Source organism: Hyperolius riggenbachi, chromosome 3 (genome assembly GCF_040937935.1).
Source record: "Hyperolius riggenbachi isolate aHypRig1 chromosome 3, aHypRig1.pri, whole genome shotgun sequence".
Classification (NCBI taxonomy): Eukaryota; Metazoa; Chordata; class Amphibia; order Anura; family Hyperoliidae; genus Hyperolius; species Hyperolius riggenbachi.
This window is the reverse complement of record NC_090648.1, coordinates 143,635,807-144,212,522: the sequence shown is the minus strand read 5'-3', so window position 1 is coordinate 144,212,522 and position 576,716 is coordinate 143,635,807. Positions and strand designations below refer to the sequence as shown.

The window sequence follows — 576,716 nt, the reverse complement described above, 5'->3', positions numbered from 1 at the left end:
ACTGCTCTAAGGGGCCCAAATTCCTATGAGTACCTTAAGGATTTCACAGGTCATTCTGAGGCATTTGGTTTCCAGACTACTCCTCACGGTTTAGGGCCCCTAAAATGCCAGGGCAGTATAGGAACCCCACAAGTGACCCCATTTTAGAAAGAAGACACCCCAAGGTATTCCGTTAGTTGTATGGTGAGGTCATAGAAGATTTTATATTTTTTGTCACAAGTTAGCGGAAATTGATTTTTTTTTTTTGTTTTTTTTCACAAAGTGTCAATTTCCACTAACTTGTGCCAAAAAACAATAATCTTCTATGAACTCATCATACTCCTAACGGAATACCTTGGGGTGTCTTCTTTCTAAAATGGGGTCACTTGTGGGGTTCCTATACTGCCCTGGCATTTTAGGGGCCCAAAACCGTGAGGAGTAGTCTGGAAACCAAATGCCTCAAAATGACTGTTCAGGGGTATAAGCATCTGCAAATTTTGATGACAAGTGGTCTATGAGGGGCCGAATTTTGTGGAACCGGTCATAAGCAGGGTGGCCTCTTAGATGGCAGGTTGTATTGGCACTGAAGTGCAGGAAGTGCAGATGTTTTCAAATCGTGACCTGGACATGGCAGCAGAGAACATGGGCATGTGATATATTGGGTGCGTAGACCAATAAGACCGCAATACATTCTTTTTGACTAGACCTATGTTAAGGAGAAGGCCCCCAAAAAAAATGTTGAGTTCGGAAACTTGGAGTGGTTTCCACCGAAAAGGCTGGGCATGGTAGCTTCTTGGATTGGCGGTTGCGTATTGTGTGGCATAACGGTTGGTCTCATCCACAATTAAGTCGTAGAGACCAGCAGTGATCAGAAAAAAAAAATTCTGTCACTGCAGTGGGGCGAGCGAGGGTTTGGCCGGGTGATCAGAAGTCCGCAGGGGGCAGATTAGGGCGTGATCCGATGGATAGGAGTGCTAGGGGGTGACAGGAGGTGATTGATGGGTGTCTCAGGGGGTGATTAGAGGGGAGAATAGATGCAATTAATGCACTGGGGAGGTGATCGGAAGGGGATTTGAGGGTTTGGCTGAGTGATCAGGAGCCCACACGGGGCAAATTAGGGCCTGATCTGATGGGTAGGTGTGCTAGGGGGTGACAGGAGGTGATTGATGGGTGTCTCAGGGTGCGATTAGAGGGTGGAATAGATGCAAGCAATGCACTGGGGAGGTGATCAGGGGGGGTCTGAGGGTGATCTGAGGGTGTGGGCGGGTAATAGGGTACCCGCAAGGGGCAGATTAGGGTCTGATCTGATGGGTAGCAGTGACAGGTAGTGACAGGGGGTGATTCATGGGTGATCAGTGGGTGATTAGGGGGGAAAACAGATGTAAACAATGCACTTGGGAGGTGATCTGAGGGCGGATCTGCGGGCAATCTGAGGGTGTGGGCAGGTGATCAGGGTAATTGGGTACCCGCAAAGGGGCAGGTTAGGGTCTGATCTGATGGGTGGCAGTGACAGGTGGTGATTGATGGGTGATTGACAGGTGATCAGTGGGTGATTACAGGGGAGAATAGATGTATACAGTACACAGGGGGGGGGGGGGGAGGTCTGGGGAGGATCTGAGGGGGTGATCAAGAGCCCCCATGGGGCTGTTTAGGACCTGATCTAAAGGATAGCATTGACAGATAGTGACAGGGGGTGATTGATGGGTAATTAGGTGCAAACAGTGGACTGAGGGGGTGATCGGGGGGTCTGAGGGGTGCTGTGTGCGATCAGGGGGCAGGATCAGTGTTTGTGTGTGCTTACTAGGGGGGTTTCTCCTACCCTGGTGGTCCCTCGATCACTGGGACCACCAGGGCAGGAGGCAGCCTGTGTAATACACTTTGTATACATTACAAAGCGTATTATACGCTTTGAACGCGGCAGATCGGGGGGTTAACAACTTGCCAGCGCTGCTAATTGGCCGGCGGGTTGATGTCGCGGGTGGGCGGAGCCTGATGCCGGCGGAAGCGCGCACATCTATGCACGCGATCCCTGGTATTTCAGTCCCCCAGGTATCGACGCCTATCGGCGTTACGTGGTCATAGGGGTGCCACTTTGCCGCCGCCCATAGGTAGTGGGCGGTCAGCAAGTGGTTAAAGAGGAACTGTAGTGAAAATAATACAATTGTGGGTTTTTTGTTTTTTTTACTATTTATTTATAAATTATTAAGTCAGTGTTTGCCCATTGTAAAATCTTTTATCATCCTGGTTTACATTTTGAAATTTATCACAGGTGGCAATATGTTTAGTCCTGTCAGGTGCCTCTCTGCGGAATGTTTGTTTAGTGAGAACTCTGAAGCCAGTGAAAATATACCTGGTCTCCCAGAATGCTCTGGGAGGAGAATTCCGCATAGCTAAATAGCCTAGTCTAAGCAACACTGGCAGGGCTACATATCAATATACAGTACAGCAATAAAAAGGATATGGGAAGCGTTTCTGATGCCGAAACCAGGAAAATTACTATAAAAGTGTCCTGAATTATTTACTGCATTCTACTATATGTCACTACAGTGCCTCTTTAAGTTAGTCTACAGGAGTGTAAGGGTTTCTTTTTGCAAATATGGCAGGCTGAGGGCTACACATGGATAACACACTGGGGAAATTGTGGGAAGGGTTACATACAGTTGTTTGCAAAGGTATTGAAGTTTTGCACATTTTGTCATATTACTGCCACAAACATGGATCAATTTTATTGGAATTCCACATGATAGACCAATACAAAGTGGTGTACATGTGAGAAATCATACATGATTCCAAACATTTTTTTTTACAAAGAAATAACTGCAAAGTGTGGTGTGCGTAATTATTCAGCCCCCTTTGGTCTGAGTGCAGTCAGTTGCCCATAGACATTGCCTGATGAGTGCTAATGACTAAATAGAGTGCACCTGTGTGTAATCTAATGTCAGTACAAATAAGGCTGCTCTGTGACAGCCTCAGAGGTTGTCTAAGAGAATATTGGGAGCAACAACACCATGAAGTCCAAAGAACACACCAGACAGGTCAGGGATAAAGTTGTTGAGAAATGTAAAGCAGGCTTAGGCTACAAAAAGATTTCCAAAGCCTTGAACATCCCACGGAGCACTGTTCAAGCGATCATTCAGAAATGGAAGGAGTATGGCACAACTGTAAACTGTCAAGGAGAGTGCTGATCAGAAATGCAGTCAAGAGGCCCATGGTGACTCTGGACGAGCTGCAGGGATCTACAGCTCAGGTGGGGGAATCTGTCCATAGGACAACTATTAGTCATGCACTGTACAAAGTTGGCCTTTATGGAAGAGTGGCAAGAAGAAAGCCATTGTTAACAGAAAAGCATAAGAAGTCCCGTTTGCAGTTTGCCACACACCATGTGGGGGACACGGCAAACATGTGGAAGAAGGTGCTCTGGTCAGTTGAGACCAAAATGGAACTTTTTGGACAAAATGCAAAACGCTATGTGTGGCGGAAAACTAACACTGCACATCACTCTGAACACACCATCCCCACTGTCAAATATGGTGGTGGCAGTATCATGCTTTGGGGGTGCTTCTCTTCAGCAGGGACAGGGAAGCTGGTCAGAGTTGATGGGAAGATGGATGGAGCCAAATACTTTTTTCTTGGAAGAAAACCTCTTGGGGTCTGCAAAAGACTTGAGACTAGGGCGGAGGTTCACCTTCCAGCAGGACAACGACCCTAAACATAAAGCCAGGGCAACAATGGAATGGTTTAAAACAAAATATATCCATGAGTTAGAATGGCCCAGTCAAAGTCCAGATCTAAATCCAATCGATGATCTGTGGCAAGATCTGAAAACTGCTGTTCACAAACGCTGTCCATCTATTCTGACTGAGCTGGAACTGTTTTGCAAAGAAGAATGGGCAAGGATTTCAGTCTGTAGATGTGCAAAGCTGGTAGAGACATACCCTAAAAGACTGGCAGCTGTAATTGCAGCAAAAGGTGGTTGTACAAAGTATTGACTCATGGGGTTGGATAAATACGCACACCCAACTTTGCAGTTATTTATTTGTAAAAAATGTTTGGAATGATGTATGATTTTCGTTCCACTTCTCACATGTACACCACTTTGTATTGGTCTTTCACATGGAATTCCAATAAAATTGATTTAGGTTTGTGGCAGTAATATGACAAAAAGTGGAAAACTTCAAGGGGGCCAAATACTTTTGCAAACCACTATGTCATTACACACTTAGTAGTGAGGAACTGATGCTAATATTTCAAGCGGAATCAAATTCTGTTGCACATTGCAGACAGTAGGCAACAAGTGGGCCTTTGACAACAAGACAGTACGCCTTTGTTACCTACTGTCTGTGATGTACCTTTGGTAATTAAACCTTTAAGCATTCAGCTTGAGTGCCCAGCACTGTCTTTCGTCTAGCCTCATAGTGAATCTCTTGCTGTGAGCACCAAGGTAGCTTTCTGGGAGCAAGGTACAGTGCATCAGCCCATTGGGTGCCGGCCATTATTGAACTATTGCCTCTCCATTGTTGTTGCACATTGTATAGAGGTTAAAATGTAACCAATCCAAATAGGCAGAAACTACATTTGGACTGGCCTAATTCCAAGCTATATACAATTTGCAACAAAATTTGCATCAGCTTCATAAAATTAGCATCTTGTTGATCATTTCTTTTGCCAAACTGGTTTCAGTGCTGGTCACATTCTCTCTCAGCAGTGAGAGGAGGTGGACTGGGTCAGGTGATCTGCTTTAAGCTGGGGAAGGGATTTTTACTCTGCTGGCAAGAAGGTACAACAGGATGCTGTCATCAAAGTACTTTCAAGACATTCATTGCAAAACGTACACATGTGCAATGCACAAAACTGTAGTTATGTAGCCTTTCATACTCTGGTATTAAGCCGGTGAGTGGGTTCCACACTATTTTATACCTACAGTATGTACACAATGTCTGTGAATGCTAGTTAATATCATTTGTCACAGTACTGTAAGCATAATGTTGTATCAGTTGAAAACTTCCAGAGCAGAAAATTGAACTGTCATATGAGTTAAATATACATAGTTTATGGTCATAATTATATTTACTGTACAAAACCATCATCAGTAGTATGAAACAAAGAAATAAGAAAAACATTGTGAAGGACCATGGAATCCATTAAATGTACACTTATGCCATCTATAAACAAGGGGAGATAAAGTAATAGTAACAACTGTCATTCATTCTTCCCTAAGGAAAAACACCTTTTGGTTGCACGTGTCAAATGTAAGATCACGCAGATCAGGAGACATGCTATGCCTGGTACACACTATGTAATTTCCTGTCAGATTTGGGGTAAAATTGAACATTTCCTACAGATCCAATCAGATTTCCAATAGTTTTTCTGATCGTTTTTCCAATCACCTTTGCACAAAATCGATCAGAAAAAAAAGATCGGAAATCAGATCGGACTAATCAGAAATTATGGATTCAACCCGAAATGTGACAGGAAATTACATGTTCTGTACGAGGCATTAGTGGCTTTGGACACTTAGGGCAGATCTCCTTCATAACTGCTGTTGATATTGATATATAAAGCCGGTTTCAAGCCATAAAATACAAAAACAATGGCATTCTCCTGCAAACTACTTAAAGAGACACTGAAGCGAAAAAAAAAAATATGATATAATGAATTGGTTGTGTACTATGAATAATTACTAGAAGTTTAGCAGCAAAGAAAATATTCTCATATTTTTATTTTCAGGTATATAGTATTTTTTCTAACATTGCATCACTCTATAATATGTGCAGATTACACAACACTCAGCATTCAAAATGATTCTTTCAGAGCAGTCTGTGAACTAATGACCTCTCCTCTGGCAGAGAAAAATAGATAGTTCAATAACACTTGAGATAATAAAAGTCAGTTAACAGCCCTCTCCACGACTTTGAAAGTCGCAGAGCTTAATTGCTTTTTTTGCATAGAGATAACAACTGGAGTTTCTTAACTCTTTCTGTACTGGAAACAATTAGACTGATGTATTGTAACGCTTGGTGGTGTATTCTCCACAGTCAGCATGCAACGCATGAGCTGGCGTGGAGGAGGTACACACACCAGCACCAGGAAACAGGCTATCCCTAGTATAGTGGAGGGGAGGACTGACTCCAATAGGAGATTGTGGCGCACAGAGCTGGTGCAGATCTGACAGCCACAAACAATGCTTTCGATATAACGTCTCAGCGCAAAGTAGCGCTGAGCGCACAAATCAGAACTGAGGAGATCAGGACAGGTAGACAGAATGAACGCTTGCTAGCTAGCGGCTACTTAGCGACAGCAAGCGTCCAAAACCAGACAGACTGGAATGAGGCAGCCAATGCGTTGCGGCGATGGCGTGCCTCACAAAGACAGGACAGGATAGTCAGAAAATAGCAGGATCGAGATAGATGAACGTAACACAGATAAATATACAATAAGTATGTTTTCCTAGCGTATTACAATTACAGCTATCAATGAAACTATTTGTAACGTCTGACTAACATATGTATATATCGGCAATGAACCGATATATGACATAAGCAGGAACGCTGACTAGGAATGGAGTAACACAGGGAACAGGACTCAGAAGGATTCGCTATCTCTTCGCAGAGATGAACGCAATCCACAAACGGTAACAGAACAGGATTCAGAAGGATTCGTTATCTCTTCACAGAGATGAACGCAATCCACAAACAGAACCAGGAGCAGGGTAACTACCTCAGCACGGGTGGTCACGATACGCGCAACCTACCAAAACGTGCTGGAAAGCTGACTAACTGCACACAGGATATAAACAGTTCGTGTACGTATACATCAGCGACACTGATGTATCACGTAACACAAATACAAGGAAAATAATAAACGTGCTGGTATGCATATATATTGGCAATGAACCAATATATGATGCAAAGACCAGCAAAGTATCTTTATAACAAGAAACACGATCGGGGGCTAAAGCGACAGCAAGGCAGGCTTAAGCTGAAGCTATGAAAACCCAAGGAAACCCTGCAGGAAGCAGATCTTTATACTGAGGTCATCCAATGGGAGCAGACATGCAGATTCCCACACAGGTGAATGATAATCAGTCACAAGCTGACAGCAGGGAAAGACAGACAAAGCTATGCAACTTGCATGGAAATAGATCAGAACTGCCTGAGCTGCAGCACTAATACTTCCAGTAATAGCTGCTGCAGCAGCGATCATTACAGTACCCCCGCCTTTAAAAGTGGATTCCAGACGCTTTTCAAAACTGAAATTTCCAACAAAACAGTCTGACTGATAATTCATGATGACCGGGACAGCCCGGCAAGACCGAATTCCAGAATCAGTCCCCACAAGACTGGACCCATCAGAACCAGAACCTACAGAACCATGCCCATCAGTACTACAAGCCCCAGTGTGACACCCATCAGAACCATGATTTCCAGAAGAAAGCCCTCCGAAACTCCCTGAGCGATACCCACCGCCTTCCAGGAACAGTTCAGAAACGCCAAAGCCTTTGCAATGCCCACCGGTACTGTCTTTACCAACACAAAACCCACTGTTGAACCAGTCCAAGGCACCAGGACAAGTTTTCTCAGAGACCTCCCAGAACACCTTGAAGCTCCAAAGAGATCCCCATAGGTCAGAATGCCCCTTAGGCTCACATGGAGAACTATCAAGAACCCCTATGGAACCTAGGGCAATTCCCGAGTCAGGGCCACAAGGACAAACATCAATATCAGGGCTTTCAGGGACCAGAACCATCTCTGGGCATGCAGGCAGACTGGCAATATCAGAACGTGTTCCCACTAAGGAAGCATCAGAGCACGCTAACACCTTAGACACACTTGGGCACTCTGGCACACAAAGAACATCTGGGCACACCGGCACAAGAGAAACCTCTGGGCATGTCAAGGAACTGTGAGCCTCAGGGTCAGCCAAGACAGGACCAAAACCAGGACTGGCCAAAAAAAAATCATCATGACTAAACTTCGCAACTACTGGACTTTTACACGAGAATGCTGGATCAGACTTAGATGTCGCTGATTCCAGCAAAGTCAGTAACAAATCAGATTCAGGGGCACTAACAAGACAGGACAAATCTTCTGATGTATGCACTGAACCAGACAGGGACTCCACAACTACCTCTGGACTGGACAGAGACTCATTTAATACACTGGATTGGAGCTCATGAGGCGCTGCAGAACAAGTCGGTATTGCAGCAGCCCCCACTGGACTAGGCAAAACTGAGGAATTCCCTGGACAGGAAGGGAACTCTGGAACCTCTGCCACAGCGGCCAGAGAACCAGAATCTTTCAGGATACAGGGCTGGGTTTCAGGAACACTCATCAGACCGGACTGAAATTCTGAGATTTCTATTATTTTGACCAGAGAATCAGAATTATCCATGTTACAGGGCAAGACTTCTGAAACATTCAGAGGACAGGGCTGGAGTTCCTCGGCTGTTACAACACTGGAGAGGGACTCAACATTGGTTAAATCAGACTGTGTACAGGGCAAGGTATCTGACACACTTGCTGACGAGGACAATATTTCAATGGCTTCTGCTTTGCTGGGCAGAAATTCATCAAGTTTTATTAGAGCAGACTGTAATTCCAAAACAGCTGCTAGACAAGTGAATATTACTGCAACACCAACTGAGGTAAGCAGTGCTTCAGCCTGCTCTGCTAGAGGGTTTAAAGTATCCAAAGTACTGGGTGAAGCATAAGACTCTGCGACCACAGCTTCACTGGACAGGATCACTGAACAGTCCATATTGCAGGGCAAAACCATGGAAGCACCTGCTGGACAGCATAATGATTCTGTGACCTGAGTTTCATTGGAGAGATCTACTGCACAATTCATGGTACAGGGCAAATTTATTGGAAAATTTTCTGAACAAGGTAATAATTCTGCGATTTCAGGTTCACATAGCAGATGCTCTGAGCTATTCACGAAACTAGAGCGAGGTGTAGAAACAGGAAGATCAAGACACAATGTTTGCGCATCTGAATCACCATTCATTTGTAAAATTGGAAAATTCAGATGCTGGGGTTCTGAGTTTACTAGACAGGATTGCTGGGACTCGGAAACTGATATAGTGCATCTATTGGCATCTGCTGGATCAGACAGGAGTTGAACTTTATTAACACAGGTAATTTCTGCAGAAGTGTTTGCAGAGACAGGCAAGATTTTTCTGGTGTCTGTTTCACTAAACAAAGAGTCATGAGTACTGGCTAGGCTGGACTCGGAAGTCAGCAGGACCTCTGGATTCTCTGCTGAGAAATTTGCGCAGGGCAAGGTTAAGAATGTATCAGTGGCTTCTGTTTTACTGGGAAGTAACACTGAGTTATCCATGGTACAGGGTGGAATTGCAGGAACTTCAATTTCACACAAAAAGAGCTCCGAATCACCTGCTGAATCAGCCAAAGGTGCTGAAGCAGGCGGGTCAGAACGCCAAATTTGCGAATTCGGAGTCACATAAAAATCATCCAAAATCAGTTCCCACACATCAATCAAGGGAGCCACACAGTCATACCTACACACACCAGCCTCTATTAGGTTATAGGCTGACTTAATGCATGCGTTCAATACCATTTCACTTTTTGCACTGTAAAATTGACAAAATGAACTTGAATCATTCTTCCATTCACAGACCAGGGCTTCCATCTCTCCCCTCTCGAATGGAGGATCCCATGCATACTTAACAGGCAGATCATGGTTTGCAGATATGATTGTGGCAGGCACATGTATAGGGTTAATTAGCAGGTGATTGGCAGATTCCTTATTCTTAAGAATTTCCAATACCTGTAGCAAGTGTTGAACTGTAGTGTATGCAAACTTCCCTTGGTTCACAAATAAGTTGATTTGTTCAATACTCTGTAATATCTCATCATAATCATACTCAGATAATTCTTTTAAACAAAAATCTTTATTTTCCCTAGCCAGGGAGGAAAGTTCATTAGTAGTTTCATAAGTCCATTTAACTCCCCCGAAAGACAATTGCATTTCATTATCTGTTAATGGCAGAATCTCATTATAGGTCTCAGTCGCTAAGGATAACGATTCTGCAGATTGGACACGTTTCTTAGAACGTTTGCGTTTTGCCTTTGACCTTGCGGTTTTTGGTGATTTATTCAAAGCTGCAGGAAAATTATCAGTAACACTTTCTGCTTGCTGCTCATTCTTGCAAGCAATTGAAGGAGCAGCTGATTGGCCTGCTGCCAGGAGTTCATTAAGAGGAAAAGGCAATGGATCTATGCGCAACCAGTTATGGATCACAAACGCTAGAAATTCCAGCGGTCTATCTTTCAAATCGGAATGATTGAGAACATCAAATGCCCACTGGAATAATTCCCCTTTAAACAAAATATAACTTAGTTGGAGTGCCCAGGTTGAAACAGGAGTCGCTTGGAGATCAGGATTGGTCAGGAACCTGGCACATTCAGAGAAAAACTCATTTTCTGTTTCAGAGCTAAGTTCTTCAAATTTCTTAAAGGAACAGGAACCATAATTAACAGTGTCATACTTTCTGGGAATCCCCCCCACAATGGGGATTGGTAATGGGGTTTTCATAATGTTACGCTTGGTGGTGTATTCTCCACAGTCAGCATGCAACGCATGAGCTGGCGTGGAGGAGGTACACACACCAGCACCAGGAAACAGGCTATCCCTAGTATAGTGGAGGGGAGGACTGACTCCAATAGGAGATTGTGGCGCACAGAGCTGGTGCAGATCTGACAGCCACAAACAATGCTTTCGATATAACGTCTCAGCGCAAAGTAGCGCTGAGCGCACAAATCAGAACTGAGGAGATCAGGACAGGTAGACAGAATGAACGCTTGCTAGCTAGCGGCTACTTAGCGACAGCAAGCGTCCAAAACCAGACAGACTGGAATGAGGCAGCCAATGCGTTGCGGCGATGGCGTGCCTCACAAAGACAGGACAGGATAGTCAGAAAATAGCAGGATCGAGATAGATGAACGTAACACAGATAAATATACAATAAGTATGTTTTCCTAGCGTATTACAATTACAGCTATCAATGAAACTATTTGTAACGTCTGACTAACATATGTATATATCGGCAATGAACCGATATATGACATAAGCAGGAACGCTGACTAGGAATGGAGTAACACAGGGAACAGGACTCAGAAGGATTCGCTATCTCTTCGCAGAGATGAACGCAATCCACAAACGGTAACAGAACAGGATTCAGAAGGATTTGTTATCTCTTCACAGAGATGAACGCAATCCACAAACAGAACCAGGAGCAGGGTAACTACCTCAGCACGGGTGGTCACGATACGCGCAACCTACCAAAACGTGCTGGAAAGCTGACTAACTGCACACAGGATATAAACAGTTCGTGTACGTATACATCAGCGACACTGATGTATCACGTAACACAAATACAAGGAAAATAATAAACGTGCTGGTATGCATATATATTGGCAATGAACCAATATATGATGCAAAGACCAGCAAAGTATCTTTATAACAAGAAACACGATCGGGGGCTAAAGCGACAGCAAGGCAGGCTTAAGCTGAAGCTATGAAAACCCAAGGAAACCCTGCAGGAAGCAGATCTTTATACTGAGGTCATCCAATGGGAGCAGACATGCAGATTCCCACACAGGTGAATGATAATCAGTCACAAGCTGACAGCAGGGAAAGACAGACAAAGCTATGCAACTTGCATGGAAATAGATCAGAACTGCCTGAGCTGCAGCACTAATACTTCCAGTAATAGCTGCTGCAGCAGCGATCATTACATGTATCTGATCTTAATGTTTTATTTCTTAGCTGTACTACACATACAAATCATAATATCATAATTTTTTTTTTCGCTTCAGTGTCTCTTTAAAATGTGACCTTTATTAAATGTCCACAGCACAAAGAATCAAAAGCACCATCTCGTAATGTATAGCTATTCTATTGCATTAAAATGACAAAGAGATAGCCATAACAGCAACAGACGCTGTATTGGCTATCTCTTTGTCATTTTATATATTTTTTTTTTTATGCAATAAAAGAGCTATACATTACCGACATGGTGCTGGTTCATACCTTTAGTAAACGTGCATACACATGCACAATTACTTTCATTGAAAGTTTGGAGCCTAGTGCTGTGCAAACTGCAATCTAGCAACTTGTCCTGTTGCTACGGGGCAGGATGAAGGGATGGCACGCAATGCACAATTGATGGGCTTGGCCCATGAACGATGAGCTTTGCCTGTGCTTGACGAAGACGATCTAGCAGTCTGGATCTCTTAGCAATGCATTGGGGCCACCTTACACACCCTAGAATCTCAGCAGACTAAGCTCTGACCAGTCACCTTAGCCAAGAGCCCTCTAGTCAATGTACATATAAACAATAACTGTGCAACATATTTGCATTACTATTCATTAAAAATCAGGATAGCAGCACAGAAGCTAAGTGGGCTAGCACTCTTGCTGTTCAGCACTAGAACCTCAGGTTCAAATTCTGGCCAGGACACTATTTTCTTGGAATTTTTCACTCATGTTTGAATGGATTTACTCCCAAAAATATAGTGGTGGATTAACTGTATTCCCATAAACTGACCCTAGACTATGGCTATAGCTATGTCAATCAGGCTATGACTGAGGTAGGAACCAGGGCTGTGGAGTCGGTACAAAAATCTTCCAACTCCAACTCTGACTCCTCAGTTTATGAAACCACGACTCAGACTCCAACTCCGGGTACCCAAAATGACTCCGACTCCTCGACTCCTTAGTCTAATACTTAACAGGGCTGAGGATTTTGTACAAAAATCATCCGACTCAGACTCTCGACTCCTCAGTTTATGAAATCACGACTCCAAATCCAACTCCGGGTGCCCAAAATTGCTCCGACTCCACAGCCCTGGTAGGAACATTATATTTTAAAGTCTGTAGGGCCCTTTTACACTTGCATTACACGTGTGCATTGCGTTACCCTGTTTTCCTGCACAGGAACACAACAGCAATGCAAGTATATAGGGCCTTGCACACTTATACGTTGCACAGATGTTTCCAAATCGCTGCTGAGGCAACGCAAAGTCTACAGCGCATTACTGTATGTCTTCCGCAGTGGATGTCATTGGAATCAATGGGTATCACAGGAATTTAATCGACGGGCATCCTCAGACCGACTGAAAACCTAGTGATGTACTTCCTGCCCAGCAGGGAGTAAGTCACCAACCAGGGGATGGCACTATGTATTTGACCCTGTTGGCGCACTCTGCCGCAGGGTCATACGTCTGTCATCTTTTGCATTGCGGGGGGATGCAGCAGAAGCATGGTATCCCCACCCCAACACAAAAAACAAGCGTAAAACCGGCCTTAAAGGGACAGCGAGGGTTACTTCATACTCAATTTGTTTGTGCACTTACTTTGGTGCATGGGTTTATAACGCATAATACATGCATTTCTATCTATCCACACCACACATAAAAAACACACACCCTTCATAAAAAAAAAAAAAAAAAGGGACTTCAAACAATTTTTTAGTTTGGCTAGTAATACCTGTAACTATATTTATGTCATCATGACACTTCAGGTGTGATTTTAACTGCATAAGCAAGGTGATTTTTATTAAGCAGCTGAAGTGATCCTGAGCTGAAGCTTGGGTCAAGAGTGAAATACTGACCTTAGGAAAGGGAAGCCTCTGGATCTTATAGAGGCTTCATAGGTCCTCCATGATCCTGCTGTCACTGGCATACCATGGACGTGCTCGTGCCTGAAGAGGCACGAATCCGCAATGTTCCAGCCAACAGGACTATATCTTTGGGAGGGTCTGCACTCAGCAGGGAGGGGGGGGGGACCAGAGGAGGACCAGATAATCCCACAATAGGATCCAGAGGCTTCCCTCTTCTGCAGGTAAGTTGGCGCTTTCATACCCGGGTTCGCCTCAGGTACACTTTAAAATGTTCAAATATGTGATGGATTTGAATCCCTTGGGAGATGGCTCACAATGAACAGCATATGCAAGCTGTCACAAAGAAATTCTATAAAACCAGAAAGGCCAAGTGCCTTCCTCTCACAGCGATGAATGCCCAGGTCTACAGCAGACACAGAGGTGAGCAAGGCTTGGGTCATGTAACTTAGCTGAGGTGAGAGACTTGGGATAGAGAACTACACAATTCCACAACATGTTCTGCCTGTCAATGCGACATGACAAATAAAGATGATTACTATGAATATAAACACGCTCACAGGTCTTGGCTCACACAGAGCAGGCTGCTCCCTTTCCACGTCCCCTGCACGCCACAAATTGTTCTTAAAGTCACTGTCAATTTTGATTGATTGTCTTGAAGTAAAGAATTACATTTTTGCCCCCTGCTCTGTCTCGGTGGAATGCATATTTAACCCCTGCTGTGTCAGCAGAGAGTGTGCTGTGCCCCAGCTATTAACAATCGTCACGCACTCTATAATTACTGCACACATCAATAAGCCTTTGTGCAACGCAGCAAGATGTGAAGTAATGTTTCAGTGTGGGCGGGCGTGCAGCAGGGAACAGGTGCAAGGCATCCTGCATTTGGAGCTGTGGAATGCGTGTGTAAACGTTTGTCAGGCGTGATGCTGGTCTACATGCAAATGCACTTTATGAATAAGCAGGACGGGTGAGTTGAAGAATCTGTCTAGGTAAAGTGCCCGTGATTTCTAACCAATCATTCCACAACCTAATGGCCATGACAGATTCCGCCCACCTGTCCATGGCATAGCAAGCTTACCATTTGCCAAGGTCTACCTCATAATGGTGACCAAATGAAATAACCAATAGATGATGATACTAGGTACCAATACTACTACTTCTAGAGTAAGAGCTCTCCCAAAATCGGACACCCTGTCAAACGACTAGTAATACTACCGTGTTTCCCCAAAAATAAGTCCTCCCCTGAAAAATAAGCCCTAGCAGTATAGAAAATCAGATGCTATGTTAGTGTATGGGGAGGTGTGCAGTCTTTTACTGCACCTCCCTTGTGGCTGCATCCCCCTCCATTCGCCTGTAAATGGCTCCAGTATCCTAAGATGGTTGGTGCCCTTAGACCCAGTCACCGCACTTTCACAGGATGTGGCTCCTTTGTGACTGCGCTTCCCTCTCGTCCTGTTTAATGTATGCGCACACATGCTGATGCGTTCCCAGCGCAGTGACAAAGGAGCCAACTCAGCATACAGCGCATATGTGGCAACCAGGACAAAGGGCGCCGACCATCTTAGGATACTGGAGCCATTTACAGGCGAATGGAGGGGGACGCAGCCACAAGGGAGGTGAGGTAGGAGACTGCACGCCTCCCCATACACTAGCATAGCATCCAATTTTCTACAGTAATCCTTCAAAGAAAATAAGCCTTAGCAGATATTTTGGAGCACAAATTAATATAAGCCAGTGTCTTATTTTCGGGGGGAAAAAGTATGTTCTGTACAATTCTTTATAATGCTAAACTGGGAAGCCTACAAGGAATACCCCTATTTGTTGGGCGACTACTTCCGTTTTAGTACAAACAAGTCTTCCATATATCTGAATCATCACACAATGGCCCTATTCAGGGTCGTAACTAGACTTAATAGGGACCCCCTGCAAAAATGATAGCATGGGGCCCCTCTGTCGCCAAACCCCATGGGATCAGGAGCCAGCGAATGGCAGCAGAGAGTGTTTCACTGTGAAGCAGCGTCTGGAAGCAGAAAATAATTACACGCGCCACTACTGCACGCGGTTTTCGTGAGTGAATGGGGACGTTTCTTTGCTAATTGGCTGCACTTGCGGTTACAGAGAGGGAGGTGGAGGGGCCCCCAAAACCTATGGACCCCCCTGCAATGGCAGGGGTCGCAGGGGTGATTGCTATGCCCATGGCCCTCGTTTACTGGGGCATTTTTAGAATCAACAAGCTTCTCCAGTGAGGACATAAAAAAAGTAAAAACTGGGCTGACTACTGATAAGTTAAAATTGTCTGCCATTAAGGTGATCAAATTTGCTACATTCCTCGGGATTATATCAGATTGCAGTGAGGATTGAAAAGAGGTTTATAAATTAGTGGTTGTGTAATAACAATTGCATTCAAAGCAAAACATGTATTTTTTCTTTTTCAAATTAATCCAGGATCACACTGCTGGTTCCCACAGGAGACTGCATTCATTTGGCTTTGTATTATGCTGACCCAAGCGAGGGACGGAATACTTAGCCCCATTACAGCAGACAATTGTTTAGTCCATAACAGCTGTTGATACAACATATACCATAATCGTTCAAATATTTATTGTATGTATAAAGCACCAACATATTACGCATCGCTGTACATTAGTTAAGGTTACAGACAATATTTTAGGGGTGACATACAGCAAACAGACAATACAGGAATACATGCAAACCAGATAATGCAGCACAGTAGGAGTACCAGGTAATGCTTAGTCACTGGATGGGAGCATGGAGATTAGGCAAGTCGAGTTCACTCAGATCCATAGGATGGGTGCACAGTAATGGAGGAGCATGAATAGGCAGAAAACATAAGGAGGAGGACCCTGCCTGAAAGGCTTACAATCTAGAGAGGTAGAGACGTGAAAGGTAGGGGGATCAGGGTTCAGCTGCGGGTTTAGAGCTCCAGTGTGTGTGTGTGTGGGGGGGGGGGGGGGGGGGGGGAGGGTTAGGCCAGAGTGAAAAGGTTAGTTTTGAGGGCCTTCTTGAAGGTGTTGAAGCAGGGGGAAACCCTAATGGGGGGGGAAGGTAGGGAGTTCAAATAAACATGATGAAAAGTTGCAATGGCTTTCTGGTGTGCATTAGGCCAAAAAGTTGGCTAGCTTTTCCCATGAACCCTCTGCAATTTTTTAAATCCCCCCTTACCTATCCCTTAATAGTTCTGTACAGTAGCCACTAAAATTAATCTAAACCTCACCATTAGTGTTGTAATAAATACTGGTACTATCAGACTAGTCCACTTAAAGTGTACCCAAGGTGACATGTGACATGATGAGATAAACATGTATGTACAATACAAAACATGTTAATACCCAGCTGTTTTACTTGTTTTATTTTGCTGCCTGAAAGCGTTAAGTTCTAAGCATGGAAGTGACAGCTTCTGTCTTGTTGGCGAACACTGTCATTCCAGCGCAGGAGACTTGGGCGCAGCAGTGAGTAACTTCAGTGCCGTCAGAAGATGGTGCTGAAGTTACTTATATAACACAATAATTCAGCCTACAGCAGTGGCGGCTCCAGGAAATTTTTTTAGGGGGTGCTATGCAGGTGCTGGACCAATTCCCGGGGGAGCTGACGACCTGCGGCGCGCCGCGTCAAAAAATGGGTGTGGCTACAACCTGCGGCGCGCGAAGCGCGCCGCGGTGAAAAAATGGGCGTGGTCATGACCGGATGAGGGCGGGGCTAACTGTAATTTAAAGTGAACCCAGGGTGAGAGTGATATGGTGGCTGCCATATTTATTTCCTTTTAAACAATACTAGTTGCCTGGCAGCCCTGCTGATCTATTTGGCTGTAGTAGTGAACTGAATTACACCAGAAACAAGCCATGCAGCTAATCTTGTCAGTTCTGACAATATTGTCAGAAACCCCTGACCTGCTGCATGCTTGTTCAGGGTCTATGGTTGAAAGAATAAGAGGCAGAGGACCAGCACGGCAGCCAGGCAACTGGTATTGCTTAAAGGGAGATAAATATGGCAGCCTCAATATTATTCTCACCTCGGGTTCCCTTTAAAAGTGCAACGCAAAGACAGAGGGCCCAAGTTTTGGTGACCCTTTTCCCAGAAAATTCACATAATTGTGCAGGTTTTCTCAAGAAAATACACGTAATGTGAGCAGATTTTAACAAAAAACGTCCAATGACCCCAATATGCACAATCGTTATCAGATATGGCTCCAATATGCACAATCGGTAGCAGATATGACCCCAATATGCACAATCGGTAGCAGATATGACCCCAATATGCACAATCGGTAGCAGATATGACCCCAATATGCACAATCGGTAGCAGATATGACCCCAATATGCACAATCGGTAGCAGATATGACCCCAATATGCACAATCGGTAGCAGATATGGCCCCAATATGCACAATCGGTAGCAGATATGGCCCCAATATGCACAATCGGTAGCAGATATGGCCCCAATATGCACAATCGTTATCAGATATGGCCCCAATATGCACAATCGGTAGCAGATATGGCCCCAATATGCACAATCGGTAGCAGATATGACCCCAATATGCACAATCGGTAGCAGATATGATCCCAATATGCACAATCGGTAGCAGATATGACCCCAATATGCACAATCGGTAGCAGATATGACCCCAATATGCACAATCGGTAGCAGAAATGACCCCAATATGCACAATCGGTAGCAGAAATGACCCCAATATGCACAATCGGTAGCAGAAATGACCCCAATATGCACAATCGGTAGCAGAAATGACCCCAATATGCACAATCGGTAGCAGAAATGACCCCAATATGCACAATCGGTAGCAGAAATGACCCCAATATGCACAATCGGTAGCAGAAATGACCCCAATATGCACAATCGGTAGCAGAAATGACCCCAATATGCACAATCGGTAGCAGAAATGACCCCAATATGCACAATCCGTAGCAGATATGACCCCAATATGCACAATCCGTAGCAGATATGACCCCAATATGCACAATCCGTAGCAGATATGACCCCAATATGCACAATCCGTAGCAGATATGACCCCAATATGCACAATCCGTAGCAGATATGACCCCAATATGCACAATCCGTAGCAGATATGACCCCAATATGCACAATCAGCATCACCTGAAAAAGAAAAGAAAAACCCATTTACTCACCTACAGCCAGAAGACCTTCTTTCCCGACCTCCTGTCCCGAGTCCCGACCTCATTGTGGCGCGCAGCGCCCGCGCGCCCACGATCCTCTTCCTTCCCGACGTCACAACGAGACTTCCTGCCTGCATGCAGAGAGCAGGGCTACGGGAAAATGGCCGCCCGAAGCCATGCACTGCAGACTCGAAGTCTGCAGAACAGGGCTCCGGGCGGCCATCTTACCGTAGCCCTGCTCTGCTGCTTCGGGCTGCCGCTGTGAACTGACTTGGCGTCTTTTAGACGCCTGAAGTCAGTTCACTCCAGGGGGTGCTTTGGGGGTGCTTGGACAATTCTAGGGGGTGCTCGAGCACCCCCTTGCACCCCCCTGGCGCCGCCCCTGGCCTACAGCAATTGCTGGAAGCCGAATTATTTCATTCCCCACCATCCATTGCGCCCTGGAGGGGAGAATAGTATTTAAAATCAATGGGAATTTGTGCAGGAGCAGGATAAGCCATCCAGGCTGTATCCTGCACCCAAGTCACCTGCGCCGATTCCTCTTGTACGCCTTGTTGGTACCTAGTTGGCAATATAGTAAACATAACTAATAAGCAAATTACAGCCATAAAAGTTTCCCTTGCAGAATAAAACTTCTGAGCTCAGGGGAGAGTTATAAAAAGGTCAATAGTTCATGTATTTTAAAGGACACCTGAGGCGAAAATTAACTAATGAAACAAACGATTGTATCTATCTTCCTTCTCCTAAAAATGACTTTTTAAGATATTCCTCAGTTTTATTTTATGTTTAAATCTACTTTTAAGTTTTAACTGTTTTATTGTTTTTGCTCAATGACACATTCATTCAAGTATGCCAGAGCTAAAATCTATTGACCCTTTTTAACTCTTTCCTGCTCTCAGAAGCCATTTTTGCTAGGAAAGTGTTTTATAGTTGAAATTTCTTATCAGTGAGGGTCACACTGTAGTCACTTCCTGTCTGAGTCAGGACTGAGTCAGCCACTTACGTACCTGATATTTAACTCTTTCAAGCATAGAAAGAAAATAAAAGGAACACAGCTTAGTTATTAGTGTGCTAGGCACTGTACATCCACATGTCTATCTCATCATGTGACATGTCACTTCGGGTATCCTTTAAGTCCGGGACACTTAATAGGCTGCCACTGATTAGAGACAGTAAAACATTCAATCTACTTTATGTTTAAATATAAAAGATAACCATAGAATACTTTAAAAAGTTATTTATCTCTTCAGTTTATTTTCACCTCGGGTTCACTTTAAGTGGATTTTATTTGTTACGCTACTTGTGTCAATTGTCCAGTTTGGTTAATTGTTGGTGTTATTCAACATTAGTATATGTCTGATTTTGTTCCTTTTCATACAGGGGATTTATGGTTCTCTTTACTGGTGGAAGTACAGACTCTAAGTACTGGCAGTTCCAGATTGGCTATACTAGTTCTAGATATATGCACATCCCTGAAGTATCTTTTGGTTTTTTACCATGCAATTGTTAATGCTCCGTGTTATTTTATTTGTGCCAAAACCAATTATGGGTACAACTCACTTGTACTTGCCAATATAAATTCCGATATTCAAGTGCTATGATTACGAGAATATGTTGCACTAGAAGTCTACACTATAAATCATTCAAATACATTAGTAAATCCTCATATACACGTTAGAGACAGTCTCAGACAGAGATTTGAATTAACCTCATGCTGACAGCTCCACGCCAACTGGCATGAACGCGGCGGCAGCCCCAGGACCACTCCACGCCGATTGGTGTGAATGGCTGGGAATAGGGATTGCAGGAGATTGCGCACATTTCCGCATGAATGACGGAGCTCCGCCCCGCCAGTCTCCCAGCGAAACTGCTGTCTAATAACAGTGTACATCGCTGCGATCTAAGGCAGCGCTGTACTGAGGACAGTCGTGTCACTCGGCTCTTCCCTCCAGTGGCACAAAGGCGAACAGCTGTCATAGGCTGAAGCCTATGACAGCCGATCGCGCTGATTGGCTGGTGGGGGGAGGGAGGGTGAAATAAAAAAAATATAAAGAAAATAGTAATATTTAGTAGTAAAAAAAAAAAAAAAAAAATTGGGGGGAGCAATCAGACCCCATCAACAGAAAGCTCTGTTGGTGGGAAGAAAAGGGGGGTGGGGGAAATCACTTGTGTGCTGACATATACGGCCCTGCAGCGAGGCGGTCTCCCCCCAGGTAATGTGTTGCCCGGCCCCCCACCGCAATGCCGCCGACGCAAGTCTGCTAGGCCCCATTGCCACTGAGTTACCCTGCTGTAAAATAGGGTAACACAACGCAGGTTTGCAAGCCAAGTGTAGAAGGGGCCTGAAACAGGCATGTACAACGCAGTGACTGTTTGATACAACACCACATTTATTTTTTGAAACAGTAAAAGGAACCCTTGTCTGTATTAGCTATCCTTTAGAGTGAATTGTAGTTTCATTTGTTCCATCCTAGCAATTTATTTAATTAAAGCAAACAATCATTTTGTTAGTGCAGCCTTGTCATTCTTCTCTTCCCTGGTCCTCCGACATGCAGAATATGGCAGTGGAGAGGTTAAGTACCCTAAGAGACTTCACAGTTGAAATTCTACTATCTCAAAATCTCTTATAAGAAATGATCTGGAAAAAAATGATCTTAATGTTGTTTCAAGGCTGAGTGCAGCGGCTGCATTGATGATCTGTCACACACTGTAATGCCTTAGAATGAATGAAAGGACCTTTAGGCTCCATATATACAGAGCATCTGTTAGTTACTATCCATCATGTGTGATCAGCCAGTAATTTCCAATATCGGAATGGGTGATAAGGGTTAAATGAGTACACATATACAGTCAAATTACCCTGGTTCAACGGATAGAAATCTAAAGAACATAGGAAGTTGGGGTCTTGCTAAAAGCGGTCTTTCCTTGATATATATTTATATATTTTTTTATTTTACCTGTTTGCAGTGTAAGTAGAAAATCTAATCCTGTCCCCAATATGAAATTACTAGAGATGGTGACAATTGGCTAGTGGAGAAAGTGAGAGTCCAATATATAAATAAGAGTGAGAGTACAATATACGCCTGAGTCCCACTACATAAACAGTTGGATACAGGTTCACTTTATGTATAGTAGTGAGCTTTCAATTGAGCAAGAAACTATTAAATCAGCTTTTGACTTTGACTAGAGGAATGATGACGTTTTTCCAGCTTTTGGCAGATGTCATTTTAGTTGAAAAGGAAAGATCCTCGAATATAAGTCGAATCAAATATTTAATGCTCTTAAGCTGGAATTTTCTTCTGACTCAATTATAAATCTACCCGGCAAAGTTAATCGCTGCAATTGGGGACTAGGAAGAATTAACAGCTACATTTGGGGACCAGAAGGGGTTAATGATAGCACTGCATACAGTATTGCAGCTTTAACTCCTCCTGTCCCTTATGTGCAGATAATAGCTCCTCCAGGCCCCCAGATGCAGCAATTATTTAGTCCCCTTCCTGGAGACCAGTACTTTTCCCTCGCCCCTTTTCTTGTTAATTGTTGTAGCCAGGACTTTCAGGCCTGTGTTTTCTTGGCAATTTCTTTATCAAGAATGTGTCACTTACCATTGGGTAAATTGCTACAAATGGGAATGTCACTAACAGTACACACATTACTTAGTGTGCTCAGCGTTGCTTGTGACTCGTGTACAAGTCCCCTATATTTTAATGACGTGAATCAGACCTACATCTCTAGAGTTATAGTCGAGTATATACAGTAGCTAGCGAGTTTCATTCTGAGTCTGAGATAGCCCTCAATTTAGCAATGTAGGACAGTGGACCATATGTCTTTTTGGAATCAAAGGGAAAAGGGAATGTATCATGTCGTAGACCCTACTCCAAAAGAGGGTCAGTTTAGGACAGAACCACAAGGATTGGAACACTTTTTCATGGTGCATTCTCTAAAACCAACTGTAGGTTCTCAAAGCTGTGGTACACGTAGCCCTGGTGGTACTCAAGTAGCAATCAGGGGTAATAAAACATGTCATAGCCATACTATAACAGTGAGTTTTGGGATAAAAAAAATGTTTTTTGGCATTTAGCCTGAAAACTTATTTTCAGTTAATCAAAATCATAAAGCAAAGTTTTAAAAGCATGAGAAGCATTTATACACGAATACTGAGAATACTTATCAAATACAGCAAAACTCCCCATTATCCAGAACTCAGTTAACCAGAGGTCTAAACCAACCAGAAAATACAATTCTGGCCTTATAAGATGCATAAATCTACTATTACACTTCTTTATACAGTAATAATTTGTTTTGAATTAATGTATTAAACATTAATATAGAGATCATGAGAAGTATGCATGGTAAGTACTTGTTTTTCAGCAAGGTCTATTTTAACAGCAACTCTCAAGCAACAAGAAAGCCAATCCTTGTAGGTGACGGATATATATATATATATATATATATATATATATATATATATATATATATATATATATATATATATATATATATATATATATATATATATATATATATATATATATATATATATATATATATACACACACACACACACACACACACACACACACTTAAAATAAAACTGTCATTCTCACTTGGCAAGCACCATCTTTCAATAAAGAGGCACAATACAGTAGTGTTAAGAAGCCCTGCTCAAAAACATAGAAAGCCTATAGGGAAATTATTGTGGCCCCTAAAACATATATGCATAAAAAATAAGTTTGTGGACTCACTCACTGTAATCATATAAAAACAAGAACACCATAGAACACCATTTTGGAAAATAATGGATGAGGACTGGAATAGCAAGAAAGCAAAAAGGTGCAAGAGCTTGAGGAGGTAAGACACTTCAATAACATGGATCTCAGTATAGCAGGACATGGAATGAGACTCCAGAAGCTTTGCTAAAGATTTGAATATAAGATTATAATTTGCTGAATATAATATGTGAAGGTACAAACATAATGCTCAAGAATTCCAGACTGGTCCTAGTGAAAGCTGGAATTCAGAATTAATTCTGCTTTTCCATTCTCTGTCATGAAGATATTTAAGACTTTAGATTTCTCTGGGTTGACCGTCAGACCTAAAATGTGAGAGGAGTCTCTCAAGGTTTCTATTACATTTGGAAAGAGACATGCGGTTGTGTTATTACCATCAATAAATCATCTTCAAATAGGAGGGCTTCATGCTGAACTCCAGCAACCTCTACAACACTGACTGCTATTCATCCTAACAACCGTTGCTATAGGTTAGATAGCAAGTGTGAAAAAGAAAGTAAAAAGTGGGCATCCTTGATGGATGAACTTACATCAAACCTTGATTAACAACTTCAGCAGTAGGTTCAGAGTACAAAATTTAAACAAAATTTTTTTTCCCCAGAACCTGTTTTTATCTGTATGTTTAAGGCAATCCCATTGCAGACAATAACAGGTCAGGGACCAGGGGCATAACTGCAGACCACTGCAAAGCTTTCATGAGGGCCCTTAACCCCAACCCCCAACTGAGAGGGGAAATGTTGCTCATTGCCGTTAGGTACACTATGCTTGTGAGATTTTGTCAAAAAAAACATTTCCACGAAAATAACTCATTTACTGTGCACATGTCCCTTTCAATATGCAGGCATAGTGGCAGTTGTTAATCAGTGGCTGCTACTGCTATAGTGGTGGCTGATAATCTACAGGCCAAAAAAGGGGGTGGCAGAGTGGCAATACAAGGTAGCCCCTGCATGTGGAACCTCAGCTACGGCTTGCAGGCAGCATGAAATAAACAACTGTGGAGAGCTTCAGGGACCATCATAAATAGCTTGGTTGGCTGCATTTAGCCCCTGGACTGGACTTTGGACATGCCTACCTTAAAGTATCCATCCATGGGACCAAGAATATTGTTGCTGCGTGAACTTTTTTGTGGCACTTGATAGAATGTATCACACAAAAATATATATTTTTTTATAGCACAAATTAATTTCACCTAAAATGATTCAGTTTCTTCTTCCGAATTAACAAGTGAGTGGATGTGTGCTTAGTTCGTGAGGTACGCTGCAGAGACTAGGAAAACTCCTGCCATTTGGCCTTTGAGAAAAAACCAATTAGAATACTGCTTTTTCATGCTATATACATTATAAATGGCAAAGCTGCCGACAAAGCAAAAGGTGGCTACTTAAAGTGGATCTGAGGTGAACTTTTACTCATTGCATAATTGTGTTCCTTTCCTTTTGTTTATAGAGCATTCCTCAAGCCAAATACTTTTTTGTTCTTGTTTTAATACTCTTATTCCCTATAAACTAAATAAACCACGCCCACGGGTTTTCAGAGAGTCTTGGCAGTAGCAAAGGCTCAAGGGAGCTCAGTCTGGGCAGGAGGAGGAGGAGGAGGAGGAGGAGGAGGAGGTTTTACTAGCCATTGATTTCAGAGGCAGAGGGGAGGAGGGAGGAAGGGGGATTAGGTTTTTTTTCACAGGCTTAGTGCTCAAGATACAGATAAGCCTGCCTCTGTGTAATGTTTACAAACAACGTGGCTGCTGTCATTGTATCACAGGAAGAAATAATAATTTTCTATTAAAGCTGTTTGCAGCTAGATTTGCTGTGTAAACTATCTAAACTTTAGATAATATATATAGACAAGTTACTTTTTATAGTTAGTTTTGCCCTGCCTATAATATGCTTTTATCATAGGCCTACCATCCTTTGTGCTAAGACAAATAGCGAGGCTATTTCGAGCACTATTTTTCATCTTGTTTCTCTGTGGACTTCCTGCTTCTACTTCCTTCTTCATATTTTGCTTTTGCATATTTTTATAAACATTCTCAGGAAAAAAAAAACAAAAAAAACTTTCAGCAATAATCCAGTCAGCACTATTTACATAGGCCCAGGAGTGGTGGAAGTCATGGAGTGCAAAGTGCGCCCAATGAATTTAAGACAAAGGAGTAAAATACATATAGGAGGCAGAACTTACCCCGTGGGTAGATTTGGAGAGGCTCAATCTGTGGACTGCTCCCCTGCTGCTCAAAGACCATGCTGCAATACTGCAAAACAACAGCACATAATACATCTAGTTGATCAATTATCTTTTATTATTATTTAGTATTTATATGGTGCTGAAATTTTATGCAGCACTTTACAGAGTACACAGTCATGTCACTAAAGCCTTGTTCACATTATCAAACACAGATGGCTGGGTGTTTATAATGCAACAGACCTCATCTCCATTGCTGTCAGTTGTGCTGCTAATCCCATTCACTGACAGTGAATGAGTCAGCGCTGCATTTTGGCCAAAAATGCATGCAGCAGTGCGCTATTGCAATGCACTGCTGCACACAGCAAAATTAAGAACTGCACAGCCACGTGTATAGAATGAACAAGGCCCAACCTTCTCTCAGAGGAGTTACAATCTAATTCCCATCATAGTCATATGTCCATCGTAGTCTAGGGCCAATTTAGAGAGAAGTCAATTCACTTATCTGTATGTTTTTGGGATGTGGGAAGAAATTGGAGTGCCCAGAGGACACCCTGCAAAAATATAACCAGCAGTTCTACCAAGAAAGTGAGGGTGTCAATCTTTAAACTGTAACATGTGACTTAATTCTAACATTTACAAAAGTCACATTAGGCTTGATTCACTATAACAAATAGTGTGCCTACGAACTTTAGCCTGCTATTTGGCAATGCCGAGAGCTCCACTTGTCCTGCCCTGAGCTCCTGCGGGTCCAATCACTTTAAAGGACATTATCCCTGCACTTTGATTGGCCCAATAGGCTGCCTGTCACTTGACAGGCAGCCTATTGGGCCAATCAAAATGCGGGATTGGACCTGCAGGGGCTCAGGGCAGAACGAGTGGAACTCGTCATTGCCAATTAGCAGGCATAAGTTAGTAGCGCTCGCTATCCTACTCTGATAAGGCAAATTAACTCTGATAAGGCATGCTAACTCTGATAAGGCACACTAACTCGGATAAGGCATGCTAACTCTGATAAGGCATTAACTCTGATAAGGCATGTTAACAGGTCTTATCAGAGTTAACACACCTCAGAGTTAACTCTGATCAGGCATGCTAACTCTAATAAGGCAAGCTAGTTGTTATAGTCAACCCCCTTGTGTGAAATGACATTCAGAAAGGAACCCTGTGAGCTTCCTCCTCATCCAACGAAAGGCAAAAAAGAGTGAAAAGCCACCTTGCAGTGTGCACCAGCCCTAAGTAGACTCACAAAGGGTTTACAGTCCATGATGTACATGGATAGAAAGTTGAAGAGGTTTTTCCGTCTTATTACAAATAATTACTATAATGTGAATATTAATTACTGTAATATAATGCACTTGGCATGAGTTGTGTTTAAAAGGTATGGCCTGTATGGCTGGCACGTCTTAATATAAACCTATAAGAAGTTACAGTGTACTGGAACAATGTGCAGCACTGTCTGTATTACACACAAAGAGATACACTATAACACGTACACACATTCCTTACAATGTTCACCCAGCTGTATTCCATTGCTAGACTACAGTTGGTTACAAAGTGATAAAGAAAGCACAATCCCACCAGAACGAGGATGAGAAGTGGTTGACAGCCTGGAGGGGGTTAATTACCAATGAGCCGTAACTTTAAGTACTGCATAAAAAAAAGCTAAGAAATTGATAGTTCATTTATCCAGCACAATACCTAATGCACAAGTCATTAAGAGAGATTATTCCTAATGTGTTGTTCACACTAAAAACATCAAGCGAGACCCCAACCCTTTAAGCCATAAGAGACCATTTGTATCTCAAAGTCCTGGAAAGGATAAGAGCAAATGAAAACAAATAAACTAGGATGTTTGGGGAAACTTACGGGAGACTCCATGCAATAAGTGAGATCTATGACTATAGAATAATAGGGTCAAGGTTCCTCAGTCAGGTAAGGCCTAGCTACACAATCAGTAAACCACACCTCAAATAGGCTCAAATTATTAAATGGTCAGTGATTGTTGTTTGGGAACTGCATGCCTTTCTGTTCATATAAAAGGGGATGCAGCTCATAAGAAGAGCTGGTCCATGAGATGCAACTAATTCTAAGGCTAGGTTCACAGTGCTCAGTTGTGTTGCAGAATAATTCTGCATGTCAGCTCACTATACAGTTCTATGGGCCTGTTCACAGTAACGTATCGCGTTATTCTGACTCGCTGCATGTGGGCTTCACATTAAAGTCTATAGCCAGTCTTTATTGCAGTTTACAGTCATTATAAAGCTTGGGTTATGCAACTGACCACTGTGAACCTAGCCTAAACTGCAGTCAAATCCAATGCAACATGTATGCAGCTTGGAATTGGGCCAATCAAAATCATCAGGCAGTTCCTTTGATTTGGCCAAGTTCCAAGGTTGTCATTGGTGTTCTGTCATCTTCCATATGCTGCACCACGTGACTCTTTCTCTCTCAAATTAAAGTGTACCTGTAGGGAAAAAAAAAGTGCCCCTACGAGGTACTTAACTCGGGAGGAGGAAGCTTCTGAATCCTGGAGAGGCTCACTGTCCTCCTCCAAAGGCCCGCTCCAGCTCTGGGACCCCCGTATGCTCGCACATGCGCAGTAGTACGGACCCACTGAGGCTTCGGCAGGAAAGTCGAGCCTAATCGTGTCCATGCTGCAGTAGCGCGGACCCTATCGGGTTCGACTGTTTCTGCTGGAGCCCAAGCATGTCCATGCTACTGCGCAGGCGCAGCGCAGCCGTGCTGTGAGGGCCCTGCTCATGAACGGCAAGGTGGATGAAGACGTGGGAAGCCTCGAGGCAATCCCTGAAGTATTTCATCTTTCTCCCTACTAAACTCACAGGTTTACAGGTTTACTTTAAAGCCCACCTCAAGTAATAAATGTTATTTTACTGGTTTCTTTTCAGAAAACCTTGAGAGTTTATTGCTACCTGTGTCACCATTTTCCTCAACACCTTATGTTTGGGACCTCTATCGCTTTAAAAGGCACCTAAACGGTCAATTAGTCTATAGAACTACACACGCAACTATGTTTAGCGTAGGGTCCTTATGCTTACCTGTGCTCTGGTTTGCACGTGGTCCCCTCTGCTGTGCCGCTCTCACCTCCATTTGTGGTTCCAACTAGAGCAAGTTGCATGGAGAGCCACATTCTTTGTCCACTCCCGCTCCCTGTAACATCTCACTTCCACCCGGTGGTACATAAGTGGGGTCTGGGCAGCACACTTGAGAAGCGTCACTCCTGCACAACCAGGCCGGAGTGCAAAATTACAGGGAGCTAGGAATGCAGAGGGCATCTACCGCTCATTGTGCAATGGGGAGAGAGAACATTGCAATGAAGAGGACCCCATCCTAGCCAGAGAATAGGCAAGTATAAGGATCCCATAATACTTATGCTGAGGTTTGTAGTTTTATAGGTTTAGTGTCAGTTCAGGTGAATCCTGGTGGTTCGGGAGCAATACCAACATGTTTCCCCTATTCTGCAAAAAAAGAAGTTTTGTTGGTTGCTGGATTAAATTTGCATTAAATCAGCATCTCATTGACCGTCTCTACAGAAACCATAACCAGCAGCATCAACAGGAATCCTAGCGTCTGATGCACTTTACGGCAGTAAAGTTGCCATGCGTAGAGAAGGCACGGGCAATTTTACCGCTGCTGAAGCAGGGGGGCACCACATGTTAACCCTTTAGTGCCACAGACAATACCAGGTTAATGTTCTGTGGTTCCCCAGCATTTCTGACGGTAAAACTGCACATGGCAACTTTACTGCTGTATAGTGCGTCGGGCCCGTTATCCCCTACAAAGCTATGTTATAACACATCAAGTGAAATACTCACATAGGAAAGCATAGCCTTCATTTCCTCATCACTCCTCACAGTGATTCGGTCACCATCCTCATCTTCATCTATGATAAGATATGGAATAAAACATTATTACTCGCTCTAGCCCTGCATAATTTTAAGGGGTATATCATTGTAATATAATATCAGGACTCCAGTAGATTTTGGCATAAAACCCATTGGAAATCTGTGCAGCCACCTGACGCCTATCCGCGCCACCCCCCTCCCTCCCCATCACTCTATTGCCGCTAGGATGGCTGTACTCCGGTGGCATGTGCGGGGCCTCGTACCGTGCCTTCATTTAACAGTTACAAGCGCCGCAGTGGCTATGGAGAAAAGCTATGGGACACAGGAGGTGCACCAGCAGACAGGTGAGCCAAAATCACTCTGCAACTCACCACAGGTTCCGGGGAGTACACATTACACATTGAGAGGGGAGACCGGCCTGGGGTCCGTCATTTGTCAGAAAATCAGACACCACTACCGATGTGCTTTCGAGTGACATATTTCCAGCATATGCAAAATGTCCAAAGTTTAGACAAGGGCACCGGTTTTTGAGAGGACTGCGCTTTTACAAGCTGCATTTCAGGTCAGCAAGTGAATCCGCCTCACAGGACAGTCAGTCAGGTCACTTTTGGCTTGGGGCTTTTTGCAGTCTCTATACAGTAGCAAGAAAAAGTATGTGAACCCTTTGGAATTATATGGATTTCTGCACAAGCTGGTCATAAAATGTGATCTGATCTTCATTTAAAGGGAAGGTTCAGGGAGTGGGAAAAAAAAAATCCATATCCACTTACCTGGGGCTTCCTCCAGCCCGTGGCAGGCAGGAGGTGCCCTCGTCGCCGCTCCGGAAGGCTCCCGGTCGTCTCCGGTGGCCGACCCGACCTGGCTGCCAGGTCGGGCTGTTCTGCGCTCCAATCTGCGCCTCACGGGGGCGCGCTGACGTCATCGGACATCCTCCGGGCTGTACTGTGCAGGCGCAGTAGTTCTGCGCCTGCGCAGTACAGCCCAGACGACGTCTGATGACGTCAACGCGCCCGCGTGGGATGCAGAAGAGCCCGTCGTTGGAGCACAGAAGAGCCCGACCTGGCAGCCGGCCTGGCCAGGTCGGGTTGGCCACCGGAAGCCTGCGGAGCGGCGGCGAGGGCACCTCCTGCCTACCACGGGCTGGAGGAAGCCCCAGGTAAGTGGATATGGATTTTTATTATTTTTTTCCCCACTCCTTAAACCTTCCCTTTAAGTCACAACAATAGACAATCACAGTCTGCTTTAAACTAATACAACACAATATGTTGGCGCTTTATAAATACAACAAATAAATAAATAAATAAATGTTTTGATGTTTTTATTGAACATACCATGTAAACATTCACAGTGCAGGTGGAAAAAGTATGTAAGCCCCTAGACTAATGACATCTCCAGGGTTATAAAAGTATAATCTAAAGTCTTGCAGTTCATCAGTCCACTGTAAGATAAATGGTCTATAAATGGAGAAAGTTCAGCACTGCTGCTACTCTCCCTAGGTGTAAAAATGACTGCAAGAGCAGAGTGCAGAATGCTCAATGAGGTGAAGAAGAATCCTAAATGTCAGCTAAAGACTTACAAAAGTCTCTGGCATATGCTAGCATCCATGTTAGCGAATCTATGATACGTAAAACACTAAATAAGAATGGAGTTCATGGGGGATTCCACAGAGGAAGCAACTGCTGTCCGAAAAAAACATTGCTGCATGTTTAAAGTTTGGTTTAAAGTTTGCAAAAGAGCACCAGGATGTTCCACGCCAGTACTGGCAAAATATTCTGCGGACAGATGAAACCAAAGTTGAGTTGTTTGTAAGAAACACACAACATTATGCGTGGAGAAAAGGAGGCACAGCACAGCAACATCAAAACCTCATCCCAACTGAAGTATGGTGGGGGGTTCATGGTTTGGGGCTGCTTTGCTGCGTCAGGCCCTGGACGGATTGCCATCAAAGGAAATATGAATTCCAAAGTTTATCAAAACATGTTGCAGGAGAACTTAAGGAGACGCTGAAGCGCTTAACAGCGTAACCAAGAGCCCCTGTCACTGTTTTCCTGTTGTGTGCTGCAGCCCCTCTGTACTTATATATTTCTTATGGAGTCTGGGGACCTCCAGCGCTGCTTGCATGCTTTGCATAGAATTGCATAAAAAAAAAAAAATTTGGATTGTGCTGCTCACCCCTTGGTTATATATATATATATATATATATATATATATATTATATATATACATACATATATATATATATACATATATATACATACATATATACATATATATATATATATATATATATATATATATATATATATATACATACATATACATATACACATACATATACATATACATACATACATATACATACATACATACATACATACATACATACATACATACATATATATATATATATATATATATATGTGATTTGTATGTGTAGCACAGCTAAGAAAAAAAACATTAGCAGCAGAGACACAATTCTAAGGCTCTATTCACACCTGCGTTTTCAAAACGCCGGCAATTTGCAGGAGTGATTTTTCCACGATTTGACGCGGAAAAAAATCACTGAACACTGTGGCGATTGTGGTGCGATCGCGTCTTGTGCTTTTATAGCATTGAAACGAAATCGCCTGAAAATGGTGCAGGCTATGCGTTTGGCGTTTTTGCCCGTGTTTGAGCGATTTGCGCAAATCGCCCAAGTAAGAACGGGCCCATAGGGTTTCATTACACTAGCGTTTTAAAAAGCGCTAGCGTTTGAGCGTTTTGCCGAAATCGTGGCACAACGCTCTAGTGTGAATGGGGCCTAATGTTTCCAGTAAAGGAAGAGCTAAGAAACTCCAGCTGTTATCTATGCAAATTAGCCATTGAGCTCCACGACTTTCAAAGTCGCAGAGAACTCTGCCAGACACTTGAGATAATATGCTTTCATGTGTCTTTTTTTCCCTCTGCAGGGAAGATTTTACAGAGCAGGCTAGTGAACTTCTGAACCCATTTAGAATGCTGAGTAGTGTCTAAACTGCAAATATTAGAGAATGATGCAATGTTATAAAAACACTATATAACTGAAAATAGCTACTAAAATTCTAGTAATTATCCGTACTACACAACCAATTCATGATATCATAACTATTTTTTTTTCCGCTTCAGTGTCTCTTTAAGGTCATCTGTCCACCAGCTGAAGCTCAGCAGAAGATGTGTGTTCCAACAGGACAATGACCCAAACCATAGAAGTAAATCAAACACAGAATGGCTTAAACAGAGGAAAATACACCGTCTGAAGAGGCTCAGAGTCCTGACCTCAACCCAACTGAGATGCTGTGGCATGACCTCAAGAAAGCAATTTAAACCAGACATCCCAAAAATATTGCTGAACTGTAAAGAGGAATGGTCAAGAAATACTCCTGACCGTTGTGCACATCTGCTCTGCAACTAAAGGAAACGTTTGATTGAAGTTATTGCTGCCAAAGTGGGTTCAACCAGTTATTAAATCCAAGGGCTCACATACTTTTTCCACCTGCACTGTGAATGTTTACATGGTGTGTTCAATAAAAACATGGAAACATTTAATTATTTGTGTTTTATTAGTAGACAGTGATTGTCTATTGTTGTGACTTAGATGTAGATCAAATCCCATTTTATGACCAATTTGTGCAGAAATCCATGTAATTCCAAAGGATTCACATACTTTTTCTTGCTACTGTGTATATGGTAGGTGTTGTACAGGATTTTAATCCAGTCAGTCCTTAGCAGCTTGAGATAGGGGTGTACACCCAGAAACAGTAGTCAGTCACTAAGTTTTTGTATCTGCAATAATAGAGTTTTCATTACACTGGTGGTGCCGACTCCAGCAATATTATATTCTTGCTGCAGAAAACATTGCGCATCATGGAGTGGGTAATTTTTCAATAATTTTTGTGGTGAGACTAATAATATGCTTTTCTCAGACATCTTTTTGTGTAAAGATAATTTCCTTTTGTACTTGAAGCTGTGATCCAAATAACCTTAATCTCTGGATATTTCCAGACTCATGCAAATAGCTGGATATTTCCAGACTCATGCAGATAGCCAAGTATTGCACCTGGCTAGAGCAGGGCCGGGCCGAGGCATAGGCTGGAGAGGCTCCAGCCTCAGGGCGCAGTGTAGGAGGGGGCGCAGAATTTGTTCAGCTGTCATTCCTAATTGTGTTTGAAGCAGAAAGAGATAAGAAAAGGGGATACATGGCAGTGACTGCAAGCCATATAACTAGATATTAAGGTGTTGGGGAGGTTGTGGGCCCTGTGGCGCCTCTTAGTCTAATAGTAATCAGTGTGTGACGGCTGGGGTGGGAGGGGGGGCGCACTTTGGTGTCTCAGCCTTGGGTGCTGGAGGACCTTCTCCCGGCTCTGGGCTAGAGAGAAACCATAACTACAGCAGTTGAAAACTTAAGGACAAACATTTTTTGAAAAAAATGGCAAATGTTATTCCTGGTCAACGTTCTACACAATGACACTACATGGAGTTTTGCTCTGTTCTGCCGTATTTGAGTTTTATATATTTTGTGGGGCTTTCAGCACAAACTAGATCATAAACATTAGAACACTTCCTCACATTCAAACGCTGTAGTTGTTGCATCAGGAAGGACCTGGCCAATCACATCCTAGAAAAGAACAAGAGAATGAATATAAACATAACCAGATGGTTGTCTTCAAATATTTACTTTATTGTTTCAATTCACATGTAATTAAAAAAAAAACACACAATTCAGTAAAAGCGTCATATTAAAACAAGGCATAAAACTAGGCATATTCAGTACAGGCATGGTAATGGTGACGCACCACGTTCATTATTATTGTTTTATATTTATATAGCGCCAAGATCTTCTGTAGAATGTACACAGTACAAAAACAATATTGGGGACCATGGATAAAGCCCAATGCAATCAAAACATACAGCAAAGTACAAATACATAGTTTATACATAGTAACACTTTCATCTACTAACCACAGCACAGACACTACTCTGCTAGGTGATGACGACAGTAAAAAGTTAGATTGTATATTATTACTGTATTTTTTTGAACTATAAGACTCACTTTTTCTCCCCCAAAAGTGGGGGGAAAAGTCACTGCGTCTTATAGTCCAAACGCAGAGAGTTCCTGAGGGCCCTTTTTTACTTATAGCTATTGCGATGCTGAATCGTAAAATCACAAATAGCGATTTTTGAATCGCTAGGGTTGCCACTTTAACATAGGAATCGCGGTAGGTATTGTCCACTACCGCGATTTGATTTTTCCAAAAGCGCAATCGCGTTCAGGAGCAATTTTTACCATGATTTTGCAATGCAAGTGCGCATGTAAAAATAGTTACAAAGCGCAAACACTAGCGTTTAGCAATTGTGCTAGTGGAAAAGGGCCCTGGCTTGTGAACGCCTGCCAATATGAACCTCCAACCCGTCGCAATGTCAGGGACTCCCTGTACTGTGCACATGCAGAGGAAGATACAAAGGGGCATATAGTAGTATACAAGGAGGACACTGAAGGACACAGGGAGACACAAGAGGTCAAAGGGGGCATGAGGTACAAAGGGGGCATACGCCACAAGATGCCCCTTCACCAACAATGCACCAGGTTTAGTATATGTATATAATTTTCCCCTTGGTTTTTGTCCTCTAAACCTAGGTGCATCTTATGGTCAGAAGCGTCTTATAGTCCAAAAAATACGGTAAATTGTATATTGTTAAATGGAACCCCTCCTCCCTACATCAAATGTACTGGCTCCGCCCAATGTATGTCATCATCCGGACTCATCAGAGGCTGGTAGATGACAAAACGCGTTGGTGGGAGCCAGTTCCTCTGACGTAGTAAGGAGGGGTAGGGTTCCAGGAAGTGAATGCCCAGGTCGCAGCATAAGATGGCGAGGGATGGAGCAGCGGGACGCGGCAGTTACTGACCAGCTACAGGGCCCTGGCAGTCAACATTACTTACTGATGAGCCTAAAAACATCTGGGAGTGTGAGTGTGTGTGTAACTAGTGCAGCCATTTGTACTTCATTGTTGATCATATAGTGATGACGGTTTTTATGCTTTTTATTGAGAGTTAAAGGAGGATTTTATGCTGTGAATGCTGATGAGCCACTTAGGGCCTTGAGTAGGTAGAAGTGTGTGTGTCTTGTACCATACTGTGTTTGTAGGAAGGGCTTGAATGTGGCCCCTGAGGCTTTTTTTTACCAGCCCCCACACACAAAATGTATTACTTATAGATGAGGTCAGCTACATCTTTATATATTGGTGGTCTGCATATAGAATAGCAGTGCTGGCACCAACCATCGACATGGAAGCCAGAAAGTAGTAATTCGCTGGTTTACAATCAAATTCCACATCAAGTGACACTGCTGTCCACTGCAGGTTGTCACATGGGTATTCTTCAATGTCTGGCCCGCAAAGACTTCTACATCAGTTCATGTATACTCCAGCCCCCCAGCAGTCTGAAGTATGTTGACCCGGCCCTCGACCCAAAACGATTGGGGAACCCTGGTTTAAAGGGACTCCGAGCACCTCTCATGGGCATGCCTTTAAGACAGACGTCTTCCAACAAAGTCGTGCTATGACCCCTCTGGAGGAGCCTCTTGCAATGGCCATGCATGTCACTTCCTCTTCCTGCTTCATTCAGTGATGCACTCCTCTAACAGAGAAGACAGGGGTGCCCTGGAAGTTATAACCAGATGGCAGCTGCGATTTTTAAATTGAAATCGAACGAAAACTATTTGGTGTAGAATGGTGATTGAGGCATCAAATGAAAGAGGAGAGCACAAGCTACAGAAAGGTATGCATCTTTAAAGAGAACCAGAGCTAACCTAAAGAAAAGATTCTATACATACCTGGGGCTTCCTCCAGCCCCATACGCACCGATCGCTCCCACGCCGCCATCCACCCCTGCCCGCATCTAGGTGAACCGGGACCCCGCTCTGCCGCCAGTCGGAGCCAGTCTAGCATAGCATAGGTGCGCTCTTTGCGTATCTCTGCAGCAGTGTATGGAGAGATACATAGAGGGCGCACTTCTCCTGCGTAGCGCGGCTCCGATGACGTCACTGACGGGAGCCGATTCTCCTAGATGCGGGCAGCGGTGGATGGCGGCGTGAGATCGATCAGCGCGTATGGGGCTGGAGGAAGCCCCAGGTATGTACAGGGAGTGCAGAATTATTAGGCAAATGAGTATTTTGACCACATCATCCTCTTTATGCATGTTGTCTTACTCCAAGCTGTATAGGCTCGAAAGCCTACTACCAATTAAGCATATTAGGTGATGTGCATCTCTGTAATGAGAAGGGGTGTGGTTTAATGACATGGCCTCCTTGTTCACCTGATCTGAACCCCATTGAGAACCTGTGGTCCATCATAAAATGTGAGATTTACAAGAAGGGAAAACAGTACACCTCTCTGAACAGTGTCTGGGAGGCTGTGGTTGCTGCTGCTGCACGCAATGTTGATGGTGAACAGATCAAAACACTGACAGAATCCATGGATGGCAGGCTTTTGAGTGTCCTTGAGGTGGCTATATTGGTCACTGATTTGTTTTTGAATGTCAGAAATGTATATTTTTGAATGTTAAGATGTTATATTGGTTTCACTGGTAAAAATAATTGAAATGGGTATATATTTGTTTTTTGTTAAGTTGCCTAATAATTATGCACAGTAATAGTCACCTGCACACACAGATATCCCCCTAAAATAGCTAAAACTAAAAACAAACTAAAAACTACTTTCAAAAATATTCAGCTTTGATATTAATGAGTTTTTTGGAGTTCGTTGAGAGCATGGTTGTTGTTCAATAATAAAATTATTCCTCAAAAATACCACTTTCCTAATAATTCTGCACTCCCTGTATAGAATCTTTTATTTAAAGAGTAACTGTCAGGCTGCAGAAGCTAATTTAAACCTCTATTCTCCTGTGTTAAACAGTTTAGACAGAAGCCAAAAAGACATTACTAAAGATAAAAATCTCTCTTACATTTAATGTGTTCTTATCAGCAAAGCTAAGCTCCTAAGGAGGACGCAAGCCGCATTCCATACTGCAAAGCATTCTGGGGCCCTCCCCTCGGCTGCTAAGGAGAAGACGGGATCAAGTTTCAGCAGCTTCTAACTCAGTCCAGCCACAGCACAGATAAATCTCCGGGGCAGAGTACACTGCAGGAGTCAGCTATTGTTCCTAGCCACATGGCTCATTAATATTCACTGCACACTGTGTTATTCTGTACGAGCTCCTCTGTGAATAGGGAAGCAGGCAGGACATGACGACACATTTGGCTTCACAAACATGGAACCTGCCATGGGCTGTCAGGAGCATCATTCTCTGCATATACTATATAAATATTCTGTGAAATCCAAACGTGGACAGTGAAATGCATATGTAATGTAAGTACAGCCAATCTTTAGCTACTGATATATGTGTTTATTTTCTCTGAGACCTTATACCTAACAGCTCCTCTTTAAGTTATCTGGTTCCCTTTAAGTACTTTGCATTACTGGTCGGAGTCTTAAAGGCATGCCCATGAGAGGTGCTTGGAGTCCCTTTAAAAAGGAAACATCCATATCCCTCTCGGTTAAGTTTCCCTTTAAAGAGGAACTGTAACGACAAAACGGCCCCTGGGAAGTACTCACCTCGGGTGGGGGAAGCCTCCGGATCCTAATGAGGCTTCCCACGCCGTCCTCCATCTGTCAGGGGTCTCGCTGCAGCCCTCCGTGCAGCAGTGACGTAATATTTACCTTCCTGGCTCCTGCGCAGGCGCTCTGACGGCTGTCGGCGCTGAAGTAAGCGGAAATACCCGATCGCCGTCGGGTCTGCTCTACTGCGCAGGCGCAAGTTTCCGGCGCCTGCGCAGTAGAGCGGACCCGACGGAGATCGGGTATTTCCGTCTATTTCCGTGCCGAAAGTCGCCACAGCGCCCCCGCTGGAGCCAGCAAAGGTAAATATTGAACTGACAGTCGGCACAGTCGCCGGCTGTTCGGAGGGCTGCAGCGAGACCCCCGTGGGACAGAGGACGGCGTGGGAAGCCTCATTAGGATCCGGAGGCTTCCCCCACCCGAGGTGAGTACCCCCCAGGGGATCTTTTTAATGTTACAGAGTCTCTTTAAGGCCTCAATCATCCCTGGTATAAAGATGATGCGACTTTCAGCAGACACACAACAATGCTGCAGTAATAAAGGAATGTATGAAAAGCCAGAACTCAAGTCAGATGAAAAGCAGGTGAAGAGGATGTGAGGAAGAGGAGCAAGTATCTATAACCAATGGGGTCATGCCAATCTCTTTAGAGGGCATTAGAAATAGCACTAGAATTAGGAGCAATGTAATGTGAACATGCTATCTATGACATGTCTGTTTCAATGGACACAGAAGTACTGAGAACAAGGTGGTCATGCCATCAGATGCTTCGTGACCATCCACGTCACAAACCCTAATTCTAATTCTAGTGTGAAACCGGCCTTAGGCCTCTTGCACACTGTAAATCACAAATCCAATTTGTGATTCTCATTTGTCATTCCAATTTGACCTGAATGCTATCAACCCAAATAGAAAAACGCAGAAAAAAAAACGCAGCATACAGGACCAATTAAAAATCGAAAATCACATGTAAAATCTGGTCAAAATCGCAAATTGGAATTGCATGTAGTGCAAGAGGCCTTAGCTGCTAGTAATTGTAATCTGCCCAGGAAGTGACTGTTGGCAATGGCAATGACATTCTCCTTCCTAAGCATTTAGTGGTAACAACAGAAATTTGGCAACAATAACTGCTTATGCAAGTCTATTACAGAACCACTGAACATTCAGAGTAGCAGCAGAAAGTAGTCACTGACAGCTGCATGTGCCTAATGCTATATCCTATGCAGCTCTTCAGTCTATGAGGCAGCTGAAGAAAGGAGTGCAAATGTCCCCTATCTCCTACCTTACATAATGTATTTATATCTAACCTCTGCTACTACTAGTCCAGAGTCTAGACTAGCACAGCTGCTCACAAAACTGAAGGTGAACAGGCAGGCCTTTTTGTACCTAACCTGAATCCTAGTACTAGGTAAAGTTCCCCAGAACATCCCAGCAGCCCCTTTAATTCACCCGAGAATATGTAGAGGCGCTGTCATGTGCGGGGCACCCAACGCAGGCTACACCTAAACTAGGACCGCCGAGACCTAGCAGAGGCACACACTGATGTACCTGACGTCATTGTGACGTGAGGGCGAGCCTCAGCGTCCCTTACGGCCTCTTACCAAGATGTCCCGAAACAATAGTTGTGTAGCGGGCTGCACGGTCCAGTCGACGGCGCCACCTTCAGGGATGTGGATCCGAATGACCAGCGCTTGGCTTTCCATGTCCTGAGGGAGCTCGTAGCCCAGTAAAAGCATCCCGGCCCTCGCCGGGTTACATCGTTCGGGGAACAGGGGACTGAGTGTGACGGGAGGAACCAAACAGCTTTTAGCCGGAAGCCTGGGGAAGAAAAGGGCAATGGACATGTCGCCATATTTGAAAATGGCAAAGCGTCAAAAAAATTTTGAACGTCATAATGTCACTGTGTAGCATGTTGCACTGATGCTATGTGCAGTGCGCTGTCCTTGCGTATATGTTAAAAATGTGTTTTGCACCAAAATGAGCCAAAAAGAAAAAGTCTACATTTGTGGGATGGGAAAAGGAAGCCTTGGAGTAAACAACTATTTAGAGAAATTTGCAAACCTGAAGCAAAAAACGAGCTAAACCTTTTAGTCCGGATCCAAAATAGGACTTTTCTTGAATCTCTTAATTTACTTTAAAAGGTTATAAGAAAACAAGTTTTTAGGTAGATGTATATTGAGCTGTTTTTTTTTAAATATATTATTCAGCTTCCATACATGCACATTCTGAACCTGTGAGCTTGTTATTTCATTTGTTCCTTGCACTGAAATGTGTGTTTTCTCAGCCACAGTGGCCAGACAGTTTTAGGCCTGGTGCACACCAAAAACCGCTAGCAGATCCGCAAAACACTAGTGGTTTTTGAAACGCTTTTTTTATTTTTATGAAGCGTTTCAGCTAGCGTTTTGTGGTTTTGGGTAGCGTTTTTTGTGTAGTAGATTTCATATATTGTTACAGTAAAGCTGTTACTGAACAGCTTCTGTAACAAAAACGCTTGCAAAACTGATCTGAACTGGCGTTTTTCAGAGCGGTTTGCGTTTTTCCTATACTTTACGTTAGAGGCAGAAACGCTTCCAAAATCCCCAAAAAATGCTACAGCCCGGGAGTATGCGTTTCTGCAAAACGCCTCCCGCTCTGGTGTGCACCAGCCCTTTGAAATACATTACCCACGTGTTTCCACAGCCGCAAGCGGCTGTAAAAATGCAACAAAACACGCTCGGTGTGCACCAGCCCATAATCTTGATTTGCCATCAGTGAGAGTTTAGGTGCACACACACACACAAATCCGTATCTCCCAACTTTTGGAGCCAGGAAGGAGGGACACAAAGACATGCTCCAAAAATATATTGGTGTGCTGCTAAAAAATGTGGGCATTGTCATGAGATACTGGTGTAGAGTTAAATGTATTTGTGTGCCCCCATCCCAGAAGAAAATGACAGTACCAGCAGGTATTCCCACTAGTGTTGGGTGTAGCAACTCAGAATCAAAATTTAAATGAGACAGCTGACTGCGGGGGGATCCGATGCATCCCATGTCGCATACCTTGTCATTCCTACTTCCGCTACTCGGTAAAATCAACACTATATCCCATAGTAACCACTTATGTAGCAAAAACCATAATTACTATAGATAATTGGCCGCAAACATCATTGCTTGGTAGTGTTTTCCCCACACAAAAAAATCAGTAAGCAGGGGTCCTCCCAAAGATAATTAGGGGAAGTACCCCATAAATCCCCAAATATAATGCCCAGGCTTATAGTGACCCCTATGATGTCCTCTCAGCTTTCCCAGGTGTACTGTTCACACACTCCCCCATCCCCAGTTAAAGTATTCCCTGGTGTTCTATAGCCAGCCTCCCTTACAAAGTTTTTCCTGGTTGTCTAGTAGTTCCTCCACATCCCCGTGTACATTCCCTGGTGGTCAAGTGGGTTAGTCTCCCCCACTCATGTAATGTTTCTTGGTAGTCCAGTGGTGGTTCTTTCCCCATATAGCATTCCCTGATGACCTAGTGATTCTCCCTCCCCTATATAGTATTCCCCAGTGTCTAATGGTTCCCCCTCTCTCCCCTAGAGTTCTCTGGTGTCTAGTGTCCCCCCCCCCCCCTTTCCTACCCCATATAGCTTCCACTGGAGTTTAGTGGATCCCTCTCCCTCAACCCCCCTCCCCCCCCCCATTTAAAGCTCTCTCATATCTAATGGTCCCCTCTCCCTAGCCCATATGAAGTTTCCTGGTTTTTAGTGGCCCTCCTCTAAATAGCGTTCCCTAGTGTCTAGTGGTTCCCCCTTCAATCTCCCTCATTCAGAGTTCCCTAGTGTCTAGTGCCCAATCTCCCCCCCCCCCCCCCCCATATAGCGTTCTTTGGTGTCTAGTGGTTTCCTCTCCCTCCCCTATTTAAAATACTTTTAATTGTCACTTAAAACATTCCAAAATGCAGTATTTGTATGTAGAACAGAGGCGCCAGCAGGATTAAAAGTCAGTAACATTTTTTAAAATTGCTTGGAGAGAGTGGTGGGCTTGCCTCCCAAAAGCAGACACGAGATCCTGTCTTCATATAAATCAACACATTTACTGTATTATACGATACCCCAAAAACAGTGCAACGCGTTTCGCAGGCCCAGCCCGCTTCATCAGGCAATAAACGTGGGGACAAAACTGTAGACAAGAGACAGTACATTATGCTATAGTAAATTCTGCAGTTACAAATTTGCATATCAATATATTGCATATCATAAAGCATACCATATGAAAAATTGCTTCGTGGAGATGGCATAAATGAGTTGGGTGTGCAAGTAAACAATAGTGGGTAGAGGCTATGGTGCTTGTGATAGTAATGGGCTATGGGGTGTTTTTTACACAGATTTGCAATGAGTGGTATTGGTAATGGAAAAGGCTATATGTCAGCAAGAGTAATGGGTAATAGAGCATTGAGAAGAGAACAGGCCCCACTATAGCATAATGTACTGTCTCTTGTCTACAGTTTTGTCCCCACGTTTATTGCCTGATGAAGCGCGCTGGGCCTGCGAAACGTGTTGCACTGTTTTTTGGGGTACCGTATAATAAATGTATTGATTTATATGAAGACAGGATCTCATGTCTGCTTTTGGGAGGCAAGCCCACCACTTCCTCCAAGCAATTTTTAAAAATGTTATTGACTTTTATACTGCTGGCGCCTCTGTTCTACATACAAATACTCTGTGTCCACTCCTGGTGGAGGGGAGTGCTACCCCCTTTCTTGTTTCTTTACTACAGAGAGCGACTTCTTAATCCTGAGTGAGGACAGGTCTAATCTCCTCACCTGCCTATTGAGCGGTTGCCTGAATGGTAACTCATGTTTGTGAGTATAAATTCTCTCACTAAACCACTTACCAATTGTCTATAACCTCCTTGGCGGTACAATTTTTTCGCCAAGGAGGCTGCATTACACTTTTTTTTTGTAATTTTTTTTTTGTTTCATGTAGCTACCCGAGTGGTAGCTACATGAAACACCACTAGAGGGCGCATGTGTCCCTCTAGTCCGATCGCCGCCGGCAACAAAAGCAAACAGGAGATCGCGCATAGAACGCGATCTCCTGTTTGGCTTCTCCTGTTGCCATGGCGACGATCGGAATGACGTCAGCCGACGTCCTGACGTCAGGCGCACCCGATCCAGCCCTTTGCGCTGCCCGGGAGTGATTGGACCGGGCTGCGCAGGGCTCTGGCGGGGGGGCCCCTCTTCCGCCGCTGCGTGCGGCCGATCGCAGCACGGCGGCGGCGATCAAGCTGTACGCGTGGCTAGCAAACTGCTAGCTGCGCGTACAGCACTTTTCAGAATGAAAATCGCCCAACCAGGGGCTGAGATATCCTCCGAGGCGGCTTACCCCGTGTCCAGCACGGGGTTACCGCTAAGGAGGTTAACAGACTACACCATATTGGGCTCTCGGTTTTTACTATTTTATTCCAAAATGCGAAGTATTTCACAGGACACAGCACGGTTCCTCCGGCAAAAAGAGGCATATTTCTATCAGGATCAGTGTGCTTTGGGAAAAGAGGATTTCAGGTGCAACTTATGAAGCTCTAGTGAACCCCATGCCCAGTAGAATTAAGACAAAGTGCAAGAAAATAGTGGTAACTTTGAAGCAGAATTTTGACAATGTTCACTTAGGGCAGTGGTTCCCAACCTTTTCCAGGTCGTGACACATCATGACAAACATTCAGATATCCGGGACACGTCACATCATGCCAAACATTCAGATATACATGACACGTCCCGTATGATAGAAAAGAGGGGCTCAGTAACAATCTGATGATGCTGCAGGCACAATGAGGGGCTCAGTAACAATCTGCTGATACTGCAGGCACAATGAGGGGCTCAGTAACAATGTGCTGATGCAGCAGGCACAATGAGGGGCTCAGTAACAATGTGCTGATGCTGCAGGCACAATGAGGGGCTCAGTAACAATGTGCTGATGCTGTAGGCACAATGAGGGGCTCAGTAACAATCTGCTGATGCTGCAGGCACAATGAGGGGCTCAGTAACAATCTGCGGATGCTGCAGGCACAATGAGGGGCTCAGTAACAATCTGCTGATACTGCAGGCACAATGAGGGGTTCAGTAACAATGTGCTGATGCTGCAGGCACAATGAGGGTTTCAGTAACAATCTGCTGATGCTGCAGGTACAATGAGGGGCTCAGTAACAATCTGCTGGTGCTGCAGGCACAATAAGGGGCTCAGTGACAATATGCTGATGCTGCAGGCACAATGAGGGGCTTAGTGACAATCTGCTGGTGCTGCAGGCACAATGAGGGGCTCAGTGACAATCTGCTGGTGCTGCAGGTACAATGAGGGGCTCAGTGACAATATGCTGATGGTGCAGGCACAATGAGGGGCTTAGTGACAATCTGCTGGTGCTGCAGGCACAATGAGGGGCTCAGTGACAATCTGCTGGTGCTGCAGGAACAATGAGGGGCTCAGTGACAATATGCTGATGCTGCAGGCACAATGAGGGGCTCAGTAACAATCTGCTGGTGCTGCAGGTACAATGAGGGGCTCAGTGACAATCTACTGATGCTGCAGGCACAATGGTGGGGAGCTCAGTAACAATCTGCTGATGCTGCAGGCACAATGAGGGGCTCAGAAACAATCTGCTGGTGCTGCAGGCACAACGAGGGGCTCAGTGACAATCTGCTGGTGCTGCAGGCACAACAAGGGGCTCAGTGACAATCTGCTGGTGCTGCAGGCACAACGAGGGGCTCAGTGACAATCTGCTGGTGCTGTAGGCACAACGAGGGGCTCAGTGACAATCTGCTGGTGCTGCAGGTACAATGAGGGGCTCAGTAACAATCTGCTGATGCTGCAGGCACAATGAGGGGCTCAGAAACAATCTGCTGATGCTGCAGTGCCCCAGTATAGCTAGTATAGTGCCCCAGTATAGTGCCCAAGTATAGCCAGAATAGTGCGCAAGTATAGCCAGAATAGTGCCCCAGTATAGCCAGTATAGTGCCCCAGTATAGCCAGTATAGTGCTCCAGTATAGCCAGTATAGTGCTCCAGTATAGCCAGTATAGTGCCCCAGGATAGCCAGTATAGTGCCCCAGGACAGCTAGTATAGTGCCCCAGTATATTGCCCCAGGATAGCTAGTATAGTGCCCCAGGATAGCCAGTATAGTGCCCCAGGATAGCCAGTATAGTGCCCCAGGATAGCTAGTATAGTGCCCAAGTATAGCCAGAATAGTGCCCCAGTATAGCCAGAATAGTGCCCCAGTATAGTGCTCCAGTATAGTGCTCCAGTATAGCCAGTATAGTGCCCCAGGATAGCCAGTATAGTGCCCCAGGATAGCCAGTATAGTGCCCCAGGACAGCTAGTATAGTGCCCCAGTATAGCCAGTATATTGCCCCAGGATAGCTAGTATAGTGCCCCAGTATAGCCAGTATAGTGCCCCAGGATAGCTAGTATAGTGCCCCAGGATAGCTAATATAGTGCCCCAGTATAGCGCCCCAGGAAGGGAAGAGGACAATCCTGCGGCCGTCCTGCGGACCACAGGCAGGTTGGGGATCCGCGCCCTAACTCACCCCTCCATAGCCACCACTCCGCCCCTTCTTCTCCTCCCTGAGCCACTCATTCGCACCGTGGCTCCGTCCTCGATGCGCTGCCTCCGCCCTCTGCCTGTAGTTAGTGTACATCTACAAGAAAATGGCCGCCGCATGTCTGCAAATGTGAACGGCGGCGGCCATTTTCTTGTAGCCCTGAGAAGGGCGATCTGCGGGGGAGACGAGCAGGGGGAGCAGAGAGCGGCGACACATAGCTGGTGCTGCCGCGACACATGAATGTGTCGCGGCACACCGGTTGGGAACCTCTGACTTGGGGGCTTCAACATTAGTTTTGTGATGGGACAACAAATTTACACTGGTATATAAGCTGTACAATTACTACTTTACATTGGTTCAAAGGGGTAGGTTCAGTAAAGATAAAGTGCTCAAGCAGGGTTGAATCTAAATTAGCAAGTGCAGTCTACGGGCGGTCCTGGCAGCATAGCATGTACTCTTAAGCTATGCACGCTCCTTTGAAGTGTTGCACGATGTGATGTAGCGCGACCGCGATACTTTACTAGCGCGGCTGTTACTATGTTAGTTAATAGTAAAGTATCGCGTTCGCACTCCATCACATCATGCTGCACTTCAAGGGAGCACGCCTAGATTAACCTCCCTGGCGGTAAGCCCGAGCGTGCCGGGAGCTCAATGTAGAGTATAACGTGCAGAGGGCGTTTTTACTCACCTCCCAGGGGATAAAGACATCAGTAGCCATTCTCCTTCCTGTCCTGCAAGGCTCTGAATCACTCTGGTGAGATCACCGTCAGTGATCTCTCTACAAAGTTACAACGCCACCCAGAGGACGTAGGGAAAATTGCAGTGCTGGAGCCCAGGAAGGTGAGTGAGTGCTGGGGCTGCTGCTGGCTTTCTGGCACCATGATTTTTTCCTGATTTTAGGGTCTAAAACGTGCTGGAAAGACCCTAAAATCCAGAAAGAATCATACTCCCAGGGAGGTTAACTAGCTAACCACTAAGGGTTTTTTTCCCTCCTTAAGAACCAGAGCAATTTCACCTTTCATTCACCAATAACTCAATTGCTACTTATCAAAACAAAATGATCTATATCAGTTTTTTTTTTTTTTTTGCATTTTAACAGGAATAATAAGAAAAAAATGAAAAACATCATTGTTTCTATGTTTTCAGCCATTTTAGTTTTAAAATAAAATGTTATTTGCCCATTTGTCCCAGTTATTACAACATTAAAAATATTTCCCTAGTGCAATGTATGGCGACAATATTTTATTTGGAAATAAAGGTGTATTTTTTTTCCATTTTGCTTCCATCCCTAATTACAAGCCCATCTTTTTTTTAAACCAAAAATAAAGGTTTATTGAAAGAATTTTGTTCTTATGCAAGGCAAGATCATGTTACAGAACATTTGACATATAAACATTGTAGCTACTATAGTACATAGGCACTTACATAGAAAAAGCAAATGAGAACCATGCATTCAGATCCATCATGTACAGAGAGAGAAACCAGGGTAATTTATACATTTTCTTGGCTCAACCTGAGATGTATCGTGTGCTCATATTCATTTTGAGAACTACATATTGAGTTTAGGTAGCCTATATATAAACATTTCTTATATCAACAAGTTATCGGTTTTTCCATCTGTCCCACACCAGGTGGAATTTCTTTTGTGCTCCCCTATGTATGTATACCAGTTTTTTGTAGGGTAGGGCAGTGCAAATACGTTTAATCCAGTTGTCATAAGAGGATGGCGTGGGCGCGAGCCATCTACATGCCACCTCTTGCCTTCCTATAAATAGCACTTCCATCAGAAATGTTTTCAGTGCATTATCTATCGCTTCATCTGGTATGACTCCAAGGAGACACATTAAAGGGTCAAAGCTTACGGGACAGCCCATTTTGTCATGTAGGAATTTGATAACTTGGGACCAGAAGGATGCTACAGCTGGACAGCTCCAAATGAGGTGGTAAAAGGGAGGGGACACTTCTTGGCATTTGGGGCAGTTGTTTGAGTATTGTGGATTATATCTGCATATTTGTTTAGGGATTAGATAGGCCTGATGTAGAATATATTTGTGTGATGCGCTCACGTATACATGGAGAGACTTTCCTGGGGGCAAACAGGGCATCATCCCAGTCCTCATCTGTAATGTCCAGACCGCATGTGACCCATTTGTCACGTAACTCTGTGGTGAGTTCCTCAGCACCAAAATCTAATAGCATTTTATATAATTCACCAATCATATGTCGGGTTGGACCTTAGAGTGTCCATTGCAGGACTCTCCAGGATGGGGTCCAAAGGGTAATCAAGGGGTTCTACATTGGTTGTTGAAGGACAGTGAACCTACAAGCCCATCTTTACAAAAATAACAGCGATATACCCTCACAACATACATATTAAAAAAAGTTTAGTCCTTTAGTTAACTATTTTTTTATTTATTTTTTAATACGCAAATGCTTTATTTGTGAAAATATGGGAGAGAATGGGGAAGGTAAGGGGTTAATTTTAATTGTATATGCATGTGTTTTTATTTTTTAAAAAAATGCATGTAGGTGTAATTTTACTATATGGCCACAAGATGTCCTCACACTTTTTCATCCTGTGCGTACGCGTGTATGTGCTACTTTGTTTTTTACAATGACCGCAGGCATCTCATTGATGCCGGCAATCGTCAACACGGGGACTTAGATCAATGAATGGGAACTGTATCAAAGCAGGGGGTTTCGGCACATGGTGCTCACCGCCAGGCGTAGAATCTAGGCCTCCCATAGCAGCAATGCATAAGGGTAACGGAATTACATCTCCCTTCGAGTTGCGACTACTTGGAGGGGAGTATTTAATGCCGCCAGGTTGTTTTGCAGCAGCAGGGAGAGACGTCATTCGGTTCTTCCGGCACCCAAATCACCGGCGACGACTGTGTTCCCATTTACTGATCTCCCTATCCCTACTAACCGGGCAGCGACAGGAACGTGCGTGCAGTGGCGAGCGGGGAGACTGCAGAAAATGAATATCTAAAAAGGTACAAATATTATCTGATGCGCTCCCCTCTTATTTATCCACTCTCCCTCACACACCAAGGCCTTCTGCACCACCCTTCAAACGCTACATGCACGTTCCATATACAGTCATAGTTCTCATAGGGTGCGCTACCAATATACTTCTCACTTAGACCAATATACAAGTTCTTTATATGTCCCGTCCTCCTGGTCCACAGTTACAGGGTCACCTCTACCACCACTAGTGATGGGCCGAACCTCCGATTTTAAGTTCGCGAACCGAGTTTGCGAACTTCCGCGGAAGGTTCGGTTCGCGAAAAAGTTCGCGAACCGCAATAGACTTCAATGGGGAGGCGAACATTGAAAAATAGAAAAAATTATGCTGGCCACAAAAGTTATGGAAAAGATGTTTCAAGGGGTCTAACACCAGGAGGGGGGCATGGCGGAGTGGGATACACGCCAAAAGTCCTGGGGAAATATCTGGATGTGACGCAAAACAGCGTTTTAAGGGCAGAAATCACATTGAATGCTAAATTGCAGGCCTAACGTGCTTTAAAACATCTTGCATGTGTATACATCAATCAGGGAGTGTAATTAGAGTACTGCTTCACACTGACGCACCAAACTAACTGTGTAACGCACCGCAAGTTACCAGCTGTTTGTGTAGTGACGGCCATGCTGGACTACTGTGCAACATGGCGAGATTGCTCTTCCTCACTCAGTGATGTCAGGTAATGTGTGACTGCCTTATCAACTTTCCATGGCATTGTTAAAAAGCTTACGTTTTGTTTTCAAATTACATTTTCTACTTGCTGTGTACTTGTTCAGTACCGCTACAATGAGAATCCTATGGAGGCGGGCAAGTCTGGCATTGTGACCCCGGGTAATGGCCGGGGAATGAGGGTTTGAATCCGGTGTGGAGCCTGAGCAACGGCTACCACTACACATCCAAGGAGGGCAGCAGTCAGGCATGCACGCCCGCCCCGAGGTAGTGACCAAAAATAACAATACAGGAGGACTATCGAGGGTTTGCTGTATTTGAAATGAATGTACTTTAAATCATTTAACGAGAACCAGTTATGGCGGGCAAAGATGACACCACGTTCCTTTCACGAGAATCATATGGAGGCGGGCAAGTCTGCCATTTGTGACCCCGGGTAATGGCCGGTGAATGAGGGATGGAATCCGTTGTGGAGCCTGAGCAACGGCTACCACTACACACCCAAGGAGGGCAGCAGGCAGGCATGCACGCCCGCCCCGAGGTAGTGACCAAAAATAACAATACAAGACTCAGGAGGACTTTTGAGGCCCTAATTGTAATGAATCAACTTTAAATCCTTTAACGGGAATCCGTTATGGAGGGCATGTCTGCCATTGTCACCACGGGTAATGGTCGGGGAATGAAGGTTGGATTCCGGCCCGAAGTGGGAGCCTGCTGAGACCCATGCTGTAGCTGCCCTGACCGTGCTTTGCAGACCAGGCATCTGTGGTCAGATGGACCCTTGACCCAGCGGAAGACAAACCAAGTCGAAAGCATTTGCCAAGAATGTTTTACGGAGGGCAAGTTTGTTGCCATTTTTTTAAATTGTTTGAAACTGTAGATGGTTGTATTTTTTAATTGTTTTAAAATGTAGATGGTTGTATTTTTAAATTGTTTGAAACTGTAGATGGTTGTATTTTTAAATTGTTTGAAACTGTAGATGGTTGTATTTTTAAATTGTTTGAAACTGTAGATGGTTGTATTGCGTTCCGTAGTTGGAGCCTGAGCAACGGCTACCAGCACACATCCAGGCAAGGAGGGCAGCAGGCAGGCATGCACGCCCGCCCCGAGGTAGTGACCAAAAATAACAATACAGGACTCAGGAGGACCTTTTGAGGCCCTAATTGTAATGAATCAACTTTAAATCCTTTAACGGGAATCCGTTATGGAGGGCAAGTCTGCCATTGTCACCACGGGTAATGGGCAGGGAATGAAGGTTGGATTCCGGCCCGTAGTGGGAGCCTGCTGAGACCCATGCTGTAGCTGCCCTGATCGTGCTTTGCAGACCAGGCATCTGTGGTCAGATAGACCCTTGACCCAGTGGAAGACAAACCAGGTCGAAAGCATTTGCCAAGAATGTTTTACGGAGGGCAAGTTTTTTGCCATTTTTTTTAAATTGTTTGAAACTGTAGATGGTTGTATTTTTCAATTGTTTTAAAATGTAGATGGTTGTATTTTTAAATTGTTTGAAACTGTAGATGGTTGTATTGCATTCCGGAGTTGGAGCCTGAGCAACGGCTACCACCACACATCCAGGCAAGGAGGGCAGCAGGCAGGCATGCACGCCCGCCCCAAGGTAGTGACCAAAAATAACAATACAGGACTCAGGAGGACATTTTGAGGCCCTAATTGTAATGAATCAACTTTAAATCATTTAACGGGAATCCGTTATGGAGGGCAAGTCTGATGGTGCCTTCACTGCGATTCACCAGGTTGGTATCCGGCGAGAATCTGTTATGGAGGTCAAGTCTGCCATCGTGTTTATATTTGAGAACAGAGGCGCCAAAAGAGTAAAAACAGTATTTAAAAGTTTTAAAAAATTGCGTGGGAGGCAGTGGTGGACTTACCTCACGCAAGCAGACACAACAACTGTGTATTCAAACAAAGGGAATATTTATTGGTATACTCCAAAGGTAGATCGCAACGCGTTTCGCAGGTCAAGCCCGCTTCATCAGGCAAATACAGGACGGAGCACACAACTGGGGGTAAGAGGCAACACATTTGTACATTTCTGAACATATCGCACATGTATAAACAACAATGAGCATCTTAAGGTGAGAAGAATTCGCTGTATGTGATTAAATCCCATAGGATCAATGGGAGGGAAAGAATAGGGAAAGAAGCACCAGGAGGAGAGGGGGGGGGGGGGCGGGCAGGTGTCTATTCTTATGTGGTAAGGGAAAAAAAAGAAGGAAAAAAGGAAGAGGGAGGGAAGGGGAAAAAAGAAACATTTTGGGTAGAAAAATAACAATATGGGGAGGGGGGGGGGGAAGGAAAAAAACCCAGGGGGGAAAAAAGGGGGGGGGGGGGATAACAAAACGGGTTGATTTACAGCATATGTGTAAAAAAGCAGCAGATATATATCCATGTAAAACATGGAGTAATTGTCAGATAAACAGTTCTAGACACATTTAAATACATATATAAATTTTCACAAACGCATCGGAGTGCGTGTGTGTGTATGCGTGTACATCGTGTTACAGAGGTGGGGGGGGGAGAAATATACCTGTCTTAAAGTATAGATAGTGCTAGTCATAGTTAGAAAAAACATCCAAGATTAAATAAAGTGAGTAACTTACCAGCAGTATGTCCAGGTAGCACTTGGCGCCTCAGTGACCAAGTGCTACTGAACTGCCGTTTTTATAGTAGTAAATCCCAACCCTTAATTCATTAGCATATGGGGCGGGCGCTTGGTTTCCCGCCATGCGTAATTACGTCATTACGCAATGCGCGCATGCGTATATTTGACGCGTCATTGCGTCCCGGGCATGCGTATTTTTTGCCGCATCCGACAGTGGCACATGCGTATTTTCAAGTCGCCATGCGTAGGGCAGCGTGGGAACAGATGTTGCGTCAAAAAAGACGCATGGGGGTGCGAATTTATCTGTCAATGTTATAAATTAGGCCATAAAAATTCTGGTTATCTCTGTATGCAAATGTCACTGTAAATTCCCGTGTCATAATATAATATAAAAGACATTAGGCTATCGGGATAAGGACCATAAAAAGTTGCAATAATAATAATAAAGATTGGTTGAAATAGTGGTAATGATAAAAGAAATTAGAACTATACGTAAAATTATCATGACAAAGTTAAGAAGATATAATAAAAACAAACAATAAGAAAACATACACCAATAAATAAGAATAAAAGATGAAAGTACAAAGTATTAAAAACTCGAACGTATGACGAGGACCGATAAAAGAGGCGACTGGGTTAAAAATAATATTGATACAATATGATTAGTGGATTTTTTCTAATTGTTCGTTGAGTCCTTCAGGAATGAGGGTCCTCAACATTTGTATCCAAAACATCTCTCTCGCTTTCAATATTTCAAAAGCATTGTGCAGTTGTTGGTCAATGGTTTCTATAAGTGTTATATGGAATAGTGTGGGGTCATTGTGGTGGTGAGTGCCAAAGTGTCTGGAAACGCTGTGAAGGGGAAAGTTTTTTAGTATATTTCTTTTGTGTTGTCCAATCCGACTCCGCGCCGGTTGTGTGGTACGGCCCACGTACTGGAGGTGACAGGGACAGGAGATAATGTATATGACGTATCTTGAGGTACAGGTTATCAGGTGTTTGATTGGATAATTAATCTTTGTGGCGTTGGAGCAAAAAAAGTTGGTGGCATTAATAAACGGGCAGGCTTTACATCTGGTGTTGTTACATGGGTAGCATCCTGGGGTATGTTTTTGCTTTGGATTTGTGTTGGCTGTAGGTGTTCGGAGTTTACTAGGTGCTAGAAGGTTACGCAAATTTGGGGCTCTCCTGAAGGTAATTTGGGGTTTTTGAGGAATTGATTGTCGCAGATAGGGGTCTTGTAATAGAATGTCCCATCTGTTTTGTAAAATTGTACGGATTTGGGGGTGTTGGGCGCTGAACCGGGTAATAAATCGGGGGCAATCTGCAGTGGGCGGTTTGGTGTGACATTGGGTTGGATTATGTGGTGGAACGGTTTTTGCTTCGAACTTTGCATCTTTAATGAGTTTTTTAGGATATTTTCGTGCCAGAAATTTGTTAGTGAGTAGATCTGATTGTGTGTTGTAATCTGAAATGTCCGTACAGTTTTTGTGTATCCTTCTGAATTGACTATATGGTGTATTGATGGTCCAGGGGCGGTGATGGAAACTCTCGAAATGAATGTAGTTGTTGGGTTTAAAGTATGTTTTGGTTTTGATGGTGTTGGATTCTATGAACAGTGTGAGATCTAGATATTCAATACTGGTGGGATCATGTTGTGAAGTAAATTGTAACCCAGCTGGGTTGGAATTTAGATAATTGATGAAGAGGGGGATGAGGTCGATGTTTCCTTGCCAGATGAAGATAAGATCGTCTATGTACCGTTTGTAGAATACTATATTGTCTGAAAAGGGGTTATTGGCTTGTAGTTTTTGTAATTCTAGGAGTCCCATTGATAAATTTGCATAGGAGGGGGCGAATGACGAACCCATAGCTGTACCATTGGTTTGTTGATAAATTTTGTCTGTGAAGGAAAAAACATTGTTCTGTAAAATAAATTCTGTGCATTGGACTAGGAAAGATTGTTGACTGTGGGGCATTGCCGGATTGGTAGACAGGTAATGTTTGATGGCTGAAATTCCGTAGGAGTGTGGTATATTGGTATATAATGACGTTACATCACAAGTAAGCCAAACATAATTATCTTGCCAGGTTATGGGAGTAAGAAGTTCAATGAGGTGTGCAGAGTCTCTGAGGTAGGAGTTGAGTGATCGTACATGAGGTTGTAGATGCTGGTCTACAAACCGTGATAGATTGCTAGTCATGGAATTTATACCGGATATGATGGGGCGTCCTGGTGGTTTCACTAGGGATGTGTGTATCTTGGGGAGGTAATAGAAAAACGGAGTTTTGGGATGTGGGTTGACAATGTAGTTTCTTTCGTTTTTGGAAATGATGTTGTTAGATAAGGCACTATTGAGGAATGTTTTCATTAACTTATTAAGCTCCATTGTAGGATCAACGTCAAGGATTTTGTAAAATTTGGTATCTCCTGAAAGGCGTTCTGCCTCTTCCAAATAATCATTTGTGTTGAGAATGACAATCCCTCCCCCTTTATCTGCTGGTTTGATGATGATATTGTGATTATTCTGAAGTGTTTTGATGGCAGTTTTTTGTTGGCGGGTCAAATTGGATAGAGGGTTGGGGTTGTCCGTGTGTATATTCTGTAGGTCATTAAGTACTAGCGAATAGAAGGTGTCAATGTAGTTGCCTTTAGAGGCTGTAGGGTAGAATCTTGATCTCCCTTTTAATTGTGTTGTGATGTATCGTTCAGTGCTGATTTCCGAGGGGGATACTGTACAGACTGGTGTGTTATCGTCATTGGTAATAATGAGAGCTGTGGGGTCATTGGGGGGAGGTGGGTTTAGTTTTTTTATAGCAAAGTGTCGTTTTAGTGTTAATTTTCGTATGTAAGCATTTAGGTCGGAGAAGATTTCAAACATATTTGACTGGTTGGTTGGGCAAAAAGATAGTCCTTTCTCTAATAGTGTGGTCTCACAGCGGGATAGTTGGTGGTTGGATAGGTTGAAAATGCATTTGGTTTGTTCTGATGTAGGGGTAGGGTGGCTGGTTAGTGTTTTCCTCGTTTTTCTTTTGCCGCGTTTCCCTCTTTTTCTGAGTCGGGTAGGGGTCTCTTTTTCTTTGGTTGTAGTATGACACGTGATGCCTTTGGACTGGGGAGTTGGGTTGCTAACAAATTTTGCGATAGTGTGGCAGGTAGGTCTAAAAAAGATGAAGTCAGAGTTGTCTCGGCATTGGTATTTATGGTGTGTGGGGTAGTGGGGCAGTTAATATTGGGTTGGAAAAAGGTCTCAATCGAAGTCTGGGTGAAATACTTATCTGTGAAGTCTGCCATCGTGACCACTGACCATGGCTAATGGCGGGGGAACCCTTCCTGGTGTGATTCCGGTCCGGAGTTGGAGTCTAACAAACGGCTCCCACCACACATCCAGGCAAGGAGGGCAGCAGGCAGGCACGCCCGCCCCGAGGTAGTGACCAAAAATAACAATACAGGACTCAGGAGGACCTTTTAAGGCCCTAATTGTAATGAATCAACTTTAAATCCTTTAACGGGAATCCGTTATGGAAGGCAAGTCTGATGGTGCCTTCACTGCGATTCACCAGGTTGGTATCCGGCGAGAATCTGTTATGGAGGTCAAGTCTGCCATCGTGACCACTGACCATGGCTAATGGTGGGGGAACCCTTCCTGGTGTGATTCCGGTCTGGAGTTGGAGCCTAACAAATGGCTCCCACCACACATCCAGGCAAGGAGGGCAGCAGGCAGGCATGCCCGCCCCGAGGTAGTGACCAAAAATAACAATACAGGACTCAGGAGGACCTTTTGAAGCCCTAATTGTAATGAATCAACTTTAAATCCTTTAACGGGAATCCGTTATGGAGGGCAAGTCTGCCATCCATTTAAGTGCAAGTTATGCACTGACTGCCAGGTATAATGTGCAGTCACAGATGCAGTGAAAGGTATGCAGTGACTGCAAACAGCCGTTTGTGTAGTGACGGCCGTGCTGGACTTGTGCGCACCATGACGAGAGTGCAGGTGATGGTGGCTTTTCAGCCCATATGGTCGCCCGGCTGATGTAGCTGAATGACAGAACAGTGACTGTCCAGCTGATCAATTTTGGTCTGACCACAATGAAACAACGACCTTATTATCTTTGGTGTGCCACCCCCACCCGAGATACTCATATAGCCGGCGGTCATTGCTTCATTGTGATACGCAAGCCCCTTCACCGCGGCAAGGTAATGATCACGAAGGGGGATGGGCACATGTACATGCCTTTTGTTTTTTTGTTGCAGCCGCCTGCAGTTCAGACAGAAAAATTAGGCAGGCATGTGCACGCCCCAGAAAAATTAGTATAGCGGCCGCTGCTAGCAGCGGCCTTAAAAATTCTGGAATCCGCCTAGAGTCCTCGACCCTGGTGGTGGTGGCGGAGAGGGCAGTCAAGCGGCCTGCAGGCAGAGATGCTGTGTGTGGGGACTGACTTAGTCTTCGGTCGTGCAATAGCCCTCAGGGATCCATGCCTCATTCATTTTGATAAAGGTCAGGTACTGAACACTGTCATGACTTAGGTGACTTCTCTTCTCAGTGACAATGCCTCCAGCTGCACTGAAGGTCCTTTCTGACAGGACGCTTGTGGCAGGGCAAGAGAGAAGTTGTATGGCAAATTGGGACAGTTCTGGCCACAGGTCAAGCATGCGCAACCAGTAGAGCAAGGGTTCATCCTCTCTGCTCGCAGTCGCAGTGTGTACATCCACACTTAAGGCCAGGTAGTCAGCTACCTGCCGGTCCAGGCGTTGGTGGAGGGTGGATCCCGAAGGGCTACTGCGAGGCGTTGGACTAAAGAATGTCCGCATGTCCGACATCACCCCGAGATCGCTGGAGCGTCCTGTCCTTGCCTGCGTGGACTGGTGAGGAGGAGGAGGATTACTGCCAGTGGTACCTTTATTGCGTTGTACTGTCACATCACCCTTAAATGCATTGTAAAGCATCATTGACAGCTTGTTCTGCAAGTGCTGCATCCTTTCCGCCTTGTGTTGAGTTGGTAACAGGTCTGCCACTTTGTGCCTGTACTGAGGGTCCAGTAGCGTGGCCACCCAGTATAGGTCATTCCCCTTGAGTTTTTTGATACGGGGGTCCCTCAACAGGCTGGACAACATGAAAGAGGCCATCTGCACAAAGTCGGATCCAGATGTACTCTCCATCTCCTCTTGCTCTTCTACAGTGACGTCACGCAACTCCTCTTCCTCCCCCCAGCCACGAACAACACCACGGAAACGTGGAGCAGCAGAAGCCCCCTGTGATGGCTGCTGCGGTTGTTCTTCTGCCGCCGCCTCTTCCTCCTCCACAGAAACACCTTCCTCATAATCGTCATCCGAGTCTGACTCCTCTCCTTCCCCACACGACTCCTCTTCTTCCTCCTCCCCCTTCTGTGGTGCCGCAGGTGTTGAGGAAACATGTGGTTCGGATGTATATCGCTCCCACGAATCCTCCTGCCATAGCTGTTCCCGTTCCCGCTCCTCCACAGCTTCATCCACCACTCTACGCACGGCACGCTCCAGGATGTAAGCGTAGGGGATCAAGTCGCTGATGGTGCCTTCAGCGCGACTCACCAGGTTGGTCACCTCCTCAAACGGCCACATGGTCCTGCATGCATTTCGCATCAGTGTCCAGCTGTTGGGCCACAACATCCCCATCTTCCCAGATTGTGTCCTTTTACTGTAGTTGTACAGGTACTGGGTGACGGCTTTCTCCTGGTCTAGCATGCGAGAGAACATGAGCAGGGTGGAATTCCAGTGAGTTGGGCTATCACATATCAAGCGTCTCACTGGCAAGTTGTTTTTCCGCTGAATGTCCGCAAAGCGTGCCATGGCCGTATAAGACCGCCTGAAATGCCCACACAACTTCCTGGTCTGCTTTAGGACGTCCTCTAAGCCTGGGTACTTTGAGACAAATCTTTGCACGACCAGATTCAGCACATGTGCCATGCAGGGTACATGTGTCAGCTTTCCTAAATTCAAAGTGGAAAGGAGATTGCTGCCGTTGTCACACACCACGTTGCCGATCTCCAGCTGGTGCGGGGTCAGCCATTGCTCCACCTGTTTGTTAAGATCAGCCAGGAGAGCTGCTCCAGTGTGACTCTCCGCTTTGAGGCAAGACATGTCTAGAATTGTGTGACACCGTCGTACCTGGCATGCAGTGTAGGCTCTGGGGAGATGGGGCTGTGTAGCTGGAGAGGAAGAAGAAATGGCAGCACCGCTAGAGTTCAACTGACACTCAGCCAAGGAGGAGGAGGAGGTTGACAGCGAAGAGGATGTAGCTGGAGGAGAAGGAGATGAGGTGGCAGGAGGCCTGCCTGCAAGCCGTGGAGGTGTGACAAGTCGGTCCGCTGCGCAGCCACGTACTCCCTGCTTGCTGCCATCGGTCGCCAGGTTGACCCAATGGGCTGTGTACGTAATGTAGCGGCCCTGCCCATGCTTGGCAGACCAGGCATCCGTGGTCAGGTGGACCCTTGACTCAACGCTCTTCGCAATAGATGACACCACTTGCCTCTGAACTGCACGGTACAGTTTGGGTATGGCCTTTCATGAAAAATAAGTGCGGCCTGGTATCTTCCACTGCGGTGTCCCAATGGCCACAAATTTACGGAAAGCCTCTGACTCCACCAGCTTGTATGGTAATAGCTGGCGAGTTAATAGTTGCGCCACACCAGCTGTCAGACGCCGGGCAAGAGGGTGACTGGACGAAATTGGCTTCTTCCACTCAAAGACTTCCTTCACGGACACCTGGCTACTACTGTGGGCAGAGGAGCAGGAACCACTCAAGGGCAGAGGCGGTGTGAAGGAGGGTGGCTGTGAAGGTTCAAGGGAGAAAGCGGATGAAGACGATGCACCTGAAGGAGGAAGAGGAGAAGTAGGGTGGCTTGTCTTTTGAGGGGTGCTGCTTTTCCTCAGGTGTTCTTCCCATAGCTGTTTGTGCCTTTTCTCCAGGTGCCTTCGTAAGGCACTTGTCCCTACGTGAGTGTTGGCCTTTCCACGGCTCAATTTTTAGAGGCAGAGAGAACAGATGGCTTTGCTCCTATCTGAGGCACACACCATAAAATATTTCCAAACCGCTGAGCCCCCCTGGGGTGATGGCACTATGGTGGCATCAACAGCTGACCTTGAAGGGCATGTTGGCTAGCTGGCCATAGCTGGCGATACATGGCGCCGGACACTGCCCCCAGCTGTTTCTGAGGACGAGCTCCCTCTGCTTCTATCATCGAGTCGTCTCCTCCTACTCCTCTCTGGCTCCCCCTCTGAACTGTCCCCCTGGTCATCTCCTCTATTGGGAACATACGTGACATCCGTATAATCATCATCATAATCCTCCTGCCCAGCTTCGCTTTCCTCAGACAACTCCACAACTGCACCAACTTCAGGTGGTTCATCATGCCCCTCCTCACACGTTACATCCATACTATCGCCACCTAACTCAGACGTATGAGGTGGTGTACCTGCGCCTTCTTCTTGTTGTTGCAGTAGTGGCTGTGAATCAGTGATTTCACCACCGCCAAATAACTCCTGCGAAGTGTCAAATGCAGCGGATGTGGTGCTTGTTGTAGCGCTGGTGGCTGCGGGAGATGAGGTGTTCTGTGTTAAATACTCAAGCACGTCCTCACAATTTTGGGACGTGATGGCACGTGCCTTCTTCTGAGCACTGTACTTTGGGCCAGGTCCGCACGAAATCACAGCAACACCGCCTCGCACAGACCTGCCAGTGCCAGGTGGTCTTCCTCTGGGTCTGCCTCTACCTCTTCCTCTACCTGGTTTGTCCATCTCGGGGGGAAGCTAGGTATATGCAGTGAGGTGAGTTCACTCAACAGAAAAGGTAGATATGCAGTGAGGTGAGTTCACTCAACCCAAAGGTAGTTATATATGCAGTGAGGTGAGTTCACTGAACACAACAGGTAGTTAGATGCAGTGAGGTGAGTTCACTCAACAGAAAAGGTAGATATGCAGTGAGGTGAGTTCACTCAACCCAAAGGTAGTTATATATGCAGTGAGGTGAGTTCACTGAACACAAAAGGTAGCTATGTGCAGTGAGGTGAGTTCACTCAACCCAAAGGTAGTTATAAATGCAGTGAGGTGAGTTCACTCAACAGAAAAGGTAGATATGCAGTCAGCTGAGTTCACTCAACACAAAGGTAGTTATATATGCAGTGAGGTGAGTTCACTGAACACAAAAGGTAGCTATGTGCAGTGAGGTGAGTTCACTCAACCCAAAGGTAGTTATATATGCAGTGAGGTGAGTTCACTGAACACAACAGGTAGTTAGATCCAGTCAGCTGAGTTCACTCAACACAAAGGTAGTTATATGCAGTGAGGTGAGTTCACTCAACAGAAAAGATAGATATGCAGTGAGGTGAGTTCACTCAACCCAAAAGGTAGTTATATATGCAGTGAGGTGAGTTCACTGAACACAAAAGGTAGCTATATGCAGTGAGGTGAGTTCACTCAACCCAAAGGTAGTTATATATGCAGTGAGGTGAGTTCACTGAACACAAAAGTTAGCTATATGCAGTGAGGTGAGTTCACTCAACCCAAAGGTAGTTATATATGCAGTGAGGTGAGTTCACTGAACACAACAGGTAGTTAGATGCAGTCAGATGAGTTCACTCAACACAAAGGTAGTTATATATGCAGTGCGGTGAGTTCACTGAACACAACAGGTAGTTAGATCCAGTCAGCTGAGTTCACTCAACACACATTATGAATTAGCAATGCTGTCTAAGCAACACAAGTGTGTCACACACACAGGTAGTCACTGAATGTTCTGCTGCTGCTGCTGCTGGCAGTGGGACACACAGTATGAATTAGCAATGCTGTCTAAACAACACAAGTGTCAGTTTCAAACACAGAAAAAAAAATTGACCACACGAGCAGGATGATCTCTGAAAAGAGCTGTTCTGGGGCGCTATTATAGCAATAAGATTCAGCTAGGAGCAAGCTAAGAAGGCAAGCGCCTGCCTAATCTGTCCCTAGGAGAACAAGTCTGCAGCAGCTGTCCCTAGTCTGTCTCTAGCAGGCACACGAGTGAGGCTAATGGCCGCCGGAGCCTGCCTTATATAAGGGGGGGGTGGGGCTCCAGGGCTTAGTATAGCCGGATTGGCTACAATGCGCATGCTGACTATGATGCAGAGGGTCAAAGTTGACCCTCACAGAGCATTATGGGGTGAATCGAACTTCCGGGAAAGTTCGCCGGCGAAGGCGAACCACCCGAAGTTCGCCTGGAACCGTTCGTCGGCGAACCGTTCGGCCCATCTCTAACCACCACGTGCAGTATCCAACAATTGGCACGCTCACCTGGCTGCAAGGCTGCCCCACCTCACAAACAGCAACTTCATTTGAGTATAAATACAGGGCTTGCTTCCAAACACCTTCCTTTCATATATTCATTTCCTCAAAAAAAGGAAATAAGACATCATAGTGCAGACAAATCTCTCACAGAGCTAGGGCTTCCACAATGTACCACACACTTTTCCCTGCTCACCCTTTTGGGTTGCTGCCCACCCTCACAGACAGCTGTCCTCACTTATACGTGTGTTATGACACCCAAACACTCCAGGCTTCTTGTTATTTCACAACCAATGACAAGCTGGGATATATCTGAGGTAAAAAGATTTCTAATAGTGTAAAACCAGCGGTTTTATAGAATAAAAATGAGAATTGTACTCACAAACATGTAGTAAAAAGCGCTTAACAATGTTAAAAGACCAGAGGACGTCTACTCCAACTGCTGCCGGTCACTTCCTGCCCTTAGCTCCGCCCAACGCGTTTTGTCATTTGATTCATCAGGGGCAGCTTTCTGTGAGCAGGGAAACGTGTGGTACATTGTGGCAGCCCTAGCTCTGTGTGAGATTTGTCTGCACTATGATGTCTTATTTCCTTTTTTGAGGAAATGAATATATGAAAGGAGGTGACACCGTAACTGTGTGATTCATCACTGGGCCCCCATAAGGTGGAGGTCCCCTCTGGAAGAGTATAGCAGACTGTACTATGATCGTTTTCTCTAATCTTTCTTCTGTTTTTTGAGGTCCTAGATGAGTTGCGTCTGGCAGTGGTGAATATACCTGATAGTGGACCGGGCAACGTTTCTGTTGAGGACCAGGAGGATGAGACATATAAAGAACTTGTATATTGATCTAAGTGAGAACTATATTGGTAGCGCACCCTATGAGATGACTATCTACGTCCGTGGGACTTCAGATGAAGTCCTGCAGGGCGTAGATATACTGCAAGCTGTGCAGCAACTAGTTGATAGCGCACGCTACGCTGCCAGGACCATGTGTAGCGTGCACTCACTGGTTTAACCAGCGCTGCTTGAGCGTGTTATCTTTAATAAATCCAAAGTGTCATATATTCAGTGTTGACCCCTGATATAATAAAATATTAGTAAAAATGTGAGAGGTGTACCCACTTGTGAGATATTGGGGTGTATTCACTACAGTTTCATAAAGTTCACATTCAAAAACGGTACATATAATTTGCTGGGCATTTCACAAATAATGCAGTTTACATAAACTCACATTGTACACAAAGCGTGAGTGTTGCTTGTATAACACGTTATGCTATTTTTAACCTTGTTTACCCCCATACGGTTGAGTTAAAAAGTAAGCAAGTTGAGATAGCTCGAGGGAAAAGCTTTGTGAATCAGTCCCATTGTATGTGTCTCTAAGTGCTTTTCGCTCAGTGTCAATGTTAATCACTGAAACCTGTTTATCAAGCTGCACCTAACTTGTATGTGATCAGGAAATACTGGTACCTTAATTTTAGATGTGACTATGGCGTTTGCTGATGTGACTTCTGAGCTCCACTGCTCCATCTGTATGGAGATCTATAGAGACCCTGTGACCTTGCCATGTGGTCACAACTTCTGCTGGGACTGCATCACACAAGCCTGGGACCACCAGGTGCATCTATGGGAATTTAAATGTCCTGAATGTCAGCGGATATACAGGAAGAGGCCTGAGCTGGAAAGGAACACAACTTTACATAATATCTGCGAGGCTTTTCATTCTACAGAGACAGAACACGAGCAGAACGGGATCTTCTGTAACTACTGTGACTTTTCTGTTCTGGCTACTAAATCCTGTCTGCAGTGTGAGACCTCCTTGTGTGATCATCACCTGAGGAAACATGACAGATCAGTGGGACACACTTTACTACCTGCCACCACTGATCTGGGTAAGAGGAAATGCTCCGTGCATAAGAAGATCTTGGAGTATTACTGCACTGAGGATGCTACCTGTGTCTGTGTGTCCTGCTATGTGATTGGGGAACATGTAGGACATAAGATGACGTCACTGGATGAGGCCTCCGAAAAGAAGAAGAAAAAACTGAGAAATGATCTGCAGAAACTGATGGCAGAAACAGAGGAGGTTGACAAAAGAGTCCAGAGTCTGGAGGAATGCAGGAGAAAAGCACAAGAAAAAGCAAATGATGAAACAGAGAGAGTCACTGTCCTCTTTAGAGACCTCAGGAGACAGCTTGAAGACCTGGAGAAGAGAATCATGAGTGACATCATCAGACAGGTACAATGCTACGATGATGTCATCAGGCAGCTGGAGATGAAGAAAAAGGAACTATCCAGGAAGATGCGTCACTTTGATGATCTGTGTAACATGACTGATCCACTGACTGTCTTACAGGAATCAGACACGGGTGACTTGTGTGACATAAAGGACAGAGAGAGACATGATAAACAGCTTCATGATGGAGAGGACCTGGATGTATCTGGCATCTCACACGCATTACATACAGGGCTATCTAATATCATGTCTGGGGTAACTAGAAGGATCTATATACAGCTTGAAGACATAGTACTGGATATAAACACAGCTGGTAATAAACTACATATATCAGATGATGGTAAAATCGCAACATGGTCAGATATGTTACAGGAACGCCCAGAAGCACCAGAAAGATTTCAGTATTATCAGGTGTTAAGCAGTCAGAGTTTCTCCTCAGGGCAACATTACTGGGAAGTAGATGTTGGGGGATCAGATAGATGGATAGTTGGAATATGTTATCCCAGTATAGATAGGAGAGGAGATCAGTCACTGGTAGGATGGAATAACAAGTCCTGGTGTCTGCACTATACTTTCTATCATTATTATATGAAACATGACAGGAAACAGATCCGGTTATCTGGCAAGATCCCAATTGATAGAGTCAGGATTGATCTGGATTATGAGGCTGGGCAGATCTCCTTTTATACTCTTGGTGACCCAATCAGACATCTCCACACCTTCACTGCCACCTTCACTGAGCCCCTCCATGCTGTGCTATGTGTATGGGGAGGTTGTATAAAGATTTCTGGTGCGAATCAGGGGGATGCGAGAGATCTGCCCACTGGTGACATCACAGGGAGAGAACTGTGATCGACTTATTATTCAGCTAATGCTTACTAGCAGTCTGTGATTGTCGGGGGAATGCGACTACTTATCCTCCCTGTAATACAGGGGTCCATCTTGCAGATTAGGTGTTGTATGACCCCTGGCAGATGGGTTGCCATGGGGGGATGGGGAAAGGGGTGTGAACATTGGGTGGCCCTGTGATTTGTAGTTACGACCCTGTGGACAATCCCTGGTTAAAAACTGTCCGGAACATATACCTCCCGAAATCCTCAGTTACTGTCACATTATAAAAATTGTATTTGTATATTATAAGACCCCTTTCCCCCTTTGATTACTACTGTATATTTTGTGATGTTTCTAGAATCTACCTGATATTCAGAGACCCTATGTGAGTCTGAAACATAGGCTTCTTTGCTAAGCTTTGATAATCAGACACACAATGCAGACTTCTTAAAGGAAATCTTAAGTAAAAAAAAATAAAAAGCAGTTTAACTTACCTGGGGCTTCTTGCAGCTCCCTGGAGTCATTCTGTGCCCGCGTCATCCTTTAATGTCCATCCAGCAAGCAGCGGCAACCCCCGCAAAGTTGGACAGCCATGTACACCCTGATCACGCTCCCATTGCCAGCAACATGCGAGAAACTGGAGCATGATTGGGGTGCGTGCAGCTCGGGGTTGTGTATTCGCAATAGCCTCCAACTGGCCACAAACAGCCATCTTTGAGGGGGTCGCTGCTGCTTGCTAGATCGAAGCGGACAGATGGCGCAGTCACAGGATGACTCCAGGGGGCTGCAAGAAGCCCCAGGTAAGTTGAACTGCTTTTTTAGGGGGGGGGGTCTTAAAGGCATAGGACTCGATTCACAAAGCGGTGCTAACCCAGTTAGAGACTTTAGGCGTGATAACCATTGCACCACGCTGGTGAAAAGCCAGTTTAGGTGTTATAAGTTTAGGTGTGATAAGTTTAGGTGTGATAAGTTTAGGCATGCTAAGTTTAAATAAGTGTAGATAGCGTGCAAAGTCCCGCACGCAAAGCAGCGCCATTAAACTCTATGCGAAGAGCACCAGACTTTGCTAGCACAAAACTTTTGATCAGCTGTGCACTGCGGTGCTAACACAGTTGGTGCTTAAACTTATCATGCCTAAACTTAACACACCTAAACTTATCATGCCTAAACTTATCACACCTAAACTTATCATGCCTAAACTGAGTTTAGGCATGATAAAGGGCTTTTCACCAGCGTGCTAACTGTTAGCACCGCTTTGTGAATCAGGCCCATACTGCGCAGCTTTAAAAAAAACACAATTTGTGCTTCCTCCTGCCCACCGTAGGTCACGAGGTCCCCTTGCATCCTCTTGGCTCCTCTCCCGGTCCCACTGGCGGCTCTGTTAATTGGTGACTTCCACCTGAAGTCACCAGTACGGGTCCCTGCTGCACACTATACGCGTCCTCACACCGGCCAGCATGAGAGTTCTGCACATGCGTGGTTCTCGAACTCTGAACCACACATGCATAGGACTTTTATGCCAGCCGCAGTGATGAAGAGTAGCGACCAGCGTGATGACACGCAATGTGCACAGCAGGAACTCGTACTGGCAACTTCAGGCGGAAGTCACCAATTAATGGAGCCACCAGCAGGACTGGGTGAACAGCCAGGAGGACGCCGGGGGACCGCGCGGCCTACGGTGGGCTGGAGGAAGCCCCAGGTAAGTACAAATTGTGTTTTTTTAAAGCTGCCTTTAAATAACGCTTTAAGCTTTTCCTTGATATTATTGTAGTGTCAAATTTATATTTTCTTGTCTTTGGTGCTATGTTATTGGATACGTATATTGTACTTGATATTGCTTCCTATATCTGTTAATTGGCATATACCTATAGTAAAGAATAAAAAAAAAAAATACTAAAAATGGAACAGAGGAAAATTCTTGCTGCATCAATTTATAGTCCTCCTCAGTGACCTCCAAATACCTGCTAAATCACTCCCCTTCTTCCTGTCAGTCTGAAACTATTTACTTCCATACTAAAGACTAGTGTTGGTGTTCACATTCGACACATCATTTTGAATTTATCCAAACAGCACCATTCAGCACTGAAGCTGCAGACTGGGGAAGGGGCAGTTTTCTTATTTGCGCTGCTCGGCGCATTTCACGTGACTCCGATATTTTCGACTTTGGAAGGCGTAGGCATGGAGTCATGGGGAACGCGATGTGAAGGGCAAGTTAATTGAACGGCCCCTGACCCTGTCCGCAGGTTCAGTGCTGAATGGTTCAGAACGCTAAGAAAGACTGACATCTGTGACTGGCTGTCAGCTGAAGATCCATTACACACATCAGCATACATACCTGTGCCTTCATGTTGTGTGTGTAATGATCTGAATAAATCTTGTTTTATATAAGTATGATGTGGATAGCTCTACTTCTAAAGCCAGGCATTACCGTATAACAGGAGTGGTTTATGGACAACTTCTAATATCCTTCTGTGGCCCAACCAGAGCAGAACCCAATCAAACAGCTCACATTTTATTTAAATAGTCCCATTTGCCTCTTTCCAGTCTGATGGGATCTTTAGAAAGTATTGTTAAAAAAGTAAAAAAAAAACACAAACAAACACCTATATGTGCGTTAAAAAAGTAAAAAAAACACAAACACCTATATGTGTGTTAAAAAAGTTAAAAAAACACAAACAAACACCTATATATGTAATGTCACATATCCAAGAAGAGGACTCCAGTGTATAATTCTGTAAAATGTGAATATTGACAAAAAGTCTAAATCATGTGGGTTTCTTTCCTTTCTCTTTTTTCTGTCTTGTTTTCACTATACAGGATCTTCTCAAAAAATTAGCATATTGTGATAAAGTTCATTATTTTCTGTAATGTACTGATAAACATTAGACTTTCATATATTTTAGATTCAAATACACACAACTGAAGTAGTTCAAGCCTTTTATTGTTTTAATATTGATGATTTTGGCGTACAGCTCATGAAAACCCAAATTTTCTATCTCAAAAAATTAGCATATTTCATCCGACCTATAAAAGAAAAGTGTTTTTAAAACAAAAAAAGTCAACCTTCAAATAATTATGTTCAGTTATGCACTCAATACTTGGTCGGGAATCCTTTTGCAGAAATGACTGCTTTAATGCGGCGTGGCATGGAGGCAATCAGCCTGTGGCACTGCTCAGGTGTTATGGAGTCCCAGGATGCTTCGATAGCGGCCTCCAGCTCATCCAGAGTGTTGGATCTTGCGTCTCTCAACTTTCTCTTCACAATATCCCACAGATTCTCTATGGGGTTCAGGTCAGGAGAGTTGGCAGGCCAATTGAGCACAGTAATACCATGGTCAGTAAACCATTTACCAGTGGTTTTGGCACTGTGAGCAGGTGCCAGGTCGTGCTGAAAAATGAAATCTTCATCTCCATAAAGCTTTACAGCAGATGGAAGCATGAACCCACTTTTGAACCAGAAACAGCGGCAGAAGCACCTGACCTGGGCTACAGAGAAGCAGCACTGGACTGTTGCTCAGTGGTCCAAAGTACTTTTTTCGGATTAAAGCAACTTTTACATGTCATTCGTAATTCAAGGTGCTAGAGTCTGGAGGAAGATTGGGGAGAGGGAAATGTCAAAATGCCTGAAGTCCAGTGTCAAGTACCCACAGTCAGTGATGGTCTGGGGTGCCATGTCAGCTGCTGGTGTTGGTCCACTGTGTTTTATCAAGGGCAGGGTCAATGCAGCTAGCTATCAGGAGATTTTGGAGCACTTCATGCTTCCATCTGCTGAAAAGCTTTATGGAGATAAAGATTTCATTTTTCAGCACGACCTGGCACCTGCTCACAGTGCCAAAACCACTGGTAAATGGTTTACTGACTATGGTATTACTGTGCTCAATTGGCCTGCCAACTCTCCTGACCTGAACCCCATAGAGAATCTGTGGGATATTGTGAAGAGAAAGTTGAGATACGCAAGACCCAACACTCTGGATGAGCTTAAGGCCGCTATCGAAGCATCCTGGGCCTCCATAACACCTGAGCAGTGCCACAGGCTGATTGCCTCCATGCCATGCCGCATTGAAGCAGTCATTTCTGCAAAAGGATTCCCGACCAAGTATTGAGTGCATAACTGAACATAATTATTTGAAGGTTGACTTTTTTTGTTTTAAAAACACTTTTCTTTTATTGGTCGGATGAAATATGCTAATTTTTTTAGATAGGAAATTTGGGTTTTCATGAGCTGTACGCCAAAATCATCAATATTAAAACAATAAAAGGCTTGAACTACTTCAGTTGTGTGTATTTGAATATAAAATATATGAAAGTCTAATGTTTATCAGTACATTACAGAAAATAATGAACTTTATCACAATATGCTAATTTTTTTAGAAGATCCTGTACTTGGGTAGGACAGTGTTGCTCCATGAGGAAAATAATGAATTTGAACAAGTTCAGCATGAAACTGCAACACGCTGCACCTTATGCACATTATCTATGAATGCAAATACATGCTGTGCAAACCATTTATCATAAGCATATATTTTCCTTCCCTTCCACTCTCTTTTCACAAGCTGTTTTTGTCTCAGTGTCCCTCCTGAAGAAAAAACCTGATAAGAAAAAAAAAAAAAAAGAACTTTTATGTTTTGACACTGAATGGAATCAGTGTATGTAGTGGTAGTGCTAGTTTGTTGGTAACTTGAGCTCCACTTTAATATCTACGTGTTGACCTCGAATCTTTCAGTAACCCTGGTTAAGAGCCTTAACTAATTTATTGATGATCTTCTGAAGATTGTGTTTCTACAAGTGAACAACTGAAAGCCAGCAGACACTGCAAGTGCACAATGTCCTTTTGTAGGCTGCAATTACACATTACACTAAAGACAAGCTGTAGGTGACAAATACTGGACCAGATCTTAAGGTCTTTTTTTCTGTTCTCCTTTAAAGTGGACTTGAACTCGGAACTTCCTCTCTGCTCTACAAGATAAGCAACAGCAGAATAACCTTTAAAGCAGGTATGTCAAACCGGTCCTACGAGGGCCGAGGTCCTCACACATTTTTGACACAGCTCAATGGGTCTGAGTCAGGAAAGGTGTGGTCCATCAGGTAGAACACATTCCTCTCATTCTCAGTGCATCCTAAACACTGGCATGGATCTGGCCCTCCAGGCCTGGAGTTCGACACATGTGCTTGAAGCCCCACATACACCATGCCATATTGCATCGATCCGGCGGCTCGATTAGCCGCCAGATCGCCTCTTCCGCGTGCCCGCCGCGTCCCTGCTCGCCGCGCGTGCGCTGCATTCGATTCCCCGCTCGTGCCCGCTCGTCCCCGCCGGCGCCGCTTATCTCCCGCACGATTCCCTGCCATTGTCCCCTCGCGAGGAGCGAGCAGGGAATCGGCGGTGCGGAGATCCGTCCTGTCGGATCTTATCAATCGAGCCGCATCAGCGGCTCGATTGATAAGGAGCATCGCGGCCGCATCTACTCGTGTAGATGCGGCTTTAAAGAAAAACATTTCTTTGTTACAGCTGATACAAATCTTGCAATAAATTTGCAGTGTATCTACCTCCTGCTTTTCATGCAGACATATTGTTTCAGCCAAACAAATTGTTAACACACTGTGCTTTAAAATTAGCCTCTCCGCTGCGCATTACAGCGGACCAGATCGGGCTCAGCTATTTCTGCCAGAGTGGACAGCCGCTATTGCGTCTCCACTGGAGCTGGGGAAGGTAAATATTGCAGGCGCTATTTGTCTGCTGTGGTTTTAGGTGAGCCAGCGCCAGATTCCTAAGGTTTAGGAGGATGGGGAAAGCCTCATTAGGTTCCAGAGGCTTCCCCCTCCCTAGGTAATCATCCCCAAGAGGGTTTTTGTGTTTTTTTTTTTTATTACAGAGTCTCTTTAAGGAAACCTGAACTGAATAAACTCATAAGATAATTAATTGTACGTATAGTACTAATGGTACTCTTTCACAACCTGTGGCGCTATCCTCCCAGTAGATTTTCATCCATAAGGTCTTGGGTATTGTGCCTTTACAGGTGAATTCTATATATATATATATATATATATATATATATATATACTCAGACTGACCTGTGGAAAATAATAGGAACACCTTTTGTAAAATTAATCCAAGACTTCAATAGTAAAGTATGTCTGCACTTTCTGATGAAGGGGACCCCCCGTGGCCCCGAAACAATTGTCAAATTCTGTGTTGACACATGCATTAAGTAATAAATATTCCTGGAAATACTTTTGGTGTGTTAGCCTATCCTGAACTTTATATATGACATTGATGTGGCATTGGCATCCTGGCTATGCACCAGGGCCGGGCTAAGGCAGAGGCGAAAGAGGCTCCAGCCTCAGGGCGCAGTGTAGGAGGGGGCGCACTACTCACTCAGCTATCATTCCCCTACTGTGTTTGAAGCAGAGAGAAATAAGAAAAGTGGATACATAGCACTGACTTCATGCCAGAACTAGAGAGTTAGGTGTTGGGGGGGGCCTGGGGCGCCTCTTAGTCTAATTGCAATCAGTGTGTGACAGCAGGGGTGGGAGGGATGGAGGGGCGCACTTTGGTGTCTCAGCCTTGGGTGCTGAAAGACCTTGTCCCCGCTCTGCTATGCACCCAACTTTTCTGCGGCAAGGTGTGCCTCTTCCAAACCCACTACTACATTGAATAGAAAAGGATAGCATAAAATGTAATATAAAGGCAATGATTGCCCACTCTGAACCCATTCGTTGTCTCAACATGGCATTTGTACCACTTGTTGTAGAAAGCGATTTTTAAAAGGTGGGATCCTAATTGCCTTAGGGTCTAGACCCAAGTATTATGCTACACTCCTTTTATGCTATTATTTACTATTTAATTCTTGGATTCATTTTACAAAAGATGTTCCCATTATTTCTCTCTTTCTCTCTCTATACAGATTCACTAGTAAAAGCACAATACCCAAAACCGCGACTGTAATTTTTAAAATATCCCTGCATCGCCATAGGCTAACATTACTTCTGGGCCGCCGCAGAAGACGAGTAGTAGTGTAGTTTTGGACCTGTGTTGGGGATGCGCGAAAACGTCACTATCCGTCGTGTCATACCGCAGAAGTATGAAAATCTCCATAGACTTTCATTGCCCGGCGGTGGGGTGCGGTAAAAATACCGCACCACCCCGGTGTGAAAGGGCCCTGAAAGTTGCAGACTATACAGACTGAAATAATGATACAAAAATGTAACAGTTGCACACTCTACTTACCAAGCAGTCAGATGGTATTTATAGATTTAGGTGTTTCAGTAAACCAAGGTCTACTTAAAACTAACATAACAGTGGAGTACTTTTTAATATTACTGCGCCATTGTACAGAAATGTATGCATTCTGCGACAGTAAACGGCAATTTAGGCTTTTCAGAACATTGTCTATAATGCATTACAGTTTGTTGCGTCTCTGATACATGCCTCCCACCATTAAGCACATTAGTGAAAGTGACAAGCTGAGAGATGCTGATTACAATTGGTATTCTATTGATCGGTATGTCATAGGTAATCTTTCAAGAGTTAATAAGCGCACGCATTTAGAGGTCTTGACGAGTTTTACACCCCCTGCTCGTTAGCTATTCATCTTCTTAATATAAAAGTCTCTGATTACACCTGATCCCTCAGGAGTAATAGTCCTGTAAGTGACTCCAAATATGATTGGGTTTACTGATTTATGCCCTGTTTACATTGAAAGGTGTTAACAGAGCCTTAACTATTACAGGTTACAAATGAGTACATGCACAGTATGAAGCAAATTAGATTGCAGACATTTGTCCAAGTCAAGCTCTTGTCCACTATTTACAAAATGTGCCCTGTGATCTAAGATTCTTACCCCTTTGTGAGCAATTCAACTTCTAGGCCAGTAAGAGTGTACGGCAACGTGAGCGTGGCTCCAGCTATAGCTGTTTATAGACTTAGGAGGGGAGATGGAAATGTAAGCATGACCTGACCACAGAAAATTTTATTTTGTTTTTTAATGTGAAAGATCAACTTATTGTAGATGGACTCAAATTGCTTTAAATTGGAGCAGCTATACCAGTGTTTCCCCAAAAATAAGACAGTGTCTATTAATTTTTGCTCCAAATGTTGTGCTAGGGCTTATTTTCAGGGGAGGTCTTATAATTCTATGAACACACAAGTTCCTGTGCTGCATATTGTCATGCCTTACCCCCCCTGTGCCACCTCTTATTCTGCTCGATCCTCCTTCTACCTTTAGTGTCCTCCTCTATCCTCTAACTCCTGTGTCCCATGTGACCCTAGGTCCTCCAAGTGTCCCCCTGCTTTCTCCTCTTACCCTATCTCAATGTCGCACTGTCATCCGTCTCCTGCAATGTCCCCCTAATCCTCTTCTTCCCCCCAGCTCCATGCTGCTGTGTCCCCGATCTTCAGCCTATGGGACAGAAGTACGGCAACTTGTGTTTCTACTGGAGCTGATGGTCTTGTAGGCAGGACCATGGCTCTGTTATTGGGCCAATCACTGCACTCACTGAGTAGCAGCGGATGCAGTGATTAGCCCAATGACGTAATCCTGCCCGTGAGACCATCGGCTGTAGTAGAAACACAAGTTGCCATACTTTTTCCCCTTACTGCAGCTAGGGCTCACTTTCCGGGTAGGACTTACATTTCAAGCATGTTCGAAATTCCTGTTAGAGCTTACTTTCAGGGGATGTCTTAATTTCAGGGAAAGGGGGTATTTATTCAATACATGTGCAGGGTGAAAAGACAGAAAAGGAGAGAGCGCACACTGTGAATGGAGTCAGATGTGGGCTAAGCCCAGTAGGAAAGGTCTCACCTTGTTGGGATGGCTGGGGGAACACTTACGGGGTTTCCAGCTGTTTTCGCTTGTGTCCTTCTTAAAGGACAACTGTAACGAGATCATGCAGCTAATCTTGTCAGATCTGACAATAATGTCAGAAACACCTGATATGCTGCATGCTTGTTCAGGGTCTATGGCTAAAAGTGTTAGAGACAGGTGGTCAGCAAGATAGCATCTGACAGTGTGCGCTCACGTTTTCCTTTCCTTTCACCCAGCACTGTATACACAGGAAGCAGAGCCTGCAGAAAAAAAAACACTCACAGATCGCTCTCTGAATAGTGTTTCACACTATCAGACCTCCAAAATTCCTAATACATATGCAGGCTCCGCTTCATGGTTGTACCTTCTGCCGGTCTACCTCACATTTGACAGCAAGATATTCTGCGAGTTCACACTTCATTAATGACATGAGCCAACCTCAGTCCTTTTGTAGCCAGAGAACTTGATCTTTTTACTAGAGCAGTGTTTCTCAAACCTGTACTCTTAACTCCCCAAAGGTGCAAGTTTTGCAGGCAACCTCACCTATGCACAGGTGGAGTAATTAGTGCCTGAGCTACATGGAATCCACCTAGCTGAGTTACTTTACAGAAAAGGACATAGATTCAAAAAATTGATGAACCGGAGTGCAGTCTTGTTGTATCAAAACTTTGTAGGAAAACTTTATTAACATGTACAGACAAAAGATTAAAAGAGGGTTTCTTCAATTCCATATAATAAATCTTCATATAATCAATGGTACATCCAAAAGGAGAAAATGAAGCTGATGGAACTGACAAACACTATGTTCTGGCTTGGTTTGATTGTGATTTTTAAATAGACGTTGTGTCTTAAAGGCAACGACACATGTTCGTTTTGGGCTCTTTATACAATAAATGTGCCCTTCATCAGGCCGTAACACAAGATTCTACAAAATAAACAATAAAATAATATTAAAACCATGGTTCCATACAAACATCTCAAAAGAGAAAGGGAAAAAGAACCATAGAAGTGATTAGTGGTATGTCTTGCACCTGGTTCAAATAAATTCTATGAACCGACATACCAGACTAGATAGGTGTTAAGGTATAGAATTCAAACCCAAAGATTCATGAAGACCATAGGAAGGATGTTATAAAAGTTTATCACCAAAAGGTAAAGCCCATAGCTCTCCACATAGAAAATAGAAAGAGAAGATGAGCTATTTGGAAGCCAGCAACTAAGAGGGCTTACATCATGGACTAGTAAATATCAGTCCGTATGCCCATGCTTATACCCAAAAAGAAGCTCCAAACACCAGAAACTGTAAGGCTCTGAGTGATAAATCGAAGAACACTAGAGAATAGAAAGATTTTCATAGATATATATCATAAAAATGCAAAGAGACAAACCTGTATGGCTCAATCAAGAGGAAAAAAGGCCAGAAGTATATAGAACAAATGATACTGGCATCCGAGCCCACCAGATGCACAGGGTGGTCTGCAAAATTACATACAAAAAACATACATTTAAGACCACCATTCAAAAAGGTTATTATGCCTCAACATACAGTACCCAGAAAAAGCCCCTCTGTCCGCAACAAAAATTTGTACTAAAGATCAATTAAATGGGTCAAACAGATTCATGTATGCATGCATTAATTTATACCAGAGTATATTGATATCCAAAACTTCTCTAACCTGACCATAGTAGATAAATTACTAAAGATAGGATATAGCAAAACATTGCCTAAATCAAATACAATCAGATCACGTAGATATGCAGAAAGGTGCATATACTCACACTCCCCAGGCATACAAGAGGGATGGCGCTGCTACAGAGGAGGCCCGATATGGAATGGCGTCCCACGCTGTTTAAATACTATGTCCAGCGTCCTCAATGGCTGTGTGCGGCTGCGCACACTGCTGTGTGCGACTGCGCACACCGCCATCCAATAGGGGAAGTCCGCACTACCTCCTCAAGATTGGATACCAGCGTAACCACGCTGGAGCGCATCGTCACATCCGCCGGACGTGACGTCAGCGCAAGTAAGCGCCAATGGAGACAGAGCGTGGCGGGGAGTAGGAGGGGAAAGGCGATCACAATGATCGCCCAACCACTCCCCCCACGTAAAGCGCAGAAAACAGAGCGCTCAGGTTTAATTAAGATCTGTAGACCAAAACAGGAAGAGCTATATACACCACAGTGGAGCGCAATGCCTGCTTGAACATATAAATCAATGCAACCACAGCAGGGCACATAATAGGGACACCAGCCCGGGGGCAGAAGTCCACAACACATAAAACATGGGGCATAAAGGCAAGACATATATAATGTAAAGCATGCCACATAAAGGGGTACCCAGAAACAAACTTAATCTAAATTACCTGGATATAGTAACCAATTTATCACATTCAAAAAGGGCAGATGTTAAGTCTGCCCCTAAGTGGCCAAGAAATATAAATCGACAGGCACTACATATTGAGGCACAAAGAGAAAGAAAGATTATTGTTTTCTTTACCACATAATGAGCCACACAGTTATGTCAATACACTTCCATGTAGGTGTTCAAATTCCCTAAGAAGCAAAAACAAAAACAAAAAACAGAGAATCAGATAACAATAGGTATTTCAGTCACTTATTGAGGTCTATAGTCAATATTTAATCCAGCAGGGCATAGTGTTTGTAGGAACCTAATCCACCACGTCTCTTTATGGAGCAGGATCAATTCCCTATTACCTCCTCGTCTAGGTGGTGGTACTATATCTAACACACAAAATCTCAGCTGATTTGCTGAGTGGCCCATTTCCACCAAATGCTGTGCTACTGGGGAGTCGATTTGGGAATGATCTAAACCCCGTCTAATGGCAACATTAATTTTGGACTTGTGTTCTATTATCCGCTCCTTTACTGCCCTAGTCGTCTCCCCCACATATAATTTGCCACAAGGACACTTAATCCCATAAACAACATGATCTGTTTTCCATGTGGCAAAATGGGAAAGTTTTATTGGGAACCCCTTCATGGGGTGTTTAACACTTCTTCCTTTTAAAACCAACTTGCAGCAACAGCAATGCAAACAAGGGAAGGTTCCTTTTCGTAGGGGTGCCAATTGTCTTTGGGTATTAACTCTAATGGACCCCACATCAGCCTTAATTAAATGATCCCGGATGGACCGTGCTTTCTTATACGCTACCATAGGGACCTGCCTAAAGGACGGTACATCTGCACTTATGGAGCGTAGTATTGGCCAATGTCGCTTCACCACCTTCGCAATTTCCGATGATAAAGTATTGAATGATGTTGCCAAAATCATTCGATCCTCCTTCTTATTACCCCGATTTTTCCCAGCCTTCAATAAATCCGTTCGTTCATATTTCATAACATCACCTTTAGTGCGTTCTACTAATTTTTTAGGATAATGACGATCGAGAAACTTCGACGCCATTCTTGACATACGTGTTTCAATGTGCTGATCGTCATTTACAATACGGCGTACCCGCATAAGTTGTGATTTAGGAAGAGACTCCCGTAGACTTCTAGGGTGAAAACTATTAAAATCCAAAAGGGTGTTACGATCCGTTGGCTTAGAAAAAAGATCGAATGACAACAGCCGGCCTCTTTTACCTACATTCACATCTAGAAATGCAATTTTGGAGGTCTCGACATTAAACGTAAATTTGAGTGCAGATGAAGCACCCTGCAAATTCTCATAGAAGAGATCAAAGGAGGACCTAGGCCCTGACCAGATAAGGAAAATGTCGTCAATGTATCGACGCCAGATACATGCATATTTTTTAAATAAATCATTTCTATATACCCAGTCCTCCTCGAAGCTCTCTACGAATAAATTTGCATACACTGGGGCCACATTGGATCCCATAGACGAGCCCCGCATTTGAAGGTAGAAAGGATACTTTCTACCTTCAAATGCGGGGCTCGTCTATGGGATCTAATGTGGCCCCAGTGTATGCAAATTTATTCGTAGAGAGCTTCAAGGAGGACTGGGTATATAGAAATGATTTATTTAAAAAATATGCATGTATCTGGCGTCGATACATTGACGACATTTTCCTTATCTGGTCAGGGCCTAGGTCCTCCTTTGATCTCTTCTATGAGAATTTGCAGGGTGCTTCATCTGCACTCAAATTTACGTTTAATGTCGAGACCTCCAAAATTGCATTTCTAGATGTGAATGTAGGTAAAAGAGGCCGGCTGTTGTCATTCGATCTTTTTTCTAAGCCAACGGATCGTAACACCCTTTTGGATTTTAATAGTTTTCACCCTAGAAGTCTACGGGAGTCTCTTCCTAAATCACAACTTATGCGGGTACGCCGTATTGTGAGTGACGATCAGCACATTGAAACACGTATGTCAGGAATGGGGTCGAAGTTTATCGATCGTCATTATCCTAAAAAATTAGTAGAACGCATTAAAGGTGATGTTATGAAATATGAATGAATGGATTTGTTGAAGGCTGGGAAAAATCGGGGTAATAAGAAGGAGGATCGAATGATTTTGGCAACATCATTCAATACTTTATCATCGGAAATTGCGAAGGTGGTGAAGCGACATTGGCCAATACTACGCTCCATGAGTGCAGATGTACCGTCCTTTAGGCAGGTCCCTATGGTAGCGTATAAAAAAGCACGGTCCATCCGGGATCATTTAATTAAGGCTGATGTGGGGTCCATTAGAGTTAATACCCAAAGACAATTGGCACCCCTACGGAAAGGAACCTTCCCTTGTTTGCATTGCTCTTGCTGCCAGTTGGTTTTAAAAGGAAGAAGTATTCATCACCCCATGAAGGGGTTCCCAATAAAACTTTCCCATTTTGCCACATGGAACACAGATCATGTTGTTTATGGGATTAAGTGTCCTTGTGGCAAATTATATGTGGGGGAGACGACTAGGGCAGTAAAGGAGCGGATAATAGAACACAAGTCCAAAATTAATGTTGCCATTAGACGGGGTTTAGATCATTCCCAAATCGACTCCCCAGTAGCACAGCATTTGGTGGAAATGGGCCACTCAGCAAATCAGCTGAGATTTTGTGTGTTAGATATAGTACCACCACCTAGACGAGGAGGTGATAGGGAATTGATCCTGCTCCATAAAGAGGCGTGGTGGATTAGGTTCCTACAAACACTATACCCTGCTGGATTAAATATTGACTATAGACCTCAATAAGTGACTGTGAAATACCTATTGTTATCTGATTCTCTGTTTTTTGTTTTTGTTTTTGCTTCTTAGGGAATTTGAACACCTGCATGGAAGTGTATTGACATAACTGTGTGGCTCATTATGTGGTAAAAGAAAACAATAATCTTTCTTTCTCTTTGTGCCTCAATATGTAGTGCCTGGCGATTTATATTTCTGGGCCACTTAGGGTAGACTTAACATCTGTCCTTTTTGAATGTGATAAATTGGTTACTATATCCAGGTAATTTAGATTAAGTTTGTTTCTGGGTACCCCTTTATGTGGCATGCTTTACATTATATATGTCTTGCCTTTATGCCCCATGTTTTATGTGTTGTGGACTTCTGCCCCCGGGCTGGTGTCCCTATTATGTGCCCAGCTGTGGTTGCATTGATTTATATGTTCAAGCAGGCATTGCGCTCCACTGTGGTGTATATAGCTCTTCCTGTTTTGGTCTACAGGTCTTAATTAAACCTGAGCGCTCTGTTTTCTGCGCTTTACGTGGGGGGAGTGGTTGGGCGATCATTGTGATCGCCTTTCCCCTCCTACTCCCCACCATGCTCTGTCTCCATTGGCGCTTACTTGCGCTGACGTCACGTCCGGCGGATGTGACGATGCGCTCCAGCGTGGTTACGCTGGTATCCAATCTTGAGGAGGTAGTGCGGACTTCCCCTATTGGATGGCGGTGTGCGCAGTCGCACACAGCAGTGTGCGCAGCCGCACACAGCCATTGAGGACGCTGGACATAGTATTTAAACAGCGTGGGACGCCATTCCATATCGGGCCTCCTCTGTAGCAGCGCCATCCCTCTTGTACGCCTGGGGAGTGTGAGTATATGCACCTTTCTGCATATCTACGTGATCTGATTGTATTTGATTTAGGCAATGTTTTGCTACATCCTATCTTTAGTAGTTTATCTACTATGGTCAGGTTAGAGAAGGTTTGGATATCAATATACTCTGGTATAAATTAATGCATGCATACATAGATCTGTTTGACCCATTTAATTGATCTTTAGTACATATTTTTGTTGCGGACAGAGGGGCTTTTTCTGGGTACTGTATGTTGAGGCATAATAACCTTTTTGAATGGTGGTCTTAAATGTATGTTTTTTGTATGTAATTTTGCAGACCACCCTGTGCATCTGGTGGGCTCGGATGCCAGTATCATTTGTTCTATATACTTTTGGCCTTTTTTCCTCTTGATTGAGCCATACAGGTTTGTCTCTTTGCATTTTTATGATATATATCTATGAAAATCTTTCTATTCTCTAGTGTTCTTCGATCTATCACTCAGAGCCTTACAGTTTCTGGTGTTTGGAGCTTCTTTTTGGGTATAAGCATGGGCACACGGACTGATATTTACTAGTCCATGATGTAAGCCCTCTTAGTTGCTGGCTTCCAAATAGCTCATCTTCTCTTTCTATTTTCTATGTGGAGAGCTATGGGCTTGACCTTTTGGTGATAAACTTTTATAACATCCTTCCTATGGTCTTCATGAATCTTTGGGTTTGAATTCTATACCTTAACACCTATCTTGTCTGGTATGTCGGTTCATAGAATTTATTTGAACCAGGTGCAAGACATACCACTAATCACTTCTATGGTTCTTTTTCCCTTTCTCTTTTGAGATGTTTGTATGGAACCATGGTTTTAACATTCTTTTATTGTTTATTTTGTAGAATCTTGTGTTACGGCCTGATGAAGGGCACATTTATTGTATAAAGAGCCCGAAATGAACATGTGTCGTTGCCTTTAAGACACAACGTCTATTTAAAAATCACAATCAAACCAAGCCAGAACAGTGTTTGTCAGTTCCATCAGCTTCATTTTCTCCTTTTGGATGTACCATTGATTATATGAAGATTTATTATATGGAATTGAAGAAACCCTCTTTTAATCTTTTGTCTGTACATGTTAATAAAGTTTTCCTACAAGGTTTTGATACAACAAGACTGCACTCCGGTTCCTCAATTTTTTGAATCTATGTCCTTTTCTGTAAAGTAACTAAGGTTTATACGGGCAAGGTTGATTGCCCTTAAAAGGACTGTGTTTTTGATCCTTCACTCTATAAAGGGCTATACCCAATTATACGTATATATCCACCTAGCTGAGACACTAATTACCCCACCTGTGCATAGGTGAGGCTGCCTGTAAAACATGCACCATTGGGGAGTCATGAGGACAGGTTTGAGAAACACTGTACAGTACTAGAGAGTAGGTTATGTGAGTGAGATCAGAAACATGGCCCCTTATTCAATTAAAGCGGACCCAAACCAAACATTTTTTTAATTAAAAATATTTAGTTGCACCACTCTGACACATACAAAGATAAATAAACACTCCTTCAAACCTATGATCATTTCGGTGCATGCTTTTCATCCTTCTCTTTTCATAGCTAGGGTTATACTGGGGGCAGCCATTAGCAATTCCTCCATTGCTGGACACCATCTACTCCACCAGTTTGCCGGACAAATCCCGGCAATTTGAAAGGAAGGGAGGGATTCCTCCAATAAATGTAAAATATTTTATATTTGTCATCATGCAGCTGAAAAAAAGGCTATTTATTATTATAATTTAGAAAATAGATTTTATTTCTGAAATCTTGTATTTTTAATTTGGGTCCACTTTAACTTCTCTCTTAAGTTTTCTTCATGGAGATGAACTTTTCAGCACCTAGCCATCGAAAAAGTAGCTCTTTACTTGGAGCTCAAATGGTATTGTATTAAAAATATATGAAAACATCTCCTTGGAGAAAACTCAGGAGAAAAAAGTTAACTGCATATGGGCTATGGAATTTAGGAATGTAAAAAAGTGAGAGAAAATGCTGTATCCACTAAAGAATGAGCGACCAGGATTTTCTACAGATACAAACCACACACACAAGATGGTTGCATTCCCTGGCTTATATTCCAATAATTTTTATTGAGATAAGATACAGTATACCAAACATTACAGAGAACAGAGTGATACATTTTTAGATTAATTAGATATAAAAGACCCATTAACAGTAAAAAAAAATTCAGATTCGATCTTTCAACACACTTTTTTACGATCAAATTGTACAGGAAACTGTGCAGTGTGTGGCGAAAATCGATGTAAAAAATTCTATAGCATTCTTCTGTGGTTAACTTTCTTCACTGTTATGAAAGGTCATGACCAGGATTTTTTTTAAAGAACAAGCGACACCCATGCTAACCAATAAATAAAAAACACATAAGTAGATAAATACTACTTCTACTTACATAACAGATGTATTGTGATATTCATGTAAAGATTCCTGTGTGTTTTATAAAGGAAAAACCTATTCTAGGCAGTGGCCATTTTGCCAAGCTAATGCTGACATCATATCCTCCCTGACTCTTGTTTTCCCGCCTCCCTTCTCTTGCTCATTGTGTATTCATTAGCTACCCTCCTCCCAGAGTCTTCAGACTCTCCCACTGAGGTGTATACTAGGAACTGCACTGTCTTTTTTTTATTTACACATCCAATCACTGAGTCACCTCAGCCTTGCTTGTAAACACAAGTGATCAGAGGGTGTTTCTGATAAGCAGCTAGGCAGGGAAATGAATGGAAGAGGAGGAATATATTATAGATAAAAAGAACTCCAAGCATTCAACTGTTTGGCACTAGGGCCAGTGCTCCTAAAGAATGTGATAACTCCAAACCATAACAGCAGAAAACATTTTGAAAGTTTTGAATGCAGGAGGAGCATCTTTATCACTTAATACACTTAGACCAGTTGCTGTTGAAATTTGATTTTTTTGGTGACAATACCGCTTTAAAGCAATCCTCTCCATCCCCTTAAATACTCTCACTGTGAACACCCTTCACCCACCACCACCACCCTGGCTTTTTTTTTTTTAAGTGAACCCGAAGTGAAACAATACTAGTTGCCTGGCACCCCTGCTGATCTATTTGACTACAGTAGTGTCTGAAGTACACCAGAAACAAGCATGCAGCTAATCTTGTCAATTCTGACAATAATGTCAGGAACACCTGATCTGCTGCATGCTTGTTCAACGGTCTAAGGCTGAAAGTATTAGAGGCAGAGGATCAGCAGGGCAGCCTGGGAAATGGTATTGTTTAAAAGGAAATAAATATGGCGGCCTCCATACCACTCTCACCTCGGGTTCACGTTTAATAATTTTTTTTTGACCTCAGGAGGTCAAAGGTTTGTACAGACAATATTTTAATAAATAGAATAGTTATCGGTATATATAGATTGAAATAGTCAGCACACAAGCAGTGAAAATGCCCAAAGCCCCCACATCTCTAAAACGCTACTGAAGCTTAGTGACAGTAGCTAGTACTGCTAAGTAGAGATGACCAATGGGATGCTCAGAATTCCAACTTACATGCAACTTTAGTGCAGTCTGTATTCAGCTTTTAAATGAGCAAATAAAAAAATCGAGAGAGATTGCATTTGATTGATGCAATTTCAAGCTGAATGCAATTTTGTTAAAAAATCTACATGCAAGCCAGAATTGTTAACATTTTCTTAAACATTTGTTCTGCTGAGGTTGAGCGTGGAACAATCCAGTATAACCTGTAATCATGCCTTATAAATTGTGCACATTCTGTCACCATTCTGTACTCCTATGTAGATATCCCAATAACACAAGGGTCCTGATTTACTAAGGCATCCCCAGTTGTTATGTCATAAGTAGAGATGGTCAATGAGATGCTAATAATTACTGATTGTGTGCAGCTTGGAACTGGGCCAATCAAAATTAACAGGAAGTGCATATAATTGGTCCAATTCCAAGCTGCATATAATTTCCATTAAATTAGCATGCAAACCAGAATTATTAGCTACTCACTGATCATCTTTAAGTCATCCAACAAACCATGGGCCTTATTAAATTCACTTATTCTCCCAAGTTTTCTCCCAGGAGATAATTTTCCATCTTCTGTTTAAAATAACCTTTTAGCATTCTGCAATTAAAATAGTAGGTGAAAACTTACTATCAAAATTATTCTGAGTATTTTGTAGTTTGCCGGTGGTTTAAAAAGCATAAAGGGATTTTATTGATAAAGTGTGAAAATGTCACCTAGGAGAAAACGTAGAAGAAGAAGCAGCAGTGAATTGAATAAGGGCCCATTACTTTATTTATTCAATGGTCTGCTAACACATGATAAGAATGCAGGTCTCACCTGGGTCATATTAAAACACAGTTAGGATTACTTGAAAAGCGCAGCCGCAAACTTCCACAGTGTCCCAGGTAGCGCTGGTGGTCTCAGGGAGGGTACAAGAAGCTTCTGAAGGATTCATAGGCAAGTATCTTTTTTGTTAGCATTTGCCTTGGGTTCTCTTAAAGCCTTGTACATATGCTAGGTAGCCCTTTGACAATAATCTAGCATGTGTATGGTGGCCCCCAAACCCCCTTGATGCATTGGTGGATGATCTGCCTGGTGGATCAACTCACAACAACAGGGGATAGGGAGTAGGGAATGAGAGGGATATAAGTAAATACATCACCTTTACCAGATGGGGCAATGGTCCTGAGCCATATTTGTGAATGCAAATCAATTAACAAAGGGCTCCTTAGAACTCAACGGTGTATGCAAAATAGAATAACTTTATTGACTATTATACATATATTGCAAGACTAACTAGACAATGCACACAGAGCTATAAAAGCAACAGCGCTGTTGTCAATTAAAACCAGGCCTACATCCACGCCACACTGACACACTTCACACCATACGCATCCAGATATTTGCGGGGTACCCCATGAATAACAACACGACCAGTCCGCCTGCGGGAAACAAGAGACTGACAAGCAGCCTAGATTCAGACACACAGGATTCCGTAGCAAAAGTGTCCAGTGTCCTCCAAACAGACGTAATACTATCTCATTCGAAATGGACTGGCATACTAAACCATAAATTCACTGTGTGTAAATTCCCATACTCACGACCTCGAAATGTCCGTCGCAGGTTGAATAGAAGTGATATTTCACCTGGCTATTTCAATCAGCCGCACAGGCAGGCTAGTCAAACTGTAATCCACAAAGGGGGGCCCCCCTGGATGCGCTCCGGTCCGGCGTGTAATCTAAGACCACCAATAAGTCTCAGACTTCAATGGCTAGGAGATCCGCCAAGCGCGTCAGCAGTACGCGGTAGAGGGCAATGGTCTTCGCCCGCCTCTCTCACCTCTCTTCTTCCAAACGCCCAGCCCGCCTGTGACAGTTCGTCCGCAGGTATGTACACCCTATACCGGTCTTAGCCCAGGCAGCCGGCTTGTTTGGCAGGGCACCGTAATTCACGCGCTACAACAGGTTCCCCAGCGCATCACCGCCAGGCGAGTCCGCGGTCAGTGGGCTGGATGGAGGCAACCAATCACCGACTAGTTTCACTTGGCGTCTCCAAGCTTCATCAGGGCGGGCTTAGAGATGTGAGCCGTACTCTTAAAAGAAATCCTCAGCTCCTCCTCTCCTAACGCAGCAATGCTGTATTTACAACTATGGGAGTTGCAGCCATCCAATCAGGGTGAAGAGGTGACAGAGCGGGGATAATAAATCCATCTCATCTGCTCTCACATGAACGCTTGACTCAAATCATACTTTTGGTATCACAAATAGAATCAAAAGTTTAAACAATATGACTGCATCATATATTCATACAAGCACATGTGAATCCATCTCTCACCCACTGCGGACATGTCGACACACAGCAACGCTATATCCAGTTTTACATATATTTTCCTATTGCAGAGCAAAGCAACGTCTTTAACCAGACTTGCTGATAACACAGGCATAGAAACACAACTTTATTATATCAAAGAAGAGAGAGGAGGGAGGAGAATAGAGACCACTTGGGACGACTGCATCAGGGCAGGGAGAAAGGGAATGGTAGCCGAGGACATTATTCTCCTCCCACTGCATAGCAACATAACATAACTCTAGCCTACAGACAAGCAAGCCCTCCATACAGCTTCGTCCCTTAACTGTCAACTGTGAGATCAAGCCCCAATCCTTGCCAGATGGCAGTCCTTGTATGAGAGTTTAGAGCTGGTGTGTAATCTGTTTTTTGCACCCAGACTATACATTGATTGCCCAAAAAATTAGAGACACACCTTATTTAAAAGTAAACCAGTCAAACAGTGACTGGAGACATAGGTTGATGTAACAACGCAGAATTGCGTATATAAGAAACGCTCAGCTTTGGACAATGTAGTTAATGTCAACATGGGTAAGACAAAAGATAACTTTGAATGAGGGAATGAGGGATGATTGTCGGTGCAAGAAGAGCTGGTGTTAGCATCTCTGAAACTTTTTTAGGATTTTCTCGATTGGTCTCAAATTGGTTTAACCATTTGAGGACTGCGGTGTTAACCTAAAGACCAGGCAATTTTTACAGAAATAGGCCACTGCAACTTTAAGGCCTTGTTGTAGGGTTGTACAACTCAGCACACAAGTGATTTCCCTCCCCTTTTCTCCCCACAAACAGAGCTTTCTGTTTGTGGTGTCAGATCGCCCCCAGTTGTGTTTATTTTTTATAAATAGTTATTGTATTTTTTTTAGTAAATTTCCATATTTTTTTTAATGATTTAAATATCCCTCCCTACCTCCCCCCCATCTGCCTATCACAGCGGATCGCTTCTGTGTCCCCCAGAGGGACAGCTGTTTCACACGGCTGTCCCCAGTACAGCGCTGCCTTAGATCGCATCGGTGTACAGACTTATTAGATGGCGTTTTCGCCATCTGACAGTCTCCGAGCGGCGATCGCCGCTGGGAGGCTGAAGGCGGAGCGGAGCTCCGTCATCAGAGCAGGGATGCGTGTGCACCGGCACACGCGCTCCCTTGCAATCCCCATTGCCGTGGAGCTATCAGCAGGTCATTAAGGAACATCAGTCAGTGTTTAACCTGCTTCCATGGCCAGCTCAGTCCCCTGTCCTCAATCCTATTGAGCATTTGTGGGATGAAGTTGAAAGATCACACCAAAGCTTGGAAATGCCACCATCCAATGTAACCCAACTTAGAGCTGCCGTTATGTCAGCATGGGCCAATATTCATCACCTCAGCAATGGTTTCAGCATCTTGTTGAATCCGCGCCAAGAAGATTATCGGCTGTGATCAGAGCTAAAGGTAGACCAACTCTTTATTAGAGGGTGTCTCTTATTATTTGGCCACTCAGCGTACAGCGGCTGTAATGGCTCTGAATCTTAGAACAGTTGACTAAAAACAGTCAGTCATGTTCTGATTATCAGAGAGCAGAAAAATATATTGTCACTGTGATCATGAAATAAAACTTTACTATATTTATTACTGGCAATGATTAAAACATTACCCAGTAATAAAATAAATGGAGAGTTTGTCTTAATAGTTGCCCTTTTTCACTTTTAGAAAGGTCAACCTTTTCTGTAAATTATAAATTGTAAGGAAACTAAAACCCAGTCAAATAATTAGCCTGTGGGTAGCTGGAAAATGCTTAAATCATCTTTACTGTATGCAGTTACAGTTGTAATCCAACACATATATTAAAAAATCAATCCGACTGAAAAGTATAAAAAAGAAAAAAATCATTTTAAATACAGCTAATATAAATTATATGAATCTGTCTTCATTTTAGCTGACAATAACTTACCATGACTGAGATTGAGAGAGAGCGGGAGGGGCAGTGCTGTGAGCAAATGGGGCTCTACTGCATTATGTAGTGTTGTCTCTGTAATAGTGGGAGCTAGCAGAGTGATGACCTCATGAGAGTGAGCATACTCCATTATTCTGTCAGCAAGCTGCAGCAAGTCAGTGACCTATCTGAAGAGTTTGATGCAATGGAGAAAAAGTAGGTCATCAGGAGATGCTTATGGTGTCTGGGTAGCTGAGAGTCACTTTAAACAGGAAAACTAAATATTATATGAAACATCTGCCTAGGTATGGCCAAACAGCAAAAGTACATAAAACAGTAGAGTCTTGGTTATCCGACACTGACGGGGATCAGCTGATGCTGGATATTTGTGTTTTCTGGTTGCTTAGGACTCAATGTTAAAAATAGGCCCAGCTAACACAGTCCCATACCCCACTCTGTATACAACCATGAACTCTGTATTAAATATTAAAATACAGTCATTGAAAATATATTAACCTTGAGGGAGCCGTGGATCCCAGTCTTTAAACACAGCAGAGCCCATAAACAGGTTAGGAAATTAGCCTTCACCATTGTGAGTAAAACGCCGATTAGTGCTGGTTGGTTGAGACTTGTGGTTAGTTGAGTTCTGGGTAACTGAAACTCTACTGTATCTTGGTTAAGGGTTACATTGTGATTATGAAATGGATTATACCCATCTTCCATAGACCCTTTATCATTTATCTATAGAACCACTGCAGAGCCTTATCCTACTGATGCATTTTTATATTAGCTAAATAAAAATGCAAAGTAGGGTCCCAGGTTTGAATTCCAACCTGGGCACTATCTACACAGAGTTTGTCTGTTCTCCTGATGTCTGTGTGGGTTTTTACCAGACATTATGATTTACTCCAACAATGTGGGCGGGGGGACATGTAGCTACCTGTTCGGGGGGGAGGGGAGTTATCTGGCCACCTCTACTGGAGAGGTCATCTGGCTTATACTGGGGGCATCTGCCTAGTATAGACTGGGAGGGAGTATCAGGAGGTGGTTATCTGCCAACTCATACGGGGGGAAGGTGGTGGTGGGGGGTTCATCTTGCTACCTATACCGGGGGGAAATCATCTGGCTACTTATACTGTGGGGGAAGGGGTGGGGCAAAGTGGGGCATCTGGCTACCTATCCCTACTGGGATAGTATTCTATTTAGGCTGAAGGCGGTGAATTCACGCACTTACTGGTGCTCGGTACTGGTGGTGAAGAGGCGGCATCACTCAGACACAACATGTCACAGTTTTCTGCCATGGAGTTACAAAGCGTGCCGTTTGGTTGCATGTAATTGTAGCAAAAGGCAATATGGCTGGCAGCTGGGAGGCTGAACTGCGCTTGTATGAAAGAGGCCTAAAATTGCCATGTTAACACTTTGCGATAAATAAGTGGGATTTGAGTTACAGTTTGGGTACTGGGGGGTTCATTCACTAAATCGCAGTAATACTGTACAAACAGCACACGGCAGTATTAACTTTATTTCCATTTGCAAGTACCACGAGTTACGCTATTAGCACTACCTGCAGAACTCGAGTAGCGCAACTGTTGCTATGGTAATGGTCATTAGTACTGCGCATTACTGTAGCCAGTGGCGTAGCTCAGGAGCTATGGGCCCTGATGCGAGTTTCACATTGGGCCCCCCCAAGCATGCTATACATAACAAATGATATGGCACACCAAAACCTGCCAAGGACAATCACAGTGTCAGAGGTGCAAGAGGGGGATGGGAAGCAGTGTGATAATGATTACTACTATCCAAAGCATCTATACAAGTGATTATTACCAGCACAGGACCAATAAAGAGCTAATACTGTGGCTTGGGGGCCTAAGGGGCAAACCTCTGCACCCCAGACCAATGGTCGCACTACTCGATTACCACATGTCGCACTAATAACGTGGATGGAAATAAAGGTAATACTGCCTTAAGCTGTCAGTGCACAGGAATATTACCGCAATTTACTGAATCAACCCGTTGACTATGACAGTCACTGAGCTAGACTATCATAGTCATATGACTATGGAAGAGATTAGATTGTGAGCCCCTCTGAGGGATAGTTAGCGACATAATTATTTACTCTGTAAAAGCACTGCAGAAGATATCAGCACCACATCAATACTAAATAATAATCATTAAGTTTGTCTCTTCACTGGAAGCCTTTCTAGCTAACTGAACAGGAGATTTCTGAGAATCTCACGTTCTCCAGCAGGTGGTGCAGTAGAGGAGTATGTATAGAGGTACAGCAAAACCAGAAGATGCCTCTCCACACTTGAGGATCAGAGTGCTGCTGTTTTTAGAAATCAGAGATAATAAGGCCAGTGATTTGCCTTTGATTCCATTATCACTTATAGATTCCACTTTTCCGCAGTGCAGTCATCCAACCTTATCTGCCCTGAGAAAGCCCAATCTGTCAGCAGCCAGAAACTTATTGCAGGGATATTTTATCTGTCTGACCCTAGTGGTGTGATGATATGAGACGCAGAGATAGAGAGCGTTGAAAGGTGGCAGAGATCTGATCTAGGTCCTGCAGCTTCAGTTACAGTCAGAGGCGGAAACCATTAACTCATCCTTTACTGGCTGAGGCTATAAGGCTTCAATCTAGTATCATTGGCTGATGGTATGGGTAAGGGCTGCTGATAATGGCTCTGGGTGTTTTGCTGGTATTCATGAACAAAACCTTTCAATGGCTCTATAGCAGGGATTATCCTTCTAACCTACACCTCCAGAACCTGTGCCAGACACTTGCAGGTGAATAATGTATTCTCCTGTAAGTTTCAGCATGCAGGCTGCTCGGTGAAGAACTGTGAATGAGTCTACAGTGACAGATGGAAGAACAGTTTATCCATGCTGAGAAATGATATCGTCCCATTGACCTCTGACCCTCGACAGCTCATCTCTCCCCATGATCAACTCTGCAGGAGCAAAAGGTGCATTGATTTCCATGTAATACAAGAAAATATTACATTTGCCTAATTGTTACACAGTGACAGTGTTAGGCAAGAAATCAAACGCCTGTTTAATGCAGCTTGCAGCTCTCAGCAGCCGGATCGATGAGGCAGTTTGTCAGAGGCGTTCTCAGAGGACGTTGTTGTGCCGCCGCTCGGACATGGGCCCTCGTTATTTGTATTTATTGGAAATCAGGTGCGCATAGTCAGCAATACATATTATCTGAAATCAAAGCGGCCCTGCTGGAGGCTCGGGGAGTGGACTTTGTAAGAGGCTGCATTCGCTCTGGTAATTAAAAACCATTTTATTAGATTGTTTCCTGCGGAAGGTAAAACCTTTACGGCCTGCTTGAAGGCAAGACTTAAGGCCCTGATGTATAAAAGTTTCTTCTATGTAAGGAAAACTTTTCTCCCGAGAATGAATAGTATTGTTATTGCTTTATAAAGCACCAACATATTCCGTGGCGCAGTTCAGAGTAAGAGTCAAACATAGGGTACATAGCAATACAGGCATTGGTAAACACAAAATATAGATGTTGGTAAATAATACAGAAATGGTAGACATCATAGTAATTACAGTGACCAATGTAACGTGATGAACAAAATGTATAGCAAATTCCAAGGTGCAAAAGGGTGAGAGAATCCTGCCCAGCGAGCTTACAATCTAAAGGAATAGGGACAAAACAAGAGGTTGGGGGTAGTATATTATTATTATTATTATTATTGATTTATAAATCACCAACATATTCCGTGACGTTGTACAAAGTAAGAAACAAACATGGGGTGCATAATAATACAATAATAATCATTTTGTATAATACACCAATATACAAAATACAGAATTGGTGCAAAATACAGAATTGGTAATTATAGTGACAGAAGTAACATGATGAATAAAATGTATAATAAATTCAACAACACAAAAGAGTGAGAGAGCCTTGCCCTTGCTAAAGGAATGGGCGGGGATCAGTAGGGAGTATACAATAGACATGTATAGAGGTAGTGTATTTTTAAGATATCTAGTAGGAGTGCAACTTGGCATTAGGACAAACCTAAGGCAGAGCATATGCTTGTCTAAAAAAGTGAGTTTTGAGGGAACATTTAAAGATATCAAAGGTTAGAGCATGATGGATGTGTTGTGGAAGGACATTCCAGAGGAGGGGTGAAGCACGTGGGAAATCTTGCATTTACATAAATGCGAGAAGGTGATTCTAGAGGAGGACAAAAGAAGGTCATGTGCAGATCTGAGATTGCAATTGGGTTGGTATCTGGAAACCAGTGAGGAGATGTACAGGGGAGAGAGATTTTCGAGAGCTTTGTAGGTTAGGGTTAAGAGATTGAAATGGATCCTTTGGTTAATTGGTAGCCAATGAAGAGCTTGACAGAGAGGAGCAGCAGAGGAAGAGTGAGAAGAAAGATGATGAGATGAGCAGCCAAGTTCAGTACGGATTGGAGTGGTGCCAGTCTGTTAGTTGTTAGCCCACAAAGTACTATGTTACAATAGTCCAGACAAGACATTATAAGCACATGCATTAACATTTTAGTTGTGTCCTGAGTGAGAAAAGGTCAGATGTGGGATGTGTTTGAGTTGGAGATGACAGGAGATGGTTAGGGAGTGAATGTGAGGAATAAGAGAGAGAGAGGAATCAAATATTACCCCTAAGCACCATGCTTTGGAACTGAAGTTAGGGCTGGTGCACACCAAAGCGGTTCATTTTTTTTTTTACAAACGCAAACTCGGGGATTGCAACATTTTTTAGATTTCTGAGGCATTTCTGCCTCAATGTTAAAGTATAGGAAAAGCTCAAACTGCTCTGAAAAACGCTAGATCAGAGCAGTTTTCCAGGCATTTTTGTTACAGAAGTTGTTCAGTAACAGCTTTACTGTAACAATATTTGTAATCTGCTACACAAAAATGCTCCAAAAAACACTAGGCATGTTTACAAAACGTCTCTAAATATGCCTAGAATTGCTTTGAAACCTGCTTCAAAAACCTCTAGCGTTTTGCAGATCTGCTAGAGGTTTTTGGTGTGCACTGGGCCTTATTAACCACTTCGTCCACAGGTCAGTAGATATACGTCCTCTGTGACTTCATCTAAGCCACAGGTCAGTAGATATACGTCTTGTAGCAGAAGCAGTGCTGTGCAGGATTGGGCTTGCTCCTGTGCACATTTCTTGCACTATCTGATGCAGCACTAATTGGTGAATGGGAATATACGTTTCCTGAGCTAATGAGATTGATTTTTACTATTAAAAGTACTTTATTTTCTCATTTCATAGTGAAAAACACACTTTGTAGCACTATTTCAGAATCAAATATCTTCACCATAAATTGTGACAGGAACATAATTGAAGTTTTGTGATAAGCAGTAACAATAGCCAAACAAAATGTGTGTTTTTTATCGACAGTAGCACTTTTTATTTTTAAACTGGAATTGGTAAAACTGAGAAATACATGTTTTTTCTATTTTTTTTTTGTTTTCCCATTAAAATTCATAGAAAACAAAATTGTTTGAGGGAAAAAACGGCATACAATGAAAGCCTAGTTTGTCTTGAAAAAAACAATATATATTTCATTTCTGTGTCATAAGTAGGGATAAAGTTATTTCTGATTAAATAGGGACATAGCTAAACTGTCAAAACTGCTCTGGTCAATAAGTTGAAAACAAGGTCTGGATGCGAAGTGGTTAAAGGTAATCTGAAGTGAAAATAAACTTATGATATAATGAATTGTATGTGTAGTACAGCTAAGAAATAGAACATTAGCAGCACGGATATTGTTTCTAGTACAGGAAGAGTTAAGAAACTTCAGTTGTTATCCATTGCAAAAGAGCTTATCTGAGCTCCACCACCAATTTGGTCGCTGCTTTCTGGAGCATTTATACATCAAAGAAACAGCCAGAGACAGATTTAGATAACATGTTTAGTCCTGGGAAGTTGAAAGGGTCATTAGCTCTGCTCGTGTTATAGTTCAAAATAGAGTGTGGCTTGTTATTGCAAATATTACAGAATTATGAAATGTTATAAAAACAAACTATATATCTAAAAATTAAAACATGAGACTATTTTCTTTGCTGCTAACGTTCTTTTAATTATCAGTACTACAGCACTCGCATTCCAGTGATTTTACTAAAATTCTCCCTGCACTGCTATAGCTGTAATTAACATTATGGTCTCTGGTGACAACCAAATCATGCACTGCGCAGCACTGAGCGGGTGCTGAAACGACCTGACTTGTAAGTTAGAGCATATGCTTGTCGGAAAAAGTGAGATATGAGGGAGAGCTTAAAGATTTCCAAGGTTGGAGAGTTACAGATGTGTATTGGGAGGAGATTCCAGAGGAGAGGTGAGGCATGTGAAAAATCTTGTATTTGTGAATGCATGGTGATACGAATACTAGTATATATATTAATACTACATAAACCAGCTGCTGGATTTGAGTAGTTAGCTCATATGAACAATTTTCTTTATTGGAGTCTATGCAGAAAGGTAACAAATCTGGGCTTCCCTCATTTTAACTTTGTGAGATTAATAGGACTAGCATGTTACACGTGGGAAAAGTGTCACTTAGTACTTCACTTCCTAACGGAAATGATTACATCCCACCTTCAGCGCAACGCTGGCAACATATGGGTAGATTTTAGTGCAAGTTTTTGATGTGATTTAAAAGATATCATACATTAACCTACTTTGTACATTTAAAGTGGAACTAAATCTTTAAAATAAACTAGCACTGCAAATTCCAGTAGGTTCCCCTCCACTTTGTGTGAAAATATGTAATAAATATTATATGGATGCCTAAGAAAAATGTATTCCTTTATTTCTTGTTTTATTAAATGTAGAGGTTAGCTTAGGGAAGTATTACGGTAATTGTTGATTCTATTTAAAGTGGCTTTAAAGGGAACCAGAGAGGATAAACTATACATACCTGGGTCTTCCTCCAGCCCCATAAGCCTGAATCGCTCCCACGCCGCCGTCCTCCGCTGCCTGGATCCGCCGCCACCGGGTCCCGTCATTGCCACAAGTCGGCCAGTCGGCCGCGGGCAATTCTCAGCATCACAGGGTGCTCTCTCCATACAGATACGCATGTGGCTGCCTACTGCGCAGCTGCATGCGTACATGTATGGAGGGAGCCCCTGTGATGCGGACAATTGGCCGCGTCCGCCGGAAGTGAAGGGCCCGGTACCGGCGGATCCAGGATGCTGAGGACGGCGGCGTGGGAGCGATTCAGGCTTATGGGGCTGGAAGAAGCCCCAGGTATGTATAAAATCTTTGCATTTTTTCACTCCTTGTTCCTCTCTGGTTCCCTTTAAAGAGAACCAGAGACGAAGCACCCTCATGTATTTTATCCTAAATATCAGAGGGAACATGACAGTAAACACCTACCCTGCTTTTAGTTTCATTCCTCTCTGTCCAATTAGTCTGTGTGATAAGAATCCCAATTGAGCCTTCAGTCTAAAGGTCCGTACATACGCCGGAACAGAAACAGCCGTATCAGTCCGCCGACAGTGCGTACACACGCCGGACCTTAAGTTTTACCTGGAATCAGATTAGCTGAGTCCGTCTGCTGTGCAGTAATTTCAAGCCCTCCCCCTCCTGGCTCTGCATTCCTGCTTTGTATACACAGAATCAGAGGAGGGCTGTGATGAGAAGGGAGTGGTTTGCTGCTGCCTAGTAATGCCTGCTGATTCCTCCGTGCTGCCGCCGCTGCTGAGTCTGCCGACTGCCCTGTTTATTACCCCGTGCTGCCGCCGCTGCTGAGTCTGCCGACTGCCCTGCTGATTCCTGCGTGCTGCCGCCGCTGCTGAGCCTGCCGACTCACCTTCCAGCTCAGGTCTGGGAAAATCTAGGTCGGGCTAGTCGGCAGTGGGAGGATGACGTCACCGGCGCTCCTCAGCGTGGCCGCACATGCGCATTAGGTCTCTCAACACTGCGCCTGCGTCCTCCACACTAGGCTTGTGCGCTGAGCAGCACAGAAGCGCAGCAAGCCTAGAGATTAACATTTACAGCTGCTCATGACCCGGAAGAAGAAGGGTATGAGCCGGCGGCCATCTTTGATTTATCCCGGGGGAAAAATGTAAAAATAAATGTACTAAGGCACACCAGAGCGGCGAAAATAGTGGTAAAATAATTTCCTCATGAAAAGCTATTGATGTATATGTTACGGCCAGAACCCGAAGTGTGGCCACTTCTAGTTCTGGCCGGCCAATGTGCGAAGTGGCTGCAGCGCAGCGGCCAATGTTAGAAATGGAATGTTACGCCGTCTCGCTGCAGCCAAATTGATGACAAGTTGCTTAATTTAATGAAATATAGCCGGCGGCAATGTAATAGATGAAGCCGCCGGCTTTCGCACTGCCTCTCTCCTCTCCCTGATCGCCCCCCCCCCCTGCCTCCCATACAATAAGTAGCAGCCGGCGGGGACACGCGTGTCCCGAGAGTCGTTCGTTGCGGCAGGGGAATCCTGCCGTTCCTGCAGAGCGGGTGCTGGCAGAAGCAATGTCTGCAGCCTCCCCGCTCTGCTGCGACGAACGACTCTCCGGCTGCATGTCCCCGGCTGCTACTTATTGTATGGGAGGCGGGGAGAGGAGGGAGGCGGGGTAGGAGAGAGGCAGTGCGAAAGCCGGCGGCTTCATCTATTACATTGCCGCCGGCTATATTTCATTAAATTATGCAAGTTGTCATCAATTTGGCCACAGCGAGACGGCGTAACATGCCATTTCTAACATTGGCCGCTGCGCTGCGGCCACTTCGCACATTGGCCGGCCAGAACCCGAAGTGGCCGGCCAGAACTAGAAGTGGCCACACTACGGGTTCTGGCCGTAACATATATATATTTTGTGTGTATAACGGTCATCTCTGGTTCCCTTAAAACTTGAAAAACAAATTAGAAGTAAGCATAGAATTTACTTAAAGAGAGTCTGAAGCCATAATTAAAATGGCTTTTTTGCTTATATATAGCAGGGGCATGTGTGCCCCTGCTAAAACGCCGCTATCCCGCGGCTAAACGAGGGTCCTTTCCCCTCCAAATCCCCCATGTGCTGCCCGGGAAGCGCTTCCATGTGAGGCGGGGCTATGAGCTGCAGCCCTGCCTCACACGCGTCTATCAGTGGCGGATCTCCGCCTCTCCCCCGCCCCTCTCAGTCTTCCTTCACTGAGAGGGGCGGGGGAGAGGCGGAGATCCGCGGCTGATAGACGCGTGTGAGGCAGGGCTGCAGCTCATAGCCTTGCCTCATACGGAAGCGCACAGGGGTAGCAAAATCTACGACCAAGTTGGTCGTGATTTTGCAGGGGGGGATTTGGAGGGGAAAGGACCCTCGTTCAGCCGCGGGATAGCGGCGTTTTAGCAGGGGCACACATGCTCCTGCTATATATAAGCAAAAAAGCCATTTTTATTATGGCTTCAGACTCTCTTTAAGTCATTTTTTTAGTCTACTGTCATTACAGAATCACTGCCTGCCTGTCTTTCACTATAACTTGTAAAAGAAAAAAAAAATGCACGCACTACTTAAAGCACACCTAGACTGCAACAACAAGAATTAGGCCCTGTACACACTGGCTGCGTTGCGCTACAATATAATATCGCAAAGCTTTCATGAAAAAAAAAAAAATTACATTGCACCATTGTGTACAGGTCATCACGATTTTCATGATTTTTCAAAATACCTTAAAAAACTCATGTGGTTTTAGGCATTACTGGGGCTTCTTCCAGCCCCCATAATCTAATCTTTATTGGCCAATCTTACTACTTCAATGTAACATGAGAGTATACCTGTTAAAACAAACAAACAAAAAAAGATTCCTTGCTCAACATTACGCAAAAATTCGTATTTTTATTAACCATCAAATCTGTACAACATATTAAAAAAAACAAAAAACATAAAACAACAATAGTGGCCACAAAGATATTGATGGCTGTGTTCCTGCTGCTCCTCTCCAGCTGATTCAGACCTCCCAGTCTTGGGGCACCATCACGCACCTCCCACCCACCATGTGTCTGCACGTGCCCAGCGATAACGTTAGTTTCCCTCCGTTCGGCTGCTCGCTAACTGGCCTGTCAGTACAGGAGGGGAGGAGACAGAATGCGGCTGAAAATTTAAAGTGGCCACGCCTCCCACCTCAAGCGGTAAGGAAGTATGCGTTTTCCTCACCACTTGAGGAAGTATGCGTTTTCTTACCCAAGTTTCACTTTGCGTTCTTTTTAATTGTCCCATCAGTATAATCGTCTTTCCCGCTACATGTGCTGTAGCTGCGGCCCAGCCCCAGTCAGTGGTTGACTAAACTATTACAAAGAAAGTATATTAAGTGCCAAACCTGACAGATCTGCACCTTCCCCACTCCTGCATAACTGCTCAAAAAGCCACCAAGTCTCAACAGTTAAAATCTCAAAATGTCAGCATTTTGGTATTTGCATACGACCCCAACCTTATGTCTTACATATTCATTTCACAAAGCTACAGGTACAGGGAATGAAGTAAGGGAATTTTCCAAACAGAAGCACAGACAGATATAAACCCCACACAATGTTTTTATTCTTTTTTCACCTTAAACATAATTAAACTTGACATTTTTGTAGCCAGGCCTTGTCTGCTAAGTCTGTGTACACAACAGGATGCCTCATAAATAAATGAAAAAGCAAGAGTCAAATTGTAACAAAACGCATTAGGTCCCTTTAAGAGAAAACTTCTGTGAAAAGGCAAAACGCTGAGAAATGGGACAAGTTTTTGGGTCATCAGAACATAGCGTCTTCATCCTCCTTGATCAGAAAGTAAACCGTCACTGGCCCGCAGCTGGTATGGACAGTCTCTGTGACACGAGCAAACAGCCAGGATCCCAGGCCATACATGAGAGTGGGGATTCCTGTCAAGTGGACAGAGAACCAATCAGAGAGAATCCCTTGGGCAAGAGCAGTTTCCTCAGCTCCTCTTACACCGCTTTGCATTTACATTCCACCATCAGTGGTTCCCCCATTATTGTGCTAGCGATGAAGAGAAGAAATAACTTTATTTTATTTATTTATGTTACAAGCATCTCTGCAGCTTTACTAATGAAAGGCAGCCAGAGAGATAATAATGCGATTAATATGAAACCCATAATAACCCGCTAACATAATGGGCTGTTCTAACCAACAGCAGCAAGGGAGATTTTAATAAGCTGCAATAATAAAGCAAAGTAATTAATCCCAGCCATATGGATAAGCAGCCACAGGAAGCCACGCTCCGCATATTCTGTTTGAAAAGACAATTGATGGCCTTTATAAAGCTAAATATTTAATAAGCCTTGGGTGGGAGGCAGGATGGAGTGTGTGGGGTGTAATTACAGCATCTCTCCATCACTTACCTAGATTTATTGCTTTCAGAGTGGTAAAGAAGTGGTTGAAGACATGCAGGTCCTGGGGGGCAGCTCGGGAGCAGTGATACTTAATGAAAGGGAAGCAGCCAGTTCGGAGGATGTGGTAATTTGTGCCTTTCACTTCCCAGTTGAAGTTAGATAAAGCAAACTGGTCATTGACCACGGTGCTGTACTTCACACAGAAAGAGGTCCAGTGCGGCAGGTTCCGCTGCAGCAGGTGTTGGCTCAGGACCTCTGAGGCCTTGGGGCGGGGCCTTCTGAAGGAGCGTACCGGGAAGAGGAGGACACGCAGTAAGGCTTCATGGGCCTTCTTCGCCAATAACATTACTGAGATAGAAAGAGAGAATGAGACAGAAACAGCACAGTTCAACAATGGCTCACACGGATCTAAGCTAAAACACATACTGAACACACCAATCAAGCTAAACCACAGTACAAAACTAGCTGGAGGCAAAAGACAGATTATCCAGTTTTATAAATGATATGCATGCAGACTTGTGCATGTAAACAGTTTATTTTTACAAATGGTCTTAAAAAGGAACTGTAGTGAAAATGACATCATTATTTCAATTGCTTATTGTTTACAATATTAATTTATAGATTATTTACTCAGTGTTTGCCCATTCGACAATCTTTCCTCTCCCTGATTCTGAAATTTATCACTAGTGTTGACATCTTTAGTTCTGCCAAGTGATCTGTGCAGAATGTTTGTTTCTGAAAGTTCTATGCACAGAGGAAGATATCGCTTGCTTGGCAATTAGAAAAAAAGTTATTTCCCACAATGCAACGAGATTTAGAGACAGCAAACTGTCTGGACCATGGTCATGACATCACACTGTGGGAGATTTCTTGTGGGAAAGGGAGGTATCAACTGCTGATTGGGGTGAAGTTAAAGAGACACTGAAGCGAAAAAAAAAATGATGATATTATGATTTGTATGTGTAGTACAGCTAAGAAATAAAACATTAAGATCAGATACATCAGTCTAATTGTTTCCAGTCAGGAAGAGTTAAGAAACTCCAGTTGTTATCTCTATGCAAACAAGCCATTAAGCTCTCCGACTTTCAAAGTCGTGGAGAGGGCTGTTTTCTGACTTTTATTATTTCAACTGTTCCTGAACTATTTACTCTTTCTCTGCCAGAGGAGAGGTCATTAGTTCACAGACTGCTCTGAAATAATCATTTTGAATGCAGAGTGTTGTGTAATCTGCACATATAGAATGATGCAATGTTAGAAAAAACACTTTATACCGGAAAATAAAAATATGAGAATATTTTCTTTGCTGCTAATCTTCTAGTAATTATTCATAGTACACAACCAATTCACTATATCATATATTTTTTTCTCGCTTCAGTGTCTCTTTAAATACTTGGGTAAAGTTCTTCTTTAAAGTACAGTTCACCCACCTATAGTACATTTGCAAAGTGGTAAGCCAGTAGTTAGACATCTAATACATGAAAATAGGCCAAATTACATCACACATTACTCACTTTGGTTTACAAGAGTGACATTTCTTAAATGGAATTTAACAAATAAAAAATACAATGATGTGAGTAGAAACATGATGTGCTAAAGAGCAGGAAGATAAAACAATGAAATCCGCTGCTGCTCTCAACAAATCTAAGTAGATTTTACTTGCTATTTGAAGGAACATTAAGCAGGGGCATGCTTCATTAAAATGTAAAGCCCCTTTAGAGAACTCCAGGTATGTTTTCCGCATGGATGGAGTGAAGGTAAGTGTAATGCTCTTAGTTCCACAAACTCTCTTGAGATTTGTCACCTATACAGTCTGGACAGGTTTCCTTCTGCTGCGCAGCAAGTCCCAACACACTGCTGAGAACTGGGTACGGCTCTTCAGCATCCAGTGCAGCAGTAAAGGGCTGATTTACACAGAAGATGCATAAAAACATAAACATTTTACGCTTCTCTTTCAGTTGCCATGTGTTTTCATGCACATTTGTATGCGTTGCATGCAGCAGTGCTTTGTGAAAAACTTTAAAAGTTAAAATTCATACCATGTTTCCTTGAAAATAAGACAGGGTCTTATGTTAATTTTCTTTTTAAAATATTTGTTAGGAGCATTTTTCAGGGGACGTCTTATTTTTCCATAAAAAACAAACTATGTTTTTTCTTGAACAAAAAATAAAATCAACATTTATTGAAGTGTAGTCATGTCATCACATTCTGGGACATCATCATAACCCTCCAAGCCATGAATGCCATCTACAACAATCTACATTTACCAAGAGCCCGGTACTTGCCATCCCTTATTGTTTTGGGTCTTGGGGGGGTCTTTTGTGTGTGATTCCTTTGGGAATGTCTTCTTTCCTTGGTGAAGGGTCTATCTATGCTGCTGCATTCTATTGCTATTTGATTTGACTTTTCTTACATCTATACCATAGCTGCCTGGATACTGTGTAAATTTACTTTTTTATGAACTGTAAATAGGGCTTATTTTTGGAGTAGGAGTTACAGTTCAAGCAGCCTCAAAAATCTTGCTAGGTCGCTATCTTGCTATTTTCGGGAAAACAGGGTAGATGTAAAAGGACCCACAAGGAAACATGGACATTTTCTTCACCTGAGCTGCATATCAAGTTGTATGTTGAATAGAAGCTCACTGTAAAGGTGGCCACACACCATACAATTTTTTTAAATATCTGTTCAATTTAAGAATTGCAATCCATTTTTCTGACTGATTGTAACATTTCAAAAATATGACCAATGTACCACACACCTATGATCAATTTCTTCCCAATTATGATAAAAATGATTGGAAACTCTTGAGTAAATTGCTAGTGTGTGTATATTAATAAATTGACAATCCAACACACACCATACAATCTTTAGTAGAAATGCACTAAGCTGCACTAAGCAATTATAAGGAGTGCAATAAAAATTGTAAAAAAGAAATTAGGCAGGCAAAGATTGAAGCTGATAACCAAATCGCTAGGGATATCAAATCTAACCCAAAAAAGTTTTACAAGTACACAAAGAAACAGCACTGTTGAAAATTACAGAGGCAGAAGAGTCTCAATCTTCTAACTGTAATATTAAATACTTAACGCAGGAAGAAGTGAAGGCAAGACTAAATAAATTAAAAATAGACAAGGCACCTGGCCCGGATGGCATGCATCCTCGGGTCCTAAGGGAATTAAGTTCAGTTATAGATAAACCTCTTTATCTTATCTTTTGTGACTCTCTTTCAACTGGTAGAGTCCCAGTGGATTGGCGTACAGCCCCCGTTTTCCCATTATTTAAGAAGGGCAAAAAAATCAGATCCAGGAAATTATAGACCTGTAAGCTTAACATCAGTTGTATGCAAACTATTTGAGGGGTTACTAAGAGATACTATACATGACTTCATACTAGAAAATAATCTTATTTCTCAGCATCAATATGGGTTTACTAAAGACAGGTCCTGTTTGACTAACATGCTCAGCTTTTATGAGGTAGTGAATGCTAATATGGATATTGGGAATGCTGTAGATGTGATATACTTGGACTTTGCAAAGGCCTTTGACGCCGTTCCCCACAAAAGTCTGGTGCAAAAGTTGAGGATGCAAGGACTGGGGAAGAGTCTGTGTGCATGGATAGGGAACTGGCTAATGGACAGAAAACAAAGAGTTGTGGTCAATGGATCGTACTCAAAATGGGAGACTGTTAGCAGTGGGGTACCACAGGGGTCTGTTCTGGGTCCAGTGCTCTTCAATTTATTTATTAATGACCTAGTAGATGCAGTAGTGAGCAATGTTGCTATTTTGGCAGATGATACAAAATTGTGCAGAATCATCAACTCTCAGGAAGATAGTGTCATATTGCAACAGGATCTGGATAGGATGGCTATATGGGCACATACATGGCAGATGAAATTCAATGTTGAAAAATTTTGGACGTACTAGTGGTCTAGCACCATACAAAATCAATGGGATACAGTTGGGGACATCAAACTTGGAGAAGGACTTAGGAGTACTCATCGACAACAAGTTAAATAATCGTACTCAATGCCAAGCAGCTGCAGCTAAAGCTAACAAAATTTTGGGATGCATTAAAAGGGAAATAAAAACTCGAGTTGCTAGCATAATATTGCCCCTGTTTAACTCTCTAGTAAGGCCACATCTGGAATATGGAATTCAGTTCTGGGCACCACATTACAAAAAAGATATTGCAGTTTTAGAGCAGGTGCAGAGACGAGCAACAAAATTGATACGTGGGATGGAAGGTCTCGCTTACCAAGAAAGGTTAGATAAACTGGGTTTATTTAGTCTAGAGAAAAGACGCCTTAGAGGGGATCTAATTAACATGTATAAATACATCAGAGGGCAATATAATAGCTTGGCGGATGAGCTTTTTGTCCCAAGGCCTTCTCAAAGGACTAGAGGACATGATCTGCGCATGGAGGAAAAACGTTTTAGCCATTTATTTAGGAAAGGGTTCTTTACAGTAAGAGTGATTAAGATGTGGAATGCATTGCCACAGGAAATCGTTATGGCAAACTCTATACCTGCATTTAAAGGGGGCTTAGATGCTTTCCTTGCGTTGAAAGACATCCATGGCTACAATTACTAGGTAATGCCTAATGATGTTGATCCAGGGATTTTATCTGATTGCCATCTGGAGTCGGGAAGGAATTTTTCCCTTTAGGGGCTAATTGGACCATGCCTTGTAAGGGTTTTTTCGCCTTCCTCTGGATCAACAGGGATATGTGAGGAAGCAGGCTGTTATACTGGTTGAACTCGATGGACGTATGTCTTTTTTCAACCAAAATAACTATGTAACTATGAAATTGAAGAGAAATATCTGTCATTCCGGATCGATATAAATTAAAAAAAAAAAAGGGAAATGCGATCGGATTTTTCAGTAGAATGAAAAAAAAGCTTTCAATTTTTTTTCGGGAGATACAATCGTTTTTATCGAATTGCTGTACAATCGGATAATTTTATTGTATCGTGTGTGGCCACCTTAATTGATTCATTGCAGTTCACAGATATATATTGGAACTTCCCACACAGCAGAATCCTGAACAGCAACTTGCATAAACCAGAAATGCTTCGGAATCAGCAGCCAGGATCACTTATTATTTATTTTAAATATTTATATATCGCTGACATATTACACATCACTGTACAGAGTATATTGTCTTGTCACTAACTGTCCCTCAGAAGGGCTCACAATCAAATCCCTACCATAGTCATATGTCTGTGTATGTATCGTGTAGGTATAGTCTAGGGCCAATTTAGGGGGAAGCCAATTAACTTATCTGTATGTTTTTGGGATGTATGAGGAAACCAGAGTGCCCAGCGGAAACCCACACAGACACGGAGAGAACATACAAACTTCTTACAGATGTTGACCTGGTTGGGATTAGAGCCAAGGACCCAGTGCTGCAAGGCGAGAGCGCTAACCACTGTGCCACTGCGCTGCTACTTTAAAGCAAACCTAAATTTAAAAATGCTAAATGACTCTAATAGTACACTCCATTCTACAGAGTACTTTATTAGGGGTCATCCATTACCATATCCACTGCCCAAGTGACCAATCACAGACCCAGCCCAAGTATGGTCATAGGACTCGGCATACACATCAGCACTATGAATTTTACAGAAATGGAATCCTAGTCATAGGTCTGTAGAGAAGCTGTATTTACCAGATGATCACTGTACTCTGGGCTAATGGACTTTACCATTTTACATTCAGGTTTGCTTTGAAGGGGTTCTGTGTTCCTTTTCAAAAACAAAAACAGACTGCCATGTGCAACTACCAGCATTACATTTCATCCACACCATAAGTATTTACCGTATGTTTTTTAAGCCCTCATAACTGTTTTACACTATGTAAGCTATATACTTTATTCACCTGTTGGGTTTTTTTTGTTTTACAGTTTCTCCCTGAATTTGTTACTACTGTATAGCTTTTAGGTTGCAGTAGGAAAATAAAGCAGGAATAAAATTGTGTTTTGTGCAGACCTTCATTTCAGGCTGCCAAGCAACAAAATGTGAATATTTTAAAGTTGGTGGACTCTTCTAGGCCGACTCTATCTACATCAGATGTGTCAAATTCAAATACAAAGTAGGCTGAAACTGAACTCTGGGACCAAGTTGCTGACCAATGTCAATGGCTAATGGCTACCCCCCTCTCTTATAAAGTTCCTTGATGTCTAATGGCCTCCGCTCTCTCCCCTATACAGTTCCCTGGTGTATAGTGGCCCCCTCCCTCCCATATAGGGTTCCCTGGTGTCTAGTGGCCCCCTCCCCTACACAGCTCCCTGGTGTACAGTTGGCCCCCCTCCTACTCCTACACAGCTCCCTGGTGTCTAGTGGCCTCCTCCCTCCCCTATACAGCTCCCTGGTGTCTAGTGGCCCCTCCCTCTCTTATTCAGTTTCCTGGTGTCTATTGGCCCCCCTGCCTCCCCTATACAGTTCCCTGGTGTCTGGTGGACCCCTCCCTCCCCTATACAGTTCCCTGGTATCTACCAGGCCCCCTCCTTCACCTATACAGTTCTCTAGTGCCTAATGGTCCCCCTCCATCCCCTATACAGTTCCCTGGTGTCTAATGCTTTCCTCCTCTCTCCCCTATATGGGTTCCCTGGTGATCTAGGGCTTCACCTCCACTATAGCTTACCTGTTAGACTACCTAAACGATGATGCACATATGACTATGGCAGGGATTAGATTGTGAGCCCCTCTGAGGGACAGTTAAGGGACAAGACCATTAACTCTGTACAGCGCTGCTCAAATACTAAATAATAAGGTTCTCCCCATGGTTGTTAAGGTTTATTTACTACAACTAAAATGCAAATCATGTCGAGCAGATGCAAGATTATGCAAATTAAATACGCACATTTCATGCAGCTTGAAAACAGAGCAACTGAATCCTGCAAAGTGGAATCGGTTTTGTCAGTTTTCAAGCTGCATAAATTTGCATACACAATTTGCATAATCCTGCATCAACTGAATTATTTGCATTCTAATAACCATCTCTAACCACAACATCAAAAAACTAGTTAACTGACTTCACACTGACCATAGTGTATGCAACTGGCCATCGGTCATGCTGTCTGAAAAGCTTTGCAAAAAAAGAAAAAAAAAAAAAAAACATGTTTGCGTAATAAATGAGAAAAAAATGAATATACTTCTAGGTCAATGTTATGCCATGCTCTACTCTGCCTAGATATTCAGCACCAAGGCACCGCAGTGCTGAGTAGTGCTGACAAAGCTGTCAAAACAGCAAGTTCTCTATTCACACTGCTGGGATTACAGGATGTCCTTTAAAGCAAACATGAACCTTCCTTACGCTTCATCTAATGTCGACCATGTTTTAAATAGCTAACTGATGAGCGAAAAGTGTTATCTCAGCATTCCAAAATGTAGCGTCTTTCTGCAAATTCTGAAGATGACATTTCCTGTATGTAGCAATGAATTGTCCCTTGCTCCAAATCCTAACGGGTTACTTTTGCCTCTATGCTTCTCCAAAACTGAAAAGGCTGGTACACCATGATAAGTTCAAGTAGTGAATCAGCACTGCTGAAATCCACAGCTCTCCACTATAGATGTTAATGGTGAAGATGGTTGTTATATGTCTTTGTTAACTGTCTTTGTGAGGAGTTTCTCACTGACAGTTTCGATTTGCAAAGGTGATTGTGATTGACTGAGGTGAGGGGCTGAGTATTGTGACCTCAGTGCTGCCATGATCACCGAAGTACTAGACTAGTGGCAGTGAAGAGCTAAAAAGCACAAACTATCCCACTTTTGGAGCAGCATATGGTTCCACTAATATGAATGGGTAAAACAGTACACCCATTTATTTATTTAAGTATTTATATAGCGCTGACATATTACGCATCACTATACAGAGTATATTGTCTTGTCACTAACTTACCCTTATGCTGGGTCGATTTCGGGCCATTAAGATGGCTCGATAGATAATTTCCGACATGTCCGATCACCATTCGATCGTTTTGCCGCTCAATTTCTCATTGACGTGAATTGAAACGAGCCAGAAGATAGGAGAATCGAGCGGGCAAAAGATTGGGCGCAGAATCGAATGCCAGAATCAACCCGTGTATTCCCAGCATTAGAGGGGCTCACAATCTAGTCCCTACTATGTCAATGTATGTATCATGTAGTGCATGTATCATAGTCTAGGACCAATTTTAGGGGGAAGCCAATTAACTTATCTGTAAGTTCTTGGGATGTGAGAGGAAACTGGAGTGCCCGGAGGAAACCCACACAGACACGGGGAGAACATACAAACTCCTTGCAGATGTTGATCTGGCTGGGATTCGAACTGGGGACCCAACGCTGCAAGGCGAGAGCGCTAACCACTAACCACTATGCCACCGTGCTGCCCATGCAAGTTTCCCCTCTACCTATTTATATTAAGGCTTCTATGAAGTAAAGGCTAAAACATATTGAAATTGAAGTACGGTAAAACATTTTTTTTATCTCCATCTCCATCTATTGTTCTTTTCTTTATTTGTATACAGTACTTCTTTCATCTGATCTGTATATTTATCATCAACCTTTGTGCACTTTTATCTTTTGTATACTATTTTTATTTTATTCTAAAACATTTTTTTAAATTTTTTAGTATTGAAAATACATACAAATACCGTAAATGCATTTGGCAGGCGAGCTATGCTGTTATCACTTACAGCTGAGATGAAGTTATTCAATTCTCATATGCAATTGTGGGCCACACACTGGCCTCAATTCACGGAGCTTTATCAAACATTTTATCAAACGTTTGATAATTTACCTCATGGGTAAAATCTCATTTTGAAATCACTAAGGTGTTATATATTTATCAAATGTTTTATCGATGAAATGATCAATAAATATATAACACCTTAGTGAGTTTAAAATTAGATTTTACCCATGAGGTAAATTATCAAATGTTTGATAAAGTGTTTGATAAAGCTCCGTGAATTGAGGCCACTGTCATTTATTTTTGTTGGCGAACACAACTTTACAATCCTTTGCTATAGTGAAGTCCTCACACATTTTTAGCACAGCTCAATTTAAATGCCAATTCACACTGCAGGATAAAAAACGGATCCGTGTAAAAACTGATCCATCCAATCAGTTTGTCACAGCGTACGTTTAATTCGGCAGCTGGTAAGCTGGGTGCAGGGTGGGCCGAATGACAGCTCTCCCTGCTGCCGTTAAAATCCCCGGTGGCGTTAACTACCTGACGACTGTGTCACACCAATAGGACTGCGGCGGTAGCCCCAGGACTGCCGAATGCCGATTGGCGTTAAGTCCTGGAACTTCAGTTTAGCAAGGGATGCGTGGCACGTATGCACAATCGTCCCCTGCCGGTTCATCTGTCTGCTTGCCGCGATCGCAGCTGGCAGACTGTTCAGAGCCAAATGGGGAAAGAAATCCCTTTTGTTTACATCTGTACAGCGCTGCAATCTCCTGCAACGATGTACGAGGGGCACTCGGCTGTCCCTCAGAGCGGCTCCTAATGCATGTGCTCTCATAGACTGATGCCTATAAGAGGTGGGGATGAGTGCCGAGATGGCACAGGGGAGGGGGAAGGAGAAAGGAGGGAAAAGCCTCCCTTTTTTAATAAAAAAAAACAACAAAGATAGCAGCAGCGATCAAAGACCTCCTACAGAGTGTCCTATTAAGGACAATAAATGGAGGCAAGATTCAGTTGTGTGCTAAGTTGTAGTGCTGTGCAGCAACCTGACCAAGCTGCACAGCCCTGTATTGTGAAAAATGGCCTGGTCACTAGGGGGTTGTAAGCCTGTGGTCCTGAAGTGGTTAAATACCATTTCCCCTCTAAGTTGTAGCAACTTGGAGGGAGATGCAATTAGGGGTCTGGTGATCACCGGATTCAGAATTACCCTTGCGCGGGGCGCGTAGCACAACACAATGGCTGCACACCTTGGCGCACAGTGCCAGGCGCTGAAATGACCTGATTCGCTGTCACTGACCAGCAGAGATGGGCAATGGGATGTTAATACTGACTTTATGCAAATTTTGTGGATTTTTTTATGTAAATGTGTTTATTCTGTTTGTTCTTGGTCCAGTCAAAATTTATCAGCTACCGAATTTGATTGGTTCAAGTCAAAGAAGCATAATATTTGCACATTAATTTTTCCAAATTATTAGCACCTCACTGATTCTCTCTATTGAACAGTATGGTGTGGACTAAAATGCAATCACTAAATATTCTTTCTATATTTCCTGTCCCTTCATGTGGGTGTAAAATCCCCACATAGATGATAAAGCAGAAAGTTGCTTTAGTTTTAAGCGAGCAGCATATCAATAACATGGTAAACAGCTCTGAGTTAGGGAAATAAAATATGAAGAATCCTTTGCTGCTCATTAACTGGCGGTGTTACAACATGAAAGTTGCTAACAGTCTCCACTTCTCTTTATTAGCACACAAAAGAGAAGGAGCCTGCTCTATTAATTACAGAGGTGAAGCCAGCCTTGTTTATGTCTGCCTATGATTAATAAATAGCAGCACCTGCCATTTTTAGTGCAGTAAATAAACAGGGAGCTGATTAATTATCAAGCTCTGGCTGCACAGCTCAGCGAGTCCTAGAAATCACACTAAGAAACAGCAGCAAGGCTTTCTGGACTTCTACGCTAACATTTAAAGTCCTATAGTCCTATATAGTCCATATAGTCCTATATGCAGCTTGAAGAAGGACATAGCCCGAAACATCCGTCTGTCGGTGCACAAGTTGTGTTTGTTCTGCACTAATAAATGTAATTGAGTTTCAAATACTATTGTTGGTGCTGATGGTTTTTGGTTTTGTTGCTTAGGTAACATGCATGTTGCTAGTGTACTATACTATATGCTACTTTCGTAACGGACATTATTTATTAATTTATTGTATTTATAAAGCGCCAACATATTGCGCAGCACTGGACATTAGTTAAGGTTACAGACAATACTTAGGTGTCACATACAGCAATACAACAATACATGAATACAAGAAAAACCAGATTACGCAGCACAGTATGAGTACAAGGTAATGCTTAGTAAGTCACTGGATGGGAGCATGGGGATTGGGCAAATTGAGTTCACTCAAAGGCATAGCATTGGTGCACAGTAATGGAGGTGCATGATCAGGTAGGACACAAAAGGAGGAGGATCCTGCCCAAAGGCTTACAATCTACAGGGAGAGGTAGGGACATAAAAGGTAGGGGACCTGAGTTCAGCTGTGGGTTTAGAGCACTAGTGAGGGGGTGGTCGGCTAAAGTGAAAAGGTGAGTTTTGAGGGCCTTCTTGAAGATGTTGAAGAAGGAGGGGGCTGCTCTAATGGGTGAAGGTAGAAAGTTCCATAGTGTTGGAGCAGCTCTTGAGAGGTCCTGGAGGCGTGCATGGGACTGGATGATGCAGGGCCGGTCAGGCGAAGTTCATTGGAGTGGAGTGAGCGGCTAGGTGTGTACCTCTGAGTAAGATCGGAAATGTAGGTTGGACAGGTTTTGTGGACAGATTAGTAAGTCAGACACAGTAGCTTGAATCTGATTCTGGACTGGATAGGAAGCCAGTGGAAAGATTCACAGAGGGGAGCCGTTGTGGTGGAGCGATGGGAGGAGTGGATAATTCTGGCTGCTGCATTCATGATGGACTGCAGCAGGGCAATTCGGGTGATAGGGAGACAAGACAGGAGGGCATTGCAGTAGTCAAGGCGGGAAATTATGAAGGCATGAATGAGGAGTAGGGTGGTGGCAGGGGTCAGGAAAGGGTGGATCTTGCAGATGTTATGAAGGTAGAAGTTGCAGGACTTTGTGAGGTTTTGGATGTGGGGAGTGAAGGAAAATGCGGAGTCCAGGGTGACACCCAGACAGCGGGCTTGAGAAGTAGGGCAAATGGTAGTGTTAACAGTGACATGCACATCTGAGAGGTTCAGGGATGGCCAGGGTGGGAAGATCATAAATTATGTTTTGTCCAGATTTAGTTTCAGGAACCTAGCAGACATCCAGGAGTAGATGGCTGATAGGCAGGAGTAGACCTTGAAGTGGTGGATAGGTCAGGGGTGTGGAGGTTGATCTGGGTTTCATCTGCATACAGATGATAGTTAAAACCCATGGAGGAGATAACCTTGCCAATGGAGGATGTGTATAAGGGGAACAGTAGGAGGCCAAGGACTGAGCCTTGGGGGACTTCCACCAAGAGGTGGTTGGGGGTAGATGAGGAGTCATTGAAGGATGTCGTCAAGGAGTGGTTGGAGAGGTAGGATGAGAGCTGGGCCAGGGCGAGGTCCTGAATGCCCATGGACTGTAGGGACTGGAAGAGTAGGGGATGGTCCACTGTGTCAAAAGCTGCTGAAAGGTCAAGAAGGAGGAGAATGGAGTATTTGCCTTCAGCGTTAGCTAAGGCAAGGTCATTGACCACTTTGGTGAGAGCTGTTTCGGTTGAGTGGGCAGGCCGAAATCCAGATTGCAGTGGGTCTAGCAGTGAGTTGGCATTGAGGTACTGGGTCAGGCGTTTGTGAACCAGACGCTCAAGGAGGTTTGAGGCAAAGGGGAGGAGGGAGATAGGGCGGTAGTTGGAAGATAGCAAGGGGTCGAGGGAGGGTTTCTTGAGCAGGGGTAATACAGTGGCCTGCTTGAAATCTGAGGGGAAGGTGCCTGTGGATAGGGAGAGGATAAACAGACTAGAAATGTGCACACTATCTAGGTAACTCGAGTTGCGCTATTTACGCAAGACACATTAAGTAACTGGCGTAAGTACTGGTAAAATTGCTGTGTGCTGTGTGAAGATGGATGCATGTAATGCGGTGGCAAGGGCTGCGCTATCACCAAAAGCACTTTGAACAGCAGCAGTGATAGAAGATGGAGTATTGCCTATACACAGAGAACTAGGGAACAGCCCACCTAATGTAATGAATGCTTGAAGATTTTAGCCCGAATGTCCATACCATTTATGGACCTCCCTTAGGCAACGTTCACAGTGGCAGCAACAAACGCAACGCAACAGAATAAAAAAGTCGCTCCACAAATTATGCAAGCTTTAGGTTGTTTACAGTGAAGCACACAGTCAATTAAAAGTATTATAGTTTCTAAGCTTTCATACCTGAAATGGAAAAATAAAAAAGTTACCCATATATACTCGCACATAAGCCGACCCCCATATACAGGTAGTCCCCGGTTAACAAACGAGTTAGGGACTGTAGGTTCGTTCTTAACCTGAATCTGTTCTTAAGTCGGAACACTGTGCCATCTCTGTCCCCTGTACCTCCCCTGTGCCTCCAGTGTCCCCCCTCTGTGTCACCTCTGCACCTGCTTACACAAGTTAAAAAGCAATTTTTTCTTAGATTTTTTTAAAATCGATTTTCTCAAAAACTACAAGACCAATTTGAAAAAAATTGTTTTTTTTTCTTGTTCCCATGGAAACACAGAATCCATGCTGTTTGTATCGGCGGGTCGTTCATAAGTCGGGTGTTCGTAAGTCGAGGACTACCTGTAAGCCGAGGTACCCACTTTTCCCTCAGAAAACGTCAAAATGTGGATGACCTGCATATAAGCCCCCTCCCCAGTATCACCCCACCTCCCCAGTATAGCCCCTCTACAGTATAAATGGCCAGATGCAGCCCCAGTATGAGTCATCCCATACACAGTATAAATAGCTAGGTAGGCCCCAGTGTGAGACGGCCCCACTCCCCATAGTCAGATGTGCACCCACATCTCTGCTAATTGTCAGTGCCCCTCACAGTGCCCCCCCCCCCCCCCCCCAGTGGCCAGCCTCTTCTTGATACATATCCTACCGAAAACCAGGGACATTGCCAAAGACAGATCTTCCACACCCTGGAGTTTGGACTGTCAAATGACTGTTGCTGACTGGAGTATATTCCCACATGGCAGAATTCACACTAGACAAAGTAAGATTATAAGGGTGAAGCTGGACTCACCAGGGCACGGAGTACTTCCCTTAGGAACTGCAAAACTGCAGGCTGGAAATATAACTGGTTAGCCTAGAGACACACAGCCCACATCATCTCCTTTGCACTTCACATGCTGCCTCCCTGACTGCTGTTATCTTGCGTTGTACTGAGCATGTGCAGGGAACAGCAAAGCATGCAGGGAGATGTAGTCTCTAGAAGATCCTCATAGGGTTTCACTCTACTCCCCTCCCTGTCCTGTTGGGAAATGTTCACCCAGCCTCTTGCCATTAACCTCCTTAGCGGTAACCCCGTGTGTGACACGGGGTAAGCCGCCGGAGGGTGCCGCTCAGGCCCTGCTGGGCCGATTTAAATAATTTTTTTTTGCTGGACGCAGCTAGCACTTTGCTAGCTGCGCCAGCACCCCGATCGCTGCCGCCGCACGCCCGATCGCCACTATCCGGTGCGGCGCGTGCCCCCCCCCCCCCAGACCCCGTGCGCTGCCTGGCCAATCAGTGCCAGGCAGCGCCGAGGGTTGGATCCGGAGTCCCAATGACGTCCCGACGTCGCTGACGTCGGTGACGCCATGGCGACGGGGGAAGCCCTCCAGGAAATCCCGTTCTTTGAACGGGATTTCCTGATCGGAGATCGCCGAAGGCGATCGAAGCGGGCGGGGGGGGGGGGGGGGGTGCCGCTGAGCAGCGGCTATCATGTAGCTAGCCCTGGGCTCGCTACATGATTTAAAAAATTTTTTTTTTTAAAACTGCTGCGCTGCCCCCTGGCGGTATTTTTCATACTGCCAAGGGGGTTAATGCCTTTGAAGTTCTGTAGATTTCACTTTCTACTTCCCCCTCCCTCCCCCTGCAGTGCGCCCATTAATATCTATTTGTTTCTTGTTTTTTTCATTTCTGTATCTCCTAAAAAGGCTGAGCTGTTAAGGTGGCCACTAACAGCCCAACTTCTAGCGAAAAATCATTTGAGCGGTCAGAAATTCTGATCGGATAGGTTGTAAATAATCTCAGTTGATGGGCACAATCGATGATGAACGATTATAGAAATAGTTGTCTGATTGGATTTTCTTCAAACCAAAATTTGGATTTTCTTGTTGGTTGTGATAGATAGGAAACAAAGATTGTTTTGTTAATGGTGTAGTGAACGATTTTTCTCTCGATCAGAATTATCTGATCGCTCAAATGATTTTTCGCTAGAAATTGGACCGTTAGTGCCCACCTTAAAGAGGCACACTGTGATTATGCTCAGAGCTGCCGCCTGCATACGGCCGTGGCTGCAACTCACTACCATGTCGGAAGCACTGATAGTGAGAGTTGCACCCACGGGAGAGCTCTGATCATAACAAACACTATTGCTTTTTTTTCCTTCATATTTTTGTTCCTCTTGCTTTTAATTCTGCTTCTTCTTAGAACAGAGCAAGCTCTTTGACAGCATGCCTGTGCAGCATTCATTCCTAAACGGTCCCCCAAAATCATCATCAGTGATTGTATTGTCAACAGCAGTAGTGTACCTAATGAGCTGTAGGCCCCGATGCAAGTTTGGAGCCCCCCAATCACTCTATACATAACAATTGATACTTCGCACCCAAACCTGCCAATGGCAACTACAGTGTCGGTGGAGCAAGAAGGGGATGGGGAACAGTTTGTTAGTGATCACTACTATTCAAAGTATCTATAGAAGTGATTATTACCAGCACAGGACCAATAGAGCGCTAATACTGCAGTTGAGGGAGGGCCCTTCTGGGCCCCGATGCATTGGCTACCTCTGCACCCCTGGTCAACAAACACGGTGACAACAACCAATCATCAGCAATGGAAGATGCAAAACATGTCAAGGAGTGCAGAACTAGAATGTACTGTTTCTCTGCAGAGAGCGTGGTGAACACCCACAGCAGAGGATCTATTCTCTCTAGGTACTAACCCCTCCAGCTACCCGGCTTTTCCCTGACCAAGTTCTGCACAGCTAAGCTGGAAGCTCAGCTCACTGCTTTCATTTCGTCCGCTCACCTGTAATTTGCTCAGCCACGTTCCCTCAGACCCCGCCCTCTTATTTTCACCTTCTGCTGTGTTCAGCTAATCTTCATTGCTATTGGTTCTCTCTACATACAACAAGTAGATAAACCAATAGAGAAGTAGCCGGAGATACCACGCACAGCCCCATGCGCAGTTGAATAGGCTGTCCCTAAAGCTTGGTTGACAACCACGTCTGTCAGAAATAGCTACTTTTCAGACTGCGCGTGTGCAGCTCCCGTAGTTAATGACGCATAAGCAGCGCAATGGAGGAAGGATGTTATCAGTTTTTGCTGTGCTACAGTTAATATTTTGAGCAATTCCCGCAGCGTTTTCTGGCACGCACAGCCTTCTCTGTTTACTCTTCTGTTTCCTGTTCTGCACTAAGTTTTTTTCTTCCTCTGTGGTTACATTAGTAGCAACTTCTTCCGTAAACTTTTCCTAACTTGTGACCACTTCCCCCGCCGCTGCTGCCTTTCCACTTGCCCTTCTTCTTCTCTCTCTGTACACCCCTCCTCCTCTTGCTGTGATCTTCACTTCAATCACTTGCATGACAGTCCATTCAGTCTGTCTCTCCGGCTTGGACATGGGGGATCAGAGCAGCATTTACACAATTTAGGAGAGAGGTCACATAGCTGGCTGTTATGGGAGCTCACCCTGGAGCGTTTTTTATTTATTGGTGCAGGCATACAAACAGTGATTTTCCACTATGACAGGTAATAAGAGCTCAAGCACACACATACAGCACTGCTTCATGTATGCTGCACATAGAAAATACACATATTTGCTATATTACATTTACCGTGCCTTTTCTGACATGAGAGTAACCAAGCAGCTCAGGGTGACCCAAACTACTAGGAGTGTGTAGGGGGATAAAAGGGACCAAAAAGCCCTCTTACTAAAAAAGCAAAGCTTGGTGTAATTGCCTTCTTAAAGAGAATCTGTAACGACAAAACGTCCCCTGGGGGGTACTCACCTCGGATGGGGGAAGCCTCAGGATCCTAATGAGGCTTCCCACGCCGTCTGCCGTCTCTCGGGGGTCTCGCTGTAGCCCTCCGTACAGCGGTGATGTAATATTTACCTTCCTGGCTCCTGCGCAGGCGCTCTGGCGGCTGTCGGCTCCGAAGGAGGCGGAAATACCCGATCGCCGTCGGGTCCGCTCTACTGCGCAGGCGCAAGTCTCCGGCGCCTGCGCAGTAGAGTGGACCCGACTGAGATCGGGTATTTCCGCCTCCTTCGGAGCGAAAGCAGCCACAGCGCCCCCGCTGGAGCCTGCAAAGGTAAATATTGAATTGAACAGTCGGGCCTGTCGCCGGCTGTTCGGAGGGCTGCAGCGAGACCTCCGTGGGACAAAGGACGGCGTGGGAAGCCTCATTAGGATCCTGAGGCTTCCCCCACCCGAGGTGAGTACCCCCCAGGGGACGTTTTTGATGTTACAGAGTCTCTTTAAAACAGAAGGAAATTTGCAATAACTCAGTTATAAATGAACATTTGTGGTTCCCCACAATGCACTACTACTAAACATGACACCGGCGGCTATTCATTTCGCTGACATATCAGAGATGAGATATGAGATATCATATCAGATATGAGATAGGCAAATTATTTATCCAATCTCAGCACGGGGATCAGAGGCAAAGTCCACATTCTGGCCAATAGCACAAAGCGACATTTCATTAGCTTAGAGGCTTGACAGATACTGGAACCCAAAACACTGATGTTTACAAATACGCTGCAAAGTTATATTCAAACCTTTCTTGTGGGTTCTGGTTGCATGGAAGACTATAAAAACAGCGGTTTTGTTTGAATGACTGCCTTTTGTCAGACCAGCATACTACAAATTATCTGATACCTAAATGTTTGAGAGCGTGTTGTGTACCCAATCACATCATCAGAATTTCCCTATGAGGTTTTCTGCTGGGTCCCTTAAAGTATATGTCCGAGGATAAGGGGCATTCCTACCATTGGGCGTGGGAGGGTGTGGCACACCGGGTGTCTGACAGGGAGTGGGGTGTCGCCACGACCCCCCACAGCGGCAGAGCAGGAGGGGAAGCATCGCTAGAAGCGGGGACAGCGGCGGGGAGGGGGGCCAGAAACCCTCCTTCCTCACCTGGGTCCCCTCCTTCTGCCTCTCTCCCCATCCATATATCAGCGGCAAGTAGGTGCGGCCGGCGGATACTCACCTGTTTTCTGCGTTCCAGGCGCTGGAGCGCAGTGTCACCATCATCACAGCTCTCCGTCTTCAAAGCCTCTCATTGTGCTTCCCATCACTGGGTGTAACTATACTACCTACACTGGGAGCAACTGTACTAGCTACACTGGGGGCAACTATACTAGCTTCACTGGGGGCAACTATACTAGCTGTACTGGGGGCAACTAAACTACCTACACTAGGGGCAACTATACTACCTTCACTGGGGGCAACTATACTACCTATACTGGGGGGCAACTAAACTACCTACACTGGGGGCAACTATACTAGCTACACTGGGGGCAACTATATTACTTATACTGGGGGCAACTATATTACTTATACTGGGGGCAACTATATTACTTATACTGGGGGCAACTATACTACGGGCAACTATACTACCTATACTGGGGGCAACTATACTAGCTATACTGGGGCAACTATTCTGGAGGCAACTACACTAGCTTCCTAGTGCATTAGTATGCCATATTCACTCCTTTCCTGTTTTTTTTTTTTTGGGGGGGGGGGGGGGGGGGGTCTTATAATACCCAGCACCGGGTGTCAAATGCCCTAGGATATAAAAAAATAAGATCTACTTCCTGGGGCTTTCTCCAGCTCCTGGCAGCCGATCTGTCCCTCCCTGCAGCTCCGGTGTCCCGGGATGCCCTCAGTTGGAGATGCCAACCTCGCCAGGTTGAGATCTTCTGCATCTGCGCAAGCGCACCCGCTCGCACTCACGTACTTCTGCACCTGCGCAGAACACTCCAGGTCACGAGAGCGATCGCAAGTGGCACGGCCGTGCACTTACACCGATGATCCCAACCTGGCGAGGTCGGCATCTCCATCAGAGGGGATCCCAGGACACCGGAGCTGCGGCGAGGGACAGATAGGCTGCCAGGGGCTGGAGGAAGCCCCAGGTAAGTAGATCTCATTTTTTTAATATCCTCAGACTTTAAAGCAGTGTTCCCCAACCCTGTCCTCAAGGCCCATTAACAGTGCATGTTTTGTGGAAATCCACAGAGGTAGTTAATCAGCTCTGCTGAGACACTAATTACCCCACCTCTGAATGTTTGTGGTTTTCTGCAAAACATGCACGGTTGGTGGGCCTTGAGGACAGGGTTGAGGAACTCTGCTTTAAAGAGTAGACTAGCACCCACCAGCCAGATCTCATCCAGGGCACTTTCTACATGTGGCTTGTAATGTGTTGGTTTCTTCTGTTCGGTTTACTTCCTTGCATGCAAAAAGCATACAGATTATTTGGCATGTGTACATGCAAAAAGGGCACTGGGGAAATTTGGACATGGGAAATAGCCACTAGTAGAGTATTGATAACATTACTGATATTCTACTATTGGGTCGTAAATCTGGAAGGAAAATATCTAAATTTTACCAATATTTTACTACCTGTAACACCAAACCTAACCCTATTCTCACACAAGCCCACCCTCTACCGATGGCTAACCCTAACTGATCCCCCCTCGATGCCTTGTCCTAAACAGATTCTCCCCCCCCCCCCACTAATGCCTAACCCTAACTGACCGCCCCTCACCGATTCCTATCCCTAACGATCCCCCCCCCCCCACGATATCTCACTGACCCTGCTCCCCTGCCTAACCGTGTCCATACCCTCTTCGCTGCTATATGCACAAAATGCCAGGATTTGCACACCTTAGGCACCCATGTTAATTGTGGCTATAAAGGGAAGTTTGGGCACCTGAGGAGGCCTATAAAATAGCAGGTATCGGAGCCACCTTCTATACAAACTGTGACTACAAATAGCGGGCAGTTTTATAGTGGGCGGCCTCTGGTCGAATTTCCCTTTATTGTCACAATGATAGTAAGCCTGAATTGTAAGCAAACCTGGGGATTTTAACTTAGTGTGGGGTTCTTCCAGGCCCCATAGTCCAGCAGGTCCCTCGGCATCCTCTGGGCCACCTCTGTTCTCCTGCTGGTAGCTCTGAAACTCCTGCGGTCTTGAGCTCCACTGCACATGTGCAGTCCCATCCGTGCATGCTCCACAATCTGCACAGGCCTATTTCATTCTTGTGAGAAATACGCATGCACAGATGCTTCTGGCAATGGTATTGAGCATGCGCTGTAGGTGCAACTTGGGGCTTCAGTCTCAGGAATTTGGAGCTGACAGCGGAACAGTGTAGGAGACCCAGAGGGACCTGCCAGACTATGGGGTGCTGTAAGAAGCCCCAGCTAAGTTAAAATTCAAATCTTTACTTCCGGTTCAGGTGTGCTTAAACTGGGTGCCCAAACTTCCATGGCAACTGCAGTGCCCAAATTTCCCATTACTAACCGGCTTCCCCAAAAAACTTTCCTGGAATGAGCGAGCCAGACTGTTTCCATGAGCTGAGGTGAAGAAGCAGCTTCAGGCAAAGTCACATCTATATTTAATATAAGTAAATCATATTTTTAGTTTCAGATGAGATGTTATTGGTGCCTTTTTTTTCCACCTGCTTTTCATGTTTTCACATTCAATTGTATTTTATTACCACCACAGACTCACAGATGAATGCACGTTATGAATAAGAAACAGGCATGTGAAAACGTATGTGCACGTATGTTTAGAATTGTGAATGAGGCCTCAATTCATCTTCTCATGTACAGTATCACATAGTTAAGGGCAGGTTCACGCTTGGAGCGCCGCTTGCCCATGATCGCGTTCGGCTGCACAATTTGCGGCCAAAATCTTGTGATTCAGCTCGATTTGCGCTTGTGATTCAGCTCGATTTGCGCTTGTGATTCAGCTCGATTTGCGCTTGTGATTCAGCTCGATTTGCGCTTGTGATTCAGCTCGATTTGCGCTTGTGATTCCTGTTGATTGACTAAGAATCACATCACAATCGCTCCCGAAACACTGCATGCAGCGCGTTTGCGATTGATCAAAATCACAAACGCTGCTGTGTAAATGTATCCATAGGGATACATTAGTAGCAGCGCTTTGCTGATCACCGGCGATCAGCAAAGCTCTGAAAAATCGCCCATTGTTAACTAGCCCTTAAAGAGAAACTCCAACCTAGAATTGAACTTTATCCCAATCAGTAGCTGATACCCCCTGTTACATGAGAAATATGATGCTTTTCACAAACAGACCATCAGGGGGCACTGTATGACTGATTTTGTGCTGAAACCCCTCCCACAAGAAGCTCTGAGTACCGCGGTACTCTGGGCAAACTGCCACAATGTAACAATGTTCACAGACAGGAATTAGCTGTTTACAGCTATCTCTAACAGCCAAAACAGCTAGGAGCAGCTACATAACTTGTCCACAGTAAAAATGTCACCGTGTAATAAATGTCAGAATGTAAATCGGGGAGAGGAAAGATTTTACAATGAGCAAACACTGACTAAATCATTTATACATAATTATGGTAAAAAATGAAGCACTTTTTTTACTACATTATTTTCACTGGAGTTCCTCTTTAAAGCAATACTGAAGTGAGCTAAAAAAAGGAGTTAGATACTCACCTTTGCAGGGGGAAGGCTATGGATCCTATATAGAGCTTTCCTAGTCCTCTCTCCATCCCCTGGTTCCACCACTGTCCCCTGTTGAATTTCAGCACCTTCAGGACTCCTCGGCCACTTCGAAAGCTACTTGCATCCCAGAGTGCTTCCGAAGACCGGCACATCCATACTGCGCATGCACAACCTCAGACTTGCATGTGTGCAGTACGGATTCACCTGGAGATGCGAGTACGTCCGAAGGCTGCCCGATAGAGGGCTGAAGAGGTATTCAACCAAAATGGTCAAGATCTTCATCGGGGCCCAGTGCTGGAACTATGAGATGAAGAGAGTAGAGGGGAGGCTCTATGGGATTTAGAGCCTTTCCTCTCCATAGGTGGGTATCAAACTTTTTTTAAGTTAGTATTGCTTCAAAATTAAACATCGCTATAGCTGAGGGTGGAAAATCCTTTAGTTCAGTTCCATTCTTTCCAGGAATTAATTGCAATCCCTGTTTCGTATTGCTTATATGTAACACATACAGTGGTGTGAAAAACTATTTGGCCCCTTCCTGATTTCTTATTCTTTTGCATGTTTGTCACACTTAAATGTTTCTGCTCATCAAAAACCGTTAACTATTAGTCAAAGATAACATAATTGAACACAAAATGCAGTTTTAAATGATGGTTTTTATTATTTAGTGAGAAAAAAACCTCCAAACCTACATGGCCCTGTGTGAAAAAGTGATTGCCCCCCTGGTTAAAAAATAACTTAACTGTGGTTTATCACACCTGAGTTCAATTTCTGTAGTCACCCCCAGGCCTGATTACTGCCACACCTGTTTCAATCAAGAAATCACTTAAATAGGAGCTATCTGACACAGAGAAGTAGACCAAAAGCTAGACATCATGCCAAGATCCAAAGAAATTCAGGAACAAATGAGAACAAAAGTACTGTAATTGAGATCTATCAGTCTGGTAAAGGTTATAAAGCCATTTCTAAAGTTTTGGGACTCCAGCAAACCACAGTGAGAGCCATTATCCACAAATGGCAAAAACAAGGAACAGTGATGAACCTTCCCAGGAGTGGCCGGCCGACCAAAATTACCCCAAGAGCGCAGAGAAAACTCATCCGAGAGGCCACAAAAGACCCCAGGACAACTTCTAAAGAACTGCAGGCCTCACTTGCCTCAATTAAGGTCAGTGTTCATGACTCCACCATAAGAAAGAGACTGGGCAAAAACAGCCTGCATGGCAGATATCCAAGGCGCAAACCACTTTTAAGCAAAAAGAACATGAAGGCTTGTCTCAATTTTGCTAAAAAACATCTCAATGATTGCCAAGACTTTTGGGAAAATACCTTGTGGACCGACGAGACAAAAGTTGAACTTTTTGGAAGGTGCGTGTCCCGTTACATCTGGCATAGAAGTAACACAGCATTTCAGCAAAAGAACATCATACCAACAGTAAAATATGGTGGTGGTAGTGTGATGGTCTGGGGTTGTTTTGCTGCTTCAGGACCTGGAAGGCTTGCTGTGATAGATGGAACCATGAATTCTACTGTCTACCAAAAAATCCTGAAGGAGAATGTCCGGCCATCTGTTCGTCAACTCAAGCTGAAGCGATCTTAGGTGCTGCCACCTCTGAATGGCTGAAGAAAAACAAAATGAAGACTTTGGAGTGGCCTAGTCAAAGTCCTGACCTGAATCCTATTGAGATGTTGTGGCATGACCTTAAAAAGGCGGTTCATGCTAGAAAACCCTCAAATAAAGCTGAATTACAACAATTCTGCAAAGATGAGTGGGCCAAAATTCCTCCAGAGCGCTGTAAAAGACTCGTTGCAAGTTATCGCAAACGCTTGATTGCAGTTATTGCAGCTAAGGGTGGCCCAACCAGTTATTAGGTTCAGGGGGCAATTTCTTTTTCACACAGGGCCATGTAGGTTTTGAGGTTTTTTTCTCACTAAATAATAAAAACCATCATTTAAAACTGCATTTTGTGTTCAATTATGTTATCTTTGACTAATAGTTAACGGTTTTTGATGAGCAGAAACATTTAAGTGTGATAAACATGCAAAAGAATAAGAAATCAGGAAGGGGGCAAATAGTTTTTCACACCACTGTATTCACTGTAACAGAGATCCAGATAGTGTCCAGGTTTGCTCCCAGTGGATTAGTCCAGGCAATGAAAATGAGAAAGGGTTATTACTCATTCATTAAGATCAGAATTTTCTGAGATTACCTACTTTTCCAGAGGAGTACAGATGTCAGGCTTGCAAAGAAAATCAAGTTCACCTTTAGTCAGTTTTGGAAGGGAAAGAAGGACCCTCCTCAGTGTTTATGGGGATGGGAGCAAGAGGTTCCAAAAAAGAGGTCAGAAGCCCTGGATACATAAGTGAGAAAATGAGAAGAAGCAACCAAACTAGAGGTCAGGAGAGTTTTGAGGGAGGATTGAAGGTTGTGGATGGGATAGTATTTGGAAATTAAGGAGGAAACATATGGAAGTGACAACTTGTGGAGAACTTTGTATGAGATGGTGTAATGTTCACCTGTATACAATCCTGGTGTCCATATCTGCGCACATTGCCAGCCATGGGTTTATGCCCCTGGTTGGGGTTGTGTGCAAAAATGTACAGCATCCTACTTTGCAGGCACATAAACAGAGTCAATTTAGCAAATGCAGTTTCACTTGCACAAGACATGAAAACTATATAATACATATTTAGGAAATGTTTGGCCCATTCACCTGAAATGTTATCCAGCGTACTTTGAGCTAGCACTGTTGTTTCATTATACTACCTTGGATGTGGAGTGTACCACTGCTTTTTTTGTTATGTTGAATAAAAGTTACCTTTACTACGTTCTTTTGTATATCTTGAGAAAAACTTGAATAAAATGAAAGCTGAAAAAACAAACGAACCTGTAACTAATTAATTCAGTTACAATTTGTAGTTAGACCTATTTTCATGTGATTCAGCACCCTCATAAACACATAACATTTTAATGGACTGTTATAGCAACAGTGACATTCACACAGTTGCACTTGCTAGACAACTCCTATTTACAGGTGACCCATCCCCCGATGCAACAAACAGAGACGGATAAGTGTAAGCTCTTGATCCCTAACTAAACCTTAACCTTCCCATGAGCTTTACCTTTTATAACCTCCGCGTAAGTGTCTCATCACCCAGCAAGAGCTCAGTATGCCAATCCTTGTCAAAGTGGTTTAGTGGTGTCAGAAGTTACTATCTCTCTTAGATATCAAATAAAGGGCTAATGTGCATGAAAATGGTTGTTCACATCTAAAATCGAAATCGCTGACGCCAGCAATTTTCGATACTTTGGGTGATTTTTTTTCCCCCCTTCCAGCATTCGGGTGGGCGCTGCTGTTTTTTTTAAAGCACTTTTCTAAGCGCTTTTGCAGAGCAATTTGGCTTTTTTCACTTCCTGACGCAAGTCAAGAAGTGAACTCTTTGACCCGAAAATAAATAAATACAATGTATTTATTAATGAAAGTGCTGGGGAAATCGCTATACCTTCTATTGAGCAAAAACGCTCAGAAAATTGTACAGGCAGCGCTTTGCTGAGCGGATAGGAAACAAACCGCTCAGATGAGAACACTCTCATAGGGAATCATTACACAAGCTTTTTAGGGCGATTTTCAAAATCGCTGGCGCTTAAAAAAAGGACAAAAACACCCTAGGTGTGAACAAGCCCTTAAGCCCAGTCTACACGATACGATTCTTTGTACGATTCGATTACGATTCTATTTACGATTGGATTAAATCCGACATGTCCGATGGGGATTCGATTTGATTCAGTTCGATTTGCAATTGCAAAACAATGTCAAATCTAATTGCATCAAATCGAATCCTGATCGGACATGTCGGTTTTAATAGAATCGTAAATAGAATCGTAATCGAATCGTACAAAGAATCGTATCGTGTAGATTGGGCTTTAACAATTTTAGCCTACTAAATTAACACAAATAAAAAGATACATGCTCTACCCCACACACCCAGCTATTATATTACTTCCATGCGTACCTTCTCTGCACCTAGAAGGTTGGTTTTGCAGCAATAAGGTTAAATGTAGACAGAGGCTACCCCCACCCAGTAAAATTAAGTGTCCAATCAGGGGCCCTATACAAATACAATTAAACCTTGGATTGAGAATAATTTGGTTTAAGAGCACTTTGCAAAACAAACAAAAACTTTTAATGAAATTTTGACTTGCTAAGCCATCAACATCTTGATATACATGTCAGCACAACTAAGGGGATGGTTCTTCTCCCTTTGACACTGCAGGATTGTACTTAAAGTGGATCCGAGGTAAACTTTTACTTATTGCATAATGGTGTCCCTTTCCTATAGTTTATAGGGCATTCCTCAAGCCAAATACTTTTTTGTTTTAATACTTTAATTCCCTATAAACTAAACAAGCCTCGCCCACAGTTTTCAGAGAGCCAAGGCATTTTCAGACAATAGCAAGGGAGCTCAGTCTGGGCAGGAAGAGGGGGAGGTGTTACTAGCCATTGATTTCAAAGGCAGAGGGGAGGAGAGAAAAGGAGAGGGGACTGAAGAAAGCTGATATCATCTCCAGCCCTCAGCCTGTGACAATATGACAAAAAGAACATGGCTGCCCTCATTGTATCAAAGGAATAAATAATCATACACTTTTTAAAGTTTTGCAGTTAGATATGCTGTGTAAACTATCTAAACTTTAAATAAATATATAGATAAGTTACTTGTTATAGTTAGTTTTTCATCTCGGATCCGCTTTAATCCAAGCGTAGGGACTGTATAATGTCATATTCCTGTGAAATCCTCAAAAGTAAGCAAAAGCAACTGTTGTTGGATAAATGTGAGGCTCTACGCCTTGACAAATACGGCGTACCTTAAGGCTGATTTCACAGTGCGACGTTACAGCCGCACGTTATACAAAGTGCTAACGCACAGTAGCACAAAGTATGTGTTACATTCACAGTGCTCACCTTGCATTGTGTGTAACAATATGTAGAAAGTGCTGCATGCTGTGCGCTGTCTGCATTGTTAGCTACGTTGGACTGTTTGCACATGCTCAGTAATGTTTTCTTTTTTTTTTTTAAATGTGCCGCATGCGCCGTTTTCGTTAGTTCAGTATGCGTCAAAAAGTACACATCAAGTACGCATCAAGAGACACATAACGCAGTTAAATATAACGTCCAACTTCAAAGCTAACACGCAACGTTAGGGGCACGTTATGCGACCTTAACGTTGCATCAAACTTAGTGTGAAAGAGCCCTGAAAAGGGATGGGAGGCAAGTCCTCCTTCTCTTGAAAGCACCCTTTTCCCAATGTGAAAGGACAATCAGCTCTTACTTCCCTTTGTGTGCCCTAAACACAAGAACCATAGCTGGAAGCTAATAGAAAAAAGTTATTTTAGTAAAGGTTGCAGTAAAGCTTACATAAGCTTTTAAATTTGAAGAAAAGCTTACATAAGCTGGTAAATATAAATGACTAAGCTGCAGTGTTTGCCTCTTTATTCAATTATTTCAAAGGAACTAGCAAATTACAACTTTTGTGCATTTTCTAAATTCACATCAGACTATTAGCCATAAAAATAACCTGCACACTTCTATTTATGAAATCACATATAGATTATACAAGAATATTTATCTCTTTTTGCTGTAAACCGTGCTGTAGTTGGTCAACCCTTTTTAGGTCACAACCTATGAAACCGGTAGTTTCATGGCATTGCATGTGCAATTCGATTGATGCACTGCTGCCAGTGCTGTGAGCGCAGCTCTCTCAGGAGTACGGCAGCAACATCCTTCAAACCCAGACTGCGCAGATGCATGAGGTAAACTGATCAAACTGCGCATGCGTGGCCATTAAAGGGAAACTGAAGAGAGAAGAATATAGAGGCTCCCATATTTATTTCTTTTTAAACAATACCAGTTGCCTGGCAGCCGTGCTGCTCTATTTGGCGTCAGTAGTGTCTGAATCACACCAGAAACAAGCATGCAGCAAATTTTGTCAGATCTGACAATAATGCCAGAAATGCCTGATCTGCTGCATGCTTGTTCAGGGTCTATGACTAAAGGTATCAGAGGCAGAGGATCAGCAGGATGGCCAGGCAACTGGTATTGCTTAAAAGGAAAAAATATGACCGCCTCCATATCCCTCTCATTTCAGTTGTCCTTTAAACATCCGGTTCAAAGTCCGCGACCCAAACCGAGTTGGCCAACAACGGCACGGATTACAGCTGATCATAGTAGGGGGGGGGGGGGGGTAGGGGACGACGGAGGAGCATTTGCATCATGGATTTCCTTAATGCTTAGTAGTTTATCTGCTGAGCTTTAAAAATGAGGTAGGCCAGGATGCCACTGATGACAAGTTTGTGAGCTGAATAAAGTTTGAAAATAACTGCACAGCTTCCAACAGGACAGTCCCTATTTTGTAATCAAATCCTTCTGGCTTGCTTTCTTCCAGTTATTCTCTTTTTCATCTGATGTATGGATAAATATGGATAAATGTATTTATTTACTAAGAAGTAGTGTTGGGAGTTTGAATTCTGCATATTGAATTCAGAACACAAGAATACTGCAAAACACCAAACTTCAGCACCATTTCAGTACCGAAAACGTGGACAGGGTTAGTGGGAGTTCACTTATGTGCACTTCACTGCACACTCCATGTGACTCCATGCTTCATACATCCTGCTTTGGCTGCACAAAACAGGAGCCTTTGTTGCATAATCCACTGACAAGCACAACATTTTGAGATATAGGGACATTTTAGACACACTCCTGCCACACCTAATTATATCCTTGCCACACCCCTAGCCACATATACACTACATTAAAAATTAATAGGCAAAGATGTAATTTTAAAATTCAAACCGCACTGGTCCTTTCTATCATCACTAATGTATCTTCATATTAACATCTGAAATTAAGAAATATATCAATTTAAATGATGAGAATGAAGTTTGGAGTCCATTAAACACATTTTTCAGTAGAGAAATACAACTATTATACACAGATCTGTACATCAGTCCTTAAAGTGAACCTGAGGTGAAAATAAACTGATGAGATAAACAACTATATTTATGCTCCTACTCCTAAAAATGACTTTTTTAGATATCCAATGGTTTTATTTTATTTTAAACATTTACAAACTAGATTTAATGTTTTCTTGCCTCTGCTCAGTGGTACCCTAATACAGTAAGTGTCTCAGGCTAGATTCATAGTGGGACGTTGCGTTTTGATGCCACGTTAAAGTCGCACCGCAAGCTTACAACGCAACGCGCCCAAAAAGTGGCAACGCAGCGTTACCATCGCTTTCAGCAGATACAGTAAAAAATACAGGCAATGAAAAGTATGCATCCAAGTCATTACTGAGCATGTGCAAACAGTCCAACGCAGCTAATAACGTGTATAACGCACTGCATGCAGTACTTTTACTTAACGTGCAGCGTTAGTCACTAACGTAACGTGTGCACTGTGAACGGGGCATTGATTTTTCATTGCAGTGAGTTATTCTGCGTTAAATGCTGTTTTAACGTGCGACTTTAACGTCCCACTGTGTACTTAGCCATAGAGATTAAAAAAAAAAGTAAATAGTTTATTTTATCTCTACCTGCTCTCTGAAGTTGTATTCTGCCAAGAAAACTTTTATGGCTGTGATCTGTTTATCAAGAGATGTTTATTATATTCCCGACAAGGTACAGACAAGACAGAATCTGTCACTTCCATGCTTAAAAATTAACTCTTTCAGGCTTCAAATAATAAAACAGCCTGGTTATTAATATGTGTTGCACTGTGCATACACCTTTTTTTATCTCATCATGTCACTTATCGCCTTGGAAAGACTTAAAGGGATACTGTAGGGGTCGGGGGAAAATGAGCTGAACTTGCCCGGGGCTTCTAATGGTCCCCCGCAGACATCCTGTGTTGGCGCAGCCACTCACCGATGCTCCGGCCCCGCCTCTAGTTCACTTCTGGAATTTCTGACTTTAAAGTCAGAAAACCACTGCGCCTGCACGCCCGTGTCCTCGCTCCCGCTGATGTCACCAGGAGTGTACTGCGCAGACACAGACCATACTGGGCCTGCGCTGTGCGCTCTTGATGACATCAGCGGGATCGAGGACACGGCAATGCAGGTGCAGTGGTTTTCAGACTTTAAAGTCTGAAATTCCAGAAGTGAACCGGAGGCGGGGCCGGAGCATCGGTGAGTGGCTGCGTGGGCGCAGGATGTCTGTGGGGGACCGTTAGAAGCCCCGGGTAAATTCAACTCATTTTCCCCTGACCCTCCTACAGTATCCCTTTAAGGCAGGGAACACACTTGTCTTTCAGTTTTCTGCGTGCGTTTTTCTCCGTACCTTTTCTGCACACCAAATGTGTTTCTATGCAGAAAACTGCGCACATTTTTTTTACAGCAGCTGATGTAATTGATACAGAAAACTGACAAAAAGTGCACAATCATGATGCAGAATGTCCGTTTTTTTCTGTGTGCGAAAAACACATTAAGTGTGAACTAGCCCATTGATTAACATGAGTTCTCAGTTTTTCTGTGCAGAAAACGCGCACGAAAACTGTCAAGTGTGTTCCCTTACCCAAAGAGGATCAAATGAGGAAGAAATAGGGACAAGGGGATTTGGTTCCCAATAGGAACTGTCCATCTCAAAAAGGGACAGTTGGGAGTTTATGGCCTCCTGTCACTGTCTGCTGGAAGCAGTGTGGAATGACTGCCTTATAGCTGACATAATGTGAGCCATTAATCCTGAAATACAGTACAAACAGCCAAAGCAAAAAACAGTTTTTCTCGACTAAGGCAGAGTTTCTCTTTAGGAAATTATTTCTTCTAGCTGATGATGCTATTGGTCTCTTAAGTGAGTAGGAAAATCAGTGCAGCACGGTGTGTTGTCACATGGTGCATGTTAAATACTTGCAGATTACATGGTGACAGTAATACAGACTCCACAAGCTAAGTAATCCTGAAAGTGTTCAATAGTGTTTAACAGTATTGTCAGACATGATGCTGAAGGTGCCCAGCTGACTCTGCACATGTGTAAGAATGTATTACATTTTTTATGTTTAGTTAATACAAAAAAATTGACTTTGCTGTGCCTCGTACAACTCGATTACCAAGTCCTTATTTAGCCCAGAAACACATCTCCTATTAGCTGGGATTATCTTGAGAATTCCTTCTGTAAGCAATACAAGGAGAATAATCTAGTAGAGCTTGTACACCTAATCCCCCGCTTGCCTTAGATTACAGAAAAGATAATTACATGTTAACTGTAGATGTGTTCTACATGGCAATTGTTATTTTAAAGTCTGATTGATGGTAGAAGCTTATGAAGTGAACATACTGTAAATGTATCATTTATATTGTGATTTATTTTGTATAATCTTTGTCTTCTTCAGTGCAGAAAAGACCTGATGTTTATTTAAATTAAATAACAAATTCAGTCTAGGGGCTGGTTCCCACTTGCAGCAGATGCAAAATAGGACGGTAAGTACATCCGTTAAACATCTGCACCATCCTTTTGCATCTGCTGTGCTCGTCCGTCTGCTTCAGTTGCAATTGCCAATACTTCCGTGTCCCCTGGTTTCTCCGCTGTTGACTACTATGCTCGGTCACGAGCATGGGGCTCCCCATAGGATGACAATAGACCAATTCTCCCTAGCAACAGGGTGGGAGTTCATTGGTCCACCATGAACCAAGGAGAATTCTCCCTGTTGCTGAGGATTCCCATTTGTCTTTTGCAATCCATTGGGGATCCCCTTACAATACAATACAATACCATTTGTAAAGCGCTTTTCTCCCATAGGACTCAAAGCGCATAGGACCCTTGCTTCTTCCGGGCACCTATCTTTTTCTCCGACCAAGCGAGGAGCCAGCAGCAGTGGAACAGGGGTAGACATGAGTATTTGTATGACACTTGCATTTGAAGCGGACATGGTGTCCGTTCTCATAGGCATTCATTGTGTACGTTTACCTGGCCGTTCCGGAAAAATGCGGCAAGTTTGAACTTCCCTTGGCAAACAGATCTGTTTATTCTAACCAGTGGAAATGGATCCTGTTTTTAACATAAAGATCTGCTTCCTGCACTGAGTGGAGCTTCAAAAAATTTACTGAATGGGTACTTTTTTTTAAATAAGTGGGATCCAAGCCTAAATGTCACATTGTATGGATCCACTTAATTAACTGGCAGGTATTCTGAATCATCCCTAGAGCCTTGTCTCCACCCATAGGCCTCAATTCTGGTAGCTATGTGAGGTAAATATTTTTTTGTAGGTAAAATACCTCATGAAGTAATTACCTCTTTTTTTAGCAATTCTGAAAGATTTCACTCCATTTCCGAACAGGAGGTAAAACATGAGGTAAGACATGAGGTAAATGCATAAAGTGAGGTAAAACATGAGGTATTTTATTGGTAAGCATGCAGTAAATAAATAATAGTAGTCTTCAATTGTCCATAAGTTAGGATAGTCTTTGGAAGAGGTTTTCTTTTTTGAGGGGGGGGGGGGAGGTGTATTTGATTATGTAGCAACCTATGAAAAGTATATTTATAGGTATCCCTTTAAAAAAAATGTAAAAAAAAATTTCCAGTAAATACTTGGAGTTTTATTTCTAGTATTCTTTTCTATTACACAGCCTGAATAGGAACAACACTAAAACAGCAATAGGAACTCCACTAAAAACAGCAAAATGCTGTACAGGCAGGTCTTAAACTGATCAGTAAATTATGTGCTAACATGCCCTCTAATTTCCATGAGAATAGCTATTTTCGGTAAATTACCTCATGAATAACCTCATAATGTACCTCATGAGGTAAAACATGGCTAAACGCTACCAGAATTGCTAAATGTCCTTACCTTATGAGATAAATGACCTCCCATGAGGTAATTTGTTTGATAACCCTACCAGAATTGAGGCCATAGCCCTGCTTCCTGCCCGTAGATCTGCTCCCTTGCAGGAAAGCGCCTTGGTGCTTTCTCTCTAGTGATAGAGAAAGCATCGGAAGCCGGTGGACATGGGGCATTTACTTAGAACTTTATATTAGAAGAGGATCCATACAATGTGACATTTAGACTGGATTTGCTCTTCAACTGAACCCAGCAGGCGAACCATGGTAAGTAGCTGCCCACAGTAGTTGTAGGCAGGAGGGTGTGCGTTGTTCAGAGGAAGCAAGATATTTGGAGTATTGCTATCTCTATGCAGGAGATGGGGTAAGGCTCGGTTCACCACAGAACGAAAAACAGATTTTTTTTTGTGTCAACAGATCTTATGTTAGTAATAGGGTTCGCTCACATGTCAGTTTGCAACAGATCTGTTGCAGTCAGCTGAATTATAAGTCCCAACCTACACAATTGTTCCTGACAAGCAAATGCATATGCTATAGAAGCCTATAGTGAAAACTCATCTGCTTCAGACCATAACAGACCATCGGAGCAAACACTGCACCTCCGACTCGCTGTTGGAGATCCGGCTCAAGTGTGAACCAGAGTATATTAACAAGGGCAATTCCTAAGAGACCTGTATAAATCCTACCAAACTGTATGCGGGCATGTATGTATTGCAGTTAGCCTGGTGGGTAAACGGTTAGCACTCTTGCCTTGCAGTGCCATAGTCCAAGGCTTACATTTTTGGCCAAGACGCCATCTGTGTGGAGTTTGTATGCTCCCCCCATGTTTGCTACTTCCCACGTTCCAAAACATACTGCTGAGTTCATTGACTGCCCACAAAAATGGACCCCAGACTGTGGACTTATTAGACTGTGAGTTTGCATCATCATTAATTGCAATGTGCTCTAAACCATTGAGGAAAATTTCAGTGCTACATAAACGCTAACTAATAATAAATTACAGTTTAAACATTCCCAGCCATGACTTGCATTCTATGCATATATCTTGTTTCTCTTCCAGTTTAATACATCCCAGTCCATACATGTGCTTTTGTATACTCATTGCAGATCAGCTATAAGTAACAGCACTGATGAAGTATGGCCATTAGGCAAAAACAGAAATGCAGGGCAATTTTTTCAGCTCTCTAACACCATCAGAAGATTATTATTCAAGTGCAGACAGATCCCATCACATTATTGTTCAAACACCAGCTTGTTTTCTTCTGTAACACCTAGAATTGTCTCTATTTCCTGTACGGTGGCCTGTAGGTAAAAAAAAAAAAAAGTCAACAGTAAATTATAAAATAATAGACAAAAAGTTTATGTTTAAGTAAACTACACCTGTGATTAGAATATTGTAGAGGTTGCCATCTTCAATCCAAGAATGCTAGTTTTCGGGATGTAATAATAATACAGTGGGATACGAAAGTTTGGGCAACCTTGTTAATTGTCACGATTTACCTGTATAAATCGTTGGTTGCTACGATAAAAAAATGTCAGTTAAATATATCATATAGGAGACATACACAGTGATAGTTGAGAAGTGAAATTAAGTTTATTGGATTTATAGAAATTGTGCAATAATTTTTTAAATAAAATTAGACAATTGCATAAATTTGGGCACTGTTGTCATTTTATTGATTCCAAAACCTTTAGAACTAATTATTGGAACTCAAATTGGCTTGGTAAGCTCAGTGACCCCTGACCTACATACACAGGTGAATCCAATTATGAGAAAGAGTATTTAAGGGGGTCAATTGTAAGTCTTCCTCTTCTTTTCGTTTTCTCTGAAGAGTAGCAGCATAGGGGTCTCAAAACAACTCTCAAATGACCTGAAGTCAAAGATTGTTCATCATCATGGTTTAGGGGAAGGATACAGAAAGCTGTCTCAGAGATTTCAGCTGTCTGTTTCCACAGTTAGGAACATATTGAGGAAATGGAAGACCACAGGCTCAGTTCAAGTTAAGGCTCGAAGTGGCAGACCAAGAAAAATCTTGGATAAAAATAAGTGACAAATGGTGAGAACTGTCAGGGTCAACCCACAGACCAGCACCAAAGACCTACAACATCATCTTGCTGCAGATGGAGTCACTGTGCATCGTGCAACCATGCGTGCACTTTATACAAGGAGATGCTTTATGCGAGAGTGATGCAGAGGAAGCCTTTTCTTCACCCACAGCACAAACCGAACTGCTTGAGGTATGCTAAAGCACATTTGGACAAGCCAGCTTCATTCTGGAATAAGGTGCTGTGGATTGATGAAACTAAAATTGAGTTATATGGGCACAACAAGGGATGTTATGAATGGAGGAAAAACAACACAGCATTCCAAGAAAAACACCTACTACCTACAGTAAAATATGGTGGTGGTTCTATGATGCTGTGTGGCCAGTGCAGGGACTGAAAATCTTGTCAAAGTTGAGGGACACATGGATTCCACTCAGTATCAGCAGATTTTGGAGAAAAATGTCCAGGAATCAGTGTCAAAGCTGAAGCTGCGCCGGGGCTGGATCTTTCAACAAGACAACGACCGTAAACACTGCTCAGTCCCCAGACCTGAATATAATTGAAAATCTGTGGTGTGAGTTAAAGAGAGCTGTCCATTCTCAGAAGCCATCAAACCTGAATGAACAAGAGATGTTTTGTAAAGAGGAATGGTCCAAAATACCTTCAACCAGAATCCAGACTCTCATTGTAACCTACAGGAAGCATTTAGAGGCTGTAATTTCTGCAAAAGGAGGATCTACTAAATATTGATTTCATTTCTATTTGTGGTGCCCAAATTTATGCACCTGCCTAATTTTGTTTAAACAATTATTGCACACTTTCTATAAATGCAATAAACTTCATTTCACTTCTCAAATATCATTGTGTGTGCCTCCTATGTGATATATTTAAATTACATTTTTTATCGTAACAACCAACAATTTGTACAGGAAAATCATGCCAATTAACAAGGTGTTAATCAACAAGGAGTGTATCAGTGAAGGGTGTTGGTGGAGGTTTTCTAAGCCACATATGACAACGTGAGCGCTGTGGAGATAAAAGTTTGAAATTTAACAAAGTTGCCCAAACTTTCGCATCCCACTGTATGTGATTGTGATTTAGTGAGTTGCTTCCCTGGGAAAAAAAATTTCAACTTATAACATTTGTAAAAAAAAAAAAGCTATTCAAAACTTTCTAATATTCCCCAAAGTGTTTTTCTAGACAGTAGTCTATTTATAACTATTGGAAATTGTTATATTTCCTTAAAGGACTTACGATGCGAAATGAGGGAAAAACGTTAATCACTTGCCTCATCTTTTCAGGCACGGAGGACGCCGTCCGTGCCCTCCGTGCCGATTCGCCGGGTCCCCCCCGCTCATTAGCCCCCCCGGCCGGCTGCCTACCCCGCTGCCCGGGTCGGACTCTCTTGCCTCTCCTAAAATGGCCACTTGCTCTGGCCGCGGCTGCGCAGTCCGCATAGCCGTGAGTGCGGCTGTGCAGCTCTAGGGCCAACCCCCCTGATCCACGCTACGTAGCGTGGATCGGGGAAGTTGGCCCTAGAGCTGCGCATATAATATGTAATATGGTGTTTTCTATTACCAAGAGCCCCCTTTTAAGGGTGACATCATCTCAAGTACATTCTGACAGATAAATATTTTTCGAGAGTACCTTTACTGAAGACATTTATTTGAGGCTTGTCATGTATTATTGATCTTTATTTTAGTCTCCAAAGTTACTATAATATAATAACTACTCTCCAAAGTTACTATAATATGCTAACTATGAAAAGTCACATTTCCCTTTGAACCTAGAATAAGTGCCCCCTGAGAGGTACGTATACCATTTGTTGAGAACCTAGGTTCTAGAGGACATGGCCTGACAAAACTCTTGCCATTCCTCTTGACAGGAGTCGCTCAAACACTTTTTCTCCTGAGTTTTCTCCTAGGTGATCATTTTTAATCTTATTAAAAAAATTACTTTTTAGCACTTGCCAGTTGAAAAAGTACTAAAAAGTAACTAAAAAAATATCAAACATATTTCATTTTCTTGCATAGTGGGAGCCTTAAAGTGTACCAGAGAGGTTAAAAAAAAAATTGATACTAAGACCCCGATTGATGCGACTGAGCCAGTTACCGGGGCTGAATGGAAGCAAAGGGGGAGGACGGCTAGGGACTCAGCGGTGCTTATGGGGCTGGAGGAAGCACGGGTAAGTATTAAATCTTTCTTATTTAACCTCTATGGTTTCCTTTAAACGTTATTTTATTAGCAAGTTTCAAAAATATATCCTTGGAGAAAACTCAAGAGAAAAGTTAATAGGATATAGGCCTTTATAGTTTACTGGAACAAGGTAATCTAGGAACACCAAAAGTCAGTTTGTGCAGCGTTGAGTAGGTCAGTTTGTCCAAAAACTGAAATTTACTGCAGATCTATATGATTCTCAGTCAGAAAGAACTGCAACAACTCAGCCAATCTGCTGCCCTTCCCAACCAATCCACTCAATGAACTGATAAAGGGGTCCTTCGGAATACTTACTAGCTTCCTACGGGGCCCCACTGCTCAGAAAAGCAGAGCCCAATGTCTCTAGGAAAACCTCCAATCAGTATTGATCCTTGTATAATTACCGGTGGGGTTTTTCTGTGTCACATGATGTCCACATCATGCAATTTACAAATTGCTCTTGAATGCACAGATGTCATATGACCTACACAGGTCACATGGGGTCAAAGCTCCAGGTCAAGTTTACATCTCCTGATGTATACACTCTGCATGTGACCGAAGCAACATCCATAATTACAGAACAGAGACATTAACCGATGTAACTGAGGAGTAAAGACTATCAGCCGCAGAAGTCTGCACATACATGACTATGGACGTGATCAAGGATATGCTAGTATTTCCACCTTGCATGCAAATTTCATGCAAATTGTATTCAGCTTGGAATTGGCACAAGGTCCTTTTATACTTACCGCATTGTGTTGCATCACATCACAGTAATCTCCTCAGTATAGCTTGTTGCAGTGGCCATTAATGTCTATGAGATATGCCACAGTACCCACGGTGTGACGCAATGGCTGTCACAGAGCCTGCAGTACGTTGCCGCAGGATATGCACAGTACAGAGAGCAATGGAAGTCAGTGTGCTCGTGATTGTCTATCAGTGTGCTCGTGACTGTCCATCAGTGTGCTCGTGACTGTCCATCAGTGTGCTCGTGACTGTCCATCAGTGTGCTCGTGTCTGTCCATCAGTGTGCTTGTGACTGTCCATCAGTGTGCTCGTGACTGTCCATCAGTGTGCTCGTGACTGTCCATCAGTGTGCTCGTGACTGTCCATCAGTGTGCTCGTGTCTGTCCATCAGTGTGCTTGTGACTGTCCATCAGTGTGCTCGTGACTGTCCATCAGTGTGCTCGTGTCTGTCCATCAGTGTGCTTGTGACTGTCCATCAGTGTGCTCGTGACTGTCCATCAGTGTGCTCGTGACTGTCTATCAGTGTGCTCGTGACTGTCCATCAGTGTGCTCGTGTCTGTCCATCAGTGTGCTTGTGACTGTCCATCAGTGTGCTCGTGACTGTCCATCAGTGTGCTCGTGATTGTCCATCAGTGTGCTCGTGACTGTCCATCAGTGTGCTCATGGCTCGTGACTGTCCATCAGTGTGCTCGTGACTGTCCATCAGTGTGCTCGTGACTGTCCATCAGTGTGCTCGTGACTGTCCATCAGTGTGCTCGTGACTGTCCATCAGTGTGCTCGTGACTGTCCATCAGTGTGCTCGTGACTGTCCATCAGTGTGCTCGTGACTGTCCATCAGTGTGCTTGTGACTGTGCATCAGTGTGCTCGTGATTGTCCATCAGTGTGCTCGTGACTGTCCATCAGTGTGCTCGTGACTGAGGGGTAAGATGTTTCTGATGTTTGAAGTGTCTGGGTAAGATGTACTGGGGGCGGGGTCACTCCAATTTCCATGTTTTAGAGCAGGTGCAGAGACGAGCAACAAAATTGATACGTGGGATGGAAGGTCTCACTTATCAAGAAAGGTTAGATAAACTGGGTTTATTTAGTCTAGAGAAAAGACGCCTTAGAGGGGATCTAATTAACATGTATAAATACATCAGAGGGCAATATAATAGCTTGGCGGATGAGCTTTTTGTCCCTAGGCCTTCTCTAAGGACTAGAGGACATGATCTGCGCATGGAGGAAAAACGTTTTAGCCATTTATTTAGGAAAGGGTTCTTTACAGTAAGAGTGATTAAGATGTGGAATGCATTGCCACAGGAAGTCGTTATGGCAAACTCTATACCTGCATTTAAAGGGGGCTTAGATGCTTTCCTTGCGTTGAAAGACATCCATGGCTACAATTACAAGGTAATGCCTAATGATGTTGATCCAGGGATTTTATCTGATTGCCATCTGGAGTCAGGAAGGAATTTTTCCCTTTAGGGGCTAATTGGACCATGCCTTGTAAGGGTTTTTTTCGCCTTCCTCTGGATCAACAGGGATATGTGAGGGAGCAGGCTGGTGTTGAACTTTATACTGGTTGAACTCGATGGACGTATGTCTTTTTTCAACCAAAATAACTATATGTAACTATGTCGGCGCACCCTGCCGCAAGGACCAAAATGCATGTAATGGCGTGGTGCACTGCGGTAGGCTTTTATACTGTGCATAAATCACACTGTACAATATTTGAAAGGAGCCTAATAGAAAAAAGATCAGAAGTGCATTTGATTGGTCCATTCCAAGCTGCAATCAGTTTACATTCAATTTGTATGATTAACATCTCACAGCTGCTTTTTTGTGACTTTTTTTATAAGTTTAGTTTATTTTTATTGCTAACTATTTATCCCTGGTAGATAAATGGGGCACTTGGGTGACTTTACACAGCCATGTTTCCAGTACAAGTCCACTGCAGTAAACTATAGCTTGTTCTAAAAACATGCTAAGCATATAAGTCTATTTCCCATTGATGCATGTGACCTTTCTGTATAAATCATCTCAGTGCTTCATGTAATCCTGTCTGTATCTCGCAGTGTTAGGAACCTTGTAGCAATCATTAACTGGCTGTTTCTCTTGCAGGACAGTAATTACCAGACATAGAAGGCTGCTTTCATGAAGAATGAAGCTGCACTGTCCACTTCCCTTGCTGGTAACCTTGCAAAACAGAGCTGAAATCGTTAGTTAATTAACAGCTCACCTTGAAATTAGTTTCTCCCTGCATACTTGGTGCTGATATTTCTTGATGGATGATGAACAGATTGCGAGCAAAGGTCATCAGAGCTCCCTGGAGGTCTTCAGCGATGCTCCTTATAATGAGATTCGCATAGCAGCAGGTCAGAGTTGTTAGGCACACATTATTCTACCATTCATTGTCAAACATATTTACGTCTGCTGCACTGTGGGCCGCGTCAACTTTTCTACTTCATTTACGGCAGGCAAAACATGAAAACTTAATTGCTTATTACTATTTAACTTTCAGTATATAAATATATAATAGACTATTGGATTACAATTCTGTTCAGGCAGTTATGTAATTTACAAACCTCTCTTGGTTAGCTATTCCATAGCTAACATGTTCACATGCTACCTGTGGTGTTCGTACATCAGACCTATAGATGACAGTGTTCTACTTGTGTGCTGCATACAATTATCTAGGCCAGGCTTTCTCAAACAGGGTTCCCTGGAACCCAAGGGTTCCTTGAGGACTCTGCAGGGGTTCCTTGGCATTTTACCCCATCGTGGGGAAAGGTTACTAGAGCACACTATAATAGGTGGTACTGTAACAAGAAGCACTAAATTGAGGGGTCAGGAGACAGTATAATGAGTGGCAGTGTACTAGGAGGTAGGGAAATTAACAGCCTAACCTACTTTTAAAGACCATGGCTCCTGAAAAATAAAAATTGTTTGCAGGGGTTCCTTGAGATCCAAAAGTTATTTGCAGGGTTCCTCCAAGGTAAAAAGGTTGAGAAAGGCTGATCTAGGCTGTTGTGGGTCATTGGTTCCTGTTCGGCCCTGGCTAGAAACACAGATGGAAGACACGGTTTATGTAGATACAGTGGTTTGCAAAAGTATTCGGCCCCCTTGAAGTTTTCCACATTTTGTCATATTACGGCAACAAACATGAATCAATTTTATTGGAATTCCAAGGAAATGACCAATACAAAGTGGCGTACATGTGAGAAGTGGAACGAAAATCATACAGGACTCCAAACATTTTTTTTTACAAATAAATAAATGCAAAGTGGGATGTGCGTAATTATTCAGCCCCCTTTGGTCTGAGTGCAGTCAGTTGCCCATAGACATTGCCTGATGCGTGCTAATGACTAAATAGAGTGCACCTGTGTGTAATCTAATGTCAGTACAAATAAAGCTTCTCTGTGATGGCCTCAGAGGTTGTCTAAGATAATACTGGGAGCAACAACACCATGAAGTCCAAAGAACACACCAGGGAGGTCAGGGATAAAGTTATTGAGAAATTTAAAGCAGGCTTAGGCTACAAAAATATTTCCAAAGCCTTGAACTTCCCACAGAGCACTGTTCAAGTGATAATTCAGAAATGGACGGAGTATGGCACAACTGTAAACCTACCAAAACAAGGCTGCCCAACTAAACTCACAGGCCGAACAAGGAGAGCGCTGATCAGAAATGCAGTCAAGAGGCCCATGGTGACTCTGGAGGAGCTGCAGAGATCTACAGCTCAGATGGGGGAATCTTTCCATAGCACAACTATTAGTAGTGCACTGCACAAAGTTGGCCTTTATGGAAGAGTGGCAAGAAGAAAGCCATTGATAACAGAAAAGCAAAAAAAAGTCCCGTTTGCAGTTAGCCACAAGCCATGTGGGGGACACAGCAAACATGTGGAAGAAGGTGCTCTGGTCAGATGAGACTAAAATGGAACCTTTTGGCCAAAATGCAAAACGCTATGTGTGGCGGAAAACTAACACTGCACATCACTCTGAACACGCCATCCCCACTGTAAAATATGGTGGTGGCAGCATCATGCTCTGGAGGTGCTTCTTTTCAGCAGGGACACAGAAGCTGGTCAGAGTTGATGGGAAGATGGATGGAGCCAAATACAGGGCAATCTTGGAAGAAAACCTCTTGGAGTCTGCAAAAGAATTGAGACTGGGGTGGAGGTTCACCTTCCAGCAGGACAACGACCCTAAACATAAAGCCAGGGCAACAATGGAATGGTTTAAAACAAAACATATCCATGTGTTAGAATGGCCCAGTCGAAGTTCAGATCTAAATCCAATCGAGAATCTGTGACAAGATCTGAAAACTGCTGTTCACAAACGCTGTCCATCTAATCTGACTGAGCTGGAGCTGTTTTGCAAAGAAGAATGGGCAAGGGTTTCAGTCTCTAGATGTGCAAAGCTGGTAGAGACATACCCTAAAAGACTGGCAGCTGTAATTACAGCAAAAGGTGGTTCTACAAAGTATTGACTCATGGGGCTGAATAATTACGCACACCCCACTTTGCAGTTATTTTTTTTTTTAAATGTTTGGAATGATGTATGATTTTCGTTCCACCTCTCACGTGTACACCACTTTGTATTGGTCTTTCACATGGAATTCCAATAAAATTGATTCATGTTTGTGGCAGCAATGTGACAAAATGTGGAAAACTTCAAGGGGGCCGAATACTTTTGCAAACCACTGTAGTTGGTGAACTCTGTGAATAAGCCTAGTTACAGTTATCCCGCCTCTGTGTCTACTGAGCACAATGCTACCTGCTAATTGGACAATACAAAAAAAAAACGAAAAAAAAACCAAAACATAATTACACTGTTCATTCACTATCCAGTATGTATGCACGGAACACCTGCCTTGAAGAAATAACATTAAAAAGGGCTTCTTGACAGTCTGTTGCAGAGATGTTTAATCCACAAGACTGGCTTTACAAATTTCCAAATCCTATATTCCAGCGGTTGTCTATCTAGCGATAGGACCACTATCATAAAAAACTGTAAAATGTTAAGTACATGTGTATACATATCAAAAAGTTTAAGGGGCGCTCTTGGGAGAGAGGACAAGTCCCCTACAAATTGGTAAAAGAAAGGAGGGAATTACTACCACCTCCTATGTCCAGCAGCTAATCTCAATAGGTTGGAGTACCCCTGATTCTCAACTCTGTTCACAGAAAATTGTATAGAAAAATATGAGAAGCGCTAGATTTACCATAAATAAATTTTCCTTTTATTAAAATATCCAGAGTAAAATACCAAGAATAGTTGCTTTCTATGGTATCGCATGCATACACACACACACACGCCGGCACCAAACCCATACACCCTCACTGGGAGTGTGCTGATGAGCTGTTTTCAAAAAATGATGAATAAAAAAATTTGCACAAGAAAAACTTTTCCTTAGAGGATCTATTATAAACATATATATATATAAGGGGCTATGGGTCACTCCTTCATGAAAAGCCCTCGCGTTATATCCAGTCCTCTTAATGTCTTAGCTCACATGCAGATGCTAGAAGATCAATTGCCTCCAATTCTACACTCAAGGTTACATATGGACCCAAGGCAGAACTGTAAAGCATGCAAAGGTCTCCGTCAGTTTCCCAATTGTGCCGGTTAGTGAATGCGGTGAAGAATAGGTCTTACTCACGTAGCCGTTTCAATCAGCACAGGCCACTCTGCGTCAGAAGCATGCAGTAATCTCCACCAATTTCCCCAGTAAGCCGGCTGATAAAATGCGATGGAGGAACCGTCTCGGTCACACGGGCCACTCCGGTATAAGTCACCGACCTCTCGTCCAGTGTGTCCGTCCGTGGATCCCAGTCTCAGTTTCCTTGCTGCTAGATCCCCGCAGCGTTCAGCACTGGTACTTCCAGTTCAGAGTGCAAACAGTGATGTCACTTCCTTGCGTCGCGGCGCTGGCTAGTGTTTCCTTGCGTTCCAGGATATACCGACAGCAGATTATGCGTAGGTCCTTTATCCAAAGTAAACACACCTCAGCCAAGTATTCCAAACGATCTAAAGGGGCGCCCCAATACGATCTATTAACATGTTTCGACACTCTCGGGTGTCTTCATCAGAATAAGTTGGAATAACATAATGCAATGGAAGCCATCTTCTTATAGTATGCCGACTCCTCCTCTTATTTCTTTCTTAAAGTGACCTTCCTTACGTATGCCTCACAGAGGCGCTCACTTCTGCATCTAGACCCATTGAGAGCAATTGTTGTTATCTGGAGGAGGAAGCATACGTAAGGAAGGTCACTTTAAGAAAGAAATAAGAGGAGGAGTCGGCATACTATAAGAAGATGGCTTCCATTGCATTATGTTATTCCAACTTATTCTGATGAAGACACCCGAGAGTGTCGAAACATGTTAATAGATCGTATTGGGGCGCTCCTTTAGATCGTTTGGAATACTTGGCTGAGGTGTGACGCATAATCTGCTGTCGGTATATCCTGGAACGCAAGGAAACACTAGCCAGCGCCGCGACGCAAGGAAGTGACATCACTGTTTGCACTCTGAACTGGAAGTACCAGTGCTGAACGCTGCGGGGATCTAGCAGCAAGGAAACTGAGACTGGGATCCACGGACGGACACACTGGACGAGAGGTCGGTGACTTATACCGGAGTGGCCCGTGTGACCGAGACGGTTCCTCCATCGCATTTTATCAGCCGGCTTACTGGGGAAATTGGTGGAGATTACTGCATGCTTCTGACGCAGAGTGGCCTGTGCTGATTGAAACGGCTACGTGAGTAAGACCTATTCTTCACCGCATTCACTAACCGGCACAATTGGGAAACTGACGGAGACCTTTGCATGCTTTACAGTTCTGCCTTGGGTCCATATGTAACCTTGAGTGTAGAATTGGAGGCAATTGATCTTCTAGCATCTGCATGTGAGCTAAGACATTAAGAGGACTGGATATAACGCGAGGGCTTTTCATGAAGGAGTGACCCATAGCCCCTTATATATATATGTTTATAATAGATCCTCTAAGGAAAAGTTTTTCTTGTGCAAATTTTTTTATTCATCATTTTTTGAAAACAGCTCATCAGCACACTCCCAGTGAGGGTGTATGGGTTTGGTGCCGGCGTGTGTGTGTGTATGCATGCGATACCATAGAAAGCAACTATTCTTGGTATTTTACTCTGGATATTTTAATAAAAGGAAAATTTATTTATGGTAAATCTAGCGCTTCTCACATGTGTATACATACATTTAAGAGGTACATTTGTCCCACAATAAATACACTGGAAATGATTTTTTTCCTATCTAGCTGTCACTTATAGTAGGTAATATTAAAGCAGAATATAACCCTGCATTTCAACTTTGCTCTAAAATATTATTTACAGCATATTATATGCAAAAAGCATTTTTTTTTTTACTAGACCAGCATTGGAAGGGTTAAACACAGAGGTTTAAAGTTCAGTGGAGAGATATGCAGCAGTTCAGATAGATACATTCTATTTAGTTACATGTATCTATTGATAAATGTTACACACTCTTTGGCTGTCCTCCAATCTCCTTCTCAGTGAGAGAGAGGAGTCACATTCAACACTTAGATACATTTATGTAAACAAAATGTATCTATTTCAGCTTCGGATGCGTCTGCAGAAATCTCCAGGAACTTTAAAGCCCTGTGTAACCCTTCCAATGCTGGTCTAGTAAAAAAAAAATGCTGGTTGCATATAATATACTGTAAATAATGTTTTAGAGCAAAGTTGAAATGCAGGGTTATATTCCGCTTTAATCTTACAGCTCTGAACCTCTTCTTGACAGGTTTTGGACTATTCCCTCTCCTCATAGGGGATTCTCAGGATTTCCTTTCATTTTAAAAGCACTCCCTGGATGGCAGTGGCACATTCCAACTGCCAGAATTTTGTGCACCTGAGTAGGCAAGCTTTTAAAAAAAATAAAGAAAAATCCGGGAATTCCCCATTAAGAGATGTACTAGTCCAAAACAGTGGTTTTCTGAGCACTTTTGGCCATCAGAGCTTTCTGAGAGCTTTTTAAAAACTGCTCCCATTGACTTACATTAAAATCCTGGTATAGTCACAATCGTGGTAAAATTGCACAATTTTACCGTGATTGTGATTTTACCACGATTTTATTGTAAGTCAACGGGAACATTTTTTAAAAAGCCCTCAGAAAGCTCTGATGGCCAAAAATGTGCTCAGAAAAGCGGTTGTAGTGTGTCTGAGCCCAAAGAGGTTAGTGTTGTAAAATTAACAATACTTACTGTAAGTGACAGCAACACAGGAAAAAAGTGCACGTGACTCTGTGACAAATTTATCTCTTAATATGTACATAACGTACGTACGTACGTACGTACGTACGTACGTAAACCTGATGCCAGCGCTCACACCAGCCACCCGCACAACATCCCTGACACAACATCAGCCCAGAGGTGTTGAAGAGGCGTTGACATTACCACCTGCCAGCTGCATGCCTGAACATAAGGGTGCCTGTCCTCATAATATGTGAATCAATGTTGCCATTTTGTAGGTCATGCTCTGGCAAAAGAATGGATCCAAATAAAACAACCTTTTTTCTCACAATGGCTATCATTCATAAAGCATTTCAGCATGCTTAAAACAACTGACTTTACCGACCACATAGCAAATTCTGCATTCATAAAGGCTCTTTCCGCATGAAAACCTGACATTACCGTGCAGAGCGATAAATCACCGCCTTGTGCTGTGATTATCGTAAAAAATGTAACAAAATGTTAATTCATAAAGATTACCACAAGCGGTGTAAGGACGGGAAGTACCGCTCCCTTGCATGTGGCGAGAACAATGTTAAGTGAATGGAGACACAGACCTCCCAGGCAGCTGCAGTAGAGCGGAACACGGAGAAATGTATCAACTCGGCAGCTTCCTGTGCTTCCACAAGCCTACCGTCTGCCCACCGCCAGCCTAGTTCGGGGAATCTCCGCACTGCTATCGCAACTGTATATATTTTTATAAATGAGCAGCCAGAAGTCTAAAATACCGCCAGCGGTGTTTTCCCGCATGGATTTACTTTACCGACAACAGTTTTATGAATGATAGCCAATGAAGGGCCTAGACTGCTATGGCAGGCCATATTAATATTGGTGATTGTATACTCACAGCATTCCTATTCGGTGCCTTTTCTGGTTTTCCAGGAGTAAAAACACTGTGCCTTGCCTTTCCTGCCAAATCAAAGGAATCAGGTTATCCTGCGATCTAACAATGGTCAATATTTACTACATCCCTTGCTGTAAACTTTAACTTTTTAATTTATCCCCACATGCAAATGCATTCTAGAAATTCAAATTTATTATTTTTCCTAATGTGTTTTTGAGATATACAGTGTGTGTGTGTGCGCGCGTTCGTGCGTGCGTGCGTGCTATGCTGCAAGTGCAATTGTTAAGTGTGAAGGTTAATAATGATTTGCATTTGATTTGACCTCATCACGTTACACTTTCCCTTTCCCTATTTATGGTCTGTGTAGGATGAGCCCAGCTTCTTTGTTTGTTTGAGGCCCCTTGCACACTGCGTTGCACCGTGGTACTCTTCTGCTTCTTCACCTCAAGGGCCTGCAAGTCCATGAAGACTTGTACACTTTACATGATGTGACGCAGGGCGCCAGAAGAATCCAAAATGCTGCAATGCTGATGCAATAACTGCAGTGCATTACCGCATGATCCGTACCTACCGCACAGATTATGCAGTAATGCAAGTCAGTGGGCAATGCAGTAAGTGTGGGAATCCCAGTGACATACTTCCTGCCCAGCAGATTGGATCAGATTAGCTATCCATTACGCCACCCAAATAATTTACATAAAATGATCTCAGTGAAATGTATCGGTGTGTGGCCAGAATGAATCCTTGCCTCACTTTCTCAGCTGAAATGAATGACTGTTGGAATATTAGTCTAGACTCTAGACACAGTAGCCAATTTGAGGAGCACCTGAAAAAGTAGGTTGCATATTTAAAGGGACCCTGAGTGGAGCTTTAAAATGAGTTTCCTTGGCGTCCTCTGGGTTCCCTCCATGGTCCTGCTGGCGGCCCTGTTTGCCTGTCAACTTTGGCCGAAGTCATGCACAATGGCGTGGTCTGTCTGTGCACCCCGGCTTTAAACACGCGCGTCGCCGTAAGCCTCCTGCACATACGCGGTTCTTGAAAGACTGAACTGTGCATGGAGGCTTACGGCGACGCGTGCGTGCGTGATCGAGCCGGGTGCCCGGATTTTGCCTGAAGTCGACAGGCTACTGGTGCTGCCAGCAGGACCATGGAGGGGACCCAGAGGATGCCAAGGGATCTCATGGGCTACAGGGGTCTGAAGGAAGCCCCATGTAAGTGCAGATTTTCATTTTACCTGCTATATCATTGTTATGCTACTCTTACCTCTTTTGTTATGCAGATCAGCAGTGCCCATTTAGGTGTTAAGATTTCCATTCATCACCTTCTTAATGAAACCAGCAGTTGTCTATAAGAGCCCCATAAAACTCTGCACTAAGAATAGCTCTGTGGTGCCCCCCACTTTTGCCTGGTTTGCCTATGCCTAAAAATGTCCCTCTATGCTTGTCCCAAGTGTAATTTGTTATCCTACGCCATGATTACACCAAAATGCACTGCAGTTGCACAACTGCTTCCTTACCTTTACATCATATCCAATGCCATGAGCTTTGCACATTTGGAAGAAAACATTGTAATAGACAAGAGAGAGGTTTGTGTGGACCAGGCGTGTGCTAAGAACTGCAGCTCGGCTGGAGATTAGGGGGTCCTGAAAAAGATCAAAGCAGATGTAACAGTTTATTGAATGGTCTATATACACTAAGAATGGAATTTCTATTATTGGCCTATGTAAAAGAGGCTCTTATAACCTGCCAGAATCAATACTAAAAAATGTCTTGAATTATTAGAACAGAACATTACATCCAAGATCACATAGCTTGGATGATGTTTTCTACAATACAGCTTACTTCTTGTACTATGATTTCAAACTTTGAATTTTGTCTCCTTTTGTTCCCAAATACACAGAGAACTGGGCTGCATAGCAATGTGCCATCAACATTACTATCATAGAGGACACCTGAAGTGAGAGGTATATGGAGGCTGCCATATTATATCCTTTTAAACAACACCAGTTAGGTCTCTTTTGTGAGAGAACGTCAACGTCGTGGAAGAGTCTAGTACTGAACAATGTGCGCACAAACTGTTTTTGGAAGCTAACGTCATCTATATGCTGGATCTGTTTTGAATGCAAGTTGTGTAATCTGGCCATGTTTCTGGCTCTGCACATCTATGCAGCTGGTCAATTCAGGTGTAGCCTGCATCTGGAAGCGCTGCCATTTCCTACTGTTGTGCAAAAATGTAAGTCTACTTGTGGCTAGCTGCATTCATGTGTATCAGTTGGGATTCAAATTTATATAGATTAGGGTTTAGTACATAGTTTTGCATCTGATTTGTTTTCAAGATGTGTAATTTAAATCCCTGGGGGGGTGCTGCATGCCTCTGTTGGTTTCATTTTAGTTGCAGCCTGATTATGAGCGCTGACAATTTTTTGCTGTGTTACTTAAATTCCTTTGCATGATTTATAATAAGTCACTCAAGTTCGTTAGGGATGCTGGAGAGTGAGTAAATATGATGATGCATACGGCGTGACTGTGTTGTCTTCTATGCACAGACAAGCCCTCACTCCATTTAAACTGATTCTCTGAGATCTGGTATTCTACAGAGATTCTCTGAGATATCAGAGCTGTGCTGACCAGAATGTTACACACATATTTACCCTAGGTTCTTCTGCGTTGGTAGTAAAAGATTGAGTTACTCATGCATCCTACTTCATCCTACTAATTACTGAATCTGAGAGAGCCTAAGCGCTTTGAGTCCTATGGGAGAAAAGCGCTATAGAAATGTTATTGTATTGTATTGTATTGTATGCACATTAGACAGCAGTCACATCTGATCAATCATTTCCCTCAAGAGCAGTCAGCTTGCTGCCATCTGTTGCACCAGTTAACATTAGATTCCTTCTAAAACTAGCTGCACTGTTATCTCATGTCTATGGCTTAAACTACCTACAGGTATGAAATGACAGAAATGTCCACAGTAGTAGCCAGCAGATGGTCAGAACTCAAGATCAAAATGGTAGTTTTTCACAAAAACAGGTCTGACTGATACTTAGCAAGACACGCCTATGGCTAGATCCTTAGTTTAACAGCCATAATACTACTATGCTTTTATAAAGACTTAAGAAAGGGCTTCTGTCATTTGAAGGATCACAGTCACACAAAACAGCAATCAGACCAGACACTGTCTTGCTACAGTCCTGTTTTTTTTTTTTTTTTGCATTGTACATGAGAAATGGATAGAAGACTGCCATTTGCATTTTGGATTCTAGTGCTTACATGAGTTGTACAGCTTATATTATTGCTGTATGTGATTCCACTTATGGGTGTACTGGCACAGTTTCTTAGTTGATACTACATTGCGTGGGCCATACTTGCTGAGTTGACATATATTGTATGTCCTGAGTACCTCTATGTATGGTAACAGACAGCGGTGTAACTACACGGTAGCAATGCCTGCAACTGCGGGGGCGGGAGGGGAGGGGGAGTGGAGAGGGGGGGGGGGGGGCAAGAGCTGATACAGATTATTTACTAGCCGATATTTTGGGTACCTACATTTCTGGGCGCCCTTTTTGCATGTACGCGTTCATCCTCACTACTGCATTCTAGTTTGCATTCCGGATTCCTCTTTCTTCTCTGTAAAGGGGCCAAATATTCTAGTTCATTCATGAATAACGCCTGCACATAATTGTGTCAGTTCTACAGGGTGGAGCCAGAGTGATCACATTTTTCATTATTTTAACTTTTATTTCAAGTATGTAAAATGTCAAATACATGCATTAGGCTAGGTTCACAGAGGTTAGTTGTATAACGCACGCGTTATAATGACTGTGAACTGCAATGGAGACTGGACAAAGACTTTAATTCAAAGCCTGCATGCAGCGAGTTAGAATAACACAATCAGGTACAACGAAGTACAGTGAACAGCCCCATAGAATTGTATGGGCAGTGAGTTGACATACAGAATTATTCCGCAATGCTGAATGCAACTGACCACTGTGAACAGGGCCTTTGTCTGGGGCACAATACTGATATTAAAGAAAACCTGTAATGAGAAAAAGTTCCCCTGGGGGATACTCACCTCAGGTGGGAGAAGCCTCCGGATCCTATTGAGGCTTTCCCCGACCTCCTCGGTCCCACGGTGGCGGCGAAAAAGCTCCTGGAACGCCAGGGATGTAAACATTTACCTTCCCGACTCCAGCGCAGTATCGGCTCTCCGCTCGGAGATAGGCAGAAATAGCCGATCGCTGTCTGGCCGCTCTATTGCGCGAGCCAAGTCTCCTGCGCCTGCGCAGTAGAGTGGACCCAACAGAGATCGGCTATTTTCACCTATCATCCGTGCTGAGAGCCGCAACAGTGCTCCAGCTGTAGCCAGGAAAGGTAAATAAATCGGCACTTATCAGCCTTGTCGAGGGAGGATTCCGGGACACTTCGGGGGAACCAGCGCTGGATTGCCTGCAGCTACAGCGGAGGGGGAAGCCTCATTGGGACCCTGAGGCTTCCCCCTACCGAGGTGAGTACCCCCCAGGGGACGTTTTTTTTTTTGTTACAGGTTCTCTTTAATAAATAACCTTTAGGAATATATTTTTAGTTCTTTGAGGTTTGATTATAAGTTACATTATCCTTTCATCTGATACACAGGTTTTTTTTTATCCTTTATGATGGCATCATAAATATTTTTCGCATTGATCCCTGCTGCCAATCTTTTAAATCACAACACAATTTTTCACGCCTCTGGAAAATAAAGGTAGCGTTGGTTGTGGTGTAATAATGCACGAGAGAGGCAGTTATAGGCCCAGCTATCACATAAGGGACATACTGCTTGTGTTTACTGAACGCAGACCCTGGTATGTAAGTGCTCCCTGTCCGTGCATCACGCAGGACAAAGAATGATTTGCTACATAAAACAGTGCAGCCTGTTCTCATAGAGTCTCCCGCAGGACCGCATTGTGCACACTGCTCTTTATGGCTTTCTCTGATCAATACCATTTATAGGCTGTAATCCAAAACCTTTGTGAGGAACCAAAGAGCAACATATCGATGGCTTGGTTTTACAGCTGACCTGCTCTATTGCGCTCCCCATGTTTACTCGGCCTCCCCCGCCTGGCTATTAGTGGAAAAAAACAGAGTTTAAAGTGTTTTTCTAACGGCGTCCATCATTCTCCAGCCACTAAAGGTGACAAACCTTTCCGTAAGCTTCTGACAAAGCAAATATCACTCTCTAAAGCAGCCCTCTGAGTTATCATACAAAACAAAATGTTTCAAGTAAGCAGCTGTGGTTTTCCATGATGCATCACTCCTGAATATGCAAATAATTTCTTTCTGTTCCTGGAAGCAAGGCTGCACATCCGGTACCACTGGTGTATAGTGAGCCTGTAGCTAGTATATTTTACAGAGCCACACCAATCCAACATACATACAGCCTGTTTCTGACTTTTTGGCCCTCTCCAGTGCATGGTATGGATGGATATGGCTGTATGGGATAAGGCTTGAACCAGTATTAAGGAATACCCAGGCAGCTCATGGTGACCTAGAAACACTTGGAAGGTATAAAAAGCGAAAAGAAACCAAAAAGCCCTATATAAAAAAAAACAACACTAAATGTAATTTTGCCTTCTTAAAGAGGAACTTTATCGAAAAGGGGAAAAAATCTATCAATACATTGCAATATGAAAAGTTACAAAATAGAAGAGAGATCAAGAAATAATTGATATTCGTCATGTAATTTGTTCATATTGTTTGATCCACAATCAACCTGCTCGTCATCATCTTTATTACTGGCAGACATATTAAAAAAAAAACACAGCATCAAATGCCATTATCTATAACCACACCCCCTAACAATGTGATAGGCTAAAAAAAAATTACTGTTTTTTTTTTTTTTTATAGATATACATATGCACAGAGAAAGATGCGGTTAGGAAACAGCTGCTATTTCCCACAATGCAAAAAGGCTCCCACAGTGTGATGTCAGGACCTAGGTTTTGACATCACACTGTGGGAGGGGTTTCACCATAATATCAGCCATACTGACCCCTCTGATGATGTATTTGAGAAAAGGACAAGATTTCTTATCGGAAAGGGGATATTAGCTAATGACTGGGGTGAGGTTCCATCGTTGGTTACGGTTCCTCTTTCAAACAGAGGGTATTTTCGATTATGTGAAACCACAGTTGCTCGCTTAAAGCTGAATTATCAAAAATCCCTCCTGTTTAAAGAAGGTAAAATTACATTTAGCTTTGCTTTTTGATAGAGGTATTTTGGTCTCTTTTAGCCATTTATACCTTCCAGGTAGTTCTGGGTCACTCACTATGAGCTGTCTTGGTATTCCTTTATAACAAGGAAATTTTAAGGAAACTTGAAGTTGGAGGAATATGGAGGGGGGAGCATTGCTGACTTCCTTTTGGAGTCAGAAGAACTTTTAAGATTGGCCAGTAAATCGTATCATTCCAATTCAAAACTTACTGCCTTAACTGATGGTTAACACGGTACAAAACTCTGCCACTAGCTGCCTTTTAAAATATATTACAGGCCTGATTTTTGATTGATCATCTTTCTAATAATTTTGGAGTTACTGCCCCAGAACTAGTATACAGATTAAGTGTCCCGACTATACTTTCCCTCTGCTTCTCTGGCTGCATGCTTGTTCCAGGTGGGTGACGCAGAAGCTGGAAAACCATCATGGTACTCAGAATTTTTTTTTTTAAAGGTGATAACGCTGGCAGCCTCTACCCAAGACTGGTTGGAAAGATCAGAAACTTCCCCTAGCCATATATTTACAGGTTCCCAGATCCCTAGACAGAAAATGTTCACCAAGAGGTGCATCAGTTGTTTTGTGATGTCCAAGTTAGTTGTCAATAAGATTCCTATGGAACAACAACTTGAACTGTGGACTGCAGGCATACCAACCATTAGCTGTAACATATGGTAATTATATGTATAAAACACAACAAACTTTTGTTACTGAAACAAAATAATACAAATACTGCAGCCAAAATTATAGAAAAATTATTTTACAGGCTTAGTGGACATATGTGGTGCTCACCATCTTTAACTTTGTTCGAAAAGAATTTAAGGCAGTTCATACAGCATTACTGTATTTTATAGCTTCTAGTGCATACAGATCCATATAGATATAGAGAAAAACCTGATACACAGTTGTGTAGGATTGAGGACAGAACTTCCAGTACAGGTATTGGTGTTCTCTAAGCCAGTGTCTCAGCACTTCATTGGTACGTACTCCTTTTGAAATCCCATTAAAAATTCTATTCTGGATGGCAGAAATAGGCAAACACCTAACTATATATGCTACAATCTTCAAAGCAGTACAATCGAAGAGGCTTTGTTTTAACAACTGCTTTGGGGGCTTTTATTGTGATTCAGTGATGGAAATAACGAGTACGTAGATACACGTGCCCTCATAGATGAATCTAGATAAGACTCAGAACATTTATATTGTGCTTTTCTTCAGGCAGATTTAAAGTGCCAGAGCTGCAGCCCCTATGGAACTCTCAGTAGGCAGTAGCAGTGTTAGGGAGTCTTGCCCAAGGACTCCTCACTGAATAGGTGCTGCCCTACTGAACAGAATGAGCCGATATTTGAACCCAGGTCTCCATGTGTCAGAGGCAGAGCCCTTAACCAGTACACTATTCATCTACACACTTGTTCTGATAGAATATACGGAAATGACAATGTGAACCCTGGCTTTAGCACTTAGAAGACTCTGCTGCAATAAATCTCTGGTTGCCAGCTAATCATGTTTATAATATTGCAGAATTAATATCACCCATGGCTGGAGTCATTAGTGTGCAGAGGGGGGGACCATAAGAGGTGCACTTCAGAAGCTGTTGACTTGCAGTGGGGGAGCAGAAACTAGAGGAGCGTTTGATAGAATAATCCATGTCTCTGTTTAACAAGCGTGAAGCAGGATGGGGCCGCGGTGATGGAACGCCATTGTTTAAGGGTTGGCATCAGACTGAAAGAATGGCTCTTGCTGGGCCTTCGCAGCCCGTACACTGGCATAATGAAGAGTCTTGTAAATTATTAATGCTGTGCTTATTTAGCCTCATCTATCTCGCAGATAATGAGTGATTGGTTTTATACATAATTACAGGAGCAGCAGCACTGAGAAAATGTATTCTTTTATTGAAGGGGGTTCATAAACAGAGAAAAGCGGGTGTTAATCTAGAGAGGCCCTGAAAGGTAACAGCGTAGCGAGTCACACTACAGTGCGTCTTACTGAAAGGGAAGATGGGAGCTTAAATGGAAGATCAGCAGGAGTGCAAGAGGCAAATATGAGTGGGGATGAAAGTAATATATGCAAGAAATAATAGCTGTAATCACGTCCATGGAGAAGAGACATCTCTAAAGTTGTTGGCATGCAATGGCTTTATTATTGCTGAAAGATGGATTACATAATCAGCTCAATCATTCACTGACACACAAAAAGAAATTACTGGAGAAAATAAATATGTGAGAGGTAAGGTTTATAGCAACAGATAAAATGAGGTTATTTAATGACAGTTTCTGTGTAAGGTCAGAATAATAAATAAAGGATACACAGCAGTCCCTAATACCCGGCACCGGTGGGGATCGCCTTACGCCAGATACGTGTGATTGCCAGTTGCTTAAGAAACCGGCCTAAAATGCACAACCCCCCCCCCCCCCCAAATACTTACCAAGCCTCCAGTGATTTCTAGCAGCCTTCCTGCATCACCTAGCAGGCCTCTAGCAGCTTTCCAGCTTCCCCCGTGCACGGAAGCTGGCAAGTCAGGTGATGCGCATCGGGTCACGTGTCACGCTGACTTGCGTGCACGGATGCTGGAAGCTGCTAGGATCCCGCTAGGTGGTGCAGGAAGGCTGCTAGACATCGCTGGAGGCTCAGTAAGTATTTAAATAGCCTCAAAACCCGCCGAATGCAAAGTCCTTGTTATCACTCAGGCATGCTGATTAGTTGAGACTTCTGGTTGCCTAAATTCCGGATAATGTGGACTTCGCCATTCCATTACAACTATTTTTACTTTCTTTTTAGCAATCCTCACAATGGTCTCCTGTAACCCAGATGTTGGATATAAAAACTTGAGCAGCCTATTAGCACAAGATCTGTAATACATACTGGCTAGATTTGCTGCATCACTTGTGTTCTGCAGTTATAGTGGATGTCAGTGTACATGAACATGACACCGTGGGGGTGACTTACTTATGAAATAATACGCGAGGATGGTTGTAAAAATTCCTGAGTGGGCATTGAAAATGGACTGAGAGTGAGGTCATGCGACTCAATGCCACGATGTAGCTAATCGCTGTCAATGCTGCTTTTTAAACAATTTTTTGGGTCAGGGAAAAGTTTCTAAAATAACCCTTATACCTAACAAAAGAATGGCAGGAGCTCACTTTCCAGCAGCTCCTGGCTATTTAAATGATCTGCATGGTAAGCCTATCAGCTAATTTAAAGACACAGCAAGTGCACCTGTAGTGCCAGATCAACAAGGACTGAACCAATTAAACTACTGTATAGTATATCCTTTGTCCTGGAGAGAGACATCAGTTTCACATAATAATGCAATTTTGTGGTAGCAGGGGTGGCACGTGCAGCCTGACTCTATGTCCCCTCCTAACCACTGCTATGTGTCTTGGGAGATACATTACCTGTAAATTGCTCTAAGCTTCAGTGGTGTGCAGTGCAGAAAGGTTCCCAGGTGCTTGCACCACCTGAGACCACCACCCGCAAGCTACATCCCAAGGAGGTGGAAGCAGTGCAGCCCCTGGAGTGTCCTTACCACCAGGTAGACCACCCACAACAGTCCACAAAAATAAACACAAAAACACAAAGAATGGCAAGTGCTCACACCCAGGCAGCACCTGGCTGTTTAAGGAGGAACTTTAATCAAGGATTGAACCTCATCCCAATCAGCAGCTGATCAAATAGATCATCAGGGGGGGGGTCTCTGTAACTGGTATTGTGGTGAAACCCCTTCCACAGTGTGATGTCATGACCTAGGTCCTGACAATTTGCTGTTTGTGAACATTGTTGCATTGTGGGAAATAACAGCTGTTTCCAACTGCCAAGCAACCAGTATCTCCCTCTGTGCACCTGTATATCTATAAAAAAAGACCTTTTAGCCAATTGCATTGTTAGTGAGTGTGGTTATAAATAATGGTAGTTGGTGCTGTCTAGCTTTTTTCTTGTCTGCTAGTAGATGATGACGTGCAGGTTGATTGTGGATCAAGTAACATGTTTACAAACAACTAATTACATGGGGAATATCAATCATTTCTTGATCTCTCTTCTATATTTTGACTTCTCACTTTGCAATGTATTGATTTACTTTTTTCTTCCACTACTATTTTCCAGTAAAGGTACCCTTTAAATTAGTGAGTAATTGCCATGCAATTTCAACATTTTGCCTGTAGGACGTAATGGTGGACTGTTTATGGATAGTGTAAACAAAGGAATTTGGAGTGGCACACCTTACCCGCACGTTGGGTGCTAGACCTGGGTGCCAAGCCACGTCACCTCAAAGTCCACCGTCACAAGTAAGATCAGGTCAGCACGCCGTTGTCTCAATGCAGTGTTCCGCTTATTGCATAAGTCAACACCGACTTGACAATTGTTTCGGGCCATAAAAAGGTCCCCTTCTTCAGAAAAGTGCAGACATACTATCTATCTATACTATCGTATGTCTGCACTTTTCTGAAGAAGGTGACCTCTTTATGGCCCGAAACAATTGTCAAGTCGGTGTTGACTTATGCAATAATCGGAACACTGCAACGAGACAGTGTGCTGATCTGATCTTACTTGTGACAGTTTATGGATAGTGAGTATGGACAATTGTGTCTAAGCAGTGAGTGTGGACTGTGCACAAGCAGTGAATATAAACGGTTAATGTACACACAGTAAGAAATGACAGTACACAAGTAAGTGTAGCCAAGGTGTACAAGAGCAGTGAATAAAGATAGTGTATATATATATATATATATATATAGTGTATACATAAAGAACACATAAGCATTTTACCTCCACTGTCACAGTTCGGTGTCTGGAACGTTCCAATTTTTTAGAAACTGGCACATTTAGTCGGCTGTTGGTACAGTCCAGCGTCCCGCTGGTCAGGTACTGAAGAAGTTGGGTCATGGCCAGTTGGTCACTGTAGTGCAAATCTAAGTCAGTGGCCCAAATCTAAAATCAAGAACAGCAATATATTTTAAGATTTATTTTTTATGATATCTAACCAATTAAAATCAAATTAGAGGAAAATCCGTGCCCCTGACTTGTCTGCAAATAACGCAATATTTACATGTAAGTTTATGGTTTAGCTATGAAAGCTAATGTAATGTTGCTCACAGGGGTCCTGTTTTATCATCAGAGCTTCTGCAAAGACTTCACCTGCAGAGTTACAGCTGCTGTCATCTGGTAATATCACACCATTGCCAGTCATGACGTTGTAGATTAACACAGAAGAACCAGTTTCATTTCAAACATTACCATTTACGCCTGGATCAGGATTTATACAAATAAGTATATCTATTTCAGTAGAAAGCATAATGATTTGGTTCATTTTTTTCAAAGCTGAGAATACTGATATTTTTTATAAATTTATATCATTTTCATAAAACTGACTGCATTTCTGATTTAAAGCACACCTGAACTGAGAGAAATATGGAGGCTAACATTTATTTCCTTTTAAACAAAGCACATTTTCTGGCTGTCCTGCTGATCTTCTGCATCTAAAGGTGTGTACACACCGTCTATTAATGTCCCCCGTCGGGGTGGGGGAGCGGCGCTAACAATGCCATCGGCGGTCTCTGGGGGTGCCGGGTAGATTGTTTGCAGGTTGGGGGTCACAAGCCTCTCTACACATGCCTGATTATCAGCCGAGGCAGTCATTATCTGCCACCTCAGCTGACTTTAGTCAAGAGTGTGTACAGAGGCTTAAAGAGAACCAGAGATGTTGGAAAAAAGCTTTTATACATACCTGGGGCTTCCTCCAGCCCCATAAGCCTGGATCGCTCCCACGCCGCCGTCCTCAACTGCCTCTATCTGCCGGTACCGGGTCCCGTACTTTCGGCCAGGTGACGCAAGCACAGTGCGTCACTTGCGGCCGACGCTGCCAATTGTACGCAAGAGCAGGGACTCCTCCATATCCTTACGCATGAACCTCCATACTACGCAGGCACATGCGTAAGGGTATGGAGGGAGCGGAGGACGGCGGCGTGGGAGCGATCCAGGCTTATGGGGCTGGAGGAAGCCCCAGGTATGTATAAAAGCTTTTTCATTTTTTCAGTACTGTTCGTCTCTGGTTCCCTTTAAGACAGAGATCAGAGAGATCAGCAGATGTCATTTTATTAAATGCATATTTTTCCTTGCTGGTTTTTGTTGTTGTTGTTTGCTGTTTTAGCCAACTTGAACAGCTAGAGCAAGAAGCAGAGATTTCTGCTAGTTGGGTCACAGTTAGAAGGGGTAGGGGGAAAAAGTGTAAGGGAGGCTAGTCCTGGGCTGTCTCTCCCTAATAAATATGCTTGTTTGTGTAATATAAGGGATGATGATTCTAGAGTAGAAATGTCGCACCAGAATGTGTCCCTTAGCAACCAAGGGACAGACAGCTGCAACGAGAATGGGAATAGGAATGCAGCAAAGGTTAGATAGATAATGGTGGTAGAGGATACAAATATTAGGCACACACATACCCTATTCTGTGAAGGCCATAGAGTGTGTTGTCTCCTAGGTGCTTTGGTTAGGCATGTAGCAGAACAAATTGACAGATTATTGGGTGGGGCTTAGGAAGGAACCGTCATAGTACACATTGGTACCAATGACAAGGTTAGCGGGAGATGGAAGGTCCTCTAAAATTATTTTCAGGTATTAGGAGATAACCTTGAAGCAAGGACCTCCAAGGTGCTGTTCTCTGAAATACTACCAGTGCCATGTGCTACACCTGAGAGACAGAGGGAGCTTAGGGAATTAAATAAGTGACTGAGAAATTGGTGCAGGAAGGAGGGGTTTGGGTTCCTTGAGAATTGGACAGACTTTGCAGTCAGCTACAGGTTCTACAGTAAGGGATGGGCTGCACCTAAATGGGGAGGGTGCAGCTGCATTGGGGAGAAGATGGTTAAACGGTTGGAGGAGATTTTAAACTAGGAGGTGAGGGTAAAGTCTCAATATGTGGACAAGTTAGGATAAATAGACAGTGAGAGCCTAGCATTATAAGGAATGAAGACGGGGAAGGGACAGTGGTAAGAGTAAGCAGGTATCCATATCCCCCTCAGGTCAGGTGTACTTTAACTAATTTAACCCGCAGGCTCTTAAAGTGAGCCTGAAGCCAAATTAAAAAAACAAAACAAGAAAAAAAGATACTTGCCTAAGTAGAAGAAAGGCTCTGGGTCCTTTAGAGACTTCCTGTCCCTCTCCTGGTCCCGGCGTTCCTGCGCTGGCTCCCCTGTTAGCAGTCTCTGACCGATGGGTCTGAGACTGCTCTTTGCCGCAGCGGGGAGGCTTCAGAAGTCTTTGGGAGGCCGAGTGCTCCCGAAGATGGGCCACTCCGTACTTCGCATATGCAAGCGCTCAAGAGACTGCTAACAGCATAGGTCTCACCAGTTAATGCAGGTACAGTACTTAAAGTGTGTTCACATGTCTGTGCAGACTCCAGCCTGGATGATACTGTAGTGTAGCAGCTATGCACACACAAGTCCCAGATGAAAGGCAAACCCTCTGTAATCAGGCAATAGCTTACACAGGAAGCATAGGTCTCACTGGCTGGTGCTTTTGAGGTCCCTGCAGGCCCAGAGTAGTGTGCAGATAGCGAGCAGGCTACAAGTGGCTGCCAGCCTGCCCACAGGTCATGGGTCTCTGATTGATGAATGACGCATGTGCCCGCCCACTTTCCGCTTTAGCTGGATACAGAATCCCGAAGGGGACAAAAACAGGTTTAGTATAACAGAAGTTCTATTATATCAGGGTTTACTATACCAGGCACTACTCCAATATACTTATAATGGGGCTTGGCCGGGACCTGGACACATAGCTTACGATACCCGAATGTTTACTATACTAGAGTTTATTATAATACGATTATACTGTATATTAATCTAATCAGTTCTCATTTGTTTTTAATTACTGTATTTCAACACTAAAACAGAGTTTTTAGTGTGGGTATAGTAAGAGGTATAGTACAGTATTAATTAGGCCTATTTTTAATAGTAAGTGAGCACACATGAGCACAAATTTACTACCTCCATGTAGTAGGAGCGTCAACAGATTTTGAATACTATTAACAAATTATGTAGGTTAGCTCCCATACTACATGGAAGTGGAAAAAGTGCCAATCAAAATTGGATGTGTGTACCAAGCAAAACTCTCAAGCAACCAGAATCTACACTTATCCAGCATCAGCCGATTCCTGCTGGTGCAGGATAACTGTTTATTGTATACGTAATCTGATCACAGTCCTCTTTACAGTACAGTAGATAGTGGGCAGCACGGTGGCGTAGTGGTTAGCTCTCTTGCACTGGAAGCGCTGGGTCCCCGGTTTGAATCCCAGCCAGGTCAACATCTGCAAGGAGTTTGTATGTTTTCCCCGTGTCTGCAGGGGTTTCCTCCAGGCACTCCGGTTTCCTCCCACATCCCAAAAACATACAGATAAGTTCATTGGCTTCCCCCTAAAACAATTGGCCTTAAAACTATGATACATGCACTACACGATACAGACATATGACTATGGTAGGGACTAGATTGTGAGCTCCTCTGAGGGACAGTTAGTGACAAGACAATATTCTCAGTACAGCGCTGCGTAATATGTCGGCGCTATATAAATACTTAAATAAATAAATATATTGTATGAGCATGGTCAAAACTTATTTGTTGTCTGCCACCAACTGGAAGCAAGTAGTACGGTAACCGTACATTTAATGATTTTGCTGTAAAATCAACCATTCAATTTGATTATTTTATCGGATGGAGAGAGAATCGAGTGTGTCCCAGTGTGCTCGATCAATGAAAAATGGACAATAACATGTTGAATTGACTAGCTTTGTGGATCAAGCAGGATGGAAGATATCGGTTGACTGTACAGGAATTAGCTCGTGTTCACATGATTTCAATCGACAAAAAATCGATTTTTGGTTTCAGAGCATGGAGGCACAATATTGCTCAGATTGTATGTGAAGGAATATTGCATAAGATTTTGCTTGTAGTGCATGGGATACTAGTCGATCGACTTTCGATCAACCACACTGAAGTTGATCACCCAATAAAGTCGATCCCTTAGTCCAGTGACCTGCAAACTTGGCTCTCCAGCCGTTAAAGAACTACAAGTTCCACGATGCATTTGCCTTTATGAATCATGACTGTGGCTGTCAGACTCCTGCAATGCATTGTGGGACTTGTAGTTTCTTAACAGCTGGAGAGTCAAGTTTGCAGATCACTGGCTTAGTCGATCAAAGCAAAATCATGATCAAGATGTAAAATATAATAGTATTATAGTACAGTAAGATAATAGTATTTATATACATATATTTTTTATTTCTCTTACTTAACATATATATGTATGTATATACTGTGCACTCATGCCTCCCAACTTTCTGAGGTAAGAAAGAGGGACACTTAAGCCACACCCCTAATCACACCACCAACACACTCCTACTCACGCGTACCATAAAGATTTCATAGGAAAAATATGTTGTGTTATAATTCAAACCACATTCTTCCTTTCTATCCCGGTTCATTTTCCTTCATATTAACAATTGAAAATAAGAAATACATCAATTAAAAGGATAGGAATACATTTTAGAGTCAATTAAACACATTTTTCAATAGAAAAATAAAGTTAGGAGCTCTGTGTGCACTGTAAGCTAAAGGAGGAATTAAAAAAAAAAAATCTTAGCTTTATTTCCCTTCTAACGTTGAGACCACAGTGCACCTGGGATGTTTAAATGAAAATGTTAATCCAAAGCCAGCACGATATGACATTGACAAGGTCACGGAGAGCAGGAGCACTTGTTACATTACAGAGGTCAGCTCCCCAGCATGCTTGAAGTGTCTGTGCCATTCAACACACTGACATCTGTCCTGATCAGTGGTTGATGTGGGGTCAGGCTTGGGGTCCTCCCTGTCTCTGTAACCTGCCAGCAGAACAGCACTCTCAGCACACTGTGCTGAGTCACTGGTGTAAGCGGCGGATGTTAAATGGCATCATTATAACATTATTAAGGGGTCAGCCAGTGCCTGCCTCTTGCTAAACTCCTGCTAATTTCTGAATCATATTCACAAGCAAATGCCCTCTAAATGAATCACTGCTGAAACACTCTTTAATAACCAACTAGCAGGAATCTGCTGAGCTATTAAAGATCCAATCCGTCATCGTAAGGATCTGCTCCAGGGGGCGAGGGAAGTGCTAATCGGCAGCTGGTAACGAGTGGCCCGCAAGGGACTTGTCTGCTTGTGTTATTTAGGGATGGACAAACATGACCAGAACAATTCAGTTCCTTTCTGCTGCCAGAAAACAGTCAGGATTCTGATGCTACCGCCACTTAAAGCAGATAGTTCTACTTCATTATTCAGTTTACCATGCAAAGGTGTTTTGGGAAAAAATAAGAAAGAATATTTCCATCATGCTGCCAGGAGAGTGCACTCCACATACTGCCATATGGTCAGTATTACACAAACTGTCCATACGGCTGAGGTTTACTAACCTGGCTATTTATAGCCTGCTATGCCAAGCTGACCGATTTATATCTGACTGGAATTCGATTGGCTGGTGATTGATTTTTACCCTACACAGCAAACTCAATTTCAATAGATTTCTGAAGAAATCAACTAAGCATAGATGCAATGCAATGGACCAGACCACCACCTCTCACTACCCCACAGACTTCACACAAAGTTTTAATCAACACATTCAATCAGACATTTAATTAATGAACGGCACGGAATCAATGACTGAATTGATTGGAAACCTTGGAGCAATAAATTACTGGCAGATTCATTCGCCAGAATCAAACCAGTCAAAATTCAATCAGAGACATTGATGTTTGCAGGGACGTAACTAGGGTGCATGAAAAATACCTTGTGGGGCCCTTGCTTAAAAAAACCTAACCTGCCCTTTCTCAGCCCCCTCAACCACGCTTCCCCCAAGTGTGGCCTGCATTTTTGACGCCCGGGTACCTTTTTTGCTCCCTCAGCCTAGAAACATACTGAGAAGTTTCCACCCTAAACTTTTTCTAGACTGTACAGACTATGTCTGCAGAAGAGATTAGGTGTGGGCCATTTAAAGAGCACCTCCGACCCAAAAAAGGTTTGAAAGGCCATACGTATATGTAGTCTATGCACTGTGTACAGTTACTGGTACATGGTAATGGATAAAACCGACTCACATTTATATCTGTAGTAGTACTTCCTTATTTCTCCTCATGTTGAAGTCTTGCCAAAGTACACCCTCATAATTGTGTCCTCCCCTGCAGCCTGGTTCCACTCCCTGCCCTCTGCTTGCCTGGATCAAATTACATCTCTTTTCACAGTATGTAAGGAGAAGAGATACAGAAGAACTGCTGCAGTTCATGTCTGCTATAATTCTTATTTCAGATGTCTGTCTGCCTGCCTGGATTAGATCACATGGATATGGGGGTTGAGTTATGACATCAATCCCCCAGCATTCTTTGCACCTATGGTTTGGAAATAAAAAAAAAATCACCCTGGTCCAATTTCACACTGGGGGAAGGGATTTCAAGACCAAGGGATTGATTCACTAAACCGTGATAACTCATATCACAGGCGTTTTCGTGTGCATATTCGCGTTTGGGTGCGATTGCAAATTATCACGCACAACCGCGAGTTTTTGTGTGGAAACTTGAGTTTTCGCACAAAATTCACGTCTGTGTGCGACAATTTGCGATTGCACGTGATAATTTGTGATCGCGTGAAAATGCGTGCGAAAACGGACGTGATATGGTTTAGTGAATCAAGCCCCATATGTGGAAACCAGTCCCTGGGGTGTATCACACTTTATTATGTGTGATTTTATATATCTTGGCAACTTATTAGGTTTAAAGCAAACTGTAATTTATAATGTAGGTACTCTTTAATGACAAGACTATGTTCTGTGTAACATGCTACAGTAAGATGTTATCCCTATATAACTACACAACAGTAATTACATAGCTCACTTATGCCAGAGAAATGTAACTGCAAATAATAGATGCAAGGGGTCTTACCGTCTGCTCAAGGCTGTGAGGGTCTATGAAGGTTATGAGTTCCACAGACATGTATCCAAGCACTCCACGGATTTTGCAAGCCTCTCCAATATGATTGCAGATTGACATCAGTACATCAGGGAGTACTGAACACTGGGGAACAGAGCTACCCACACATTGCAGGGGACTGTTACCATGAATCTGATCCCCACAGGACACCATCTGGATTTCGCCACTTGGGTTAATCAACAGGTCTACGGTGAGGCAAGTAATACTCTCTGCTGGAGGGTAAGCTTCAATTATTCCACCTAGAAAGGTAACAGTAAAGTATTTCACTCACGCTGCACATATACAGATTAACACAATTCAGATTAAAAAATACTTATATGTTTTTATGTAGCTGATATTATCATTAAATATTGTCAGAAATGTTTACAAAAAAACTCACGTTTAACTGTCATTGAAGGAGCAGCACAAATATAAGTATATCCAATAAAAGTCACGCCAGTGACACACAGTCCGGATATCACCTGTGTGTGTGGTACGGGAAAACAGATATCACCATGCAGCATATTCATTGTCGGAAACATAGATCCATGTGGCAGTGTAAAATAAGGGAGAGGCTAAAGGTCCCCAATAATGGTGCAATATTTTCCTCAGATGTGATCATGCAATCGGATTTGCGGGATCGTAAGAAATTGGAAGGTGCACATTAACAGGATTATTATTACACTATCTCTCTTCAGATACAATTGTAAAATCCAACATTTCCACAAAATTCTGTATTCCTATCAACTATAGAATCATTTCACACTGATTTTCTCCACATACTGCATGGTTTTCTGTACAATTTGAACGCACCCTAGGAAAATATTGCACCGTTAATGGGCACCTTTAAAGGTGGGTGCGGGGGCACAGGGGACATCACATCGGATGATTTGCGCACTCAGACACTTACTCACATCTAGTCCAGGATCTATGTTTGCGATCATTAATATGCAGCATGTCATCTGTAACACAATAAACAGGTGATATCTGGACTGTGACTGATTGGCGTATCTTTTTTTAGATATAGTTATCTCCACGGACACAATTTAAATGTGTATATTCCTTAATTATTATGGACTCCCACAGTTTTGCAATTGTATTTGCTAAAGTGTACCTGTTGCTTGTAGATTGGTCAGTAGTATAGTTATACTGTAGCTACTGTATACAACCACTATATTATAAAAAGTACCATGTAAAATAGCTAGTAAAAATAGTCTATAACTAGAAATAGTCTATAACTCCCCATATGTGTCGCGCCAAGGTCATGCGCATATAGCAGAACGCAATGGACATTAAGGTAAGTGCCTGTTTTTAATCTTGGAAGGTGTGTGCGGGCGGCTCTTCCCGGCGCTGGCCAAGCTGGGGAGATCGCCTGCACCCCCCAGCCTCCACCTCCGGGGTGCGGCTGTGTGGGTTCCAGGCGGTGAGAGAGCCTGGGCCCCCCGTGGCCCCCCGGTTGTATGGGGGCAATGGGAAGCCTCCTCGTGGCGCCCCTGGATAGTGCTATGTAGCATGAACTAATTCCCGCAGGGCGATTGTTTTGCGGTTTTTGGTTTTTGACCCTGCATATTTAGGCATGCGAAAGCAAATGCATATTTGCATGAGCAATGTCTCGTGATTAGCCAATAGGCCAAATTTGCAAAGCCAAATTTGTCAGGTTCACTTGGTTGATGCACACATTTTCTCTCTGTTGTAATTAACTATAACTAGAAATGTGCTGTCCATAAGGCCTTTTACATTGACATTTTTAGATGCCTGGGAAAACATAAATGATGCTTGTGGGCATCTCTCTAGAAAATTTTCAAGCATTTATTGGTTGTGGTTTTCAGGCCTCTAAATCAGACATTTAAACTTCTGGTTCCATCCAGTCACTTTGATTTCTTTACACATCCCAAAAACATACTGGTAAGTTAAATGGCACCCTCCCCCCCAAAAAAAATTGGCCTTAAAGAGGATCTGTAACATCAAAAGATCCCCTGGGGGGTACTCACCTCGGGTGGGGGAAGCCTCCGGATCCTAATGAAGCTTCCCACGCCGTCCTCTGTCCCACGGGGGTCTCGCTGCAGCCCTCCGTACAAGATGACGTCATTGTTTACCTTCCCGGCTCCTGCGCAGGCGCTCTGACGGCTGTCGGCTCCGAACTACACGGAAATACCCGATCGCCGACGGGTCTGCTCTACTGCGCAGGCGCAAGTTTCCGGCGCCTGCGCAGTAGAGCGGACCCGACTGAGATCGGGTATTTCCGTGTAGTTCGAGCGGAAAGCAGCCACAGCGCCCCCGCTGGAGCCAGCAAAGGTAAATATTGATTTTACAGTCGGGTCTGTCGCCGGCTGTTCGGAGGGCTGCAGCGAGACCCCCGTGGGACAGAGGACAGCGTGGGAAGCCTCATTAGGATCCGGAGGCTTCCCCCACCCGAGGTGAGTACCCCCCAGGGGATGTTTTTGAGGTTACAGAGTCTCTTTAAGGTGCATACACACATCAGACTATAGTCTTTGGAAAATGAAAGATCACAGACCAATCTTACCACCCTTCATGTAGTATGAGAGCCATACTCTACACAGTCTGTTCTATGGAGCTGAACTCCCCATCAGAAAAAAAATCTTTGCAAAATGCTGCACACAAACATGCTGCACACACTCAAAAGATCAGTTCCTGCAAAAGATCTGTTCCTGCAAAAGATCTGTTCCTGCCAAAAATCCATTCCTGCAAATTGCAATGATAGTCTATGAGATCTGCAGATCATCATACACACATGATTTAACTGACATTCATCTGCAGATCAGATCCACCAGGATGGATTTTCAGATCTGCGGATGATTGCTTGATCTGCAGATGAATGTCAGTTAAATCATGTGTGTATGATGATCTGCAGATCTCATAAACTATCATTGCAATTTGCAGGAATGGATTTTTGGCAGGAAGGCCTAGTGCACACCAGAGCGGTTCTGCTGCGGTTTGCGATCCGCTTGCGGGTGCGGATCCGCTAGGGTAATGTATTTCAATGGGCTGGTGCACACCAGAACGGGAGGCGTTTTGCAGAAACGCATACTCCCGGGCTGCTGCAGATTTTGGATTGCGGATGCGTTTCTGCCTCAATGTTAAGTATAGGAAAAACGCAAAAACGGCACTTCAGAGCGGTTTGCCAGGCGTTTTTTTGTTACAGTAGCTGTTCAGTAACAGCTTTACTGTAACAATACATGAAATCTACTACACCAAAAACGCTTCACAAAACCGCAAAATGCTAGCTGAAACGCTACAGAAAAAGAAGAAAAAGCGTTTCAAAGTTTGCTAGCATTTTGCGGATCTGCTAGTGGTTTTTGGTGTGCACCAGGCCATACAGATCTTTTGTAGATACTGATCTTTTGTGTCTGTACAGCAACTGTGTGTGCAGCATCTTGCAAAGATTTTTTTCTGATGTAGAGTTCAGCTCCATAGAATAGACTGTGTAGAGTATGGCTCTCATACTACATGAAGGGTGGTAAGATTGGTCTGTGATCTTTCATTTTCCAAAGACTATAGTCTGATGTGTGTATGAGCCTTTAGACTATGACAAAGACACTGAATTTTGACTACAGTGGGAATTGAAGCAAGGAAACTTGCTGCAGTTTAGATACTTACCTATAGATACTTACCTATAGAGAAGGGAAGGCTCTGGATACCATAGGCATTACTGATACTTGGTTTGTCCCATCATTCACCATTCACCATTGTAGTTAGGCAACCTGCTATGTACGCGAGTACTTCCGAAGCCAATCACTGTTCAAATGCAACATGCAGTGCATTTAATTATAACTAAGATTATTTAATTATAATTCAATTATTTCTAGTGTGAAACACCCATTAGGATTTCATTGTCTAAGTGCTTTCTAGAAGGCTGGCAATCAGAAAAGGTCTAAAAAGTGCTCTTGGTGTGAAACAGCCCTCATGGGCATCATTATAGCATTGGGAAGCCACCCATGTAAACTAAACCTAATAAACACCCAAATATCATCTTTAATTTTCCCAAACCAGGTTAGAAAATAAAAGCAAGCAAATGAGTGGTGTGTATGTCACCACTGTTTTTCTTTAGACTGTATTGAGGCTGGTTTCACAGTGGGACGTTAAAGTCCCATGTTACAGCAGCCAGTAACGCAGCCTAACTCACAGCACTGTAAAATCAATCAAACTGTTCACAGTGCACACGTTGCGTTACATTGTAACGCAGCACGTTTAAACAAAGTGCTGCATGCTGTACATTATACTTGGCTAAGCAGCGTTAGACTGCTTGCACATGCTCAGTTATGTTGGAGGAGGAGGTCTCCCCTCCTCCTCCGCGGCGTGAGACTCGTAGTGTTGTCCGGATCATGAATGAATCGTTTATTTGATCTGGATCTTTTTTGTGAGTCGAATCATCCGGATCATCACAATGAAAGATTCGGTTCACAGTGGATGTCTGTCTGGAAGAAACAGGAACATACAGAATGTACAGTGCAGGGAAAGTCCTGTCCAGGTAGTCATTTCACCCAGTCTGCTTCCCTAGTAAAATGATTAAAATGATTCGGTTCAAAGATCCGGATCTTTTCAATGATCCGATTCAAATGATCCGAATCCATAAAAAGATCCGGACTTCCTATCACTAACCTGGAGAGGCTGCTTTGAGAGCCGCATAACGTGGCTCAATCTGATGTCCAACTTCAACACCACCATGCGTTTCGTTAGGGGCACGTTATGCGACCAGAACGTCCCCTAAAACGCAATGTCTTGGTGGGAAAGTAGCCTTAGCTAATGAGATTTTTTAATTTTTTATACAAATATGGGCTTTGCCACGGTTTCCACTGTTTTTGATGCCTTTAATAGTTCTGAATTAGGGCTGGTGTACACCAAGAGCGGTTTTCAGCATTTTTTAAAACGCTTTTGGGGGGGAGGGGGGGGGGGGGAACCGATTGGCTAATGTTAGCCAATGGGCTGGTGCACACCAGAGCGGCTTGTTTTTCCCCCAAATGCAAACTCGGGTCCTGCAGCATTTTTGAGATTTCTGAGGCATTTCTGCCTCAATGTTATATATAGGGAAGTGGAAAACTGCTCTGAAAAACGATCAGAGCGGTTTTCCAAGTGTTTTTGTTACAGTAGCTGTTCAGTTACAGCTTTACTGTAACAAGATATAAAATCTGCTACACAAAAATGTTCCAAAAAATGCCAGGCATGTTTAGAAAATCTCTCTAAACATGCCTAGAATCGCTCTGAAAAATAGCTCCAAAAACCACTAGCGTTTGCAGATCTGCTAGCGGTTTTTGGTGTGCACCAGCCCATACTCATTCACCCTGTAGGTGAGTTCAGAAGTCCTGGACTGTGTATTACTCTTGGGCCACTGACTATGATTGTAACCATAGGATCAGCATGACAGATAGGGAGCTAGCAATTTGAAGAGAAATTAGTGGTGGTACCCACATTTCCATTTGAATGCATTTATATTAAATTGCATATTTCCAGTCTTGACACTACCAAAATTGTTCTTCTGGTGTGGATCTAGAAAATATGTTCATATAACTCCACCCCCCCCCCCCCCCCCTCCAAAAAAAAGAAAACTGAAAAAACTGCTCCCCTTATTCAGAAAATTATAAACATCATAACCAGTCCCTTGTTGTGTTGATCCTCAGTCTAAATAATGTGTATTTTTTTATCAAACACCCCAGTAGAAGAAGACTTGTGACAATCCTGCCAAAGCAGAGACCTCTGGAGTGTATATACTGTATTCTTACCATTGCTCACTAGAGCTTGTAGAAATCTAGACCATGTTGGGAAGCGCCTCTTGTTGACTGGCTGTGAATAATATTCCAGAACCTGAGGAAGCTCTTGCGAGATCCGCTGTAAAACCTTTTCCTGGTGTGAGAGTAAGACTGATATGAGAACAGTAAAGAGAATTTCATTCCCAGATTTATTTTTGGCTTGTATGACCCACAATGCCACACCAGATATTAAGCTGAAAAAAGAACCATTTACCTTACCTGGGGTTCCTTCCAGCCCCCTGCAGTCCTTCTGTGCCCTTGCTGTCATTCCCGCGACCCTCCAGTTAGCCACAGTGCATGCCAGTCATGGGCTACTGTGCATTGACAATCCTCTCTGAGCAATGTGCGTTGTACAGTTACATAGGCATAATGCCTGTTATAGTAGAACTCCCCAGACAAGGCATACATTGTTGGTGCTGGTGAGCTTATGCACTAATCACAAGTAAAACTGCTGTTTTTTGTAGCAGAAGTGTGAAAGTCTCTGTTTTTTATATAGAGTTCCTGTTTTAGTGAAAATGTTCAGGGTGCTGCAGAAGTCTGTGAAGGTCATGGTTCCTGCACACTGTGACTGCACACACTACTGGACAGGATGCAATTGCACCCAACCTAGGAATTCACTAAAGGCCCGTAACCACCTCGTGAGTTTTCCAGATGATTTTCCCCATGACCAGCGATTTTTTTGAGCACCAAGCAGTTGTTTACGCAATCTCGTAATGTGGGTACAGGTGCATGATCATGTGAACGTCGCTTAGAGTCCTGCAGCGATAACGACGTCACGTTGGATCAGATCTTTAAGGTCGCCAACAACTTCTGCGCAAAATACTGCGATCGCTTCAAGACTCATTTTTTCGCCTGTCATGCTTGTGTTTAGGGAGACGTCGCTCGATCCATCTCCCTGCATCGCGAGGTGAGTATATAGCTTAAGGGATTGCAAATTACAATCTTTTGGCTTGTTAAATCGGATCGAGTTAGTGATAATAAGGACTTTTCAGTACTTGACAACCTCCTTGTCTGCAACCTGGATTGGTCTTCTGCCTGTCTCTTAACCACAACCTTTTATTTTCATGAAGGAGTCCGCACACAAACCGTAGAAGCAATGAACGTGAAGTACACACATACATATATTCCACCATCACATACATGTGCAGACACGGTCTGACCTCAGACCGTGTCTGCACATGTATGTGAATGTGATGGGAGAATAAATACTTCACGTTTATTGCTTCTACGGTTTGTGTGCGGACTCCTTCATGAAAATTACTTGCACATTGCCTGGGGGTCCAGCACCAGCCTACCTACTGACGTGTGTGCGATCCTTGTATTGGAAATTTAACCACAACCTTGTCTGCCAACTGCCCTGGCCTTTCACCTGCCTATCAACTTCACTGAGTGCTTCCTGCCCTTCACCACTGTTCTGTTTCGATTTCTCCACTGTGGACTCAACTGTTCTTCCTTACTTCTAGTGATTTGGGTTGCCACTTGCGGCAAAGTAGTCTGCTACCCAGTGGGGTAGAGGCCTACTGATCCATGTGGGATGCTTAAGTGAAGACCAATCTTTGGGTAAAGGCCCAAATGTTATGCAGTTCATTGTCATGACACTTCTCTCTGGAGGAATACTACTAACAACATTTCAAATTAGTATAACAAAAGTAAGTTGTTAAAAAAAAAACATATGCTGATGTCAGATATTTTTATGATTTGATGTACACAATCTACCATTTTCAAAATGTTTGAAAGCTATATGCATATATTACTAAATATACTAACAAATACTAACTATATACAGTGGGATGCGAAAGTTTGGGCAACCTTGTTAATCGTCATGATTTTCCTGTATAAATCGTTGTTTTTTACGATAAAAACTATCAGCTAAATATATCATATAGTGATATTTGTGACACAGTGATATTTGAGAAGTTAAATGAAGTTTATTGGATTTACAAAAAGTGTACAATAATTGTTCAAACAAAATTAGGCAGGTGCATAAATTTGGGCACCACAAAAAATAAATGAAATCAATATTTAGTAGATCCTCCTTTTGCAGAAATTAAAGCCTCTAAACGCTTCCTGTAGGTTCCAATGAGAGTCTGGATTCTAGTTAAAAGGTATTTTGGACCATTCCTATTTACAAAACATCTCTAGTTCATTCAGGTTTGATGGCTTCCGAGCATGGACAGCTTTCTTTAACTCACACCACAAATTTTCAATTATATTCAGGTCTGGGGATTGAGATGGCCATTCCAGAACGTTGTACTTGTTCCTCTGCATGAATGCCTTAGTGAATTTTTGAGCAGTTTTTAGGGTCGTTGTCTTGTTGAAAGATCCAGCCCCGGCGCAGCTGCAGCTTTGTCACCAAAAAACTCAATTTCCAGTCCACAGCACCTTATTCCACATTGAAGCTGGCTTGTCCAAATGTGCTTTAACATACCTCAAGCAGCTCTGTTTGTGCTGTGGGCGGAGAAAAAGCTTCCTCTGCATCACTCTCGCATACAGCATCTCCTTGTATAAAGTGTGCCGAATGGTTGAAGGATGCTGTGAGAAAGCGCGGAGGAGCCGCCGCCATGAGCCGGCGGCGGGCGGCTCCTTCCGCACTCAGCCTTGTCTCGCACGGAGAGGCAGCCGCCTCCTCGCATCATGAGGCGGCTGCCTCCGTGCATGAGGCCGCAGAACGCGGCGAAACCGCCGCGTTGGGTGCGGCGAGTAGCCCGCCGGTCCCCGCTGCGGAGTCACCGCTGAGCGGGGCTGCGCTGGCTGGGACTCGTAGTCCCTCAGTATTCAGAGTGACGCGCGCGCGCGCACTCAAGGGAGATTTATGACAGGTAGAGGGGAGTCAGCTGACCAGGCTGGTCAGCTGACCCGGATTCTGCACCTCATTGGCTCATCACTGAGGGAGGTGCTGGGGGAACATTTGAGTATATATACGGCCGGCTGTTCACTTCTCTGGTGTCTGGCGTTGCGTTCACATACGTGGGAGCACCCAGATCCGTTAGTCAGATCCGTTAGTGTGCCGGGACCAGCTGGAGCTGTAATCCTACACTAAAGCTAGATTTGTTGATAGCTTAAAGTACTAGTTTGATTGTGATTATTTGTTATGACTTCTTGCCTGCCTTGACTACTCTTTTGAACTTTGATCTTGTACCTCGTTATTTCTGATACTCCGTTGCCGAACCCCGGCTCGCTCCTAGACTCTGTTTCTGCCTCCTGATTCTGTACCTCGATATATCTGATACCCCGTTGCCGAACCCTGCCTGTACTTTGACTACGCCTCTGCCTCTCGATCTTGTACTTTATCTGTCTGTGTGTGTACGACCTGGCTTGTCCGACCTCGAGAACCGACCTCATCATTGGAGGAGGTTCTTCGTTCTGTTAGTAACCCTTCCGCCTGAGGGTGACTTTCAGAAGATTCTTCTTGCTAGCAGTCTGACTCCTCCCGTCTTGGAGAGTTCAGGGGTGCGGAAGTAATCTGTACGGTACGTCTTACTGTACTGAGGTCTAGTCCTCTAAGTGTTACTGTTACACCAAAACACTACACTCTACTCCGGTGAACAGAGGTTAGCTGGTATATTGGATTATCGGTGATACTGCAGATCACATATAATCTGGTATACGTCTGTATTCCCCGTGACGCTGCAGGTCACCGGTAATCAGACCTCTCTGTGCTTCACCGAGCGTTACAGAACGCCAGACCAAAACACTGATGGAACGCACTGATCCTCTGACTATGCTTGCCACTTCGGTGGATAGCATTCATCAATCATTAAGCCAGCACAAAGCCTTAATTGATGCCTTATCAGGCTCTGTGAGAACCCTCCAGACATCAGCTGATTCAGTGCGATCCCCTCATAGTGATGACATACGCATGCCTGTGCCTGATAAGTTTTCCGGCCACAAGTCTGACTTCCGGAATTTCAGGAGTAGAGTGTTGTCGTATTTTGAATTGAGACCCCGATCCTCGGGGACTGAGGCCCAACGGGTCATCTTTATTAAAACCTTGTTGACTGGGGACTCCCAGTCCTGGGCATATAACTTGCCTGCTACCGATACCGCTCTGACTTCGGTAGACGAGTTCTTTAAGGCCATGGCCATAATCTACGACGACCCTGACCTTGCTGTGACCTCAGAGCGGAAACTCAAGCTTTTGCGGCAAGGCAGAGGGTCGGTCGAGGATTATGCGGCAGAGTTCCGTAGGTGGTCGGTCACCTCGAGATTTGATAATTTTGCCCTCATGGACTACTTCCTGTCTGGGTTGTCGGAAGAGGTCTCCGACCTAATGTTGACTGTGCCCGAGCCCAAGACAGTAGACGAGGCCATATCGTCGGCCATACGAGTAGATCGCAGGCTACGTCATCAGAGGCAGGCTAGGAGTAGTCACCGGGTCAGGGTGACCTCGTATACTGTACCGGCTGTTGCATCGCCAGTAACAATAACTCCGCCTGTCTCAACCTCTCCGGCCTTGCCTCCACCAGAGCCAATGCAAATTGGTCGGTCAAAACTGACCCAGGTGGAGCGGAGGAGGAGAATGACGGAACAACTGTGCCTATATTGTGCAGAGGCAGGGCATAGGGTGCGAAACTGTCCTAACAGGTCGGGAAACGGGTCTGCCTAGGAGTAGTGGGGGGTGACACCCTAGGCACACAATTTTCACCCCTTAAAGAGAAGAAACTGCTTCTCCCCTGTACGATTACATGGGAGAATAAGTCAGTAGCCACTGAAGCATTTATTGATTCCGGCTCAGCGGCTAATTTTATGAATTTTGCATTTGCTCAGGAGTTGGGTATTCCCCTTATTTCAGTGAATCCCCCCATTCAGGTCACGGCGGTGGACGATTCCCCGCTGCAACGGGAGCACCCGCTGTCACAGACCCCAGAGGTGAAAGTCACTATAGGGGTACTTCATGGGGAACAATTATCATTTTTTGTATTGCACATGTCAACCTCCACTATCATCCTAGGCATGCCCTGGTTGCAACTCCACTCACCTCAAATTGATTGGGCCACAGGGCAGTTAACCACTTGGTCACCTCGTTGTTTTCAGCAGTGTTTGGGGAAGCTGACCCTGGGGCAAACCAGAGTTCAGGTGGAAGGGGTACCTGACCAATATTCCGAGTATTCCGACGTGTTCTGTCCCAAAGCAGCAGACAGGTTGCCCCCACATCGCCCTTTCGATTGTCCCATTGACCTCCGTTCAGGATGTGTACCTCCCCGGGGTCATTTGTACAACCTGTCGGGACCCGAAAAAGTAGCCATGCAGGATTATATACGTGAAAACTTGGCCAAAGGGTTCATTCGGCCGTCTCGGTCACCTGCTGGAGCTGGTTTCTTTTTTGTTAAAAAGAAAGATGGAGGCCTGCGACCCTGCATTGATTATCGCGGCCTTAACAAAATTACAGTCAAGAACCGCTATCCCCTGCCACTGATAGACGATTTGTTCACACAAATTACAGACGCTAAAATCTTCTCTAAACTAGATTTGCGGGGCGCGTATAACTTGATACGAATAAGAAAGGGCGATGAGTGGAAGACGGCCTTTAATACACCAGACGGGCATTACGAGTACCTGGTGATGCCCTTCGGGCTCTGTAATGCCCCGGCCGTCTTCCAGGAACTCATTAACGAGGTATTCAGAGAGGTGTTGGGGAAATTTGTTTTAGTCTATCTTGATGATATTCTTATCTTCTCCAACAACCTCTCTGAACATAGAGACCATGTGAGGTTTGTTTTGAATCTGTTGAGGCAGAACTTCTTATATGCAAAACTTGAAAAATGTATCTTTGAAGTAACGTCCGTCGCCTTCTTGGGGTATATAATTTCCACCACAGGCCTGTCTATGGATCCTGCCAAGGTTTCGGCTGTGCTGGAGTGGCCACAGCCGGTGGGGTTAAAACCTCTTCAGCGTTTTCTTGGCTTTGCCAATTACTATAGACGGTTTATAAAGGGGTATTCCACAGTCATTTCTCCCCTTACAAGTCTCACTAGGAAAGGGGCAGATACAACTCACTGGTCTCCTGAGGCTGTACATGCTTTTTCCACTCTGAAGGGCCTATTCTGTTCAGCACCCATCCTCAGACATGTGGATACGTCCTTCCCGTTCATTGTGGAGGTGGATGCTTCAGAGGTAGGAGTGGGGGCTGTGCTGTCTCAGCGATCAGGCTTGCAAGGTAGAATGCACCCTTGCGCTTACTTCTCCCGCAGGTTTTCCCCTGCAGAGAGGAATTATGATATTGGTAATAGGGAGCTCCTGGCCATCAAATTAGCTTTCGAGGAATGGCGACATTGGTTAGAAGGAGCTGAGCATACCATTACAGTTTACACCGATCATAAGAACTTAGAATACATCGAGGGGGCTAAGAGGTTGAGCCCTCGTCAGGCTCGATGGACGCTATTTTTCTCCAGGTTCACCTTCATCATTACATATACCCCGGGGAGCAAGAATGTTAAGGCAGATGCCTTGTCCAGATGCTTTGAGGCAGAGACAGCACAGCCCTCCGTTCCTGAGACCATTATTCCTCAGAGATTGATACTGGCAGCCACTGGAACTTGGGAGGATTGGAAGGAGACGCTGAGTCCCTTTCAGCAGGACATCCCGGAAGGGAAGCCCGCAGGGGTTCTGTTCGTTCCTCTGCCGTTTCGCCTTCAGGTTCTAGAGATGTTCCACGCACATAAGAATGCAGGGCATCCGGGGGCATCCAGAACACCGGATTTAGTAGCCAGATGCGCCTGGTGGCCTTCTCTGGCAGCGGATTGCAAGGAATATGTGAAGGAGTGTGTGACATGTGCCAAGAGTAAACCCTCCCGGTTGGCACCTGTCGGTACCTTGCAGTCATTGCCCACCCCAACTGAACCGTGGACCCACCTGTCCATGGATTTTGTAGGCGAGCTGCCCAGGTCTGAGGGAATGACGGTCATTTGGGTCGTGGTCGACCGTTTTAGCAAGATGGCCCATTTTGTACCCCTAAAAGGACTCCCCTCCGCTCAAGAACTGGCCGAGTTGTTCATTACGCATGTCTTTCGATTGCATGGTATTCCCGAAAACATAGTTTCAGACAGGGGAGTTCAGTTCGTCTCACGTTTTTGGAAAGCTTTTTGCCAGCTCATGGACATAAAACTGTCCTTCTCGTCTGGATATCACCCTCAGACCAACGGCCAGACTGAGAGAATAAATCAATCATTAGAGCAGTTCTTAAGGTGTTATGTAGCTGAAGCACAGGACGATTGGGTCAGATTTTTGCCGTTTGCAGAATTTGCCCAAAATAATTTAAAAAACTCATCCTCCGGTTTTTCGCCTTTTCAAGTAGTGACGGGAAGATTACCCAAATTTTCCCCATTGCCTATAGCCTCCACTCCGTTTCCAGCCCTGGAGGTCTGGCAAAGGTCATTCAAGGATCTGTGGGCGACAGTAAGAAATAACTTGGAGAAGGCCTTTTTGAGTCAGAAGGGTCAAGCCGACAAGAGACGGTCGGTGGAGTGGTGGTTCCAACCAGGAGACCCGGTTTGGGTGTCCACACGTCACTTGGCCCTAAAACAACCTTCTAATAAGCTTGGTCCCAGGTTTGTGGGTCCATTTCCGATAACCAAGAAGATCAACAATGTTACTTATACTGTCGAACTTCCCACTAGCATGCGGGGGGTAAGGTCTTTTCATGTTTCCCTTCTTAAGCCAGCGGTCCAGGTGGGTCCCACTCCTCCCCCTCCTGTGTTGGTAGATGCCCAACCTGAATACGAGGTGGAGAAGATAATTGATTCACGTACTGTACAGAACTCGGTGCAATATCTCGTACATTGGAAGGGGTACGGCATTGAGGAGAGGCAATGGGTGCCTGGGAACCGCATGCATGCGGACGAGTTGGTGAGAGAGTTCCATGCTGCACATCCAGGGAAACCTGGAAGGAGCTGTCCGGAGTCCACTCCTCGGGGGGGTACTGTGAGAAAGCGCGGAGGAGCCGCCGCCATGAGCCGGCGGCGGGCGGCTCCTTCCGCACTCAGCCTTGTCTCGCACGGAGAGGCAGCCGCCTCCTCGCATCATGAGGCGGCTGCCTCCGTGCATGAGGCCGCAGAACGCGGCGAAACCGCCGCGTTGGGTGCGGCGAGTAGCCCGCCGGTCCCCGCTGCGGAGTCACCGCTGAGCGGGGCTGCGCTGGCTGGGACTTGTAGTCCCTCAGTATTCAGAGTGACGCGCGCGCGCGCACTCAAGGGAGATTTATGACAGGTAGAGGGGAGTCAGCTGACCAGGCTGGTCAGCTGACCCGGATTCTGCACCTCATTGGCTCATCACTGAGGGAGGTGCTGGGGGAACATTTGAGTATATATACTGCCGGCTGTTCACTTCTCTGGTGTCTGGCGTTGCGTTCACATACGTGGGAGCACCCAGATCCGTTAGTCAGATCCGTTAGTGTGCCGGGACCAGCTGGAGCTGTAATCCTACACTAAAGCTAGATTTGTTGATAGCTTAAAGTACTAGTTTGATTGTGATTATTTGTTATGACTTCTTGCCTGCCTTGACTACTCTTTTGAACTTTGATCTTGTACCTCGTTATTTCTGATACTCCGTTGCCGAACCCCGGCTCGCTCCTAGACTCTGTTTCTGCCTCCTGATTCTGTACCTCGATATATCTGATACCCCGTTGCCGAACCCTGCCTGTACTTTGACTACGCCTCTGCCTCTCGATCTTGTACTTTATCTGTCTGTGTGTGTACGACCTGGCTTGTCCGACCTCGAGAACCGACCTCATCATTGGAGGAGGTTCTTCGTTCTGTTAGTAACCCTTCCGCCTGAGGGTGACTTTCAGAAGATTCTTCTTGCTAGCAGTCTGACTCCTCCCGTCTTGGAGAGTTCAGGGGTGCGGAAGTAATCTGTACGGTACGTCTTACTGTACTGAGGTCTAGTCCTCTAAGTGTTACTGTTACACCAAAACACTACACTCTACTCCGGTGAACAGAGGTTAGCTGGTATATTGGATTATCGGTGATACTGCAGATCACATATAATCTGGTATACGTCTGTATTCCCCGTGACGCTGCAGGTCACCGGTAATCAGACCTCTCTGTGCTTCACCGAGCGTTACAGATGCACAGTGACTCCATCTGAAGCAAGATGATGTTGTAGGTCTTTGGTGCTGGTCTGTGGGTTGACTGACTGTTCTCACAATTTGTTGCTTTTGTTTATCCGAGATTTTTCTTAGTCTGCCACTTTCAACCTTAACTTGAACTGAGCCGGTGGTCTACAATTTCTTCAATATGTTCCTAACTGTGGAAACAGACAGCTGAAATCTCGGAGACAGCTTTGTGTATCCTTCCCCTAAATCGTGATGGTGAACAATCTTTCTCTTCAGGTCATTTGAGAGTTGTTTTGAGACCCCCATGTTGCTACTCTTCAGAGAAAATTAAAAGAGGAGGGAAACTTACAATTGACCCCCTTACATACTCGTTCTCATAATTGGATTCACTTGTGAATGTAGATCAGGGGTCACTGAGCTCACCAAGCCAATTGTAGTTCCAATAATTAGTTCTAAAGGTTTTGGAATCAATAAAATGACAACAGTGCCCAAATTTATGCACCTGCCTAATTTTATTTAAACAATTATTGTGCACTTTCTGTAAATCCAATAAGCTAAATTTCACTTCTCAAATATCACTGTGTGTGTCTCCCATATGATATATTTAGCTGACATTTTTTATCGTAACAACCAACGATTTATACAGGAAAATCATGACAATCAACAAGGTTGCCCAAACTTTCGCATCCCACTGTATATTTATATCCAGCTAGTCTAAGTAACAGGCAGATGCTCAAGGTTTGTTTCTCGTTCATAATGAAATTATGTTAACAATTAATTTCGAAGGTTGAAAAAAAATAGCTCTGCAACCTGCTATAACAATAAGATATAGGGCCTGATTCACAAAGCGGTGCAAACTTTTTCGCGGACTTTTGCGCGCGCAAAGTGCCGCGATTCGCGCGATCGCGGACTTTTGCGCGCGCAATTTGCCGCAAATCGCGCGAATTGCGGCAAATTGTGCGCGCAAAAGTCCGCGATCGTGCGAATCGCGGCACTTTGCGCGCGCAAAAGTCCGCGAAAAAGTTTGCACCGCTTTGTGAATCAGGCCCATTGTGATCACATGAACTGCAGCAATGGATTATAGGAAATTACATTGGGAGTGTCTTAATCGAGTGCATTATAGGTAATGGGAGTGTTTTATTGTAATGCAAGACATTAGGTTTTTGTTGCAGTGCATCATAGGTAGAACTTATAATAGTGCTGGATTCTGTTATTATGACTGCATGGCTCTGAACCATAGGCAAGGAGAAATTGGGTGAGCGCTGCATATAAATTCTGATGACCTAATCTATATTATATATTACAGCATATGGAAATAATCATATCAGTTATCAAACTATTTGTTATCAAACTACTATTTGTATATAATAATGATAGTACCATTATTTTTAATTTTTTTTTATTATTTTAAGGAGGAATATTATCAATAAAGAATTGTCTGTTGATGGAGGCAACCTCATTGTACCCACAAAAGGTCTAGATGCCACTTGGAGAGTTAAAGTGCCCATAGAATATTACATTTCCCCCTGCAGATTCAATAACTGTGATTGAATCTGCCGAAGATCAATGCCCCAACATGATCACCCAGAAATCAATCAAAGTTATAGATGGGACAGGACGGTACATTTGTGGTCGAAATGGGGTGGGTGGGAACATGGCAGGGCAAGGCAATAACTATGCCTAGGGCCTAGAGCTGGTGACTGGCCCCCAGCTAATGATGCTCCCCTGGGGCCCCTGCAGTATATTTGTGTCAGTGGAGTACACTTATCACAAACATGTCTGGCCGGCGTGCTTACCCCCCGTATCTTTACATAATCTCTACGTGTCTCTACTCCATGATCCAGCCACATGTACCTACTCATGTAACAACCCTGGGTCACGATCAAAACAAGATTTATCTACCAGTGTATGGCAGGCTTATGACTTTTAGTAAGAGGTCCACTACCATGGAAACTAAAGTGCATTTAACATTTTTACAGCAGTTATAGAGATTTCTCAATCGGTGAGCACTGTAACACTATGCTTATGGGCAGACTCAGCCATTGCCAGCCACTACACCAAGAGCACAACACTGGGCAAAACAGTCCACCGAGACAGGGAGGTGGCATACAAATGGGCTCATGCAATTAAAGCTTGTATTGCAGTAGCATTAAGCACACAATATGTTTTGGGCATCGCCCCTTCAATAATTGTGATGAAGGGCTGATGCCTGAAACATGTTGTGTGTTTAATGTTACTCTATTACAAGCCTTAATTACACGAGCCATTTGTGTGCTTCCTCAGTATTATTTCATCTAACTAACATTTTTAGTATTTACAAGCCTAGTGTTAATAGAATATTACTCATTGTTTGAAAGTCAATTTTTTGAGCTGACAATATAATTAAACCATTAAGCTGGACAATACCCACACAGTTGGACACTTGAATAATCACTGGAGTGGCTACACCAGGCTAAACTGTATGACATATGTTAGATAATCAGATCCCATTCACATGGATGGTCTGCTATACACATGCCCATGTTTCTCAACACAGCCAAAATGTAATAATGGAATAAACATTTGAGTAATGACAACTGCTGTGCTGTATTGTGGCAGGAAAAAGCTTATGTATGATATATTTTACAGCACTGTTGGGCCCATTTATATCACATGGTGATGCATGTCCCAACATACTGCCTAATATATTGCCGTGTTTGCAGTGTGGGAGGGTAGGGGGGACAGTTAAGGTTGGACACCAGTGTGGTCTTTTAATGTAAGGCATTGGTGGGGGAGTCTTTTGAGGTTGGGCATTGGGGGGTGTCTTTTAAGGTTAGGAGTCAGTGGGGGAGGACTTCTAAGGTTAGGCATCGGTGGGGGAGTAGTTAGGGTTAGGACTCAGTAGAGGCAGGGCTCTGTGTGAGAATAGGGTTAGGTTTAGCTCTAATAAAATATCAGTAACATGTACCAATGTTTTACTATGAGAATTAGCACTGCACAATAGTAGAATATTGGTCATTTTACCGATATTCTACTAGCAGCTATTTATGGCGCCTAAATTTCCAGGTGCCCTTTTTGCAAGTACGCCGCCAAGTCATAGATTCCAAGGATCATAATAACTTTACTACCAGTACAGTATTAAATGTAAGGAGCCTGACATTAACACCCAGGGCCCTACTTTACCCCAAACCACACCTGACCATCTGCACAAAAATAACTAACTAAGTTTTTTAGTATGTGTATTCTAAAAGGCACTAAATAAGAAGCAGGGTAAAAAGGGATCTCATAAAGCATAATACAGAAATGTTGTGCAAATTCTGTACAAAAAGGAGCAGGGAAAGGGACATGTACAAAACTCTCTGCGGCTTGGGAAATGGCCATCTTGTGTGTTAGCAGACTGGTGAGCGGCACAGTTCGGGCAAATGTCTGTATGTGAACTAGATAGTATGCAGCTTTCAAATGGCGCGTTCATGAAACCAATCCAGGAACATAGCTGGTGACAAAATGGATGGTTTCCTGTGGCAGCATTGTGTGAACATATAGCCCTCCAAAAATTAGGTATCGTCATTTACGGCCCTCAAAGATAAAAAGCTGAACAGCTGTGTGTCCAAAAAGAGCAGTATGGTAAGTACATTGGTATATGCAATTCTCTGGCAGAAACTGAGTTAACAGCCATCTTAGAAGAACACATTGCCTATCTGTGTTCCTCTCCTTCACTTGTCACAGCTCGGCTGCTGGAACCTAGCCCTTCTCATCCAATTGATGTTGTAGAATCTCTTTCCTCCATCTGGCCTATGAGGCCTGGAGCTGCAACTATGATATTTTGTCACTGCTGTTTTCGTGCTGTTTTCCTCCCTTCCGCTCCCCAGATGGCGAAAATAACATTCAAATTCTTTTTTTTTTCTGGTCTGTGCGAGATTTTTTTTTATTTGCTTCTAACAATGGTCCTTGGCATCATTTCAATGTTCTACTTCGGTAATTAACAGTACTGATATGGCCACAATTACAAGTCCCCCTCTCTTCGGCAGTAACGCTGTGAATTAGTAGGAGCTAATGACTGCGAGTGGAGAGGGGGCTTGAGCGCAGACGGCGAAGCGTTTGTGTAGGATGGAATAAAAAGGTACAAGCAGCGCGTCCATAGTCGACAATGATTACCTAGTAATTAGTTTACACAAAGCCTCCTATTTAATGGCGAAACAGTGTAATTAACGAGTGACAGAAAATCAAAGGGTTGTTTTGTAAGCATATCAAAAATTAACACGGAGGGATGCAAGCGAATTAAATCAATAGCGAGCAGAACGAGAGATTGATACCTGGGGGGCCAGCAGACACATTGCTCAACATGATATTATATTGCTGTTTATTAAATCGCTTCATGTGATATTATTTCACTTTGTTTATTGCTAGGTCGTTTTTCATGATATTATTATGAGTCTTGGCATGCCCATAGATCATTGGGAGTAAGCGCTCCTCTCAGTCTGTAAGATATTTTCCAGGGTCAGACAACATGCAGCCCTCTAGCCATCATGGAACCTATAGTGTCCTGTGTCAACTGCTGGTTTATTGAGCTCCCTGTGAGTTGTGGTTCCTCAGAAGGTTGATGGTAGTTAATGTCTAAGCATACGAGTACTTCTGACAAGATCAAGGCACTAATTCAAGGTGATGTCATCACGGCAGTTTATCCAGTGACGTCACCACAATGCATAAGCAAACTCAGTGTCCCTTATGAACAAGAGCTGCCATATATTCCTCAGGCTGGGTAGGGAACAAGGGAGGGAAGGAATGAGGGGAAAGAGAGGGGGTAGAGAGTGTTATATACTTATTTTACTTGTTTGCACACAGCATTTTATAGGCTATATTGACCCATTCACATACGTAACTGTAACCAAAAGGGCTCACAATATAATATTATTGTGACAGAAATATATGCCCCTAAACCTAATACTAGTATAGATATTTTCAGGTACAGTAATCATTTAATTTTTGGACTGTGAATATCCAGTAGAGCTCACAAAAATACTTCAAAATTTAGGCTGAGGTTTGAGCAGCCAATCAGAATCCACTGCAGATTCTTTAGTGCGTGGCTTAATATAAAAACCAGCAGATTATTAATACCACATGTTATTCTTTAAACACTCCAATTTAAAAATATGCCCCTTGTTCTTAACCCGCAGTTGAAGCATTGTGCATCATTTCATGGGACTTGTCAAAAGATGGCCAGCAGAGGGGTTACAGCAGGTCCCCCTTTCAGGCTCTCTCATCGGATGAGCCTTTGAATGCAAAGGAGTAGGGTCTGTCTGTGTCTGATCTAATTTTACTATAAACAGGGGATGCCATAAGGAATTCACACTCATCATTTGTCAGCAGAATACTGTGAACAGCAGGAGTCTGATGACTGCCCTGGATATGGGGAATACAGCCAAAAACCCACAGCGAGTGGGATGATTTAACCCTTCATCACCTGCCTATCGTCTACATGAAGATAGGGTACCTGGGATAGAGGGAGGTTGTACTGCAGCGCAGTCAGACTGAACAAACCAGAGAAAATACTTAAGTGCCACACTCATTTTTAATTCCTGGTGGGAGAAAATGCTGAAATATCAGGTTTTCTGACAAATGTTCAACCACAAGCCTATTAAAGGGACAATTTAATACTGTAATGTGAAAATGTGCTGTTAATATTAATGTATGTGCTTCACAATTCTATGTCCACAAAAAGAGCAGATGCTTGCCTGAAATCGGTGTGTTGTTTGTGAAAAGGGCTTGCATGAGCTACAAGCAGGGAGTGAATATATTCTGGTGAGAGGTGGCAGCATTCAATGTTCATCATTAAACGACCACTATTCTGTAAAATTGTAAAATTTTAAATACATGTAAATATATACAAATAAGAAGTTATGTTTCTTTCAGAGTAAAATGAGCCATAAATTACTCTCTCCTATGTTGCTGTCACTTACATTTGGTAGTAGAAATCTGACAGAACTGACAGGTTTTGGACTAGTCCATCTCTTCATGGGGGATTCTCAGCAAGGCATTTATTTTATATAAAGACATTCCCTGAAAAGAATTTATACAATGATGTCGGCCAGCCTCCCTGCTCGCTGCACACTATTTGGGCAGTTGGACAGAGCAACTGCCATCTACTAAGTACTTTTGAAAATAAGAAAAACTCTGGGAATCCCTCATGCGAACATGGGCTAGTCCAAAACCTGTCGCTTCTGTCAGATTTCTACTACCTACTGTAAGTGACGGCAACATAGGAGAAAAGTAATTTATGGCTCATTTTACTTTGGAAGAGACCTACTTCTTATTTGTATGTGTTTCATTGTATTTTAAATTTTATAAAATTTTTGCAATAGTGGTCCTTTAACCATTTCAGCCCACGGGTATTTTTCACTTTATACATCAGAGCAATTTTTACCTCCCATTCATTCGCCAATAACGTTATCACAAATTCTCACAATGAATTGATCTATATCTTGTTTTTTTCTGCCACCAATTAGGCTTTCTTTGGGTGGTCATTTTGCTAAGAATTATTTTTTTCTAAATGCAACAGGAATATTAAGAAAAAAAATTGAAAAAATGCATTATTTCTCAGTTTTTGGCCATTATAGCTTTAAAATAATACATGCTACCATAATTAAAATGTATGTATTTTATTTGCCCATTTGTACTGGTTATTACACCATTTCAATTATGTCTCTACCACAATGTATGGCGCCAATATTTTATTTGGAAATAAAGGTGCATTTTTTCAGTTTTGCGTCCATCACTATTTACAAGCTTATAATTTAAAATATGTTCACAATATACCCTCTTCACACGCATATTAAAAAAGTTCAAACCCTTAGGTAATTATTTATGTTTTTGTTTTGTTTTGTTTTTTTAATTGTAATTTTTTTTTTCAATTAAAAATTTTATTTGGGTAATTTTTGGTGTGGGAGGTAAACAGGTAATTTTAAATGTAATAATGTGGGTTTATTGTATTAAAAATTGTATGTAGCTGTAGTTTTACTATTTATACAGTTTATACAGTGAAATTATGTTTTTTTTAGTGCTTGCTTCCAGGAAGCATATAGAGGACGGGAAACTTTTTTTGTCAGAAAGACAGCAGCCTCTGATGAGAAGCCATCGGTTTTTCTGCTGGGGACTTAGATCAATAAAAGGGAACTACAGTGGGATGCGAAAGTTTGAGAAACATTGTTAATTCTCAAATGACCTGAAGACAAAGATTGTTCACCAACATGGTTTAGGGGAAGGATACAGAAAGTTTTCTCAGAGATTTCAGCTGTCTGTTTCCACAGTTAGGAACATATTGAGGAAATGGAAGACCACAGACTCAGATCAAGTTAAGGCTCGAAGTGGCAGACCAAGAAAAATCTTGGATAAACAGAAGCAACGAATGGTGAGAACAGTCAGAGTCAACCCACAGACCAGCACCAAAGACCTACAACATCATCTTGCTGCAGATGGAGTCACTGTGCATCGTTCAACCATTCGGCACACTTTACACAAGAAGATGCTGTATGCAGAGGAAGCCTTTTCTCCGCCCAAAGCACAAACAGAGCCGCTTGAGGTATGCTAAAGCACATTTGGACAAGCCAGCTTCATTTTGGAATAAGGTGCTGTGGACTGCTAAAAATAAAATCAAGTTATTTGGGCATAACAAGGGGCTTTTTTCATGGAGGAAAAACAACACAGCATTTCAAGAAAAACACCTGCTACCTACAGTAAAATATGGTGGTGGTTCTATCATGCTGAGGGGCTGTGTGGCCAGTGCAGGGACTGGGAATCTTGTCAAAGTTGAGGGACGCATGGATTCCACTCAGTATCAGCAGATTCTGGAGAACAATGTCCAGGAATCAGTGACAAAGCTGAAGCTGTCCCGGGGCTGGATTTTTCAACAAGACAATGACCCTAAACAGTGCTCAAAATCCACTAAGGCATTCATGCAGAGGAACGGTGGCGTAGCTAAGAAGCTATGGGCCCCGATGCAAGTTTTGCATTGGGCCCCCCCAAGCACTCTATACATAATTGATTTGGCACACCAAAACCTGCCAAGGACAGTGACAGTATCAGAGGTGCAAGAAGGGGATGGGGAACAGTATATTAATGATCACTACTATTCAAAGCATTTATAAAAGTGATTTATTAGAAGCACAGGACCAATAAAGAGCTAATACTGTGGTTGAGAGTGGGCCCCACGGGACCCTCTAGCCCAAGGGCCCCGAAGCAGTCGCTACCTCTGCACCCCTATTTCTACGCCACTGCAGAGGAACAAGTACAATGTTCTAGAATGGCCATCTCAGTCCTCAGACCTGAATATAACTGAAAATCTGTGGTGTGAGTTAAAGAGAGCTGTCCATTCTCGGAAGCCATCAAACCTGAATGAACTAGAGATGTTTTGTAAAGAGAAATGGTCCAAAATACCTTCAACCAGAATCCAGACTCTCATTGGAACCTACAGGAAGCGTTTAGAGGCTGTAATTTCCGCAAAAGAAGGATCTACTAGATATTGATTTCATTTCTTTTTTTGTGGTTCCCAAATTTATGCACCTGCCTAATTTTGTTTAAACAATTATTGCACACTTTCTGTAAATCTAATAAACTTTACTTCACTTCTTTAATATCACTGTGTGTGTCTCCTATATGATATATTTAACTGACATTTTTTATCGTAACAACCAACGATTTATACAGGAAAATCATGAAGATTAATAACGTTGCCCAAAATTTCTCATCCCACTGTATGTTCCCAACCATTGATCTCCGGGCTACCGTGGGGCGGCACGGGCATGCGCAGGCGTGTGCACCAGCTCTAGAGCAGCCGTCTGGATGTGACAATCACGTCCAGGCGGCATAAATGGTTAAAGGGGCACTATGGCAAAAAATTGTAAAAACAGACAAATAAGAAGTATGTTTTTTCCAGAGTAAAATGAGCCATAAATTACTTTTCTCCTATGTTGCTGTCACTTACAGTAGGTAGTAGATATCTGACAGAACCTACAGGTTTTGGACTAGTCTATCTCTTCATAGGCGATTCTCAGCAAGGCCTTTATTCTTTATAAAGATATTCCCTAAAAAGGATTTAAACAATGATGCTGGCCAGCTTCCCTGCTTGCTACACAGTTTTTTGGTAGTTGGACAGAGCAACTGCCATTCACTAAGTGCTTTTGTAAATAAATAAATCCCTGAGAATCCCCTATGAAGAGATGGACTAATCCAAAACCTGTCGCTTCTGTCAGATTTCTACTACCTACTGTAAGTGACAGCAACATAGAAGAAAAGTAATTTATGACTCATTTTACTCTGGAAAAAACGTACTACTTATTTGTATGTATTTGCACTTATTTTAAATTTTACCATTTTTGCGATAGTGGTCCTTTAATAACTGCAAAAGGTATTAATGATATAGACATAATACATAAATGCTGCATCCAGTATTTCCTGTAATATTTGTTTAGACTCTAGATGAGAATGATTTTGTCTAGGAAAAAAGTGTTGGAAATGACTATTGGGTTGTAATCTTAAAGGACCACTATCATGAAAAATTGTAAAATGCATATGTAAAAATGTGCAATTCTTCCAGAATAAAAAGCACTATAATTTTTTTTTCATATTTCGCTGTCACAGTAGACAGTAAAAATAGGCAGATCTGACAGGTTTTGGACTAGCCCATCCCCTCATGGGGGATTCTCAGGGTTTTCCTCTTTTTTTTTTTAAACACACACTAAGCCGCAGTTGCCCAGTCCAACTGCAAAAATACAGCGCAAGCAAGCAGGGAGGCCAGCAGGCAGGCGTCTTGTATGGATCCGTTCCATACAGTGAAAAAGATGGACTAGTCCAAAATCTGTCAGATTTGTACTCCCTACTGTAAGCGACACAAACATAAGAAATACGTAATTTATAGTGCATTTTACTATGGGAGAAAAGTACTTCTTATAAATAGGTATTTAAATTTTAATGATACAGCTTTTTGTATCTTAATGTAAATAAAAATGACTTTTCACTTCAACAGAGAGCTAGTTATGGCTTTCTAAAACTGAATGTTAACACAAAGTGCACTTCTTCTTCAAGCCTACAATTAGTACTATGTCTGCAGTGCAGGCCAGATATTTTTCTCTTCCTGCATGAGTAAGTAGCAGCCAGGAGCTGTGTTACTTATTTTCCACACCTGCACAAGCTGAGTGACTGACAGCAGCTGTGACTCTCTTTAAAGGTTCCCATCAATTATACAATCTTGATGGGACAATTTTGCCACTTCTGTCTAATATGAGGGACTGGTTAAGGGCTCTGCCTCTGACACAGGAGACCAGGGTTCGAATCTCGGCTCTGCCTGTTCAGTAAGCCAGCACTAATTCAGTAGGAGACCTTTGGCAAGTCTCCCTTACACTGCTACTGCCAATAGAGCGCGCCCTAGTGGCTGCTGCTCTGCTCTGGCGCTTTGAGTCCGCAAGGAGAAAAGCGCAATATAAATGTTATTTGTCTTTGTCTTTGACTGTCTAATGTATCTGTTCAAAGTGCATTCAGTCAGTTGACGCTTCTACGGCATAAGCCCCATCTACACCATACAATTTTTTGTCCGATTCGATTTGATTCGATTCAAATCAATCTGACATGGCCCATAGGGATTCGATTCGATTCAATTTGCCATTGTTTTGCAATGGCAAACTGAATCGAATCCCGATTGGACATGTCGGATTGAATCGAATCAATTAATTGAACAAAAAAATTGTATAGTGTAGATGGGGCTATAGATTTGGAAATATTATACAATGAAGACTGTATTATTGATGGGCACCTTTACTTTGTCTTTTAGGATGATTGTAGAGTTAAGCCTTGTACACATGCTAGATGAAACTGGGCCAAGGCAGTCAATAAGGACCGCCTCTGCGAAGAATCCAACATGTGTACAGCAGGCCCCTCTCGGCAGCTTGTCCAACAATGCGCCTGGCAGATTACTTCAGCCAACTGATGGGCAAGAGCATTGTTGTTCTCTCCACTTCCCCGATTCGCAGTGTGGTGTCATGCTCGCGCCACTCCACCCCTCGCATAGGAACAGAACTTGTTGATAGCCTGCAGGCTAACAATGTATCTGTCAGCTTTAAAACAGCTATGTCGCCCGAGGGATTGGGTAGAGATCCTCGATGGATGACATGCCCCATACATGTGTACAAGGCTTAGTCACGTATTTGTATGCAGAAAAAACTGTAAGCCAGTGGAACTAATGTTTGCCATTAAGCATTTAACAATTATCTCCTGAAAATTATTATTTATGATCAGATCAGATGACAGTCCTATGTGTGTTTATGTTTATGTGGTCCCTTTCTTGTGAAGCTGAGCCTGCAGTGGTGAATAGCAATGGACCACACTGGAGTTTTCTAGTAGATTACTATTGCAGCAACCAGACCCATCTACTCCTCCCACCGCTCTGTCTCCACGACTCCCCTACGCAAATCCCTTCATTGGCTTCCAATTCACTTCAGAATTAGCTTCAAGGTCCTATGTTTGGCCTACAAATCCATACACAAGTCCTGCCCAAGCTACATCTCTGACCTGGTCAACAGATACACACCTGGCCGCCCACTTCGCTCCTCCAACAACCTCCTCTTAACCACCCCACACATCTCGCACTACCATGCACGACTGCAGGACTTCACTAGAGCTGCCCCCATCCTGTGGAACTCTCTCCCACTGCCCATCAGGCTCGCTCCCACCTTCAACACCTTCAAAAAAGCACTCAAAACTCACTTCTTCAAGGAGGCCTACATCAACTCCACACTGCCCTAATCCTTTCTGCCAATAACTTCTTTCTGCACCCCCTCCTTTTGTGTCACCAACCCCTCCCTCTAGATTGTAAGCCTTTGGCAGGGCCCTCTCCCCTTGTGTATCATACTTGACTGTGTGCACTTTACCCAGAATTTGGAACTTGTTACCACTACCACTCCAGTTTATGATGTGGCATTGTACTACTGTCTGCATTGTGTTGTGTATCTTTTTGCTATTACTTGTATTGTTCTGTCACCCCTGTTATCATTGTCTGTAACCTTATTTATTGTACAGCGCTGCGTAAGATGTTGGCGCTATATAAATCTAATAAATAATAATAATAATAATAATAATCTTCAGCATTAGGAGACCTTCTTCTCCCCTCCATAGGAAGGTAGATGCTGCACTGCTGCACCAAGCATGCATATGCATACAGGGATTGTTGGGTAGACTACATGTTATACTCCGATCCTGCTGTACATAGCCCAACTATTGTCTAAAGTGTGTGCACAGCTATATTTATATAATAGCCATGTCACAGCTTTCCCCTCTTATATGTAATTCCTAGGAGCCATGGAATGTTTAATTAGGTGTAACTTGCTGTTCACTGCTATAAGGTCAAACGGCAGGATGTAAACTTGGCACGTATTGATTTTTACATATTCAACACCAATCCTGTAACAAGACATGCTACAAAAGCAATCAGAGTCAGCTACAAATCTCACTAATGCAGCTCTATAAAAATGACAGTGGGCTACATTTACTGAATTGCCATATGCTTAACAGTATATAATTAAGAAAAAAAAGGTATTACTCTGTCTTCAGATTAAGTGTCCCATTGAAAATATAGCATTTTACAGCGTTTCTTTTTTAAATGTAGGCTTCGGGCACAAACATATTTAAAATGCAGTTTTCCTATAATAATGAGAGTATGGGTTTTTCCCAGGAGAAACAGGTTCCTCCCACAACTGAAAAACATACTGGTGGTGGTATAAAAAAATACCGTACTTTGAAGCAAACCTGAACTGAAAATTAAAAGTAAAAAAAACATACACACAGGATACTTACATCCCATGTAGTCTACTCATCAATCTTTCTCCTCTCCTGAAGAGAACGTTTGTCCACTGTGATCAAATAACTTTCCGTTCTCCATTTTAAAAATGTCCATTTCCCCATAACAGCTTCCTGGCCAGCACACTAACTGTAATATCACCCACTTTAGCCATAGGGAAACATGAACATTACCTTGCTCATCAGTTGTCCTTTGAGTTATAACTGACAGCAACTGATATATTTCAGTTCTGACAGAATCTTGTCAGAACAGAAAGGGATCATTGTTAGAAGCAAATGAAGTATGGTCTGGTGTTAGTGAAGGAGAAACAATGCAGCCATCAAACCAATCAACGTTGATTGTGGTGATACCACTGCAATCAACGTTTGTTGGTTAGAAGCAAATGGTTAGCTTCTGAGAGGAACTGACGGCGAGGTGAATATGCTATATTCATTTGCAGGTACATGTGTTTATTTTAACCCTCTGGGTGATACAATTACATCGCCCAGGAGGGGGCGCAGCACTTTTTAAAAAAAAATTATTTTTTAAATCATGTAGCGAGCCCTGGGCTCGCTACATAATAGCCGCTGCGCAGCGGCATCCCCCTACCCACTCCGATCGCCTTCGGCGATCAGAGTAAGCAGGAAATCCCGTTCAGAACGGGATTTCCTGCTGGACTTCCCCGGTCGCCATGGCGACAGGGCGGGATGACGTCACCGACGTCATGGACGTCGTGACGTCAGAGGGAGTCCCGATCCACCCCTCAGCGCTGCCTGGCACTGATTGGCCAGACTGCGCAAGGGGTCTGGGGGGGGGGGCTGCGCGGCACGGCGGGTAGCGGCGGATCGGCGGCGAGCGGAAGTTACACGCAGCTAGCAAAGTGCTAGCTGCGTGTAACAAACAAAATTATGCAAATCGGCCCACCAGGGCCTGAGAACTCCTGCTGCACGACATACCCCGAGCTTAGCTTGGGATTATCGCCCAGGAGGTTAAATAATTTTACTTGGTTTAGGTTCACTTTAAGCTCTGACCATGCCTGTGTGTATGACTTTGGTGCAGACATTGTACTGTTAGCATATTGAGATACAGCAACAGATGTTAACTGCTCTGAGCGTTCTGCATAGTGATTCTTTATGTAAGAGTTTTATAAATTCAGCAAATAAAAATCAGAAAGCAGACACTCTCTTAGCAATCACTAGGCTCATGGGTAGACCCCTACTACTCCCAAAAATGCTTTATCATGTTAAACAGAGTATGCTTAAAGTGTGTGCAAGCATAAATGGGAAGTGTATCAGGTGTACCATGCATGACGATATGGCAATTAAACATTTGTAAAACTCACCAGATCGCCATAAAACAATCGAAGTTCCTGAAACCTCCCCTCCGTTGGCAAACCCGCCATGGCAAAAGCGGGGCCACCCCCAGGTGTGTTGCCCTGGCTCGCCCCATCCACTTCTGCTCCTGTTTTGGACTCTAAAGGCGGCTACACACAATACAATTAAATGATCCGATTTTACGTCAATTCGATAAATATGACCAGATCTCCCCAAAAAAATCGAAAGCTTTTTTTCATTTGACTGAAAAATCTGATCGGATTTGCCGTCTTTTTCCATTTTAATCGATCCGGAATGCTGGAAATTTTTCTTAAATTTTCTAAAGATTGCATGGTGTGTGTTAGAGTGTCAATTTATTAATACAGTGGGATGCGAAAGTTTGGGCAACCTTGTTCATCGTCATGATTTTCCGGGATAAAACGTTGGTTGTATGATAAAAAAATGTCAGTTAAATATATCATATAGAAGACACACTAAGTGATATTTGAGAAGTGAAAGGAAGTTTATTAAATTTACAGAAAGTGCGCAATAATTGTTTAAATAAAATTAGGCAGGTGCATAAATTTGGGCACTGTTGTCATTATATTGATTCTAAAACCTTTAGAACTAATTATTGGAACTCAAATTGGCTTTTTAAGCTCTGTGACCCCTGACCTACATACACAGGTGAATCCAATTATGAGAAAGAGTATTTAGGGGGTCAATTGTAAGTTTCCCACCTTTTTTAAAGTGAAGGTTCAGGGAGGGTGGTTAAAAAATAAAAATCAATTTCCACTTACCTGGGGCTTCCTCCAGCCCGTCAGCGCGCCGGCGTGGGACGCAGAAGTGCCGGGCCTTGGAGCGCAGAAGAGCCCGGCCTGGCCAGGTCGGGTCGGCCACCGGAGACCACCGGGAGCCTGCGGAGCGGCGGCGAGGGCACCTCCTGCCTGCCATGGGCTGGAGGAAGCCCCAGGTAAGTGGAAATTGATTTTTATTTTTCAGCCACCCTCCCTGAACCTTCCCTTTAACTTTCTCTGAAGAGTAGCAACATGGGGGTCTCAAAACAACTCTCAAATGACCTGAAGACAAAGATTGTTCACCATCATGGTATAGGGAAGGATACAGAAAGCTGTCTCAGAGATTTTAGCTGTCTGTTTCCACAGTTAGGAACATATTGAGGAAATGGAAGACCACAGTCTCAGTTCAAGTTAAGGCTCGAAGTGGCAGACCAAGCAAAATCTCGGATAAACAGAAGCGACGAATGGTGAGAACAGTTAGAGTCAACCCACAGACCAGCACCAAAGACCTACAACATCATATTGCTGCAGATGGAGTCACTGTGCATCGTTCAAACATTCAGCATGCTTTACACAAGGAAATGCTGTATACGAGAGTGATGTAGAGGAATCCCTTTCTCCGCCCACAGCACAAACAGAGCTGCTTGAGGTATGCTAAAGCACATTTGGACAAGCCAGCTTCATTTTGGAATAAGGTGCTGTGGAGTGATGAAACTAAAATTGAGTTATTTGGGCATAACAAGGGGGGTTATGCATGGAGGAAAAACAACACAGCATTCCAAGAAAAACACCTGCTACCTACAGTAAAATTTGGTGGTGGTTCCATCATGCTGTGGGGCTGTGTGGCCAGTGCAGGGACTGGGAATCTTGTCAAAGTTGAGGGACGCATGGATACCACTCAGTATCAGCAGATTCTGGAGACCAATGTCCAGGAATCAGTGACAAAACGACCCTAAACACTGCTCAAAATCCACTAAGGCATTCATGCAGAAGAACAAGTATAACGTTCTGGAATGGCCATCTCAGTCCCCAGACCTGAATATAATTGAAAATCTGTTGTGTGAGTTAAAGAGAGCTGTCCATGTTTGGAAGCCATCAAACCTGAATGAACTAGAGAGGTTTTGTAAAGAGGAATGGTCCAAAATAGCTTCAACCAGAATCCAAATTGGAACCTACAGGAAGCGTTTAGAGGCTGTGATTTCTGCAAAAGGAGGATCTACTGATTTCATTTCTTTATGCACCTGCCTAATTTTGTTTAAACAATTATTGCGCACTTTCTGTAAATCCAATAAACTTCATTTAACTTCTCAAATATCACTGTGTGTGTCTCCTATACGATATATTTAAAGAGACTCCGTAACAAAAATTGCATCCTGTTTTTTATCATTCTACAAGTTCCAAAAGCTATTCTAACGTGTTCTGGCTTGCTGCAAAACTTTCTGCTATCACTATCTCTGTAATAAATCAATGTATCTTTCCCCTGTCAGACTTGTCGGCCTGTGTCTGGAAGGCTGCCAAGTTCTTCAGTGTTGTGGTTCTGCTATGAACTCCCCCTTTCAGGCCCCTCTCTGCACACTGCCTGTGTGATATTTCGATTAGTGCAGCTTCTCTCTGCTCTCTTATCTTTTACAAGCTGGATGAATCGTCCTCTGAGCTGGCTGGGCTTTGAGGAAATTCAGACAAGGGCAAAGCTGTTTGCAGGAAGAAAAGAGCAGCCTGAAACTTCAGTGCATGAGAGATGCAGGGGGAAAGAAACACACAAATGATCTCTTGAGATTCAAAAGGAAGGGTGTATACAGCCTGCTTGTGTATGGATGTATTTTGTATGTGTGGACATACTGTACATCAACCTACTTCCTGTTTTGGTGGCCATTTTGTTTGTTTATAAACAAACTTTTTAAAACTGTTTTTAACCACTTTTAATGCGGCGGGGAGCGGCGAAATTGTGACAGAGGGTAATAGGAGATGTCCCCTAACGCACTGGTATGTTTACTTTTGTGCGATTTTAACAATTCAGATTCTCTTTAACTGACATTTTTTATCATAACAACCAACGTTTTACACAGGAAAATCATGACGATTAACAAGGTTGCCCAAACTTTCACATCCCACTGTATACACACCCTAGCAATTTTCTCAGCGTTTCCAATCATTTTTATCATAATTGGGGAATAATTGAACATATGAAATTTTACAATCAGTCAGAAAAATTGATTGCAATTCTTGAATTGAACAGATATTTAAAAGATTGTATGGTGTGTGGCCACCTTAAGACTCACTTTTTCTCCCCCAAAAGTGGGGAAAAAGTCACTGCGTCTCATAGTCCAAGTGCAGCCAGTTCCTGACTTGTGAACGCCTGCCAATACGAATCGCCAACCCGTCGCAATGTCGGGGACTCCCTGTACTGTGCCTACGCAGAGGAGGACACAGGAAGATAATCCGAGGACACATAGGGACACAAAGGGGCATAGAGGAGGACACAAGGGGGACAGTGGAAGACACAGGGAGACACAAGAGGTACAAGGGGGCATGAAATACAAAGGCGGCATAATCCAGGAGATGCCCCTTCACCATTGATGCACCAGGTTTAGTATATTTTCCCCCCACCCTGGTTTTGTCCTCTAAAACTAGGTGCGTCTTATAGTCAGGAGCATCTTATAGTCTGAAAAATACAGTAACTTGTTCTCCTGAGTTTTCTCCTAGGTGATATTTTTAGACTTGTCAATAAAATGCCTTTTGAACAAGCAAGCAAGATAATACTGTAAATAATCTTTAAAGTACTTTTTTAAATCTACTTTTTGATACTTTTTCTGTCGCAAAGTGCATAAAAGTTATTTTAAACAGAAGATAAAAAACATTCTTTTAAGAGAAAACTCAGGAGAAAAAGTTATTTTCACACCTTGTAAATAAAATGCATTTTAAATTACCAGCATGAAAAAAAATACCCAAAATTATTTTGATCGTAGTTTTACAACTACTTTTTGGTACTTTTCCGATTGCAAAATGCTGAAAAGATGAAAAATTCTCTCCTAGAAGAAAACTCAGGAGAAAATGTGAATTGCATATGGGCCTTGGTGGCATTTTTTTTTTATTAGGTGTAAAAATATCACCTAGTAGAAAACTTAGGAGAAAAGGTGAATTGCATAAGGGCCCTGGGCCCAATACTCAGAATATGTTTGATAGTACTTGTTCACCTACTATTGGTATTTTTTTCAATTGCAGATTGTAGAAAACTTATTTTAAACAGAAGATGAAAAATTATCTCCTAGGAGAAAACGTAGATTAAAAAAGTGAATTGCATATGGGCTCATGTCTACTAATACTAACCATACCTTTGTCAAGCAATGTAAAATCTCTAATAAAAGTATGTAACACTTTATACCTGATGAGATGAGATCAAAATCCTGCCACAATCTAGTATACTTTTTAAAATGTTTACCAAAGTTTTGACATATAGTAGATTATGGCCCATATGCAATTCACTTTTTCTGCAAGCAAGAAAATACAATAATTTTAAGGTACTTTTCAACTACTTTTTGGTATTTTTTTTAATTGCAAAGTACTGAAAAGTCATTTTAAAAAAGTTAAAATATTATCTCCTAGGAGAATTAATTAATTGGATATGGGCCAAATTTTTTGTTTAATAATAGTTTTTGCCTATGTTTTCATTTGCCCAAATTTACGGTATATTATAACATGTTCTGACCACAACTTTCTCTCAGTTACGTATTCTTTGTTTTTCTCATCCAAATCACAAGGACACCATTACCTGAAGCAAGTAAAAATGGTACAGGAGGAGCTCTGGTAAATTTGGCACCACCAGAGGTGGCAATAGTAAAAGGCAAAATTAATGGCAATAATCAATAAGTATGGTGTCCGGTAAATGGCAGGCTACTATTTTGGGTGCCATAATTATCATTCATTGCTACTAATTGCAGCTTTTACTATTGACACCTATGGCAGTAAAAATATCAGTGTTAAGGTATTTAGGATTAGTTTTAGGTTTACATTTAGTGTTAGGAGTAAGGATAATAAGTATAGGCACTACAGGGTTAAGATTAGGCATGGGTTAAGGTTAGGGATGGGGTGGTTACGTTTAGGCATCAGGGGAGTGGTTAAGGTTAGGCACCAAAGGGTGGAGGGTCAAGGTTAGGCAGCATCTTAGGGATAGGCATAGGAAGAGTGAGGGTTCTGTGTGAGAGTTAGGATTAGGTTATAGTAAAATTTTGGTAAAGTTTACCAATATTTTACTATAGGAAGTAAGTAGTAGAATATCAGTAATTTTACCAATATCCTACTAGCAGCAGTCTCCCGCGCAACATATTTATAAGTATGCGGGTCTACCAAAAGGTACTTGCAAACATGTAAAACCAAATGTTCAGTATAGTCTCATATAATCCTTGAGAGGCCTATAAGGGCACAATAAAAACAACAGACAAACACAGAACATTTATATCGCGCTTTTCTCTTGGCGAACTCAAAGCGCCAGAGCTGCAGCCACTAGGATGCGCTCTACAGGCAGGAGCAGTGTTGGGGAGACTTGCCCAAGGTCTCCTACTGAATAGCTGCCGGCTTCCTGAACAGGCAGAGCCGAGATTCGAACCCAGGTCTCCCGTGTCAGAGGTAGAGCCCTTAACCATTACACTATCCAGCCACCAGTCACTTAAATGACTTTAACTCATACAGGGCTCCAGACCCCCCCCCCCCCCCAAAAAAAAGATAAAAAAAATAAAAATCAGCCATCAAAAGAGCCAGAGTCTGCCAATGAGGTCTAACAGCAAAACCCCATTCCTCAGCTGAAAACTTTAAACGGGAATTCAAAACTGAGAAATGTCTTCCAAATGCCACGACTTGAAAACTGCTTATGACACTACTTCTGAAGATAGCAGAAAAAAATAGAGTTGTCAAACCAGAGAAATGAACCTCCATTTATCAGAGCTATATTCCTCTTTCCCTTCTTTTTGATCTAAAATAAGCAGATTTCGTCAAGAAAATCACCTTTCTCAAACTTTCTCAATTAGAAACAGAACTTAATAAATCTGAGGTTTTCTATGCTGAAGTGATAGCAGATATTTGATTTCCTGGACTATCCACGACCATAGGACTAGATGACTTTTTGGTCTTAAGCTACCCATATACAGGTTGATAGTGGCCCAATCTGACAAGCAGTCATTTACTCCCTAGTCAATAGCGATCAATATACCAATGTGAACCACTCAATCTCAATCAGATTTTGGCACGCCAAACTACCTTTATATTGCACCATGCAGTAGAAAGCTATGGGGCCATCAATCTCCTGTCACTTTACCCTCTGACTGCTTAATGAAAATTTGCTGTTGTGGCTGATCATACTATCAATCAATAATCAGAAACGATCTGGAAATGTAATGATCAGGCTTGTGGGGGTCAAAATGGCCTTTCCATACAGAGTGATCCAGTAGTGGATTCGTGCATTTGAATCCAATGTTATATCCTGAAACAGAACTATTGTTTGCCAGTACAGCTGTTTCTTACCTTGAAAACCAACTCTTCTGTAGTATCCAGCAATAAGATGGCCCATATGCAATTAACTTTTTCTCCTGAATTTTCTCCTAGGAGATAATATTTTAACTTCTTTTTAAAATGAATTTTCTTCTTGTATTTAAAATCATTTTTCAGCACTTTCAAATTGAAAAAAATACCACAAATTGGTAAAAAGTATCAAAAAATGTTTTGAGTATATTGTTGATTACTAGTGGTTTAAAAGGCATTTTATTTACAAGATATGAAAATATCACCTAGGAGAAAACTTTAATTACATATGGGCCCATGACTTAAGGGCCCTTATTCAATTCACATTTTCTCCAAAATTTTCCCCTAAGAGATCATTTTTCACCTTCTGTTGAAAATAACTTTTCAGCACTCTGCAACTGAAAAGGGACTTTTGATAGTCCCTTTTCAATTGTCAAAATTGAGTATTTTCTTGCTTGCTGGTTGCTTAGCCACTTCAGCCTTCAGTCGTTTTTCACCTTATGCATCCGAGCAATGTTCACCTCCCATTCATTCGCCAATAACTTTATCACTACTTATCACAATACATTGATCTATCTATATCTTGGTTTTTCCGCCACTAATTAGGCTTTCTTTGGGTGGTACATTTTGATAAGAATTATTTTTTCTAAATGCATTTTAACGGGAATATTAAGAAAAAAATTGAAAAAAAAAATCATTATTTCTCAGTTTTTGGCCATTATAGCTATAAAATAATACATGCTACCGTAATTAAAACCCACGTATTTTATTTGCCCATTTGTCCCGGTTATTACACAATTTAAATTATGTCCCTATTACAATGTATGGCGCCAATATTTTATTTGGAAATAAAGGTGCATTTTTACAGTTTTGCATCCATCCTTATTTACAAGCTTATAATTTAAAAAATAATAGTAATATTCCCTCTTCACATGCATATTTAGAAAGTTCAGACCCTTAGGTAACTATTTTTTGTTTGTTTTTTTATCGTAATTTTTTTTAATTAAAAATGTATTTGGGTATTTTTGGGAGTGTGGGGGGTAAACAGTTAATTTTAAATGTAATACATTTGTAACGATCGGTGAAGCACAGAGAGGTCTGATTACCGGTGATCTGCAGTATCACGGGGAATACAGACGTATACCAGATTATTTGTGATCTGCAGTATCACCGATAATCCAATATACTAGCTAACCTCTGTTCACCTGAGTAAAGTGTAGTGATTGGTGTAACAGTAACAGAGGACAAGCCTCAGTGCAGCAAGGGGTGTTGCACAAATACCTTCCGCAGATCTGAGCTCTCCAAGACGGGAGGAGTCAGATTGACAATAGGAAGGAAAGTCCAAGAGTGACACTCAGGAAGAAGTGTCACTAACAGGACAGGGAACCGCCTCCAATCGTGAGGTCGGTTCTCGAGGTCGGACAAGCCAGGTCGTAACACACGGACAGATAAGGTACAGGTACAGCAGGCAAAGGCGGAGTCAAAGTACAGGCAGGGTTCGGCAACTGGGTATCAGATATAATCGGGGTACAGAATCAGGAGGCAGAAAACAGAGTCTAGGTATGAGCCGGGGTTCGGCAACAGAGTATCAGAAATATCGAGGTACAAGATCAGGGTTCAGGAGAATGGTCGGAACAGGCAATAGGTCATAACATATAATCACAATCAAACTAGTACTTTAGCTATCAAATATCTAGCTAAGTGTAGGATTACAGCTCCAGCTGGTCCCGGCACACTTCAGGATCTGACTACGGATCTGGGTGCTCCCACGTATGTGATCGCAACGCCAGACACCCGAGAAATGACCAGGCAGCAGTATATATACTCTTCTCACTCCCCAGCACCTCCCACAGTGCTGGACCAATGGGGAGTGAAGCCAGAGTCAGCTGACCAGCCTGGTCAGCTGACTACCTCTGGCTGCCATATATGCCCTGCCTGAGTGCGCGCGCGCGTCACTCTGAATCTGGAGGGACTACATGTCCCAGTCACAGCAGCCCCGCTCTGAGCCTCCACAGCGGAGGTACTCGCGCCAACCGCCGCGTCCAACGCGGCGGTTTCTCCGCGTTCCGCATGGTTCACGGGGACAGCCGCCTCACGCTGGGAGGAGGCGGCTGCCTCACCGTGTGTGGGCTGCGTCTGTGCGCGGAAGGAGCCGCCCGCCGCTGGATCATGGCGGCGGTTCCTCCGCGTTCTTACAGTACCCCCCCCGAGGAGTGGACTCCGGACAGCTCCTTCCAGGTTTTTCTGGATGTAAGGTATGAAACTCCCTCACTAAGTAATCCGCATGCATACGGTTCCCCGGTACCCATTGCCTCTCCTCAATGCCGTACCCTTTCCAAGGTACGAGGTACTGTACAGAGTTCTGTACCAGGCGTGAATCTAAAACTTTTTCTACCTCATATTCGGGTTGGGCATCTACCAACACGGGAGGAGGAGGAGCAGGACCCACCTGGACTGCGGGTTTGAGAAGGGACACATGAAAGGACCTTACCCCCCGCATGCTGGTGGGAAGGTCAATGGTATAGGTAACTTTGTTCATCTTCTTGATTACCGGAAATGGACCCACAAACCTGGGACCAAGCTTGTCAGAAGGTTGTTTCAATGTCAGGTGACGAGTTGACACCCAAACCAAATCTCCTGGTTGAAAATTCCACTCTAATGAACGTCTTTTGTCAGCCTGACTTTTCTGACTCTGAAATGCTTTCACAAGGTTGTTTTTTATGGTCCACCACATGTCCCTAAATGTCCTCTGCCAGGCCTCCAAGGCTGGGAACGGACTAGACACAACCGGTAATGGAGAAAACTTAGGTAATTTCCCGGTCACTATCTGGAATGGACAGAAACCCGAGGAAGAACTCTTTAAATTATTGTGTGCAAATTCTGCGTAGGGCAAAAACTTGACCCAATCGTTCTGCGCTTCAGCCACGTAACAACGTAAAAATTGCTCTAACGATTGGTTGACCCTCTCAGTTTGGCCATTTGTCTGTGGGTGGTAGCCCGACGAAAATGACAGCCCCATGCCCATCTGGTGACAGAATGCCCTCCAAAATTTTGAGACAAACTGGACTCCGCGATCGGATACTATGTCTTCCGGAATGCCATGTAGCCGAAAGACATGGATGATGAATAATTTGGCCAATTCCTGGGCCGAGGGGAGTCCTTCCAAGGGCACGAAGTGGGCCATTTTACTAAAGCGGTCGACTACCACCCATATGACCGACTTGCCCTCTGACCTAGGAAGCTCCCCCACAAAATCCATGGACAAATGGGTCCATGGCTCACTCGGGGTGGGCAAAGGCTGCAGAGTACCTACAGATGCCAGCCGGGAGGGTTTGCTTTTTGCGCACACCGCACATTCCCTAACAAATTCTTTGCAGTCAGCTGCCAAAGAGGGCCACCATGCACACCTGGCCACGAGATCCTGCGTTCTAGACGCCCCAGGATGTCCCGCATTCTTGTGTGAGTGGACCATCTCCAAAATCTGGAGACGAAAAGGCAATGGGATAAATAACACTCCCTCAGGCTTCCCTTCTGGGACATCCTGTTGGAAAGGACCCAAAATTTCTTTCCAGTTCTCCCAAGTCTCGGTAGCGGCTAACACGAACTTTCGTGGGATAATGGATTCAGGAATCGAGGGCTGTGCTGTCTCTGGTTCAAAACACCTAGAGAGTGCATCCGCCTTGGTATTCTTACTACCGGGAGTGTATGTAATCAAGAATGTGAACCTCGAAAAAAATAACGACCATCGAGCCTGTCGGGGGCTTAATCTTTTAGCCCCCTCGATGTACTCGAGATTCTTGTGGTCGGTATAAACCGTGATCGTGTGCTCCGCTCCTTCCAGCCAATGACGCCACTCTTCGAAGGCTAATTTGATGGCAAGGAGCTCCCTATTGCCTATATCATAGTTTCTCTCTGCCGGAGAGAACCTCCGGGAGAAATAGGCACACGGGTGTAATCTCCCCTGAAGACCTGAGCGTTGAGACAGCACAGCCCCCACTCCAACTTCTGAGGCGTCTACCTCAACTATAAATGGAAAGGAAGTGTCCACATGCCTCAATATGGGTGCCGAACAGAACAACCCTTTTAGAGTGGCGAATGCCTGTACGGCCTCGGGAGGCCAGTGAGTGGTGTCTGCCCCTTTCTTTGTAAGACTGGTAAGGGGTGCAATTACCGTGGAGTACCCCTTAATAAACCTTCTATAGTAGTTTGCAAACCCCAAGAAGCGTTGTAAGGACTTTAACCCCACCGGCTGCGGCCACTCCAAGACCGCGGAGACTTTAGCAGGGTCCATAGACAGGCCCGAGGTAGAGATTATATATCCCAGAAAGGCTACAGACGTGACCTCGAAAATGCATTTTTCTAACTTAGCATATAATAAATTCTGCCTCAGCTTGTTCAATACCCATCTGACATGAGTTCTGTGATCAGAAAGATTGTTAGAAAAGATAAGAATGTCGTCGAGGTAAACTAAGACGAACTTCCCCAACACCTCTCTAAAGACCTCATTAATGAGTTCCTGAAAAACGGCCGGGGCATTACATAACCCGAAGGGCATCACCAGGTACTCGTAATGCCCGTCCGGAGTATTGAAGGCCGTTTTCCATTCGTCACCTTTTCTGATCCGTACAAGATTGTATGCCCCCCGTAAATTCAGTTTCGAGAATATCCTAGCCTCCGTGACCTGTGTGAAAAGGTCATCTATTAATGGTAACGGGTAGCGATTCTTCACTGTGAACTTATTAAGCCCCCGGTAGTCAATACATGGCCGTAAGCCCCCATCTTTTTTCTTAACAAAAAAGAACCCTGCCCCGGCGGGTGACCGAGATGGCCGAATGAAGCCCTTGGCTAGGTTCTCACGGATATATTCCTGCATGGCCACTTTCTCGGGCCCCGACAAATTATACAGATGGCCCCGGGGAGGTACACAACCTGAACGGAGATCGATGAGACAGTCGAATGGCCGATGTGGGGGCAGTTTGTCAGCTGCCTTGGGACAAAATACGTCGGCATATTCAGAATACTGATCTGGCACACCTCCCACCTGAACTCTGGTTTGCCCCAATGTCAATTTCCCCAAACACCGTTGAAAACAATGAGGTGACCATGTGGTTAATTGACCCGTGGCCCAGTCTATTTGGGGTGAATGGGTTTGCAACCACGGCATGCCTAGGATAATAGTGGAGGTGGACATGTGTAATACAAAAAATCGTAACTGTTCCCCATGCAGTACCCCTATGGTGACCTTCACCTCCGGAGTCTGTGACAGTGGGCGCTCCCGTTGCAGCGGAGAATCGTCCACTGCCGTGACCTGAATGGGGGGACTCACAGGAGTGAGGGGAATACCCAACTCCTGAGCAAATGCAATGTTCATAAAATTAGCCGCTGAGCCAGAATCAACAAATGCTTCAGTGGCTACGGACTTGTTCTTCCATGTAATGGTACAGGGAAGAAGCAACTTTTTCTCTTTAAGGGGTGAGAACTGTGTGCCTAGGGTGTCACCCCCCACTACTCCTAGGCAGACCCGTTTCCCGCCCTGTTAGGGCAGTTTCGCACCCTATGCCCTGCCTCTGCACAGTATAGGCACAGTTGTTCCGCCATCCTCCGCCTTCGCTCCACCTGTGTTAGTTTTGATCGGCCGATTTGCATCGGTTCTGGTGGAGGTAAGGCCGGAACGGATGAGACAGACGGAGATGCTGCTGCTGAGGATGCAGCAACCGGTGCCGCGTACGAAGTCACCCTGACACGGTGACTGCCCCTAGCCTGCCTCTGATGACGTAGCCTGCGATCTACTCGAATGGCCGATGATATGGCCTCATCAACTGTTTTGGGCTCGGGTATAGTTAACATTAAGTCGGAGACCTCCTCCGACAATCCGGACAAAAAATAGTCCATTAGGGCAAAATTGTCAAACCTAGAGGTGACTGACCACCTACGGAATTCTGCCGCATAATCCTCGACCGAACCTCTGCCTTGCCGCAAAAGTTTGAGCTTCCGCTCAGAGGACGCAGCAAGGTCAGGGTCGTCGTAGATTATGGCCATGGCCTTAAAGAATTCCTCTACCGAGGTCAGAGCGGTATCGGTAGAAGGCAGGTTATATGCCCAGGACTGGGAGTCCCCAGTCAACAATGTCTTAATAAAGATGACCCGTTGGGTCTCAGTCCCCGAGGATCGGGGTCTCAACTCGAAATATGACAACACTCTACTCCTGAAATTCCGGAAGTCAGACTTGTGGCCGGAAAACTTATCAGGTACAGGCATTTGTATGTCATCGCTAGAAGGGGATCGCACTGAATCAACTGAGGTCTGGAGGGTTCTCACAGAGCCTGACAAGGCATCAATTAAGGCTTTGTGCTGACCTAGTGCTTGATGAATGCTATCCACCGAAGTGGCAAGCACAGTCAGAGGATCAGCGCGTTCCATGAGTTTTTTGGTCTGGCGTTCTGTAACGATCGGTGAAGCACAGAGAGGTCTGATTACCGGTGATCTGCAGTATCACGGGGAATACAGACGTATACCAGATTATTTGTGATCTGCAGTATCACCGATAATCCAATATACTAGCTAACCTCTGTTCACCTGAGTAAAGTGTAGTGATTGGTGTAACAGTAACAGAGGACAAGCCTCAGTGCAGCAAGGGGTGTTGCACAAATACCTTCCGCAGATCTGAGCTCTCCAAGACGGGAGGAGTCAGATTGACAATAGGAAGGAAAGTCCAAGAGTGACACTCAGGAAGAAGTGTCACTAACAGGACAGGGAACCGCCTCCAATCGTGAGGTCGGTTCTCGAGGTCGGACAAGCCAGGTCGTAACACACGGACAGATAAGGTACAGGTACAGCAGGCAAAGGCGGAGTCAAAGTACAGGCAGGGTTCGGCAACTGGGTATCAGATATAATCGGGGTACAGAATCAGGAGGCAGAAAACAGAGTCTAGGTATGAGCCGGGGTTCGGCAACAGAGTATCAGAAATATCGAGGTACAAGATCAGGGTTCAGGAGAATGGTCGGAACAGGCAATAGGTCATAACATATAATCACAATCAAACTAGTACTTTAGCTATCAAATATCTAGCTAAGTGTAGGATTACAGCTCCAGCTGGTCCCGGCACACTTCAGGATCTGACTACGGATCTGGGTGCTCCCACGTATGTGATCGCAACGCCAGACACCCGAGAAATGACCAGGCAGCAGTATATATACTCTTCTCACTCCCCAGCACCTCCCACAGTGCTGGACCAATGGGGAGTGAAGCCAGAGTCAGCTGACCAGCCTGGTCAGCTGACTACCTCTGGCTGCCATATATGCCCTGCCTGAGTGCGCGCGCGCGCGTCACTCTGAATCTGGAGGGACTACATGTCCCAGTCACAGCAGCCCCGCTCTGAGCCTCCACAGCGGAGGTACTCGCGCCAACCGCCGCGTCCAACGCGGCGGTTTCTCCGCGTTCCGCATGCTTCACGGGGACAGCCGCCTCACGCTGGGAGGAGGCGGCTGCCTCACCGTGTGTGGGCTGCGTCTGTGCGCGGAAGGAGCCGCCCGCCGCTGGATCATGGCGGCGGTTCCTCCGCGTTCTTACAACATTGTATTAATTTTAAAAAAAAGTTATTGCAGATACAGTTTTACTATTTGGTCACAAGATGGCAACAGTCAAAACATTGTTTTTTAGTCCTGTAAGCAAGCTCTCTCGTTTACAGGAAGTGAAGGGAGGACGGGAAACTTTTTTTTTCATTAGAAAGATCGGGGCTTTTAGAAGAATCCCGTTGGCCTTTCTAACGGGACTTTGATCAATGAATGGAAACTGCAGCGGCACGGGAGCCGTGTAGATGCAGCCATTTGGATGTAATAGCAACATCTAAAAGGCGACAGTAGTTAAAAGGCATTGGGCCATATGCAATTCCCTTTTTCTCCTGAGTTTTCTCCTAGGAGATTTTTTTTTAATCTTCTGTTTAATATAACTTTTTAGCATTTTGCAATTAAAATGATTTTGATAATACTGTTTCACATATTTTTGGTACTTTTTCGAGTATTTTCTTGCTTGCTGGTGGTCTAAAAGGCATTATTGACAAGATGTGAAAATATCACCTAGGAGAAAATATAGGAGAAAAAGTAAATTAAATAAGGGCCATGGCCCCATATGCAATTAACTTTTTAAGGTTAATTGCATATGGGCCATGCTGTCTAGTGTCAAGGTGGACAGAAAGATATCATGGCCCCTATTCAATTCCCCTTTTCTTCTAAGTTTTCCCCTAAGTGATATTTTTACACCTTATAAATTAAATTATTTTTAAGCCACCAACAAGTAATTAATGTAAACTGTCAAGGCCATGGCCCTGACATCACACTGTGGGAGGGGTTTCACCAAAATATCCGCCATGCAGATATCACTGATGATCTATTTGAGAAAGATATTTGTCATGAGAAAGGGGGTACTGGCTACTGACTGGGATGAATCCTGGGTCAAAGTTCCTCTTTAAAGAAGGTAATTGATTTGGCATAACTGAGGTTGCTATTTTTGTAGTCACGTTCAACCTATCAGATCACTAGGACTGTAGTATCACAGAGCCACGAGGTACAAACTCCTGCACAATTTAGACCTATTACTAATTCCCAGACTCCTATTCAGTGGTTCATCTCATAATGTAGCTGCCTGCTATTTGTGTAGGCTGTAAAGCCTTTTTAAGTGAGAGATTAGAGAGTGTCACGCACAGCCAGCCTGAGATAACAGGAGCACGTTTCTCAAACATCAATCTACTTCATCCTTGTAGCACAGGTCTCAGTGATGTGACACACACAGAGAAAGGGGAACTTGTCATTATGTATCATAAACTGTTATGCAAATACCTCAATTTGTAACTATTAACATAATTTAGCGCTCAGAGACATACACTCATTTCTAATCATCGCAGTGGAATGGAAGCTTGTTCTGTCGTTCTTAGCCTCCAGGAAAGTCTTTCATCAAGATGCTGTAATGTTTTAATAACCTGCCAGCGTTCACCGGCTGTGCCGCTGCCGACGACACTCTTACATTGTCCTCATTAAGGAACAGAACAGGTCGGGGAATAACAGGACATTAAAGCATTGCCGGTGTACAGAATCCTGAAGCTTCAGGCTGCTGTTACAGGCAGTGCAGGTCTGTTAACCCCATCTGTGATGAACGTGTGTAATATTACCTGTCGTGGACTCACCTGTGCCCATTTCTGCTTCCAGGTGTCTGGGCTATACCTCTGGCTCTCTCTCAGGGCCCAAGCGTAGCATGGGAGGTGGACCCCGATGTCACAGAATGCTGTCCCGTTACTGCCAAATTCATTGTCGATTTTAAACAACCATCGAGTCACCAGCAGGTTCTCGGTTATAAGCTTGCCCAAAGCACCAAAGAACTGTAGATAAAGATACAGACACAACAGCAATTCAGCACACATATAAAGAAAAAAAGATAAATTAAACAGAACTACAAATTCACACTACTTTAAAAAGGAACTGTAGTGAAAATAAATAAAATGCTTACTTTTTTTTACAATGTAAATTCGTAAATTATTTAGTCAGTGTAAAATCTTTCCCCTGATTTACATTTTGAAATTCATCACAGGTGGTGACATCTTTAGTCCTTTCAGCTGCATGTTTGTTTCTGAGAATTCTGAACACAGTGAGAATAACACTTGCTCTGGGAGGAGAATTCCACATAACTAAACAGCCCAGGCTAGGGAGGACGGGGGCTAAATACAAATACGGTATATAGAGAGATATAGATATAGGAAGTGTTTCTGATGCTGAAACCAGGAAAATTACCGTAAAAGTGGGTATCCTGAATTATTTTTTTGCACTGCACTTTATGTCACTACAGTGCCTCTTTAAGTACACTTAACGACCGCCTAACGCCCATAGGCGTCGGCGGGTCGTTAGTGGTATAGCATGGAAACGGCCGCTCGATCGAGCGGCCTTTCCATGCTAGTTCACGGAGACTGTCTCCGTGAACAGTGTGCGAGCCGCCGATCGCGGCTCGCACGCATAATGTAAACATCCGGGGAAGAAATCCCCGCTGTTTACATCACACGGCGCTGCTGCGCAGCAGCGCCGTGACGTAGATCGGCGATCCCCGGCCTCTGATTGGCCGGGGATCGCCGGCATCTGATAGGCAGAAGCCTATCCTATCCGGCGCAGGACGGAACTCCGTCCTGCGCCGCTCACAGGGTAAGGGAGAGGGAGGGAAAGCCGGGGAGGGCGGAAAGCGCTCCGGAGGGGGGCTTTGAAGAGCCCCCCCCCCGGAAAGTGCGGGCAGCCGGCGGCGATCAGACCCCCCAGCAGGACATCCCCCTAGTGGGGAAAAAAGGGGGGAAGTCTGATTGCCCTGGCTATTTCCTGATCGGTGCTGCGGGCTGGAGAGTCCACGCAGCACCGATCAGAAGAAAATCACGTGGTCCTTAAAGAGAACCCAAGGTGTGTTTAAAGAATGTTATCTGCAAACAGAAGCTGGATCTGCCTATACAGCCCAGCCTCTGTTGCTATCCCAAACCCCACTAAGGTCCCCCTGCACTCTGCAATCCCTCATAAATCACAGCCATGCTGTAAGGCTGTGTTTACATCTGTAGTGTCAGTCTCAGCTGCTCCCCCGCCTCCTGCATAGCTCCGGTCCCTGCCCCCGTCCCTTCCATCCAATCAGCAGGGAGGGAAGGGATGCAGGCGGGGACTGGAGTTCTGCAGGAGGCGGGGAGAGCAGCAGACTGACACTATAGAGATAAACACAGACAGCTCTGACAAGCTGTTTGTCAGCAGCGTGGCTGTGATTTATGAGGGATTGCAGAGTGCAGGGGGACCTTAGGGGGGTTTGGGATAGCAACAGAGGCTGGGCTGTATAGGCAGATCCAGCCTCTGTATGCAGATAATATTCTTCAAACCCACCTCGGGTTCTCTTTAAGTGGTTAAAGAGAACTACATTTTTAAATTTCACTATCTACCTTTTATCAGACATGCAAATATATGGAGTTGTCAATTTATGGCAGGCTGTGTTCTAAGAACATGCATGCTACTCAATTTAGACCATGCATGTCAAACTTCGTCCCAAGGGCTAAATCTGGCCCTCAGAGCCATTAAATTTGGCCCCCAAATAGTTCTCCCACTTTGCATTATGTTTGGCCCACTCTAGACCACCATGGAAGCTATATTGGAGGTGAAGTCCTAGAACACCAGGGGAGTAATATGGAGGAGGTATGGGGAAAGCCCTAAAACCTAGGGAACTGCATAGGGTAGGGTAGGGGCCACTAGACACCAGGGAACTGAACAGGGGAGGGCCACTAGGCCACCAGGAAACTTTATAAGGGAGGAAGGTGGCCAGTAGACATTGAGGTTGGCCCGCGACTAGGTCCCAGTGTTAAATTTCGGCCCACTTTGTATTTGAGTTTGACACCTCTGATTTAGACAATATATCTCCATTCAGTACAATGTAAATTATTATAATTGTGTTCCATATGTACACTTTTGACAATACTTACACCCTATAAGCCTGAATGATGGGACCTCTTAAAAATATTTTAGCTCTCTCTACCAGCAGAGGCCACATTGCAGGTCAGATTGTACTGAGAAGCCCTCAAATGTACTGCCAGCAGAAACCTAATGCTCCATCTACACGGAGCGATCCGGCGTCTCGATTAGCCGCCGGATCGACTCTTCCGCATCCCCGCAGGAGGGGTGCGGTGTTGGGGCGCCGATGGAGCAGCACGATTGTGACATTACCAGGGGGTGGGGGGATGGGTGAGAGGGGGCAACAAAGCTCTCAGCCAGTGATTAGCCGAATCAATCTGCCTAGATCAGGGGGCGCTGTACACATGCTAGGTTTGACTGCTGGTAATGCAAAGTTTCGTCCAGCATTTGCATAAAGCTTCATTTATAGGCTGTATCTAGGTAGAGAATTAAACCTCAATGAAACTGTAACGATCGGTGTAACAGAGAGGATCTGATTACCGGCGATCTGCAGTATCACCGAGAATGCAGATATATACCCGATTATAGATGATCTGCAGTATCACCGATAATCAGATATATCTCTAACCTCTGGACACCTGAGTAATATATGAGTGTTTGGTGCAACAGTAATACTTTGAGGAGAGCACCCTTACAGTGGGTGCGAGGCAGTAGGAGGTACTGCCCAGAGAACAGATTCCTTCCAAAGGCCTGAGGCTCCCCAAGGGGCAGAGCCAGGCTGAGAGTAGGAAGGATCAGAGAGTGAGTGACACCAAAGGAGAAGTGTCACTGACAGGTCTGTGAACTATTTCCCAACAGGAGAAATAGTTCTTGAGGTCGGACAGGCCAGGTCGGCAACAGACTGACAGATCAGGTACAGAGACAGGAGACAGATGCAGAATCCTAAGACTAGCCGAGTTTGGCAACAGAGTATCAGAATGACAAAGGTACAAAATCAGAGATCAGAAGAATGGTCAGGAAAGCAGAAGGTCATAACAAATAATCAACAATTCCTAGACTAAGGTGTGAGTTCCTTGGTCATCAACACCATGGAAACTGGTCTAGATAATAACACAGAGAATAGCAGAATTCCTAGACTAAGGTGTGAGGTCCTTGATCATCAACACCTAGGAAACTGGTCTAATGTAACACAGATACTGACAAGGTCTGAGTGCTACCACGTAGTGATCGCAACACCAGACACCAGAGGAATGACCAGCACCCAGTATATATACACCAGCGCTCTCCTGCGCCTTCCCTAAGTGCTGGACCAATGAAAACTGAAAGAATTGTCAGCTGACCGGCTTGGTCAGCTGACACCCCTCGGGCTGTCATAAATGCTCTGCCTCTCCACGCGCGCACGCGTCCTTCTGAACCTGTGTGGACTATCAGTCCCAGCCACACCAGACATGTGTTGTAATGCCTCTGCTGTTTTGGATGCGGAATCCGCCGCACCGCTGTCCGAGCGTGCAGCGTTTTCTCCGCGTTCAGCAGTACTGACAGAAGTAGGCCTATGCGTGCAAACCGCCGCGTCGGACGCGGAATCCGCCGCCCTGTTCTCTGGGCATGCGGCGGTTTCTCCGCGCTCCGACAAGCCAGTGAATGCAGGTCTCTGCGCGCAAGCTGCCATGTTGAACGCGGAATCAGCCGCCTTACTCTGAGTACTTGCGGCTGCTTTTCCGCGTTTTCTCACAGAAACTTTGTTGGTACTCAACCCTAATTTAGATTTGTAGGATACCAAACCAATCTGGTAGAGGATTTGTGTAGAACAGCAGATGTCTGACACTTTTTAAAAATTTCTAAAATTTGCCTTATGTCTCCACACATTAGGTATCTTTAGCACTCTTGCCCAGTTCATGTTATTTTACACAACTTGTAAAATGTAAACAAAATGGCTGTTCTGGCAGATCTCATTATGTAAATTTGTGGAACTCACTGTACACATTATTAGTAATAAGAACTCAGAATGGTACTCATCTGAGGGATCATGTACAGATGCCAGTGGGCCCCAATATTTGTGCATGCATATGCATGCACCTTGCTATGCCCCTAAGCACACCAAATTCAGATTGCGTACTGATATAAATTAAGTTTTCAAGCACTGGCGTAACTATAGGGAGCAGCCCCTGCGATTGTAGGGGGAGGGGTGGCGTCGGGGAGGATGGGCCGGACTTCTTCCTTCACCTCCACCAGGGCTCCGTACTGAGCTCCTCTGGCTGTGTCTTTTTACCCAGACGTACAGATCAGAGCAGCTGCAGTGATGGGGATAGCCTCTTCCCCTTTCGGATCTCTCCGTCACGCCCACTGCAGCCACTAGGTCTGAATTGCGACGTTCGTCAGACCAAGAGGATGGCAGAGAGGACAGTGACACCTACTGTCTGCAACGGGAGTGCGGGAAAGACCCAAAGGGGAAAAGGTAAGCTCCGTCATTGCAGCAGCGCTGATCTGTAGGCCTGGGTGGCAGAGCTATAAGAGCATAGGATTGGGACCTCGGGGATGAAGGAAGAAGTCTGGGCCCCTCCTTACCGCTGAGCTGGGTGAGGGAGGGGGTCTGAATGTAGGAAGGGGCCGCTAAAAGTTTTGCGGTATAGTTACGCCCATGTTCCCAAGCACTCCTGCTTCGCCAATATCCTGGCTGCTATCGGGGTTCTTCCACAAAAACCCAATAACTTATGGTTTTAAGATATGGGGCTTGATTCACTAAGCCGTGATAACTCATATCACGACGGCGATAGCATTTTGCGCACATTATAACGCGCGTAACAGTTTACACAAATGAGAATTTACGCGCACAAACGCACATTTTCACTCGTAAACCATTATGCAAAACGCTAGCGCAGCCGTGATATGAGTTATCACGGTTTAGTGAATCAAGCCCATAGAGTGAAAGCAGCAGGAGTGCTGGCTTTGTTATTAGTATGTAATTTGATTTTAGTATCAGAATTATGCCAATACTTAGCATTTCCAGGACTACAGGATGCTAAAACCCTTAAAGAGGAACTCCAGCCTAAACAAACATACTGTCATTAAGTTACATTAGTTATGTTAATTAAAATAGATAGGTAATATAATCTCTTACCCACACAGTTTTAAAAGAAAAGTTTTTGGTTGAAAGGAGGTGACAGGGAGCATGAGACATAGTTCCAACTGTCCTGTGTCCTGAGCACCTTTCCCAGTTGCTAGGCAACGTGAATAACAACATAGGAAATCCCATCATGCTCTGCACAGCATCCGGAGAAAAAAGCCCAGGCAGTTTTCTTTGATGGGTGGAGCTTAGCTAAAAATGCAGCTAAAACTGATGCTTTGTTAAGAAAAACAAAGTTCTGATGCTGTGAAACTGTGAAAGAAACACCAAGCCTTTTCAGTTCTGCTGAGTAGATTTTTAGTCCGGAGGTTCACTTTAAGATCCATGCACACGGGTGGATTGATGTTGCCAGGGATCAGGGCCTGATCCTTTAGGGGACATTGATGGGCAAATTCTGTACAGGTGCAGAGTCAGCTGCACAGCTGACTACGCATTCTGTTGCAATGCAGGTGGGTGGAGAGTTGACGGAGAGCCACAGATGTGATATCATATGGCGGCGGGGGGAAATTTGGGTTTGAGTGGCAGCACAAAGGTATCGGCCATCGCTCTGCAAAGTTGATACGCCTGGCGGATCGTTTGCAGGGCGTTGGTTGTGGGCTACTGTACACACACTGGATTATCGGCTGAGGCGGTTGTTACCAGCCACCTCAGCTGGCATTTCCAGTGAGACCTACCACTTCCTGTACTAAAATAAACCAAAACCTACACTACATTGGATATAATCACTACATACCTTATGTGTGCTTCCTGTTTTAATATCAGCAGCCAGTGGCCAGATATTTGTAAATGAGTAATGTGTTCAACATGCTATATCATCAACTTTTTCTTTCTGAGGAAGAAGTCGACTTATCCGTCTTAACCTTCATGGCTTTGAGTAGCTGCTCAGTTGATCTTGTGACTCTTTCCAGAGCTCCACCTTTCTTATTGCCCTTTTTATTATAAAGAGTGGCCTTACTGACCAATGGGAAAGCTCAAACCTACTTTCAATATAGCTTTGAGTTCAACAACCTATCACACTGACTTGTACTTTTCACTAAATCAGACCTCTGATTACTATTTTTCCTTTAATGTCCAGTTGCTTGTGCCCAGGTTAGAACATGTTTGCATTAACTCTTAACCTGAATAATTGTATGTCCTTCTCTCTCCAAACACAAGTAGTCGTGATGGTCACTCTGGCCTCAGTCGGTATATGTGATATTTCACAATTCTGTTAATGATCACGGTTAAATGTTTACCTGCAAATGCTGTAAATTAGGTTAGGTTATTTTCTGTAAAACTTTAAAAAAAAAGTTGAAATAGAAAGAGTTTTCAGACAGAAAGAAGTTATTTGCTCAAGAAATAATGTGTTTTGTACATTTTATTTGTTTTTTCTTTCTTTATTTTTATTTAGTACATAGAATTGTATGGGATGGAGGTCAGTCTGCAGCTCCTCCATTACTTTTATTCCAGGAGATCAGGCTGATAAGCCATCCTGGTTACTGAGACCTAAAGCTGTGTTCTAGTCTGTTGCCTATACTGTTTCCTTAGTACTTGGATAACATTTATTGTTATACATGGATAGTATACCTAATACTTCTGAAAATCCCTTAACATTGGCACGTGATGTGAGCCTTTCACACTTCTCTTGCAATTGCATATGTGTTTGTGTGTGCTTGGGTATCGCATGTATCAAAATGTGGCGCCCTGGGCCCAAAGCAGGTGATTTGGGCGCATGGCCTGGCAGGTGTCTAATTGACGGCAATGCTGAGTATTGGTAATCAGGCTCCTGTAGCCAATCTGATACTACAGTGGGATGCGAAAGTTTGGGCAACCTTGTTAATGTCATGATTTTCCTGTATAAATTGTTGGTTGTTACGATAAAAAATGTCAGTTAAATATATCATATAGGAGACACACACAGTGATATTTGAGAAGTGAAATGAAGTTTATTGGATTTACAGAAAGTGTGCAATCATTGTTTAAACAAAATTAGGCAGGTGCATAAAATTGGGCACCACAAAAAAGAAATGAAATCAATATTAGTAGATCCTCCTTTTTTCAGAAATTACAGCCTCTAAACGCTTGCTGTAGGTTCCGATGAAAGTCTGGATTGTGGTTGAAAGTATTTTGGACCTTTCCTCTTTACAAAACATCTCTAGTTCATTCAGGTTTGATGGCTTCCGAGCATGGGCAGCTCTCTTTAACTCACACCACAGATTTTCAGTTATATTCAGGTCTGGGGACTGAGATGGCCATTCCAGAATGTTGTACTTGTTCCTCTGCATGAATGCCTTAGTGGATTTTGAGCAGTGTTTAGGGTCGTTGTCTTGTTGAAACATCCAGCTCCGGCGCAGCTTCAGCTTTGTCACTGATTCCTGGACATTGGTCTCCAGAATCTGCTGATACTGAGTGGAATCCATGCATCCCTCAACTTTGACAAGATTCCCAGTCCCAGCACTGGCCACACAGCCCCACAGCATGATGGAATCACCACCATATTTTACTGTAGGTAGCAGGCGTTTCTCTTAGAATGCTGTGTTGTTTTTCTTCCATGCATAACACCCCTTGTTATGCCCAAATAACTCAATTTTCGTTTCATCAGTCCACAGCACCTTATTCCAAAATGAAGCTGGCTTGTCCAAATGTGTTTTAGCATACCTCAAGTGGCTCTGTTTGTGCTGTGGGCGGAGAAAAGGCTTCCCCTGCATACAGCATCTTCTTGTGTAAAGTGCGCCGAATGGTTGAACAATGCACAATGACTCAATCTGCAGTAAGATGATGTAGGTCTTTGGTGCTGGTCTGTGGGTTGACGCTGACTGTTCTCACCATTCGACGCTTCTTTTTATCCGAGATTTTTCTTGGTCTGGCGCTTCGAGCTTTAACTTGAACTGAGCCTGTGGTCTTCCATTTCCTCAATATGTTCCTAACTGTGGAAACAGACAGCTGAAATCTCTGGGACAGCTTTCTGTGTCCTTCCCCTAAACCATGATGGTGAACAATCTTTGTCTTCAGGTCATTTGAGAGTTGTTGTGAGACCCCCATGTTGCTACTCTTCAGAGAAAATTAAGAGATAAGGGAAACTTATAATTGACCCCTTTAAATACTCTTTCTCATAACTGGATTCACCTGTATATGTAGGTCAGGGATCACTGAGCTTACCAAGCCATTTTGAGTTCCAATACTTAGTTCTAAAGGTTTTGGAATCAATAAAATGACAATAGTGTCCACATTTATGCACCTGCCTAATTTTATTGAAACAATTATTGCGCACTTGCTGTAAATCCAATAAACTTAATTTTACTCCTCAAATATCACTGTGTGAGTATCTTATAAGATATTGTTAACTGACATTTTTTATCATAACAACCAACAATTTATACAGGAAAATCATGACAATTAACAAGGTTGCCCAAACTTTTGCATTCCACTGTATATAGGTTTGTATTACATTGTATTACAATAGCTGGACAACATCAGCTTCCAGGGGGGGGGGGGGGGGGTTAAGTTAAGGCATTAGAAGGGGGGATTCGTTTTAGGCATTAGGTGTGTGGGAGGGAGAGGTTTATATAAGCTACTAGGAGGGGGGGGGGGGAGGGATTCAATTTAGGAATTAGGTGGGGGAGGGTTGTTCTATGGTCTAGGAGGGGGGATTAGGTTTAAAGGGACTCTAAGCAGTGCAGTAACTATGGAAAGATGCATATCATTTTAAAGCTCCCTTTCTCCTCTTTCTAATGATATATAAACCACCGCCCTATGCCTTTTAGTTTTCGCGATTGAAATCGCGGCCACTGCAATTTCGATCGCGAAAATAGCGAAAACTAAAAGGCGTAGGGTGGCAGTTTATCTATCATTGGAAAGAGGAGAAAGAGCTTCAAAATAATATGCATCTTTCCATAGTTACATTTTCTCCAAAGTCGGCAGCTTGATTCAGCACAATGCAATGAAATATAAGGAACCCAAGGGGATATAATTACAAACATCATGCTGGTAGGTGTGAGGGTGTAATTAATTAGTTGTGGGTATGCTTAAAGGCATACCCACATGCACTGCTCGGAGTCCCTTTAAGAATTAGGTGGAGGTCATTTTAGGTACTAGGAGGGGAGAATAAGGTTTAGACATTAGTTTGGGGGGGGGGGGTTCATTTTAGGCAGTTAGGAGAGTAGATTAGTATTGGGTAGTATAATTGGGTGGGGAAGTTTTGTTTTAGAAACTGGGGGAGAGTTAGAGTGAGAATGGGTGCTAGGTTTGTCTGTAGTAAAATATTTTCAATGTAACTAATCAATGTTTTTACTATCAGCAACGCCTATGCGCCAAACTCGTATAGTGGTGGCGCTATATGCTCTTCCCTGGGCCTCCCTGGCCTTGGTTCCCTCTCCCAAGACTTCATGCAACGAACAACACATGCTACTCAAGACTCAACAATACCAAAGTTGTACTTTGCTAAACATGCAAAACTTACATTTTCAATGAGCACAAGCATGTTCAAACCAATACCTTTAGAAAGACCAGATGTCTTTGATTATGTATAGCTATAAAAAATGTAAACATTAATTGTACAATTAACACTTCAGCAATAACTAAAGAAATTTGTGACTTTTTGTCAAAGCCTCTAACCTGTTCCTCAGTATAGATATCGTATTCTCCAGGGGGAGTAGGAATCTCAGCACTGGTGAAAATGCGCTTGCTTCCAGACTTGGTGCTATAAAGATGTGCCACCTTTGGTTCTGTGCCTAGAATAGGGACACCAAGAATGTCTGCCACAGCCAAGTCATCTACATGTGGTGTTCGGCCAACAATGTATGTCTCCCGGCCTTGGGTCAGGTTTCTTATACGCACCAATGCCTTTGGGCTGTACTTTAGCATGGTGGAAAGGCACATATGGTGATTCTGTGAAGGAAAGATAAAGGCATTAGAAAATGTATGACAGTAAAAGCTTCAGATCCTTTTATAATGTATATTCAACATAAGGAGAAAAACATATTTTAGAGATATGACCTTTCCAGACATGGATAAAAGTTTGGCCAAGGAAATGGTGGGAAGGGACTCAGGAAAGGAGATGCCAAGCGGGACAGGAAGGTGCTCCGGGATAACATCCAGGGCATCTCTAAGCCCGCCACCCACCGCCTGGCCCGCAGAGGGGGTGTCAAACGCATTTCCGGCCTCATCTATGAGGAGACCCGAGGAGTACTGAAGGTTTTCCTGGAGAACATCATCCAGGATGCCGTCACCTACACCGGGCACGCCAAGGAAGACTGTCATCGCAATGGATGCGATGTACTACCTCAAGCGACAGGGACGCACCCTCTACGGCTTCAGAGGCTACCCTTATTACTTCCCTGATTCCAACTTCAACAAAAGTTGAATTTCCTCTCTCCTAAAAGAGAAATGTAGCACAATTATGCCTCAACCACAGAGCTGGGGGGAGCTACAGAGAAAAATGAATAGGGAAAGATGTATGCACAAACACCATTTCCCTGTTCACACTGACATGTGCGCCTGGTCAGCAGCTTATGCTCAGTCCAGCAACTTGGTATAATGCAACCATATCCTACCTTCTAATCATGGCTGTAATTTCCAGTCTTTATTGCTTAGTAAATCACCCCCACAACCTTTAAAGCAAATCTGACAACAAATTGAAGTTAACCTGAGGTGGCAGAAAAATAAAGTTCGATGTAGAGGAAAGCTTCCTGATAGTGTAGAGCAGTGGGCCTCAAACTAAGGCCCGCAGCCGAATGTGGCCCCCTGAGGCTTTTTTACCGCCCCCCACACACAAAATGTATTACTTATAGATGCGGTCAGCTACATCTTGAAATATTGGTTGTCCGCATATACAGTGGTATGAAAAACTATTTGCCCCCTTCCTGATTTCTTATTGTTTTGCATGTTTGTCACACTTAATGGTTTTTGATGAGCAGAAACATTTAACTATTAGTCAAAGATAACCTAATTGAACACAGAATGCAGTTTTAAATGATGGGTTTTATTTAGTGAGAAAAAAAAACTTCAAATCTACATGGCCCTGTGTGAAAAAGTGATTGCCCCCCTTGTTAAAAAATAACTTAAAGGTGGTTTATTACACCTGAGTTCAATTTCTGTAGTCACCCCCAGGCCTGATTACTGCCACACCTGTTTCAATCAAGAAATCACTTAAATAGGAGCTATCTGACACAGAGAAGTAGACCAAAAGCACCTCAAAAGCTAGACATCATGCCAAGATCCAAAGAAATTCAGGAACAAATGAGAACAAAAGTACTGTAATTGAAATCTATCAGTCTGGTAAAGGTTATAAAGCCATTTCTAAAGCTTTGGGACTCCAGCGAACCACAGTGAGAGCCATTATCCACAAATGGCAAACACATGGAACAGTGATGAACCTTCCCAGGAGTGGCCGGCCGACCAAAATTACCCCAAGAGCGCAGAGAAAACTCATCTGAGAGGCCACAAAAGACCCCAGGACAACATCTAAAGAACTGCAGGCCTCACTTGCCTCAATTAAGGTCAGTGTTCACGACTCCACCATAAGAAAAGACTGGGCAAAAACGGCCTGCATGGAAGATATTCAAGGCGCAAACCACTTTTAAGCAAAAAGAACATTAAGGCTCGTCTTAATTTTGCTAAAAAAACATCTCAATGATTGCCAAGACTTTTGGGAAAATACCTTGTGGGCCGACGAGACAAAAGTTGAACTTTTTGGAAGGTGCGTGTCCCGTTACATCTGGCGTAGAAGTAACACAGTATTTCAGCAGAAGAACATCATACCAACAGTAAAATATGGTGGTGGTAGTGTGATGGTCTGGGGTTGTTTTGCTGCTTTAGGACCTGGAAGTCATGCTGTGATAGATGGAACCATGAATTCTACTGTCTGCCAAAAAATCCTGAAGGAGAATGTCCGGCCATCTGTTCGTCAACTCAAGCTGAAGCGATCTTGGGTGCTGCAGCAGGACAATGACCCAAAACACACCAGCAAATTCACCTCTGAATGGCTGAAGAAAAACAAAATGAAGACTTTGGAGAGGCCAAGTCAAAGTCCTGACCTGAATCCTATTGAGATGTTGTGGCATGACATTAAAAAGGCGGTTCATGCTAGAAAACCCTCAAATAAAGCTGAATTACAACAATTCTGCAAAGATGAGTGGGCCAGAATTCCTCCAGAGCGCTGTAAAAGACTTGTTGCAAGTTATCGCAAATGCTTGATTGCAGTTATTGCTGCTAAGGGTGGCCCAACCAGTTATTAAGTTCAGGGGGGCAATTTCTTTTTCACACAGGGCCATGTAGGTTTTGAGGGTTTTTTCTCACTAAATAATAAAAAACATCATTTAAAACTGCATTTTGTGTTCAATTATGTTATCTTTGACTAATAGTTAACGGTTTTTGATGAGCAGAAACATTTAAGTGTGACAAACATGCAAAAGAATAAGAAATCAGGAAGGGGGCAAATAGTTTTTTACACCACTGTAGAATAGCAGTGCTGGCACCACCCATCCACATGGCAGCCAGAAAGCAGTAATTCGCTGGTTTACAATCAAATTCAACATCAGGTGACACTGCTGTCCACTGCAGGTTGTCACCTGGGTATGCTTCACTGTCTGGCCCACAAAGACTTCTACATAACTTTATGTATACTCCGGCCCCCCAGCAGTCTGAAGTATGTTGACCCGGCCCTCGACGCAAAACGTTTGGGGACCCCAGGTGTAGAGGCTTCCTGTGACTACCTCGCGCCCCCCACTGCCACGCACGGACCCTCTGTACCTCGCCCCACCACCACTGCCATGCACAGACCCTCTGAAAATATCTGACAAGAGCTTGTTGGATATGTTCTCGGGGCTGTGTTCCGCGCTGTTTATGAGTGCAGCCATACTGTACCTGTGCAAGTACAGCCATGCCTGTTCAGTAAGCCCAGGCGCCCGTGCAGGAGTGACTCCATGCAACTGCAAAGACGGGGGTGTACTTGTACATGCACAGTCCGTCCACACTTTCGCACAGACAGGAGTGCGGCCGCGAACTAAAAGAAGGTCCTAGTCAGCAGCTGTGGGCTTGAGGAGGCCACGGGAAGCCTCTGGACCTTTGACTCTTCTTAGGAAAGTATCTAACTTTTTTCTGCTGCATCAGGTTTGCTTTAAAGTGTACTTGAGCCAAAGCTCGGGTACAAAAAAAGAAAAAGATAGTTACCTAAAGAGAGGGAAGCCTCAGGATCCTATAGAGACTTCCCTTTCTCTTATAATTTCCCATCGCTGAGCATGGCCCCCTGGAAGATTAGAGACAATGAATTGTTGCTAATCAGATCGGGGCCGCACAGCTCCTCTTCCTGCCCATGCATGTGCAGTAAGCCAGAGCCGCGGGCTTCGTGCTACTGCGCATAAGCAGGCGGGCTCACACGGCTACAGCGTGGCCATTAACGTGTACTAGAGATGAACTATATTCAAAGATTTATACATACCTGGAGCTTCCTCCAGCTCCATCCGCACGGATCGCTCTCATGCCTCCGTCCTTAGCCTACTCCAGCTACCAGACTGGTCCCGTAACTTCGGCCAGTCTAGGCCAGTCTGAGCAAGCGCAGTGCACAGGCGCAGTACTATTCCCCGTTGGAAAGAGACAGAGAGAGTGCACTGTGCTAGCGCAGACTGGTCCAAGATACGGGACCACTCTGGTAGCTGGAGAAGGCTGAGCACAGCGGCATGGGAGCGGTCCATGCAGATGGGGCTGGGGGAAGCCCCAGGTAGGTATAAATCTTTTAATATAGTTCACCTCTGGTTTCCTTTAACACAGAAGGGAATTTGCCTTGGCCCTGATTCGGAGGGGGGTCGCACTCTGCAACAGGGGGCTGCCAAATAGAGAGGGAAGCCTCTATAGGATCCTAAGGCTTCCCTCTCTGCAGGGTAAGAACTTGTTTTGAACCTGAACTTTGGCTCAGGTTCACTTTAAGGATGGAAAGAGCAGAGCCTTACCTCATAAAGCAGAAGGTGACTAGTTAGTTATTTTCAAAAATGACTTGACAGACAGATAATACGTCTAGAAATATCCAGACACTGGCTGGTGACATTAAAACAAGAAGTAAATCTAAAACCTCCAGCACATGTATGAGGCATGCTGCCCGGCAGGGATTGCTGTGTGTGTGTGTTACAGAGCGGTGGTGGCCAGAGTGAGCAGGGAGAACAATGTTCTTGGCTAGGGATTGGCAAAATTGATCCTCTGTGCTGATCGCTGGCCGAGGCATTGGGGGGCATTAGATTTGGTCATTGTTAGCTTCCTCAGCCGAGTTTCATGTAGCATGTTGTGTACGAGGCTTCAGGCATATAATAAGCTTATTGTATGTAGTGCCAAACTTTCTTTGTTTATATATATATATATATATATTTTTTAGATAAGTACCAGTTATAATAAGATTCCTTACCTGAATCATGATATTTATTATTTGTTAACTGTGCTCCATTGAGTTCAAATGTTTTGATGGATGCACAAAAACGAAATTGTATTTATTGAAGCTAATGATAAACTATGGTCATATAGTGGCTAGATAGTGTAGTGGTTAAGGGATCTGCCTCTGACCAGGGTTCGAATCTCGGCTCTGCCTGTTCAGTAAGCCAGCACCTATTCAGTAGGAGACCTTGGGCAAGACTCCCTAACACTGCTACTGCCTATAGAGCGCGTTTTAGTGGCTGCAGCTCTGGCGCTTTGAGTCCGCCAGGAGGAAAGCGCAATATAAATGCTCTGTGTTTGTTTGTTTGATATGTACTGCATCCTTCTATCTCTCCGTCCTGTTTAACACTGTTATATGTTCTAATAGTCTTCCTATACATCGGAAGCTAATATCTATAACTATACACTTTGCAGGTTCTTCCATTTAATTCTATTTAATTATTTTACTTATTTAAAAACATATGACAACATATCAGCTTCAGAAATCAACTGTTCTCTTAGCATCTTGACATTCTGTTCACAAGCATCACGTCTACTCTAGGTGCAGGCAGTACATAACTTTTACCACTAGTGGGCACCAGTCACAACAAATATTTCAGCAGAATCTTTCTCATTGCATTTCTACACAGATTCCTATTTCCCTAGGCATGTAACAAGATACACAGATAAATGGGGATAAAGCAGTCCAAGTAATGTATGATTTCAGTTCCACCAATATTCTTTGTATATTTGATTAGGCTCTCAGGAGCAAAAAAAATGTTTACATACTTCAGTCCGGAGTGCAGGACCATATATGATGATACCCGATGGAGATGCTCAGCGTAAATCATGTTACATTTATACTTTTTATTCATTTATTTCAATTTTTAACACTGGGGTGTTGCTTGTACAAATATCCTAAATCTTTTTTGGGGGGTAAACTACTTGCTTAGCTGATGTCAGTGAAGTAATTAACTCATAATTAATTTGGGATTGCACGGTTCTGGCCCCTTAAGGACCAGGCTTTTTTTTCCCATTGTTTCCTTTGTGACCACTGTGATCATGTGGCCAGGAGCTGATCTGTCTGGTACTGAACTCAGCCGTCTTTAGACAGCTGAGTTTTGAGCCGGCAGGGATGCGCTATCGCATCCCGTGCATGGGAGCTGGCGGCGTAAAAACTATGTTGCATGTAAGCAGCCACAAGTGCAGCATAGTTTTAACTCTTTAGCAGCCAATGTATTTATTGGCTTGCAAGTGCTTTAGGCCAATTTATTTTAGCACATTTTTTTTATTCTCTATTTGTCACATTTGTTTTCTGCTAAATAGTATCGGTACTGCTATTATGGCCGCTTGTCACTAGGGGGCAGTGTAAGACAATAATAGAGGGCTTCCAATTTCTGTATTTCCTGTTAGCAGGGAGAGATCAAAGCATTCTAAGATATTTACAGCACAATGAGTTCTGCCAACTAAGGTCAAAAGCAGGACACTTATCTCAAACGAGATAACTCTATTGAAGCTACTAATGGGCTAACTACAGTCGGTCACAGAAGCGATTTCTAGGATTGCATCAGGACCCTCTACACCAGCCACTGGAGCACTACAGGCTACAGCTAGCCATACACACCTCGATTGTGGATCTGATCAGATTGCAATCGATGCCTTCCACACAAAGCACGTCATTTTTCAATATTTTCCAGCAGGAAATCTATTGAAAATCAATTGAACTGCTATGCTGCACTGGTCAATGCAGTGAAACGCTATGGCCCATCAATCGACTACCATGCCTGCCTCAGTTGATGGAAATTGTTTATCCTGTTAGATCGATATTTTTAAAAAACAATCGATCCAATATTTTGGGGCATCCGATTTCTGATAAATTTGATTGACTGAAACTACCTGGAATCAAATAGGAAAATTGATGAACGTTTGGCTTTAGAAATCTCCAGGCTATGACCTTTTCAGACAGCTCTGTCGGTACCCTGCCGCCAGTGTGAGTAGCATGATGATACTGCACCAAGCAGACGCGCTGGCTCCACCTCACAGTGCCTGCTGTCAACACTTTCATCCAGGCTGCTTGAGGTCACATAATTAAAAAAATAAAATAAAAGTATTTTGAGCTGCAAACACCCCCTTTAATACAAAAGAAAAATATTTGAAAACGGCCTGCTTAGCATAATTAGATCCATGTTTCGATTTGGGCTTTCAAAGATGGTATAATTGCTTTGTAATGCATGTAGCTCATGTAACATATAAATGTGCTTTCCCTTTACCGACATGAATCACGTTATAGAAACTTTGGGGTGGATCCACTAATCTTCTGTAAAATATACCTGTGCAGACAGTGCACATACATTTTACTGGACGGTACGCAAGCTACGTTATGCATGTTACACCGCTAGCGTAACTTGCGTTTTACACATAAGACATGCATTGCTTGTGTGACACCCGCTGTCTGTGCACATAGATTTTATTTAAGTGAATATACCCCATATTTCCTCATTTAGGCCTGGTGCACACCAAAAACCGCTAGCAGATCCGCAAAATGCTAGCAGATTTTGAAACGCTTTTTCTTATTTGTCTGTAGCGTTTCACCTAGCATTTTGCGTTTTTGGGAAGCGTTTTTGGTGTAGTAGATTTCTGATATTGTTACAGTAAAGCTGTTACTGAACAGCTTCTGTAACAAAAACGCCTGCAAAACCGCTCTGAACTCCCGTTTTCCAGAGCGGTTTGCGTTTTTCCTATACTTTACATTGGAGGCAGAAACGCCTCCACAATCCAAAAAATGCCTCACCCCGGGAGTATGCGTTTCAGCAAAACACCTCCCGCTCTGGTGTGCACACCCCCATTACATTACCCTAGCGGATCCACATCCGCAATCGGATCTGAAAACGCTGCCGAACCGCTCTGGTGTGCACTAGGCCTTCAAGAGGAACTTTAACCAAGGATTGACCTTGATTACAATCAGTAGCGGATACCCCCTTTCCCACTACCACTACCTTTTCTCAAACAGATCATCAGGAACATCTGTATGGCTGATATTGTGGTGAAACCCCTCCCACAGTGTGATCTCATGACCATGGTCCTGACAGTGTTTGCTGTCTGTGAACCCTGTTGCATTGTGGGAAATAATGTTTTTTTCCAGCTGCCAAACAAGCTATAGCTCCCTCTGTGTATAGAACACTCAGTAAAAGAACACTCTGGACAAATCACCTGACAGGACTAAAAATGTCACCACCAGCGATGCATTTTCAAACTGTAAATCAGGGAGAGGAAAGATTTACAATGGCCAAACAATGGCTAAATAATCTATAAATTGATATTGTACGAAATAAGACATTTTATTCATTATGTTATTTTCACTACAGAATCAGAATTGTTTTTTATTCACCAAGCATGACAATGTTATGCTCAAAACTTTTCCTGGTAACATACAGTGTATAGGGAAGAAGGAAGACACAACAGTTTGACAAAGTAACAGCCACTGTGCAAATATGGCAGATTAACATTAAAAGCAGCAGTGGTACAAAACGGCAGCAAAAACAGTACAGAATACACTATATGTGGTTATACAGTAGTAGACGAGTAACAGATAAACAACCTCAACACCAGCAGTGGCAGGCCATGGACTAGGGTGGAGGAGAAGGGAGAGAGTCTGCTGATGGAGTTAAGTTGTGGAGAGAGTTTAAGATATTGACAGGCGTTGGGCAGTTTCTCTTTAAAGGGGAACTGAAGAGAGAGGTATATGGAGGCTGCCATGTTTATTTCCTTTTAAGCAATACCAGTTGCCTGGCAGCCCTGCTGATTCTCTGCCTATAATACTATTAGCCATAGCCCTTGAACAAGCATGCAGCAGATCAGGTGTTTCAGACTTTAAAGTCAAATCTGACAAGACTAGCTGCATGCTTGTTTCTGGTGTTATTCAGATACTACTGCAGAGAAATAGACCAGCAGGGCTGCCAGGCAACTGGTATTGATTAAAAGGAAATAAATATGGCAGCCTCCGTATACCTCTTACTTCAGTTCCCCTTTAAGTCTTGTGGCAAATCACATCACATAACAAATAATATGAGCTGTGACACTCTAGTCCATTCACTAATGGCCAGTGAAATTTACATGCAAAGACAGCAAATAACATAATGTGTGTTATACAAACAAAACATGCCTTATGTGTATAATGCGAATTACGCAGACTATATAACGCATGTTATGTAGTTTGTGTAACGTCCAGTAAAATGTATGTGTGCAATCTGCACACATACATTTTACCGGCCATTAGTGTATATAACCCATTGCTTTTTTTCCATCAAGATTACAAATATATAGTTAAGAAAAGCCAATATGAAATACTTAAATACAAGGGTACAGCCTAACAATTTAAACTGATATACTGGTATATATTTCTTTGTTTCATCTTTTTAAAGTGTGTTTGTAAATCGGTGTTTAAATATCACATAAAGGGTGTTTAAATAAAATATTGACAACCGCATTCATTTTGTCGTTTATATACTCCTATATAGATATTTTAACACCGCTGTGGTCATATAATAAAGACATGAAAGAGAAGGTAAGATATATGTTTTCCAGTTTAAATAGGTCTATCATGGCGCAGCAGTTCATTACTCTGCTTAGCCATCAAAAAATTGCGTGATGAATATGTGCTTGGGTTATGACCTCTGCTGTAGTTGAGCTGTTTAAATTGATAAAAGCTGTTGAGGTGATACTATAATCGCTCACATCTTTAGTGCCTCAGAAATGGCCTCGCTGGGAATAGAACTAATTACTACACATCTGTATTTATTTGATCCACGCAGAATTATCCTTCTGTCACTTGCAGAAGAAGCTGCCAGGCTTTTGTATAACGCTAACTCATCCCGTGCTGCCCTCCTGGCTCCTATTGAGGTAGTAATGCTGAGGGAAAATCAATTGGTGATATAAAGAGACAGAAAGGAGCTTTTGTAGGGGGCAGGTTCATGTAATATCCCAGTATGGAGAGCAGAGTATTGATATTCCTGTTTAGGGAACAGGCACCAGAGCTTTAGCACATCTGTTATTTGATTATTTCTGTTTCATCAAGACATGATGCTACTTGCTATAAAGGCATTCATTTGCTAAAATGAAACAACAGAAATTAGTATTTAGTACTCATTCAAATCCCTATACAATGTGGGCCCTGGATACATGAAGGACTTCCTGAAACTGCACCACACCTCTCACAACCTCAGATGAGCAGGATCCATAAACTTGGTCACTCCCAGAGTGCACCTCAAAACCTTTGGAGCCAGAGCTTTCTATCATGCTGCCACTACAATGTGGAATTCCCTACTACACCTAGTATAGACAGCCCTATCCCTGGAGTTATTCATATTCAGTCTGAAAAGCCACCTGTTTAGCCTGGCATCTGCAGACTTATAGAATTCTTCCTCTGTACCACAATTTACCAATCAACCAATTACTGGTCTGAGCCATGCTTATGTGCTTTGAGTCCTATGGGAGAAAAGAACTTTACAAAGGTTATTTGTTGTTGTTGTTGCCTTTAAGTCCAGTGCTGAGTTCTTGGCTTCACTTGCATAGACACTATTTGCATTGAGTGTGGTTATACAGCTACCCACCACCAGGGTTATGTATTCACTATATGCTTTAGTTGTGCAACCAGCACACATAACGTGTATTGGGCTTTACACAAATTATGTAATGCGTTACACAATTTGCATAACTTGGGTTATATTGTACCAGTGGCACAACTACAATTCATGCGGCCCCCCAGCAAAACTTGAATGCCCCCCCCCCCCCAATGTTTACATCCCTTCCCTTGCCTCCCCTTGATGCCCTGCACGGTCTTGGGACCTCCCTCACAAGCGTCATAAAACAAGTGTGGCCATTATGATCTTTACACCTGTCCTTCAGAGGGGGTCACAATCTAATCCCTACCATAGTCATATACAGGTATATATGTACAGTGTAGCGTATGTATCATAGCCTAGGGCCAATTTTTAGGGGGAAGCCAATTAACGTATCCGTGTGTTTTTGGGATTTGGGAGGAAACCCACAAAGACATGGGGAGATCATACAAACTCCATGTAGATGCTAACATCTCATTAACCATTGCTATTCTTAAAGTGAACCTTAACTGAGAGGGATATAGATGTTTCCCTTAAACAATACCAGTTGCTTGGCTGTCCTACTGATCTCTTTGGCTGCAGCAGTGGCTGAATCACAGACCTGAAACAAGCATGCAGCTAATTCAGTCAGACTTCAGTCAGAGCACCTGATCTGCATGCTTGTTCAGGGGCTATGGCTAAAAGTATTAGAGACGCAGGAGAGTAAGGTAACTGGTATTATTTTAAAAGGAAAAATCGATATCCTTCTCAGTTTAGGTTTCCTTTAATACGATTTTCAATTTTTAGTAAATAACTTTATTTAACCACTTCGCATCCATACCTTGTTACCCACTTATGGACCAGTGCAGTTTTGACAGTTTAGCTATGCCCCTATTTAATTAGAAATAACTTTATCCCTACGTATGACACAGAAATGAAATATATATATATATATATATATATATATATATATATATATATATATATTTTTTTTTTTTTTTTTTTTTTTTTTTTTTTTTTCCAAGACAAACTAGGCTTTCATTGTATGCCATTTTTCCCTCGAACAATTTTGTTTTCTATGAATTTTAATGGGAAAACAAGGAAAAAAATAGAAAAAAACACGTTATTTCTCAGCTTTACCAATTCCAGTTTAAAAATAAAAAGTGCTACTGTAGAAAAAAAACACAAATTTTGTTTGGCTGTTCTTATTGCTTATCACAAAACTTAGATTATGTTCCTGTCAAAATTTATGGTGAAGATATTTGATTCTGAAATAATGCTACAGAGTGTATTTTTCACTAAGAACTGAGAAAATAAAAGTATTTTAATGGTAAAAATCGATCTCATTAGCTCAGGAAACATAAATTCCCGTTCACCAATTAGTGCTGCATCAGATAGTACCAGAAATGTTTACAGGAGCAAGCCCAATCCTGCACAGCACTGCTTCTGCTACAGGACGTATATCTACTGACTCGTGGCTTAGATGAAGTCGCAGAGGACGTAGATATACTGTAGTGGTGGATAAAGTGGTTAAAAATAGAAATTATGTTAAAATTCCTAGTCAACTAGAAATTTTGGCAATACATGTGCAAGGGGCATTTGAGTTGACCTGACCTGGAACAGATGTTCTTCAGAATATGACTGTTATCATGTATACCAGGACAGAGCTGTTGAGTGTAGCAACCAATCAAAGTACACCTTTAACTATATAAGATATGTGGTACATGTGTGAGTGACACTGGACTCTTGCACCCGTTGAATAATTACTGTGATCTGTGTAATGTTTTTGAATCAAGTTTGTTTTTAGGGGAAAAAGTAATTCCACCTAAGCAAGTTGTCGATATTACATTTCTCATGCAAGACTTACAGGAAACATGTCCACAGCTTCAGGAGTGATAATGGTGAATCTCTCTACCAGCTCAATAGCATCTTGGGGATTCCCAGACAAAACAGCCATGCGCAAACCCAGGAGTTTCCTGTAATACTGCTCCATTTCCTCATCTAGCTTCACAGGGGAGACATAGATGACATCAACATTGGGGTCTGTGGAATGCAACATATCAGTTAGTAGATAAATATTCACAAACTGGTGTTATCATGAACCAGTTGTAAGTGTACACTGAACCAAGTCAAATTATTTTAAATAAACACATGATGTACCAGCAAATGAAAATTACATTCTTTCCTTGCCATCAGTTCCTCTAAGAAGCTCACCATTTATTTCTAACAACCATTCCTTCTAGTTCTGGCAAGATCTTGTCAGGACTTGTCTCTCAGGAAGCCGCTTGGTTCACACATAAATCTGCACATTCCTGGTCCAGTCCAGTCCTGTCCTGTCAGTTTTGCCTGACTGGACCGGAAATGTACACATTTTATGTGTGAACACACCCATAGAAACACATACAAAACTGATAGGACTGGACTTGAAATGTACAGATTTATGTGTGAACACATCCATAGAAACACATACAAAACTGATACAAAATGGAACAGGATGCATAACCGACAGGCCAGGAGAGTACTAGACCGGATCAGAAATGTGCAGATTTATGTGTGAACCAAGCCTTACTGTAAGTCACAGCTTCATAGAAATAAAGTCACTTACAGTGCATTTTACTTCAGAACAAATGTACATGTTACATGTATGTAGAGTACATATGTGTTTCCAATGTTACCATTTTCATCATAGTGGCCCTTTGCATAAAGTATTTTCTTTTCCCCCGCTCAACTATTGTAACCTTATAAACGTTTTATAGATGTACTGTATATCATTTTTTTTAAGAAACATGTTGCACAGATATTTTACCATCACGGAATTCAAAAAGAAGGGCATTTTAGAGAAATATGATCCCCCATTCATTACTACTAATAATACCTATCCAATTACCCTGGTCCAAAGGTTGTATCAAAACTAATTTAAAGAAATAAATTGATATGTATGGAGGGTTCTATACTATAGTAATCGAAGATGTCAAGAAGCTGAATTTTAAAATCAAAAAGGTCAACCTCCAATTTAAAAACCTAGAGAAAAAAGAACTTGAGATATCGTTAAAAAACCTGATATTATAATCAAACAATTAGTTAAGGGGAGGAAGGAAAGTTGTCCTAAATAGCTTGGATTTTGTTGAAGGATGACATATACCGTATTTTTTGGACTATTAGATGTGACCTTACGACGCACCTAGATTTAGAGGACAAAAACCAGGGGGGAAAAATATCTACTAAACCTGGTGCATCCATGGTGAAGGGGCATCATGTGGACTATGCCCCCTTGTACCTCTTGTGTCTCCCTGTGTCCTCCTCTGTACCTCTTGTGTCTTCCTGGGTCCTTCTCTGTCCTCCTCTATGCCCCTTTGTGTCCCCCTAGTGTCCTCCTCCATGCCCCTTAGTATCCCCCTGTGTCCTCCTCTGCATGGGCACAGTACAGGGAGTCCCCAACATTGCGGCAGGTTGGAGGTTCGTATTGGCAGACATTCACAAGTGAGGAACTCCCTGCATTTGGACTATAAGATGCAGTAAATGTTTCCCCCACTTTTGGGGGAGAAAAAGTGAGTCTTATAGTCAAAAAAATACAGTAATTTTTCCCTAATACAATACACTTTTTCTCCTAAGTTTTCTCCCAGGAGATGATTTTTAATTTAAAAAAAGTACCAAAAAGTAGATGCAAAAGTACTGTCAAAATTATTCGAAGCATTTTCTTGCTTGTAGGTGGCTTAAAAGTCATTTTACTAATAAGGTGTGAAAATATCACCTAGGAGAAAACTTGGGAAAAAATGAATTGAATAAGGGCCTACAAGCATTTGGCTATAGAGGCCACAAGTGCACATTTGTCACTTTAATTTTCTTGGCTTTGCAGCAGGGGGTTATCACCCAGGATGAGAGAGATTTTATATTGCTTCAGTATCCTTGAATTCCACAATTTCCGCCAAAACTTCATGAATTCATTACTGAGTCTCTTGGTAGGAATATCAAAATTAGCATAGATTCTCTTACATGGAACCTGTCATACATTGTGGATATACAGTATATACAGGAGAATGGCAAGCATCAAAAGTTTACTCTCATGGGACCATACTAAGTGAAGTATGGTCCGGTGTTAGTCGAGGAGCAGAAATGCAGGCATCAACCCAACGAACGTTGATTCCGGTGATACCTTTAATGACTAACTGTAATTGGTGTATTGCGAGCTTTCGAAACATTAAGGAACCACTATCGCGAAAATCATAAAATATAGAGTACATGTAAACATATACCAATAAGAAGTACATTTCTTCAAGAGGAATTTGTGCTATAAATAACTTTTCTCATACATTACAGTAGGTTGTAGAAATCTGACAGAACTGACAGGTTTTATTTTACTGACTTTCTCTTTACTGACTTTGGCCCTGTCTTACAATGCAAGCATGTCACTCATATATATATTTTTTACAGTAAAAGGTTACTCATCACTAGCCCACTCTTCTGCTTGCTTCTTTGCTGGAGTGCTGATAAAATCTGCACAGGATTGATAAGGTCTGAAGGGGGATAACTTACAACCAGGAGGGTGAGGGGCTGACTAGATGGGAATGCAATAGTGGGGTAAGAGATGAGAGGGCATTTAGAAGCACATTTTTCCAACAAGGATGAGAACACATCACAGCTAGTTTACTGTTAGTATAAGAAAAGGCTAACAACCCAGCATTATAAAATGGGTAAGAAAAATCAATAAGTAAGAACATTGCATTATTGATCAGAGCTCATTTTAAGAAACTTATGTGTCAAAGTACTCAAGCCAGCATTAAACCGTAGCTTTTACCTCCTTGTGTTAATGAAGCTAGAATTATTCTTTAAACAAAAATTAAGATGAAGCACTACTATTGACTTTTACAATTGCATGTAAGTAATGGCATTTTTTTAAAATGATAGCTATGATCAATGAAGGTTAAATACATATAATGTAAAAACATAAACCAGTGTTTTTTGTCTATAACCTCGCTTGGACTATAGACAGCCGTTTCCCTACATCAGTATATATTTTCCTGGGCTGATAATTATTCATAGAAAAACTCTATGCATCAGTTCAGCCGTGCTTATTATCCAAATAGAAATCTCCTGTAATCACTGCGATTGTTCTATAAACATATAACCCTCTGCAACTCTTCCTATTGCTCAATTACAATAACTTCTCGCTCCGGCTCCTTCCACTGCTCCACACTGAATCCATATCTCTATCTACTCATTGCTTTATGTAACTGCTCCCTGTAATTATTTCTATTGCTCCATATAATTGCCCACAGCAAACTATTTCACACACCATTTCTCATTTAAAGTAAAACAAATAACTCTGTTTCACTTATGTTCTACATTGTGCTGGGAAATTCTCCCCTCTGAACTTGACCAGAAGACTTGCGGTTCACCTGCTATGTCGCACAGACGGCCGATCTGCAGGTTCTGATCGATGTGAAGGTCAGAGGCTTGAGCTCGCTGTTTTTCTGAATAGCCTGCGTTACACAAGAAAAATGCATTTATGATAATGGACACATATGTACACAAACAGGACAGAGAAGAACTGTATATCAATGTGTCACCATGGAGACATCACCATGTACTGACAAACTATTACATCTCATTTATCAAAACTGCATGGAGAAGTGGACATATTGATAACATATCCAACCAGCCACCAGCAAGAGCAACCTAGAAAACGAATGACTGTGTCTGATTGGTAAATGGTGTTGGCCACATTACTCTTGTTCAAGCATTTGTAAATCTTCTCCATAACATTAGTAATTCTACAGATTTAAATATGTTACCTAGCTCACTAACCATCCACAACTTGTGTTCAATTTTTATTTTTATTTTTTTTTTGTACATGGTGGGAACATACAGGGAGTGCAGAATTATTAGGCAAATGAGTATTTTGACCACATCATCCTCTTTATGCATGTTGTCTTACTCCAAGCTGTATAGGCTCGAAAGCCTACTACCAATTAAGCATATTAGGTGATGTGCATCTCTGTAATGAGAAGGGATGTGGTCTAATGACATAAACACCCTATATCAGGTGTGCATAATTATTAGGCAACTTCTTTTCCTTTGGCAAAATGGGTCAAAAGAAGGACTTGACAGGCTCAGAAAAGTCAAAAATAGTGAGATATCTTGCAAAGGGATGCAGCACTCTTAAAATTGCAAAGCTTCTGAAGCATGATCATCGAACAATCAAGCGTTTCATTCAAAATAGTCAACAGGGTCGCAAGAAGCGTGTGGAAAAACCAAGGTGCAAAATAACTGCCCATGAACTGAGAAAAGTCAAGCGTGCAGCTGCCAAGATCCCACTTGCCACCAGTTTGGCCATATTTCAGAGCTGCAACATCACTGGAGTGCCCAAAAGCACAAGGTGTGCAATACTCAGAGACATGGCCAAGGTAAGAAAGGCTGAAAGAAGACCACCACTGAACAAGACACACAAGCTGAAAACGTCAAGACTGGGCCAAGAAATATCTCAAGACTGATTTTTTTTAAGGTTTTATCGACTGATGAAATGAGAGTGAGTCTTGATGGGCCAAATGGATGGGCCCGTGGCTGGATTGGTAAAGGGCAGAGAGCTCCATTCCGACTCAGACGCCAGCAAAGTGGAGGTAGAGTACTGGTTTGGGCTGGTATCATCAAAGATGAGCTTGTGGGGCCTTTTCGGGTTGAGGATGGAGTCAAGCTCAACTCCCAGTCCTACTGCCAGTTTCTGGAAGACACCTTCTTCAAGCAGTGGTACAGGAAGAAGTCTGCATCCTTCAAGAAAAACATGATTTTCATGCAGGACAATGCTCCATCACACGCGTCCAAGTACTCCACAGCGTGGCTGGCAAGAAAGGGTATAAAAGAAGAAAAACTAATGACATGGCCTCCTTGTTCACCTGATCTGAACCCCATTGAGAACCTGTGGTCCATCATAAAATGTGAGATTTACAGGGAGGGAAAACAGTACACCGCTCTGAACAGTGTCTGGGAGGCTGTGGTTGCTGCTGCACGCAATGTTGATGGTGAACAGATCAAAACACTGACAGAATCCATGGATGGCAGGCTTTTGAGTGTCCTTGCAAAGAAAGGTGGCTATATTGGTCACTGATTTGTTTTTGTTTTGTTTTTGAATGTCAGAAATGTATATTTGTGAATGTTGAGATGTTATATTGGTTTTACTGGTAAAAATAAACAATTGAAATGGGTATATATTTGTTTTTTGTTAAGTTGCCTAATAATTATGCAGAGTAATAGTCACCTGCACACACAGATATCCAACTAAAATAGCTAAAACTAAAAACAAACTAAAAACTACTTTCAAAAGTATTCAGCTTTGATATTAATGGTTTTTTTGGGTTCATTGAGAACATGGTTGTTGTTCAATAATAAAGTTATTCCTCAAAAATACCACTTGCCTAATAATTCTGCACTCCCTGTATCTGATGAATATATATGTACTCCTTCTCAGAGCTGAGTTTAACTTTACTTTCAAGCATTTAACACCAAGCAAAATAACATTTTGTTTGGAAGACTATTTATTAAACCTGTCACGTCACAAAACATGATTATACTAAGAAAACTTCCAAAATGGAAAAACTTTATTGTCACTAGCACATGAGATGAACCTTAAAGTTTTTAGATCTCCCAGAGTATACTGGGACTTCCAGAATTGCAGCCAATTCATTCTGAATGTGCATCTCCTCGCTGATACTTGTGCATGTGCTTATACATGTGTGCGCTCCTGTTTTAAAGTGAATGATTGCTAATATAGCAAATAGCAGCAATCATTCTTTAAAAGGTGTGTTTGTGCGCGTATGTGCGTGTGTGGTGGAGGCTTGGGAGGGGAGGCTACAAGATTAAAAAACGTTAAAGTGTCAAGGTCACAATAAAAAAATAAAGTGTTCAAAGGGCAACAGTTTGGGGCCCCAATGACCTACAGATGCATTGCCTAATGTTGCCTAGCATTGAAATTGTACAGCACTGAAGCCCCTGAACTGTCGACCTAGCAACCGTATCGAATCACTACAGATGCACAGGCTGGGGATAATGGTCCACCACATGCCCAGCTAGTAATAAAATAAGGCATATGTGGCATAATTTTCACCAGGAAGGCCAAAGAATATATGTTCATGTGTTTTTATAATTAAGGAGTTAATATTGATTATAATATTGATTCCAAATGTTTATTTCCGCTTCAATAATGCTCAGCATTTATTCCAAAAAGTTTAATAATTCTTGTATGGGGGGCTCTTGAGATTATTGAGTTCAATGGACACAAATTTGATTAAGGTACTTGCAATCATGCCATCGTTCACTTACTATTAAATGTTTGTGCAACAAAGCTAACGCTTTAGTTTTCTAGAGGAAAGGCGAGGAAAGGAACTATGTAACTGCACATTCATGGTGCCGGATGTAACTGTGCATACATGGTGCCAGATGCAGCTGCGCATACATGGTGCCGGATGTAGCTGCGCATACATGGTGCCAGATGTAGCTGCGCATACATGGTGTCGGATGTAGCTGCGCATACATGGTGAAGGATGTAGCTGCGCATACATGGTGAAGGATGTAGCTGCGCATACATGGTGCCGGATGTAGCTGCGCATACATGGTGCTGGATGTAGCTGCGCATACATGGTGCCGGATGTAGCTGCGCATACATGGTGCTGGATGTAGCTGCGCATACATGGTGCCGGATGTAACTGCGCATACATGGTGCCAGATGTAACTGCACATACATTGTGCCAGATGTAACTGCGCATACATGGTGCCGGATGTAACTGCGCATATATGGTGCCAGATGTAGCTGCGCATTCATGGTGCCGGATGTAACTGCACATACATGGTGCCAGATGTAGCTGCGCATACATTGTGCCGGATGTAACTGCGCATACATGGTGCCAGATGTAACTGCACATACATGGTGCCGGATGTAACTGACATACATGGTGCCAGATGTAGCTGCGCATACATGGTGCCGGATGTAACTGCACATACATGCTGCCAGATGTAACTGCGCATACATGGTGCCGGATGTAGCTGCGCATACATTGTGCCGGATGTAGCTGCGCATGCATTGTGCCGGATGTAACTGCACATACATGGTGTCGGATGTAACTGCGCATACATGGTGCCGGAAGTAACTGCGCATACGTGGTGCTGGATGTAGCTGCACATACATAATGCCGGATGTAACTAACATACATGGTGCTGGATGTATCTGCACATACATGGTGCCAGATGTAGCTGTGCATACATGGTGCCGGATGTAACTGCACATACATGGTGCTGGATGTAGCTGCACATACATGGTGCAGGATGTAGCTGCGCATACATGGAGCCGGATATAACTGTGCATACATGGTGCTAGATGCAACTGCGCATACATGGTGTCGGAAGTAACTGCGTAACTGCGCATACATGGTGCCGGATGTAACTGCACATACATGGTGCCGGATGTAACTCACATACATGGTGCTGGATGTAGCTGCACATACATGGTGCAGGATGTAACTGCGCATACATGGTGCCGGATGTAACTGCGCATACATGGTGCCGGACGTAGCTGCACATACATGGTGCCGGATGTAGCTGCGCATACATGGAGCCGGATGTAACTGTGCATACATGGTGCCGGATGCAACTGCGCATACATGGTGCCGGATGTAACTGCGCATACATGGTGTCAGAAGTAACTGCGCATACATGGTGCCGGATGTAGCTGCACATACATTGTGCAGGATGTAACCGGGCATCCATGGTACATACTTAATATTAAATGTTTGTGCAACAAAGCTAACGCTTTAGTTATTTAGAGGAAAGGCGAGATGGAACTTTGTAACTGCACATGGTGCTGGATGTAGCTGCGCATACATGGTGCCGGATGTTACTGCGCATTAATGGTGTCGGATGTAACTGCGCATACATGGTGCCGGATGTAACTGCGCATACATGGTACCGGATGTAACTGTGCATACATGGTGCTGGATGTAGCTGCGCATACATTGTGCAGGATGTAACTGCACATACATGGTGTCAGAAGTAACTGTGCATACATGGTGCCAAATGTAACTGCGTATACATGGTGCCAGATGTAACTGCGCATAGATGGTGCCAGATGTAGCTGCGCATACATGGTGCCGGATGTAACTGCGCATACATGGTGCCGGATGTAACTGCGCATACATGGTGTCGGATGTAACTGCGCATACATGGTGTCGGATGTAACTGCGCATACATGGTGTCGGATGTAACTGCGCATACATGGTGCCGGATGTAACTGCGCATACATGGTGCCGGATGTAGCTGCGCATACATGGTGCCGGATATAACTGCGAATACATGGTGCCGGATGTAGCTGCGCATACATGGAACCGGATGTAACTGTGCATACATGGTGCCAGATGTAGCTGCACATACATTGTGCAGGATGTAACTGCGCATACATGGTGTCAGAAGTAATTGCGCATACATGGTGCCAGATGTAACTGCGCATACATGGTGCCAAATGTAACTGCGTATACATGGTGCCAGATGTAACTGCGCATACATGGTGCCGGATGTAGCTGCGCATACATGGTGCCGGATGTAGCTGCGCATACATGGTGCAGGATGTAGCTGCGCATACATGGTGTCGGATGTAGCTGCGCATACATGGTGCCGGATGTAGCTGCGCATACATGGTGCTGGATGTAGCTGCGCATACATGGTGCAGGATGTAACTGCGCATACATGGTGCAGGATGTAACTGCGCATACATGGTGCAGGATGTAACTCCACATACATGGTGCCGGATGTAACTGCGCATACATGGTGCAGGATGTAACTGCGCATACATGGTGCCGGATGTAACTGCGCATACATGGTGCCGGATGTAACTGCGCATACATGGTGCCGGATGTAACTGCGCATACATGGTGCCGGATGTAGCTGCGCATACATTGTGCCGGATGTAGCTGCGCATACATGGTGCCGGATGTAGCTGCGCATACATGGTGCCGGATGTAGCTGCGCATACATGGTGCCGGATGTAACTGAGCATACATGGTGCCGGATGTAACTGCGCATACATGGTGCCGGATGTAGCTGCGCATACATTGTGCCGGATGTAGCTGCGCATACATGGTGCCGGATGTAGCTGCGCATATATGGTGCCGGATGTAACTGCGCATACATGGTGCCGGATGTAGCTGCGCATACATGGTGCCGGATGTAGCTGCGCATACATGGTGCCGGATGTAGCTGCGCATACATGGTGCCGGATGTAGCTGCGCATACATGGTGCCGGATGTAGCTGCGCATACATGGTGCCGGATGTAGCTGCGCATACATGGCGCAGGATGTAACTGCGCATACATGGTGCCGGATGTAGCTGCGCATACATGGTGTCGGATGTAGCTGCGCATACATGGTGCCGGATGTAACTGCGCATACATTGTGCAGGATGTAACTGCGCATACATGGTGCCGGATATAACTGCACATAGATGATGCCAGATGTAACTGCGCATACATGGTGCCGGATGTAACTGCCCATACATGGTGCCGAATGTAGCTGCGCATACATGGTGCCGGATGTAGCTGCGCTCAACTAATCATCAACTAATAGGGGTGGCAATCTCTGGTGGCCGAGACTTGAACAACATATCCGCATGGCTAATTTATATGCATGGGGGCGCCTTCTATATATGTACTATACCGAGTGGCTGGTGTGTGGTCACGTGATGTTTACATCGCGTGATGCACGCGCCATGCCATAATCTCTGACGCTTGAGAGGCGGACGGTGTAGGCACGCCCTCTATTGGATGGGAGGCGATCATGTGGTGTTTCGATACCACGTGATGCGCCTTCTATGCCGTTTTGGTGACTGAGGGTGCGGACGTTGTCGGCGCTGACGGGATTGGCGGCTGCATTCTGCTATGCGCACGCCATTGGTCCATTTTTGAGCAGGTGGGTTGTGACATTGCGTACATACGCTCCACCCGGAGACCTGCTGCACGGGCGGACGCTGACGGCAGGGAGATGATTGGCTCCTCTGTGGGTAACTCTCTCCCATGTTCTTCCGCTCCCCATTGGCTCCCTTGGTGCGGTATGATGTTGTTTATTTGCAAAGCGACTGGGGATTGGCCACTGATTAGAGAGCTTTACATGCGGACGTTGTAGGCTGTTTTTTGATTGGATATCAGTGCCTACATTCAATATCTATACAGGGACACGGGGATCCAATTTATATGCTTTTCCTCTGTGTTTTTCACAGGAGGGAGCATTGGGTGAGTGTCCCATGGACTTATTATACACATGTATTGTATTGTGAGATGATGACTACACTTTCAAGTATTTGTAACCATGCCTTTTGAAATCTGTTATGTGATTGGTGCATTAGCTATTCATGAATATGTATTTATGCTAATTAGTAGTTCTTTATGTGGTCCTCTTGTGGGCCTTATAAATCTGTGGTGAGCAGTTTTCTGTTAGTGTGGGCCTGCCATGATTTGAGAAAGGACTGAGAGCGGCCCGAAACGCCTGTGCGTCATCTGAGGCATACCCACATGTGGATTTTAATCGATGTAACATTTTATTGAAGATTGCTTAAGAAAACTGATTTTAGATGGTGCTTATCTGATGGAGTAAATAGATGTAACTGGGCACACATGGTGCCGGATGTAGCTGCGCATACATGGTGCCGGATGTAGCTGCGCATACATGGTGCCGGATGTAACTGTGCATGCATGGTGCCGGATGTAACTGCACATACATGGTGCCGGATGTAACTGCGCATACATTGTGCAGGATGTAAAAATGTAACAATGGTTCTGGTACCCAGTCTACCATCAGGTCCTATGTTTTTGTTTTGAGTCTGCGATTGGTCGCCCTCTCTGAGTGTTTTTTTCATTGGTCCATGTGACCTTTTAAAGAGATATAAAACTGAATTGTGTGACGTTTTATCCCAGAGAGATAAAAGCCGTAGGAAGGAGAAATACTCCGAAACAGCGGTCTGTCGCGGTTATGTCTACCTCTCTCACGTCTTTCCATTAAAAGTTTAATTTAATATACGTAGTGCTAGCGGATTCTTCTGTTAAAGGAAATACTGAGAATCCCCACCGAGGAGAAGGATCTCTTACTACCTATTATAAGTGCCAGCGACATAAGAAAAAGTGATTTATAGTGCATTTTACTCTGGGAGAAATGTACATATTGTACATACTGTATGGGTACGTGTTTTACATTTTACAATTGTTGATACCGGTAATAGTGTTTTTTTTAAAGAGGAACTGTTGTGAAAATAACATAATTAATAAAATTGCTTATTGTTTACAATAATCATTTACAGATTATTTAGTCAGTGTTTGCCCATTGTAAAATCTTTCTTCTCCCTGATTTACATTCTGAAATGTATCACTGGTGGTGACATCTTTAGTTGATCTGTACGGAATGTTCGTTTCTGAGAGTTCTATGCACAGAGGTGGTTAGTGGTTGCTTGGCAGTTGGAAGAAGTCGTTATTTCCCACAATGCAACAAGGTTCACAGACAGCAAACTGTCAGGACCATGGTAATGGCATCACACTGTGGGAGGGGTATCACTACAATATCAGCCATACAGACCCTCCTGATTATCTATTAGAGAAAAGGTAAAGATTTCTCGTGGGAAAAAGGGGATCCGCTACTGATTGGGATGAAGTTCAACCCTTGGTTACAGTTCCTCTTTAAGTAGATGACTCATTTTCTTGTGGCTGGCGAGATCTCTACCTATTCCGGCCCTGATTTTGTCTTCCCTGGCATTCCTGGTTTATGTATGCATACCAGTCTCCATTTATTTACCGCTTCTAATTTGCTCGTAATAGTTCTCATCACTGTGATGACTGGAAGAGGCACCTGGTGATCATATCTATGTTATAACAATTTAATTAACCTGCAGCAATTATTGTTTTTCCTCTGTTCAGGGCTTTCCTGATAACAGGTTTCCAGGTGACTGATTCTTTACTTATTAATAAATGAGTATGCTTTCCAATGATAAAATGAAGATATAAAAGTAAGTGCTCTGCGTAACCCGCTGCGCTTTATTAACATGCAGAACTTTTGTCACCCAGTTTAGTAACCCAAACAAAGTGAAGCCAAGCACAGTGATCATTCCTGTAGTTGGAATATAGGCCTCCTTTTGCCTGGCACTAAGCAGCAGGGGCAATCCCTGTGGGATTTTACACACCTATTTGCCTGCACTTTGCACAGAAACCTCCTTTTAAGTTCCTCTAATTCATAAATGTAATTAAATAATTACATTAGTGCTAATTAACATGAAACTGCAGATTATTTAAGCGCAAAAAACACTATTCAACTTCTTAATTATTCTTGTTCACACAGCATTTCCTTTTGCTCGCGCGCCCTAGGTGCAGATAAAGCAGCCCATCTGCTGGTAATTAGAACTAAATAATTTCCGACAATGTAGCTTATCATTTTGACTGCACATTTGATTAAAAACAGTGTACAAGCAATATCCTAGAGCTACAGCGGGGGACGAGGCTGGGGCGAGGGGATATGTGACCTCAGGGGCTTCGCTAGGTGAATGTTTGGAATAATCTGAGGAGCAGACAAGCAAGCTGTAATACAAACAGAAGATATATAGACAGATAATCCACACAGACATAGACACAATTCACACACATGCTATAAAAACCTTGAAAGAAATATATAAAAAAAGTAATAAAGATGAGTTAATGGAACAATAAATGTCAACTCCAAATAAATGCTAAGTAATTTGTGGGCAAGGAGCCCCAATACTGCTACACATATTAAATACAAAAGGTACATACGCAGGGACACAAAGTGTGCAATCACATGGCTGTCCATGCAGACAAACACACATGGCCACACGTGCATGCGCCTAAATGAAGACCTACTCATAAACATAGTAACATTTACCAACAGATGCATATGAATAACAATGGACACACATATGCACGTGAGGATAAACCAACACAATATACATATACATGCACATGCAAAAGCCCAAACATACTCACCTCAATATACTGTACATGTCCGTATGTAAAAAGATGAAACACACATGCACATATAGATTTACAAACAGCTAAGACGTATGCATAACAATACATAAATACGATAGAAAGTATACAAAGTATGTATAGAAACACAACACACATCGAGATAGGAACATGCGTCCAAACATGCATACTTAAGCATGTATAAAGGGTACAAAAGCACACATGCACACAAGTAGATGCTCATAAATACACACAAACCCAAAAAGACACACACAGAAACAGATGCAGCAAGACATCATGTATAGATTGCTTTAAACAAACCTAATACAAATACACAAGTAAAATACAAAAATATCATACAAAACATACATACAAACGTAAACCCAGAAGAAAGCAAACACATACATATAGACACATAAACACATACTCAGGATGTGTAAAAAGATACACACAAGAACACTGACATGCAAAAGCACAAACATATACCCCCACATATACACAGCTAGATACACAAAACGTATCCATATGCACAGGGAGGCGCAGACAAAGACACATGCGTTCTTACACACAGATACACACATATGCACACAGAAGATTCTTAACTCATTTCACACAGATGAAAAGCAAATTATCGGAAATGGCCCCTCGGCTGCTCATCTCCCTCCTTATCCCCCACATCCCATAATGAGTTTATTTGTTTAACTCCCCGAATTAAACGCCGCTTCTAGTGCGGGTCTGGTAATATCACTCTCATCATGTCGAGAACATTTTCCTGCAGAGACCCATCTGAATAAGAGAAGGTCCCCGCGCTGAACTCAATCAGGGAAGCGTAATGTGCTGGGTAATAGAGGTGGCTGATAGATCTGGAGGCTAAGAGCTCTTTACCTAATGATGGGATATGGATAATGCTCCTCCTGCACGTCCTGATGTGATTCCAGTTGGATGCCAGATGCTAAAAAATCAAGGGAAGAGCAATGAGTGAGAGAGGCAGTCTGGAACACACTTATCGGAGAGGGTGAGGGGGGTCTTAAGCTTCCTTCCTTCATCCTGCTGTACGGTTAATCCAAGCTTAAATTATATTAATTGATTTAATTATATGCTTTAAAAACATCTCCACCCCCCCTCCCTAATTAATTTAATTAGGCGGCTGCATGATGCGGCTGGTGAAGGGAGATTAAGGCCGTACTCGCTTTAATTAAAAGAATATGAATTAACACGGAAAGTGTTGGGTGGGGGGTAGGTGGGAGGTAAAGCAAATATAAATGAAATGGTGCACACTAATTAAAAGGCCGTGTTAAATACTTCTTGACAGAGCAATGACAGCACAGAGGTGTTTAATCCCCCTGTAAGTGAAGAGAGGTTTGATCTTGAAATGTACACGGGCCATACGATTGGTGCCTCTCTCCGCAATATTAAGTCAACACAACATCACACAGGAAGGAAGTTAAGACAAAGTACTAGGAGGAGGAGTCCAGGTCTACTGGAAGGTAGCCATAGACATTAGAGCAGTATGACAAGCATTGCTGATGTGTACCAGAACACATGGAGATACATGTGATCAGTTGATCAGCTGATAGATTTGCGAGGCTCAAATTTGCTGAGATCACTTCCTGCTTTTAGCATGTGATCATGACCAGCAAATCAGAACTTTACTAATATATCACCTGATCAAACTGATCGTATGCTTCTCCCTGAGTTCTGGTATGGATAAACCGCTATTTATAAAAAGGTGAACAGCTTGTACTGATGAAATAACACTAGTTTTCAGATCCCTGGATTTACAAATCTGATCAATTTCAGGGACAACTATAGCAAAAAAATGTACAATTTAAAATACCTACATATAAATGAAGATTTCTCCTAGACTAAAATGCACTATAACTGATTTTATTTCCTATGTTGCTGTCCTTTACAGTAAGTAGTGAAATTCTAACAGATATGTCATGTTTTGGACTAGTCCATCTGTCATGTTTTGGACTAGTCCATCTCCGCATGGGGGATTCTCAGTTATTTCTTTATTTACAAGAGCACTTACTGAACTACAGTTGCTAAGTTCAACTGCCAAAAAAGTGAGCAAACGAGTAGGGAAGTTGGATGACATATTTGTATAGATCCTCTCCAGGGAGTGCTTTTGTAAAGAATGAAGGTAATACTGAGAAGCTTCTATTAGGAGATGGACTAGTCCAAAATCTGTCGGATCTGTAAGATTTTTACTACCTACTGTAAATGACAGCAACATAGCAAACAAGTAATTTTTAGTGCATTTTACTCTGGTAGAAATACACATTTTATATGTATGTATTTTAAATTTTACATTTTTTTGTGATAGTGGTCCTTTAAAGTGATCCTGTATCCAAACCTTGTGAGGTAAGCCAAACCTGTGAATACATGATACAGGTTGCCATTATACAGGTAGCTCCATGTCAGGCTTCAGTATACTATTTATTTGCTTTGAAACTGCCCTCTCTCTTATTTTCATACAGTGGTAATCAGGCTCAAGTCAGCAACTGCAACGGTGTCTTCCTGGTTCAGTAATCTGTTACCATTGGCCAACTACCACCATGTCTAGTCATGTGAAAATGGGGTTAGGATTAGTGAACACCAGTCCTCAATTAATCTATAACAGACATTCCCGAGAAATGGATAAAACTGGAACCCAAGGCCCCATGGTAGCTCATATCTGTGCTTCTTGCCCATAGCAACCAGCCATTTATATTCATCAGTTGCATGTCAGAAGTGTGAAAAATTTCAGGGGTAACAACAGTCCATATCGCATACACAGAGGGATGCAGAAAAATATATTCCTGACACTCTGTAAGGACCTCCAGACTGATTGATACCTGCAAGATTGTAAAAGTGAGAAACAGGGCACTCTTCACTAAAACTGGTTATCCTTTGGCTATGAACCCTACCAGTTATTCTGCCATTAACCAATTTGCTTTCTTTGAGGATATGCCTGAACCAATCCAACTAGGTTGGAAAAGACCAGTTTACATCTATACCGTGGACTTTTGGATACTTTTGCTCAGCCTGTTCAGTAATATTGCAGAGTAAGGAAGAACTCCTGTCTTGTCCTTTGCTTTCCTACTGACATTCATATGCTGCTCCCCTTCTTGTTATCTTGACCCTGTAAGAAGAAGCCAAATGACTTCTTTGCCATAATTATTTCCAGATCCAACTTGCACCTGTAACTCACCAAGCCTTTTCATCTGCCTTCATAAACTACATTCCACTAAAGCTTTCAAGTAAAAACGTAAAGTGGCCGCCAATAAATATGAAAGGAGGACCAGTGATAAGTGGCTTTCTGTTCATTTTTTATACATTTTGAATACAGTGTAATGTTGTTTGGACTATGCAATGCTTCAGCCACTTTTCAATTTGTTGTTAATATTATTTTTGATGATGGTATTAATTTATTTACAGCTGTTTTAGATGATATTCTGATATTCCCTGCTGTCCTGGAAGAATATAGAACCAGCGGAGAGAAAGTACTGCGTGATCTATGAATGTATGGACCTCACAGCACTGGCGTAGGAGCAGGGGTCGCAGCAGTCGCACTGGCGACGGGGCCCGCGATCTCCTAGGGCCCGTACCGGCCCCTGCTCCCCGCATTCTCCTCTGTCCCCAGGCCCTCCGTGACAGCCGCTTAGCTCCGCCCCCAAATCGCGGGTAGCTCCGCCCCCAAATCGCGGGTAGCTCCGCCTCTCACAGGATCATTCCTGTGAGTTGCTTGATTCTTTCACCGAGCCCTGCCCCTGCAAATCCCATTGGCTGGCACAGCAAGGACAGAGCATGGGAGAAGATGGAGATGAGCCAAGAGCTCCCTTCCCCCAGGCAAACAGAGCGGGAGGTATGAGAGGTGAGTGCTGTCTCCCTCTTTATTTCCCTGTCACTGCTTATCAGCCTTTACTGTATCCAGAGCCCGCAACAGTGCTCACTAACCTTCCTCCACCAGACCCCTAGTAATTTCCTGTCTTTCTATCCACCCCCCAGAATTCTCACTAGCCCCCCCCTCAACCTCTCTCCCCCAGACTCCTAATAACCTCCCTCACTCCCCCCTCAATATTCTTCACCCTCCCTTTCCCAGACTCCTAACTGCTCTCCCTTCTTACTCCCTCGACCCCTAATAACCCCCCTGTCTCTTCTCACTTCCCCCTCAATATTCTTCACTGTCCCCCGACCCCTAATAATAGCTCCCCTCTCTCGCTTCACTCCTCCCTCAATATTCCTCATCCTCCCTTTCCCAGACTCCTAATAACCCCCCTGTCTCTCCTCACTCACCCCCCCCTAATAACCCCCCTTTTTCTCTTCATTCCCCCCTCAATATTCCCCACCCTCCCGTTCCCAGACCCCTAATAATCCCGCTCTCTCTTCTCACTACCCCCCTCAATATTCCTTACCCTTCCTCCCCCAGATCCAATGCTACCGGCGTCACATGGTGCACACGCCTGTTTGCTGAGGACACTGGCCTGCAGTGACAGCTATATTGGCCTGTCTGCTTCCACATCACTTGAAAGAATACACAGGGCACTGGCAGAGTAAGTAGGGGGGGGGGGGGGGGGCCATGTCCAAATTCTGCATCGGGGCCCTGAGGTCTGTAGCTACGCCACTGCCTCACAGTAAACTGGAATAGCCTGCCATTGAGGAATACAGCATCAAGTTTTTCGGAACTTATTATCTTCACTCCCGAGATGGTCATAGACCCTCAAAAATGTCAGCAATTCTTACCTGGTCAACGCATATGGATAAGAAGGCAGTTAAAAGGTTCATTGGTTTTTCTAGTTTCTATCAGAAATATTTCTGGTTTGGTGTTTCCTTGATGATGTTTCAATCTCAGAAACTGCAATAGAGACTATTTTGTGCACTGGGTCCAAAGCTCTTTTCCCCCAGTAGCCCTTTCATCCTGCCTGAAATAAACTATAACATTGGTGAGGGAACAAACTTGGGAGTTACTTGCACTAAAAGCCGACCTTGAGGATTTTGTGATATCTTCTGGAGGGCGACTCCCATTCTAAACTCATTTTTACAGATCATAAGAACTTGAGATATCAATGGCTGGTCAAACAACTGAGACCTAGACAGGCCAGATAGAATCTATTTTTCTCCAATTTTACTTCGTTTGATGTTTGGCATCCATAAACTACAAAAATGTCACACTCTTATAAATGTTCTCCAAAACACTTGAGTTAACCTTCTAGGCACCATTCTTTCTACAAAACAAAATTCCCTAGAGAAAACAGATCTCATCACACAGATTACATAAAGGTGCCCATACACTTGTTGATTGATCTCTTAATAGAAGAAGGACCATGAACACTGTTTACTGGCTCCCAGGTATTATCTTGAGAACTGAAACTTTTTCAGTTACAATGTCTTAACACTGACCTTCTAGAATGCCTTCAATCTCAAATTTAAATCAAACTTCACTAAAGCAGGTGGTGGAAGAGGAGAAGTCTGACCAGGAAATTAATCAGAAATAAAGAAATGTGAAAAACTGGATAAACTTTCAGAATTTTGAGCAAACTGCGCTCAGCAGGTAATGGTCAACCACCGACCAATAAGTAATGTTCACACTTTAGGCTGAGTGAGTGCTGGTTGGCTTTGCTATACAACCTGCTCCAGGCATGGCATAGGCTAGTGATCTAAACTCCATAGGAGTCTATACAGAGGGCCTGGTAGTGCCAGGGAAATCATTAACAAGTGCCAGTCTGCACTTCTCAGTGATATTGAAAACATGCTAAAACTACTAGTCGGTGCCTGCTAAAGGCACCAGTCATTAGCCTCAATTCACAAAGCTTATCTCCTGTCTTTAATAACTCTTCTAGAGTTGTTACCATGGTGATAAGGCATGTAGTATTCAGGAAACATTTTTCCTCAGGCAAACCTAAAGTTAACTCTTTAATCCTTAAAATAACTCCAGAGTTAAAGACAGGCTGTTCATTAACTGCGTATGAAAATAACTACAGAGGAGGTAACTTAACTACAGAGGAGGTAAATTAACTACAGAAGAGGTAACGTAAGGAATGAAGAGATAAGATAACTCTCTTACTGTATGGACGTAAGTTTTCTCTTGCCTTATTATCTCCAGCATGATCATAGTGAATTGAGGCCAATGCCTGTTATAAGGCCCAGTTAGTGCTGAGCAGCTCCTGCAAACATGTCAGTTAAAGCTAGCATTTTCCAAGTGTCACTGTAGATTGCTGATGCTCTTTCAATCCAATGGTACCTAACTGAAACAGTCAGTCTGTCTCTCAAACATTATAAAGTAAAGTGCAGATAAGCAGTACTGTACATGTTGGCATGGTGAAGTAAATATTCTTAAAGAGGAACTTCAGCCTAAACAAACATACTGTCATTAAGCTACATTAGTTATGTTAATTAAAATAGATAGGTAATATAATCTCTTACCCACCCTGTTTTAAAAGAACAGGCAAATGTTTGATTTCATGAGGGCATCCATCTTTTTGGTTGAAAGAAGGTGACAGGGAGCATGAGACACAGTTCCAACTGTCCTGTGTGCTGATCACCCCTCCCAGTTGCTAGGCAATGTGAATAACAACATAGGAAATCCCATCATGCTTTGCACAGTATCAAGGAAAAAAGCCAGGGCAGTTTTCTTTGATGGGTGGAGCTTAGCTAAAAGTGCAGCTAAAAATGATGCTTTGGTAAGTTAAACAAAGTTCTGATGCTGTAAAACTGTTAAAGAAACACCAAACCTTTTCAGTTCTGCTGAGTAGATTTTTAGTCCGGAGGTTCACTTTAAGTATTAATGTATTTTATCTGACTCTTAAGGTATCATATAGTGTGACTAGTGTACCTAAAACATCAAGTCTTTTTTTTGTGTCCAATAGTCAATCCATAGTGGTTATTCTTTACTTCACCCAACCTTATTCCTGGTTTTATTCACTCACTCCTGCCTTCAGTCCTTCCTAATACATCTGATTTTTCCAAATAGTATGGTCATCTTTTGATGTACCAAAAATATGATAGCTTCAGATATGTAACCTTGACCTTGAACATTCAGTCTTTAAATACTGACAAGTCTAGGATCATAGAGTATTGACTAACCTTTGCTCTGGATCGGAAGTTCTGTAAATGGCGATCTCGGGACTCCAGTAACATCTTCTTTACACGAGATCTCTGCACATACAAGAGCCAGGCAATAGCAATAACACCAGCAGCCCATCGTTGCCGGCGATATGCCAGGTAAGCAACTCGATCTCTGTAACCTTGCCATATTGTTTGGATCTTCAGAGCAGCTGCTGTCTTTCCTTCTCTTCCCTTGTAGCGCTGGCCTGGTTGGTTCAGTAGGTTGTAAACCCATGACCTGTTCTCCAATACAGACAGCAGCTGAGATACAGTTGGAGTCTTACCCAGCTCCAGGTCCAAAAGGGCTGTTCTCACTCTTTCTCCATTTACCACTGCAACAGGTACAGCATAATCTTGAAGTAGTTTCACTAAATTTTCCAGAAATGTGGTAAAGCTTCCCCAGCTGAGACAATAGTGCTGCTTAAAGGTCAAAAAGTCTGTTGCCTGGGCATCGATCATACCATTGTTGATGGCAAAGCAGTGTCCAATGGGTGGACTAACTGTAGTCAATGCCCAGTGATCCTGTTAGGAGACAAACGTTAAACTTTAGTGTAGTAAGAAAAATTAAATGAGGACACTTCAAGTGACAGGGTCATGGGGTACATAGTTTACTTAAAGAGGAACTCAAGTGGAAATAATGGAATTAATAAAATTGATTATTTTTTACAATATTCATTTACAAATTATTTAGTTAGTGTTTGCCCATTGTAAAATCTTTCTTCTCCTTGATTTACATTCTGAAATTTATCACAGGTGGCAATATCTTTAGTGCTGTCAGGTGATATCTGCAGAATGTTCCTTTACTTTGTTAGTTACAGTATATGCACAGAGGAAGATACTGGTTATTGGCAGTTGGATAAAGCCATTATTTTCCACAATGCAATGAGGTTCACAGACAGCAAGCTGTCAGGACCGTGGCCCTAACATCACACTGTGGGAGGGGTTTCAATACAATATCAGCCATACAGATGTCCCCGATGATCTATTAGAGAAAAGGTAAGTTTTTTTGGGGAAAGGGGTACAAATCCTTGATTAAAGTTCCTCTTTAAAGAAAAGCAGAATTTCTAGGATTTTGAGTGGATGGACTAAAAAGAACCTTACAGCTTCATAATACAAAATAATATTAATAATAATAATAATAATAAAAGATTGTCCCATAAAAGCAAAATGCTTGGTATATGGTTGCTATAGGAACTGTTGCCTTATTCAGTTTTGGGTTTAGTTGGACTTGAAATCACTTTACTGCTTTTGTCCTGACATTTCTCATACAACCTACATTCTCTGCAATTCCCGGTGGTGCTGCTGGTAAAAATATTGGCAATTTACATTACCTTTATTTCACTACGCACTTACCTGTCACCCATTCTCACTTGAACCCTCTGTTCCTAATGCCTAGACCTTACACATCTAACATTAAATTTCATTTCAAAGGAAATTTGTTTGAAAGTCGATCCAACCTACACCTCAGCAAGTTGTGTGCTGATCAATGCAATACAAAATAAATATGGCGGTTAAATCCCCCCTACTCCTCCGCCTCTTACAATCAGGGAACACCGTTCCTAATAGAATGTTTGATCAAAATGTGATGATAGCTGACTAAACAAGGACCTCATTTTAAATGCATATCTGTTCAGTTTGATGTTTTTCTGGAATCATATAAAACATTGCTATGGCCTGCATTACACACAATTCCAAAAATCACTCAGTGTATGGGCAGATCGACCATGAGACAGATTCCTCTCTCAGAAATTGGCCTAGTGCCTCCGACGCCTGCCTGGCCGTCCCTCCAAGCGTAGGAGTGTGCACATGCTCATTAAAGTTTCACCTCTCAGCCGGCACGACTCCTGGTCTCTTCCGTGTATAGCATCACCGCAAGCGCCTGTACCACGGATCAGGTGCATGTAGTGATGTCCCAACATATGCCTGGTGGTACACTTGTGGTGATGGCAGACATGTAAGGAGACCAGAAGTGGAGCTGGCGGAGAGAGGTGAGACTTTTATACTACATACAGAAACGGGGGAGGGGGGGGCACCGGCCAGGGGGTACGTTGGTTATTGTGATATTGATCGCAATTACTGTCACACGCCTGATTAAGCACTTGTAACTGAGATTTTCCAGTATGTTGAATCAATCCTTTCGACCGATAGCGGCACCGATTCTCTTTCAATTCATAAAATTATCGGATGGTCGATCAGACCGCAATATCAAGTGATGCATGGGCACCTTTAGAGCTATTCTCCCAGTCTGGAACTCACATTTTGTTCAATTACATGTACCGTATGTATGAAAATTTTCATGTGCACCCCTAATTATTTATTGCACAGTGCTGTGTAATTTGTTAAGACAATTGTGTCACTAAATATAATTCTGCTGTGGACAAATGAGGAGAGGTATTTTTCCCTTCTCTTGGAGTAAATGAACATTCTATAATGCTTTCATTTAGTTAAGTCTTTTAATTTGCTATGTGTTTGGTCTTTTGTGAATGTGCATTATTGTTTTGTGAGCAGGGCAAAATGACATAACTGGATCGACGGGCAGATGTAAAGCCCTTGGGGAAGTTGTGTAATCAGAAGCACAGCTGCTTCCAGGCCTGCAGGCCGATGACTTATATCTTTTGGGTCAATCTTTGTGTTTCTGTTAATATGTGAAGGGTTTTCCAAACACATCAGGACTATGGCGTTGAATGTACTGTGAAAAAGTATACAGATTGTCCTTTATCACCATAATACATGCACATCTGCTGCTGCCCTGCGGGACAGGACTTGTGAGATGAACCAGTAAGTAGATGCCATTTACTCAAGTGTACATATGTACCTGGGATGCAGAAGATTCTCTAGCCTCTCCTGCTTGGTCTGTCACGTTGGCTGGTGTCCTTGTAGTTTTCCTAGATACATTATGTCGCGTTGAAGGCAATGGTGTTTCCATTCTATGGTCCGATAGTCCAGATTCATACTCATGCTGCTCCTGGTTTGCTGGGAGATGATCCCTGCCTATGTAGCAGTTTCATAGCAGAGTGTGTTAAAGACCATCTAACAGTGACGTTTACATTCACAGTGATCAAGCATACAGTATGAATAAACACACAACTGGGGGATCACAATATTTTCAGGCAAATTAGTCCTCCATTTAACTGTAATGGCAACCATTTCACCTCTCTACTCCCAGTTATCTTGAGACAGTAGATGAATGGCAAAGTTTGATTTTCCTGGTTGCTATTACTTTGCTGGTAGAGCTGGTAGTGCACACTCAGACCAGTGGATTTATATGCACACTTAGGGCTTGATTCACAAAGCAGTGCTAAGTGTTAGCACGCTTGTGAAAAGGCCTGTATCATGCCTAAAGTTAGTTTAGGCGTGATAAATAGCACTCGCACGCAAAGGCCCATGCGCGCACAGCGCGATGCGATATTTCACGCGCACCGCGAAACGGAAACGGCGCAACTGATGCACCTATAAGGTTCCATGGGGTGCGACCTTAATGTCGCGGGGTGTGACATTAAGGTCGCACCCCATGCGACCTTATAGGCACATCGGGTGCACCGTTTTCGTTGCACCGCGATGTGACATTTCACGTGCACTGCGCGCGCAAAGTTTTGCGTACAGGACTTTCAGCGCGATCTGATTTTAAAAAACAGTGCTAACCTACTTAGCACCCTGGTTAACACGCCCAAAGTCTTTAGGCGTGCTGAGTAGGTTAGCACCGCTTTGTGAATCGAGGCCTTAGTTTGACAGAAATATATGTCCATGCACCAATCACTTTAACATATAACTATAGTGGTGGATCCAGCACTTCCCTATTCAAGAGGTCACTTTCAGAAAACTAACAGGAGTTAAAGTGATATCCAGTCTAAAAACGAATTTGCAGCAGTCTTCCTGTAAGGCAAAGTTATAATTACCTGCACTGTCTTTGCTCCAAAGTTGTCCCTGAAGCAACCGACTTCCAGGACTTATCCCCGCCCCGCCACAAAACCCTTTTTTTAAGGGAGCGGGGCTCTGTGCCGGAAGTTGGATAATTCGGGGCATCGGGGATAACTTTCCCCACATGCAGAATAGCCTAATATGTGGCAGCTCATGTTAATCAAAGGAAAACAGAGACAAGATGTAATAAAAGTTTTATACATAACAAAGGCTTCCTCCAGCCCCATGCGCATAGATCGCTCCCACGCCGCCGTCCTCAGTCTTCCCCTACTCCGGTACCGGGTCCCGTAACTTCAGCCAGTCTGACGCGAGAGAAGTGCGATCTCTACATATCTCTCCAGCAGCAGCCGGAGAGATAGGTAGAGAGTGCCATTCTCTTGCGCAGACTGTCCGCGACTGGCAGAACTGACAGGACCCGGTAACAGAGCAGGGGAAGGCCGAGGACGGCGGCGTGGTAGCGATCCCTGTGCATGGGACTGGAGGAAGCTCCAGGTATGTATAAAACTTTTATTACATCTCGTCTCTGGTACATTTTAAATGTGGTTACCACGTTCGGAAAAAACTTTCCAGATGCACCATTTTCCTGTACACCCGAATGCAATATTCCCTTCAACATCATGGTTTATTTTGTGTAAAGTGTACCTGAAATGAATAACATAAGGATTTATACTTACCCGGGCTTCCTGCAGCCCCATGGGGTTCTGAAAGCTCCTTAGCCATGCTCCCAGTCCCCTCGTTGTTGCCGCCGTCAAGCCTATAAAGTCTGCAACTCGGCTAAGTTGCGGGCCTGTGCGCTCCCAGCTGCGCACATCCCCAATTGCGCTTTTGTTGTACAAAGATTGTAACTGCGATTGTGCAGAACACTCCCAGTGACAGCATCACAATCAAGGGCTGCATGTAGGTGGGACCACGCACGCACAGTGGCCTGCAACCCAGCTGGGTCGCAAGCCTCACAGCGGCACACAGACTCCAAGGGAGCTAACTGGACAGACCGAGGGTACTAATGAAGCACACACGGGGCTGGAGGAAGCCCCAGGTATTTTAAATCCTTTGATACTATACATCTCAGGTTTACTTTTACTGAGCACATTTTAATGGTGATGCAAGTAGCATGTGGGAAAATTATATGTGTGATTCCTGCACGCTGTAAGTGTGAACCAGGGCCATTTCTTGGGCAGTGCGACTGCCCTGGGCGCAGACCAGCAAGTAGAAGAGGGGGGGAGGGGGTGCAGGCAGAAGGGCAAAACCACTAGGGAGCTGGTGACGCGCAGTGCAGCCAAATAGAAGAAGAAAGAAGCTTACCAGCATGATAACCTTCCTTGACGCCTCCTGGGCTGCCTGCGTCAGACGTCAAGTCATCATCACGTCACCACCACGTGATAACACCTGATGTCCTGCTGCAGTACTGCAGGCTGTCAGTACATGGCGCCCATGGAGGAGTCAGCTTTCTGGGCTCTCTTCGCCTGTGTGATTTCCTGGTCCCTGCTTCCCCCTGGATGAGTGGCTGGTCACTAGTAAATAGGCAGATCTACTTGGGACCTGTGGCTGTGTGACTGTCTCTAAAGAGTAAGGATTTGCAAGTCTACAAGGGTGGGAGGGAAGGGGGCGCAATTTTTACACCCTTGCCCTGAGTGTAATTTAGCCAAGAAACTGCCCTGGTGTGAACCCTGCCTAACAGTTATTTAATTCATTTACTACAAATGTGATGTAACTTATCTGTTAGTTTATTTACAGTAATTTTCTTTTGTTAATATAAAAAGGCACAATAGGCTTAAGAAGAATACAAAAGCTAACCTTCTTTTAAAGGATACCCGAAGTGACATGTGACATGATGAGATAGACATGTGTATGTACAGTGCCTAGCACACAAATAACTATGCCGTGTTCCTTTTTTTCTTTCTCTGCCTGAAAGAGTTAAATATCAGGTATGTAAATGGCTGACTCAGTCCTTACTCAGACAGGAAGTGACTACAGTGTGACCCTCACTGATAAGAAATTGCCCTTTTTATCTCTTTCCTGCTCTCAGAAGCCATTTTCTGCTAGGTAAGTGTTTTATAGTTGGAATTTCTTATCAGTGAGGGTCACACTGTAGTCACTTCCTGTCTGAGTCAGGACTGAGTCAGCCACTTACATATCTGATATTTAACTCTTTCAGGCAGAGAAAGAAAAAAAAGGAACACAGTCTAGGTATTTGTGTGCGATGCACTGTACATACACATGTCTATCTCATCATGTCACATGTCACCTCAGGTATCCTTTAAAGAATGCTAGATTTCTTGGCTGTGGAGCTGATTATCTGACTATGAAGTTTTCTAAAGTCCAAACAGGCAGATCCAATGTTCTGTTAGTTATGTAACTGCTTCTCTGACTCCTTATCTGCATATGTGTTCCAAGTGAGCACGTCACAAATTAAAGTGGTCAGAGGATCAGCATCGAAGCCAAGAGATAAAAATCTTCAGTAGGCCAGCAATGGCAGATACCATAGTTTGTATATGGCAAACTTACTTTTATGGCCAAGAAAGTCAATACTAATTACACTGACTGGCATACCAGAATTTCCAATGTTCCATTCTTTACTTTCTATGATTCAGTGGCATATGTTGTAATTTTTGGGCCTGATTTGTGAAAGCAGACCTGAAGTCTGAAAAGCCATGGCACATAATCTGCTGTGCACATACCAGCATTCTTTTGTGTGGCATAGTAAAAGTCATGAAAACAGAACTTTTCAGGTACCAAATGGTTAAAAACTGTCAGATGTATTACGTATGTGTGCAATGGGAGAATAAAAGTTTCAAGAAGGTCCAGCAAGTCTTTGTGCGGATCCCTCCTTTAGCCAGCGGAGAAGTAGATAGTTTCCTTTTCAACGCTTCTTTAAACACATTAAAAAAAACGCCCTGCAACTATGCATGTGGACCAACCCCAGCCCTAAAGTTAAAGTGCTAAATATATACAGTGGAAAAAACAAATAAGTGACTGCTATATGTAAAGGAGTTCCAGCACATCAAACAACCAGTGAACATAACGTACACAAGCACACACCAGAGTACAGCCATAGTGTCAGGGGTTCACACGGCAAGCAGAGGAGTATGAAACTTCTAAAGCTCTCTCTGTGTCTTAGGGGAGGTGCAGTGCAATAGGAGGCCCACAACTGATGTATGGTTGCGAGAAATATAGAAGAAGGCTTCTGGCTGTTGAAAAGTAGTAGTGTAAGGCGATCCAGGAACATGCCACCTGCTGGTGGAACAGGGAGCTGCAGGTAATAATAGAGAACCAATTGCTGGTGGATAGGAGAAGTCCCAGCACACAATGCCACCTGCAGGTAAAACAAGGATTTGCAGGACTCCTAACATACCAGCAATGTCATCATTAGGGGATGGCCATTGGTCCACTAGGTGGACCAATGAGAATGATCCTGTAACGATTGTGGAACTTTCTCCGTGATCAGCGCACAACGCGTGCGCTGATACGGCGGAAATCCTCCACAAGCGTATAATTGCAGGAACCCAGCAAAAGGTGCTACGCACCCGTAGAGGGAAATTCCTGTCGGCAGATGGCGCTGGGGAGTGCAGAGGAACCAATCCTCTGTACCTCCACAAATGCCAAACAGGCATTGTACGAATTTGGTATTTTCGGACGCTCCTTGGAAGGTGGTGGGTATTGTCTGGAGGGTGTCGATGGCTTCTTCTCTGGTATCCACAGTCCTGATGGGTGTTACGCAGAACGCATTCGCAAGAGAAGCGATTGCGAATGAGAACGAGCAAAGGGACAGGTTGTATGTGTGTGCGCCAATCTAGTCGCCACCCCGCGACAGCGCACACACAACAGCAGATACGAAACAGAAACGCAACTGCAAGAAAGGCGATTGCCAGAAGTGACACAAGGCAGATCAGAACAGAATACGAGGAAAGCAAAGGCACAGCAAATCATACAACGAAAAGGTAAAGAAAACAACAAACGCTAACTGAACGCGAACACCGCACTCATTCACAACAGTGCACGCGTTCGTGCGCGGTCCCCGCTTGATAAGCACAACAGGGACAAGCACGCCTAACTAACCACCGACAGACAAACATAAAACAGAGGACGCGAGCGCTTGCTTAACGGTTACCTTACCGAGCCTCCAGCAAGCGTTGGTAGCAGACAAGACAGACACACGAAAACAGGAACAAGCGAGAGACAGGACCCACAGCACTAGCAAAAGAGGCTAGTGCGATACAGGAAGACAGAACAGAAGGATCCACAGCGCTAGCTCAAGATGCTAGTGCGATCCAGGTACAAAGTAGCAGAACAGAAGGATCCACAGCACTAGCGCAGGATGCTAGTGCGATCCAGGTACAGGGTAGCAGAACAGAAGGATCCACAGCACTAGCGCAGGATGCTAGTGCGATCCAGGTACAGAGTAGCAGCACAGAAGGATCCACAGCACTAGCGCAGGATGCTAGTGCGATCCAGGTACAGAGTAGCAGAACAGAAGGATCCACAGCACTAGCGCAGGATGCTAGTGCGATCCAGGTACAGAGTAGCAGAACAGAAGGATCCAAGGAAACAGATCAGAAGGGGCTACCAGTAACAACCGCTGTTCCGGTTAGCACCCAGACACACAGAACGATTTCCTGTCGACCACCGCTGGGACAGGACAATCGCAACAGACAAACAAAACAGATAAGCAATCCTAACTGCACTAGGGAAACCTGCCTAGCGCAGTTTCAGGGATTACTCTAAGCTGATCTTCAAACAGAGAGTAAGGCTGACACTCCTCCAGGAGTGTTTCTCAGGAAGGAATCCTTATGACCAGCCAAGCATTGTGGGAAACACATAGTACTTATAGTACACGCCTCCAATGAATGTGGCCAGGCAATTTGCATGACAACGTATGCAAATTCCTCAGCAAGCACAAGCTGCAAATAACTGACAGAAGGTCTCCTTTCCAGAGTCCTGCAGCATGCAAACCTAAACAATGGTCAAAAGGCTGCCTGCCTGCGCAGGCAGCTAAGCGGATTCTCACAGTACCCCCCCTTCTAGGGTCGAATTCCAGACGACCCTCAAAACTGATACCTCCAAACCACTTTAACAGAAGACTCATGAAGGTCGGGACAGCCCGACAAGGTCCAATTCCAGAGTCAGTCCACCCGAAACCGACCTCATCGGAAACAGAAGCCACCGAAACATGCCTATCAGCACTACAAGTCTCAGCTTAACACCCATCAGGACTGTGGATACCAGAGAAGAAGCCATCGACACCCTCCAGACAATACCCACCACCTTCCAAGGAGCGTCCGAAAATACCAAATCTGCCACAAAACCTGTTTGAAGTGTCTCTTTCAAAACAAAAGCCGCTGTTGATCGTATTCAGGGTACCAAGCAAAACTTCTCTCGGAATCTCCCAGAACGCCTTGAAGCTCCGCAAAGATTCCAAGAAGCCAGAACGCTTACATGGAGAGCTACCAAGCACCCCCATGGAACCTATGACAGTTCCAGATTCAGAATTAGCAGGACACCCATCAAGATCAGGACTTTCAGGGACCACTTCTGGGCATGCAAGCAGGCAGGCTAAATCAGAACATGTCTCCACCGAGGAAGCATCTGAGTACGCTGGTAACCGAGGCACACTTGGGCTTTCTGGGTCACAGAGCACACTGGGGTACACCAGCACAGGAGAAACCTCAGGACATGTCGGGGAACTGACAACCTCAGAGTCCGGCACGACCAGACCAAAAACCAGGACCGGGCAGAAAATCATCACGAGTAGAGGTCACACGAGTAGAGGTCACTATTTCAAAAGAAGACTCGGTCTCAGGCTTAGAGATCTCAATGACTGTAATGGTATCTGACAGAAATTCATCATTGACTACCCATGACTGAAGCTCCACCAGAGCTGAAAAGGTAGCCAGCAAGGCAGCAATGTCCACGGAAGAGGGCAACACCTCAGAAGGACTTGGGGGGCAGGAGACATCTCCTACAAGTTCTGCACCCTTTGGGAGGAACTCGGAGACCTCCAGAACATCAAACAAGACCTCAGGAACATCATTTTCCAGGTTTTCTAAGAAGGATTCTGAACTATCCATGTTACAGGGCTGAACATTAAATACCTCCTGCAGGCAGGGCAGATGTCCCAGGAATGGTTCCACCATAACCTGAGACTGAACTTCATCATAATTAGCGGGATGTACAGGAATATTTACTGGAACACACACTGACTCCCTAACTTCATTCTCACTGTACCCAGAATTCTGTGTGGCAGTCAAACTAGCTTGTAACTCCAAAACTGCAGAAAATCAGGTGAGTATAGTGGCAATACCTAGACGAGCCTCTAGGGACACTGCAGGGGATTCTAAGCAAGGCCACATTGACTCATCCAGAGTACAGGGTGCAGAATCAGCACTTCCCTCAGAGCAAGAAAGGGGCTCACAAACGTCAGTGTGAATGGAAAACATGTTTTCATTCATGGTACAGGGCAGGTTCAGAGAAAGCGTCTCTGAACAAGGCAAAGAAGGTTCAGCATCAGATTCGCAAAACCGAAGCGCTGTCTCACTCTTAGATTCGGCTAACAATGTCGAATCCGAGGAATCAGAACGCAAAACCTGCAAATCAAACATCACTTTAGGTTGTGAAACTGACGCTTCCATAGCGCAAACCTCCGCGATCTGCGGAGCAGACTGCAAGGCATCTAGGACCGAAACACTGGAGCAACTGTCATCAGGCAACGGGCCCATACAGGTGTGAACAGGGTGAGACAGAGACTCATTTGCAGAAGAAATAGCGACATCAACAGGATAAACTTTATTAGGCATATTAATTTTACTTTTGACGCTGCATAGTCGAGAAATTTTCCCCACAGCAGGGTCACAGACGGAAGATCTCAAAGATCTGTTTCTAAATGAAAAAGGATCCCACACATCCTTAAAGAGACTCCGTAACAAAAATTGCATCCTGTTTTTTATCATCCTACAAGTTCCAAAAGCTATTCTAATGTGCTCTGGCTTACTGCAGCACTTTGTACTATCACCATCTCTGTAATAAATCAACTTATCTCTCTCTTGTCAGACTTGTCAGCCTGTGTCTGGAAGGCTGCCAAGTTCTTCAGTGTTGTGGTTCTGTGATGAATCTCCCCTTCCAGGCCCCTCTCTGCACACTGCCTGTGTGTTATTTAGATTAGTGCAGCTTCTCTCTGCTCTATTATCTTTTATAAGCTGGATAAATCCTCCTCTGAGCTGGCTGGGCTTTCACATACTGAGGAATTGCATACGGGCAGAGCTGTTTGCACTCTGCAGGAAGAAACAGCCTGACACTTCAGTGGAAGATAGCTGCAGGGGGAAAGAAACACACAAATGATCTCTTGAGATTCAAAAGGAAAGGTGTATACAGCCTGCTTGTGTATGGATGTATTTTCTATGTGTGGACATATTGTACATCAATCTACTTCCTGTTTTGGTGGCCATTTTGTTTGTTTATAAACAAACTTTTAAAAACTGTTTTTGACTGTGATGATCCGCTCAGCTGGCTGCACAGGCAGACAGCTGTTTGTCCATTCCTCTAGTCTGTGGGCTGCAGGTCTCTGGAACAGAGACCTGTCTTTTCATTGCAAGTTTCTGTTCTGTTCTCTTGCTGGGGAATTTGCATACATTCGTTATGCAAATCCCCTACCTGCCTTCTTTGATGACTGGCACTATAAGAGCTTTATGTTTCCCAGAATGCTTTGCTGGTCATTTCCCTTCCTTGCTCAGTTCCTGATGGACACTGCTGGAGTGTCAGCCATTGCTATCTAGTATAGTTAATTCCTGGGGGTTGCTTTTGGCTCCCCTTCTAGCCCAGTCAGGTTGTATTATCTGTATTGCCTGTTCTGTCTTGTCTTGCCTGTTTGCCATTGTCCTGTCCCTATGGTGGTTGACAGGAAATGGTTCTGATCTATGTTCTTGGAGTATAGCTGGTGCAGCGGTTGCTACCAGCTATCTCTTCTGTTCTGTTTCCTGGGATCGCGCTAGCTACTTTGTGCTAGCGCTGGGGATCCTTCTGTTCTGTTTCCTGGGATCGCGCTAGCTACTTTGTGCGAGCGCTGGGGATCCTTCTGTTCTGTCTTGTCGGTCGCGATTGCGCTGTCACCAACGGCGGTTGATAGCGAATCGTTCTGTCTTGCTGAGATCGCACTAGCCGCTAGCGTTAGCGGCTGTGGATCTTTCTGATCTATGTTCCTGCTTGGATCACACTTGCTCTGGCGGAAGAGCGGTGGATCCTTCCTGCCTAGTTCTTGTTTTTCGTGTGTCTGTCTTGTCCGCTGCGCTTGCTACAGGCTCGGTGAGGTAACCGTTAAGCAAGCGCTCGCGTCCCCTGTTTCATGTTTGTCTGTTTATGGTTAGTTAGGCGTGCTTGTCTCTATTGTGCTTATCACGTGGAGATCGCGCATAACCGCGTGCACTGTTGCGAATGAGTGCGGTGTTCGCGGTTAGCTAGCGGTTGTTATTTTCCGTATCTCCTTATTGTATTTGCTGTGCCTTTGCTACCCTTGTATTCTATTCTGTTCTGCCTTGTGTCACGTCTCGCGATCGCACCTCTCGCGATCGCGTTCCTATTTCGTATCTGCTGTTGTGTGTGTGCGCGGTCGCGGAGTGGCGACTGGATTGGCGCACACACATACAACCTATCCCTTTTGCTCAATCTCATTCACAATCGCCTCTCTTGCGATTGCATTCTGCGCTTCGTACAATTCCTGTCTGGCACTTGTGGAGGTACAGAGGATTGGTTCCTCTGCACTCCCCAGCGCCATCTGCCGACAGGAATTTCCCTCTACAGGTGCGTAGCACCTTTTGCTGGGTTCCTGCAAATGATACGCTTGTGGAGGATCTCCGCCGTGTCAGCGCACGCGTTGTGCGCTGATCACGGGGAAAGTTCCACAATCGTGACAGAATGACCAGCCTAACCCAAAACCCCAGTGTAGACGGAATTTCTGATTTGTACGATTTTGTCGAATATGGCTCTTGTACCTTTAAGAGATTTAAAAAACTTGAACCTGAATCAGCAGACGAATTTTTGTCTGAGTGTACGAAACTGTTAGCGAACCCTGAATTCCAATGCACCCCAGTGTCTACCTGGGCCCCCCAAATGGTCTACATTCTGTTGGGGGGCGAAATGTCAATGTGGGGTTATGATGTGTTAGATCATACCACCCTGAGTCAAAGACCCCTGGAATTCTTGGCCTTTTTAATTCACAATTGGCTGAGATTACCTCAATTACCATACCCCCTTAATGAGTTGTTGTCAGCAGCTCAATCAGCTGTTCCATCCACTCTTTCATCCATAAAGCAGCCATCCAAAGCCTCTAAGTCTAAACGTAAAAGATCTAGGAAGGCTTCCCAGCGGAAAGATCCGTTGCCCATGGCAACCACAGATAGAGAGGTTATTTCTGTCAAGTCTGAAATGGGCAAAACCATGCATGATGATAATGATGTTTATAATGCATCTGCTGATCAGTTTCCAGGTTTTTTGCCCCAATCCAAAGCTTATGTGGATCCTGCTATAGGTAGGATCGCACACTATATTAAAGCAGTCAAAAAATCTGTACTCGTTCCTGATCCCCACCCATATGGAGATTATTTAGATACTGGGTTGTTCGAACCGCCATTTGCCTCATGGGAAATCGGGGCCTTGGTGGAGGAATTTGATTTGGATTGGAAAGCCTTTTGCGATTTTTACATCGCAAAAAGCGCGGATGTCCTGAACGATTGTCTTGACTCTGTGTGCCTTTTGATTGATTCTGATGAATGTGACAAGTGTGTTGTGGATCTGGTGATGTATGTGTGGCAGATCATTTTGGATGAATTACACACACACCAATTAATTGATCCCAATAAAGAGGTAAAAGATTCCCGTTCTGTTCCTGCTCCAGTTCCATCTGTAGACTGTGCGCACTATGATTGTTCATCCTTTGTTAAGTGTGCATGGGAGCCCCCGTTTGAGAAATGGGAGATCGAGCTCCTGGTCTATGAATTGGAATGTGATTGGAGATCGTTTTGCAATCAATACCGTTCTAAAAACGAAGCAGTTTTGTATGCGTGCATTGAGTCTGCGTGCACTTTAATCAAGACTGGTGAATGTATCTCTGACTTTGTGACTCCGCTGTTTGACGTGTGGAGAATGATTTTGGATGAACTACATGCGCTTCAATCTGCTAAAAACACATTGTCAGCGGACGATTGTTCCAATCCTCTGGATTTAAAGAAAGTGAGTTTTGAATGCATTCCCTTTCCCAAAGCAACTGAGTGTTTGAAGTCTGAGTGCAAGTCGTTCAGAGCAGTTGCTTGTGTGGAAGTTGAACCAGTGCGGTCTGATGTCGCCACCGCACGTATGGCTGCAAAAGGTCTGTGTGGTCCTGTGTCTAAGGAAGACAGATTTTTACCCTCAGGATCTCTAAGATCGTCCGTTTGTGAGCCTGCCATGGGGAAAATTCCTAAGTTATGCAACTTTAAGAAAATTATTGATGTATCTAATAAAGTTTCTCCTGTTGTTGTCGCCACTTCTTTTGCAAATGAATCTATGTCTTATTCTGTTCGCACCTGTGCAGGCCTGTTGCCTGATGACAGTTGCTCCAGTGTTTCTGTCCTAGATGCCTTGCAGTCTGCTCCGCAGATCGCGGAGGTTTGCGATATGGAAGCGTCAGTTTCGCAACCTAAAGCGATCGTGGATCCGCAAATTTGGCGTTCTGACTCCTCGGATTCGACCTTGTTAGCCGAATCTAAGAGTGAGACAGCGCTTCGGTTTTGCGAATCTGATGCTGAAGCTTCTTTGCCTTGTCCAGAGAAGCTTTCTCTGAACCTGCCCTGTACCATGAATGAAGGCATGATGTCCACTTGCATTGACATTTGCGAGTCTGATTCTGAAGAAAGTATTGACTCTCCACCCAGTACTCTGGATGAGTCATTATTGCCTTGTACAATATCTCCTGCCCTGCCCCTAGAGGCTCGTCTAGGTATTGCTGCTATTTTTACCTGTCTTTCTGCAGTTTTGGAGTTGCAAGCTAGTTTGATTACTACGCAGAGTTCTGGGTGCAGCGAGATTAAAGTTAGGGAGTCAGTGTGTGGTCCAGTGAATATTCCTGTACGTTCCACTCATGATGATGAAATTCAGTCTCAGTTTATGGTGGAACCTTCCCTGGGACATCTGCCCTGTTCTCAAAGTAAAGTTCCAGTTTTGCCCTGTAACATGGATAGTACAGAATCCTTCTTAGACAACTTGAAAAATGATGTTCCTGAGGTCTTGTTTGATGATCTGAAGGTCTCCGAGTTCCTCCCAAAAGGTGCAGAACTTGTAGGAGATGTCTCCTGCCCCCCAGGTCCTTCTGAGGTGTTGCCCACTTCAGTAGGCATTGCTGCCTTGCTGACTACTTTTGCAGCTCTTGTGGAGCTTCATTCATGTGTAGTCAATGATGATATTACAGTTACAGAAAATTCTGAATTTGAGTCTTCTTTTGAAAGACCAGTACCTGTGACCTTTACTCGTGATGATTTTCTGCCCGGTACTGGTTTTGGTCTTGTCGTGTCGGACTCTGAGGTTGGCAGTTCCCCGACGTGTCCTGAGGTTTCTCCTGTACTAGTGTACCCCGATGTGCTCTGTGACCCAGAAAGCCCAAGTGTGCCTTGGTTACCAGCGTACTCAGATGCTTCCTCAGTGGAGACATGTTCTGATATAGCCTGCCTGCTTGCATGCCCAGAAGTGGTCCCTGAAACTCCTGATCTTGATGGGTGTCCTGCTAATTTTGAGTCTGGAATGATCATAGGTTCCATAGGGGTTCTTGGTGGTTCTCCATGTGAGCCTGGTGAGCGTTCTGGTTTCTTGGGATCTCTGCGGAGCTTCAAGGCGTTCTGGGAGATTCCGGGAAAGGTTTTGCTTGGTGCCCTGAATACGATCAGCAATGGCTTTGGTGTTGTAAGGGACACTTCGAACAGGTATTGCGGCAGGTTTGGTATTCTTGGACGCTCCTTGGAAGGTGGTGGGTATTGTCTGGAGGGTGTCGATGGCTTCTTCTCTGGTGTCCACAGTCCTGATGGGTGTTACGCTGAGACTCGTAGTGCTGATGGGCATGTTTCGGTGGCTTCTGCTTCCGATGAGGTCGGTTTCGGATGGACTGACTCTGGAATTGGGCCTTGTCGGGCTGTCCTGACCTTCATGAGTCTTCAGTTAGAGTTTTGTGATGTTACCAGTCTTGAGGGATGTCTGGAATCCATCCCTAGAAGGGGGGGTACTGTGATGATCCGCTCAGCTGGCTGCACAGGCAGACAGCTGTTTGTCCATTCCTCTAGTCTGTGGGCTGCAGGTCTCTGGAACAGAGACCTGTCTTTTCATTGCAAGTTTCTGTTCTGTTCTCTTGCTGGGGAATTTGCATACATTCGTTATGCAAATCCCCTACCTGCCTTCTTTGATGACTGGCACTATAAGAGCTTTATGTTTCCCAGAATGCTTTGCTGGTCATTTCCCTTCCTTGCTCAGTTCCTGATGGACACTGCTGGAGTGTCAGCCATTGCTATCTAGTATAGTTAATTCCTGGGGGTTGCTTTTGGCTCCCCTTCTAGCCCAGTCAGGTTGTATTATCTGTATTGCCTGTTCTGTCTTGTCTTGCCTGTTTGCCATTGTCCTGTCCCTATGGTGGTTGACAGGAAATGGTTCTGATCTATGTTCTTGGAGTATAGCTGGTGCAGCGGTTGCTACCAGCTATCTCTTCTGTTCTGTTTCCTGGGATCGCGCTAGCTACTTTGTGCTAGCGCTGAGGATCCTTCTGTTCTGTTTCCTGGGATCGCGCTAGCTACTTTGTGCGAGCGCTGGGGATCCTTCTGTTCTGTCTTGTCGGTCGCGATTGCGCTGTCACCAACGGCGGTTGATAGCGAATCGTTCTGTCTTGCTGAGATCGCACTAGCCGCTAGCGTTAGCGGCTGTGGATCTTTCTGATCTATGTTCCTGCTTGGATCACACTTGCTCTGGCGGAAGAGCGGTGGATCCTTCCTGCCTAGTTCTTGTTTTTCGTGTGTCTGTCTTGTCCGCTGCGCTTGCTACAGGCTCGGTGAGGTAACCGTTAAGCAAGCGCTCGCGTCCCCTGTTTCATGTTTGTCTGTTTATGGTTAGTTAGGCGTGCTTGTCTCTATTGTGCTTATCACGTGGAGATCGCGCATAACCGCGTGCACTGTTGCGAATGAGTGCGGTGTTCGCGGTTAGCTAGCGGTTGTTATTTTCCGTATCTCCTTATTGTATTTGCTGTGCCTTTGCTACCCTTGTATTCTATTCTGTTCTGCCTTGTGTCACGTCTCGCGATCGCACCTCTCGCGATCGCGTTCCTATTTCGTATCTGCTGTTGTGTGTGTGCGCGGTCGCGGAGTGGCGACTGGATTGGCGCACACACATACAACCTATCCCTTTTGCTCAATCTCATTCACAATCGCCTCTCTTGCGATTGCATTCTGCGCTTCGTACAATTCCTGTCTGGCACTTGTGGAGGTACAGAGGATTGGTTCCTCTGCACTCCCCAGCGCCATCTGCCGACAGGAATTTCCCTCTACAGGTGCGTAGCACCTTTTGCTGGGTTCCTGCAAATTATACGCTTGTGGAGGATCTCCGCCGTGTCAGCGCACGCGTTGTGCGCTGATCACGGGGAAAGTTCCACAATCGTGACATTGACTACTTTTAATGCGGCGAGGAGCGGCGAAATTGTGTCAGAGGGTAATAGGAGATGTCCCCTAACGCACTGGTATGTTTACTTTTGTGCGATTTTAACAATACAGATTCTCTTTAAGGAAACCGGCAGACTCATGCCGATCACAATCTGCAGGAACATCCGAGAAACAGGCATCAGATCGCACAGATTCAAACTGCACACTGTCAGGAGAGAATCCTTCAGGATTCACACAGGAATCAACCACAGCGCCACACTCATTCATTTCAGATTGCACAAAGTCAAGACTCTTATGCTTTACCCCAGAAAGGCAGGAACAATCATCCGACAACGATGTCTCTTTATTGGAATCAATTGGTTGGTGTGTGTGCAACTCATCCAAAATCGTCTGCCACACATAAATCACCAGATCCACATCCCCCTCGTCACATTCATCGGAATCAATCAAAAGGTACATAGAATCGAGACAATCATTCAAGACATCCTCGCTTTTTGCGATGTAAAAATCACAAAAGGCTTTCCAATCAAAATCGAATTCCTCCAGCAAGGCCCCAACATCCCAGGAAGCAAATGGGGGTTCAAACATGCCAGTATCCAGATAATCTCCATATGGGTGGAGTTCAGGAACAAGAGCAGATTTTTTAACTGCTTTAATATAGTGTGCGATCCTACCTATAGTAGGATCCACATAAGCTTTGGATTGGGGCAAAAAACCTGGAAACTGATCAGCAGATGCATACTCAACAAAATCGTACAAATCGGAAATTCCGTCTACACTGGGGTTTTGGGTTGGGCTGGTCATACTGTAACGATTGTGGAACTTTCTCCGTGATCAGCGCACAACACGTGCGCTGATACGGCGGAAATCATCCACAAGCGTATAATTGCAGGAACCCAGCAAAAGGTGCTACGCACCCGTAGAGGGAAATTCCTGTCGGCAGATGGCGCTGGGGAGTGCAGAGAAACCAATCCTCTGTACCTCCACAAATGCCAAACAAGCATTGTACGAAGCGCAGAACGCAATCGCAAGAGAAGCGATTGCGAATGAGAACGAGCAAAGGGACAGGTTGTATGTGTGTGCGCCAATCTAGTCGCCACCCCGCGACAGCGCACACACAACAGCAGATACGAAACAGAAACGCAACCGCAAGAAAGGCGATTGCCAGAAGTGACACAAGGCAGATCAGAACAGAATACGAGGATAGCAAAGGCACAGCAAATCATACAACGAAAAGGTAAAGAAAACAACAAACGCTAACTGAACGCGAACACCGCACTCATTCGCAACAGTGCACACGTTCGTGCACTGTCCCCGCGTGATAAGCACAACAGGGACAAGCACGCCTAACTAACCACCGACAGACAAACATAAAACAGAGGACGCGAGCGCTTGCTTAACGGTTACCTCACCGAGCCTCCAGCAAGCGTTGGTAGCAGACAAGACAGACACACGAAAACAGGAACAAGCGAGAGACAGGACCCACAGCACTAGCGAAAGAGGCTAGTGCGATACAGGAAGACAGAACAGAAGGATCCACAGCGCTAGTGCAAGATGCTAGTGCGATCCAGGTACAGAGTAGCAGAACAGAAGGATCCACAGCACTAGCGCAGGATGCTAGTGCGATCCAGGTACAGAGTAGCAGAATAGAAGGATCCACAGCACTAGCGCAGGATGCTAGTGCGATCCAGGTACAGAGTAGCAGAACAGAAGGATCCAAGGAAACAGATCAGAAGGGGCTACCAGTAACAACCGCTGTTCCAGTTAGCACCCAGACACACAGAACGATTTCCTGTCGACCACCGCTGGGACAGGACAATCGCAACAGACAAACAAAACAGATAAGCAATCCTAACTGCACTAGGGAAACCTGCCTAGCGCAGTTTTAGGGATTACTCTAAGCTGATCTTCAAACAGAGAGTAAGGCTGACACTCCTCCAGGAGTGTTTCTCAGGAAGGAATCCTTATGACCAGCCAAGCATTGTGGGAAACACATAGTACTTATAGTACACGCCTCCAATGAATGTGGCCAGGCAATTTGCATGACAACGTATGCAAATTCCTCAGCAAGCACAAGCTGCAAAAAACTGACAGAAGGTCTCCTTTCCAGAGTCCTGCAGCATGCAAACCTAAACAATGGTCAAAAGGCTGCCTGCCTGCGCAGGCAGCTAAGCGGATTCTCACAGATCCTTAGCAAGTTTTCTTTTTTTTAATACCTTGTTGGGTGCTATGCATATTCATCACCTGATTTTAGGATTTGCCAGTGCCTAACGTTGGTGCATTTAGGAATAGACTAGGTGTCATATTTGTGTTCTGGGATCCATAGTATCACAACACTCAAACAGCAACTGGCCAGGAAGGTTGGGAATTTAGGTGGAAAGAAGGAAGCTCACTTCATGACACACTAGACAAACTACTGTATCAGATAAAATCTACGTGGAATGGTCTGGAACTCCCCTCTAAAGAGGAACTGTCGCGAAAATCCTAAAATTTAAAACACAAACAATTAAGATGTGCTTTTCTTCCAGAGCAAAATGAGCCATAAATTACTTTTTTCCTATGTTACTTACAGTAAGTATTAGAAATGTGACATTACCGACAGATTTTGGGCAAGTCCAACTCTCCATAGGGGATTCTCAGCATGTCCTTTATTCTTTATAAAGATATTCCCTGAAAAAGATTTATACAAAGATGCTGGCCAGCTTCTCTGCTCGCTGCACACTTTTTTGGCAGTTGGTTGGAGCAACTGCCATTCACCAAGTGCTTTGAAAAATAAAGAAAACCCTGAGAACCCCCCCATAAGAAGATGGGCTAGTCCAAAATCTGTCTGTAATGTCCGATTTCTACTACTCACTGTAAGTGACAGCAACATAGGAGAAAAGTAATTTATGGCTCATTTTATTTTGGAAGAAACATACTTCTTATTTGTATATGTTTACATATATTTAAAATTTTAAGATTTTCGTGAAAGACGTCCTTTAAAAAGACAATAAGTCAAAAATTAGCTATAAAGACCATTATCTATAAACATACCTTGTGAATGAGAGGCTGTCCTTCGAGAAGTGGTATTATGTAGAGGCAAAGTCTGGGGCTGAACAGCTGGAAGAACTAGAGTAAGATGAGCGGCTGGAGGAATGAGGCCTCTCTGCAGAAGACTCAGGATACCTATGAGATGAATCATGTTATAAGGGGAAAATATACACCTACCATTCTCTAAATTACTGTACATTATTATTACAGTAATACTTGATAACCCTTTATAGTGGAGGGGGTAAGGAAGTAAGTGCCTAACAAGCATCGCATTCCACTGCATTTTTGTTGGTGAATAGTGGTGAATGGAATGGATAACTTAGCTTTTGTGATATTATTTTTGGCATGTAATCTTGATTTTGCAAAAATTAATTTTGCAATTGCTTGAAATTCTACATTAAACATTACGATCTTACATTATAATTGCAAATTATGTTGAGAAATGATAAATTACTACAATGCAAAATTCGACCTCATCACAACTGGTAAACCCAGAAGTATGAGAAACATAAGGTGGGGGCTGCATAATTTGGGCACCAGGTACAGGCCTTAAGATATCCATACATGGTACAATTGTTATTTATTTTTGATTAGATAATTTCGTTCGATTATTACGTTCAATTGAATATAACATTTTTTACATGTCAAATCCCATTTTTAAAAAACAGGATAATCGTTCTATTTTCTTGAGCGAAAAAAAGATTATTTTCGACTTTTATTCGATTCAATCGTTTTGGTAGAATAAAAAGGAAAATCAAACGTTATTATTGCACCCTGTATGGGCACCATAAGAATATCAGTACCGGGTGCTGAGATGCCTCAGAATTTACCTCAGAAGTTCCCAACCCAACAATCTAGTCTGACCAAAGCGTCACTACCTGCCATGAGCCTTATCCTATCCTCCACTCTCTGCTGTGGCTAACCTTAACCAAATCCTCTTCCATGCCACTAGACCTGATACTTCGACAAAAGGAAGGTCCGCACCAATTCACCACGAATCCTCTTTATTGTCAGGACATGTCCTGTATTAAAACATCGAATCTCAAGCTGACATGTTTCGGACCTACTGGTCCTTAATCATAGCTGAGTTCACATGGAAACCTTTGACATATTAATACATATCCGACCCATGGCTCCACCTCCTGCCCACCTCTATGGGGGCGGTCTCACCTTGGAGGGTAGAGCCAGGGTACATATCATTTTTAAAGGTACATAAATATTTTCTTAAAAACAATATAACAAAAATACTATTGTACACAATAAAAAGTAAAGTAAAAAAAGTGTCAAAATTGTTCTCATAACTGAGAGCAAAAAAGAGTAACGCAATAAAACAATGATACAAGCAGATAATGCATAGAAAAAGAGAGAGACACACATCATCATGAGCCAATAGAGGCATAACGGATGTCACTGTGTTGTAAGACTCACATCCCATTTAGCATTCAAGCCTCGAGGGACTCTTGTGTCTAGTTTAAATATCCACATGGCTTCTCTCCTAAGTAAACACCTATAAAGGTCCCCACCCCGTTTAGATGGGAACACTCTCTCTATACCTTGGAATTGAAATCCAGTCATGTTCCCACCATGTACCTCCCTGAAATGCTTAGCAACATTGGAAACATTTGTGGTAAGCCACCCTTGCCCCAAGTAGTGCTCCACTATCCTCTGCCTTAGCATTATCTGCTTGTATCATTGTTTTATTGCGTTACTCTTTTTTGCTCTCAGTTATGAGAACAATTTTGACACTTTTTTTACTTTACTTTTTATTGTGTTCAATAGTATTTTTGTTATATTGTTTTTAAGAAAAGATTTATGTACCTTTAAAAATGATATGTACCCTGGCTCTACCCTCCAAGGTGAGACCGCCCCCATAGAGGTGGGCAGGAGGTGGAGCCATGGGTCGGATATGTATTAATATGTCAAAGGTTTCCATGTGAACCCAGCTATGATTAAGGACCAGTAGGTCCGAAACATGTCAGCTTGAGATTCGATGTTTTAATACAGGACATGTCCTGACAATAAAGAGGATTCGTGGTGAATTGGTGCGGACCTTCCTTTTGTCGAAGTGTTTCTGAGGTCTTGCTAACCTGGTCCAGCACAACTATCCATCGGTGGGGTAGAGCGGTGTTTCCTCCATTAACATTACTAGACCTGATAGCTAGAACTTTAACCTATCCTTAACCTCATGCTTGTCTGATACTTAACCATAGCCTTTCTACCATGTCTAACCTTAATGAAGCCTAAACTTAACCTATCTCTCTAATTCTTTGTCAATCCTATCCTATACTCTACCCTAACCAATAAATCTATAATAGTCCTCACGCTAAGCTCCCTGACTGCAGCTGGCACTGGTAACACCCAAAATATTCAATACCAATCCCCTAGCATTGGAACAGTACGTAGTCTGTACGTAGAGTGCCAAAATTAAATGGTGATTGGCTTATCTGGTGCCATGTTTACCAGCATCAGGTGATAATATTTTTTTAATTATAAACAGCCTACATATTATGCAGCATTGTATCATAAATAGGGGGTCCAATCTTTAATCACTTAAACAGTTTAATTTATAAACACAGTTTTAAGCCTCTACTTGTGCATTACAATAATATTATTCTGGGAGAGACGTTTAATTGTTGCTAGAAGAAAATTAAATTTCCATTTCTGAAGCAAAAAAGTCAAGCCATGGTAATACATTTTCATTTCTGCAAGTGTACTTGACTTTATAAGTCATTTCTTTCTACAGTTTAGATTCAAAGTCATTTTTAAAATGTAAAAAAAAAAATCAATATATAAATACGGTAAGTAAATGTAAAGATTAATAATAGCATTAACCCATTTAGGACAGTAAATTAGGTTTTAATCTCATAACGATGGTGTACATAATCTGTAACATACATTATGCTGTCACAGGCCATGGGGGAAAACAGGTGTTAGTTACAAGTAATTATCCTCCAGTGTGGTGCTTGTGTTGTTTGAATGGGAACCTCTAACCTTTCTTTATGTCTTTTTCATGCACTGGTGGTGGAGGCAGAGAGGCATCCATACGGTGGGAGGCTGGTAATACAGACAGATGACTGACAGTACGGCCTCTGACGATCTTCTCTACAGGCACCTATAAAATGAAACATTTGACTTGGCAAAATATATAATCGACCATTACATTATTAAATAACTTCAGTAATTACTTGCTTTATTCTCATAGCCATATGTAGTCTCAGAAAAGACGTATAGGAATGTTTTCAATAGTCCTGACCCAACAGTGAATACAGACTCCCAAGTAAGATGGCAGCGTTACAAGTTGTGTGGCAAAAGCCATTGCGCTAGAGCTAGTTATCGTGGAGTATCCAGGGTCAGTTCTCTCATGAAGCAACATCCTCATAAGCTTGCCTCAAGCAGCAAAAAGTCTAGAACCAGCCATGGGAGTATCTGATTGACCATCTGATCAAAGTACCTACAGGCAGAGTCAAGTCAGCATTTGTAAACTGACAATACTGTTCATAGCAAAATTAAAAAGAGCAGTTCAGCTAAGGTGTTATTGGTAACATTAAAGCTTTTTAAATTATATAGCTTAGTAAGTATTCTCCATAATGGTCTTGGGGAGTATGCAAATTGCAGTGAGTACCTCTGATATATATAGCTCCTCGCCATGATGTTTGATAGGCTAACGCTTAGGCCCCTTTCACACTGGCGGGTTGCGTTACCCTGTTTTGCAGCAGGGTAACGCTACACAGAGGTGTAGGATGTAGTTGTGGGTAGGCAGGGGTTCCTAGGATGCAGTGTGGGGTCTGTTATACGAAGGTGAGGAATCAGGGCAGCATCAATAGAAGCTGAAGTGGCCCCAAGTCCATTCAGCCTACATGTCTGTGCAGATAGATGGTGGGGTCACTTCATCTTTAAGTTGAAGACCTCCAAGGATAAGTTTGGGAGGATTTTGGAGGGCAGGGGGAGCACATCTAGGTTAGGTGGCAGGTACTGTATATTTAAAGAAAATCCTGTAAAGAGGTTTTAAATTAAGCTCTGAAAGCCTCTAGCTGCTGGCAAATTACTTTTTTTGGGGGGTAAGTGGAAATTTACATTAGGTGACATTTTTGCTCATTACCAATGAAGAAGATGGAGCCGATACTGAGTACACACTCTATCTCTCACTTACTTTAAAATCTTTCTCTCCATGTCTCCAGATAAAAGAATCATGTACTGTAGTCACATGCCACCAAATAATTCATCAAGTAGTTACATGCCTCCCCAATAAAAATATTAAGTAGTTAGAAGCAGGGATGATCTCACGAGTGATTACGAGTACCTAGCTACACGAATTTGTGATTCTAATGAGGCGTAATTGCTGCAGGTGTGCGGCTGGGAGAGAGGGGGTTAATTACCCAGCTGCCCGGCGCTTCTATGAGTATCACACAGCCTCGTACGTGTCCAATGGGACGCGTTCCACGACTCAGTGCCGCGCACTTCCTCCTTCCGGCCGACGAAGAGAATGTGTGATACGCATAGAAGCGGCGGGCAGCTGGGTAATAAACCCCCTCTCTCCCAGCCGCACACCTGCAGCAATTACGCCTCATTAGAATTACGAATTTGAGTAGCTAGCTACTCGTAATCTCTTGTGAGATCATCCCTGGTTACAAGCATCCAGAAAAAATAATTAAGTAGTCATGCACCTCCAGATAAAGTAATCAAGTAACCAGGTGCCTCACGATAAAAAAATTAAATAGCCAGGTGCGTCAAGATAAAATAATTAGATAGCCAAGTGGCGTACCTATTACATAGCCGCTGGGAGATTTTGGCGAAGAGGAAAGCCGATAAACGGCTTACCCTGCTCTTGCACAAGTCCCGGCGGCGTTAATTACTATTCCCCCTCCAGGCCACCATGGATAGTGGGGGAAAGACGTAATTTGGCTTTCAGCTATTGTTGGCGGCCAAATTACAGTGTTTTTGCAGTGATTTGTGCTCCGTCTTCTGACAGCGCCCAAATCACTCACTGAGCGCTGCTATAGTCGTAATTCCTATTACGCCCTATGGTGGTGCCGGCTGAGCCCAAATCTTCTGCACTGTTTTTACAGCGCTCCGCCAAGTGTGCCCTATATAGAATAAATTAAGTAGCCATGTTCCCCGCATAACAGAATGCTTCTGATCTGAGGTCTGAGTAATGGGTAGGCACGGGGGCAGGCATGGGGCGCAGCACAGGGGCAGGCATGGCAGAAGAGCACAGGGGCAGGCATGGGGCGCAGCACAGGGGCAGGCATGGCAGAAGAGCACAGGGGCAGGCATGGGGTGCAGCACAGGGGCAGGCATGGCAGAAGAGAACAGGGGCAGGCATGGGGTGCAGCACAGGGGCAGGCATGGCAGAAGAGCACAGGGGCATGCATGGGGTGCAGCACAGGGGCAGGCATGGAGCGCAGCACAGGGGCAGGCATGGCAGAAGAGCACAGGGGCAGGCATGGGGCGCAGCACAGGGGCAGGCATGGCAGAAGAGCACAGGGGCAGGCATGGGGCGCAGCACAGGGGCAGGCATGGCAGAAGAGAACAGGGGCAGGCATGGGGTGCAGCACAGGGGCAGGCATGGCAGAAGAGCACAGGGGCATGCATGGGGTGCAGCACAGGGGCAGGCATGGAGCGCAGCACAGGGGCAGGTATGGGGTGCAGCACAGGGGCAGGCATGGCACCCATCATGTTGTGGTGCCTATGGCATGATACGCCATAGCTCTATCTGTCACCTCCATCTCTCTGACAGATCTCATTTAATATCTCCATAGCGCTTTCTCAGCACGGCTCTCTTTTCTTGCTCTCTGACACCTCTTGCTCTCTAACACCACTCACTCTCACAAATCTCTCTCTTCCTGTCTGTTAACACTCTCTTTCTGTTTGTCATCCCTCTCTTTCTCTCTCTTTCAACAGAAACCCACATTATAAATATCTCAGCATGCTCACAGCCTACCTAGACATATAAATAACCACTAGAAAAGTTGGCTTCAATGTGCTTGTCGAGATGTAAATAATCTGGATATATAAAGCAATAACAGAAGGCTACTTTATTTTTAAAGTATGATTGTCACATAAGTTCAAAGTTTCATAATGCCTGTGCTGTGCCCTTAAAGCTTTGCCAGCACTGGAGGGCATGTATTAGAAACGACGGGTCCAGGAAACATACGGTTAGAAACTAGCATCCAACATAAGCAAACATGATGTTGCTGGATGCTGTGCTGACTTACTGTTGACTCACACAATGTTGATCCTTTCCGGTGTATGCAAGGAAGCTTGACAGGTGTTGTACATTGAGTGGTGACATGCAGACCCTCATTCCAGGCTGCTCACTGCGTGATCTACTACATGACTCCTAGTGGGATTCATACGATCATATTAACAACTGTGCAATGTGCCGTTTCTTGTATGGTGCGATTGTTGCTTGACAAGTGTGGCCAGCTAAAATTTTATTTCTTCATTCTGACATCATTGGGTATATATTTCTGGCTTCCAGTATTGCAGGCCGCACCCGAAACATCAGGTTTGCTTATGTTGGATGCTGGTTTCTGGACGCATGTTTCCTGGAACGGTGGTTTCGAATATATGCCCCCCCCCAGTTCTGCTGAATTCATCTTGAATATTATATTGATTTATGTTGGACGCTGCTTTCTTGCTGCAGATGTTTGTGGGAACAGTGGTTTCTAATATATTCAATGCTTGCTGATATTATTTTTAATATTACCATGGCTAAATTATGTTTACCTATCTGTACAACGGCTCAGCAGGACTTTAAGGGCATAGTGCATGAGATATATAAACATACTAATGACCGAAGCCCGTTTAAAATGAGCTCTAGGTCTGTCACTGCCACGCGTGCACCCGACCACAGCGCAAGCGCCAGCCCGCCCCCTGGTCTGTCCTGCATCCTCTCCCAGCGGCTGTCAGTGCAGGACATGCGCAATAGCGCAAAAGCACTGACACAGGGACGCTTGCCTTTAATTAGGTAGGATTTTAAAATATTATAAGAATAACCTTCTTGTATTGCTTTATATGCTGAGATCATTCACATATACAGTAGACATGCACACTTCAGCCATTGCTTCTAGAGGTTATGTGAACCTCTCTATCCTTCACCCATCACACTCTCTTTCTTTCTCTCCAGTTATCACTGTCTTTCTTCCACCTCTTCCTTACTCTCCTTTTTTTTCACTCAGTCTTCCTAGTCTTCCTATTTCACTTTCAGCAGTGACAAAGCTACAGAGCTGTGGGCCCCAGTGCAAATTTAACACAGGACCTTCCAGCACTGTATGTATAAGGGTCACCCAGAAAGTAACAGCCATTTGCTTTTATCTGACATGCAAGATAGTCTTTCAGTGTAATTTAACTTGCATCTGTCAGGTTAACCTCTTCTCTCCCTGCACCACTTCTCACATGACTGCAGATCGCCGGTAACTGTTTGTTCAACAGCACTGAACACAGTGTCCCCAATCCCCAATCCCTCCAACCCATAAGTGAGGAGTGTGAAGCTACTACAACACAGAGGTGGAAAACCTTGTAAAAAGAAATAATAAATGCTTAAACACTTCACCTCCCCAGGACGAGTATCAATGTCCCTGCATTGCCCCCACTTCCCTGGGACGAGGAACTATGTCCCTTGCAGCCACGCATTCCCGCTCGCACCGCGCACTCCTGCGCTCATTACCACTGCCGTTTACTAGATGGGAGATCAATGAATGGGAATACAGTTCCCATTCATTGATCTAAGTCTCCGTGTGAATGACCACGGCCATCAATGAGATACCGGCGTCATTCACTAAAACCGATACTTACATGTCCACGCATAACTTCCTGTTTACGTAGTAATACTACGCATAGGAAAGTTATGTGCATGGACATCTTGTGGCCAAATATTTAAATTACATCTACAAACATTTTTTTCATTAAAATACATTTTTTTTTACATTTAAAATGAAACCTTCACCTCCCACACTCCCTAATAGTTACCCCCAAAAATGTATGTCAAGAAGGTATATTACTGTTAGTTTTAGAATTATTGGCTTGTAATTAGTGGTAGACGCAAAACTGAAAAAAATGCACCTTTATTTCCAAATAAAATATTGGCGTCATACATCGTACTAGGGCCTGTCTCTATGACGGCAGAGTCATGTGAGCCGGTCAGGAGCCAATTTCATTGGCTTCTGGCCATGTCTTTCAATGTAAGCCGTTCCCATTGGCTTACATTGAAAAACAGGGTCAGGAGCCAATGAAAGCGGCTCCTGATTGAATCACAAGACTCTGCCGTCATAGAGACGGCACAGTCTATGTCCTGGGGGTCCCGGCAAGCGGTGATGACGGCGGGTATGTGCGGCGATTCGTCGGTATTCCGTCGAGATTGGACCAGCGGTCTCTGGTCCTTAAGTGCCCAGAGACCGCTGGTCCTTAAGTGGTTAAACTTTGCAACTGCTGTTCTGGAAATGCTGTTGAAAAAAAAGAAAACCATGAGAATGCCCCATGAGGAGATGGACTGGCCCCAAACCTGTCAGTTCTGTCAGATTTTAACTGCCTACTTTTTTCGCGATAGTGGTCCTTTAAAACTATAATGGCCGAAAACTGAGAAATAATGATTTTTTTTCCCCCAATTTTTTTCTTATTTTTCCTGTTATAATGCAATTAGAATAAAGTAATTTTAAGCATAAAGTATCCACCAAAGAAAGCCTAATTGGTGGTGAAAAAAGATATAGATCTGTTCCTCCATGGGCCAGCCTGATAAATCTGTTCAATCCCGCTCAGTCACACATGCGCAGCCCAGCCGCACACGTGCCCTGTTGCTGAATGTACTCTTTATGCTCCAGGGAAAATAGAAAAATCGCATAAAACACAAAACGCATAAAAATTTCATCAAACACACAAGAATCGCAAACGCAAAAAGATTGCAATTGCAGAAAACTCTACTTCCCTAAATTAACATCTGTCAATAAGGGATATAAAGGTACATACTCCTGAATGAGCAATTGTTTATTGGGTTGAAGGGGGGATTCATGTATATTTTAATCAATGTTATATAGATTTCTATATTACTTTAAAAGCAGTATTTCATCCCACTTTAAAGAGAAACCTTAACCAAGAATTGAACTTCATCCCAATCAGTAGCTGATACCCCGTTTCCCATGAGAAATATTTTCCTTTTCTCAAATGGATCATCAGTGGGCTCTGTATAGCTGATATGGTGGTGAAACCCCTCCCATAGAGTGATGTCGTGACCATGGTCCTGACAGCTTCCTGTCTGTGAACCTCATTGCATTGTGGGAAATTGTTTCCAACTGCCAAAAAAGCAAGCAGCATCTCCTTCCAGTGACATCACCTGCCAGCAGTAAAAATTTCACCATGTGATAAATCTCAGAATGTAAATCAGGGAGAGGAAAGAGTTTACAAGGGGCAAACATTGACTAAATTATTTATACATAATTATTGTGAAATGAAGCACTTTTTTTCATTAAATTATTTTCACTGGAGTTCCTCTTTAAGGCCAGGAAATACCCCCGCAGACAATTTTTTTTAACGAACTAACGTTTTACACGTGTATATTTTGAACTGCACATTACAATAAAATTACAACAGCCCCAGGTCTTGCCTATGACAGACTGATGTGCTTAATTGAAAGTAAACAAGTACTAAACTAAAGTTGCGCACTCCTTATCAGAGCCATGACAAGATATGTCACTTTCTGTTTGTAGCACCCAAAGAACGTCTGGCTGCTGGACCTCAGCAGAGATGGAAGCGGCAGGTGTGGGAGAGGGAATGCATGCAGAACTTTTGCAAACACCACATCTGTTTCACAACGCGGGTGACAGCAGCGGAGCAGAAAGAAGCGAGAGGAGGATGGTAGGATGGGGGTTTGAGGCAGAGAGATATGAGTTGGCTTAATATGCCTGATGCTTTGCACGTGGGCAGAAGGCCAGGCAGAAAAGCGCAGGCCTATCTTATTGGAATTCAGCGGTGGCCCTCGCTTCCTGTCCAGAGACAGATGTAACGCAGCCGTCCATGGCATTGCAAGCAGGCATTGAGCTGTTTCCAGGGATTTGTGTGTGGCAGAGAAGCAGTGTCGCAGGCTCACCGTGCACCCCTGCATAGCGAAATGACAGCCAATCTCCTATTCCACTTGACAAGCACTGGATAAAAACTTACAACAAATGGTGACCTTTCCAAAGATTAATTTGTTTACCAGCAGAATCCTCCTCTGTCTGTCATCCCAGATGGAGCATATCAGAGCGTCCCCAGATTCTAGGTGTAAGGAACGCTGACTCCAATCAGATCCAACTCTCTGGCAATTAGTTCCAGGCTTGTTTTTTCCTCTCACTCTGACTTGTATAATATCCCCCCTTACACACACAATTACCTCCCCATTTGATCAGGGAGATTGTCATGCCTCCCATTACTGGTATAGTAAATACATTCCAATGAAAGCATCAGTTTGATTGCAGTGAAGGCAAATCTCCATGACAGCCTCAAACAAGAGCATGAAATGTAGATTATTATGGAGTGCTAGTCTGTAGTTGTACAGAGCAATGAGATGTAGGAGTATCTGTAGTGGCACCGCAGACGCCAAGCTAACATGATTTATTTCCTGTATTCTGTACAGCCATATGTATATATATTATGCACTGAGACATCAATACATGTCCTCAAAGGAGCTGGCAATCTATTGCCATAGAAACACATGATAGGTATGGCCAGTTGTCCTATCATGATAATTTTGGTAAAAATCCGACCCAACCAGGGACAAACTATTAAAACACATGGAGAACGTACTGGGCTTAATTTAGTAAGGTTCTTCACAACTAGAGAATAGAGGGGAACCTGCAGTCACCTTCATCTTGCAGCTTAACATTTTTGCACAAAAAAAAAATAAAAAAAAGAAAGAAACTAGCTATGAATTTATTACATAAATTACTTATGATATGTGTGTGAATGTGACTACAATTGTGCAGTTACTTGTTTACTAACCGTTTAGCAACCCCCTCTGTACTCTGATATGCCTTGGGCAAGGAATGCAAACATTTTTCATCGAATAACCTTGTATTAAAAATCCAAACCTGCACAGCATCAGTAAATCCGGACCTGCATGGCCTCAGTAAATCCGAACGTGCATGGCCTCAGTAAATCCGGACCTGCATGGCCTCAGTAAATCTGGACCTGAATGGCCTCAGTAAATCTGGACCTGAATGGCCTCAGTAAATCTGGACCTGAATGGCCTCAGTAAATCTGGACCTGAATGGCCTCAGTAAATCCGGACCTGCACAGCTTCAGTAAATCCGGACCTGCACAGCCTGAGTAAATCTGGACCTGCACAGCCTCAGTAAATCCGGACCTGCACGGCCTCAGTAAATGTGGACCTGTACAGCCTCAGTAAATCCGGACCTGTACAGCCTCAGTATATCCGGACCTGCACAGCATTAATAAATCCGGACCTGCATGGCCTCAGTAAATCCGGACCGGCATGGCCTCAGTAAATCCGGACCTGCACAGCATCAATAAATCCGGACCTGCATGGCCTCAGTAAATCCGGACCTGCACGGGCTCAGTAAATCCGGACCTGTACGGCCTCAGTAAATCTAGACCTGCACAGTCTGAGTAAATCTGGACCTGTACGGACCTCAGTAAATACGGACCTGCATGGCCTCAGTAAATGTGGACCTGTATAGCCTCACTAAATAAGGACCTGCACAGCCTCAGTAAATAAGACCTGTACAGCCTCAGTAAATCTGTAACAGTACAGTCTTAGTAAATGTGCACCTGTACTGCCTCGCTAAATAAGTACCTGCACAGCTTAGTAAATCTGGACCTGTATAGCCTCACTAAATAAGGACCTGCACAGCCTCAGTGGATCCAGACCTGTATGGCCTCAGTCATTCCAGAACTGTACGGCTTTTATAAATCCGGATCTGTACTGCCTCAGTAAATGTGGACCTGTACAGCCTCAGTAAATGTGGACCTGTACAGCCTCAGTAAATGTGGACCTGTACAGCCTCAGTAAATGTGGACCTGTACAGCCTCAGTAAATGTGGACCTGTATAGCTGCAGTAAATGTGCACCTGTACAGCCTCAGTAAATGTGGACCTGTACAACTCAGTAAATCTGGACCTGTACAGACAGTAAATCCAGACCTGCATGGCCTAAGTAAATCTGAACCTGTATGGCCTCAGTTGATCTGGACCTGTACAGCCTTAGTAAATTTGGACCTGTACGGCCTTAGTAAATGTGCATCTGTACAGCCTCAGTAAACCCGGACCAATACGGACTCAGTAAATTCATATCTGTATGGTCTCAGTAAATGTGGACCTGTACAGCCTCAGTAAATGTGGTCCTGTACAGCTTCAGTAACTCCAGACCTGTAATAACTCTGTAAATTCGGACATGTGTGGCCTGCCTCAGTAAATGTGGACCTGTACGGCCTCAGTAAGTCAGACCTGTATAGCCTCAGTAAATCTGGTCCTCAGTAACTCTGTAGTACAATATATTACAAATAGAAAATTTGGCTTTTGATGCTGGTATATATTTTTTCTCTTGTTTTGGGCCACTTCTAAAAAAAAAAAAAAAAAAAAAAAAGGTTCAGATTTTACCATACTTTTCCTAGTCCTCTTTCTTAACATATTTTACACTTCTGGGACAGAAATTTTAATAAACAAGCAATTTCAACAAAAATATATAATAAGCTGGAAATCAACCCAAGAAAATATATAAAATAAGGAAAACTACATAATTATAATTAGTACATTCTAGAGTATTACAATACTGTACCTTGTTTCACGTAGTACTACTGTAATTGGGGGCCTCTGCTTAGTATTTATTTGTGATAAAATAAAGGTGGAGGGGGGACCAGGATCCACAGCATAGGGAATACTATAAGGGGTGCACAGTAGAGGGACCACTATAAGAGACACACAACAAAGCAGCCGCTGTAGGGTGGAAAATCATATGGGCCAGGGCACTATCTGCAAAGAGTTTGTATGTTCTCTCCGTGTCTGCGTGGGTTTCCTCCGGGCACTCCGGTTTCCTCCCACATTCCAAAAACCTACGGATAAGTTAATTGGCTCCCCCTAAAATTGGCCCTAGACTACAGTACTTACACTACATAATATAGACATTTGACAATGGTAGGGATTAGATTGTGAGCTCCTTTGAGGGACAGTTAGTGACAATATATATACACTGTATATACACTGTACAGCGCTGCGTAATATGTCGGCGCTATATAAATACTAAATAATAATAATAATAATATAAGAGATCACAATATAGAAGGCACTATGGGGGGGTGGGGAGGGGGGGGCTTTATACAGAGTGCTAGAAATGAGTAGTCACTTGCCCACTTTATATGGAGGCCCTATAATTGGGGTGGGGGGCACTTTAATGGGGATGGGGGTATTAAAGGAGGTGCATTTAATGGGGCCATGTAATTGGGGCACAATAACAGGGTATGGACTGGAAATGAAACATGGGGCTATTACAATGAAAATGCTGTTTAGCCACCTCCTATAACCACGTGTGTGTGCACTTCTTATTGGCTTATAAGCAGCCTGCAGGCTTTATAAAGCAGCAGAGGACTGTTTGGGAGTGAGTATTTCCCTTTGTGTGTTTGGTAACCTCCTATAACCACGTCCACTTTTGAGACTGCACCCTCTACATAACTACATAATAATATAATCAATCACCCTCTATTAACCTCCTATTTGCCAATTTTACCTTTAAAAATATTTGTATTATTGTTACAGTACATGAAGAAAAAAAGTACATAATGCAGAACATGACTTATTTATTTCAAAGTCAAATAGCAGGACCAGCCGATAAGCATCAATGGAGAAGGATAAACCCTGTACAGCTATATACAGTATATTTACTGGTAGACTATTTGCTATACTATTTTGTAAACCTGTTCCATGCCTACATTTAGCAAACCATCTACAAGGCTGACATGCAGGCATCTATATGGCATCCAGGGTGACCTGGGAGTTTTGAAAAATGTGCTACTCAGTTATGCAAATAGCAGCTCAAGGCACAGATATACAGTAAGTTTGATAGCTTTGTAAGCACAGCATCCAAGAGTTCCCTTATGGCCCTAATTTACTATAACTGTGTAAATCTGCAGTGTTCCCCTCTCAGATAAAAAAAATCCCAATTCCATAACAGAGGATCGCAATGGAGCCTTTTTGCCCCAAGCAAGGGCCACAGGGATCGCCGGTAAATAGCTACCAGTGCTATTGAATCTATGATTCTGTCAGGGAGATGATTATAAAACATCCTTGCAAGCTCAAATAAAGATTAGGTTAATATTACACACACACACACACACACACACACACACACACACACACACACACACACACACACACACACACACACACACACACACACACACACACACACACACACACACACACACACACACACACACACACACACACACACACACACACACACACACACACACACACACACACACACACACACACACACACACACACACACACACACACACACACACACACACACACACACACACACACACACACACACAGTGCTAGCCACCCTCCCTCCCCCCAGTGTCACAAACCATTTGCTGTGCAGGCTGGGTAGCCTAGCTGGCCTGGAGGAGGGAGCTAGTAATCCTGAGATATATCCATGGCATTTCTGACTACATAATCAGTAGATATACAGTATAGCCTATTGTACATTTGCGTGAATTCAAATTTTGTTTTACACCGACTGGTTCTAAAACCTGTATGGCATAAACTTCACATACTTTTGCTTTTACAAATGTAAGTAAACTTTTCACAAATCTGGGTGTGATTTGTCTACTTGTACATACATAGGGCCGGTTCACACTTGCTTAAAACATTTACCCATTCAAGCCGTTTTTTAAGGTCCTCTTAGCGCAGGAAGTGGATCCTAATGTTCAAAATAGGATCTGTCTCCACTCGTTCAAAAAATGGATCCGCTTGCTGTGTTGCGTTTAGTGGAACGCAGAGTCCAAACTTTGCACATTTTCCTGGACCGGATGGGAAAATGTATGCACTGAAAGCCTGTGAGAATGGACAGTGTCCGTTAACTACGCTAGTTGCTGCGTCTGCGTCACCTTCTTTGATCACAGTTGTGACGTAATACTCATGTGTACTGCTGCCGATCGCCGCCACTTGGCCCCTGTACACAACCCGGTGGCTGGCAAAAGCATGGGGATCTCCACTGGGCAGCAAAAGACCAATGGGAATCCTCAGCAACAGGGAGGCTTCTCATTGGTTCGTGGTGGACTGATGAAAATGCTCCCTGTTGCTAGGGAGAATTGGTTTATTGCCTCCTATCTGCCCCTACCGGCCTCTCAGCTGTACACAACCCGGTGGCTGGCAAAAGCATGGGGATCTCCACTGGACAGCAAAAGACCAATGGGAATCCTCAGCAACAGGAAGGCTTCTCATTGGTGTGTGGTGGACCGATGAAAATGCTCCCTGTTGCTAGGGAGAATTGGTTTATCGCCGCCTATCTGCCCCTACCGGCCTCTGAGCTGTGTACTGAGAGATCTAGTGGCAGCGGGACACATGAGTGGGGATGCATACAGGCGAATGTGATCGACGCAGGACACGTGATTGAAGCAGACGGTGAAACTGCTGTAAGCGGATGCAAAAGGGGCACAACGCATCCACCTAGCATCCGTTCTTCTGTGAACCGGCCCTTACACTGTTTATATAAGCACTCCATGTATATTTTTAGATTAACTTCCTGTTGGCTGTGCAAATCTTTGACAACAATATCTTCAGGAATGTATTTTTCTAAGGCATCTGCTTCCCAAAAACTCCCCAAAATGTAAAACAATCTGACATACTCACTACATTTCTTGTTACTGTCTTACCATAATGTTGTGTGGTGGCTTCTGGGCTGGTCCATATTGTTTTCTGAAAGAAGGGCTGCTATGTCATTGTAGTGGCCTTGCCTCCTAGCATTGCCTTCTGGGTGAGGTTGAGGCATAATAACCACTCACCCTCTCCCATTTGCTTAAAGCACACCTGAACTAAGAAGGATATGGAGTCCAACATATTTATTTAATTTTAAACAATACCAGTTGCCTGGCTGTCCTACTGATCCTCTGCCTCTAATTCTTTTAGCCATAGACCCTGAACAAAATTGCAGATCAGATGTTTCTGACTGAAGTCTGACTGTATTAGCTGCATGCTTGTTTCAGGTATGTGATTCAGACACTACTGCTGCCAAAGTGATCAGCAGGTTGCCAGCCAACTGGTATTGTTTAAAAGGAAACACTGCAAATATGGCAGCCTCCATATATCTCTCAGTTCAGGTGTCCTTGAAAGTTCATCTATACCCAACACTGAGCAAGGCAAATTCTCAAAACAATCATGTTGATCAGTATAAATCATAAATATGTCAAAATAAAAAAAATCCTAATTTTAGGCTTAAAGTAGCTAGCAAATTATTCATGTCCCTTGGTTTTGGAGAAAACTTAATTTGCACGTTGGAAAGCAGCCAGCCTTACAACTGAATCAGGCAAAATTGCTTTGAGGCTATAGATACATTCAATCAGCTCTGCAGTTATAAACTATTAAAAAGTTTGAATTTTAATCATAGTTTCTTTTTTAATGGCATCAGGTAATGTATTGGAGGTCTCACTGAGGGAAAACCATGACTGGTTCTGAACCACTGAGCCATTATTGTGTCACCACTGCTGCACTATATGCCACGAGTGCAGACATGCATTCTAATAATACGGAATGTAATTCAGACTTTACTTAATAATACAGTATTTGAGCACTTGGGTGTAGCGTAGCACACAGTTTATTAGAGCTGGCAGACTTACAGATGTTTTTGGTTTGCAGTTAATCAAAGGCAAGTTGATCCCATAGTTCTGGTTGAAGAGGTCCCGGTGGGTCGGTCCTTCAGGATTACACATGATGCGTGTACTGAAGGTTAGCTTGTGCTGTAAGAAAAGATCGACTTGATTATTACAGGCCCACTTCTAGAAATCAGATATTGTATAAATCCACACTGTGGGCTCAGATACATTTATACACACACAACACACAGCATGCACTAAACACAGCCACATGTTACCTCCAGCCTGAATGACATAGCCTCCAGCTAGACACGTCTGTGCCGGGCCCCAATACTAAGATTTCCTCTTTGCTATGCTGAGATACTGACAGAGGATATGCATTCATATAAAGTGATCACTGACACTTTCCAAGACTTTCCTACAGTGTAATTCACTTACCAGCTGTTGTGTGCATTGGTATTTTCATATAAACTGCTCAGACAGCTTGGTGCCTCTAAGTATATATGTGTGTGTGTGTGTGTGTGTGTGTGTGTGTGTGTGTGTGTGTGTGTGTGTGTGTGTGTGTGTGTGTGTGTGTGTGTGTGTGTGTGTATATATGTATTATATATATATATATATATATATATATATATATATATATATATATATATATATATATATATATATATATATTATTTTTTTATATATACATGATATATATATACCATATACTGTATGCACTAGATAGATAGATAGATAGATAGATAGATAGATAGATAGATAGATAGATAGATAGATAGATAGATAGATAGATAGATAGTATATATTATCATTGATTTATAAAGAGGCAAAATATTCAGTGGTGCTGTACAAAGTAGGAAACAAACATGGGATACATAATAATATAGACAATGGTACAAAATAGAGAATTGATATTTACAGTGACAAATGTAACATGATCAATAAAGCATATAACACATTGCAAGATACCAAATGAATAACAAATTCCAAGACATGAGAGGGTGATATATATATATATATATATATATATACACTGTATATATCCATAAATACAGTAGAGTCTCATTTATCCGGAACAGGCAGGGATTGCCTGTTGCCGGATATGTGTCTGTGCCGGATGCTTGAGAAGTCAAGCAACCAGCATTAAGATTAACACTAACCTCTCTCCCCCTTTATGAAAGGCAAACTGGTGTGCGCAGCAGCAATCACAAATGCTCCAGGCACTGGTCTGCTTCGGGCCTGTAGCTCTCAGCAGCTTTCCGGTGTCCTCCGTACACAGCTTCACGGGACCCGCCACGTGACCCGATGTGGGTCAGGTGTCCTCCGTACACACATGAGGACACCTCAAAGCCGTTGGGAGCTCCAGGACTGAAGCAGACCAGAGCCCCCAACAGTCATAAGTAGCTTCTACTGCACACAACTAACAAGCAAACAGGCATGCCGGTTAGTTGAGACTGCCGGATGTCTGAGATCTGGTAAACCAGGACTTTACTGTAACACTTTTCTATTGTTCTATTTCAGGTTAGGGAGTGACAGCTACATCCTGATTGGTCATTACGGCTCACAAACATATAAATCAGCATAAATACACATTTCTGGATAAAATCTTATAGTAAAGTGGAAAGGATGAGAATATTTTGGAAACGATGAAAACGTTTGGAATTGGTTTGTGCAGGACAAGGATAAGTCTGCTAATTATCTCATGTCTGTCCACAGTTTGGTAATAAAGTTTTTTCAGCCCCTCTCCAACAAACAAACACACACCCCACTCATCTTTCTTCACATTCGCTAAAGTCCCATTTGAGAGTCCCATGGTGATAACATACAGGGCCTGGTTCTAGTCTCCTGCAAAAAGGACCGGCTTGTAAGTGCATTAGCCTGACCTTCTACAATGCTACTCAACCTTCCCTTCACTGATTTGGAGGAGGCATGGCTACGACTGCCACTTACCATCCTCCCATTATTCCCTATGGGAGGAACAAAGCGGCCCATTTGGGGTGTTAAATCATATGACCTCCAAAGTTGCAGAACTCCATTAGGTAAGTATAAGGGCAAAAGAACATTAAGCATGGGGGTAGCAGTTAGTTACAAAAAATCCCAGAGAAAGGTATTAAGACAGCTCTAGGAGGCTGAGCCAGAGAAAAGAGCCTTCTCCTTTGCACTTCAGAAAATTTAGATAGGTCAGGGCCTAACAATCAAACTATAAAGATCAACAGTACACCGATGACTCAATACTCTCGTTTCTCTCTTTTAATGATGTTACAATAACCAAGGTGGGATATGATTAGGGCATGCACTGGTCCTTCTCTTGGCTAACTTTTATCCTTTACTTTCCCCAACATAAATCTTTTACCATAGTATTCATTTCTTCCTAGTTCCTTACTCTAACCTGCACCCTAAAGCCTAACCCCAACCTCCCCTTTTCATGTATAGTGTTTCCTAAATGCATGACCATAAACCAAACTGTTAAATCTAACCTCCTAACCTATCCTCTAACATTAATGTCTTCTAAAAGAACCCCCTAACAGTATCTAATACTAACTTTCTGTTATTTTTGTTCCCCAGGTCTTGGTCTGGATGGTGGTGCTCAGCTACTGTAGCAGAATGCAAGCACCTTATTCAATCGATAGCCGATGCTCAGCTATACAATAGCCAAAAACCAGTGCCCACATCAAGCACTCGTAGCTGCTCAGCCACAGTTTTGCAGTGTACTCTATGGCGTGGTTTTACTACCTATTGTGTGGCATATATTAGGCATATATCACTATACAGTCTACAAAACACATCTTCCCCATACCAAATAGGAGGGCAATATGCTTGCTGAACTCAGTGCACTCAAGATGCCTATATCCTGGTGTAAGTATAGCACCAACTGCTTCATTTATAGAAAGACTGCTTATCCACTATAGTGTTCTCCCCAGGCTTTTTTAGCCGGGTGCTGCACCCGGCAAGTTTTGATGAGCACCTGTCTGTCATAGGCTCTCCTCCTCCTATGCCATAAACAGAGTTGCGCACAGAATCACCAGCCATGCATTCTCTCGTATTGCCCCACCTGGCTACTTTTTCATGCCACCCGGCTACTGTTTAATGCCACCCGGTTGGAAAAAAAATTCTGGGGAGAACACTGCACTATATACAACTCTAACACATAGATTCTATCACTATATGTTTACTTTTGTGACTATTGATCATAATCCAAAAAATACATAAACAATAGTATTTCAGGTTGCTTAGCTGATTTATGGATACTGGTCAATAACAAGTCACTAGAGGATGGACTGATGTCAGCTGTCATGCGTAATGAGAATTAAGACCCCCGGGGGCTGTGGACATTAATGAAAAAGAAGGGCCAACTCACATTGGTCTCCGCCTCTGCTGCAGTACTGCATACTCCTCTACATCTTTCCAATACTTCCTCCTTCAAGGAGAAAGTATCAGGAGTGGAATATTCGGAAGATGTAGAGGGGCATGGTGCACTGGGCCAGAGGTAGAGACCAATGTGAGTTAACACCCAGTGCCCAGCCCTCGTACACCATTGCTCAGGTTCAGTTTCAAACAGAATTTCACATTCACTCATCCTTAGCAGGAAACCATCCAAGAAAGTTTATTTTAAGACATATGACTTAGTAAGTGAAGGTTAAAGAAGAAAATAGAAGCTTACAGAAGAAGATGAAAAAAAATATATCCAAATAATTTTCATGTATTGCAGGGCATGCTAATATGCGCCCAGCAGTGCAGTATTAATTGTATCTTACAATTTTTGATTTCACAGGGGCCATTATTCAATTCACTTTTTCTTTAAAGTTTTCTCCTAGGTGATTTTTCACATCTTGTCAATAAAACACTTTTTAAACCACCAGCAAGCAAGAAAGTCTTCTTTAACAGTTCTAACCAGCAGGGGGAACAGTTCTGCATGATAATAAGAAGCTTCTTAAATCCTACTTAATAGTGTGAATTTCTAGAGCTGCACTACAGTTAAGTAAAGTGTACATCCATCCCTAAACTGTAGCAGATTAAGAAGTGCGTGATAGCAGTTCTACAGATAGTGCAGCAGTGCAGGCTAGTCATGATTTGAGAAGTGCTGTTCCCTCCTGCTGAATTCCTAACTCAGAGCCTGCTGGTATCAACACAGCAGATGTATTGGTTACCTCAGCAACAGCAATCTCCCTCACACACTGCACTGTCTGAGAGACCTTCCTAACTCCTCATATTCTACAACAGTTTTAGAAGGAAACTGCACTATCTACTGATTTCTTAAGATGTATGAGACAGTTTTGCATGGATTTCTAAAAACCTACCAATATTTTGTCTCAGGCACTCTTGATAAATGTCCTCCTTTGACAGTACCTTTTCACCTTCTTTTTGGTACTTTTTAAATTGCAGAGTGCTGAAAAGTTAATTTAAAAAGAAGATGAAAAATTATTTCCTAGGAGAAAACTTAGGAGAAAAGTTGAATTGAATAAGACCCTGAATATCAAGAAAATTCACTTCAAAGGGAACACAAACAGAAGTAAAATTTAAAAGATGTGCTGACATTTTCCTGCATTATCCACAACTAAAACGAAACACTTTTAGATTGCCTAAAATTACAAAATGCAAAGAGGAAACGTAAAATCCGAAGTGGAAATTTAAAAAATCAATCATTTAGACAAATAAAGCGATAAAGCTGTGGTCAGAATGATAAGCAGCGACTGTTGTGAGCAGTGCAGCTGGTGACTGGAGCTTCGGCTTGCTCAATCACATCATTTCACAAGTAGGGCTCAGGTTTTATTGCACCAACTGAGGTTTACCTTGTTGGAAGGATAGAAGGTGGCAAATTATAGGTGGCAATTTCCCAGCTGGGTAGCGCAACTAGTTAATAATAATACTGCTCCTGCCAGCGCGCCACGTCTGTAGAACAGCTGGTAAAGCAGCACTTTCCTATGGATAAGAAATGAGGTGCTCAGGTTCTGTCGCAGGATATGTATTTTTAAGCAGGTGCTGGAGGATTGCAGCTGCAAGGCTGAGGTGAACAGAAATAGGTCCCAGGTGGATGCAGACAGGTCAGCTTAATCATGCTCCAATATTGACATGGAATGCCGTATAGCACTCACAAATGCTTAGCTGTGATAAAATGATGAGTAGTCATTTTAATATTTCCAGATGTACAAATATCAGCTATACAAATGAATTATTTAAGTTACTGTATAATACAAACACAAGTGCCATAAATACACACACACAAGAATGGTTACCTATAGCTGCATCTAATTATAAGGTAAATATATGATGCTTGCTTTTTGACCAACAAACCTGCATTATTTTACTATACAGTGCTTTGGAGGACGGTAATCTTAAAAATACTTTATCATAAAAGCACATGGGAAAGAATCTGTGCAGGTAGTCCCCGACTTATAAACGCATGACTTACGAATAACCCACTGAAAAGAATGGCCCGATAAAGTGAAATTTCTGTGGTAACAAGTCCCCCCCCCAAAATTTTTTTTCAAAAAGACCTTGTAGCTTTTGAGAAAATGAATTTGAAACACATGTTTTTTAAACTCAATAAAATGACTTATTGCTGCGGTACTCTATACTAAACAACAAGTTCCATGCTCTGTATACACATTTTATACTTTTTAAAGCAAACCTGTGTTCCAGCTCTGGGGTCCTCTGAAATTATGTTTCTTTTAGGGCCCGTTTCCACTTCTGTGGCTTCCGCGCCAAATATGCAGAGTTTCCCCGCAGGCAAATCGCGTGGGGAATCTCTGCCATAGGGAGTAATAGAGCCGTCGGCCGAATCGCTTGTGCTAGCGATTCGGTCAGCTTTTCCATCCGAAGTTGTGCGGGTGGCTACGAATCCCATAGCCGTGCATGGCACGGCTGATGGAAAGTGTCACAGCGCGTCTCGCGGACGCGTGCGGCACAAGTGGAAACGGGCCCTTAAAATGATGTTAGTGATTACAGAAGTATGACAACCCAGCCTATATACAGTATGTGTTGTGGGTCTGAAGACGGCATATGACTGTGTACCTGTTGGCAGGACTGCATGAGTATGGTGGCCCAGGAACATTATAGCATGCCATTTAGTCTGTACCTGAGCAAAGTGAGAGCTGTGTCCGTATTCTGGTAGAAGATCATAGTCTTCTACAGTGTGTGTTGGCCTTCCTTGGGGATTTGTCTTATACCTCTCTGTTTGTGGTTTTTATGGACTGTGTGTTAAAGTAGAGATGTAGATGGAAGAATGTCAACAATGAGGGCTTGCACAAAATCTGTGTAGGCCCCATGGGATACAGGGGTGAGTTCTTGGCACACCATAATTAACTCTCATTACGTGGTGCTCCTCCATACGGCTTAATGTAAAAATGAGGGCTTGACGTGAAATCTCTTCTATTTGTTAATCATGCTATCCTTTTGCCCAAAACAATTTGAGACCTACAGGATGCACTTGATATTTTTTTTAATGTAGTTTGAAGCCGCTGAGTACAAGGTGACATCACATGATGGGAGCAAATGGAAGTCAAGCGATCACAGTACTTTGCGTCGTCAAGGATCTTAAAGATCCGCCGTCACTGTTCTCATTGCCGCGTGTCACCAAACGTTCTTTACGTAATCCACACCTGTACCCACATCACAAGATTGGGGAAATCATTGCTCGTTGCTCAAAAAATTGGAGAAATCATTGAATATATTGTGTAGTAGGTAGGGTTAAAGAACATAACACAGAAGCATTTCCAGCAATGCTGAACTATAATCTAATAAAAGAATCACAAGTAGTAATATACAATCTTCAGTCCCTCAGAGCAAGGCAGATACAAGGACAAGAGACCAAAACTCTTGTTCCAATTTCTTACTTTAGTTTTTTTCAACACCTGGGGCACCGCTTCGCTTTTTAACTTTACAAGTAACAATAGGATATAAGAGTTTTACCTGGCCTCACCAAAAGCAGTGCAGTCCCATTCCTGTGAATACTACACTTTAATAATTTAATACTGATGTTTTCTATGAAGTTATTGGTCAAGGCTAGTAGCAGTGGTGCTCAGCAGAGCTCGAATATTCGATTAGCTCGAATATTCGAGCACTTTTTCAGCTATTCGAGCTCGGTATTCGAGCTCCGAATAGCTGCAGCTATTCGAATGGGCTATTCGCGTACACTCGAATAGCCCATTCACTATTCGAACTATTCGAGCAAACGGCGCTATTCGAGCTCGGTACCGAGCTCGAATAGCGTCATAGCCCAGATTGATGTCCTTAGAGCCAATCAGAGGGCTCCCAGGCCCTCTGACGGCAGCCAATCACAGAGGGGGACCCTGGCCAGCCTCTACCCTGTAAATAGCGGCCGCCATGTTACGTTTCTCCGTCCTTGCCTGAGACTTGCATAGAGAGAGAGTTGCTCCTTTGTGCTTTGGCTTAGCAAGAGCTTTATTGTGGTCATTTACCTAGCGTTTTTGCTCACATACACCTCCTATACACACCTATATTGTTGTTAGTTAGTTAGACATTGTATTTTAGTTAGTAGCTTTTGTGTTACATAGAGACAGGCCAGCTGCTGCAGGCTTACAGCTTTAGGCCTCAGGGCCTGCCTGTGTGGGCAGCTGTCCTCCTGTCCTCTGTTTATTTCTCTCATCTATACCAGTATTTCTGCTGTCCTTTACTACTGATTGTATTAGTATTGTAGTTATATACTGTAACTGTACTAGGACACTCACTGTCACTGTTCATAGGCTACTAGCTGCTCCTGCGTGTGTGCACTCACTGTCTGTGTACACACTACACACATTCTATTTCCAAGTTCTGATAACTGATTGATTATTGTAATTGAATATTGTAATTAGTTAGTTGTACTCACTGTTACTACTTACTGTACTAGGAGTCTCGGACACTCAGTCACTGTTCATAGGCTACTAGCTCCTGCGTGTGTGCACTCACTGTCTGTGTACACACTACACACACTCTATTTCCTTCTGATAACTGATTGATTATTGTAATTAGTTAGTTGTACTTACTGTTACTACTTACTGTACTAGGAGTCTAGGACACTCAGTCACTGTTCATAGGCTACTAGCTCCTGCGTGTGTGCACTCACTGTCTGTGTACACACTACACACACTCTATTTCCTTCTGATAACTGATTGATTATTGTAATTAGTTAGTTGTACTTACTGTTACTACTTACTGTACTAGGAGTCTAGGACACTCAGTCACTGTTCATAGGCTACTAGCTCCTGCGTGTGTGCACTCACTGTCTGTGTACACACTACACACACTCTATTTCCTTCTAATAACTGATTGATTATTGTAATTAGTTAGTTGTACTTACTGTTACTACTTACTGTACTAGGAGTCTAGGACACTCAGTCACTGTTCATAGGCTACTAGCTCCTGCGTGTGTGCACTCACTGTCTGTGTACACACTACACACACTCTATTTCCTTCTGATAACTGATTGATTATTGTAATTAGTTAGTTGTACTTACTGTTACTACTTACTGTACTAGGAGTCTAGGACACTCAGTCACTGTTCATAGGCTACTAGCTCCTGCGTGTGTGCACTCACTGTCTGTGTACACACTACACACACTCTATTTCCTTCTGATAACTGATTGATTATTGTAATTAGTTAGTTGTACTTACTGTTACTACTTACTGTACTAGGAGTCTAGGACACTCAGTCACTGTTCATAGGCTACTAGCTCCTGCGTGTGTGCACTCACTGTCTGTGTACACACTACACACACTCTATTTCCTTCTGATAACTGATTGATTATTGTAATTAGTTAGTTGTACTTACTGTTACTACTTACTGTACTAGGAGTCTAGGACACTCAGTCACTGTTCATAGGCTACTAGCTCCTGCGTGTGTGCACTCACTGTCTGTGTACACACTACACACACTCTATTTCCTTCTGATAACTGATTGATTATTGTAATTAGTTAGTTGTACTTACTGTTACTACTTACTGTACTAGGAGTCTAGGACACTCAGTCACTGTTCATAGGCTACTAGCTCCTGCGTGTGTGCACTCACTGTCTGTGTACACACTACACACACTCTATTTCCTTCTGATAACTGATTGATTATTGTAATTAGTTAGTTGTACTTACTGTTACTACTTACTGTACTAGGAGTCTAGGACACTCAGTCACTGTTCATAGGCTACTAGCTCCTGCGTGTGTGCACTCACTGTCTGTGTACACACTACACACACTCTATTTCCTTCTGATAACTGATTGATTATTGTAATTAGTTAGTTGTACTTACTGTTACTACTTACTGTACTAGGAGTCTAGGACACTCAGTCACTGTTCATAGGCTACTAGCTCCTGCGTGTGTGCACTCACTGTCTGTGTACACACTACACACACTCTATTTCCTTCTGATAACTGATTGATTATTGTAATTAGTTAGTTGTACTTACTGACTGTTACTACTTACTTACTTACTGTACTAGGGACACTCACTCAGTCACTGTTCATAGGCTAGCTCCTGCGCGTTTGCGCGTGCGTGCACTCACTGTCTGTAGTGTACACACACTAAATTTACTTGTGATTACTACTGATTATTGTAAGTTGTAACTGCTAGTTGTACTTCCTGACTGTTACTACTTACTTACTGTACTAGGGACACTCACTCAGTCACCTCACCCACCAACCCACTCCATTAAAGTACCCCACTTTTCACCCGCCCTTTTAAAAAACTTTTGTCTATACGCCCAAAACATCGAAGATGTCTGGAAGTAGCAGCCAGCGCGGTTTGGGCAAGGGGAAGGGCAGCAAGGGAATCAGGAGGAGAGGGAGCAGCATTGTGGCAAGCCGCGGGCGCGGGCGCGCCACCATGCACAGTTCCGCAGCAGCAGCGTCAGTGGCTAACATTCCTCCCATAGCCACTGGCCGTGGACGCCTTGGGCGCCGCCCAGCAGGAGCATCTGCAACTCACGCTGCAGAGACACAGCAGCAGCAGCGTGTAGCACCTGCTCCGATTTTCCTCCAGCCGGGTCGGAAACGTCCCATTGAGGAAAAGCATGCAGACACTGTGGTGCAACTCATGACAGAGGATGAGCAGCCCGCCATCAGCTCTGCATCTGAGGCCTCCACCCTCACCACCACCACCACCACCCCTGTTCGCAGCAGCCGCCCAGCAGGGTCTGGGGAGGAGGCCAGTTCACCGTCACTCGCCGACCTGTCATTCAGCAGTTTTTTGACCCCAGGCATCATGAGTAAATTGTCTGCTGTTGTTGGCGATCTTGAGGAGGAGATGCTGATGGGCACTTTGGGGGATGAGGGATTGGACAGCAAGACTGTGGCGACAGTCAAGCAGCCCATCCATGCATCAGGAGAGGAGTTTGGGGGGTCCTCATCCCAGCAGGACATGTTTCAGGAGGGGGAGGATGTTGATGACCCGGTGACAGACAGAGACTGGGTGCCACCACCTCCAGGGGATGTCATCCTCAGCAGCTCTGAGGAGGAGGAGGAGGATGCTCTTGTGGGCCTTGCAAGGAGGCGCATCATTGCAAGCATTGGCAGCAGCAGTAGGCAGGTCCCACAGCCTGCTGGTGTCTCAGGCTCAGCAGCAGCAGCAGCAGCAGCATCTGCCAGTACCACCACCAGCCGCACCCAAGCCCCCCCCCAAACCACCACAGGGAGACAGGCAGCAGCGCTTCCATGCCGTAGGGGGATGTTTCTGTCACCAATCTGGCGCTTTTTCACCATGCCCACAGTGTACAGCAAGTACGCCACTTGCAACCACTGTCAGCGGAAGTTGAGCAGAGGTGCAGACCCCTTAAAGTTCTGCACCAGCTCGCTCATCAACCACCTTGCTGCGAAACATTTCCACCAGCATCAGGAGTTCCAGAGGCTGAAGGCATCTGGTGCTGGCAGTGGCACCACACCCATCACTGCACAGCCTTCAGCAGCAGCAGCAACAGCAGCCACCCGCCCTCCTGCTCCTCCAGCAGCACCAGCAGGAGTGCGGAAACGCACTGCTCCTCCCCCCTCTGCAACTCCTGCCGCCGACACTGAGGCCTGTTCTGGCAGCCAGTCCTCAGTGGCCTCCTCCGCTGTGTCTGCTGATTCCCGTGCCAGCAAAAGCCACGCCAGAGCCTTTTGAGCGAGTCCTTCCAGGGGGTGGTTAGGGCTCTGCCTCCCAGCAGCCGTCGCGTGCGGCAGCTGAACGGCTTGCTGGCACGGGCCATGTGCTCCCAACTCCTGCCGTACACGCTCGTGCAGGAGGGGAGCGACATTCGTGCGCTGCTTGCTTGCGCAGCCCCAGACTGGCAGCTCCCCAGCAGACACTTTTTCTCCCGCAAGGCCATTCCTGCACTGCACCGCTTTGTGATGGCCAATGTGGAGCGAGGGCTGGAGCACGCGGTTGGTGAAAGGGTCCACGTCACCATGGACTCCTGGAGCAGCCGCTTCGGGACAGGCCGCTACCTGTCCTTCACTGTCCACTGGGTCAGCTTGGTGGAAGGGGGTGAGGATGGGAGAGCAGCAGCGGGCACAGCAGCAGCAGCAACACAGTGGGTGGTGCCACCCCGCAGGGTCAGGGGAACTGCAGCAGGTTCCTCCGATCCTCTGCCATCCTCCGGCACACCTGGCCAAACCCCCCGCCTCAGCAGCAGCGTGAAGGCCCGCCACTGCCAAGCGCTGCTGCACTTGGTCAGCCTTGTGAAGACCAAGCTGACGGCAACCCATGTGTTGGCCAAACTCCAGGAGCAGGAGAGGATTTGGCTGACCCCCAGAGGCCTCAGAGTCGGAGAGGTGGTGGCCGACAATGGGGCCAATCTGGTTGCCGCAATAGACAGGGGAAACCTGACCCACATCCCCTGTCTTGCCCACGTGCTGAACCTGGTGGTGCAGAAGTTCTTGCGCACCTACCAGGGGATGGGCGAACTGCTGGAAACGGCAAGGAACGTTGTGCGTCACTTCCGGCGCTCGGCTGCAGCCTGTGCGAGCCTGGAAGACGTGCAAAAGGAGCTGGATCTGCCACGCCATCGGCCGATCCTTGACGTTCCGACTCGCTGGAACTCCACCCTGGCGATGTTGGAGCGTCTGGTTGAACAGAAGCGCGCTGTCAAACAGTACCTTGCCCTGGCCACTGTTTCCGCCGCTCAGAGAAGGGACAAGACCAGCAACATCCCGTCCATCGTCCCCGATGATGACTGGAGGCACATGCAGCAGGTGTGCTTAGTGCTGGCTCCCTTTCTGCAGGCCACTAACATGGTGAGCAGGGACCATGCTATGGTCTGCGAGTGGGTGCCCCTGGTTTGTCTGCTGAACAGGGCCCTCGATGCTTTGCTGGAACAGGGAGCGGCAGCCTTGGACCAGCAGGAGCGGCAAGCAGCTGCACAGTCCACCTCTGAGGGGGAGGAGGAGGAGGACTTGGTGGAGGTCCCTGACCTTGCTGCTGATGAGGGGGAGCAGCACAGTGCAGCTGAGTTGGTGCGGGGGTGGAGAGAGGATGAGGCTGACGAGGCAGAGGAGGAGGATGAGGACAGCAGCACTGCCGTCGATGTGCCAGCAGACGTGGCCCGCCTCTTCCCAATGGCAGCGCACATGCTGACGTGCCTGCGCAGAGACCCCAGGGTGATCCAGATGAAGCAGAGGGAGGACATCTGGATCAGCATGATGTTGGACCCACGCCTCAAGGGGAAGTTGAGCCAGTTCCTGCCGCCTGCAGGAGGAGACCCAGCGCAACAAATAAGGAGCTTGCAGCAGGCCCTTGTTGAGCGCTTGGAGGAAGCCTTCCCCCCCCACTGTCCAGCAGCCAGCACAGAGGCAGCAGCAGGTGCCTGCATCCAGCAGCAAGCGCCCCACAGACCTGCTGTCTCTCAGCCACGAGCTCTACAGGACTGTAGAGGCTCCGGCAGCAGTGACTAGAGAGGAGGTGCATGCAGCAGCATCCTCCACCGGTCACAGCCAGCGCCTGACCCGCATGGTGGCTGACTACATGGGGTCCTACAGCGGGCTTGACAGCGATGCCCCTGTTGATCCCATGGAGTATTGGGTCAAGCGCCTGGAGATCTGGAGCGAGCTGGCGCAGTACGCCCTGGAAGTGCTGTCCTGCCCCCCTTCCAGCGTGCTGTCCGAGCGCTGCTTCAGTGCAGCTGGTGGTGTGGTCACCGAGAAACGCTCACGTCTGTCTCACAAGTCTGTGGACAGACTGACGTTTCTCAAGATGAACCAGGCGTGGGTGGAAGGCGAGTTCCTGGCCCCTGTTGTCGGCGAGAGGGGGACATGAACTGGCTAAGAACCATCGTTAATGTGCCTTACCACCCTTTACCACCTCCTGGCTCCTGCTCACTAAGCCAGCCTGGTTCACTTTGACTATTACGTCGCCTGCAGCCACACATTTTACACCTACAGTGGGCTGCTGTGTACTGTCCTTCTGCTGTCTGTCTGTGTTTCCCACTGCCAGGGTACACAGATTTACCTTCTGCTGCCACTCTGCCACCAGCTATTACGTCAAACAATAGCTATATATCTGTGTAATTTGTTTTACAAACAAAACCAAAAAACCATAAAAAAAAAAAAAAAAAGGTTTAATTTTTCTGAGGTGCCCGGGTTGAAAACTGTGTTGTCCCAGTTGTGTATTGGACACGATGTGGGCTGCACGACCGCTGTCTGGGACCTCCTGTTGTGTTCATTTACGGCCTGGTATCACCGCTAGGTACCAGGGCTATTATGTCACGCTGCCTGCTGCCACACTCACACTACTCCTCCATTCCTCCTGATGATGCTGCTGTCTGTCTGTTTCCCAACGGCAGGGTACACAGATTTACCTTCTGCTGCCACTCTGCCACCAGCTATTACGTCAAACAATAGCTATATCTGTCTGTGTAATTAGTTGTAAAACCAAAACTACAAAACCATAAAAAAAAAAAAAAAAAAAGGTTTAATTTTTCTGAGGTGCCCGGGTTGAAAACTGTGTTGTCCCAGTTGTGTATTGGACACAATGTGGGCTGCACGACCGCTGTCTGGGACCTCCTGCCTGCTGTGTTTATTTACAGCCCTGGTATCACCGCTAGGTACCAGGGCTATTATGTCACGCTGCCTGCCTGCTGCCACACTCACACTACTCCTCCATTCCTCCTGCTGATGCTGCTGTCTGTCTGTGTTTCCCAACGCCAGGGTACACAGATTTACCTTCTGCTGCCACTCTGCCACCAGCTATTACGTCAAACAATAGCTGCTCACATTACTCCTCCATTCCTCCTGCTGCTGCTGCTGCTGTCTGTCTGTCTGTGTTTCCCAACGCCAGGGTACACAGATTTACCTTCTGCTGCCACTCTGCCACCAGCTATTACGTCAAAAAATAGCTATATCTGTGTAATTGGTTGTAAAACCAAAATTACAAAACCATAAAAAAAAAAAAAGGTTTAATTTTTCTGAGGTGCCCGGGTTGAAAACTGTGTTGTCCCAGTTGTGTATTGGACACAATGTGGGCTGCACGACCGCTGTCTGGGACCTCCTGCCTGCTGTGTTTATTTACAGCCCTGGTATCACCGCTAGGTACCAGGGCTATTATGTCACGCTGCCTGCCTCATTGACTGCCTGCTGCCACACACTCATCCTCCTCCTCCTGCTGCTGAATTTACCTCCTGCTGTCTGTGTGTTTCCACTGCCAGGGAGCACATACAATGGCGCTTCCAACATGCGTGCGCCACCAGCTATTTGTTACGCTCAAAAATAGCTGCATTTCTGTAAAAAAAAAAATTTGAAAAGAGAAATAAGTGAAGAAGAAGACGATATAGAAGAAGATGAAGAAGATGAAGAAGAAGAAGATGAAGATGATGAAGAAGATGAAGAAGAAGAAGATGAAGAAGAAGAAGAAGAAGATGAAGATGAAGATGATGAAGAAGATGAAGAAGATGAAGAAGATGAAGATGAAGAAGATGAAGAAGAAGAAGATGATGAAGAAGATAAAGAAGAAGAAGATGAAGATGAAGAAGATGAAGAAGATGAAGAAGAAGATGATGAAGAAGAAGAAGATGAAGAAGAAGATGAAGATGATGAAGAAGAAGAAGAAGATGAAGAAGATGAAGATGATGAAGAAGATGAAGAAGAAGAAGAAGATGAAGAAGTTGAAGATGAAGTAGATGTAGAAGAAGAAGAAGAAGATGAAGAAGATGAAGAAGATGAAGAAGAAGATGAAGAAGATGAAGAAGAAGATGAAGAAGAAGATGAAGAAGATGAAGAAAAAGAAGATGAAGAAGAAGAAGATGATGATGAAGAAGATGAAGAAGAAGAAGACAATATAAAAGAAGAAGATATAGAAGAAGATATAGAAGAAGAAGATATAGAAGAAGAAGATATAGAAGAAGAAGAAGAAGATATAGAAGATAAAGAAGAAGAAGAAGAAGAAGAAGTATATACAGTACTGAACAAATTTCTGGACACAACTTCTCTTTTCAACTTTTTTTTTTCAAAGGAACATCCCCACATAATCACTTGCTGTTGTTACTTGGAAAAAAAGAGGTTTCTTGCATCATTCACCCTCAAAACAAGTGTTGGAAGCTATTTAAGGCCATTTCGAATAGTCAGCTCGAATAATGAGCTCGAATACCGACTCGAATAGTGAGCTCGAATTCCGAGGTCGAATCGAATAGTAAAAATTATTCGACTCGAATATTCGACTGATCTCGAATAATTTACTATTCGAATTCGACCTAACTCGAATTTTGAAAAGGGGTATTTGAGCACCACTAGCTAGTAGTAGTGTTCACCAAATAAGAAGGGTTGAGGAGTCGGGAAAAAAAATCATCCGACTCTTCAGTTTATTGAATCCACCGACTCCGACTTCAGGCACCCAAATTTACTCCTACTCTTTGACTTCACAGTCCTGAAAATAAGAAAGCTGTCCAATGCTTTAGATATGATTGATTGCTGTACACCAACCTGCTGGCCAGGAGACACAATTGGAGGTTGCCCTTTTGTTCCTTGAATATTGGAGGGAAGTGACTTCTGATTGTGTTTTGCAACTTCCAGTTGAGGACTCCTATAAACATATACAGTACAGCAACTAAAATAAAGTGTATTCCAAAGCAATCACATAATATCAAGTCATTATCAATGGCCTAGGGATAAAGTAAGACACTTTCCATGTACCATAATTTTGGATCTGACAATTTGAAAACTGCAGTCTGGCCTAAGAGAAAATGAACCATGTAGGGCTCAGGAAATGTTAGGTCTCTGCCCACTGGAGCTCACAATTTAATAAGAAACAGAGGTGTTTGAGTTCTTCTAGCCAGGTACTGAACAGGATAAGTCAGTAGAGGGGACATTAAAGTGGTCTTAAACTCCAACATAACATTCAATAAAATGTGTTTTCCTACTTTTTATTACTCATACAGTTATCATATTTGCTTTTGTGCATAAGTAATATTGTCTGTTTACAAATTACAACTTTCCAAAGTGTAGTTTATCTTGCCCTGAAACCTGCCACTGCATTTTATTCAAACTGCTTTTTATTATATATTAACATCTTCTAATTAGCTGTTCTGAGCTGTGTGTGTGCTTGAAGCACAGAGAGCTTCACAGAGAGCTCATTGCCACTTGTTACACTGTGTTTAAAAACATGTATCAACATTGGAATGCAAACAAAGATACTGTTATCTGCAGTTTGGATGCGGATTTGAAGCTGAATGGCAGGACAAAGTGCTTTGTTTAACCACTTCAGTGATGTTCTGCTAGAAAAAAAATCTGGGATAGTAGCTTTCAGTGCTTGTTCACACTACAAGAGCTTTCTAAGCGCTGGTGATTTTGAAAAGCTCTTGCTAATGCAATCCTATGGGGGATTTTTACAAAATCACATCGATCAAGTAAGAACACTCACATAGAATAAAATTAGCAAGAGCTTTTAAAATCACAAAGCACTTAGAAAAGATCTTGTAGCGTGAACAAGCCCTCAGGCTGTGAGGAATCTTTTAGAGCAAAGTATAAATGCTGACTTTCAGACCACTTTAACCACTTTGCCGTCTGGGTACAGTATATCTACGCTCCTTTGGACTTCAGTTCCCCGCCCGGAGCGTAGATATACGCACCCTCCGCCGCTACCGCCGCTGTCCGCGGTCCCGCTTGCACGTGCGCGCACTCCCGCGATCGTACACGCCGCCGCCCGCTGCCCGGAGATCAATGAACGGAAAAATCCATTCCCGTTCGTTGATCTCTACCCCCGCAATGATCGGCATGCTTCTATGAGAAGCAGCGTGACCATTGTGAAAAAAACTCAGTTTCCCAGCCTCCCTTCCTGCAAGCGTCCTTCCGACGCTTGTAGGACGCCTGCAAAAAAAATGTGGCCATCTTGTGGCCAAAAAGTAATACTACACCCAAAAACATTTTTCACATACACATACATTATTTTCACTATTAATTTTAACTCATTAACTCCCACACTCCCCAATTGTTACCAATATTTTTTTTTGTAATATTAAAATAAATAAAAAAAATTACAATAAAAAAAAACATTAAATAGTTACCTTAGGGACTGAAATCTTTAAATATTTATATCAAGAGGGTATAACACAGTTACTTTATAAATTATGGGCTTGTAATTAGGGATAGACGCAAAACTGAAAAAAATGCACCTTTATTTGCAAATAAAATATTGGCGCCAAACATTGTGGTAGGGGCATAATTTAAATGGTGTAATAACTGGGACAAATGGGCATATAAGTTACATGGATTTTAATTATAGTAGCATGCATTATTTAAAAACTATAATGGCGAAAATCTGAAAAATAATGTTTTTTTTTCCAAATGTTTTCTTATTTTCCCATTAAAACACATTAAGAATAAAATAATTCTTGGCATAATGTCCCACCTAAAGAAAGCCTAATTGGTGGTGAAAAAAACAAGATATAGATCATTTTATTGTGATAATTAATGATAAAGTTATAGGTGAATGAATGGAAGGAGCGCTGAAAGGAGAAAATTGCTCGGATGCTGAAGGGGTAAAACCCCTCAGTTGTGAAGTGGTTAAAGTGGGATAAATCTCTTACATAACATTCATTAAAAATGTGTTTTCCTACTTTTCATTACCCATACAGTTATCACATTTGTTTTTGTGCACAAGTCATTTTTGTCTGTTTACAAATTACAAGGTCTCAAAGTACAGTTAATCTGCTTGGAAAGCTGCCATTGCATTTTATTGCATAGCTGCTGTATTTATATATTAAAATCGATCTAGTAATCACTTCTCAACTACACACATACTAGAAGCAAAGAAAGCTCAGTTTCAGCACTTTGCTTATATTTACTAAATGTATCTGACAAAGGAATGTAAACAAAAAATAATGTTATCGCCTCTTCGGATGCAGCCAGAAGCTGCCCACTAAAGCAAGAAGCTTTCACTTCAGCTTTCTCTGAAGAACAAAGTGATGTGTTCAACTGTTTGAATGCTGTTCTACTACAATGTTTTGTGGTGGTAGATTTTATACTGTAAATAATCTTTTAGAATTAAGAAAAAGTGCTGAGTTTCATACCACTTTAAGCGAAAAGTTAAATTTTTAAAATCCAATTTGCTAGTTATTAGGGCAAATTACATCTGCAATCTATCTCTTGATCACCTTTATTTGCCCACTATGTGTGTAGGTTTATATATTTGAAAAAGCAACATGATTTTCCACATAAACACCAGACTCATATCGTCATAACCCAGTGTATGGAGGGCCACAAGCCATCTAACTTCTTCTAACTCTACAAAGTGACCCAGCTCCCACCTTCTTGTCCACCTGCATACCTACCCACCACCTAGCTTCATCTCCCCTTGCATAGTGACCCAACACCTACCAACTCCTCCACCTCCATTATAACCCACTGCCTAATGTCTTCTATGCCTGCATAGTGACCCACCGTGTATCTTTTCCACCTGCATAGTCACCCACTCACAGTAACCAAATTACTAGAGTACAAAGGTAACTTGTCAGCACAATATATGAGAAGCCATTGCTGAATTATTTTTAAGGATGCAAGTTCTGGGGCTACATTATTATTATTATTATATCTATTGTCACTGAGCTAGAACAAGCATGCAGCTTGCAGGTCAAAGGTCCCAATACTTCAATAGCTATACTGTATTCACAGTGCCACCATTCTTTTTTCCCTCTTAACAACTAGTTAGCAATATTTGTAGTATTACAGATTCCTCTCAAGCTGGTAAAATGTATACAGTATACACACACACACACACACACACACACACACACACACACACACACACAACTAAAAAGCAGAATAACCAGTTGATAATTCAACAACACATATGTTTCCTGATTTACTGTGACTCACCACTTCAGCACATGTGGGGTATACTTGTCCTTGCTCTGATCATGGAGGATAGTCAATGGGTTGCAGCTGATGTAGGTCAAATAATCTTGGGTATGCTTCTGCCAAACCAATAATTTTCACATTATTCATACTACAATTCTTTCTTTATCTGTATTTCTAGAATCTTATTTTATTACAGCTACCACTGTTAAAGAGGAACTTTAACCCAGGATTGACCTTCATCCCAAAAAGTACCTGATACCACCTTTCCCACAAGAAATATTTACCTTTTCTTAAATCATCATCAGGGTCTGTATGGCTGACATTGTGGTGAAACCCCTTCCACAGTGTGATGTCATGACCATGGACAGTTTCCTTTTTTGAACCTTTGGCTGGATGGTGTACTGGTTAAGGGTGCCGCCTTTGACATGGGAGACCAGTGTTCGAATCCTGGCTAGGGTCAGTAGCTATTCAGTAAAGAGTTCAGAGCAAGACTCCCTAACACTGCAGGTTGGCCTCTTTAAAGAGAATCTGTACTCTAAAATTCTTACGATAAAAAGCATACCATTCTATTCATGATGTTCTCCTGGGCCCCTCTGTGCTATTTCTGCCTCTCACTGCTGCAATCCTGGCTTGTAATTGCCAGTTTTAGGCAGTGTTTACAAACAAAACACATGGCTTGTGATAGGCTCAGAGAAGCTCAGTCTGTGACTCACACAGCCTGGAGGGGGCGTGGAGAGGGTGTGTATAGCTTCTATACTATCACAAGCAGAGCTGCACATTCCAGCCTGAGTGCCTGAGCCCGACAAAGACGACAGAGGAGAGAAGATTAGATCATATAACAGAGATAATACAGCCACTGTGCAACTAGGAAAGGCTGCAGTAACACAGACCACATTAGAACATGTATAGGAACTTATAGGATAGAAGAAATAAGGCTGAAAATTTTGTTACAGAGTCTCTTTAACACGTCTCAGTGGCTGCAGCTCTTGAGTGCTTTTAGTCCGAAAGGAGAAAAGCGCTATACAAATGTTCAGATTATTATTATTATAATAACCTTGTTGCGTTGTAGGAAATAACGTCTGTTTCCAACTGCCAGGCAACCAGTATCTCCTTCTATGCATATGGATATCTATAAAAAAAATAACTTTTTTAGCCTAACGCATTGTTAGTGGGTGCGGTTATAGATAATGGTAGTTTTTTTTCTTGTTTGCCAGTGGTAAAGATGATTACGCGCAGGCTGATTGTGGATCAGACAATATGAACAAATTACATGGCACTGAAGTAAACACAGAGAGAACATACAAACCCCATGCAGACTGTGTAGTGTTCTTGCTAATAGTTGTACCAGGGACACTTAGCTACTATGCTGCCCATATAAAGTTGTGCTGGAGGGCATTGTATACTGTATATATACAGTGGTTTGCAAAAGTATTGGTCCATTTTGTCACATAACTGCCACAAACATGAATCAATTTTACTGGAATTCCACATGAAAGACCAATACAAAGTGGTGTACACATGAGAAGTGGAACGAAAATTATACATGATTCCAAAAATGTTTTACAAATAAATAACTGCAAAGTGGGGTGTGCATAATTATTCAGCCCCCTTTGGTCTGTGTGCAGTCAGTTGCCCATAGACATTGCCTGATGAGTGCTAATGACTAAATAGAGTGCACCTGTGTGTAATCTAATGTCAGTACAAATACAGCTGCTCTGTGACGGCCTCAGAGGTTGTCTAAGAGAATATTGGGAGCAACAACACCGTGAAGTCCAAAGAACACACCAGACAGGTCAGGGATAGAGTTATTGAGAAATTTAAAGCAGGCTTAGGCTACAAAAAGATGTCTAAAGCCTTGAACATCCCACGGAGCACTGTTCAAGCGATCATTCAGAAATGGAAGGAGTATGGCACAACTGTAAGCGCACCAAGACAAGGCCATCCACCTAAACTCACAGGCCGAATAAAGAGAGCGCTAATCTGAAATGCAGTCAAGAGGCCCATGGTGACTCTGAACGAGCTGCAGAGATCTACAGCTCAGGTGGGGGAATCTGTCCATAGGATAACTATTAGTCGTGCACTGCACAAAGTTGGCCTTTATGGAAGAGTGGCAAGAAGAAAGCCATTTTAAACACAAAAGCATAAGAAGTCCCGTTTGCAGTTTGCCACAAGTCATGTGGGGGACACAGCAAACATGTGGAAGAAGGTGCCATTCGTGCTACTGACGAGCTACTGTTTGTCCCCTATCTTATTGCCTGATGAAGTGGGCTGTGCCTGCGAAACGCGTTGCATCTGTTGGGGTACCAATAATAAATTTATTTGTTTAATTCAGACAGTATTTTGAGTCTGCTTTCCGGAGGTAAGTCCACCACTGCCTCCCAGCAAATTTTAACATTTTTATTACCTTTTATCCTACTGGCGCCTCTGTTTCTCTTACGATAATACTGTGTCCACCTCTGGTGGAGGGGTGACCTACCCCTACTTTCCTGATCTACAGAGAGCTCTTAATCCTGAGTGAGGACAGGTCTAATCTCCTCACCTGCATCTACAGTGGTTGCCTAAGAGGTAACCCATGTTTGTGAGTATATTCATCTCACACTTACATTTATCCACGGTTTCCAATACATACTACACTATATTGGGCTCTCGATGTCTCCTATTTACGTTCACAAACGCTGTCCATCTAATCTGACTGAGCTGGAGCTGGTGCAGCAAAAGGTGGTTCTACAAAGTATTGACTCAGGGGGCTGAATAATTATGCACACCCCACTTTGCAGTTATTGATTTGTAAAAAAATGTTTGGAATCATGTATGATTTTTGTTCCACTTCTCACGTGTACACCACTTTGTATTGGTCTTTCACGTAGCATTCCAATAAAATTGATTCATGTTTGCGGCAGTAATATGTCAAATGTGGAAAACTTCAAGGGGGCCGAATACTTTTTGCAAACACTGTACTTTGAAGAGAATCTCTTACAGCAAGGATTATGGAAGAATCGTTTCATTGTTCATTTATTAAACTAAATAAAAGTTTGCCTTCTTAAAGAGAACCTGAACTGAAAATAAAAAGTCAATATAACCATACACACGTCATACTTACCTCCTGTGTAGTCTCAATCTCTTTCTCCTCTCCTGCGTCCTGTTTGTCCACTGTGATCATTGAAATTCTCCGTCCTCCATTTTAAAAATGGCCATTACCCCAGAACAGCTTCCAGGTCAGCACACTGTTGAACTGTAATATCACCCACTTGAACCATAGGGAAACATGGACATTACCTTGCACATTCAGTTGTAACTGACAGCTGCTGATATATAACTGACAGCAACTGGTATATTTCAGTTCTGATAAAATATTGTCAGAACTGGAAAGGATCACTGTAAGAAGAAAATGGTGAGCTTCTGAGAGGAACTGACGGTGAGGTTAGTTTGTAATATTCATTTGCAGCTACGTCGTGTGTTTTTTTAAAAATAATTTTACTCGCTACAGGTTCCATTTAAAACAGAAGGTATTGCGATAATTCAGGTTGGAGTGAGCATATGATGTCTCCCACGATGAATCACTGCTGAATATGCAAATCATCCTTTGTTGTCCCTGTAAGCTAACCACACCTCCAGAACCGCTGCAATGCAATGATGTGTAATGCAGGCCAACAGTGCGACTGCTAGGCAAACTGATTTCTCTTTAGCCTGCCTAAATGAAACGGCTTACTGGCTAAATGAGAACCTTCCCAGACAAACTGGATTACTAGGCCATCGCACTGCAACTGTCCCGACAAGTCAGTGAAAATATGCCTAACTTCCGGGGTATATGCACCTGTTGTCTGGTAATACACTGCATACAATGAGTTATCGCACTGAGACCCCCTGCACTGCACCGCACTCACTGTGATAGCCTCATGAGACTATCATTGCACCTGGGATGGGATACGGAGTTTTTGCGCCGCGCACCGTGCAGTGACATGTGAAGTGGCTGAATAATGTATTGGTTAAGGGCTCTGCCTCTGACACAGGATACCAGGGTTTGAATCTTGGATCTTTCCGCTCAGTAAGCCTGCACCTATTTCAGTGAGGAGGCCTTGGGCAAGACTCCCTAACACTGCTACTACCTATAGAGCACGTCCTAGTGGCTGCAGCTCTGGCGCTTTGAGTCTGCCAGGAGAAAAGCACAATATAAATGTTCTGTGTCAAGTGTAAAAGGGGCATTAATACGTATGGTTGGTGGTGAAACTTTTTCAAGGATGCAATCAGAAAACTTAAAACTGATGTTTCTTTAGCCTGCCTGAATGAAATCGTTTTGTGGCTAAATGAGAAACTTAACAGACAAACTGAAATAGAGATTCCACTTCCCTTCAAGTATCCTCTTGATAGGTAATATGGATCATGAGTGAGAAATTATATCATGGAGCAGACATGACAGTTTTCCCCAGATTCTATGTTGTTATAAAAACAATCCTTACTACAAGTGAAATGATGCCAATGTCTGAACTACTGTAAAAACGATACTTAGTCAAAGCTGACCTTGTTAGATAAAGTAACATGACAAAAATAGCTCAGAAAGCCATAACTATCATTTCCTTGATATTAGAAAGGTCAGCTAATTTAACCCTTTCTTCCTAATAACAAACATAAACACTACAGGCCATGTGCTAGACAGCCATGTAAAAATCTTTTCATCTCTAGTACACAGAAACAGTGCAAAAACTGCCTAGAAATACGGGTAGAAAACAGCAAAACACTGGGATAATCAATCCCTCCTTGACCCTTTCTATGTAAAGTTGGTATAATACCTAAAACGTAACCTTTAATAAGTCATATCATAAAATAGGGCTATTAGACTATCACCATGTGAACACTAAATGGGGGAAAACCAAACAGCTCCACTGGAACTCATTACCATAGAGCCATGACCATTATATACTGTAGCTTCAGGGCTCGTTTCCACTATCGCGAATCTGCATGCGTCCAACGCATGCAGATTCGCACATGTAATGCAAGTGGATGGGCCTGTTTCCACTGTAGCGTTGTTGAGGTGCGTTTTTTTCAGCGGTAAAAAAAACGCACAAAAGAGCCAACGAATTCGCCTGCGAGTGGAATGCATGCGAATCGCCGCTAATGTATTTAATAGTAAAAACGCATGCGTTTGTTACATGCGTTTTTACCCACGATTTCGCGTGCGATTTCGCACCTTTTTCAATTTTATTTTGCCCTGGCAGTGTCATGGTTAATTTCGCATGGCACCCTGCCATGCGAAATCGCACGCGAAATCGCGGTTAAAAACGCATGCGGAAAAGCATCCGCATGCGTTTTTACAAGCGTTGGAATGCCGGCGAAATCGCGTCGCAACAGTGGAAACAAGCCCTAAAGGGAACCTGTACTGAGTAAAATTACTTCAAATGTTCATAGTTACCTTGCCACTTACTACTAGAAACAGTTGTTTCAAGCAAAGGATATCTTAGCATTGGCTCTCATTTGCAAAGAGTAAGGCAAATACAGCTCATTGTGTGATGTTTCCATGTACGTCAGCATGTCAGATTTACATTTGATGCTATAAAGTTAATGCAGTGCTGTAATAGACATAACTGTGCACTGGGGCACATATCTGTTGCAGCTATGGGCCACTTGTCTATAACAGAGCTTCTCAGACCTGCTTTAGGGAACATAAGCATGTTATACTTTCTATATTTGTTCACAAAACCTGTTGGTGGTTGCTGAGGACTGCTTTAAAAAACATCACCTCATAGGGCGGCATGAGATGCCTGCTTATAGAAAACCTGAACCGAAAATTAAAAGTCAAAATAAGCATACACAAGCCATACTTGCCTTCCATGTAAACTACTCCTCAGTGTCTTTCTCCTCTCCTGCGTCCTGTTTGTTCACTATGATCAAGGGAATTTTCCGTCCTCCATTTTGAAAATGGCCATTACCCCATAACAGCTTTCTGGTCAGCACACAGTTAAACTGTAACATCGCCCACTTGAGCCATAGAGAAACATGGACATTACCTTATACATAAGTTTTCCTCTCAGCTATAACTGACAGCAACTGATATTTTACGGACAGCAACTGATATATTTCAGATCTGACAAAATATTGTCAGAACTGGAAGGGATTATTGTCAGAAGAAAATGGTGAGCTTCTGATAGGAACTGATGGCAAGGTAACTATGTAATGTTCAGTTGAAGTTACCGCATGTGTTTATTTTAAATATTTTTACTCAGTACAGGTTCTCTTTATAGATAACCTTGTGCTATCTGGAATCTGATCTATGCAGATACAAACAGGATGACCCTACAGTTCAACATAACTTCCCATTTAACTTTAGTATCTCACTTGGCCTTTGTTCCCCCCTTTAGTGGTTTCCTGCTTTCTTGAATAAACTGGCAGAGTTTAAAGAGAACCCGAGGTGTGTTTAAAAAATGTTATCTACATACAGAGGCTGGATCTGCCTATACAGCCCAGCCTCTGTTGCTATCCCAAACCCCACTAAAGTCCCACTTCACTCTGCAATCCCTCATAAATCACAGCCATGCTGTGAGGCTGTGTTTACATCTGTAGTGTCAGTCTCAGCTGCTCCCCCGCCTCCTGCATAGCTCCGGTCCCTGCCCCCGTCCCTTCCCTCCACCCAGCAGGGAGGGAAGAGATGCAGGCGGGGACCGGAGTTCTGCAGGAGGCGGGGAGAGCAGCAGACTGACACTATATAGATAAACACAGCCAGCTCTGACAAGCTGTTTGTCAGCAGCGTGGCTGTGATTTATGAGGGATTGCAGAGTGCAGGGGGACCTTAGGGGGGTTTGGGATAGCAACAGAGGCTGAGCTGTATAGGCAGATCCAGCCTCTGTATGCAGATAACATTCTTTAAACCTACCTCGGGTTCTCTTTAAGACTGTGTCATTCTAAAAGTGAACCAGTCGCAGTAGTCCATTTGCAAGTCATAGTATTTGAATAGTGTTTATAATGGTAAAGGCTTGCTCATGAAAAATGTACGTGTGCTACTTCAGTCCACTTTACCTACTTTGTCTGAGGGTGATTAGTGTCTGAAGGTTGTTCTTGTCAACAGCCTGACCTTCTGCTGTGGCAGCCCTGAGTGTGCATAACAGTAGCTGAGCTGGGTACTAAGACTTCAACAGACAGATATTTGATGGTAAAAATGACAGTTCATAATTCATTTGGCCATCAGTCTGATATCTAGAGTCACCAATAGTCTAAAACTCTGCCAACTTTGTTGGTGGTTACAGCCAGGAGCATCCTGCTTCTCCTGTCCTTCCTCTTCATACAGGACAGTATTATTAATCTGTGAAGTGCTGACATCTTCCACATCACATTACAGTTCACTTACAGGTCATTTCACCAACTGCCCTACAGAGATACTAACAATTTCAACTCTAAAATAATCACTGTCTTATGTTTACCATAGTCTAAAGGTGTCCATACATCAGGCAATGTGTGGGCAGATCGACAATGAGACAGCTTTCTCTCTGATTGAATCTGATGCGCATACCTACGCTGGGAGGTTGAAAATCCAGTACAGTGCAGGCTCTCCATGTAGAAGATGGCAGACACCATAGGGCGAGAGGCCAGAGGAGCAGCACCTTTGTAGGTAAGTAATACCGATCACATTAAACCTCGGCCCCTCAAGGAAACAATTAAGAGTCTCTCTTATGACAAGGTTCATTTAAAAGAGGAAAAAAAGTCCCAGGTGCTCAGTTGCCTTTAAGCATAGCTCCCAACTGTTCCTTCTGTTCCTTTTTTTGGTGGGGCAGTCAGACTCTCCTTAGAAACCAAATCCATCCATTTCTCTTTCTACTTTATTTGTCCCTCTTTCGGGACTGATGTATAGCTCTATTTAATCATGTGTTTTTCTACAGATTGACTCTAAGCTTTATCCCCAATGTTTGAAATTGATATATTTCAGATTTTGGTGAAATGTTAATATGAGGGAAAAACTAATGATGACCAAAAGGACCAGTGCAGTTTAAATGATAAAACTATGTATTTTGCTTATGAATTATTTGTGGTATATGTGACTAGGGATGTTGAGGGAAAATAATTAGATGGGTGTGTTTGAAAGATGTCCCTCTATCTTTTCTCAAAACCTTGGGAAGTATGCTCTTAAAGAGAACTCGAGGTGGGTTTTAAGAATGCTATTATTACACAGAGGCTGGTTTTGCATACTATCACTAGCCTCTGTGTCTGTACTGTGCCCCCCCCCCCAGGCCCCTCCTGCGCTCTGCTCTCCCCCATAAATAAAATGGCTGTGCTAGCGGCATGCACCTTGTCGCTAGCCGGCTGTTTACCTTCGTGCTGCTTGTCACTCCCGCTCTCCGCCTCCTCTATATTGCAGCTCGCCGCCTGCGTCCCTTCCCTCCCCGCCTCCGTAAGCTGATTGGAGGGAAGGGGCGCGGTCGGGGAGTGGCCATATAGAGGAGGCGAGGGAAGCGGTGGTGACAGGCAGCACAAAGGTAAACAGCCATCTAGCGACAAGGTGCATGTCGCTAGCAAGGCGGTTTTATTTATGGGGACAGCAGAGCGCAGGGGGGACCTGGGGGGCACAGTACAGACACAGAGGCTGGTGATAGTATGCAGAACCAGCCTCTGTGTCCTAATAGCATTCATAAAACCCAAGTCGGGTTCTCTTTAAGTAGCAGCTGCCTAAGGCCTGGACCTTTGAGGCCTTTCCAGAATCCAGGCATGTACACAAGCCCTAAAAGTCCCATGTTATAATTTAAAGGGGGAACTGATCATTTTCTCACCTTTATTCCAAGTTCTGTCCTTTGAATAGCTGTTTCCAGAGCTTGGATGTCAACAATGTCTACATTCTGTTGACTAGAGGTTACTAGTTTCTTCTTTAAATGTTCGAGATCATTCTGAACCTATGGAACAATAAAACACAACATATATGTTGTTTAGATCACTTTGACAACAGTAGAGCTTAAATGCCATAAGCATATAAAGACAATCTCTCTCAATGAGAGCCTAGAAAGGACTGGGAGAACAAAACAAAACCAGGATTGTTTTTAGGTTTTAAGTGATGTCTGCATACTCATTTGTGACATTTTACCCCACTTCCTATCCTGAAATAAAATCTAATTAACAGGGGCTGTAACAGCAGTAAAAGAAAAGTAGTTAGGGGAAGAGTAATAACCATTGATTCCCTCACTTTCTGTCTAGGAGACCACTCGGATTCCTATTAGAACCCTGCCTGGTGATCAGCTGAAACGGAACAGAACGAGATTCTCCTCAGCAAGGACAAAGACAGCATTAGGAATCTGCAAGTTGTTTTTTCACCACTATACATAACGTTTTGGCAGCAGTTTTGTTTTACAGGCTCTCCGTTCAAGTGTGCTTTAACGTATGACCCTGTAGCAGAATGCGACAACAGGGTCATATGCATAGCACCACCCCCCACTCAGTGACGTACTCCCTGCTCAGCAGGAAGCATGTCACTGGGATTCCGGTAGGCCCACGCATGCACACCGCAATGCACTGCGCTCCCTCATTTACACTACGTGCCTCGCCCATAGACATTACCCAATGCACTGTGTGTTATGCAAAGTGTTTGCGGTAATGCGCTGTTGCCCTTGCATCGCATCGGATAGGGACCACAATAAGTGTGAAAGTCTCCATAGACTTTCATTGCTTTTGTGGTACCTTTCGACAAAATATGGTAATGCAATGCAGGTTCAATCTGCTTGTGTAAAAGGGGCCTAAAGAATCATTCCTATCTTATCTGTAGCTAGCTAAAGGGGTACAGGGAGGCGAAGGCATGAAGAGGAAAGTGGGCGATTTACTATTTAAAATAGACTGCAAGTGTGTCCTAGGGGAAAAATACACCGGTCTGTGAATCCTTTGGGAATTCACGAAGGGATTTGCTAAGTTGGGAACAGAGATTTGTGCTTCAAGCAATAACTACTGTAATTGTTAGGTTATGTCTGAAATTGATTTTTTTTTGTGAAGAAAAATGTTTGTAAAACATCCCTGAGACTTCAAATCATTATTATAATATATATTTTTCAATGTTTAATTTTCCTACACCCTTAAAGTTACCCTGTAGCATGAAGTGAGTAAAGTACTTCAGCACCATTGGGAGTACCTTGCAAAGGTGTGTAGCAAATCCTCTCCCTCTAAAAAGCACTATTGTGTCAACGGCAAATGAACAACATGTGATGGACAAAATAAATAGGTAAATGGGAAATTTTGGCGCCCGGTAGAATCGTAAGTTTGGACGCCACCATAGAAATGTCAGCATTGAGGTGAAATTTGTGCGCCAATTTGGGATGGTTAAGATTAACTGTGGGGGGAAGGGGTATGTGGTTAAAGTTAACTGTGGGGCGGTGTGTGGTTAAAGTTAGCCGTGGGGGTAGTGGTTAAAGTTAGGTATTGATAGTGGGAGTGTTCAGCGTGAGAATAGGGTTATGTTTAGCGTTAGTTAAATATTGGTATGTATTACAGATATTTTACTATCGCCATTTCCATTGTACCAGTTGAATATCAGTAAATATTTTCTGGGTGCTTAAATCCTCCCCCCCCCCCCCCCCACCTTTTTTGTAAAAAAGCATAAAGCATGAAGCATGATTAGTTACAAACGTTATCTCTGTGGATGTCCCATTCCTCAGATAGTCTCACTTTCTGCCCAGAGTCTACAAGCAGGAAGTGAGAATGTTTGGAATGCTACAAAGTAATGACATGCTTTGAATGAGAACACTATATACAGTTTACCTCTTATCTAGAAGAAAAATCCAGTTCATTACATTTTAAATATCGTACAAACTTATAAAAGTAAAAATAATGTAAATAAATAGTAAATATTGCATGGTCAAAAATATACGAGGAATAAACCTCGCTGGATTACTCAAGAAACTGCCCATTTTACAGCTAATAGCAACTTGCTGTCAGCGATTTACCTGCACCAGGAGGTGACCCACAGGGTCAGCAGCACCCCCGGATGTCCCAGCCATTCCTCGGGTGACAACAGACACAACTAGATCCCGCGACTTCACAGGCTGCCATAGCAACGCAACGCCGATCGGACTGTACCAATGAAACTGAAGTAGGGAAGATCATTCCACTGATCACAGCAGAGGGAGAGCCGGGCGGAAGTACGGCAGTTGCCATGAGGAAGTTGGGCGGTTGCCATGCGGAAGTAGATGAAGCAGCAGCAGCAGACCCGGAAGGTTGGACAGCTGGACCAGACATGGCCTCTGTCCCGTGTGTGATTCTCACTAGCTGCGCTGCTGGATTCAGCGAGGATGAGCTGGTGACACGTAAGCTGCCCCGCGTGAGATGATGCAGTCACGTGATATTATGTGCCCGGTGTAGGGAGGGGTTATTGCCGGTGTGTATGGCGAGCCCAGCCTGCCAGCAGCTCATATCTATAGGTGCAGCACTGGCCTCTTCCAATGCATGCTGGTATGAGCTGCAGCAGCGTATCAAGTAATTATTACCGGTGTATTACGTTCTAGCAGAAGGCAGAATACAAAGGAAATGCAGAATGAGGGCAATGTCTTACATCTCAGAAGATTATTGTCTGGCCAATCTGGGGAGTCAGTAGGCATGAGCTTAGAATTCCCTGACAATTTTTGATACATGGGATCTGGTATAGGTGAAACCTGAAGCAAAATATTTCATAGTGTTAATCCATATTCTGGAAGTAAATGGATGATTAGATGGATAACTAGCTGTGCAGGCCTTGAATGTGATATGGCTTGCACAAAGTTTCGGTTCAGTCTCTTTTGTTTCTAGTTATGAATGTAAAGAGAACAATTGGCAAGTCTACTTTATGGAATCGTCACTGACCAAGACAGCACTACAGCACAGCGCAGGGTCCAGATCACTGCTCACCAAGTATTTGGGTCCTGCCCCACCATTATCATGCCTCTTCCTATTATAGTGGCCTCATTTTTGTCCTCTTCATAAAAACATCCCCCTTATAGTGCCCAACATTGTATCCCTGTACTGTTGTTATTGGTCTGCTTGAAGTGACCCAGCGGGAAACTGCATATGGAAATTCCACTAACGTGATTGGCTGCAAAGACCGCACCCTCTAAGGTCTTTGGGTTTAACAACGGTTGCAATAGTTATGCCCACACAATTTGGCCAATTGCAATCCTTCAAATTGTAAAGGGTGCTGTGATTGGAGAACTATACCCTTTAAGGTTTCCTGCTGGGTTTGATCGAATATGAACGGAGATAGATCTGTTGGCCGCGGTAAACTGCAGGCCGATTCCCGATCAATTTCAGCATGAAACGTTTTAGGAATCTGCCTTGCCTCCCCTGGATGATGTCCTCCTAATAATGTTTTATGTCTCCCCTCGGAGCTCATGCAAGTATTCTTCACCTATCTGCCATCCTCATTGTACTTCCACACTTGTGATGTCACAGTCACACACATGCAATATGCCGGTAATCGCGTGGGGTCCAAATGCGGAAATAGGGCAAAGACATGTAAAGTATAAGGGCACAGGGGGGAATGGCATAAGACTTTAGGAGGGGGACACTCGTGGGGGGTTTCCATTGCGTTTGTCATACCCACAATTGATCGGCAAGCATGTCGGCCCAAGATTTTCCAGCATGTCCGATTGATACGTGCAACTAATTTTGGCCCAAAATTGGTTAAATTGTCGATCGAGCATGCTCTTGGTGGCACCAATTTTCATCAGATTCGATTATATTTATAGAATCTGATGGTCGATTGGCTGCCAAGTCTACAGATGTAAGGCCACCTTTACCTCAGTAGAGGGAAGCCTCTGGCCGATCCAGAGGCTTCTCTGATCCTCCTGCTATCTACCAATGCTCGCCAGAACCCCCTTCTTTTTCGGGCCACGCTCCCGTCTGTGTACAAGCACGGCCACACTGCACAGCTGCGAGTACAGCTTGAGCCTGTGTAATAGCAAGCCGCTCATGCATGGAGGAGAAAATAGTGCACAAGAGGCTCCATGATACTGTGCAGGCGTGGGTCACAAACAGACAAGAGCGCACCTGCGAGAACAGATTCCACAAGCCATTATCAAATATGTTCATAGGGTCCCAGCGCTGGACCATAAGGTTGAGGAAAGATTATGGATTGTCCAGAGGCTCCCACTATTGAGGGAAGTATTCAATTTTATTTCTAGTTTTAGGTACCCTTTAGGCCTCTTTCACAGTGGGACGTTAAAAATTATAACACAGACTAACGCACAGCAATACAAAGTCTGTGCGACATTCACAGTGCACACGTTGCGTTGTGTGTAACGTGTAGCAATATTTAGAAAGTGCTGCATGCTGTGCGTTTAGCAATACATTTGCTGCGTTATGTGTGTTGCACCTGCTCAGTAATGTTTTTTTTTTATTTATTAAATGTAACGCATGCGCTGTTTTCGTTCCATCAGTATGCAACGAAAACGGCGCACCAAGAGACACATAACACAGTGCAAAATAACGTCCAATTTCATAACCTACATGCGCTGCGTTAGGGGCACGTTGTGCGAATTTAACGTTGCATCAAACGCAACGTCCCACTGTGAAAAAGGCCTTAAAGAGAGATGATAATTTTATTTATGAAACTTATTTCTATTTTATGGTCTGTAATTTGACCATGTGGAATCCGGAATCCGGGTTCAAACCTTCTGATCTCTGTTGAAGTGAAATGTAATACGTACGAGCACAGCATGTCAAACGCTGACACACACAAGGATGTGCCATGCATCCTAACGGCACTCTGTCCAGCACAAGAGGCACAAGAGGCCTGAGGTTATCAGCTGAATTAGCCTTTGTGATGCATGCTGATAATTTTACTCACCCCAGACATGGTTTTTTTCTGGGGATTGAGTTGGGCACTGAATATGGTGGTCTCATCTCCATCTTCTTAGAGATCCTATCCTAACAATATGAGGGATGGTGAGCGCTTTTAAAAACGCCAGCGCTTTGAAAAGCGCTTGGCTAATGTATTTGAATGGGATGGATCACACCAGAGCGATGTGATTTTCTCCCAAACGCAAACGCGGGTCCTGCAGCATTTCTGCTGATTTCTGAGAATCGGCCTCAATGTTAAGTATAGGAAAGTGGAAAATCATGCTGGAAAGCACTAGATAAGAGCAATTTTCCAAGCATTTCTGTTACAGAAGCTGTTCAGTTACAGCTCCACTGTAACAAAAAATAAAAACCGGTACACAAAAACGCTCCAAAAATTGCCAGGCATGATTAGAAAATTGCTAGGCACATGCCTAGAATTGCCTAGAAAAATAACTTCAAAAAGCGCTGAGCGTTTGCGATTACCCTAGCACTTTTCGGTGTGCACTGGCCCTGAAATCATTCAACCGATTTCCCACAGTCACTGAGGCCTAGTGCACACCAGAGCGGTTCGGCAGCGTTTTCAGATCCGATTGCGGATGTGGAAACGCTAGGGTAATGTATTTTAATGGGGTGGTGGACACCAGAACGGGAGGTGTTTTGCAGAAACGCATACTCCCGGGCTGCTGCAGATTTTGGATTGCGGAGGCGTTTCTGCCTCCAATGTTAAGTATAGGAAAAACGCAAACCGCTCTTAAAAATGGCAGTTCAGAGCGGTTTTGCAGGTGTTTTTGTTACAGAAGCTGTTCAGTAACAGCTTTACTGTAACAATATATGAAATCTAGTACACCAAAAACGCTTCCCAAAACCGCAAAATGCTAGGTGAAACGCTACAGAAAAATAAGAAAAAGCGTTTCAAAATCTGCTAGCATTTTGCGGATCTGCTAGCGGGTTTTGGTGTGCACCAGGCCTGAGAAGGGAATTGCCTGGGTGATACAATGCTGGACAGATCCCAGAAGCCAGGTAGCCATAGTCCTTAAAAAACATAGGGCTTGATTCACAAAGCCGTGCAAACTGTTTAGCACGGGTGTGCTAAACAGTTAGCATGTGAAGTGCCGTTCGCTGACTTTTGCGTGCGCAAAGTGCCGCGATTCGTGCGATCGCGTACTTTTGCGTGCAAATGTTGTGGCAAATTGCGCACGCAAAAGTGCGCGAATCGCGGCAAATTGCATGCGCAAAAGTCCGCAATCGCACGAATCACGGCACTTTGCGCACGCAAAAGTCAGCGATCACACGAATCGCGGCACTTTGCGCGTGCAACAGTCCGCGAACGTCACTTCACGTGCTAACTGTTTAGCACACCTGTGCTAAACAGTTTGCAAGGCTTTGTGAATCAAGCCCATAGTTCGCTACTAATGTTTGAGTTTTTCTATTTAAAGTGCATCCGAGGTATCATATGACATGAGGAGATAAACATGTGCATGTACAGTGCAAAACATATTAATAACCAGGCTGTTTTACTTTTGCTGCCTGAAAGAGTTAATTTTTAGGCATGCAAGTGACAGCTTCTGTTTTGTCAGTACCCTGTCAGGAATATAGTAAACCTCACTGATCCTGGCAGAATACAACTTCTGAGAGCAGAGTGAGATAGAAAAATGTCAATAGTTCATGTATTTTCATTTAGGGACACTTAACCTCCCTGCCGGTTATCCCGAGCTCAGCTCGGGGTAACCTGCTGCGGAGGATTCCTCAGGCCCTGCTGGGCCGATTTTCATAATTTTTTTTTCGTTACACGCAGCTAGCACTTTGCTAGCTGCGTGTAACTTACGATCGCCGCCGCTCCGCGCCGATTCGCCGCAACCCGCCGCATCAGAGGGTGCCCCCCCCCGAGACCCGTGCGCTGCCTGGCCAATCAGTGCCAGGCAGCGTCGAGGGGTGGTTCGGGACTCCCTCTGACGTCACGACGTCGATGACGTCATCGCGCCCGTCGCCATGGCGACGGGGGAAGCCCTCCTGGAAATCCCGTTCAGAACGGGATTTCCGGATGGGTAAATGCGCCGGCGGTGATCGGCGCATTCGGGGGGACGCCGCAGGGAGGGGAGAAGCATGTAGCTAGCACTAGGCTAGCTACATGCTACAAAAAAAAAAAAGCCAAAAAACACCCTCCCTGCCGTGCGCAGCAATTTTTTATAACGGCAGGGAGGTTAATAGACTGCCGCAGAGCAGAGAAAACAAAACATTCAATCTACTTTTTAAATGTTTAAATATAAAATAAAACCATGGGATTTCTAAAAAAAAAGGGTCATTTTTAGGAGTAGGAGGATAAATACAATTGTGTATCTGGTCAGTTTATTATCACCTCGGGTTCACTTTAACCGGTTGCAGACCACGTAACGCCGATTGCCGTGAATGCAACGGCAGCCCCAGGGCCACTCCACGGCAATTGGCGTGAAGTCTTGGGGAGGGTTTTGCAGCAGATCGCGCACGCCGATGGGCGCGCATCTCCTCTTAAATAACGGACTTACAAGTCGAGTAATGAAACAGAGCGGTGGCGGGAGAACCGAGGATCATGGAGGACTGGCGCGGGACAGGACGGCTGCTGGGGGCTTGCAGAAGCCCCAGGTAATAGAAACCGTTTCTTTTAATACTTACTTCAGTTCCGCTTTAAACCAGGCTTCACACTGCAGATTGGCCAAAAACAGGCCTTCGGGGATTACCGCATTAGTATGCTGTAATCCCCGTCTGGCATCCAGCCAAGCAGGAAGTGATGCTCACTTTATGTTGGGCAGTCGGTGATGTGCGTGGAAGTTTATTGCTAAAATACACTACCGTTCATCAGCAGCGCAAAATTCCACAGCTGGTTTTTTAAATACATGTGCGTTACCACAGACCTACATGACTTCCGGCCTGAAGCAGGTCGCCGCAGGTAGGTAATGTAGGTATGGGCGGGTTAGGGCACTTCCGGGGCAGCGTACCACAACATAGCGAGTGTGAACTACCCCATAGACTTTCATTAGACTGCATGGGGTGCGACAGTGTGAATGGGCCCTCATGCTGCTTCCCCACACTCACGTTTTTTTGCTGTGTGTTTTTGTGTGTTGCGTCAGCACTTTCATTTTCTGATGCATTCAAGTGGGGAGGGGGCCTTTAGGAATATGTTTCTTAAAAAATGCCTTCTGCCTCCAGAGTATTTATTTGTCCACTTCAGTCTTATTGTATTATCTGAGGTCCGAGATAAGCAATGCTTTTGTGTAGCGTAGAAAATATATATTTAGTTAATGCTGGAAAAGAAAACTGAAATTAATATGTTGGACTTAAAACGTTAGTGTCCATTTTTACCCTTTGTATTATTTTCCTCTTCTGCTTGCTATAAGTCTACACCATTGTTTTTAATTTTCTATACCTTACAGCTGCTGTACTTGTCTATTCTGTTCTGTTAGATGGACTTGCTGTGATACACAAGAAATGTTTCTGTTTTGGTCCGTGTATTATCTTATTCCACCAGGTGGCTGTCAAAGCTTGCATTACTAAGCACTTGATTGCATTACTGATGGATTTATGGCTGTATGTTCCTTGTATAATATTGGGAAGTGAATTATTATTGGATGAAATCTGAAGTTTGCGTGCAAGTCTCCAGGGGTAAATTTCTTTATAACAGTGAAACCGTATCACTGTGTTGATGTAGCACCATTGCATTCTCAGGCTTTAGGGAATGGACATATTAAGTAGATTTCAGCCTGAAGACAGAGGAATATGGAGGCCTAGATCATTATTTCCATGACTATCGTACTTATCCTGTGCTTATAATATTTTCAGAAACTCTCGTCTAGAACAAGTATGCAGATCAGGGGTCTTCTGGGTCAGCTTGTTCCACTTGTGACTAAGACACATATCAAACTAAAAGTTGAATACGCCATTTGGGAAACTGGACTATTTTAGTCCTTCATGTTCTCCTCTCCTCCAGCTCACTTTTAGTATTCATAATCACACCTAAGATCTCGGGGCTACCTACAGATCCAGAAACGTGGCTCCCAATCCAGATATCTAAATCATTGCCTTGCCTGCCTCTGTGGACACCTGAAGTGAGAGCGATATGAAGGCTGCTATATTTATTTCCTTTTAAACAATGCATATTGCCTGGCTGTCCTGCTGATCTTTTGCCTCTAATACTTTAAGTCATAGTCCTAGACCCTGAAAAAACATTGCATATTCTCTAGAGCTCCCAGCCTCCAGCAATCTGTCACTGTCATTTATCATGTCTTCAAACGGGGACACATATTATAGTGCAACACGGCTTTTGGCTCAAACGTTGTACCCACCACTAGGGGTAGGGGGAATCCAATTCAAACCCATGTTCTCTGTTGTGTGACCCCATCTTCCACCGTGCCTCCAATGTAACACCAAAACCAAGTGTCTTCCTCCGCTACCTGGATCTTATGATATGAATCCCGCTAATTCAGCCAGTCAGCGCAGTCCGGCCGGGTGCCGCTCTCACAGCCAGGAGCATTCTGCACCTGCGCAATAGTGCTGCGCAGGTGTAATACGCTCCTGGCGGCGGAGTGTGTGCATGCGCACTACACCCTACTGGTTCAAGTGCCTGGACCCATATCAGAAGATCCAGGCGGCGGAGGAGGACAGTGAGGGACTGATTAGCCTGAAGGGAGCTGGAGTAAGCCCCAGGTATGTATAAAGCTTTAATTTCATCTGTCTCAGGCTTACTTTGTTACACAATAGTACTATACTCTACATATGCACTCCCCACAGAGCTGCAGGGAATTCACTGAGAATGGTGTGCACATTGAACATAGAGGTGTTGTCCATCACCCATAAACCTGGTTCAGATTGTACATGAAGAATGTGTAATAGAGGAAGAATCGCCTCAATCTCCTGCAGTGTGCCTGCACATCACTCTTACATGTACCCACAGTTACATTGCCTAGGGCCTGATAGATGTTCTTTGTTCCTGTCTTCTACAAGTACTCTTACCAAGGACTAGTTTTAGTCTATGACTAAAAGTATTAGAGGCAGAAGATCAGCCGGCTAGCCAGGTAACGGTTTAAAAGGGAATAACTATGGCAGCATCCATATCCCTCTAACTTCAGTTGTCTTTTAAAATTCCTAAACGTTTGCAGTTAAGAGATGCATTTCACGTTACATACTTTCAATCAACAAGATTGTAATATGCAAATTAGAGGAGTCGGAGTTGGTGGAATCCTGACCTGAAGAGTCAGAGTGTCAGGAACCGGCCCGCGGCACGCCTGCGTATACGGTTCCCGACTGCGGGTTTGACCAGATCAAGTGGGAGCAGCCTTATTCGAGCTAAAACAAGGCTGGGACCCCTCAGAACACCTCTCACTGCCACCACTAGCGGCTCGCTAGACACTTCCACTCTGCTGTCGAGTCCTCAGCGCGCAATCCGCTTAGGCCGAATACGGAAACGCCACGCACCCACACATACACACAGTTGCAATCTTACACGGTGTGAAGCAAAACCACTAACAGTCGTTCCGAGCGATACTGTTAGCTACTCGCACTGGCGTTTTCGTACGTTGGGTCAGCTGCACGCTTTAGGCCAACGTATGACAAACGCCCCCACACACAATGCAATTACAATTTCATATGGTAGTGTTGCTCAAGCATACAATTAGGCATGGATTTATACACAGTTGCACTTCAATCTCTTCTAGGCTATGAGTGTTAGTTTAGTACAGCAGAAGTCAAGCTTATTAAATAATAATTTAATAATCCAGGGAAAAAAGTGGAACAATGCAGAACAGAATATATACAAAAGATTACAAAAATCAAAGTAAAAAATTACAAAATTAAGAGTCTACAAAGATGCACACCAAGCAATTTGCTTACCCAAATACAGGGATCCAGATAGAAGAACCTTGGACTTTTGTGGACGGACACAATTCTGGTTAGACCAGGAGTCCACTAGCTTGGGCCAGGAGTCCAGCTGCAGCAACGTCAGGAGGGGACTGATTTGAGGTATCTGTCCCCTGGTTTTTATAATGAAATATTCGCCTCGAGGCTGTAAGCCTGTGTGGACAGGGGGGAACTAGATTTAATTACATCCTCAGTCATAATTGGATTTCCAGAGATCTAACACCCACACGTGAAAAATGTACTATAGCACACACACAACAAAAGACTTCCTTAATCCAAGTTCTCCAGGTAAAAGTCTATACATCAAAGATTGTGAAGTTAGACTTTTCAACTCCATTGTTGACCGTATTTCCTAGCTGATCAAAGATAAGGATATAGTTTGCACCTCCACAAATAATTTAATTTCCTCACAACGAAATAGTGTTTAACACACAGGAGGCTCTTCCTGGCTAGTCAATAGTTCTTGACAATGCTTTAACAGCCTTCATCAACAGAAGTGGTAAATGTTTCAGTTGTCAATGACTTCCAAGCTTCCACTCCAGTTAGGTAGAACAAACCCCTTCACTTCTGCCATTGTCTAATTAACCAATGTCTTTGCTGGAGGCTAACACCCCAGCTCTATTCACTGAAGTCCCTTTAGATGCAAATGTAGTACAGCCAGATGACCATCGCTTCAAAGCAGAATACACATGTGAGATATAGCAGACAGAAAAATGACAGAGATATGTTCCTGTATTCCCTAATATCATCAGCACCTCAATATATCACCACACCTCCCCTCTTTAGAATGGGGCAAGGCAGATGATCTTCCCAGATTATCCTGCCAGCACCTACATTGTTGGTTCTGCTTGACGGGACAGCCCATCAGCATTCCCATGATTGCTCCCATTCCAGATGGCGCTGGCAGGTGATTCTAACGAATCATCCTGCCAAAGCCTACATTGACGGCCTGGCCGGGTGGGGTAACCCTTTAGCATCCTCAGGAGGGTTCCCCACCTGTCAGCTAGCTCCAAGCTACACGAATGGAAAGCTAGGTCAGGTTGCTGCAATGTGTCGTTGCCCTTGGCAACCTGACGTAACCAACCAGGGGAATGCGAGTCAGTGACGACCGTGAATTCGCGACCATAGAGACAGTGCTGCAGCTGGGGACGGGTTCCGACCGTCACTACCCGCACTTTCTCTATAGTGGCAGGAGCTATCTCTCGGTCCCTTTGGGGAACGATTATCTACTGGTCTGCCTCTTCCCCATCGGACAGCTCCGAGGGAATAACTTCCCAGAACCCTCTCAGCCCACCCCTCCCAGCTGGTGACCTGCTGGCTAGCCCCCTGAGCTCTTCCAGGCTGCTGTCAAATCGAACAGCCCCAGAGAGCTCAGTGCTGCCTGTCACACATTCCAGGAAGGCTGCAGACGGAGAGGCTCCTGGGCCCTCAGGGCCAGGTTCCGAAGTGGATGTTGCTGACCCAGCAACATTTGTCACTTCAGTGGACAGTCACTCTGCTGTAGACTCGCTAGCGCTGCGGGTTACCACTGCAGCTGAGGGAGCGCCCACATTACACACATCATAAATCACGTCACATTTGGTCTTAAAAACATCTGAAGGGGGAAGATCTGGCCTGGTGCCGTCTGCCCCTTCAGTGGGCAATCCATCTGCTGCAGCCCAGCGAGCACTGCTGGTTACTCCTGCAGCTGACGGAGTGTCGACATGACACACAGCATTATGTAGCACAACACATATGACATCAGCATTATCCGTCGTACACACATTGACATTTAGAACATCGCATTCCACATCAACATTATCTGCCGCATTATACACAGTGCTACTCAGCACTTCACAAGTAGCATCAACAGTTCTTGCATCAATCACCTCGATAGTCCGTGCGTCATAAATTACATCATCAGTTTCTGCATTCTCCGTATCAACATGTCCCACTCCAGGCCTAGGCACTGGAGAATCACTAGGTCTGGCTCCTAGTACACAGTCCATAGCCCCTGGGGCCTCGCCAGCACTCCCCACTTGCACAGCATTATCACACAGTACCTTGCAAGAGTCCTGAACTTCTGCTGGGGATGCAGGCTCCACGGGGTTTGGAGTAGGCTCATACCGGGCCACTAACCATCCCAGGTCAGTACCCAGCAAAACGTTGGTGGGGATTTTGTCAGTTACCCCAACTACCTTCATTCTGCTGCCGGCCCCCCAATCCAGGTGGACCAAGGCGGTGGGTATTGCAGGGGTGACACCCCCAATTCCTCTGACAGCAATCATTTTCCCAGGTATGTACTGCTCCGGGTTCACAAGCTGGGGATGTATGAGAGTCACTTCTGCTCCAGTGTCTCTCAGCCCAATGGCAATTGTACCCCCAACCGTGACAAGCTGCAGATTCTCTGCATAGCCATTGGCATTCCTGGTAGCACACAAAGCCGTTGGGACTTCACTGGGGTTTGAGGCCTCACTGGATTTTGGGGCCTCCTTCTTCCTCTCTGGGCAAGTCGTGCTGATGATGATAATAATAATAATAATAATAATAATAATAATAATATGACCCACCCTGTCACATACAAAGCATTTCCGAGTGTCAGTGGTCGGTTGCCGGAATCCAGGAGACAGCGGTGCTTGCCTCCTCTGGGTGCTGGGTGACACAGGTTTAGCAATCTGTTCTCCCCTCCAGCTGGGCGTAGTAGTCCTCCGGGACTCGGGTGCTCTATGGGCGGTGTAGGAATCTGCCATTTCCGCAGCCTCATCCACTGTCTTTGGTTCTCGATCCAGCACAAACAGCCAGACCTCAACAGGACCGGTGTGTAGGAACTGGTCTTTTATCATCAGCTCCTGCAGGGCGTCCAAGGTTTTGACTGACAGTCCTTTTAACCACTGCTGGAAGACAGTGCGCAGGTTGCACGCATGATCCAGGTAACTGTCATTTGGACCTCGCTGCACTGTCCTGAAACGTTTGCGATACACCTCTGGCGTGAGGTGGTATCGCGCAATGATGGCTTTCTTAATTGCCTCAAAGTCTGTTTCTTCATCCTGGGGGAGACTCTCAAACGCCTCCAGGGCCTTGCCTCTCAGCCCTGGTGTGAGGTATCTTGCCCACTGCTCACGGGGCACCCCATACTGTCGACAAGCCCTTTCAAACCCCTGTAGGAAAGTGTCTATGTCAGAGTCCTTGTCCATAGCGGGGAACTTATCCAGGGGGATTCTGTGGACTCGCTCACCTTCGCGTTCTGCGGGTCCAGCAGACCGCTTCTGCTGCTGAAGTTTAGCCAGCTCCAGCTGGTGTTGCCGTTCAGCTCTTCCCTCCTCTGCCTGGAGTCTGTCCCTCTCGGCCTGGAGTCGCTGGGCAGCTTGTTCCCTCTCTGCTTGCCGATGTTTCAGGATAAGCTTGAGGCGCAGTTCGGGCTCAGCCGAACCTAGTAGCTGTAGGTCGGCTTCCAGAGATGTCATCTCCGTGTTCAGTGGATCATTCAGGACATCGTCTCCACTCGCATTCTGTGGCGGGAGCGATTCCTCCTCTGGCGTGTCGTGAGCTGCATCCGCTGACGTTGAAGCACGGGCTTGCTCTGCCTCATCATACTCCTCGAGCGCACAAACTAACTGCTCCTTAGTCTGGCCGCTCACCGTCTCGATGCCTTTGTGCTCACACAGGTTGAGTAGTATCTCTTTGTTTTGCCTTGCATAGCTGGATGCTTTCTGAGCCATCGTGTTGCAAAAAATAAAAAAGGGGGCGAAGGGAAAGCAAATACCAAGTGTGTATCTTTGAACAAAAAAAAACGTATATAGATTCTGCACTGGGTAGACTTCTGTAGGCTAGTTGCTTCTAGCAAGCTTCCAGCCTTAAGTACTCAGAATAGCGAGCTAAACTGCGTACTAATGTACTAAACGTTCCCACCACTGCTAGCCAATTATGTCAGGAACCGGCCCGTGGCACGCCTGCGTATACGGTTCCCGACTGCGGGTTTGACCGGATCAAGCGGGGAGCAGCCTTATTCGAGCTAAAACAAGGCTGGGACCCCTCAGAACACCTCTCACTGCCACCACTAGCGGTTCGCTAGACACTTCCACTCTGCTGTCGAGTCCTCAGCGCGCAATCCGCATTTTGTATTCTGGTCAGCTTTGCGTTTAGGCCGAATCCGGGAACGCCACGCACCCACACACACACACACAGTTGTAATCTTACACTGTGTGAAGCAAAACCACTAACAGTCGTTCCGAACGATACTGTTAGCTACTCGCACTGCCGTTTTCGTACGTTGGGTCAGCTGCGTGCTTTAGGCCAACGTATGACAAACGCCCCCACACACAATGCAATTACAATTTCATATGGTAGTGTTGCTCAAGCATACAATTAGGCATGGATTTATACACAGTTGCACTTCAATCTCTTCTAGGCTATGAGTGTTAGTTTAGTACAGCAGAAGTCAAGCTTATTAAATAATAATTTAATATTCCAGGGAAAAAAGTGGAACAATGCAGAACAGAATATATACAAAAGATTACAAAAAAACAAAGTAAAAAGTTACGAAATTAAGAGTCTACAAAGATATACACCAAGCAATTTGCTTACCCAAATACAGGGATCCAGATAGAAGAACCTTGGACTTTTGTGGACGGACACAATTCTGGTTAGACCAGGAGTCCACTAGCTTGGGCCAGGAGTCCAGCTGCAGCAACGTCAGGAGGGGACTGATTTGAGGTATCTGTCCCCTGGTTTTTATAATGAAATATTCGCCTCGAGGCTGTAAGCCTGTGTGGACGGGGGGGAACTAGATTTAATTACATCCTCAGTCATAATTGGATTTCCAGAGATCTAACATCCACACGTGAAAAATGTACTATAGCACACACACAACAAAAGACTTCCTTAATCCAAGTTCTCCAGGTAAAAGTCTATACATCAAAAGATTGTGAAGTGAGACTTTTCAACTCCATTGTTGACCGTATTTCCTAGCTGATCAAAGATAAGGATATAGTTTGCTCCCCCACCAATAATTTAATTTCCTCACAACAAAATAGTGTTTAACACACAGGAGGCTCTTCCTGGCTAGTCTAGAGTTCTTGACAATGCTTTAACAGCCTTCATCAACAGAAGTGGTAAATGTTTCAGTTGTCAATGACTTCCAAGCTTCCACTCCAGTTAGGTAGAACAAACCCCTTCACTTCTGCCATTGTCTAATTAACCAATGTCTTTGCTGGAGGCTAACACCCCAGCTCTATTCACTGAAGTCCCTTTAGATGCAAATGTAGTACAGCCAGATGACCATCGCTTCAAAGCAGAATACACATGTGAGATATAGCAGACAGAAAACTGACAGAAATATATTCCTGTATTTCCTAATATCATCAGCACCTCAATATATCACCACACAGTCGGTGGATTTTTGCACTGACTGCACAGCCCTGCTAGAGACAGCACTTTAACCCTCCTGGCGGTAAGCCCGAGCTGAGCTCGGGCTATGCCGCGCAGGAGGAGATCTCAGCCCCTGGTGGGGCGATTTGCACCATTTAAAGTGCTGTACGCGCAGCTAGCACTTTGCTAGCCGCGCGTACAGCTTGATCGCCGCCGCTCTGCGGCGATCGCCCGCACGCAGTGGCGGAAGAGGGCCCCCCCCCCGCCAGAGCCCTGCGCTGCCCGGACCAATGAGTTCCGGGCAGCGCTATGGGTTGGATCGGAGGCGTCTGACGACAGGACATCGGCTGACGTCCATGTCGTCATTCCGATCGTCGCCATGGCGACAGGAGAAGCCAAACAGGGGAGCGCGTTATTTATACGCGTTCCCCTGTTTGCTATTGATGCCGGCGACAATCGAACTAGAGGGACACATGCGCCCTCTAGTGGAGTTTCATGTAGCTACCACTCTGGTAGCTTTACATGAAACATAAAAAAAAAATTGGATTTCTGCAATTTTTGCTGAAAAAATAAACCGCCAGGAAGATTAAGGAAGCTCATCTTGGGCCATATGCAATTCACTTTTTCTCTGGAGTTTTCTCCTAGGAGATAATTTTTCATCTTTAATTTAAAATAACTTTTAGCACTTTACAATGGAAAAAGTACCAAAATGCAAGTGAAAAAGTGCTGTCAAAATGATTTTGAGTATTTGTTTACTTGTTGGTGGTTTAATAGGCATTGTATATACAAATTGTAAAAATATCACCTAGGAGAAAACTCAGGTGAAAAGTGAATTGCATATGGGCCCTTGTCTAGTCACCTCTTCTTCTACCGCAGATCATCGCAATGGACATTACAGTCAATGGAACATGACACGACATTGTGGCAGAAATTCTCCGCGCGATGCAGAAGCTGCAGTGCATTACAATGCGACTTCCGCGATAATCCTGAAAGCACATCAGAAGTGGCATTTTTCTTTTCTTGGGTCGCACTGCAGCTATAACCCATGGTGCGTCTTTTTCAGCTCCAGTGTGGTGCGATTGTTCCAAATCGCACCGCTTCAAGTATAAATGGGGCCCAAGTTAGAAATTCTTCTGGAATGAACTGGACATCTGCAGATTGACATTTTTCGGCAGAACAGGTTTTCCTTGAGAAATTTGGCCCTGATTTCTGTTTTGGTGAAGATAAACAAATCTGGAATTCACCTGAACTGCTGTTGTGCTGCCAACTATAACAGGTTCTAATTATTCACTGTCTAATCCAAAACTTAAAATTTAAAAATAAGCAAACATTAAAAAAGAGGTTTGGCTAAGCTATAGTAGCCTCTCTTGTTACATATATCCAGGCAAGAAGTAAAATGCATGCAGATAAGTGAATTTGTATCTGCAGACCTTTGACCAGCGTCTAAGCCATGGGCATATGTGCATTCCCACTATATCATCTAACAGGACTATAGTGAGGAGATGGTACCCCTCAGGGCAGGGACTGCAGCTGGTTTCAAGTGTTTTGTGGAAGGGTGGCTTCATATTCTGTCAACAAAAGCAGTTGTCGGGAAAGACTGACACAAGTCTTTGTTGTGTGATGCTGTGTGCTTATTTCTTGCTCCTCATATAAGCCAAGCTTGGAAGGCACATGTTCAAAGCACATTCCTGGGATAACATTTGTTTTGGAGGAGCAGCCTGTCTGAGACAGCAGCTCTATGTTTTACGACTGTCTGAGAGGCGGGCTCTGCTCTTTAGCTTGAATGTGGCCAGTACAGAGTGTGAAGGAGAAGCAGAAGTGGTACCCACTGAGGAGAAAATCTTTGCATGCACCTGCGGCCTAGTCCGGTGTATAATGATTATCTGCCACATAGCTTTCACATACATTGATTCACATGATTTAGAATCGGCTGCAAATAGGCTGAATATACTATTATCTTCTAGGTATTTTTGTCCCCTCACCAAATGGATTACACAGGTTCTGTAGAGCTATATCTCTCACAATTACTTTTAATGTATTAAAGTTAAAATGAAATGGTCTGTAAATTATTTTCATAATAGCAAGAAAGATGAAATGTGAAGCTTATTTGGAATGCTAGCAGTCTTTAAACCAGCACATATCACTTTTCCTGCACTCCCAGAAAATGCTCCATACTCCTGACTGGTTGTGAATAAACACTTGCGTACACACCTCCAATTTAGATTGGCCAAACGCTGACCAATTTTACCACATCCATGTAGTATGAGGACCAACAGACTTTGAACACTATGAACGGATTTTGTAGGTAAGCTGTCATACAAATTTAAATCAACAATAGCTTTATTGACAGGACCAAGATTCAATATACAGGTATTGCCAAAGCATGAGGAAATGGGGTTTATGGAAAGGGGTGGGGTAGGGGTACAGTGGGAAAGCAGTCCGTGGACATTTTTAGGTTTACAGTTCATTAACGCTCCTCCATTTATCTTCTTAGGCTAGGTTTCCATTTGTGCGGCGGCATGCGTCTTGCGAGACGTGATGCCGGCACCGCTGCTGCCTCTTGCAGCTGAATCCCTCTAGCCGTGCTATGCGCGGCTATGGGATTCGGACAGCTACGCACGAAATGATGCTGCAGGGTCTCAGATTTTTCCTCGGCCACGAATTCGGTTGGCTCTCATGGACCTCTTTAGGCTGCTGAAATCCATCCGAATTCGTGGGCGGGGAATCTGCCTGGATTTGCAGCAGTGGAAACCCGGCCTCAGTTCTTTGTTCTTGGCTGTTTTGTTCTTTATCTACTAGACTCTTGTTAGGACCCGTGGATCTGGAGAGAACATAAAGTTGACCACTTCTTTCAGGGCACATGGCTTTTCTTGGTCTTCATTATGCAACATGGCTTTGTAGTGGGGTGAGTTATGGCTGCTGCTCTGTAGTTGGGCCCAGTAGGACAGCACTCTCTCTTTTGTATCTCAAGCAGGGATGGGCTCAAATTCGAATTCGGGTGAATCCGGATAGTTGCTATCTGGATTTCACCCAGTTACCTGTGTGGGGTGGGCCAAGCTTACCTATCTGACGTCTTCTTCAGTCCGTCCCTCGGCGCCTCCCACGATACGGTCCACGCACGTCACGTGACTAAAAACACTTCCTCCTTCAACCCGGAAGGAGAAAGTGTTTGTAATCACGTGGACTGCATCGTTGGAGGCACCGAGGGACGGACCGAAGAAGACATCAGATAGGTGAGCTTGACCCCCCGCCCACCCCGCACAGGTAACTGGATGAAATCCGGATAGCAACTATCCGGATTCACCCAAATTCGAATTTGAGCCCATCCCTGATCTCAAGCAGTAATGGGAATCAGCCCAGCTCAGCTCAGCAGGTAATGTTTGAGGTATTTCAATGGACATGGAGGAGGTGTTTGCAGAATTCCACTGGAGGCGGTAAAATTTGCCAATCAAAATTGGAGTTTTGTGTGTACCAAGCTTTTAGAGTAAGTGCTCTTACTACAGCATTTCAGGCATGTGGAAAGTGGGGCAGGATATTCATTCTGATATTTTATGCAACAATAGGGAGAGACAAACCACTGCCGAATAAAGCACTCTGTGATTGTATATGTGTGATCACTATACTAATACTGGGTAGAGCCTGAAAACTGCACTAATGGTAACCCGCTCATTCAATCCTCTGGGCTCTGTGTATGCTAACAGGTTGCATTATTGTATACAACAAGTATAGGTTGAAAGAGGTGTAACTGCCATTGTCTTGGATGAAATAGTTAAACATTCTAAAGTTTGGTCTTGTCTTTGTTTAGTAGGGCTTGGATTTCACTATTTCAATTAGACATAATGGTTATGTAAACTATGTAAGCAAAACACTTGAAAATAAAAAGAAGTGGTCCTGTGATGCCTGTCCTTGGGGAGTGACCATAGCTGATGTCTAAAGAGACCAGTTGTATGACTACAGACAGTGAAAACTCTCCACCTGGTAAAGAAGGTGGTTATCTTTTTGGGTGGCCCAGTCTGTGAGGTATATTTACTACATTTAGCTGTTTTTCTAGAATACTGACCTAAATGTAGAGGCTCCTGTATTTTTTTTTTTTTTCAAGGTTCTAAAGACTCTAGGGACCTAATATAATTTACCATATCGCAAGTGCTAAATGGGCACATAAAGAATTTTCTTACATATTCAGAAATGGTAGATCCAGTTTCAGGTGAATAGCGTGTGAGAATACAATACAATAACATTTACAAAGTGCTTCTCTCCCATAGGACTCAAAGTGCATTAATATGTCTCAGAATCAATATAGGGTTGCAGGCTGGACTGTGTTACAGAGCAGAGGTGTTCGTAACTGCTAGACTGGCTTTCAGTTTGGACATATTGTATATACTCGCAAGCAAGCTGTCCCGCATATAAGTTAACCCCCCCAACTTTTGACCCACTTTTTGGGGGTCAACAATTCGGCTTGCTTGCGAGTATGTACGGTATATTCTCCCAAGGTTGGAGATGTCCTGATTGGTTGTAGCAGGGAGTTCCAAAGTGTAGCATGACAGAAGGTTCTTGTCTCCAAATGTTGTGAGGTGGACTCTGGGGTGACCGTTATTAATGATCTAAGATTGTGGGTAGTGTGATGCAGTTGGAAAAAAAATCTTTAGGTATCCAGGGCCCAGATTGTGCAAGGATTTGAATGTCAATAAGCCAGTCTTAAACAGAATTCTCTATTTTATTTGTAGCCAGTGGAGCGTACACTTGTCTAAGCACATGTATGAAATGCAGCTGATCTTTTTATTTTTTTCTCTTAATGCTGGGCATACACGGTGAGATACTTGTTATCAATCGAGCCGCTGATGGCTCAATTTGATAATATCCGACGTGTCCGATCACCGCGGCGGATCGATTATGCGCTTGATCCCCGCGGGCGGACAATAGAAAAAAAACGAGCGGTTGATGAGAAGCGCCCGCGGGGACGAGCGGGAATCGATCCACGCGGACGAGCGGGGACCGCTGGCTCGATTCCGGCGCATTATCTCACCGTGTATAACAGGCAAATTTATATCATGATTAAACTGTCTGTTTTGGTCAGACATATTTGTTGGCTAAAATTGTTGAGGACACTTTCGCTCATTATTCCCAGGTGTAAATGATGCAGGAGAATCAAATCTGCACCCCACAATTCTTGAACATCCCTCAGACTCTTTTTTTAGGGAGTCACTTCTCAGCTGCCGAAAAGGTTGTCTGGTTTGCCCAGTATATATTCGGTCTCCGGGATCTCTAGTAAAAGACAGACCTGCAGCTGTGTGAGGGTGAGCTCCTCTCAAAGTATGAAGCCTTGCAGTTGACACTTGTAACAGTAAACTGATGTAAAGCGATTTCAAGATTTGATATGAAGGGAATAGAATTAACACAGGACTGTCTTATCCATCTTCTTTTTATAGAAATTGTTGGGACAGATCAGCTTCCTGCTCTGGTAGAAGAGGTTGAGGGTGTGAGGCAATATCCCTGGGGGATAGACAACAAGTATTACACAGCCGATGTGAATATCTGTATAGTACCCAGCACAACCCATGTCACAGCCCGAGTAGCAGAGTCTGTCCAGGCTTTCGTTGTATACTTCGACAGCACAGTGGTAAGTTCCTCATCATGGGACCCCTATGGAATACAATCTGTGTAAGACCCAATGGAGCAATTTCATTCATTGCCTTATTTTCACTACAATTCCTCTTTAATAGGAAGTTGTGGAAAAGTATATAATTATGTGGAATTACGTGACTAGAAGGATAGCAAAGCCCATGTTTGGATTATCAGTTGGAGAGTTACAGACGAGCAGAGTTTGATTTGCAGTGGCGTGGCTTAGGAGCTCTGGGTTCCAATGCAAGTTTTACATTGGGCCTCATCAAGCGCTCTATATGTGACAATTGATATTAACAAAAAAACTGCCAAGAACAGCTGCAGGGGGGGGGGGGGAGGGGCGGAAGGGGGGAGAGAACAATCTATTAATAGTTACAACTAATCACAGCACATATAGAGGTGATCATATCCAGCATAGCACCAATAAAGAGCTAATAAAGTGGCTGAAGGAGGGCCCCTAGTGGGCCCTTCTGGTCCTGAAGCCCTGGTGTGGTCACTACCCCTGCATCCCCTTTTGCTACGCCACTGATGATTTGTTTTAGTAATATAATGTTTTCATTGATAATTCCCTGTAAAAGCTCATGTGATCAATTTGGCCTGTAATAGTGCATAATTAAGGCTTCTCTTTCTGGCAGAAATCTGGTCTGGAGAAGGTGTCCCTTTGGCTTCCATTGTTGGAAGATTGGATGTTGGATGTCATGATTTTAGTGTGTGACCGAGCCTATGATACTGGTAAGTGGGAATTCTGTTCATGTATATTGATAGCAGTGTTCTCGCCAGGCTCTTTTAGCCGGGTGCTCCATCCGGGTAATTTTGGTGAGCACCCGTCTGTCATTGGCTTTCCTCATTCTCCTCCTAGAATTTTTTTTTCCAGCTCGGTGGCATGAAAAAGTAGCCAGGTGAGGCACGACGGGTCAATGCAGGGCAGGCGATTCTTGCCACAACTATATTTAGAGCATGTAAGTATAGTTGTGGTGAGAAGTACCTGCCCTGCATTCACCCGTTGTGCCTCACTTGGCTACTTTTTCATGCCACCGAGCTGGAAAAAAAATTGTGCGGAGAACACAGGCCTAGATGGTCTCTATCTCCTCACTTATGGTATTTCCGGGATACATTCAACATGCAGCATCACTTGACCTTCTATTCAGCTCTGCACCATGGTGTCCATTTTCCTTCTGCCATATCCTTGTTTTTTATACATATTGAACGGGATTCCATATATATATAAAGCAGCGATAAGTCTTATGACTAGCTGAAGTACCCTTCATAACAGAAGTATCACCTTTCTAGAGATAGTGATAACAGTGCAAGCCAACTGGATGAAACCTCCCCCACTGTTACCTCCTGTCAGTAATTAGCAATGGAATTGTTGTTATCTCCAGGTTGCTGGCAATCTATCACTGCAGGAAGTCATTAAATAATGTTTTATTGCAATCCTCTGCAGCAATTTCACTTGTTGTAGTATTAGAAATACAATGATAAATGCAAGGAGAAGGAGACTGCCGTATTTACTTCCTTTGAAACAATACCAGTTGCATGGCTATCCTGCTGATCTCCATGGCTGTGGTAGTGTCTAAATCACACACTTGAAACAAGCATGTAGCTCATCCAGTCAGATTTCAGTCAGGAGCATCTGATCTGCATAGTTGTTCAGAGTCTATGGCTAAATGTATTAAGCTGCATACTCAGCTGCGATTTTCCCAACGATTTTCACGATGTCAGCGATTTTTCTACACAACATCGCCAGGTAGGTACAGAACCACGATGCGAACGTCACTTAGCGTCACGTCGATGGCTACATACCGACACGGCAGATCTTTAAGATCCCCCGACAACACAGCGCAAAGTACAGCGATTGCTGGAAGTCTTGCTCACTCCACCCTGTACGTTGTGTGACCTTGCATTTAACCCGCCGAGGAAGAAGTATCACTGTCAAGGAGACTTCGCAGGAGCTGTCGGGCAGTAAGTACGCAGCTTTATGCTGGGCATACACGGACAGTTTTTGCACCGGTATCAAGCCAGCAGTATCGATCCTGCGGGGTATCGGACAGGTTGAATATTATCAATCGCCATCAGCGGCTCGATTGATAATATGAAACTTACCGTGTATGCCCAGCATTAGAGGCAGAGGATCAGCAGGGCAGTCAGACAATGGGTATTGGAAATAAATGTCAGCCTCCATATGTCTCTCTTCAGGTGTCCCTTAAGATACTAGGGATCCGATTAAAACAATCCCTCCCGATAGCTTCAAGAAACTACTGTGTAAACAAAGAGAACACCACATATTGTACTTGGATTTTTTTTACCGGGCTATTAACAAACACTTTTTATGAATATTAGTCCAAGTTTGTAATCGCTTACGTGCGACACGGTTCTCAAACACTGCTCACCCTAGGTGTATCTTGTTACCTCATCTTTTATCAAATAAAGTGAGAAAACAATTCACTTGCTAGATAACAAAGCCATTTTTCTGTAAAGGACTTCTCTGCAGTAAGTAATAAAATGCTCCTATAGTATTGCATGGCTATGATGATGTTGTGGACCGCTTTGCTTGCATTGCAGGTGTGAGCCGACAGACTGCACAGGAATGGTGTATCCAGCATGGGTTTGAGCTGGTAGAACTCAACCCAGAGGAGCTGCCAGATGAGGACGGTAATTTTGACGTTTTTTGTTTTCAAAGAGAATTTTTAGTGTGTGTGTTTTAACAAGTAACAGTTTGACCAATTAAAACTTATACACACAAAAAAGTCCCAACATTACAGGTCAGTCAAAAGCAAAGATATTGTCTATTAGGGAAGAACAAAGGTATACAGTGTTACTAATGCATGTATTGCTTGGAATGTCTGAAGCCCGAATATAAAAGTGCAAATGATTAGCCTCAGGACTGACGCTTCTATAGGGGTAAACTGGGCTATTGCCCAGGCCCCTGAGTTGGCTTCTGCCCCCCTCCCTGGTCTCCCCCAAATTGGTTGTGGTTCCCAGCAAAGTTTTCGGCAACGCAACGACTTAACTGTTGTACTAGTGCTCTCCTCCATCAGTTTGTGTGCTCCCATCTTTATCCCTTCCCTTCAAAACTCTGCAAGGCCCCATGGGACAACAATAACATTTTTACATTTTTTTTTGGGGGGGGGGGGGGGGGGGAGGGGCAACCAGCTCAGGGTCTGGAGGGAAGGGGGATTTGTCAGTAACAAAATGGCCCCTACTGCCTCTTGGGGAGGGAGTCATAGGGGCTCCATGTTAATTTTGCCCAGGGCCCCATTGAGGCTAATACCAGCCCTTATTAGCCTAATATTTGTAGCAAATCTTATATTTTTATATTAATATGTAGATTGGGTATTGTAGCATCTGTGGGTAATTTGACTTTTGATTACCAGTAGACACTTCACCGCCTGTCCAGACATTTGAAGAGGTGTTCACTCTCTTGTTTTTTTATCTCTGCAGATGATTTCCCAGAATCCACTGGTGTAACACGAATAATTCAGGCTTTAAATGCCAATGTGTGGACTAATGTGGAAATGAAAAATGGTGAGTTTCTTGAGATTTTTCTGAACACAGCAACGGTAAGGAAATATGAAAATCTAGTTTGAAGTATGTAGTTTGTGGGAAATCCATCCTTTTTCCTGAGCAGTTTAGCTATCTCCTATTAAATCCTTTTTGTGTTCTGTTTAAAGAAGAATCCCACATAACATTCGTTTCCCACAAAGCATTTCTGTTACTACATTTTTTTCCCCCTCGCTTATTAATCGTTTTGAAAAACCACTCCAAAAATGGCTTTCTTTGTGCCCCTGAAAACGAATGTCTTGTTTACATGCTAGATAATCCTCAATCGAAATTATAGTTTTGAGCTATCTCACGTGTGCAAATTTGACCTAGGATGTACTTTAGTGGCTTACTTTAGTGAATAATAACAAATATTATTCTTGCTTGTACCCTGCATCATGGAGCACCGCTTACTCATTTTCTTTTCCTCCCCATAGAATAGCACATACAGCCAGGTTATAGCCAATCAGCATGCTTGTACAGCGCTTGTTTCCTAATCCGCCACCCTAACAATCAATGAAAGTTAGAGCAACAGAATATTTAGCATATGTACAAGGCTTGAAAGATGCATGAGCGAAAAATAATGTTGAACTACTTACCTGAAGCTTTCTCCAGCTCCTTGAAGTCTATGTCCCTTGTCACAGTTCCGCTGGCAGCCACTGTTCTGGGGTCCCCTCTATAGTGGCTGCGCACGCACCTCCGTGCTCACGTGGCCAGGAGTGTTCTGCGCATGCAATCAGTTCATTCAGAGATTTCTGAATGAACTGGACATTGATTAATCAGCATTTTTTGCAGCATCAGTTTCTAACTGATTTGATAAGAGTGATCAAATCTGTTAGATATCAATAGGAAACCTCACTCAGTGTATGGCCACCTTCACCAAAATGTCTTGCCTTCTATTTACTGTTTTGGACATTGGGTTATCCTCTAGGTGACTGCGTCACGCCGATGGGCGCCAGCCAGGACCGCCTAACGCTGATCGACGTAAAGTCCTGGGGGCGTGTTTTGCAGGAGATCGCGCGCGCATCTCTGCTTCGATGACAGAGCTCTGCTCTGCCATCAGTCTCCCAGATGCAGTTGCCGCTAGAAGACTGTTAGATGGCGAAACTGCCATCTATTTACTGTGTACAGCGCTGCGATCTACGGCAGCGCTGTACTGGGGAGAGCCGTGTCACTCGGCTGTCCCCTGGGGAGGCAAGACAGCGATCCGCTGTCATAGGCTGATAGATAACCGACCTAGGTTTTTAACCCTTGCTGAAGGTGAAAACAAAGAGTTTCCAGACTTTTAGTGGGATTAGTACTATACAGTATGTTTATCTTGTAGTGTTTCTCGTCAGTTCAGGTACCATTTAAAGGGAACCTAAATTGAGAAGGATATGGATTTTTTCCTTTTAAACTAATGCCAGTTGTCTGGCTCTCCTGCTGATCTTGTGTATTTAATACTTTTAGCCACAGCCCCTCAACAAGCATGCAGATCAGGTGCTCTGACTGAAGTCAGACTGGATTAGCTGCATGCTTGTTTCAGGTGTGTGATTCAGCCAGTACTGCAAATGGTATTGTGTGAAAGGAAACATCCATTTCCCTCTCAGTTTAGGTTCCCTTTAAAGCGGACCCAAACCAAACATTTTTTTAATTAAAAATATTTAGTTGCACCACTCTGACACATACAAAGATAAATACTGTAAACACTCCTTCAAACCTATGATCATTTCAGTGCATGCTTTTCACCCTTCTCTTTTCATAGCTAGGGTTATACTGGGGGCAGCCATTAGCAATTCCTCCATTGCCAGACACCATCTACTCCACCAGTTTGCCCGAAAAATCCCGGCAATTTGAAAGGAAGGGAGGAGTTTCTCCAATAAATGTAAAATATTTTATATTTGTCATCATGCAGCTGAAGAAAGGCTGCTATTTATTATTATAATTTAGAAAATAGATTTTATTTCTGAAATCTTGTATTTTTAATTTGGGTCCACTTTAAGGTTTCCATACACTGTTAGATTTGTTTTGTTTAGCAGAATAGATGTTAATTTTATTAAAACACCAAATGTAACAAAATCTGTTATTAACTATGGATATCTTAAGCAATATTAGACTAAAATAATTAAATATTGATCGGAAAAGGCTTTTTTCAGATTGAGGTAGGAATTATTGGGCTGGCAAAGCACTTAAAGGTCAACTGTAGTGACAGGTGTATGGAGGCTGCCATATTTATTTCCTTTTAAAGAGAACCCGAGGTGGGTCCTTAAATCTAAAAAAGGCACGCTGAGGCAGGGGCACAGGACATGCCCCTGTGTGCCCTGACCGCCGTGCTCTATTCCACCTGCGTCCTGCTAGCCCCCTGGAATCTGCCAACATTCACATGTCGACAGACTTTCGGGGAAGAGGCATAACACTGCAGGCTAAGGAATACCTGCAAAACTCCCCTTCCCCCACCTATCAGAGCCTTCTAACAGGCTGTCCGCTCCCCTCCTCTCCCCCACCCCCTTCTCCTCAATCAGCACTGTGCAGAGCACAGGCGCTTTCTCTGAAGCGTTGTGAACCTACAGAGACTCAGAGATGTCATACTCCCGTTTTTTTTACTTACCAGGGGCTTCCTCCAGCCCCATAAACATGGATGTGTCCCTCGCCGTCCCCCCGAGTGCCCCCGTTAAGCCGCAATCTTCTCTGGTATTCGGCTCAGTGACGTCAGCACATGCGTGGACCTTCTGCGCAAGTTTAGAAGACCCCGGGTGACGTCACTCGACTAAGCCGAGTAGCGGGGATTGATTGCAGCTGAACGAAGGATACTGTGAGGACTGCGGGAGGACGGCGAGGGATGCAGTGGCGGCACTGGTATGCTTATGGGGCTGGAGGAAGCCCCGGATAAGTAAAAAAAAAAAAAATGGCCACTTGACTCCTCTCTGAGGCTAAACCTAAGGTCACAAAACTGAAAGCAAGGATTTACAGCAGCTAGGAGCTGTGGGGAGATGAGGTAATGAGCGCTGCCTGGTTCAGCAACACCCAACACCCCCCCCTCCCCGGACCAGGTGCAAGCAAGCAAGCAAGCAGCAGATCAGGCGTTGCTGACATTATTGTCAGATCTGACATTAGCTGCATGCCTTTTTTTTTAGTGGGATTCAGAATCTACTGCAGCCAAATAGATCAGCAGGGCTGCTAGGCACCTGGTATTGTTAAAAATGAAACAAATATGGCAGCCTCCATATTTTTCTTACTTTAGTTGTCTTTTTTGTTCTTCATCAACAAATACTAAGCTAGTGGCGGCACTGGTATGCAGATAAACAATCAATGCAAGCTAAATATCACTGTTTACCTGATCTAAAGCCCATCTTAAGGGGCCCATACACCAAACGATTTTCCCGCCGATGTACAGCAGATTCGATTACTGTGATTGAATCTGCTGTGAAATCGTTGCGCAAACGCTGACAAAACGATCGATTTCCGTCCGAATTCAATCGTACCTGTCGATCCGTCCATGTGGAAGATTTCGCTCGATCGGCGGCGGGTCAGGAGTGCGTCAATAGCGGCGTTCGAATGCCCGACAACCGACGCTAGCGGCAATACATTACCTGCTTCGGCCGGCGCGTGTCCCCTGGTCTCAGCTGTCCCTTCTCCATGCTCGGCTCCTCCAGCTTCACTAAAATTCCTGTCCCGGCAGGAAGTTTAAACAGTAGAGCGCCCTCTACTGTTTAAACTTCCCCGGCAGGAAGTTCAGTGAAGCTGGAGGAGCCGAGCACGGAGAAGGGACAGCTGAGACCAGGGGACACGCGCCGGCCGGAGCAGGTAATCTATGCGGGGAAAGGGGGCGGCGGCAGCTTCACAGATTGTGATCGGTTTCATGCTGAAATCGATTCACAATCTGTTTGCAGTAAAGGCAGCTATACGATCCCTCTCTGATCAGTGTCGATCATAGAGGGATCTATCTGTTGGTCAGATCTGGTGGCAAATCGACCAGTGTATGGCTACCTTAACTTTGGCCTTAGCTATTACAGGAGGAACATTTCCTGCAGCACTGTTATGAGATTTGATAAGGTTAAGCTGTAGATAAAGTGGTTTCTGTCCATCCTTTTCCACCCTAGTTTAATTAAACAAGCCTGTATATACGGTAAATGATGAGACAGAACCTTTTGATATGAGAACAGCAGACAAACTGAGGGAAAATCCTGTTTTGTCAATTGTAAGCTTAATTCATTATGCCTGGAAATAGTGAAAGGGTCACTCTAAAAATAACAGTGAATGGCTAGGTTGTTTCTGGACGAAACTGCTTGTTATTGCTAACCCAAGTCAATTATACTCCATCCATTACACATAGGAGGTAAAAAGCCTTATTTAAAAATATTTTAAAGTGGATTATAAGCAAGGAAAAATAGACATTAGGTGTAATAACCAGAGCCGTATCATCCACAAGCCAAACCTAGGCAGTTGCCTAGGGCCTGGAGAGAATCTAGGAGCCTAGTGGATGCTAGCCCCCCACCAAATCCTACTAAAAAGCCAGGTGACCATCAGTGGTGGGTAAAACTGCTATCTTGCTTAGGGCGCCTTTTCACCTTAATCCATTTCTGATAACAACTGATATAACTAGGGGGATTATTGATGGCTGGTGCCTGCTAATGCCAAACATTTGTACTTAAATGCAGAGGGCTGCCTTCCTTATGCTTTATCTACATGGGTAATTGGAACTCGGATGCTCCAGTTGTTGAGCTTGGTTCATCAGAAAGTTACCTTAGGGCCCGTTTATAAAGGGGCATTGCAAATGCATTTTTAATGCAGCAAAAAATGACATCCTCTTTATCAATATGTGATATGCCACATTGTATCTCTCTGCAAGATTTACTTTATTGCTTTAAAAGGGACAAATGCTATTCAAGTTTATGGAGCCACGGAGACGCTTGTAGTTGGAAGCTCCCCCTACTCACTCTCCAGCCACCAATCACACTCCGACTGTCTCCAGGCACCAATCATGGTCGCTTTTTTAGTGTTCATGCAGGAATAGTCTCCTTCTCTCTCATTGGTCAGTCAGGACACCCATCATTTAAAATGTCTTACCGCCCCGGCTATATACAGTGGTGTGAAAAACGATTTGCACCTTCCTGATTTCTTATTCTTTTGCATGTTTGTCACACTTAAATGTTTCTGCTCATCAAAAACCGTTAACTATTAGTCAAAGATAACATAATTGAACACAAAATACAGTTTTAAATGATGGTTTTTATTATTTAGTGAGAAAAAAAACTCCAAATCTACATGGCCCTGTGTGAAAAAGTGATTGCCCCCCTTGTTAAAAAATAACTGTGGTTTATCACACCTGAGTTCAATTTCTGTAGTCACCCCCAGGCCTGATTACTGCCACACCTGTTTCAATCAAGAAATCACTTAAATAGGAGCTATCTGACACAGAGAAGTAGACCAAAAGCACTTAAAAAGCTAGACATCATGCCAAGATCCAAAGAAATCCAGGAACAAATGACAACAAAAGTAATTGAGATCTATCAGTCTGGTAAAGGTTATAAAGCCATTTCTAAAGCTTTGGGACTCCATCAAACCACAGTGAGAGCCATTATCCACAAATGGCAAAAACATGGAACAGTGATAAACCCTCCCAGGAGTGGCCGGCCGACCAAAATTACCCCAAGAGGCCACAAAAGACCCCAGGACAACATCTAAAGAACTGCAGGCCTCACTTGCCTCAATTAAGGTCAGTGTTCACGACTCCACCATAAGAAAGAGACTGGGCAAAAACGGCCTGCATGGCAGATATCCAAGGAGCAAACCACTTTTAAGCAAAAAGAACATTAAGGCTCGTCTCAATTTTGCTAAAAAACATCTCAATGATTGCCAAGACTTTTGGGAAAATACCTTGTGGACCGACGAGACAAAAGTAGAACTTTTTGGAAGGTGCGTTTCCCGTTACATCTGGCGTAGAAGTAACACAGCATTTTAGCAAAAGAACATCATACCAACAGTAAAATATAGTGGTGGTAGTGTGATGGTCTGGGGTTGTTTTGCTGCTTCAGGACCTGGAAGGCTTGCTGTGATAGAAGGAACCATGAATTCTACTGTCTACCAAAAAATCCTGGAGGAGAATGTACGGCCATTTGTTTGTCAACTCAAGCTGAAGCGATCTTGGGTGCTGCAGCAGGACAATGACCCAAAACACACTAGTAAATCCACCTCTGAATGGCTGAAGAAAAACAAAATGAAGACTTTGGAGTGGCCTAGTCAAAGTCCTGACCTGAATCCTATTGAGATCTTGTGGCATGACCTTAAAAAGGCGGTTCATGCTAGAAAACCCTCAAATAAAGCTGAATTACAACAATTCTGCAAAGATGAGTGGGCCAAAATTCTTCTAGAGTGCTGTAAAAGACTCGTTGCAAGTTATCGCAAATGCTTGATTGCAGTTATTGCTGCTAAGGGTGGCCCAACCAGTTATTAGGTTCAGGGGGCAATTTCTTTTTCACACAGGGCCATGTAGGTTTTGAGGGTTTTTTACTCACTAAACAATAAAAACCATCATTTAAAACTGCATTTTGTGTTCAGTTATGTTATCTTTGACTAATAGTTAACGGTTTTTGATGAGCAGAATCATTTAAGTGTGACAAACATGCAAAAGAATAAGAAATCAGGAAGGGGGCAAATAGTTTTTCACACACACTGTATATATATGATGCGAAAGTTTGGGCAACCTTGTTAATCGTCATGATTTTCCTCTTTAAATCGTTGGTTGTTACGATAAAAAATATCAGTTAAATATATCATATAGGAGACACACACAGTGATATTTGAGAAGTGAAATGAAGTTTATTGCATTTATAGAAGGTGCGCAATAATTGTTTAAACAAAATTAGGCTGGAGCATAAATTTGGGCACTGTTGTCATTTTATTGATTCCAAAACCTTTAGAACTAATTACTGGAACTCAGATTGTCTTGGTAAGCGCAGTGACCCCTGACCTACATACAAAGGTGAATCCAATTATAAAGGAAAGAGTATTTAAGGGGGTTAATTTTAAGTTTCCTTCATCTTTTAATTTTCTCTGAAGAGTAGCAATGTGGGGGTCTCAAAACAACTCTCAAATGACCTGAAGACAAAGATTGTTCACCATCATGGTTTAGGGGAAGGACACAGAAAGCTGTCTCAGAGATTTCAGCTGTCTGTTTCCACAGTTAGGAACATATTAAGGAAATGGAAGACCACAGGCTCAGTTCAAGTTAAGGCTCGAAGTGGCAGACCAATACAAACTTCGGATAAACAGAAGCGACGAATGGCGAGAACAGTCAGACTCAACCAACAGACCAGCACCAAAGAACTACGACATCATCTTGCTGCAGATGGGAGTCACTGTGCATCATTCAACCATTCAGCACAGTTTACACAAGGAGATGCTGTATGCGAGAGTGATGCAGAGGAAGCCTTTTTTTCCGCCCACAGCACAAACAGAGCCGTTTGAGGTATGCTAAAGCACATTTGGACAAGCCAGCTTCATTTTGAAATAAGGTGTTGTGGACTGATGAAACTAAAATTGAGATATTTGCATGGTTATGCATGGAGGAAAAACACAGCATTCCAAGAAAAACACCTGCTACCTACAGTAAAATATGGTGGTGGTTCCATCATGCTGTCGGGCTGTGTGGCCAGGGCAGGGACTGGGAATCTTGTCAAAGTTGAAGAAAGCATGGATTCCACTCAGTTATCAGCAGATTCTGAAGACCGATGTCCAGGAATTGGGGACAAAGTTGAAGCTGCACCGAGGCTGGATCTTTCAAGACAACCACCCTAAACACTGCTCAAAATCCACTAAGGCATTCATGCAGAGGAACAATTACAACATTCTGAAATTGCCATCTCAGTCCCCAGATCTGAATATAATTGAAAATCTGTGGTGTGAGTTAGAGAGCTGTCCATGCTCGGAAGCTATCAAACCTGAATGAACTAGAGATGTTTTGTAAAGAGGAATGGTCCTAAATACCATCAACCAGAATCCAGACTTTCATTGGAACCTACAGAAAGCATTTAGAGGCTGTAATTTCTGCAAAAGGAGGATCTACTAAATATTAATATCATTTATTTTTTTGTGCTGCCTAAATTTAAGCACCTGCCTAAATTTGTTTAAACAATTATTGCACATTTTCTGTACATCCAATAAAGTTCATTTCACTTCTCAAATATCACTGTGTGTGTCTCCTATATGATATATTTAACTGACATTTTTTATTGTAACAATATATACAGTGGTTTGCAAAAGTATTCGGCCCCCTTGAAGTTTTCCACATTTTGTCACATTACTGCCACAAACATGAATCAATTTTATTGGAATTTCACATGAAAGACAATACAAAGTGCTGTACACGTGAGAAGTGGAATGAAAATCGTACATGATTCCAAACATTTTTTACAAATAAATAACTGCAAAGTGGGGTTGCGTAATTATTCAGCCCCTTTTGGTCTGAGTGCAGTCAGTTACCCATATACATTGCTTGATGAGTGCTAATGACTAAATAGAGTGCACCTGTGTGTAATCTAATGTCAGTACAAATACAGCTGCTCTGTGACAGCCTCAGAGGTTGTATAAGAGAATATTGGGAGCAACAACACCATGAAGTCCAAAGAACACACCAGACAGGTCAGGGATCAAGTTATTGAGAAATTTAAAGCAGGCTTAGGCTACAAAAAGATTTCCAAAGCCTTGAACATCCCATGGAGCACTGTTCAAGCGATCATTCAGAAATGGAAGGAGTATGAACAAACTGTAAACCTACCAAGACAAGGCCATCCATCTAAACTCACAGGCCAAACAAGGAGAGCGCTGATCAGAAATGCAGTCAAGAGGCCCATGGTGACTCTGGACGAGCTGCAGAGATCTACAGCGCAGGTGGGGGAATCTGTCCATAGGACAACTATTAGTCGTGCACTGCATAAAGTTGGCCTTTATGGAAGAGTGGCAAGAAGAAAGCCATTGTTAACAGAAAAGCATAAAAAGTCCCGTTTGCAGTTTGCCACAAGCCATGTGGGGGACACAGCAAACCTGTGGAAGAAGGCTCTCTGGTCAGATGAGACCAAAATGGAACTTTTTGGCCAAAATGCAAAACGCTATGTGTAGCGGAAAACTAACACTGCACATCACTCTGAACACACCATTCCCACCGTCAAATATGGTGGTGGCAGCATCATGCTTTGGGGGTGCTTCTCTTCAGCAGGGATAGGGAAGCTGTTCAGAGTTGATGGGAAGATGGATGGAGCCAAATACAGGGCAATCTTGGAAGAAAACCTCTTGGAGTCTGCAAAAGACTTGAGACTGGGGTGGAGGTTCACCTTCCAGCAGGACAACGACCCTAAACATAAAGCCAGGGCAACAATTGAATGGTTTAAAAGAAAACATATCTATGTGTTAGAATGGCCCAGTCAAAGTCCAGATCTAAATCCAATCGAGAATCTGTGGCAAGATCTGAAAACTGCTGTTCACAAACGCTGTCCATCTAATCTGACTGAGCTGGAGCTGTTTTGCAAAGAAGAATGGGCAAGGATTTCAGTCTCTAGATGTGCAAAACTGGTAGAGACATACCCTAAAAGACTGGCAGCTGTAATTGCAGCAAAAGGTGGTTCTACAAAGTATTGACTCAGGGGGCTGAATAATTACGCACACCCCACTTTGCAGTTATTTATTTGTAAAAATTGTTTGGAATCGTGTATGATTTTCGTTCCACTTTGTATTGGTCTATCATGTGGAATTCCAATAACATTGATTCATGTTTGTGGCAGTATGACAAAGTGTGGAAAACTTCAAGGGGGCCGAATACTTTTGCAAACAACTTACTTCTGATATTTGCCAAAATTGCTTACCTGCTCTGGATGTAACTGATGCACCTTGTTGTACCTGTATGTTTTTTTCTTCTATTCTGCCTTGCAAGTCAGTGTTGTATTATTACTTTGATATGTTAATAAACTGATGTTTGGTTAAAAAAAAATGTCTTGCGGCCCATAGAAGCTGATGGCGAGCTGGCAGCCGGGTAAGAAGCATTGCTGCACGGGACTCTGCAAAAAAAAATTGCAAGATGTTTCTACACAAACCATGTTGATTCACCCAGGAATTCCAATATTATTGCTTTTGTCTTTAATGTCCTGTCATGTTTTGATGGACCTTAGAAGGGAAGGTAGACTGCTCAGGCATCTATTGTGATTCTATAAGTATTCAAAACTGTGTTTTAAAATTAATTGTTACAGGATTCACATATGTTTGCCGCTGTGATTGTCATCCAGTGTACTGAGTGGTAAATGCTGTCTGTATAATTCCAGAACAGTCTTATGGGATCTTCAGCTCGTTGACAACAGGGAACCTCAATGCAGACAGCGGTGGAGAGCCACAGGATAATGTGAGTGGGTATCCTCTGTGTGTCACTGCTTACCAGAGACAGCTATGCTGTATGCAGCCCAAGTCCCTGTACTGGGAGGGTAGGAATTAACTGGGAATATTTGTTCTGTGTGAAATGTAAGGGTTGCACACTACAAGTGCGTAGATACTCATAATCGAAATTTAAATTAGACAGTGCTGACCATGGGGGGGGGGGGGGGGTGCTATATTAACTTACCTATGCCGCCACCTTAGCTGAGAGGCTTGTAGGGCACAACACTAGTAAAATTATCTTTAGACAGTAGACTGACTGTGTACTATTTTAAAAATCTTAAATTCTAGTGTGTGAGTGTATGTGCAAGGGGATAGTCTTAAAGTGACACTGAAGCTAAAAAAAACTTATGATGATTTGTATCTGTAGTAAGTATAATGAATAGAACATTAGTAGCAAAGAAAGTAGCCTCATATTTTTATTTTCAATTATATAGCTTTCTTTTCTTTTTTTTTTTTTATTATAACATTGCATCATTCTCTAATATTTGCAATTGCAAACAACAATTTTAACTATGACACAGAGCAGTGATAATGACCCTTTGAATTTCGCTGCAGTAAAATCTTATCTGAAGTTGTCTTTCACCGTCTCTTTGAAGAAGTGCCTTAGAAAATAGCACTGTAGCTGACCAAGTTTGGTCTGCGAGCTCAGAGAAGCTCTTATGCATAGATAACAAGTGAAGTTTCTTTACTCTTCCTGTACTGGAAACATGAGACTCATATCTGTGCTACTAATGTTCTATTTCTTAGCTGTACTACACATATAAATCATTATATCATAAGTTTATTTTCACTTCAGATTCCCTTTAAGCTATGTACACACGCTTAACAAAAGTTGTTTGAAATGTCTGAGGAACAAATTTTGGACAACAATCATGTAAAAAAATGTAGCCAACGAGCGACCAATATGGGTATTGGGTATTTTTGCCTGATCAACTCGGATGACTGTTGGACAGATATTGTGTGGTCATCCACGTGTGCCATGACATCGTTCTACAGAATGTGCGCATGTTGTGTGTACTGACGCTTGCGCAAGCAGTATTTATGAGTTGGAGTTTTGCAATATAGGTGTGCGGACAATGTTGTTGGAAACATTCATCCTATGATTTTGTAACTGGTAAAGTCATTTCTACGATGTTGGCCATTGGTTGCGGTGACATTTGTGGAGTGTGTGCAGACCTGTACCTCATGAAGGAGCTGTATTTCTGCTTTGCATAAAATGAATGTAAGCTACCCTTAGAGATATCATCAGTTACCCCAGCCAGGAAGCAAAATAAATGATTGATTCACAATTGTTTGGGCACATTAATTCCATCCTGTACAAATGATTTGTTGACATTTTTTTGCAAAGGTAGATAGGGCACTATGCCATTATGCACTCAGTTTTCATATGTGATGCAGCAGTTCCAGAGAAATTTCATTTGGGACAATCTGTCATGTGACTCGGTATCCATTCACAGGAGCTTGCAGCTGTAAGGGGAGTGGGTGTTCCCAAGACTTTTTGCAATGTACTAGTTTTGTTTTTGGTTTTTTTACTATTGTGTATTTTCTTAATTTGGCTATTAGCAGTTCACTTGGTAGTTATAATATCTACTAGCGACCTAAGCCCATTTAAAAACAGGCTCTAGGCCTGTGGACGCACTCGCGCACACACACGCCCGCTCAGCCAGCCAGCCAGCCTGCCTCCTGGCCCCTGCGTCCTGTCCCAACGGCTGTGTGAGTGCAGGACATGCGCAGTAGCGCAAAAGCACTGACACACGGACATGGGGCGCAGGGACACTTGTAGATTATTAGGTAGGATAGAATAGAAAGTGACATTTACTTCTATTGCATGTAATCATTTCTGTACCACAGGTGTTGGTTTCCGGAGAAGAGGCCTCTGTGCATTCTATAGATCAGGGACGAGTTGGAGACTCTGGAAGTCATTGTGATGGTCAGATTGACACGGTTGTCGGTGAGTCACTTTCCGCTAGTAGGACTACAAAAAAAAAAGTAGTAGTTTGGATGACAAATCCAACTACGTCAGAGGCTTCTGCCCAAGTGTGATGACCCTGGAAGTCAGGGCAATGCTGCACCAGCATCTGATCATTGCATCATCCAACCATTAATGTAAACAGCTGATGACTGTAGTTACATGTATTCCTTACTAATAGCGGTCCGTGTCATGGCCTCTTCCTAAGCCTATGGGGGGGGGGGCTGTCTGATTAGTGGATATTTAGAGAATAGACTACAGTGCCCTCCTATCCACCTCGATAATCACAGGAGAGACTGTCAAAGCCGCATGACTACCATTTTAATGTTAAGAGAAAACTAAGACCTTTTTTTTTTTTTTTTTCAAATCGGAGGCGGCTTGCATGTGAGCTCACATGTGTATTAAAATATTGTGATAAAATGAACTTGTCTTTAGGTTTCTCTTGGGGAAATAGTATTGCCTGCAATAAATCTGAATAGAACCCTGGCCACTAGCAGATAAAGCAGGTGGTAGATTGATCCTCCATTCATCTAAAGGAAACCTAAAGTGAGAGGTATATGGATGCTGCCATATGTATTTTCCTTATAAGCAATACCAGTTGCCTGGAAGTCCAACTGATCTGAATGCTTGTTCAGGGTCTATGGCTAAAGGTATTCGAGGCAGAGGATCAGCAAGACAGCCAGTCAATTTGCATTGTTTAAAAGGAAATAAATATAGTCACTTCCATATCCCTCTTACTTCAGGATCTCTTAAAGGGACACCGAGCAGTGCAGAAACTATGGAAAGATGCATATCATTTTAAAGCTCTCTTTCTCCTCTTTCCAATGATATATAAATCACTGTGTAATACAATGTAACTATGGAAAGATGGATATCATTTTAAAGCTCTCTTTCTCCTCTTTCTGGCGACACCTAAATCGTTGCCCTACGCCTTTTAGTTTTCTTTATTTTCGCGATTGAAATCGCGGCCGCGGCAATTTCAATTGCAAAAAATAGCGAAAACTAAAAGGCGTAGGGCAGCGGTTTATATATCATTGGAAAGAGGAGAAAGAGAGCTTGAAAATGATATGCATCTTTCCATAGTTTCTGCACTGCTCGGAGTCCCTTTAAGTGTGAAAAATTTTTGCTAATTGGGTTTTAAGACTTTCCAAGGCAGAAGAACTCTGAAGGACATAATTGATACAACAGACATTAACCAGATTTGATAATTAAAAAACAAAAAGGTTCACTGTTGGATAGTAGACGATAGAAAGCTTTGCCTAACACAATGATTATTTTTAAAATGTTAGAATAATAGCAGTCACATGACTACAGTCACATGCACACATATGGTGAAAGACGTTTGTGTGATAAACCCTCAGTGTGTGCGCGTACCCACAGTTCTCAGTGCACATGCATACACACAGCTGAAAGCAAATGACTGCTAATTCATCTATCTTCCAGCAATCCAGCAATAACTCAGGCAGAGACTGCAAACGTTTCATATTTACTATTAGAAATGAGTAATCTAAAAGATCCAGAGGAAGTTTAATGAAGTACTGTTCTCCAACACTGGACAGCCTTAGTAAATGTATCCTAGTGGCTACTGTGATGGTGAGTGCCAGGCCCCTCAACCTGTAGGAGTAAATAACAAAGCATTTGGATATACAGTAAATTCTCTTTCTAGTAAACTTCAAAGGAACAGGAAAAGTGGTTTATTATATCTGAAATTGTCCTAGAAATGGCCCAGCATGCCCTAGTACATAAACTGCTGCAAAGGAGCAACTTTGTCCTCCCATTGGAGTAGTACAAACACTTGCACATTTGATGGACTACAAGGTTAAAGAGGAGCTGTTAGGTATAAGGTCTCAGAGAGAAAAAAAACACATATATCAGTAGCTAAATATTGGCTGTACTTACATTACATATGCATCTCACTGTCCACGTTTGGATTTCACAGAATTTTTATATAGTATTTGCAGAGATTGATGCTCATGACAGCTCATGGCAGGTTCCATGTTTGTCTGTCTTGTATGAAGCCAATTGTGATGTCATATCCTCCCTCACCCTGCTTCCTGATGGTTCGACTCACAAAAAAGATCCAGATCAAAGATCCTAAATGGTTCATGATCCGGACAACACAGAAGTGCAGTGAATATTAATTACCCAGGTGGCTAGGAACAATACCAGACTGGTGCAGTATACTCTAACAGAACATGTGCCCTGTGAACAGCACTTGATTTTTCAGAGCTGTGAGCTTGGCTGCAAGATACAGGCTGCTGTAACATGAGCCTGTAACTCCTCACTGTGAAAACAGCCTTAGGGCGGGGTAGTCAAATGAAGGGGAGGACCAGGGAGAAAAAGCAGCCCCAGAATGCTTTGCAGTATCATGCGGCCTGAAGACCTGCGGCCTCCTTAGGAGCTTGGGAATAAAGAGGCTTGCTATTAATCCAACAACAAAGTAAGAGAGATTTTTAACTTCAGTATTGCCTTTTTGGCTTCTTTCTAAACTGTTTAACACAGGAGAATAGAGGTTTAAATTAGCTTTTTTAGGCTGACCGTTACTCTTTAAGTATACCTTAGTGCTGCATAGCCAGGCTGGACAAATTGCTGGTACAGTATCCAGGGCTCCTTTAAAAATTGCAGCCATCACTGAATAGAGGCAGCCACTCTCCTCCTGTGAGCTCTGATACCTGTGTGGGTGAGACCTGCAGCACGTGTCCTGCAAAACTTTCTGCTCTCACTTGGGCCATTCATGAAGCCATCTTCAAAACACAGCCAATCATAATAAGCCACTCGCATCTGTTATGTTACCTCGGTGGGCGTGACTTACTACTCTCCTATCGACTCACCTTAGTTTTGCAGCGAGATGCCTGCTCTGATCTGCACTACTAGTGAAAGTAGCCTGTATTGTGCAGCAGACCATGGGTTTCACACTGACATATGATGCATGCTCTGCCCACTTTTTACTATATCCGGAGTCGGCGACACGTAGGGACCAGTGATGATCACCGGATGAAATCCAAATACGTTTTATTTGGATTTCATCCAGATAATTCAATCTCCTGTGCGGGTGGGTAGGGGGGGTTAATCTTACCCAGCAGGCGTCTTCATTGATCCGTCCCACGGCGTCTCCCTTGATGCGTTCCAAGCGCGTCACATGACTACAAACACTTCCTCCTTCAACTCAGATCACGTGACCGCGGCTTGGAACGCATGGTGGGAGGCGCTGAGGGTTGGATCAAAGAAGATGCCTGCTGGGTAAGATTAACCCACCCGCACAGGTGATTTAATTAGCAGGATGAAATCTGAATAAACCTATTCGGATTTTATCCGTATAAGTTTTTTTTGAGCATCCCTGGTAGGGGCTAACAAACGTGTTTACTATAACAGAAGTTTTATTATATCCAGGTTTACTATACCAGGTGTTGCTCCCTTAGCTATAAAATGGAGCATGGCCCGAGACCTGGAAAGATAGTTTTCTATACCAGAGTTTATTATAATGATAGTACCGTATATACTCGCAAGCAAGCTGACCCGCATATAAGCCAACCCCCCAACTTTTACCTGGAAAACCAGGAAAAAACGATTGACCCTCATATAAGCCGAGGGTAGGAAATGCTGTCTGTGTGATTCCCCCCAGTGTGTCCCAGTATAGCTAGTATTGTGCCCAGTATGGGTAGGTAGTGCCCCAGTATAGCTAGTATAGTGCTCAGTATAGCTAGTATAGTGCCCTGGATGGCTAGTATAGTGCCCCAGTATGGCTAGTATAGTGCCCAGTATAGCTAGTATAGTGCCCAGTGTAGGTAGTATAGTGCCCCAGTATAGCTAGTATAGTGTCCAGTATAGCTAGTATAGTGCCCAGTGTAGGTAGTATAGTGCCCAGTGTAGGTAGTATAGTGCCCCGTGTAGGTAGTATAGTGCCCCAGTATAGCTAGTATAGTGCCCAGTGTAGGTAGTATAGTGCCCAGTGTAGGTAGTATAGTGCCCCATTATAGCTAGTATAGTGCCCCGTGTAGGTAGTATAGTGCCCCAGTATAGCTAGTATAGTGCCCAGTGTAGGTAGTATAGTGCCCCATTATAGCTAGTATAGTGCCCAGTGTAGGTAGTATAGTGCACCCCCCGCTCCCCCCACGGCCGCCGCTGCTATTACCTTAGCTCGGCGCCGCTTCTATTCCCCTGTCCTGCTCGTAATCCACAACAGCGCGCCCCATGGCGGCTGCTGTGATGAGGGAGGAAGCCGTAGAGAGAGCGGCTTCCTGTAGCGGCGATGTGTATCGCCGTTACTATGGGAACCGCTCTCTCTCATTTCTATTCCATGACTCGCAAGCAAGCAGATCCCCCCCCCCAACTTTTGAACCACTTTTTGGGGGTCAAAAATTCGGCTTGCTTACGAGTATATACGGTATACTGTATACTGTATATGGGCCCCATCTCAGCCTTTGGGATATGTGTATCATACACTTATGCTTTAAAGCGGACCTAAACTCATAAGTCATCTCTGCTCTAAAAGCTACGCAACAGCATAATAACTTTTAAACAAAAAACATTTCTTTGTTTCACCTGATACAAATCCTAAAATAAATCTGCACTGTTTCTACTTCCTGATTCATGGAAGCAGACATATTGTCAACCTCTTGTGCTTTCAAATGGCCTTATTTGCCGTCTCTGCCATAGGCAATCATGTGACACGGGGGAGATCAGATTACAATTTGTGATTAGACGCAAATGAGGGGCAATTAAACAGGCTAAACTCTCTAAATACATACAGGGTGCATTTCTCTACGTATTTCTTCAGTCTTGTGTATATTATTGCTATTATAAAATGTGCTTTAACCACTAGCCGACCGCTCCACGCCAATTGGCATGAATGTGGTGGCAGCCCCAGGACCACTCCACGCTGATCGCTGTGAATGGCTTTCAATAGGGGCTAGCAGGAGCTCGCGTCTATGCGTGCGTATACTCTGCCAAAGGTCTCCTACTGAATTAGTGCTGGCTTACTGAACAGGCAGAGCCGAGATTCGAACCCTGGTCTCCTGTGTCAGAGGCAGAGCCCTTAACCATTACACCATCAGCCAACTGCTGTACAACGATGCGATCTAAGGCATCTAAGACTGACTGTTAAAAAAAAATAATATATATAACATAAATATTTATAAAAAAAAGCGAAACAAAAAACACTGGGGGAGCGATCAGACTCCACCAACAGAGAGCTCTGTTCGTGAGGAGAAAACACACACACACGCACCCACGCACGCACCCACGCACGCACACACATACACATATACACATACACACATATACACATATACACATACACATATACACATACACATACACATATACACATACACATATACACATACACATATACACATACACATATACACATACACATATACACATACACATACACACATACACATACACACACACACACACACACTTACAGTGGCTTGCAAAAGTATTCGGCCCCCTTGAAGTTTTCCACATTTTGTCATATTACTGCCACAAACATGAATCCATTTTATTGGAATTCCACGTGAAAGACCAACACAAAGTGGTGTACACATGAGAAGTGGAACGAAAATCATACATGATTCCAAACATTTTTTACAAATAAATAACTGCAAAGTGGTATGTGAATAATTATTCGGCCCCCTTTGATCTGAGTGCAGTCAGTTGCCTATTGACATTGCCTGATGAGTGCTAATGACTAAATAGAGTGCACCTGTGTGTAATCTAATGTCAGTACAAATACAGCTGCTCTGTGAGGGCCTCAGAGGTTGTCTAAGAGAATATTGGGAGCAACAACACCGTGAAGTCCAAAGAGCACACCAGACAGGTCAGGAATCAAGTTATTGAGAAATTTAAAGAAGGCTTAGGCTACAAAAAGATTTCCAAAGCCTTGAACATCCCACGGAGCACTGTTCAAGTGATCATTCAAAAATGGAAGGAGTATGGCACAACTGTGAACCTACCAAGACAAGGCCATCCAGCTAAACTCACAGGCCGAACAAGGAGAGCGCTGATCAGAAATGCAGTCAAGAGGCCCATGGTGACTCTGGACGAGCTGCAGAGATCTACAGCTCAGGTGGGAGACTCTGTCCATAGGACAACTATTAGTCATGCACTGTACAAAGTTGGCCTTTATGGAAGAGTGGCAAGAAGAAAGGCATTGTTAACAGAAAGCATAAGAAGTCCCGTTTGCAGTTTGCCACAAGCCATGTGGGGGACACAGCAACCATGTGGAAGAAGGCTCTCTGGTCAGATGAGACCAAAATGGAACGTTTTGGCCAAAATGCAAAACGCTATGTGTGGCGGAAAACTAACACTGCACATCACTCTGAACACACCATCCCCACTGTCAAATGTGGTGGCAGCATCATGCTCGGGGGGTGGATCTCTTCAGCAGGGACAGGGAAGCTGGTCAGAGTTGATGGGAAGATGGATGGAGCTAAATACAGGGCAAACTTGGAAGAAAACCTCTTGGAGACTGCAAAAGACTTGAGACTGGGGCGGAGGTTCACCTTCCAGCAGGACAATGACCCTAAACATAAAGCCAGGGCAACAATGGAATGGTTTAAAACAAAACATATCTGTGTTAGAATGGCCCAGTCAAAGTCCAGATCTAAATCCAATCGAGAATCAGTGGCAAGATCTGAAAACTGCTGTTCACAAACGCTGTCCATCTAATCTGACTGAGCTGGAGCTGTTTTGCAAAGAAGAATGGGCAAGGATTTCAGTCTCTAGATGTGCAAAGCTGGTAGAGACATACCCTAAAAGACTGGCAGCTGTAATTGCAGCAAAAGGTGGTTCTACAAAGTATTGACTCAGGGGGCCGAATAATTACGCACACCCCACTTTGCAGTTATTTATTTGTAAAAAATGTTTGGAATGATGTATGATTTTCGATCCACTTCTCACATGTACACCACTTTGTATTGGTCTTTCACGTGGAATTCCAATAACATTGATTCATGTTTGTGGCAGTAATGTGACAAAATGTGGAAAACTTCAAGGGGGCCGAATACTTTTGCAACACACACACACACACACACACACACACACACACACACACACACACACACACACACACACACACACACACACACACACACACACACACACACACACACACACACACACACACACACACACACACACACACACACACACACACACACACACACACACACACACACCTTCAGTAAAGTTTGGTATATTTATTGGTAACTCAGAAAATAAGGTGTTGTTTGCCCTTTTTACTATATTATTGCTATTATAAAATGTGCTTTAAAGATTTTGAAACTGACCCAAGAATTTCTCTCTCAGACCCAATGTTGGACCTTGATATTCGAGAACTTGCCAGCCTCACCTCCGGGGAAGGAGACCTGGAGAACTTTGGGCGACTTTTCTCTAAGCTTCAGGAGATGAAAGGTATGAAGAGTCGTGAGGACAAATGGAGAGGTGAAAACCTTGTGACTGTTCAGACTTCATGTATGTTCAGGAAAATAGGCAATATAGCATGTTTACCCCCCCCCCCCCCCTTTTTTTTTCAAAATAACTCAACTGCCTCCCAAACGATCAGTGCTACCTGCCTACCACAGTGAGAGTTCTTTCAGATTGTAGCCAAACTCATAACCGATCAGTGCACTGCCCCTACTGCTATAAGAGTTCTGCCGGAGTGTAGCCAAACTCGCACCTGATCAGTGCACCTTCCCTACCGCTATAAGAGTTCTGCCAGAGTGTAGCCAAACTCACCACCAATCAGTGCTCCTTCCCTACCGCTATAAGAGTTCTGCCAGAGTGTAGCCAAACTCACCACCAATCGGTGCTCCTTCCCTACCGCTATAAGAGTTCTGCCAGAGTGTAGCCAAACTCACCACCAATCAGTGCTCCTTCCCAACCGCTATGAGAGTTCTGCCAGAGTGTAGCCAAACTCACCACCTCTCCGTGCTCCTTCCCTACCACTACAGTGGGATGCGAACGTTTGGGCAACCTTGTTAATCGTCATGATTTTCATGTATAAATCGTTGGTTGTTACGATAAAAAATGTTATATATATCACTGATTCCTGGACATTGGTCTCCAGAATCTGCTGATACTGAGTGGAATCCATGTGTTCCTCAACTTTAACAAGATTACCAGTCCCTGCACTGGCCACACCGCCCCACAGCATGATGGAACCACCACCATATTTTACTGTAGGTAGCAGGTGTTTTTCTTGGAATTCTGTGTTTTTTTTTCCTCCATGCATAACGCCCCTTGTTATGCCCAAATAACTAAATTTTAGTTTCATCAGTCCACAGCACCTTCTTCCAAAATGAAGCTGGCTTGTCCAAATGTGCTTTAGCATACCTCAAGCGGCTCTGTTTGTGCTGTGGGTGGAGAAAAGGCTTCCTCTGCATCACTCTCGCATACAGCATTTCCTATGTAAAGTGTGCTAAATGGTTGAACGATGCACAGCGACTCCATCTGCAGCAAGATGATATTGTAGGTCTTTGGTGCTGGTCTGTGGGTTGAGTCTGACTGTTCTCACCATTCGTTGCTTCTGTCTAGCCGAGATTTTTTTTGGTCTGCACTTCGAGCCTTAACTTGAACTGAACCTGTGGTCTTCCATTTCCTCAATATGTTCCTAACTGTGGAAACAGACAGCTGAAATCTTTGAGATAGCTTTCTGTATCCTTCCCCCTAAGCCACGATGGTGAACAATCTTTGTCTTCAGGTCATTTGAGAGTTGTTTTAAGATCCCCATGTTGCTACTCTTCAGAGAAAATTAAAAGAGAAGGGAAACTTACAATTGATCCCCTTAAATAATCTTTCTCATAATTGGATTCACCTGTGTATGTAAGTCAGGGGTCACTGAGCTTACCAAGCCAATTTGAGTAACAATAATTAGTTCTAAAGGTTTTGGAATCCATAAAATGACAAATATATGCACCTGCCTAATTTTATTTAGACAGTTATTGCACACTTTCTGTAAATCCAATAAACGTCATTTCACTTCTCAAATATCACTGTGTGTCTCCTATATGATATATTTAACTGACATTTTTTTATCGTAACAACCAACGATTTATACAGGAAAATCATGACTATTAACAAGGTTGCCCAAACTTTTGCATCCCACTGTATAAGAGTTTTGCCAGAGGGTAAACTCACATCCGATCAGTGCTCCTTCCCTGCCACTATAAGGCCTCTTGCACACTGCAAGTGATTCCGATTCAGATTCCGCTTTTTAATCAGTTTTTACATCCGATTCCGATTTGCAGTGTGCAGGGAGCAAACTGCAAATCGGAATCTGAATCGGATGTAAAAACTGATTAAAAAGCGGAATCTGAATCGGAATCACTTGCAGTGTGCAAGAGGCATAAGAGTTTGGTCAGAGTGTAGCTAAACTCACAAGCAATCAGTGCTACCTCCCTACCGCTCTAAGAAGTCTGCCAGAGTGTAGCCAAACTCGCAACCGATCATTTTCCATTCCTACAAGTTGAGACAAATAACATTTACATTGCGCTTTTCTCCTTGCATACTCAAAGCGCTTGCACTGCAGTGATAGGGAGTCTAGCCCCAGGACTCCTTACTGAATAGGTGCTGGCTGCAGGAAAATCCAAGATTTGAACCTAGGTCGCCAGTGTCGGAGCCCCTAACCATTACACAATCCACCACTGTAAGAGTTTGGCCAAACTCAGAACCGATCTATCCTCCGTCCCTAGCTCTATATGAGATCGGCTACGGTGTATGTGACGGCAAAGTGCCTGTGCCCAGACTAACCTTCCCAGCTCCCCATAGCTGCACATTTGAATGGTTGTCTATGGGACTGCTGAGTTGAGACCGTCACCCTCATGAGATGGTGAGAAATGCTAGGAGAGGATGCTGCCCTTGTCAGCTCACAGTCAAATATCCTCATAGTTACATAGTTTGGTTGTAAAAAAAAGAGATCAGTCAATCAAGTTCTCAGATTTTTATTCTTCAGCATGCCCAAAGTCGTTTACACAGCCCAGGGTGTAATTAATGTTTTACCTTTGTATTTCATGACTCTCATGTGGCAAATCATTTCAGAATATGACTCCTAACCATAAATGCTGCTGATGCACCACAGTGCAGCCAATGTGAACAATAACACTCGGCTATACTTCTCAAAAATATCCTCAGTGTTGTTTTGTTGGTCAGACATGTTTTCCATTCTCTTGTTTCTGTAGATAAAGCTGCTACGTTGCCTCATGAACAAAGAAAATTGCACGCAGAAAAGGTAATTTATTTAGATAACATTTATTAGCCCAAAAGCACTGCACTGCCACTATTGGCTGAACCATGCTGATTAATATGACTAAGGCCCAGTTCACATCTGCAAAATGAGCCAAAAGCAGAGGTGCCCACACTTTTTTGGCTTGTGAGCTACTTTAAAAAAAATTAGCAAGTCAAAATGATCTACCTGTGTACAATTTTAGGAGCACAATTATATATACAGAATGGAAAATGTAGTGGGGTCGGGATCTACCATGAAGTCCGCGATCTGCCTAATGCGCACACCTTGCCAAAAGGATCCGGTGAGCGGATACGGTCTCCGCTTCACCGGATCCGGATGGCTCAGTCCGTGGCTCGGTTCGCATATGAAAACGGATCTGATCAATGATTGATCAGATTCGTTTTCACTCGGCATATGCATACCTAATCTTCTGCAGCAGCGGGCGGTAGAGGGTTCCTCCTCTTCCGATGTGACTACACAGCGCGTCATGTAGTCACATGACACGGAAGCCTCTACCGCCCTTCTGCTACGGAAGATTAGGTATGTATAAACCCTCCCTAGCCCACCCGCCTGGCTGCTGCACCCTTCCCTCACCCTCCCGTCGCTAGATTCGCTTTGGCCCATGCCCCCATCCCCCGCAGAACGGTCTGTTTCTTCACTGCTGTGAAGAAACGTTCCGTTTCCCATTGCCCCCAATGCTGCTGCATTTTTGTCCGAACCGTTCTGCAAAATTAGGGCCTGCAGCAATTTTTAGGTCCGGGGACCGGAACGTATCCGTACCAACGGACGCATGTGAATGGATCCATAGGTTAACATTGGATCCATCAGGGCTGTGGAGTCGGAGTCGTGGAGTCGGAGTCGTGCAATTTTGGGTGCCTGGAGTCGGAGTCGGGAAAAAATGCACCGACTCCGACTCCTAATGAATTTGTAACTGTAATTAAAATAGAAAATATGATAAAATGTTCTATTTCTCAGATAATAGTCATTAAAAATAATGTATATATACACTATATATACAGTAATAGCTGTGCTTAGTCCACAAAAATGAATTAAACCAATCAAAATTAGTTACTTGTGCTGCTTCAATAAAGCAGTCCCCGTATTTTTAAGGTCAGATATACATATCTGATTGTGACTGTATATATGATGTGTACACAGGAATCTCTTATATATACTAAATAACATCTATGCTGTAAGAATAAAGCCTGATGTGTAGCTGTGTCACTAATAGAGATGGTCAACGAGATGGAAATAATTCTGCATTGATGCTGATTTATGCAAATGTATGCACTCCCTTTGCTGATGAAATCAAATAATTTGATATGTTGTTAAAATTTGGTTTGGTGACTACAAATTAAAGGGTAACTGAGACGGATGAAAAGTAAAGTTTTATACATACCTGGGGCTTCCTCCAGCCCCCTTCAGGCTAATCAGTCCCTCGCTGTTTTGAGTTTTTTTTTCTCACTAAATAATAAAAACCATCATTTAAAACTGCATTTTGTGTTCAATTATGTTATCTTTGACTAATAGTTAACGGTTTTTGATGAGCAGAAACATTTAAGTGTGACAAACATGCAAAAGAATAAGAAATCAGGAAGGGGGCAAATAGTTTTTCACATCACTGTTTATCGGGGTTTTTTTTTTTTAATAACACTACATAATTCTGTCAAGACCACCCAGATCTTCTGCTATGAGTCCTGGTAATTCAGCCAGTCAGCGCTGTCCGGCCGCATGCCGCTCCCACAGCCAGGAACATTCTGCACCTGCGCAATAGTGCTGCACAGGTGTAGTATGCTCCTTGCGGCGGAGTGTGTGCATGTGCACTACGCCCGACTGGCTCAAGTACCTGGACTCATAGCAGAAGATCCTGGTGGTGGAGGAGGACAACGAGGGACTGATTATCCTGAAGGCGGCTGGAGGAAGCCCCAGGTATGTATAAAGCTTTAATTTCATCTGTCTCAGGTTTACTTTGTTACACAGTAGTACTATACTCTACATATGCACTCCCCACAGAGCTGCAGGGAATCCACTGAGAATGCTGTGCACCTTGAACACAGGTGTTGTCTGTTTACAATCTCCTCATTCCCCTGCAGAGTACCTGCACATCATTCTTACATGTACCCACACTTACATTGCCTAGGGCCTGATGGATGTTCTTTGTCCCGGTTTGTACCTTTTACAAGTACTCTTACCAAGGACTAGTTTTAGTCTAAAGGGAATAAATATAGTAGTCTACATATCCTTCTCACTTCAGTTGTCTTGTAAAATTCCTAAGCGTTGGCAGTTAAGAGACAAATTTCATGTTACATACTTTTAATCAACAAAATTGTAATATGCAAATTAGAGTCGGAGTCGAGGAGTCGGTGGAATCCTAAACTGAGGAGTCGGAGTCGGTGGATTTTTGGACCGACTCCACAGCCCTGGGATCCATTCACATCTGTTCAGTTTGTACAGTATACTTTCCGGTTGCGTTTCGGAAAAAAACTCTGTGAACCGGGCCTTACACTTACATGTTGCTGACACATTTAATTGCAGCACTTTATTGAGTACAATGAACGAGTCATATCGCTTAAAGCAAACCTGAAGTGAAAATAAACTTATGATATAATGAATTGTATGTGTAGCACGGCTAAAAAAAATAGAACATCAGTAGTAAAGAAAATAATCTTACATTGTTTTCCAGTACAGGAAGAGTAAAGAAACTTTAGTTGTTATCTATGCACAAGAGCTACTCTGAGCTATTCAACTCGCTGGATCAAAAACGGTCCTATTTTCTGAAGCACTTAAAGCAGACCTGAACTCAGAACTTCCTCTCTGCCCTAAAAGATAGGCACCAGCATAACTTTTAAAGAAAAACATTTATTTGTTACAGCTGATACAAATCCTAAAATCTCCAGTGTTTCTAATTTCTGCTTTCATGGAAGCAGACATATTGTTTGCATCATGTACTTTTTAAATGAGCTTATCTCTGCCATGGCAGTCAGTTGCAGTTGTGATTAGTCACAGGTGAGGGGAGATTACAGGCTAAACTCTCTGAATACATACAGGTTGCATTTCTCTGTTTTCTTTCTGTCCTGTGCAAAAGTTCAGGCCCTCTTTAAACAGTCAAGAAACAGTGAGAGACAATTTGCGATAAGGTTATACTGCAAAAGAGTTCAAAGGGTCGTTAGCTCTTGTCTGTTTTACAGCTTAAAACACAGTGTGCGTTTTGTAAACTGCAAATATGACAGAATTATGTAGTGTTATTAAAAAAAAAAAAACCCCGATAAACAGTGATGTGAAAAACTATTTGCCCCCTTCCTGATTTCTTATTCTTTTGCATGTTTGTCACACTTAAATGTTTCTGCTCATCAAAAACCGTTAACTATTAGTCAAAGATAAGATAATTGAACACAAAATGCAGTTTTAAATGATGGTTTTTATTATTTAGTGAGAAAAAAAACTCAAAACCTACATGACCCTGTGTGAAAAAGAAATTGCCCCCTGAACCTAATAACTGGTTGGGCCACCCTTAGCAGCAATAACTGCAATCAAGCGTTTGTGATAACTTGCAACGAGTCTTTTACAGCGCTCTGGAGGAATTTGCAGAATTGTTGTAGTTCAACTTTACTTGAGGGTTTTCTAGCATGAACCGCCTTTTTAAGGTCATACCACAACAGCTCAATAGGATTCAGGTCAGGACTTTGACTAGGCCACTCCAAAGTCTTCATTTTGTTTTTCTTCAGCCATTCAGAGATGGATTTGCTGGTGTGTTTTGGGTCATTGTCCTGCTGCAGCACCCAAGATCGCTTCAGCTTGAGTTGACAAACAGATGGCCGGACATTCTCCTTCAGGATTTTTTGGTAGACAGTAGAATTCATGGTTCCATCTATCACAGCAAGCCTTCCAGGTCCTGAAGCAGCAAAACAACCCCAGACCATCACACTACCACCACCATATTTTACTGTTGGTATGATGTTCTTTTGCTGAAATGCTGTGTTACTTCTACGCCAGATGTAACGGGAAACGCACCTTCCAAAAAGTTCTACTTTTGTCTCGTCGGTCCACAAGGTATTTTCCCAAAAGTCTTGGCAATCATTGAGATGTTTTTTTTAGCAAAATTGAGACGAGCCTTAATGTTCTTTTTGCTTAAAAGTGGTTTGCGCCTTGGATATCTGCCATGCAGCCGTTTTTGCCCAGTCTCTTTCTTATGGTGGAGTCGTGAACACTGACCTTAATTGAGGCAAGTGAGGCCTGCAGTTCTTTAGATGTTGTCCTGGGGTCTTTTGTGGCCTCTCGGAGGAGTTTTCTCTGCGCTCTTGGGGTAATTTTGGTCGGCCGGCCACTCCTGGGAAGGTTCATCACTGTTCCATGTTTTTGCCATTTGTGGATAATGGCTCTCACTGTGGTTCGCTGGAGTCCCAAAGCTTTAGAAATGGCTTTATAACCTTTACCAGACTGATAGCTCTCAATTACTTTTGTTCTCATTTGTTCCTGAATTTCTTTGGATCTTGACACGATGTCTAGCTTTTGAGGTGCTTTTGGTCTACTTCTCTGTGTCAGATAGCTCCTATTTAAGTGATTTTTGATTGAAACAGGTGTGGCAGTAATCAGGCCTGGGGGTGACTACAGAAATTGAATGTGATAAACCACAGTTAAGTTATTTTTTTTAACAAGGGGGGCAATCACTTTTTCACACAGGGCCATGTAGATTTGGAGGTTTTTTTCGCACTAAATAATAAAAACCATCATTTAAAACTGCATTTTGTGTTCAATTATGTTATCTTTGACTAATCGTTAACGGTTTTTGATGAGCAGAAACATTTAAGTGAGACAAACATGCAAAAGAATAAGATTCAGGAAGTTTTGATTCACATCTTTCTGTAGCCCTGCCCTGCCAATATATAAAATTGCACACTGATGATAGGGACTTTCTTTTTTAACAGATTCTTAAAAAAAAGGGTGTGATGTTCAAATATGTGCATTTTCGCAGTGTAACCTTCACATTTGGACTGGTAATTCCGGTAACTGAAATGTTTGCTATTGGCAACAAGCACAGCCTGATAAACGAGGCCTTGCGTAGCATTGTTCATCATCTTCAGACTTGCAAAGGATTTCTCTCACTTTTGCCTTCAAGTTTTCCATTCATTTATTTTCCAGTAGTACTTACAAAATGCTGTAGTGAGCCACAGTGGTAGTAGGGCCCATCAGTATGGCCAGATATAGTGAAAATGGTTAGGCTACACATGAATGGTATGATATACAATGTTGGGAGGGATGCTTTAGCATTTCATTTTATGTTCTGCTTATTTTTTTTCTTCCAGGTTGCCAAAGCATTCTGGATGGCCATCGGGGGAGATCGGGATGAGATTGAAGGCATTTCCTCAGATGATGACAATTGATGTGTGTGTGTGTAAGCGCAGTAAAGGTGGCCACACACCATACAATTTTTTTAAATATCTGTTCAATTGAAGAATTGCAATCAATTTTTGTGACTGATTGTAACATTTCAAAAATATGACCAATGTACCACACACCTATGTTCAATTTTTCCCCAATTATGATAAAACTGATTGGAAACTCTGAGAAAATTGCCAGGGTATGTATATTAATAAACTGACAATCTAACACACACCATACAATCTTTAGAAGGATTGGAGAAAAATATCTGGCATTCCAGATCGATAAAAATCAAAGAAAACAGGAAATCCGATCAGATTTTTCAGTCGAATGGGAAAAAAAAGCTTTCGATTTTTTTTTCGGGAGATCCAATCGTTTTTATCAAATTGCCGTAAAATCGGATCATTTTATTGTATCATGTGTGGCCACCTTAAGGCTGATATAAGAAAACTGGAGCAAATGAAAATTTAAAGAGACTGTACAGCAAAAAAAAAATTCCCCCAATCTTCTTTTCAAATAAAGTTATAATTACCTCCAGGGTCTGTTTCCTCACTCACTCCCCAAGTCCCTGTATGCGCCGACTGCCAGCACTTAGCCCCGCCCCTTTCAAAGAAATGTTGTAGCACTCCTGTGGTATTCTATCTCGGATAAAGAGAGTGCCAAAGGAAGTCGGCGTATTCAGGGACATGGGGAAGTGAGTAAGAGGAAACAGACCCTGGAGGTGATTATAACTTTATCTGATAAGAAGATCGGGGGGAAAAAAATGTTAATTTTTTTTCACAGTGTAGTCTCTTTAAACCGTTGTCCAAAGCAACCAATCAGATTTCTCTTTGATATCCAACTAAAAAGAAGCACCCAATAGGAGAAAAAAAACTGGTTTTTCTTTTGCTGTTTTTTAATGGGAAGGTAAGTGTTGCTTACTTCCTACTTTTATCCCCCCCCCCCCCCCCCCCCTCCAGAATTAAAGATAATTTTATCTCGCACACTAGACGTGTTTTGCAGGCAAATGTCCTTCTTCCTCTGGTCTTTTTGTGCTGATTTGCTAAACTTAGCCCTAGCTGGAGTGCCTCATCTTTCACTTTGGGGATCTTAAGCTTGTGATGCCGGAATCAGAATGTCTTGTAGAAGATAAGGGTCCGATGAATCCATGAATGCTGTGTAGCAGCTACAGCCCGCTGTTTCGGGTTAAGTGCCCTTTTACAACAGTATGCGGCTTTATAAAAGGGCACTTAACCCGAAGCAGCAGGCTGTAGCTGTTTCGGTGGTGCGGACGCTTATCTACAAGAGCTATTCCAACCCTGTTGGTACAAGGGGTGGGTCACTGCACACCCGCCGAAGATTGCCAAGGTGCTGTTCCAATTCTTCAAAAACTGGAATCAGAATGTCAGACTAGTAGCTGTGTGCAGCTGCATCTTATTGCTCAGTTTCTATCCATCAGCCTCAGTATTAGTTCTGCAGGGATGCCAGTCACTTATTTTTGGTATCCCAGAGTCCCATTCTGCTGCTGTTTCTGCGGTGTATCCAAGTCTGACTAAATTCTTTTATACTGCCAGCACACTTCTAGTAATCCTATGTTTGTTAGGTATCCAAACACTTATGTATTTATTAGAGGATAATAAATCTTTATATTCATTACAACATCTGAGTCATTTTGAAGTTGTGGAATGTGGCGCCAGTTATCAGGAATTACTACAGTACTGTAGGATTTAAAAAACTAAGAGGGGGTCTGCTTTAGAAGGGCCATGCCATGAATAAGATGATATATATGCTAGGGATTGCCTTCAGAATGACCCATGGCATGACTAAGGTGTTATATACAGGGGTTTGCAAAAGTATTCGGCCCCCTTGAAGTTTTCCACATTTTGTCATATTACTGCCACAAACATGAATCAATTTTATTGGAATGACACGTGAAAGACCAATACAAAGTGTTGTACACGTGAGAAGTGGAACGAAAATCATACCTGATTCCAAACTTTTTTTTTTACAAATAACTGCAAAGTGGGGTGTGCGTAATTATTCAACCCCCTTTTGTCTGAGTGCAGTCAGTTGCCCATAGACATTGCCTGATGAGTGGTAATGACTAAATAGAGTGCACCTGTGTGTAATCTAATGTCAGTACAAATACAGCTACTCTGTGACAGCCTCAGAGGTTGTCTAAGGGCCCTTTTCCACTGTTTGCGCTGGCCGAATCGTAAAGTCACAAACCGCTAGCGATTTTACAATCGCTACGGTTTGCTTTTTAACATAGGAATTGCGGTAGGTCATTTCCACTACCGCGATTCGTTTTTGACGGGAACGCGAACCGCGGCGGAGCGATATTTGCCGCGATTTTGCTATGCAGTGCATAGCATAGGGAAATCGGCGGAATTGCGATTCAGCAATCGCTAGCGTTCAGCGTGAACTCTAGCGACTGCTAGTGGAAAAGGGCCCTTAGAGAATATTGGGAGCAACAACACCATGAAGTCCAAAGAACACACCAGCCAGGTCAGGGATAAAGTTATTGAGAAATTTAAAGCAGGCTTGGGCTACAAAAAGATTTCCAAAGCCTTGAACATCCCACGGAGCACTGTTTAAGCGATCATTTAGAAATGGAAGGAGTATGGCACAACTGCAAACCTACCAAGACAGGGCTGTCCATCTAAACTCACAGTCCGAACAAGGAGAGAGCTGATCAGAAATGCAGTCAAGAGGCCCAAGGTGACTCTGAACGAGCTGCAGAGATCTACAGCTCAGGGGTGGGAATCTGTCCATAGGACAACTATTAGTCGTGCACTGTACAAAGTTGGCCTTTATGGAAGAGTGGCAAGAAAAAAGCCATTGTTAACAGAAAAGCATAAGAAGTCCTGTTTGCAGTTTGCCACAAGCCATGTGGGGGACACGGCAAACATGTGGAAGAAGGCGCTCTGGTCAGATGAGACCAAAATGGAACTTTTTGGCCAAAATGCAAAACGCTATGTGTGGCGGAAAACTAACACTGCACATCACTCTGAACACACCATCCCCACTGTCAAATATGGTGATGGCAGCATCATGCTCTGGGGGTGCTTCTCTTTAGCAGGGACAGGGAAGCTGGTCAAAGTTGATGGGAAGATAGATGGAGCCAAATACAGGGCAAACTTGGAAGAAAACCTCTTGGAGTCTGCAAAAGACTTGAGACTGGGGCAGAGGTTCACCTTGCAGCAGGACAACAACCCTAAACATAAAGCCAGGGCAACAATGGAATGGTTTAAAACAAAACATATCCATGTGTTAGAATGGCCCAGTCAAAGTCCAGATCTAAATCCAATCGAGAATCTGTGGCAAGATCTGAAAACTGCTGTTCACAAACGCTGTCCATTTAATCTGACTGAGCTGGAGCTGTTTTGCAAAGAAGAATGGGCAAGGATTTCAGTCTTAAATGTGCAAAGCTGGTAGAGACATATCGTAAAAGACAGGCAGCTGTAATTGCAGCAAAAGGTGGTCCTACAAAGTATTTATGCACACCCCACTTTGCAAAAGGTGGTTCTACAAAGTATTTATGCACACCCCACTTTGCAGTTATTTTTTTTTTTAAATGCTTGCAATCATGTATGATTTTTATTCCACTTCTCACATGTACACCACTTTGTATTGGTCTTTTCACGTGGAATCCCAATAAAATTGATTCATGTTTGTGGCAGTAATATGACAAAATGTGGAAAACTTCAAGGGGGCAATACTTTTGCAAACCACTGTATGCTAGGGATAGCCTTCAGAAGGCCCATGGCATGACCAAGGTGGTATATATGCTAGGGATCCCCTTCAGTAGGCCCATGACATGATTAAGGTGGTATATATGCTGGGGGGTCCACTTCAGTAGGCCCATGACATGACTAAGGTGGTATATATGCTGGGGTTCCATTTCTGAAGGGCACATGTCATGAATAGGGTGGTGTATATGCTGGGGATGCTTTTCAGAAGGTCCATGGCATGAATAGGGTGGTATAAATGCTGGGGATCCTCTTCAGTATGCCTATGGCATGACTAAGGTGGTATATATGCTGGGCGTCCACTTCAGAAGGGCGCATGGCATGAATAGAGTGGTTTCTATGTTGGGGTCCACTTCAGAAGGCCCACGGCATGACTAAGGTAGTATATATGCTGGGGATCCCCTTCAGAAGATTCATGGCATTGTAGTGTATTAGCTGGCAGCAGAAATATGCCAAACATTTGTACAGAATATGAAGCCCTTTTTCCTGAAGTGCTTATTAAGAAAGTGTTAGGCAGAAATATTTTTAAATCTGTTATAATAAAAGAAAACACTTGCCAATTATATCTCCATCAATTGAATCTGTTATCTATTACTCCAAAAATGAGCTATTGGAAAGAATGATATCACCGCTGTGTATTTCATTAGCGAATCCACAGAGATCAGCAGACTTTATTTATGAGCTTGTGTCTCCCCCAGCAGCTCCCAGCCATCAGTGTCTGATAATCCTTCTTGGGGAAGCTTCCCAAGACTTTCCACAATTGCTCTCCCAGTTTGGGGGTCTTGTTTTATTTTAAAGTGTTACTCATGCTATGATGTCACTGGAAAGAGGAACATTCACTGATGATGAAGACAGCTTCCAGCACGATGTGGCTCCGGCTTCTTCTGGCATGTCGACTTGCAGCTCTGAATTCAGCACTTTTATGACTAGGGGCTTGGAAGCAGGACATGGAAAAAATTAAATGGCAAGCATTAAAGGGTAAATTGGGAGAGAGGTTTGTTGGCCACGATGAGAATTGTAATCATGCGGTTCTGCCTTCAATGAATGAGTAACCATCTTTTGAATTGTCTTCAGAGGAGGGGAAGAGCGGTGCTGTGAGATGTGTGGTATTAAACATGCTGCACAGAAATTATTCCACCACATTATAATAGGGCATGCTGCGTCACAGCCGCTTCAAGCAGGAGAACGCTCATTAGGAGAAAATTGCAAATAAGCTTTCAGTATATCAGTAAAGTGGAACACCAGCTAAAACTCTTGTGTAAGATTTTAACAGATAATACAATGGGGAGAGAGGTTAGTGTTAGGCGATAAGGTAGCGGTGAGGGAGGTTAGTGTTAGGCCAGGGGTTCTCAAACTGGGTGCCACGGCACCCTAGTGCGCCTCGGGCACCTTCCAGGGGTGCCTCTGCGTGTATCCCCATTCTTTGTGCAATGTCATCAGGTAGTGCAACCGCACATTGTTATACATTGCTGGTGCATTACCCCCCCCCCCCCCCCTCCCGTTTAGTCCAGGCAGCCATGGTTGAAGTTGGACATTAGAAGAATCGGGGTGGAGTGACGGATCCGTGCAGACCTTGGCCTGGATAGGTAAGGAAATGTTAGTTCAGTTAATGGGGGTCACTTACAATCTGGAGTGGGTGCTGAGGTGATGCTGCATAACTAAAGGGGGTGTTACTAGCTGTAGTTCCCATGTGGGCAAATGTCTGTGATCTACAAGAATGACCCTTATCCTTATGTTCATTCAGGGGGATGCTGCATAATGGGGGGGTCACTGACAATTTGGAGAGGGTAATGCTGCCTAACATGGTGGTCACTGACTATTTGGAGGGGGGTTGCTGTCGGAGTTGGGGGTGGGGCAGGCATTGACTACTTGGAGGGGGGGATGCCACCTAGTAAGGGTCATAATTGCATTTCGTTAGGTGTTTTTGCTGAGTGGTGCCTTGAAAAAAATTCAAAGCCATCATTCGGGGCATTCTCACCCCCAAAAATGTTTGAGAAACACTGCGTTAGGCGATAAGGTAGATCTAGAGATCACTTACGTGTTTATACAGTTAGCATCTGATATAAGAATCTATGTTCTACACCAGGGGTGTCGAACTCAATCACGTAAGGGGCAAAAACCTAAAACATAGTCTAAGTTGTGGGCCAAATTGTTTATCAGGATTTACCATTTGTTGAACAGTCTCAAACTAAGTGGCGTGACTATAGTGACCGTGGGGGCCTGCTCCTCCCCCTCCTGCATAGTAGCGCAGTGGAGCAATTTAATATTTTACCTTTTCCAGCTCTGCTTCAGGTCTCTGATTTTCCTGACAGCCACACTTGCTATGCTGCATACCTCTGGCTCTTGAGGCATGTCATGTGATCGTGCTATGCTGCATACCTCTGGCTCCTGAGGCATGTCATGTGATCATACTATGCTGCATACCTCTGGCTCCTGAGGCATGTAATGTGATCGGGAAAAGAGGTATGCAGCTTAGAGCGGGTGACTTTCTTTAAGAGATGTTGTTAGGGGGAGCGGGGTGGATTGGGGTGTGCGCGTGTTATTTTGTTGGGGGGGGGGCTGGCTGTGGATTATTGCTGTAGCTCAGATCAAACTGACAATGTTTCCGCCAGAAACAATGTCGCCAGTATGCTCCTATGGATGGGAAAGCAGTGTGCTGTTCTGTTACTGTTTACAATATTGCACGTTTGAAGCTCGGGAGCACTATATAAAATGGCAAGGAGAGCCACATTCGGCATGTGGGCCTTGTGTTTGACCCCTGCGTTCCTACACCTTTACATTCATGCTCTATATCCAGTAAACAGAAGCTATAAGGAAAGAGTTTATTTACATTCACAATCGGAGATTTACATAAAGAAGGAGACATAACGTGAGTGGGGGAAATGGTAAATGTAGCTAAAGTAATGCACTTATTCATTTTGAATAACCCCACATATATTCAGAATATTTCCCTTATTGGTTACTGTGATTGGCTGATGCAGATAAAGTTCAGCGAATCAGAACCCGGAGTGTACTTTGGGGGTATGTAAATATACATGTATATTATGGGTATATCTTAATAATTCATCAGACATATACAAGTGAAACAGACAGGCAACAAAAAGGGGTGTGTTTTCCCAGAAATGCACAAAACATATTTTCATATATGGATTAAAAAGAAACTGGAAGGTGAATTCTATTTGTAATGAAAGCTTACAATCATCCTGTTCTCACATGCTACAAGGGTAGAAAACACCTCATCCGGGCTACTATTCCACTGGCCACCAGCCAGCCTTCACTACACACTATGACAGCAAGTGCATCGCAGAATAGGGAGCACTCCCTGTCGTCATAGCAGCCCGACAAACACTTGTGGAAACAGCTGGCTTTCCTCTGGAGAGAGCTACACAAGAGGACATTTCACTGGCTTTCTCTGTAATGAAATATACAGAGCCGAAATAATGTCTTCTGTTACATACTAGGTCTAAAGTAAAGACAAGGCGACCCTGTGATCTCAGATCAAGATCCAGACAACTGAAACCGGTACAACTGAGCAGTGATGAGGGTGGCCACACAAAGGCAGATAACAGTCAAGGATGGGCTTTAGGGATGAGCGTTCCGTACTGAATGAGAATGAAAGTTTGAAACACAGTAGATCGTGGAGGTGTGTTGTGTTTATCTCACCCTTGATGTTGCCTCAAGCTCTGCCCTCCACAGTGCAATCCAGATCTCCAGCTACTTTCAGCTGTGAAGAAGTATTTAGAGCTGGAACCACGATGGACGGCAGCGCACAAAGGTGGCATCTTAGGTGAAGTTAACCCCCGCTGTGCTTCAAACGCTTGTTCTGTTCCAAACCATTCATTCGGAACAGCGTTTCAGTGCATCTCATCCCTAGTGGGCTTCACTCTGGTCACTTCTTCCCGTATTTAGCTAGTGTAAGAACCTTCTTCACTTTTCCAAAAAAAGGAATTGCAGATGTTTACAGGGATTTCCCAGCAATGTATATCAATCTGTACATGTGACAGTGAGCATTACCACTACTGGGAAGTCTGTATCTCTTGTTTGTTAGGACCACTATGAGAAGTAGTACTCAGCTCTGTTATAGGACTTGCTGCATATGGCCACCCTCAGTCTTACCATCAAGCATGAGGACCTACAAATGAAAGCAATGCCCAACATGTCACTGGAAGGTTGTGAGTCTGGACTTCTATTCTCCTGCGATCTGACAGACAGCTTGCCTGTAGTGTAAAGCAGGCATAGGAACTACTAGGCATGGCTCTGCTCACCTGTTGCACTTTCAGAACAGGAGAGGTTGTGTAGCCACAATCCATCATCCAGACACGCTGGAACAAGTCTAACCAGGAGGTGGCAGCGCTGCAGGTCAGAGCAACCACTCTTCACTCATTAATGAGATGTACCTGTGTAACAGCAGGCTTCATGGTCAGGCGGGAATACAATGAGAAACACACAAACACTTCAGCATGAAAAGCATTTCTCCAGTTGTCTGATCAGCATGAAAGCAGTTTTACCCACTTTTCACATAATGCTGCTGTGTGGCATACGGTCTGGACACTTGCCACACTAGTACGATATACAGACCGAAGTATAGAATAACTCTATAAAACAAACCGGGCAAGACATAAAAAGAAGAGTTTTGAATCAGGACTGGCCACTGGTGTGGCAGAGATTTGGCATGGTAAAGGCATTATCACCTATCTGTGCAGAAAGATCCCAGCCAAGGTCATAAAAGATAAGAACTTGGTGGTAGTAAAAAAAACTGTACCCTGTATCGTAAAATATGACTCTTCTTTACACTGAGTTTCAGTGACTTGTTACGGTAAAGTTCTGTTGCTTCTCAGCACTGTTTTTGTAGTTTATTGTGGTTCTGTGCTTTGTATTATCTATAATAGCAGAGAAGGACAGCAGCTTTTTCTGTTTCATGGTAATGCTGGGAGGCAGGTAATGCACAAGGTACATATACCGAGTGTTCCAGTTCCATGTACTGTCCTTACACAGTTCCCACAGTAGAGACTCTGTGTAGCAGCATCCCATGCTCTCTGGTGGTCATCACCAGTAATGGGATGTGCAGCTGCTGTGCTTTGTGTGGACTGTTCAGAAGAAGGATTCTCCAGGTCTGTGAAACCATGTGACCTGGACACGATGCTCTACGATACACTGGAGCAGCGAATGCTTGGAGAGCCCATCTGTGTCAGAACTTTATCAAGCCATTGCAGCGGTCCATTTAGATGCAGCTCAATCCAACAGGGTGTGCTGGTCACAGTCTGACGCCTGTGGAGACGGAAATGAATTGTAAAAAAAAAGCTACTGATAACAGATCATTAAAACTTAAAAATTATATTTAAAAACGTCATATCCAATATTTGTAAAAAACTGACCTATTAAACAGAACTTTACAGACTACATACAATTTATCCATATCTACTCTCAGAGGACCCCAGATCCTCCCACACCTCCATCCCACATCCTCCCATACCCTTGGGTCAGTTTTGGGAGAAGCCAACTAATCTACTCACTCCAACCTGAATTATCACAAATTCTTTCTGTTTTAAGAAAGCAAACTTTTGTTTTTAATATGCAACAAAAGTACACAAATGGGATATCAACTGATGCCAATCAATTGTACACCTCTCACCCTAAGGAAGGTACACTAGTATGGGAAATATTAATAGGGGAGCCATGAACTATGAATATGCAAAATTTATTATACCAATAGTTGGTATAATACATTTTGCATATTCATAGTTCATGGCTCCCCTATTAATATTCCTCATACTAATCTACCAATATGTCTCATAATTGTGAGAAGTGGACACCTACTTGGGGAGAACATACAACCTCCATGCAGATAAACTCCTTTGTGCTCGAATTTTTGATGTATTCTTAATAAAAGATATTTTTGGCAGTTTAACAGCAGTTACTGGTGTGTTGGGTTGTTTGGAAGATTCTTCAACAAGCCCTTGTAGAAAAGGTTTGCCGGGTCCCATCGCTGGAGGCGAGGGGGTCAGCCTCTGGATTATCCACTTCCCTCTATTGAGGCAAGTCTCTAAATGGGGCATGCTGTTCTGACCTCATCCACACTTGAGGATAACTATATCTGCCATAAGATAATGCAGTAAAAACCAGAAAAGAGAAAACTATACAGCCATACTCAGAAAATGCAGCTTTCTGTAGCCTACTATTTACTATTAGAAAGGTCCATGTTAGGCTGGGCTCACACAAGAGCTCAGCCACAAACAGAACAGTCACAGCAGATCCGATGAATGATTCACTGTGACTGTCCCATTGTTCTTATGGTGTTCATTTTAATGGACAGCAAGAGAGATCTCCAGAGTCTCTCCGTTGCTCAGTACTTTAAAATATAATACTTTACTAGAAAAATTAATCAAAGAAAAGTTCTGGACAGAGAATACCAAACGTACCACAATGATCTAACCAGAGCATGATGTGCAAACCTCTGATGCAATCAGTGAACGGAAGGATTGAGAGGGGCAGGGGGATCTTCCAGTACTAGCGTAAGAATTTCCACTCTTTCCATTTTTGGCACTCTCACCAGCAGAACAGGATTCCGGCATCCACAGAGGAGCCCCTACCATGCCTGTCCGTTTTTCAGTTAGAAAGCATTGGTGAGAACGGATGTAGTCCCTCTCTGTGGGCTTTCATTGATTCTGTGGGCTTATGTAGCGTGTGGTGTCTAGAAAAGTCGTGCAGGTCAGTTTACATCCGGCTACCTTAACAGATGCATTAAAAACAGCCATATCTGAATAGGCCCTATAGACAACATTGGATCCGTGATGTCATGTTCATTTAGCTGTTGATTTCCTTTGCAGAAAATGGCACGATTTTGTTTCGATTATGAACCCAGTCTTAGTGCTGCAGGAATCATATCAGACCGGACCCAAAATCAGTAAACTACCATCCCATTAATTTAGTCTTTAAGGCAATAACCATAATAAGCACCTCCTCTTGCATTCATGTATACCAAGATTTCTCACGTGCTTCACTCCTCCCCTGGAATCCCCTGCCACAACACATCCGTCACTCTCCAACCTTTAAAATCTTTAAATGCTCCCTGAAAACTCATTTTTTTACGACAAGCATGCACTTTAACTTGTTCCCCCTATTCCTTTAGGGCTCTCTCACGTTTTCGTGTCTTACAATTTATTTATTTTGAGTCTTGCAATTTGTTATACATTATTCATCATATTACTTTTGTCACTGTATTTACCAATTCTGTATTTTGTACCAATTCTGTATTTTGTATATTGGTGTACAACACTGTCTGTATCGATTTGAACCCCAAAGTTTGTTTTTTACTGCATACAGCACCATGGAATTTGCTGGGGCTTTATAAATCAATAATCTTAATCTAAACTAAAAGAGTTTGACTGCAGAGTTTTCTGTGTTTCTCAGAAGTTCTCTATGTAAGCGTCATACATGAACACTAATCCTTAAAGTGAGTAAGAGGTGAAATCACCAAAAACCTATGACAAGACTGCCCTATAATCAGCTCATCAGTTTTAACATGAGAGTCTTATGAAAGCGAACTCTGCAGAGACTTTTCCGAGCTCTGTCACTGAATGGGTTAAGGATGGAAGAAGTTGCTGAAATGTGAGCGAGAAACCTCAGGATCAGTAATGAGGCTGCCAAACAGAGGCACATCTGGGTTCCATTAGCTCCCCTGGCTCTCAGCCAGCACTGAAACTGGCTGTCAAGTGTGGAGGATGAGATTTAACCCATGATACTCAAAATCACTGTGTTCCACTAGCCACAGCAGGCCACAGAGCACCCTGGAATTAAGCAGTTAACCACTTAAATGGTCACTGAACATCTGGAAGCCAGCAGGCAAAGCTGGGATCTGTTGCGGGTGTCTGCTGCTCCCACAATAGCAGAATGTTACACTCTGGCAGCCAGTTTGTGTTACACCCTCCTCATAATGACATGTGTCACAGAATCGTCGCCTCCCCAGACACTCAAATCGCACTCTGAATAGCCACAACCAAACATCGGTAAGCCCCCAGAAAGGCTGCGTCCCCCAATCAGTGAATACAGGAGGTTGGAGGGGCTGAAAAAATAAATATACAGCTCTGTTGGCACCCCGTGCACTCTCTGCGCTTAGGAGTTTGGAAATATGAGTATTACAGTGACCCTGTAATAGGTCACTCCCTCCCCAATCTGGCAGTAAGGCTGTATAGTATGTATACAGCCTTACTACTTTAGCAGCACTGGCTTCTTTCACAAATGGACTTGACAATTATCAACATACCCCCTCCTCCTGTGACATCCACCTAGCCTCAGTACTGGCACGGAGGCTAAGTGATGTCACCAGGAGGGGTGAGGCTGGCATAGGAGTGGCATAGTAAGAATAGGTGGCGGTATGGCAAGGAGCAAGTGAAAGCGTACTAGGGCTTGTGGATCTGGAAGTCTAGCTAAACATTGGCACTGAACGAGGGGTTCCAAAAATATATATATATATATATATATATATATATAGCGCCACAAAGTATATTGGTGCTATACAAAGTAAGAAACGAACCATGGGTACATGATACACACAATGGTATAAACCCAAAATGGGTACACAATACAGAATTGGTAGACATAGTAATTACAGTCACAAATGTAACATGATCAAAATATACAGCACATTCCAAGACACAAAAGGGTGAGAGAGCCTTGATCGTGTGAGCTTACAATCTAAAGAAACAGATTGGAAACAAGAGGGTGGTGTAGTTTGCAATGGGCTCTATTCACAAAACTTCTCATAAATGACTCCTTTATCACCTAACTGATAAAAATAACCTTTCAGCACATTTACAAGCAAAATAATCACTCAAAAGTAAGTTGTTCCTGATTAACTTCATTTCAATATTACTTTTCTTACCCTAATTATATTATATTTTTGCTCTTTGGGAGCTTAAAAAGTAACATAGATAAGATGAAAAAAAGAGGTAAACTGGTGAAAAAGCTTTGTGAACCATGCCCTATATGTATACCTAGATGCAGTGTTTTTAGGTTAAATTTAGTGAGAAGCACAACTTGGCCAGAGGTTGAAGGGGAATGGCGTACACTTGTCTGAAAAAGTAAGTTTTCAAGGAAGCACTTAAAGATTTCAAAGATTGGAGAGTGATAGATGTGTTTTTGGAAGTGCATTCCAGAGGAGAGGTGAGGCTTGTGAGAAATCTTGTATATGTGAATATGAGGAGGTGATTCTAGAAGCCAGAAGAAGGGTGTGCAGAGTGGAGATTTGGGTTAGGTTGGTATGTTGCGGAGAGCTTTGTAGGTTAAGAGTTAGACTTAGTTCACACTGCAAACTGCAATTGTTAAGTGCTTAGGCAAGTGCAGTGCAATTCTTCCTCCCCTCGTGTGAACCAGCCCTTAGGTGTTTGAAGTTAATTGGCAGCCAATGAAGAACGAAAAGAAAGATGAATGAGACGAGCAGCCAAGTTCAGTACAGGGGGGCTAGTCTGTAAGTTGGTAGTCCACAAAATCAGAGATGGCCTTAGAGTAAGTTAGGCCTGGGGCGAGTGTCATATGCGAAGGCCTAGAGCCATAAGTGTAGGCCATCTACCATACCGCCATGCTCACGGGCTTGTCCACTTCTAATGCAGTACGCCTTATTATTGTTTAAAAACAATTAAGTTAAGGCCACTAAGCCAACCAATAAACTGGAGAAGGGTACTAAGCTGACTGGGGAGCTAGGGATGGGTACTAGGCTAGCTGGGGTGCCAAGGATGGGTACCAGGCTGGCTGGGGAGCTAGGGTTGTGTACCAGACTGGCTGGGTATGGGTGCTAGGCTGAATGGGGAGCTCCCCGTGCCTTTTCTGCACCACCACCAGGGGACAGGGTGATATGTGTTTGTTGGCCTGACTTTGCTGGCTTACTCGGATTCTGTTGGTGGTATTGTAGTCTTTACTTGTTTAGCAAATTCCAAAATAAGCTGCTCCTGCGTCCTGTGAGAGGTTGATTGTCGCAGACTCACAGTGGTCAGCGCTGGGTCAGTGGAAACTTGCACGCCCATGGCCGGGAGTGCTATACGCATAACGTAAATCAGCGGGTCAGCACCTGAGCATAAGCTGACCAGGAAAAACCGGGCTCTCAGTGCGAGCGCAGTGGGCATGACTGTGGGGCCTCCTTCAGGTGTGGGGCCTGGGGCCCCACTTGCCACCCCCCATCCTTGCACAAAATAATATATTACAATTGTCCAGACAAAATATAATAGCATGCAGTAACATTTTAGTAGTGTGCTGGGTGAGAAAAGGTTGAATATTTTGTGTGCCATCTTACTTTTTCATACTTAATCAGGGGGGCATTTATACCTATTCCATAAGGGTTGTCACATGAATGCACAAAATGTCTGTAAGATCTCTCAGTCACCTATCCTGTAACGTTCCCGATTGTCCTCGGCCCTCCTATTTATTGATCCAGTAGAAACTCTTGCTCCAGTGGCAGTTTCCTTTAGCTCATTGTAAAAGATATTCACTGTCTCCTGGCCCTTCTAGTAATAGGGGCTATATGGTGGTCAGGGCAGTAGCATTGACTGATAGGCTTGGCACCCTTTTTACCTTTCCTATACGTACAGTGAAGTGACAACACAGACACCCGGGGAATAAGCTTGATCACTTATGCTGCATTCCCTGAAGTAGCTGGAGGACAAGACGGCTATGGGTTAAGGAAGAGGTTGTCTGAGAAGTAATAGGAGTCTTAAAGTGAGAGGTGAGTATGTTTTCTTCCTAAAGATTTCCTTTTTTTGGTGCAGTGATCTACTTTGAAATTTTTGTTGCCTTGTACCCCTTCACTATATGTTTTTTTTATGGATACAGGCACTTGCTACAGATTCCAAGCTTGATATTTTGCAACGTATTATGGTATTTTCCTGGAACAGACTTCCTTGGCTGTGGCATGATGTGAAGGAGGAGTGGGCACACAGCAAAAACACTCAAATCCTCTCCTCAGTTACTGTATTTCACAGAAAAGCACACCAAGTTTAGGTTATGTGGTCTTTACATGAATTCTGCTTGGGAGAACTAATCCTTCAAGACACTTTATTTGTAACTAAATCCACCACCTATTACCAGTGTAATTCAAAAAAAGCAGTGAACAGTTACTGTACATACTCAAGTAAAAGTCCAGAAATTTAGATTCACTTCATAAAAGTATAGGGGTCAACATATACACGTCACGGGGAACACTGAGCACACTGAGTTATGTCTGTACTAATAGTGACATTCCCATTTGCAGCAATTTACCCAGTGGTAAGTTACACTTTGAGGAAAGAAAATGCTAAGAAAACACTGGTCTAAAAGTCCTGGCCACAAAAATTAACAAGGAAAGGGGCAGGGGGGGAAATACTGGGCGGCATAAAAAGGAGTGAATAATTGCAGCACTTGGGGATCTGGAGGAGGTATTGGCTGCACTTAAGGGATAGGAGGGGTTAATGGCTGCAATACTATATGCATGTGCAGTCATTAACCCCTCCTGAGCCTGAAGTGCAGCCATTAACTTTGCTGGGTAGACTTATACTTGAGTTAATGAAAAAATTCCAGCTTAAGAGGGTTGAATATTCGAATCGACTTGTATATATGGGTATATGGAAAACGAAAGTACTTTTGTAGGGTTGCTGTTCTAGCAGACATACAAATCTAGGGCCACTTCTCCCAGCACCTCAAGGCCAGTCTGAATCAGGAACAAAAAACACACTTCAACTCCCATTGGCCAATAGGAAATTGTGTTGTGCTTCATGTATCTGTGATGATAACAAAATTAGGAGGAGGGGTTTTCAGAGATGGCATAACTTCAAATGATCTTAAAGGACAGGTCCAAGCAGTAAAATAAAGTTTACTAACCTGGGGCTTCAGGGAGCGTAATGAAGAGAGATATATGGCGCGCAGGCACAGAGGATCCCGACCTGGCTGCAGGTCGTGATCTACTGGAGGGGAGAACGGGAGCCCTGGCTGACAGCAGAACCACGGTGTGGGACCGTACACACTTCTAGAGGCTGGATGAAGCCCCAGGTGAGTAAATTGTTTTTTTTTTTCTGCTCGGACCTGTCCTTTAAAGTTACACTTAACAGAGAACAAAAAGAAGATGAAAATTAATAAATAGAAACGAATGAAAACTGTGCATTACTCTTGGCAGTTCTGTCTGTATTGTTTCAAACATCCTTTTGTATTTGCATTAAACTGTGGGAAGGGAAATGAAGTCTACTGAGAGACCAATTAGCAGAAAGTTCCTCCTCAACTTGTCTTAGGAAGGCATCCTGATTTTTGCAGCACCTTTCCTTTGGTTAAGCCAAGTATTGGCTAGCTGCTCAGGCCTTACAGTTCACTCACAATTCTGCTCTCTGCACGGAATGATTTCCCTCCGGTGAAATCACAGCCAAGCATACATAAATATAAGGAGAGAATATTACTTTTCAAGATAAATTGATGTTTTTCTATAGTCCATCTACTCTATGACAGTTTAGCTCCTTTAGTTCAAAATGAACTTAAAGGGGCACTATCGCAAAACATTTTAAAATTTTAAATATGTGCAAACATAGACAAAATAAGAAGTATGTTTTTTCCAGAATGAAATGATAAATTACTTTTCTCTTATTTTGCTGTCACTAACAGTAGGTAGTAGAAATCTGACAGAAGCGACAGGTTTTGGACTAGTTCATCTCTTCATAAGGGATTCTCAGGGATTTATTTTTTTTCAAAAGCACTTAGTGAGTGGCAGTTGCTCTGTCCAACTGCCAGAAAACTGTGTAGCAAGCAGGGAAGCTGGCCAGCATCATTGTTTAAATCCTTTTTAGGGAATATCTTTATAAAGAATAAAATCCTTGCTGAGAATCCCCTATGGAGAGATGGACTACTCCAAAACCTGTCGCTTCTGTCAGATTTCTACTACCTACTGTAAGTGACCGCAAGATAGGAGAAAAGTAATTTATGGCTCATTTTACTCTGGAAAAAACGTACTTCTTATTTGTATAGGTTTGCACATATTTAAAATTTTACATTTTTTTTGCCATAGTGCCCCTTTAAACTGGGGGTTAAAGACAACAACTGTTCTGCTGTTAGCTAATAAATGTATTTATGTTTCTTTTAGTTGCTGGTGAGTGTAAACTGTCATCCAAGAATGACTGACCTGTATTCAGCTCCCCATCCCTTAACAAAGCTCATCCGTATAGTACACATCCTTGTCAGCTGGTAGACTGCCTCAAATCCTTGGTTTACTGACTGGGCCAAGAGAGCAGCAAACTCTTGGTTATTGAAGATCTTGAGGTTGCATCCTAAAACAAAAGAAGTAAACTGAAGACAAAGCATTTCATAAAGAAAAAAGAGAACTCCTTTGTCCAACTTTCTTAAATATAAACACTATTCAGTAATGTGTTTCTGCATTAGTGCACTGTTTCAAAAAAAGCCCAACTACAGCGCATGTGTTACAGGGGACCTGACATTTACAGCACATGAATAATGTACTTTGTGTGTGAGCTATGTGGAAGCCGCTAACTACCCCATCCGTGCATATGGGAGGTTAACTGTAAAAATATGCACTGCTGGTGAGCTGTGAGGACAGGCGAAGGGAACACTGCATAGGTGTGTTCAACAAGCCTGCTGTAGGTTGATCCTGTGGATGTATTGTCTTTCTGTGTGGAGTTACCAATAAAATAATACTTTCACCTATCCCAACTGGCTTGTGGATCCTTCCTGTTTGTTTACATGGATTGGTTTGGCTTTCCAGATCCTGCATCGGTGGGTGAGAATTAATGGGGGTCCTAGAGCGTTCTGTACACTCTTTGACCTGCTGGAGGTGGTCATTGACTGGAGAACACATACCAACAGGCTGCAGAGATACAAGTGTTCAGTGAACAATGTTCTAATAGCGAAGCATCCTCTTCTCTGGCCAGTTTATTGGCTACGTTTATAGGAAATGTCAAATGAAAACATTTCTCCAGTATAACTTACCTAGGGCTTCTTCTTGCCCTCTGTAGTCGTTCTGGACTCTCACCATCATTCTGCTCTGATCTCGGCATCAGCTGTGCTCTTCCAAAAGCTGCATGCACAGCCCCTGACCGCGAGCCTCCTCAATTACGCTTCTGTGCTGGAAGCATTCAAGGAGGTGCACATGTGCATTGGCTGCCAACTGGAAAGCTTACCAAGGGGTACAAAGACTGAAGGGAGAAGTGTGAAGTGACAGTGAGGGACCAGGAGGACTACAGGGGGGCTAGAAGAAGCCCCGGGAAAGTTAAACTGGGGACATTTTTTAACTTAACATCAGGGCTGTGGAATCGGTCCAAAAATCATCCGACTCCTCAGTTTATGAAACCACCGACTCTGACTCCAGGTAACCAAAATTGCTCCGACTCCACAGCCCTGCTTAACATACCCTTTAAAATATGCGATCTGTATGTCATTGCAGACATTGTTTGCATGGAGTATGCATGTTCTCCAAGCATTGTGAGAGTTAGGGCCCTTTTCCACTTGCAAGCACAATTGCAATTGCGCTTGCAAAAGCTTATTTTTCCACTTGCAGCAATTGCAACGTGAGCCGTTGTGAAAGAAACGCGATCGCACCAATTATTGTGTAGCCCTACGATTGCGGAAAATCGAAACGCACTAATGGAAAAGTGCATCTTGATTTACATGTAAATAACAGTGCACTAGCAATCGGCAAAACGCCGGATCCCGACTAGTGGAAAAGTGCCCTAACTCGTCGTTTCGTAGCATAGTGCTAGGTTAGCTGGCATCTGAATGTAAACGTTTGTGTGATTGCAGAAGCTCTTGCAAGGATACATGCAACATTCTACGCACTCTGCAAGGCACCACAACACACAAAACTGAGCAATACAGCAAAGCAACATGTCTTACCAGGGGGTATCTTGCACACTGTAGCTGGGTGCCAACCATATCGCTGGTTACAATTTGGAGACTGTACAAAAATTGCGCTGTCACTAAGGCATTCAGCGAATACCTCACCACCGATGTAATAGAGACGGACTCCTCTACCTGCAGAGCCAAGATAGCTTTGTCAGTAAAGCACCAACAAATGTGTATTAATATATTAAGGAATAATGAGATGTAACTGATGTAAAACACATGAGATTCAATCAAACATTAAGGGCCTGTTTCCACTAGACGCAGATTGGATGCAGAGAAACTGACTCCAATGAATGCCTATGGGAAAATCTGCATCAGAAAAATTGTGTTTAAACAGGCCCATATGCATTTAATGGAGTTTTTCTGCATCTAATCTGCATGTAGTGGAAACAGGTCCTTATAGCAACAATTTTTTTCTTTTCTTTTCCCATGATGCATCACTCCTGAATAGGCAATTGATCTCTTTATCCCCCTGGAAGCAAGGCTGCACATCCAGAACCGCTGGTGTACAGTGAGCCTGTAGCTTATACATTTTACAGAGCCACACCAATCATGGAAATGAAAGGAATACCGAGGCTTCCATCATTATTTGCTTATAAACAATGCCAGTTGCCTGGCTGTCATGCTGAGCTTTTGGCTTTAGTTGTCTTTGAGTCACACACCTGTGCCAAGCATGCAGCCAGTGGAATGAGACCAGAGTCACAGCATCTGATCTGCTCATTCTGGCCCAGTGACTTAAAAGGACCTGAACAGTTGTTTAATAAAATATATATATAAAACAAACCTCCACCTAAGGGAGGCTTCCCACAATGAAGTAAAATATTAGCGTTAGGCCACAACACTTGTTCACACTTTGTAGTGCAGATGGCTGTACGATCAGAATGCAAGGCCGGGGATCACACGCCATCAGCGCTGCCGTGCGTTGCACTGCTAACCTCATTCACTAATCACTACAGTAAATGGGTCAGAGATGTGCTTTGCTGAAAAATGCATGCAGCAGTGCTATAGCGCATCGCACTGCTGTGCAACATACGTTGTCTGAACATCAGACACTGCACTCTATGCACTTCTGATGTTCTTGGTTGTCACACACTACACATATTGCTGAAATGCGCACGGCAACCATTATAATGAGTAGGAGGCCAAGATGATGGTTAGATCTCCTTCTGACAAGCGACAAATGCCCCACGAAAACTGGTGTTTTATGAATTGTGTTGACCCCATGTCCACTGGCGTTATAAAACTGTATTGAGCTGAATGGCTCAATAAGGAAGGTGGTCTGCAAAGAACACTACAGTAAAAAGAGCATGAAGTGGTTAGATCTATTGTTCTCTCACAGAAAGCAGCAAAAACAGGAACACAAGCAGAATGTTATATGGGTGCACCGGGATAAGCATTTACCTTTATTACAGCTTTATTTTTTATAAAAGTAGCTGGACACTACAAACCACAAGTAATATTAAATGGCATCACATGACGTGATGATTCCCGGTACACCGCAGGATAATGTAACTAATGCTGGGGATGTGGAAATGTGCGGGAGGGAGGGGAGAATAGGATAAAGGGGAGGGGAGGAGGGTGCTCTGTGGGTTGAGGTTACACACAGGGATTGTGCACTGCCTGTTGGACAGAATTCCTATTATGGGAGGTCCTCTGTTTTCACATTTAGAGGTCCAGAATGGAACATTTTTTGTAACCAGTGAATTAACGACAGGAGAGGGTTGTTCCAGTTATATCGTCTGAGGCACACATTTTCATTCCCTGTAAAAAAGCAAAGTTCACCATACTGTTTCTAGCAGACCCAAACACAATAAATACAACAGTCACAGGGCAGACAAAATAAAGATTTTTTTTTTTTGAATTTCCGGTTCAGTGACAGCTGAAGAAAATCCTAAGATGAGAGGGGATATTGATTACTGAAACACACTATAGAATATGCTGGTGCATTAACGCATTTCATTGTCTGAGGGAGGCACATTAACTATTTCCCGCACTGGGATATCAGGCTTTCACTAACCAGACAGATGACCTTTTCTCCCAATGCTAATATCATCTCTGGAGTAAAAGACATTCGGAAACTGATGGCATCCAGTGCAATTACATCCCCATTGCTGCAAAGGATTGTCATTCCAACAGCAAAACCCAGCTATTATCATCAAGGTCTTGCTTTTAACTTACTTTTATACATGATGTGTGATTCACAAAACTTCTCATTTCAGAATTAGAGATTGGCCCAACACTGACCACATTCTGTGTATTCAGCTTTTATTATTTAGTATTTATATAGCACTGACATCTTCCACAGTGCTGTACAGCGTATATATTGTCTTGTCACCAAACCATCCCTCAGAGGTGCCCACGGTCTAATCCCTACCATAGTCATATGTCTATGTATTTATAGTGGTCTAGGGCCAATTTAGGGGGAAGCTAATTAATTTATCTGTATGTATTTGGGATATGGGGGGAAACTGAGTGCCCGGAGGAAACCCCCGCAGACACGGGGAGAACATACAAACTGCATGCAGATAGACACACATTCTGAAAGGAAACCTGTCATTCAGATTTGCAAATGTTCAGGTGGTCTCAAACATGTCCACTGGTTGCAGACTTGTTCTAAGTGTGTGACTCTACTAAAGCCAAAAGATCAGCACCACTGCCAGGCAACTGGCGTTTTTTAAATGGGAGTAAAGATGACATTTTCCATATTTCATGTTTAATTAAAGCATAACTCAACCGACACACACACATATATATATATATATATATATATATATAGTTGTTCCCCAAAGTAAGGAGGACTTCCCGCCTCAGACATCTGGATACAGAGATCTGGCTGGTGTGACACAACATCCCTCCAATCCACACTGGCAAATATTAATCACTGGCAATCATCTCTTGTCTACCCAAAGAAACTACCATAGGAGATGGGCAAAAAAAGAAAGGCTCCTAGTGGGTGAGGGCGGGCCAATGGCTGTCTGTGGCTATGATGGTGGAAGCCATTCCCTAACTAGCAAGAACTCCACCCCTGGAGATCGCTTATTGTTTACAAACACCAGCATGGATTGGGAGAGTGATCATGAGGTTTCATCACTGCACTTATTTTGTTTTTTGATGCAGTTTGGTGGGCAAGTGATAGCTGTAATTATGTATGCAAGTACAATTATTCTTTAGAGATCCATGACAGCAGAAAATGAGGGAAAATGCTGTGTTTCTGAGGAAAGTCAAATCATATAACAAGTAAGTGGAAATTCTGAGGAGGGAGGGTACAGGGGTAAGAGGTCCATACCCCTATTCCTGCATTACCTATGTGTCTCCGGGTCAGTTCTACAGCAGCATTGCGGTTCACGTTGGAGAGCAGGCCCAGGCAGAAGCGCTCAGAGTTTGATGGGTCTGTGAATCCATCCACTGTCATGGAAGGCTGAGAAGCATGAAATGTCTCCCCCACTCTCTGGTTGAGTTCATAGTATGAGATGGAGCACCAGAAAGCCGGCTCACAGTACGTGACGGGCTGGAGATCTGTAACAGAAGAAGACGTTGTACATATTAATCACACAATGTAGGTTGCTTCTTGTTTGTCATGACACTATGAAGTACATACAGGACAAATAAACCTGGACTAACATCACATCTTAGAAATGATAACACTGAGGAGTGTACAAATAGGACATGATTTCTAAAGCTACATACATAACTAGGGTAGAAATCTAGAATGGTTAGCACTGTCCTGGTAATGTCAGTGGCTTCTTCTCTAGTTGTCTGCCCACTATCCTCCCCCGCACATGGTATAAGGGGCGAGTATAAATTTGGGCATCAGATATCCCTGATAGTAAAATGTTGGTAATTATACCAATATTCTACTACGCCTCTGTACCATAATTATAACACAAACCCTCTGCTATCTATGCCTAACACTAACCCCCCTCACATTCCCCTAAAGGTGGCCACTAATGGTCCAATCTTTTTTTTCCAATCTTACCATTTCTATGTAATATAAGGGACAGCCTATAGTATTCATTCAATATACTGTATTCACTCAGTTTACTCTTCTACTACATAGATTTGGTAAGATTGGATGAAAAAGATTGGATAATTAGTGGCCACCCTAACATTAACCTCCCCCACATACTCCAAACACTAACCTCCCCCACCTTCTCCTAACACCAACCTCCCCCCCGTACTCCAAACACTAACCTTCCCCACCTTCTCCTAACACTAACCTCCCCAACCTACTCCTAACACTAACCTCCCCCTATCTATTCCTAACACTAACCCTCCCCACGTACTCCAAACACTAACCTCCCCCACCTTCTCCTAACACTAACCTCCCCCATGTACTCCAAACACTAACCTCCACCACCTTCTCCTAACACTAACCTCCCCCACGTACTCCAAACACTAACCTCTCCCACCTTCTCCTAACACTAACCTCCCCCATGTACTCCAAACACTAACCTCCCCCACCTTCTCCTAACACTAACCTCCCCCACGTACTCCAAACACTAACCTTCCCCACCTTCTCCTAACACTAACCTCCCCAACCTACTCCTAACACTAACCTCCCCCTATCTATTCCTAACACTAACCCTCCCCTTTTTATGTACCAACCCTCTGCGGTGGCAGCCCAATAATTAAGAAGCTCAGAGTTCGGCAACAGTGTAGCCAAACTCTGGTGCACTACTGGCCCCAGCGAGTGGCAATATAAACACTTGCAATCTTACCCTTGCCGCAGTCCATAACCGCTGGTGTTTGGCTGCTATGCATAGGTGCCCACGTGAAGCTGCAACAGTAAATATGGGAACCAAAAAAATGGCAGCAACAGCGGCTACAAACAGCTTCAAACAAATTGTTTTTGCTGGTAGTCACTGTGTTATAGCGGACACCTAATTTTTCAGGCACATCTGACACTCAAATTTACTGCAATAGCTGTGAATACATGGGTCTATGGCCTATTATTGTTTTTAACTCAGCTTTATCCATACCTGGGGTTCTCTTTACCAATATTGTGCTTAGTGTTATTCCCCCCACATGCCGCTGTGTGTGTGTGTGTGGGGGGGGTCTGTTTAGGCCTCACATGATGGTAACCGTTATGAAAGCCAGCTTTTCACTACCAAGGAGAGCGACCACATCCAGTCCAGTCTGGACACCCTGAGTAATGTTGGGTTAATTGTCTCCACCTGCTTCAAGCAGTTGGTTTCTCCCCTTTAACTTACCTTTGTGAGTAGCCCCTTTATATTTACAAATCCCTTACTTTATTAATCAAACATACTATGCTATCTGAGCTTCCATGTTTGTTTCCTGTGTCTTTTTTCCTTTAGGGTGTCAAGACACACCATCCATCCATATCAGTACAGTGATCACTGTTAAACAGTCGCCCAAATAGATCAGGATCAATAACGATAATAATCCAAGCGTCGTTTAAGGGGTAGAGTAGGCAAATAAGCCTAAATGATCTTTTAGCCCAAGTCGCTGTGGTTTGTTACCTGAGTTCTGGCTACTAAGTTAGCACGTGTGTGCGTGTGTTTAGAATAGTGTGTGTATAGTGTAGTGTGTGTGTGTAGTGTAGGTGTAATGTAGTGTGTGTGTAGTGTAGTGTAGTATAGGTGTAATGTAGTGTGTGTGTGTGTGTGTGTGTGTGTGTGTGTAGTGTAGTATAGGTGTGGTGTAATGTAGTGTGTGTGTATGTGTGTGTGTAGTGTAGTGTAATGTGTGTGTGTGTATGTGTAGTGTAGTGTCTGTGTGTGTATGTGTGTAGTGTAGGTGTCCTGTACGTATGTGTGTGTGTGTGTGTGTGTGTGTGTGTGTGTAGTGTAGTGTGTGTGTGTGTAGTGTAGTTGTAATGTGTGTATGTGTAGTGTAGTGTAGGTGTCATGTACTGTATGTGTAATGTGTGTGTGTGTATGTGTAGTGTAGTGTAGGTGTCATGTACTGTATGTGTAATGTGTGTGTGTGTGTGTGTGTAGTGTAGTGTAGGTGTAATGTAATGTAGTGTGTGTGTATGTGTAGTGTAGTGCAGTGTGTGTGTGCATGTGTGTAGTTTAGTGTGTGTGTGTAGTGTAGTGTGTGTGTATGTGTGTAGTTTAGTGTGTGTGTGTGTGTGTAGTTTAGTGTGTGTGTGTGTGTGTAGTGTAGTGTAGTGTAGTGTGTGTGAATGTGTAGTGTAGTGCAGTGTGTGTGTAGTTTAGTGTGTGTGTGTAGTGTGTGTGTGTAGTGTAGTGTGTGTGTAGTGTAGTGTGTGTAGTGTGTGCAGTTTAGTGTGTGTGTGTAGTGTAGTGTGTGTGTGTAGTGTAGTGTAGGTGTAATGTAGTGTAGTGTATGTGTAGTGTAGTGCAGTGTGTGTGTGTGTGTGTGGTGTAGTGCAGTGTGTATGTGTGTAGTTTAGTGTGTGTGTGTAGTGTAGTGTAGTGTAGTGTGTGTGTAGTGTAGTGTGTGTGTGTAGTGTGTGTAGTTTAGTGTGTGTGTGTAGTGTAGTGTGTGTGTGTAGTGTAGTGTAGGTGTAATGTAGTGTAGTGTAGTGCAGTGTGTATGTGTGTAGTTTAGTGTGTGTGTGTAGTGTAGTGTAGTGTGTGTGTATGTGTACGTGCGCATGTGCATGTGCGTGTTTCTTCCTTCTTGATATTAGCCATTCCTATAGACACTGAGTCCAAAGCTAGAAGTAGACAATCTTACTATTACTGGTCTGATGATTCATAAAAGCTGCCGTGGCAAATCCTAAAAGTGAGAAGAGGGATTTGCATTCTGAAGGAACTAAACCCTGTTCCTTTGTGAGGCAATGAGACAATACAATGACAAAGTGAAGAGAGCAGAGAGGGCTTTCTCCTCAGGATTCACAGCTTTCTGCAAGAAGAGCGGAGCGAGTTAAGCAAGGCTGATCTCACCCCAACAGAGCCGCAACCTCTCTGATAAGGACAGGCCCCTCTTATATTCCGGACTGGCCCAACGCCAAGCCAAACCGCGTGACCTAAACTATGCATCCGGCCAACTTCCACGGGACCGGGAGGAGAGCACTCAGGGGCATGTTTATATTAATATTAATATACAACGTTATCGTAATCTATTATTCTTTCTGAATCGCTGACAATCTACTTTACTGTAAAAATATACAGAGATATGGAATATTCCTAGGGAACAGATGTGGTTTGGTGACTAATATGTGATCACTTGGCCTCCCTGTGTCAGAGAAAAATGTGTCAGATCATCACATCGCACCAGATTGCAGGCAGAAGTCTGTCTGCAGGTCACTTCATAACAAGCCGTAAATGTGCACACATCCACGCCAACACGTCAACAGTGACAAGAAAATACCCGAACAAATAAACCGTAAGAGAAAACAGACAGGTTCCCCCTCTTATAATGTTGTCATGTTTCAGCTCCCCATTGTTGAGCTGATTATAAACTCCTCAAGCACTTTACTGTTTGAAATGAACTTTGATAACATGCAGCATTTTCACTTTACCCAACAAACTGCTACAATAAAACAAGTTAATCTGTGAGTAAACTCAGAATCATATGTTTCAGGCCAGGCCACATGGAAGCTGGATACAGGGGAGCATCTTCTGCCTGACTCACAACATGGGCAGCACTCCATTCATCTTTCCAATGCTATTCTCGTTGCTGTGGAGACGTACATCAACCCCCCCCCCCCCCAAACACCCTCAGGTAGGTAGCCAGGTATAGGTGCGGCCCCCCCCCCCCCAGTATTGGTAGCTAGGTCAAGTTTCCCCAGTGTAGGTTAGGCAGGTAAAGTATAGGTTGGCCAGGCACTCGCTTCACTTCCTGTTTCTGCCTGGTGCCGCCCCCAGACTTCTGCTGCCTGAGGAAGTCGCTTCACTTGACATTATGGACAGACCGAGCCTGACAGTGGGGCTGATTCACAAAGCTTTTCTGTTGAATTAGCTAACCTTACTTATTAACTCACAATTTCTCTCCTTAACCCCCTTGCCGTACCAATTATGTCGGCAAGGGGGCGGCGCAGCACTTTTTTTTTTAATTTTAATTTTTTTATTTATGTAGCTAGCCTAGCGCTAGCTACATGATAGCCACTGACAAGCGGCATCCCCCTACCTACTCCGATCGCCGCCGGCGATCTTTGCAAGCAATAGCGCCATGGCGAAGATCGCGATGATGTCACTGACGTCATGGACGTCAGAGGGAATCCCGATCCACCCCTCAGCGCTGCCTGGCACTGATCGGCCAGGCTGTGCAAGGGGTCTGGAGGGGGGGTGGGGGCGGCACAGCGGGTAGCGGCGAATCAGCGGTGATCGAGATATGCACGCAGCTAGCAAAGTGCTAGCTGCGTGCAATAAAAAAAATTGTGAAAATCGGCCCAGCGGGGCCCGAGAAATCCTCCTGCGCAGGTTACCCCAAGCTGAGCTCGGGATAACTGGCAAGGAGGTTAAAGTGTACCTGAGACCTGAAATAGTGCAGTATTTATACTTACCTGGGGCTTCCTCCAGCCCCATGTGGGCTTTGGGGTCCCTCGCTGTCCTCCCAGGCCACTCTGTTGTTCCGTGCTCAGCTCCGGTAAATTTGGCAGTCGTGACCAGTCGCACTCCCTTGCTCATGCGCGGCCTGGCCGTGTGCACGCCCCTGTCACACTCCCATAGCTGGTAGCATTCTGTGCCTGCAGAATGATCCTGCGCATGGGAGCACAACTGCTGCACTATTTCAGGTCTTGGGTTTCCTTTAAATGATTTAACTCATGATTATCTCTCCTTATCTGTTTATCTCATTAATTATCTCTCCTTATCTGTTTATCTCATGCAATTGTTCTCCTTAAGGTGGCCATACATCAGGCGACTTGGCGGCCAATCGACCAACCAATTTGATTATTATAATCTAATTGGATGAAAACCGGTGCCAAGTGCATGCCTGACCGACAATGCGATTAATTTCGGGATGAAAATTTGTCGCACTCTCGATCACGCATGCTGCAAGATGCTGGGCCGACTTGCTCGATTGGGTGTGCGGCAGGAACGGCGTGCAATTTCACGACTCAACTATCAACAAAACCCTCACCGCTGTCCCTTCTAACTAAGAAAGTCCCCCTGGTGCCCAGTGTAAAGTATACATTACCTGTCTGTTGCCTGCGCTTTTCCCTCCACTTCTCCGGGCGCATTCCCCTCTCCATACACGTGCGCCCCGTATGGTTTCCTAGTGACGTCACACACGCGTGCCCTTACTAGGAAACCACGTGGGGCGGGCGTGTAAGCAGAGGAGATATCCTGGAGGTAGCGGGGACAAGCGCAGGCTGCGGACAAGTAATGTATACTTTACACGGGGCACCAGGGGGACGTTCTGCAAAATAAGGGAGGCACAGCATCGGGGCGGCAGATGCAGTGCACAAGGCGATTTCTGGATCGATTTCAGCATGAAATTGATCGGGAATTGGCCTGTGGTGTATGGGCAGCTGAAAGATCTCTCTTTAATCAGATTTGATTAGAGAGAGATTAGGTACACACTATGGGGTTGATTCACTATAACAAATAGCATGCCTTACCAGAGTAGCACATGCCTTATCAGAGTTAACATGCCCTATCAGAGTTAACATGTATTATCAGCGTTAGCGTGCCTTATCAGAGTAGCATAGCGAGCGCTACGAACTCATGCCTGTTAATTGGAAATGATGAGAGCTCCACTCATCCTGCCCTGAGCCCCTGCGGGTCTAATCACTTTAAAGGACATTATCCCCGCACTTTGATTGGCCCAATAGGCTGCCTGTCACTTGCCAGGAAACTTTTGGGCCAATCAAAGTGTGGGGATAATGTCCTTTAAAGTGATTGGACCCGCAGGGGCTCAGGGCAGGACGAGTGGAGCTCTTGTCATTGCCAATTAGCAGGCATAAGTTTGTTGCGCTCGCTATGCTACTCTGATAAGACATGCTAACTCTGATAAGACATGTGTTACTCTGATAACTGAACACCCTTTGATTATGCTCATTCTCTAGATATACTGAACACCCTATGACTATGCTCATTCTCTGGATAGATAGAATACCCTATGACTATGCTCATTCACTGGATATACTGAACACCCCATGACTATGCTCATTCACTGGATATACTGAACACCCCATGACTATGCTCATTCACTGGATATACTGAACACCCTATGACTATGCTCATTCACTGGATATACTGAACACGCTATGACTATGCTCATTCACTGGATATACTGAACACCCTATGACTATGCTCATTCACTGGATATACTGAACACCCTATGACTATGCTCATTTACTAGATATACTGAACACCCTATGACTATGCTCATTCACTGGATATACTGAACACCCTATGACTATGCTCATTCACTGGATATACTGAACACCCTATGACTATGCTCATTCACTGGATATACTGAACACCCTATGACTATGCTCATTCACTGGATATACTGAACACCCTATGACTATGCTCATTCTTTGGATAGATAGAACACCCTATGACTATTCTCATTCTTTGGATAGATAGAACAACCTATGACTATGCTCATTCTTTGGATAGCTAGATCACCCTATGACTATGCTCATTCTTTGGATAGATAAAACAACCTATGACTATGCTCATTCTTTGGATAGATAGATCACCCTATGACTATGCTCTTTCTATAGATATACTGAACACCCTATGACTATGCTCATGCTCTGGATATATAGAATATCCTATGATTATGCTCATTCACTGGATATACTGAACACCCTATGACTATGCTCATTCTAATCTCTGGATATACTGAACACCCCATGACTATGCTCACTCTCTGTATATAATGAACACTCTTTACATCACTGCTCACCTTTCCTACATTGAATGCTCCTGTGTGCCACCTCTCCTTGCTTTTTTTTTTTTGAAGGCCATATTTCTATCAGTGGTTTTGAATAATGAAGGCATAATACACATCTGAATGTGAAAAATGTCACCACTATCTTCACGCAATTGACAAAAGCTTTAAAGGGAACCAGAGATGAACGATTCACACAACATAAACATATCAATCGATAGCTTGTAAAGAATAAATGCTCTACCTGATAATTTCCCCTCTCTGGTGTGCCTTTTTGAGTGTTTTTTATCCATTATTGCTCAAGGAAAAATCCAATATGGCCGCCGGCTCATATCCCTTCTGCTTCCGGGTTATGAGCTGTTCTGGATGTGCAGTCTAGGCTCTATGAAACTATAGTCAAGCAGGGCTGCTGCTGCAGGCTTTCATCTGTGTGCTTTCAACTTTATTGTTCTGGTATGCTGTGTGGCTGCCTGTAGGAAGTGTCTCTCATAGAAATGAAACTGCATACAGTAGATAATAATGATGACTGGCTACACAGACAGTGCACACAGATCACACAGCCACACTTGTCTGTTTCAGAGCTTCTTTCTGCAGGAGCAGCCCCTCCCATGACATCAGCTCTGAGTATTCAAAACAGGAAAGCTGAGCCAGGAGGGGGCAGGCTTGGGCTTGAAAAGACTCCACAGAAGACTGACTCAGCTATGATTCCAGGTCAAACCTAGACTGAATGCTCAGTCGGGGATTCTTATCACAGCTGATAACAGACGGATTGAGCAGAGAAGAATGAAACTAAAAGCAGGGTAAGTGTTTACTGTCATGTTCCCACTGATAAATGTAATAAAATACATGAGGGTGCTTCGTCTCTGGTTCTCTTTAACTATAAGTGCATTTCTGCAAACCACAGTGCTGTTTACAGTTTGGGAATATCAATAATAGGGATGACAGTAAGACGAATAAACTATTATGGTCACATGTCATACAATCTGACAGCTGTCTACCTGTCAAAACTGGAAACCTATTAGCATCTGTCACATGAACTTTACATTGCGTTTTCTCTCTCAAAATCTTCCATGCACAGTACATTGTGACCATAGCCACTAAACCACTCACCTCACGGTGGTAAATAACGTCATGATGACTTCAAACCACAGCTTTTTTTCTACACCACAGTTTGTTATGAAATATAAATACATGGCAAATCATTGCATAATTTATGCTGCTGGGATTTCTCAGTAAGAAAAAAAAATGAAGGCGTTCATGGAGTTCACACTGTCCAGCCCAGCCCAGCCTTTTTAAACCTTTTTTACCCTGTAGGAACCCCTGCAAATGAATTTTGGATCTCACGGAACCCCTGCAAATGATTTCTGGATCTCGAGGAACCCCTGCATTTATTTAGCAGGAGGTATGGTCTTTAAAAGTAGATGTGGCTGTTTATTTCATTACCCCCTATTACACTGACCCTCATTATACTGTCTCCGTATCCTAGTGCTTTTTATTAATGTGCTCATTATTATTCTGACCCCCAATTTAATGCTTATTTTTACAGTACCCCCTATTAGAATGTGCTCTATTATAAACCCCTACGATGAGGGAAATGCCAGGGAATCCCTGCAGAGTACTAAAACATCCCTGGGGCTCCAGGGAACCCTGGTTGAGAAAGCCTGGTCCAGCCCATCACAGAAGGTTTTCAAAACAGGCGGTACTGGAGAAAAAGGACATTCTTTTAGTTGTATTTGTTCTCAGCACTGGGAAGTTATTATGCCGGAATTTTGTGCTACCTTCACAGCAGAGGTATCTATGCTTAGAGTCTGCTACACATGTATGGGACAGGCTGTATCTGAAGGTCAATCCAACCACCACATCAGGCATGAGCCCGACTGTACTGCTCCTGCACGAGTAAGACAGGTGTAGCCCCGCTTGCACGGATGCAGCACGGGTGCAGCACGGCCCCGCTCCTGCCAGAAGAGTAGTGTGGCCCCGATGCTAAGGAGGGTCCCGGCTAGCAGTGACAGCGGTGCGGAGGATACGGTAAGCCTCTACAGGAACCAGAGGCTTTCCTCTTAGGTATTTCCTTTAAAGGGTCTGAAGCAAAAACTGTAATGTAATTTTTTGAATCTGAAGACATTAAGATGGCCACCTCCGTTAAACAGAGACAACACATTCTGCAGTGCTGGCCTGTAAGGTCGGATGGCAATGTACAATTTGTAAACTAATATAAGTTAGGTGTCAAGAACATGTCGTAGATGAAACCGGGCAAAGAAACAAAACTGGAGTTTAACCCACAATAGTTTTCAAAGTTATGCTTGTTAAAAAGAACAAACAGCTCAAGGAATCCTAACTGTTCATAAACTGCTAATGAGGTCTGCAGGCACTGACATCATATACTGCTCTCTCATTCTGGTAAATTTACATGTCGTTCGTGACACAATGCTCTGAAAATACAGTAACATAGAAAGTGAATTCCGCACGATGTCGGTAGAGTCGAAATAGCTTTATTGGATCAAACACATAACAGGCTAAAATCCATCACCAGATGCTGACATGTTTCGGATACAGTAACATAGAAAGTGAATTCCGCACGATGTCGGTAGAGTCGAAATAGCTTTATTGGATCAAACACATAACAGGCTAAAATCCATCACCAGATGCTGACATGTTTCGGAGGTTACACGTCCTTAATCATAGCATAGGCTCTGAAAATACAGTATATGTGATCAGTCTGCTTTAAAGGGGCACTACAGCGAAAAACTGTAAAATGTAAAATATGTGCAAACCTATACAAATAAAAAGTACATTTTTTTCCAGAGTAAAATGAGCCATAAATTACTTTTCTCCTATGTTGCTGTCACTTACAGTAGGTAGAAGAAATCTGACAGAAGTGACAGGTTTTGGACCAGTCCATCTCTTTATAGGGGATTCTCAGGGATATATTTATTTTCAAAAGCACTTAGTGAATGGCAGTTACTCTGTCTAACTGCCAAAAAACTGTGTAGCGAGCAGGGAAGCTGGCCAGCATAATTGTTTAAATCCTTTTTAGGGAATATCTTTATAAAGAATAAAAGCCTTGTTGAGAATCCCCTATGGAGAGATGGACTAGTCCAAAACCTGTCACTTCTGTCAGATTTCTACTGTCTATTGTAAGTGACAGCATTATAGGAGAAAAGTAATTTATGGCTCAAATGTACTTCTTATTTGTATGTGTTTGCACATATTTTACATTTTACAGGTTTTCGCTGTAGTGCTCCTTTAAGGATTCTATTTGCTGTATCTGACTGGAGTTCATCGTTAAGTATCGTGTTTTTACTAGAAAATGTCATTTCGCAAACATTGCAAAAGTATGAAGGAAAAGTAACACATCTATTCAGTAAACTTCATGCAGGAAACCTCTGCTGTTCCCAATAGGGAGGTGCCTGCCAGCAAGCCTGAGTCAGACTTTCAATTTAATATATAATTTATCCCTCAGTACAGAAATTCTGAAAAGTGAAGGTCTTTTACAGGAATCTCTCAGAGTGGTGTTTCTGGCACTTGTGGTATTGTCTGGCATTAGTGCTATACGGAGGGCTTAGGACATCCACCCACCCACATTAAGATTCCCTATTGTACCGGTGAGCTTCTTTCATCTGTGTTTACTGTACTCAGGAAATTTACTAAAAGGCTGGTTTAAGCCTCAGTGCCAGAGTTTACTTTTCTGCTTTGATGTTAACAGTATAAACTGCCTCAGGAATTTTCTCATTTTCTTTTGCTTTTGTGCCACAGTAAAGGCTGCACAAACCTATGAGGCAATCTGTACTCCTTATAAGGGCCAACTACGCTGACCAGTTTGTATTCACAAACCAGAAAGAATGAGTTATTACTTGGGTAACAGAGACCCGTGATAGTTAGAGAAAGCTATATGAATGTACACAAGCACACTATAGCATCTTTGTAGGCATGCAGCACTGTCTTTTGAGCTGTAATATTTTACTAATCTGGTAATAATCTTTAGGGTATCAACTGACAATTATAGGTTAAAGGGAACCTGAGCCAAGTAAAATTATCTAAAATAAACACATAATGTACTTGCAAAGGATAATTACATACCTCGCTGTCAGTTCCTCTCAGAAGCTCACCATTTTCCTCTAATAACCATCCTTTACAGTTCTGACAAAATTTTGTCAGGACTAAAAATATATCAAAGCTGTCAGTTATATATCAGTTGCTGTCAGTTATATGCTGAAAAGACAACCAGTATGCAAGGTAATGTCCATGTTTGCCAATGGCCCATGGGCGATGTTACAGTTTAACAGTGTACAGACCAGGATGCTGTTACTGGGGTCACTGCCATTTTTAAAATGGAGGACAGATAATTCCATCGATCACAGTGGACAAAATGGAGAAAACCTGAATTGGATCGGGTCCATTGTGACCTCCGCAACCTTCCCCTGTAAGTGGCTAACATACTTGAGGCTCATTTCCACGGGCAGTTGAACTGTGTGCTCAGCAAGCAGTTACCAGGCAGCAGCGAGTAGTTACTAGGCAGCAGCAAGCAGTTTCCAGGCAGCAGCAAGCAGTTGTGAAATTTGAGAGGCTTTTCACTGCCTATCAACTACTCGTGGAAAAGGGGCCTTACCAGGGCTGGATTTGGACATTTAACAGCCCAAGGCCCACTGTGAGCCACACCATCTCCCCCCCCCCAACCATCTTGTCCTATGCACCACCTGTTTTGTGCGCTCCCGGTGTCCAGTTTGTTCCCCTGGTCCTGTGTTCTTGTCTTATGCTCCCCCATTCTGTGTACTTCCCTGGTCCTGTGCTTCCCTGTTGTGCTGTGCTTGGGGGTGCTCCACTGCTTTCTCCTGGGAAAGCAGAGCGGCCGCAGACTGGCTTTGTGACTGCTGCAGTTAACATGTTTGGCAGTTGAACTGCCTTAGTGTGCTGGCCCACTGCCCACCCTTTGCTTCCTGGTGCCCTAGGCCATGGCCTTTGTGGTCTTGTCTCAAATCCAGCCATGGGCCTTACAGTCCCCTTCCTCACACTCACCACTCTAGACACCTTCACAGTAGAGAGAGGTAAGACTGAGCATGCAATACATTTTACTATGGGAATTGTTTTTCTATTTCATGACAGTGGAGTTATACTTTAAATGAAGTGATGAAAAGACATTTCTATAAAATGTATATTACATCACCAGACAGTACATCAGCTAAGGTTGATTTGCTGAAATGTGTAATGCTGTCTATGTTTTGGGGTAATTATCCTCACACTGCTTGCCTTGTAAACAGTTTATGACCACATTGCATAATATTTCATGCGCTGCAGAAGTTTGTTATTCTAAAAAGCAGAACATTTTAGGAAGCGGAATCTCAATGTTCTCCTAACTGCTGTCTAGTGGGAAAGGTCTACCATCTCAAAAAAACAACAATATAGTACAGAGCTCAGTCTGCAGCCATTGTTCAAATACATATAACAGGCTCTGAAGGAACAGATCCAAACTTATGTTTGTTACTGTTTGCAGGGTGCTGCACAAAATGCTGCATAAGGGGAAGGTGCAGTAAGCACAGTAGATCTGATCCATTTCACTTTTTTCTCCTATGTTTTCTCCTACGAGATAATTATTCATCTTCAGTTTAAAATAACTTTTCAGCACTCTGCAATTTAAAGTACCAAAAAAGTAGGTAAAAAAGTACTGTCAAAATTATTCAGAGCATTTTCTTGCTTACCGGTGGCTTATAAGGTAAGCAAGAAAGGTGTGAAAATATCACCTTGGAGAAAACTTAGGAGAAAGCGAATTGGACTGGGCCCAAATCATAATAGTACTAGTATATACTACAAGCATATGGAACTGTTTGTCTCCTAGCCTGACCCTAACTACTTCTACCTAATCCTAAATGATAAACCTCCACTAAGGCTGGGTGAAACCTTAAAGTGGACCCAAATTAAAAATACAAGATTTCAGAAATAAAACCTATTTTCTAAATTATAATAATAAATAGCAGCCTTTTTTCAGCTGCTAAAATATTTTACATTTATTGGAGGAACCCCTCCCTTCCTTTCATATTGCCGGGATTTTTCCGGCAAACTGGTGGAGTAGTTGGTGTCCAGCAATGGAGGAATTGCTAATGGCTGCCCCCAGTATAACCCTAGATATAAAAAGAGAAGGGTGAAAAGCATGCACTGAAATGATCATAGTCTTGAAGGAGTGTTTATTTATCTTTGTATGTGTCAGAGTGATGCAACTAAATATTTTGAATACAAAAAAAAATGTTTGGTTTGGGTCTGGTTTCACATATGGTGCACAGTGGGATTGTCCGGTAGCATGAGAGCCCAAGGCAGGACAATCTCTAGATTGGAAGCTCGCAAGGGCTAGGACCTCCTCCTATTGTTTCTTATTTTATAGTCATTTTTTATAAGTGTTCCAATTCTAGTGATATCTCAAACTACACCTTAAGTATATATTTCTACTTGTATTACTGGATTGTCATGATCATAGTGTCTTGAACTTCTTATGCACATATGCTCCCCAATATTTGTTTTTGCACCATATACAACGCTACAGAAGATGTTATAGGCGTTATAAAATAAAAAGTAATAATAATAATCATACTGAACCATTTCCCCTTGCACATTACCCTGCAGCACAGTGCACTGACTGAGTAATATGCATAGCTCCACCCCCAAACAGTGACGTGCTCCTTGCTGGACAGGAAGTACGACACTTTTTCTGCCTGTCTAAATAGGTTGTTGTGGTGCCATACACTCCAATGCAAATAACAACAACAACAATAACAATAATATTTATATAGCGCTTTTCTCCCTGGGGACTCAAAGCGCTGTGACCCTGCATTATGCAGTCTCAAAGGCTCGGGAAAAGAGGTGAGTTTTTAGCCTTTTTTTAAAGCTGTCCAGAGAAGGAGCCTCTCGTACTGATTGTGGAAGTGAGTTCCATAGAGTAGGGGCTGCATAGGAAAAGGCCCGAGCACCAAATGTTAAGTGTATCCTGGGAATAACCAGCTTCATCTTGTTGGCAGAGCGGAGGGTGCGTGGAGGGGCATAAAGTTCCAATAGATCCGCTATGTATTTGGGTCCCATGTGGTGTAGAGCCTTGAATGTCAGCAGGCAGATCTTAAAATTGATTCTCCATTTTACTGGCAACCAGTGAAGAGTTTGCAGTACTGGGGTGATGTGTGAGCTGCGGGGGGCATTGGCTAGGAGTCTGGCTGCAGCATTCTGTACTAGCTGTAAGGGGCGCAGAGCCTTATCTGTAGATCCGATGAACAGGGCGTTGCAGTAGTCTAGGCGGGAGGATACAAATGCATGAACCAAGGCAGGTAGGTCTTGGTGGTGCCATGTGGTACCACTTGTGCAGCTTTGCAACGCACTGCAAAGTCTGTGTCATCTCTGCGTCATTGTAACCACTTAGGCCGCATCACTTCACACAACAGGTAGTATGGCCAGTCTCATAGAGACTAATGGCCACTAGGGGAGTGGCGGTGGAATGTACCGCAATGAGTGAAAGGGGCCTTATACTAACCTTCACAAACTTGCTCTGATTTTCCTAAACCATGGACCTAATGATACCCATAAGGAATCCCATTACTTAATGCCTCCCAGTGCCATGCTGAGATTATTATTATTTATTGTATTTATAAAGCTCCAACATATTATGCAGCGATAAGATGAGATAACAGTTTTTCATTGAGACAGACCCCCAAGAATATGAGGAGTGCACTCAAGTTCCACAAAGGAGGCAGCATGGTGAGTAAGAAACTCAGGACTATTGCTGCAAATGAAGGTACCTGTTTATTCAATTCCATGTAAGGCTCAATAACTATAAACTTGTCAACAATAGATGACACACATTGATTATTGTACACATATTAATATACTTGCTGCACCAAAATGAGAAAAAAAGGATGACTGTAGGTACAGAGGGTCAGACTGTGCCTTCACTGTCACCTACATAACTCTGCCCCAATATGCAGCATGGAAGTAAGGCGACTGATTAAGTAGCCAATCCTGAACTATAATCACACAAAGAAACAGGAACCACTTATGTTAGTTTCCCATCAATGATCTGAAACACCACAGACAATTTAACTGTATGAAGTCTCCAGTCATTTGCTACATGATCTCATTAGCTGTAACCCTTTCACAGCTAGAAGCGATGCAGCACACTGGCTAATCCATCGCGAATAGCCAAGGGCTTAGTGGAGGCAGTGAATTGAACACTCATTACTAGACATAAGTAATCATTTCTTTATAAGATTAACCCTATTTGTGCAACAATAACTGAGCTGCTAGGGCTATTTACACAACAACTGTTTGTTTTTTTCAGGTTTGCCTAGCAAGGCTTTTGCTACACGTGCAGAGTGACCCATATTGATTTGTTGATTGTAGACATTGCATTCCTCTACTTACGTGGAGCCAAGCTGTGACGTCATGCAATTCTGATACATCTATAAGACATTTGGGCAGGTGATGGCTTAAATAACCAGAACAGATAACCTTTGACACCAGATGAAATGTTGGATATTTCTTAAATAACTGTAAAATGCTTTCCGCTGTTTCTGCAGTCATAGTGAGCCAACTCTAAGGGCCTATTTCCACTACGCCAGAAACCGGGTCGAATCTGCAAAGCACAGCTTGGCAAATCGGACTGCGGCTACCCAGCAGAATGGGAGCCGCAGCCAAATCAGAAACGGCCGCGACTCCTAGTGGAAATGAGCCCTAAGGGCTCATGGCTGGATGGTGTAAACGTTAAGGGCTCTGCCTCTGACACAGGAGACCTGGGTTTGAATCTCAGCTCTGCCTGTTCAGCAAGCCAGCACCTATTCAGTAGGAGACCTTGGGCCAGTCTCCTTAACACTGCTACTGCCTATAAAACGCGTGCTAGTGGCAGCTCTGGCACTTTGAGTCCGCCAGGACAAAAAGCACAATTTAAGTATTCTGTGTGTCTGTTTTCCACTAGAAGTATGCGATTCACTTGTATGAGGTTTTTAATGCGAATTTGCATGCGCATTCTCATTTATTTATTTTATCCGTTTTTCTACAAGGAGTTCTAGGAAGGACGACCCATTGACATTTTTGATTGCGAAAGCAAAAATGTGCAAAAAACATGAATGCAAAGGCACAACATTTGGCATCCATAAAACAGTAACACTGCTGTCCATTTTGTTTTTTTTGTTGTTGTTTTTTTGGATTTCGCATTTATTGGACACAAGTACACAGGAATTCATTAGTGTGCGAATTTGTGTGCTAAAAAAACTGCACAAATTTGAACCTAGAGGAAACGGCTCTAAAGACTGCAGCCCATGTACAAGTTGATGAACTGTACAACATGGGAAATAAGTGTTGTCTGTCTGCAATATGTATAAAACAGCACCATCATCATCTCCTTTCTGATCTCAATGAAAGTAAAACTGACAAGTTAGAAAAGGAAACACTTGCCTATCTATTGATTGGTCTCTACAGAGAGGAGATGTGTGCAGAGCAGTGTGGAAGGACACACAAGGCTCTGGAGACAGAATAATGCAGGACACTGTCTGGCGTAATGGGAGATAAAGCAACTGGAATTAAAACCAAGATTGTCTCCCCCTTACTGGGACAGCTGGAGACTGTTAACAGCAATGTGTGTGACCTAAATCTATCTAGTTGAGCGCCCACCATTCTTTAGGCACACTGACATTCATAGCTGCTCAACGGCTGCAAAGGCACATTGCTTACTTCCGCCATTTGATGGGAACAGCAGGCAGCTTAGGCGCAGTACAGACCTTCAATACTGGTCACTGGAAATGACCCTTCTTGCAAACACTCTGTTCAGCTATCTGGCAAGTGCATGTTCTACCCTATAGCAAGACTAAACCGATGTTAATCAAAATTAAATAATGAACATTGGTAGATGATCCAGCATTCACTTTCATCTGGAGCCTTTAATCCAGGGTCTTTGTCAAGACAAGCAGACCATAGAGTAGTAGCAAAAGCCAACAGTTGTTTTAGGGCCACACAGGGTCCCCTTTGTCAAGACAAGCAAATCACAGAATGGTAGCACCCAGCTCAACTGGAAGATGGGTGGTCTCTCAGTCTTGACATTGCTAAAACTAAATTATAGGCGGCCATTCCTATAAGTTATTGCAAGCATTTACAGCTCCCCATGGGCTACAATGTCCCCCTGTGCCTAGTTAAAATGCCTTTAGGCCTCTTTTCCACGGGCAGTTGAATTGTGTGCTCGGCAAGCAGTTGCCAGGCAGCAGTAAGCAGTTACCAGGCAACAGTGAGCTGTTACCAGACAGCAGCAAGCAGTTGTGAGAGTTTGAGAGGCATTTCACTGCTTATCACCTGTCCGTGGAAAAGAGGCCTAAGTTTATACTGCGAAATGAAGCGCCATTGCCATCAGTGAGTCCATTTGCACAGCACAAGTGTGAATTCACAAACCAAACATGCGCAAGAACTTTCTTATTTTCATATCTTTGCACATTCATTTTTTTCTGACAAAACCACAGACATATACTGTAATTACAGCAATATAAGTCATGTTTGGTTTCCTATACACCTCCAGTTGAAATCCAGGTATTATCAACACTCTCTTTCAGAAGTGGGCATTATTTTAGAATTTGGCACAGAAAGTTTATGCAATTTACTTAGAAAATTATCTTATTTTAGTAAAGTACAGAATTTAAGCAATTTGAGACTCCTGCTAATGCTAATTTTATATTTTAATATGCGTAACAGAGCTTGTTCCTTGTATGTCCGATCATAAATGGCAGCAGTCTAGCTTGCACCACAGATCTGTAATGCTTGGCCCTCAATCAAGAATGCTTGTCTTTTTCCCCCTCAATGACCCAATGGAGACATCATGATGGAGGAGAAATTCACACTCTCAAGTCAGCTAGATTTTGTGAAGGAAATTCAGAGTACCCTGATAACAAATCTTGACATGTGCATAGAATTAAATAGCCTAATGATGCCACTCTGTTAAATCAAGCATACACTATTATTCAACTTTCCCTCCTCCAGCTTCAGGGAATGCATTGGAGAGATTGCCAGCATGCTGCTGCACTGACAGTGATGAGGTCCACCATGTAGGTCCTGCATCCTTAGGAGGTGAGAATTACTGGAACATCAAATCACTGGGGGACGTGTTGTATTTTTATTTCTGCTTTGGTTGAACTTCTAATGCAGGGCTGACCAGTCAGGAACAGGCATCTCCACATATATTAGCATAGCTCTGATTAACAGATGGGAGTGGGTGGGGTAAAGTGTGGATCCCAAAGTAAATACCTATTCATCACAAAATAGAGACATGGATTTTGCCCTGTAGGGCTGGAATTGCACAATGCAAGGTTAACTAGGTCTGCCATGTACTGATGAGAACCAAAAACAGGCTGTCTACATGTGGGGTTGATGTGGGTGTGTAATATTTAAAGCTATAGGCTTTATACCAGCGGTTCTGGATGCTCACCTGGCTTACAGGGGTGAAAAGAGATAATTTGCATATTCACTAGTGGTGCATTGTGGGTGACCACAAATTGTTCACTTATAGCTGAATTATTGCAAGTTTCCCTCTGTTTTAAGAAGGCAAATTACACCACACATTGCTTATTAGTAGGAGGGCTTTTCGTTCTCTTTTATCCCCCCATACATTCCTAGTGGTTTGGGTCACCCGGAGCTGCTTAGTTACTCTGTTGTACCGGTCCAAGTACTATCCCATACAGCCATATCAATCCCTGCCATCTACTGATGAGGACCAAAAGTCTGATACAGGCTGTCTACATGTGGGGGTGATGTGGATGTGTAAAATTTAAAGCTATAGGCTTGCTATACACCAGCGGTTCTAGTTGCTTGCCTGGCTTACAGGGGCGAAAATCTCATACAAGGGTCCACAATCTCATACAACGTAAAATGGGACAACAACACTGCCACTATTGTCAAGAAAGCGCAACAGAGGATGTACCATCTACGGCAGCTGAGAAAGTTTGACCTACCTCAAGATCTAATGGTGCAGTTCTACACTGCAATCATCGAATCCACCATGACATCATCTATGACTGTATGAGTCGGCTCCTGCTCAGCATTAGAAAAGGGGAGGCTGCAGCGCATCATCCGAACAGCAGAAAGGATAATTGGCTGTAGCTTACCTTCCCTGCAGGATCTTTACGCTAGCAGGTGCAGAAAGAGAGCAACCAAAATTGCCTCTGACCCCTCTCACCCAGCTCACTCCATCTTCCAGGGCATGCCTTCAGGAGTAAGATTCCGGTCAATCGCTACCAAAACCTCCAGACACAGGAACAGCTTTTTTCCTCAAGCGTTAGCCATACTTAATGCTGAACCACGTTAGAGCTGCTAGGACTTGAAAGTAATCAGCACAGAACTGAAAAATCCTCACATTGCTTACTGCCACTATACTTGCATAATGTCCTTGACTTGTAATATACACACTGTCTGTCCTTGTATTATTTTTGTTTGTGTTTGTTAAGCAACTGCCAAGACAAATTCCTTGTAGGTGCAAACTTACTTGGCGAAAATAAATTGATTCTGATTCTGAAAAGACTAATTTGCATATTCAGTAGTGGTGCATTGTGGGTAACCACAAATGTTCACTAAGGCCTAGTGCACACCAGAGCGGTTCTGCTGCGGTTTGCGATCCGCTTGCGGGTGCGGATCCGCTAGGGTAATGTATTTCAATGGGCTGGTGCACACCAGAGCGGGAGGCGTTTTGCAGAAACGCATACTCCCGGGCTGCAGCAGATTTTGGATTGCGGATGCGTTTCTGCCTCAATGTTAAGTATAGGAAAAACGCAAACCGCTCTGAAAATCGGCACGTCAGAGCGGTTTGCCAGGCGTTTTTTGTTACAGTAGCTGTTCAGTAACAGCTTTACTGTAACAATACATGAAATCTACTACACCAAAAACGCTTCACAAAACCGCAAAATGCTAGCTGAAACGCTACAGAAAAAGAAGAAAAAGCGTTTCAAAATCTGCTAGCATTTTGCAGATCTGCTAGCGGTTTTTGGTGTGCACCAGGCCTTATAGCTGAATTATTGCAAGTTTCCCTATGTTTTGAGAAGGCAAATTACACCAAGCATTGCTTATTAGTAGGATGGCTTTTCGGCCTCTTTTATCCCCCATACATTCCTAGTGGTTTGAGTCACACCGAGCTTACTCTCTAAGTAAAAATTGCAACTGTGCATGCACCGAATGCTACCGGTCCCGAGAGCAAGGAGATACACAGCTGGGGCTGCACATACACAGTAACCCATGACTGGCTCATTCGGACACCTTTCAGTGGCACAGCTGCTGAACAGATCAGAGTGGAACGTTAGCCGGGGACCTAAACAACTACAGGGGGCTGGACTACAGAAGCCCCAGGTAAGTAATCTGTGCACCTTCGTTTCACTTAACCACCTGAGCGGTCTGGACGAGCTCAGCTCGTCCAACACCGCCGGAGGCTGCCGCTCAGGCCCTGCTGGGCCGATTTTCATCAAATAAAAAGCAGCACACGCAGCCGGCACTTTGCCAGCCGCGTGTGCTGCCTGATCGCCGCCGCTCTGCGGCGATCCGCCGCGAGCAGCGGCGAAAGAGGGTCCCCCCAGCCGCCTGAGCCCAGCGTAGCCGGAACAAAAAGTTCCGGCCAGCGCTAAGGGCTGGATCGGAGGCGGCTGACGTCAGGACGTCGGCTGACGTCGATGACGTCACTCCGCTCGTCGCTATGGCGACGATGTAAGCAAAACAAGGAAGGCCGCTCATTGCGGCCTTCCTTGTTTATTCTGGGCGCCGGAGGCGATCGGAAGAACGCCTCCGGAGCGCCCTCTAGTGGGCTTTCATGCAGCCAACTTTCAGTTGGCTGCATGAAATAGTTTTTTTTTTATTTAAAAAAAACCCTCCCGCAGCCACCCTGGCGATTTAATCAGAACGCCAGGGTGGTTAAGGTTCCCTTTTACTTGTTTTTTTTTTTCATCATTTTTTAGGGCTTTTTGAAAATCAGATGATATTTTTAGGCAATTCGTATAAAAATGCAGAGCATTTTAACCCTTTAACAGCCAATTTATTTAGAGGCTTGCAAGTACCTCAGGCCAATTTATTTTAGCACTTTTTTTTATTTATTTTCCTTTTCTTTTTATTTCTTACTTGTTATTTTCCTGCTTCTAATTAGTACGTCTATAATGTGTATTTATGACCACTTGTCACTAGGGGGCGATGTGAGACAATAATAGAGGACTTCTGCTTTCAGTTTCTATATTTTCTGCTAGCAGAGAGAGAGAGATCAAAGCATTCCAAGAATTTACAGCAGGAGTTCTGCTGAATGAGGTCAAAAGCAGTGCACTAATCTCAAACGAGAGAACTCGTGAAGCTGCTAATGGGTTAAAGGGATTACAAACTTTCATGCACCATAGTATTTTTTTTTCTTCAATATACATTTTTAGATGCATACATCTCTTTCCTTAAGCTGGCCACTAACGGTCCAATTTCGATCGAAAAATCGTTCGAGCGATCAGAAATTCTGATCGGATTGGTTATAAATAATCTCCATTGGTGGACACAATCGATTATGAACGAGTGAAAAAAATGTCGCCCGAATGAATTTTCGTCGAACGAAAATTTGGATTTTCTTGGTGGTCGTGATAGATAGGAAGCAATGATTGGTTAGTTGATGGTGTTGTGAACGATTTTTCGTCCAATCAGAATTTCTGATCGCTCGAACGATTTTTCGATGGAAATTGGACCGTTAGTGGCCACCTTAAGGGTCCTTTTACACTATATTAGTTGCTGTCAGTTGTAACTGAAAGGAAAACTATTGTGCTGTTCAGTGTCCTAATATGCAGTCCAGTCTTTCCCTATGGCCTCTTTCACCCCGGCAAACTTCCGGGGTTCGCGATCGCAGAGAACCCCAAACTTTTCCAGAAGTTCGATTCGCCCCCATAGTGCATCATTAGGGTCAAATTTGACCCTCTACATCACAGTCAGCAGGCACATTGTAGCCAATCAGGCTACACTCTCTCCTGGAGCCCCACCCCACTTATAAAAGGCAGGCAGTGTCAGGCATTGGACTCACTCGTGTGCCTGCAGTAATAAGAGAAGGGAGAGCTGCTGCTGCAGAGAGAGTTATAGGGAATGCTCCTTGCTGATTCTTATTGCTAAAAACGCACCCCTCAGCAGCAGGTGTCGAAGGGGTCTTGTGCTGCTCAACTTTCCCGTGGTATTGTTCGTGGCTGGGGGGAGGAGGAGAGCTTAGCTAAAATCACTGAGGAAGAGCAAGAGGAGATGGATAGTACGTCTGCATCCAACTTTGTGCAGATGGCGTCTTTCATGCTGTCCAGCCTGTTGAGGGACCCCCATATAAAAAAACTCAAGGGGAATGAGATGTACTGGGTGGCCCCGCTACTAGACCCTCGGTATCGGCACAAAGTGGCGGAAATGTTTCCAAATCACCAGAAGGCAGGAAGGATGCAGCACTTGCAGAGCAAGCTGGCAACTATGTTTCACAATGCATACCTACATGCATACAATGCACCCTCCACCAACGCCTGGACCGGCAGGTAGCCGACTACCTGGCCTTAAGTGTGGATGTAGACATTGTGAGCATCGATAAACCCTTGGACTACTGGGTGCGCAGGCTTGACCTGTGGCCAGAGCTGTCAAATTTGCCATCCAACTTCTGTCTTGCCCTGCCTCAAGCGTCCTGTCAGAAAGGACCTTCAGCGCAGCTGGAGGCATGGTCACTGAGAAGAGAAGTCGCCGAAGTCAAAAAAGTGTTCAGTACCTCAATTTTATCAAAAGTAATGAGGCATGGATCCCAGAGGTCCAGGACTCCAGGTAGATTCCTGAATTTTTGCTGCTAGCAGCGGCCGCTATAATAATTTTTCTGGTGCGTGTACATGCCTGCCTAATTTTTCTGGCTGCACTGCGGCTGCTACAACAAAACAAAAGGCATGTACATGTGTCAATTCCCCTTCGTGATCATTGCCTTGTCGCGGCGAAGGGGCTTGCGTATCACAATGAAGCAATGACCAACGGCTGTATGAGTGTCTCGGAGGGTGGCACACCAAAGATAATAAGGTCGTTGCTTCATTGTGGACAGACCAAAGTCGATCAGCTGGACAGTCACTGTTGTTCTGTCATTGAGCTACCTCAGCCTGGTGACCATATGGGCTTGAAAATCGCCACGGCCTGCACTCTCGCCATGGTGCGCACCAGTCCAGCACGGGCGTCACTACGCAAACAGCTGTTTGCGGTACGTTACACAGTGAGTTTGGTCTGTCAGTGGGAAGCAGTACTCTTATAAAGAAGGAGAGGAGGAGAGACCGCTGCACTCACGTGTATGACCAAAGGGGAGCACGGAAATCGATTGCCAAGGTCCACATATAATCAGAAAAAATCCCGCTACACCAGTTGGTCGGGTGAAAGTAGAAAAATCCTTTATTGATACTCTAATCCATCATCAGTGTTGCAATAAAATAGCTCACGCGTATCGGAGCATAGAATGGCTCCTTAATCATAGCATGTTAACATAAATGTGTTCACAGGTTATATAGTGCATTAGGCCACACCCCTAGAGGTGTGGGCCTTGTACTTAAAGGTATACACAACACAGTATTAAAAGGTGATGTGTATCACCATAATGCATATATAAAATACTCATTTAAAAACAATAAATAGAGCATAACATCACAACAACCTACCAAAGTATCTACCTGGCATTTAGACAAGGTACAATATCATATATGTTAGATGGTACTCAATGATATTAATTATAAAAAGTATTTAAATCTAGTCTGGAATTTAATCCTGTAGGGGAGCGTGTCCCCAGTTTCCAGATCCAGAAAGCTTCTCTTTTTAGGAGCCTCCCATAGATATCCCCTCCCCTCAGGGAATGTGATACCCTTTCTATACCATGAAATCTGAAGCTTGTCATATTGCCCGAGTGGACATGAAGGAAATGCCTGGAAACGCTTGAAGCATGGGTAATATAAGCTGCGTTTTTAAGACATCTCCCTGCCCCGTGATAGTGTTCGGAAATCCTCTGGCGGAGAGGGCGGGTGGTGCACCCCACGTATTGCATCGCACACTCAACACAAGTAACCGGATACACAACATTGCAGGTATGGCAATTAATATATTGCCTAATTTCATAGTTAGTGTGTCTGGAAAGTGAGACGGCCTCCCGAGTCTGTTCATGAACACTGCAAAACCTACATGTGCTGTAGCCACATTTGTAGGAGCCCAAATATCTCAACCAAGTGGGTCTGGGTCTGTCAGTACTCTGGAACAAACTTGGGGAGAGCCTTGAGCCCAAAGTGGGAGCACGTCGTGAGGAAAAACCACAGCCCTCCGCCAATACAGCTTGTATTTTAGGATCTGAGTGGAGAACAGGCAGATATTTCTTAATGGTTTTAACAATCTGAGAATATTCTAGGCTATATGAGGTTACAAAATTAGTACCCTTATTTATTCGCTTGTTCTCACCACCAGATCGGGAAGACAGGAGGTCGGCCCTAGTTTTGCATAGGACCCGATTTCTGGCCTCCAAGATGAGATCATCTTGATATCCCCGATCTCTAAGCCTGGATTGCACCAGATCCAGTTCTTGCGTGATTCTGCCTGGATCTGAGCAATTCCTGGCTGCTCTGATCATTTCTCCATATGGAATGGATCTTAAAGTGTGTCTAGGATGGCAACTTGTGGCTAGGAGTAAGGAATTGCCCGCACACTCCTTTCTGAAGGTCCTAGTTAGTATCCTCCCCGTTGTGGTACAACCAGTCAGATGCAAATCCAAAAAATCAATCTCAGTGGCATTATGGGATATCGTAAAAGACAAATTCAGATCGTTGTGATTGCAATACGTCAGAAATGCCGACACATCTCTCTCTGGCCCCCTCCAAACCAGCAGCAGATCATCTATATATCTAGCGTACCAGAAAACAGATTCAGAAAAGGGGTTGCACTCCCCAAAGATGCGGAGCTCCTCCCACCACCCCATGTACAAATTTGCCAAGGATGGGGAGAATTTGGCTCCCATAGAAGCTCCGCATCTCTGGAGATAGTACACCCCATCAAACATAAAATAATTTCGGCTAAGCAGATGATCTACTGCTAGAAGGAGGAAGTCACAGACAGTAGACGTGAATGATCCATATTTCCTAATATGAAAATCCAGAGCTCTAAGGGCTAATTTATGAGGAATCGAGGAGTATAGGGAAGCCACATCCATTGTGACCCAAACAAAAGACTGGTCCCAATGGAGAGATTCTAGGCTGGATAGTAAATGAGTTGTGTCACGTAAAAATCCAGGTAAGCGGCGCACCAAAGGTTGGAGACACCCATCCACCCACTGTCCCAGGCGCTCTCCCAGGGAGCCAATCCCAGCCACAATGGGACGGCCCCTGGGAGGAACATCCGGTTTGTGGACTTTATGTAAGTGGTGAAAAATAGGTACAATGGGTGCCTCCACCAAGAGATACTCCCGCTCTCTCTGGCTGAAAATGCCAAGTGAAACCCCCAAATCAAGTAACTGCTGAAGTTCAGCTTTAAAACATTGTGTGGGGTCACTGGGTAAGACCTCATAAGTAGCCGTATCTTCCAGTTGTCGTAGTGCTTCCTTCTGATAGGCGGATGAGTCTAGGACCACCACAGCCCCCCCCTTTGTCTGCATTGCGAATAACTATCGCTTTATTATTCTGGAGGGACTGTAGTGCTTCCCGCTCTCGCCGTGTCAGATCGGAAGCTGCCTTATTGGCCTTTTTAATTCGCATGAGATCTTTTTCAACTAAATCCTGGAAAGTATCCACAATAGGAGTTCTGGCCTGGATGGGGTAGAAGCGGGAATTGGAGGTGGCCACGGGGCCCAGGGCCGCCCCGGAGGCTGGGCCATCACTCAAGCTGGACATCTGGTCCAACATGAGGATGAAAGAAGCCTCCTGAAATGGAGGGATCTGCCCAGCCTCCGGGGCGGAAACAGACCGGGGCCCCGGGGACACCCCCAATCTGTCCCCCACACCATCCATCGCGATGCAATACGTGGGGTGCACCACCCGCCCTCTCCGCCAGAGGATTTCCGAACACTATCACGGGGCAGGGAGATGTCTTAAAAACGCAGCTTATATTACCCATGCTTCAAGCGTTTCCAGGCATTTCCTTCATGTCCACTCGGGCAATATGACAAGCTTCAGATTTCATGGTATAGAAAGGGTATCACATTCCCTGAGGGGAGGGGATATCTATAGGAGGCTCCAAAAAAGAGAAGCTTTCTGGATCTGGAAACTGGGGACACGTTCCCCTACAGGATTAAATTCCAGACTAGATTTAAATACTTTTTATAATTAATATCATTGAGTACCATCTAACATATATGATATTGTACCTTGTCTAAATGCCAGGTAGATACTTTGGTAGGTTGTTGTGATGTTATGCTGTATTTATTGTTTTTAAATGAGGATTTTATATATGCATTATGGTGATACACATCACCTTTTAATACTGTGTTGTGTATACCTTTAAGTACAAGGCCCACACCTCTAGGGGTGTGGCCTAATGCACTATATAACCTGTGAACACATTTATGTTAACATGCTATGATTAAGGAGCCATTCTATGCTCCGATACGCGTGAGCTATTTTATTGCAACACTGATGATGGATTAGAGTATCAATAAAGGATTTTTCTACTTTCACCCGACCAACTGGTGTAGCGGGATTTTTTCTGATTATATGTGAAGCCGTACTCTAATTACACTCCCTGATTGATGTATATGCATGCAAGATGTTTTAAAGCACTTTAGGCCTCCAATTTAGCATGCAATCTGATTTCTGCCCTTAAAACGCTGCTTTGCGTCAAATCCAGATTTTTCCCCGGGAATTTTGGCGTGTATCCCACTCCGCCATGCAAAAACTCAGACGTTAGACCTCTTGAAACATCTTTTCCATCACTTTTCTGGCCAGCATAAGTGTTTCTAGTTTTCAAAGGTCACCTCCCCATTGAAGTCTATTGCGGTTCGCAAAGGTTTGCGAACCGAAAATCGGAGGTTCGGGCCATCTCTACTTCATTCTCAGCATTCCATCAGCGTTACCATAGGTTCAGGGCCCATGCACCGACACACCTGTGATTATATTGATGATTCTCTGACCTTTCCTCTTGTCCTCTTCATTGAGTCAATGGGAAAGCTTCTTACATGTTCATCAGCTGTTACTGTGACAGGAGTGATAACTTCCAAATGTTGTGATAAAGTTCATATCATCATGGAAGGAAGCAATATACTGTATTTGCTTGGTGCTTGCTGAGTACTTATGACCCAGTGGAGCAAACAGAGAGGGGGATTTCAGGGTATTTTTAACATCAAGCTGTGTACTGTTACCATGGTGTCCAGCAGGATTACTAGCAATGTTACAGCAGTTACAGTCAGTTACATACGGACTTGTTTGCTGATAAAATCTGTTCTGCAGACTTTTGTCCTAAAGTGGAGAAGCCCCTCAAAGAGCACATGACAAAGACAGTATGTAGAAACTAGAAAAAAATCACTTCCAGCCAAAAGGAATGGAAGACACCCCTTGAGGCTGCAGAGGCCCACAGTAGTCCTGTAATGCCAGATTATATTGGCAGTAAATTACACAAGCATTTATTACACAGATAACTCCACCATATATAAATGTATATGACCTGTAAAAATATTTGTAAATGGAAAACAATAATGGCAAGCCCATAAAGTGACTTCTATTTAAAGAGTAGTGATGTCACGTATGTAAATGTAAGTTATGACTAACTGTAAAAGTGTTCAGTGAAATGTACAACTATTCGTCAAAGTGATAAAGTACAGTAATAAGCAATAAGTAATGTACTTACCCATGTTGCTGTGTGCTGGGGACATGGAGTTTGGAGACAGGCTTAATGATCCTGAAAAACAACGGTACCAGATATTACAAGCTAGCTTCAACTAATAACCCTCAGTCTGCCTCCTGGAAAAGCATTGTTACCTGAGTCTATGCTGTGGTTCATCTGGTCACTGGTTTCCCCATCTTCACTCAGATAACCAGGAGGCGGAGTCTCTGCAGACACATTAACATAAATAGCATCATACTCCATCCTGCAGAGTCTTACAGTAGATAAATGTGAGATAACATTACTTTTTTTTTATTGTGGGTCAACCGCAGTACTCGCCCAACACAGTACTAGCCCAACCTCTGTTTTCAAATGGACATAAAGACACTCTTAGAGTTGCTCCTTCTTGTTTTTTTGCCTGAAGAAGCGGGGTGAGACCCGCAAAACGCGTTGCAGATCTTTTGGAGTAAGAAATAAATGCAATTTGCAGATTACACATTATTGTGTCTTCTTTGGTCTACCATTAAACCCCCCCCCCCCCCCCCCCCCCCAATTTTAAACAGTTTTTAATTTATTTTAAACTTCATTGGTGCCTCTGTTCCTCAAAGTGTTTTGTCATTAATGGCATCCTTTGGCTGGCTGTGTCCTCTGTTCCTCCCTGTCCACCTCCTTTCGTTGATTATAAGTCCCGTTAGAAGGCCACAACTAGTACTAGTCTGGACCTTTAAACCAGAAGTAGTGACCCTCGCACATGCACAGTAGCCACCCCATAGATGCGCTGACTGTGCTGTCTGCGCTAGCTCAGCGCTATGCGGAAGCTACTGCACATGTCAAAGGTCCTAAGTAGTACTAGTCAGGGTCTACTAAAGTAACTTATAACAGATGAAAGGAGGCGGACAGGGGGTAATGGAAGACACATCCTGCCAAAGGATGCCATTAGTAACAAAAGTATTTACTCCATTTAGCATCTATTTTTTTTTTTTGGGGGGGGGGGGGTCTATGTTATAAGTGTAAATGTTATCGTGTCTCAGGTGTGAGTCACCCACCGTTCTCAGCACTTGTTACTAAAGAACCACTATACCACAGTGGTCATAGCAGCAGAATGAATCGTTCAATATACTTTCTGTTATAATGAATGCCACTTTCAGTATCTGACAGTGAATCCGCCAATAGAATTATTAATAAGAAGTTGCCAAGGTTCACTGGCCTTTCTATCAGTGACTGTTACTGGGGTTCCAAGAAAGTCCTATATAGGATTATGACTACAGATAGAATTGTTTACATCATCAGTTTATTTTCACTTGAGGTTTGCTTTAAAGAGAATGTCCAAGCAAAATAAAAAAATGAGTTTCACTTACCTGGGACTTCTACCAGCCCCATGCAGCCATCCTGTGCCCTCCTAGTCACTCACTGCTGCTCCAGTCCCCCGCTGGCAGCTTGCCGACCTCGGAGGTCGGCAGGACGCATTGCGTACATTTTACGCATTCCTGCTAGTGCAGGAACATTAACACATACATTTTTACGCATTACTGGTTCAATGCATAAAAATTTACGCCGACTGCCAGGGGGACTGGAGCAGCAGTGACTACGAGGGCACAGGATGGCTGCATGGGGCTGGTAGAAGCCCCAGGTAAGTGTAACTCATTTTTTAATTTTGCTTGAACCTTCCCTTTAATAAAGTACTGATTAAATAAAGACGTCCACGTTCTGCGACTTCAAGAGTGCAAGAAGCAGTTTCCAGCTTAACTGTGAAAAAACTGCTGTAGCTTCTAATCTGCATCATATTACTGTACTGCAAACCAGACAATGCAGTGTTATGCTTCTTAGCTTACTGTTGTTATTGGGAGAAATGCAGTGTAAATTCAGACCTGGAATGTAATTGATCTGTGGCTCAATGCCAGCTGGGAAGTTGGTGTTCTCCGGAATGGAATGGCTGTAATCATCAAGAGGAGGGAACTCTGCCGGAATCTCCGTATTTCGCGGCACTAATACTGGCGGCAGAACTGAGACAAAAAAAATAACTTTATGTGAAAAACAATGAAGGCAATGACTGTCTCATTGACACTTAGAAGTAAACTATAACAATATCTGCTACCACTGATGTACCTTGGGTCCCTACACCCCCCCCCCCCCCCCCCCACATAACAGTATTAGCTAGTTATTGTTCCCCTAGATATCAGTATAAGGTAGTCATGTGTGCTCCAAATAGTAGTGTTAAGCAGGCGACCCTCAAATAGCGGCACTAGATAGCCCCATCACAGATAGCAGTATTAGGTAAGGCCTTTCAGATAGCAGTATTAGGTTGGGGCCCTCATATAGCAGTATTAGGTAAGGCCTCTTAGATAGTAGTATTAGGTTGGGCCCCTCATATAGCAGTATTAGGTGAGGCCTCTTAGATAGTAGTATTAGGTTGGGCCCCTCATATAGCAGTATTAGGTAAGGCCTCTTAGATAGTAGTATTAGGTTGGTAACCTCATACAGCAGTATTAGGTGAGGCCTCTTAGATAGTAGTATTAAATAGCCCCCATTAAACAGCGATATTAGGTAGCCGCCCTCCAAACAACAGTATTAGGCAAGGCCCTTCAAATAGTAGTATGAAGTAACTTCCCTTAGACAGCAGAATTAGGTAGCCCTACCTAAGACTGCATTAACTGCACTATTACGTAGACATCCCCCTCCCTAATAGCATTAGTTAGAACTCCCAGTAATGAGAATCCCTCCTCAGATAGTAGTATTAAGTAGCCCCCTTCAACCCCAACGAAATATTATTAGTTAGGTCCCTCAGATAGGCTAATGCAGACACCCATGTGTGCACATTGAGCTTTCTCTCCAGGAGTGCACATTTGCTTTGGCATTATTGTCCTTGAGAAAGGGACAATGTCTCGAAACACTGGAATATTTTAATATGCAGCAATTAAGAGTTAACTTTTGGAGTGTATCCATTAAGCTTCTAAGGGTAGAATGGTTAATTTGCATATATTCAGCAGTGATGCACTGGGAGACATCTCACGCTCACTCCAACCTGAATTATCGCAAATTATTTCTGTTTTAAGAAAGCAAACTTTTGTTTTTCTTACCATCTTAGTAAGGGGGCTTTTAGGACCATTGTAGTCCCTTACACACTTTAATGAGTTCTGGGTCACCATGAGCTTGCTGGTTAGTCTGTATCTCTCGGTGTTACAAGCCCTACTGCATAGAGCCAAATTAATCCATGCCATGCACTGATGAGGATCAAACAATCCAAAACAGTCTGTATCCATGTTGGATTATTATGGCTCTGTACAAATTAACAAGCTGACACATAATTGCATTCCAGCGGTTCTGGAGGTGTGTTTAGCTTCTAAGGGTACAATGGTTAATTTGCATATATTCAGCAGTGATGCACTGGGAGACATCTCAAGCTCACTCCAAACTGAATTATTGCAAATTCTTTCTGTTTTAAGAAAGCAAACTTTTGTGTTAGGATTAGAAAAAGTGGACAGAGCTAACACTAGCCAATTACATACCCGGGCAACGCCGGGCGACCAGCTAGTAAGTAATAAAGTTATTGGTGAATGAATGGGAGGAGCGCTGAAATGTGAAAATTGCTTTGGTCCATAAGGCAAACACAACCTGTAGTGGTCAAATGGTTAAAGTAAAAGGAGATTCCATGTGATAACATCACTATGAAATGTGACATTCTTAATGTATTCATTCAGGATAACTGGTGGAGCCATGCAGGCCACTTAAATACTCAGAATTGTTAATTCTAACTTATATAGCTGTTTCAGGACATTTGTCCCTCATCTGTGCAAAGTGCAGATATGTATGATTCTCTGTGTGGTGAGGCTCGCAACACCAGGGCCCATATGCAATTCACTTTTTCTACTTCGTTTTCTCCAAGTTGATATTTTTACACCTTGTGAATAAAATGCCCTGTAATTCACCAGCAACCAAGAAAATACACAAACTAATTTTGACAGAACTTTTTCTTCTACTTTTGGTACTTTTTTAATTGTGAAATGTTGAAAAGTTATTTTGAAAAGATGAAAAATTACCACCTAGGAGAAAACTTATGAGAAAAAGTGAATTGCATATGTCAGCCATACTATCTCAGAAAACAACCCACATATATAAGTAGATTAATACTTGCTCTACTTACATAACATTTGTATTGCACTGTCCACATGTAGATTTTAGTGATTTTTCAATAGTAAAAAAAGAGAAAATCCTTCTTAGCATTTCCCATTTTAATTGTGGCTATTTTGAAGCCAATGTTGATGTCATTTCTGACGACTCTCAAGACTCACCTCTTCATGCTCACATACCCACCCACACCAGCACCAACCATAATATGTTCAGTTAGACACCCTCTCAAAAGATGCACCTATTGTCTCCACCCCCACCCTTTAGATTGTAAGCCTCAGGCAGGGCCCTCCTCCCTAGTGTTTCCAGCTTGATTATGCAATCTTACTGACAAACACCCCTCTTGTGGACTAGAACAGTCTCTATTTTGACCTATGACACTGTATTGTTATCAAATCATTTGCATGATCTTGTTTTGCTGTGAGTTTCCGTATGTTCTACCTTGTATGTTAACCCATTTATCTATTGTGCAGCGCTGCGTAATATGCTTGCGCTTTATAAATACAATAAATAATAATAATAATAATTTCCTCCCTTACTCTCCTCTGCCTGATGCATTGCCCACCCTCAATTATAGAAGTGCATTTTCTCAGCATGAGAAATACTGGCCAATCAGAGAGGAACAGAGGTGTGGGAGGGGAAAACAGGAGGGAAAGAGGCGTCAGCCAATCAGACTGCATTGGTTAAGTCTGAGGGGGAAGTGGAGCAGCAAAAAAGGACAAGCAAAAAAGGACAACCCAGCATGCTCTACAACTTCCTTTTTTGTACCAAATTTTGTGTGTACCAAGTAAGGTAAACTGAGGAATGATCATTTATCAACAAGAAAAGTAATAGGGATTTTAACTTTTGGATTGCTTGGTTAGCATCCTTATTACTTGTTTACCAGATAAAAATAAAGAATTGATTTTTGATTTTATGCCCGACAGTTACACTTTAATAAAGTGATGGCATAGAATGCAGCTCTTGGGTGCTGTCGCTTCTAAAAACAGAGCAAAGAAGAGGTTTCTGTACAAACAAGATAGGCTGACAACAGATGTGCATGTCTGATCTCGTCAGCTATAACAGAGAAGTCAGGTCTGCCTATTCTTATCTCAACTCCGGCACCATAGGTCTTCAGCCACGTGACACATACAGTTCTGTAAACATAGGGGGAAAGCTCTGCAAGTAGAAATTAAATACCCAGAGGGCTGTTCTCTACCATAATCACCAGTGTGAATTGCTGTACTTATATTTATTCATTCCTTTCATTTGTCTAAAGCTGAAAAGAGCAGTCACAGAGCATTAGGCTTGGTTCACACACATAAAAGGTGTCCAGTCCTGTCAGTTTTTTTGACAGTTGCCATCAGTTTCTATGTGTTTCTATGGATGTGTTCACACATAAAAGGTGTACATTTCAATTCCAGTCCTGTCAGTTTTTTATCAGTTTTCTATGGATGTGTTCACACATAAAAGGTGTACATTTATGATCATGTCAGGTAAAACTAATAGAAATCTGATGCAAAACGGACAGGACAGAAAATGTATAGATTTATGTCTCAACCAAGCCTTAGTAAGAGTACTTTAACACTAAAACATTGCATTGTAATGGACACTGTTTTGCACAATGTAGCGTGGTGCAATTCATATGCAAGTCTATGAAGAGTTCATACCTCATTGGATGCAATGTGAACACAGAACATGAAGTGTGTTGCTAGAGGTGCCCATGCTGACACGCACAATGAAGGTGCACATTGATCAGTTGCTTCTTTGCATGCGTCACATTACATGCCACCACAAATGTTTTTGGTTGTGTTATATGTACGTTATAATGGAACGCAATGCAATGATTTTGGTGTGTGTGTGTGTGTGGGGGGGGGGGGGGGGGGGGTGAAGGGGGTCCTCCTAGCCTCCTGAACATGTTTTTGGAGTACATCAACAACAATCAACAACTTATCTTTCACCATAAACACCCATGTCAGTGAGATCAACTGGGGGTGACTCCTCGCAGTAGTTTTGTAACCGCACTTTTCGTAAACCTAACGCTGGCAAGTTGAACCATTCCTACATGAAGCTTTGGAACAGGAGTGCTGCCTGGTCGATCGGAGAGAGGTGTTATACCCACAAAACCTTTAGGAAATAACGTAGTGATCTTCTGCAGAGTTCCAGAGACAGAACACAAAACATGGGAACACTAACTTTTATTACCGAGGACAGCTTGGAGTATAATAAGATCACTAATATTCTTATTGTGCTGCATTTGGCCTGGTGACAACATTACTGCTGTGCAGATTCTTCTGCCTGCTGATGTTATCTTCTCCTCCGTGTCCACTAGTGGGTCTAGGTACACACTATGAGATTTTCTTGCAAATTTACTGTCAGATCGATTATTTCCAACATGTCCGATCTGATTATGATCAATTTCTGAGCATCTTTCGACCGTTTTCCATTCACTACAATAGGAAATCAATCGGAAATTGCTCGGAAATCAATTCGGGCATGTTGGAAATAATCGATCTGACAGTAAATCTGCAAGAAAATCTCATAGTGTGTACCAGGCATAAAAGTCACAGAATGCTTGGAGAGTTTTGTGTGGATAGTCAATTTAAGTGTGCAGATGTTAACACAATAGCTGGATTAGTATATTTCCCGTGGCAGCCTGTATGATGTCATTTGCTACAAAAGGTGCAGTTATCCTTTAAATGTGACTTCACAACTTATTTAAAAGAACTAGATCTTCACTCTCTTGCTCCAGCATAAATGTTTATTAAAATGAATCCAAATAAACCAGTAGCAAAATAGCTGATCAAAGCCCAAACACCTACAGAGCCTGAAACTAAAGCCGCATCTATACGCGTAGATGCGGCGGCGATGTTCCTTATCAATCGAGCCGCTGATGCGGCTCGATTCATAAGATCCGACAGGACAGATCTCCCCACCACCGATTCCGTGCTCGTTCCCCGCGAGGGGACAATGGCAGGGAATTGAGCGGAAGATAAGCGGCGCGGGGACGAGCGGGTATCGAATCCGGTGCACTTGTGTAGATGAGGCTTTAGCCCTTGTACTGCTACTGTCTATGTGATTAAAAAAAAATCAAGATAGGAGAATCAGCTACAGAAGTCTGATTTCACACAAAAATGTAACATCAAAATAACTCTGATTACTGAACTATTAGATGATATTTTTACATATGTGTCCGGAAGTGGGTTTTTATCCTGTAAGAAGGATACAGAAATGGACATTTTAGTGGCTGGATAGTGTAATGATTAAAGACTCTGCCTCTGACACTGGGTTTAAATCTCAGCTCCTGTTCAGTAAGCCAGCACCTATTCAGTAGGAGACCTTGGGCAACACTCCCTAACACTGCTACTACCTACTGAGCTTGCCTAGAGGCTGCAGCTCACGCGTTCTGAGTCTGCCAGGAGAAAAGCGCAATATAAATGTTATTTGTATTTGCTGCATACTATTTAACCAATTGACCATTTAGTTTTAATAGTTTCTGAATCACAGAGATGGAACAAGCATACAGAGAAGTCACACTTCATCCTGAAATCCTGATCTATGGAATGAATGGGATTAGAGGAGGCGGCTCAGCACAACAGCAAGCCAGGCAGTATGTATAAAAGTGAATAAAAAGGATAGCCTCCATATTTCTTTCACTATGTGATTCCTTTCAGATCAATGTACTTTTTTTTAATATTAGTATGCTCTGAACTGAGGAAAAAAGGAACTGGGTTTGCAATTTTTTTTACCTAAACAAGTGTGAAAAAATACAACCCAGTACTTCATATTACCCCTTGCATTCGAAAGAGGAAAGAGCATATTTATACACATTGCACACTCACGCACACACATTTCTGTTTACAATACAAAGCCTATGCACAAATAGGTAAACAATAATGTGATTCACCAGTTTGCTAACTGCAACATTTATAAAAAATAAATATAAAAATAGGCCTAACTTATTTTTAAAGGGTACCTGAAGGGGAGGTTGTATACTTACCTCAGTAGGGAGAAGCCTCTTAACAGTCCAGTGACTTCCCAAATCTCCATACTCCCATCTGCTCCAGCGCCGGGACTCATGGAAAAATTCAACTTGAATGTTAAATTTTACAGTCTGTTGCGCTCCCCTCCATGTACAAGCGGGGCTGCATTGTGCAAGCCAAAGTATGAGCCCATGCCTGCGCAGTAGCACAAGGCCAGCCATGCGCTGCTTTTTTCCCACTTGCACAAGTGGCTCCATGGCATGATCAATATTGGTAACTGCTCAGTGTGGCCGTGCTCCTACATGGAATGAATAGGTCTATAGCAATAGGATTTTACTTGTCTGAAGGAAGCAGCTAAACCAGAATGCTGCAGTAATATAAAAAAAACAACATGCCCAGTCCTCTGCACCACAGGTTTAAAGGACACCTGAACTAAAAGGGATATGGAGGCTGATATATTTCCTTTTCAACATTGCACATTGCCTGGCTGCCCTGCTGATCCTCTGCCTCTAATACTTTAGTCATATACCCTGAACAAGTATTCCAATCAGGTATTTCTAACTGAAGTCTAAATGTATTTGCCGCATGCCATTCAGGCTTGTGATCCAGATATTCCAGATACACTGCAGCCAAAGAGATCGGTTAGGCCTCTTTCAGAGTGGGACGTTGCATTTGATGCGACGTTAAAACGCAGCGCATGTAGGTTATGAAATTGGACGTTATTTTGCACTGCGTTATGTGTCTCTTGGTGTGACGTTTTTGGCGCATACTGATGGAACGAAAACGGCGCATTCGTTATATATATATATATTTTTTTTTTTAAGAAAACATTACTGAGCATGTGCAACACACATAACGCAGAAATGTATTGCTAAACGCACAGCATGCAGCACTTTCTAAATATTGCTACACGTTACACACAACCCAACGTGTGCACTGTGAATGTCGCACAGACTTCGTATTGCTGTGCGTTAGTCTGCGTTATAATTTTTTATAACGTGCGACTTTAACATTCCACTGTGAAAGAGGCCTAAGACTGCCAGAAAGCTGGTATTGTTTAAAAGGAAATATGGCAGCCTCCCTATCCCTCTCACTTCAGGTGTCCTTTAATTTAGATTTGCTGACAAAACATGTATATTTTTTTGTCTTTTTACAGTCTGCTCTAACAGACTACCTGGAATGTAAAAGTTTCACATGGACGGCATATGACTGGCAAGTCCATGGGAACAGTTGACAGGTGGCGGACACATGGTTTTTAAATGTCCGTGTTAGCAAAGCCATAGGGTTTATGCTCACTCTCAGTATTTTACTTCAGCTGTAGACTATAATGCTGGGTACCTGGAGTCTCCACTCTCTGGTAGTGATATGGATTTACGCAGACTTCATCCTTTTTCATGTTGAACGCATACTCGCACATCTCCATGGCACGAAGCTCGTGGTGACTGTGAAGGTCTGGCCACCTCCAAAGACGGCAGTATATGACATGGGGTAGACCTTTACGATGTGACACTTGGAGTCTCCCATCAAGAGACCTATAAAGAAAAAACATAACGCTAAGGTCAATCCAAATTGAATACAACTCCAATAAAATATCTAATATTCAATGGACACATCAAATGACAGGATTTACATTACTAGTGAAGGAACGGAATGCGAGGATGGCTGTAAGCTAATGGTCATTTGCTCCGCTAGCACACTGTGCTCACAAATTACATTGATCACCACAACAGTCTTATTCATACATCATTTATACTGTATATGCCTAACAAGACAGTTGCAAGTCTAGAAGCCAGAACTAAAAAGAGCATACAGTGGACACCAGATACACAACAGAGATGTACAAGGTGCGAATGCTTCTGTATGGACCCCTTCATGCATGTCCATTGGTAAGTTCTGCTGCTGCATTACAGAATTGCAGTAAACATTTTCTGGATAGTGGATTCCTTGGCATTCATTCAATAAATGGCACACATGTTCACAAAGCCTGCAGCAAACACTACAAATGAACGTGTACGAGTTGTGCTTTAACTCACTAGAGTGTTTACGAGTATGGCTAATCGCAATCGCAGGACACGCAGCATTTTGGGCACGTTTGTTTCCAATGCAAAGAATACAAGCACTGCAAAATCACTTTTTAATCACCTTTCAAAGCAATTTTGCAGCAATTTGGGGGCCCCGAATGTTTGTTTTTGTGAAATAATGGCTTTCAAACTGCCAAGCAAGCAGTATCTTCCTCTGTGCGTAGAACTATCTACTTACATTCCGCAGAGAGCACCTGGCAGGACTAAAAATGTCACCACCAGTGATAAATTTCAGAATGTAAATCAGGGAGAGGGAAGTTTAACACGGGGCAAATACTGACTAAATAATCTATAAATAAAGATTGTAAAAAAATAAGCAATTTCAAGTACATTATTTTTTACTACAGTTCCTCTTAAAGTACAAAATGTTAATTGTAGCCCTGGAAATTCCACACCACTGCAGAGATATGAACTGCTCGTCTACTATACAAGACACTTACAAACACAACTTCAATTCATTTTAAAGAGCCACACAATCAACATTTTAGGAAGATTCCATGAATCTCATTCATAATCATTCATCGACTCTTTATGCCTTCTTCACCTTTATAGAAAGGGAGACCTTTATACAACAGGCACAGACTAACCAGCAAGCTCATGGTGACCCAGAACTCATTGGGGTGTGTAAGGGACTACAATGGTCCTAAAAGGTTAGTCTGTGCCTCTCGGATTTACAAGCCCTACTCCATAGAGCCAAATTAATCCATGCCATGCACTGATGAGGATCAAACAATCCGAAACAGTCTGTATGCATGTTGGATTATTATGGCTCTGTACATATTAACAAGCTGACACATCATTGCATTCCAGCGGTTCTGGAGGTGTGTTTAGCTTCTAAGGGTACAATGGTTAATTTGCATATATTCAGCAGTGGTGCCTGGGAGACATCTCGAGCTCACTCCAACCTGAATTATCGCAAATTCTTTCTGTTTTAAGAAAGCAAACTTTTGTTTTTATACAACAGCACAGGCTGAATATCTGCAATTATTTTGGAGGAGTTTTCCATAACACAGTAACTTCATTACTTGGCTATTTACTATTTTATGCAGTGAAGACAAAATTAGCAACATTACATTATTAAGCGCAACAAAACGTGTTTCTGAAACTTTGAAAAAAAATCTAAATGTGGGCTAAGGACTGGTTTCAACTCTGCTCTGCACATAAACCACAAAGACAGCTCAACCATGAGGATTTCTATATATAAATAAGCAGGATTGAACACACATACAGGAAGTGCAGGTCACAGAGCTGAGTAGGGAGGTCTGGCCGGATAAGATAAAGTATAGATAAAGGGTGGGGGTAGACCATGTACGCTATGGCAATGGATGTGTTCATGTTAACTCTCATTCTTGCCAGAAAGTAAACGTTTGCTCTATGCGGTGATACGCTGAGCCAAAACCGCATATAAATCTGATCAGCAGGACAGAGAAGTTTCCTTTATTCAGTTGAACACATGAATGTGATTGCTTTCTGAAGCTATGCCACCTCTTTCCCTTCAGTATGATTCAGTGCTGTAGCCCAGAAACACATCTCGCACCCGGCTGTGAAAGGTTACACCAGTTCCAGGAATGGAGGGAACTATTCCCCAGTAACATGTGCAGAAATAAATATTACATTTACAGGTGTTGAAAGGTCTGAACAAGCTGCAGGCCACTACGGAAATGTTCCCTCTGCTTATTCTAAAGCCATATGGGCAACACTATAGAGGACTATAGTCGAATACTGGAATAAAACAAAAGCCATTGCAAACCAGCCAGTCTGAAAGTGTAGAGATCAAACTAGAAAGACATTTACAAGTGATTCAATGACTAAAGTCAGTAAAACTGTATAACAATGCGACCAGTGGTGGGTAACATGGGCTCACTCAGTGGGTGGAATTTAAGGAGAACCCTGTTCATTCCCAAAGTATCCTGTATGGGAAAAAGGACCAATATCTTTAGTGGAAACTGATGAGGATCAACCAATCCGAAATATTCTGTATGCAGGTTAGATTAATTTGGCTCTGTAATATTAACACGCTGACACATCATTGCATTCCAGCGGTTCTAGAGGTGTGTTTTGCTATCAGGGACAACAAAGAGATGATTTACATATTCAGCAGTGATGTCACCATGGGAGACATCAGAATCATCTTTATTGTCGCCAAGTACATCTATTGGTGTGCCCGGAATTGCTTGTAGTTCACATGGCAAATGGCAGTTCAGGAACATATAACAACGCAAGGCAAACATACAAAGCAAACATATAAAGCAACGCAAGATTGAGTCTTGGTAGGGTCAGAGTTGCGGCTGTGAGGAAGGGTTGCCCTGAGGGCTAGAGTGTCTCAATGGAGCAGACTTGGTGGGGGGGGGGGGGGGGGGGTCTTGAGTTCAGTGATTTCATCAGGAGAACCGCTTGGGGGAAGAAGGTGTTCATGCGCCTGGTGGTTTTGGAGGGGATGGATCTGAAACGGTGACCCAATGTTAGGGGCTCGAAGTAGCGCCTGCCTGGGTGGGAGGGGTCGAGTAAGATCTTGGAGGCCCTTGCTTTCATTCTCATGGAGTAGAGGAGATTTAGCGGGGGCAGGTGGGCGCCAATGATTTTTTTCTGCTGCGTTTATCACTCTGTAGAGTGTGTATTTGTCCTTAGCGGTTGCTCCTGCATACCAGACGATGATGGAGCAGCAGAGGATGGATTCGATGGCCGCGGTGAAAAAGCTGGTAAGCAATTCCCGTGGCATACCGAATTTCTTCAATTGGCGTAGGAAGAATAACCTCTGCTGTGCTTTCTTCTGAGTTCTGGTGGTGTTTTGCTCCCATTTGAGGTCGCTTGTTATAGTTGTGCCTAGGAACCGGACACTTTTAACCCTGGAGACCTCAGACCCATCAATGAGCATAGGGAGAGGGGCCGGAGGAAGTTTCTGGAAAAGTAGTAGTGCTCTTTTGCTCACTCTAACCTGAATAATTGCAAATACCTTCTGTTTGATAAAGGCAAAATTCTGTTTTGCATAGCATTTTAGTAAGGAGGCTTTTTGACCCCTTTCAGCCCCTTACACACTCCTAGGAATTTTGGTTCACCATGAGCTTGCTGGGTAATCTGTAACTTTTAATGGACATCAGAGCCTTTTTTGCCAAGGACTCCTAGGCTGCAGCCTTCAAAATAATCTTAATGCCAGTCACATAGGACAGGAGAGACCACTGTTGGACACTCCAAGTGAAGTAGTGACACAGTGAACAAGGGAGGGGACTACGAAAGAGAAAGAGGAACTGCTATACACGGGGCTTTTGCAAATAGGGAAAGGGCTACACATGGAATGAAAGAGGAGACTGCTGAAGACAGAATGGGGGAAGGGGAATTCTATACATTGATGGAGTTTGTGCCACAAAAACATTGACCCTGCAATGCAATAACATATAACTGCAGCCCTGGAATCATAATCTAAATACCACGTTAGCTGGGTATAATGTGTAGGCTCATTGATCCACAGGTTACTTGCTATTATAAAAGTGATTCTTGTAAAACACATTATCTTGAAAAGGGCTCTGAAGACAAGTACTGCATCAGCACACAACGCTGACAAGCAGCTGAAGAGTCAGTTCCAGTCAAGTGAGAGGCAGGGGGAACTATAACCACTGGGCACCACTTCTTAGATGAATGGCGGAGGTTGACGACAGGTTTGGGAGAGACTGAAGTAAATAATTATTCCACACTGCTAAGCAGCGAACTGTGTAATTGCCATGAAATATCAAGCCTAGTTCAGGCACTCCACTTATACAGCAGAATATACACAGCCTGTGTGCTCAGCTTACATACAGTACAAGACATACTTCTCACATCGTCTTCATTCCTGATACCTATAAACACTCCTAAGAATGTGTCAAGATACAGCTCCAGGTCATAATACTCGAGATACTTGAGAAAGTTATTTCCAGGGAAGACTGGTCTAGCCGAGACTTGCCTTCTGTCAGAAAATGCCTGCAATCCTCTGCCAGTCTTGGCCTCAGTCCAGCCAAGTCTTGCTTTTCACACTATTGTTGCCATTTAAAACTGGATACACAAGGCTGCCCTGCAATTAGTTCAAGTGCAGAATGCATGTCTGAAAGCATCAAGGGCTCGGCTGCCCAGACAACTTGCAGTGATGGGCAGAAGCTCACAACAGAGACTGCTCACTTTGTGACTTGCTGTTTCTTCAGTTCAATGCGTCTCTAAGGAACAAGCTGGTTTTATGTTACAGTAATTAATCCATTTTCAAAACGTACTGATCAATTGCACTTTCAAAGCCATCACTGTACTAATTAATTTTGGAGACTATCTTAAACACTGTACTGTATTAAATTGGTTCTGAAGTCATAATAGGACTTCAAGTAGATGTTTTCATACTTTAGACCTAAAAGAGGAACTGTAGTGAAAATAACATCAGTGTTTGCCCATTGTAAAATCTTTCCTCTCCCTGATTTACATTCTGAAATGTATCACTGGTGGTGGCATCTTTATTCCTGCTGGGTGATCTCTGTGGAATGTTCAGATACCTGAAGTTGTGTGTGTGGAGGGAGATACTGCTTGCTTGGCAGTTGGAAACTGTAACAAGGTTCACAGACAGCAAACTGTCAATGCCAAGGCCCTGGCATCACACTGTGGAACGCGTTCCACCACAATATTAGCCATACAGATGTCCCTGATGATCTGTTCTAGAAAAGATAAAGAATTCTTGTGGAAAAGTGGGTTATTGATTACTGATTGGGATGAAGTTCTATCCTTGGTTAAAGTTCCTTTTTAAGAAATGTATATTTATTTATTTTAAAAATTCCTCTCTGGACTTTCCAGGCTTATTTTCTGACAATATGCCAAAGCCCTGTTTCTGTTACTATTTAAACTGGCAAACATTCTAGAAGAAAATGCTTTAAAATTTTGTTACAAAAGGCTTTTTTTTTTTTACGCATTTCAGTGGATCTTCTTCAATCCTCCCTCACCAGCAGTCCGAACTCGGCCTCCTCTCCGGTCTTATGGTATGGTATGCTCTGTTACGCAGTCCATGTAGCAGGTGAGGGTGCAGCTGAAGCCATGGCTCCCGAGGACTGCCAACCTAAGTACTGTCTAGACCAGGGGTCGTGAACCTATGGCTCGCGAGCCATATATGGCTCTCTTCATGCCCTCATATGGCTCTCTGGCTCGCTAAAATACGTGTGACAGAGCAGCCAGAGAGCCTGTGTTTACTTCTGAAATCTGCGCCGCCGCCGCCCCCTCCTCCATGCCGGGTCTTTATATTTACATGTGTGCCTCCTTCATCGGCACCGCCTCCCCTGCCAGAATTCCTGCCCTTCTCCTTTCTCCTCCATCTCGCTGGCGCTGTGTCCGTGTGATGTCACACGCGTCACACGTAACGTGTGACGCGTAGCAGTTGCGCAGCCAGCGGGAACAGAGGCAGCACATCCATCACGCTTGACGGGGGGGAGGAGCCGACCCGAGGACGTGCGACCCAGAGGCAGCCGCACTCTACGCAGCCATTACTGCCAGTCGCTCCGGAGCGCAGTAGTGTAGCAGCAGCAGTAGTGAGTGAGAGCCCGCCGTACTGCCGCCGTCCGTGGTGACTTCAGGAGGTCACTCCAGGTGCAGTCTGGTCAGTTCAGTTGTGGGGTGGGTCGGGACTGGGTCAGTAAGACTCAGATAGACAGTCACTGGTCAGTTCAGTTGGGGGTTGGTCTGGGTCAAACAGCCACTGGTCAGTTCAGTTGGTGGATCAGTCACTGCTGGTCAGTTCAGTTGGGGGTGGCTCAGACTCAGTCACTGGTCAGTTCAGTTGGGGGTTGGTCAGTCTAGTCTAGTCACTGGTCAGTTCAGTTGGGGGTGAGTCAGTTCAGTTGGGGCTTGGGGTGGGTCAGTCACTGCTGGTCATGTTCAGTTGGGGGTGGGTCAGTCACTCACTGGTCAGTTCAGTTGGGGCCCACACTGCTGGTCTAGCCAGCCTAGGCCTAAGCCAGCAGCAGTGAGTGAAATGAGAAAACTTGAACACGCCGACCACCTGATTCTCAAAACTTGGAACGCTCTTCCCATCACATACCACACACTGCAGCGTGTGAGTATTGCTGTACTGACGATGTTTGGCTCTACATATGCATGTGAGCAGTCTTTCTCACATCTAAAGCACATTAAGTATAACCTACGATCACGCTTAACGGATGGAAGTCTCAACGCCTACATGAAGCTCTGCCTTACCACGTATCAACCAGACTACAAAGCCATCAGCAAAACCATGCAGCTCCAGAAGTCCCATTAATACAGGTTAAGATGTACTTTATTTATCAGGTGCTAATGGTAAACAAGAAGTATCTTAATTCTTTTTAATAATGTTATGCAGTTGCTAACGGTTACCGTTAGCAACTGCATAACAACGTTATTAAAAAGAATGCAGACACTTATTGTAGTTTAAAAGTGTTTGTTTTGCATAAAACATATTGTATGGCTCTCACAGAATTTAATTTTAAAATATGTCGTGTTTATGGCTCTCTGCCAAAAAGGTTCCCTACCCCTGGTCTAGACTCTAGCACAGCCTTTCTCAACCTTTTTAACCTGGAGGAACCCTACAAAAAATGTTGGATCTCAGGGAACCCCTGCAAATATTTTTGGATCTCAAGGAACCCCTGCATTTATTTTGCAGGAGGCATGGATTTTAAATGTAGGTGTGCCTATTTATTTTACTACCACCTATTACAGTGCATCTCATTATATTGTCTTCTTATTCTGGTGCGTTTTACTTAAACTGATGTGCTCATTATTTTTACCCCATATTTAGTGCTTTTTTTTACAGTATCCCCTATTTTAATATGCTCTATCATACATCCCCCACGATGGGGGAAAATGCCAAGGAACCTCCAGACTAAAAATCTACTCCGCAGCACTGAAAAGTTTTGGTGTTTCTTTAATGGTTTCACAGCATGAGAACTTTGTTTTTCTTAACCAAGCCTCATTTTTAGCTGCAAAGAAGCTAAGCTCCGCCCCATCAAAGAATTATGTCCGGGCTTTTTTTCCCCTGAGGCTGTGCAAAGCATGACGGGATTTCTGATGTTGTTGTTCTCGTTGCCTAGCGCGTGCAGCTGGGAGGGGTGATCAGGACACAGGACAGTTGGAACTGTGTCTCATGCTCCTTGTCACCTCTTTTCAACCAAAAAGATGGCTGCCCCCATTAAATCACAAACATTTGTCTGTTCTTTTAAAACAGGGTGGGTAAGAGATTATATTACGTATCTATTTTAATTAACATAACTAATGTAACTTAATGACAGTATGTTTGTTTAGGGTGAAGTTCCCCTTTAAGGAACCCTGGTTGAGAAAGCCTGCTCTAGCAGATGGCCAATTTTCTAGCATCTGCCATTTTATGGAAATGAATATGGCTCCCCCATAGCATGATATAAAATAAAGATACAAGAAAGATGTAGAGTATGTTCTGGCCACTGAAAGGGGGAAGGAGAAACCAGAATGGAAAACATGCACACAGTCCACAGGTTCACTACTGTACTTATGTATTCATCAAGTTCAAAAAGTGCATAGAAAATAAATGAACATTGTTATGCTATAATTAACACCACTAAGCCTTCCCCTTTTTATTTCTAAAAATGCTTTTGAATCCCTTAATTTTGTAGAAAGCAGTTCTGTGGGCTTTCCATGTGTCATGGTTTTAAATAGGGATGAAACATAAAATGCCCCACTCAGTAAAGCACCCATGTGTGCAAATAGCAACGTGCCCATCACTGCACGTTTATCTGTGATGGCATGTATGGCAGAGGCTCCATTTCTGAGAAAAGAATGGACTGGACAGATCAGAGTATTCCACAGACTTTCTTTCATCATTCACACTGTCGCTTACTGACCTTTTCTCTACTGTCTATACACTGCTCTCAGGGTACAGTCTGTCAAGCTGTACAGACTACAGCTAGGAAAATGTTTATACCTTCAATCTAGTGCTCAGGCCCTTAGCATGCATTATGTGTAACCCAGGGGTGCTTATGCTGGGATTAGGGGGTACCTGAATCACTATGGTAAATTTTGAAATAAAAAATATGCAGTTGTGTTCAAAATTATTCAACCCCCACTGAAATTAAGTGTTTTGGCCAGTTTGACATTGATTTTGATCATTTCAGTCATCTTAACAATTAAATCAAAGAGGCACTTGTAAGTCAGACAAATATAACATAACATTTATAATGAAATAACCACAAATGTCTTTTCTGTGCTTACATCATTATCAGTTTTACTCAACCCCCAAGTGACATTAATTCTTAGTACTTAGTACAACATCCTTTTCCAGTTATAACAGCTTTTAAATGTGAAGCATAGCTTGACACAAGTGTCTTGCAGCGATCTACGGGTATCTTAGCCCATTCTTCATGGGCAAAAGCCTCCAGTTCAGTCACATTCTTAGGCTGCAACTGCTTTCTTTAAGTCCCACCAGAGGTTCTTAATCGGATTTAAGTCTGGTGACTGCGATGGCCACTCCAAAATGTTCCAGCCTTTATTCTGCAACCATGCTCTAGTGGACTTGGAGGTATGCTTGGGATCATTGTCCTGTTGAAAGGTCCAACGTCTCCCAAGCCTCAGGTTTATGACGGACTGCATCACATTTTCATCCAATATCTCCTGGTACTGAAGAGAATTCATGGTACCTTGCACATGCTGAAGATTTCCTGTACCTGCAGAAGCAAAACAGCCTCAAAGCATGATTGACTCCCTGCCATGCTTCACAGTAGGCAAGGTGTTCTTTTCTTCATAGGCCTTGTTCTTCCTCCTCCAAACATAGCGTTGATCCATGGGCCCAAACAGTTCTAATTTTGTTTCATCAGTCCACAGAACACTATCCCAAAACTTTTGTGGTTTGTCCACATGACTTTTGGCATACTGCAGTCCACTGGGAGTTCTGGCATGGAGGCCTTCATTATGCAGTGTGTGCCTTATTGTCTGAGCTGAAACTTCAGTACCCGCATCTGACAAATCTTTTTTCAGTTCCTCAGCAGTCACACTGGGACTTTTCTCCACTTTGCGTTTCAGGTAGCGCACAGCTGTCGAAGTCAGCATCTTCTTTCTGCCATGACCAGGTAGCGTTTCAACAGTGCCCTTTGCCTTGAATTTGCGAATGATGCTTCCTATGGTGTCTCTTGGTATTTTTAACATCTTTGCAATCTTCTTATAGCCATTGTCCTTCCTGTGAAGAGAAATCACCTCTTCTCTTGTCTTCCTGGACCAGTCTCTTGACTTCACCATGTTTGTAAACACACCAGTAAATGCCTAGAAGGAGCTGAGAATCACAGTCATTTTGAATCTGCCTAATTGGTGCTTATTATGCTTGATTGCTGCTCGTTAAAGAGAACCCGAGGTGGGTTTGAAGAATATTATCTGCATACAGAGGCTGGATCTGCCTATACAGCCCAGCCTCTGTTGCTATCCCAAACCCCCCTAAGGTCCCCCTGCACTCTGCAATCCCTCATAAATCACAGCCACGCTGCTGACAAACAGCTTGTCAGAGCTGGCTGTGTTTATCTCTATAGTGGCAGTCTGCTGCTCTCCCCGCCTCCTGCAGAACTCCAGTCCCCGCCTGCATCCCTTCCCTCCCTGCTGATTGGAGGGAAAGGACGGGGGCAGGGACCGGAGCTATGCAGGAGGCAGGGGAACACACCTCGGGTTCTCTTTAACATCCACAGGTGTTTTCAATACCTGTTCGAAAACAATTGAATGAACCTCTGTTCTTAAAGAGAATCTGTATTGTTAAAATCACTCAAAAGTAAACATACCAGTGCGTTAGGGGACATCTCCTATTACCCTCTGTCACAATTTCGCCGCTCCTCGCTGCATTAAAAGTGGTTAAAAACAGTTTTAAAAAGTTTGTTTGTAAACAAACAAAATGGCCACCAAAACAGGAAGTAGGTTGATGTACAGTATGTCCACACATAGAAAATACATCCATACATAAGCAGGCTGTATACAGCATTCCTTTTGAATCTCAAGAGATCATTTGTGTGTTTCTTTCCCCCATGCACTGAAGTTTCAGGCTGCTCTTTTCTTCCTGCAAATAGATTTGCCCTTGTTTGTAATTCCTCACTATGTGAAAGCCCAGCCAGCTCAGAGGACGATTTATTCAGCTGATTAGAGCAGCTTCTCTCTTCTCTCTTATCTAAATAACACACAGGCAGTGTGCATAGAGGGGCCAGAAAGGGTGAGTTCATAGCAGAACCACAACACTGAAGAACTTGGCAGCCTTCCAGACACAGGCCGACAAGTCTGACAGGGGAAAGATTCATTGATTTATTACAGAGACTGTCATAGTAGAAAGTGCTGCAGTTAGCCAGAACACATTAGAATAGCTTTTGGAACATGTAGGATGATAAAAAACAGGATGCAATTTTTGTTACGGAGTCTCTTTAAGAGTGGTAGTGTTTAAGGGGTTGAATAATTGTGTCAACGAAGAAATCACACAAAAAAAACATTTAATACTGTATTACAAAAACAATTAATGTAATTTTAGTTGCATTTGTTTCTTTAAAAAGTCCTTGTAAGATTTCATTCTGAACACAATTACAAATGTACACGAAATTCCCTAAAACTCTTTACAGCAATGGGGGTGGATAATTCTGAAAACAAGTGTAAACCATATATAAAAAATACCGCCTACCTGCACCTGCAAGTATTTTTTAGTTAAATAATATTTTTACAAAGTTTAATTAAATTGGGAATCAAATAAGAATTCCCATTGTTATTTATAAAACTGTTATTTATTTACACAGTTTATTTTATGGTTCTTCAAAAGTTATAACCAGCAACATTTCAGACCAATGCATCTAAGTAAAGCCTGGTATATAAACATTCAACTTTGATGGCCATTGACTTTCCAATTTGTCCACCTCCATGCAGTGTAAGAGTTTACCTACACAATCCGCTCATAATATTCCAAATCTTATACTACACGGAGGTCGAAGCAGGTCATTTTGTTGTTTGATACCAGCGCCGGATATAGCTGTAATGTTAATTACGGCTATAGCTCCACCGACCAAATAGCATTTAAAGGGAACCTAAACAGAGAAGGATATGGATTTTTCATTTTTAAAAAATACCGGTTGCCTGACTCTCTTGCTGTCCCTGTGTCTCTAATACTTTCAGTCACAGCCCCTGAACAAGCATGCAGATCAGGTGCTCTGACTGAAGTCAGACTGGATTAGCTGCATGCTTGTTTCAGGTCTGTGATTCAGCCACTACTGCAGCCAAAGAGATCAGCAGGACTGCCATGCAACTGGTATTGTTTAAAAGGAAACATCCATATCCCTCTCAGTGTAGGTTCCCTTTAATCACTGTAATTCAGGTGCCGTCAATGTCCGGACCTCGAATTACATGTTCTAAGGTGAAATTAGGTAACCGGTAGGGGAATATTTTTGGTAAATTTCTCGAGATAACCATGCAAGGAGAAAGAAGTCCTTTGGCTCTCTCTGCACCCAAATAGCGATGTGATGGTATAACAGGTACACCTTGTAGGTGGTCAAATTTGCCAATCAAAATTAGTTACCTTGATGAACAACAGACTCTGTCTGAAAGAACCTGCTCAGAATCAGAATCATTTATATAGCTAGCACAAAAGGGGTTGTACCTGGAATTATTTTTGGCACATACAGTATCGGTGATGGTACAGTAAATGAGCATACAGTAAATAAACATAAAGTAGGCATCTACATGATACATAGAACATAGTGTAAGGTCCAGTGAGGTCATCTGAGTGCTATGTGAGCGGAGCTGCCACATTCTCTGCGGCGCTCAATTGCTCTGCAGCGGTTCAGGTGCCCTGCAGAAAATGCTTGGAGGGGAGGTGCAGAGAGAGAAAGAGAAGGAGAGAAAGGAAGGTAGAGAAAGAGAAGGAGAGAGAGAGAGAGAAAGAATAGGAGAGAGGGAGAGAGAAAGGGAGAGAGAGAGGGAGAAAGAGGAGAGAGAGAAAGAGAAGGAGAGAGAAAGAGAAAGAGAGAGCATATCCCACAAAAGGAGGGAGAGCAAAGGAAGAAAAGAGAGAGAAGGAAAGGACGAGAGAGGAAAAGAGAGAGGGAAAAGAGTAAGCATATCCCTCCAAAAAGGGACGAGAGAAGGTTAGGAAAGAGAGAGGAGAGAAGAAGAGGTAGAGAGAGAGAGAGACCGAGAGTCCCCTGGGATTGCAGCAGTGTCATGGCTGGCTAGTGGCCCAATTGATTGTCCCAGTGGCTATACTTAAGAAAAATTTAGCTGAGAGTGGAATCAGTGCTGTGCTGCGCCCAAAATTCTGGGGGATGATGACTGGCGTCTGGTGGATCTAGGCTGTGCCTAAACGTAGCCCCGGCTTGTGGCCTAGACTAGAGCAGCTGGAAGGCATTGAATCGGATCGGAAGGTGAGAGCAGGCAGAGGGACTTAGGACTTCCAGGATTCCGTGTTGGTCTGCAGGGGCGGAGATCCAGGGCTGCAGCCCAACAGGCTGGCAGGATCTGTCATGTTGGAGTCTGTGAATGCTGCTACTGCTGGAAGCCTGGGTCCGACATGATGTCTGATGGATTGGAGTGCAGCTGGCATGGTGATTATGCAGCCGGGTGTGAGAGTCATGAGCGGGTTGCCATGACCCTTCCTGCCCCAGTGTGTGGTCATAGCTGGATCCATGTGGCTGGCCTGCCGGGTGAATGGTGCTGTGGTGATCCGGGAGCAATGGTGGTTAGCAGCCCCTTCGCGATGTGGCAAGCAGCTGCGGTGAGGAGAGAGCCTTTGTTACCTTGGCACAGCAAGAGGTGTAAAAACACCCTCAAACTGATCATTTACATGCAACTGAGAAATAGAAACAGTAAAGGTGCATATACAGGAATAAAGGTTGTTCACAGCAGGGATTGAGGCTTTATCCCTCAGGCAATAGTCATATATCATACAGACGCATTCTGTTGCTATAAAAAGGAGTGGAGGGATAACAGTATTATTATTATTATTATTAAGTATTTATATAGCGCCGACATATTACGCAGCGCTGTACAGTGTATATATATATATTGTCAGTATGGTGCATGATAGAGCGACTTCAGGCAGGAGAGAAGGATCAGGAGGGGAACAATGCATTTGGCTGAGGTGGTCTGACACTCTGCTTAACTTGGTTCTCGGCAGAGATGGCTCTTATTGGCCACTTTGAACGAGAACGTGTGTACCAGACTTAAGGTTTCAAAAGCCGTAAAAGGCATACTTTGAGATGCTCTTTTGTGAAATCTTATTTATATTTGGATTTGAGGTTATCCTTACAAAAATTAATTTTGGGGGCGTGGCCTAGAAGTCAAGTAAACAAAAAGCAAATGGGAGTGGCTTACATTCCACACAGAGAGGTTGCAGGAAGTTCTATTGACTTGGGTGTCACCAGGACAAGAAACCAAGAATAATGTACCAAAAGGAAATATCATTAGCAATTAAAAAAAATGGCCAAACCCTTCCTCTATCCAAACCAAAAAAAAAGAAAAAAAGGAAGCAAACATTTTTCTGGCTGGCGGTAGGGAAGTATACATAACGGATACACATCACCGGCTCACAAGTCAAGCAGCGGAGCGGATATGTTACTTTAGACAGCAAACAGAAATCCAGGAGACTGTATGAGCTGTGTGTGTTCATATATATACAGCAGAACTGTATCAGCCAATTTCACCCCAAAGTCCTGTGACATGTTCAAGGCTGTGGGAGCGCACTAGGTGGTCCGACTACAGACAGCAGCAGACTAATACTGTACAGTTCATATCAGAAAAGCCTCCTCTTATTTATTTCTAGAATATTTTACATTGTAAACATTCTTCCTTCCTAGCCACCAGTGATTATTTGCCTGTCACAGTCACAGTTTAGTTCAGCTCCAGATCAGAGAATGCCAAACTAACTGTGATATTTAACCCTTTTAGGTCCCTGAATAGCCTAAGTAGAGGGACTCCTAGACGCATCAAGCCTGTCTTAACCACCCTGGCGTTCTGATTAAATCGCCAGGGTGGCTGCGGGAGGGTTTTTTTTAAATAAAAAAAAAAACTATTTCATGCAGCCAACTGAAAGTTGGCTGCATGAAAGCCCACTAGAGGGCGCTCCGGAGGCGTTCTTCCGATCGCCTCCGGCGCCCATAATAAACAAGGAAGGCCGCAATGAGCGGCCTTCCTTGTTTTGCTTATATCGTCGCCATAGCGACGAGCGGAGTGACGTCATGGACGTCAGCCGACGTCCTGACGTCAGCCGCCTCCGATCCAGCCCTTAGCGCTGGCCGGAACTGTTTGTTCCGGCTACGCTGGGCTCGGGCGGCTGGGGGGACCCTCTTTCGCCGCTGCACGCGGCGGATCGCCGCGCTGCAGCGGCGATCAGGCAGCACACGCGGCTGGCAAAGTGCCGGCTGCGTGTGCTGCTTTTTATTTCATTAAAATCGGCCCAGCAGGGCCTGAGCGGCAGCCGCTGGCGGTGTTGGACGAGCTGAGCTCGTCCAGACCGCTCAGCTGGTTAATACACAATTTTCTGTACGTGGATCCATGCTGAAATCTACTGAAAATTTGTCTACAGTGTGTGGCAGTAAGGCCTCAATCTCATTACATGCGTTGCTGTCAGTATTTTGGCAACGTGTGCAGGAGGCAGACATGCATGACATCAGAAGTGCATAGACTGCACTGTTTAATGTTCACACTGCATGCGTTGTGGACCAGTGCGGTCTGCGAACGGATGCTGCACGCATTTTTCCCAAAACGCGTGGCTAACCCATTCACTTTCAGTAAATGGGATCAGCCACGCAACGCAAACGCAGATGGCGTGCGTTCGTAAGTGTTGCAATCCGATCACACGGCCATCTGCGTTTGGTAATGTGAACGGGGCCTAATAGATCCCTCTCTGATCAGATTTTGAATCTGTATAAGTGTATGGTCAACTTTACAGTTTGTCTACTACTGTTGTAGATACTTAAAGGGAACCTGAAGCGAGAAGTACCGTATTTTTCGGAATATAAGACGCATTTTTTCTTCCCCAAAACTAGGGGGAAAAAGTGGGTGCGTCTTATATTCTAAAGGTACGGTATTTGGGCCCCAAAACATACTTACCGGTTCCTGCAGCCGCGATCCTGTCCTCCTCCGTCTGACTGCCGCCATCCAAGGGTCATCCGAGGGTCCCAGCTGTGGTCATCTGAGGGTCCCAGCCATCCCATCCAGAATCCCGGCTCTTCAGTGTCCCAGTCGCCAGATCGTCTTCACTGCAGACAGCAGCCATGCGGTAATCACGCGCTGCTGCCTCGCCGACATCCTCCATGGTAACGGCGTCCTCTTCCTAGTTACGGTGCCCCCTTCTGTGTGACGAGCGGCGCATGTGCGCCGGGTCACGCATGACTTCAGGCGCACGTGCGCCGGGGTCACGCATGACGTCAGGCGCACATGCGCTGCTCGTCACACAGAAGGGGGCACCGTAACTAGGAAGAGGACGCCGTTACCATGGAGGATGTCGGCGAGGCAGCAGCGCGTGATTACCGCATGGCTGCTGTCTGCAGTGAAGACGATCTGGCGACTGGGACACTGAAGAGCCGGGATTCTGGATGGGATGGCTGGGACCCTCAGATGACCACAGTTGGGACCCTCAGATGACCCTTGGAAGTCGGCAGTCAGGCGGAGGAGGACAGGATCGCGGCAGCAGGATCAGGTGAGATGCTGCAGGGGAAAAGTGTAGTGTAGTTTGTGTTGGGTGCAGGATTTAGTTAGTGTAGTTTGGGTTGGCTGCAGGGGTTAGTTAGTGAAGTGTAGTGTAGTAGTGTAGTGTAGTTTGGGTTTCTACAGGGGTTACTTAGTGAAGTGTAGTGTAGTTTGGGTTGGCTGCAGGGGTTAGTTCGTGTAGTGTAGTGTAGTGTAGTTGGTGGGGGCAGCAGGGGTAAGTGAAGTGTAGTGTAGCAGGATTTAGTGTAGATGAGCAGTTCAGCTTAGATAGAGACAGTTTTGGGGGGTTTAAAGGTCCATAAGACACCCCTGCCACATAGACGCACCTAGGTTTAGTTTTTTTTTTTTTCCTGATTTTTGCCTTCTAAATCTAGGTGCGTCTTATATGCCGGAGCGTCTTATATTCCGCAAAATACGGTATATGTAGGCTGCCTTTAAGACAATACCAGCTGCCTGGCAGCCCTGCTGGTCTATTTGGTTGCAGAAGTGTCTGAATTACACCAGAAACAAGCAGGCAGCTAATCTTGTCAGACCTGACAAAAATGTCAGAAATACCTAATCTGCAGTATGCTTGTTCAGGGTCTATGGCTAAAAGTATTGGAGGCAGAGAACTAGGGCAGCCAGGCAACTGGTATTGCTTAAAAAGAAACAAATGTGGCAGCCTCCATATCCCTCTCACTTCAAGTGTCCTTTACAGTGCTTAATTGTTCAATCTTATCCCTTCTATTTAATATAAGGGACTACTTAAAGTAGCCAAAGTATACTCACTCGGATTACCCTTCTACTACATTGCATTGGTAAAACTGTACTTTATTATTGGGAACCTTTAGATGTTGTGTCAATCAACAAAAGTCACAAACTATCACAACTGTCTTGCTTAACACTAAACTGTCCAATACAGTGCAATGCACCACCTCATAGGAAAATATGTTATAGCACTGACAAACAGTGCACTCTACAAATTACTCCAGGCCAGCTATTCAGTTGCAGCCTCTCAGGATATTCCAGTCTTGTCACTGCAGCATGCATTCTCTCTTCTGCCCCAGTTCCTTTCACTCTCCCAATCCAGGAGTGTAGTTAAAATTACAGGATTATCTATGTAATCCATTCACACAGAAAAGCTTACCTTATTTTTTAGGCCTTTATATTCTACATTTTATAATCCCTAGACGTCACACTTTTGTTTTCCTTTTACAAAGCTAACATCATGTGGACTGCTGCAGCATTGTACTGTACTACAGATGTTTTATTTCTGAGTATTTAATATGTAGGTACCTGTAGACAACCTGTGGCATGGCTATAATTTTATTGTTTCACATAAAAAGACAGGTTTGTGTAAAAAATGCCATAAGAAAACCTAACTGCAGTTAAAATTAAACTTGGTACTAACCATTCCATTTTTGCAAATGATCAACCTTTCTAAGGGCTCGTTTCCACTATCGCGAATCCGCATGCGTCCAACGCATGCGGATTCGCACATGTAATGCAAGTGGATGGGCCTGTTTCCACTGTAGCGTTGTTGAGGTGCGTTTTTTTCAGCGTTGAAAAAACGCACAAAAGAGCCGCAGAATTCGCCTGCAAGAGGAATGCATGCGAATCGCCGCTAATGTATTTAATAGGAAATTCGCATGCTGTTTTGGTATGCGAATTTTCATGAAATGGAAAAGCACACCGGCATTGCCATGGTTAAATTCGCATACATCGTCATCCATGCGAATTTTCATGCGAATTCGCACGAAAATTCGCATGCACGCCCATGCGAAATTCGCATCTGCATGCAAATTTTGCCGCAGCGATTTAGCAACGCAATAGTGGAAACGAGCCCTCAGGCATAAATAGATTGCCCTTTGCTGTCATGTGGTTTTACAGGCAAGCTTCTCTGGAGTGAAATGTAAATGTTTTTAGATTTATACAGGGAATGTGTGGGAGTGTTTTCAAATGATCTTGTATGTAACCAAGAGTACCGTATGTTTCCGACTATAAGATGCTCCTGATCATAAGACGCACCTAGGTTTAGAGGACGAAAACCAGGGAAAGAAAATATATATACTAAAGCTGGTGCATCCATGGTTAAGAGGCATCCTGTGGATTATGCCCTTTTTGTACCATTTTCTGTCTCCCTGTGTCCTCCTGTGTTCTCCCTGTGTCCTCCTGTGTTCTCCATGTGTCCGTCTCTGTCCTCCTTCTGTCATCCTCAATGCCTCTTTCTATCGTCCTCCATGCCCCTTTGTGTTACCCTGTGTCCTCCTCTGCATGGGCACAGTACGGGGAGTCCCCGACATTGCGGTGTGTTGGAGGCTCGTATTGGCAGGCGTTCACAAGTCAGGAACTCCCTGCATTTTGGATTATAAGATGCAGTGACTTTTTCCCCAACTTTTGGGGGAGAGAAAGTGAGTCTTATAGTGCAGAAAATACAGTAGTTGCTGAAATTTTAGTTTTGAGAGTTTAATCCCACTTTAAAAAGCAGTATAGATTTTTTTTTGCTTCTTTTTTTTTTAGTGTGATGAGACAACCATGATCCTAATATTTCTATTTTCAATGTTGTCATTGATTAACACAAGCATAAAAAGGCCAAAACTATTACAACTCCTAAACTGACCATTGTTTAGATAATCAATTAGTTTATAAATATATTTCAAGCTCACTTACAAACCCAATACTCATATAAGCTTTCTGTACATCATACAATTATACTGAGTACTAATGACCTAAGAACTGGCTCTAGGTCTGTCACCACCACGCGCGCAGCCGCCCACCCGCTGCACGCGCACCCGCCCACCCGGCCGGCCTGTCCCAATGGCTGTCAGTGCAGTGCATGCGCAGTAGCGCAAAAGCACTGACACGGACAGGACACAGGGACACTTGCCTTTTATTAGGTAGGATGATTACGGCATAATTAGTTCACACCAATGAAAATGATGAGCATCAGCATTACCACAATCCGCTGCCACTGTGTACTGTACTACATCGCTACTGTAACTCACGTTCCATCCCTGCATTGACATGTCATTTAAAGAGGAGTCAAAAACTTGATGCAGATACTGACATAATAATGAAATCTGGAATAAAATGTCATACATATTTAAAAGGTTCTCACCCCCCTGAAATGCTGCTTCCTGCACTTGCTGCATGGTAAATGCAATGCTACACTGATCTTGTTACCAACCTTCGAGCAAATTGTTCCCCAAGGTCCAACTGGCAAAGAAAATGCCAAATTGCTCATGTGGATGAGCCCTACGTAATGGAGACACAGAACCACCAGGGTTTTATGTATTAGCCGGAAGCCCCATACAAAGATGGCGGCGCGTATGGACGCAGCGGCTTGGTGCTTGAGGACCTGACTTGGGGGTCACACATATTGCTGAAGTAGTGAAAAAGGCACAGAAGAGGCTATATTTTTTAAGGGTGCTTAGGAAGAATAATATTCCTGAGGAATTGTTGGTGTCTTTTTACCGCAGTACAGTGGAGAGTGTCCTAGTCTACTGTCTCTGTGCGTGGTTTTCAAGCTGCACAGTAGCACCGAAAAAGCAGCTTCATAGGGTAATTAAGGTTGCCCAGAGGATAGTTGGCTGTCCTCTCCTTCCATTAGAAGAATTATATACGTCTTATTGTTTCAGGAATATTAAGAAAATTTTAAGCGACGCCTCACATCCAGGACATGTGTTATTTGAACATCTGCCTTCTGGAAAACGTTTTAGACTTATAAAAACTAAGACAAATAGACTAAAGAACAGTTTTTATCCTTCAGCCATTTCTATGTTAAATGCTGCTAAGTGGCCATGTTGATAACGGGTGTGTGCAATGCAATGTATGTAAGAATGGAATGTTATGCTGTCTTTGCTTTTGCTGGAAAATTGCACTTAAGAATTTCATTGTACAATTTCGGTTGTTACAATGACAATAAAGATTTTCTATTCTTTCTTCTTCTTTCTTCAAAAAACACAGCAAAATACTGTATTGCCATTTCAAAAGCATTTACATGTAAATGTCCAAAGTAAAACTCACACGATAGATCACTTCAGAACGGCTCTGATCATTGTTTGCATGACAGGTTAAATTATCAGTTTTCATCTGAACTAATACCCTATGTGTTAAAGAGAAATTGTACTTAAACCAGTAAAACGGAAATTTCTGAAACAGAAATGATCATATTTCCCTCCGTTCTAGAAACTGACTGAAATCAATCTAGTAAAAAAAAAATCAACAAAAAAAAAATCTATCCTCCGATACCTTTATCAGCTTGCTTATTTTTTGCTTTATATAAATAACTGATAAGTTTTGAGCAGTTAGACCACAGTTATCTAGGCTGAACAGAGCCCCTTTAGATGCAAGTACAGAATTTGCCATAACAACTTTCTGTGGTAAGATATTCCACATCTCCACCACCTTTAATGTGAAGAACATTTTTCTAAAGAAGTGTTAAAATCTCCTCTACTCCATACGCAGTTCATGCCCTCTTGTACTTTGTACAGACCAAGGGATAAAAAGCTAATTGGCCAAGCTTTTATTTTGTCCTTAAAGTGAACCTCCAGACTAAAAATCTACTCAGCAGCACTGAAAAGGCATGGTGTTTCTTTAACAGTTTCACAGCATCAGAACTTTTTTTTTCTTACCCAAGCCTCATTTTTAGCTGCACAGAAGCTGAGCTCCGTCCCATCAAAGAAATCTGCCAAGGCATTTTTCTCCTGATGCTGTGCAAAGCATGATGGGATTTCTGATGTTGTTGTTCTCGTTCTGCCGCAAATTTGTTTTTTTTAAATTTTGAATTTGAAGCATAGCGCGCGCAGCTGGGAGGGGTGATCAGGACACAGGACAGTTGGAACTGTGTCTCATGCTCCCTGTGAAATCACAACCATTTGCCTGTTCTTTTAAAACAGGGTGGGTAATGCTGGGAATACATGATGCGACTACTTGTTATCAATCGAGCCGCTGATGGCTCGATTGATAATATCCGACAGTTCCGATCACGCAGCGGGTCGATACCGCGCTCGATCCCCGTGGGCGGACAATAGCGGGTAATCGAGCGGAAGATAAGGAAGCGCCCGCGGTGACAAGCGGGAATCTATCCGGGCGGCTGCGGGGACCCGGCAGGAGTCGATCCGGCGGCTAATCGAGCCGCTGGTCGAGCCGTGTATTCCCAGCATAAGAGATTATATTATCCATCTATTTTAATCAACATAATTAATGTAACTTAATGACAGTATGTTTGTGGCCGTGCAATAGCCAATCCAGCCCTCCAGCGCATGCGCAGTCAGCCAGAGCCGTGGGTTCCGTGGTACTGCGCATGCGCGAGTGGGCTCGCACAACTACTGCGTGGCCCTGCTTCCGGAAGCAGAGCTGCACAGCCCCAATGTGGAGGGGGGCCGCGCTCAGCAACGGGGGGCTGTACATCAGCGAGGGAAGCATCAATACGCTCCTGAGGCTTCCCTTTTGTAAGGTATGTAGCTGATATTGATCCCAAGCTTTGGCTTGGTATCACTTTAAAGATCCAGCATGCCTAGTTGTTAAGTGACCTTCGGAGACACCTATACATAGAGGTTTCTGGCTGAGGTGGCCCCCGATCATGTAAGCAATGCTTAATGGCCAGTACACACTGCTGCGCTTGCGCTGCGTTTTTAAAATCGCATGCAATTTTAAATCGCAAAACCCTCATGAAAATTTAAAAAAGGCATCGCACCAATGTGTACAGGTCTTCACAATTTTCATGATTTTTCAAAAGATCTTGCGATTAAAAAAATGCATGTGATTTTAAAAACGCAGCGCTATCGCCGCAATGTGTACAGGCCCTTAGTCATCTTGTTAACAGGCTACAAAAAAACCCCAGTTGAGTTATTTTGATCGGACGGCAAATTTACCCTTTTCTACAACTTTTCCACTGACTACTATACATTGTATCACAGCATCAAATCTTCAGTGTCGTCCCATAAAGACATATAAAATATGTACTAAAATATTTATTATTAATTTATTATTATTATTGATTTACTGTAAATGAATGTGTGTAAACCTTGTGAGACATATACACATTTGCTTCCCTATTCGGGGTACTGATGCACTCATTGAACAGCTGTAGTTTAGTAAGTAGAAAGGGCTCTTCTCTAAGGGTCAGTGCACACCAAAAACCCCTAGCAGATCAGCAAAACACTAGAGGTTTTTGAAGCAGATTTCAGAGCGATTCTAGGTTTTCTAAACATGCCTAGCGATTTTTGGAGCGTTTTTGTGTAGCAGATTACAAATATTGTTACAGTAAAAGCTGTTACTGAACAGCTTCTGTAACAAAAACGCCTGGAAAACCGCTCTGATCTAGCGTTTCTCAGATCAGAGCAGTTTTCCACTTTCCTATACTTTTACATTGAGGCAGAAACGCCTCAGAAATCTAAAAAATGCTGCAGCCCCCGAGTTTGCGTTTGTGGAAAAACGAACCGCTCTGGCATGCACCATCCCATTCACGTTCATTAGCCAAGCGGTTTTTCCCCTGCAAGCGGTTTAAAAAACGTTTCAGAACCGCTCTGGTGTGCACCAGCCCTAACTGCTTTAATAAACAAGTTTCTCACATCACATCAGTCTCTAGTTTGATGAATGATAGTGAAGCCTCAGTGTTTACTATGGGCTTACTTGCACTCTCTACACAGCAGTAAAACAACATCTTGTGGATACAAAAACTGCCAGTCAGTCCAGTGGTTAAAGTTCTAAAAATACATTTCACTGTCAAATTTCACTTTTTCATACTAAAAATACTAAACTACTTTATATAAATATTTTCTAGTACTAAATTTCATAATACAACAACGTTTATACCAGACAAAACAACTGTTTAAATGTCTGTTTAAATAGGAACTGTAACCAAGGATTTAACGTCATCCCAATCAGTAGCTGATACCCCCTTTGCCACGAGAAATCTTTACCTTTTCTCAAACGGATCATCCGGGGGCTCTGTAAGGCTGATATTGTGTTGAACCCCCTCCCACAGTGTGATGACAGCACCTAGGTCTTGACATCACACTGTGGGAGCCTTGTTGCATTGTGGGAAATAACAGCTGTTTCCAACTGCCATAGAAACAGCATCTCCTTCAAAAGACATCACCTGCCAGCCGTAAAGGTGTCGCCATGTGATAAATGTCGGAATGTAAATCAAGGAGAGGAAAGATTTTACTGACTAAATAATTTATAAATAATTATTGTAACAACTAAGCATTTTTTCATTACGTTATTTTTGCTGCAGTTCCTCTTTAAAGGGGAACCGTAGTGAGAGGTATATGGTATCTGCCATATTTATTTCCTGTTAAGCAATACCAGTTGCCTGGCAGCCCTGCTGATCTATTTGGCTGAAGAAGTGTCTGAATCACACCAGAAACAAGCATGCAGCTAACCTTGTCAGATCTGTCAAAATTGTCAGAAACACCTGATCTGCTGCATGCATGTTCGGGGTCTATGGCTGAAAAAATTAGAGGCAGAGGATCAGCAGGACAGCCAGGCAACTGGTATTGGTTAAATGGAAATAAATATGGCAGCCTCCATATACATAGTTACATAGTTATTTTGGTTGAAAAAAGACATACGTCCATCGAGTTCAACCAGAGAACAAAGTACAACACCAGCCTTGCTCCCTCAAATATCCCTGTTGATCCAGAGGAAGGCGAAAAACCCTTACAAGGCATGGTCCAATTAGCTCCAAAAGGGAAAAAAATACCTTCCCGACTCCAGATGACAATCAGATAAAATCCCTGGATCAGCATCACTGGGCACTACCTAGTAATTGTAGCTATGGATGTCTCTCAACACAAGGAAAGCATCTAAGCCCCTTTTAAATGCAGGCATAGAATTTGCCATAACTACCTCCTGTGGCAATGTATTCCACATCTTAACCTGTTTTAGTTCCAGGACGTAGAAACTACGTCCAGGAACCATGCGCGCTGCCGCGTGCTCCCGCGGCCGATCGTGCGCGTGCACGCGCGCTCCCGGCCCGCGGTTCGTTAGCCAGGCAATCAGTGAATCGGGCTATGGTGCCCGATCACTGATTCCTCTCCCCCGCTGAAAAAGCGTCAGCTTCTCTCGGAAGCTGCGCCTTGTCGGGCTGTTACCTCCCCCATGCGTCTTTCTAAGCGTATGTTACGCTTAGAGTGACGTCATGTAAACAAACTCATGGTTTATACCATGTAATACTACAACTAAAAGTAAAAAAAAAAAAATCAACACACATTTACATTATAAACCTATTGTTTACATCCCACCCTCCCAAAACTACCCAAATAAAATGTTTAATATATAAAAAAAAACCATTACAATAAAAAAAACATGTAAATATTTACCTAAGGGTCTAAACTTTTTAAATATCAATGTAAAGATGAAATATTTCTATTTTTTTTTTTTATTTTAAACTTGTAAATAGTGATAGATGCAAAACGGAAAAAATGCACCTTTATTTCCAAATAAAATATTGTCGCCATACATTGTGATAGGGACATAATTTTAACAGTGTAATAACCGGGACATATGGGCAAAAACAATACGTGAGTTTTAATTATGGAGGCATGTATTATTTTAAAACTATAATGGCGGAAAACTGAGAAATAATAAATTTTTTCCGCATTTACAGTAACGTGGCTCTTAGCAAAATGTACCCCCCAAAGAAAGCCTGATTGGTGGTGGAAAAAACAAGATATAGATCAGTTCATTGTGATAAGTAGTGATAAAGTTATAGGCTAATGAATGGGAGGTGAACATTTCTCAAGTGAAAACGACGGAACGCGAATGGGTTAATCACTCTTACTGTAAAGAACCCTTTCCTAAATAAATGGCTAAAATGTTTTTCCTCCATGCACAGATCATGTCCTCCAGTCCTTTGAGAAGGCATAGGGACAAAAAGCTCATCCGCCAAGCTTTTATATTGCCGTCTGATATATTTATACATGTTAATAAGATCCCCTCTAAGGCCTCTTTTCTCTAGACTAAATACACCCAGTTTATCTAACCTTTCTTGGTAAGTGACACCTTCCATCCCACGTATCAATTTTGTCAATTTTAATTTTAACAATTTTAATTTAATTTAATTTAATTTTAATTTTATCAATTTTATCAATTTTAACCCGAGAGTTAAACGGGGCAATATTATGCTAGCATCTCAAGTTTTCATTTCCCTTTTAATGCATCCCAAAATTTTATTAGCTTTAGCTGCAGCAGCTTGGCATTGAATATGATTATTTAACTTGTTGTCGATGAGTATTCCTAAGTCCTTCTCCAAGTTTGATGTCCCCAACTGTATCCCATTTCTTTGTATGGTGCTAGACCATTGGTACGACCAAAATGCATGACTTTAAGTTTTTCAACATTGAATTTCATCTGCCATTTATGTGCCCATATAACCATCCTATCTAGATCCTGTTGCAATATGTCACTATCTTTCTGAGGGTTGATGATTCTGCACAATTTTGTATCATCTGCAAAAATAGCAACATTGCTTTCTACTGCATCTACTAGGTCATTAATAAGAAGAGCACTGGACCCAGTACAGATCCCCTGTGGGACCTCACTGCTAACAGTCACCCATTTTGAGTATGATCCATTGACCACAACTCTTTATTTTCTGACCATTAGCCAGTTCCCTATCCATGCACACAGACTCTGGCTTTTTATCTATCAGTTTTAGGCAGTGTTTACAAACAAAAAACATGGCCGCTAACCAGGAATTGATGTTTGTATATATCTCATGTTACAGTATACTACAAGTTTTTATTACATAGAGAATTATCTTCACTCCCGTCTGGGATTCTTACAGTTCTCAGCATGAGACAGGCAGCTTCCTTCCCCCTCAAAGAGCTCTGTCTGTGAGTAGTAAACAAAGCACACAGAGCCTGGAGAGGGCATGCAGGGGACATGTATAACTTCTCCCTATCACAGCAGAGGCAGCACATTCCTCCCTGGCTCGATAAAGCTTGACAAAGAAAAGAAGATTCGATATATTACAGAGACAGTGCAACTAGAAAAGGCTGCAGTAATCCAGACCACATTAGAACAGGTATAGGAACTTATAGGATACAAGAAATAAGGCTGAAAATTGTGTTACAGAGTCTCTTTAAAGAGAACCCGAGGTGTGTTTAAAGAATGTTATCTGCATACAGAGGCTGGATCTGCCTATACAGCCTAGCCTCTGTTGCTATCCCAAACCCCACTAAGGTCCCCCTGCACTCTGCAATCCCTCATAAATCACAGCCGTGCTGTGAGGCTGTGTTTACATCTGTAGTGTCAGTCTCGGCTGCTCCCCCGCCTCCTGCATAGCTCCGGTCCCTGCCCCCGTCCCTTCCCTCCAATCAGCAGGGAGGGAAGGGATGCAGGCGGGGACTGGAGTGCTGCAGGAGGCGGGGAGAGCAGCAGACTGACACTATAGAGATAAACACAGCCAGCTCTGACAAGCTGTTTGTCAGCAGCATGGCTGTGGTTTATGAGGGATTGCAGAGTGCAGGGGGACCTTAGGGGGGTTTGGGATAGCAACAGAGGCTGGGCTGTACAGGCAGATCCAGCCTCTGTATGCAGATAATATTCTTCAAACCCACCTCGGGTTCTCTTTAAGCTTGCAGGTTTATAATTTCCTGGTTCAGATTTTTTTGCCCTTCTTAAATAATACCTCTCCCTACAGTTCTCCTTTAATGTGTAACATATGGAACAATATTCTAGGAGGAGTAGTCTTCTGTAACTCAGAAGATACTATTGCCTTCCAGCGGTTCTAGAGATGTGTTTAGCTAACAAGGACAACAAAGAGATGATCTGCATATTCAGCAGTGATGCACTGTGGGACAACTCAGAGCTCACTCCAACCTGAATAATCACAAATACCTAATTTTTTAAGAAGGCAAACTTCTGTTTTGCACAGCATTTTAGTACAGATCTTTTTGGCCTCTTACAGTCCCTGACATACTCCTAGGAGTTTTGATTCACCAAGTGCTTGCTGGGCAATCTGTAACTCAGAAAATACCCAGAATCCCTAACTGATCAACACGGTCATAGGCCATACTGTGTGTGTTTGATGCAAATAGCTCTATGAAACTCAATTACCCTCAAACCCTAGTTTTCCTAGCCTATAGTAATCATGCTCTTCCTTTAAAAAGAAGTGCCTTGGAAAAAACAGGGACTAGCCAACAGTCTCTGCTATGCACAGTGAGCGAGGCCCAAACTTGGAAGTCAAAAGCTCACACACAATGAACCACTCTAATAGCTAGAACAATGTGAAATATTCTCTACTTACGGTAGTAAAAAAACACCTGCAGGGTGCCTAATATATAACCAGAGGGAAAAGCTACATGCTGTGAAACATAAACATATTTACCACTGCACTATTGGGGTATGAAGTCCTGGCACACACCTTGCCATGCAATGCACCAATGTGATTGTATGATTGTAAGCTCGCAAGGGCAGGGCTCTCACCCTTTTGTGCCATGGACTGTTATTAATTTAATTGCTTGCACACTGTTAGACATTTATACATTTTAGTCATCATGTTAAATCAAATTGTAATCAGCAGTGCTGTATCTTGTATCAGTGTTCATATTTCATGTATATCATTGTCTGTATCATTATGTATCCCTTGTTTGTTTTCTTACATTGTACAGCGCCACGGAATATGTTGGCACTTTATAAATAAATAATAATAATAATGTAGTTTCCTGAAAATGGTCAGACTGAAAGTAGGCGGGTAAACAGATTCCAGTTGGATTCTATTTGCATATGGAGACTCAGCAAAGCTCAACAAGCTTTTATCTTGCTACACCTATTATAGTACAATCAGTGGTGCAGCTCAGGAGCTATAGACTCCAGAGCTAATGTTACATTGGTTCCCCTAAAGCACTCTATACTGTATATGAAAACTAATATAGAGCACCAAAAGCTGCCAAAAACAGCCACAATGTCAGAGAAGGGTAAGCAGGGGAGGGGAACAGTGCTTTAATGATTACCAATATTCAAAGCACAAAGAGGGGTAATTATTACCTAAATAACGGCAAGGATGAGCAAATACAGCAGATAAAGTTGGGCCTCTGGTAGCCCTTATGGTACAGGATTCAGTGGGGGTGTCTCGGCACACTGCGGAAAAGAGGTATAGGAGACAAAAAACGGGAGCCCAATAGTATAATATGGTGATATACAGGTGGATAGTGGTATTGCAAAAATACTACTCACAAAAAAGGGTTGCAAGGGGCAACCGACCGCAGAAAGCAGGTGGAGACCATAAACCCGACTCCACTCGGGGTAGTCGCAGCCGGGACCTGGATGTGGTCGCTCTCCTTGAAAAAAAATGGGGACAGGCGTCCACTGTGGTGGGACCCACAGGTGATCTGTCACCACCCCTCAGACACAGAGTGTGTGGGGGTAGACTAAGCACAATAGGGGTAAAGAGGCGCCCTGGTTGGATAAAAGCATCTAAAAAAAGCTAAAAAACGAAAAGATAATATGAGGTGGCTTACCTCAATAACAAAATCCTTGTGTATGACAAAAGATTTTTTATTTAGCACAGGCAGCGCGTTTCACAGGTCTGAGCCCGCTTCATCAGGCCAATAAAAGTGCAAAATGAGCAAGTCAATACGGCAAAGGGAGCCTCTCTAGGGAGCTGAGTACAAGTAAAGTAATAAGGATGAACAGTGTACAGATTTACCTCCAATGTAGTTTTTCAAGTGGACCTGAACTCTTGCACAGGACAGAAGGAAAACATAGAGAAATGCACACTGTATGTATTTAGAGAGTTGAGCCTCTCTAATCTCCCCTGATCTATCTAATCACAAGTTGTAATCTGATCTTGCAGCTGTGTCAGTTGACTACCACGGTAGAGCAGCAATTAATAAACACAGGATGTTAACAATATGTCTGCTTCCATGAAAGCAGGAAGTAGGTACACTGCAAATTTATTGCAGGATTTGTATTAGCTGTAACAAAACTCTTTAAAGGTTATTATGCTGTTGCTTATCTTTTAGTGCAGAGAGGAAGTTCTGAGTTCAGGTTCACTTTAAGGACACTACATGTGCGACAGCAATAATGTTATCAGCTTGGGGTCAGGTAATTAACAAGTCATGCGCTGCCACATCCCATGGTGTCTCTAGCTCTGTTCCTCAGTCCTAGAGTAATCCTGAAACAATGCAAGTGACCAGTTCTCTTAATTTCTTTTTAAGTACAAAAATGGCACAAACAGTCACTAGGTTACACAGCTTTTTTGAAACCCTGAGGTGACGTGAACAAGCAAGAACTAAAAGCTCAACGTGACCTGTCAAAAGTAACAAACTATAATATACCACCAAATAGGTTACATCTGTTGTTTCTTGCAACTATTTTCTTCCACTGTCATCCATCATACATTCCATTATAGCACATACTCTGCAGATCCTGATGTCACGCAAGTAGGAGGACCCATATTACTAGAAATATGTGCTTCTCAGTGTAAGCTGTCTAAATGAGCAAAAGGTTAAAAAAAAAAGCTACCTCTGAGTTTGAAAGTTTTCAGGAGTTAGCCGAGTGTAGCAAATAAAAGCTTCGACAGCCCACGTGCATATGAAAAAGGTTTTGGATGCTCATCCTGTGTAGGTGAGGAGGTTATGGAGAGTTCCCCTGAGTAATCCTTTGGTTCACAACACCCACACAAGCCTCAGAAAGAGCCACAGAAAACAACATCATTCTCTAAACACAGGAAATGAGCAATCACACCTCCCTCCACACGAGATACAGCTCGTACAGCAGGCCCAATACAGCCGTCTGCTCCCACAGACTCAGCCTAGTGTAAATGGAGAGAAACGTAAACTTGGCATGAAGTCATGTGACTGGTCTGAAGCATATGTCTGCTAAATAAACATGTGAATAATCCAAAAACTTCCTGGTCTTCCCTACTAATCCCCTCTCACACACTGTGCACATTATATCACACTGACATAACAGATGCATTAATTTTCACTTAAGGATACCATAACTGTTTCCTGAAGCTAAATAAGGACATAAAACGAGGTAAGAAGGATGAGGGTCAAGCAGGCACTTGTCATCTCACTTCTGACAATTATCAAAACGTGCTTCTGAACATGTTAAGCCACATATACATACAGCTGAAGCTCAGTGACCTGGTCAAAGTGGAACACAAGAGACCTGTCTAAAGTTGAAGTAAAGTGGGGAATTTAAGGGACTATTTATGAAGTAGGAAGACATCTATACATAGTTCCTAGCCCCACATTGCTGTTGCTTGGAAGATCTACCAATTTACAACAGGCCAATTTTCTGGAGGGATAGATAGCACAGCAAGATCTATAATGGCACTAATAGTCCAGTTTATTAGGCAGTGGTGCAGAGTTCCTCTATGTAGATTCCACCCTAAAAAACTGTGCAGGATTGGAGATCCTCCACCACACGTGATATAGCGGGACTCACCATTCAAAGCATCACAGGGGTTATTGGGTCTAACTGCACCTCCTGGACAGTTTCCTGGCTTGCTCAAGCCACCCAGATGGTCCTTTAATCCCTCACTGCTTCTCCTTACTCCCTTGTATGACCAAGCATCTCAAATAAAATGACATTCTTTTTTTAATCAATCATCTGTTTATTGTAATAAGAAAAAGATGTATACAGTAGCAAATTATATAAAACATAGACACTATTAGAATAGCAAGCAGGATTAATACAATTATCTTCAAAATGAACGCAGACTATACAGGGGTCAGATACTCAAACCAAAATGACATAGTCCGCCCTGTAGAAAAATGACATTCTAATAGTGTAAAACCGGTTACTTTCATATAAATGAAAGGCAAATGCACTTGCATCTGCAGAGAGACATATGGAGCTTGGAGTTTTCCTTATGGGCTCCCCTGTTAGTTGGCCACTAGAAGGCTCATCCAAAATGAAGCTCCAGCTCCTGCACTCCCAAATCCTACACTCGGACCTCCGTCACCCAAGCCAGATCCATCACTGGTGACTGACCCCAGAGGCAGAGTTTACTACTTAAAAATGGGCAAAGCTATTTTTGTGAGAAGGTGTAATGCAGCATTATTTTTCACCCATTGTTTTAAAGTTTACATTTCAGCATTCTTTCATAAATAAGCCGACTGGTATTTTAGCAAACCTGGCTATATTAAAAAGTACATGCGTCATATCAGACTAAAGTAAAATGGCAACTGCAATCCCATAAGTACACCTGCAGAAACAAAACAGAACATTCTCACTCTAAATGTGAGCACACAACTACAATCTTTTACCAAACCTTTATCAATCCTTTATGCTTGTGCTGGTCTGCTATAACCCTTGTAATGGTGCCCATTAAAGAGTAACTGTCAGGCTGCAGAAGCTAATTTAAACCTCTATCCTCCTGTGTTAAACAGTTTAGAAGGAAGCCCAAAAGCCATTAGTGAAGATAAAAATCTCAGTTACCTTTGATGTGTGCTTATCAGCAAGGCTGTTAAAACCCAAGAGGACGCAAGCCGCATACTATACTGCAAAGCATTCTGGGGCCCTCCCCTCGGCTGCTAATGAGACGTTACAGCAGCTTGTAATCAGTCCAGCGCGTAGCACTGATAAATCTCCGGGCAGAGTACACTGCAGGAGTCAGCTATTGTTCCTAGCCACATGGCTCATTAATATTCACTGCACACTGTTCAAGTACCAGCTTATCTGTGATCAGGAAGCAGGCAGGACATGACGACACATTTGACAGAAAAACATGGAGCCTGCCATGAGCTGTCAGGAGCATCTATCTCTGCATATACTATATACAAATTCTGTGAAATCCAAACGTGGACAGTGAAATGCATATGTAATGTAAGTACAGCCAATCTTTAGCTACTGATATATGTGTTTATTTTCTCTGAGACCTTATACCTAACAGCTCCTCTTTAATGATACAACCTTTCTCATCCAATCTTACCATTTCTATCTAATAGAAGGGAACTGCCTAAATTATCCATTCAATATATTCATTCAATTTACCCTTATACTACATAGATTTGGTAATATTGGATGAAAAAGATTGGATCATTAGTGGCCACCTTAAGTGTTGAAAAACTTTTGCAACCTAACAGCAGCAGTCCCCTTGCTTACTAACACCTGCTGCTGTTAGCCATAATGGAAGTAAAGGTCCTCAAACACTGAACAGGTAATAGCAATGTGACTACCTAGATAGACAGGCATATTTAAAGGACAACTGTAATGTATGGGATATGGAGGCTGCCATATTTATTTCCTTTTAAGCAATACCAGTTGCCTGGTTGTCCTGCTGATCCTCTGCCTTTAAACCTTTGAGCCATATGCTGGATACACACGGTGCGTTCGCGCACTCGATTTTCCCGTCGATTCGTTTATTTCCAACATGTCCGATTTGGATTTCGATGGATCGTTAGGTCGATTCGGCATACTTTGCATGCGAATCGACCTAACGATCCATCGAAATCCAAATCGGACATGTTGGAAACAAATCGACGGGAATATTGAGTGCGCGAACGCACCGTGTGTATCCAGCAATAGACTTTGAACAAGCATGCAGCAGATCATTATTGTCAGACACTACTACAGTAGGACTGCTAGGTAACTGGTATTGCTTAAAAAGAAATAATGATGTCAGCCTCCATATAGCTCTCACTACAATTGTCCTTTAAAGCAAACCTAAAGTGAAAAATATCTCATATTTTTATTCTCAGTTATATAGGTTTTTGTTTTTTTTTAACATTGCATCATTGTGTTATATTTCAAGTTTACAAACCACACTCTGTATTTTAAACTATAAAACAGAGCAGAGCTAATAACACTTTGAACTTCCCTGCTTTAAAACCTTATCTCATCCTGTGTCTCACTGTTTCATGGTTCTTTAAGTGCTTCAGGACTGTCTTGGACCTTTCATCAGGTTTGCTTTAACAGCACTATTACTCTGTATCTCAAATTAATGAGTGATAAAATATCAAATCAGCGGTTTATTATTTAACACACGCTGCCCTGTTCTCTAATATACAGTATATTGAATTACTTTAGAAAGCGCTGGATTTGCAGAAAGAATTTGTCAGCTGAGAAAGTTTTTCCTTCTCTCTTTTTACAGCAGGAAGGAAAAATACTTCCATGAATGCAGCCAGTCAGACAGGGAAATCTCTCCACAAATATTTTTCCGTTCACAACCACTGACTCTTTAGATTGAGAGCTGCTCATTGGCTATAACTGTATGCTGAACAGCTAGTCTGGCCAACCATTATTACGCCCAATGGGCAACTCACAAAAATAGTAGCGAGTCACTTCAATTCTCACCCAGCCTTAAATTGCCTTTTAGATGCTAAACATGGTTCCAGAGGAAACAACACATAAGTGAAGAATCTCTATCCCAATCTGACTGTCCTATTCTGTGCAAGCAAAACAGACTGCAGCTGGACTGGGCAGGGCTGACTACCCAGAAGAGACAGAGGCATTCTTACTGCTGTCTCAGTCACCAACGACTCTGGCACACTCCTGGGTAAATATAATGTAGTGTTTTTACACAGTTGTTATTTTACTTTTTACTTAGCACAAGAAGTCTATTTGTAATAAGAAAGTAAGCACATTACATCTTACGTATGTACGTACAAATCCTGCCATGTAAATTCCCATATGAAAGAAGAGAACTGATATGCAGTAGTCATGCTAACCAGTGACCTTATGTACACAGTTTCACTAATAGATATGTTCTTATCTGTAAGAGCCCGTTTCCACTGGCCGCATTGCTGCCGTGCCATTATCGCACCGCACACACCCACAGGCACTATGGGATCTGGATGCGAACTGCGGAAAACTGCAGCATGCTGTCCATAAACTGCACCACATCTCATTGTGACCGGAAATTTGCGTCAGTGGAAACGGTTCTATTGATTAACACTGATTGCAGTTTGTGTGCGGTGCGGTGATTACACTGCACCACGTGTAGTGGAAACGGGCCCTTAGACACAATCAAGCAGCCCAGGGATGTCAAACTCCAGTCTCCAAGGGCCAATGTCCTGTACATTTTTGCACAGCAGAAATAAAAAAGGGACACTGAAGCGAAAAAATGATATAATGAATTGTATGTGTAGTACGGATAATTAATAGAACATTAGTAGCAAAGAAAATAGTCTCATATTTTTATTTTCAGTTATAACGTTGTTTTTTTTATAACATTGCCTCATTCTCTAGTATTTGCAGTTTACACACAACACTCAGCATTCTAAATGACTTCACAGAGCAGGCTAGTGACCTTTTGAACTTTACTCTGCAGAAAAACAAAATACAGTGACAGACACTTGAGATAATAAGCTTCAGAAACAGAGCTCTCTGCGACTTTGAAAGTGCAGCTCAGATTAGCTCTTTTGCATAGATAACAACTGGTGTTTCTTAATTCTTCCTGTACTGGAAACAATATTACACTCATATCTCTGCTGCTAATGTTTTATTTCTTAGAGGTACTGCACATACAAATCATTATATCATAAGTTTGTTTTCACTTCAGATTCCCTTTAATTGGTGAGACGGAATCAGGAAAGGTGTGGTCCATCAAGCAGAACACATTTCTGCATTTCTCAGTCCACCCTAAACACTGGCATGGATATGGACTGGGGTTTGACATCTCTGAAGTAGCTAATTCATTACGCGTATATTAGCATATTCTTTGTCACTCTAATTCAGAAAAAGGTTAAATATTGGCCTGGTGCACACCAAAAAACGCTAGCAGATCCGCAAAATGCTAGCGGATTTTGAAACGCTTTTTCTTATTTTTCTGTAGCGTTTCAGCTAGAATTTTGCGGTTTTGTGAAGAGTTTTTGGTGTAGTAGATTTCATGTATTGTTACAGTAAAGCTGTTACTGAACAGCTACTGTAACAAAAAACGCCTGGCAAACCGCTCTGAAGTGCCGTTTTTCAGAACGGTTTGCGTTTTTCCTATACTTAACATTGCGGCAGAAACGCATCCGCAATCCAAAATCTGCAGCAGCCCGGGAGTATGCATTTCTGCAAAACGCCTCCCGCTCTGGTGTGCACCCGCCCATTGAAATACATTACCCAAGCGTATCTGCAGCCGCAAGCGGATCGCAAACCGCAGTCGAACCGCTCTGGTGTGCACTAGGCCATAGTGATACAGCAGAGCCCCAGATATCCAGAACTAACCGGCAGTCTCAACCAACCAGCACAAATCACCGGCAGTACTCACAGTGGTGAAGGCAAACTTCGTAGGCGGTTTGTGGGCTCTGCTGTGCTTAAAGAAGAACTCCAGTGAAAAATAATGTAATAAAAAAGTGCTTCATTTTTACAATAATTATGTATAAATGATTTAGTCAGTGTTTGCCCATTGTAAAATCTTTCCTCTCCATGATTTACATGCTGACATTTATCACATGGTGACATTTTTACTGCTGGCAGGTGATGTTAGTGGAAGTAGCTGCTCCTTGCTTTTTTGGCAGTTGGAAAAAGCTGTAAATAGCTATTTCCCACAATGCAATGAGGTTCACAGACAGGAAACTGCCAGGACCATGGTCCTCACAGTTTCCTGTGGGAGGTGTTTCACCACAAAATCAGCCATACAGAGCCCCCCGATGATCCATTTGTGAAAAGGAGTACATTTCTCATGTAAAAGGAGGTATCAGATACTGATTGGGATGAAGTTCAATTCTTGGTCACGGTTTCTCTTTAAAGACTGAGTTCCACGGCTCCCCAAAGCTTGATATTCTTTCAATAATTTCATTTTAACGTGTAATACAGAGTTCATGAGATGTGTATAGAGTGGGGTATAGTACTGTATTTGCTAGGCCTATTTTTAACATTGAGTCTCAAGCAATCAGAAAGCTCACTTATCCGACATCAGCTGATCCCTGTCAGTGCTGGATAACCAAGACTCTACTGTAATACCCATAGTGATCTGCCATAGTGCAATACCCATTGCACATTGTATGCTGATGAAGCTTAGATGCTGTGTCTTAAGGCTCATACACACACTCAACAAAAGTCTTTTAAATGCACGATTATCAAAGAACTTGAAGAAGTTGTTCACTGATAAGAGGCAACCAACTACTGATAAGACGCAGCTCAAGTCAATCTAATTCTGGGAATACAAGGCTCGTTTGTGAGCCATTAAGATGGCTCGATAGATAATTTCCAACATGTCCGATCTTTCGCCTGATCGTTTCGCCGCTCGAATTCCAGATTGTAGTGAATGGAAAAAGATAAGAAAAACGAGTGGAAAATAAGAGAATTGACTGAGGAATCGAGCGGCAAAATGGTCGAACGGGAGAATCGAGCGGCAAAAACGAACCGTGTATGCCCAGCATCACTGCTGGATTGACTTGACTTGTGTCTTATAAGTTGTCCAACATTACTTGACAAAAGTTGTTTAACCTCCTTGCCGGTCTAAAAAATCCGGCAAGGAGGCAGCGCCGCACATTTTTTAAAATTTTTTTTTTTTTAAATCATGTAGCGAGCCAAGGGCTCGCTACATGATAGCCGCTAAGCGGCGGCATCCCCCCACCCACTCCGATCGCCTTCGGCGATCAGAGTATGCAGGGAATCCCGTTGAGAACGGGATTTCCTGCAGGGCTTCCCCGGTCGCCATGGCGACGGGGCGGGATGACGTCACCGACGTCATGGACGTCGGGACGTCATAGGGAATCCCGATCCGCCCCTCAACGCTGCCTGGCACTGATTGGCCAGGCAGCGCAGGGCTCTGGGGCGGGGGGGAGCGACTCGGCGCGGCGGATTGCGGCGGATCGGCGGCGAGCGGCGGCGATCGGAAGTTACAAGCAGCTAGCAAAGTGCTAGCTGCTTGTAACAAAAAAAAAATTATGCAAATCGGCCCAGCGGGGCCTGAGATATCCTCCTGCGCAGGTTACCCCGAGCTGAGCTCGGGATAACCGGCAAGGAGGTTAATAATCATGCATTTAAAATACTTTTTTTGAGCGTGTGTATGTGGCTTTATATCAGGTTGTAATATGGTATGATCCCACTGACTATTTGTCCCCATTCTCTATACATTGGCACTATAGGATGTATCTAGTATCTGGTATGTATTTTCTTTGACATATGCAATATTTCTAGAACACTTGTGTCATACTTCTATGTGAAGTTATCTGATATTAAGTTAAGTAAACACAGCATTACATCATGCAGGAAATTGGTTATCAGTAGCCTTGATCAACAGGGCGGGACACATTTTAATGTTTACGTTCAACAGTACAAATTACGGTATATATATATATTTAAATAACAACATTTTACCCATAAATATTTCACAGTTACAGGCTACAGGCAACAGATGGCGCACCTACGCATAGAGAGCACTAACATCACCCTCAATTTATTATCTGGTGGCTTTAACATCAGTGGGGTCAGTTAGATGCAAATCATTCCAAGTGGATGCAGGGCATACATTTAAGGGTAGGAACACACTAGGCAGAATGGCAGATGCGTTTTCCACTATGTGCTATGGAAAACGCATATGAGATTCTGCCAAGTGTGTTCCTACCCTAAAAGAGACATGTTAATTTAGGCCACAGGATTTCCGTTATTTGAATATTTTTAACAATATTCAAAATAACAGATTTTGCAAAGACAATAATGTTTGTAAACATTACTGCTTCCTTAAATAGATATAATGTGGACAATATTGGTGTTTTCTTTCTTGGTGCCAAGAATGAATACTTACCCAAGTAGAGGGAAGCCTCTGTATAATCCAGAGGCTTCCCCCATCCCCCCTCCTCCTAGCCATTACAGAAATGGGACCACCCGAAGCCGACCATGCACAGGTGCAAGCTGTCCTGTGCCTGAGCAGTGCAGTCATGCTTGTTGGCATACAGTAGCGCAGTTGTGATCTTCTGAGGGTCTCAGCGCTGGATCGGTGGTCTGGAGGAGGACGTGGGAAGCCTCTGGAGAATCCAAAGGCTTCCCTCTACCAATGGACATAGATATTTACCTATAAATAACATATTTGGGACCTGTGGATCTCACAGGTTTACTTTAAATTCAGGCTGTCCTGGACCTAACTACTATATTCTGATATGACTCAGGAAATGGGCTGCATGTATTTTATTACCTAATCTAGACACTTAAAAAAATCCAGTCCAGGATAGCTGGGCCACTTACGTCCTGCAGTCATCAAGGAGAAAAAGGCAGAGACACCGGGCACCTTACGTCCTGCACCCCAGTAAATACAGTCACAATCCCTGCTGTGCAGTCTGGCAGGGGTTTGGGAGGAGTACGAGAGATATCGCTGCCAGGAGACTTGGGCGCAGCATACAGCCAATATACGGCTCACCCTGCTCCTGCACAAGTCCCGGCAGCGTTATTTACTATTCCCCCTCAAGGTCCACATGGATGGTAGGGAATGAGGTAATTCAGCTTCCAGCTATTGCTGGCGGGCCTAATTACAGTGTTTTAAAAGTAACTTCAGCTCCGTCTTCTGATGGCTCTGAAGTTACTCACTGTGCGCCGCTATAGCCGTAATTCCTATTACAGTCTATGGTGGCTTTGGCTGCGTCCAAATCTCCTGCTCTCTAATCGATGTGCTTGTTTGGGAGTGACAAGACTAGCTGGAAGCAATAGAAATACAAACGCTGTATTTGAACTGTGAATAAAGTTGTATTCCTGGAGACCTGATAACAATGTATGTTTATGTGTAGTTTTCTGTGCTGGGTTAAATATACAAAGTCTCAACATTCCTGTACTATCCTCAGTCTTTTATATTTATTTTTTAACACAGCTGTTTCCCTCATAATGGAAGAAACTGCTAGCCTCACCTTTATTCCCGCAAGAAACAACAATACAATTGAATGCTTTTAATTTCCTCTGCTAAATAGCAGTGTGCTGACTTGTAAAGTTATGGAATGAATGACTTGAATATTTTCCATCTTCTTAAAGTTGCTGCAAAGCCTCTACGGTAATTACAGATTCTTTACCAAACCCATAACTTTCCCTTCAACCACCAAAATAAAATTTCCTGTACTGCTGGTCAAAAATGGTCATTCAACAAAACAGCGTGCCAAGGCGGATTCACTAGTAAATCAGTAAAAAGCAGCTTTTCACTTTACAAAATCATAAGTAAAGGAAAGAGGGTTTTTAGAAAAAGTAAACCGGGTTTGACTTGCTGACTTAGGCAGTGCTCCACTGCAGAGTAGCTGGCCATCAATCTTTTGTACAGCAGAGCTTCGGTTATTCCCCTTTTGGTGAGGGGTCCCTATATTTTCTGTGCGCTGTAGAGTAGCAGCGGCAAAATATTTTATTTCTCATTGGAAACACTGCCTTACTGCCTTTCTCTATGTATAGAACCTTATCTCAGTCTCTGTAGTTTGTTAGAGTAATTTAAGAGGGGTGCACCTGGTTGCTTTTAGGGGGGCATTTAATGATAGGCCCCACTTGTTTGGTTTTACAATATATGTTGGTAAGTAAGGCTAGATCACCTTGTGCATTTTTTTTTTTCAATTACCGGTAGATAATTTTGTTCGATTATTTTAATTAGATGGAAAATAAAGATTTTTTTTCCAACATGTCCGATCGGATTTTTATAGAAAAACAAAACTAGATAATCTTTTGTTTTTCTTGATCGAAAAAAAGGATTCTTTTCAACTTTCATTTAATTTGATTGTCTTTATTGAATAAACGGGAAAATCAAATGTTTTTATTGTACTGTGTATGGGCACCATAACAGTGTATCTTGAACAGCAGTGGTACAACAAGCTCTGTTTATGTGAAAGGTCTACTATTTATATGTTCAGCATACACTTCCTGACCCTGATTACTAACGATCAAGCACTGCATGGAATTCAAATTTAAAATTAAGACTACACTTTTGTTTCGTTTGTTTAGAGTAGACTATGCAAGAGTTAAAACCTCATATATTTCTCAACTCTGTGTCTGTGATGGCCACATTTCCCCTTGTTTTCTGCCAACTTATAGTGGTAGTTTAACCCACACCTGACCTGAGCAAAGCTACTTAGTAAGCACAGAGGTATGTTCTTGCTGGATCCACATACCTCTGTGTGTTGTGCGTTCACCTCCTCATTCCCCCCAACCCCGTAATCACTTGTCTATATTCTAAAGGCACATTTTCAGACAGGAAGAAATAGACTAGTTCAGGATGCTCCCTCCTATCCCTATCCCATTGCTTCTTCTCTCCCCCTCCAGGAGGAAATGGGCAGGTACATCACAGCTAGCTTGCCTCTTCCTGTATGAAAATTTGACTTCAACCAAAAGTCATATTTTTCAAGGAATGATTATGGGGACTGGGGGGAACGAGAAAATAAACAGACACTGCACAAAAATATGTGTATCCAGCATGGACATACCTCTGTGCTTAGCTTAGGCAGCTTTGCCTCAGGTCAGATATGCTTTAAGTGGTTAAAGAGACTCCGTAACAAAAATTGCATCCTGTTTTTTATCATCCTACAACTTCCCAAAGCTATTCTAATGTGCTCTGGCTTACTGCAGCACGTTCTACTATCACCATCTCTGTAATAAATCAACTTATCTCTCTCTTGTCAGACTTGTCAGCCTGTATCTGAAAGGCTGCCAAGTTCTTCAGTGTTGTGGTTCTGTGATGCATCTCCCCCCTCCTGGCCCCTCTATGCACACTGCCTGTGTGTTATTTAGATTAGTACAGCTTCTATCTGCTCTATTATCTTTTACAAGCTGGATAAATCCTCCTCTGAGCGGGCTGGGCTTTCACATACTGAGGAATTACATACAGGCACAGCTGTCTGCACTCTGCAGGAAGAAACAGCCTGACACTTCAGTGGAAGATAGCTGCAGGGGGAAAGAAACACACAAATGATCTCTTGATATTGAAAAGGAAGGGTGTATACAGCCTGCTTGTGTATGAATGTATTTTGTATGTGTGGACATACTGTACATCAACCTACTTCCTGTTTTGGTGGCCATTTTGTTTGTTTATAAACAAACTTTTTAAAACTGTTTTTAACCACTTTTAATGCGGCGAGGAGCGGCGAGATTGTGACAGAGGGTAATAGGAGATGTCCCCTAACGCACTGGTATGTTTACTTTTGTGCGATTTTAACAATACAGATTCTCTTTAAGCCCTCACGCCCCATAAAAAAAGGTACTACATTTGACATCAAAAAGAATAACTCAATTAAAAATATTCACATTGTGTTGCTTTGCAGTCTTAAAAGAATACACACATATACAAATACATTTTCCACAGGTATTTACTCAACAGCGAGGTGAAAGAAAGAATGAAGCAGCAAAATGTGAATATTTTGAAGGGGTGATTTTTTTCTTTATCCACTGTAGAATGTAGTTGTTTCCGTGACATTATATTGTGAGCCTCATTGGAACAGTTGATGTGTATTGTGCTATGTACCCTGTAAAACCTTGTGGAAAATCTATCAGCACTACATAAATACATTACAATAAGCATACTAATTTGTTAAACTGGTTTTGGATAAAAAATGTTTCCAAACTGTTCTCATCAAAGGATTAAAAGCAGGCCCAAGAATGAGCTAATCTAAGAGCACAGGCATTGTTAAAAGCTGAATCAGAGGTAAACAATTGTATCAAAAGAAGTCCAGTGGGTTGGCACCACTCTGTAATAATCAAAGCTCTTTATTGTAAAGGCTGCTATAGCAACTGCCCACTGATTTGGGTTCATACACCCTTGGTAACACTAATGCCTAACCCTAACCCCCCTGTAGGCACCTAACCTTAACACTAACCCCCACCCATGCCTAATACTAACATCTGATCATTGTACACAATCAGTTACAACCATTAAATGCATAGCCATATTGGGAGCCCAATTCATCGCTTAGGCACTCCATAGCTAAACACACAGGCGTCTATTAGATACCTACCGATCAAAGTGCCCAAAGGACTTGATTTGTAACAGAAGGTGGAGAGTCACATGACTCCTATAATATAAGAAATAACAGCCAAGAAGACCGAGCGCTCACTAGAATGCTTTCAGTAGCGTTTTTGTTTTCTAGGAATTCTGGCAATTTCTAAAAGTAAAGCAATAATTGACATAATTAGGACAAAATCACAATTGCTACAGAATCACGGGACAACCCTTTTTTTCAGCAATTTGGAAATCGCTAGTGATTTCTGAAACGCCAGGAATCGGCAAACGCAAGTGTGTACCCATCCTAAACGTAAATCACTATCTCTCATTCAACTTTGCAATAATGTGAATACACAAACTTTTTTTATTTATTTATTTATTTATATTTGGCTCAGAGTTCTTCTTTAATCCTTCTTACAGAACCATATTAATCTAAAAAACAGTTACATCACAAAAGCATGAAGTACAAAGACAATGGTTGCCTTTGCTGAGGCAAGACAACATGGATAGGTCAAACTCTGAGGGAAGCACATTTTTATTATTGCAGGTGCACAGCTCTGTGTGTCCTGGACAGCCTCTGGAAACTGCATGAAGGAGAACAGTCTCTGGAGAGGATGGGAAAGGGCTTGTGGAGAAGAAAGCTATGCTGTGGAGTGTGCGAGTGGTTATACAAATCACCAGGGGACACCGGGACTCCAGTCATCCGGCATCCAAATGTGGAAAGACACGGCTTTATTACTCTGGCAGGTGAAGAGGAAGGATAGAAGAGAATTAAATAATTAGGAGTGCCTCAATGCACGTCTCACTAGACAGATCTTTTGACGTCTTGAAGAAATATGGTGAGGTGAATTAGTTTGTCTTCCCATTAGCTATAGTTCCGTGGAAAGGAACTCCACACAGATACTGATGGAACAGCTAACGCAATATATATATATATATATATATATATATATATATATATATATATCTGTAATAGTAATAATTCAGTATATTTTACATTATTTTATTCAGTATAGTTTCAGCCTATAGAATTGCTGTCCTCACTGTTTAAAGTTCACGGATCCAGCTTAAAAATATATATTTTTAAGCTGGATCCGTGAACTTTAAACAGTGAGGACAGCAATTCTATAGGCTGAAACTATACTGAATAAAATAATGTAAAATATACTGAATTATTACTATTCCAGAGTGCAGTATGACATGTAGTGAGCTTGCTTTCCCTGCAATGCAATATGTTGCTTCCATCCAGTTGCCTAGTAAGCTCAATGTACTGCTACTCAATAGATTATTATTTAGCATTTATATAGCGCCAACATCTTGCTCAGCGCTGTACAGAGAATATATTGGCTTGTCACTTAAGGTGTCCATATAGTTACTCGATTTCCCACCGATAGACATCAGATTTGATCACTGTGATCGAATTTGCTGTAAAATCGATTACGCAAACGCAGACCGATCGGCTGATTTCCATCCGAAATTGATTGATTCCTTCGATCTGTCCAGGTGGAAAATTTCGCTCGATCGCTGGCGGGTCGGGAGCGCGTCGTTAGCGGCGTTCGATTCGGTGAAGACCGACGCAGCAATAATCTCACCTGTTCCGCCGGCGCGAGTCCCCAGGTCCCTGCAGTCCCTTTCTCCGGCTGGCCTTCTTCATCTTCACTTCACGTCCCGTGACCAGCGGAAGTTCAAATAGTAGAGGGCGCTCTACTGTTTGAACTTTCCCTTCTCACAGGAAATGACAGGAAGTGAAGACGAAGAAGGCCAGTCGAAAAAAGGGACTGAAGGGACTCGCACCGGCAGAACAGGTAATGTAATGCTGCTGGCGGGGGCAGCAGGGGCGGAGAGGCAGGCGGCCGCGGCAGCTCCACAGATTGTGAATCAATTTCATACTGGAATCGATTCAAAATCTGTGTGCAGTGTATGGGCAGCCATTAGATCCCTCTCTGATCAGATGCGATCAGAGAGGGATCTATCTGTTGGTCGATCTGGTGGCATTCGACCAGTGTATGGCTGCCTTTAATTGTTCATCAGAGGAGCTCACAAGTTGTATCGTGTAGTGTATGTATCTTAGTCTAGGGCCTAATTGGGGGGAAGTCAAATAACTTATCTGTATGTTTTTAGAATGTGGGAGGAAACCACAGTGCCCGGGGAAACACACACAGACACCAGGAGAACATACAAACTCTGTGCAGATAGTGCTCTAGCTGGGATACAAACCGTGGACTCAGATGAGAGTGCCAACCACTACATCACCGATGCACATGTAACCAAGAGTGTATTTCCATATAGGCATTTTGGGCCAGAAGTTCTCACTGCCTAGTTATAGAGTAGTGTCACACTGTATAATGCAACCTCAGCTGGGGAGAGTATAGTTGCCACCTACAGTCAATGTAAATAGGTACATTGTAGTGCAAGCGCTGTACTACCACAACATTCAATCGAATGCCTGCACACACAGGAGTGGCTGGCATGCAGCAAATCCAACACTATCTGCCACTTATGTAAAGCAAGTCTTAAGGTGCTCATACATTACTCGATTTTCCAGCTTCATAAACCATTTGATTCAATAATTTTATCGAATATAAGGAGAAATGATTGTGTTCCATTCTGCTTGTTCGACAGAAATTTGCTGATATCTGGTTGACTCTGGATGGAAAATATAGGTCAATTGTAAAGGAATTGTTCATATGATTTTCATCAACACAGAATCGATTTTGGTTTCCTAGCATGGAGGCACAACATTGTTCAGCTCGATTGGTAAGGGAGAATTGTCAGGATCTGGCTTGCAGCGTGTCTGTCAATAGTTGATCAACTTTCGATCGACCACACTGTTGATGATCGCCCAATAAAGTTGATTGCTTAATCCCTTGAGGGTGCTTTCACACTGGGCCGGTGCGGAGAGGTATATTTACCGCACCCCACTGTGGCTCAATGAAAGTCTATGTTCATACTAACGTGGTGCGGCACAATACGACGGAAGTGATCGTTTTGCTGCATTCCTGTTGCAAGGACAGATCTACTTCACCACACAGTTCTGTAGCAACCTTCAGCGGACTGGAAGTCATGTAATGGTGATGCAGGGAGTTTAAAAAATTAACGTGATGGCGTTGCAATGCGCATAAGCGTATTTTTACAATACGCTTCCATGCACTTCCATATTTCCGAAATAGGAAGGGAGAGCAAATGAGCGTCACTTCCTGTTTGGCTGTGAGCCAGATGGGGATTACCACGTACTAACCCCTAAGACCTGTTTTTGACGGTGCAGTCCCGGGACCGCACCGCTGACGCCAGCCGGTATTCTGAAACCGGCCTGAAGGAAAATCTAGTAATGTATGGGCACCTTAAGTGGGCTGTAACTGCCATCTTTCTAAGCCACAAATACTTAACCAGAAGAAAAGATGGAAAGGGAGAAGGGGGCCTCAGAGACAACATTTCAAAGACCCCCTTTTTAGATTTGGAATTTTTTTCTGCTTTCCCCATTTGAGAGAGAGTATCTTTCACTTCTGGCTCCATCAGAATCTTGGTAAAAAAATGAACTATTCAGTACAGCTGAAAGAGATAACATCGCATAATTTTTCTTCATTTATTTTCCTCAGGAACACCAGAGTTTATGTTAGAGCTACAGTGGTCCGGAGGGACAGATAGTGAGGGGAAATCTCCTCAATGGGGACAAGGATAGTTGGAAGTATTCCAAAGAGGGTTCTAGCCCCTTTCCACACAATCCCAAAATAAAGGTTTTTTTTTCCTGCCTGGCATCGGGCTTTAGAGAACCAATATTTTACTGGCTCTAAGATCCTACTTTCCACAAGCAAATTATAGCTTCTAAAAGAACATGAACAGTTCATTCAGGACAATGCAAACCACAGCTGTGAAACCTTATGGGGCTAATTTACTAAAACCACTTCATGTGGTAGTGATCTGTGGTCAAGCTAAAAAGCCAGTTCACAGATTCACTAAAGCAGCTGGGCTGCCGCAAGCAGACGCTTAAAGAACACCTGAAGTTAGAGGGATATGGAGGCTGCCATATTATTGTCTTCTAAACAATACCAGTTGCCTGACTGTCCTGCTGATCCTCTGCCTCTAACACTTTTAGTGATAGAGTTATAGACCCTGAAGCATGCAGATCAGATGTTTCTGACTGAAGACAGAGTTAATCTAGTCAGACTTCAGTTGCAGGTTGCATGCTTGCTTCAGGTGTGTGATCCAGGTGTGCTCCAATTTATTTAGAGGCCATAAATACACATTACAACAGTACTAACTAGAAGCAAGAAGATGTAAGCAAATAAATAAAAAAATGTGCTAAAATAAATTTGCACTTGCAAGTGTTCCAGGCCAATTTATTTTAGCACATTTTTTTTCTTTGTTACATTTTCTTGCTTCTAGTTAGTACTGTTGTAATGTGTATTTATGGCCACTTGTTACTGGGGGCAGTGTGAGACGCTATCAGAGGTCTTTAGCTTTCAGTTTCTATATTTTCTGCTAGCAGAGAGAGATCAAAGCATTTTAAGAATTTACAGCACAAGGAGTTCTGCCAACTGAGGTCACAAGCAGTGCACGTCTCTCAAACGAGATAACTCTATTGAAGCTGCTAATGAGTTAAACAATCTGCATTCTCACTTCAGGGATTAACCATTCCCGGCCCTCACTATGAAACCTTATGCTCCAGGCGAGGGCTGCAGTGCTTGCTAGTAAATAATTAGCTTTTATTGCAAATATTAATACAAATCAGTGAAAACACCAATAAATAGATTAACATTTAAATACTTTTTTTTCAGTTTTATAAGAACAAAATCAATGTGGTAAGGAAAACATCAGCCCCTTAGAATGATGTAGCTCCCTGACCAGTCTTCCTTTCTACCCCTTCTGTGCGACGCCATCATTAAACTGTTGCCGGGAACACAGATTTGTTTCTGTGGAGTAAAACTGGGGGTGGCAAATATCACCAAGGAAATAATCCCTTTAATTCCACTTTTAAAACAATATCTGAAATAAACAAACTTTTTGTAAGAATCGCCCCATTCATTTGACAACATGCTGAATTGAGCGTTTCTCTTGGCTATTCTTTACTGACATTCTGCGCTTTCCTTGTGGATGTCAGCTCTCACATTCTTGTTAAATGATGAAGCTGGTTTTTACGCTGGCTTCCCTGCCGTCCCCTGTGCAGTATGTAGCTGGCCTGTTTGTGGGGCTCCAGCAGTGTATCACACGTCTCCAGCGCTTGCCAACTAAGGACAAATGTCAGACACATTCTGCACAATGTGAGACTTCCAGGGCTTCTGTCTGAAAGATGGTTTATAAGCTGATAATGACCAAGCTGGGTATTCTGAACTGCACTGGAAAGCTCACACAAGGCCATCAGAGCAAAGGAATTACACATTATTACATCAGTAACAGAAAATTCAAACAAGGCAAGGTCGAGTTCAAGCAGAACAACTTCTACATTTCAGAATACATACATACAGGCTGGCTAATGTCACGAACACTAGCTATTTCACAATCCTCCCCATAAGCAAAAATGGCTGACCTATTGTATACAAACTCCCTAGGGGGCTGCTATGGTATGGCTTCAACAAGAAAGCTTTCTTTCCCTACACTGGTCATTTTTTTACATGTTCAACTTTTAACCATCAGATTTCTCTTTAGTAAAGGGATATGACAGGATAGGTTGCCTGTGCCTGTCAGAACTCAAGGAGAAGCATGTGACCAGTCTGATCAGCTGATTGATTTGTAAGGCTCTGTTTGGCTGTACAGCCTGCTTTAGAATGTTTATAACGTTACAAATCAATTGGGAGATAAAACGGATTTCATACTTCTCTGTGATTTCTGCTAAATATTGGCAACACTAATGACAGGTAGACGCTACTGCAGTGTTTTGCTTATCTGGTGTCTTCCTGTACACCAATCCAAGTGATGCATCCAGTAGCGTCCATGCAAATATATTCTTGTGTTCACCTACTGCAATGCTTCTCTTAAAGGACACCCAAGGTGAAAATAAACGAATGAAATAAACAATTGTATCCACCTTCCTTCTCCTAAAAATGACTTTTTAAGATATTTCACAGTTTTAGTTTATGTTTAAATCTACTTTTTAAGTTATTACTGTTTAATTGTTTTTGCTCAATGTTGCTGTTTGAGTTAGGACTGAGTCAGCCACTTACGTACCTGATGTTTAACTCTTTCAGGCAGAGAAAGAAAAAAATGTAACAGCATAGTTATTTGTGTGCTAGTACCTGTACATACCCATGTCTATCTCATCTTGTCACATGTCAAGTCGGGTATCCTTTAATACTGATACATTTTTAGAATCTAATTTTTCAACTCTTGTTATGCATACTTCAGACTGTACCTATGTTATACACATAATCAAAGCTGAATTAGTATTTTTGTAAATCTATTTAAACACCTACGGGAATGTTTGCAAAGTATATATACACAATTCTGAAGGGCCCCTAGCAAATATACAGGTAGATGCTTAGGATGAGGTTATCCACAGTAGGCCACAGTTTGAGAAACCACAAGGGTCAGGTAGCCAGAGCTTTTTACAAATCCCAGCTGGAGACTTGTGATTTCAAAATCACTCTCAAAATGCTGAGAGTGATTTTACATCTTAAAACAGTGATTCCAGAGCGATTTAGAATAATTTTACACTATCACTTTCTTTTATTGAATCACTCCTAAAAAGCTGTTGAATCACTCCAAAAATCGTGTTTTTGATTTTGGCAAATCCCAATTGCTCTGTGGGCTCCGCTCCATTGACTTCAATTAGCCTAGTGCTTTGGCGATTCCAAAGGTGGTTAAAAGTGATCTAGTGGGCTATAGCCCTAAGGGCCGGTTTACACTGCAGTTTTCAGGGCTGTAAATGTCGGCCACTACGCTTATTGCTAAGTGCAGTGCAGTACTGTTGTTTACAGTCAATCCCATTTTTATCATTATTTTTTGTGTCATTTGCCCGGCATGTAAGGTGATCCTGGAAGCAACATGCTGCCGAAATCTTCCAAATGCTTTTCTGCACTTTTGCAAAAAAGCATTTGAGCAGGACACTGGTTCAAACAACCATTTAAATCTGCCCTGGTTAACACACAGGGCTGTGGAGTCGGTACAAAAATCCACCGACTCCGACTCCTCAGTTTAGGATTCCACTGACTCCGACTCCTCGACTCCGACTCCTCTAATTTGCATATTACAATCTTGTTGATTGAAAGTATGTAACATGAAATTCGTCTCTTAACTGCCAACACTTAGGAATTTTAAAAGACAACTGAAGTGAGAAGGATATGGAGCCATATTTATTCCCTTTAGTCATAGACTAAAACTAGTCCTTGGTAAGAGTACTTGTAAAAGGAAAAACCAAAAGAGAACAAACGGTTGGCACTACAGCGGTATGACATGCATAACTCAGCTTCAGGAACATGCAGTATGCACAGGAGGACTTAAATACACCTCTTCTCTGGAACCTCTTCAGCGTGTTCAAGCAGAGACATCATGTAGCAGGCAAACAAAGAAAGCAGGAAGGCTGGCACTGCTGCAAGTGTTCAATTTATTGTAGCATAGGTAAAGTGCAAACGTGCAACATTTTTAAAAAGTGGCATGGAATAAAACACATACCCTTGTGAGAGGAGGCGTAGGTGGTGGTGGGTGCTGGGCACAGGATGCCTGACGGCCGTTTCGCGCTAAACAGCGCTTCTACGGAGGCAGCCTAAAGGAAGAGGTCATAGGTGCTTTTCAAGGAACAATCAGAGAAGCGCCTGTAACTTCTTCTGGACACCTAGTGAGTATAATAAGGTTTATTTAAAATTGTATTTAAAATTGTAATCGCTCGGCCCCCCAAATCGCTTTTCAAAGCGATTTTGCATGGCTTCTATACTTAGCATTGAGCAAAAATATGCTCAAAATGTGCTCAAAATGCTGCATATTCTGTGACAGCAATTAGCCCTAATCGCAATCGCACTAGTGGGTTCAGTCCCATTCAAATACACTATTGTCAAATGGGCTGGCTGCTAAAAATGTCCCGCTAGATCCTAGATTGGACAGACCAGCTCCGATTCTAGACTTGCAAAGAGGGTAGAAATCAGACACCTTTTATAAATTAGAACATGTTATAATAATGCTGAGAAACACTGGTTTAGACTAAATTTAAATTATGGCCCATTGATAACTTGACAAAGAATTTTGATGGATTTTGTAGCTCACATCTCAGTCTTTGAGATATTGAGAGATTGGTACTGGCTTGAAGAACTTCTGGAAGCTTGAGCCAAAGGACCCGTTTTATTTTACTGAGGCTTATTTATGCAAAGAAAACAAAACAAGAATGTTTGCTCTCCACTTTTTTAACATCTTATTTTTTATTTTTTTTTAAAAAGGGGGAATCAGAGCTTTGATTGCTGAACTACACCTAACCTAAATTGGCAATCAGAATATCCACTTGAACAAATCACCAGCCCTGAACTTCACAGATGATCAGAGGGAGTAGCAGTACACAGTCAGATAACTTGTATTATTTACAGCCATTTTCTGCTACTCCTTAAAGTGGCATCGAGGCTAAAAAAAAACTATGATATAATGAACTGTATGTATTCAATTAATAGAATATTAGTAGCAAAGAAAAGAGTCTCATATTTTTATTTTCAGTTATATAGATTTTTTTATAACATTGCTTCATTCTTTAATATTTGCAGTTTACAAACTACACTCTGCATTTTAAACTATGACACAGAACAGAGCTTTCTTTGATGTATAAGTGCTTCAGAAAATAGCACTGTTATCTAGTTAAATTAGTCGGGGAGCTCAGAGAAGCTCTTTTGCATAGATAACAAGTGACGTTTCTTAACTCTCCCATCCTGTACTGGAAACAACATGAGACTTGTATCTGTGCTACTTATGTTCTATTTCTTAGCTGTACTACACATACAATTCATTATATCATACGTATAAAATACGTTTATTTTCACTTCAGATTCCCTTTTAAGACTTTTGATCACTGTGTTTAATAAACGCAACTGTTCTGTGTATATGTTAGGTGCTTTCCAGTTTCATCATGGTAAATTATATTGCTATCCATAAAATGCTGATCAGGTTTATTGCCACTTATATGTAGCCATCACAGACTGTGAAAGTGAATGTTTTGCTAAAAATAGCAGTCATATAAGTGGCTGGATAGTGTACTGGTTAAAGGCACTGCCTTTTAACATGGGAGACCAGGGTTCAAATCCTGGCTAGGGTCAGTACCTATTCAGTAAGGAGTTCAAGGCAAGACTCCCTAACACTGCAGGGTGGCCTCTTGAGCGCACTCTTAGTGGCTGCAGCTCTTGAGCGCTTTGAGTCCGACAGAAAAAAAGCGCTATACAAATGTTCAGATTATTATTATATAAAAGTGGCAAAAAAGTTACACAATTTTGATCTCATCAGCTGATTACCACTTTTATAAGCATGGTTATTTGAAAAGTTATTTTTTGCAGTAATGATAACACTTTCCCGGCGATCAGACTGATTGCCACCTTTATAAATAGTACATTCTTGGCTAGATTACATCTAACAAAGGAAAATAAATATAGCAAAGGATGCAAAGCAATTCTATATTGCTGTATGGAGGAGATACACAGAACATGTATGAATTCGGCACCAGTGATTTCAACACCAGTACTGCCTACTGGTTACAGGGATCAGTGTATATTATTCTGAAACTGGAACTCTTTGGCTTTCTTTGGCAGTTTTGGTGTTTGTTCTCGGCATTCACTTGTGCCCAATCCACCGCACCTGCACCAGCCCATTTTTAGGTAACCAACCACACAACCAAAGCTGTTTTGGTTTCAGAGCTTGATGTCCAGACCACCATGTCATATAGCTCCAGACGGTGGTTGGGTGCCCAAACCACCAACTCAATGAGCATACCACAAAATACGGAGTAGCAACAATGTGGCGATGCCAACAATGGCACCTCACTCCTCAACATAATTGTGTTTAAATGAGTTTCTCTCAAACAGTGCTCAGTAAAATGCCGATTTGTGAGAGTACTGCAGCAAGTAAAGCAGAACCATTGCCAATCTCAAACATACTTTCTGCATAATTTTCCTCGTACCTTCCTGGTTACCATTCACAACAGTCCTATTTTACCTCTTCCCCTGGTTCCCTTCATGTATATGGCTCACAGTTTTTAAACAATTTTACAGATGGGAAAGGGGAATTATGAATGTATTGTCCTGCTTTCTTCTCCCCGTTTATAGATATTTACTGACCAGTTCATTCATTCTATGATATGGCATGGCCTAGTAATGTCCTACTAAATACTAGTGTGAGAAAACGCGGAAAAGCCGCCGCGAGTACTCAGAGTAAGGCGGCTAATTCCACGTCCAACATGGCATCCACTAGCCTGACGGAGCGCTGAGAAACCGCCGCATGCCCAGTGGACAGGGCGGCGGATTCCGCGTCCGACGCGGCGGTTTGCACGCATGGGCCTACCAATAGCAGTATGGCTGAACGCGGGGAAACCGCCGCATGCTCTGACAGCGGTGCGGCTGGCCCCGCGTTCAAACCAGCAGATACATTACAACACATGTCTGGTGTGGCTGGGACTGATAGTCCACACAGGTTCAGAAGGACGCGCGCGCGCGCTGAGAGGCAGAGCCTTTATGACAGTCAAAAGGGTGTCAGCTGATCCAGCCGATCAGCTGACAATTCTATCAGGTTTCATTGGTCCAGCACTTAGGGGAGGCGCCGGTGAGCGCTTGTGTATATATACTGGGTGCTGGTCATTTCTCTGGTGTCTGGCGTTGCGATCACTACCTGGTAGCACTCAGACCTTGTAAGAATCTGTGATATTTTCTGTGTTATACTTCAGACTAGTTCCAGGGTGTTGATGATCAAGGAACTCACACCCAAGACTAGGGAACTGTATTAACATTCTGTTATTACTTCAGACTAGTTCCAGGGTGTTGATGATCAAGGAACTCACACCCAAGACTAGGGAACTGTATTACCGTTCTGTTATACTTCAGACTAGTTCCAGGGTGTTGATGATCAAGGAACTCACACCCAAGACTAGGGAAATGTATTACCATTCTGTTATACTTCAGACTAGTTCCAGGGTGTTGATGATCAAGGAACTCACACCCAAGACTAGGGAACTGTATTATCACTCTGTTATATATCAGACTAGTTCCAGGGTGTTGATGATCACGGAGCTCACACCTAAGACTAGGCATTGTTATTATCTGTTATGACTTTCTGCTTTCCTGACCACTCTCTTGATCTCTGATTTGGTACTTCGCTATATCTGATACTCTTTTGCTGAACCCTGCTTGTCTTAAGATTCTGTATCTGTCTCCTGTCTCTGTACCTGATCTGTCTGTCTGTTGCCGACCTGGCCTGTCCGACCTCGAGAACTATCTTCCTTGTTTGGAGATAGTTCACAGACCTGTCAGTGACACTTCACCATTGGTGTCACTCACTCTCTGGTCCTTCCCACTCTCAGCCTGGCTCCGCCCCTTGGGGAGCATCAGGCCATTGGAAAGAATCTGTTCTCTGAGCAGTACCTCTTACTGCCTTGCACCCTCCATACGGGTGCTCTCCTCAAAGTATTACTGTTGCACAAACACTCATATTACTCAGGTGTCCAGAGGTTAGAAATATATCGGATTATCGGTGATACTGCAGATCATCAATAATCGGGTATATATCTGTATTTTCGGTGATACTGCAGATCACCAATGATCAGATCCTCTCTGTGTTACACCGAGCGTTACAGCTAGTTAATAATGTATCACTAAGTCATATAGTATTGTATTTACTGAAAGAGGAATAGTATAGTTATTAGTGGTAAAAAAAAGGGGGGGGGGGGGGACAGTGAGAACATCTGCAAGCCAAAATACTCTTCACAGAAACTAAGCCTCCTATTTTAATGCACATTGTAGTACATTTTAGGGATATAACTAAAAACCACTCTCTCACTCCTTAGTAACCAAAATACCCAAATAAGTGTATCCAGTATTTAAAAAATCCTCCCCGACTTTCCTTATACCTTAAAGCCAATGGGTACCGTATTAAAAAAGAAAAAGTCAGATACTCACCTAAGGAGAGGGAAGGCTCGGTCCTAATGAGCCTTCCCTCTCCTCTCCCGGTGCCCTCGGCGCTGCGCTGGCTCCCCCGTTCGCGTCCGCCGCCGCAGGGACTTCGGAGGTCTTCGGGAGCACTCGGGCTTCCGAAGACGGGCCGCTCCATACTACGTATGCGCGAGTGCGTCATAGAGGGCGCTCGCGCATGCGTAGTATGGAGCGGCCACGTCATCGGGAGCCCGAGTGCTCCCGAAGGCTTCCGAAAGCTCCTGAAGGCATGCGGAAGTGGCAGTATTTGACCGAACTGGTCGAATACTGCCACGGGGGATCCTGTGCGGGACCGGGCACCGGGAGAGGAGGGGGAAGGCTCATTAGGACTGAGCCTTCCCTCTCCTTAGGTGAGTATCTGACTTTTTATTTTTTAATACGGTAAACATTCACTTTAACTCAGGGGTCCCCAAACGTTTTGGGTCGAGGGCCAGGTCAACATACTTCAGACTGCTGGGGGGCCGGAGTATACATAAAATGATGTAGAAGTCTTTGCGGGCCGGACAGTGAAGGATACTCAGGTGACAACCTGCAGTCCAATTGGACAGCAGTGTCAGATAATTTGGAGTTTGATTGGAAAACAGCGAATTACTGCTTTCTGGCTTCCATGTGGATGGGGATGGGTGGTGCCAGCACTGCTATTCTTTATGTGGACCACCAATATTTAAAGATGTAGCTGACCATATCAATAAGTAATACATTTTGTGTGTGGGGGGGGGGGGGAAGGCGGTAAAAAAGCCTCAGGGGACCACATTTGGCCTGCGGTGTAATAGAACGCGGAAAAGCCGCCGCGTGTACTGACAGCAAGGCGGCTGATTCCGCGTCCAGCGCGGCTGTTTGCACGCAGCAGCATGCGTCTGGTGTGGCTGGGTCTGTTAGTTCACGCAGATTGAGGAATACGCGCGCACGGAGAGGCAGAACCTTTATGACAGCCAAGGAGGGATCAGCTGACCTCAGAGCAAGTGACTATTGGTTGATCACTGATGGGTGGCGCCGGAGAGCGCCGCTCTATATATAGTTACTGAATATATAAAGTCAGCGCAGGTCTATAGTAATACAGCTTTCGTCATTTTCTGGTATACAGGATCTTCGAACAAAAAGGTAAAGAAGCAAGGCTTACCAGATTCCAACAACCCACATTATAAGGTTGTAAACGAGTTTGATAGATGGTCCGCAGAACTTTCAAATGGTGTCGTTTCACCAGCGATGTTGCACACCACAGATTCCTCCGGAATATATTAGATATCCTGAGGTCGCAGAGACTCGCCAAAGAGGAGTCGAGTAGGATAGTGACATGAAAGAGATGTACGGCACATCTAAGTGTAAACCGTCTTTATTACATAACAAGTAAAACAATTTAAAAACAAGGATAAAAGAAACTCACATATGGGGCCCGTGCACTGGGAACCCCGAAAAAGTTGCGCGCATAAAATGTCGGGGGAAGGCGACAGGCGGCACCATTTTATTTGAGGTCTTCTATTGACCATTTTATGCGCGCTACTTTTTCGGGGTTCCCAGTGCACGGGCCCCGTATGTGAGTTTCTTTTATCCTTGTTTTTAAATTGTTTTACTTATTATGTAATAAAGACGGTTTACACTTAGATGTGCCGTACATCTCTTTCATGTCACTATTCTACTCGACTCCTCTTTGGCGAGTCTCTGCGACCTCAGGATATCTAATATATTCCGGAGGAATCTGTGGTGTGCAACATCGCTGGTGAAACGACACCATTTGAAAGTTCTGCGGACCATCTATCAAACTCGTTTACAACCTTATAATGTGGGTTGTTGGAATCTGGTAAGCCTTGCTTCTTTACATTTTTGTTCAAAGATCCTGTATACCAGAAAATGACGAAAGCTGTATTACTATAGACCTGCGCTGACTTTATATATTCATTGCTTGTGTGGACTTTTGGACATTGTCCTTCTCGGCTGCGGTCGCCTTCTGCCTTGGTGCTGACACTTGTTGTTTATATATAGTTACTGCTGGTCAGTCTCAGGTTGTCTGCCGTTGCGAACACTTACGTGAAAGCACTCAGGCCATAGTCAGATCTCACAGTGTGTTAGAACCAGGAGGACCTGGGAATTCACACTGACCCAGATTACTTCTGTTTATCATTGTGTTATACTTCAGACTAGTTCCAGGGTGTCGAGACCACGGACCTTACACCCAAGATTAGGGACTTTGTGTATCATTGTGTTATACTTCAGACTAGTTCCAGGGTGTCGAGACCACGGACCTCACACCCAAGATTAGGGACTTTGTGTTATCATTCTGTTATACTTCAGACTAGTTCCAGGGTGTCGAGACCACGGACCTCACACTCAAGACTAGGGATACTGTGTACCATCATATTATACTCCAGACTAGTTCCAGGGTGTAGAGACCACGGACCTCACACCCAAGACTAGGCATTGTTTGATATCTGTTATGACCTGTGGCTTTTCTGACTATCCCTCTGCTTTCTGATTCGGTACCTACGCATATCTGATTATCTGTTGCCAACCCTGCCTGCCTTTGGATACCGAATCAACCTTCTGTCTCTGTACCTTGTCTGTCCGTGTGTTGCCGACCTGGCTTGCCCGACCTTGAGAGCTATCTCTCTCCTTAAGAGATAGTCTCCAGACCTGCTAGTGACATCCACCTTCAGGTGTCACTCACTCACAGGTCCTTCCTACCTTCAGCCTTGGACTCCACCCCTTTGGAGGTCTCAGGCTGCTGGAAGGTTTTTGCACTTCTCAGAAGGCAGTATCGCCCTTACTGCCAAAGACCACCTGCTCCTCGGGTGGTCTTACTCAAAGTCATTACTGTTGCACCAAACACTCACACTATATAGGTGTCCAGAGGTTAGTTATACTTGGATTATCGGTGATTCTGCAGATCATCAATAATCAGGTATATATCTGTATTCTTGGTAATACTGCAGTTCACCAATAATCAGATTCTTTCTGTGTGCTGACACCGATCATTACATGCGGGCCTTAGTTTGAGGACCACTGCCTTAACTTATCACGTTTTAGCCGTTTTCCGCTACCATTATCTCCGCTCTGCTTTTAATGCAGAAAAAAAGTTCTGGGCACCAGATGAGCTTCAAAAGGGTCTCACCATTACCAGACACAAAAAGGTGCAATGGAGGCCTGACAACCGTTTCACAAGCTATGTTCACTTCCTCAGAGACCACACATGAGGGGGAGGGAGCTACCTTCACTCTCATTTGCTCTATATTTTTGGTCCAATTGTGGTGTGACTGAAAAAACACACTCAATGCACAGACTAACTACAACAGCAATGTCAGGAACAGTCCCTCCACTTGCTTCACTGACTGTATATATCTCCAATATAGTAACAATGAGGCCAGCAGTCACCAGGCTGAGCTCTTAGTTTTCTGCTGTTTCTCATGTGGCATATTTTAAGTTCCCTCTCCCTACTGAATAAATGAGACCTGCAGCAACTTTCTCTCCACATACTCTCTCGCTGGCTGCCATGTAGGGTTTATGTCTTCTCAGAAAAATGAAATTAATTCCAGAAAACCTCAGGGAAATGACATCACCTGTCTCATTAAGATTAGGTTATAGTGCTAGTAGTTGTTCTGTGTGAAATGCCTGTGAGAGGTCTGGCCATCAGGGTGTAGTTAATAGCAGGTGATATTAGTCATAAATGCGACAAAATAACTCCAGAGTATTGTCTTACATGTAAGGGCGTTCAGGGGCTGCGGCTCTGCAGCTGTTAAAGTGCACTCCACGCGTGGCGTGCAATCACTTAAACACGCCACAGATCCAGTTACAATATTACCAGCTAACTCCCCCTTCCAGCCTCTGCTTTCATAATCAAAACACTTCAGTTCATACAATGATCTAAGTGCTGAGCAAAAACTCAGAACCAGAATCGCCGCTGCCAACATCCCTGCAGCAACGCCATAGTATGACTCACGAGCAAGGTGGGCACATAACGCCAAGTCTCCTCTGAGCAGGAAAACTTTACCCAGGTTTCCAGCAGGCTCTGAAAGATTGATAACCCTTTGTAAGACTTGACCGGAATATCAGTCAAAATGTTTTCTGTTTTGGGTAGTGTGAAGAAGAGTTCGGTTTTAACTGTTTCTGTGTTCACATGGAAAAGAGTTTCTCTTGCCTCCTGCTTAGGAAAATAACCAAGACCATTGTTGTATACACTTTCCCCAACAAAACCTTTCCCTATGTTATTCCTTTACACTCTTTTACATTTCCACTAGAGCAGGGATATTAAATTTCACTCCCAAGGCCCGAGGTCCTCACACTTTTTGACATAGCTCAAATTAATTGATGGGGCTCAATTAGTAAAGTTGTGATTCATCAAGAACACATTTCTCCATTTCTCAGGCCATCCTAAACACTTGCATGGATACGGCCCTCGAGGATTGGAGTTTGACACCTGTGAACTAGAGGATGGTGACACTGTTCATGTACTGCTATAGAGAATCAATAGAGGTCCATGCGCCAATGGAGGGGGCCGGCAGGTAGGAGCAGATGTTTCCAGGCTCTAAAGAGCTTCTAATGGGCGATTTAATGTAGGAAGAGACAACAAAGCATGATACACTGTACAGTTCTGATACAGCCCTGAGGAAGCATCCAATTACGATGCAAAACGTAGGTGGGCGGAGCCAAAACAGCGAGTCTGAGGTGTGACGTCACCGCGCTGTCGGCGGACAATAATCAACGGAGCCAGCGTCTGGGCCTTGAGCGGCCGCGTTTCGTGCCATCCTCGAGCGGCAGACAGCCTCGAGCAGCTCGGCCTATAGATCAGCATCTGAAGGAGGGAGAGGACTGTGCGAGGATCGTGTGGTGAGAGCACCCAGTGCACTGGCTCATTTAGCAATTCATCTTTTTGCGCTTTGGCTCACTAATACTAAGTTTCAGTTGGCTTTGCTAGCATATTGCCTGTGATCGCTCAGCAATATCTGAGGAACTGATTTTGTGGCTTGCTGCAATGCATAAACTGTTTCTTAAAAGGGACCCCCACCTATCTATTTTTGTGGCACATGTATGACTGTGCGGACGAATGTGAGTCTAATTATTGTTGATGCATCATCAGTAATCTATGACTGTCACCCTGATAATATTAATAAAGCTCCTTTGTATATCAAGGTGGCCTGTGACCCATTTACACTGACCTAATATATTTTTTGACAGCTCTGTATCATTGCCTGAAGAAAAGTTCTGAAAGTTTGCAAGAAAACTGTACAGTTAGTCAGTATTACCCGAATCTACATGTGCCAGTTTGATGTTGGCAGAACTGGGCTGTACTGAAAGTCATACAATGTAATGGAGATACACTTTAAATATTTTCAGTCAGGTGTTTTCTAGCCAGTTCAGTGTTTGCAGAAGGGAGGGAAAATCCCATGTTTTGAGAAAAGACCAAAGTCACAGGAAGTGGCTGTATCTCCCGACTGCCATTCAACACATATATTGTGAACAGTGTTGTAGTGCAGTTCCATGCCTTAATAGGCTGTGAGATTTTAGAGTAGCCATATCAAAAACTGTACTGTTCTATTTCTGTGACAGCACTAACAGTTTAATATCAGCCCCTTAAACTTCCATGTTACTTTTTTCAAACTTTACAAAAAACAATAAAACCGCAGCTACTGTATCTATATTGAATTAAACTGAAAACTGGCCTTACTTTTGCTCCTAACACTGCCAATGTGGGTGGGAATTTCTACAATCCTCACAGCATGGTGGTGTATTAGGCAGCACTCTCGCCTTGCATTGATGGGACCCCTGTTCACATTCCAGCCAGGACACTATATGCACAGAGTTTGTATGTCCTCCCTGTGTCTGTTTGGGTTTCCTCCTGGTGCTCCAGTTTCGTCCCATATTCCAAAAACATACAGAAAAAAGTTAATTGGCTTCCCCCTAAACTGGCCCTAGACTACAATGGACATACAACTATAGTAGGGATTAGATTGCGAGCTCATGTGAGGGACAGTTAGTGACAAGACTATATATACTCTGTAAAGCATTGCAGAAGATCTTGACACTGTATAAATACTAAACAATAATAATAGTGTAATAGCAAGTATGTATATATACTTCCTAGTGATAAGTAATTTTACTTCCTGATATTGCCTGTCATGGGGCCACGATCAGCCACTCAGAGATGTAGAAAGCTGGCACTGATGGGGAGGTTGCCTCTCTTCATATCTGGCATTAGAAAGGGGACAGCTGCATTAATGAGAGTTCTGAACATACTGACAAGATCCCAATTTCTTTATGATAAACTGGGTCAAAGTGAATGGGAACCGCATTTAAAAAAAAATCAAGCAAATACTTACCTAAGGAGAGGGAAGGCTCTGGGTCGTATAGAGCCTTCCGTCTCCTCTCTCGGTGCCCTCTATCCTGTGCTGGCTCCCCCCGTTTCAATCCCCCGCCAAAAGGGTATTTGGAAGTCTTCGGGAGCCGTGTCCTCCCGAAGATGTGCGGCTCCATACTGCACAGGTGTGAGCGTGCAAGAGAGTGTGCTTGCGCAGGTGCAGTACAGGGCCGCCCTTCTTCAGGAGCACTCGGGCTCCCTGAAGGCTTCTGAAGCCTCCTTCGGCCGGGTAAAGCAGTATTTGACTAAATTAGTCAAACACTGCTGCTGGGCGCGCCAGTACTGGAATGAGGGGACCAGGAGAGGAGCCGGAAGGCTCTATAAGACCCAGAGCCTTCCCTCTCCTTGGGTAAGTATCTGCCTAATTTTTTTAAATGCGGTTCCCATTCACTTTAAAACATTTACAGTAAAATTTGGTGGAGAGGAGGAATTGTAGAAACCAGTAGGAGATACTTCTGATTCACCTTACAAGCAACTCCCATGACTAGCCTCTGCCAAGCTCATGGGGCCTATTTATCAAACAGCAGCAAAGTGAAAAAAAAAAGCTGTCATGTATATTGCATCAGTGTTATAAGGTGTATCTGGAGCGCAGCTTTAAAAAGAACAGGAGCTGCTGTTACTCAACAAAAAAGAACATTTTTTACAGCATTGAGAAACACAAGTGGCTTCCGGTCCAGCTGACTAATATTTTATCAGAAGTGAATGAAAGCTGCTGTTGTTGAAAGAAATGCAAATTGTGAGGGCACTGCCACCTCCAGGCGTCAACCACAAAGAAAACATCCACCTACAGCCAGAGCAGGCATACTCTGCATTCCGGTGACTGGAACAGAGTTTTCATTCAGACACCAGAGATATCTTCCTTTCCCAGCAGCAGTCCTCACAGAGAGCTACTGATGAGGAGACACCACGGATAGAGGTGATTTACTAAAGGGCATGTGCAGCGATCAAGCAGGAAAATTGCCCTCTGTTCACTTCAAACGGCCAAGCAGGTGCGCAGGAATTCAAAAATAAAACTATTCTGCATGACAGGATGTCTAAATTAAACACAGGGGAACTTCAAGCATAACTCCAGGCAATAGTATTTAGCCTTACTAAGAAAGAATATGGCAAACTTCTGTGACCAGCTTCTAGCGTGTCATGGGACACAAGAATGGGCGAGACTAGCTTAGCGTTTATGCTGTGCTTATTTCACCTTTCAAATCTAGATATTGTCTGTGACTACCCAAATGACCCTGATTTAAAGTTTACATACCCTGGTGATTTGGCCTGATAACATACGCTGAACTTGACACAAATGGGTTTTAACCTCATTAGTTGTAATCCCAAATCAGGCTCAGGAAGGAAATCCACAGCTCAGAGCGGTAATCCCGAGTCTGAGTGAGTTATATGCAAGGGCTGCTGCAGATCACTCTGTAGTATGTATTTTTTCTTGCTTTTAGGGTCTAAAAGCTTGAGAGAAAATTGTATGGCTTTTAGACCCTAATTCCAGAAATAATCATAATGCCAGGGAGGTTAATGGCTATTAATGGTAACCATCTTCACCTGTGATCTGTTTGCTTGTAATTAGTGGGCGTATATAAAAGGTCAATGAGTTTTTGGACTCCTGATAGGCCCTTGCATCTTCCATCCAGTCATTGGTAAAGTAAAAGAAATGTCAAATGATCAACAGGAAAAGGTAGTTGAACTCTTTAAAACAGGAAAGGGATATACGGTAATAAAATATCCAGGTACATGCCACCGGGTCATGAGAGGGCGCACCAACGAGGATAAAGACATGAGGACACAGACAGGAAGGAGTGCAGGAAGGTCAGACAGGTGAGTATGTTCCTCTGCCACAACTCTGCAGGGGCCCTGGGGAAGCACTATTAACTTAAGTGGAGGGGGACAGCTAACTATGGTACCTTAGTTCTTAGAAAACAGTGGTAGTCATGTGACTGCTGCTCTTGGGCATGGCCATGCCGCACTGGCTCTTGGGAGAGAAGGCATGGTTAAGCTTCTGTTTACCACCCCTTCCAATTAGGAAACAGGAGGGGGGCATGTCATGCTCCCAACCAATGGTGGTCATTACCCACCATTTTAAAACACTTAAACTTACAATGTTACTGTAGTCAGAGATGGAGGGAGCCATTACTTTAATAAAACTTTGCCTGGACAGGGGGTTCAATGCAGCTAATTCAAAAAGCTGCAAGCTCTTTATACTTGTTTCCAGTAATCCTCTGCCAGCAGTGCACAGACTGTAATACAATGCTCAACCCAGCCAGACTCAGCTGTGTTACACAGGCTGGCCTGTAGGCTTCCTTGGAGGAGAAACAATAATAATAATATTAATAATAATAATAATACAATACAGTAGCTGCTATTCTCTACAACCTATTTAGCAGGTTACGCACTCTCCTGACCAGGCCCTGGTTCCATATCTTAGACTGCAGAAAGGAATTGCAAGGTCAAGTTCCTTGCAATGCTGTGTGTCTGGGCTGAGTAATGCTACCTGAATAGTAGCATTGGTTGGACAGCATTAGAAGTGTTTTGGCAGAGAAGACAATTCGAAAAAGCGACTATCAACTCAATATCTCAACATTTAGCTGTCTAATGCTTTTTTAAAATATGACTAGATTGTGAGTTTCTATGAGATCCAGTTAGAGACTTGACTATGTATTCTGTTAATTGCTGAAGAAGATGTTAGCACCATTTAAATAAATATGGTGTAAATACTCGAATATAAGTCTAGAAATTTAGGTCTGACTCACTAAAAAAAGTATAGGGATCAACTTATACATGAGTCATGGGCAACATTGAGCACACTGAGTAATGTGTGTACTATTAGTGACATTCCCATCTGCAGCAATTTACCCAGTGGTGACACTTCCTTGATAAAGGAAATGTCAAGAAAACAGGTCTGAAAGGGGTGGCAGGGGATGGGGGGGGGGGGGGGGGGGGGGGCTGCAGGAAGGGGAGTGAATAATTGCTGCACTTGGGGGCCTGGAGGAGCTATTAGCTGCACTTAATGGACGGGAGGGTTTAATAGCTGCAATACTGTATGCAGTGCAGTCATTAACCACTCCTGGTCCTCAAGTGCAGCTGCTGAAGGAAAACTGAAGCAAGAGAGACATGGAGGCTGCCATATTTATTTCCTTTTAAGCAATACCAGTTGCCTGGTTATCCTGCTGATCCTCTGCCTCTAATACTTTTAGCCATATACCCTGAACAAGCATGCAGCAGATCAGGTGTTTCTGATATTATTGTCAGATCTGACAAGATTACCTGCATGCTTGTTTCAGGTGTATGATTCGGACATTACTTCAGGCAAATAGATCAGCAGGACAGCAAGGCAACCGGTATTGCTTAAAAGGAAATAAATATGGCAGCCTCCATATACCTCTCACTTCAGTTGTCCTTTAATTTTTTCTGGTCCCCAAGTGCAGCCATTAACCTTGCTGTGTAGACTTATACTTAACCACTTTACCCCCGGCGGTACGAATTTCTCCGTCCCTTTTTGCATCCTTTAACCCCCAGGGACGGAGAAATCCGTACCTTCCGCCGCTGTCCGCGCTCCCGCAGCTCGTGCGCGCGCACCCGCCGCTCGTGCACGCCGCCTCCCGCTCACCCGGAGATCAATGAACGGGAAAATCCAATTCCGTTCGTTGATCTAAGCCCCCGCAATGATCCGCTGCTTCTATTAGAAACAGCGCGATCATTGTGATTCTCCCAGCCTCCTACTGCTTCCTGTAAGCGTCCGGTCGCATGTAAACAGACTCACTGTGGCCATCTTGTGGCCAAATAGTAAACTACACCCTAAAGTATTTTACACATACAAATACATTGTATTACACAATAAATTAACTCATTACCTCCCACACTCCCCAATTTTTATTTTTTTTGTTATTTAAAAAAATAAATAAATAAATACAATAAAAAAAATAAACAAAATAGTTACCTTAGGGACTGAACTTTTTAAATATTTATGTCAAGAGGGTATAACACTGTTACTTTATAAACTACAGGCTTGTAATTAGGGATGGACGCAAAACTGAAAAAAATGCACCTTTATTTCCAAATAAAATATTGGCGCCAAACATTGTGATAGGGACATAATTTAAACGGTTTTATAACCGGGAAAAATGAGCAAATACATTTCATGGGTTTTAACCACTTCACCCCCCCAGTGCTAAATTTCTCCGTCCCTCTGCGCACCGCTTCACCCCCAGGGATGGAGAAAGGCGCACTTGTTTATTTACTGGCTGGGAGTGGGCGGGGAACTCTCGCGCACACTCCAGCCAGCCCGCACAGCAGGTGACTAATTGGATGTTAGGAACGAGCGTTCCTAAATCCATTTAGCCTCGCCGATTGCGAGTAGAATGAAGACGGCTTTAAACAGAAGCCGTCTTCATTCAAAACAATGTAATGTAAACAAATGTGCAGCGCGCGATCGTGCGCCCCCGCGACCCGCGCGCGCACACACCCCGGCTCTGCAGTACAATGATTGGTTATGGGGACTCTCCAGTCCCCATAACCAATCATAGTACATAAATACTAGAATGGAGGCAGCGCTGAAAGGTAAAAATAGCGCTGGTGTTACAGGGGTAAAACCCCTCAGTTGTGAAATGGTTAATTACAGTAGCATGCATTATTTAAAAACTACAATGGCCGAAAACTGAAAAATAATATTTTTTCCCACATTTTTTCCTATTTTCCCATTAAAACACATTAAGAATAAAATAATTCTTGGCATAATGTCCCACCTAAAGAAAGCCTAATTGGTGGCGAAAAAAACAAGATATAGTTCATTTCATTGCGATAAGTAATAATAAAGTTATAGACGAATGAATGGATGGAGCGCTGAAAGGTGAAAATTGCTCTGGTGTTCAGGGGGTAAAACCCCTCAGTGGTGAAGTGGTTAAGTCAATAAAAATTCCAGCCTAAGAGGGTCAAATATTGGAGTCGACTTATACACGGGGTTGACTTATATTTGAGTATATACGGTAAGGCTAGGTCCACACTAGGCACGGTTGCAGGACGGACACTGCAGTCCGGGATCAGGGGAAGTACCACCAGACTGCAAACTGATCAATTTTCATAAAAAGTGCATCAGTTTTCGTTCAGTTTTTTACCCCAAAACACAGACAGAAAACGTCTCTGCCATTAGGAAGGTAGTGGGAGGATTTTTTGGGCCAATAATAAAGTTCAGGCTATCCGTTTTTTCATTCGTTTTTGGTGCTATTTTGCCTGTGGAGATGGAGTTGCGTTTTCTCATTGCTTTTCACTACCCCTGCGTGTATCAGGGTCCTGATCAGTTGTGTGAAAATGCAGCAGATCCGGACCTTCCGTTCAGGTTTTGAGAACGGGTCCCTGCAAACGCAGACGGATCAGTTTTTTTCTTGGGTGAGGACAGCTGCTATTTTTAACATTAGTATCCGGGACTCCGTTTTTCATCAGGGCTGAAAAAACGCAGCCACGGATACGTTTCCGGACCTAGTGTGGACTAGCCCTAAGTGCTTGGTTAGGCATTAGATGAACAAGACAGGTGTGCAGATAAATGTACCTTCCTTGTTCGGTAGAGAAGAAGATAAGAATTATGGCAAAGTGACTTCATTACTGGCTTGCCAAGAGAAACGTTAATAAGCAAATGAGAAACCAACCAGACTATCATTAACCATAAAAATAAATCTGGATGTACTTACCCTTTAAAGGGAACCAGAGAGGATGCAATATACATACCTGGGGCTTCCTCCAGCCCCATACGCACGGATCGCTCCCACGCCGCCGTCCTCCGCTGCCTGGATCCGCCGCCACCGGGTCTCGTCATTGCCGCGAGTCGGCAAGTCGGCCGGCGGACGCGGCCAATTCTCCGCATCACAGGGTGCTCTCCCCATACAGATACGCATGTGGCTGCTAACTGCGCAGCCGCATGCGTACATGTATGGAGGGAGCCCCTGTGATGCGGACAATTGGCCGCGTCCGCCGGAAGTGACGGGCCCGGTACCGGCGGATCCAGGAAGCTGAGGACAGCGGCGTGGGAGCAATTCAGGCTTATGGGGCTGGAAGAAGCCCCAGGTATGTATAAAATCTTTTTCTTTTTTCACCCCCCCGTTCCTCTCTGGTTCCCTTTAAGAACGCTGGCCCTCATTCAGTTCACTTTTCCTCCTAAGTTTTCTCCTAGGTGATATTTTCACACCTTCCCAGATCTGCACACAACCTTCTTTTGTCCTCTTCTAGAATCACCTATTCACATTCACGTATACAAAATATTGCACGTGGTTCACCCCTCCTCTGGAATCCCCTGCTACAACACATCCGTCACTCGCCAACCTTTCAAATCTTTTAACGCTCCCTCAAAACTCACTTTTTCCAACAAGCATACACTCTAACTTAGGCCATTCCCCTCTGACCAAGTTGTACTCCTTACTAGATAACCTAAAAACGCACTGCCACTAGGTATAGATATTGTATACTACCCCATCTCTTGGTCCCTTCTCTATTCCTGTAGATTGTAACCTCGCAAGGGCAGGGCTCTCTCTCCTTTTGTATCTTAGAATTTGCTATATATTTTATTAATCATGCTACTTTTGTCACTGTAATGACCAATTCTGTATTTTGTACCAATTGTGTATGTTTTATATTGTACACCATTGTCTGTATTGTTTTGTACCCCATGTTTGTTTCTTACTTTGTACAGCGACACGTAATATGTTGGCACTTTATAAATCAATAATAATAATAAAATTCCTTTTAAGCCACCAGCAAGCAAAAAGATACTCAGAATAATTTTGACAGTACCTTTTCACCTACTTTTGGTACTTTTTCAATTGCTGAGTGTTGAAAAGTTATTTTAAGCAGAAGATGAAAAGTTATCTCCTAAATAAAATGGTACAGGGTTTTCCGCTCAGTACCAGTTAGATCTAAATGCAAATAATACTTTCTTGCATGACAATGTTATTTTGAGGTGAAACTGACCAAGGAATACATATTATATAGCAATGATTAAGAACACTGGAGCAGATTGTACCAAAGTAAATATGTATAGCTAAGCGGGAGACTAAGCGCTGCTGGTCCATGATAGTTATAAAAATGCATATTTTTGGCCTGTCTATGGTTACTTACTGTACGGAATACAGATGAGCAATTCATACCTGCCTCCATTCACCTACAAGCATCGCGTCAGCGGCAGGAAACACATGGCTAGGAAGAGTCAGCTCAAGTGCTCATACGAGTGCTATCCGGATGCTCACATTAGAAGGGGGAAGGAAAATAACACATTTACTTTTGTTTCCTCATTAAAGCCCATCAAAAACCCAGGGATTCGGTTGGTCAAGCAAAAGAGGAAAGAAATGTGACAGTTTACGTATGCGAAAACTATTCCAGAAAAAGCAGACACTTCATCACTGCTGAGCTGGGTGCCAGGGGAGAGTATCGCTGCAGCTACTTCTCTGTGCAAATTATCATAAGTCAACTGTCTGGAATGTGGAAGTTCAGCAAAACTGTACAGTGATCTGCAACCGTGACTGAGGAAATGCCACCTCTTCACGTGGAACAGAGGAAAACGATTTACAATCCATCTGTGATTCCCAATACCTTCACTTAAAGGAAATGTCAGGAAAAATTATCACATTCAAGCTCTACTTACCCGGGGCTTCCTCCAGCCCCTTGCAGCCGACACATCCCACGGCGCAGCTCTCAGCTGCCGGCCCAGGGTCCACGCTGGTACAGAGGCCGACCTCGCGAGGTTGTCCTCTACTGCGCCTGCGAGAGCACCGCGCCTGTGCAGTACACTCCGAACAACGTGGACTTGATGGACAACAGCGCTTGCACAGATGTAGTAAAGGATGACCTCACAAGGCCAGCCTCTGCACCCGCGGGGACCCCGGGGAGGTTGCTGGGAGCGGAGCTGCTGCGAGGGACATGTCGGCTGCAATGGGCTGGAGGAAGCCCCAGGTAAGTAGAGCTTAAATATGATCATTTTGCCTGACATTTCCTTTAAGATAACGACTGCCTCTGCTGAGAATCCAGCGTGTGTGTGCCCCCGACCCCTCTTGACCAGTGATCTGTCCTGGTGGATCGCTTGGCCAAGCTATAATTGAAAGCATTGTTCTTCCAAATCATCCGGCTCCCGCATGATGTCACTCTCACGTTGCTCTGTTGGCCTTCCGCACCCCCACATGGCAACAACACACGTCGCTAACCTGCGCACTAGTGACGTGTCTGTCTGCCTCGACCCTGCAATTGGGTACTTTTTCCGCCCAGGGCGACATTGATCTTGCACGTGTACACGCCTTTACAATTTGTACATCTCTCCACAAAGTAGTAACACAAAGGGGCACTTCCAAACACTACTCATTCAACCCATAATCGTCTGCATTGAACTTAAGGCAAATACTTACTAAGTGATTTTCTGATGAACAATTTTTTTCATGATATTATGCAACACTGTTTAACGGAAATTAATTAAATGATGTTTAACGATGCATGCCACCTTCAGCGATTGTTCAAACAACCGACTTGTCCGATTAAGTCATATAGGATTGTCCCGATCCTCATTGAATTTTGCAGGTTTTGCCGCAATTGTATAAATGATCGTTTACACGATTGTTTGTTTCTGACCGCGCAAAAAACACTTGCAGATTTGGCCAGATAGATCAAGGAATGATTGTTCGTCGGCGGAGCTTCCCGATCCATCTGGCGGTAATCTGCCAGTGGGTACTTAATGTACATGGTGTTCAGAGTCTGCACAAGTAATGTAATCTCTGAATCCCCCGTGGAGGGCGCTACAGATAAATTTCTGATCTGGGCCAACAGTTTCATAAATTCAGAATAGCAGCAGGAGCCATCTCTATTCTAATATCTACTTTGGCAATCAACCCCTTTTATTTACCAGTTATTGTTTTTATTAAGGGAAGACAATTACCGGTACATATTCATGCTCTAAGGGTGAGTACACCCATGAGTACTGCCACCCGCTGGGACTCGATGGCTTGAACATAGTTCAGGGCCGAGTGTTGTACAGATATGTTGCTAGCTTACAGGACATGGTGCGTGGTGCATGACTGAGTGGGAGGGTAAGGAACAATGCCCTTAGTCTGCACTCTGCCAAGATAATCCAGCCCTCCAGATTTCTCTGCGCACATATGGGAGGGCCAGGGGCAAGTAGATTGTAAGGTTAAAATGTAATCCAACATACATGTACTTACCGTAAGTCCAACATATACTGTAAGTGCATAAAAACATCAGTCTCAATCGTAAAGAGGCCTGACCTGCATCTCATGACTACGAAACTTTCACTTCATCTGAGGCTTCACAAACTGTACCTTTAAGCACTGTGATTATTTAAAATCAATACATAGGATGTGGTCTAAATTAAATAATGCAACACGATACTGTAGACCCCTTCACGTGACCCTTGTAAAACATTGAGAGAAAATTAGGTCATAGGGAGTAATGTAAACAATGCTCTGTTGTTTGGTGAAGCCCACAAAAGTAGAGTGCAGGATGTATAGTAGTGACAGTGCAGGAAATGAAGTCTCAGAGGTACATGCACATGAGAAACCCACTACTGTCTCACTGTATGGTCTGAGCCCCACTGGCTTAGTCACAACAAACATAAAACGGTGAGCAGAAAATCTGACAGCTGCACCACTGCTCTGAAAATAGCAACATAATCATATATTATTTTGGCCAGGAAGCATGCTTATGTATTAGGCAAGTATCCCTCATACCAACCAAAAGAATAGTGATAAGAAAGCAATATCCATATTTCTCCAAGATCGAAAAGAATCTGCAGAGGCAACCCATTACTCAACAAGTTAACCCCCTTGCCGGTCCAATTGTGTCGGCAAGGGGGCGGCGCAGCAGTTTTAAATTTTTTTTTTTTAACCAGGGCTTGCTACATGACAGCCGCTGACAAGCGGCATCCCCCTACCTAACCCGATCGCCGCCGGCGCTCTCTGAAAGCAGGAAATCCCGATCAGAACGGGATTTCCTGCTGGGGTTCCCCCGTCGCCATGGCGACGGGGCGGGATGACGTGATGTCAGAGGGAATCCCGATCCACCCCTCAGCGCTGCCTGGCACTGATTGGCCAGGCTGCGCAAGGGGTCTTGAGGGGGAATCGGCGGCGAGCGAAATATGCACGCAGCTAGCAAAGTGCTAGCTGCGTGCAAAAAATTGTGAAAATCGGCCCAGCGGGGCCTGAGAAATCCTCCTGCGCAGGTTACCCCGAGCTGAGATCGGGGTAACCGGCAAGGAGGTTAAAGGACCGCTATCGCGAAAACTGTAAAATTTAAAATACAAGTAAACACATACAAATAAGAAGTACATTTCTTCCAGAGTAAAATGAGCCATAAAATACTTTTCTCCTATGTTGCTGTCACTTACAGTAGGTAGTAGAAATCAGAAAACAGAACCGACAGGTTTTCGACTGGCCCATTTCCTCATAGAGGGATTCTCAGGGTTTTGTTTATTTTCAAAAGCATTTAGTGAGTGGCAGTTTCTCTGTCCAAATACCAAAAAAGTGCGCAGTGAACAGGGAGGCTGGCCAGCATCTTTGTATAAATCTGTACAAATCTTTTTCAGGGAGTGTCTTTATAAAGAATAAAGGCCAAGCTGAGAATCCCCTGTGGAGAGATGGAGTAGTCCAAAACCTGTCAGTTCTGTCAGATTTCTACTACCTACTGTAAGTGACAGCAACATAGAAGAAAAGTCATTTATGGCTCATTTTACTCTGGAAGAAAAATACTTCTCATTTGTATATGTTTACACGCATTTTACAGTTTTTCGCGACAGTAGTCCTTATTTCCCAATGAGACCATAACCAGCTAAGTCAGCTAACAACCATATCATTCGTATGCATGGAGAACAAAGCTACAGGGACATGTACCCCACTCTCTAGTCACTCCAATTGATGAACCGTAGCTAAATCCAGTTGGATAGGGTAGGTCAGCATAAAAAAAATGAATGGTTTAGAGAAAAGCACATCATTTCAAGTGATATGCTATTTAATTGGAACAGAGAAATTACAGCACTATTCACATTTTACTTCTGGAGCCATAAAGCTCTACTACTCCCACTGACTTTAGCACAAGGTAGAGTCTGGTGCCTTCAGAGGAGCCTTTGCTGGCAGGAAGAAAAAAAAACACTGACAAATCATTCCCTGCTGTTGAAAAGGATGACTTTAATCCAATTAGTATTGCTTTCTAACTTTTTTTATACACAACAGGGAACTGTGCTACTTATCCACATACACACAGAGTTATCATTATGACTTTCTTCAAACATTCTAGTGAATATGAACACAATAAAAAACATTAACAGTAGATATCTCCTTTTTTCGGAGTTTCCAACAACCTTATAATGATAAACATGAATCTGGCTCGGGATGTATAAATGCTGGCCAAACACTTCATATGGAGCAGTGATCAGGGCAAAGCACCTGGATCATTAGCAGATCACTGTACTGTACATCAAAATGTAACTTCCAACAAATCTTTTTTCTTACAATTTTGCATAGCGTGGGAATCTCAGTAGGGACAGAGACTACAGTAACACTTGACAAACATTTTAGCCCTTCCTCACTATAGCTGCTGGCAATACCATTTGGTAAGTTCTACCTAACTTCCTATTCTTGGTTACACAAGTGGGCCAATTAATCTCTCCAAGTTTGAAGAGAATATAGACCTGATTAACATCACCCTAAAATTGTCCTGACTGCAACTTTGACTCTTCATGGTTTGAGTGGTTGGTACTTACTTACCACACAATTCCTATCATTAGGTATACTGGTAGTTCTCTCTACCCCTTCACAGTAAGGAGCAGACAGGGACTAGTTTTATGGCAAACCAGCAGTTATGCAACACTCTTCTATCAGTTATTTACTGGCAAATAAGCAGTGATCAGTAGCTGGGAGTGGATGGGTCCAGGTTATTGTTCTTTCCGTGTGAATCAGTTACCGTAAAGACTCAATCCAACCACAAATGTTTTTCTAGCACTGTTCATTTTTTAAGATCTCTTGTACCCATGTATTATGCCTTTTACTTGTGACTATGGCTGTTAGTCATGGCTTGGTCATAGAGAGTATATTGCTGTGTGCAACAGTGGCATCATTAGGCAAAAAGGTAAGGGGCTAGTTGCTCTGAACCTCTGCCACTGTCCCCGTTTGTCCAGATTCCCCTCTCCCAAAGTGTCTGGCAGACCTCAGAGACTGACCATGAGCGACAGCTTGCTGGGAGGTGGACATTCCTGATCCACTGCCCCATGTCTGTATGAGTGCAGAGCTTCTGTCTTCTTCCTACCACAAATGGTGCACACTGCCCATACTAGCTACACAGCTGCATCACCAGGTTGGGAAGCCTCTACTATAAGTGGCGCATACCACGTGGAGAAGGAAGTAGATGGAAGCTCTGCACTCGTACAGCTGAAGAAGGGGGGTTGCATGCCTGAAGTGTGGTGCCTAATAGTAAATAAGGGGCTAGACTATTTATCTTTCTTTTAGAGGTAACTTTTTTCTATGCTGGGGGGACTTGGGGTGCTTACTATGAGGTATGTTAAAGGACATCCAATGTGAAAATAATCTGATGAGAAAAACAATTGTATCTGTCCTCCTTATCCTAAAAATGACATTTTAAGATATCCCACAGTTTTATTTTATATTTAAATCTATTTTTTAAGTTTTTACTGTTTCATTGTCTCTGCTCAATGACACCTTCATTGAAGTATGCCAGATTTCTAATCTATGAATTATTTAACTTTTTATCTCTTTCCTGCTCTCAGAAACCATTTACTGACAGGAAAGTATTTTATGGCTGTAATTACTTATCAGTGAGGGTTATGCTATAGTCTGACCCAGTCCAACAGTACATACACATGTCTATCTCATCATGTCACATGTCACCTCAGTTGTCCTTTAAGCTGCCCCGGATCGTCTCAGATCCTTGCAACGCCCCTGGTGTGCACAAAGCCACTTCTATGTACATTTCAATAGGTATGCTTCAATAGTGGATCCTCAAACACCAAGTTTCTACATGCAAGATGAAGAGTACATCACATCCCATCCTAGTGGAGTAGCTGAGGCAAGACAAGATGTGAAAGTTTCTAAAAATTCAATTTAGAATTACATTCTGTTCACAGGCTATGTTTCTCCTGCTCAGCTAAGCAGAGGTAACTTTTGAAAATGGCCTTCCAATTGTAGATTACACACCCGAACAGGATTTTCCCTTCATCTAATTATATATTTATATAATGCCTTCCTCAAATGTAGCAATCCGTGACTTTCCTGGCAGCAGCCAGCCTCTTGAGAAAGCCACACAGCTTTGACTTCCTATTTGCACCAAATGTAAATTCTGAAGTTTAATGCTATTATTATGGTCACATTCCATGCTACAACACAACATTTCTGCATTCTTTCACTCAACAAATCAGTGGAATTATCTTTTATTTCTGGGAGTCAATGGCATATCTAGTTGCAGAAATGAGACCATACAGCCTTTAATATGGCCCGGCATAAATCAAACAGCCTATGATTACATGTAACTGTTTCAATCAGATGCCATAATTGTCTGAAAATTGCTATAGGCATGTTTTATGCTATGTTCCGTCCCCAAACTTCAACTTGAGTAGAGAAACTGGATGGAGAGGTACCCAGGATTGTGTATTATGGATATGAATATCACAACAATAGAAATAAAAGAGGTATCTTACCTCAATAAGGTGTCTAGACTTTGGCCTCAATTCACTATGCTTATCTCCTGTCTTTAATAACGTTTCTAGAGTTATCACCATGGTGATGAGGCATGTAGTATTCAGGAAACATTTTACCTCAGGCAAACCTAAAGTTAACTCTTCTGACTTTAAAGAGACTCTGAAGCGAGAATAAATCTCGCTTCAGAGCTCATAGTTAGCAGGGGCACGTGTGCCCCTGCTAAACCGCCGCATACGCGCCGCTAAACGGGGGTCCCTTCACCCCCAAACCCCCCACTGCGACACTTGGTCGCAGGCTTGGTCGCTCCTGGAAGCAGGGCTAACGGCTGCAGCCCTGCCTCCAGTCGCGTCTGTCAGCGGCGCATCGCCGCCTCTCCCCCGCCCCTCTCAGTGAAGGAAGACTGAGAGGGGCGGGGGAGAGGCGGAGATACGCGCTGACAGACGCGCGTGGGGCAGGGCTGCGGCGGTTAGCCCTGCCCCAACCAGGAAGCGCTCCCCCGCATTACGGAGGGGATTTGGGGGATCAGGGACCCCCGTTAAGCCGCGGGATAGCGGCGGTTTAGCTTTAGCTTTAACTCCAGAATTCTAAAGTTAAAGACAGGCTGTTAATTAACTGCGTGTGAAAATAACTACAGACGAGGTAACTTAACTACAGAGGAGGTAACTTAAGGAATGAAGAGATAAGATAACTCTCTCACTGTGTGGAGGTAAGTTTTCTCTTGCCTTATTATCTTCAGCATGATCTTAGTGAATTGAGGCCTTTATGTTGAAAAACACAGTACTTTATTGCACAATTCAGACAACGCGTTTCGTGAGTGTAATGCTCACTTCCTCAGGTCAAAACTGTGCCAAACGAATTGCAGTATAGAAACTCAGGGCACTGCTATTCATTTAGCACAGTATTGTTATATTGCCCTCCCTAGGAGGGTATATTACCATCCCTAGGAGGGATGAGCCTCTCTCCCTAATCTACTTTTTTTTAGAGAGAGTGACCGCTAAGAGGGAGATTTACTCGAAAACCTGAGTGTTGTACAGGTGTTCTCCACACGCGCAGAAGGTGGTTGCATCTTGCAACCCTGGTTTGTGAGTACCTCAGTTTTTTTTCTAATTATAATCCCAGTGTTGAGTATATTACACAATATTGGGCATCGACCCTTCTTTTGTCTCTTTTCAAGGTCAAGTGACCATTACTCCAAATGTTCAGCTTGGGTGAAGGAGAAGATCAGAGATTCCATCACCCCTTCTCTATCTAGATTAACCTCCAGAAGTGAGTCTGAGCTGGCTTCATCTTTCCTTACCTTATCCTAGAATACCCAAATCGGAGTACAAGAGTAGCCCACACATCTGAACGAAGATATAAAGGACGCCCCCTGTGAGAGACACACAGGTCATGTGGACAGCATTTTGGTTACTTTTGGCGCTGAAACGAGCAGTCTGAAGTGTATACTTAAAATGTCCATCCAAAGAGCTCATTAGGAACGAGTGACACTGTCACTGGTTCCCAGGTAAATTTTCTGTTGCAATGTAAAGAGAATTCTGAAGAAGAAAAACTGAAAATTAAAGCCCATTTTTCTGCTTTTAGTTCTTTATTATATGGCCCCTCCTCACAATCTAACCAGTGCATTCCCAACCCCCAAATTCAACACTGTACTCAACCTTCAAAGGATTCCCAATCTGAATGGCATTTCTGGGTCTCACTCTTTTAACTTTTCCAATTAAATAACATTTAAAACAACCCGTTCTGCTTGCTTCCATAGCCAGGTTTTTTTTCTCAATTTAACCATTTTACTGGATCAGAAACGCTATTTCCAACTTTTAGGTTTGGATGCAGTCGAGACTGCTGGGGAATGACATCAAGTCTGAACCTGTAACATGCAGCTAATCTGTTCAAGAGGTAACATATTAGATTAGCCCATAAATGGCTTTTCCTTTAGTCATTTCAGTCTTCATTAGTGAGTATGTGTATCCACACATCTTCTCTGCTAAGTATGGCAATCCAGATTACAGTTGTCAAAAGATCAGAGGAGCACTTGCTACTGAATGCCTTTTTCATGGAGGAAAGGGAAGAGGTCTCCAAGGTCATGTCTGTCTCTACTAATGGCATTCTAAATGCTACAAAAGCCACTGCAGCAAAACTGCTGAGTACTTCCTCTGCAAATACTAAAACAGTGCCTACAATAGAATATATACATTATATGGGCGTTATAATGCCAGCAGCAATAATTCTGGTTAAAAACTAATCTAATTTTGTGTTTTACTGACTCAGGTCTCTCTGTACTCCTCAAACAGTATGCAGAAAGAGAAACAGACAATTGTGACCGCCAGCTTAAAGAGGAACTCCAGTGAAAATAATGTAATAAAAAAGTGCTTCATTTTTACAATAATTATATATAAATGATTTAGTCAGTGTTTGCCCTTTGTAAAATCTTTTAAATCCCTGATTTACATTCCGACATTTATTACATGGTGACATTACTTACTATTGGCAGGTGATGTAGCTGCTGCATGTTTTTTTTGCAGTTGGAAACAGCTGTGAACAGCTATTTCCCACAATGCAGAAAAGGTTCACAGACAGGAAACTGCCAAGAGTAGGTACTCTGAATTTCTTTGAGGGAGGGGTTTCACCACAATATGAGCCTTACAGCTCCCCCGATGGTCTGTTTGTGAAAATGAATAGATTTCTCATGTAAAAGGGGGTATCAGCTACAGATTGGGATAAAGTTAAATTCTTGGTTGGAGTTTCTCTTTAAGATCACCTTGTGAATTAACCACTTAACGACCGCCCCCAGCCGATGGGCGGCGGCAAAGACCGGGCCCAAACGACCGCAATACGCCCATCGGCGGGGGCGGCTGCGTGGGTGGCTATGCGGCGATCGCGTCATTCGTGACGCGATCAGCCGCCGGGGACTGGCTCCGCCCACCGCTCGTAGTAACCCGCCGGCCGTTCGGAAGCGCCGGCGGGTTACTAGCACCCGGATCGCCGCATGGAAATAGTATAATAGGCTTTGTAATGTATACAAAGCCTATTATACTGGCTGCCTCCTGCCCTGGTGGTCCCAGTGTCCGAGGGACCACCAGGGCAGGCTGCAGCCACCCTAGTCTGCACCCAAGCACACTGATTTCCCCCCCCCTGCCCCCTGATCGCCCACAGCACCCCTCAGACCCCCCCCTGCCCACCCCCCAGACCACTGTTTGCACCCAGTCACCCCCCTAATCACCCATCAATCACTCCCTGTCACTATCTGTCAACGCTATTTTTTTTTTTATCCCCCCCCCTGCCCACTGCCCCCTCCTGATCACCCCCCCACCCCTCAGATTCTCCCCAGACCCCCCCCCCAGACCCCTCCCCCCGTGTACTGTATGCATCTATCCCCCCTGATCACCTGTCAATCACCCGTCAATCACCAGTCAATCACCCCCTGTCTCTGCTACCCATCAATCAGCCCCTAACCTGCCCCTTGCGGGCAATCTGATCACCCACCCACACCAATAGATCGCCCGCAGATCCGACATCAGATCACCTCCCAAATCCATTGTTTACATCTATTCTCTCCTCTAAACACCCACTAATTACCCATCAATCACCTATCAATCACCCCCTATCACCACCTGTCACTGTTACCCATCAGATTAGACCCTAATCTACCCCTTGCGGGCACCCAATCACCCGTCCACACGCTCAGATTGCCCTCAGACCCCCCTTTATCAATTCGCCAGTGCAATATTTACATCTGTTATTCCCTGTAATAACCCACTGATCACCTGTCAATCACCTATCAATCACCCCCTGTCACTGCCACCCATCAATCACCCCCTGTCACTGCCACCCATCAATCAGCCCCTAACCTGCCCCTTGCGGGCAATCTGATCACCCACCCACACCAATAGATCGCCCGCAGATCCGACATCAGATCACCTCCCAAATCCATTGTTTACATCTATTCTCTCCTCTAAACACCCACTAATTACCCATCAATCACCTATCAATCACCCCCTATCACCACCTGTCACTGTTACCCATCAGATTAGACCCTAATCTACCCCTTGCGGGCACCCAATCACCCGTCCACACGCTCAGATTGCCCTCAGACCCCCCTTTATCAATTCGCCAGTGCAATATTTACATCTGTTATTCCCTGTAATAACCCACTGATCACCTGTCAATCACCTATCAATCACCCCCTGTCACTGCCACCCATCAATCACCCCCTGTCACTGCCACCCATCAATCAGCCCCTAACCTGCCCCTTGCGGGCAATCTGATCACCCACCCACACCAATAGATCGCCCGCAGATCCGACATCAGATCACCTCCCAAGTGCAGTGTTTACATCTCTTCTCTCCTCTAAACACCCACTAATTACCCATCAATCACCCCCTATCACCACCTGTCACGGTTACCCATCAGATTAGACCCTAATCTGCCCCTTGCGGGCACCCAATCACCCTCCCACACCTCAGAACGTCCTCAGACCCCAGCCCTGATCACCTCGCTAGTGCATTGCTTGCATCTATTTCCCCCCTCTAATCACACCTTGAGACACCCATCAATCACCTCCTGTCACCCCCTAGCACACCTACCCATCAGATCAGGCCCTAATTTGCCCCGTGTGGGCTCCTGATCACTCGGCCAAACCCTCAGGTCCCCCTCAGACCCCCTTCCGATCACCTCCCCAGTGCATTGATTGCATCTATTTTCCCCTCTAACCGCCCCCTGAGACACCCATCAATCACCTCCTGTCACCCCCTAGCACTCCTATCCATCAGATCAGGCCCAAAACATCCTGTCATCTAAGAGGCCACCCTGCTTATGACCGGTTCCACAAAATTTGCCCCCTCATAGACCACCTGTCATCAAAATTTGCAGATGCTTATACCCCTGATCAGTCATTTTGAGAAATTTGGTTTCCAGACTACTCACAGTTTTGGGCCCGTAAAATGCCAGGGCAGTATAGGAACCCCACAAGTGACCCCATTTTAGAAAGAAGACACCCCAAGGTATTCTGTTAGGTGTATGATGAGTTCATAGAAGATTTTATTTTTTGTCACAAGTTAGCGGAAATTGATATGTATTGTTTTTTTTTTCACAAAGTGTCATTTTCCGCTAACTTGTGACAAAAAAAAAAATCTTCTATGAACTCACCATACTCCTAACAGAATACCTTGGGGTGTCTTCTTTCTAAATTGGGGTCACTTGTGGGGTTCCTATACTGCCCTGGCATTTAAGGGGCCCTAAACCGTGAGCAGTAGTCTAGAATCCAAAGGCCTCAAAATGACCTGTGAATAGGACGTTAGGCCCCTTAGCGCACCTAGGTTGCAAAAAAGTGTCACACATGTGGTATCGCCGTACTCAGAAGAAGTAGTATATTGTGTTTTGGGGTGTATTTTTACACATACCCATGCTGGGTGGGAGAAATCTCTCTGTAAAAGGACAATTGTGTGTAAAAAAAAATCAAACAATTGTCATTTACAGAGATATTTCTCCCACCCAGCATGGGTATGTGTAAAAATACACCCCAAAACACATTATACTACTTCTCCTGAGTACGGCGGTACCACATGTGTGGCACTTTTTTGCACCCTAAGTGCGCTAAGAGGCCCAAAGTCCAATGAGTACCTTTAGGATTTCACAGGTCATTTTGCGACATTTGGTTTCAAGACTACTCCTCACGGTTTAGGGCCCCTAAAATGCCAGGGCAGTATAGGAACCCTACAAATGACCCCATTTTAGAAAGAAGACACCCCAAGGTATTCCGTTAGGAGTATGGTGAGTTCATAGAAGATTTTATTTTTTGTCATAAGTTAGCGGAAAATGACACTTTGTGAAAAAAAACAATTAAAATCAATTTCCGCTAACTTGTGACAAAAAAAAAAAACCTATGAACTCACCATCCTCCTAACGGAATACCTTGGGGTGTCTTCTTTCTAAAATGGGGTAATTTGTGGGGTTCCTATACTGTCCTGGCATTTTAGGGGCCCTAAACCGCGAGGAGTAGTCTTGAAACGAAATTTCTCAAAATGACCTGTGAAATCCTAAAGGTACTCATTGAACTTTGGGCCCCTTAGCGCAGTTAGGGTGCAAAAAAGTGCCACACATGTGGTATCGCCGTACTCAGGAGAAGTAGTATAATGTGTTTTGGGGTGTATTTTTCCACATACCCATGCTGAGTGGCAGAAATATCTCTATAAATAGACAATTGTGTGTAAAAAAAATAAAACAATTGTCATTTATGGAGATATTTCTCCCACCCAGCATGGGTATGTGTAAAAATACACCCCAAAACACATTATACTACTTCTCCTGAGTACGGCAATACCACATGTGTGGCACTTTTTTGCAGCCTAACTGCGCTAAGGGGCCAAAAGTCCAATGAGCATCTTTAGGCTTTACAGGGGTGCTTACAATTAGGCACCCCCCAAAATGCCAGGACAGTGAACACACCCCACAAATGACCCCATTTTGGAAAGTAGACACTTCAAGGTATTCAGAGAGGAGCATAGTGAGTCCGTGGCAGATTTCATTTTTTTTTGTTGCAAGTTAGAAGAAATGGAAACTTTTTTTTTTCTTTTTTTTGTCAGAAAGTGTCATTTTCCGCTAACTTGTGACAAAAAATAAAATCTTCTATGAACTCACCATGCCTCTCACTGAATACTTTGGGATGTCTTCTTTCCAAAATGGGGTCATTTGGGGGGTATTTGTACTATCCTGGAATTTTAGCCCCTCATGAAACCTGACAGGTGCGCAGAAAAGTCAGAGATGCTTGAAAATGGGAAAATTCACTTTTGGCACCATAGTTTGTAAACGCTATAACTTTTACCCAAACCAATAAATATACACTGAATGGGGTTTTTTTTAATCAAAAACATGTTTGTCCACATTTTTCGCGCTGCATGTATACAGAAATTTTACTTTATTTGAAAAATGTCAGCACAGAAAGTTAAAAAAATCATTTTTTTGCCAAAATTCATGTCTTTTTTGATGAATATAATAAAAAGTAAAACTCGCAGGAGCAATCAAATAGCATCAAAAGAAATCTGTATTAGTGACAAGAAAAGGAGGTAAAATTCATTTAGGTGGTAGGTTGTATGACCGAGCATTAAACCGTGAAAGCTGCAGTGGTCTGAATGGATAAAAAGGCTCTGGTCCTTAACCACCTTAGCGGTATGGACGAGCTCAGCTCGTTCATTACCGCCAGAGGGTGCCGCTCAGGCCCTGCTGGGCCGATTTTGATCAAATAAAGAGCAGCACACGCGAGCAGCGGCGAAAGAGGGTCCCCCCAGCCGCCTGAGCCCTGCGCAGCCGGAACAAATAGTTCCGGCCAGCGCTAAGGGCTGGATCGGAGGCGGCAGACGTCAGGACGTCGGCTGACGTCCATGACGTCACTCCGCTCGTCGCCATGGCGACGTAGTAAACAAAACACGGAAGGCCGCTCATTGCGGCCTTCCGTGTTACTTTTGGCCGCCAGGGGCGATCAGAAGAACGCCTCCGGAGCGCCATCTAGTGGGCTTTCATGCAGCCAACTTTCAGTTGGCTGCATGAAATAGTTTTTTTTTAATTTAAAAAAAACCCTCATGCAGCTGCCCTGGCGATCTTAATAGAACGCCAGGGTGGTTAAGGGGCGAAAAGACTGTGGTCCTGAAGTGGTTAAATACATCAGCATGCTGTATATTCTATTGAAACAAAACACTATAGTTAGAGCTCTGAATACAAGAGGGCTAATCTTACAAAGGGTCTGATGCACGAATAATAGTTCACCGCCCCTATTTTCAATTTAAATATCAGGTTCTTATCTGAACAAGTAAAATTCTACTGAACCTAATTAGGTGTTTGAAGTGAAAAAGCCAAGTGGAAATGCCTCTCTTTACAGCATCAGGCCCAGAGTACCATATATCACCGTGGATAACCCCATACATGGATAAGCTGACCTCCACTTTTGGCCCACCGATAGGCCCCCAATGTCACACCCTAGCTCCCCATACACATTGGGAGCATGTTAATGCTGCAAGCATGCTGGAAATTATAGCTACCTCTCCTCACTCCAGTCCTCGTGTCTCCCTGCAGCTTCGGAACTCACCGTTCAGGCTTCAGGCTCACTGTCAAGAGACTGTGGTGAAGTCCCAAAGCCCTCATGATGAGTTGCAAAGCTGCAGGGGATACAAGCAAGGAGAGGTGGCTATGGATACGGGTAGGCTTCCAGTGTGTAATCTGCTTAAAGTGGAATTGAAGAGGATTTAAAAACAAAGTGTTTCACCTAACTGGGGCTTCTGCAAGCCCCCAGCAGCCGTCTTGTCCTGTGCCGGTCCTCCATGATCCTCCGTTCTCCCGCCGCCGCTATGTTTCATTTCTCAACTTGCAAATCGAGGTGCCACAAGCGTATCCTTTTTATGCGTTCCCATCTGCACTAGCGCTATTGCAGACTGGAATGAGTAGAAGATACGCATGGCCAGAGCCGCACAGGCGCACTGGCCGGGGGGCAAAACCGAAAGTAGCTGGCAGCAGGAGAACGGAGGATCGTGGAGGACCGGCGCGGGACAGGACAGCTGCTGGGAGCTTACAGAAGCCCCAGGTAAGTGAAACAGTTTGTTTTTAAATCTTTTTCAGTTCCGCATTAAGGTAATCCCGCACATAGTCCTGTTGGTAACCCTGCACATAGGCCTGTCACTTGCAGATAAGCCGATCCCACAAGTTTTAGCTCAAAAATTTTGCAGGAAAACGACAGCTTCATGGCGGTAATGTACGGGTTTTTTTTTTTTATAGAAATAACAATATGCAAAATGTTGTAACCAACAATAATCAATCAGGTACCGTTCCTCCTGAACTGTCCAATGAAGTACAAAGCATTGGGAACCTCAGTCATGCACTGCAGCCACCCCTTCCTCTTGTGCACCTGCTCGCATTGATCAGGAAACGAACCCGCATGTCCAATCAATAATCGATTGATAATTCGATCATGCTGTCAATCGTAAATAGCATAATTTTCAGTAGATTCAATTTAATATGAAATCTAATGTCTAATCTATTAAACACATTGTATAGTGTATGTACTTATAGACTGCTGTAGCCGGACTGACTGCAGTGTGTTGTGACACATGACACACCATTGCCCTTTGACCTGCATTATTAAGTTAAGCATGACTATTGAATGCTGACATTGGGAAGGTTATTACCCCCACCCCTATCAGTCCTGTAGCATTCTCTTCACATCACAGCTGACAGCGAATCCTCGGAGACAGAGACGTTAACTAGAAATATTAAGCTAAATAAATGTTAAAAGCTAAACATGCAGATCAGGTCTGTAACTGTATCCAGCCGCTCTCAGCAGATATCAGCTTATTATACAATTCTGATTCACAAACCAGCTGGCTTCACTCTTCTTTTCCATAACAGGCCAGCGCTTTTGGCTGGGCTTTCTCATTTTCGAGGGTGATAATTCTGTGCATGCTCGGCTACAGCAGCTACACATAAGTGATTCATTATGTAAAGCACAGCAAACTCAGCTCCATTAGGCAATATCATTTAGCCTCTGTCTTCTTTCTCCATATTTTAAAGTCTTAAGCCTGGTACACACTTTCAATTATGACTGGCCAATCACTGACCAATTTTACCACCTGCATGTAGTAGGATGGTCAACAGCTATTGAATACTATGAGCAAAGTGAGTAGGTAACCATCATGCTCTATGGAGGTGGTAAAGTTGGTTGGTATTTGGCTAATCATAATTGAAAGTGTGTAAAAGGCTCACAAATCCAATATTGATTGGCCAATTTTACCAATTCCGTGTAGTATGATGGCCAACAGATGTGGAATACTATGAAGGTTGTGTACGTAAGCTCTAATACTACATGGAGGTGGTAAAATTGGCCAGTGATTGGCTAAACAAAAGTGGATGTGTGTACCAGGCTTTAGAGTAATTATACAGTACTTAAAGAGGAACTCCAGTGAAAATAATGTAATAAAAAAGTGCTTCATTTTTACAATAATTATGTATAAATGATTTAGTCAGTGTTTGCCCATTGTAAAATCTTTCCTGTCCCTGATTTAAATTCTGACATTTATCACATTTTTACTGCTGGCAGGTGATGTGAGTGGAAGTAGATGCTGCTTGCTTTTTTGGCAGTTGGAAACAGTTGTAAACAGTTATTTCCCACAATGCAACAAGGTTCACAGACAGGAAACTGGCAGGAGTACCATGGTCCTCACAGCTTTCTGTGGGAGGGGTCTCACCACAATATCAGCCATACAGAGCCCCCTGGTGATCCATTTGTGAAAAGGAATAGACTTCTCATGGAAAAGGGGTATCAGCTATTGACTGGGATGAAGTTCAATTCTTGGTCACGGTTTCTCTTTAAGCCTGGTATATACATCCAATTTTGATTGACCAATGATTGGCCAATTTTATCACTTTCATGTAGTATGAGAGCTTACCTGCACAATCTTATTATAGCAGTCAAAGTCCGTTGTCCCTCATACTACATGGAGATGGTAAAATTGGTCAGTGATTGGCAAATCAAAATTGGAGGTATGTATGCACCGGATGTAAGGGAGCCCCAGCAACAGGATGTTTACATTTTCCCTGAGACTTCCTATTGGTCCAAAAATAATGACAAATTTAAATATGCCTCATCAGGAAATTTCTGACTGGCAATGACATCATGCCAAAACAGCTGTCAAAGCAAAAGGATTGCACATTACAGTTCTGTACACATGCTTTCCTAATTCAGTCCCATTAATTATTTTGAGCTCTGCCAAAAATGTGTAAGCAGAGATGGGCTTTCAAGTAGAAAGCCACTCGAATTCGAAAATTGAAATGGTTGATTAAGGCAGGTGTGAGCATGGGAGACGAAGGGTTACTTACCCAGAAGTCCATCGGGCTCCTATGTGCATCACTCCACTCGCATGCAACCTATGGGACACGTTCCACAACTCACTACTGCACTTCCTTCTTCTCACTTGAAGGAGGAAATGCATCCCATAGGTCGCGTGTGAGTGGAGTAATACGCATATGAGCCCAACGGACTTCATTACAATTTCGAATTCGAGAGGCTTTCTACTCGAAACCCCATCTCTGTGTGTAAGGACTTCGGCCCTTGAGGACTGGAGTTTGACATCCCTGTACTAGAGGGTCTATTGCCAAGGCAACCGATCGGGGCCGCCTCTGCCGAAAATCGAGTGTGTACAGCAGCTTCTGATCCCTTTCAGTGCCTTGGCCAGTGGTCTGCCCGGCAGATCATCTTGGCAGAGAGCTGGCTGAGGGTATTGTTCTTCTCCTTACCCCGCCAGCTCTCATTAGTTACATGCCGCTCAATCGGCCCTCCTTTCTGCTGCATAGCAACAGAACATGCCGCTAGCCTGGAGGTAAGTGACACATCTTTACAGCCTTGGCCTCGTACTGTCGCCTGAGGCATCGACCCCAATCCCTGCCGGGCAAGACTCCTCATATGTCTGTATGAAGCTGTATTATATCAGTCATGTGGTTCCTACATGTACCATACTTTCACTAAAAGTACAGTAATTTGAAAAATCTATTTATTTTGCAATTCCAACCACATCCTCTGAATACAATACGGGTTTATTCCTTTTTGTCTCCTAACCTGCCTGGCAGACTGTTCCCTGCTAGCATCATCTTCCTCACTCAACCCCAACAATGTGCTTTTGTGTGCTTTACTGGGACGGCGCAGATCATATCCTATTTCTGTATTTAGGTGCTGTGATTTATCACATACCATACACAGGAATTTCAAGCCTGGAGCACTGACTCTACTGCTGACAAACACTAGGTCAGGAATGCCTTTCCACCAAACTGGCTTTAATTACCGGTACACAGTAAGTATTTATCCTTTACAGTAATAACAAATATTTAATTACATTAAAAAGAGGGTTTTTTCCCTTGCACAAAAGATACAGTTATTAGATATCTGCAGCTCTGACATTAGGGAATGTAGGATTTATGACAGGTAAACTGAGGATACCACATAAAGTTATTCTGGATCCTTTTAAGGCATATATGATGTAAGTTGGCATTTAGAGCACTTTGCTTGCTAATGAGGACACAATATGGTTTGCCAACCAGCAGTTCTGCTAGAGTACTTACCAGCACATACTCACAGCAATCCCCCAAAGTCAGAGCTTTCACACTAACATCCCTTATCATAACATGCTCCTTCATATGCAGAACACAGTTTCATAGATTGCTTTATTTAACATATCATAAGTAAAGTTTCCTATTCAGATCTTTAGCTCATTTAGATTTCATTGCTTCCAGGATTTCCTATACTGATGAGAAGGGCAGGATTTACCATAATGCACTGTAGGCACTGCTAAGAAATAAAACATTAGGAGCACAGACATAAGTCTAATATTGTTTTTCAGTACAGGAAGAGTTAAGAATCTCCAGTTGCTATCTATGCAAAAGAGCCATTGAGCTCCATGACTTTCAAAGTCGCAGAGAGCTCTGTATTCTGAAGCTTATTATCTCAAATGTCTGGCACTGTATTTTCTTTCTCCAAAGGACAGGTCAATAGTTCACTGGCCTGCTCTGTAAAAGAATTTAGAATGCTGAGTAGTGTGTAAACTGCAAATATTAGAGAATGATGCAATGTTATAAAAAACACTATACAACTGAAAATAAAAATATGAGAATATTTTCTTTGCTAAAAATATGAGAATATTTTCTTTGCTACTAATGTTCTAGTAATTATCCGTACTACACAACCAATTCATTATATCATAATTTTTTTTTTTCACTTCAGTGTCTCTTTAAATAAGAGTTTACTCACCCAGGTCTTAGCATTTCACTAACCAGATCTCCCTTCATTCGGGGGAACCTCTAGCTACCTAATACTTGAGGGCACCTCTAGTTACTTAATACAGAGATTCCTCTAGCTACCTAATACTTGGGGGCACCTGTAGCTACTTAATATTGAGGGTACTTCTGGCTACCTAATACTAAGGGGCACCTGTAGATACCTATGACAGGCAAGGGAAGTAAGGGAGCAGTGGCAGCTGGGACAGCCAGCACACTTGCGGTGCAGTTTGGTGTAGGGTGTAGTTTCATGGAGAGTGAAGTCTAAGGTGCCAGGATATCAGTGCCTATACGCTCCTGTGAGGTAAATCCGGGCCTGCTGATGAGATAAATCATCTTCAATTACGTTGTAACATGCAATAAAGATGTGTATGCACCCATAATTACTGTTGTGTGATGTCAAATTTGTCACTTTTTAACTAATCTGGTCATGAGACAACAAGGCCGGATTTATACTTTTTACGCCCCTAGGCCAACTTTTGTGCAGCTTCCCTTTCATGTGCAGCACCCCCTCCTATTCCTTGCACAGCACCCTCTTCCATGTCTAACATTCACATCCAGCAGCCTCCTTCAGTTCTATAGAGGTCCCTCGGGCAGCAGCTCCCTATTTCCATGTGTTGCTCCTTATTTGCAATCTTTGTATTCCATTTTCAGCCTCTTCTTCCATATGCAGCAATCCCTCTCCTATGCCCAGCCGCCCTTTGGCCAGCAGCCACCCAAGGCCCGGGCCTTGGTAGTCTTTCCAGAAATCTGGTCCTGTGAGCCCACACACTTGTCACCTCCTGCACCACAAAGTTTTACTGCAGAGACCTCAATACTGGCCAGCCCCTGAACAGCAGGATGATGTAACACGAACAGCAGTAGTCCCAACCAAGAGCCTGCTAATATTCGTTAGAATTCTGCTAAAATATCTGCAACCCTATTTTAGTTCTGAACACTCCACCATATTTATTAGCCTGAAGAGGACACCGCTATTCAGAACCTACATCTGTGCAGTTTCCCTGCCAGTGGTTGTATTCTAGTAAAATTCACTAGACCATTGATAATTACAGTATCACCATTATAGTGCTGTCCTCTCTAAGCTGTACCCCCAGAAAGCCCATCTCACCAACCTCTGCCCACAGTGCCTTTAACATGTTAATAGGACAGTCTGTAACCATGCAGCAGTGCTTGCCCCACAGCACTACTGGTTCTGCCTGATTTCTGGTACGCACAGACTTCTGGCAAGTTTATGTAAAGATAACAAAAAAAATAAGTTGATTGGCTTCCCCTAAAACCGTAGACTACGATACATACACTACACTATACATACATAAACTTATGACTATGGAAGGGATTAGATTGTGAGCTCCTCTGAGGGGCAGTAAAGTGACAAGACAATATACAGTGCTGCGGAAAATGTCGGCACTATATAAATACTAAATAATAATAAATAACACTGATGTGACTACCTAATAAGCAGTATGTGAATTAAGGTTTGTGAATAATGAATGCAACTAAAAGGTAGGTTTTATATTTGCCTTAAATCCCACGTAAGGCTATCTGTAATGGCATGACTGGTTACAATGACACTTGACTTTTTAACCCGTTATCACTCTTTAGGGTCACTCAAAGGGGTAATATAGCAAATTTGGTCATTTTGAATTAAAAGAAATAATAAAACAAGTACGTAGTATTAGTATTAAAAAAAAAAAAAAAATAAGCAGAGCCGTCACATTACTCACATCATCAGTGGACATTACGCCACATGTGTTATTAACAATGGAGATATAGATCAGCTCACTCACTCACTAATGGGGCCAATAAAAATGACATCCCACAAGGATTTAGGAGAATATGGTAGATTCCTACCATCCAGAGCTACTTCCAGCCACTGACAAAGTTACTCTACCCAGCTACGCTGCTCTTACTAGCAGCCTAACTTCTCTTCTCGGTTTCACTTTAAAGAGTAATTGTTATGCTGGGCATAGACTGTTCGTTTATGCGCCGGTATGGAGCCAGCGGCTCGATGCCGGCGCGTCACCGCTCATCCGCGCGTATCGATCCCTGCTCGTCCCCGCGGGCACTTCCTTATCAGCGTTTCGTTTTTACCATTGTCCGCCCGCGGGGATCGAGCGCGGTATCGACCCACCGCGGTGATCGGACAGGATGAATATTATCAATAGAGCCATCAGCGGCTCGATTGATAATATAAAACGAACTGTCTATGCCCAGCATTAGGCAAAAAAAGCTAATTTAAATCTCTATTTTAAACAGTTTGGAAGGAAGCCAAACATGCAATACTAAAGTTAGAAATCTAGCTTACTTTTTTGTCGGCTGAATAGCAATAATCTTTTTCCCCAGGCTGCTAGGGAGGCCGCATAACAGATGTTGCAGAGCATGCTGGGAGGGTTTTTTTCTTCTTTCCACTGCCCTCCCTGGTCCTCCCATTCAATTCCCTATCCCGCCCTAATTGTTTACTGCAGCCTGATCGGCTGCTTCCTCTATCCCTCCTGGTTTCCTCTCCTACGCTTCTGTTGTGACAGCCCCCCCGCAGAGTGACAGATTGGTGGCAATGCCCGCACTCCCCCCCACTGACAGATTGGCGGCGACATGCCCGCACCCCCTTCCCCCGGACTGACTAGGGGGCGGCAATGCTCGCCCCCCCCCCCCCCGCCAGATCGGCGGCAATGCCCACCCCCCCCCCGGACTCTGACAGATCGATGACCGCACCCCCCTCCCGGACTGATAGATCGCCAGCAAAGCCAGCACCCACCCCCCACCCCGACTGACAGATCGGCGGCAATGCCTGCACAACCCCCCCACGACTGACAGATTGGCGCCGATAAGCCTTCACCTCCCCCCCCCCAGACTGACAGATCGGCGGCGATGCCGCACAACCTTCCCCCCCCCCCCCGGACTGACAGACCGGTGGCAATGCCCGCACAGATGCCCCCCTACCCCGACTGATAGATTGGCGGCAATGCCCGCACCCCCCCCCCCCCCGGGACTGACCGATCGGCGGCGATATGCCCGCATCCCTGCCCCAGACTGACAGAGCTGACGATACTGGTGGGAGTGTCTAAGGGCTGGGAGTTGGGCGGGCTAATGAATACTAAACCAGGAAGCAGGGTAAGGGAGGATATCACGATTGGCTTCAGACACAGACAATCAAAGATGGAACCTGCCATGAACTGTCAGGAGCATAAATCTCTGCAAATACTATATAAAAAATCTCTGAAATCCAAACGTGGACAGTGCAATGCATATGTAATGTAAGTACAGCCAGTATTAATCTACTGATATATGTGTTTTTTTTCTCTGAGACCCTATACCTAACAGCTCCTCTTTAATAGAATAATAACAGAACTTCAGCAGTGGTGCGAGGGAGCTCTGGTAAAAAGGAAAGTACCACCGTTCCTGCTACATCTTTGTAGTGAGAGAAGTGTATTTAAAAAATGACAGTTGTGGCCCCTACAAGTGAGTGAGCTGATCTGCATTTCCGTCGCTAATTAACCCTCCTGGCGGTTAATTTTTTTTGCCACAAATCCTTTTTTTTTTTTTTTGTTTGTTTGTTTCATGTAAAGCTACCAGAGTGGTAGCTACATGAAACACCACTAGAGGGCGCATGTGTCCCTCTAGTGCGATCGTCGCCGGCATCAAAAGCAAACAGGGGAACGCGTATATAACGCGCTCCCCTGTTTGGCTTCTCCTGTCGCCATGGCGACGATCGGAATGACGTCATGGACGTCAGACGTCTCCGATCCAGCCCATAGCGCTGCCCGGAACTCATTGGTCCGGGCAGCGCAGGGCTCTGGCGGGGGGGGGGGGGGGGCCCTCTTGCGCCGCTGCGTGTGGGCGATCGCCGCAGAGTGGCGGCGATCGAGCTGTACGCGCGGCTAGCAAAGTGCTAGCTGCGCGTACAGCAGTTTAAAGTGTGCAAATCGCCCCACCAGGGGCTGAGATATCTTCCTGCGCGGCATAGCCCGAGCTCAGCTCGGGCTTACCGCCAGGAAGGTTACACAGGTGACGGAATGCCCACTGATTAGGTTCATTTTTTAATTTTTTTTTAATACTTCCCCTACATTCATGTTTCATGCGTAGTATGGATACAGAGGCGATAAAAGTATCTAAAAAGTTTAAAACATGAGGAGGCAGTAGTGGACTTACCTCCTTCAAGCAGACACAAAAATTGCCAATGTTTTTGTCAAATACAATAAGTTTAGTAACATATTCCGGGGACAATGCAATGCGTTTTGCAGGTTTGTTCCCGCTTCATCAGGCAATAACAACGGAGCAATAGTATATGTGGTCAGTAGAAGAGCCAGGCACCTCTGTTAATATATGTTTCATGATTTCTCTTAATTTAAAATGACCTACCGGTAATTTGCTATAGAGCCCCTTTAAATGTGGATGCCAAAGCAAAGCTAGGAGCACAATAAGCATTATATGACACATCTTGCAGCACTTTCTGTAATGATCTTTCGTAGGGTGATCAAGCATTTCAAACCACAACATTTTGGTCTCTTATATTTCAGCCGTTGGCCTCCCAGCAAGCTGTTATGAGTATCTCAGCATTTCAAATTGCAAAGCTGCTCTTGGCTGGGACACTCTTCCTCCTTTTTCAGCTATAAGTTATCAGTTTAAGTAAACTTCCAGCTCCAAGTTATAACAACATACAGAAATAAAAGAGCTCCCACCCCCTCCTTTATTTTAAACTGGGAGCCTCAACAGTATTACTAGAGAAATCCAATCTTTCCTTCATAAACAATTTGATTCTATTGGTCCCACATGCACATCTTCTTGCCGGTTGGACCTGTTGACATGCCTCTCCTGAAATACGATAGCACGGCTCGCTGAGCAGATATTTATTGCAGGCTAAAAATTGCAGTATTTAAGATTAGGAACAACAGCGCTGTTGTCGCACCTTCATATGTGCACAGGGTTCAGAGCAGAAAATTACTCTAGAGACATAGCTGATTTATTTATCTCAAGTAATTTAGTGCTTCTATAACAGAGTTGGGGCATAACAAAACATCCACAATAACAGCAGCTACCTAAGCAGAACAATGAAAGAAAAAATCAGTTTACTGGCAACTCAGCTAGGCCTGCTCAATGTCTGAACAAACCTAATATCAATCGCTACAGGGATGTGATTTTCCTTATGCCATGCTAGAAAACATAAAATGTGGTTATGATCATGGGTATTTTGGACTACTACTGTCCTAGGCATATTATTTTTTTCCTGTATTTTTATGGTGCCAACATATTAAACCATGCCAACACAGCAAATTAAAGCATGCACTTACCCTTAAAAGAAACCTAAACCGAAAAAAAGGAGTTTCACTTACCTGGGGCTTCTACCAGCCCCATGCAGCCATCCTGTGCCCTCGCAGTCACTCATGGCTCTTCCGGTCCCCCGCTGCCAGCTAGTTTTGTTTTTGCCGGCCGCCATGCGTACCTTTTTATGCATTCCCGCTGATGCAGGAAGCTATCGCGGACATTAACGCGTACATTTTTCCGCGTTACGAATGCAATGCGTAAAATTTTACGCATTGCACCCGTAACGCCTAAAAATGGATTTTGACGCGGTTTTAGGTACAGGATGGTTGCATCGGGCTGGTACAAGCCCCAGGTAAGTGAAACTCATTTTTTTGGGTTTAGGTTTCCTTTAAAGGACCACTATAGAGAAAAAAATTGCTAATTTAAAATACACATGCATAATCAGTAGTTTTCCCATAGCAAAATGCACGATAAATTGCTTTTCTCTTACGTTGCTGTCACTTACAGTAAGAAATTCAAATCTGGCAGATTTGGCGGGGGATTCTCCATATTTCCTTATTCTTGACAAATGCACCCCCTGGAAAGGATCTATACAAAAGATGCTGGCCAGCTAAGTTAATTGACTTCCCCCTATAATTGGTCCTAGACTATGATGGACACATGACTATGGTGGGGATTAGATTGTGAGCCCCTCTGATAAACAGTTAAGTTACAAGACTATATACACTGTACAGTGCTGTGGAAGATGTTGGTGCTATAAAAATACTACATTATAATAAAATAAAGGAGGAATTAGATTGTGGGCTCTCCCGAGAGATGGTTAGTGATACGTACTACACTCTGTCAAGCTCTGTGGAAAATGTAAACCTTATGTACCGTAAATTAATAATAATAATAATAATAATGCAAACCACTAAAAAATGAAAAACACTGTGAATGGGGAATTTTGACGAGGTTTCCAATTCACTCACATTGGCCTCAATTCACTAAGATCATGCTGGAGATAATAATGCAAGAGAAAACTTACCTCCACACAGTGAGAGAGTTATCTTATCTCTTCATTCCTTACGTTACCTCTTCTGTAGTTAAGTTACCTCCCCTGTAGTTAAGTTACCTCCTCTGTAGTTAAGTTACCTCCTCTGTAGTTATTTTCACACACAGTTAATTAACAGCCTGTCTTTAACTCGAGTTATTTTAAGGATTGGAGAGTTAACTTAAAGACAGAAGAGTTAACTTTAGGTTTTCCTGAGGTAAAATGTTCCCTGAATACTACATGCCTTATCACCATGGTAACAACTTTAGAAACGTTTTAAAAGACAGGAGATAAGCTTAGTGAATTGAGGCCAATGTATGCAAGGATACCTCTACCTAGCTCTTACGAGAACTAAAAAAAAAATATTTGTTTTATTAGGCAGCTTTTTGAACTACCCGATTTAAATGAATAAGACATATGCTGCCGGCATATTGAGGATGCTGGAGCACTGGGAAGTGCAATTATGTCCAAAGGAGTTTCCTTGCTGCACAGACAGCAGAAGCATTCACCACATAATTTTACAGCGTTTCACTAAAATACCCAGTATGTTACTCAACACACTTTCAATAAGGTTTGAAGCTCTATGAAGATTCATTGAGGTTTGGTGGTCTGCAGAGATTCACCGAGATCTTATAACACAGACTTGATGTGCAGTTTAGAGCTCTGCTGGTGGCATGTTACATGGCTACTCAACATATTATGACCTGCAATCTGACCTGCGTTAGTAGACCCAGCTGAAATGGAGTAAGCATGTTGCATCCATCAGTTTTACAGGGTGTAGTAAAGCTCTAAATTACACACATGGAACACCATTTTAGCAGTTTTTATTGTTTTCAATGGGAATTTATTGTTTAAATAATGTCAAGTTCGAGCTACATTCACATTTCCAGAATGTGTCACTGGTGAAAAATGGAAAACTCCTTCTACCTACAAATATACTGCAATCCACAGAGTCGCATTTAATGCCCCTGTCCAGCCAAATGTTTTATTGCTCTTATGGCCTCCTACTACATTAACATTCATTGATTATTTTAAAAACAACCCTAAATATTGCACCTAAATTGCAATGTAAATAGTGGTGGTCAAATGACTGTTGCTGATAACTGCAGTCCATCTTTTTAGGTTCGGCAGTGAGACAGTGCATTCTGGGAGAGGCTAAAGCTCACCACCCTCCCCAATCAGGTTGTGGCGGAAGGCATCAGAAGCTGCCACTCAATCCACTCCTGTTAAGGATAAGGAAGTTAAATGTCTCAAGAGGCAGATGGAGCAACTTACTGCAAATGCATGAGCATGCATTTTCGCACACTCGCAGTACGGAGCGGCTGTTTTTGGTGGCATTTGGGCTCCCGAATATTGCAAAAGCTTCCAGTCAGAGACTGCTAATGGGGGATCCAGCGCTGGAACGTGGGGTCCGTAGAAGGAACAGGGAGGCTCTATAGGACCCAGAGCCTTCCCTCTCCTTTAAGTACTGCCAGCAATTTGTTGTGATTGGTTGAGACTGCTGGTTAGTTGGTTTGCGGATAACTGGGACTCTACTGTATTCACATTTCCTTACTCTTCTTCCCAAACAAATAAATAAAGAATTTTGTTTATCTGCTTCAGTGTCACTGAGGGTGCCTCTAGTCATACATCTACTGCTGTAAACTTGAGTGTCATGGCTATAACCATTTAATTAGCGGCACAATAAATAGAACGCAAATAATTTAGAAACACAGAAACCATCAATTTGTAAATTTGCCAACATCAAAATGAACAGTAACTAGATAATTATAGTTGACTGGAAACTGGTATATTTTTTTTTCTTTAAAAAGAAACCAATGAGATTACAGCTTGATTCTTACAGGCTGACCACAAACATAAATAAAATCTAGAGATAAATCCATATTTATCTCTTAATTGACTGCCTAAAGGAGAGCTCGTTTACAATGGAAGAGCTGAAAAAAGCTAGTCACCTGCTTCTTTTACAGGAGGCTTGGGGCTGACTGGCACTTTTAGCAGGTGTTGACAGACATGTTTAGCAGGCGTTGACTGGTGCTTTTAGAAGTTGTGGACTGGTGCTGACTAGTGCTAAGAGGCACTGACTGATGCCTGCTAGTGATTTTACTGGTGCTGGCAGGCATGTTCCATCAATATCAATAGTCAGCACCACCATCATTCCTGCAGCATGATTTTTTGGCTCATTTACACTGGAAATCCAGAAAAAGTACTGACTGGGACTTTTACAGCAGTTGTTTGGCACTAACTGGCAGTTTTAATGTATGCTAACTGGTGCTTTACAAGCACTGCCAGGCTGTTTTTAGCAGGCAATGACTAGCACTGGCTAGCGCTTTTAGCAGGTGCCAAGTAATGCTGTTAGTAACTTCACTAGCATTGACAGGCATTTTCCACAGACACCTATGTTGCTACAATCACTAGTCACTAGCGCCATTACATTGCCTGCATCAGGGTTTTCAGAGAAGTCAGCACCAAGTTCATAGCGTGAAATGGCTTTGTTTTAGCATTAGTCTTGATCTCAAAAGCTTTACCAAGTGCCAGGAATCACTTGCAGTGTGAATTAACCACAGTGGACAGTGAAAAAGTGTATGCAACAATCCAGGTATAATTTGTTTTTACCTATGCAATTATAAGCAGGGCTGTGGAGTCTGAGTTCGACTCGGGGAGTCGAAGTAATTTTGGGTACCTGAGGTCGGAGTTGGTGGTTTCTTAAACTGAGTAGTCAGAGTCGGATGATTTTTGTACCAAATCCTCAGCCCTTGTACGTATTAGTCCAAGGAGTTGGGAGTCAAGAAGTCGGAGCCATTTTGGGTACCTGGAGTCAGTCGGAGGTTTCATGAACTGAGGAGTCAGAGTCGGATGATTTTTGTACTGACTCCACAGCCCTGATTATAAGTTCATTCACTTGCTCTGTGGCAGGGGCACCACTGAGGGATGTTTATTTTCCATGATCTTATATCACTTTTCTCAACAATACAATTGGCCTGATTCACAAAGCGGTGCTAACAGTTAGCACGCCAGTGAAAAGCCCTTTATCACGCCTAAACTCAGTTTAGGCATGATAAGAAAAAACTCGCGCGAATTTTCCGCGCGCAAAACTCGCACCGCACTTCGCGCGCAGTGCCCATTAGGACCTATGGGACTAACTTTGCGCGCGGGACTTTGCGCGCGATAATCAGCACAAAGCGGTGCTAACTCAGCAGTGCAAAGGTTATCATGCCTAAAGTCTTTTAGGCGTGATAACTGAGTTATCACCGCTTTGTGAATCAGGCTGAATGTCAGCAAATGATCCCTGTGGAACATAGCAGTTGCCTATTTTGAGTTATCAGTCCTCCCATTCTCCTCCTGTACACAGGGTAGGTGGCTAGTAGCTTTGATTGGCAGAACCACTGTCCATGAGTCCTCTGTAAAGCAACCATATTTGGTTAAGGTCACTTGCTATCATTTTTCAGGCTGTCACTACAGTTTCAGCAAAGCAGGCAATGTCACTCAGATTCCCTTCACTTCTTCTGTCATCAGCAACAAGAAGTGAAGAACACCCATCAACAGGGACAAAGTCGGAACCAAAACGATTTGTATTAGACAAAAAAAAAAAATGGTTAGAACATAATGCAGATTTTTGCTAATGTCTTTCTTTCCTGAAGAGATTTCATCAATGTCTGTTTTACCTGCAAAAGTGTGAAGATTCCCTCCACCTGTTACTTATATTAACTTTCTATTATCTACCCAAACAAAGCAAAATACAGTGGGATTACTCTATGTCATGTAGTTTCTCTTTACTGCACATCTCCTGTCTTAAAGGGGAACTGAAGAGAGAGGTATATGGAGGCTGTCATGTTTATTTCCTTTTAGACAATACCAGTTGCCTTGCAGCCCTGCTGATCCTCTGCCTCTAATACTATTAGCCATAGCCCCTGAACAAGCATGCAGCAGATCAGGTGTTTCAGTGGTTCAGACTTATAAGTCTGATCTGACAAGACTAGCTGCATGCTAGTTTCTGGTTTTAATCAGATACTACTGCAGAGAAATAGACCAGCAGGGCTGCCAGGCAACTGGTATTGATTAAAAGGAAATAAACATGACAGCCTCCATATAGCTCTCTCTTCAGTTCCCCTTTAAGGCCGTACCCACCACGTGATTTTCCCAATGACCAGCAATTTTTTGAGCAACAAGTGGTCCTTTCCATGATCTCACGATGTGTGTACATGAACGTGTTCACACGAATGACTTTTAGCGCTGTGCACGATAACGACCGTCACGACGAATCAGATTTTTCAGATCCCAGATGACTCAGCGCAAAGTACTGCAATTGCTTGACTTCCTGTTCGTGCCCATCATGCAAGCAGGAAGAGAAATCTATGAACGCTTGTTGTCAAGGACCCATCGGTTGGTAAGTACTCAGCTTTATTGGCTCTGCAGACAAGATACAAGACACATTAAAGGGGTTCTGTGACGGTATCTAAAATCAAAAAGTGTCACTTACCTGGGGCTTATAACAGCCCCCTGCAGATATCCTGTCTTGTGCCGTCACTAAAGAATCCTTCATTCCCCACAGCGGGTCACTGTCCAATTATTTAATGTCACTGTGGCTGCGAGCATTCCTTGCTTCCGCTCGCTTCTCCAGGAGCTTACTCCGCAGGCGCAGTACGGGAAAACTTTGTATTGCACCTGCGCAGTAAGCTCCTAGAGATGCGAGCGGGAGCAAGGATGCGCGACATTCGTCTAGTTAGAAGAATAATTGGACGGTGACCCGTGGTGGCGAACAGAGGATTCTTCAGTGACAGCGTGGGTCAGGATATCTGCAGGGGGCCGTTAGAAGCCCCAGGTAAGTGACACTTTTTGATTTCAGATACTGCCACAGGACCCCTTTAACTGCAAAACTAAATAGATTCACAGTAAGAGGGCTTTTTGGCCTCTTTTAGCCTCTTATACTCTCCTAGTGGTTCTGGGTCACCAAGAGGTATCTGGGTACTCTGTAGTAACTTTTAGACGAGTGATAAATTGGTCGTTGAAGCTCAGTTATGGTAAGACAGAAAAACACAAAGTCCTGATTGGGTGTTTGAAGATAAAAGAGAGTAAAACTTTTTCTCTTTATAGCATCAGGGATATTACTTTCTGTATGAACCCACCAATGCTTTCCTTTCTATCCTCCCAAGCAGGCATGGCACAGTCCTCCGTCATTGTGTTAGCGCATTGTTATCAGTGTATGGAAGTTTTATTTTTAGAGAATTCACCACTGCTTAATCTGGGCAGCACAAACAAGTACAAAATCTCTTTGTGATGTCCCGGAAAATGAGTTAAGTGCTTCTTAAAACGAGCGCTCAAGCTTCCTGCCCCTTTACTATTTTTGCCACGCATACACATTTCCACTTCAGCAAAAATCACACAGCAGCTCAGGTCATACCGCGTGAAAATAACTGCAAACCATATTTATCTTTGAATCCATTGTAGAACTTGTTGCTAACATGTAGGTCTCAGAAATGCAACACAAATTTGCTTTGCTTAAGGCTTCTTGCACACCAAGACGTTGCATTAGGTGGCACGTTAAGGTCGCATAACGTGCACCTAACACAACGTATGGTGCTGCAAGAGCCGACGGTAGAGTGAGCCGCGTTAGGCGGCTCGAGTCCTATAATGTCTCCCAGAGTGGCGCTGATTGGCCAGCGGGACCACGTGATGCGGAGCGAGACACTCCGCATCACGTGGTCCCGCCGGCCAATCAGCGCCCGCCAGTGCAGTGAATATTAAGTAGCCATGTGCGCGGCTACTGTAGCTGGCTCTCCCCGCCTCCTCTCCGCCCCCCACTGCGCATGTGCAAACAGTCTAACGCGGCTATAGCCGCTCCAACGCCGTAGCATGCTGCACTTTGCACAGAACGTGCAGCGTTACATGTAACGCAACGTGGGCTGTGTGAACAGCCCACTTGTGTTACATTGCTGTGCGTTGGGGGAGCGTTACAGGCGCACTAACGTGCGCCTGTAACATCTTGGTGTGTAAGCAGCCTAAAGGGAACCTAAAGCAAGAGGGATATAGAGGCTACCATATTTATTTCCTTTTAAACAATGAAAATTGCCTGGCTGCTTATCCTCTGCCTTTAATACTTTTAGCCACAGCCCCTGAACAAGCATGCAGATCAGGTGCTCTGACTGAAGCCTGACTGGATTAGCTGCATGCTTGTTTCAGGTGTGTGATTCAGACACTACCGCACCAAAGAGATCAGCAGGACTGCCAGGCAACTGGTATCACTTAAAAGGAAATAGACATGGAAGCCTCATGTTAGGTTCCCTTTAAAAGCAGCTAATCCAAAAAAACACCAAAATGCCACCTCTTCCTGTAATGCTACAGAACCTATAGTGAGGATCGCAAACTTGCAGAGCCCAATCCTAAAGCTGCCTATTAACAGTACAATTCTGCAGCCAAATCATTCCTGATCGCAAGTGGTAATGGATCAGAAACGATTGGTCGTGCCCATTAAGGGCCAGATTGTGTATCTAAACGGACTGATTCCATTAATATGATCAGATTGGCTGGCAGGAATTTGGCCTTCAAAGGGCATGACCAATCATTTCCGATCGATTTACGTGGCAATCAGAAACAATCGATCGCCCTCAGTGCATTGTCTGTTCCTCTCCATCACTGAAAATGTGACTTTTGGCTTCAAATGGAGCTGAACTCTTGCACAGGACACAAGGAAAACATAGAGAAATGCACCCTCTGTATTCTCAGGAGTGGAACCCACTGAAATCAGCAAACGCGAAGCGCTACCGCTAGCGTTTTGTCTGAGCGGTTTGCAAGCGGATTCATGCGCGTTTTCGGTCGCGTTTTGCAACATTGCATTTTTTTGCTCAGCGGTTGCGAAGCGTTTTGCGTTTCGTGTTTTTATCCTGATTGGTCCTGTGAATTATTTTTCATTTTGTTACAGTGTGCTGAACCGCAAAACGCTAGCAAAACTGCTTAGTTTAGGTTTTGCTGAGCGTTTCCGCTAGCGTTTCAATACTTTACATTGAAGCGCTAACGCTCCCAAAATGCTGCACGTTCTCGGTTTCCGTTTCTGGGAAACGCAAACGCTCCTGTGGAAGTTGCCCCATCCATTAACATTAGCCCAGAGTTTTGGCAAAGTGCTAGCGTATCGCAGCGCTGCCAAAACGCTGCCAAAAGCGCTCGTGTGGGTTCCAGCCCTTAGAGAAGAGCCTGTCTAATTCATTCATCTTCAAGTAATCACAAACGTAATTTGATCTCTCAGTTGCGTCAGCATAGAAATTCGTTAGTCTCGGCAGACACAGCTAATATGTAAACAAGGGTGTTAACCCTTTGTCAGCTTCCATGAAAGCAGGAAGTAGACACACTGCAGATTTATTGCAGGAGTTCTGTAACCTGTAACAAAGAAATGTTTTTGGTTATTATGCTGTTGCTTATCTTTTAGAGCAGAGAGGAAGTTCAGGTCTGCTTTAAGTAAAATTTTCAGACGTGAAGAGGCAGTTTTGCGGCAATGTTCCCTCCTATTGCCCTCCCCTTAAGGGAAGAGGAGGGAGTGGAAGGGTGATAAGAGGGAACATTGTAGCAAGCCTGCCTCTTCCCCTCTTTACATTTTCCAAGGAGTGGTTACAGGACCCACAGAGGTATGTGGATCCAGCATGAACATACCTCTGTGCGATCCTTAGGTAGCTTTGCCTCTGGTCAGGCGTCCTGTAAAACATTTCATTCTAAGCTTGTCTGTAGTGATATGTCCTACCCTCTACTTTGTACAGCGCCACCTAGGCTATGACATATATTGTCTTTCCACAAATCTAGAGCTGCTCAAACTCTGCTTTAAAGGATACCCCAACTGAAATATGACATAATGAGATAGACATGTGTATGTACAGTGCCTAGCACACAGATAACTATGCTGTGTTCCTTTTTTTCTTTCTCTGCCTGAAAGCGTTAAATATCAGGTATGTAAGTGGCTGACTCAGTCCTGACTCAGACAGGAAGTGACTACTACAGTGTGACCCTCACTGATAAGAAATTCCCCTCTTTTACCTCTTTCTTGCTCTCAGAAGCCATTTTCTGCTAGGAAAGTGTTTTATAGTTGGAATTTCTTATCAGTGAGGGTCACACTGTAGTCACTTCCTGTCTGAGTCAGGACTGAGTCAGCCACTTACATACCTGATATTTAACTCTTTCAGGCAGAGAAAGAAAAAAAGGAACACAGCATAGTTATCTGTGTGCTTGGCACTGTACATACACATGTCTATCTCATTATGTCACATTTCAGTTGAGGTATCCTTTAATCCCCCCTCAAATACTGCAGACAGCTCCCAATGAGCCAAACCAATTGTGAGGTCTGGTGGTGGGGGACATTTCTTCCTCAATAAAAATGTTATCTACTGGTTTAATGAAAGAAACTGCACATTCAGTTACACTGTGATTAATTTTACCCATCTCTAGTAAATTCTGAAGCTATTTCCTGATTCTCTTTGCTAGCGGAAGGAGGAATGTCATCTATTATATTTAGGAGTAAAGGGTTAAACCACTGGCACACTAGCGCGGCTAAGAGGGGATATTTACAGTGCAGCCCACAGTGTTTAATACAAGCAGATATTACTGGAGAAACCAAGGGGAATAGGATCTGATTTCAATTTAAATCAAGCGCTCCATGATGCTGTTTATATCAGTGAGCAGTTCAAGCAGAATAATAACATTTCTCTCCTGTTACATACAAATAACTGCTGCTAATAAATTAATAAATTAAAATTAATGGTCGCTCAGTCCATTAAATCTTGTTAATTTTGTTTCTCCTATAACCCACAAGTTTACATTATAAAAACAATATATATTTTTTTCAAATGATAATTTTAATTGGATCCCTGATGTGACAATCCTGCGTGTTATGGATTTCTTAATTTGTTTTCTTGATTTTTTTATGCAAACATTAGTCATTAGTGTTATTAACTATTATATCCCGGCTTTAAATCGCTAACAATCAAAAAATAACACAGTTAATGCTAACATTTGTAAAGCTCTAAGTTAAATGGGAGAGGAGATGTACAGAGTGGGGAAATCGCCTAGGTGTAGCCGTGTAGCTGGCTGCAAATTGTCTCGCTTGCACTTATTATGAAACATAATGTTCCGTGAGGGAATCATCAATCCAGGAGAATAGTACATCACCACCTTGTGTCATTGTGTCACAGCTGTACAGGACATACTCATTCTGTTACATGTATATGTTACGGCCAGAACCCGAAGTTTGGCCAGAACTAGAAGTGGCCGGCCACTTCGGGTTCTGGCCGGCCAATGCGCGAACTGGCCGCTGCGCTGCGGCCAATGTGAGAAATGAAACAATTCCTGTAAGGTTTAATGTGATGTTGTGGCCGCAGCGCAGCGGGGGGCAAAAAATGTATCACACATCTTTACTTTATTCAATGGCATTAAGCCGCCCGGCTTTTTCCTCTGCCTCTCTCTCCTCCCCCCCCCCCCCGCCTCTCTCTCCCCCCTTCTCTTATGGGCACAGCCGGGCGGGGACACGCGTGTCCAGGAGAGTCGTTCCTCGCGGCAGGAGAGCAGAGCGGGGGAGGCTGCAGACATTGCTTCTGCCAGCACCCGCTCTGCAAGAACGGCAGGATTCCCCTGCCGCGACGAACGACTCCGGAGGGACACGCGTGTCCCCGCCCGGCTGTGCCCATAAAGAGAAGGAGAGAGAGAGGCGGGGGGGGGGGGGGGGGGGGGGAGGAGAGAGAGGCAGAGGAAAAAGCCGGGCGGCTTAATGCCATTGAATAAAGTAAAGATGTGTGATACATTTTTTGCCCCCCGCTGCGCTGCGGCCACAACATCACATTAAACCTTACAGGAATTGTTTCATTTCTCACATTGGCCGCAGCGCAGCGGCCAGTTCGCGCATTGGCCGGCCAGAACCCGAAGTGGCCGGCCACTTCTAGTTCTGGCCAAACTTCGGGTTCTGGCCGTAACATATACATTAAACAAAGACAAGAGCTGATGAAATGTCTTAAAATGAAACTACTATTCTTGAAGTAAAACATTTTTTAAGTCAACTTCACATTATTGTGGACTGTTCCCCAAGGCCTGCTTTTCTGAAGTACTCCTGGGCTGAAGATAAACAGAGAACGTAAAACATCCTGCAAACACTGCCTGGATTTATTGAGGACCCTTTCACCCTTTCATTGGCGTAGCCTTGGCCTGCGGCAGAATAGGCTAACACAACGTTGGCCTATTCTGCCGCAGGCTAAGGCTACGCCAATGAAAGTCTACGGGGCTTTTCATACCTCCCGCGGTGCAATGCGCTCCACCGAAACTGCCCGATTTGCCTCAACACCGCGTTGCTGGGCAACATGTGTGGTGACGTATGGCAAACCTAAAGCCATGTAAGTCTATGGGGACGCAGGTATTTTTTACATTTTCAACACTGCGGCACACATGCCACAGGTAGTGAATGCTAGAGGGCATTACTTCTTGCTTGGCCTGCAGCCATAATGGAGATTATTGGGCACTTCCACAGTAATCTCCATAGGCTTTTTTGGCTTTGCAGGGCGATCAGCCGATCGCACCGCACTACAACCACAGGTCAGCAGTGTGAAACCGGCCTAAAAAGAAATGTTACTGTGTGAAATTTTCCACTAATCGAACCATTTTTTTTATGCCAGTGTGAACCGGGCCTAAGAAGTTGGCCTTGAACACTGCGTGTACTGCCGGCAATTTGTGCTGGTTGCTTGAAACTGCTGGTTAATTGAGTTCTGGATAACCGGGACTTTACTGTATTTGGAAAGTGTTGAGCTTCACATTACCTTCTTGGAAAGACTCTGAGATGAAGTTTAATAAAAGATTTATACATACCTGTGGCTTCCTCCACTGATCGCTCCCACGCCGGCTTCCTCCGCCTCCTTGTTGTCCCGTTACAAGCTCCGATAGTCTGGCCGGTTGGACACACTGCTCATGTGCGGCCCGGCCGCTTTCGCGCGCCCCTCCGCTCTCCCATGCCAGGGGGTGCTCTGCGCCTGCACATTATTACTGTACAGGTGCAGAACGCTCCAAGCAGCAGGAGCGAGACGGGGGCGTGCGCAGCCGCACTGCACATGCTCTGACTGACCCCAACTGGCCAAACTTATGGGCCGTGTAATGGGACAACCAGGAGGCAGAGGAAGGCGGCGTTGGAGCGATCGTTGCAGAGGGGAAAACCACAGGTATGTATAAAATGTTAAATTAATTTTGTCTCTGGTACACTTTAAGTACAAAAACTTTAGTAAAAATAGTGCATTTTCTGTTACTGAAGCTGGGCCAAATAAGCAGGTACAAATTACCCATACAAATTTCCATTGCTTCTTTGGCGTATACACCAACCGTAAACGTTAGAGTCTTAGAAGCTGATTATACAACAGTTGGACGGTTGCCAGTAATTGCTGCCACACGTCAGATGAAAGAGAAGCCTTTTTTTGTTGGGGTTTGGGGGGGAGGCGGGCAGAGAAGTCTTGTAGGGTAGCCAGGGGTTAAAGGCAGGCAGAGAGATCATGCTGTTCTAGAGTGGAGATTGAATAAACTGTCTGCTGCAATGTGATACCTGTGAATGCCGCCTATTACTGTAACCAGCCTTCTTTACAGACTAATTGCATTAATGCCTGGAGCTCTCACCCCTGTGTTGTCTGCTCTCTATGCCGCACCTAATTTTACTGAACCCAGAAGACTGGGGCGAAAGAGTCGGAAGGAAAACCATAGTTTAAGGGACCAGGCGTTTTAATAATCAGAGCGAATCTTAAAACCAAAACACTTATGCAATTACGCTAAATACAAAGCGCCTGCCCTCATAGCAGCCGCCAAAAATATGCTGCCTGTGCACATTGGCTAATTAAGGTTGTGCATTTACTATGAGTCACACTGCACCATACATAAGAACTGTGTTGCCCCATAAGTCTTATTTAAATCCCCACTGAAAAACACTGGAAAGAAAAAATGAAGTACTGGCTGCTGCAGATGGGGGTTTTCACAGAGGGGGCTGACTCTTCCTGTGCCAGGAGACAACATGAAATAAACTTTATTTTTTATTACTATTCCTTCTGAATGCAAACATGTAAACTAAACACCTGAAAGTGACAAAAACAAAACTTTTAAGTGGCCCTGTAGTGAGAGGGTGCCATATTTATTTCCTCTTAAACAATACTATTCACCTGGCTGTCCTGTTGATCTTACTGGTATCAGTAGTGTCTGAATCTCACACCTGAAACAAGCATGAGCTGGGGGCACATCTGGCTATGGGGTGTGGGGCTGCCTACTGGGGGCACATATGGCTAAGGGGTGGGGAGCTGCCTACTGGGGGCACATCTGACTATGGGGAAGGGGGCTGTCTAACAACTTGAGGAATGTCTGGCTATGCCGAGGGGGGAATGCCTCATACTGGGGGCAAATCTGGCTATGGGAAAGGGGTCTGCCTAGCATCTTGGGGAACGTCTGGCTATAGCGAGGAAGGATACCTCATACTGGGGGCACATATGGCTATGGGAAAGGGGGCTGCCTAACACTTTGGGGCACGTCTGGCTATGGTGAGGGGAGAATGCCTCAAACTGGGGGTAAATCTGGCTATGGGGAGGGGGGCTACCTAACACCTTGAGGTACATCTGGCTACAGGGAGGGGGGGGGGGGGTCTCATACTGTAAGCACAGCTATTTATACTGTGAAAAGGAGCTATACGGAGAGGGGCCTTATAAGCTATTCAATCCCTTTTTCCTGGTTTTTGAGTGAAAAGTGGGTACCTCGGCTTATACATGGGTCAACTTATACGTGAGTATATACGGTACGCACAACTGTGGAGAATGTTATACAGAATATGGGGTACTGGGCCAACACAGTTATTAATAAAAGAGTACATGCTATAATAATGTTTAGAAACACGGGCCCATATGCAATTCACTTTTTCACTTTGTACATTAAGTATAATAATTCACCAGATGTGTATTTAACTCAGTGGGCCATATGCAATTCACTTTTTCTCCTGAGTTTTCTCCAAGGTGATAATTTTAAACTTGTCAATAAAATGCATTTTAACCCACCAAAAAGCAAGAAAATACTCAAAATACTTTTTCATCTACTTTTTGGTACTTTTGTAGTTGAAAAGTGCTGGAAAGTTATTTTAAATTGAAGATGAAAAATTATCTCCTAGGAGAAAACTCAGGTGAAAAAGTGAATTGCATATGGCCCACTGAGTTAAATACACATCTGCTGAATTACAAATGAATAAAGCTGAATCCTAATTAGACTCCTTTACAGTAATCCATATCACTGCTCTGTCATTTTGTTTTGACTGTAGGCAAATTAAGACCTGTTCTGAATGAATCATAAAACTTGACTTGTATCACAGCCCCCTGAATCTGCTGTGTACAAATGTCTCTAAATATATCTCCCCTTCCTTCAGACTGTCTCCGGTGAGTTTTAAGATGGGAGAGGAATGGGCTCAGTGTACACAGAAGTAGCTGTGTATGCACCACTCCCTGAGCACAGATTCCAAAGTCACATGGTTTGTGGTTACAGAGGAAAACTATTTATTGCCTAAGCAATGGAAATAAGCTTCTGTTGGGGAAACTCAAACCAACCACAAGCCTGCTCAGCTATTTGGGGTGCATTCACCAGAACTAGCAGAAACAGGAGAAAGGATTTCAAATCCTGGACACCCCATAGCAGTATCGTGGTCACTTGCTCTCCATTGTTGAGAACAAGCTTTTAGCACAAAGGAACTGACTTGGGAATGGAGCAACAGTGTGTTAATGATACTTACCAGATGGATTCAAGAGCCAAGAGCAACATGACTGAGACTAGTGCACGCATTTCACTGTATGCCTTAATTTCCTATTATATTTCCGTACTTTACTTCCTTGATTTCCTTGAATGGCGTGGGCATTTCTTAACAATATAGTAAAAGGATAAGGTAAACTCACAAAGGACTACAGTACATTACAACCCAAAATCAGCTTTACCAAAACATCTCCCAACCAATACTAATTGTCAGATATTTACACTAATGACCTGCTGCTGCCAGACAACAATAGTACTTTAACGATTATTATTATGACTAAAAATGATCATAAATAGCTTAATGTTAGATAACAGAGGAGGGCAGCCTCTGGTCCTTGTTGTACACTGATGATAGGACATAACTTGTGCACTAATTAGGAGGACTGCACCTTCCAAACTCATCCCTCTGCTGGTTGCACCACTTCTGTCCATGGACCCTTACAGAAGATGTGTTGCATTGCTGATGAACAGCTCTGTCCATCTCACTAGTTAAGAAACGAAATCTTATGCCACGGATCCTTTCAGAGTACGTATGGATTTGCTTCAGTAAGGCGCAGGGGGAGCTGAATGACAATTCACCCTGCTGCTGCTGAAAGTCCAGGCGGCGTTAAATACTTTTCCCCTTCCGAGTTGTAGCAACTCAAAAGGAGAAGAAATTTGTGCTCCAGCTATCGCCGGTACCCGAACACTGTAAATCCCGCTGTGCCATTATAGACGTAACTAATAACATTACATCTACGGCAGCTCTCAGGTCAGACGCAGCACAGCAGTGAGCATGTGCCGAAATGACCTGCTTCAATCCTATCATACCAAGCTCTACCTGTTGTATTTCTAATGGCCCATACTCATGAGCTACAAATGCAGCTAGTCGCTAGCACACGGGAGCGTGTGCGCGACAGATCCGCGACAGCTCTTCGCCGGGTCCCTCTGCATACACACTGCTGAAGAGGGATTAGTGGTGCGACGGAAGCTGTCGCCGACGTTCCTCCCCCCCTCCCCCCCTCCCAGAAACTCCGTGCACTGACTATTGGTTGCTGTCGCTAGTCCGCATACACACGCGGACTATCAACAGTTGCGGCGAAGTTGCGGCAGCAACTGTCGCCAGGCGATTGACCACGCCAATCGCCTGGCGACAGCAGCGACGAGCGACGGTTCGGGACGCGCGCGCCATACTCACGGACTACCTGTCGCCACAACACGCGTGTGCCACGTGCTTGCGGCGACAATTGTAGCCCGTGAGTATTGGGCTTAACGCTATGTTTAAACAAAGAGGTATGTAGATACACACCAAAGTTTTCATTACAATAACATAGTCTCTGGCATTCAAGTGAATATTCAAGAGGACAAGGCTTGCATTTGAAGATTTTTTTCGTACCATCATAATTTAAAAATACAATTCTATCATACTGTAATAATTTAACATTAGTATACAGTAGAATCACTTTATAGTAAACTTCAAGGACTGGCCAAAGTGTTTTTTTCTTTTCATTGCATTAGCAAGTGAGCACAGACAGTATCTAGATCTAAAGTCACAATGCACAGTATGCAAGGCTTTGCATGCAATAATTATGCAGCAGTTTGCACAGGAATCATAGGTCTCACCAGTTAATGCGATTACAGTACTGATAGTGTGCTCCTCTGTCCACATTTCTGTGCAGCCTGGATGATGCTGTAACGTTGCAGCCATGCACAAGCAAGTCACATATTGTAGGCAATTCCTTCAGTAATCAGGCAGCAGCTTCCATAGGAAGCACAGATCTCACCAGTAGATGAAGCTTACAGTCTTTGGCCCATGCAGCGGCTGGGGTCCAGAGTAGCATGCAGGTAGTGAGTAGGCCACAACTGGCTGCCAGCCCACTCACCAACCATGACCCAACTGATGTATGAAGCATGCGCCTGCCCACCAACCATGACCAATGGGTCTCCGACTGATGTGTGAAGCATGCGCCCACCCACTTTCCACTATAGCCAGATACAGAATACCAAAGGGGCCAAAATGTTTTACTATAACAGAAGTTCTATCATGTCCGGGTTTACTATACCAGGAGATACTCCCATATACTTTTAAAGTGGACCCAAATTAAAAATACAAGATTTCAGAAATACAATCTATTTTCTAAATTATAATGATAAATAGCAGCCTTTTTTCAGCTGCATGATGACAAATATAAAATATTTTACATTTATTGGAGGAACCCCTCCCTTCCTTTCATATTGCCGGGATTTTTCCGGCAAACTGGTGGAGAAGATAAAAAACAAAAACAAAACACAGGCTGCTACTGATGATGTCAAAGGGAGGTGATCTCAGCTTGTGTGAGATTTCACATAGACGACGCCCCTGTGAGGGAGGGTAGCTGATGAAAAACACACCCATGATCTAAAACCTCCTACTAAGCTCAGAAGTAATGGCTGCCACCTGTATAACCCTAGTTATGAAAAGAGAAGGGTGAAAAGCAGGCACTGAAATGCTCATAGGCTTGAAGGAGTGTTTATTTATCTTTGTATGTGTCAGAGTGGTGCAACTAAATATTTTGAATTAAAAAAATGTTTGGTTTGGGTCCGCTTTAACGGCACTTGGCTGGGGCCTAGACATTAAGTTATACCTGAAGTTTTACTATATCAGAGTTTACTATAACGATTATACCTTATATGGATCAGCTCAGTAATGCAACTCTGAATAATATAGTTTGGGCAAAATCATTCATTATCTTCCTATGCTTAAGATATAATTGCTGGAATATAGAAACATCCAACTGTGATTCATATACTTCTCTAATTAACCTTGTGAGGACAGAAAGGAGTATCAAAAACTGGCTGCAGCTGTTTTCCTCTGGACCAAAACTTCTGCCACTTGTAAAACGCTGCATGAGACAGAAGAGTTGTTTTTCAGCTTGACTACGTAATATGTAATCAGAGGGAGCTGCTACATAACAGCACTTAGAAATGCTGATGTCAAGCCAGAGAATAAAGGGAAAGGAAGGAAGTGATATTTACACATGAAGTCACCTCACTCAAATAAACAGTGGACATCATTTAGGGAAGTTTCCTTTATGGAGCTTAAAATTGGGGCACCTGCTCGACATGACATGCAAAGATACTGAAGCCTTCAACGGTTACGTCAGCAGAATCAAAAGCATCACTGAATACTAATGTGTTTTAATGTATTTCATTGTAAACATTTCTCATTTCCCAACCAAGACATTAACTGGATGGAGTCTTGAGCCCATATGCAAATTGCTTTTTTTCCTGAGTTTTCTCCTAGGTGATATTTTTTGACTTGTAAATAAAATGCCTTTTAAATCACCAGCAACCAAAATAATACTCAAAATAATGTTGACAGTACTACTTTTTGGTACCTTTTCAACTGCAGAATGCTGAAAAGTTACTTTAAATAAAAGATGAAAAATGATCTACTAGGAGAAAACTCAGGAGGAAAAGTTAATCGCAGGCCCATATGTTCTCACTGTGTTGCAAGAGTGTTCCCCCACATACCAATAACAAATTGGCCAGTTAAAGTGAATCTGAGGTGAAATTGATGTGGAGGCTGCCATATTTATTTATTTTTATCCAATACCAGTTGCCTAGCTATCCTGTTGATCCTCTGCCTCTAATACTTTCAGCCATAGACCCTGAACAAGCATGCAGCAGGTCAGGGGTTTCTGACAATCTTGTCAGAATGACAAGATAAGCTGCATGTTCTTTTCTAATGTGATGCAGACAGTACTGTAGCCATACAGACTAGCAGGGTTGCCAGGCAACTGATATTGTTTAAAAGGAAATAAATATGGCAGCCTCTATATCACCTCGTGTTCACTTTAACTGAAATTTTTCCAAATAGGCCTTAAAAATAAGGTGTGGCGACTAGACTGTAAGTCTTCTGAGGGAGCCCTAGTGACAGATATTGTTCGGTGTACTCCTTAAAGAGAATCTGTACTCTAATATTCTTACACTAGAAAGCATACCATTCTATTCCTTATTTTCTCCTGTGCCCCTCTGTGCTGTTTCTGCCACTCTCTGCTGCAATCCTGGCTTGTAATTAACAGTTTTAGGCAGTGTTTACAAACAAACTAACCAGCTTGTGATAGGCTCACATAAACAGAGTGTGTAAGTCATACAGAGTGTGCAGGGGGCCTGCAGAGGGTGTGTATCGCTTCTATCCAATCACAAGCAGCCCTGCACATTCCACACATTTAAGCCTTAGCCCGACAGACACGACAGAGGAAAGGAGATAAGATTTATTACAGAGACAGTGCAATTAGGAAAGGCTGCAGTAAGCCAGAGCACATTAGAACAGGCATAGGAACTTATAGGATAGAAGAACTAAGGCTGAAAAATTTGTTACAGAGTCTCTTTAATGCATTACAAAAACTGTCAGTGCGCTACAAATGCCTTATGAGAACAATAATGTGACGTCAATGAACTGAAGTTTTCTATTTTCTGTGCAAGCAAAACAATCTTTTGCATTAAGGTAACTGAAAGCATAACATGTTGCGGGTTTATTAGGAAACCACATTATCGCCACCAGATCTTTGGCATTAGCACACAAAGATCATGAAGCAATGACAAAGTAATGAACTCTGCTGAAAAGCTCAAAATGAGTGCCAGGTTGAAGTTACCAAGCAAGCTACTCCCTCTGCACAAAGATGTACTTATCTTATTTATGGCTCTGGAACAGAACCAATACAATCTCTACATTAACATCCAAACTGTACACATGTAATCCTTTACAGAAAGGTTGATGACCATTAAATGAAAATCCAATGTTTTCATTTGCAAAAAGAAGCGACATTTGCCGCCTCTATTCTGCATTTAGAGTTGAAAATTTGCTCATTGAGTCTAGTAGTGCAGCTGCGGGAGGCAATAAAAGTGAATCCATCTAGACTACTGCTCCTCGCCCCCTCTGCCCTGCCAGGGTTCCATAGTGAGAATAACATCTGCATACACAGAAATCCACATGTACAGATGGTTATCATTAATTGAAACAGGGCTCTTATGTTGCAACCTGATACAGCAGGATGGGGGGAGGGTTAACAAGCCCGCAATTATAATGAATTTAAACATTCAGAACTACAACCCCTCTGATTTGTTATGATAAATCCTCGAGAGATGAAACAATATGTTCTGCAGATCGGCACTTACTGGTGAGGATAGAAGTCACCGGCCCCTAGACCTGTATGCAGCACTGTGTGGGAGGAGGGCACAAGTGTATTACTAACATTACTGAGAAGAAAGAGATTCCACAAGTATAATGTTATCATAACTTCGCCTGCAGATATGCAAACTCCTGCACACCTGCAATCCTGTATCCTATTACCGATGGCAGGAGAATATCCTCAGTCACCCTGACTTACCTTACTTTGCCCCACCAGTCCAGTCATATGTGAAGCCAAGGCTGCAGCTCCATTACCAATACAGACATCTATCACAGCTTCATAAAGAACCCCAATAAAAAATAACTGACTTCTGAATAAACAGCATGTCACAAATGTAAAGTTATACTGACAAAGACAGGCAAATGCTACACATTTCTCCTGGCGGTCTCAAAGTGTCAGATTTGCAGCCACTAGGATGCGCACTATAGGCAATAGCTGTGTTAGTGAGTCTTGCCCAAGGTCTCCTCACTGAATAGGTGCAGGCTTACTGAACAGGAAGAGCCGAGATTCAAACACTGGTCTCCCGTGTCAGAGGCAGAGCCCTTAACCAGTACACTATCCAACCACTAGTACACCATCCAGCCAATAGTACACTATCCAGCCACTTACTACTGGAACTATAAGGCCTTTTTCACACCAAGACGTTGCGTTTTAGGGGACGTTATGGTCGCATAACGTGCCCCTAACGCAACGCCTGGTGGTGTTCAAGGAGGATGCCAGAGTGAGCCGCGTTATGCAGCTCTTTGTGCGCACTGCATCTCCGTGGCACTGATTGGCTGGCGGGACCATGTGATGCGGACTCCGCATCACGTAGTCCCGCCAGCCAATCAGCGCACAAAGCGGCCGCTCCAGGAAGAAAACACTGCACGTCAGCAGTGCAGTGAATATTAATTAGCCATGTGGCTAATTACTGCGCATGGGCAAGCAGTCTAACTAACGCACAGTATGCTGCACTTTCACAGAACGTGCAGCGTTACAATGTAACGCAACGTGGGCACTGTGAACAGCCCATTGCTTTTACATTGCTGTGAGTTGGGCTTGCTTTACATTCTGCACTAACGTGCGCCTGTAACGTCTTACTGTGAAAGCAGCCTCAAGTCACAACGTAAATGCATTTAACACATCCCCCGCTCCCTTTCTCAGCAACTGCACGCTGCATAACTTTTTTAAAAGTAAAAACAAAAAGTCTTGTTAAAAAGGCTGATGGTTAATGGACTTGCATAAAGCATGTTCAACTCACAGATATGAAGAATATAATTGTGGGGCAGTGAGTGCATGAGACAACCCAAAAAAAACACATATTAGGCCTGGTGCACACTACAAGAGATTTTCTAAGCGCTTTGTGATTTTAAAAGCTCTTGCTAATGTTATCCTATGTGAATGTTCTCACTGGAGCGATGTGATTTTGTAAAAATTCCCTTTTAAAATCTCTAGTGTTTAACCACCTTGGTAGTAATGACGAGCTCAGCTCGTCCATGACCGCCGCGGTGGATTGCTCAGGCCCTGGTGGGCCGATTTTCACAATATTTTTTTTAAAAACACGCAGCTAGCACTTTGCTAGCTGCGTGTTGTGATCGATCGCCGCCGCTCGCCGCCGATGCGCCGCTACCCGCCGCGTTACAGCCCCCCCCCCTTGCGCAGTCTGGCCAGCCAGGCGGGGATTGGCCAGGCTGTGCTATGGGGTGGATCGGGACTCCCTCCGACGCCATGACATCCCGATCGTCGCCATGGCGATGGGGGAAGCCAAGCAGGAAATCACGTTCTGAACGGGATTTCCTGTTTGCTCTGATCGCCGGAGGCAATCAGAAGGGGTGGGGGGATGCCGCTGCACAGCGGCTATCATGTAGCTAGCGCTAGGCTAGCTACATGATTTAAAAAATAAAATAAAAAACTGCTGCGCTGCCACCTTGGCGATTTTAATAGAACGCCAGGGTGGTTAAAAAGCTCTTGTAGTGTGCACCAGCCAGTGATCCAAGAGAGTTTAAAGGATGACACCCTCCCCTCATGGTGTAACCTTTACTGGATTGGTGAATATTAGTGAATATTGAACTACTTGTTCCAAGATACAACATTGCCATCCCTGGGGTGCATAGATTGTGCATCACATTTCAATAGATAATTTCCGACAGGTCCGATCTTATTTTCGATAGTTTTTCTGATCAATTCCTCATATAAGTGAATGGAAATCGATAAGAAAAACGATGGGAAATTGACCATACAGTAAATCTGCTGAAAAATCTCATTGTGTACTCCAAGCATTACTTCCATTGCAGTTGCAGGTTTATTTTCCAATTTCAGTGTAAGCTAAGCCAGGAAGTGAGCACAGCAAACCAGAGCCTTGCAAATTTATCACCTGATGAAACTTATCACATGCTTCTCCCTGAGTTCTGCTACACATGAGCAACTTTACTGATTAGCTCCTGTCTACTTCTAATCACTGAGCTATATGTAAATACTGATATCTCTGGAGTATAAAGTACTGGAAAATAAGGTTTCAATAACATACATTTACAGTCTCTACCTAGGGAAGCCCTAGACATAAAGGAGCCTAAACTCTTCAAAGCAGTAAACCCAAGAGAATACAAATGAATATTTAATGCTGCTAAAAGCTTTAATGAAATTATGTTTTTCATTTAGAAGTAAAGGTTACTTTTGGAGGAAAATTAAAGTGTTCTGTTTACAATACACATTCAAATTAGGTATTTGGGCATGAACACTGGGAAAAGGGGAAGGAAGGGAGGTAGGGGTGAGGGCAATGTATTACTCCCCCCACCCCCCAAAATGCTAATGACTCTACTTGATGCCACCCTCTAGTCATTGCAACTGTTATGGAAGTGCCCTTATCCTATCTTCTAGTCCAGCCTGTCCTTGCTGAGTGTGTTATAAATGTACAAGTGGTTTATGTGCAACTCAGGACACTGCAAGCAATGCGCCTTATGATATATTCCACGCAATATGCAAGAACCAGGGATTGTGTGTCCGTTCATTTTATTCTCCAGAATTTGATTCCTCTTTAAGTGCATACACAGTCCTATCTGGGCAAGGATCACACCTATGTCTATCAACACTGCCACTCCCTGTTACACATCACTGGCTGCACACGCCTGCTGTATGTAAACAAATATTGGAATGTACGTTGAATGAGATAGTGACAGATACCATGTAATACAATATCCTATTTATTTGTGAATGAAAGCAAAGCAAACACACAGTTACACATACAGTGTCAAAGGTACAGCGCGATAGTGTTATCACACAAACTGGCTGCCAATTTCCAGCTGTAAGCACAGGACGATTACAGTCTGAATCTTCCTAGAAGCTGTTTCCTTCTCTAGGAAGATTGCATCATGGATAAGATAATGGTAAATGATGACATCTCAATGATCCCAAGTATGGTAAATACAAAACCTGCTATTCATTCTACACATATAAGCCTCAGTACAGTACAGACAACCAGCCAATCACATTTGCAGCTTATCTGTTCCCTTATAAGGTGAGGGTGAAACTACAGGTACATGTGTGCGTGGCATCAGGTAGATGGGTAAGTATGAGCAAAGGGCTATTTTGTTGATCTGTGTCTAGTGATATGCTATGGGGGATTGGGCCCTATTCACAATGAGTTACCGCATGAGATCATTTAGGTAGTGATAATTATCGACCAAAATATCTCCATTTTGAAATTCACCATTTTTTTTCCTCCCTAAATTACCTCTTGTGGTAAAAGTGTGGTAATTACCTCAAAATGTATCTCCAATTTGAGATTCTTACTTGAATAGTTAGTGTTAATTAAGGATTTTTTTTATCACCTACAAATGGCAGGTGATAATTTTCACTTCTCCGCTGTTGACCTTTAGGATGGAGCCTTTTGAGCTTTGTTTGCTGGAGTTTATGTCAGTTTTACATAGAGGGAGGCAGAGGACACGAGTGTGTCTAATCTCAAGGCGCACTTTTAGACCTCGTAGTCTTTTAGATGATTTTATAGATGCCGAGAAGGAAATTCCTCTCTGCTCTATAAGATAAGCAGCAGCATAATAACCTTTAAAGAAAAACATTTATTTGTTACAGCTAATACAAATCCTGGAATACATCTCCAGTGTGTGTACTTCCTGCTTTAATGGAAGCAGGCATAGGGTTAACATTCTGTGTTTACACATTAGCTGCTCTGGCAAGGCAACCTGCTCTGGTGAGGCAGCCAACTGGCACAGCTGAGAGCTCAAATTGCAGTTGTGATTAGTCACAAGTGAGGGGGAATTAGACAGGCTAAATTATATACATACAGGGTGCATTTCTATATGTTTTCCTTCTGTCCTGCACAAGAGTTGAGGTCCCACTTTAAATGTGACAGGCTATCCTGGGTCGTCTCTGTGTAATGGGTGGCAAGCATATGGGCTGCCCTCCAGTGGTCAAAAAAGCTTTATTTCCACACATATTACCGACCAATTACCGCAAAGTTACCGAACACTTAACACATTTACCGCAACAATCTGAAATCTATTGGAAATCTATTCCTAGTGTGTGGCAAACATCAGATACAGATGTGTCAGATCAGATTCGACCTGACAGGCATCTGACAGAAATCTATCTGATGGTCGAATCTGCTGCAAATCTAGGGCCTAGGGCTCGCTACATGATAGCCGCTGTGCAGCGGCATCCCCCCGCCCACTTCGATCGCCTCCGGCGATCTTTCATCAGGAAATCCCGTTCAAAGAACGGGATTTCCTGAAGGGCTTCCCCCGTCGCCATGGCAACGGGGCGGGATGACATCACCGACGTCATTGGGAGTCTCGATCCACCCCTCAGCGCTGCCTGGCACTGATTGGCCAGGCAGCGCACGGGGTCTGGGGGGGGGGCAGCGCGGCGATCGGCGGCGATCAGAATGCACACGCAGCTAGCACGTTGCAAAAAAAAATTATGTGAATCGGCCCAGCGGGGCCTCAGAAATCCTCCTGCGCGGCATAGCACGGGCTTACCACCAGGGAGGTTAAGGGCTCGTTTCCACTATCGCGAATCCGCATGCGTCCAACGCATGCGGATTCGCACATGTAATGCAAGTGGATGGGCCTGTTTCCACTGTAGCATTGTTGAGGTGCGTTTTTTTCAGCGGTAAAAAAACGCACAAAAGAGCCAACGAATTCGCCTACGAGTGGAATGCATGCGAATCGCCGCTAATGTATTTAATAGGAAATTCGCATGCGGCTATGGTATGCGAATTTTCATGCGAATTCGCATAGGTACCAATGTAACTTCAAACAGGCAGTGACATGGTTAAATTCGCAAATACCCTCACCTATGCAAAAAACACGAAAAAATTCGCATCCGCATGCTATTTCATGCAATTTCAACAGCGGTGGAATCCAGGCGATTCTGCACCGCAATAGTGGAAACGAGCACTAAGTGATAAAGATGCTAATCCTGCATTCAAAACTTTTTTCTGCTGTTATGGTTTGGAGTTATTACATACTAAAGGAGCACTGGCCCTAGTGCCAAACAGTGCCAAAAAGTTGAATGCTGGGAGTTCTTTTTGAATGCTGGGAGTTCTTTTGAATGCTGGGAGTTCTTTTTATCTATAATATATTCCTCCTCTTCCATTTATTTCCCTGCCTAGCTGATCACTTGTGTTTACAAGCAAGGCTATGGTGACTCAGTGATTGGATGTGTAAATAAAAAAAAGACTCTGGGAGGAGGGCAGCTAATGAATACACAATGAGCAAGAGAAGGGAGGGGGGGAAAACAAGAGTCAGGGAGGATATGATGTCAGCATTAGCTTGGCAAAATGGCCACTGCCTAGAATAGGATGTTCTGCTTTTCCTTTGTACAATTCACAGGAATCATTACATGGATAGCACAATACATCTGTTATGTAAGTAGAGGTAGTATTTATCTACTTATATATGTGTTTTTTATTTCTAGGTTAGCATGGGTGTCGCTTGTTCTTTAGAGTGTACCTATGAGAAAAAAAACATGAAAAATACTTACCTCAATAGAGGGAAGTCTCTGGATTGTCCAGAGGCTTCCCCATTCTCCTCCATCTCGCTGTTCCAACACTCCCCCATCTCGCCATTCCAGCGCCCCTGCATCCTCGTCGATCTTGCCGTTCCAGCACCCCCCCATCCTACTCAATCTCGCTGTTCCAGCACTGGGACCCCTTGAACACATTTGACAACCCTTGTTGAATACGCTCTTATGGCCGCAGCTCTGTCTGTGTACGGGTATGGCTGCACTGCACAGCCGCTCATGGGTGACTTTTTCCTCCCGTCATGAGCCGCTATGTGCTACTGCGCAGGCTGTACTTGCGCCTGCATGGTGCAGCTGCACTCATACACGGATGGAATGCGGTTATGAAGAAGAGGGTGCCGGCGAGCAGCAGTGAGGTGGATGAGGACTGGAGAAGCCTCTGCATCATCCAGAGCAACTACACACCAGTACTAGTTGTTATACTGTGAAGAAATCTCACCTTTTTTTCATTGACATTTAGGGCTCTTTCACAGTGCGACGTTAAAGTCGCACATTATAAAATACTTTAACGCAGAGTAATGCACAGCAATGCAAAGTTTGTGCGACATTCACAGTGCACACGTTGCGTTAGTGTGTAACGTGTAGCGTTATAGCGTTAATAAAAAGTACTGCATGCTGTGCGTTTAGCAATGTATCTGCTACGTTATGTGCGTTGCACATGCTCAGTAATGTTGTTTTTTTAATGTAACGCATGCGCCGTATTTGTTCCATCAGTATGCGATGAAAACGATGCACCAAGAGACACATAACGCGGTGCAAAATAACATCCAATTTCATAACCTACATGCGCTGCGTTAGGGGCACTTTGTGTGACTTTAACGTCACATCAAATGCAACGTCCCACTGTGAAAGAGGCCTTAAAGTAGAACGGTTTCAAATGCCAGTGTTTTGAAGGTTAACAAAAGCTGACTAATGACATGTGTGGAGTATATTTAGACACCGGGGAAATTCCTTCAGCTGAATTATACCTACTGTGAAAACTGCTAAATTACAGTTATACAACTGTACTATTTTCAGCAGTGAGTCCATTCAGCCCCTCCCCCACCTTCACTCATCCCTGTACATGTGCTCACATGCCCTTCTTGCCAGAGCCACTCCAGTAACATGCACATGTCATGGTGACTGGCTATATAAATGGCTATCAGTAAACCTGTGTATGTAGCCAACATTGAATCAAGCAGATTCACTTTTTTTTTTTATTCCACCACACTTGATTGTGTGTTGAAAGTAAACACAGACACACCCATCACCCAGCACAGTGATCATTGCTGTTTCAGTAATTCAACCCGTGTGTCTTTCCTAGAAAACACTTCCTTACTAAAGCAGTGTAAACATACTCCACATATTTAAGCTCCTAATATATTGTGTCTTCTCTTAATTCATGCGGATCAGTTCATTTGACTGCACGCTTTACAGCAGAGAGGTGCGCTTACAAACAACGTGGTGACATATTTCAATAGTAAATAGCCTGCGGTAAGCTGTGTGACTTTTGCTTTAATACACAAATGTATGAAACATTACTGGTGACACCACAGAAATGCCTCCGCTTTGTAACCACAGTTATGATAAGCTGAAACTATGACATGTGCAGCAGACGTAGTGGGTGTATGAATACAGAATGTCATTTATTATGTTTTTACATGCAAGATTCAGGCGAATAACATTGCACACATTGAGAAAGGATTACTAAAGGTGCATACACACATCAGACTATAGTCTTTGGAAAAGGCAAGATCACAGACCAATCTTACCACCCTTCATGTAGTATGAGAGCCATACTCTACACAGTCTATTCTATGGAGCTGCACTCCCCATCAGATAAAATCTTTGCAAGATGCTGCACACAAAGATGCTGTACACACTCAAAAGATCATTATCTGCAAAAGATCTGTTCCTGCAAAATATCCATTCCTGCAAAATGCATTCATAGTCTATGAGATCTGCAGATCATCATACACACTTGGTTTAACAGACGTCATCTGCATATCTGGCAATCATCTGCAGATCTGAAAATCCATCCTGGTGGATCTGATCTGCAGATGATCTGCAGATGATTGTCTGTTAAACCAAGTGTGTATGATGATCTGCAGATCTCATAGACTTTGAATGCATTTTGCAGGAATGGATATTTTGCAGGAACAGATCTTTTGCAGATAATGATCTTTTGAGTGTGTACGGGCATCTTTGTGTGCAGCATCTTGCAAAGATTTTATCTGATGGGGAGTGCAGCTCCATAGAATAGACTGTGTAGAGTATGGCTCTCATACTACATGAAGGGTGGTAAGATTGGTCTGTGATCTTGCCTTTTCCAAAGACTTTTATCTCAAGTGTGTATGAAGCATAAGTGTCTCTGTGCCTGGAAAACATAAGTCGAGAAAATCTGGCCTGTGATTGGTGGCAAAATGCTTAAAGTGGATCCAAGACGAACTTTTACTCATTGCATAATTGTGTTCTTTTCCTATTGTTTATAGGGCATTCCTCAAGCCAAATACTTTTTTGTTTTTGTTTTAATACTCTAACTCCCTATAAACTAAACAAGCCTCGCCCACAGCTTTTCAGAAAACCTTGGCAGTTTCAGACAGTAGCAAGGGCTCATGGGAGCTCAGCCTGGGCAGGAGGGGGAGGTATTACTAGCCAGAGATTTCAGAGACAGAGGGGAGGAGGGAGGGGGGTTATGTTTTTTTCACAGGTTAAGTGCTGAAGATGCAGATAAGCTTGCCTGTGTGTAATGTTTACAAACAACATGGCTGCTGTCATTGTATCACAGGAAGAAATAATCATATTCAATTGAAGCTGTTTGCAGCTAGATTTGCTGTGTAAACTATCTAAACTTTAGATAAGATATATAGATATATAATAAGTTACTTATTATAGTTAGTTTTTCATCTCGGATCCACTTTAAAGAGACTCTGTAACAAAATGTTCATCCTTATTTCTTCTATCCTAAAAGTTCCTATGCCTGTCCTAATGTGGTCTGGCTTACTGCAGCCTTTCCTACTTGCACAGTGGCTGTGTTATCTCTGTTATATGATCTAATCTTCTCTCCTCTGTCGGGTCTGTCGGGCTCAGGCAGTCTGGCTGGAATTTGCTGTGCTGCCTGTGATTGGTTGGAAGCTATACACACCCTCTCCAGGCCCCCTGCAGGCTCTGTGTGACTCACACACTCTGCTTACTTGAGCCTATCACAAGCTTTTAGCAGCCATGTCTTTTGTTTGTAAACACTGCCTAAAAATTGCAATTACAAGCCAGGTTTGCAGCAGAGAGTGGCAAAAACAGCACAGAGGGGCCCAGGAGAACATAATGAATGGTATGGTTTTTATTGTAAGAATTTTAGAGTACAGATTCTCTTTAACGCTCATCTGGCTCATATCAGACCACAGGAAAGGCTGCTATTGTTATTGTTATGAATTGGCCACTGCGCCACTGCAGCCACCCGCATGGTTCTGCAGCAAGAACTATCCTATATAATAATCTCCCTGTCCTGCATCCTCCTGCGTCATGCCTGGCGCACGTGTGGCACGTGGATGGTCTTCGGACAGCGGAGGTGGGATAGGCATGCACAGTGGTGTGACTGCGGGTATGCATGTGCGCAGGGGTCACGACCATGTGTGCGTTGTGGGGGAGTCGCGGCTAAGGCCTAGTGCCCGTTTTTCAATGGGTGGGCTTCTTCTAGTTTTTTCATAAAACCTAGATTTTTGCATTGAGAGTGGGTGCTCAGAACTGCAATTGCAAAACTGTTTATTCACTAGACTTTCTACACATCTCACTATGGTGAGACACATGTGATGATTGCAAACTCTTCCCACCTATTAGTAAACAATGTTTAATACATCCTAACAAGGACTACAGGATCAGTTAGGCTCTTTATTATTATTATTATTATTATTATTATTATTTTTAGTATTTATATAGCGCCGACATATTACGCAGCGCTGTACAGTGTATATATATATATATATCTTGTCACTAACTGTCCCTCAAAGGAGCTCACAATCTAATCTCTACCATTGCCATATGTCTATATTATGTAGTGTAAGTACTGTAGTCTAGGGCCAATTTTTTTTTAGGGGGAGCCAATTAACTTATCCGTATGTTTTTGGAATGTGGGAGGAAACCGGAGTGCCCGGAGGAAACCCACGCAGACACGGAGAGAACATACAAACTCTTTGCAGATAGTGCCCTGGCTGGGATTCGAACCAGGGACCCAGCGCTGCAAGGCGAGAGAGCTAACCACTACGCCACCGTGCTGCCCCGATTCAATAATCTCCAGCTCTACAGAACCTACGTAAATCTGGGCCATAATCAAAAAGTTACAGTTTTATCACTGTGATTTATTTACGGTATATAATGCTGACATTTTCCTGAGCACCTTGCATAGTCACGTCACTAACTATGTCACTATCCCTCAAAGGAGTCCCCAGTCTAACCCCTACCACAGTCTGTAATGAAAAATCTTAGCATTTTTGTTTATTGAATTTACTCCCACATCTGAAATATGTGTTTTGGACATGGAAGGAAACCTTAGTGCTCAGAGGAAACCCACGGAAAAATAGGGTAAAAATACAGTGGGGAAAAGTATTAAACAAGGTTTTTCTCAGTAAATACATTTCTCAGGCATGAAACTTGCATCAGATGCCGGTGACAACCCAGGTATTACACGAATACAAAAGAAATCAAAACGACTAAGTCCATGAATTAAGTTATGTGTAGTAAGGTGGAATGGTACAGGGAAATAGTATTGAACACGGTTATTGAAAATTACTTAAAGTAAACCTGTGAGAAAAGAAAAAGCAAGAGTTAGATACTCACTTCATTAGAGGGAAGCCTCTGGATGATCAGCAGGTTTCTCCGTTCCTCCTCCACCCAACCGCTGCTTGCTGGGACCCTCTTCTTCTTCTACAGCCTCGTGCACAGCTAAGCCCTTAACCAATATGTGCGGAAGGTACCAGCACTGGATCGATGGTGGCGAGGAGCATGGGGGAAGCCTCAGGATTATACAGAGGCTTCTCTCTACGGAGGTAAGTATCTAACTTTGAACTTTTATTTCCCACAGGTACACTTTAAAGCTAATGAGAATGGTATGCAAAAATAAATAAATAAACCAGATACTTACCTAAGGAGAGAGAAGGCTCTGTGTACTATAGAGCATTCCCTCTCCTCTCCCGGTGCCTTCATTGCAGCGGCAGCTCCTCCGTTTGAATAACCCACCATGGGGGACTTCAGAAGTGTTTGAGGGGCTGAGTCACCCCAAAGACAGGTGGTTCCATACAGGGCACACACGAGTGCGTGAGAGAGGGCGCTCGTGCATGCGCAGTGCGGAGCGGCCCATCTTCTGGGGCACTCAGGCTACCGAAGACTTTCTGAATGCCTCCTTCTGCGGTGGAACGAGCAGTGTTAGACGAAACTGGTCAAATATTGCTACCAGGGAGCAAGCACTGGAATGGGGACCAAGAGAGGAGAGGGAAGGCTCTATAGGACCCAGAGCCTTCCCTCTCCTTAGGTAAGTATCTGGTTTATTTATTTTCTATTCCCATTCATTTTAATACTTAGAATAAAAGCCTTTGTTGGTAACCACAACATCAAGATGCCTCTGTGGAGAAACTAGTCAGGAACTATACTCTGGTGTGATTTTTGCCCATTCTTCCACATAAAACATTCTTCAAACTTTGAAGGCTTCAGAGGCCTCTCCTATGAAATCAGATCCTGAGTTCTTTCTATAGATTTTCAATAAGAGATGGGACTGAACCATTCTGTCAGATTTATTCTCATGGTCTGAAACCAATTTAGAGTTTCCTCGGCTGTGTGTTTGGTGAAATGGCCATCCTCCTTTCATCTTCAGAATCCTAGGAGATGGCAGCAGACTATCATGAATATCCCGATACTTTTCTCCATTCATCAGTCCTTCAACTGTATGGAGTCTGCTAGCATTATGTGCTTAAAATTCTCTTTATATGATGCTTCCACCTCCAAACTTCACTATTGGTATGGTGTTTTTGGTATGATGTGCAGTCCCATGTCTCCTCCAAACATGGTGTGTCCAATGACATGCAAAGAATTCAATTTTGGTTTCATATGACCAGACAATAATCTCCCAGTATTTCACTGGCTCATCTGAATGTTGAGCAGAAAACTTTAAATCGGTGTCAGCATGCTTTTTCTTCAGCAGTGGAGGCCTTGCCGGTTGAGTGCATTACTTATTATTTCCTTTTAAACAACTGTGCCTGCTAAATCCAGGTCTTTCTGAAACTACTGACAGATTTCAGCTGATTTATTGCCTTTCCATGCTTTTTTGCAACTCCTTATCTATGCGTTCAATTCCGATTTGTTGTGTCATTCCACCTTCCTACACATAATTTATTAGCATATTTGTTTTTTATTTCTTTGTATGTGTGGATTACTTGGATTGTTGCCGATATCTGATGTAAATGTCAAGTTAATAGCCCCATTATTTTCCTGGTGGAGATTTGCACCTAAGACTCAAATGCTGAAAGGTAAGAGTGCTATCCGTTATGCCACCATCTGGTTTCACAGAAAAGCTTAAAGTAAACCTGAAATGAACTGATGCAAAGGATTTTCACTTACCTGGGGCTTCCTCCAGCCCCCTGTAGTCCATCAGCTCCATCGCTGTCCTCTCGGTCCAATCCAATATGCTCCTGTGAAGACCGCAATCTATATGGGTTGTGGACCACTGGACATGCATTGTTCTGGGCCACGCCCCTCCTCCATTATTGCACAGGCCAAGTAACGGTCTTAGCAAACTGCACATGCACAAAACGCTCCTGACCAAGAGGGGTGCTCACGGCCGGAACTGACTTTACAGGGCTGACAGTGGCACAATCAAGGGTCACCAGAAGGATGGTGAAAGAGCTGACAAACTACAGGGGCTGGAGGAAGCCTCAGGGAAGTAAAAATCCTCTGCATCAGTTTATCTCAGATACACTTTAAGCTATGTGCATACGTTGGATTAAACTCGCCGTTAAGGACCTTCTTGGCTGGGAATCTAGCATGTGTACAGTAGTCCCCTGACATCACCTAAAGATCCAGCATTCCAGATGTATATTTATAAACACCTACTGTCATCTGTCACATCCCTTTCTCATTTAGGGCACTACTAGTGCATGGCCTAATAATATTCCACCTTGACTACTGCAACACTCTTCACTGTGACCTACCAGCTAACAGACCAAAACCCACCAGAGAATTCTCTTCCAGCTCCTCAGCCTTCAAGGTCCTAACTTTGGCCTAAGCTTTGTACACACACTATGGTTCTCAGCTGAGGCAGCCCCATTGTTCTACTCATCTTGTCCACTGTGTGACTCTCCATCGTTGGCCCTCCTAACCCCCTATAGCACAGAATACGTTGCTAGCCCACATGCTGATGACTTATCTGTACAGAACACAGCCTGAACTGTCACTCAAGGGTTTTGGTCCCAATCCCTGAGGATGGCAGTAATTCTGCGTGTAAAGCTCACCACAATCTTTACCTCCATACATCTCCTCACTTGTTCCCAGATACCAGCCCAACCGCAACCTCTGCTCTGGACAACCTTCTTCTTTCCTCCACTGCATATCTTTGCAAATGCATATACAGGACTTTTCAGGAGCCACACCCATCCTCTAGAATTCCCTTCCTAAACACATCGGTCATTCTCAACCATTGAAAACTTTAAGCTTAAGTTGTTGTGCCCTCTGCAATCCCTGACTTAAGGCCCAGTTTATTCCTATGGAAGTACTGGCACCTCCTGTCATAATTTCTAGTTACCTCTTCTCATACTCACAAGCAAGAATTCTCAAAAACCTCTTCCTTAATCTGGAGACCTCCCTTCCACAATCCATATAGCACTCACAATCCCTAAAGACTACAAATGCAAATCTTCTCTCGTCCACTAGTCATCTCTTCCCACTCTTGCAAGCCAGAAGCATTCTCTCCCACTATCCATTTGGCACTTAAACTGCAAAATCTCCAAATGCAGTCCCAAAAACATACCTCTTCAGGCAAGCATATAATATGACCTGTCATTCTATATACTAAACAATGTATGTAATTATGTATGGACACACCTGCGTGTACGCACCACAACCGCACCACCACCCAAAGCATGCGCGCATGCACATCAAAGCCTGTGCGGGAACAAGACAACGGCCGCAAACCACACTGACTAAGCCACCACCCCCAGAGCAGACATCACTGCTGGAACATCATCACACAAGGTGTAAACTTCAGGCAGTGGTGAGGTGCAAAACTCGCACACTAGCGCCGCTCAAAAAGCCCCAAAGACAGTGCCAGCAGTCAGTGTTCTCTACTTAACTGCGCCAACAAATCTGCAATTCTTTTGAGGATCAGGGGTTTACTGGTTTCATCTAATTATTGATCAAACAGTGCCTCACCCTCCACAATTCCACAAATCACATGCATAATAATGCTTCTCACCCATTAGTTCTACCTATATACAGGGTCTCTTTCAGCCCCTTACACTCTCCTAGGAGTTCTGGTTAACCATGAGCTTGATGGGCAATCTGTAACTCTAATTTATCTTGTAACTGTTTTACTACCTCATTATTTCATCAATATGCCCTTTTTACAGTATGCTGCATGCATGAGCATTATCTGTTTGATCTTCATTTTTTCACATACATCATGCGCACTTAATGATAGTATTACTTTAATTCATTTTGCAGTGCAATGTGAAGCTAAAGCCCTATACCAAAGCAAAATAATATTATCTAGAGTAAATGACAAAAAACATGACTAAATCTGTGACAGACTGTCCAGCATGCTGAAAATTTCTGTTACTACGTCTGAGGCCATTTATGTAGTTTATGCAAAAGCCTGTCGGCACATTTCAAGATGCGGGGATCTGATGGTAAACTGAAGATACAATCTGTTTGTCTGTCTGAAAGGGCAAATACAAAAATGTTCTGATTCTCAGAACACTTTACTGTTTCTATGTAGCCTAGAGGGTAATATATTTCACCATGTACAATAGAAATAGGTTTGGATATGATTAGAAGAAAATAACATCTTATCAGAACTAATTCTATATGGCTGATACATGGATCAACTTGATTATATAACTGTTCCTAAAACAACACCATGGCAACATGAGTGAGCAGTGCTCAGAAAACGTTTAAACATTTTTTACGTTTTTTTATCCTGCTGTATGGAAACTGCTCTGATAAAATGTTCTTGATAGCCATAGCAACCAAACTGGTTGATGTTAACTGAGCAATGTGACAGCTGGTTGCTAATGACAACACAAAACTTTTCTTTCCAACCATTTGCATACACGAGGCCCATAACAACAACCATGCACACAAGTGACACTGAGGAGAATGAAGTATCTCCAGATCTTGATACAATGTTATGAGCAGTGCCCGGCTATCCTGCCTATGCCCAGTCCCATGCCAGACTGGGATGGCAGAGAGGTGGCTGCTGCAGCCCTCACCTGGGGATGGTGATGCATTTGGTGCTGATGCTCTGGGTAGCCAGTGCTTTCTCCAGCTCGTCCAGCTGTCCAGTCTTCTTCAGCTTTTTCACCAAGCTTTTCACTGCCTTCTCGCACCACTTCTCCTCCTGGCCATTCTGCTCTCCTTTCTTCCAGCCCAGCAGCCTCTTCACAATGGGGGGAGTGAAGGGCAGAATGGAGGACATGGCAGCCCCCCCAGAAAAAAAAACTTAGTTGAGCACACTATGGAGAGTGGGAAGAAGGATGGGTGCAGAATGAGGAGGGGCTCCCCTGTCACTCACAAGACTTCTCTCACCTCACAGTCACTCACCCCCTGCTGTGCTGTCACTAGCTGCAGTCAGTGTGTCCAGCTTGTGCCCGTACCCCGGCGCCCTCACTTTCTCCCCCTCTGCCCCTCTTCTCTCCTAACTTTTCATCCCCACTCAGCCTGAGCCGCGTCACTACCCTCCCTCTGCGAGTATTCCTCCGCCCATGGCTCCGGCCACTCCCACCTTGTCCCGCAGACACCCCAGTAGCTCCGCCCGACTCGGTGACGCCCCTCTTCCCGGCAGATCATAGGCCAGAGGCTACTGAATGTAGAAAGGGCAGGGCGGGTAATGATTGACAAGGCTCTGTGGATTAATCCGCCGGGTGACGCGGTTCTGTGGTCACTTTCCTGTGCGTGGGAGAAGTGAGCAGTGAAGTGCTTGTGCTGCTTGCCACAGAGTGTGTCACAGTGTGTCACCAATGTCCCGCCTCTGAACGCATCGAGCAGATGCCGATTGCCGAGACGTGCTTGTGTAGATTGAAGTGTGTTACCCCCAAGCTGCTGATGTACTGAACTTTTGCTAGAACATAATGTGCCATGTCCTTTTTCTAAGTGTGCCACCTCTGTACGCCACTCTGCTGATGTACTGTGCCTCTGCTGCAGGAGACTGTGGCATCCCTGTACCCTACGCTGCTGGTGTACTGTGCTGCAACAGACTGTCACCCTGGCTGTCCCTCTTTATAGCGTCTCCCCTGTACCCCACGCTGCTGGTGTACTGTGCTCCTGCTGCAACAGACTGTCACCCCTGACTGTCCTTCATAGTGTCACCCCTGTACCCCACGCTGCTGGTGTACTGTGCTCCTGCTGCAACAGACTGTCACCCCTGTCCCTCTTTATAGTGTCACCCCTGTACCCCACGCTGCTGGTGTACTGTGCTCCTGCTGCAACAGACTGTCACCCCTGACTGTCCTTCAGAGTGTCACCCCTGTACCCCACGCTGCTGGTGTACTGTGCTCCTGCTGCAACAGACTGTCACCCCTGTCCCTCTTTATAGTTGTCACCCCTGTACCCCACGCTGCTGGTGTACTGTGCTCCTGCTGCAACAGACTGTCACCCATGTGACTGTCCTTCAGAGTGTCACCCCTGTACCCCACGCTGCTGGTGTACTGTGCTCCTGCTGCAACAGACTGTCACCACTGTCCCTCTTTATAGTGTCACCCCTGTACCCCACGCTGCTGGTGTACTGTGCTCCTGCAACAACAGACTGTCACCCATGTGACTGTCCTTCAGAGTGTCACCCCTGTACCCCACGCTGCTGGTGTACTGTGCTCCTGCTGCAACAGACTGTCACCACTGTCCCTCTTCAGAGTGTCACCCCTGTACCCCACGCTGCTGGTATACTGTGCTCCTACTGCAACAGACTGTCACCCCTGCCCCTCTTCATAGTGTCACCCCTATACTCCACGCTGCTGGTATACTGTGCTCCTGCTCCAACAGACTGTCACCCCTGTCCCTCTTCAGAGTGTCACCCCTGTACCCAGAGGCTATCTAGAAGGGTACAGGTATGGCTCGTGCCATGGGCGCCACAGCACCATAGACGCCATGCCTGCCCCTGTGCCACTCAGACCTCAGATCAAATTTATGTGGTTATCTGGGGAACATGGCTACTCAACAGTATCCCAAACCAAAAAACAAAGGCAACCATAACACATGTACGTGAGAAAGTTTTCTGTTTTTAGAGGGAAAGGGGGCTCTGACCTAGGTTGGGGGGGGGGCATTTCAGTGTTTGCCATATGCTCTATATTACCCAGATATGCCCCTGCCTGTACCCCACTTTGCTGATGTACTGTGCTTCTGCTACAGCAGACTGGCACCCCTGTCCCTCTTCAGAGTGTCACCCCTTTACCCCACACTGCTGGTGTACTGTGCTCCTGCTGCAGCAGACTGTGTCACCCCTGTACTCTGTCTGCTGACGTACTGTGCTTCTGTTACAGGGGACTGCAGCAACCCGTCCCTCTTCAGAGTGTGTCACCTCTGACTGGGGCATCACCATAGACCCTAATGTTAATTACAGCTATAGCGGTGGTGGGTTTCTCCTGAAATCACTGGAAATTTTGGGTGCCAGTGTAGTGAAAATTAATGTAACTTTTTCAGATTTTGCAACCAGCTGCAATTATTTATAAGTTATACTATCAGAAAGTGCAACCTAACCTAATGCTTAGAGTTATTGCTATCATGAAATGCAACCCAACCTGACCCTATTATCAGGCCTAACCTTAACTACCCACTGGCCTAACTCTAAACTCCCCACCAATGCCTAACCCTAATCACCCCCCTGCTGATGCATAATCCTAACCACCCCCCTGCTGATGACTAACCTTCACCACCTACCGTAGGGATCCCTAACCACCTACCCACCCACTCTACCAATACCTAACCCTAACCACCACCCCTGACAATGCCTAACCGGAAAACACCCACCACCAACACTTACCCTTAAAACTCCCCTCTTCGATGCCTAACCTTAACCATTCCACCCCTGCCACAAACTCAGCGGAAAAAAAATATTGCCAGGTGCAAGTAATTACAGCCCGGATTATGAAAAGACTGTACCATAACGCACACACACACACACACACACACACACACACACACACACACACACACACACACACACACACACACACACACACACACACACACACACACACACACACACACACACACACACACACACACACACACACCTATTTCGTAAAATAATTGAATTGAATAAGAACATGATGAAAACCATTGTGTTTGGGTTCTGTCAATAAGAAAATTGCATAGCAAACATGCAATCTTCCTGCGATTTCCCTATATTTATATTTTTTTCCCTCTGAATTGTCAGGGAATTGCAAACACAATCACGCTGTGAATCCGGAGTAATTGCACAAAAATATGTTTTTCAGTGGAAAAGAGTTGTTACTTGCTATCCTTGCTTACATATGGCTCCTATAAAACTATATAGCTTAAAATAATAAATAGTAATTTTATTGGACACTGTAAAAAACAATGCATTTTGTGGGTCTGAAAATAGGAAGATCAGTGTCTGAAATAGGAAAAAACTAACAGAAGCTTGTAGTAACTAAAGAACAGAATACAATAAAAGTAGATAAAACAGTGCATTTGTATATACAGTATGTACACTGAAGCCAATGATCACATGAATGCTATGGCATCTTGTATCAATAAATAATCCGCAGAGGGTTCACACAATACATAAATGGATCATTCTGGTTGGTAAGAAGCCAAGCTGTATGGTGTGTTACTGTCCCTTTGAAGAGGACCTGAACTCACAACTTCCTCTCTTCTCTAAAAGCTATGCAACAGCATAATAACCTTTAAAGAAAAAAACATGTCTTTGTTACAGTTGATACTAATCCTGCAATAAATCTGCAGGGTGTCTACTTCCTGCTTTCATGGAAGCAGACATATTGTTAACATCCTGTGTTTACAAATTAGCTGCTCTGCCATGGCAGAGGATATTCCTGAGCTGACACAGCTAAGAGATCAAATGACAGTGGTGATTGGTCACTAATAAGGGGACAGGCTAAACTCTCTAAATACATACAGGGTGTCTCTTTATGTTTTCCTTCTGTCCTGTGCAAGAGTTCAGGTCCACTTTAAGAGCTATTTATTTTTTTATTTTGTCCTTTTCTTACTATGAGCTTTTGTATTTTTTTTTCAGACACCGATTACTTGACCTGAGGAAGAGGACAGAGACCCATGAAACGCATTGTATTTTTAACGTGTCCAATAAAATTACCTATTTATTCTTTTAAAACAACACATTTTTGATATGAGCCACCCTTCCCCCATCCACCCACATCCCAACTCCTCCATCTCCATATGTTTCTCAACCTCCCTTATCCAAGGCGATACATTTTGAGTTCCCCTGAAGCACCCAACTGTTTTTTCATGGAGAGCGACCCACCACAGAAGAGGAAGGACTTCTACTGTACGCCTAAATACTGTTTATCTGGGGCAGTTAATAACTACACTACACTATATGGGCCTCTTGTGTACTCTGTGTTTCTTTGCCTTTTTTCTGTAAGGTCCTTTGGACTGCTCCAGACACCGTCCTTGCTCTCCTTGCTTGCTTCTCATTGGATGTGCTAATTTTTGCTTACACTGATGCTCAAGGCTAGAACCACAGTGATCCTCACATTTCATCACTGGAAAAGTGATTACCTTTTTATATTGTAACGTAATGTAGAACAGAGGTGCCAAAAGGATAAAAACAGCTATAAAAAGGTTTAAAAGTGCTTAGGAGGCAGTGGTGGACTTACCTCCTGCAAGCAGGCACAACAAAAAAACTGTGTATTGAAGAAAGGTAACATTTATTGGTACACTCCAGGGGGTTTTGCAACGCGTTTCTCAGGCTCACACCCGCTTCATCAGGCAATAGATAATTGGAGTACACAACAGTATCTGGTCCCAGTTACACCTGGCGCCTCAGTGTAACTGGGACCAGATACTGTTGTGTACTCCAATTATCTATTGCCTGATGAAGCGGGTGTGAGCCTGCGAAACGCGTTGCAACACCCACTGGAGTGTACCAATAAATGTTACCTTTCTTGAATACACAGGTTTTTTGTGTCTGCTTGCAGGAGGTAAGTCCACCACTCCCTCCTAAGCACTTTTAAACCTTTTAATATCTGTTTTTATCCTTTTGGCGCCTCTGTTCTACATTACGTTACAATTGATATCCACCCTTTGTGGAGGGGGATATCTTCTATCTACAGAGAGCGACTTCTTAATCCTGAGTGGGGACAGGTTAATCTCCTCACCTGCTTATACAGTTGTTGCCTGAAGGTAACCCTGGTTTGTGAGTATAATTTCTGTACTCGTTCACTATACCCATTGTTCATACTATACTATATCGGGCTCTCGGTTCTCCTTTTTTCACATATACCTTTTTACATTATACACATATATACAAAGTTTCCTTCATACTATTTGAACCCTAACCCTCTTTTTACGCTAATGTTAACCTTTTTATTTGCAAAATAAATAAATTAAATAGCCACATTTCAGAGTCTGTTTTATATGCATTTAAGAGGTTCTGTTTAAATCATTAGAATTTTTACAAAATAAAAAATTAGAGACACTCTCTGTTAAGGAGTTGGTCCACCTTCAGCTCTGATCACAGGCGATATTCTTCTTGGCAAGAATTCAACAAGATGCTGATACTGTTGCTGAGTAATGTTGTCCCATGCTGCCATAATGGCAGCTCCAAGTTGGGTCACATTGGATGGTAGCGTTTCCAAGCTTTGAAGTGATCTTTCACTGTCTTCAATAGGATAGGGGAATGAGCTGGCAATGGAAGCTGGTTAAACTCTGACTTAATGTTCTTCAAACCAATTTTGGACCGATCATGGATGGTTGCAAGGGCCCACAAAAGGCGTCTATTTTTGTGTGATACCTAAGGCATTCTTGATGGTCTCCTGCTGCTATTGCCCATCAGTGGCGTATCTAGAGGGGTGCAAGCATGGCTTGTGCCATGGGCGCTACAACACCAACCTGCCCCTTTGCTGCCATGCCTGCCCCTATGCCTCCCCATCACTCAAGCCTCAGAAAATAGGGCAGAGAGGGAATAAGAAGAGATATTTCCAAAAAAGTAACATCGATATTATACTGAGCCAAAAAACACAGACAGCCATAACACATGTATGCAAGAAAGGATGCAGTTTTTAGATGGGAAGGGGGCTCTGACTGGGGGAGGGGGCACAATTTCAGTGTTTGCCATAGGCTCTATATTACCCAGATACGCCCCTGTTGCCCATGCTTTGCTAAATTCATCTTGTTGTGCTTTGGGATATGCTTTGTGGTTCAGCTGTAATTTGTCATGTTGTTGCCCTTCTTCTGCAGACTATGGCCTCAATTCACTAAAGCTGGCCAGTGGCCACTAACGGTCCAATTTCTAGCGAAAAATCGTTTGAGCGATCAGAAATTCTGATCGGATTGGTTGTAAATAATCTCCATTGGTGGACACAATCGATTATGAATGAGTGAAAAAAATGTCGCCCGAATGAATTTTCGGCGAACGAAAATGTGGATTTTCTTGGGGGTAGATAGGAAGTAAAGATTGGTTAGTTGATGGTGTAGTGAACGATTTTTCATCCGATCAGAATTTCTGATCGCTCAAACGATTTTTCGCTAGAAATTGGACCGTTAGTGGCCACCTTAAGCTTTATCAAACACTTTATCAAACATTTGATAATTTACCTCATGGGTAAAATCTAATTTTGAATTCACTAAAGTGTTATATATTTATTGAATGTTTTATCGATAAAATGTTCAATAAATCTATAACACCTTCGTAATTTCAAAATTAGATTTTACCCATGAGGTAAATGATCAAACGTTTAATAAAGTGTTTGATAACGCTTAGTGAATTGAGGCCTATGTGTGCTACTCGCCTTTCACCTCTCTCGTTCACCAGCCTTTTTTTTGACCTGAATAGTCCTTATCGCTTGAAGTTTTTTTTCTCATATACCACTCTCTAAACATACTGTAGATACTGTTGGGTAAGAAAATCCTAAAAGAGTCTTAGTTATAGAGATGCTAACACCAGCTATTTTTGCACTAACAATCATCCCTTGTTCAAAGTCACTTAAAAGGACCCCGAGGTGTGAAACCTATGGAAGCTGCCATATTTGTTTCCAGTTCAATTGCCCGGCATTCCTGGTTATCCTTCTGGTCAATAGGGTCTAAATCACACTCCTGAAACAAGCATACAGCTAATCAGATTTGTCGTAGACATCTAATCTGCATGCTTGTTCAGGATCTATGGCTTAAAGAGATACTGTAGGGGGGTCGGGGGAAAATGAGTTGAACTTACCTGGGGCTTCTAACAGTCCCCCGCAGACATCCTGAGCCCGCGCAGCCACTCACAGATGCTCCGGCCCCGCCTCCAGTTCACTTCTGGAATTTCAGACTTTAAAGTCAGAAAACCACTGTGCCTGCGTTACCATGTCCTCGCTCCTGCTGATGTCACCAGGAGTGTATAGCACAAGCCCAGTATTGTCTGTGCCTGCGCAGTACGCTCCTGGTGACATCAGTGGGATTGAGGACACGGAAACGCAGGCGCAGTGGTTTTCAGACTTTAAAGTCTGAAATTCCAGAAGTGAACCGGAGGCGGGGCCGGAGCATTGGGGAGTGGCTGCGCCAACACAGGATGTCTGCGGGGGACCATTAGAAGCCCCAGGTAAGTTTAACTCATTTTCCCCCGACCCCCCTACAGTATTCCTTTAAAGGGAAGGTCCGAGGAAAAAAAAATCAAGATGTACTTACCCGGGGCTACTTTCCTAGGCTGTGTCCTTTAAAGTATTAGAGGCAGCAGATCAGCAGCATAGCCAATGTTAATTATTTAAAAGGAAATAAACACGTCACCCTCCATATCCTACTTCGTGTTTCCTTTAACTCTTTTGTCTTACCCATTTTGACATTAACTTACATGATAACTACGTCGTCCGAAGCTGAGCGTTCCTTATATAAGCAACTCTGTGTTGTTGCATCACTCTACATCACTGTTAGACTGTTTTACTTTCATCTAAAGGGTGTCTCTAATTTTTTAGTGACTCACTGTACATCTGAACCAAATCCGTTTCCCAGTGACCAATGGCAATCTGCAAATACCCAGCCAGGTTAAAACACTCCCCCTTTAGTCATATGGGCATGAAGGGGAGGTTGGAATGAAATGCTCTGTTTAAGGGTGCCCATTAACGGTACAATTTTGCCTTCAGATTCGATCTTTCAACACAATTTTTAAAACTGTGGCATGTGTTGCGCAAATCGATGTGAAACGATTCTTTAGTCAACTGGAAAAGAAAAAATATCGATCCGAAAGTTTGGATTTTACGATCTAATCGGAATGTAAAAATCTCTAAAATGATTCCGTTAATGGGAACAATCGATAATTACCTTCCAATTATGTTTGATCATTCAAATTGCATCGAAGGATCGCATCTGAAGGCCAAATTGTACCGTTAATGGGCACCTTTACATGAAGCCGTGCCTTTCTGCTGAGTCATAGCCTATCACACCTGTCAGGTTCTAGTAGTGAGGAGTGGTTTTAGACTAATTGGCAGATTGGGAGAAAGGGGGAGGGGTGTCAGGGAAGCCATCTGTTGGAGGTTGTTGAGGTAGAAGTGGAGTGCAGTGAATTACCAATAGTGTAGCTGGTAGTCTGCTAAAAAAAACATTTTTTTATTTTTTTTCTAAAACTTTTTAAATCCAAAATTAATTTAAAAGAATGTTTTGTTAAACAGACTCTGTAACAACATTTTCATCCTTATTTCTTCGATCCTATAAGTTCCTGTACCTGTTCTAATGTGCTCTGTCTAACTGCAGCCTTTCCTACTTGCACAGTGGCTGTATTATCTCTGTTATATGATCTAATTTTCTCTCCTCTGTCGGGCTGAGGCAGTCACGCTGGAATGTGCTGTGCTGCTTGTGATTTGATAGAAGCTATACACACCCTCTCCATGCCCCCTGCACACTCTGTATGACTCATACACTGAGCTCCTCTCAGCGTATCACTTGCTATGTCTTTTGTTTGTAAACCCTGCATAAAAATGGCAATTACAAGCCAGGATAGCAGCAGGGAGTGGCAGAAACAGCACAGAGGGGCCCAGGAGAACATAATGAATAGAATGGTATGCTTTTTATTGTAAGAATTTTAGAGTACAGATTCTCTTTAAGTGCATAGAAAGACTGCAACTGGACATTTAATTTTTATTTGTTTGCCAGATAATGCACTTTTAGCTACTTCAGGACCACAGCAAGTTTTCCTCTCAGGCCTGCATCAGTTTAAATGGCAGTAACTTGTTTTTATCTGTTTGAGGTAGTGAATGTTTATTTGTTACCAATAGGGTTTCTACCAGTAGGAAACCTGAATGAATAAGTGTTTACTTTCACCAGCATTTCAAGGAAGACTAAGAAAACATGGAAAACTACCATTTTATTTTGCAAGTTTTTCACCCAAAACACAAATGACACAGTGTTTATTCAGCTATTCATGCACTCTTTAAAATATGAAAAACATGTCCTATATGATTTTACCCTTTTAAAATATATCACAAAGTTTAACTACAGTGATAAAATATAATTATTATTGATTTATAAAGCGCCAACACACTGGTACTGTATTCCGTGGCGTTGTACAAAGTAAGAAACAAACATGGGGTACAAAATAATACAAACAATGGCAGGGCAGTTTCTAGGCTAAATTGCACCCAGGGAGAGGGTGTAAAAATTGTGCAGTATAGGTTAGATAGGTAGGTGCCCCAGTATAGGTTAGATAGGTAGGTGCCCGCATTATATGTTAGGTAGGTGCCACAACCAGTATAGGTTAGATAGGTAGGTGCCCCCAGTATAGGTTAGATAGGTAAGTGCCCGCAGTATACGTCAGATAGGTAGGAGACCCCAGTATAGGTTAGATAGGTAGGTGCCCCAAGTATAGGTTAGATAGGTAGGTGTCCGCAATACAGGTTAGATAGGTAGGATCCCCCAGAATATGTTAGATAGGTAGGTGCCCCCCATATGTGATGAAGGGGGAGCCGCGGCCTCTCTTGGACTCAGCTACGGGGAGGGCAGTGTATTTTAGTTTATCTAGTAGGAGTACAGCTTGGCCAGCGTTCAAAAGGGGAACTGGCCTAAGGTCGAGCGTATGTTTGATGGGAAAAGTGAGTTTTGAGGACAATTTAAAGATATTAAATGTTGGAGAGTGACGGATGTGTTGTGGCAGGGGATTTCATAGGAGGGGTGAAGCACGTGCGAAATCTTTTATACGTGAATGCAAGGAGGAGATTCCAGAGGAAGACAAAAGAAGGTCATGTGCAGATCTGTGATTGCAGTTGGGTTGGTATCTGGAAACTAGTGAGGAGATGTACAAAGGAGAGAGATTGTGGAGAGCTTTGGAAGTTAGAGTTAAGAGTTTGAAATGGATCCTCTGGTTAATTGGTGGCTAATGAAGAGCTTGACAGAGAGGAGCAGCAGAGGAGGAGCGAGAAGAAAGATGAGTGAGACGAGCAGCTGAGTTCGGCACAGACTGGAGCGGTACTAATCTGTTAGTTGTTAGTCCACAAAGTAATATGTTACAGCAGTCCAGATAAGATATTATAAGAGCATGTACTGACTGAAATTTTAGTCATGTCCTGAGTGAGAAAAGGTTGGATGTGAGATATGTTTTTGAGTTGGAGATGACAGGAGTTAGTTAGGGAGTGAATGTGTGGAATACAAGAGAGAGGAGTCAAATATTACCCCTAGGCAACGTACTTTGGGAATTGAAGTTATGGGGGTGTTATTATCATTTATTGTTATATCAGTCAGAGAAGTGGTCAGAGGCAGTGGAAAATTGATCTGTTTTACTAATATTAAGTTTTATGAAGCGAGAGGTCATGATAGAGGATATAGCAGACAAGCAGCCAGGAATATGTGTGATGAGGGAGTTAAGGCCAAGAGGTACAGTTGTGTATCTTCCACATATAAGTAGTATTGAAACCCAAATGAGTTGATTAAGTTGCCAAGACCATGCATGTAGATGGAAAAGAAGATGGGACCAAGGACAGAGTCTTGAGGTACCTCCACAGATGGGGAGATGAGATCTGATCTGAGTAAGAGACTGTGAAAGACCTCCCAGAGAGATAGGAAGATATCCAGGAGATAGCGAGGCTCTTTATACCTATAGATGAAAATATCTGTAGGGGTAAGGTGTAGTCAATAACATCATGCTGATGACAGATCGAGAAGGATGAGTATGGAATAATGGTCTTTGGATTTAGCAGTAAGAAGATCATTGGCTACTTTAGTAAGGGCTGTTTCTGTGTAGTGGTTAGAGCGTAAGCCAGACTGAAACTGATCAAGCAGGGAGTTTGCAGCTAAATAATTGCTTAGTTCAACATGTACAGTATTTGGCGTTCAAGTAATTTGGATGCGAATGGGAGAAGTGACAAAGGGCGGTTTTTGGTGAGTTCGATGGAATCTAGAGATGGTTTTTTTAAATAGTGGTGTCACAACAGCCTTTTTGAGTGAGGACGGAAAGATTCCAGTATAGAGGGATAGGTTGAATAGCGATGTTAGAACAGGGATGAAGGATAAGGATAGCTGCATAATGAGATGGGTGGGAATATGATCTAAAGAACACATGGTAAAGTGAGATTTGGAGATTAGAGAGGAAAGAGTATTGTTATATATGTATATTATATATATATTATATATATGTTCAGAGAGTGGAAAGAGAACTAATAGAGAGCTGTCAAGAAGTGTGGTTTGGATGGAACTAGAGGGCTACATGGAAAAACCATTTCGGATTTTGTCAATTTTATTAGTGAAGCATGTTGCAAATTCTTCTGCTGATAAGCATGAAGGGGCGGGGGAGGAAGTTAGAAGTGCTGAACAAGCACTTTGGATTATGGGATTGGGAGACTATGAGAGAAGAAAAATATGACTACTGTTTTGTGGAAGAGAGAGCATTCCTTAAGTTGTTTAAACAAGGGTGGTCCGCCCATGACACCAGGTGAATCGCGTGCATCATGCTGCAGAGACAGGATAGCGGCATCCCAGCTGCCCCCTCCCTGCAGCCACTGCTCATTTTACCTTCTGAGTCAGCAACCGCTTCCTCTACGACAGTCCCCGGTCCTCCCCTCGCTAACAGACCTCAGATCAGCAGTGACCCGCAACGCCACAGGGTTGAGGAAACAGGAGAGAGGCTCCTGTAGTGGTGCATATACAGGAAGTACTTACTTCCTGTATATGCTCCATTACTAAGGGAACCACACTCCTATTTCTTCATCACAGCGGGGCTGTGGGTCACCACTGATCTAAAATCTATTAGCTGGGAGAGGACTGGGGACTGTCATAGAGGAAGCGGCCACTGACTTAGTAACAATGTAAAACATAGGGCCACGGGGACACCTACCAGGCTAATCTATACTGGGGCAACTATACTGGCTGCCTATACTGGGGGCAACTATACTGGCTACCTATACTGGGGACAACTATACTGGCTGCCTATACTGGGGGTAATTATACTGGCTGCCTATACTGGGGGCAACTTTTTTTAAAATTTTGTTGCACTGCAGCTACAGCGTGCGATGCAAATTCTCGGGTGCTGTGCGATCATTCCAAATGGGGGGGGGGGGGGGGAGGCATCCTCACAAGTTTGCCTCAGACACCAAGCCGTCTAGAAGCAGCCCTAGAAATGAAGTTCTCATTTGTGTTGTTTTTTCTCCAACGCCGTTCAGCTACTGTAGAGCACATGTTGTAAATGTGGTTAGCATCGCTTATCATCAACTGTAAATTATAATCACATATCTTTCTTCTAAAGGTTAATTGGTCTGAAATGATTCCTTCTCCAAAAAAATTGAAAGGAATCCTTCTCCAAATTGGTCTCAAAGAAATCCCTCTCCAAAAATACACCTGGCTGCGCATGTGCAGAAGCCAACACCTGGCCAGAATAACAGGAGCTATTACAATTGAACAGAGCCGCCAGAGAGGACATCTAGTGAGCCCACAGACCTGATGGAGCTGGAGGAATCAGAATCAGAATCAGAATCAGAATCTTTATTATCGCCAAGCACGACTGGGTCGTGCCCGGAATTGGTCTTGGCACGTACAGGGTACTGATACAGGATATAGGTACAGATAACAGGACAAGTCAAGTAGTCAGAAAGGAACAGAACATTATACCAGATGCAGAGAAAAGACAATGTAGCATAAGTTATAACACAAAGAAACACTCAAAAAGCGCCCAAAAAAGAGTCAGCTTGAGCTAGGGCGCGTCTATCCACGTGCAGAGTGCCTCAGTGCAGACATGGTGTTGTGGTGTGGGGATGGGCAGTTACGTGGAGAGAGTTCAGAAGGTTGACAGCCGAGGGAAAGAAACTGTTTTTATGCCTTGAGGTCTTGGTGAAGATGGACCGGAACCGGAGCCTCCGGCTCGAAGGGAGCTGACTAAAGAAGCGGTGGCCTGGGTGTGAGGGATCGCTGGTGATCTTTAATGCTCTGGAGTACAGCCTGGAGTGGTAAAGGAGGTCCAGTGAGGGAAGGGATCTCCCGATGATCCTCTCCGCTGATCTGATGACCCTCTGCAGTTTGAGTCTGTCGCTGGCAGAGGAGCTGGCGTACCAGACCAGGCTGGAAGAGCATAGGACAGATTCGATTGTAGCAGAGTAGAAGTTTGTCAGAAGTTTTTGGGCCATACCAAACTTTTTTAGTTGGCGGAGAAAGAAAGTTCTCTGTTGGGCTTTCCTCTGTGTGGAGGCAGTGTTGGCCTTCCACCTCAGGTCATTGGAGATGGTTGTGCCCAGAAGGCGGACGCTGGTGACTCTTTCCACCTCCTTGCCATCGATGCAGATTGGGGGCGGGGTGGGGGCGCATCTCCTGAAATCAACAATCATCTCCACAGTTTTCGCTGTATTTAGAACCAATCTGTTCTCTCTGCACCAGTGACAGACGCCTTCGACCTGGTGGCGGTACTCCTTCTCATCGTTATTGGTGATGAGACCGACAATGGTCGTGTCGTCAGCGAATTTGATTACTTTTACAGAGTCCGACGTGGATTTGCAGTTGTTCGTATATAGAGAGAACAGAAATGGCGACAGGACGCAGCCTTGTGGGGCTCCTGTGTTGGTGATCCTAGGTTGTGAGGAGATAGTGCCCAGCCTGACAACCTGGGACCTGTTGGAGAGGAAGTCTGTGATCCACAGGCGTAGGGTGGGGTGGACTCCTAGCGCGGCAAGATTGTCTTGCAGTATTTTGGGGCTGATGGTATTGAATGCCGAGCTGAAGTCCAGTAGGAGGATCCTGGCGTAGGAGTCCGGTCTGTCCAGGTGATCATAGACTAGCTCCAGGCAGATGTTAATGGCATCGTCAGTGGACCTGTTCGCTCTGTACGCGAACTGGTGTGGGTCTAGCAGTCCCACTGTGGAGTGCTTAAGGAGGGGTAACACCATGCTTTCAAAGGCTTTCATGATCACGGATGTAAGTGCCACGGGCCTGAAGTTGTTGAGGTCGAGGATTCCCTGCTTTTTGGGGACAGGGATAATGGTGGACCTTTTGAAGCACGCGGGTACTTTGCCTCCCTGGAGGGACCTCGTGAAGATGGAAGAGAGGGTGGGAGCAAGCTGACGAGCGCAAGTTTTCAGGCAGGCTGGTGACACTCCGTCCGGACCAGAGGCTTTCCTAGCATTTAATCTTAGCAAGTGTTTCAGCACATCTGCCTCTCTCACTGATGGTGGGGGCGAGTTTGGGCCCAGGGCGTCAATGTCAGAGGATTGTGCAGGCGGCTGTGGGAGTCCTGCAGGTGTTGGCTGGTTCTCAAATCTGCAGTAGAAGTCGCTGAGACTCTCTGCAAGCTCATTGCTGGGTGTAGCATGCTGAGGGGGAGGCTTGTAGTTGGTGGCAGCCTTAAGCCCTTTCCATACAGCTCGTGAGTCATTTGAGGAGAGGTTTTGTTCCAGCTTTTCCGCGTAGTCTTTCTTTGCGGACCTCAGTGCCCTGTTTAGCTCCAGATAAGGATAAATACTGCCAGAGCTGGTTCTAGACTTTTTGTTGCCTAAGGCAAATGTGAGGATGCGCCCTTCTCCCCGATTTGGATTGATCGCACAGCACCTAACAATTTAATCATTTAAATACCTATTTAATGTTCTCACATGACATGCTGCAGCTCAGCACAATAGCACACTGGCTGGCTGTGAGTCTGTGACAAACACACTGCTCACCCTCAGCCACTCCATTCCTCCTCACACAGCACAACAAGCTGCTTTTCCCTAATGATGATCTCTTCACCTCCCTCTCCTCTTGCTTCTCCTCCTACACTGACTACATGCTGTTAATGTAAACACAGTACAAACATGCTGCCCCTGTAATCTGTGCGCCTGATGTAAATGTTTCACCTTGCTTCATGAGAGAACTGGCACTGAATACTGCCATTATCCCTGTCTTAGGTATCCTTTAACCTCCCTGGCGGTCTATTAAAACCGCCAGGGGGCAGCACAGCACTTTAATTTTTTTTTTAATCATGTATCTAGCCTAGCGCTAGCTACATGATAGCCGCTGTGCAGCGGCATCCCCCCACCCCCTCTGATCACCTCCGGCGATCAGCGCAAACAGGAAATCCCGTTCAGAACGGGATTTCCTGTTTGGCTTCCCCAGTCGCCATGGCGACGATCGTCATCGACGTCGTGACGTCATCGGGAGTCCCGATCCACCCCTCAGCGCTGCTTGGCACTGATAGGCCAGGCTGTGCAAGGGGTCTGGGGGCGGCGCGGGGGGGGAGCGGCGGCGATCGGGAAGTACACGCAGCTAGCAAAGTGCTAGCTGCGTGTACAAAAAAAAAATTATGCAAATCGGCCCAGCAGGGCCTGAGAAATCCTCCTGCGTGGCATAGCCCGACCTGAGGTCGGGCTTACCGCCAGGGAGGTTAAAGCAGTGTTCCTCAACCCTGAGGCTAGGTTCACAGTGGTCAGTTGCATAACACAAGCATTATAGTGACTGTGAACTGCAATGGAGACTGGACATTGACTTTAATGCAAAGCCTGTATGCAGTGAGTTAGAATAACGCAATCTGTTACTGTGAAGAGGCCCATAGAATTGTATAGACAGTGAGTTAACATGCAGAATTTTTCTGCAACGCAACTGACCACTGTGAACGTGGCCTCAAGGCCCACCAACAGTACATGTTTTGTGGAAATTCACAGAGGTAGATAATCAGCTCTCCTGAGACACTAATTACCTCACCTGTGAATGTTTGTGGTTTTCTGCAAAACATGTACTGTTGGTGGGCCTTGAGGACAGGGTTGAGGAATTCTGCTTTAAAGGATACCCGAGGTGACATGTGACATGGTGAGATAGACATGTGTATGTACACTGCCTAGCACACAAATAAGTGCTGTGTTCCTTTTTTTTTTCTCTGCCTGAAAAGTTCAACATCAGGTATGTAAGTGGCAGTCAGGACTGGACCACCAGACTACAGTGTGACCCTCATTGATAAGAAACTATAAAACTCTTTCCTAGCAGAAAATGGCTTCTGAGAGCAGCAAAGACATACAAACGTCAATAGTTCCTAGATTTTAGCTCTGGTATACTTCAATAAATGTGTCATTGAGCAAAAACAATAAAACAGTAAAAACTTAAAATGTATATATAAATATAAAATAAAACCGTGGAATATCTTAAAATGTAATTTTTAGGAGAAGGGGGATAGATACAATTGTTTATTTCATTATTTTATTTTTACCTCAGGTGAAAATAAAGCATTGTTTCCACCGACAATCGTGGTGGAAAAACACAAACTTTTTTTTATCTGTGCACTGGCACTTTTTGATACAGTTGCTAAGTTACAGGTATGCAGTGTGTCTTGAAATCCAGTAAGGGCTCTCTCACACTACAGCCCTTTTTGAGACCCTGTTCACAGTGGTCAGTTGCTGCTCATACAATTCTATCGAGCTGTTCACAGTACTGTGGCTGGATAGTGTACTGGTTAAGGGCTCTGCCTCTGACACAGGAGACCAGGGTTCAAATCTTGGCTCTGCCTGTTCAGTAAGCCAGCACTTATTCAGCAGGAGACCTTGGGCAAGTCTCCCTAACACTGCTACTGCCTATAGAGCGCGCCCTAGTGGCTGCAGCTCTGGTGCTTTAAGTCCGCCAGGAGAAAAGCGCGATATAAGTGTTTGTCTTTTTTTTTTTTTTTTTTTTTTTTTACTGCGTTGTAACTGATCACGTTACTCTAACTCACTGCAGGCAGGCTTTGTATTAAAGTCTATGTCCAGTCTCCATTGCAGTTCAAACTCATTATAACGCATGCGTTATGCAACAGGCCACTGTGAACCTAGCCTCAGCGTTTCAATCGAAACTTTGCGTTGACCAAGGTAAAATGAAAGTCCATAGACTTTCATTTTACCTTTCACACCCGACGCTGCGTTTTGATGCGTTGCGGTACGACGCACCCGGGAGCATTTTATCGTCGGGATTCGGCGTTTCCCCGTCGGGTTAGTTAATTACTACCACCGCTTTTCAGCGTCGCACCGCAGATTCCTGACGACACGCCACAGTCTATTCAAGGCGGGCAGGAAAATGGCTCCTGCACACGTTGTTAATGTGAAAGAGGCCTAAGAATAACAGCACACTGGTGAGAGCAGCAACATAGGCTTTCCGTGAAAAAGTGCGTGTCTCAGCGACTCCCCAATCGCATGCAGTCCAACAGGCAGATTAGATCATGTGCACCGGGAACAAGGCCTTATAGTTCCCATTCTCCACAAGTTAATTGAGCACAATGTACTTTGTAATTGCTAATACTATCAAACATGATCTGCACCTGATAAATGTATTTTTGTGGCCTGGCAGTGTCAGGATATCATTCATCATGTTGGCAAATGTGGTTTGTTTGGATGGTAAACAACTTTTTACTCATAGCCTTCTCATATTCAGCGGTTCACCAAACAATGCCAGAGGTAAGAAACAAAGCTTTCTGTTTACCTGGACTTGATTTATGGTGTAGAAAGTGTCAGAGGCATATTCCTGTTGTACATACATAAGTCAGGAATTTGCTTGCTTTTTTGATTTTTTTTTTTTGTGTGATAACCTAAATAAAATTCATATGTATTGAAGTAAAGGCTGAGGCCACTGCACTGAGGACACTGCATATTGGCGGTGTGGTGTGGTACAGGGACCGCCAGAGCCGGTGTTGTGTCTGATTACACTGCCTGTGGATTTGCGCTGCCCCGCATGCGCAGTAGGAGACTGTGCGGCCACATTTCCTATAGAATGATGCTGCTGGAGGTAAAATACTAAATATCTCCGCTCCCACACCTCTTACACTCCCCAAATTTTCAGGGTAGAGAGGGGACCCCCCGAACTACCTCTATACCAAATTGTAGCCCCCGAGACCCGCTGGTTCCCGAGATAGATTTCTCTAATCTATCTCCTGAACCAGCGGGTCTCGGAGGCTGCAATTTGGCATAAAGGTCTTTCGGGGGGTCCCCTCCCTACCCTCAAAATTTGGGGATTGTAAGAGGTGTGGGAGCGGAGATATTTCGTATTTTATCTCCAGCAGCATCATTACCTTCACACTGAGCATGCGTGCTACTCAGTGTGGAAGGGAGCTTCCGGGCAGCGCAATCAGACATTACACCGGGACAAGGTCCTCCAGCACCCAAGGCTAAGACACCAAAGTGCGCCCCTCCATCCCTGCCACCCCAGACGTCACACACTGATTGCTATTAGACTAAGAGGCCCCCATGGGCCCACAACCTCCCCAACACTTTAATATCTAGTTATCTGGCTTGCAGTCACTGCCATGTATCCCCTTTTCTTATTTCTTTCTGCTTCAAACACAATTAGGAATGACAGCTGAATGAATTCTGCGCCCCCTCCTACACTGCGCCCTGAGGCTGGAGCCTCTCCAGCCTATGCCTCGGCCCGGCCCTGGGGACCGCACTGCCAAAAACAGGCCTTCTGGGATTACCACTTTAGTACACGGTAATCCCAGTCTGGCAGCAGGCCAAGCAGGAAGTGACGCTCACTCCCTGTGGCTGAATCGATGAAATGCTAAAATACGCTTCCTCGCATGCGCGCCGCATAAAACTTGCAGTGGTCATTTTTTTTAAAAACAAGCATCACCGTAGACTTACATGGCTTCCGGTCCACCGCACGTTGCCACAGGATCCACACGGTAACGTAAATATGCGCTCACTTTAGATAGGGTACTTCCGGCACAGCGCACTGCACCGCATGCATTGTGAACTACCCCATAGACTTTCATTGCCCTAGCGTTAGGCTGTGGCAAAATGCTGCACAGCGCCAGTATGAAAGGGCCCTAAAGCTGCGTACACAGGTGAGATAAAACTCTTTGTAAAGTGAAAGATCTATGACAATTGGCTGATAATCTTTGTAAAAGAAAGGCAGAAACTCCCTCAACAGGGAACTGAGAGCTGCAAAGTGGTCCTACTCTGAAAGCTCCCAGTCTATGAAAATCTCATACAACTCAATGTGCATCCCATGCTCTTTGTGGGGTTGAAAGACTTCCTTACAAACAAGACCCAAGATGTGAATTTCAACACTTTCACCTCTAGGGCCCGATTTACTAAACCATGATAACTGATATCACGGCCGTTTTTTCACAAAAATTTGCGATTGCGCACGAAAATCGCTATTTGCATTATAACGCGTGCAAAACGCTAGCGCGACCGTGATATGGTTTAGTGACTCAAGCCCTTAGTGTGCTATCCACTAATAAAGGTGTCGCCAATCCTGTTCTCCCTATGCACCAACCTATGCACCTCACAGTATGACTCTGTCATGGTGATCAAGTTTGCGGATAATACCACTATCCTAGGCCTGGACAAGCCTACCATCAGCAGATTGAGAGGATCTGCAGCTGGTGCAAGAAAAATAAGCTTGTCCTCAACTCAACAAGAAAAAACCTTTGAACATCAACTTCAGGAGTAACACCCCTGAACTCCCCTTGGTTTTCATTGATGGCTCCAAGGTCACCAAAGTCCCCAGCGCCTGTCTCCTGGGTTCCTCCATCTCCAGAGACCTAAGGTAGGAAGAAAAACACCACAGAAATGCAGAAAAAGGCCTAACAATGGATGCTCTTACTGCGCCAGTTGAAAAAGCTACGAACTCCCTTCTACTACGCTACCATTGAGTCATTTCTTTGCTCCTCCATCATTCTATGGTAAGCGGGCTCCTCCACTAAAGACAAACAGAAGCTACAGAGAGTCATCAAAACTGCAGAGAAGAGCATCGGTACATCCCTCCCATCTTTGGACCTCCTGTACTCCTCCAGACTACAATCCAGGGCAGTGAGGATGGCAAACGACCCCTCCCACCCCAGTAACCGATACTTTAATCTACTCCCATTGGAGCGCCGCTTTAGGACCATGTCTACCAGGACCACTAGGCACAGGAACTCTTTCTTCCCACAAGGTGTCCATGCCCTCAACTGTGTAATGTAAAGCTACTAGCAATCCACATTGTGTAACATTAATCTACATATCCCATCACCACCTGTGTTAAGTGTACCATGTATGTGTCTTCTGTCTCTGCCCATGAAGATCTGCTGTGCTGTCTGTGCCAAAAATAATTATTTGCACTGTTACCAGTACTTGGCAAATAAAATATATTCTGGTTCTTAAAAAAAAGTTTACAAAAGACCTAAAAAGTTAAAGACAAACGATAAGGAACCTAAACTAAAAAAAAATCAGTTTACAGCCTGGTACACACTTCCAATTATTATTGGCCAGTCACTGACCAATTTTACAACCTCCATGTAGTATGAGAGCTCACCTGCATAATCTGCTCATAGTATTCAATATCTGTTGACCTTCACACTACATGGAGGTGATAAGATTTGTCATTGAATGGCCAATCTTAATTGAAAGTGTGTACCAGTGTTAAATTACCTGGGACTTCTTCTAGCCCC

At 43.6% G+C, this 576,716-nt stretch overlaps 6 protein-coding genes across 10 annotated transcripts in view; 2 read left to right on the top strand and 4 right to left on the bottom strand.

Annotated features, from left to right (window-relative positions):
- Positions 1-40,065, bottom strand: part of MAP2K5 (mitogen-activated protein kinase kinase 5) — a 221,107-nt gene extending 181,042 nt beyond the window's left edge. Inside the window, exons 1-4 of one of the 2 annotated variants that reach the window (XM_068275037.1) lie at positions 39,832-40,065; positions 34,183-34,231; positions 29,569-29,636; positions 25,733-25,802 (exon numbers count right to left, since the gene is read on the bottom strand). In XM_068275037.1, coding sequence (XP_068131138.1) covers positions 25,733-25,802; positions 29,569-29,636; positions 34,183-34,231; positions 39,832-39,966 — 322 coding nt within the window. In that variant the 5' untranslated portion in view covers positions 39,967-40,065. The other variant, XM_068275038.1, reaches the window with a different exon arrangement.
- Positions 40,066-62,884: 22,819 nt separating this feature from the next.
- LOC137562231 (E3 ubiquitin-protein ligase TRIM39-like) lies at positions 62,885-64,483 on the top strand. Its single transcript, XM_068273564.1, has one exon. It carries the CDS (start codon positions 62,885-62,887, stop codon positions 64,481-64,483), a length of 1,599 nt encoding a protein of 532 aa, XP_068129665.1.
- Positions 64,484-96,812: 32,329 nt separating this feature from the next.
- On the bottom strand, positions 96,813-114,276 carry C3H15orf61 (chromosome 3 C15orf61 homolog). Of its 2 annotated transcripts, none has more exons than XM_068272441.1 (3): positions 114,216-114,276; positions 98,340-98,678; positions 96,813-97,859 (listed from the first exon to the last, which is right to left on the bottom strand). In XM_068272441.1, the coding sequence occupies exons 2-3, from the start codon at positions 98,674-98,676 to the stop codon at positions 97,732-97,734; spliced, it is 465 nt and encodes a 154-aa protein (XP_068128542.1). In that variant the 5' UTR covers positions 98,677-98,678; positions 114,216-114,276; the 3' UTR covers positions 96,813-97,731. The 2 variants fall into 2 exon arrangements, with proteins under 2 accessions (XP_068128542.1, XP_068128543.1); XM_068272442.1 differs by lacking the exon at positions 114,216-114,276 and adding an exon at positions 114,130-114,203.
- A 17,481-nt stretch (positions 114,277-131,757) lies between these two features.
- On the bottom strand, positions 131,758-317,675 carry IQCH (IQ motif containing H). 2 transcript variants are annotated; one of them, XM_068275033.1, is made up of 22 exons: positions 317,399-317,675; positions 315,248-315,367; positions 307,552-307,626; positions 306,516-306,613; positions 303,126-303,225; positions 287,277-287,396; positions 273,440-273,560; positions 270,452-270,583; positions 252,667-252,842; positions 249,831-250,373; positions 243,648-243,714; positions 233,166-233,249; positions 229,637-229,812; positions 217,391-217,663; positions 207,444-207,635; positions 168,767-168,887; positions 163,002-163,288; positions 155,815-155,976; positions 146,324-146,449; positions 144,811-144,872; positions 137,923-138,031; positions 131,758-132,016 (listed from the first exon to the last, which is right to left on the bottom strand). In XM_068275033.1, exons 1-22 carry the CDS (start codon positions 317,450-317,452, stop codon positions 131,948-131,950), a joined length of 3,267 nt encoding a protein of 1,088 aa, XP_068131134.1. In that variant the 5' UTR covers positions 317,453-317,675; the 3' UTR covers positions 131,758-131,947. The 2 variants fall into 2 exon arrangements, with proteins under 2 accessions (XP_068131134.1, XP_068131135.1); XM_068275034.1 differs by lacking the exon at positions 307,552-307,626 and having other exon boundaries at positions 317,399-317,667.
- Positions 317,593-370,270, top strand: AAGAB (alpha and gamma adaptin binding protein). Of its 2 annotated transcripts, none has more exons than XM_068275036.1 (10): positions 317,593-317,758; positions 336,923-337,113; positions 337,751-337,847; positions 339,678-339,767; positions 340,557-340,640; positions 350,945-351,021; positions 352,905-353,004; positions 360,337-360,441; positions 363,207-363,256; positions 368,557-370,270. In XM_068275036.1, the coding sequence occupies exons 1-10, from the start codon at positions 317,608-317,610 to the stop codon at positions 368,632-368,634; spliced, it is 1,023 nt and encodes a 340-aa protein (XP_068131137.1). In that variant the 5' UTR covers positions 317,593-317,607; the 3' UTR covers positions 368,635-370,270. The 2 variants fall into 2 exon arrangements, with proteins under 2 accessions (XP_068131137.1, XP_068131136.1); XM_068275035.1 differs by having other exon boundaries at positions 360,337-360,471.
- Positions 370,271-375,171: 4,901 nt separating this feature from the next.
- SMAD3 (SMAD family member 3) lies at positions 375,172-556,437 on the bottom strand. The gene is made up of 9 exons (XM_068275031.1): positions 555,976-556,437; positions 428,208-428,401; positions 420,651-420,785; positions 418,938-419,009; positions 418,807-418,857; positions 390,526-390,738; positions 387,214-387,351; positions 385,490-385,634; positions 375,172-377,631 (listed from the first exon to the last, which is right to left on the bottom strand). The coding sequence occupies exons 1-9, from the start codon at positions 556,179-556,181 to the stop codon at positions 377,508-377,510; spliced, it is 1,278 nt and encodes a 425-aa protein (XP_068131132.1). The 5' UTR covers positions 556,182-556,437; the 3' UTR covers positions 375,172-377,507.
- Positions 556,438-576,716: the final 20,279 nt, after the last annotated feature.

Bases quoted from the DNA above. Each gene is read 5' to 3' on its own strand.
- LOC137562231 (XM_068273564.1), top strand. From the start codon at position 62,885: ATGGCGTTTGCTGATGTGACTTCTGAGCTCCACTGCTCCATCTGTATG.
- C3H15orf61 (XM_068272441.1), bottom strand. From the start codon at position 98,676: ATGTTATTGGCGAAGAAGGCCCATGAAGCCTTACTGCGTGTCCTCCTC. The intron at 97,860-98,339 runs GTAAGTGATGGA...TCCACTTGACAG, and splicing joins TCTGAAAGCAATAAATCTAG to GAATCCCCACTCTCATGTAT.
- IQCH (XM_068275033.1), bottom strand. From the start codon at position 317,452: ATGGCTGGGACATCCGGGGGTGCTGCTGACCCTGTGGGTCACCTCCTG. The intron at 207,636-217,390 runs GTTAGAGGCTTT...CTTTATCTACAG, and splicing joins ATATCTATACTGAGGAACAG to TTCTTTGGTGCTTTGGGCAA. The intron at 138,032-144,810 runs GTGAGTATACAA...TCTCATTATAAG, and splicing joins AGGCACCGAATAGGAATGCT to GAGCATCGCTGAAGACCTCC.
- AAGAB (XM_068275035.1), top strand. From the start codon at position 317,608: ATGAGGAAGTTGGGCGGTTGCCATGCGGAAGTAGATGAAGCAGCAGCA. The intron at 317,759-336,922 runs GTAAGCTGCCCC...TTCTTTTTATAG, and splicing joins CGAGGATGAGCTGGTGACAC to AAATTGTTGGGACAGATCAG. The intron at 363,257-368,556 runs GTAATTTATTTA...TTTTTCTTCCAG, and splicing joins GAAAATTGCACGCAGAAAAG to GTTGCCAAAGCATTCTGGAT.
- SMAD3 (XM_068275031.1), bottom strand. From the start codon at position 556,181: ATGTCCTCCATTCTGCCCTTCACTCCCCCCATTGTGAAGAGGCTGCTG. The intron at 428,402-555,975 runs GTGAGGGCTGCA...TTTTCTTTATAG, and splicing joins AAATGCATCACCATCCCCAG to GTCTCTTGATGGGAGACTCC. The intron at 419,010-420,650 runs GTCTGAATTTAC...ATGTGTCTGCAG, and splicing joins ACAGATCAATTACATTCCAG to AGACTCCGCCTCCTGGTTAT.